We start from the raw sequence: 472,262 nt of genomic DNA, 5'->3' as shown, positions 1-472,262 counted from the left end.
CGGCATTTCTTTCTTCGAACCGAGTGAACAAAAAGGAGTTGGAAGAAGTAAAAGGAGTGGGGAATTGCGATAGGCTCAAGTATTAACACCGGTTGGCCAATTTGGAAATTTCATCCAACTCTCCCTAAATATTGAAGTTTACTATTCACTCCCCCATAGCTTCCTTTACCTTTGACCCAATCCTTTTTTACAAATAACAAAATATTATTTTACTATTTATATGAAAAATCTCTTATTTCATTCTTGTCGGCACCAAATAAAATTACATATGATAATATCCTAAATATTTGATATATTATAATATATGATTACTATATATATATATATATATATATATATATATTTGCTTGATAAATTTGGAAGTAACTTATTTTTCATATCATTCACTATTAACCTATATAATTTTGTCATTCTTAAGCAAGAGGTTTTGAAGAATATCAATATTAATTTAAAACCTAAAAAATTAATAAATTTTAATAATTTCTTATCTCGGATAGATCCCAATAGTTGTATCCTTTCCGATATCAACGGATATATCATTATTTATATTTATCGTTACGATCGATCAAGCTGGTCTCGTAAAAAAATTATCCGCATTCGAATGGATGGTTGAACACGTTTATCAAATTTAATACAAGATTTACACATCAATTCAAATATTAAGATGTATAACACATCTAATATATTTTTTATTTTGTTAAGCAAGGGAGTTTTTGGAGCATATAAATCAACTACGAGGGTACATGTGTAAATTCATAAGATTTTGGGGGCAGGGGGGTAAATGTGTCAAACAAAAACTTGAGGTTAAATTACAAGAATCGGAAACTTGGGAGGGTTTATCTACAAATTTGCCATATATATATATATATATATATATTATGGTGATAGTTGAAACGGTTGGGCAATTAAGTCTTTTTGAGTGGTGAGCCGAAAGAGAGCTTTTGAAGGAAAAGAAGAAGGCTTAGGAGAGGAGTTGGTGAGAAAACAACAGCAATAATAATTATTAGGTCCGACGGGTTCCCTTTTTTTGGCATTGCCGTCGAGAAGTTGGGGTGGTGATAAAGAAAGGGTGGGGGTGGAGTGAGTCGAATGGGAGAGGAGGAGAAGGTGGGGATGATGATGATGATGATGATGATGATGATGGGGTGAGGAGGTGCGTATGATTCCACGGTGAGACTGTAGCATCACGCCATGCTGGTCCTGCATGCAGCTCAATCATTCCTTGTGGTCATCCCACTTTTTGTGTCGAGTTACTAAAAGGCACGGTGGTTGCTGTGGTAGATATGCCGACTGGGTCCCATTACATCGTAGCTCAATTTAGTTAATGTTGTTCCTCAAAGGAGGATAGCTATTATCGAGGACTGTCATTCTGATATATGCTAAGAAATAATAGTTGATGTTGTTCCTTGAAGGATTACGCTCCATCGATCGAGATGAATGCGAACGATCGATTTAGAGACTAAAGAGTGTAGTTTTTATGCGACAGTGATTAAGGAACATTAATTAGTGTATTAATTGATATGATATATTCTTGTATCGACCTTGTGGACGTAATCAGCAAACATGTCAGCGCGAACGTGGAGCCTCGGGACTGAGATGGAACATCGTGTCCGATGTACCACCTTCGACTCGGGACAATGATCGCCCCTTCCCGCGTCATCCGAAGCCGCATGAGACAATGTTGTACGGTTGAAGATCACTCCGAAAAGTTCAGAACAACGCCATATGACACCGTTCTGTGCAAGTCAATCGACGGTCGCCTAAAGATACAAGTCGGTCGCTCAAGAAGTCGATCGCCATCATCAGATCACATACGATCGACTCTCGAGCATAAGCATAAAAGCCCCATGACCGACATCAAGAAAAGGGGGGATTATCCTTATACAAAAACTCTATTTGATACTGATTTAACCTTCGGAGGAGCCAAGTCATGAAATCCCTCCCCTCGCGACCTAGGCTTGTGTGCAAGGGCCTAACGACGATGAAGCAAATCATGTGTCGACCGAAGAATCGTGTGCGGAGACATCAACCCAACTCGATAAAAACCACGTCACAGGAACGATCCCGAACATTGATAATTAAACCAAATCATGTTGATACCTCGACCACCACTAAATAAGTTTGTTAACATTAATTATCGTATATATTAATGGTGAGACATATGAGATATTATAGGTTTAATTAAAATTACTGATGCAATATCTACTCGCAAAGGGTTAAACCTTGAATAGATCTTAAATTTTTTATAGAAAAAAATTAATTAGTTTCAAATATGAGTGACGAACATCACGTTAAAAAATACAACACTCGAGTAATTTAACAAACAATTGAAATATAGAAAGAAAACAAACGATCACTGGATTTAGATAAGTCTATACATACTTTGCACACAAGATTTTGAATTCAAATACTATCCTGAAAGCTCTATCAATATTGATATTGACATGAATGGTAATATATCATCGGTTGGAACCCCAACAACAAAATTGTCATATTAAGTTATACATATTGATAGATGTATTCGGATAGAGCAACGACTATAATTAGAATGAAAAATGGGTATAAATTATTATTTCGATGGAATTTAAGGAGTTGCCTCGTTGTTTTCAGCTCTAATGAATAGACGAAGGAAGGAAAAGTCTTCCACAAGGCATCAAAAGGAACGGGTATTTATTAACCTTGAAGTCAATGGCATGACATTAGAACGTATATATTAACTTTGAAGTCAACGGCATGACATTAGAAGACTTCGAACCAACTACCAAGTCGTGGCATACAAACCCAATTTGACACACTCAAATTAATGCTCCCTACTAAAAATAAGATAGTTTCTTATCCAAGCTAATGCACTGCTTTGTCATATGGATGGGCACTTGTAAACCAATGAAGAATCACGTAGAAATGTGTTGAGTCATCTGAGGAGTTTCTCTTCGGACAAGCAAGAAGGAACCGAGGGTCCACTTGGAGTGGCCTATCAGAGGCGGAATGGGACCTAAGGGGATGAGCATGAGGATGAGGATGAAGATGGCTACTTGAGGAGATAAACTTCTTGGAGACTCTTCACCTAACCATGCCTTTGATCCTTTCCGAGGAACGGAAGCAAACTTCATAAATCCTTTTTTTTTTTTTTACTGTTTTATCGATTTGATGTTGATTAAGTGTTAAAAATTTCTCATATACTTTCTAAGGATTAATCAAGATAATATAGATGTTCGAGGGGTAAGATAGTTATTGCTAGTGGTACGAAAAGAGATGGATGAAAAGTTTTACTAAAATTATAATTTTTTATAATCGAATTAGGAAAGGAATAATAAAAAAATTGTGTAGTCATCTTGAATATTTAGAATATTATAGTTTGCTTTTATTATTATTATCGCAAGAAAAAGTTACAAAAATATGAATAAATTGTTTGTAAGCTTAAGAAAATATTATTCATAGAAACTTTATAGAAGTAAATTTAAGGCTAGTTTGAATAATGAGATTTTTATTTTTTTTTTCTCTTAGACAATCTCATACAAATATTATTTTTTTAATTCAAATACCAAATTATACAATCAATCTACAATGCAATTTTCAGGAGTTACAGCTCACTTGGTATTAATAATATTCATCTAAAGTAAGAAGAGGGAATGGGAGTTAACAACATGATTCATGTTTCATGATTCATCCAAGTTTCAAATCATGATGTCTTGAAAAGCATATTCACCATAAGTAAGTCATTTCATTGAGATCAAATGTCAAAAGTGCATAGTTAGAGATATAATCTTGTGACTATTTTTCCTCTCTCTTGGATTTTCTTGAGTCCACATCATTTCAAGTTGATCTTAAGGCCTTCTTGTTTTCTTTTATGAAATCAGTAGTTCTTCTTCTTGAGCATTGGACATTGTTTCTTATATTTGTAGCATACTGTTTGTTCCTTCTGTGGGTCTCCCATTTAGTTTGCTTTTCTCCATGTTTTACCTTCTTGGGTGTATCCTTTTCCCCTTATCCTCTTCACTTCCACATCAATCATGTTGTTAACTTGATCACAAACCAGTAAGGACTTGGGGGCTGTCACATTTGTCTTCTTATGGTTATCTTCTTCATGCTACTCAAGTGGTCATCACTTCATAGATCAAGATGACCCAATGAAGACCTCTAATGGCATCTTGAAGACATTTTTGTCTTCTTAGATTGTCATTATTTTGAACATTCAAACTTTGCAAGGACCAAGAATTTTCATCAGCAGTTGAAGTCTAGTGTAGCTTTTATTAAGTCCTTTTCAAAAGATTAACAATATTAGTGAATTAAATATCTAGTAGTCAAAGTCATATTTGATTAAAATTTCTAACAAAAAATATATTGGGAATTTTTTTTTTTTTGAAGAGTTCTTTCTGAAGATTGTGAATCATTGTTCTAATTATCTTATCTATCTAATTCTCACCATCAAAAGTTCACTCACAGGCTATTACATAATTCATAACATTAGACAGTTCCATTAACTATCAATATATAAATGAAGGGTTGATCATCTTCTATGACATATATATGCATATTGGGATAGGTAAAATACACAAGGAAGTTACCAAACAATCCCTAATGAGTAGCATGTTGGCATTATTGGCAACCCCAATCTTCCTCTTCAGCCTTTGTCATGGCTTTATCTTGGTCACAGTGTTTAATTGATATGATAAACTCATTCCTCCTTGCATCATTATGCCCACTCTGTCATTTACTTTTTCCACTAGAGTGGATAGGGCAATCCAAATGGTGCAATCTCATTGAACAAAAACAAAAAACTACAATCAAAATGGGATCCCCAGACATGTCTGACAATTAAAAGCTAGTGGTCAGATGTTCTGAGATTATGATAAAGCAGACATATTTTAATGTTCACAGATGTTTGTTGGTTTGCTTTCTCAGAGGCAGTAGGTACAGCACAGTGCACATGCTGCCCAAACTCTCATGGGAGTGAAAGAAAATTGTGCAACATAATGAACACACCTTCTTCTGCATTGATGGTTTGGAAGAGCCAATCCATTTTCTGACTTGTTGATTGATTGAATGCAGAAGCAACCAAAGCAGCCTACCAAAGCTTATCTGAAGCTGGTAAAGGTTTTACCAAAGCAGCTTGACTGTCCATTTCCTACCTACATCATTATGAGATCATCCTTAAGATTCTATAAAATCCATTTATGAGTTAGACAATGATCTTGGTAGATGCTTGTAGAGATACAAGTCAAATGGGTTTCAGAGGTCTCAGCTTTGGAAGCCATGCCTCTTCAATGAAGCCATGTTAGGGAACCACCCTCATTCCAAATTTGCTGTAGCCACTCACTGAAAGCTAGTTGCTTTCATGATTCAAACTCTCTCCACATGCCAAACTTGGCCACAACTTCAGCTATATTTGGAGGTCCATAGGGTACAGTAAGAATCTGCCAAAGAGAGTCAAATGGACAATGAGCAATGTGAGAAATGTAAGAACATGGAAGGACAACTGGCTCTCTGATCAACATTGGCTACAAGCTTTGGGGGCAGTAGTAGAATAAGGAACCAATTTATTGTTTACCTTATGAAATTAGTCAGATGTTAACATGGCATTGCAAAGTGCTAATATATTTTTTTTGGGGTCCTAGTGCATAGCATCTAGCAATGGAGTTGCAGCAATCTAATTCAGATGGAGGAGTTTCCTGTCACAAAGGAGAGCAAAACTTTGAGATATATTTGGCTTCCCTGCATGCCTCATAAAGTTCCAACTTTTTGCCTGAGGGCTATTCAGGCTGCCCTTCTTGTACATTCTAGCTTTGTCTAGAGAGGAATTGTCATAGATGGACAATAAGACAACTCAATTCTATGTTGTGTGGCAGTGAAACATCAAGTGTTCTTTAGATCTTTAGACCAATCTCTACCAGATTCAGTGTGGTATACACCATACATGTTCAGATGTGACGAGAATTACAAAGCAAATGGTTTTTTGCAAAAGGAAAAAGGCTAAAAGTAGAGACAGGAGTTAAATAGATTTAGTGAGTTTGGTCATCAAATTTGGTAAACAAGAATATTTTTATCCAGTATAGTGGAAGATTTTATGCTCCATCTATATGCTTTGGTGGTGAACATGGCTGTTTAGATAGTAGTTGGCTGTTTAAGGAGAGAAAAACAAATCATTATTTCTTTATCTTCTCAACTTGCATTCTGCATCTCTCCAGAATTCCAGCCTTATGATACTTTTGCAGAGAAACAACCTATTATTTCCAACATACAACCACTTGAAGTAAAATAGAAGGCATATAATCCAAGTGTACTGACTTCACTTTCAGACAACAATACAAACTGAAGGGAATAAAGACTCTACAACTTCATCCACATGAAACATCATCAAGCATGGCATGCCCCACTGACACACATCCAAACAAATCTTGAAGAAGGAAACCAGGTATTTTATATTGGACAAGGAGGGCTCAATTGGACATTTCTGAGAACCTGTCATCATTGAACAGCATAGGAGAGACAACATGAATCAATATCTTAGATTTTAACTTGACATCTTAAGGAATGTAGCCCAATATTTCATCTATATGTATCCATCCACAGTGGAAAGATCCTTGGATTGCCCTTCATCCAAACACCATAGCCCATGGCTACAACCACAGCTTTTCTGATCTGATTGCAAAGAACACAAATGCACAATACTAATGTAACTTGTTGGATCTACCTAACAAACCCAAAGAAATTACTTCTCACCCAAAGCATTTTGTTTTAAAGAATAAATGATGAAGATGACATATGATCCTATCAACAATAAAAATATGTGAGATTTTAATTTTTTAATCTTTAGTAAGTGGACCTGATAGATCTTTGAATGAAGAGAGGATCAACACTAATTTTTTTACAAATCAACATGATAAATGATATATCATACTTTGACTAATCTAACTATAATCGTGTTTACGCATACATAGATACATTTGTCATTGATGTTTTTACAAAATATTATTTATTTAATTATTCTATATTTATGTGAATTCAAGCTATGATAGATTTAGGACAGCATTTACTCTTTTTGATTCTTTTTTCCCAAAATATTTTTTTATTTTCAAAATAATTTTATGTTTTCTTTTCAAAATCTGGCTTAGTAAAAAAAAAAAAGTATTACCTCACACAGTACAAAGGAGATTTTGGTTTTATTGCTAATAATCAATTAAGCAGTATTTGGATTAATTATCCATAAATATCATCAAATCCGTCTTGCTTAGGCCATATAATAAATACATTACGATGATATTATTATTATTATTATTATTATTATTTTATTTTCACGATGATATTATTGAGCTCTTATACATTTCAATCATATGATAAATTTTATTTTTATTAAATAGTATGATTTGATCATTAATGAGATTTTCTAATAGTAAAAAAACAATTAGAAATAATTAAACATAGTTAGAAAAAAATCAAGATAAAAAAGAAATGTACTTTAATTAGGCTTTAGCAGCCTTACAAAAGCCATCCTTCGACGACCTCCCGAGAGAAGGGGAAGAAAGGGGGAGAAGAGGAATGGGTGGTTTCTTCTCCAGCCAAGCCGCCTACGCCGCTGAGGACGGCGTGTCCGCCGTCATCGCCATCCACTCCACCGGCGAATGGACCCAGAACTGGGAGTCCCACACCCAAACCAACAAGCTGGTATCTCCGTGATCCGCAAACCCTAATCGGATTGGATTGGTTCGTTTTACCTCTCGATCTCCCCTTTGATTGTTTTCCCTTTTGGATTTGTTGGAAGATGGTGATCGACTTCTCGGCGTCGTGGTGCGGGCCGTGCCGCTTCGTGGAGCCGGCGTTCAAGGCGATGGCCGCCCAGTACTCCGACGCGGTGTTCGTCAAGATCGACGTCGATGAGATCCCGGTGATGCTTCTTCCTCCTGTTTCTTTCATCTCGATTATTGGGGTGATGCTGTTCTTGGTTTGGGGATTTTGTTTGTCGTGACGCGAAATCTAACAACAACATTTAAAGTATAGGAGGTGTCGAAGCAGTGGAAGGTGCAGGCTATGCCGACGTTCGTGCTGGTGAAGGGCGGGCAGGAGGTGGGCAGAATCGTCGGCGCAAAGAAGGACGAACTCGAGAGGCGGATCCAAGAGCAGATCAACACCTAAGGAAGCTTCTCTGGTAATCATGTGTATCTGTCTGTATTACCGCCACCATCATTTGCTTTCCTGTTTTCCAAGTCCTTGTGGTTGCTTGTTTGATATTGCGATCTCATGTTGAGATGAAATGGACACAAGTGCCAAAGACCTTTCCAATTTGCTATTGTTATTGTTGACTAAAATATATCATCATTGTTGTGTGGAATGTGGTATGATACATTCTCTTATGTTTTGCATAGTGGCATTAGGAGTTGGCTTCATTTCTTTGATGATTAGATGGATGCAGAACTTGGTTTTTGTTTAGATGTGGAAAATGGTGTAGTAGTAAATGCCAGTTTATCGTTCTACCGGTCGAAATCATTTGCGTGAAATGTTTTCTTCATTGGTGGATGTAAATTTATGTTTTGCTATGGTGTTATAAATTGAGTTTATTCAATTTATAATAGACTTGAGGCTTCTGTTGTTGGGCAGTAGACCCATTTTATGAATATTGAATTCTGAATCAAATTATTGGATACTAAGCTTTTTCTGATGGATGTAGACTTAGGTTGCAGTTTAAATAGCCAAGTTTGTTTGAATTCCAATTGATTTGATTTGGGTAGAAACAATAGCAGGTTGGGTATTGTGAATCTTACCACGATACGAATTCTCAAAATCGGATACTTGTTCTCTTACCCAAATCCTCTCAAACCCGATTAAAAGGTGTCCGAACCTAGTTTAATTGGATCTCATAGATCAGGACTAAAATTAATTCGATCTGCCACCATCTTACCTTGCATTAGAAATGAGAACAAGCAGGATACCAAATTCGAATCCAAACCTGACCAACAATTTAAGTACACAAACCCAATTCCAGTGTTTGCTTGCTGATCATAACTGATCGAATCCAATTACAGAATAGTTGCGTCGGTAAACCTGATCAATCTGTCATCCCCAGATAGGGTTTTAGTTGCTGGGCAATAGACCCATGTTATGAATTTGGAATCCTGTATCTAAGTTATTTGATGTTGAATTGTTTCCTTCTTTAGTGGATATAAACTTCTTCTAAGGTGGCATTAGTTTATCTGTCAATGGACTTGGGGATTCTGACAGTTGGGCATTAGACTCAAGTTATGAATTAGATATCTGTGTCATATCATTTCATGTTAATTCCTTATTAGGTGGATGTAAACTTGCATTCTGTTCAGGCAGTATAAACTGCAAATCTGTTTATACTCCAATGGATTTAGGGTTTCCTGGTGTTGGGCAATAGTTCCCATGCTATGAAGTTAGAATTCTGGATGTTGGTTTGTTGTTTAATCCCGTATCAAATCATTGGATATTGAACTTGTTCGTTGATGAATGTATACTTGTGTTAAGGCAATACCTCCCAAGTCACGGAAAGCATCAGGAAGCCTTGGCGAGCAACATACAACTGATTCAGCAAATGAGAATATGCCTACAGCTCCCAGCAGCCATGGTCGCATATGATACAAAATGGAGTTCCACGTCCAAGTTATGATGATACACATTATTTGTAGATCTCCACAAGGTCATGGATAGGAATTATCAGGCCTGGCATGCATGACAATTGAGCACTAAATACATCCTCATTAAACAAAAGATACGCTTTCATAGAGTGGAACAAAAAAGACATTCGATATGATCTGTCATTATTTGTCAGTAACCTCACCTCAATTCCCATATGATCTGCAAACACAAAAGGATCATTTAAAATAGGTTCCAAGTGATGTTGGTGATAGTGCTGGTCATGATGATATTGATGATGACCAAATTAAATAGGCCAATAATCTCAAACATACGGCCAGTCATTTGATACATCACAACATAACATTCAGATGGCACCTCACACGGTTAATCCAAGTGGATGTCAAAATAGATCATCGTAAGCGATGATTTCCCGACCATCATGGGAAACCTCTGGTCCGCTTTTGCTCCTCTCTGCAGTCGCACCTGCATCGAGCTTCTCTTTACTTGGACCATGTCGGCTCAGGGGTATTTCTGCACGAAGAAGCCTCGAGGTGGAAGAAATCCCTGCTCCCATCTTTGCTGGTATCGGATCACTCGCCCGAACTACCAGTACCTGCATTGTTTCCCAACAAGAAGGTACAGAGGAAGCATCAAAATGTCTGTGAGACATGCAAGAAATCCAAAAGCAGCCAACGTATAAAGGCAGCAAAGGTAAATTAAACTCCATTCCAGATTCTGGCGCTAGCAAATACTTGAGGGTTTGGCAAAGTCATTTTCATGAGAGAGGGAACATGGCATAAAAATCAAAGGAAAAGAAAATATATTATGGTGAATCAGGACTAGAAAGATTTAACAGTGTGTTGATTGTGTTAATGCTGCTAGTTTTGTCTCATGAATGCTTTAGACGAATTGTAACATCTTTTATAGGGGTAATTACAGGTTACCCCTATAGTTACATATGATTAGCATCATGATTCCTATACTTTAAAAAGTAATATTGGAATCCCTACACTTACGAAAGTGAAACATTTAACCCAAATTCTCCTCACATCGTCAATTTCGTCATGAATGGAAGGGGTAAAAAAATAATTTCATATAAACTTTCTTGTTTTCCTCTCTGCGGATGGCAGCAACGTCAGTGAGGCACGAGGCCAACAATGCTGATGGCATGAAAGGCCGACGCTTGGATCTCTTCTAGAACGCCACCCTCACGAGCCTCCAGTTGCGCTGTGGACGACAGACCAATGGCGACGTCGGTGGCATGCGAGACTAGCGCCTGGATCTCCTCTGGAACACCACCCTCGCGCGCCTTCGGTTGCGTTGCAAATGGCAGACCAACGACGGCGTCGAGTAAAAAACATCACGCCACCAACCCTCCCGTTCCTTGCGAAAGAAGAGTAAGACGGATGGACGAGGGCGACCTAATGTCCATGTTCTCCAAGCAGTTCGTGGGGGCGGCACCGAGGTCGTGGACGCGGGAGGAGGACAAGCTCTTCGAGCAAGCCCTAGTGGTGTACCCGTAAGGCACCTCGGACCGGTGGTTCGCCATCGCGACGCAACTGGCAGGGTGGAGTTCCGCCGAGGCATGGGAGCGCTACCAAGCCCTGGTGGAGGATTGCAATATGATCGAGCGGGGGATGATTGAGGTGCTAGACTGCTGGGGCGAGGTGGACGGCAGTGGAAGTGATGACGAGTCCGACAGCGACGCACGACACCGCTAGCAACCGACCGCCCGAGGTCGGGGAGAGGAGCAGAAGCGTGGCGTCCCCTAGGCCAAGTATGGGAAGAGGGATTAGAGGAACATCTCACGATGGGTGGTGAAGACAAGAACATCGATGCAGGTCGCTAGCCACGCCCAGAAGTTCTTTATCCGCTAGAACTAGAATAATGCCGGCAAGAGCAGAGACACAAAGAGAAAGAGCATCCATGATATCATATAAAAATTAACAATGACTTGTTTTGTGGAAATAAATATATGGTGGATTGGCGTCACCTAAGTGTTAATCGGTGATTAGAAACCCAAAAAAACACAAGAAAGGTGACCGTACGAGTTTGTATCCAAATGCATGCTAATGCCAAAAAATTTATATGAAATTACTGTTTTACCCCTTCCATTCATAATGAAATTAATAACATAAAGAGAATTGAGATTAAATGTTTCACTTTCGTAAGTGTAGAGATCTCAATACTACTTTTTAAAGTATAAGGATCGGGATGCTAATCCTATGTAACTACGGGGGTAATATGTAATTACCCCTCTTTTATATCAAAGATAGATCTATATCTCCGTATGCATTAACAAAAAAGTTAGAAACAAGTAAATGCCAAGTGGCCAACTCTAGAATGCATATCATTTAACCTAGACATACAGTTTCTACCAATAGGACATGATCATCCAGTCAAGATTTCTCCAATTTGATGAGGAGAAATGCCTCCCTGAACTAACAAATTCATTGCATGAAGAATAGGGATTCATCTAAACATGAACCCACTCAGTCTACTAACGAAAAGCACATAGGAAATATGCTGAAGATAGCAATTAAAAGGAATAATATACTTTGCCATCACAACCCTGCATTGCTCCCTCTCTCTCTCTATCTAAATACTTTATTATATCAAATGGTATGAGACTTATCATATTCTTGAAAACCTTCCAGTTCTATCATGTAATAATAATTAAAAGAATAATTCAAATGGACCAAAAAGAAATTACAGCCACCAATATCTCAGCTACCAAAAACATTTATGAACCCATCTTAATCGAACAAAATGCAGGAAATATCACAGTTACTAACTTGCTATGAGAGTCATAACAATCCATCTGGTTTTAGCAAACTAATCATAGAGTACCAGAGAAATCAAATTGCTCGCCAAATAAATGGTGTTTAAATAGACTCAAGCGGTAAATGATTTTGTTTTCTACAAAACTTTTGCAGATTATATAGCATCCTAATTAGGTGCCATCAATTAATCCCTCAATTTCAGCCTCTTTTTTTTACGATAGAGATTGCTTTAGCATAGGGTAATAAGTCAATACCACCTTGAGATTCTGTAAAGCTTGTAGCAGTTGGATGTTAATATATCTCGCACTCTACATGGCATTTTAGCACGAGTGGCACTGCTAGAATAACTAGACAAGGTATCATTTCCTTCGAGGACAAGAAAGAAAGAGGGTTCTAATCTTCCTGGAAGTCCAGGTAGGTTTGAAAATGTCTTGGTCATCTCCATAAAAGATTAAATAATGGGCAATATGACTAGAAGAATGGAAATTTAGATTGCTATTCCTATTCTTCTCTTTTCTCTAATTAATCACTGTTTGTCTGTGTTCTCAACTTTTCCCTCTATGCTCTCTCTTTTATCCTCTAGAACAAAGCTTTGCTCTATCACAAATATCAACAGATGGTTATATCATGAACTGGCAGTGGCATGCTGCCACTAAAATCTGCTGTTAGGATTTATTGCTTAAGCTTGCTATTCACTACCCCTTCTTACTATTGACAACTCCCTTATTATTGGCAACCCCTTAAAAAATAATAAAATATTATTTTACTATTTACGATCCCACTATTACTGATCCTATTTTGTTTTCTTCCCCACAACCCATTATTTCATCTGCTTGTTACGGATGTCGTCACCGCCGACATCGCTCGCTGTTGACGCCACCTCTAACGCCTCTCTGCTCGGTGTCGATGTCATCGACGCCACCTCGACACTCGTCGTAGGTATAGTTAGAGGTGATATCACTCGCTGCCCCCTCCGACAACCCGACGCCTCCCCGCTCACTATTGACGTTATTGACACTCCCTCCAATGTCAGCAACCGTAGCTCCTTTACTTTCTCCTCTGTGAACGCCGCGAACCTCCATTGCACCAACCGCCTGCTCTTCTCCTCCGTCTCCTTCACAGCCTCTTTCAAAGAAGCCTCCAACGTCATGGGGGCGTCAAGGGAGTCAAGATCCAATGACCACCTAAACAGCTAGGCCCACCAACAATTGCCACTTTCGCCAGCAGCCCTCCAACTACACGTGCGGCAAGTGTCAAGGGGTCATCATTGCGGGCGTTGATGGCATCGGCAACAAACGAAGAGGCGTCGAAGGGGGCGGCGAGTGATGTCCGCAGCAATGGCATTGGCGATGACGGCAATAGGGAGTGGCGTTTGCAACAAGGATGAAAAAAGGGATTATGAAGGAAAAAATAAAAGATAAAATCAGTAATACTGAAACTGTAAATAATAAAATAATATATATTTTTTAAGAGATTGTCAATAGTAAAAAGGGATAAAATGCTTCATAGTATAAAGGGGCTGTGAATAGAATTCTCCGTAATTGCTTGATCATTTTCTACTGTTGGATATCACAGCACTGTAGGTCAAGAATTTTCTGCATATTATATTCATCAATACAGTTGGTAATATGAAATTAAATTCCGGATCATTGTCCCTTCAGTACTACTGCTCTGTTTCTGCCAGTAAACCAGAAAGCACTCACTTAGGCTAAGAGACTTGGTGTCACTTTGCAGCCCAATAAACATACATTGCAGATCGATCAATCCTGCCTTTCATCTCTCTGGTATCATAGCTACTAAACGATGTCCTCTAGTTGTATCCTAGAGTCTGCAATCTACCTGTACGCCTAAGCCACACCCTAATATCCAATTAGCCAGATATCCACATCCAGCACAAAATTAGATCTATCCTTCCCTTGGCACTGACAATTCTTTTCATCTTTGACCATGGGAACCAGCGATAAGCTTAAGTTTCCGTTAATGAATTCTTTGAAGGATATGATAGTACAAACAGAGTATCAGCAATTTGCAAGGCATCAACCATTAGAAGGAAGAAGGACTATCAGAAATGAGCACCAGCCTTGACTTGAGAATGAGACCTCAACATCGTTACCGTGGAAGTTGGAAGAGCTAAAGCCACCAAATTTAACAAGCAATCTCTGCAGGGGAAAGTAAAAACGAGTAAAAGGAAGCACCTTTTTGGATCGGACGGTGACACCGAAGGCCGGGTCGAGGGAGGCAGAGATGGCGGCCTCAGCGGCGTGGTCGGAGCGGAAGGTGACGAAGCCGCGGCCGTCGACGTCGATGCGGGTGCGGGAGATGGGGCCGTACATCTCCAGGCGGGACTTCAGTTCCAGCACGGTGCAGTCAGCGGGGAGGCCGGTGACCAGGACGACGGAGGGCGAGGCGGCGGCAGTTGCCTCGGCGGGCTCTCCCTCAGCCGCTTCGGTCGGAGGCGGCCGTCGAAGACGCTTGGAGAGGGAAGCGGGGAACGCATCAGATTTGGGCCTCTCGCCCTTCCCCCTTCGCTTCATGGCTGCTGCCGTAAGCCTCTCTCTTATCCCTCGCCCTCTCCGTTGCCCCGCCGCCGCCAGAGGAGTAAGAATTTGCGACCGCAAACGAACACCAAGTCGGACAGTGCGTCGCATGCGGTGTTCATTTAAAGATTCCTCCTTCCATATAATTTACACACAAATATTAAATTTCATTTGAATTATTTTAAATATTAAGAAAAAAGGGTGGTAAGGATTTTTATATTTTTATTAGTAAATTTAGGCCCCTTGGTTTGTATATTTTGTTTGGTAAATGAGCTTATAAGTACATGCCAATTAATGTTGGAATGAGTTACTAATAATTTTTTGAATGATATTTTGTGTTGATCCCTTAGTATGAATTTTTTTTAAGTAAAATAAAAAATTGGGTTTTGGTATATTATATTTAGATATTGGAATAATCCTTTAGAGAGACAGTAACTTGCATTTAACTCCTAGGCTGGAATAAAAAAGAAGTTGCAATTAGAAAGGCATTTGAATTTGAAGCTGGCATATCTGTTCTTGTTCCAGTCTTTCACAAATCTCAAGCATTTCATAAAAAAAAAAATCAACACATCTTCTCTTTGAAGTCTTCAACTGAGATGGTCAACTTTATCTGCAATGATGGAGCAATTGTTTCTCTCTAAAAGAAGGTGATTTGTAGCAAACACAACCAAATATTTCATCCATGGAAAATAAGAGAATGACATGGAGATGGGGAGTTCATCACAGGCATAGACATGTTTCCACCTCCAAGCAGCCAAGTAATGATGGTTCATGCATAGGTAACAATGAACACCAAATAACATTGAAAAGGTGAAAAAATAAATGATGAGTTATGGAGATGAAGAAATAGTAAGGAATGAAATCTGTACATTACAGGAAGAAGGCCCTGAGAAACAACATCAATGTTGATTGTGACTCTATAACCCTTGATTACAACAATAAAGAATGGTCATAACATGTATGCTTCAGTTTGCTATAAACTAGCAATAATAAAGATATAAATTAGGATCAATAAATTGTTGCTTGATAGCAGCTTGGAGAATACAGAGTCTGAAGATCCACTAACATCCAGCTGCCCCGCGGTTAGGTATTCGTTCTTACCAGAAGCTGTACTAACATTGACAGATTGAGAGCCTGCATGAAAAACAATATAGAAACAACATTAGTGTTCCTTCGAGTATGAAGATAAAAGAAAACAGGGAATTGTTGATGATGAGACTTACAGTCATAATTCATCCAACCAATGCGTTGATTAGCTAAATCATAAACAAATATCTTATCCTTGAGAACAAGGTCTGGAAAGGAGAGAATATTTTTTGTTAGCTGTAAATTGTGAGTGTACTCTATAGCAGTCCAAAAAGGTAGGAATCATATTTAAGCTTGTATGAGAAATCATTTCTATCAAAAACGACATTGTTCAGCAAACAGGTTAAAAGATTATGTAAATCATTTCTATCCTTGGATTCATGGCACTTTCAGCAAACGTTGCCATGGATCAGGAAGTTAATATCACAAATTTGTATTTCTTGGGAGCCTGGTGAACCAACAAAAGATACACAACACAAATATAGCATTCCATAAAGATTCACAGCAGACTACATAAAATGTATGAAACTCTAAGCCAATATTTTGATAATCTGATTTTTCAATTTTCAAAGTTTGATACTATCATGGTTTGTTTTGCTAATTTGAAGGACCTTGACCATGTTTTGTTTTACATTAATTATTAGGTGAATAATTGATTCATAAAAGATATTTTCAGTAATTGACAGCCTGATGGTCTAAAGAAGCTCATACTAAATATTTTTTTATGTGAGGATATAAAGAAACTTCTCCAAGGTTTACATAGGTCTGCTAATAGCAGAGACATCCCCAGATCAAGGAGACTTGTATAGCCCCGTGAAGAGCAAACAACTCAGTCGTTTCACTGCTTCAGCTTTAATTGTTTCTTTCATCACCTTTCTGGATTCTTTGATCAGTGTTTCAAAGTGCATTCCGCAAGATCAACCTCTACCTACATGGCATATCAACCAAATGTGGATGGTTCTGTGCTCAAACCAAAAAATCTTTGCCTTTTAGCCAACCTTGTTCTGTCCTGCCTGCTCATAACCACATAAACTCTGCAAAGTTCTACACCAACTTAATTCAATGAAGCTGGTACTATGTCATTTTTGTAATGCGCAACATGATGCTTAACTATAAATTTTACATATCTATAAAGAGTGAGATGCTAATGTTTGTAATTGTTCTATTGGTCCAAAATGATCTTAACTGATATATCATGTGCCATTATTTCTAATTTTACGTTATAAAAGTGAAAAACACCTGCATTGGACTGAGGACCGAGAAAAACACAGAAAAAAAACATCTTGTCAGCAGGTGTTTTTCAATATTTCAATGGCATCGAAAAACACATCTACAATTTTTCAATTTTGTCAGCAACGTATTCTTGATATTGCCACTAGTCAGTAACTATTGGTTAAAAAATGGACCGAGGAATAACCTATCACTTTACCTAGAAACAGTCAAACTAAATAGTGGAGTCCAAAGAATAAAATGTCAGTTCATGAAACCAATAATCCACTAAAATAAAATCTGATGAAAAAGTGAAGTCAAAGTACCCCCTAGTATCGTTATTCCTGAGCCCTTGTTGTTTTGCCAGCCAATACACCATATGATAGAATTATCCTGCACGAGGTCAAACAATATGTTCCCTTTAGATAGAATGCTCTGTAATGCCATTCATGCGGTTGTATCTGTAGCCATATACAATGGGGCCACATCTACTCCTTGGCAAGGCCTATACAATAATAACATTGTACGGTATGGCTGCAGATGTGACATACAACCATGCCCAGATGGTTGTATACAGGATACAAAAGGACAGCATGGTAGTCTCGGTAGGCTGATTACACAGACATATGCTGCTCCTCCTTGCCTTTTTTTCCTTCTGTTGTTATTGTTATTGTATAACAATATAATATGTGAACAAAATAGTATTACATTAATCAACTAGCATCCTTTTCTCAAAGTCATCAGTTAAGATATCTTCTTAATAACGTCACATACAAGAAAAAACTTTAATAGGCATAACATACTGTTAAAATTGTTATTTAAGTATTATTGTTGACTTTTAATATGGTCCATGACTGTACATAGCAAAATCTTTCCACTAGTAATTAGGCCCTTATTCCAGCAAGCCTTTTATGACGATGGTCAAATACATCAATGAGGTAGCTACTGTATGTCAGCATATGTACAAATGCCTATTGCTGCTCTCATGGAAGTACTTAGCAACATGGAGTAACTTACAATAGACCCCTGCTGTAAAAGATAGTCCTCAGGCTTTATCAACATGGACGCACCACCCATAAACTTCAATGTGACAGAAGGAAATGATTCATCAACACTGTATAGGATAAGAGATGTATTAGATGGTGATCACCTCAAAGGTACCATATTTCAGGAAGTAATTATTCTCAAATGATAGTATAGTAATTGGAAGAACCTGTCAGATGTAACAAAACACACGTTGTCTCTAAGAGCAAAGGAATGTACCGAAGATGGAAGAGATGCAAGTATCTACAAGGGCATAAAAAAAAGTATATAAAACATATTGTTCATAATAAGTCATACTTAAGCTCAAAGAGTGACAATTTAACATACTGCATTAACAAAAGGAATATATGCTTTTTCCGCAAGGTAAGCAAGTGTGGTCCCTGAATCAACAATGGTGCCCTGTGTATTTGATGTTGCAAATAGTGAGGAGTCAATAGCTAGTTCCCGCCCATTGACAGCAAGGCTCTCTAGATTTAAGTTGTAGTGAGGCCTAAAATATAAAGAAAGACAATTACAATCTGCAGAAACTTATAATTAGAACAAGAGTCTCCAAAAGCAAAAGAAAAAAGAGGGGGAAGCATTCAAGAAACAACCAACTTAAAGAATTAATAGACCAATGTGTGAATTCTGAGATCAGATTAATGTGTTTCTCTACGTAAAAAATGCATAAAATCTATCAGGAGTTCTGCAAAATCCCTGAAAGTTTATTTCAAGCTCATTCCAGATTTTCCTCATGCAGATTTAGCTGCAAAGTGAAAGTGCCTCCTCGATAAACTTAAATTTTCTAGAAAAATTAAGAAGGTAAGAATCTAATTCTTAATATCTATCCTTTAACATCTGTAGTCCATATGTTCTAAGAATGGTTGCACAAATGAAAAGAACAAAGAAAACATGATTGCCATATTAAACTTGTCATTGACAAATTGTCTCGAAAAAATACAATATTGACAAATCAATCCCAAATCTGACCTTAAGAAGATGACCAGACTACAAAAATGTGTATTTTGATAATTAAAATACACAGGCTCAGAATGGATTTTGAAGAGCTAAGCTATCTGGTTCATGATCCACCTCTTTGCATGTAGATGACCTACTGAAGGTTCTACTACATTCTGAAGCAAGAACCTCATTGCAGTTATTTTCAAATGTTTCACAAACTATACAAAGGTGCATTTGATAGTCAAGTCTTGAATCCAGCTCCAAACGAAACTCTAAGCATCTAGCCCAGACTGCTCTTTGCACATAAATGACCATCAGTAGGTCACTACTATGATAACTTCAACATATACACGTCTCAAATCTTTGGTGAAGTTCTTCATCATAAATATTCATCATTGCAACCCAATCGCTGAAATTTACTGATACGAAGTTCTTTAAGACTTCCAATAATTAAATCAGGGGACAGTGCATTTCATATGTCAAAGAAACCAGACATTTGAAATGGATATATGCAGCAGGCTTATGTTAACCAAGTATCACCCAACTGGATGCACTCCAAGAAACCAACAGATTAAACATTCCATAAATGGAATTATCACACTAGAACCTGCATCAGGTTGCTTATGTCACTCAGATGTTAGACTTTTAATAAAATGTCCAAAATTTAATTAAATTTCCAAGAAAACAATTAAAGTTATGGCCACTATAATGAGAAGTAAATAAGGACCGATAGTCAAATAGCATTAAAACTAATATTATCTAGAAGAAATTCAAATATAATGAAAGAATTATAGCTATATGCATGTAAACCAATTAACATTAGCAAAATGAGAAATCCTACAATTCTTAGTCTAGATTTTAGCACATGAATGAGCAGAATTTTGCAATCCCCAAAATGTTCTATTGAAGAACACTTACTGTGATTGAACAAGTGGGGTATAGACAATACCCGGTTCTACAATCTCTCCGAGAACCAATATGCCTCCACCATTGTCTGATCCTTTCAAGCAATGAGAAAAAACCTTAGGAAAATTCCCAGCAGAGGAGAGCTGCGAAATGACAGACAAGTCGTTCTGTCCAAAACCAAAAATTCCATCAACTGCCCTATCTGACTTGGTCAAATCTCCAGACTGCGAGTTGCTACATCTGTTGTAATCAAACTTATGAGAAACTCAGGCAATCACATTTCACAATATCAGCTAGGGGTTGAATTAATTATAAATGAAAAAATAAAGAAAGAAAGATGTACGCACTTGTTGGTTTGTTACCTATGGGTGATGCTTAAATAACTTTTAGAATGAAATTACAGTAGGCAAGTAACTTAATGCACAGAAATCTTTTGCATCATTATGAGCAAGATAGCAAGGCTTACAGTGTCCAGAAGTGAGTTTTGCCATTGCTTGGTACTATATTGGTTTCCTAGAATCACATGTTTATGATATCAAAACTTAAGTAACAAGAAGATGTATACTCCATGAATTTGTCATTTGAATGTCATCTTCTTGTTTGGCATATTAGTTCCTGATTCAAAATTTATTGGACAAAGAAAGCTAAATTAATTTTTCCTTCGTACTTCACTGATTATTTGAGGCACCAAAAAATGCATACAAGTGATAATTCGAACGATTTTTTAAATCTCACTTAAGACTTTAGGCAATAAATTTTTTTTTGAGCATATGTCGGCTAGGAATTACTGTAAGCAGTTTACCCAAAAACAATTGTGGCTGAAGAATTTAAAAATTGCTCATTCTCCAAAACTGTGTCGAAGTGCATCATATCAGATACATAATACCCAGAAGTGCCGCTCCCATCACCGTACTGGAAAGAGTAACCACATAGCGAGCTCGAAAAATCAGAGCTGGAGCATAATGCCTGTCCACTTTGGAGGGCATAGGAGCACCGATCATCAGAACAGGTTATGGTCGTAGATGTGGATGACTTATCAGGATCAAAGAACTCCAGTTGGATCTGCAAAGAAGGAAATGACCAAATCGGCAATAATTTTCCGTTGTGAAGCTCCGAAATGATATGGTACCATCAAACTTAAATCTTCTAAGTTCATTATCAAATAAAACCAACAAAATTGTCGAAAATCATCTAAAAAAAATATCATCTTGAGGAGACTGAGGAACAGCAGGCCTTACATTAAGCCCACTTGAAGTTGGGCATCCGGCGCAGGAACTGCAGGTTACCCATAAGATGTCGCTCCCAGTGTCAATCTGAACGTAGAATTCCTTCGCAGGGTTGCCCAATTTAACTCGACTAAAGTAGAGCCTGCGGTTCAACATCATAGTTAACAGAATAAACACCAATTGGTTATTTAGGCCACAAAAATCGTTCCTCTGCATATTTACAATATCAGAAAAAGAACACTCACAATAAATATGCATTGGAACAACCAATTCCTGTCAAAAGAAAGGGAGGAAAAGAGAAACGAAAAACTAAGAAATAGGAAGAAAACACACACCAATAAATGCTAAAGCAACCGCAACACACGAGTTCCGATCGAGTGGATTCGCTTGGAAGCAATTTCAAACCCAAGAATCAAAGATCCCTTAAAGAAGACGAGACGGAGAAGATATGTCTGATACAGAAGAAAAAGGAAATGGATAACGATCTCCGTAAACAAAGAAGAAATACAAAAAGGGTACCCGGCGATCGCCGGATTCGCAGAACCGTCAACGGGGAAATCCACCACTCCAGCGGCCGGCAAAGAAGAGGAGCCCAGGAGGAGCCGGCCATGGCGAGCGCCGTCACGGACTCGGAGATGCTCCAATGGGGCCCCTCTCACTGGCACTGCCCTCTCCAGAATCAGCTTCGCCGGGAAACCCGCTCCGGCCCCGGCGAGGTGGAGCGCGGTCACCGCCCCGGCCAGGAGCAGGAGGGGAATCACCGACATCCCCCCTCTACTTCCTTATGCCTCTCTCTCTCTCTCTTAACTATCGTTATTGGATCACTCCACGACAAAGGAGACCACCGCACAAAGAATTTGACGGAGGGAGGATTGAGGCGTTGGTTCGGCGGACACCCGACTCGTACTTTTGTTCTTTGCTTCGACTTCGTCTCTGCTCTCCTCTCTCACAGGTAGCGTTACGAAGTTACATATACCTCATTTACTGTTCTTAGGACGAGCTTCTATCGCACCTTATTTATTGCTTGGAACTTTATGTTTAGGCTATCTTTATGCCTTATTTATCGCTTCGAGATTTATGGGCACGCAAAAAAGAAATTACTTGACGTTTCTCTTTTCTTTACTACAATATATATATATATATATATATATATATATATATATATATATTACATTTTTGATAATTAAATCTAACTCTCTTCTACATGAAAAACTTCCATCCCGGACAATACACAATATTATACACAGTATTTGGATCATATTGAATAATTCTGATGTATATAATTTTTTTAGTTTTTATACAATATTTTAATATTATATTATTAAGCACCATAACTCTAATGTAGTATAAAAATATTATAAATATAATATTCTTACAAGATTTATAGTATTTTTTGATGTTTTTAAGATACTATAACATAATGTAAAAAATACTGATTTATCTTATTAACCGTTTCATAATAAGATGGGAAAAAATATTTCATAAAATTTAAAATATTATTTTTTTAATTTTTAAAATATTTAAAATATAGAAGAAAAATAAATAAATGTGGGACGTTTTAAAAAAAATAAAAAAAAATCTCTCAAAAAATACTAACTAAATCATATCGTACTGAAATCAAAATCAAATCGATTTAATAGTTCTTTGGCTTCGATCTGAATTTGAATCGACCATTTAATTTCAATTCCTAAGTTTGAAAAATCAGAATCATCGGTTTCGAAATCAACGGCTTCGATTACGATTTGAATAGTTAATTTCATAAATTTTATTTTTATATATTTTTTAAAAGATATATTTATAACGGTTTATATTTTATTTTTTTTAATAATAAAATAATAATAATAATAATAAAATTGACCGTTCGAGTCATAATCGAGACTTTATTACGATTGACGTGTGTCCAACGACTTCTTTGCTTGAGACTCAGGTTAGGTTCATGTCCATGTTTTGGCATTAGAAGCTTTGATGGAGACGGTGAGGTCATGTCATTATCTTGCTTGTGAGTCTGAGTCGGAATCTGAGCTCACTGTAACCCGAATGTGCTGCCACATGGAGAGAGGCTCATCAGATTTGAGTTTGGGTTGCATGATTATTAATAATGAATCCCCTCCGTTATGCTGTAAAGATACTTTTAACTCTTTCATCAGTTTGTGATATTATTATAATCCTAAACTTAAATTAAAGAAAAAAATTATTATATATATAGAACGAGATCAAACCAAGTTCACTATAATTTTAATCATCAAATCAAGCTACACTAAAAGGAAAGATGACTAAGAGATTCGAACTATCATTGAGGTGATTAAATGAATAGATTTGAGATATCAAAACTCCAATAAGGATAATTTGGTAATAATGAAGCTCCAACCAACCAACTCCTCTAAACGATTTTTGGAGAAAAAAATCATTTTGATATCATGTGAATTACCAATTATCTTAAAATGATCTTAGGGCATTACCAATTATTGGATGTTTATCTAATTTATTATATTTATATACTTTAATTTATTATACTTATATTATATAGTTTTTCTAATTCCAATTTATATACCTAAATCTCGGTGTCTGAAGTCACTTAAATCATCTGGTCCCACCCGTCTCCGATCACGAGGCAGGTACGCGGTGGGTGTCCTTCGGTTGGTACCACAGTATTTTGTGCCGCATACCTTGCGTCGATTGCCACGTCGATACCGAAAAGGTAAGCAACGGCGGAGACGCGTCCAACGCATCGATCCGTGGACTCGAAATGTCGTCCAATCGGAACTAGCCTCGTTCTCCATAAATAGCATAACCGAACCGATGTTTCTCGCCTTCGACGATCGAATCCCTCGAGGAATTCTCTTCATCTCTCATGGCGCCCAAGGCCGGGAAGAAGCCCGCGGAGAAGAAGCCTGCCGCCGCAGAGAAGGCCCCGGCGTCTGATGACAAGGAGGAGAAGAGTGCTGAGAAGTCTCCTGTCTCCGCTGAGAAGAAGCCCAAGGCAGGGAAGCGGTTGCCGTCGAAGGAGGGCGTCGGCGCGGGCGGCACAGACAAGAAGAAGAAGAAGGCAAAGAAGGGGAGCGAGACGTATAAGATCTACATCTTCAAGGTGCTGAAGCAGGTGCACCCGGACATCGGGATCTCCAGCAAGGCCATGTCCATCATGAACTCCTTCATCAACGACATCTTCGAGAAGCTGGCCCAGGAGGCCTCTCGTCTCGCCCGCTACAACAAGAAACCCACCATCACCTCCCGCGAGATCCAGACCTCCGTGCGCCTCGTCCTCCCTGGCGAACTTGCCAAGCATGCCGTCTCCGAGGGCACCAAGGCCGTCACCAAATTCACCAGCTCCTAGAGACTCTGCGACTTGTGGATCGTTAAAAAAAAATAGGGTTAGGGTTTTAAGATGCTTTTTGTGAATCTGTTTTTATTCGGCCGATGTAATAAGTCTTTGATGATAGAAGATAGAATATCGTGACCTGCCTTTCTTAGACATGTTGAATTACGATTCCAATTGTTTCTGCTGGCTCTATTGGAAGATATGTATAACATTGCACGTTTCTCTGTGATATGAAGCCTTGTCCGGTACTCAGGGCGTTGTTTGGATGCTGACCGATGGAGAAAAGAGAAGCGCAATGGGAAGGAAACGGTAAACTAGCATTTTCACTTGAGTTCTGCAGTTTTGCATATTCTTTGATGATGTTGGTATTCATGTTGGCATCCACTTTTACATGCTGTTATGTAAATTTATACCCCCTTTTGTTGCTAAGAGATCAAAGTGAGTTACTTTAGATAATATGCTGTATTAATTATGTTCATTGATCACCGGGTATTGTGATTTAGGTTTTGATATTTTCAAAATTTTGCTTCTTTAGGTCCTTGCATGATTAGCTTGTAAATAAATGGTTGCCTCTTTTGTCATGTATATACTAATTTAGTCCAATAGAAGTAAGGTTTTAAATATTGGTCTGGTCATAAGTGTCAAATCATTATTTACTGTTCTAACTTAGGTTCATTGTGTCCTGACATATTGCCCTATACGAGCAGTACCAACTTATTGCCATATATGAGCAGTACCAATAGAAATTGGTATGATATTTCATGAGTTGTATATACTAGTTTAATATGTATTGTATTGCGACATGTGTTCATTCGAAGAAAAGGGTTAGTCATTTCATATAATGATCTCTTAAGGACATATAAAAGAGAAGATAGGTTCGAAGAAGTGTTTAACTTATTTCATAAATAGTCATTTCAACAAATACTTAATAGATAATATAAATTATAAACATAAATTTTATAAATTTTGAATGACCGTACGATAAAGGGTCCAAGATGATTGTTATGATTAAAAGCTTTATAAGTGTCCACTTGACATTATTGTGAAACAAGATAGTGAACTAGTTTTAGATGCTATCCTAAAGATTCATTTAGTCATGTGCTATCTTGGTAGGTGTTGCAAGTTGTGTTGATTAACATTTTATACAACTCTATAGAGTTAGAAAATTTTTAAAATGACATGCTTAAATGGTTTGTTTTTGGATAGTTTTACCTTTATGTGATAAATGCACGTATTGTGTATTCACAAGATTAAAATGGTTACAAAAAGTAAATAAAATGATGTCATCAAGTTTATTGTAAGCTCTTTGCATGTTATACAAAGAATGAACAAAATCGAAAAATATTGATATACATAAACATTACATCAAATATCTTATTTATAAATTTATTTGTGATATTTTATCGATCTTTATTGGTTATTATAAATCCCTAAGATGAAAAAAAAAGATTTTTCTTGTCAATTAAGAGATTAGCACAATCTACTATCAATAGAATTGATTATTACTGGTGAGGATTTGATAATTATTTTCTTTTATTAAGTTTTTTAAAGGGTCTTTTAATATTTATAAAACTCCTTTATTGGTTAAATAATAGAATTAGGGTATTTGATTTTACTTATTGTCTTAAGAGTTGAGAAGATATAAGTTATTTAATTTTGCTTTCTCCTCGAGGATTGTACTTAATACATTAAGTTGGTTATCAGTATTCATTGGATCTTTGATTATATTTTCAAAATACTCGTAGTGTTTGTACTCATTACGTTGAGTTAGTTATTATGATTCATGTTCTTATTTTTATTTAACTTTTGGAATATAAGAAGTATTTTCAATAAGAGAAATTTTGCCCAGACTTGGAGCAAGTTTGATAGTTTTAGTCGCATTTGAGATTGTATTGTCCTCTTTATTATTTTTGTAGCGTATTTATTTGAGTATAAAGAGTATAATATCACGTATTGCCTATTTTATTCTTTGGTCGAGTACTATCATGTTGCGTCGACTTGAAATTTTATATTTTCAACTATTTTGATGAGAAGCTCATCAAACCAACCTTACAAAGTTCGTTGGCCTTTATCCTTCAATTTTGTCTTGGTATTTAGAGTTTGTTTTTGTTGTATTTATATCCTTGACTCTTTTCATGGTTACGCACTCTTCCTCTATGAGAGTGAGGTATCAATGACTTTATAGAAGTCTGGTCTTTATGGTTCTATGGTACTGTCATGCTTATGGCCTTATTATTTATCACTTTATGTTTGTGTCCTTTTATTTGTGATTTCTAGATGTCTCTGTGGCACTATGACACTCCTTTAAGTTCGACTTTATTTTAATCAACTTTTTGTTTTGGGTAGTTAAGTCTCTCTAGACTTATCATTGTTTCTTTGGCCCTTTTAACCATTTGCTTCAACACCTCTATGTTTCCTGAACAGTTTCTCTCGGTTAATAGAAAGACAAATTATAACTCTCATGCATAACATTTATCATCATATTGTAGGGCTTGCATCGATTTTGTTTTCCTTTGCGCCTTTGGTAGTAATGATCCTTTACTTGGCCTTGTCATCCAACTTATTGGGATCTCTCAAGTGAATATGAGTTTTGGAGTTGTCAACTCTCCAGTTGCTCAAATCATATATCTATATGATAAAGTTTCTCTTATGTGACTCGTTAGTACTTGTACTTGAAATTCCTCCTTGGTGATACATAGCCCCTATATGTCGATGACTAAGGTTTTTATTTGATGTAAAATTTGATTTGGAATTCCTTCTTGGTGGTACATAACACTTATATGTTAATGACTAAGGCTTTTGTTTGATGTAAAATTTGATGCGCGTAAAAAAATCCGCCTCTATAGTATTATAACATTCATTCCTTAAATTCCTCCTTGGTGGTACATAGCTCCCAATAGCTCCCGATCATATCATCATATGATCAAGTCTCTTTGGAGAGTTCTCTCGTGTGTGTTGCATTGTCTTGAACTGTTCTATCATTATTCGTTGCACTATGTCGCCTTCTGGTGATATCTCTATTGCATTTTGATATTTGTGGGATGAATTTGAATTATGATCTCTCCATATGTAGCCTTTACAAATATGTTGTAGGGCCTTCGCTATCTCTTATTATGTTCGTTTCTTTTTAATCAACATTTGTCCACTCCTCTTGGGTCATACGCAAACGAAATACAACTATAGGATAATTCATTGCCTAACATTTTTCAAAGTTCATCGATTTTGTTGAAATTAGTATGTTATTGTTTGAATCCTGGGTCTTTGCCTTTAGCATAATCTTCGTAGTATATTGTTTCCTTCATAGTGACTTGAATGACAAACATTGTAACATACTCTTCAAGAGTATCCGTCATTGTGTTATCTTACCTCATGTCAAGGTCTTCTGACTACAACTTTACTTTCATAAGTTGAGTTGCCATAGTCTCTCTATTAAATGCTTCGCTTAAATAAGATACATGTGCCTTGAAGCTCGTAGAGATTTTGGTGTAATGCTAGATGAGTTCGCTCCATCATAACGAGGGACCCATGGAACGATATGATCTCACTCTTATCTTTACAAGAGTTTATGTTTTTTACTTATGTCTAAGAGAAGTTTCGTACATCCACTCCATGTATCGTCTTCTACGTCGACTTCCTTAATTCGACTTGGGCACTTCATCAAGATCTACTTAAGTTTTTATTCCTCCGTTGAGTTTGATCTCTACATTGATTATAACTGTGTATTCTTTTGATGTTACTTTGGGTTGTTCCCCCACTTAATCTCACGATACGTTCGCTGACGTAACACTTGTTGTAAGATCATGTGATGATTCCTTGTTATTTGTTCGATCCGTTGGACCTTATGGAGTTAATCTCACGATGCGTTGCATATGATTTTTCTTTTGAAAAATCAAAACTTATCCTTTCGGGATCTTTGTCTCATTAGAATTTTTTTTGCATTTTTTTGCATCATTTAAAAAAAATAAAAATTATCATTCATTTAGATTGTTTTATCTTGCTGCTGAACAAACTATAGGATGTCCACACAAAAGATGTCTTACTTCATGTCACTACTTGGTCGAGACTTTAATAACGATAAGTTAACGCGAGTGAGTGAAGTCATTTAACCTTGCTGCATCGATATAGCTTCTAGAGTCTTGACGTTACAAAAACAGAATGGTCACTGGAACCTGTTTTAAGTGTAGTAGCATGTCAAGAATTAAAGACGGTAGGTGACTATGGATCGAGATGCTAATCGACTACGGATCTACATCCGACATACTCCTGAATTTGGTTATGTAGACAAAAGGTCGAAACAGTATTAGTACATGTTGCTTTGAAGTACTTTCATATATTTTTATGCCATAATACATGTATACAAAATCTTTAGTGTCATGATTTACAAAAGTCAACTGATGTAGACAAAAGGTCGGAACAGTATTAGTACATGTTGCTTTGAAGTACTTTCATATATTTTTATGCCATAATACATGTATACAAAATCTTTAGTGTCATGATTTACAAAAGTCAACTGATGTAGACAAAAGGTCGGAACAGTATTAGTACATGTTGCTTTGAAGTACTTTCATATATTTTTATGCCATAATACATGTATACAAAATCTTTAGTGTCATGATTTACAAAAGTCAACTGATGCAGTTAGATGAAACTAGATAGTGTAATCCAATCAAAGAAAAGACGGTGAAATCGAATATGTGATTGTAATTTTTCTCTTTTCCTGATGGCATCAACTGTGAAAAGTTTGATTCTCCAAAGAGAACATCATACCTGGCAGCAACCACGCCTTCCAAACGACAACCGCTGAGGTATTGCTGCATATTTCAGAGGACGCAGGCAAACTAAATCAAAATCAAATGAAGTGTAAGAACCATGGCCAAAATAAGACAGTAGAATTCCCAACGGGTGTTTCCAACTTAAAACAACACCAGGGAATACATGCCTCAGCAGTAAACGCTGTACATGCACAAAAATTTCCTTCAAACCAAAACATATGTGCCCCAGGGAATACATTGCAAGACTATCAAAAGACTTTGGTGACAACTCTCTCACAGTTAGCTTACACTATTTCTTATTACATATATGGCAAGAGTCAGATTATCAAAAACAAACTTTTCCTTCTTCAGGATATCTAAGTGAACTTTAAAACAAAAAGAAAAAAAGAAAAAAAAACTTTGTCGTCCTAGTTCCCCTCTTTCATGGAAGCGATTTGATTGACTTCCTTCATATTAATAATTTGAACTTCCTCTACGAGATGAGTATGGTCTGGGTAATCTATGGAGCTTGTTGCTTATACAATAAAACGGGAAAAAAAAAAAAGAATCCAATTAAGTCTGAACCAAAAAGCGGTCAAGTGAGCCCACGCCAATGAATTTAAGTGCAAATACCAAAAACTGCCAGGTTAGTGCAACAAAACTCAGATGGTAAAACTAATCTGGAGTAGTGTTGAGTTCAAGACCTCTTTCTCTTGCAGCTTCTGTAACAACATCTTCATTTTCAGTCATTTTGGAGAGATCCAGGTAGGATTTCCAGAGCTTAACAGAGAAAGGATAGACTGACAAAGCCTGCTGATAGAACCTTTCAGCAATTCCCTGTACTTCTGAATTTCTCAAAAGAGCAGCTGCTTCCAGCCATACACTTTCTGGTGCCACAGGGGCCGACTGAAAGATTGAATTAACTAAAAGGCAGCTTCCCCAGAACACAATGCCATCAGAGGCAACTCCAGAGTCACTGTAGTTTCTAGCAATGAATTTGTATACCGACAAGGCTAACCGGTAGTTTGCTGGTGTAAATTCCATTAATGATTCAACAAAATCAACAAGATCCTTGGGATCAATCTTTTCCGGAAGAAATGTTGGGCCATAACATGCTTCAAGCACAGAATTTAGTAGAGAAAAATCTGCAGGAACTGATCCAATGATCTCATCAATCAGTTGCCTTATCCTGGACTTCTTAATGCTTTGATAATACCGTCTGGACAACAGTTCCAATCTAGGTAAAATACGTGTATCACCAAAATAAATGTTTAAAAGATCTAATATAACTTGACCATGAATGTTATGGGGAGATTTCAACCCTTTCAACAGAAATAGCGCTGCATGTTCCCTTAAACAGTGTCGATAATATTTGGGAGAAGCCAACTTTAGGGCTTCATCAACTGCATTACAAGCTCCTCTAACATCATTCTTAAACATCCTGTGAAGAGAGAGATTTATCAGCCCAAACATTTTATCATCTGAGTTAGTATGATCGCTACCTGCAGACTCTACAAGTAATGGCTGTTCGGATGACCTACAAAAATCAGCATCCTTACCCTCTAAATTTCTACACTGAGGATCACTGAGTTCGCCAAATTGCTGAAACCACTGGTCAATTAACTTTTCTGCACAATCAGTTCCTTTTACTAATTCATGTTCTATATACTGATTCCAAAGACACTGAAAACCTGGAACTTCTTTAGGCCAATTACATAGTATGTCCTCAAACCCTCTCCAAAATACATCAGTCTTACCATTTTCTTGTAACCGTACTGATAAAAGAACAAGTTCAACGCAGGTTGGGTACAACTCCATGTATTTGACTAATAATTCAGCTGATCGATGAAAACCATTAAGTGCTGTTACAAACCTAACATGACTAACTGCTAAGAAGTGCAAAGATCTGAGAGCAGTTGTGTCTCTTTTCTGATGGTTTTCATCAACATCAAGAGCAACTCTTTGTAGAGCAAATTTCATAAGTTCTCCTACCCGGTCTGTTTCATCAGTTGTTAGCTGCACGAAAGGCCAGTCAATACTGAAGGGAAGATCTTTCTCCACCTCAAAATGCTGTATAATTTCTTGTGGAAGTTTCTTATACATTACTAAATATATACAACAAATCCAAAATATGCATTGATCAGGATATGTCAAACACGAAAGAATTTCTGCAAGCACTGTGTCACCAGACTGCTCAGAATCAGATGCAGATGAAAGTTGATAAATTCTCCTAACAGCCTTCTCTACACTACCACACATACAAAAACAATCAACCATCTGCAAGAAAATGTCCAAGACACAGGCGCTTCTGTATTTCTGTTCCTTGTCACATATCAATTTCTTTTGGCAAAGCATGCTCAAAGCATCGTTATATGCATCCAACCGATCATTAACTTTCACCCTACTGCTAATGTACATCAGCCAAAGCTCATGAGAACAACCATTGTGTTGCACCTGAAAGAAAAATATGAATATCTTTTGTATCCACAAGTTTGCAATTCAATATCGATGAGCAAGAAATTCGAACTATGTATCGAGCATTATCAGTAAAACTGTGGGAAAGGGAATGCTTCTAGTCATGTGCATATTTCATGTGTGCTTGTAACCAGCAAGAAGTGAATAAGGCCAACGTCACGATACGGCAAGAAACTTTCCAGGAAAAAACATGCAGTTTTCCGACAGAAGACACAAGAAAGAGGTATCCGTATAACCCTAACCCATGCAGGGTTAGGGAGGGTCAATGTACACATAAATTTTCCTTTAAAAAATATATAAATAAGATGAAAGAAACACATTTCATATATTATATGCTTTGAAACAAGCTAATAACCTTATACACAAAACTAATGTAACTAACTTTTTCAGTACAAAATGTTGAAAGAAAATATTAAAATTTTCTACACACACAGGGTTCTTAATTTTGCCCAGTTCAGTGTGGTTTGGCTGGTATCTACCGGTCCAACCAGTGAACAGGATGCGGACCACTTAAAACCATTCATTGCTTAAGGCCTTAAGCCCTGGTTTTTCATTCTCTTAATGTGATGCACTAAGACTTGTGAGAAGTCATGACATATTTTTCAATCTACATCAAACTAACTAGCATGTTTGAGAATTGTCAAAACAATTAATGAGTTAGAACACTTTTTTTTTTCCCCATAAATTGCAAATATCATGTGATTAAATATTACCAAGTCCGTTGTTGTCTACCTAGATTATGTGATGGCCCTACAATAGGCTCCTATAGTATTGTGAACATTATTTTGAAATATGATGAGCCTATGTGAGTGACCAATCAACATCAACATTAATACCATGGTTTGTTGTATCATGTCGACCAACCATTTCATTCCTGCTTGGACCAGTACGTATAAGTCCGAACCAGTGTGCCATGTGTTGGTGCATTGGTAGGTACCAGTAAATAAAAAAAGGCTGAAAAATCAGCCAAATTAAAAAAACATATTTCATTTTTTTTATCCTGAAGTATTAGTATATAAACTAAATTTGGTGCTAAACATGCATCAATAAACATCTAATTATCTATTAAATATGGTAAAATAAGCTTGTAAATCGTGCAAGAAGTCAATACATCAATCTACACTAATTATTCTTAAATATCACTAATTAGATCTTAATCAATCATAAGTCACTAATCAATCAAGAATTACCAATATTCTTTATGCTAATTTCATGACATGATAAAGAATACACAGAGAAAAGCTAAAAATTACTAATCAAACTCAAAATCAGTACAAGTAATTGATTGGTCAATTTAATTATACTCTAGAAATCAGTACAACTTCTTTGGACATGATATAACCTAAACGATACTAATTCTGGAATGTATCCAATCTCTGTGTCAAAGATGAGTCATAAGACCGGATGCTTACACATATATGTATGGTTAATGTATGTGTAAGTACATGGACATACATATAGCACATGGCTATACATAGATGCAGATCATATTCACACCAGAGTGGTACATGGTTAGTAATTTATGTAATTATTTATAACTTTTTTTTCCCGAGTTAATTAGCAGGTCTTTACTTGATATTTTTAATTTAAGTCTGAATAAAGCTTTAATACATTGATCTAACCAATCTTGTGATGCCATATCATGTAGCCAGATCAAGTAATCAGCTGAAACATGAATATTGATCAGCAAATCAGTTCTATATATTATCTTATTCTGCCTGGACAAAATTAGCACGGATCATGTAATCAGCTGAAAACAATCCAAGCTTGATGGTGCAAAGTGTAAACGATCATAGATCCAGCTTAGGTCAAATTGACTCTTATTTGAATCGCCAAGTCAAGTTGGTCCAGGATTTTATAATAACAGATTTAAATCTATATTTTCTGCTCTTCTATAGGGTGGCACATGATTGTTAAAGATAACAGAATGGGATCTAAATTTAACGCAGACATTTCAAAATTCGGTATTGTCTATGTAATACTAACTTGTTTGAGATAAAAGGATGTGTTTCTCAGTGATTGCAAAAGGCGCTCGGGCGCTCGCCTAGGCGCTCGGGCGAGGCGAGGCGAGGCCCGAGCGCCTCGCTAATGTCCCAGGCGGCGCGCTTCAAACAGGCGCCGCCTGGGCGCTCGCCCGAGCCCAGGCGCTGGGCGCTTCGGGCGAGCGCCTGGGTAAACCAAGGCGACCGAACCAAAATTTTAGGTCTGGTTCGGTCCTAGTTCGGTTGTTAGTTGGTTCAATCGAACCAACTAAACCGATATAACCCCAACCCTAACCCTAACCCTAACCCAACACTAACCTGCTGCCGTTGCCGCTCTCGATCCTGATCCCGATCCCAATCGCGATCTCGTCGCTCGCTGCCGTTGTCGCTGCTCGCGCCTCCCGCGAGCCCTCTCGACTCCTGCGAGCCTTCCCGCTGCTCGCGCCTCCCTCGAGGCCTCCCGCTGCTCGCGCCTTCCGCTCCCTTTCTCTTTCCCGCTGCCGCCGCTCGCCGCCGCTGCTGCTGCTGCCGCCGCCGCCGCCGCTCGCCGCTGCTGCCGCCGCCGCTGCCGCCGCTCGCCGCCGCTGCCGCTCGAGCTGCTTCCTCGTTTCTCCAACTCAGTATACTCTTAATATTGAATTTTGAAATGATTAATTTTCTGTTAATAGATTAATAATATATTATTTTGATTTTAATGTTATTAATTTTTATTTATTTGAAATTATTGTTAGGTTCCAACAAAAATGGCAAGTGTAGAGAGCAACTCAATAGAGTCTCCAATGGTATCAAAAAAAGATCCTGCATGGAAGTATAATTATTTGAAGGATCTGAAAGATCCTAATGCAGTGACTTGCATATTCTGCGATAAGACTACCAGAGGTGGTATTTTTCGTGCAAAACAACATATAGTAGGAAATTTCAAGAATGCAGCAGCTTACAAAAAATGTCCACCCGAGGTAAAAGAAGAGTTGCTGAATTATATGAATGAAAAGAAGACACAAAAGAATGAATCTTATGGGAATTTACCAGAAGACAATGTTGAACATCTCAGGGAAGAAGAAGAAGATTATTCTACGAGTATTAACCCAAGTGAAAAAAGAGTATACGACAAAAAGGGAAAAGAAGTTATGAGTACTAAGAAAGGTAGAAAAGGACCGATGGATCTATATATGCTTCAAGGATCCCAGAAACAACAAGGGCAAGCAGGAGGCTCAAAATTGAGACAAACAAATATAAGTGATGCTTGCGATAAAGAAATAAGAGGAAGAACAATTCAGCACATTGCTCGCTTCTTCTATCAAGCTGGTCTTCCCCTTAGTACAACTCGTTTAGACAGTTTTAAGGATATGATTGAAGCTATTGAAAGATATGGTGCAGGATTAAAACCTCCAAGTTATTATGAGATGCGAGTTCCATTGCTGCAAAAAGAGTTGAATTATACAAATGACTTACTAAAGGGTCATAAAGAATCATGGGCAACTCATGGTTGCTCTATTATGTCAGATGTTTGGACTGACAGGAGGCGCAGGAGTATAATTAATTTTATGGTTAATTGTTCTTTAGGGACTATGTTTGTAAAGTCAATAGATGCTTCATCTTTTGTAAAATCTGGAGACAAGATATATGATTTACTTGACAAATTCGTGGAAGAAATTGGAGAACAAAATATCGTTCAAATCATAACCGACAATGGAAGCAACTATGTTTTAGCTGGTAATATTCATCTTTTGATTTTGTTAATTATTTTATCTTCAATTAAGTGTGTTAAACTCTTAAGTCTTATCATTTTTGTTATTCTTTGTCTCAGGTAAATTGCTTGAATCAAAAAGACAACACTTGTATTGGACTCCATGTGCAGCACATTGTATTGATTTAATGTTGGAAGATATTGGAAAGATCTTAGAAATCAAGAAAACCTTAGAAAGGGCAATTTTTGTAGTTGGATTTCTTTATAATCACATTGGGGCTTTGAATATGATGAGAGAATTTACAGGGAATAAAGAATTAGTGAGACATGGTGTTACCCGATTTGCTACTTCATTCTTGACATTACAGAGCGTGCATCGTCAAAAACATACTCTGAGAAATATGTTTACCTCTGAGAAATGGGTGACAAGTAAATGGGCAAAAGAAGCAAAAGGCAAGAGGGCTGCTGATATCATCTTAATGCCATCCTTTTGGAACCATGTAGTTTATATATTAAAGGTAATGGGCCCTCTTGTTCGAGTCCTTCGGTTGGTGGATAATGAAAATAAGCCTGCAATGAGATATATTTATGAGGCTATGGATAGAGCAAAGGAGACGATTAAAAGATCTTTTAATGAAAATGAAGAAAAATATGAGAAAATTTTTACAATCATTGACGAAAGATGGAATTGTCAACTTCATCGTCCCTTACATGCAGCAGGATATTATTTGAACCCTGAATTCTTTTATAAGATTAAATCTGTTGGATTTGATGCAGAAGTTTTGGGTGGGTTATATCAGTGTGTTGCAAGATTAGTTCCCAGCATTGAGGTTCAAGATAAGATTATTCATGAATTATCTTTATATAAAAATGCTGAAGGTCTTTTTGGAATTCCAATTGCCGTTCGATTCAGGACAACTACCTCTCCAGGTATTAATAATTTGATATGATTAATTTCATATATATTATGTTACTATGTTATTACTAATAATAACATAAATTTTGCAGCTGAATGGTGGAGTCTATTTGGAAATTCCACCCCGAACTTACAGAAATTTGCTATCAAAGTACTTAGTTTGACATGTAGTGCTTCGGGTTGTGAGCGAAATTGGAGTGTCTTTGAGCATGTAAGTATTACTAAATATTTTTATTTTAATTTATTTATTTATTTAGATATATGTATTAATATATTTTTAAATTATATGACATGACAGATTCACTCGAAGAGAAGAAATCGGTTAGAACATCAACGATTGCACGATCTTGTTTACATAAAGTATAATCAAGCTTTGAAGACTCGTCATGATTTGAAAAATAGATTTGATTCAATCTCATTGCAAGATATTGATGATTCAAATGAGTGGTTAGTAGGAGAAATGGGTGCTAACTTGCAAGATGCTGAAGACGAGCTTGTATTTGAAGATGATAGATTGACGTGGGGAGATGTGGCAAGAGCTTCAGGTGTTGGAGAATTACAAACATATACAAGACAGATGTCAAAGAGAAAAATGAGTGCAAAAGCATCAAGCTCGGCTCCTGCTATTGTTGAAGACACAAAGAATGAAACATATCTTGACGAAGAGGACGGAATCGAAGAACAAGAGGAAGAAGACGAAATCAATGAAGATGATTTATGTGAAAATGACGATAATATTGATTATGATGAATGACTTTGATGTAAAATTTTAATGTTTTGAATTTTGAAACTTTTTGTTAATGTGACATTGTGATTTTGTATCTTAGATTTTCTTAATTTAATAGCATATTTTTATTTAAAAATTTAAATAATTATATTTATTAATTATATTATATATTTTTATATTTTAGCGCCTCGTTTCGCTCGGGCGAGCGCCTAGCGCCTCGGGCGTTTTTGGATCTTGGCGCCTAGCGCTTTTTAAATCACTGGTGTTTCTTTTGTACTGCCTAAAATTCAACAGAGTACCTCATGGAAAATAGCAAGGATCACATGAAACAAATTGGTCCAGGATTTTATAATAACAGATTTAAACCTGTATTTTTCTGTTCTTCTATATGTTGACACATGATTGTTAAAGACAGAGCAGGAACTAAATTTAATGTAGACATATCAAAATAAGATATTGTCTATGTAATACCAACATGTTTGCGGTAATTTCATAACAACAACAAAGCCGTAAATCATAATTGTTTGGGGTTGGCTACATGAATCTTATACTGTCATTGAGATCCGTAAAAAATCATATGCTTAGTTAAATTCAGAGTACTTAAATCTTTATTTATAGTTTCTATTAAAGTTTTTTTAAGTCTTCCTCTACCTCTTCTCGTACTACTAACATTAATTATTTCATCTCAATACATGCTCATACCATCTTAAATAATTTTCTTTCATTTTATCCTTTATCGAAGCGATACCTAGCTGTTCACGAATAAAAATATTTCTTTTCTTATCTTTCTAAGTAACTTCACACGTCCATCTCAGCATTCTTATCCCAACAACACAAACTTTTTGTATATGTTTTTTCTTAACTATCCAATACTCAAATCCATAAAGCATTATTGGTCTCACAACTGTTTTATAAATTTTTTCTTTTAATCTTAAAGGTATTCAATGATCACACAAGACTTCTAATGCCCTGCACTACTTTAACCATCTTGTTTTTACTTTAAATAATATTTTCATCGACATCTTCATCTTATTAAATAATTGGTCCAAGATTCCTAAAGCTTTTATTTAATGGGATTTCTTGTCCATCAAATTTAGCTATATTCTCTTGTCTATTTCTAGAATTACTAAAATTATATTTTATATATTCAGTCTTAGTCCTACTTAATTTAAAACTTTTAGTTTCTAATGTTTGCCTCCATAGCTTAAGTTTATAATTAATTTCACTTAGGCTCTCATCAACTAAGACAATATCATTAGCAAATAACAAACATTAGGGAGGTCTATCATGTAAGTAACAAGTAAGTTCATCTATTATTATACATATATTCAATAACATCAATATAATTAGTGGATACACCTTTCTTTTTTAAAACCCACTATAAAAAATCTCTAAGAACTCTATCATAAATTTTCTCCAAGTCAATAAAAACCATATGCAAATCTTTCTTTCTCTATCATAGGTTGCATTTCACTTGTATCACCTAAAATTGAAAAGAGTACCTTAGAAAATAGCAAAGATCACATGAAACAAAACAGAAACAAAAAGAGAAAATAAAACCCAGCTGTATCAAGAACTGAACAGTAGATCTTAACAGAAAAACATTCTACTGGTAATACCGCATGGAAAAACATGTCATCCTTCCCAATGCTCTTCTCCTTTCTGTAGAAAATATGCAAATAAACAACCCAAAGACATATAGAATTGGGATCAGCCTCAATTGCTCGTGATAATACTGAAAGAGCCTGCAAGAAGCAATTTACACAGGCATGAAATGTTCACAACCAAATCTTTCTGGAAATACCTAAACAGAAAACATCTTATGTTCTAATCATCAATTCGAAAGAGAATAGTAAACGATATCACCTTCTTCCTCTCTGGTTTGTAGAACTTCCCACAGAACAGATCAAGTGCCAACTCCAGGGATTGCTCAGAATCTGGTAACCCTTGTATGAATTTCTTCTACAGAAGTAAGACCACGAATCAGAGAAAAGCAACACTTGAGGACAGTTATATCAATTCTTAAGGAAGTGACAAATACTTGGTCAAGAAAGCCAAATGATCACTTCACAAATGCTTTGCATAGCTACCGTACTATTATTAAGACTCCATAATCTCACCAAGTATGACAAACGACTGGCTATAGATATTAAAATTCAAAAAATTACAATCTCCCAAAGCCACATTAAATAACAAGACCCCATCAGAAATTGTAGACATTAATTTAGAGAAATTATAGTGATTGACCAAATCTACTACGTTTTTCAGAAACTCAAACATTAATGAAGAATTTCAGACTATGAAGTTCATTGGACCTACCATCTTACCATCCTGGCATTGAAGATACCAAGAATGCCTACTCCAACTATCATAATCTGCAACGGTATCATCACTAGTTTGTAAGAATGGTGCATCTTGAGGAAGAATTCTTTGTATAGAAAAAGGTAAAGGAAAGGATGCAGAAAACCCCCTTTGCCAATACTGCCAGATGCTACGAGCCAGCACCGAGTGATATAAGTGTGAGTCCACTTTTATAAGAGTTGAACCAATATAATAAGCAGGTATAGGCACAAAATGTTTGTAGAGATCATGAACAGATTCTAAGGCACTATGAGAAATTTCAGCAGTCAAAGCATGACAATGAACATCTGCATCAGAAGATTGTGGTGAGGTAATAATACTATTCACCAGGGTAAATGTTAGACTACAAGATACGCACCTGTGTTATAGGTAACTAAAAATCCATCTTGCTTTAGTTTTCTCTTCGTGCATTGTTTGACATGTTGCCATGGGCACTCATCATTATTGCATTTCCCCCGGAGCTCAAACAAACAAAAGGGCCAAAAAGGATCAATTGAAGGATCACACAAGCTGTAACTCATTTCACATATTACTGGATTTCTGGCACTCCTTTGTGTGTAATCATCAATAGCATCTGGCAAACAAGCTGTAACTTCATGGGACTGGTCCATTAGGGAACCTTTTTCTTTGGTGATTGAGACCTCACTATGACAAGCAGGGATTTTTAACTTCAAAAGTGGCAACACATTATGCAGAATTGAAGAAGGTACTGACAAAATAGGTTTGGAAACTGACAAGCATGTTTCATTTAAAAAGCTACTGCTTTCTGCAGGATCGTCATTCCTATGAGCTTCACTCTTCAAGGAAAACATACATTGTTGAGACTGGCCACAATGCTCAACAGATCCCAAGTTCATGCTTCCTCCAACCTCAGAAATGCCTGCACAAATTCCAGGATAACAGTATTATACTTAAGTAAGCAATAACTAAAAAAGAAGTGGTCCTACAGAAATCATTTAAAGTTCAAAAAGGGAACAACCCAAATCTTCTGACTGTTAGGTTAATACCAACACATAAGACCAGAAGGGAATGACTCTTTTCTGGTTAGGTGTACTCCTAAGTAGCATACATGTTTGTGTCATACACCCATCACTAATCAAATGTTTGACAATTACATGGTTCCCATCCAATTATATTCCTTTCAAGCATTACTTTAGCTTTAAGAGCTCTTTTCTCTTAGTATTCACCAGGACATAATATCCATAATCATACAACATCCACTAAGTTAGAGTCTTAGAGACAAAATATGACGTTGACATCAACCATATAGAGACAAGAAGTGGCAATAGCAATTGAAAATGTCATCACATGCCTAAATAAGGCAGGAACAGAGGAAGAACAATTTAATTTAATGCAAATTATATAGCAAGAACAAGTCACCATGTCCTCAACAATTCATCAGCGAATAGGAAAAAAAAAAGGACTTATTGAACAATAAGTTTAACAATTACAGCACAAGACCAGAATCAAATCTGTAATTCATAGAGTACACCACAAACCATATATAGATAAAATTGGTTTTTGTAATTAATTGTCAAGAGGCTTCTTTTTCAAAAGAAACACATTAAGGATGTCAACATCAAGGTTCTATATTTCAGGTATTGTACCTATGCCAGTCCATAACCGGACCGGTGCAAATCTGGTTCGTGGCAACATACCAGCACATGTACACTGGCATCCACTATAGTGCCACGAGAGGTGGGGGCCAAGTAGGAGGGAGAGGGAGGAGGAAAAGAAGAAGAGGAAGAGAGGAAGAAAAGGATAATAAGAGAAGGAGGTATTTAGAGAAGCTAACCACTATGACTTTGGTTAGCCAATGCTGTGAAATGTAACCAGACTTGAGCTTTTTGGAGGTCAAATTGGCTTCCCTTTTTGTCTTTGTTTTTTTAGCTCTGATAAGCAGAGCTTAGGTTTCACTTGGTTTCTAAATTAATTAAAGTATCTTTTTGGGGAAAAAAAGAGGAGGTGAAGGTGAAGAAGAGGGGAGGGAGCAGCAAAGAAGAAGTAGATGAAGGAGAGGAGTACCGGACAGGGTGGGGCCTAGATGGTGCAAGAAGAAAAGAGAGAGAGGGGGGGAGTGGTGGATGAGGGGGTGAGGACTGGGTTATTATGGTTTAAAAAGCAGTAAAGAACTAGGTGTTAAACCCGGTAGGCCTAGTATCGCATGTGGACCACTCGAAGTTGGGCCCCACTTTACTTGGTTTGTCACTCCTTGGTCAACACTAACTCCAGTGAGATGAAAAAGAACAGATTAAATGAACCTGGATATCAGTTGATGAAGGACCTAGCACAAAATTCAAGCAAAAACCACAGTAAATAAAAGAGCATACTCGTCTCCTAACAATGCAGGGGTAGGAAGGGTCAATCTATATAGTCTTACTAATCTTACTGTTTAAAATATAGTGAGACTGCTTCCATGACTCAGAACAACCTTATCGTGTACCAAGATCCACCCTCAGAAACCACACTAGATACAAGGAGAAAAGGACAAAATGCCTCAAAACTGAATTAGGATCAACGTATAAAAAAATCACAAGTCAATAATAAAAGCCATGAATTTGAAGGTTCAAGAATCATAAATATGTTGGTGCATTGTATGAAGCATATGTTGGCTGGCAGATCGACTATTGCATGCTGTAAGCACAGTCCTCTTATTCTCTGGTGACCTTTGGAGAGGAAAAGTGTCCAAGGAATGCTTCTAGTGAAAGAACAGAAGAGAGAGAGAGAGAGAGAGAGAGAGAGAGAGAGAGAGAGGAAAACCATTATTATAGGCTTATAGCCTCAATTGGCATCTTCCACTCCAATTTATGCTGGCTAGTTTAGGATTAAGCTGCTCAAAAATGGTAGAAAATGAGGAAAAATTACTTCCAAACTAAAGGTTCTGTAAAATTCTTGATTAGCCTTCAATTTGGTAAAGACAACCAAATGGTAAAATTTTAAAAGAATACAGATACCATGCCAAAAAATATAATGCATTATTTTTTTAATATAAGATAGATGTATCGAAAACATACTCTCCTACAAGAAGGAAGAGAAAGAATGGAAGTCAAGTAATAACCGGCACAAAACATATTAAGATGAAAAACTAGCAAATGCTCTAGGTTCAAAACTAGTAAATAATCGTCACAAAACTAGTAAACTAGTAAAAGATGAAAAACTAGTAAACATATTAAGATGAAAGAATGGACTGGTATGACCATATTAAGATATTGAGATCAAGGAAAAGTGAAATTAATTTCAGAGGTCATTTATGGAATGTTCTAGGTTAAGCCTAAGGCTCCACATTGAGGTTTTAAATCTCGGTCCAATACCAGTTTTAGTAATGTAAATAATCAGTACAGTACAAGCATAATGGATGGACACCTGACCCATCCCGCTCCAATGTCAACCAAAAAAATTAATAAAAAAAAGTAATACCAACCTACCCTTACAAGACCATATGGCCATACCGGTCCTCTGTCAAACTAGTAAATGCTGGTTGATGGTCCATATCGACCAGTATACTTGCTCCACAGTCGATGAAACTTTTATTTAATTTCACAAATGATTATCAACATTCCTTGTTTGAGTGTCCCAAATCGATCAAGCCAGATGAAGTCCAATCGATTTTTGGACGATTTTGGTTGAGTCTAACTGATATCCAAGGCCAGCACCCTTGTCACATTGTGTCAACATCGGTGTAGCGGATAAGTAGCATAGCAAATCAAGGTTTCAAGGACTGGTATTTGCCAGTCTGACCAAGAACTAATATTGGACCATATAGGTTAGTACTAGTAGATTCATTTTTTCTCAGGAAATACTGAGCGAAAGAGGTCAGCATGACCAGTATTTAAAAATTTATCGCATATGACATGAACCTATAACACATGGCTCCTTAATCGAGTTTTGCTAATTAGAAACAATGGAAATTAACTATTCAAATAGATTAAAAAAAAATGAAGAGCCCATTTTAGACTATTCCCCTCACCCTCACAATGATCCCTTCTCTAGACAAACAGTATGTTAATCAAGGACCTTCTGCCAAAGCATTTCTAGCTAAAATATCATTCCTTTGTGATCCCAAGGATGAAACAACCCCATAACTCTAACTCTTTGGACAACCTTAGTTGAACAACAAGAGGTTGGCCTTCATGATAACCTACTCTGAGTTCCTTGCCTCTATACCTAGGGTAAACGAAGCTCTCAAGCTTTGCAGGGTGAATGAGTTCCGTAGAGCTAAATGGCAGCTCAAGGAAATGTCATCCCTTCACAAACACATAACCACAAAAGTAAATTGTTGGAAAGTGAATACTGACAAATAGAAAAAAAAATATAAAACATTAAAAAAAAATTGATCCCTCAAAAGTCATTTGATCAAGCTAACAATTTAAAGAAAGTCATTGATAAATATAAATGAAATACCTTCAGGATTAGACACACAAGTTTTCTTCTGCTCCTGTAGTTGTTGGTCAAAAGAAGTACAAGATTTCTCAACTTTGCTGTTAATTGCTCGATCAACTTGGCATTCAATATTGCTAATGTCAGCACTCTTACATGATGTTCTCATACCAAACCGTGCGACCAATTTGGACCTCAAGGCAGCTTCAAGGTCATAGTCCTGAGAATCTCCATCTTTATTGACATCAACAACAGAAGTTTCTTCTACATGATTTCCAACATCTATAAGGCATGCCAAATTTGACTCAACATATCTGTTATCCAAAGCTAGATTTTCTTCATCATCATCTGTAGACAGATTTTGAAATGGACTACCAAGACCATTAGCAGCACTTTTGTCTCTCTGTTCTGAAGTACTATCATCAGGTTCGGAAAACTGGTTAGCACAAGAGCCATGTCTGTCTATCTGTTTATAAGATGCATCAAGAGGAGCTCCATCTGAGAAATTATGATTTAATTTGTCACCTAAATGCTCTGATGTCTGACCTTTAGTTGGTATACTATATCCCAATCTGGAAAACAGCATACTTTCCCCATGAGCTTGCTTATTGGAAGGCCATATAGAGTTGGATGACTCCAGCATTAATGTTTGAAGCTTAGCAGTTATAATTTCTCTGTTCCTATGTAGAATGACACATCTCTCATTAGCTTTAATCAAAGCTCTTTGTGCCTTCCGATAAGCTTTAAGCGCATGCCTTTCTTCAAGCTCACACTGCTGTCTGAGCTCTTGTGCCTCTTCCAACTCCTTGTCTTGCAGCTCCTCCATCTCTAATAAAGATTCCAAATTCATGGTCCCCCACTCTGAGATGCCACCCTGACCCAAAGAAATAACAAAATTAATATTCAGCATCACGCAAATTGTTCTGTAGGGCATCAACTGAGAACTTCTCGAGAGGAAAGTTTGATGATACAAGTAGCTTCTGAAGGAGGAATCAATGTTAACTAGTCATTTAACAAATCATGTTTGATGAATAAGATAATCCCTATCACCACATTATTTCGATCCTACTAATCAACAAACAGAAAGGACATCATCCAACCATCTACCCAAACTATTGGTAATAGTAGCTATTTGCATAACATGCCCAAACAAAATCATGCAGAAAATCCACAGAATTTTATGGTTCAGAATCACAGAACAGAAAGAAATTACCTCTTGTTTTGTACTAGTATTCCAACTAAAAAAATCAAATCAAATGTTATCTTCAAAATATTATTAAGGTTGATCCCTCCAAGAATCTGGCAGATCTGGAGTTACCACAATACAAAAATCTTGTCATTATTCATTACCAACCCTGAACTAGGAAGAGATTCTTTTCTGGTTTCCCCAAACAAAAGAGTACAATAAACAAAAAGATTAAGAGAAATACACATACACTATATTAAATTTGTTGATCCACCTCAAGACAAAGTAACATGGAGATCTAAGAATGCAAAAGTCAACAGCTCAGGTCCCATGCAGAAAACTACCTCTTGTTTTGTGCTAGTACTTCCAACTAAAATTGTTAATCAAATGTTATCTCCAAATATTATTAAGGTTGATCCCTCTAAGAATCCAACAGATCTAAAATTGCCACAATACAAAATATTCTTGTTATGCACCAACAGACCCTGAACTAGAGTAGGCAATTCTTTTCTGGTTTCCCCAAACAAAAGAGTACATATAAACAAAAAGATCAAGAAAAATACACATATACCATATTAAATCTGTCGAAATATAAGAAAAAGATCCAACCTCAAGAGCAGGTCCCGTTTGAGCCAAATATAAGCTTTGATCTAACAATGCAGAGGCCAACAGTTCAGGCCCTTTGTCAGACTTAAGATAGCTGCAGGATGCATCACCAGTGATCTTGCTGTTAACTTCTTGCTTAGAGTTCATCTCGGGGTCAGCATACAAAGTAGAGTCAGTAACAAAAGAAGGCAACAGCATCTCATTATCTTCCAGTCCAGCGTGCTTAACTTTAGATGATCCCAGGACATTTTCATTGACATCACGATGACTCTTGTTGATTTCTTGATTTATTATGGACAACCTTTTCCCTTTTTCACTTCCATCATACCCAAGTACACTGTTCACTTCAAGATAACTACTTTCTCCCATGAGTTGCTGATGGGATTCTGCCATAGATTTGGTAGAATGTTCTTGCATTAGTAGTAGACCATCAGAGCCTTGAATTCTTTCCAAGTGTTCATCAAGCTTCAAGCGTTTGGTTGGTCGAATGTTAAGGGCTAGTCCTTTTGCATTAGCAGCTGCAGTTCCATCAATATCAGCAACCTGGTTGTCTAACTTCTGGTTCAGCTGTTCAAGGTGATCATTATAAGAACCAGTAACTCTGTCTTTGGTTTGAGCAAGTGACTTCATTTGAACATTAAGTTCATTTTCTCTTAAAGCAATTTGATGGCGCAAACTTTCTACAGCACTATCAGCTAAGACGGTATCTCGAATTTGACCATGTACCTGGCTTATTGAAGACTTCAAAGCAGTAATTTGCTTCTGAATGTGCTCAACCTTCTCAGATGAAGAGGTCCTTGGAGGCCCAAAGTTGGATCCATTGTTTTTTCCAGTCGATGAAAAGGGGACACGGCCTGCAACTCCTTTGTTTGACTTCAGTCTTGTTCCAAATTGTGTTGACTGATGCAGTATTTCATGCTGTCTCCGTGATAATGTAAGTGGCATCTTACACTTAACTGATCTAACTGCATTATCTTTCTTTTCTGTTGTTGCTTCAGGTTTTGAATTTTCAGAGTCAGTTCCACTGTCATCATCCGAAAAGCTTATCACAAGGTTATCATCAGATATTTTCTTGTGCCAAGAGAGTGCACGGTTCTTGTTCAATTTGAATGGCACCTGCTTTGTCCTAAATGTCTTATCATAATATCTTTTGGTTGAAGTATGGAACTTTGTATTGGCTATACTTGAACTATTACCTGGAAAGTAGCCAAAGAACAGTAACAACAAAGATGTAAGATCCTCAAAAATCAAATTCCGAATTCCTACACATGCAAAGGCAGTCTATTATACAAGTAATGCTATGTAAGTTTTTCCATATGTGAAAACGAAATCGAATTTCACTGCATGAAATGACCCCTAAGAAAACTCAAAGATATGCTGTTTTTAAAGAATATGCAAGTTGGTCGTAACTTTATATGAGTACATATGCTATAATCAATACAATGCAGAAAATAACAAGATCTTAAGTTTTGTTAGAATAAAGGCATGCAGGTCATGTGTGGCCAATATACGTGCCAGCTGGCATGAATCGAGAAGTTGACAAAAAGTTCCAAAATTCAGAGTCATAAACCAACCTATTGAATTAGTTAGGATAAAGCTTGTGTACCATCCACTAGGAAAAATAACTACATGATTATGAAAAACACATATAATTTCATTTCATTGGATATCCATTACCCAGAGTTGCCATATTATGTATTTTTATGAAATCATCTAGCCAGAGCAACCAAGATTGCAATCATGGATAAATGTCCTAAAGCATAAATACGAGACACTGAATAAAAGTGTGCCATTCGAAAATGGAAACTGGAACTTCCAATAGTGATTTTCATTATCATATAAGAGTTTATGCTTATAACATGTCACAAAAGACAGTGAGAATAAAACATAGTTAGGTACTTACCTGTCTGAAGATTTCTAACAAGCCTGTTTCTCGTAGAGACAAGAATTGGCTCAGATAGTGCTTTATTTGCAAACACAGCAGTTGAAGTAGTCAATTCCTAGTATAAAGCAATAGAAGGAGAAGTATCAACAATACAACAAAATTGCAAATCCCATCCCATAGTTTAGAGAAGATAGTCAAATGAACAAAAAAAAGCATAGAAAGGCAAATTTTATGCTTATCTATGGATAATTATCATCAACTAATATTATTTTTAATGATATGAGGTATTGTAAAGGACAAATCAAAAAGATTCCAAGAAATAATTAAGCAATGTTTAGTTAAAGATCACGAAGTGAATAAAAGAAAGCACCAAAAGGCTTTTACACTTCTTGACCATTTATGGGGATCTTCCCATCATTTAACAATTTGTGCACCATTACGTCAGTTCCCGCTGTTTATGACCAATCACCTACAATGTGATCACACTTAAATACGTCGACACAGCCACCTTGACTGTTCTCTCTCATGATGTTGCAACACTATAAATTTATATGTGATGGTTCTTTTCTGAGTTTTTTCTCAATATGTGATTTTACAAACTGGTACATTTAACCAACATATAACATCCAAAAAGCAAATCTCTCTATCCATGAAGTTAATAAGTTACTTATTTTACAGGGTTTTAAAACACATTACATTAGCATATAGTGGTACGTTATGGATTGGCCTGCAGTTGGACCACCAACCATCAGTGTCTCACCTCAGAAACGCTATTCAAGAGTCATCTAGTTGGATTTTCGTTTAATGTTATTTTCAAATGTACCTTTCATCGTTATTTTTTATCAAGTTTAGAATCATATTTTGAAAAGTTGTCTTGCATATTTTTTAATCTGCATCAATTTTGATACCAATGACAATTATTGTATCTAAAGTTCAGAATTTCATGTATGGTATTATACCGACGAGGACTCGGACTAGTATCATACCAGTTCATATTGGTGTACCTAATACTCAATACAACCGAATGTACTTCAAAAAAACTTAAGAAGGCTGCCAATAAAAAAAAACCTGTCTGGTAAAAAGCCTATACCATCGTATTGCCCAGTCCATGTCTAGTATGGGCTCGCCGCCTAGTTTACATAGGCTCATGTACCTAGCCAGTCGAACCATAATTACTGCCTGTAACGTGCCTAGCACAGGTCTGGTACAGACCTACCGATTTTTTTCCATTTTCCACCAAACACTCTCATTTTCGTTTTCCAAACTTATTCTTTCTGAAATCTGGGATAATCCCAAGCAATTGAATGCACATTCTTCAGAAATCATCTTGTTTTTCTCTCCAAAAAGAAGGTAGATCCATAAGTTATGGCAGAGCTCATTAAAGTTAGTCATTGACCATTGCCACAAGGGAAAAGGTGTCTTATCATAGTCGATTGACCTGCTGAACATAATCGATGAACAAGTACAGTCAGATGACGAGAGATATCGTCCCTCATATATGTAAGATCCATAGAAATAATGGTGATGTGAATAACAATGTGTCTACCAATAATAATGACCTGGGTAGAGGGTCTTACACTCCCACCATGCAGACATAAAGAGGTGGAAAGAATGAAAGTCATAGTGTGCATAGATCCACAAGACTTGTTCATGATCGCAGGGATAAGGACAAATGGAAGATAATTGATGTCTACAAAGAGATAAGACAAAGCTTAAATGGTATCAAGTAAGATAGGAGTTCTTTGTCTTCACAACCTTCTCACCAGGATAATTTCATGGCCAATAGTTTTATGGTGATAGTCATTCTTCTCAAACTCGGATATATCATACAATTTACTCCACCAAGACCTACATGGACCTACTTCTTATGGTCATATTTGCCTAAAACCCAATTACACTGGTTGTACCAACTGGTATGTTAGGTTCTAGTATAGGATCAAGAGATATCGCATCATTGAACTCAAAACAGGCTTTCTGCTCGATATCCTTATCACCAGTGTGCAGCTTGGTTTCAAGGGTTAAAACCAGGGGTCTTGGGTGGTAAGCTTACCGCTTGGTATCACCATCTCTTTTTTTTTTGACAATTTTGTTCAGTGTCTTTTCTTAATTTGCTATTTTTTTCTCCTTTTTTCTTTTACTTCTCCGACATTCCTCTCTCTCCCTTTTCTTTTTTAGACACTCCACCTCTTTCATTGTCGTCACTCACTACCTCACCATTGTCTCTCATTTCCTTGTCACTGTCTGCTGCTCACCACCACCACTCGACTGTGTCATGCTGCTTCTTTCTTTGCCTCATCATTCCCATTAACCATCTCCTCTGCTTTCACTTTTCCTCTTTCGTCTCCTCTTCCGTCTCTTCTCCTCCTTGGCTCCTCTTCTGCATTTTCCTCCCCTATGTCAGTCCTCTTCTCCTTCACACCTATGCTTCTGTATTTTTCTCCCCCTTCAACCGTCATCTTCCTCCTTCCTTTCGTTTTCTGCTTCTCCTCTTTGTCCCCTGTTCTCTCCATCTTTCTATTTAGTCAGTGTAGACTGGCACGATAGTGTATTGTGTGTTGGTACATCTATACATACAAGACCAGTACTAGTCTGACCATGACAAACACAAGTCTAAGATTGAATCACTTTCTATCACATCCTGCACAAATTTCAATCAAACAGCATAACCACACTCAGCAAGCCCCATCCCACCTCACAGGTTGCCCAATATAGCAATCATTACATACAGATGTAAGCTCCACTTTTCTTTTCTTCAATTTATTCAAGGTCAACACAAAAATCTTCTGGGACTCTTCAAGATGTATGAAACAATATTTAAGGTTTTACCCAATACAACAGAAAACATCCAAGTCCTTATGGGCCCTCATAGTGGAACAGAGCCCTGAAATTTCTCCATAATCAAAATTTTAAGCCAACTGTACAACAATAATGTGTACTCCTATCTTTAAAAGAAATAGGTGATTCTCAAATACACAATGACAGTAGCAAAGGCAAGTAGCAAACCAAATTATAAGACATGAATTCAAATCAGTTAAACACAAAAAACAAAAACAGGATCAGAAACCCGGCCATCAGCTGTTAGTTCTTTAACCAAACACTAGCATCCATAACAGTTGAAGAAGAAATCATGGATACTTAACTTGAACGAAGAAATGATTGTTATTGCAGCGTCACTGCTTGTTTTTCCCTAATCAGATCAATAATAATTGCAACTAAGCCCATATCTCTGTTCACTACAAGCTAGTCTTAAAACATATAGAACTTTTAAGCACTATTCCAGATCAAATTTCCCCATAAAAGACACCAATCTTGCCCGCACCAGAGAAACAAACCCATTTATACTAACAAGGTCAAGCACACCGCCACAGGCACAAATAATAACAGAAAACAGCAATAGGACTACAAAAACACACTCCGTAAAGACAACAAATCTGCCAAATATCCAGCGCCAACTATAGAAATCAGCACAAGCAACCTCAGGGAGGAATCCGAAAGCTAGTGAAGCAGAGAGTCATATAAATCACACCGACTATCTGCTAACTCAACCCACTACAAACGTAGAGGCACACGGAGAAATCAAGGAAGAATCGACAAGAAAAGATGAAACCCTACCGCGTCTTCGCCGGAGGAGAGTTCGCCATCCTCTCGGCTGGGTGATTTGGAACTAGGGTTCGCGGGTGAGGGCGCGGGCGCGGGGGCGGCGGGTTTAGGGGGCGGGAAGTTGCCGGTCTCCACCATGGCGGTCTCTTGCTCGCTCCTCCTTCCTAATTATTCTGGGAGGCGATCGAAGGAGAGAGAGGGTGCGGTGGTTACGCGATCACCAGCGACCAAGCGAAAGGAAGGAGACGAAGAGCTCTCCGCCGCATTATCAAGACACGCACTCCTTACGTACCTACGAATTTACCTGAGAGCCCTCTCAGTTGCCAGCGATTTGCGAGGTCCCCTACTCGTCCCGCACTAATACCCAATTGATGTGACAACGTGGACAACTCGTCCGCCGCCCCCCTTGCGTGGCCAGTGGTACTTAGATAAATATGAAAGAAAACAAAACCAATTTTATGGGCTTCAACGTGAGAGCGCCTAAGCTGTTTGAAATTACACGGGAGCGCTCTAAATATAATAAAATAGCGAAAGAGCCCCTTCGTCTCATCCCGTGCAACAATTTAGTTGACCCTCGTTTTCGGCTTTAAGAGAATAAATTTAAAATTATATCAAATATAAATATATTTATATTTATATTCACATAAAAGATTTCACTATTTTTTATGCTATTTTTTACTTTGTAGTGAAAGTCTGAGATTAAATAGTTAACATCTATAATGTTACACTTGATATAATCGTTTTTATATATACCTAAAATCAAATAAAAATAAAATTGCATATTAACTACTATGATATTGTTTAACCCTTTATTGTGAAAGTCTAAGACAAAATGGGTAATATTTATATTATTAGACTCATAAGTGAATGTTGTTAAGCTTATTTTCAGAATCTCATTGAAAATATATCAAATTTAAAATAATTATCTTTATACTCACATAAAATAGAAAAAAAAATTTATAGACCCACTATTTAAATATTATTGTACCTTTATTTCAAAGTATAAGGAAAAATGAATAATATTCATGTTGTTACGTTCATTTTCAACAAATACTAAAAATGTACCAAATTTAAATGTAAATACCTCTAAATTCACACAAAATTGACCGGTAGATGGAGTGGGCAAAAACCATCGTGCTTGGGAAGGTGCCTATCGAACCGCCCATTGTTGAGCTACACCACCAACTCTGGCGTACGTTGGAGAGGAAAAAGCCTCTCTTATCATGTCAACAAGAAAGTCACCAAACACTGCTCAATGTTGAGCACAGCTCTTCGACGGCAGGTGCTTTTCTTAGGAATCCATTCAAGAAATTTCTCCTCCTCAAAACAAGACAAGCCTCAGTCCAGCAGAACCTCGAAGGTTTAGCCAAACACTTCAACACCGGACCAGAGGAAGAAGGATCATCCACAGCCGGGGTTGGAGCCGTCTTCTAGCAAGCAACAATTGATGAATGCAGATGCTCACTGTTGATGCAGATTGCTACTGGAAGTTAAGTTAGCTGGTGTTAGAAAACGAAATATTCACCTTAACATGAAAATAACAAAGAAATAAATGTTTGTCAGTTCAGCACTTACCAGAAGATAATTCACATAATAAGTCAGCTTTAAACCACCAAAATACCTAATCTATCATCTCAAATTGCATAGCCTTTTCCACGTAAAACCAGACATTACTAGTACACAGTACAGTTGTGCTGAATTAGTTGATTGTCTAAGTCTTAAACAATGTCAATGTTGCACAGACACAATAAGACAAGCATTAATTTACCCGGCTCCATCATGTACTCTGTTTAGGAATAAGACGAGCCAAGTAACAGAAATTTTCTGATCAACACATAGTGACATCTCTTCTAGAAATCTTATTACCTTTGTGCGTATTACAATTCCCCTACTGTTCTTCAACCAATCATGGCACAGTGCGATAAATTTAAGGAGACTTGTAAACCACAAATGCATCACTCTTTAACACTTGAGAATGAGCTCCAAGACTGAAAACATCTGGAGCTGATGATTTGGCATCACTACAGCATTTGCAAGCCAGAGAGAGGTATACTTTATATTGATGACAACTAGGAATATAAGCTACCGAGCCACAGTGACAGCAGAATGTGAACATGACACGTAGATGAAAGGAAATGAAGAAAGATCAGACTCGTTGATCCACTTGAAGGCTCTGAAGAACATGGCCTGTAGTAAGTCAAATGTACCTGTTAAAGTCATGTAAATGAAAAACCTAAATTAAGGTGCACATACTGTTATAAGTTGCTACTGTCTATACACCAGGCTAGTAGGGGCTTCACATACACCCACACATGCACATGTTCACATGCACATGCACATGCACACACAAGCAAAAGCAGGCAGGCAGGCAGGCATGCACGTGCACACACACATAGGAGCCAACAATCAATTTAGATTGCCAAATGGTGGTGAATTGGTGCAAGGAACCAACCATGTGTCTGTAAATGCCAATAGTTACAAGGATCACGTAAAATATAGAGGATAATATGATAATAGTTCCTAGCACCTGTGATCTCCACCTATGTTAGATAAAAGGAGCCAACCATCTCATCTCTGATCCATTTCCATTCGACAAGTAGTAAATCTTTTTCCATTTCTCGTCTGAAAAACTATCACGTCGTATGAGGCTTTGCCTGCAGGCAAATGCAACAAATATTCACATTAGGAAATGGTAAGCAATAAACAAGATTTAAGCACTGCACTACAACCGTGAAGTTTGTTAAATTTGGTTGTAGACCATGTTCAAGTTATTAGTCCAACAAAACAGATCAGATCATCACGAAATTCTGACAAGTAAACCAATAATCCTATAAACTTCATCAAGCTTTTGCAAGGATCAGCATGTTATAAAGCCATAAGTAAATATCAACATGATATGGCAATCAGAAAACTGAAACCAATCTCTGTCAGATTCAAATCTTCTAGTACAAATTTAGATCAGGGAATATCTTAGCCAGTCCAGAATGGGACAAGGAGGACTAATTAATGCTATAAAAATTCCATAAATACAAAAATGAGACTTAAGAAAATACTGAAGACTAGGAGATAATTCAGCATTTGTTTCCATTAGTGTTAATCGAGCACATGAAAGATCAGGGAGAAAAATGAGACATGTTGAGTCAATCATAATATATACTTATTGGAATCACACGTGTTTGAGACTAGAAATGTATGCGGCAGTGGTAGAAGTTGCATATGACAACCTACACAAAATAAAAAAGGCTCAATATAAGAAAAAGGAAGATAACAATGTCAAAGTGCACTTTTGTTAAGATCAAGGAGGTCAGGAACAATCATGGGTTTGATACTATGAGTAGGAACCACACAAAATGAGGAAACAAGTCAATAGATCAAATAAAGACATGACATGATCAAATAAATGGAAAACGAAAGGAAGAAATTACGGAAGCCAAATACAGTACAGTACCATAACATGTTGATGGCTATAAATGGGACAGAAAGAAAGGTAATGAACTCTGCAAAAGCAGAATGGAAGACATGATAAGGTCATCAAGGTGGTCTCAAATATTCAGGATCAGGCTTGCTGATCGTTTTTCTATAATTAGCATGAGTTACACTAACTACTTTTCTGCCATATATATTTCAAAGCTCTCACTTGTTAAACAGCATGCCTTTTTTAATTTAAAGCTAGGTTCTAGGATTTTTAGTTTTAGTAGCAGAATCAAGGAAACCAAAACAAAGATTATCTTCTCATGGCCATAATCCCAAAGCTATTAAATTCACATGATAATTGGGCAAAAAAGTAAAAGAAAAGCAAGATTGCAATAAATCATCACAATAAGCCACCAATATGTGTAAAGCACTACAGTACCCACACCTAAATTGCTGGAAATGTAAAGAGATATTTTTCAGTATGATAGCTTCCCGTATCTACTACTATACCTTAGATAATAGTGGCATACGGTAGCAGCCTCATTCAATGTGTAACGTGGCAGCATGAGACGAGCACCTCGAGGTACATCTGGAAGTTCTTCACGTAACTTGCCCACAGCAGTTGAATGAGAGAAGGCTCCTACCATCATGTCGTCATGCATCATTGATCTGTAAGCATTCACCTGTAAAAATGACAAACATAAAAATACAACATTTTAGGCAGTGTTTCACTAACAACTATGGTAAGTATTAATCCAAATTGGATGGTTTAACATCCCATGTAAAGGTTACAGAAACAATACTTACTGTTGTAACTTCCCTTGCATGAATCTGCCGAGTAGATTGCCATGTCAGAAGTTCATGATACTCGCTGAACGTAAACCAGTTATTATACTGGAAAGCAAAGAAGACGACACATGATTAAGCATCTTTAGAACAGAGATAAATCAAGAATTACTGGTATGGTTCCGATCTTATGGTACCTGGTCAATAGCAAAGAGGACAGGCACATCTTTCACCAGCGATAACTCTTTTCTTAAACGAACAACGACACTCACTGCAGCATGTGTGTAAGTAATCCCAGTTTGAATAAGATCATATAATGTAGAACCTTCAGGCATTGCCATGGAATCAACATTTTTCATCAATCCAACACCAGCACCTTCCCCCAAAAGAATGGGATCAAAAATTTGACAAGGTAATTGCTGTAAGCGATCCTCATTGAACTTCAAAAAATTCTGAAGGAACAACATCCATCGAAGATACAAAGGGATTAGACATTCACATGTATCTAAGAAAAGTACTAAAGATCATATTTTATTTTTTTGTGAGCAATATCAAACAAGGCAAATGCCTGAAATATACCTTTACTTTTACTAGCAGTAAAGAAAAACAAAACAAAAACGCTACTAAAGAACTTATACAAATACAAATAACCACTGGGAAACAAGAATTGCTGTAAAGAAGAGTTCCAATGAAATACTCTAACTCACATCATGTTCTCTGTTAGTGACATCGATACTGATATGAACAATGAATTGAGTACCCTTCCTTCACATTCTTTTGTGGAGACCAGATTCTGACGAGATTGATTTCCTAACAAGTGTTCAAGAAACTTATGGAATGTTCACATTTTTCTTCTACTGTGTCAGTGATACCAGGTAAGGTTAAACATTCAGTGATAAAACCTTCAAAGATAAAGGTAAAATGAAAAAAGAACTAAAAGTTGAAAAATGAACCAGAATAAGAATAATCCTAAATGTATTTATGGCATAATTGGCCATTACTTTGAAAATTTAAGAATAATGGTTGCACTCAGTTACTATTATAATACATTAATTATAATTTGCAAAAGAAATTGAGCCACTAAATATTGGATCAATCATTCTTCACAAATTGTCATTCAAAATATTTTCAAATTATGGAACTACAAATCCACATTCAAAATGGGGATACAAGATCACTTAATAACTAATGACATCAACAAACATCATGAAGTTGAAATTCCAAAATTCTGTGGAGATCTAGTTGCTGAAGACACTTTGTACCAGCATAGTTAGAACCTACAGTTCAACATTAGACTTCAATGGAGCATTATTAATCCATCATCGAAGTCCAAACAGTACATGTAGCATTGCTAACATTAAATCCACCAGGCAGTCATTTTAGACAAGGTTCACTTGTTTAAACTCCCCGAAGAAAGAAGAGACTGTTACTTACAAGGAAATATGAGGATTGGTCTAAACCAGTTGATGATCCTGTAATTGATTTTGATTGAACTAAAATTTCAAAGTTGAGGCCAGTTGATGAAAATGAACTATACTTGATTTAAAAAATGGTCTAAACCTTCTCGCATAGCATACAATAGTCTCATGTGCTGACAGGCACAAGCCAAAAATTGGCTTCACCATGTATGGATACAGCTAGCATAATTTGCCATGGCATTGCACAATCCAGCATGTGTCAACTGGCACAGAAATCTTTCATTGACTGGACTAAAATTATGTAGGCCAAAGGGTTGATAGAAATGTATCAACTTTCAACAACTCTTCAAAGATCAATGTCAAGCTAGCATCTAATGTAAAGAATATGCTCGATCCCCTAAACATCTACCATAACAGAAATTATTTTATATATTGTTTCTTTATCACGAAATGTTTCTTTTACAATTTCTACAATGTTGAAAAACTAAGAAATAGAAAAACTCACATCCAAGGTTGACTTCTGCATGATTATATATGTATGTTCTTTAATACATGGTATGCAATTTCGAATGATACCACCCGGTATGGGCGGTATGTACCGGTCCGATGGTGTACCGGTACGTGAACGGCTAATGTGCTATAGTGCTACAGTAGAAAGAAAGAAATATTTAAAATTAGGTGTATCGCTCGGTACGCCCTGGTGTATCGCTCGGTACGCCCTGGTGTACCGCTCGATACACGGTACCATACCATATCGAGCCAACCTCGAAACACTGGTATGGTATGGTATTACATACCTTGCTTTAATATCTGATGTGACATTGACAAATGCTGGTAAGAATCTATCTGAAAATTTCATGAGCCTTCTCAATATGGACACGGTGGAGATGGTTGAAAATTGTTGACACAAAGTATACACAGTATAGCATCTAGTTAGAATAACACAAATTTTCTTTTCCATGGAATATCACGACAAAGGTCAAAACCAGATAATGGAATAATAATATTTTATTCAAGGATAAAAGAAATTATACAAAGAAGATAGATAATAACTTGGGCAACCTCAAGTGCTACATCATATCATGGGAGCAGCAGAATAATTCTCAGGAAGGGCACCAACATATAAATACAGATGAGATAATGACTAATGACAAACATCTTAATAACTATTAGAACAGCTAGAGGTAACCTCATGCACTAAAAAAATCCTGCAAACATCATTTCTTTATTTGAGCTCCCAAAATTAACTCTATCAGCTATCTTTCAAATTAGAAGAGGATATGCACCTGAAGGATCGTTTCAGCCTGGACAGGCGTATCCCAGAATTCATTGTGAAGGTTTTTGTAAAAGAAGCCTCCATGAGTCCATTCTTTACCTTTTGGAACATAAAATACCAGCCATCCTTCACTACGAGCCCAGTGAACAAGCATGGCAAGTATTATGCTTTTTCCACAGCTAACAGGACCATCCAGGACAATTTGTTTCTTGGAATCTAATGAACAAAAATTTGATGCTATTAAAAGACATGCAATGTTTCATAATTAGATCATTCTTTTTCAATGGGTACAAACTTCCATTTGGAAAGAGCTTTAGCATACAAAGCCAAGAGAATGTATATTTTACTTTATACCAATACATGGATTATAATCTCAACCTGTGCCGATACCAATCGGCTTTGAACCAGAATGTTACTAGCATGAATTAGTCTACCAACACTCAATACGGAAGTCGCACTGGTCAGTATCACCCAGACCAAAGAGAGAAGAGGGGAGGAGATGGTGGCAATGCATACTGGTAGGAGGATGCTATGCAGAAAAGGAGGAGAAGAAGAGGAAGCCACAAAGGAAAAGGAGCAAGAGAAGAAAAAAAGGCAGCTGCAAAGGAAAACGAGGCAACGGTCGTGAAGGAAAAGGAGAGAGGAAGACAACCAATAATATTGATAATTCTTAATGGGTACAACAGATGACATTGAACAGCTTATTAAAAACAGAAAAGAAAACTAGTATTGTTAGTGGACAGTAGGCTTACCGCTTGGTACAATGCTATACGGTCAACTTACTGCACGATAAATCTGGTACAGTGAGCTTACAAGGCGTTAAGCTCAGCTGTGGATTGGACCAATCAATATTGTCTAGTCTGCTATTGGTTGGCTAACAAATAGGTAAATATCCTTTTGTACTAACACATATGACTAAAATTAAATCCTCTTACCAACACAACATGGCAATTAGGTCATCAATATAATCACTGCTCCATTGTCATTTCTAGTTCTACACTAGTTCATCTCACCATATTCTCATTTCTTTTCACAACTCTTGTATGGATTCTCTTTACTGCCTAATATTCCAAACCATGCAATTGATTTCAAAATTATACAGCAAGTACAATACATCAAATGAGAAAGTGAGAAACTACAAATGGAATATTGATGAGAAACTTCTGATATACAATCATAGCTGCAAATATACATATGGTTATATCCTGCAACAATTTTTCTTTGTCTCATTTATAGCTCGTAAGATTAGTATCAAGATCAGGGTCTAGGGGTGATAAGATTGATAACTGTAGGGTGAGACAAATTGGATTGGCCACATCAGGATTGACCACGAAAAATAATTAGAAATTATCATAAAATATTCTCTAGATTTATAAAAACAGCAAAATCATTGAAGATTATAAAACAATTAGAAAAATAAACATATATGCTAAAATGTTCTTGATTTATATTGTATGCTCCTTCGTGAAATGATTAACAAGTGTTAAGTTGCAAAAACAACCTCTCTGTGCACAGGGGTTAAAATTATGTATATTAACCTTACCTACCACATATTAGTGGAAGACTCAGGCATCAGGCTGCTTATTATTCCCTTGATTTCATAATTTATCCAATCTTTCAAAAAATAAAATAAACCAAATATACATGATAAAAAATTATAAGGAAAATTATTTGCTTAGGTCACAACAATAACATATATTAGAAAATTAAAAGTTATCATATCATACAAAGATATGAATATAAATACAACAACAAAACCATAATATCCCACCTATTTAAGGTTGGCTGCATGAATCTTTTGCCGAATTACATCCTTAATCAAAATAAAAATATTTAAATCTTTGTTTATACTTCCTAGTAAAAGTACTGCCGCTATGACTTCCTTGTCCTCTTCTTTATTCTCCTCCTCCCTCTAGTAACGACGAGATGAAATAAGCAGACAGAAAGGAACCAGCCTGAATCACCTAATTTCAACAAGTTAATATAATGATTTAGCCAAGAAATCAACCAATACATGGGTTGGCCCAAGTTGGTCCCAATCCTAAAATAGGAGATCAGATCTGTATGAATCATTCTGGTAAACCTCGCATACAAAAGAATTGAGTATGCTCAGCTACTTTGAATATATATGAGAGTTCACTATAAATGTTAGGTCAAGGTATTTTGCAAATATTCTATTGTCCTAGGTACACTCTAGAATCTTTTGTGAATCCCATCTTTGTAAAAAAGAAACAAAAAATCCCCAAATAGTTGTATCTCATATGCTAAAAAATATTGTGCCAACTATAGAGAAGAAACAAAAAAAGTTTATTGCAAAACTATCCAGTCTCCTTCATATCATTTTCTTAAATCGTACTTTTAAGGAGGACCAAGTTTTTTTTTTTGTCAAAATGAGATGTAAATCTATAGAACTATGATTTCACACTGCACACTTTGTTGCCGCTAGCTTATAAGCAGAGGTCTGCAAACAATGGCATATTGCGGGCGTGGCGAAAGCTTACTTTTAGTGCCCGTGTGGATAGGAGGGTCAACAATGCGCCTAAAGTTATCACGCAGATCCAGGAAACTCTGCCTCACCATCACAGCGCACCGCCTTGTCTCCTCAAACTCCTTTTTCATCCCTGCTGGCAAGCCCTCAGGCAACATTGCATTCCATTCCTCCAATCTATCAAATCATCCACAACAATCGCAACATCACAAAAGGGACGCAATAAATAAAGTCGTCATTCTCAGCTCAAAAAGAAGCCGCATTCAATCAAACAATCAGCACCTGAAATCAACATAGGAACATGCTTCCTTTCGGGAGAGCGGGGCTAAGGACTTGGTAAAAGCGAAGAGCGGGCGGCCGCCGGGGCCGACGTCGAGGGCCGGATCATAGGTGGGAGGGAGAGGGTCCGTTGGGCGCTCGAACTCGATGTCGATGCCATCGAAGGCGTGGGAGGCGTCGTCGACACTGGCAGCGGACTCATCGGCAGCCACAGAGCGGGAGTTCTTGCCCTTCGTGGTGGTCTTGGTCTTGGTCTTGGTCTTTGTCTTGGTCTTGGCCTTGGTCTTGGCCTTAGCGTAGGCGCGGGAGGATGCGGGGGGAAAGAGTAGATCAGAGAAGAGGGAGGAGCCTCTTCCCCCGGCGGCGGCGGCTGCGGAGGAAGAGCGGAGGACGGATCGCAACATTTTGGGCCACTCGGGAAGATGAAGGGTTTTTGTGTCGAGGCCTCACTTGAACCGATTATATATAACGTAACGGTATCTTCCGCAAACCGTTATATATACCGTTATAATTGCTGCAGTTATTTCTGGTGTGCTGTGCTTATAGCATGGCTATCACAACGAAACCAGCGAGTAATGCAGTCAAGAGATTACCTTCATAAGAGGTGAGATAGATCTAATAGCTTTACCACATGATGTTTGCTGTAGATGATTGCAAAATAATGTTATGTGCATCAAATTCCAGCAAAGTATATTTTAATTATGTTATGTGCATCAACCATTTTTCTCATACATATTTAGAGTTATGTATTGCTACCCATGTCAACTATTGTCGCCACCACAGTCTAGATCAATTAATAAAGTTTGATAAAATGACAGAGAAAAAAATTACAGGAAGCCTAACAAAACTATCGTGTAGTTTAGGAACACTTCTGTTTAATTAGGGCTAATTATAAATCATCCCCCTACAGTTAGACCTCTTTAGCATTCGGTTTCTATACTTAAAAAATTTATATTGAAATACCTGTAATTATGAAAGTGAAACATCTAACTTCATTTACCTTAATATCATCGGTTTTACCGATGAAAGCACGAAGATGATAGGTAAAAAGATAATTTTAACATCTCAGTTATATTTTCGATGGTGACGAGTGACGATGCCGCTGGGGGCCACGAGTGTGATTGTTGTGAAAGAGGAGTGCCTATGATGTATGCGTATGCACTTCTTCTGAGTCAGAGGAGTGCCAACTTTTATAGTTAATATTAGGGTTATCAATAGTTCTTTTGCTAACAATAATGCTGAATTTTTTGTTTCAATTTGGTATTGCATCGACTTAAATCATACTCATGCATGTACCCTGGCATTTCACTGTAGGCCCCTGAGAAATTAATTCAAGATAATTGTTGGAAGTTTCTAGTGTCATTTTGATGATAGTGTATTGGATGGACTTGTATCATCCTCGTGCATGTACTCTTGTCAGTTCACTTTAGGTCGCTGAGAAATTAACTCAAGATAGTTGTTCCAAGTGTCTAGTGTCATGTTGATGATGATGTAATGCATGGACTTATATCATACTCACGCATGTATCCCGTGAGAAATTAATTCAAGATATTCGTTGGAACTTTGGGTGTCATTCTAATGATGATGATGTATTGCCTGAAACATACAAATTGTGACCATATAAACTGGGTGATTGATATATGAGATTTTGCAGTAAAGTGAATTTAAATATAAGATAAAATACTATGCCATATGATCAAATTTTTTCGACGCTCAGAGAAGTCCGTGAGTTATGGCAATGCAAGGGTGCACGCTGAAGGAAAGACCTGAAAAGAAAAATAGTTGAACATTACATAACACAATTATCACATAACAACGAAAACATAAGTTAAGTTAATTACTTGCGAACACGTTTGTAATGCACAATACATTCCGCAAATAATTACAAGAAGAATTTTGTATTACAGAAAAATTTGCTACTTCCTTTATGATATATATTTGTTTTGTTGCGCAAGTTTTCTGCTTATTGACTTTTTTTTTGTTATTTATAATTGTAGAAAATTTATTGATTGTCGATGTCATGCTTGTCAATTTAATAGAAATTATATTTAAATATTGAGATTCTTCCCATATACTTTTCATTAATATATATATAAAGTACTCAAATTAGGCACAACACAAAAAAGTTACTCGACCGGAGAGGGATATATATGCAATTTTGTAAAACAAAGAAGCTTGATTTGAAAACGGAAGCGAAAGAAGGTGCCGACAACCGCCGTGCAATGGTCCCCGTCGAGCTCGTCGTGTAAGTCTCACATCTTGCGAAGTAAAACCCTCCAAATTCTTCCCCGATGAGATCCGAAGAGGAATCCCCGCACCCCATCAGCGAGATCTCGATCGAAGGGAGAGGGATTCAGGGGGATAAGGTAGATAAATCGGAGACCGAGAAGGTTGAGGCCCTGGCATCTGCCTTCGATCCCGAGTTCTTGAGCTGCCTTCTCCAGCCTTTGGTCCACCATCACGACCCTAACTACGTTGGGATCCGTCGCCTCCTCCTCCACCGCAAAGCCGTTTCCTCGCCCGTCCTCGATCGCCGCCAGGTACCGCTTTCCTTCATCCGAAGGTCTTTAGCTGATTCTTAGGAGTGGATTGTGATGGAATGTGTAATTCGAAATTTAAGGAGTGGAGATGCAATGGGAGAGGGTATGTGGCGTATCGCAACTTCATTCGGAGACCGAGGAATTGGGAGAGCATGGCCGTTGCCAGCCAATCGAGTAGCCCTGGCAACAGGTTATCATACATTCACGTACCATTTTACGAACAAAATTGAAATTTTGTGTTTGGGTTCTATATGTGTAGAAAGAGGTAGGCCAATTTAAAGCATCAAGCTCTTTTTGCCGATAGCATAACTGCTGATGTTTTATATGCGCATATGAGGTCAGGTATTTATTTACTAACCGTAGGTGAAAGAAGAAAATACTCAATTATGTGGAAGAAATTTAAAGTAGGAGTTATTTGTAGCTATTGTTTGATTTTGGAGTAGCATAAGCTTGGAGTCAAATGTATGAAGAATGTAATTTCTTGACGACACAAGTTTAAGAGGAGTTAATTCTTTTTTATCATCAGAAAAAAGAAAAAACAGGTGGAAGTAACATTTCATGACCTGCAGTTTGTCTTTTGTTTTCTTTTTTCTATCTGATTAAGTTCACAATGACTCTATAATAATAAATCTAGTAAATGCCATTACCTGTTTGATAAGCAAATGCCATATTTTTTTAGATCAGGAAAATGGATTTCATATACTTTCTTAGTATCCATTGTATTGAGTTGATTAATGAACAGACAGATCTGAAGGGTTGCTTTCCATGCGAGAGGAAACCAGTCCTTTTATAGCTTCGTTTTTCTATGTTTGCAACCACGAATCTTTTGTTTTTCTGTATCAGTTTCTCTTAGTGAATATGACTGTACCTAGCTGCTGCTGCTAACAACTTAACAAAATATGACATGATATCAGAAAAAATAAAGAATTTAGATTAGCAGGACCATTTCACAAGAATTTGCTTTCCAAATATACTGAAAAACCTCTGCAAACAATTAATGGTGTCACAAACTTATCAGTACAATCACATCATATGCTTATTTGCTATTGGAAAGTGTTGAGATTTAAAGAGCAAATCATTATGTGATGAATATAATTTATGGTTTAACTTTATAGATTTTCTTCTGCTAAGGTCCCTTTTATAGAAGAATAGTCACATGCTAAGTCAACAGTTGCCTACATGCTAAGGAAACTGATTTTCTTGATTAAGTTAGGCATGTGAACCCCAGATTCTTCTTTTCTGTTTTTCCATTAATGGTCTTCCTGTTTCCCTTCAATTTAATTTCTTGCCTCGTGACAATTAGCCTTTGTAACTTAGTTTTCTTTTTCTTCTTCCATACTGATCTGATGTTGAAACTGATATTGATCTGCCAGTGGGCGCTGGGCTCCATCTCCAGGTCCGCAGTCTATACTGTATGAGGCTGACAGCTGGAGTTCTAGCAGGGTATGCACGGAGCATTCTGTTTTATTTATAAATTTAGTTTCATCTTTGATTACGTTGGTTTCCTTCATGGGGTTACTTAAGATTATATGTACTCATCCATTTTGTAATATTTTCTGTGGCTTATATGTTCTTTTTTTAATCATTTACGTAAACCTGTGGATGTGGAACTTATATGCTGAAGGACCTTAGATGTTCCAACCAATCTTTTGGTCACCGTGCTAGTTTTAGCTCAAATACAAGTGATCTTGATCGACAAATCCGATATGTTGAGCCTGCTTATTCATTTGTTGGAATGCATTGCATCTTTGACAACTGTAAAGCTTCAGGTAATTTTAAGCCTAAAAGAGGGTATCTTTTCGTCTTTGCTGCCACATCTGAAGCCAACCATCTGATACTGATTAAAATTTTCAATGACTAGTTACAATTGTAAAATTTGGGCACATGAGTTCCGATCTACTTGCATATGGTGCATCAGATGGAAGCTTAACAATTTGTCATGTTTCTGAGCCACCTTCTGTGTTTCAGCAGTTAAGGGGTCATTCAAAAGCAATTACAGGTTAGTTGACTGAACATCATCTAATTTCAAATACTTTATTCTGTATTACTTTAGTTTGCTTTGTTTACCCAACATGTTTAGGTGCTTAAAATTGTTGTTGCTACTTTTGTTCTTTTATGTCATATAAAAGGTTCCAATGGTCCATAACAATGCATCAGAACGCCATCTCAGTATATCTACTTGGAATGTGAACTGAGGATAAATAGAGAAATATGAAGTCATGCCTAAGTTGTTAAGTAAATGTATCATCCAAACCAAAAAATTTATATAAGTTAGGTTTATACTAATTTAAGAACTTATTGAGGTTATGAGTTATAATAAACGAGCAAAAACATCTAAGTGCTGAATATTATGTTATCATGGACCACCAGTTATAGTACAAGACTATCATAATTGTTGAAAACATGATGGAAAATATGCCACATGTGATAAAAAAATTAATGTTTATGTGGACCACACATACCCAATAGATTTTGCATAAAATAATATAACTGCTGTGTTTACTGAGGCTGCATACCTTATATGGGAGGGTCATATGATGGTAGATCTTGAAGATCTGAATTTTTCCTATTTCTAGAAAGCACGTTCTTTTCCTTGACTCATTTTGTCTTTGATATGCTATTTTATGTATTAGATCTTGAAGAGACCTTATCATATTTACTTCTTTCATGCGCCTTTTTGGATCAAACTTGAATTTCCTTTTCATAATACATATGTTGGTAGCTCAAGCACCTTATGTGCTATGTTTATTTAGGTCATGCCAATGTATGTGCCTCGCATTTAATGTATGGAACAATTATTATCATGTAGAGTAGAAGAGACAACTATAATAAAAATAGGAAGCAAATACTTTTTTAATAGATTGTCATTGTTATGATTTTCTGCTGGCCAAAGCCCTAACTCAAATGTTTATGTATGATATAATCTGTAACATTGTTTTAAATTATCAAGGTTGCCTGCCTAGTCCTTGTGTTTTCTGAATGTGAATATAATTTTTGTTAAAATTTTTAAACTTGATTAATGTTTTAAAGTAGTATTACAAACTTTTCAAAAATATTTTCTGTTTAAATTGAAGTTCTTGTCATGAGATGAAGCCCTAGAGTTTCCTGATGGTATTCTGTAGCATGATCTAAATTAACCATCTTGAAGATAAAAGTGGAATGGATGGATGGGGAATTGTTACAATTCTGTTCCCTTCCAACTCGAGCCAAATCTGTTTTAGAGTTCTGTGTTTATTTTAGGGTAGAACTATCTTGGTTGGCCCTTCTTGGGGATAAAACAACCTTTGTAAGGACCTGTATGATTCCTGAGAAACCCAAGACAACTGGATATGACTGCAACTTGGATTTGGACAATGTTGTGATGATCTTTGAAAAGCTAATTTGGTGTTTTTCCATGACCAAAGGGATCTTATAGCTGATAGGAAGAGAGGAAACTATTAGGTTATATATAATCATATATCATTCTTTTAGTTTTGGTGATCTTCAGATTATCTTTTGTAATTACTTCTGTTTTCTGTTAGAAAGTTTGCAAGCTCTGTTGTAAGTTATTTAGTCTAGGAGTCATAATATTACTATGACAAATTGTTTAGCAAATAGGACACATATTTGAAAACTTCTTGAAATCTCTCCATGAAACGTTAAAGGACAAGATTTACATAAGACTCTTTAGCTGTATATATGAGAAGATGTAATCCTATGCTTGGATTATTATTTGGATTTTATTAAGTAATGATAGTTTAGTTAGAGTAATAATCTTCTCTTCTTCCCTCTTGTTGGCTCTTGGTACACTTCTACTTCTCAAATTGACATAGCACTTGTTACATCTGTAACTTCTAATATCATCTTTGGCTTTCTTTGTGCTACTCTCTGTTCAACAAGTATAGTGCTGTCTTGCCTCGAAACGTTCACTTAAGTTGCAACTTTGTGTAAATGAAGTTAGATGCTCATCCCATATTCTTTCACATCCATTTTAGCTTTACTTTTTTTAAAATTCTAACTACATTACAGATTTTGATTTTTCATCTAACAATCAGTACATTGCTTCGTCCTCAATGGATAAAACTGTCCGAGTCTGGGAAATATCTAAAGGGCATTGCATTCGAGTAATATATGGAGTTTCTTCTCAATTATGCATTCGATTCCATCCGGTGCGTTCACTTTTGTCTTTTCATCTTTTATTTCGTTACTTCAGAAAGCATGTGATTTTTGCTAAGTCTTTGTCTTGCTTTTGTTATTAAAAGGATCTAAAAATCAATAAATAAATCAAGAGTCTGTACTATTTTCAATTCTCATAGCTGGCTGTGATCATTTTAAATCAAGGAACATAACATTGTACACCTAATGATTCAGGAGATTTGTTGTGCTTGGATTGATTTGTTTATTTGTTACAAAGGGTAAGGCATATGAAAAATTAGTCTCAGATTGCAAAGACATCCAGCAATGCTAGTTAGACAATTCAAGAAACTTTACTTTAAATTTTTGCATGAACTATTTAGAGCAAGCAGATGAGAATTCCTCGACATGCCAGCAAAGTTTGCTGTTGTAGAATCTCAGTTTGAAGCCTTTTGTAGCAATGCCAAGTCAGTTACAGTCAGCTTTCAATATGGTACATGTTAGTAAACTCTCTGTGTTGGTCTCATGCTGAGATGGTTGTGCCTATGACATTAAATCGGAACCAAGAACAAAGAGAGATACATGAATTGGCTTGTGATATTGCCTATATAGTTATTCATCCCATTTGTTGTATGGCTGTGCCTTGTGCAGACTAAGGTCTGCCATACCAAAGTGTACCGCCCGTACCGGGCAGTACGTACCGGTCCGACAGGTTACCGGTACACGGATCGCTCGGTACCGCTACAGTGCTACAGTACTATACTATAGCACTGCTACAGTATGAAAAAAGCATAACTCGGTACACCAGGGTGTACCGCTCAGTACGCCCTGATGTACCGCCTGGTACACCGGTACCATACCGTACCGAGCCCAGGTCGAAACGCCGGTACGGTACGATACTGCGAACCTTGGTGCTGACTACTTTTCAAATATTGAAAATGATCATTTTAATATTTTTTTGTCAATTTTTAAACATCTAAGTAGCTGAATTTTTAAATTCACTAGATAGATGGAGATCGGATGAGTTTTTCTATCAGGAAGAGAGAGAGCGAGAGAGAGAGAGAGAGAGAGAGAGAGAGAGAGAGAGTGCATGTTGATGGGGCATGTACATTGGTTGGGATACTTACGAGGGATAAAGAACGAGAAAGGGTGAGAACAAAGGAGAGTGATATTTGGTGGTTATAGAGATAGAAAAGAAATTTTTAAAATCTCAAATCTTCCAACTATCTAGATTCTATTGGTATTTTCTTAAGATTTTCATAACCCTACGTGGCTACTACTTCTTCAAACCTTCTCTCAGCTCTGGTTTTACTTGTATCAAAATTGTCTAAATGCATTTTGTTCCAAGACATTAGTTTAGTACCATCTTCTTTGTAATAAATATTAATTTGTCTTCGATGTATAAGAATAATTGCAATGTCATTTGTTCCCTAATTGTCAGGAAGAACATGTCTTGTAAACCAAAAATTTAATGTTTTGGTCATAAGTATCAATGCTGTCCTCATCTATCATAATCCTTGTAATTGTTCTTTGCTTGGTAATTGCAGGTAAATAACAACTTGCTTTCAGTTGGAAATGCAAACAAAGAAATCAGTGTAAAGATTCCATCCCTACATATATTTCTTGCTTCATAAATTTTGATATGTTGTGGAATTTGGTTTCTGAGGATCAGTTTGTCTAGAAATTTAGGGATTTTCTAAAAGCAAGAAATGTTCTAGGGGCTTTCTCTTTTGAGATTCTGTAGAAAAGGCTGTTTTGACTCATTGTTTTACCAATTCTTGAATGAATCAGGAAATCAATTTTAGCACTGGGCGTGTTATTAATAAACTTCTATTCGAAAATGAGATAACAGCTATGGACAATGATCATACTGGTCAGCATATTTTTGCTGGCGATGCACAGGTTTTTTTTTATGCATATGATGTACATCCTTAATTTGCTTGAAATATAATCTGATATCCAAAATATCTTATTTGAATGAAATCCAGGGATGCATATACACTGTTAAGGTGAATTCTCATACAGGGTCAATATCCAGATCACATAGGAATCGAAGTATCAGGACTAAATCCCCAATCACAACAATACAGTATCGTACATTCTCTTTGGTCGCACGGGGTCCTGTTCTTCTTGCATGTGCTCTAGATGGAAATATTTGTTTCTTCAGGTTACTTACTCTTACTTTCACTGCCTTCTCATGTGTTAATCACTTGAACTAATCTTTAGTTCAATTAATCTGATATGCTGTAGCATGCAGTGTTGCTCTGGAGGTCCAGGGTTACTTGACTCTCGTCTGCTCCCTCAAGTTAGCTCCAAGGGTGCATAATATTCAAGCTTCTTTCTGCCCTCTTCTTTCCCTTGAAAAAGGGGAGTTTGTAGGTATATTCATTCCTGATCGGCAATGTCTTCCGAAATCCGAAATTTCAATATCATTAGTGGACTTGACATACATTTAAGGTCCTAAGGTTTCACTTAATAAAAATGCTTCTATTTACTGTTCCATTGGTTGTCTGCATGGTTTTTGTTTATTACCAACTGGAATCTGGTCTAAAACTTTTGAAGAAAGAGACTCCATTATTCTTTTCCTCTATGATTTAAATAACTGATTACTTGTAGCCCATAAGTTGGTTCTTAAGATAATTAATTAAGTAGTTGGTTATTAAGATAATTTGTGTATAAATCATCTATAAAGGAAGAGAGGATGGAAACATTTGACGCATGACTGAGTTAGTCCATGAGTCTGTAGGTTGTTATTGAGCTTTTAGTTCTAATTTATTCCAAGAAAAGATAAGAGAAATTCTCTTTTTCATGTCCCAATTCTCTCTCACCCTCTTCTCTGTTCTTGTTCCTCATCACTAAGCCAACTGGGCTGGCAGCTCATTTGAATGTATATGTCAATTATAGATTTAGCATCTGGGTGGCAATATGTTAACTAGATCTGAAATAATTTAGGATTAGGATTCCCATCAATAAATTGATTAGAATATTCTTCCTATTCTATAAGACACTTGATTGGAAATTGATTTCCTTTTCTAGTTACACATCATCTATTATATCCATTAGGATTATGATCAGACATCATCATGAAAAGAAAATCTAGACATCATCAGGCTTTTGAGAGTAATTAGTAAACTGTTTTATCAGATAGCAGCTAGACTATCGGTCAGGTTGGGTTCAAGAACAATTTACTTATATTGAAACCAGAAAATTTTAAATTCTCAAGAGGGTTATATGTTTCATACCATCTTCTTGTACTGCAAATTTTTTTATTTTTAATGACCTGGAAAATCTTGATAAGCCACTACATTTGCTCAAGATGATGCTTTGTGCTCAGAATTGGTGATTAAGTAGGCTAATGAGTCTCGTTTTATAATTGATACGATACTCCCTAAGCTATTCTCTTGACAGTATCTTAGATTATCATCTTTCTGCAAGTTGGAGACAGGGGAATGCAATTGCACAGGTCCATGCGTTCCCCAGCTCTACATAGCTGAAGTGTGTACTCTATTTAGCATGCTAGCTAGACCTGATAGTGACTTACCCTTCTTTTGCAATAAAATTAAACTAATGGAGCATGCACTAGTTTGTGGACGTGTTCCTATTTCCCTTCTCATCATTTGTTTGATCACAACGGGCTAATGATTAAATGATTTGCTCATATGAAGTTTCTGGAAGTGAGGACTCGAATGTTTACTTCTATGATCTGACTCGGCCGAAACACACATGCGTAAACAAGCTTCAGGTGTGGTTTTATGGACCTCTGTTATCCATTATGTACCTTTCACATGCCTCAAGATTTATGCTTTCCCGTTTCTTCAGGGCCATGGCTGTGCTGTTATAGGAGTCACTTGGAATCATGGAGAAAACTTGTTGGCCTCATCTGATTCAGATGGAACAGTGATTGTTTGGAAGCGGGCACAAACCAGTTAGCATCTGATTGTCACAGAATCCTATTGATCTATACACCGAAAGATGACATTCCAATCATAACAAGAGTATAGTTATTATATGCAATCATTCATTTTAATCTGCATAAATATGATAAAGAATTTGGGTCTATTTCTTCCAGAAGGCTGCCTAAGCTCAAATGCACAAAGTAATACATCCGAGCATAGAGGATACATTGTTGTGTAATTTTACATTCTTCATTCTTGCAACTAATATCACAGCCAGGTTCTTTTTACACATTTGGTACCTTGACAGTCTCTCTTAAGACATCAGATAGGATCATTTGGGCTGTTCTCTTTTTCTTGCCTTTGTTTTTATACTCAAGTTTTGGAAGATACAAGTTTGCAGCATTCTGTAAGGCAAGAGATCTTTTACATAAGTCCGGCCACATTTTACAAAGCATCACTGGGACAGTCTTTTAAATATCTCAATGGTCTAACTGTCTCTGGGACCTAGTATGTTTCAGTCATGACTTATGCCGATATCTAGTGAACTCAAACAACTGAAGGGTGTCTTCAATTTTTTTTGTCTTTCATGCTTATGTTTTCCTCTAAGATGTTGATCCTCTGTGTGGCCTGCTCTCCTTCCGGATTTGAAGGTGCCCGTTTTTCCTATTTGTTGTACTATAAATTGTTTCTCATTATTTTTTTGCTTTCCCTTTAAACACAAGATTATTCATGATGTATTCACAATAAGAACATGACTTCACCAGCAGTGTCATTCCTTGAAATCATTTATTGAACAAGATTTCCAGGTTGTTACTGGTTTTTGATGGACTATTCCTAATTCAATCCAAATATAATAGATTTACTGCTTTCACATCTGCTGTTTGATTAACATGGTTGAGTTGGTTTGATCATTTCTACCGTGAATCTAAGAAAAGTAGTAGAGATGATTTGTTTGATTTCTGAAGACCATGAAGTATTTTCTATCAAGATATAAAATGTGTTCTACTTGGTCTAACAAGACAAACTTGGGAGATGAGATTTATGAGTCATGCATCCTTGTCCTCAACTTGGTTTGCGAACAATTTTCGCTTCCGACGAAATTTTCTTTTGTTGATTTTAAATAACCCATCTTTTTTTCCCTAATTTTTTCCAAAGAAAAGCAACAACTCGGCTCATGTGCTTCCCTTTTGACATGTATGGATATAAACCATTTGTAGTGAAACTTAGGTAACCAGTTGAAGATAAACTTGTTTTGTGCATCGGTTCACACAGTGTGGTTAATGAACGATTTCCAACTGGAGGTGAAGGATGTAAACCATGGGATGAAGGAGGAGCTTATACATGAATCAATAAAAATAATATCGCAAGAGGTGATCTCATAAAGCCTATAGAAATAAGAGTATCAAATTGTCCTTGATGTCATACTCGATGTCTGAGAATGTCCACAATACCAAAGGCTAAAAAGCACTTTGGCACGTAGAAAGATGCCATTCTAAAAGAAGAGAAAAGGTGCATTGTATGGGCAAAAAAGGTTGAAGATGAAGTTTCTCTTTTCTTTAGGGCAATGTATCCGACAACATTCATTCAAGCAGATAAGAATCAATCGTGCAGCTGGAAAGAAGTCTAAAAGTTGCCGTCTCACACTGTAATGGGACACATTCCTTTTTTTTTTTATATACTCAAACTGCAAAGAATTTTTTTTTCCTGTCGCACTCAGAACAATATTTTCTCGATCACAATCGATGACTTGATACCGACTCATGAGAATGAGATTCTTGAAAAGTTTCAAATTCTTTTCCCTGATAACCAGAGGTAGGACTAACCTACAAGGCATGTAAAAACTGAGAACCAAGGGTAACATGGACAGGCACATATTATCTTCAATTTATGACCAACATTCACCACAAAGCATTTTGAACATTATACCTGGATACATTATCATGTGGATGGAGATAATTGGATTACAGCAGTCTGACGATGTACATTATGCGATTACAACTGGATAAGCTTCTTGAAGCAATATGTACCAATGAGGAACCAACCAATTAGAGCAACTGCGAAAGCTACAACACCCAAAAGAAATTTTGAGCCACCCAGGAAAAGCCCAATGCAGTAAACAATTAAGAACGGTAAATAAGTTTTCACAACCGATCTTCTGTTCACCCAAGTACCCTTCAGGAAAATCATAGCTGCTATGTTCACCACATTCCATCTTTCATGAGCATGGTAAAACAATCTGTTCAGATTATTTGCGACGAAAGAGTGACAGTTGCAGGTAAATAGACTGTAAGATCTGTGCTGAAACTCTTGCGTGCCTTTCCGGAGTGCATCATCCCAAGTCATCCCCTCGGTCAGCTTACGACACTGCTAGGTGGGGATATGAAGTTCAGAATACTTAATTGTTGACTAGTGATTTTTAGTAATTAGAAAACTCATGCGTGGGAAAGAGAGAGAGAGAGCATACCTCTTCTCTGTTTAGTTTTACATAACGTGCCACCGCCCCAAAAGCAAAGTGGTCAACACAGACAAAGTTTGGCCCAGCAAAGTCCAGGATCACTCCATCCTCTCTGCAGATGCCTATGTGGCCAATGAAAGGTATCAGCCAAGAGATGACAGGAAGAGGTGTCCAAACTATGCAACATGGAAATCGAGCTCTTTCTGGATCTATTGGCCCAAGGTCAGAGTTCCTGTTCAGCATCTGTTTGTCTTCGGAGGCTAAGTCTGATTCCATCATCTTACCTCCTTAACTATCTGAAAGATTTGGGTACTGCAACAGAATATGGCATGATTACTACTATTGGAGAACTTATTGTTTTACTAAATAAGGACAGAACATAACAAGATAAACTTTGACATGTCACAGAAGAAAAACAGTATGCAAAAATTCTAGCAGATGTACTAAAAGCAGTTAGAATCATGATTCACCATCCTTGAGAAATCAATAGTAAACATGGTTAGGACATACCAAAATAAGAACATGTATACAGCAACGTATCATGAAATTTTTTACAGCCAGAAGTGCAAACTTATCAGAATATGCAAAAAATGTAGAGAAACTCCATTTGCTAGGATCCAAAACCAATATAGTGAATCTAATGAATTTATTGGAAAAAATATTGACTTCGAAAAATTTAATGGCAGACTAGAAAAATTCATTTATTAGTTTGCATGCTTGAAAGTAGGTGGATCATTAGAATTGCGAATGCAGTACTTATTTGCATTGAACAGTTTTCCTTCTATGTTTGCATCAGTTAATATATTTTCTCTGTTTTTCCTTTGACAAAATCCTTTAAAAATCTATCATTTCTATTTTATGGGAACTTTTCCTGCTGCCTACCTTGACTTGAACTTGGTTTACAATCGCTGGCCAACTTTCACTTAGCTTTCAGCCCCCAGCAATTTTACAGCCAAAACACCCATTTCATACACCCATATCAATAATTGTGTTTCCATCTACCGATATCTTCATGGCATACAGACATATTAGGTACATAAGATTTATTTATCTTAAGTAGCCCAATAAAACCAAGGATGAAAATCAAATGATTTAAAGCTTACAGTCGGAATGAAAATTCTGGGTGTCTTTTTGTTACAAACCAGACAAGCGCTGTGCTATTCATAAACTACCATCCATTTTATTAGGTAACTTAGAGAACTGAAAAAGGAGATTTAGTGAGAAATGCTCATCTTTAATAATTCCTCATCGGTCACTGTTGTAGAACTATCAATTTTTGTCAGACCAAAGGAGGTGACAGAGCAAGACTCATTTCATTTTTTGTCAGTCATCTTTAGTTTCCACCTTCCCAAGTTTGTTACCTCTTTTTAAAGTAAGATATAATTGTCAATTACTAGAAAAAAAAAAAGGCATATAGGACCCGGTATGACTACTTAGACACTCCACATATGATCTACAATGGAAATTATATATAACAAAGTTAAAGAATCATATTCAATTACATTGACACAACACAGAGATGATGTGGGGGTGCATGCAATTGATTTGGTTAACTAACATATAATCCAGCCAATTGCAATAAAATCCATCCACATCTAACCACTAACCAAGTTTTGGACCTTTCTTAGAGAATATGCCATGAACAGGAGCTGCAATTGACGGATGTGGACCTTCATATTGTAATTTACATTCATGGAAGATTCATAACACAGCCTTCATAGCCTATTCGTTGCGGATGCGGATGTGGACCTTTCTTAGAGAAAGGACCTTCATGGCATATTCATAACAGCCAACCACTAAGTCTGTTATGAATCGATTTAAATTAGAAATTAAACCCCATAGGTCAAATAAAAAAAATTCCTTCATATTCAAGTTCACAAAGCTTTCATGGAAGTCTTTCAGAGATGCATTGCGGATGTGGAGTCTTGTTGAGACATTCAATTGCAATGGAAATCTAATTCCTCCAACACACCCATGTGTTTTAAGCCAAAGCAATGTCCTTCTCTTAATGACTAGAAGTCATGGATTAAAATTTCATAGGTCAAATCAAGATTCCCTTCAGATTAACTTTCAATAGTTATACAGTTTTCCTCGAAGTCTTTGCGAGATGCAATACAGATGATAAGTCTTATTGAGACAACCCTAATTCCTTTGACAAAGGCAGAATCTTTTAAGTTGAAGAGGACATTTTAAGTGACATCTGATGAAATATGACAAAAAGATGCATGAACTTCTATTCAACATCACCAAGAATGGATTGATATCAAATGTGACATGACAGCATGCATGTTGCCTTAGTTGACACTCACAATATTCTTGAAACTTCATCACGGATCTTGGTATATTGGTTCTTAACTATTTTTGCGTAGATCACACTCAGGCAGCAACAGTGCCACAAAGAATTACAGGGTGCCCTATCTATGACCCTACTCTTAGGCTCTTATGCTGCTTGGCTTTGTCATAAAGTTGCTTTATTTCCTCTGACTGATATCCACTGCTTCAGAAGCAGAAGCTTGGATCGGTATCTCCCGACAGCTTCCTGTGTAGTAGACCAAGAACTTGTATTTCAAAGTAAAATGGATGCCTAATTGCCTATAGTCAACAACATAACTGGTCAAGAAAGTTGCAGGATATCAGGTGTTAAACCAGTGGAACGACAACAATTGAATGTTCATGTAAGGTCAGTGATTTTTGTTTTAATTCCACTATAAAAAATCTAATTTGCAGGAAAACTCTGACATAGTGAAACCTCACGTACAAGATCTACCTTCTGTAACCTCAACTTTTTAACAGATCTATCAATTGTGAAGGTAAAAAACAAAAAATATATAGTCATCAAAAAAGGAACTTACTTTTCAGGAACTTGAAACCGATCATATCACCATAACAAAATATCCTAGTTCTTTATCCACAGGAAGCAAGCGATCTAAGAAAAGAATCGAAATCTCGGAGGGACAGATGGGTTCCGATACGTACCCAAAGACCCGGAGAGCGGCGAGAGATTTAGGTTTTGACTGGAGAGGCAGCTACTCTGGATCCGCTTCCCCTCCCTCGGCCGACGAATCGTCGGCAGTTGGGGAAACGGCGAAACGAGATGTCCGACTTGTGGCAGCAATTGCAATTAGTAATCGGTTCGGTCCGGTTCGGCGCGGTTCGATCCGACCCGTGCGGTTCGCATTGGACCGCATCTGACAATAATATAATTTGAATAATAATGAAATATCGTAAGGAAATCAATCATCAATTTGATAAAGAAAATAATACATTATAAATGCAAACTTATATAAGAAATTAGGAATGAAAAACTACAGCTGATCATTTACCATAAACCAATAATTTCTCCTTTTTTATCATTTAAAAATATTTAAAATATTGAATCTGAATCTTTTAATATATATTATACATTCTTCACGACTCATGCGATAACTAACTTATCGATTTTATTTAGTCTTAATTATTAATTAAATATTTAAATTAAAATTAATAATAATATGTTCATCAAAAGTTAATTTTAATTTTGTTTATTTTGGATGTAGGATTAATCGGGATGTTTCTATCCATAAATAATTATTTCAAATACTAGGTTAGTTTCGATACCAAATGTCATGACCCGAAATATATAAATACCGATCTATCAACTTCTTCTAAATTAATAGCGATCAAAATATACTCATCAAATTATAATTTCTAAGATCATATACGGAAATATGAGAATCGATACTCGGAATCCAACGGTTGTCTCTGTCTCTCTCTGGCCGTCGACAAAAGCATCATCTTCCGTGACTCACGAGAGAGAACTTTCATTATGTAGGTGACGATGACAAACAGGCCCCCATCAATCAAATCGAACACGAATCTCAACCCCACCAATTTTCGTGCGTCATCGTCAACCGATCAATTCGAACACGAATCTCAACCCCACACGCCTTTGTGTCCCGCTGGCATACACCGCGCATCAACAAAAGCGTGTGCGAGGAGAACAATTCTTAGCCGCCAATCAAAAGGGTGCGCTAACCCAAGTGGGATTTGGCCTCCCAAAAGCATTGTATTCCCCTCCCACAACTTGAGAGAGAGAGAGAGAGAGGAACGGTGAACCACGAAACGAAACGAAACGAAATGAAATGAATGATATAGGCTTCGACTGCAAAGGACGTGCCTCGCGCGCACACGTCGACCGAGTTATATATAGCATGTAATCTTTCGGATGCACGCACTTTGCATCTACTTTGGAATGACATGTGAAGTCACTTAATTTTAAGGTGATAAGAGTAGATTACCATCATCCATCTCTTTTTTATCTCTGTTCAGTTCATTTCACTTTTTCATTGTTTAAAATAACAATGCTCTTTGCTGTGATATCTAGATTGATTAGTGTAATGTTATCTTAATGATAGGTCTTAGGTCCGAATCTAGTGTCGTATATGTTAATTGATATAATTATTTTTTTTTTTTTCAAAAAGAATCTCCTTTTACTTTATTCTAGCATAGTGCTTGTTATTTTTTAGAAGATAGATTATCTTTAATCTTTGCCCTAGTGATCATCGTCTTTTCCTGTCATAGTCGCTTTTGCCCTTACCCTAGTCCATCATTGTCGAGGAGCTATTAAGGCTTGATCGCAAGACCCTCGCTCTCTATCTTCGCAACAACTCACGTCATTGTTATTGGTTCCCTTTTTGCCTTCGTCTCAAATGTCTCATATTGTATAATCTTCAAGAAGGGTATTCACGACCTCCTACGATGAAGGAGTGCACCCTTGTCTGCTTTCGTTTCTTATCATTGCTTCATTAGGGAAGGAGACACAAACAATGTTTATAGTGGTGAGCCATGTAAGGAAGGAGAGAAGAAAGTTGTGTTGTGATTGCCTCCTTCCCCTTAACCTTTGTTGGATGAAAAAGATCATTAGGGCTCGGAATTTCAAAAGATGGAGAAGGGGACCCAAGATACCCTCCTCGTAGCAAGATAAGGGATATCCGAGATGAATGTGAGGAAGGAAACGATAACAAACAGTGTAAGTTATCATGAAAATAAAAGAGAAAAAGTGAGAACCTCGTGACGAGGCTTTAGTGTCATCTCGATAAATAAAGATGAGGATAACAACGTGACAACAATAGCGAACAAGGGACATAAACGACAAAGGCGTTGATTGACGAGATCATGAACATAATATTATTTTTTTAAGATAAAAAAAAGTAGAAGGATATATTTTAGAAGAAAAGAAATAAAAGATTATAAATTTTTTGAGAATTTGTCCGAATACGAATATATATTATTTTGATATTAATTAAATAAAGATACCAACGCGTCGCTTTGGTTCATCGTCTTTCTTTAACGCGGCGGACGGGAACGTGAGGCGGACAAAGGTTTCATGATTCCTAGTGGCGTCTTTATGATTTCCACTCTGATGCTGATGGAAACGTGAGCGGCGAAAGAAGCGCCACAATTGATCGAAGCGCTCCTCTATAAATGGCGAGTACCGGGAGGGAGCCTCAAGCAGTGCCTTGTCCCGGTTGATTCGAGTCCCGTCCTCCGATTTCGTGCAAGAAGAGAAGGGAATCGAGCGAGATGGCAGAGAAAGGATCGGTGATCGGGTGCCACACCATCGCCCAGTGGAACCGGCACCTCCAACTCGCCAGCGAGTCCGGGAAGCTGGTAAGGTTCCGACTTGCTCGACCCCTTTGTGTTTTGCTTCTAGGGTTTTGTGTGTTAATGTCACATTGCGACCTCGTCATGGAAACAAACTATTTTCTTGCACTAAAAACCCCGCATTGGCAGGAGGAGCTTTATATGCCGAGCTTAGAATTTTAGACTCAGGGTTTTGAGTCATTCTTTATAGGATTTTATGAGTTGATATTGTTTTCTATGTTCTATCTGTTGATTTATAGTGGTCTAAGATCATTGTTATTGTGCAAGAATTTTACAGAGAGAAAAGCTAATGACAGAAAAAGAAAGGAGAGTGCCATCAAATGCTATTTGGGTGCCAAGGGACAAATTTGTTCTGATGCCATGTTCCATTCTTTGACCGTAATGTCTAATATCAATGATATCTGAATTAAACGATGTCATTGTGACGGTGGATGTCTAATGTCTAAGTTACAGAAAACATAGGAGGGTGTCATCAAATGCTATTCTCTGGTAATTGGATGCCAAGGGGCAAATTTATTGTGACGGAAGGTTCCATTTTTTTGATCATGGTGTCTAATCAATGATATCTAATTTAAAGGCTAATGCCTAAAGCACAACCCTTTCTTCCTTTGAACTTTTATATTCTGTGTGTACTCCACTTAATTGAGCATATCGAGTTCTGTCAAACTAAGTCTATCAAACTTATGGTGGTGAAGCTGATGATTCCAAGAGATCAGGAAGATCTTTCTATTCAACATCCATGTTTTTTCTTATACCATTGTTTACAACTTAGTTACATCTTTTCTTCCGTTCCTGTTTCATAAATGCATATTTATTTTCTGAAAAATGTAAAGCTAAACAGAGTCGAAATCTATCAAACTGCTGCATCTCTTGTTGGCTCTAAAGATTTGTCTGGTTTACAGGTGGTCGTAGATTTCACTTCTTCATGGTGTGGTCCTTGCCGTATGATTGCCCCGTTCTTCGCTGAGCTAGCTAATAAGTTCACCGATGCCATCTTCCTAAGGGTGGACGTCAATGAGCTGAAGGTAAAAACTATCAACATGCAGATTAAACTCGTGCCGCTGTTGTTTGAGAATTATGTTTCTAATTCTCTAACCTGTGTCACCGAATGGCAGAGGGTTGCCCTGGACTGTGCGATCGAGACACTGCCAACCTTCATCTTCCTGAGGCAGGGAAACATTGTGGATCGCGTTGTTGGTGCTCGTAAAGATCTGTTGCCGAAGAAGATTGAGCTCCACATGAGGAACTGAATGCTCGCTTGCAGTATTAGTGTCGGTGTTGGGTCGTGAACTCGGAGATTTTGTGGGGTTAGAATAAACATATGTACTGAATTCCATCGGTTCATGATTATATTAACTATTGAATAAACTAGTCTTTCATCTACATTTAAGGCCTGCAAAGGTCTATGGTGGTGACATTGATGCTTCTCTTGGGTGTTTCCTTAGCAATGATGTTTAGAAAATAAAAGAAAAATAATCATGAGAGCTATATACTTGGATCACTGAATAACAGTATAATAGTCGATATGAGTCGTTTTATTGCACAATTATTACTTGGGGGTTAGAAGTTCTATTACATTTGAAAATTATACCCATAAGTATCAGAAATGAAACGTGAAACTATGTCTTATCAAATTTTGTTTAAGAATCAGAGAAGTCATAAAATTGAGACAAATTAGCTAATCAGCCAATATTTATTTGATATTTCATGTTATCCTTTTTTAGCAATAGTCCTATTTTTTTTCACCCTTATAACCATGTTTTATTAAAAAAAAAAATCATTATATCAAAGGCGAATATGCTACTCGCATACTGATTCGAAGCTCGCTAATGCAACAATATATTAACCAACTCAAATGTCTCACAGGCAAAAAAGCAGAATAAAATGAAAGAGAAATGTAGAAAGACAAAGAGGATGAGGAAAGGAATAAGGAGGAAAGAGAAAAAGTAAAGAGATACGTCCAAAAATGAAATAAAATGAGAGAGAAATATAGAAAGAAAAAGAGGAAGAGGAAAAGAACAAGGGAAAAGAGGGAAAGAAAGGAAAATTTATGAGAGTGAAAGGAAGGGGAAGAAGACAGAAGACAAAAACAAAAAGAAATAAAGGAAATAAAAAGAGAAAATAAAAATATTGAGCTATCACTCTGCCAGTCGATTGGGTAAACGATTGGTAAGAAAACTTTTATACATCTATCTTTACAGAGTTTCAAATTAACATGTTTGTCTTCAGACGATCACCGCATCAACAAGATTTGCTCGGTGGCCGATCAGGCAAAGAACACCATTGCCGCTGGAGCCATTACTGCAACCTGAACCTTCAGACGGCGAGTCGGATGCCTTGGTTAATTGCTGGTCCATGATTCCATCATCGTTCACTGCAAGCCTCCTTCTTCCTCCTCCCGCATCCGGTGCCTTCGACGCAGGCGCTGTTCCAAGAACAACCTCTAAGTAAACCATGGCAATCACCTGGAAGCAACTCATTTCATTTCAACTGCAAATGTTCTGAGACGATGTATAGAAGGATGAATGCAGATATGTAGAGTAGTAGGATCAGTGTGTTCTCCAAGAATTTGACAAGGAAGGTGGGAGGAAAATAGATACAAGTGCAAGCTCTCCAAGTTTGAACTTCCAGAAGCTCGTCCATAGGAAGAGTTTCTCCATCTTTCTCTCATCGTCCTGTTGGACCCAACGATTACTGTGACTTCGTTGCTACCTACTTCTGCTTGTGGCAAATGAAAAGCGAATTCATGGTTGTCACGCGTTCACCATCTTATCATCCTATCCTATCCTATCCTATCCAATCCTATCCAATCCCATAATGAAAGCTATTGACATAGTAATTCTTAAAAATTAAATATATCATATATACCATTATTTTTAGTAATTATGGTTAAGTATTTTTTTTCTTTTTTTTATCTGCCAGGGGAAATATTGGAGTGAAAATAATAATAATAATAATAATAATAATAATAATAATAATAATAATAATAATAATAATAATAATAATAAAAGCGGGAAGAAGAAGATGCCCCCAGCGAAGGAGAACGAGTGGCCCTTCTCCGTCCGCGTGGCAGAACCCGGTCCTCCAGAAGTAGGCGGTACTATAAACCAATAATATTGTATTAGCCACACCGATATCTGCCACCATGAACGGAGACTCACAGTGGAGAATCCACCACACCCACAAAAATCTGACTTCTCTCCTCTCCTCTCATCGTCTCTTTCCATTCTTTTTGTTAGATTGCGTTTTCTATGTTTCCCACTTTAATATCAATCCTTCCTGTCCTTTCTGTTATTAGAAACCCCAACCAAGATCTGCTCTTTCGTCACGGCCAAATCAGGATATGAAGCAGCAGCACCAGTAGTATGGAAATTTCTCTTTTCCTTCGTCTTTCTTCATTACTGCACTTTATATGTAACTTTATATGTATGATGCTGCTACGATATTAATCATCGCAAGGTTCGAAGAAGATTGCGTTGATTTGTGTTGGGTTTCATATTTGATGGGTGTGATTTAGGTTGGCCCAACTTTAGGGTGTGATTTCTTTATTTATTTTTAGTAATACTAGGCAGTATATTGTTCAAGGTCAGTATATGATCCGTCCTGTATAATTTGACTGTAGTGGTCCAGTTATTTGCCAAGATCAATATCGGACCAAGATTTAAAGCCTTGATTGGAGCCTCTGTTGAGACATCCGAGTTGGTTAGTGCATTGTTTATGTGAGCGTCATGTATGTCATTTGATGTAATGGAAAATATAAAAGAAACTTGATGGGGACAGTAGATTCATGCCCTGTATCTCTATTTTTGTTTTCAGAGAAATCTGATTTTAAGTGTCTGTGCTTCAGCTGATCCAGAATGGACTGAGGAAACCATGGCGGACATAAAAGGCGGTTTGGATTCGGCTGAACCATGTATCGAAAGCATTATAAACAAAGACTCAGGTGCAGGTGCAAATGCAGCTTCAATGGCAGAGATAGTACTTATCACCAATTCTCCACTCTCTGAGTTAATTTGGACTCCGCAAGAAGGTTTAAGTCTTAAGTACACTGACTCCAGTAAAGCTGAAAAGAAAGCCTCCTTTTTGTGGAAAGCAGAATCATTCAACATGAGAATTTCTACTTCACTGTGTACAAATCGTGGGGAGAGTAGCTCTAGCAGAGATCAGATTGCAGGAGAATTGAGCACAGTACAGTCAAATCATAATGCTGATGGAATTGCTTTCTTGGGCTCGCATAAGGGATCAGTTGATCCGCAACCTATCTCTCTGTCAAGTTTACATGAGCAAGATTCTCGTAAGGATCATATGTACTTTTGTTTTCATGAGGTTTTAAACTTTGACTTCCTTAACATTTTTTCTCTATAGGAATTTGAAAACTTTGCTAGTTATGAAATATTTTTTTATTGGCAGGATCTTGTGGAGACAAGAAGCCAGAGAAAGGTATGAATGATGCAGATATAAATATTAGTCAGTCGGTTAAAAATGGTGAGGATCCATGCTCCCCTCGGAGCAATGAGTGTTTGCATGTCATTTGTCCTGCCACAGATGCAGATAATCTGCAGAATGAAAATTTCTCTCCAGGTAGTTCTAACACAATGTTTATCAAATTTTCTCTCTGAAATATAAACGTCATCATTGTGAATGTCCAGATACTAGTGTGAGTCTGATTCTATACCATCTTGTCCAAAAGGTCCCAGGCCTGATCTAGCAGAAACTGAAGCTGGCTTTGGAATTACTGCTGGAACCTCGAATGTGCTTCTTGATATACCAAAATTTCAAAAATCTGGCTTGGTAGGAGTATCAGATTCTCATGACTCAGTGTCAACAAGAAGTGGAAAGTCAATATCAAGTAACAGATCATCAGAATCGTCAGAATGCAAACATCCTGATTTAGTTTTCCGTGACACCCAAGAAGATGATATCAGGAAAACTGACAATCTAGTTTGCTTCCAGCTTCATGGTAGTCAACATTCCTATGGTAGACAATCTAAAAGTGTAGGGTGTCAGAGCAAGGATGGTTTGGTTGTAGCATCACTTTTTCAAGAGGCAAGTAAAGATGAAAAACAAAATATTAAAATGAAAAATGAGACTAATAAATTTAGGTCTAAGTCAGATGTTAATCCTGGAAAATTGGAGAAAGGTAAGGAAAAAATCCTCTTTGATGATGAAGATTATGATAGCAGTATGAAAGAGAAAGAGGATAGCAATGAGAGTGTTGAAAGCAGTAACGGTCAGAGATTAATTTCAAAAGGGAAACGAGCATTCAGTTTTGATTCTAAGACCACCGAAGGATGTAAAAGAATTAAGAGAGACGGCAATGAACACTCTTGCCCAGGATCTCTCATCAGAAATGATAGCTCCTTTATTAATTGGATATCAACCATAACGAGCAGTTTCTCAAGATACGATCAGACCAGGACTTCCTTGGCACTTCTTCCACAATCCTATCATAGCATGAAAGAAAGCTTTGGTTCGCTTAGAATATCACATGAGAAGATTGGGGGAGTTATGTGCAAAACTCCGGGTTTTAATACTTTCTTCCAGGCGCTGTACTGTCCAAATATGATAGCCCCAGATACCACAAGTGATGATCATCAAAGAGAAGGCGGTACTTCCAAAGATGTAAAAGCCATGGGGGAACATTATAAACATTATGCCAATCATGCTTTTGGTAACTTTTTGCAGTTCAACTTAATGGATCCTGCAAGAGGCAAGCAAACATATAATGACTTAAAAGAACATTTAACTAACAAACCATTGTCTGCCAGTGGTCTTTGTGTTGTCTGTGGTGGAGGTAGTGGCAAATCACACAGTCAAGTTTCTTCTTTGAATGAGAGGCACAATCAGGCCAGTTATCATGTTGAAAATGCACCCCCAATAATGATCAATGTATCTTCCTCCAACTCTCAAATCCATGAAGAGTTTGAGAAAAACAGGGGGCAGACATGTGCTTTCAATAGCATGAACACTTCAAGTTCCTCAGCTAGGAAAGGTTTAATATGTGCTCAGGAGAAAGGAAATGGAAAGCTTAGTTCTCATCCAAAGAGCCCAGTAAGTATGATGTGCAGGGAGAAAAGCAATTACCTTGAGAACTTATGGATTACTCGGTTTCTGCGGAAAGAGTCTTCACCACTTTTAAGATCAGAAAAATGCAATTTGAGCATAAATGATCATGGTGCTTTCGACAAGGAGGAAAAGTTTCCTGATAAGTGCGTCTCCTCTTACTTAAAAAATCAAAGGGAGTCTGCTAGAGAAGTAAGCAAGCATGCTGTCAATCCTACTTTTTCCTGTGGTTTAAAGAGGCTAGACAATCAAATGCTAAACCCTAGAGTAAGCTCGATTATACCATCTAAAAATTTTAAGAACACAGATATGGCGGCTTCTTGCTCTGCAAAAAGATTTGACATGAATCCATCAAAAGTTTCACATAACCGTAACTTGTCTTGTACTCCCATAACCTGTTTATTTTGTGGAAAAAATGGTCACAGCTTAAGAGAATGTTCAGAGCTAGCAGATTTTGACCTCCAGGATGTAAAGGACATTTTGGATTCGTATGATGGCAAACATATGTCTTCCCGGTTGTGCATTCGGTGCTTTCAGGTTAATCACTGGGCAATTTCATGCCCCCATGCTTCCTTGGAAACAAAAAATACCAGCAATAGTTCTTTCAGTGTTGCACATGAAAGTTGTATTGTGAGAGAAGGAAAGCATGATAGCCGAGTAAATTTGTGGTCTGGAGACAAAAATAAGCAACATGCTAACAAAAGTAAATTACCAGAAAGAGAAGATTCAAGAATGGATGCTCAAACTGTTAATTATAGAAGCATTTGTGCAGACAGAGTTTTGTTCCCTACTGCAAAAGTTTTTAAGGGCTATCGGGCAGAGGATATGGTGAACATGGATCAACAGGCTTCATGTTCCTCAGAGAACAAGTCAAGGAAAAATCAAATTACACCATTCTATAAGAGCATTGCTACAGATGTCTCTAATGAACAAAATGGAATTTTCAAAGCAATAAGGAGGCTTCGATTATCTCGCACTGATGTAATAAGGTGACACTATTGATTTATGAACACTTTCTCTGGTGTTTTTTAAATTCCGTTGAGAAATAATCTTCTTGCATGAATATTCTTAAAGCAGGGGAAAATTCATTAAAAACTTCTACTTGTTTTGCATTCAACTGTTGAATCTGTAATATCAATTCATATTAATTCATGCAACCCAACAGTAGATTGCAAAATCCAAACGAACTTTGGTTGGGTAACAATTGTGTGGACATACTGTCCATGTCAGTTGTATTAGCTTTTTGATGCATCAAATATCCATGTAGAAAATGAAACCATAAAGAGATTGATTAGAGTCTTAACAGGTCAGACATTTTCATTGAAAAGAACCAAACAAAACCACATATGTTAACAAGTTCAAAAGGACAATTTTTTATGCTAAAGCTTATTAAATGGAACAAGTGGTTTTTATTGCATTTAATTATGAAGCACCAAGCCATGAGTTGTCACATCTGAGATCAAACTGTCACACCATTTAAGTTTTTAAGCACATATTTAATGACATTATGCTTAATCATGGCAATTATGGCTTAAACGGTCCCCTCTTTGAGTAACAGAATCACAACTATTGATCTGATTAGCTGTCTAATTCAAATTAGATCATGAAAACAGTTCTTAAACAGACTCTAATAATAATTGATCTGATCAGCTGTCTGATTCAAGCTAGATCATGAAAACAGTTCTTAAACATACTCTAATAATAATTGATCTGGTTAGCTGTCTGATTCAAGTTAGATCATGAAAACAGTTCTTAAACATACTCTAATAATAAAAAACTAAAAGAATTCCTTGCTCCTAGTCTTCACACTTGATCGAAAAATTATTTGAAGCTGCACAATCAACAAAAATCTGCATCATGCTGTCATACTTGTTTGTCTAGTTCTCTTATGCATGTTCCGTGGGTGTAACTTGATGAGTTGAATCTGTTGACTAGGTTGGGTAACTTGATACTCGCGTAGAGAACAATAACGATTTCTCTTTTCCATCTTCACTCGCTTATCTCTGCTATACCCCAGAAATTATTCACTGTGGTGATATGAAATAGGTCACTTGAGATTTGAAGGTCATAAGATGTAGTTGAGATGAATGTATGGTTTGCTAGAAAACATATTAGAACGGACTACATATGCTAGCTTGGATATTATGCCTATTGTTACTAAACTGTGAAACTAGTTTAATGTACATAGGACATATCAAAAGAGAGAATATGGTATTATAATTATTTGGAGCCAAATGAACCCATGTTTGAGGTGCACAAATGGAACAAGGAACATCAAGTGAGACTTCTGTTGAGGTCGATTGACATTTTATAGCGAAATGGTCTTTATGATCAATATATCATAACCTTAAGTTTTTTTTGACTTGGGTCATACCTTTAAGTTGTTGTGGAAATGAATCAGAGAGCAATTATATTATTTTTTAGAGGTTGAGATGATAGAATCATAGTGAAGTATGAGCAGGTTTCAGTAAATTGTTTAGCCACATGAAACGTAACTATCAAGCACAACTTGGTACATTGAATGATTGAGCTAACGAGCAAAAATCTAGGTAAGATAATATGTATTATCAAACAAATACAATTATAAAATAAAGACATTAAATAAAATTTAAAGAGAAAAAATACATGAAAATGTTTTTGTAGTGAATCATCCATGATCTAGCCATTATTCATCCTCTTGTCATGGACTTAACTGGTTTTGCCTAAATGGTACGACACCTTTGCGTGTCCGTCTGCAATGGTCAGCCTCCCTGAAATATCTTAAAGTCCATTTAGGACTTGCAAAAGAGAAGATGAGTTAGAGAAAACATTTAACTCGGGATTCCACAAGTAATCATTTCAACAAACATTTAATAGACAATGCAAATTATAAACATAAACTTGTAAGCTCTGAACGGTTGCACGACAAAATGTATAAGGTGCTCTGCTGTGGCCAAAAGTCCCCACAAGTGCCCACATGATATTGCTGTAGAACAAGACAACGAACCAACCCTAGACACTACCCCAAATGCCCATCTAGCCACGTGCCACCTGGATAGCACATGACATGAACAAAACTGAAAAACACGGACATACACAAGCATTACATCGAACACTCTGTTTATAGTTTTGTCTATGATACTCTGGATCCTTCGAAGACCCCCTATTTGATGATTTTCAATTAGTGAATGTCAAGCTTCTAATAATATGATCTTAGGCTCTCTTTTAAGTATGTCAAGCTTTTTTCTCATGGAATTTATGATAACATATTGACATTAAAGCAAGATCATCCAATCAACCATCCATCACTTTAGTGAGCTCCACTGAGAAAAACACTAACTATAACCCATTGGTGCCTCTAGTAACCAACTTTGCCCTTCGATTGCTAGGTAGTGGCCAACTTTAACTATAATCCATGGCTTAATAGAAATCCATAGTTTCCTACACTTATTCCATGTCTTCAAGCTTAGTACAAATATGTAGTAAAAATTGCATATCTAGACCATTTTTTCTTTTCATGATGGAGACTTCATTTTAATCCTCGATTGTTTCACGAGTTCATAATGTTTTCAAGTCGATTCAACATTTGTGAAAAGACGGGCATGTTAATAAAATCAATTAATGTCGATTCAACTCATGCACATCTCAACACTTAACAACGATTATGTTAATAAAATCAATTAATGTCCTGTTATCATGAAAAGACGGACATGAAACCATGTGGCTAACATGAAGCATGTAATATATAATATTAGCCGCTGATGGTTTTACTTCAATTTTGGAAGTACCATAATTTTGTATCATCTGAGCAATAACCTGTTTGAGGGTTGGACAATGAGAGAGACCTCTGATGCTGACATAATTTTTTATTTTTCTCCTTTTATTCCCTAGCTCTTTTTGAGATGAAGGACATAAGATGAACCTTTCTTCGGGATCCAGGTCCCATCAGGATTGAGTTGGTCATCATATCTGAATTCTTGATCTCCAATCTGTTGTCTGATCCAGTCCAGTTGACTAGTGCCAAGGAGGTTGGCAACAGGGAGGAGTGAGGAAGCAACATCAGCAGAGAGAGAGAGAGAGAGAGAGAGAGACTTAAGGTTGAGGTAGATGGAGAGGGAAAAAGGGAGACAGTGGGAGAGAGAGAGGCATTACTGAAGAGAGGCAGTGCTTCCTTTGTTTATGTGGTCCCACTCCCCTAATATGTGAGTTGAAATCGGATTGGATCAGGTCAGCCTTTATGCGGATCAACAGGATATATTATAATTCCTAATTAGATCTTATATCAAATGGTGTTGTGTCTGAGCTTTTCTCAGGGCCATATGTGTTCTTAATCTGGAATAGTGTATGTGATATGGTCTTATGATACCATTACCAAGAATCTGTTCTGGTGCCTATTCCTGCAAGAATGAAGGTTTTGCATTAAAGAGCATTTGTTCAGGAACTTCACACTACTTAATGGTAGTGAACTTGTGATATACAAAAAAGGAAGATTAATAATTGTCTGTGGAAATTAGAATGCAAATGTGATGCTGCCTTGCTGGAGTAGGTTTCTGCTTGATGCCTATATGACATGCAGTTTGGAGGATCTTAGTTGCAAATAAGCCAATGAATCTGGGTATGGTTTTCTGACAACTGTAATGAACAACAGAACCTGTGCATCTAGGAATTACTAGAATATGCCGTCGTGTAGCAAGTTATTGTATCCTTTTAGAACCCTGTTGTCCTTGGAGGATTTTGATGCAAATGGATTGACTTACATATTAGTTCACTATCTAATTGTTTTTTGCATCTTATTAGATGGATGAAATCAGCAAATCTCAGTTATAGCCTGGAGGGTTTCTTCATACGCCTAAGACTTGGGAAGTGGGAGAAAGGACTAGGGGGAACTGGGTACCAGGTGGCTCGCATAATTAGTAAGATTCTTCCTGCCTATTCCATATCTCCAGGAAAAGAACTGTTCAAAGTGACTGGAATAAGATAAATTGCAAATAACATAATTAGATGAGAGAGTTTGATCAAGATTCTTGATAGCTGAAAATTTCAACTTGTATTTGTATTTATTTCACATTTTATTTTAATTTTACAGGTGCTGGTCGTAAAAACTGCCTTTCTGTGAGCATAGGACATCTAGAATGTTCGGTGGAATGTTGTTTTGTGTCGAACCATGATTATGTTGAGGTAACAAATGCAATCTCATGTTTTGGTAGTTGAATTATTGCTTATTTAATCCTCCTTGTCGTCCAACTAGATTCATGTACAGATGGCTCTTGTTTCTTGCATTATTCCTTCTACCATGAATTTATTGTTGATTTGGCACAATTTTGCATCGTGTTCTTTTTTGGCATGTTCAGGACCCTACCTTTAGAAACTTTAACATCCTTTTGCTGTTTGGATCAACTGAGGTCAACAATGCATACTGTTACTCAACTTAATTGAAGTAGCTCATATATCTTGCTTCCCTAATCAATTCATAGCAGAAATTTCTAGTTGATTTTTTATTGTAAATGAACAGTTACGCTGGCCCTCTAACCCTGCCTTATGCAACCTATCATTGTTTGTATGTTGGTGATGAGAATTACTTATTAAAACCTTTTTTTGTGTGTGTTTATTAACGGTTCCTCTAAGCACAATGTTGATACCTTAAGATAGTCCCACACCAAATGTGGGCTTAAGCTTGTGATGTGTGCAAATTGCTACCAACTCACACATAGCACCTTCTGAATACTTTTTGAACTTGGCCTATGCAGACATTGTGAAAAATATGATATTAGAGTAACTACTTATCGACTGTGTTAGGACTTCATTTGTATCGATATCTGGTGCTAAATGATAAGGATCATGAACGATACGAGTGGCATAGTGCTGAAAAGCAACTCGGTTATGAGCCCTTGGCTCCCCTATCAGAGGGAGCACTGATAAGACAATTTAGTCCCACATTGGTTGAGGAGTATGAGAACCAATGGTCGGCCGACCAAATTGTCCCTTATCAGTCACAAAGTTTCAGGTCTCAGTCCAATATCAATATTGGTCTATGGGAACATATCTGTCCAGGGAAGGAGGAGAAATTTTGATAGGAGGCTGCAGAGAACGAAGAACAGGATGAGGAGGTGATGGTGGAAGAGGATCATCACAATTTGGATGTTTCACACTGCACATGAAAGACAAACCTTAGCAAACCTATTAGTCTCATCATATGTCAAGATATTCAAAGTTTATAAGTATGTTAGGTACTAATTCTTTTACGTGATGATCCCTTAACCAAGAAATCAGCCCATAATTCAATTCACAAGCCAGCCACTTCATGAGCAATTTTTCTAGTGGGTCTTAGCATTTGACAAACACCGTGGAACAAGGTATGCAATACCGTACCATACCGATGTTTCGAGGTTGGCTCGGTACGCTACAGTACTGGCATACCGAGCAGTACATCCTGGTGTACCGAATAATTTTATATATTTTCTTCATTACTGTAGCAATATAGCATTGCTACAGTGTAATACTGTAGCACTATAGCGGTACCGGGCGGTCTGCGTACCGATATGCCGTCGGACTGGTACGTACCGCCCGTATCGAGCGGTACCATTCGGTACTGCATACCATGCCATGGAAGATGTGGAGTCCAGTATGTTGTGCACTTTATTAATCTAGTCGTCAACATGAAGGTCGCATGTCACTAAATGGAACATGGTCTATATCAATGTATGCAATATCGTATCGTACTGGTGTTTCGAGGTTAGCTCGGTATGGTATGGTACCGGCGTACCGAGCAGTACACTAGGGCATACCGAGCGGTACACCCTGGTGTACCGAACAATTTTATATATTTTCTTCATTACTGTAGCACTATAGCATTGCAACGGTGTAATACTGTAGCACTGTAGCGGTACCGGACGGTCCACATACCGGTATGTTATCGGACCGGTACGTACCGCCCGTACCGAGCGGTACCATTCGGTACTGCATACCATGGTCTATATCAACAGGTTTTTTTGCATATGCTACCATTTATTCAACAGCATCAGTTGACTGTGGTCAATAAACAAACACAAAACAAGGTTATATCCATATGCTATTTTTCTCTATGATTCATTGTATCGAATCTTGTGATATGGACAATGACTTAAGATCATCCTGAGAATAACTTTGTCACTACTCTCTCAGATTTCATCGATTTCATATTGAGCAATGACATGGCTTAATCTGGGCACAAATCACCAAATATTGGTGTTGTTAGGTTGTGGATTTTTTAACATCAATTGTCAGTCTTGTTTTCTGATAAACCTTGGTATCTGCAGGAAGAATTGAAGGCCTGGTTATCTGCTACTTTAGAAGCTGATGGCAAAATGCCATCAATAGAGCAACTCAGTGAGAAACTTAAAGAAAGAGAGGAGCTTGGATTCTAAGAAGATGCTTCAAGGTTTCAATCACGGTGCCAATAGCAGCCTGATGGTGTTAATCAGACTCACAAATTGTTATTAATTTCAACAAACAGTGCAATTACTATATGATTCACTTTCTCCATTTTTTTTCTTTTCAGGTGCGAAGCTTAGCTACATCATAAAAACATTTCCTATGAGATGCTTCAAGGAAATCTGAAAGGAAGACATCCAAGTAAAGCAATATAAATGGAGACATCGTAAGATCAACTTAGAACTCTCTCTTTTTTAAGTTTCCAGAGTTCTTAAAGTACTATGAAATGTATGTTCTATTTAGCTAAGTGATCTGAAAGTGTGGTAGTCAACATATCCATGTTTAGTCATTACCAATTGATATTTTATGAGATGTATAGTAATTTTTTTTGGTAACACATATTCTGAACTAAAAAAAAATCAAAGTCTTGAGAGTACATGGCTAGACCTGATCACGGTCCGATTTGAACCAAGACTGAACCGGAGACAAATCGAACAAGAATTGGAACCAAACTGGATCAATTGTTTGACGGTTTCAAACCAAACTGAAACCAGATTTTGACGGTTCAGTTCTGGTTCCTGAAATTTGGAATCCGAATCGATGGTTCCAATTCAGTTTTGAACTAGTCAAAAAAAAAATCTAAATAAATTTCTCTCCAAATGATGAATCTGGTCCTTAATAAATGACTAACTGAAGGGGTATTTTGAAAAAAAATAAAAATTAAAATAGGCAGTTTGAATTCGAAGTGGGAAGCAAAAATCAAATCGGCCGTTCTTGAATCGAAATTGGAACCATCTGGAACTGGTTCTGTTTTGATTTTAAATCTGGTAGAATTGAAATCATCAGTTTTGGGACTGCAGACAGCTCACCAAGGTGAAGTTTGGGTCCCATGATTAACATTTGGTGCTTTGTAAGGAACTATGAGTTTAAAGCAAATAAGCAATATCACATCTTTTATTCCATGAAGTTGAGGATCCTATCTCAGAGGTTGTGTTGCTAGTAAGAGGCCTCAGTTTCAACCCATTCAGAAGTTATCATGCAATACTGCAATGGCTCATTATGAATCCAGAGAACACCAGTGGATTGTAATGGCACAGCCATGAACAAGCAACACTCGAGAGTCAATAATCCTGGATCAGCTAAAAACATGTTCTTGTTCAATGCACCCACACCCACCCCCACATAATAAATAATATCATCAATTATTTCGTAGAAGTTTAGCTTGTTGCATCAACAAAGTGTCTGTTTCTTTTCTGTAGCATATTAGTAGCTGCACTGGACCCAGCACATTGCGTCCTTGAAGCGACTCCTTGCAGGCTCCATGGAAGTTCCATGACTGCCAAGGCATCTCATTCTTACAAACACTTGTGAGCATTAACAACCACAGTACTCTGCTTATATGACACCAAACATTGGTAGAACATGTTGTCTTCACAAGTTAATCTGTCTTTACGGTGAGAAAAAGTGCTCCAGTCATCAAAAGGCTTGCAGATGTGTAGCATGCCCACCTTCTCTTTCATCCCAAAAGGTGAATCGAAGATAATGATTGATCACCCATCAAAAACTGCTGACTGTTGATATGTACAAGAAGCAGCAGTAGGCTGCACTGGCTGTGAGGAGGAGATTAGTATCTATGTTTGGGCAGATTGGGTGTGAAGCTTGGTGTGGTTGTGCTCGCCTTCGTAGGTGACAATAAGCATGGAGGGGTCTTCCAAGCACCTCTCCACATGCTTCTTTGCAGGGCAGCCTCTAATGCTGCTGCACTTGTAATACCCCCTGCATTTGGGATTTATCACCTCTTTCTTAGTTGGTTTAATGATTGATGCAAAAAATAAAGGAATTGAGTATTAATCATGAATTTAGAAGGTACAATATTCATGAGATGTTGAATTCTGAACTCAGTTATTAGTTGTATTAGATCTTTAATGACAAGTTTGGATGAATGGTAGGAGTTGAATCACAATTAGATAGAAATGAGATATACCAGCTAACATAAATCAGTAGTACTCTCTACCATCTAAACTAGAGTGCTTTAACTGAAACCAAGACTTGCATCTAAACAAGCATATAAATGGCAAATATGAAACTCAAGTTAAAAGGCATTTATACAACAAAAATTAAAATGACTCTAACAACATTATTGATGTCAAGATAAAAATGCTATTCAATTCATGAGATAAAATTTTTTTTCTACGGTAGCGAGGAGCACAGAAACTTGAGTTACTAACATCCTAAGCACAAGAGAAATGGTAATATGCACCTAGGATGAGGAGAACCCTTGATGGGCTTTTGACCATACTTCCTCCATGAGTAATCATCAGGAGGGATATCTGCAAGCTTTTCACTGACAGCAGGCACCTTTATGGATCTCTTGATCCTCAGCTTCCTGTAAAAGAAGCAATGTATAGGAATTGACAGCAAAGTTTGCAGCAATACACAAACAAAACTTGCATAGCCTAACCTTTTTCTTGAGCAGTGGCACCTGCCATTGTTTGGACATTTCCCATTGTTGTCCTCCCCTTTAACTATACTGGTCTTCTTGGGAGGAGGATGTGGGTTAACCGGGTTGGATGATGCATGCCCCTCGATCAGATGGAACACTTTTCCTTCCAAGCTGGTGATTTTTCCATTCATACTTGTAGATGCAGATGGAGTGCAATCAGAGTTGTCAAACTTGATACTTATGCCATTACTGCTCCTCCTCAACATGTCAGCCTGAATGTTCATTTGCTGCTGAAGCCGATACGTTTGATTGTTCTGCTGCTGCTGCGGTAGGAATCGGCGGTGAGCTGATGATGGATCCTGTCCGGCTTTTTGGTTCTCAAGGAAGCTCCTTTGAGAGAGTTGGAGTAGGTTGTTGGGATTGCGATCGTTATCATGTAAGGCATCTCTTGGGAGTAGCTGAGAATTTGTGAGAGAAGGGACAATCTTATGATCGGAAGGAGACTTGACTTTGTTCATAGTCCTAAATCTTGCCTCCCTCGCACTATCACTGAGCAATGACACAACTCTCTTGAATGCAGCAACAGCTTCCCCTGTCTGCGCCGCCAGCTTTCTTGATTGATCTTGATCTTGGGACTGAGAGAGCAAGCTGAGGACCCTGTAGCAGCTCCCTACAGCAGCCTTGTTAGCTTCTTGCACTCGCTCCATTTCGAGAAACCACACCTTGAATCACCCTAAAAATCCCAAATTTCCATCATGAGAGATTATACCCACCGGAGATACCTAAGTATATCCTAGGAAATTTAACCAAAGATTGGATTTTGATCGAGTTTTCTCTGGCTTTCCCACAAGATGGATCACAAAAAATGGTCACACACAACATAAAATAAAGAAGCAGATGGCCAGAAACTTAACCGAGAAAAAATGGTTACCAGATTTTGACGATCGAATTGAGCTCGAAGGCACCGGAAATAGGTGCTCGCTTAAGCAGATTGCACGAGATCTTGATCAAAAGAGCAGATAAGATTTCCGAGGAAGTCGATTCCACCAGGGTAAGAAGGGAGGAGAAGGGGGGATGGATGGGGGGCGCGTGGATGGATGAACCGACCATGGCTGGATTCGTGGGAAACTGATGGCGGTGGCGGTGGTGGTGGGGGCCGGGGTGGTGGTGGTCTTCCCACGACGTCCGCGGCATGGGATGGTGTGACGGGGAAGACACAGCAGGTTGGAATGGATGAACCTATTAATTTTGTTATTTAAAAAAAAATAAAAAAAAATCTAAACTCAAGTCATAGTAATATACTCATCCAATCCTTATAAATCAATTTATATTTTTATTAGTTTTTAATATAAGATTAAGTTGAGATATCATAATTTTTATATAAAAAGGAACTTAATGTGAAAATAGTTTGATAAAAAATAAGAACCTTAATTTATCTGCATAGACCTTTTTTTTTTTTTTTGAATTGTCGATTTCGCTTTCATCGATTCTGATTTTTCGAAGTCAAAAATCAGAATCAAATAAATTGAAAAGTTTAAAAAGTTTGAAGGAAAAGAAAATAAAAATAGGGTGTTATTTTGGGAAATAAAGTCAAAGCCGCTGTCTTTGTTGCGATATTATACTATATTATATGATATATATATATTATTATTTAATGTTGCATGGAGGTCAAGAATCTCTAAGTTTATTATTAATGCGTTATAATAGTAAATATTTAAATGTCTTGGCAACTATAAAAAGGCATCCGCAAGATCACAACTTTCCCATTCCATCAGTCATTACAGCAAACGGTTTCGCTGTTCAAACAGGTCCTCCATTTCAGATCTAGCGTTAGGGTTTCCTCCTCCCACTCCGCCATCGAGATCATCCACCACGCCCCCGCGATCGATGTCCTCCGCTTCTCGTTCTGTGGCGGGGTACGGTGCCATTCCCACCGCAGCGCCCGCGCGGGCCCCCGGAGCACCCGCCTCCCGCACCGTCGAGATGTTCTCCCGCGCCAAGGAGCGCGGTAGGGCCCTGGTGGCCACCCGGCGGCCGTGGCGCGAGCTGGCTGACCCCTCCGCCTTCTCCCGTCCCTACGGTTACCGCGACGCCATGGCCCGCGTCCGCCGCAACCTCGCCTACTTCCGCGTCAACTACGCCCTCGCCGCCCTCGTCGTCCTCTTCTGCAGCCTCCTCTGGCACCCCATATCGATGATCGTCTTCCTCGCCGTCTTCCTCGCCTGGTTCTTCCTCTACTTCTTCCGCGACGAGCCGGTCGTGCTCGTCGGCCGCACCCTCGACGACCGCCTCGTGCTGGCTGCTCTCTCCCTGATCACCGTGGTTGCTCTGGTGTTCACCCATGTCGGATTGAATGTACTGGTCTCGCTTATCATTGCTGCTGTGCTCATCGGGCTTCACGCGGCATTCCGCATCACGGATGACCAATTTCTCGATGAACAGGAGGCGGCTGATGAAGGCTTGCTTTCGTTTGCCGGATCCTCAATGGGGGAGGCTTATGGCCGGGCGTGATCCTACTCACTCCCCATCGGAGACGGATTTGTCCTCTATTATGCTGAGATGAAATTCCCAGGAAGCATTTATTGATGCAAGGTTGTGACGGATTCATCGGAGAATGCATGATCTTATTGCTAAATTGGATCATATTGACTATGCCCTGCATCTTCACCTTTCTGGTATCGAGATCTCTTAGCACTTTTTTTTTCTTCAAGTCAAGTTCTTGATTCATATTGTCTGATCTGATAGTGTAGTAGAAATCCTTGTAAATGCTTAACTAGAGAAAATAAACTATTGAACTTGTGTACCGTGGGAAAGAATCTTCATTGAAGAAAGGTCGAGTTTGAAGGTGAGCCAATCTTTGTATTATGTCTCTTGTTCATTTCCTTTTCAGTGGTTATGTATGGACCTTGTTTGTGATTTTCTATGAATGCTGTGTTTGACATGGATAGTCTGAACGAGCCATTGTTCTTCTACATCTCATTTAGTTCTCATCATTTTTCAGTAATCGGTTGATCTTTGTTTCTGGCTGCTAATTTGTTAGGATCCATCGAAGAGGTTCAGATATTTGGAGATTGCAATGCGCTTTTTGGAATTTATGCATATGTCAGAGCCGTGACTGCTTAACGATTACGTGGTGTCTAATCTTACAATAATCTATATGTATTAGTCCTATATCATAAGCATGTAAGACTAAGATTGATTTATAAGGGCCTGATGAGTATACTACCATCAATTTTAACTTAAATATTTTGATTAGTGACTTAGGTCAAACGAAGTTAGTGATCTAATCGGCTCATTAGGCCCGGGTCTTAATATTTGGTACATGAGACTTAGCATTGGGGTATAGTAAAAGAGCTCGAATAGGAAAAGACTATCTTTGAACGAGTCAGAAGATATGTCACGGCATGTTAGTCTTCTACAGTGAAGACCTTGTGCGCACCATATAATCTTGCATATTAGTCCTTCTACGGTCATGACCTTGTGGACACCGCATAATCTTCAACAATGATGCACTCTGTTACCACTACAGTGCTTGCTTCTCATCATCTGATTATTAAATCTGTTTCTTCTGGGTGGAAAATTATGTCTGCAAGAAACTCACTGTGGATTATAAATGATTGTTTTGAGTTTCATTTGGGAGGAAAATAGATAAGGTTTTATTCTGCAAGTGAGAGCATAAAATTATGATGAGCAGAAGACTGGGTGGAAAACATTTTTCAGATGAAAATGGTCTTTGTGAATCGACTTCGTGACGGTAAGATAAAATGCATGAATTGGCCTTTGGCTTAATCACTCTAGCAACCCAAGGCATCCACCACGCGTCGTGTTCGACAACCACCGATGGCCTGCTCTTCGGCCAACCGCACATTTGGGCACGGGGGGCAATCCTCCGCATTCGCCTCCACCCCCCGAGGGGGCATCGGCGAAGCGTCGAAAGCGTGACGCCCTGAGTGGTGACAACCTTCTGTCCTGTTTCCAAATTACATTTCATGCTTTCCATGCTTTTGTTGATCTCTATTTCCTTTTTTAAAGAATGATATAGCAAGAGCTCTACAGAATATTGCTTTGAGATAATTATAACCGTATGGATGATACAAAATGTACAAAATGAAACAAAGCACAAAGCAGACAGATACAGATGATATGATTTAAGCCTAGCTCAAGATCACAAAGAGATTCCTTGGTTGTTATGTTTGACAATGTTTATTCAAATACTTTCTTATCCAGAGCAGCTCTACTTTTAACTCTTTTACATTACTCAAATAGTAATAGCTACAAAAGTATTAACCTAAATTTCTAGACTTTCATCAAGGTCTGGTTTCTGATGCCTGTTTGATATTATTTTCGTTTGTGCATATGGCATGAAATTACTTGCATCGCATGGATTAGTTTCTTATGGATGTACGTAGCACATCCATATTTTGAAAAGAATTTCTGTAATTTTATCATGATGATGTTTATCATCAATACCCTCGATACTCCGAAAGCAAATTGCCAATCTTCATAGAGGTACCTGTGCTTGTTCTGCATGTTAACAGAAAAGCCTTGGGCATCAACAATACTAGATTTGATTGATATGTAAAACAGAACTAGTTCAATTATTGCCTTTAAATCTTATCACACAATAAATTTTATAGAGTTTTGATGATCCATGTTGCTCACTGCCACTAGCAGCTTGATCTAAAAGGAGGCTATCTGCATGGAGCAGTAAAACAATATGTGCAAGTCTTTGAGAAGACATGGTTTTCACATTTTTGTGTTGAAGTTGCTCGCCCTTATTTTATATTTTCCTTTTTGAAATCTATATATCTCTACTTAAGTTTTACAACACTGTTTCTTTGTCCTACCTGTAGTGAATTTTATTTCAGCCCTTTTTGCAGATTCAAGAACAGTGGTGGCATCCTAAGAAGTTTATTTCTTTGAGATTTCAAAGCCTAGAATTGAAGCCATAAAACCTCTTGCATACCTTTTTGACATAAATTTCAATGATAAACTCTGGGAAGATTGTATTTCCTTCAATTCTTTTGTCATACGTTTCTTGAAGTAATTTATTTTCCTTGATAATTCAAAAATAATTACAGGTCCTAATACGCATCTGCAAAATAAGAATACCCCTTCTCCGACTCCACCCCAAGAATGGAGAGGAGAAGAGTAGGCAGCATCGGATACCACTCAGGGGATCCCCGGACGTCTCTCGATCGCAAGCAGAAGCCGGCAGGCACCACAAAATTCAGCGGCCTGCATCGGTTCAACGCTTCGCTTGCCGGTGAGCGTTGCCTGAAATCGACGCATTCTTCTGTCCATGACTCGTCACTGCCTTTGTTGAGGACCACAGGTTCATGCGAGCAGTCCACCCAAGCATGTGTCTGATACGTTTGTGTTGACTGTGAAGTCCTGAGAGCTTTACATGGAAGAGGAGTTTGTGGCTGGTCCAGTGCGTGCATGGTCACTTTCGCCTACATGCTCAATAATGGCTGCGGTACATCCACCTTGAGCAGTTTCCAGTCCCCATCGTCTCCGAAAGATTTGAATCCCTTTCCTGGAAATAGACCAAGAAGATGTTACATGAGTTGAGAGCTTCGTGGTAGATTTTAGATCTCCACAAGGTAGAACAAATTGCCATCCTTAGTCATCGGGAAGCCAATTCCAACAAGTCTCCCGTACACTCGCTCTGCAGTCTTCCCTTGAACCGGGACGGACATATCTGGAATGGGGCAAGTGCTCAGAATCTAACAAGAACAGAGTTACAGCAGCATCTGTACAATCTCACAACATCAAGCACAAGAAATGTAGTGAGGGTGCCCAACCACTTCCCTTCGGTCTGCCTATTTGCGTTAAGGCTTTTCTGAATGCTAAGCTTGGACGAGTGCTTAACCTGATCTGCATCCTCCATCCCCTCAACATCAGACCAGAATCTGATGACGGAAGAGATACCCAAACCACACACACAGCGAGCAACACACCAGCAGATGACACCGTGAAGAAAGGAAACAGAGAACAGAGACCACTGTTTCAAGGGTCTCCTCCTCCATGGATCCTGGAACTTACGAAGAAGAAGATTATTATTACAGACAAGCTGAGGAGGCTCATGAATCCCCCCCACCGTCATACCATGCAAACACTATGTCTCCCAGCTCTGCCTTCAACTCCTCCCAGCAAAAGTCTTCACCTTCGCTGCTGCCACTATCGCCGCTGTCTTCGAGTTTTAGCTCCACTAGCAGAAGCGGCGAGGCCACCTCCAATACCTCGACCGACAAGATCGACCCCCACCTCGCCACTGCTGATCCCTTTCTTGTCTCCACCATGTAGCCCAGTTTCTCTCCGGTCGCGTCGATCCTCTCCATGATCTTCTCGACGGACTGCGTCGAAGTGAACCTCTTCTCCTTCTTCTTCTTCTTCTTATCGCCGTCGTCGAACAGCCCCGAGAGGTTCAAACCCGACGACAGGGATATGAGCTCGAACGCGTTCAGGATGGGAGTGAGATCGTTTCTTGTGGTCGGAGGAAGGTGCGCCATGCTACTGAGCTGCGAGTCCAGGCTCAAGGACCGCTTCAGCCACGGGTGCTCCATCAATGCGCCGATGGTGATCCTGGTCTCGGGGTTGGGGTCCAGCAGCCGGAGCAGCAGCCGACGCGCCGACGGGGAGACCCACGGCGGCAGCTCATACTCGCGCTTGTGGATCTTCCGGTACATGAGGACGAGGTTGGCGTCGTCGAAGGGCAGGGAGCCAGCGAGGAGGACGAAGAGGATGACGCCGCAGGACCAGGCGTCGGCCTTGGCGCCGTCGTAGCCCTTCCGGCGGATAACCTCAGGGGCGGTGTACGCCGGGGTGCCACAGGCGGTGTGGAGGCGACCGTCGCGGAGCTGCTCGGGCAGCGCGGCCAGGCCGAAGTCGGACACCTTGAGGTTGCCGTCGCGGTCGAGGAGGAGGTTCTGGGGCTTGACGTCGCGGTGGGCGACGCCGCGGGCGTGGCAGTAGTGCAGGGCGGAGACGAGCTGCTGGAAGTAGCGGCGGGCGACGGACTCGGGGAGGCGGCCTCGGCGGGCGACGCGGGCGAGCAGGTCACCGCCGGGGGCGTGCTCCACGATGAGGTAGATCTTGGACCGGGTGGCCATGACCTCGTAGAGCTTGAGGATGTTGGGGTGGGAGAGGCGGCGCATGGCGGCCACCTCGGTGAGGAAGCTGCGGGACAACCCGGAGTCGACCAGCTCGGGCTTGTCGAGGACCTTGACGGCCACGGCGCCACCGTCTGAGAGGGAGCGCGCCAGGTAGACCTTAGCGAAGGTGCCGCGGCCGAGGAGGCGGCCCAGCTCGTACCTTCCGAGGAGGACCTCGGAGTGGCGCTTGGCGGAGTTGGGATTGGGATTGGGTGCTGGGCGGTGGTGGTCCATGGAAGGAGAAAGAGAACAAGAGACACCACAGCTCAGAGAGCGGCAGTCTCGCGCTCTGTTTCCTCTCCTGTCTGCCCCCGTTGGGGGGTGGGAAGAATTAAGTACAGGTTGTATATATGTACCAACCAAGGCACCGTCGCACCCTTTTCCTCCATTGCCGTTTAGCTTTGTAGTATATTTTAGATTCATCTCAGCCGCCCCGACGATCTGATATGGCCTCGAATCACACGCGCGGAAAAAGAAAGATGGTTTACGCGATATCATATACATAATTCCAACATCTCTCTCTCTCTCTCTGCGCTAATTAATCATATTAGACGTTTCTTGACCAGCTTTGATGGAAAATATAAAAGGATTGACATAAAAAGTATGGAATTTTAGGTTGATATTACGTAATAATATGGAAGTCTTCACCCGATATGGAAGAGGGAGTAGAGGAAGTATGAGAAGAAAAGGAACGGAGACGAGGAGAAGAAGGAAAGCTACGGTAGAGTAGGAAGGAGGAAGACGAGAACAAAGATGGCATGAGAAAACTGTCTCATGCGAAGCTTCCGGGCAAGTGATTATTGAATCCGTGACGCTCTCCCTGTAGGTATTTGACACAAACCTGCAACAAAACCTGGGCATGAAACGAGAGGGAAGATTCTTGGAGATGATGCAATCTTGCAGGTTATGGAGTCTTCCACCTTCCCATGGGTTTTTTAGAGCTTATTAATGGTAAGCACAGCTTGACGGCACATCACTGACGAGGAAACCTAATTCGTTAGCTAACTTAACTCGTAAAATCTTGAATTCGATCACCTTCGTCACTTACCTTATACAAAAAAAAAAAAAAAAGAGAGAGAGAGAGAGATATTAAAATTAGATTTGGAAGATCAAAGTTTAAGTCTAAAAAATAAGTTCTTATATAAAGATAAGACTATTTATATTTATTTCTTTTAGATTTTGCATTGACAACAACCACATAAATAATTTTTTGAGCTTTTGAGTCCTGACAGATATCAGTAGCAAAAGACATCAATTATTTCATGTACTTATGCTTTCTTGTAAAGATTATTATGGAGTCAGGTTTGATCAATTTTGATCTGAATGAGTTATAATCTTTGAAAGATTCATCTGTATTTGCATTATAGATTCAAACAATCATATATAATGTTTCTGCAGGAGATGCACTTTGCTTGATGGATGCTCTCCAGCTGACTCCCAAGATTATGACACTTATGAGGAAGCTACATGGTTTTGATTTGTTAGCATGTCCTTTCCATTGGGGTGTGGTTGATTCTTGTTAAGTGGGTAATGATCACAAGAAGGAGAATTGGACCAATTCCATCATCTTACATCATAAAAGGATGGAATTGACTGTCCAACTCCTTGTAAGGTGTGGTGGGAGTGGCATATCAGTGTATCAGCCATCCACACACATGCCTTGAAGAATCTCTCACTCTGTCTGATTGATATTAATAATGGCCAACTTAAATTGAATTGACTGATAGTGAGGAAAGGACAAGGTCCCAACTTAGTCTAGGGAACATGATGGCATGTTGGTCCTCTGGGACATGTACTGGTGATAGTGAGTTGCTGTGTGGTTTCTTTGTGTCTCTTAGTAGATGCTTGTGTAGCTACTGGTCACATGTTCTACATACTCATGCAAAGTTGCAATTCCATGGTTCATGAACTAATTGTGTGAGAGAAAAACCTATTTAATCACTAAATGAATACATGATAGAGAAAACATGATTTGACTAGCATTAAAAGCATAAAGATCTCATTAGTCTGAACATTGACCATGTTCTTGCCTTTTTGTGGTATGGAAATATCTCTTAGGCTCACATTGTCAAATATGTTTAAATGTAGACAAATCATGTTTTCAACATTATCCCATCTGTAATCTCCACAAATATATGACATTATTCATCTATTTTTTTGTTAAATATGGAAGCAGCTGACTGCCTATATGACAACAAAGTGGGTGTGGAAAGAAGCTGCTCTTTGTGGCTTTGGTTGCTATGGTCATACTTCCACTTAGCTACAAGATATCAGAATTTGCATGAGAATACTAAGCATATGATTGTTACCTAAAACACTTCAACTCTCACACTGAGTTAATTGTATTCTGTCTATGACACAATCAACTTGATTTTTTCCTCCAGCAACTCTCTCTCTCTCTCCCCCCATATGTAGGAGTTGTATTTTTTGGAGTCAACATTGAGTAGTTGAAGATGGTATCTAATACATTAAGACAGTTTATTCAGTTGAGTTAGTAGGATGTCTCATTTGTGTCTTCTCTGTTCTTTGTCCTTTTGAATGGCCAATGCTCAACAAAATGCCAAGAGATTCTTTGTATCATATGGTGCTGCATAGAAATGTTTTATGATGCAAAGATGTTTATAGCAGCACAAAACTACACTCACTCTCCAACAAATAGGACTTGTAATGATGGTGGTTCCACCAATCACCAACCATGCACTGGTGCCTTTTTCCAATTTTGACAAGCTATGGAGAATCATATGATGCATCTTATGTTATGAAACATGGTAGACCAGTTTCAGCAAATGAACCAGTGAACTCCAGCTGTTTTCTCATCAGAGATTGTTGTATATGTGCACTTCCAATTAAGATATTTGCATGTTGCATAGATTGATAGGTAGGAAGAACACCAGGTGGAGTTCCACCCAGTGAAAAGATACTCTTCCCACAACTGACAAATGCTTATAAGCTGAAGATAAATGGAAATTGTTTCTGAATTCATATGTCATAGAAGCAAGTGCATGAATCAGCTTCAAAGAGCCCCTGTGAACTCTGGCCAAAGCTGAAGAGAAGGTTCCATCTTATTTCTGCAAGAAGACAAAGTGGTGGATTCATAACATCTAAATGTATGTACAATAATGCTTACGGACCCATTCATATATGTAGTTTATGCAAACGGTGGAGGTTGAGGTCACACAGGTAGACCCCTCCTACAATTGCTGTGGTTGTCCACTTGCTAAGGAAGAGTTACTAGTGATGCATATTGGTGGACCACATGAAAGATATGAAACAGTGAATTTAGATCTTAATAGAGCCACTAGCAGGAGAGGATTAGATTTCCTTCCAAATCTATAATCTGGTCAACTTTCATAGATCTAAACAAATCATAATTAGTAGTATTATTTTCAATGATTCATTACTATATTCTCCACATCTGAGATTGAGGTTGCTTGTAATCATAGTTTACTGTACTGGACAGTGAAGCATTATGATTGAATACTGTGCAAATCTGGAAGACTCAACTAAGTATGAAAGTCATCTTGCCAACCACCACTAGATTCTTGGCCTTTTGTGGTAGTCCAAATCTTGGTGGAGGTGATGGTGATGATGATGATCAACTACCAAGAATTTGACATAGCTGCTTTTTAGCTACTATAACTCTTTTAAACAGAAACTCAAATAAATTCTTCTTGTGAGGTGTGACAATCTAAATAATTGATGCTTAAGCTCAGGTTAATAATAGTAGACTCAACTAAATCGAAGAATTACATGAAGGATTTCACTTCCATTATAATCTTATCAAATTTAAATATGATTCCCCTATAGAACTCTTAGGACAAGAGGATGGATGCTCTTTGGGGGCAAAAACTATCTTCAAGCTTAGCTTTGTAAGGCTTCATCAGAAATATCAGAATTTTGTGAACAGAAGTACTGAATGCTACCAAAAATAAGTGCAGGATATATTTTCAAAGTGTATATTTGTCCCTTTCAGATTGATAAACGATCATGATAAAGACAAAAACGTAATGACAATATAAGATTGTCATTCTATATTTATCTTTATCATGATCCTCGATCACATATCCAGGAAAACAAAAAGACAGAGCATTATATTTGGCCTGCAATAGGAAATAAGAAGTCTACCTGAAACTGAAACTGAAACTGAAACTGGTGGAAGTAAAATATCTATCCAAGACTGGCCCATCTTCTACAAATGATCAGATCACTTGGGTGGAAGACAATGAAAAGGACATGGTGATTTCATTCCTCTAAGAAAGACAATGACATGATAAGTTGTGATTACCATATAACGCATGCTTGTAATTGTAATGCATGACTCCATATGTAGTTGCATTGTCCAAGCTGTTCTAAGCTGTGTACTACTACTTCAAGGACAGGATTCTCTATTAATTCTTATTTATATGATAGCATATATGCGTTTCATGATTTGGATATATAAAAGACAATCGAGTATTGGATTCTCCTTTCATATTCATATATCTGCAAGCTGCTAAAACGGAGATGATGTGTCTATACTTATTTGGAGGCATCAATAAGCTCATCAAACTGAAATGACAAGTTCTGAAGCATAGCTTAACAATCATCATAATCATGAGTAAATCTCTCTCCCACTCCCAATCCTATAATCCATTATTTCCTCTTCCTCTCAGACCCCAACCTTCCTTCCATCTCCTCGCCCTCTCCCTTTTAATCCTCTCTCTTCTCCTCCTCCAAATCTCTGATCCAAGGCAACCCGAGCATATCTTTTCTTCTTCCCCTCCTCTGACTGTTCTCTCTCCTCCTCCCTCTCACCTAGCCACTGCCAACAGTGGAAGGACAGCTTTCAAATGAGACATATCCAAGAATGTCTCTTGAAATAATCCAAGTCCAATCAAACTAAAATCCATCATATTGCAAGAGCAATCCTCGACAGTGACTGAGCCATTTTCCTGTGTTTGTCCCTTCAGCTTGAATCTATCTCATTTCTCGCAGCACAATAATTGTTTTGTCTGCATGCAATACAATTTCTTGCAGCACAATAATAATTGTTTTTAACTATACTATCTTGTTTTATCTGCATGCAATCTCACACTACCAAAAAATTGGGGCCAACGCTGGCCGGTGCAGCTTCCTTTCATTCGGTATGTGGCCCTCGTCATGATCGAGACAGACATGATTGGACCGGTAGATATTTCTACTGTTGCGTATGACTCCAGATTGAGAACTTTGGCCCTTCCTCCACCCAAGGATCAAAACATCTATCACATCATACAAAAGATTTCAGCCAAGATTCTTCTAATAGCAACATGGACATGTCTATATAACAAGTGAGGAATATGTTTCCTATAGTAACTCTCTGAAAATTGAAAACTAGAGAAATATGTTCACTATCAAAAATAAAATGTGAATTTTTGGAAAGTTGGAATTTCCAACCCTAACTTTTCATCATTGCTGCTATTACTGTTGTGAGAATTCATCAGTTCCATGGATTTTGTATAGCTTCCTCTTGGATCTCATGCTTCTTACGTCTCACATCCTGCGTAAGTATGATGAATTAAAGAGAAAAAGCTAGAAAACCATCTGTTTATAGGAGATTGAACTCGTAAACCTCTTAATTATTTGAAGTGAAGAATAACTCTGTCTCTCGCAGTAGTCCAATGCTTTCTTCCTTCTTCTTTTTTTAACTTAAGCTAATGTATTACGAGATAATAATAAGCCCATTGTCATAGTTGGAGCATCAAATTCTCGATGAGAGGAGGAGGTTTCTCTATCATCTAAGATTAGAGACAGTGCTGGTAAGCAAACAAGTGTTCCATGGGTTGATGGAGAATTTGGAATAAAGCGGCAGACAATTATTGTGTGACCAATAAAGATCTCTTTGAACGTATATATGAAAGCAATCCCAATTCTGCAATCAAGTCTCGATAAAGAGGGGCGATGTTCTTCTTGCTTCGTTGCGGAGACTCAGTGATCACACAGGGAAACCCCACCTGCATGCATCGTTTGACTTGCTGTCTCCCATGCAACGCGATCCACAGGCACCAGTCCTGCACACATTTTCTTGCAGTGTCATGATAGGGACAATTAAATTGATTTATAGGACTTTAAATTGATTAATGACTGAAGAATCTTCTTGGGAAGTTGATCTATGATCGACGATGAAGACAACAGTTCTGCATTTATTAGGCTGCACGTAACAGGCTGAAAATAAACCTCTGATAATGCATGAAGCACAAACATCTCAACCAACGAAGACTCTTACCACTACTGCTCACCAAAAGCTAACAATTGTACTTCTCAACCCCACCGGCATGCAGTCATCAGCTATCAATTGCATGATATCCAACCTAAGAGTGTACTCAACAAAAAGCTAATGAACTCGAGTAATTATTAATAGCTCTTGCAACGGTTAGATTTTGTGACCATTTATAATCAAATAAGATATATAATTAAATTAATTATATTTTAATAATAGATATTGATCAATAAAAAAAATTCATTTAAAGTATGATTTCTTAGGGGATGCGCTTGATACGGGGAACTCTCATGATAATTTATATTAGACCCTCTACTCTCGTCTATAAATAGATAGGTTCCTTAGGGACTAAAAGATCAATGTTACGTATCTCTCTCGACCTAAGTGGTCTTGTGAAAAGATAGGAAGAGAAGAGAAAGATCTAGTTCTCTTTACAGATTGACAGCAATCTTGGATGTAAAAACGGTATTTTTGTAGATCATACTAAAATTCCTTTTTTAGATCACATCAAAAGGTATGTATCGTAAAATCAGATCTAATGTTATTTGATTTCAATCATGATATAAAAGATTATTTTCATATTTATTATAGATTTTATGCTTACAGCACCTTTATACTTTAGTGTCTTAAGCTTTGTTCATATTCCTCATATTTCTGCCAGTGGGGTGGAAGGGTTTCTTTTACTTTTTCTTGTTGCTTTTTTTTATTTCAATAAATGTTGATGATCTGAGAAATTATGAGAAGCATTGAGATTCTATTTGTGTCCGACGGTTCGGGTAGACGGGTTCATGACAAGGCCCTGCGCGGTCGAGCCCGACCGATTGCGGGCTCAGTGAACCACGGCGGGTTCATTTCGGCCCAGCTCGGATGCCAGCCGCACATTGGCACGAGCCGGAATGAGCCGGGTTCAAGCCCAGCCTATATATATATATATATATATATTATACTCATTTGGTGAGACATACATCTCACCAAATGAGTATAATACTATTAATTTTTACATATGATGTAACATATCTATTATAATTATCTATAACTTATATTTACATATGTTTCTATTAAATTGATTTATTGTCACAATAGTTTATCAACAACAATAATGATTGGGCAATTGGGAGACATGCTATTTGATCTACTTATAAGCCTAGCAATAATCAAATTAAGCTATATAAGATTAGACAACTCAACCTCGTAAGTCAATTCACAGTGACCAAAACTTGACGGTGATGATGCACACTAATCTTACAGTGCATGCCTCCTCCATGTGCAACTTTGACTGAGCTCAATATTAAATAAGGAGATCGATACATTTAACTATAAGTTTGAGTGATTGCTCAAAGTAAATTTGAATTTTAGGAGTAGCAATGCATAAACAAAAGGAAAAGGTCAACACTGCTGTTTGGGTACACTCGTGGAATCATTTTTTCTAGTACATTGTGCCAAAGTCCACAGCAAAATCTACTCACATGTCTCAATAATAATAATAATAATAATAATAAATAATAATAAATTATTTATCGTCTTTTACTATCACATGATTAATTAAAAAGAAAGTGACTCGTGAACAACTTTGAGAATAAGTGCATATGATTGACGGCTTGAGAGATGGAGTTATAAAAGTTAAAATTATTTAAGTCGAGAAATAATTTAGTTTGCAAAGGATCAATCTAATTATGATCTCATATAGCTCAATAAATATCTATATAAAAAAAATAAATTAGTTGTGAACGATGAACAAAATACTTTTATCGCCTTGCAAAATATGCAAAAATTAAATAATAACAACCTTTAAGTCAATATTTAGATTAGTTTTGATAATATAATATTTAATTGAATGATCACATTTAAACAATAGCTAGATGTGATTAAACTAATTATTTTGAATTAATATTATTTGAAGAGCAATATTAGTGTTTGGAGGGATGCATATATTATACCAAAGTTTTAATGACAAATGAATTATTTCCTTTTTATAATATATCTATCTTTAACAACTAACAAAGTTTAATGATCTCTTTGTACAATTATTTGTAGCATCACTCAGATCAATCATGAGGCCTGCCTGCCTCATATGATTCTGACACCCAGGTAAATTTCCAGAATATAAATCATGTGATACAACATGATGCTGTGTAATTTAAAAGGACAATGTTTGGTGTCTATGGACTCCACATGAAATATTTATATCATTCGATTGTGATGTTATGTAAGTTGTGTCTATTTAGATCGACATAATCAATGTTGTCATACTTGTGGTGAAAGATCGACATAATACTTTTCTTAGACAAATGACTGACTTGAAATCTTAGGATTCAAGTGCAAGTTCTACAGTCTTTCCACATCGTTTGACTTATTCTCATTGGATCTCGGGAATGCAAGTCAAATCTTCGGAAAGTGAGAGTTGAAAGTGCATGTCTCTCACTCTATAACTTTTGCTTCGATTGGATCTCGAGAAGTAGAATACTAAATCATCATAATTTTCTTCCTATTAAAGATGCTTCTCACAAGATCCAATATGACCATCTAATTTCTTCTACATCTTAGCTTTGTCAAAACACTAATCAAGATCACACAAGTGTAAATTAGTAAGAACATTTCTGTGTCTACTAAACCATGATGCGACGGAGAATCCAAGGAGTCGATGAGTTTGTGACTCTCAACAGTGTGGCTATCAGAATCACAATAAGTTTCCATGAATTTTGTTTTTTCGTATTATTAAACCCTAATAATTCTTACCAACTCTTCTGTACAGCTCACCAAAGCGACAGTTCTTTCACGTGGTAAGTGTGTCTCTAATTGCAAGAAATTGTTAAATAATAAAATGCTTCTCTTACCATGTTGTCGGATACCCGATTATCTACCTGTTCTATCTGCGCTGCAAAGGGTGGGTTGCGAGAAGGGTAGATCAAGCGGGTCCCGGGGTTCATTTAAGGGAAACCCCCAGCCGTCGCACCTCGATCGTTCACGCGCAAATATTACTCGTCCAGATGGCACTCGCTTGTCCGTTCAAGTGGGCGGCGGGAGAAACAATACGCCGCCCTCGCGCGTAAGAACGTAGCGTGTCGGTCGTACGCAGCATTAAATCGTGCCCAATCAACTAAAAAATTTCCTCGAGTCCGCCAACTTTTTTTTTTATGGTGGGTCCCACGTGGTCCCCGTTCTTCTTTCCCAGTCGAACTTTAGGTATGTCGCAACGGGAAGATGCGTCGTGCGGTGTTGACTGAAGGAAATTTCTACCAGGTCGACGCCGATTGCACACGCGCTATTATTACTCGCTCGGATGGCAGAGGCTGAGCCGTATATAAGTAGCTTTAGGAGTAGAATACTCCTATTTAGCGTAGGAAAAGAGAGTATCATTGTTATAAGCATTAAATCCGTCCAATTATTAAACGAATTCGTAATAATATAATAAGGATATGACAGAAGGAAAATATTCAACCTCGTCGGCTGTGCCAGCCAGAATGTATGACGTCATCCACATATTTTACTTAATTTTCGATCTTCCTTTTTTTTTTTTTGACGTTATAAAGGATGATCCCAAAGGCTTCGTAGATCTCCTCCCAACCTTTCCACTGCTGCTGCTCCGTCAAGAACTTCCTCTTCCTCTTCCTCTTCGAGGTCCATCTTTTATCTTCGTGTTCATCTGATCTCTCTGTGTTACGTGCAAATTACAGGATCATCTGAATTTTTTCCCTTGTTAATCTGCTTTACATAATTTTCCTTTACTCCTGCAATCGTTCTTTTGCTGTAGAAATGAATCATGCGTTGATTTAGGAAGCTTCTCATGCAGCTGCGTTTTGGTTCTTGGTTTTCTTTCTCTCCTTACGGGGAAATCTTTTTGAAGCAATACACTCTGCTTTGATTGAGTTCGGGTTATAAATGTTCCAGTAAATGTTACATGAAGATTCCTGGGAAGAAACATCTCGGATTACTGCTAACGCTTCCAATTGTTGCAGAATGGGTAGCACCGGGCATGACGGAACCGGTTATGGAGCACATACGTACGAGGACTTGGAGAGGGAGCCCTACTGGCCTTCCGGGACGCTCCGGATCTGCATCACCGGCGCCGGAGGCTTCATCGCCTCCCACATCGCCCGGCGTCTCAAGAGCGAGGGCCACTACATCGTCGCCTCCGACTGGAAGAAGAACGAGCACATGAGCGAGGACATGTTCTGCCACGAGTTCCATCTCGTCGACCTCAGGGTCATGGACAACTGCCTCAAGGTCACCAGTGGTGCAGATCACGTCTTCAATCTTGCTGCCGATATGGGAGGCATGGGTTTCATCCAGTCCAACCACTCCGTGATCATGTACAACAACACCATGATCAGCTTCAACATGCTTGAAGCTGCAAGAATCAATGGCGTCAAAAGGTTTTGTGGTTAATCTTCTGCATCTCATCTTTCATCCCACGCGAGTTTGTCTTGTGTCATCCGCCTTCTCTAACATGGATCTGCGAATGATGCCTTGCAGGTTCTTTTATGCTTCCAGTGCCTGCATCTACCCCGAATTCAAACAACTGGAGACAAATGTTAGCTTGAAGGAGTCCGATGCATGGCCTGCTGAGGTTAGTTGTCAAAACATCAAACACCTTGGATCTTACGACCTTGGAATCTGAACTCTTTCATTGCCTGCAGCCTCAAGATGCTTATGGCTTGGAGAAGCTGGCAACCGAAGAGTTGTGCAAGCACTACAACAAAGATTTCGGCATCGAGTGCCGCATCGGAAGGTTCCATAACATCTATGGCCCCTTTGGGACATGGAAAGGTAGTAGTAATACACTGGCTGTGGTCTCTACTCATCGAAGACGAGTGTTTGTGGTGACACCTTGTACTTCTCTGAGTTGTAGGTGGAAGGGAGAAGGCACCTGCAGCATTCTGCAGGAAGACTCTCACCTCTGCAGATAGATTTGAGATGTGGGGTGATGGACTGCAAACCCGATCCTTCACCTTCATCGATGAATGCGTGGAAGGTGTTCTGAGGTAGATCTACACAGCTATACTGTCAGTCACTCGTAACAAACATGCTTGGCTGTTCTTCCTGAGTGATGTCTGTTACTCGGTGCTTTAGACTGACCAAGTCGGACTTCCGAGAGCCAGTGAACATCGGAAGTGATGAAATGGTGAGCATGAATGAGATGGCTGAGATAGTGCTGAGCTTCGAGGAGAAGAAGCTTCCCATCCACCACATTCCTGGCCCGGAAGGTGTGCGCGGGCGGAACTCCGACAACACTTTGATCAAGGAGAAGCTCGGATGGGCTCCGACAATGAAACTTAAGGTATCCACAAGAGTGATTTGATCTGTTCTTCCACACAATTATGACAAAAGGATTCATGCTCTTTTCCTTCTTCCACTCGCACAGGACGGGCTGAGGATCACATACTTTTGGATCAAGGAACAGATCGAGAAGGAGAAGTCTCAGGGCCAAGATATATCTGTTTATGGATCATCCAAAGTGGTGGGAACTCAAGCACCGGTTCAGCTGGGATCTCTTCGTGCAGCAGATGGAAAGGAGTGAAGCGGGCAGAGCTGGGCATTGATCTGTTGTTTTATTAGTCATTGCATGTTCCATGTCATACAAAATAGATTTCTTTCTGAGCATTCAATTTCTGTTGAGGAAAGAGAGATACATTTGAATGTTATGCATGAGAATAAAGTCAACCTGTTTCATGTTAACGTTTGATAATTTGACATGATTTATATCGAATATTTTTCTTAGCTAAGACATAATAATTATAATCATCGGATGTATGAGATCTATCATATGCTAAGACCATTGTTTTCCATTAAGCTGTTAAGCGTTGATAGCTATGCTTGTTTATGTCAACGGGATGTAGCGTTCATGCATCCGGCAAAAAACCCTTTTTTTGTGAATAAATAAATAAAATAAAATTTTCTTCACATAAGCGGGCGATATATCCCAAGTGAGAGCCTCGCGAGCTTTGTAATCTCCGTCCCCCCCACAGCGCCTGTGCCTTTTCAAGGACGATTCTTCTTTAGCGCTCCGCCCCCTCTCCCCCACCCTCAGGGCTTCTCCAATCGGCGTAGAAATGGTTCAAACCGTCTACCTCCTCTCTCCCCCGACGCCTCTCCGTCCGGTCTCCAAGCTCCCTGCATCCTCCCCTTCGCTTTCTATCGCTCGCATCCCGCCCCGCAGCCTCCTCCCCCATTCCTCACCCCGCCTTCGCCACCGTCTCCGCTTCCACGCTTGCGGCGCCTCCGCCGCCCCTCCTCCGTCGCCGGATCTCGGCCTCCTTGTCTCCGATAACGGCTCCGGCAACGTCGCTGCGGCGGCGGCGGCGGCCATCGATGTCGACGCTGTGACTGAGGCGGAGTTGAAGGAGAATGGTTTCCGGAGCACCAGGCGGACGAAGCTGGTCTGCACGATTGGGCCGGCCACGTGCGGGGCCGAGCAGCTGGAGGCGCTCGCCGTTGCTGGGATGAACGTCGCGAGGATGAACATGTGCCATGGTACGCACGAGTGGCATCGACAGGTTATCCGCCAGGTCAGGCGGCTTAACGAGGAGAAGGGGTTTGCGGTCGCGGTGATGATGGATACCGAGGGTAGTGAGATCCACATGGGTGACCTTGGTGGCGCTGCCTCAGCCAAGGCCGAGGTGAGGTTATCTGATCCCTCAACAATAAAGCTGCTTCGTTCATTGTAATGCGACAGACCTAGTTTCTTTTTCTTTGATAAGGGGTGCAAATAAATTGATACCCTGATAGTACGATTTATGATATTTTTCTTGCTCTATATTTTGGTAAAGTCCCTTGCAATTATTTGGAGATTCGACTGAAAGATATGAGGTAGCAAAGGATGTATATTATATTCTAAAAGGAAATTATAGGTGCCCACAGGTGTGAGCAGTGTTACATGGCATGCTTAAAAAAAATTAAATTTGTTATATTGACAAACTCATTGTTGATCTTTGATAAAAGAGCACAATAATCATTCAAAGATGCAGCTTTTTTTCCCCTTTTTTTATGCTTTTCTCATCTTTCCTGCACTTTTTTCTTTTTTCTGATAATAGTTATAAGCAATTAATTTGTCCAATTCGTGTGTTCAACAGCCTTTAATCAATTTTGGTATCATCTCCTTGTAAAATGATTTATAGAATAGCAATTGGTTTAGTAAGTTAGGGCAGGGTTTATTGGGTAGATCAGACTGGGACATTACCTTCTTCTTCTTTTTTTTTTAACAATCTTGGATCAGTTGGACAAAGCTTAAAATCATATGAGACTGCTTTTTTATCAGAAGAAAACTGATGTAGCCTATTAGGATTTGTTTGAGAATGATTGAAGTCAGCCAGAAACCTGCCATATCCCAGTTGGAAATTTGGTCAAACTTTTTTCTGGACTTGAGTCCAGTCGAGCTTGATTAAATCACAACTGAATTTGGGTTGTTTTAAATGCGTCTTTATTTCCAGATCCAGTCAATTCCAGTTTGAATTACCTGGCTGATCGATTCTTGATCTTCGTCTGTCTGGATAATAAAAAATTAAGAGGGTGAAATGAGAGAGAAGAGGAAGGTGAGGAGGCGGAGAAGGGAAAGAGAGAAAAAAGATAGGAAGAGAAACTGTTCTCTCTCATTGGTGACAGTGGTTGCCCACTGATGCTGGAGAAGAAGATGAGAGGAGTTGTGGAAGACAGCAGCTGCTTGTGAATTTGCCAAACCAAATAGTTATGCCATCACAGCTTGTTTTTATAGTTATAAAATTATTTGATTGACCATGTTGTCTTCTTCTATTATGATAAATGTCAATGAAAATTTAGTGATGATCTCAAGTGAAGTAAAAGATGGATTTATGCTTGTCTAAAATTAAATATCAATTTTTGAAGCAAACCCTTGCGCTTTGATCATTCAGTTTTTTTTTTTTTTGACTTTTCAGAAAATATTGGCTGGAAATTTGTTTTCCACAAATTTTTAACTTCTAATTTTGGAAGCTATATGCTATTATGAGATTACTTTTTTCTTGAAACTTTCTTAATGGATATTGGCATATTGCACCATCTTACATTTACTGCTGATAATTGTAAATGTGTTCTTAAATCCACTGATTTCTACATTATAGGCTTAAAAAGGTCGCTACTACTGTTAAATTAAGGCATGCTCAGCTCTATCAGATTCATTTATTAAACACCTAAAACTTTTGACTGTCTACTATGTACTATCTAATAAACTACTTTTTTGTAGGATGGTGAAATTTGGACATTTAGTGTAAGATCTTTTAACTCACCTCTTCCAGAACGTACCATCCATGTGAATTATGATGGCTTTGCTGAAGGTTAAAGGCTGGAAATCCCATTTTTATGTTGAAGAATGAATTAATAATTCTCTTCCCTAGTGAAGAAACTAGTCTAACTTTCAATATGATTTCATATTCGTTGGACATATTACAGATGTCAAAGTAGGTGATGAACTTCTTGTGGATGGAGGAATGGTCAGGTTTGAGGTAATTGAGAAGATTGGCCCAGATGTAAAGTGTCGCTGCACTGATCCTGGGCTGCTGTTGCCACGTGCTAATCTCACTTTTTGGCGTGATGGTAGCCTAGTGCGTGAGCGTAATGCTATGCTTCCTACAATTTCTTCAAAGGTTGGTGATCTTTATTATTATCATATAGTTCCTTCAAAAACTTTAACAAACCAATAAAAGTACTTGTAGTCATGTAGTTAAGTGTCTTCTGTCAGTTACTGAATTTGGAGATCTTTGTTACATTATAAGTTTCTTTTCACTATCATGTTTGAGTACTGATTGATTTGGTTTGTTGTTTATATTTGATGCAGATATCGTTTTCTGTTATTTTTATTCATTTGAGATCAGAAAACTTTTTAGACTATCTTTAAGATGGGTGGTTGATGGCCTAGCCTAGACTTAGTATGCAATATCTTATCAGCAGCATGATTGCCTGTTTGCCACCTGCAATTCACTTAATTATTGACTCTAGGAGAATGCTGTGATACTTTGCATGCCTAAAATTGGTGTAGGTTTTGTGGCCACTAGACTTTAAAATTCTTTCTGACTAAGATCGTGCACTCATTGACACATAAATTAGACCTTAACCCGAATAATAATGACTAAACTGTAGTTTTAGTTGAACCTTAGTTGCACTGTTATGTCACAATATACAAGGCTTTAATTAGGCTAAAATATATCATAGTAGGGCTCTGATGATAAAAAGGACTCAATTTTTTCTAATAAAAAACTCAACCTAGGCTAATTGGTCTTCTTTAACACGCCTCAGGATACATAAATACACATTTGCTTGCTAGCAGTCACATAATCTTGGTTCTATATTCAGTATTGGATGATCAAGCCTGGTTCTAAAGCTTCTCACAATGATTGAAATTCATGTTGGCACCATAATGAACTTCGATTTTGTTGTACATTGTTATGAAAACCATGTAAATAAATACACATTGCTTTCTAAATTTGATTTCAAATCCGTATTGGCACATGATATAATTATACTTATGAAAACAGGGTATTTTCAAAAGTGAAAGGGCTCTCATGGTAGGTTACTCCTTTGTGATCTAGGTGACCAGGATTTGAGTCTCAGAATTAGCTTCTTTTGCTTGCAAGGGTAAAACTATGTACAATAACCCTCCCTAGACCCTATATTAGTGGGAGACTTGCAAGTTCTACCACCTGTTTTATGACATTTTTTGAAAAGGGGTGTGTTTCATGAGGGGCAAAGATGTATTTAGAAAAACAAAACTACAAATTGAATTTCTAATTAAGAAATGTTGGAATTGTAATTTGGACAAAAAGAAGAGGGTATGAAATGAAAATTGCTCATGTCATGGATCTTTATCTCTAATAGTCTGATTACATGCATCAATCTTTATTTCTTTTCAATTTCTTGACTCTCAATTATCAAGGAGACCGGAGTCTATTTATCATGTGTTTTGTTCTCTGTATTATTTGTTTTTGCTTGTTGATATTGAATTAAATGCTATTCTTTTATGCCTCAGTTTTTGCTATGTGCTTGGTCAACATGGACAGAATATAGGATATGATCTTGTAAGGTAGCTATAAACAGTTCAATCTCTAATTCAATAATGTTAGCTTAGGCACAAAGGATATTTAGCTGAGATTTGCCTGTCAGGCTTGCACTGGAATGTTTAATGATGGAAGAGATTCATCTTCTGGTATAGGTTTATGCAAGCAGATATATGAGCTTCTCTCTGAACAATCTGGTTGCTTAAGCAAAAGATTAATTGAATGTTTGTATTCATCATCTTATGACCTTATGATTTTCGTTTTTACAGGATTGGCTTGACATAGACTTTGGTATTGCTGAGGGTGTAGATTTTATTGCTGTGTCATTTGTTAAATCTGCTGAAGTCATTAATCATCTCAAAAGCTACATAGCTGCACGATGTAGTGACAGGTAAATAGAAAAGACCTCCTGTTTTTCTTTCCTGTTCATTTTGTTTAATGGAATTACCGAGAGAATGACATAAACATAGTCACTGAATTGGAGAATAATAGAGCTTCTAATTTCATGATTAGCACTGCTAATTTAGCCAGCCCTTCATATCTAATTTTAGACTTGCACTTCCATTTATAAGTTACTTAGTAGTGTTCTCTGTTTTGCAACTGTACAATCATTAATTCTAATCTGATGTTGTCTGTCTGCTATCTCCAATTTGCTCATAATTCCAAATTTGCTTTGGAATAACTTGAAATATTTCTATCCCAGTTGTCAAAGCTTCCCAACTGTACATATGTGTGTCTCTTTGTTATGAAATTTTGTTATATTTTAAATTCTGCATTCCATAATTTCAGCTTACAAGCTATTAATGTTGTTAATTGACTTTGTCATGCTTTGCAAAAATTTCCATGTACTACATCATTCAGGAAGTACTTCGGATAAACTACTTCCATTTGGTTAGCTATTGTGTTCCCTGCATTGAGTTCGTGGATTGTTATCCAGCACAAAGTATAGAGAAACAGAAAAGAAAAAGAACTTTACATGGTATCATTGGTTTCCCAAGATGTTTTTGCACTAGAATTCTTGGAAAATAATTGGAACATTATCACCAGTAACGTTTACTACCTGCTCGAATGTGTTAATTCAGTTTCAGATTCATGGTTTCTCCATACAGTTCCCTTCATTTTTCTCTTTTTTTTTCTTGTCTCTTTGGTTCCTTGCCTATCTTGATATACTCTTCTTTCTATTCTTCTCTCTCTCTCTCTCTCACTTCCATCTTCTTTCTCTTGCTGCCCATGGCAGCATGCACACGCTCTTTCTCTGCGTTACTCTTATGCTCTTCCCCTTCTATAGTTGCTTTAGCTTTCTGATTCTTTATTTTCCTTTAATTGCTGCTACCATTCCTTGTTACCGTTTCCTGTGCTACCATCGTTGCTTTTTCATTCCTGCTCCCTTCATTTTTTTTGATATGGAGTGGCATCTGAGTGTTTACTAGTCTCTCCACTTGCACCCAGTCTGCCCTCCAACAATGCCCGATTAGCAAATGTATGTACTATGCGATAAGTTATGACTATCCAGTAAGAAGACAATCCAACTTATGCAGTTATGACTAGTCCCTCCTTATGCAGTAAGAAGACAATCCAAGTTATATCTAACTGTGGGACTTCAAACATTTTGGAAAGCTCCATCACATCTTATCTGATCATTTAAGTGCATCGTTCAGATCATGGATTGAGTGTGATGTACCATACTGAGTGCAATGTTCTAGGTCGATAATGTTGGTTGGCAAAGTGTGTTGAACAATGAAAAACATATAAACATGCATATAAATTTTTAGTTTTGGATTGTTCTGAATAATGGTTTATCACCTGAGATATCTTGTGACCATCCATATAATCTGGGAGTATAAGATATATTATGAGCATTAGATATCTCAATGAAAAAATAATAAGTGATAACTTAATGAGTCAAACAGACAATTGCAATATATCATAACCAATTAAAGCAAGACATGGCCGCCGAATGATTCAAGTACAATACATCATCTCAAAAGCCTACCTTTTAAGATCTTTGAGCATCAACAAGAAGTCACAAATTAATGTGTTCCTAAGAGGGGTCCTATGCCGTGATGTTGGTAGAATCTCATCGTATTACTGGTTATGACTAACACATTAGATATGTTGGTAGAATCTCATCATGTTAGTGGTTAGGATTAACACACTAGATCAAGTCCTAGGTATCTATCTCTATTAGATCGTTTGTTTAGATGAAGTCTGAAGTCCCTTGTGAGCTATGGGCTAGGTTTGGAATTGGTTGGCTGGAGTACAGTTTGGACTTTTGTTGAGATATAATGGACCAGTACCGACCTATATTGTTCAATTTACCCATGGTCTGCTTTGGTTTGGATTAAGACTGTTTGCTATGGTTTGAATTTGGCTGGAGCAGTAGGGGTTGGTACCTCAATCCATGGTTTAGAAAAATATAAAATCTTCCCCTGCATTTCCTGATTCTTGGTGATTAAAACATAAATTGCTCTTTATTTGTCTTCATCATTTTCTAGCTTTTGTAGCTTTTGATATTAAACCATGACCAAAAGAAGTAACTATGGAATACACCTATTTATTTAAATTTTCTTTCTGGATATTCATTGTCACCAAAGTTTCTATGGTTTCTGGAAGGATCTTTTTCCTGCAGATTTCGTGCACTCTATGTTTGTCTGTTCTCATATGATAAAGCAAACCTGCAGAAAGTTGCATGACCCTGTTTGTTGTTTTTATTTTCGAATGAAAAACAAAATTGAACCTTGTATGAATGATCTACATTATGTTCTACAGAGAAATTGCAGTCGTTGCAAAGATTGAGAGTATAGATTCATTGAAAAATCTGGAAGAGATTATTCGTGCATCAGATGGAGCAATGGTTGCCAGGGGAGACTTGGGTGCACAAATTCCACTTGAGCAAGTGCCGTCAGCTCAACAAAAGATTGTTAAACTTTGCAGACAGCTAAACAAGCCAGTAATTGTGGCTTCTCAGCTTCTTGACTCTATGATTGAGTACCCTACACCGACTAGAGCTGAAGTTGCTGATGTTTCTGAAGCAGTTAGGCAACGGGCAGATGCTTTAATGCTCTCCGGTGAGTCAGCTATGGGCCAATACCCAGAAAAGGCTCTGATTGTGCTTAGAAGTGTAAGTCTACGGATTGAAAGGTGGTGGAGAGAGGAGAAACGCCATGAAGGAATGGAACTTCCAGATATCACATCGTCTTTTTCTGAAAAAATCTCAGAGGAAATTTGTAATTCTGCTGCCAAAATGGGTAAGCCTCATCATGTTGAATTTTAGCTATTTGAATTTTATTAGAATTTTGTTGGTCATTCTGAAGGTGCTTCGTTCTGAGAATCGCCTAGAACGAATCACCTAAGACACTTATTGAAATGATAGGCATTGTCTCTGTGTAACTCAGGGATATGTTCATGGAATAAAAGCATAGTAAAAAGTGGGTGGGTTCTTAAAACTTTTTGGTTTTTAATTGTCTATGCATGCTTGTATGAATCTCTACTTGATCTTTTGCTGAAGCAGAAGAGATTGAACTATTGTTACTGATGAAAAGCTTGTCCTTGTGGAGTCATTCGTTCAAATTTAAACATAATTACTACTAATGAAATCTTTGTCCTTGCAGTTATTCCTTGGCAAAATTCTTGAAACATTACTTCTAATACAAATTATTTTGTCCTTGCGGAGTTATCCCTTAGCTCAAACTCTTCTAACCATGAAATGGTGTTGTTAACCATTCATCAGTTCTTGAACTTAAAAAAAAAATATTGAATTATCTATTTATATATCAGAATTTTTAGGAGTTTTAGTATTTTGATATTATGTTAATTAAATGTTTCAAGAACATTTTGCTGAAGTTTAAGCTTCTGGTTTGGGAAATTTAAGTCTTCAAATCCTTATTGATGCTGTGCCAATAAATTTAAGACTTGTTTGTTGTTCCTGATCCTGCTAACTGTGCTTTGAGCTTCCTTCTTGTTTCTCATGATACTATTCATGCTTTGCAGCTAACATCTTGGGAGTAGATGCAGTCTTTGTCTACACAAAGACAGGTCACATGGCTTCTCTCCTTTCACGGTGCCGCCCTGATTGTCCGATCTTTGCATTTACATCCTCGACATCTGTGAGGAGACGCTTGAACCTTCAATGGGGTCTTATACCCTTCCGTCTGAGTTTCTCTGATGACATGGAGAGCAACCTCAACCGGACTTTTTCTCTGCTCAAGGCAAGAGGAATGATCCAGTCTGGTGACCTGGTCATTGCCCTGTCTGACATGTTGCAGTCAATTCAGGTGATGCATGTCCCATGAGGTAGATTTTTTTACTGCAGGATTGATCTTATGAAATCTAATAAGCCATTGTATGATTGGAAGAGTTAGCAGTATGCTTTAGTGAACATTATTTGTTTGTTTTATCATTTATGCTGTCACAATTGAATTATCCACAACAAAGCATCTCCTCGCTAGGTGTTACTATTTGTTGCTTCTTTCTTATTAATATACCTGAAACCTATTTCAAGTGTTGTTTATCCCGAGATTTCTTCGGTTCAACAGCTTTATTTATTTATTTGTCAATCATTATGTTTCCTTTTTCTTTTTCAAATTGGTCTGCTTTCCATGCAATTGCTCTTTACCAAGCGTCAAGTGTTAAGAGTTTGCAGGAGTTTCTGGAGCCATTTGTCTTGTTTTATGCCTGTCATTCACTATAATCTTCGGTAAACTACGATAAGAATCCATGACGAATGTTGCGGTGGAAAGTGACAATTGTGTTGATCCGTTTTTCATTATTTTTATCATCGTCATCATCATGATAAATGACAACAGATAATATTAGTGTTGGGAAAGCAGGCTGAACTTTTGTACATGCACTTGTCCTTAGACTAACTCTTATGCAGACTCTTCACTTGATTATCACCGTGCTGTGAATCGAAGATGTGCATCTCTATTTGGAAGAAGAAAATTGATGGGTGAAAAGTATGTCTTTCTTGGTGTCTCTATTGTCATTTTACATGAAGGGGTAGTTTCTATTGTCATTTTACATGAAGGGGATGTGGGGTCATTTCTAGTTTTTAATCTTAAAAGCTTTTGTTCTATTAGGCTCTCTTTAGAATCTCATTATTATCGATCTCTAGTTTAGCAAATATAAGATGTAACTTGGAATTTTTCGGGATTCCTACATAAGATCATTTTAATTGCTATTGTTCAACCTGCTATCAGTTTTAGGTTCATATAGTTTTGTTTAAATGATCTACACCGTCAGGTAATCTAATTAAAATGCAAGTATTTTAATAATCATAGGCATAATAAACACTTAATTAAGCATCACAATTAATTATTATTAAACAACTAGCCAAATATTTTAACTTAATCTCACCCTTAAATGATTAATGATTATAATTTTATAATACTAACACTAATCAACATGTCCTTAGTGTATTCCCATCGATTTTAGAATACTAATAGGGTTAATTACATATTATAACTTCATTTATCTTAATATCATCGATTTTACTAATTAAAGTATGAAAACGATGAAAAAAAAGGGTAATTTCGATATCTCAATTATATTTTCGATGGTGACGAATGACGACATCGTTGGGGGGTTGCAGGTGACTATTGTGGATAAAGAGGGAGAAAGACAACAAGATGTGAGATAAAAGGAGAGAACGACGTAAATGTCAACGCTTTGCGTCTGCGTTGCTTAACAACTACATCGATACTAACACAGATACAGAATGACGAAAGAGTCGCTCGACATCTACATCGACACTGACACATATGTAAAGCGTCGCTTGATATCTGCATCGACGTTGATGCAAATATAGATGCAGAGCGGCATCCCTCTGCATCGGCATCGGTATCGCCAATAATATGGGGAAGGGTGGCACCACTCGACATCTACATCGATGTCGACGTAATTGTCGCAAAGTGTCGGTATCTACGTCGTCCTCTTTTTCCCTTCTCTTTGTCTCACTTATTGTCATCGCTCTCCCTCCTCACCCACAATAGTCATCTATGATCCCAACAACGGTGTCGTTCACCACTATTGAAAACATAATTGAGCTATCAAAATTATCTTTTTATTCATCATTTTTGTGTTTCGATCGATAAAAATGACAACATCAGGTTAAATAGAACTAGATATTTCACTTTTAAGTTTAAATATCGAAATACGAAAGAGATCTAACTACCATAATTAATCTATAATTAGTAGCATATGGTAAAACAGTGCCTAATGGACTCACAAAACACTCAATTGTGAATTGTAGGATCCGATTCTTCTATCATACTAAATTTACATTGGTTTATTCATGCTTTTTAATCGTTACAATTTAAGACCAAACTAAATTCCAGCGGAATAACACAATAATAATCTCGATCGAAAGAACTTTGAGCCAAGAATTCCGATCTCCTAAGATTACAACGAAACTAAGCTAATTCAACTCAGTAGTTATCAATAATCAAGCTGGAAACCCTGCAACTACTAATGTCGAACGAGCACAAGGAGCAGTCATCGGTTGCACTGGTTCGGCGTGCCGCCACCAAGTCGGAGGAGGAGGTGGAGGGTAGACTCCTTGAAAAACGCTATAGTCCGCGAGCGTCTTGCCATCCTCGAGCTGTTTCACCCCGTAGACGAGTCTGAAATGGTCGGGGTGGCTAACATGATCCTTGTGGTGGATGATCTTGGCCTTCGCATCGGCAACCGTGTCGGAGCTCTCCACCTCAATCGTCACGGTTCTCCCCGTCAGCATCTTCACAAAGATCTGCATGCCGCCGCGGAGTCGGGAGGGCCAGAAAGAGCGTGGACTCACTCCTTCTGGATGCTGTAGTCGGCGAGAGTGCGGCCGTCCTCCAGCGGAGCAGAAGCCGATTCCTTTATTTGGATATCGATAAGCAAAATCTCTAATAATTAATGAGTAAATATTTTGTCATCAAGATTTGTTACCATGTAATGATCAAAATTAATGAGATTTCAAAAATTATCTCGTTTTCAATTCCATAAATTTTTAACAAAATATAGAAAAAAAAATACTTTTTATTTTCTGTCTCATTTATGAGGCATGAACAAGTTTTAAAAAAAAGATTAAAATTTATATAAAAACTATCTTAAAATTCAGCTCTCTAGAACTGTGAAATGAGTCTTAATCTAGCAAAATTAGTTAAAGAATATATCACATAATTAATGTCATAAACATGGACATCAATTAAAAGGGCAATAAAACGGAGTGAATTTTCATAATAAAATTATACATGATATTATTTTATTATAAAACTATAGCTAACCTCTTTTTACTTTTCTTATTTGTAAAAGTAAATTAGTACCTAAATTAGTTTAACTATTTATAGTTATGAAAAGCGAAGAATATATAATAAAAAAATATATATATTAAAAACATGAAGAATTAGTACCTAAATTAGTTTAATTATTTATAGTTATCGAAATCAAATCAGACCGTTCGATCCATTTAAATTGACTTTGTAAATAGAAATGCTAAAAACCTGAATGGAATTGATGCTTTTGCTATCCAGTAATTACCTTCGTTTCTAATCATTCTTCTAACTATTGTATAATATATCTTAATCTTTTCTTGTTGAAAGGATAAAACGATGAAGTATGCATCTCACTACTAAATGCCTCCTTGCAAATCCTCCTCAATGTTCAGAACCATTCAGCACCAACTTTTGCACACCCCAACCAGAACTTCTCTGTTTGGAGTGCAGACAATATAATTCCTCTGTGAAGATAGGAAATTGGCAGAAGGGTTAGCATAAAGAAAAGGACAAAGAAGAGAGTGCAGATATGATTAAATGGCCATCTGTGTCATCTTCCTCATCAAGCAATTGCATATTAATGGCATTGGTTGAGACAAAAAGTAGCACTGTAAATTGCCAAAAGATAATATATTGGTCTCACTCCTTTAGCTTCACACACTACCTAAATCATCCTGTGAGTAATTACCAGCTTTGTTGTCCTCAATGGATCAGAGCCATTCATCAAATGCAACTTAAGACACTCTTTATTTTTTGTTTGTCTGTACCCTCTTCCAACATTGATGTCATCCCTATGAAACAACCATGATCATAGGTAGCAGTGTTCTTCTACTCAATTTCTGAGTATACTGAGCATTTGTTGTTTTTCCAAAGATTTATAATTATAACTCCCCTGATCTGCTTTATCTAGCAGACAACATACCCTAATGATGATGATGTGAAAGAAAACATTACTAGGTATGTTGACATCTGCATCTTGTTTGAGTTTATCTTGTCCTGTTGCCAGAATCCTAGTGCCATTTTCTGGGTTGGTGCCACTCGGATATCCTCAAAATTAGGTACCATGTCACATTCTTGAGTGTTGCCATACCAAATAGGACTGTAGGAGTGAGCACATGCCATGCAATGTAGGAAATGAACTGCTCTCTCTATCTCTCTTGTAGGAATGAATACAAACCATGGCATGCAAGAAGGCATTGAACTCTCAGCATCATGTTTCTTTTGTCCTCGTCTCTTTTGAGGGAAAGAGAAGTGTAGGTTGTCTACAATAAGATACCAGAATGACATGCACCATTGCTGGTTGCAGCAACCCTTCTCCTTTATTCCTAAATAGTTCATGGTGTAAGGCTAGCTTTTAACAGCATTGAAGAGATGCATATGCTCTCCACTTCATACTAGAAGGAAGAATGGGAGGCTGCAACTTAAAGGCAGAGATTTCTTTTGTTGGGCAAGATTGAGGGCGCATTGATGTACTTATTTACTGTTCTACTGCACTGCAATGCTCTGTACTGGAAATTGATGCATTCCAAAGTGCCCGTATTGCTGAACAAATGCATTGCTTGGATTAAATTGTTTTAGCCTCAAAATGGTGTCGATTTGAGGTGGATAATTCATCCAGCAAACTCTTCTTCCCGTAGAGCTCCTCAAACTATATATTTAGTCGAACAGATCTACACACTGAATTCAATCATATAAAGGAAAATTGAAGCCGTGATAAATGGCTCTTTTTTATCTTAGTCACTGTGGGAAGGAAGATCTACGGCAGCAGGATTATCTTTTCTTCCAACCCTGTCAATCTGAAGTTGAAAGATGCATTTAAATGACAAGTCTGATGTCTCATTCATGCGTGAACAGAAAAGAATTGAGTGATAGGCTGACACAATTGGAGGAGTTCCCGCTCCCCTCCAGAATACATTCCCATCGAACATGGTGATGATGCAATTGGAGTAGTTGCAGTAAGTATCATATGGATTTCTGGCTGTCAATAATCTCTCACAGCAATAGCAAAATTCCAAGTTTATTCTTTTGGTAACAACTACTGATAGCAGTCCGAGCTAAGTTTATTCTTTTAGTTTCTTGTTTATGATTATTCGATCGTACTAGAATCAGAATCGAACTAGCCCGATGATCGATGGTTCCAACTTTTGATTTTAAAAAATCGAAATCGATAGATTTGACTTCAAATCTAAAAAATCGATTGATTTTAAAAAATCGAAATAAAAAAAGAACAATTTTGCCTCTATTATTATCTTTTCTGAGTTCATTGCAAATTATTATGTTCAGTCTTATCCCTGCAAACAAAAAGGACAATTTTTTGTTTTTTGAGTTGTAACACTTTATGGTAATACAAACAAAAGAGAGGAGGAATCTGATCCTATGCGTTATGGCATACACCGAGCCGCTGTCCAGCTCTTGTCCGCCACTCAGAACCGTCCAAATTTGACCATGAATTGACGAAGATCCAATGAGTCGGTGGGCGATGAGAAGCTTAATGCAACTCATCAATCAGCAGTTGTAATTTTGGGCACTTTTTTTGTAGCACCGGAAAAAGAAGAGATAAAGAGACGGCAGCCGATGACATATTCTTCATTATTGGAATATAAGAGGCTTCATATTCTCCGTTCCAAGTGGTGCCCAGCTTTCGATTCCGCAATCTTCCCTTCTTTTTTTCCACTGGGAAGAAAGAAGCGACTTGGAGAGAGAGAGAGAGAGAGGGAAGAGGAGAGAGCATAAATAAGTGGAGGAAATCGAGGAAAGATTGCATCTTTTCGGGTAGAGAAGATCGATGTCGACGCCGGCGAGGAAGCGGTTGATGCGGGATTTCAAGAGGCTGCAGCAGGATCCGCCGGCGGGGATCAGCGGGGCGCCGCACGAGAACAACATCATGCTGTGGAACGCCGTGATCTTTGGGTGAGGCACCGTTCTTAACCGTTCGATTTCGTGTTGCTTTTGGTTAAAGATCGGATCTTTATGTTAAAAATTAGATCTTTCGATAATGGGTTTTCTTTTTTCTTGGTCTGGATTTTGTTGCAGCCCCGATGACACACCGTGGGATGGAGGTCAGTTTTTTTTCATCGCAGCATAATTTCCTCTGAACCTAGATCATATTTGGTTTCTCATAAAGATCGTTGATCTTGTTATCGGTAGCGCTTGATTCAGTATGTGGGTTTTGCTTTGCATGAGGTGTGGTTTTTGGATGTTTTAGAGAGTGGGTTTGTATGGACATCTCGTATTACTAATTTCTGTATGTGTTACAATGCTATAAGAAATTGATGTGGTTCTTTCCTGTTTAACTTGGATATGATACCGAGTTTCATAGACTAGAAATTGTTGATATTGCTGTCCACAACTCAGTCTCTTTCTCCTATCTTGCCCTTTTCACTTTTAGCTTTACATTCCAGTTGCTTCATTTTTCTCTCATTGTTCAATAGTTGTGAAGGATCTTTTAAATCCTGCGGTCCTTGATCTCGAACCACAAAAAAGAAGGAGAATGGAAAGGAAAGTCAAGGAGGAGTTAGTTCTATGTGCACCATAAAGAATCTGCAGAAGAGAAAATTAGTTCTCCTTTTCCACTGTATAATTAGCAAAGAAGCTGATGGCAAAAAGAAAGAAATCTCACCTTTTCTTCTGCCCAGTGTAAAGAAGAGAACATTTGATTGCTTCATATTTTTTTCCCTCATATATCCAAACAACGAGGGGGAAAAATCGGTTTCTCTTCTCATCTTTTCGTTGTTGCTCATTTCTTGTGTCTTATCTCCTTCAACTATCTGAAGGAGAGCCTCAGAGAAACAACTTTTATTCTGATGGATGGTGCCTGAATTTGGTTTTAGTATCTAACCTTCAGTTCCGTGAAAATCCATTGACTGTAACTGACTTCTGGATCTGGAATGAGATTTCCCATTTAAAATGTGGTTTTTAGTAGCTGTTATTTTTTGTGGTAGATACACATTCTATATGTTTATTCTTTGGGCATTTAATTTAGTCTTGTAATTTGGGAATGCTTGAAATTGTTTGTTTTATATCTTGACAAATTGGATGTTTTGTTTTTTATTTATCCTGTGTAACTGGCAGTAGGTAGTAGTACGTCTTGCAGTAGATGGAAGGTTTTGCATGATTATTCTAGTGGAAAATGCAAACGGATATTTTGGGCATTGATCATCGATATGATCATTTGAATAAAATGAGCTGACAAGGGATTGGTGGAATTTTTTTATCATCATTCAGCATGGTCTCTACAACAGTCTTAAACATGTCATTATATGTTTTTCTGATTGTGATTTAGAGTGCTGATTTGTGGGGAAGATCTTTATATCTTTCAAAATCTTGTTCTTCAAAATAATTTGTTCTATGAAAGATTATTTTTTTGTGAATGTTTATGGCAAGGTTTCAATGGATGACAAGATGCCTATGATAAACCCAGCAAACTTTATCCTTATAATCATTTTACTAAGGAACCGAGTCAAAAAAAAAATGCACACACGAAAAACTCAAAAGTTGGAATTCCTGTTGACTACAGTGTGCTTAATATTTTAAAGGTATTAAGAACAGGAAGAGGAAATATGAAATAGAGAAAAAGGTAAAAGAGAATAAGAGCTATCTCTTGACCCCTAAAAAAATACTACAACAACAACAAAACCGCAAGTACCAGCTATTTGGGGTCAACTATATGAGTCTTTTGTTGTCATTGAGATCTATAAAAAGTCATATGTTTAGTTAAACTTTGAGTACTTCAATTTTTATTTATAGTTTCTATTAAAGTCTTTTTAGGTTTTTCTCTATCTCTCCTCGTACCAGTAACATTAATCATTTTGTCTCTTCTGATTATCATATCCAAAGGTCTCATAAGCACATGCTCATATCATTTTAAATGATTTTCTCTTATATTATCCTCTTCTGACTCCTGAAAAATGATTTATATGTATTCATTTATGGAAGGTATTATAATGTTACTTGCTAGTTTAATCATTTTGTGGGCTTTTTCTCTCGTCTTCTTGTTTCCTTTCATTCTCCCTTTAAAGACATTCAACATCTCTGTGTCTTTTTTGTGCATGTGCTTTTCAGTTGCTTTTCCATCACAATCCTTAATGATTATAATCCCCTGTTCATCTAGCTTATCGACTATCATATCATATAATCTAGTCTAATAGACCAGGATGTGGAATTTGCTTTGTAATTAAATATTTCATGCAATACATGGTTTAAAGAACTTTTTAACTTTGAACAAAACGGAAGGTAGGCATGTGACACCTATATATCCTTCCATAATCCATTTATGGTATGCTTAAGGATCAAGGTTATCTAGAGAAGGAAAAGGCTTTCATTTTCTGAATGAATTAAATGAGCAGATTTGTTAATGGTGGTTTACAAGTTTCTTTGACCTTATGCATGACCTCAAATGACAATTTTGTTTCTGTGAAAATAATTATATTTCAAGGTTTGACCTTGTTATTAGCATACTAAGAGTAAATACATTTGGTGTTTGCTTACTATGATTTGGTAGGATGGCATGCCACCCACTGGCCTTTATTTCCAGTGTAGAGTCATTCATGAATGTTGATAGGTTCCAAACGGCTGAAGATTGTCTGAGACATTTAAGGAAAAGTTAAGGAATTTAGGACCATGAATTATTGCCTACCTACTTTAGTTTCGACATCAATGAAAATCCAATTTCTTGTCAATAGGGCCAGACATACATTCTGTGGCAAGAACAAGATTTATCACATTTCTTAGTTCACTTATTAAAAAAATATTTGTTAGTCAGCTACTGAACATAGAAAAATGTAGTCTTTCATATAGTTGATGGAGACTAAATAGCATTTTCTTAAGTAAAGGCTACAAGATTGTGATGTTTTATATGAATGTAGAAATGTGTATAAGTTATTTTACTGTTTTGTTACCTACTCATTTGAACTGTGAACAGTAATCATTAAACGGAACTTTTACCTCTGTTTATCCTAGATATATTGAAAATCCTTTTTCCACGTTATTTTCCTGTGAAACTGCCTCCATTGGGCTTCACGTTGCAGATAACTTTAATCCAAGGATTACAATACTGAATGATACCGCCCGTACCGGTTCGCCAGCAGACTGGTACGCGAATCACTCGCTACCGGGAAATAGCATTGATCTAGCCCCGTATCGGACGATACGAGATTGTATTGGGCGGTAATGGTTGATTTCAACCGTCGCCGCCCGGTACCGGGTGGTATCAACCTGGTTGCGACGAGGGAAGAAGCAGCATCGAGGGAGAAAAGGGAGAAGGCACTCGAAGAAGAGGGAGAATCGAGAGAACCTCGGCGCTTCCCGATCCAACGCCGCCCCCCTCAACGATCCCGATCTAGGAGGTAACGAAGAGGCGGCGGCTCGGCTTCTTCTTCGCCGAAGGCCGGAGACGTCTGCGGCCTTCGATGTATTCGTCGAACACCGCAAATGAGAAGACCGTGTTCTTCTCCTCGTCTGACACCAACGAGGAGAAGAAAAGGAAACGATGTCGCCGAGGCAGCGGAAGCCTCCTTTTTTATTTTTTATATTTTTATATATTAATTTTTATATTATATATATATATATATATACGTATTGAGTGGTACACCCTAGTATACCGCTCAGTATGCTCGTACCATACCGTACCGAGCAAAGCTCGATACGTCGGTACGGTATGAAATTACGAACCTTGCTTTAATCAATTTCTTTTTTACCATGATCTGTTCCGCTACTTGCAATTTAAATAGTGGTGCCATTATGATAAAAGTCTATCCTGTGAAGTATAATTTCTTATGGTAATGAATCTGGAATAATAACACTTTATTCCAAACCATCAATAAGAACCTCTGGTCTTTTTTATTTGTGAAATCCAGTTCATAGGTCTGCATTTGTCTAAATTCTATTATAATAACTCTTTTTTTCCAGAAACTAGTTGAAAGATGATGTGCTGACTGTGTGATTATGACTATACTCTTTTGTTCTACTTCCTTGTAATATTATTTACTTACTGTTACACTATAGGGACGTTCAAGCTAACTTTGCAATTTACTGAGGACTACCCTAACAAGCCACCTACTGTTCGATTTGTCTCACGTATGTTCCATCCAAACAGTAAGTATCATTTCCATCATGAACTACTGATCATTTGTTATTACTATGTACATCTCTGGCTTGCTCCAACTACAGATCATATCAATTCTTAAATCCTTTTGTAAGTGGATTTTCCTTCACCTGTTAGCACTTTGACATAAAATATATGAGAAAATGTCTCACGAAACCTTGTCTCTGTGGCTTCCGTCAGTCTATGCAGATGGAAGCATTTGCTTGGATATTTTACAGAATCAGTGGAGTCCTATATATGATGTTGCTGCAATACTCACTTCTATACAGGCAAGTGTTTTATTCTCTTTGCCTGTTCAGAAAGAGTGGTATATTTGGTACATATCTTGATCACAAAGTAACTCTGTTTTTTAACAAGAAACCTTACCATAGAAATCTGTAGACATCATGCCAAAGTCTTTTATTCATTAAAGAATGTTTTGCCTTTTGTGGAGCCTTCTCGACATATAATATATATATATATATACATATAATATATATATATATATATATATATATATATATCTTTTAGTACCATATGGGATTTAACTTCATTTAATATGCCATCTATTACTGCTCTAGGTTACCTGTCACCTCACAACTGTATTTTCTGAAATTCTTCTGGAGAGTTACAACCACGTTAATTGTTTTATTAGAAAGCTAAGCCTATAACTTTAGGCCATGATTTGATTCAGATTTTGGTTGACAGTGATGACACCCTACAAAATGAACCGTACAGATTGACTATTAGTTCCCTCTGTTTTTCTTGTAGCCTTCTTTAGTTCTTTGAGAAGCTTGTGCTTCATTATATGATCTGCCGTAATACTCTTTGATGTTTGACATTTTATGATCGATCACAAGCGTGCAAATATGATCTTGATCTTTCCTTGTTAGTATCTGATAAAGCAGTGACTTTCATTACTCGAGTCTTTGTCTGACCTATTAGGCATGTTTAAGAATTTGTTTTTGTTACCTGCAAATGGTACCAACAAACTCTGTTTAGTTTATACTAAAAGATTTACAATAGTAAGAGAAACTTCTTTGCAGTTTTTGTCTCATAGTTAGCCTGTCTCATATCTCCGTAGAACCATATTCTCTTAGAAAAAAATTATGTCCTTGAAGGGTTAGAATGGAATATAAACTTATGATTCAAGCAACTATAGAATATAAGGTAAATACATAGCCTCTTCATCTTTTGACCAATAAAATCCAAATCGGATACGATTGGAAAGTAGTACATCTCAATCAAATTGATCAGCATAAGAGCTTTATCAACGATCAAACTGTTGCTGGGAGCCCTTGGAAAGTTTTGTAGCATGTTTTTCTAGTTGATTGTGAACTTGGATAAGTGTGTACAATCATTTAGTATAATTAATTGGGTTATTATAAAATGTGCCTCGGAGTAGATTACGTTGTGTTATAAACTAAAAGATCCTGCAGAAAGTCTTAGCATTTCGATTCTGGTCATAAATGGAAGACGGACCAAGAAGAGGGGAGAAATTTTATGCGGTTTATGATCACATTTGCTTTTTTTCATTTAGAATTAGATCTACCACCTTTTTCCCAGCGTTTTCACAATCTTCCTGTGCAGTCACTGCTCTGTGATCCAAATCCAAACTCGCCTGCAAACTCTGAGGCAGCTCGGCTGTTCAGCGAAAACAAGCGTGAATATAACCGGAGAGTTCGTGAGATCGTGGAGCAGAGCTGGACGGCTGACTAACCGCGAGAACTCTTTGTTCTTGTGCGAGAATAAGGTCGTACCAGGGAATCTATTATGTAGCTAGCTAGCATGTGAAAAAGCGTTCGACTCTTCAGGACAGTGGTGCTTGTATTGCTGTGCTGAAATCCCTTTGAGCTGCTTGTTTATTGTTGTTCTTATGTAAACCATGGTATGGATTGGCAATCCAGGATTCTTATGTTTTATGCTTTTATTTATGCTATAGTTGGTAATTTTTGGGGTAATAGATTGCCAAAAACTGGATGAAAGGTGCAATCTACTTCTCTTTCTATGAAAGATGTGTTTCTCTTCTGCAACTGCTGTCTAGTAAAACTTGAAGAGTTTAGGTAGACTAATAATAAGTTTGCCACTTTGCGATATGGTCGGAGTCTTGTGTATCGGATTTGTTCTTCTCTTTTTTGTGATGGAAACATGTTATACTGATCCACCTGCCATTTGCAGTAAGAGTAGGTTGCAGTAAGTAGTGGCTTCTCAGTAGAAGAAGAGTAACTTCATGGAGGCCAGAAGAGCAGTCGTTTGCATAAGCTGGACTCAGTGCATCCGACGAAGAAGAAGTCCATTATGCTTGTTGTGTTGTGTTGTTATATTGACAAGGAAAAAGCCTCCGATTAATCTTCAAAAACTAATCTTCTAACTTGAAATAGTATTGTATTAATCTTGATAGTTTATCGAAGGTTGTGTTCATCACTTACTAAATGAACTCAGATCTAATAAATGATATTAGAATACTTTGCCAGATGATATGGACATAAAGGAATCACAATAAACACAACATATGACAATGAACACAACAGTAACCACATCGAACAGCTTCACTCCACACGAGCATCCTTATTGGCGAATCAGTCGCACTTCTCACCGTCAGTCGCCTACTGATTTCTGTGTTCAACGAGGTTGTGGTGAATGGTTCCGGAAGAACCTGCAGTGGCTTCGTCGTTTGAATGAGGTCGTTCCAGTGCAGGTTCCCTGATTGAGGTCTCGCCGATCAATTCACCCTTCTTGATCACCTCGTGGACTTTGATGTCTTCGTCGATCGACAGGGCCACCAGTTGTTCGCCATGGGGTCCTGGAACGACAGTCTCATGGATGTGCACGTGGTCCTCGACGTCCACGACCTCCGCCTTGGCGGCCATCTTCTTTTTCTTCTTCTTGAGGCAGCAACAGAGGGCCGCCGCGAGGAATGCGAGGAAGAAGAGGCCGCCAAGGGAAACGAACACGACGATGATTACGGTGTGGTGCGGGCTTGGTGGTGGAGGCGACGGTGGGGGGATGTGGGGTGGTGCTGGTGGCAGTGGTGCCACTGGGGCTGGTGGAGGGTGGACAGGGGTTCGAGGTGGTGGTGGCGGCGACAGTTTTGGTGGAGGCGGGGCCATCTTCTTTGGTGGCGGTGGGGGAGCTTTCTTTGAAGGGGAGGGTGGCGGTGGGGGTGCTTGCTTTGAGGGTGAAGGTGGCGGGGGGCTGCGGCGTGGTGGCGGCGGCGGTGCTTGCTTTGAAGGTGACGGAGGTGGAGGGCTACGACGAGGTGGTGGCGGTGGTGCTTGCTTCGAAGGTGATGGTGGCGGAGGCGTAAAAGGAGACACCTTTGGAGATGGTGGCGGTGCCCTGAATGGAGACACCTTGGGAGGTGGTGGAGAAAAGAAGAAAGGGAAGCCGTAGTTTCGGGGAGAAGGGAGGAAAGCCATTAGGTTTACAGAGTGTTGAAGACGAATACACGAAGGATGGAGAAAGAGGAGGCCATACGTGGGTATTTATACGGAGGGAAGTGGCAATGAAGTTGGTATTGGGCTGCAAATGACTTGGCTCTCATGCCAAGGCTTCGTCAAGCTTGCTTCCAAACAATGCATTGAGTAGGTTGAGGTTTAAGTTGGGAGTCTGAGCTTTGTGTATAATATATTAAAGAAACACAAAGGAAAATGATGGAGATTATGCAATTTGTAGTACTGTTGTGGTAAGATTGGATTTCTGCTCACTATCATTTGTGTGCGTGAAATAAAAATAAAACTTGTCATTAGTCACTCCGACGTCAGATTCTTCTCGTGATCTTAGCAGGTTTATAATGCAAACTGGTAATCTTTTATTCGGATAATCTAAGAATGGTACAACGAATCACCACATCACAGCTACAAAGCAGAGCACACATGAGGAAGGATGCAGACAGGTGCAAGAAATTAATGGCAGTAGACTCAGAGGCTGGTAGAGAAGACGGAGGCGGCGAGGAAGAGGATCGAGAGCATCAGAGAGCGAGTTGGTGTGTAAGAAGTGCCATATGAAGCCGTCGCTGGGGTTGCCTTCGATCCACCTTCTGCACCATTAGGACAACGTCACCATATTTCTCTGTCTTGTTCTGCAAGCGGTGATGTCTTCATATAACGTAGAATAAACGTACCTGCCCTCGGAGATGATGGCGTCGCTGGTGCGGGATTGGCCGGAGTATCCGGTGCTGCTGGTGAAGATGTCGGGGACTTTGCCGGTCCACCGGCTACGGCTGCCACAACCATTAATTGCTCATCAGTCCAGTCAACAAGATAGTATAGAGAACGGGAAAGGGAATGGGATCAGAGTGGCGCCTACAGTTGCACTCGCTGACCGGCGGCGTCTGGACCTTGCAGGCGGCGGGCATGGCCAAGGCTCGGGTCTGGTTTACGGTGATCCCGAACGAGGAGGCGCCGCCGTTGAGCACCGAGCAGAGGCACGCCGGCTGGGACTTGACGACGCTGGCCAGCTGGGAGCAGCACGAGGAGGAGGGCGTGGAGGAGTTGCCGGTGATGTAGCTCAGGCACGGCACGAGGCTGATGATAGCGGTGGTGCAGCCGGACTGCGCCCAAGCGAGGCCGGGGAGCATGATGGTCATGACGGCCAAAGCCAGGCAGACCTCGGACGCTTTCTTGGCCATCTCGCTCGTCTTCGCCGATCGCCGGAGATGCCTCGGAATGTGAGGAGGTTGCTGAGTGCAGGTTGAGCTTGTGGAATGAGAGGAAGGTGTGAAGGGCTTCAAATAGGTGATTTGGGTTCGTGTCGTTGGCCAAACCTTCCTACTAAGAAAAAGACCGGTGTCGATTGGAACCTAATTGGCTTAATCTATGCAATAAAAGACGCCATGTTGAAGTATCATTATAGATGGGTCGTTACGTGTTTGATCAAGTTAGTTAGGGCATTAGATGAAGGTAGGTAATCTAAGTAGCATAAATCCAACTTGCTCTTCTTAGATTCTGCATCGAGATGTTGTTAGGTTGCAGTCTCGGGTGTTAGGAGTTGATTATGATGGACATATCTATATTATTTGCTTGTGGACTCTATGTAGCTTATGAGCTCGCCATATCATTGAAAGAAAAGGGAGACAGCGATAACGAAATTGGTGTAGCAAACAATGATTACATCTACCCAACAACTATTAAGTTATTAGGCTATTATACGTGATTTTAATCGGGTCATATATCGGAACCTGATTTCGTTGGATCTAAGATCGTGTGAGGTCATGTTAATTTAATTTTATTATATTAAATATTTATCTAATTGAATGTATAATTTTTAATATTAAAAATATTATAAAATAAAATATATTATATTATTTTTTTATTCGTGAGATCTGATATATTTTACCATTTCAGTGTTCGAAATTACAAGATAATATGTAATTATAGCTCTACAATTTATGAAAGATAATATGTTTTGAATATTATTCATGCTTATATCCTTCAAGTTGGATTGGATGATCAAATAAAAAAAATCTTAGAAAAACTTGGATGATATCATTCAAAGAATACTTATGGTCGAAAGAAAGAGTCCTGCCATTCATTAATTGGAATTGACTTCTAATGATTCAAGGAAGCTATGAGCAAATCAATCAATCTTTTAATCGTCTCAGAGGATAATTAAGTACATCAAATTCCAAATCATTCAATGCAGAGCAGCAACGAGGAAGCTGAAAAGAAAGAATCCGAGTTGACACAAACAGATGCATGCGAACAAATGATCGACGGCAGCAGGAAGTCATCATCGAGTTCTCCCAGTCGAGTCAGAGGTTGGCGAAGGAGACGCAGGCGGCGAGACAGAGAATTGAGAGCATCAGAGAGGGAGGTGATTTGTAGGAAGTGCCATCTGAGGTCGTGGCCCGGGTTGCCATCGATCCACCTTCTGCATGCACCATTAAGAGACAAGATGAAGTCAATGATGCATATTTTGGTTGTTTTTGCTGCGACTAATCTTCTCAGGAGTTGTGTGTGATTGGACCTGCCCTAAGCGATGATGGTGTGGATGGGGTCCCTCTTGCGAGATTGGCCGGTGTTGCTAGAGCCGTCGGTGAAGCCGTCGGGGATTTTGCTGGCCCACCGGCCACAGCTGCAGCAATCATCAATAACTCATCAGTCCGTGAAACGTGAATCGAGACTTGCTACTTGAAGGAGAAGGGATCAGAGTGCTTACAGTTGCACTCGCTAATCGGTGGGGTCCGGACGTTGCAAGCCGCCGGCATGGCCAAGGGTCGGGTCTGGTTTATGGTGACCCCCAACGAGGAGGCCCAGACGTTGTGCACCGAGCAGAGGCACGCCGGTTCGGACTGGACGACCCTGTCCAGCTGTGAGCAGCACGAGGATGAGAGCGTGGAGGTGTTGCCGGTGATGTAGCTCAGGCACGGCGCGAGGCTGATGATGGCGGTGGTGCAGCCGGACTGCGCCGAAGCGAGGGCCGAGAGCATGATGGCCATGACGGCCAACGCGACGCCCGCCTCGAACGCTTTCTGGGCCATCTCGCGCCTCGTAGCTGTTAGCCGGAGATGCCTTGGAACGGGAGGTGGTTCTGAAGTGCAACTTGGGATTGGGCTTTGGGAGGGACGCGTGAGGGACTTCAATAGTCGGTGGTGGTGGTGGTGACGGTGGTGATAGGGAGACCCAGAGTGGAGCCTATGGTTGGTAATCAAACCTTCCTACTAAGAAAAGACTGGTGATTGGCTTATTCTATGAAATGGAGGATGCTATGTATTAAGTATTATTTATATACTTGGGTCGTTATGATGTTTGATATAATTAGTAAAGGCATTAGATGGAAGTAGGTAACTTTGGTGCCATAATCCAGCTCAGATTTAACTCAAAGATAAAATATTAATGTAACCGATCTTAATTATTCTTTTATTATTGTAGAATACTAAATTTTGATTATGAATATATAGATACTAATAGAAAAAATATTCATTTCAATCATGACTCGACACGTAGTAGCGTAATTTCGATCGATAACTAAGTCGTATCGATATCAATTCAAAAAAAAAAAAAAAAAATCAAAATAATATATATTTTTTTGTATTCCATTTATATCGTAGAATATTCTACCTCGATTAAATTTATTTAAAAAAATCATTAGGTTACAGTACTCGAGATCAATTATTATTATAAGCAAACCAATAATCTTTTAATCAGCTCAGCTAAGTTTAAGTACAACAAACTCCAAATCACTTCAATACAGTGCAAACATGAGAAGATAACGAATTCGAGTTGACACAGACAGATGCTCATAAATAAATGAACGGCAGTGAAGTGAAGTGATGATCCAGTTCTTGTTGCGGTGGACTCAGAGGCCGGTGAAGGAGACGCAACCGGCGAGGAAGAGGATTGAAAGCATCAGAGAACGAGATGATTGGTAAGAATTGCCATCTGAGGTAGTCGCCGGGGTTGCCTTCGATCCACCTTCTGCACCGTTAAGAACAAGCAACCATAAATATTCTAATTGTCTTCTGCAACTAATCTTCTCTATTTCAATTGCTCTGGATCGATTTGACACTTAAGGAAGTCAGTATTGTTGTACCTGATTTCGGAGATGATGGTGTGGACGGGACCGGTGTTGCTGGAGACGCCGGTGAAGCTGTCGGGGATTTTTCCGGTCCACCGGCCACAGCTGCCACAACCATCAATAAATCATCAGCTCATGTGACAAGGCTCGAGACTCACTACGTGAATGGAATGGGATGGGATCAGAGTGGCGCGCATACAGTTGCACTTGCTAACTGGCGGCGTCTGGACATTGCAGGCGGCGGGCATGGCCAAGGCTCGGGTCTGGTTTATGGTGATCCCGAACGAGGAGGCGCCGCCGTTGAGCACCGAGCAGAGGCACGCCGGCTGGGACTGGACGACGCTGGCCAGCTGGGAGCAGCACGAGGAGGAGGGAGTGGACGAGTTGCCGGTAATGTAGTTCAGGCACGGCGCGAGGCTGATGATCGTGGTGGTGCAGCCGGACTGCGCCGAAGCGAGGCCCGAGAGCACGATGGTCACGACGGCCAACGCCAGGCCGACCTGGAACGCTTTCTTGGCCATCTCTCTCGTCTTCGCCGATCGCCGGAGATGCCTCGGAATGTGAGGAGGTTGCTGAGTGCAGGTTGAGCTTGTGGATTGGGAGGAAGGTGTGTGAAGAAGGGCTTTAAATAGGTGACTTGGGCTCGTGTTGGTGGCCAAACCTTCCTACTGACGGATGCTGCAGACAGAAGACTGGACAATTGGCTTGTCCTGTGACAGGGAAGATGGCATGCTGAAATGTAGCTTAAGGTGTTTGGTAGTAGGTATAATTAGTTGTGGGATTAGATGGAAGTGGGTAATGTAAGTAGCATAAGCCATCATTTGTTGGGTGACCTAATTCCTGTAAGATTCTGCCACCACCTCTCAGATAATTTGAATTATTATTTTAACAGAAAATAAGGAAAAAAAAAGTCATTATTTGTAGCCATTCTAATTAAAAATGGGTGTTTGATGGATACATGTTTATATAATAATATATGCATCCATAATAATATATGGATGCACATTGCAACGTAGAGGCTTTAGCGATAGGCTGGCCAAGCAGAAGAGATGACAACTTGTAGCATGGCCGACACAGTCGTCGACATAAGTTGGGTAGCAGATGCCCTAAACAATACTCGAGTCTCTATTGACCAGCCCATTCTTCCTCGGTTCGTTAGGAAGTAGGAGAAGCAGGTCACCCACAAGCCCATGCGTTCTCTCTTCTCCCTCCCCTACAAGATCGCCATGCCCTCTGCTCTTCTCCCTTCACCTCGACCAACAACAACAGCAAGAGCAACAAGAGAATCATGGCTCGGAGAGCTTCCCGCATTGGTCTTGTGCTGGTCCTCGTGGTCGTGCTGTGCGCCGGGGCTTCAGCTCAGTCCAGCAGTTGCACGTCCGCGCTGGTGAGCCTGTCCCCTTGCCTCGACTACATCACTGGCAACGAGACGACCCCCTCCAGCTCCTGCTGCTCGCAGCTGGCCAGCGTCGTCGGCTCGGAGCCGCAGTGCCTCTGCATGGTCCTCAACGGCGGAGATTCCTCGCTCGGCATCACCATCAACCAGACTCAGGCCCTGGCTCTCCCCACCGCCTGCAACGTCAAGACGCCACCAGTTAGCGAGTGCAACTGTAAGCATATCATACAGAACTCAGTAACTACTGCTACTGTTTGTCGAAATGTCTCGCGAGTTTTAGCTGCAACTTTTGTCTCTTGGCAGCGGCCGGAGCGCCCAGCGGATCTCCGACCACGCCATCAGTGCCCAGCGCAGGTACAACTCTGTTCTTCTCTCATTCATGTGAATTCAGCGACTTTTCTGAGCATGTTCGTCGACTGCAACATGAACGCAGATGGTGGATCGAAGACTCTTCCCACGCAGGACACATCGGGTGGGTCGCGTACCGAAGTGCCATCATCGATCGTCTACTCTCTGCTCTTCGCGGTGGCGTCTCTTTGGGTGTCGTCTATGACATTCTGAGCTCGTCGACAGGAAGACTTCTCTTCATGTTCGTTAAAACCACAGATATGTATGATTTGTGTGATCCAGATATGCCTCCCTAAGGCGATCTGAATTATTATTGGATACAATAATAAGACATTTGGATTGTTCTACTGCCTCCTGTCCACCTCAGGAAGATCATGCACAGGATTTATGGCTCATATCCTTATAAACTAAATGTTTTAAAAAGATTTATGATGGGAAATACTTAGTTTTCTTCAATCTGATCAAATCTGTCTCGCTTCTTCATTTTAATGTTCCTCCCTTATACAAAAAGAATTAGTAGACAATGAATGGCGTCAAGTGTTTGATTCATAAAACGTATACCATGCTCTCCGAACAATTTATGACTGATACATATTTCTATCACCAGCGCAATTGCAATGAGTATGAACCAGGAACTCATCCTTCTTCTCAATACAAAAAAGAAAAGAATTATGCACATTATTATTGACTGTACTTCACCCTTCTTGCTCTACAAAATTTTCTGCACTCATTTTGAGAAGAATGATGTCACAAATAAAAATTAAATTCAAGAAGAAAAAAAGTTATATGCTCACTTGGCTACTTCAGACTGGTTGGATGGTGCAATAGGAGTGTCTCATCTTCTTATTGGTTCAATGTATCTTTATTTTGAGAGTATTCTTGTTCAACTGGGAACTATCATCTGGCTGCTAGTAGGATTGCTTAGGTTTTAGTGAGTGAAGCAAGCTTTCTGTAGATGTTGTAACTGACCTATTCTGGTTTAGTTCTCTCAAACATCTTTCTTGACTAGATTTTGGACAGCAGCAAAACGACCATCTGCTTTTCCTGCTAGAACCAAATATACAAGCACAAAATGCAAAGGGTAAATCATTTGATGGTGCACATAATGCAGAGAAAGACACAGGTACGAGGAGTTACCTTCATCTCTAGTTTCCAATAAATGAATGCTCTCTTTTTGGCCTCTGAAAGTCACGAATGAAATTAGTCCAAGTTCATCATGGAAATTTCAACTTGATTGCATAGGAGAAAAAGAACTGATGAGAAGATAAAGAAAATGTTGTACAATGTACAGATCGAGTTTGATTAAGTCAATACCTATTTGCTTGATTTGAAGAACTACATGCTGATTTCCAAAGAGGTTGAGAATAGTCTTTGTAGTTTGAAGTGAAGCAGAATGTCTACATTAACCAGAGGAAAGAGTGAGATAGTAAGACATCACAAAAATTCTAGTTAACCAATTGTGAAAGAGGAAAAAAATTAAAAAGAAGAATAAATAATATAGAATCTTAAGCCTCTTAATAGGTACGTAAATTTGTCTCTCGCACAAGTATATTCAACTATTTGGTTATATATGCTTTTCCCTATTGGATACCACTTAAGAAATTAATTATTCTGCTTATTGTATAATAAAAAAATGATAATGTACCTTGATTTGGCAGGACACCTAGCAGTAGTTTAACTCTGTAAAACCATGAGAGTGTGGTAACAGTTCTTCCGCCTCCACACGAGAGCCAAAATAACCCATGTTCTTCCTGAGGTAGCTATGATTCATCATTTCAACCTCTGCTGTGAAAATGCTATATACAGGTCGATGGTCAGAGAATCTCGACTCTCCTCGAACATAAGACAATTGATTAAGGCCTCTTCCATGCCATAATATACGGTCACACCTTCAATCAGCATATAGTCCTGTGAGGTTCAAATTCAGACTAATGCATGCCTAAACATAAAATTATTTTACCATGCAGGTGTTCGTCGCTTCTCCTTAGGGTTTCTGTCATCCCCCGCATATCGATCCGAATTATTCGAATATTTATAGGTGGGAGGAAAATATATCCTTCCTTCTTTCCATCCTTCAAATACACGGCCACATCGTTGTTCTATTTGGAGCTGTTTAACAAGTAAATGAATTTGTGGCCCAAACTTTTATAACAGATAGGAATGGACTTAAAAGAATCAAACTTTATGTAAGCCACAAGAATCCACATGCATCTTCCATAAAATAATCAACACAACATGACACATTCTCAAAAAATCAATGAATTGGAAAGAACAATAAGGAGTTCATACATTATAACTAACATAGGACTTAAAGAGTTGTCGGTAAGCCACCTGATCTTTTTCCAACAAAGCTCTCCAGTTGCGCATTTCAACTAGAGTCTTCACTGACCGATATGAAAGAGCAATGCGGTAATTCAAATCCCCAAGCCATATTATGCGACTGAAATAAGAGAGAAAAATGAGCATAAGTTCGATGAAAGTGTTGCCATGTATTTCCTTAATAGGAAATGGACTTACTCATGATCAAGAATTGTTTCAGGAGACTTGTCATGATCACTTCTCTGCACATGTGGGAATCTAGTCTTTTTTAGAATCTCCATGACATCTGAATTTCTACGCAGTTCATCCCCATCTTTCTGCCCTGAGGTCAAATGACTACAGATGAAGCAGAAACTTGTTTTGTGAAAGGACATGCTGATCGATATGGAACCCTGTAGACAAGAACAAAACCTTCTCTTTTGTCATGGTGTTCTAACAAAAACAAGAAGAATCAAAACCCGGGATATTTAGCATGATTCTCATGTTTTCAATAGAGAAAAACAAAGAGCCGTAGTAGAAACATCCTTGTTCATGTTTGAATCAATACAGAAAGAGGATATAGTACGCGTATTGGAGAATCATATGTGGGATTACCTTGTTTCCAAGATAACCCATTAATCCCCTGCCTACACAAGAAATCTTCAAGTTCTTAATATCTTCTCTAATGTCACTGCGCACCCAAATTGTAAGAAATATTCCAACCATTTGTTTGCTCGCAACCATACAATACCTAAGAATATCACAGGGTTAACTTATATGCTAATCAAGCAATGGCAGACATCAATTTAGAGATATCTAAGGAAGAGAATGGAAAGGTGTATAAGAATTTAACAAAGGAAAGATTACCTAGAGTTTACAGATAGCCTATCCCTTTCTTCAACATGTGGAGGAGCACCATAGCCATACGAATTTGGTGAACTAAACATGTCAGTAGGTGACTCCTCACCAATGTTCTCATCATCAGATGAACCTTCACACCTAAAATTGGAATCAAAATCACTTGGTCTGCTCTCAAAGCTAACCCTATCACAGACACTGAATCGGTGCTCGATCATTTGTTGGGGTAATATAGTATCCCCTTCAAATTTTAAACTATGACTTGGATATTGAAAGGAACGTCGATGGAGAAATGACGAATTTTTCTGCCTCACTGAGAACCTCTCAAAATCAGCATTCAACTCCAAGATAGGATATGGAACGGGTGATGGCGTGTGATAGCTATCAGACCCGCAGGTGTCAGGACTGTTCAAAGTCTTCCTAATAAGCCACAGCCATTTCTTTGCTGGACCATTATCTTCTGTGACGAGAACATTCCCAGCATTTAGTGGAACAATCTCTTGGAAGCTGAAAATAACACGGACAGTTAGAAATTTATAGTCATCCAAAGATGGATAAAAGATCGAAACTAATTAGTAGTAAAACAGAGTTCCAAAACTAACCCCAAAACATATATATCTGAAGGAGAAGAAGAATGAAGCCAGTCCAAGAGAATCAAATTTCTTGGTGGGGACTTCCCACCTACATTCCAAGTTGCAACAAATATCCTAGAGACCAAGAGAACAACATAATAAAGATCAACTACCATGTTGCAGAGACTCAGAGAGGGGTGAGTAGATCTGAATTACTTGTAGTCCTGAACATCTGCAACTTGAGCTGAATGAGGATCAAACGTTCTTTGCTGAATTTGATCTATGTGCTTCCTGGACAATCTATCTGAGGAGCCACCCGAAACTAAATGAGAAAGGAGGAACTTTGGAAAAGATAAAAATGAACGACAACTGTCATTAGATGTGGTCCAAATCTGAGAAGCAGATGGGGTTCCGGACTGTAACCTGTGCTGCTTCTCTTGACAGTACATGTCTCCCTCTCAGAAAAGTTTGCCGTCCACTGCCTATTATCTCCTGTGAAGATAACCCAGGTTCGGTAACCAAGAACAAGAAGAAAGAAAGCTGGGATTCGATTATTGTTATATGTATTATATTCTTAGACTAGGAAGCAATTAGAAGACGATCAAGTAGCAACACATTCGGGAAGCAATCAAGGGGAAGTTGAGATCTTTATCACAGAAAAGCAGTGATCCAAGATCCACAGACTAGAATTTTCTTAGCCCACAATGACCTCTTTAAACAAATTGTGATGAGAGCAGAAGAAATCAGGCAAACCTCTATCAGCAACATCATCTGCATGACGCTCCCGACCTTTGCTCTTGATGTTGAACCATCTTTTAACAAGCGTCTTGGGCCATGACAGCTTCTCCCACAAAAACAAGAAAAGAAAGCATGAGTAAGTCAGCGATCTTAAAGACTGAAGGCATGGAAACCAAAAATTATCTTTTTCCGCCGGAAAACCTTGCTTTTCTTTGGATTCTCATCTCTCATTGTTTCAGCACTTCTTCATACAGCCACAAAGAGGAAGGTCCCAAAAGTCTACCAAGGGTCTGCAGGAATCTGGGTCTTGCGAGAGAAAAATGAGGAAAACAAACGCCCAAAAGAAATTAGTTTCTTATTCTCTCTTCTGATACTAGTGGAGAAGGCTAAGAAAAAGAGGCCCAGAAAAAAAGTATTCTGATCTATTTCAGAAAGAAAAATCAGAAACCAAAGGTCAAGCTTAGAACAGAAAGAAGTGGCGTGATCTTCCGACCATTTAAAACGGATCAAGAACACAACCGGCTACTGGAATCTGAAAGGAGAGGAGGGGGGGAAAAGAGATTCATTTTTTTGCCCTTCCTCAGAAGAGTTCTGAATCTAAAACCTTGGGAAAGCAAAGAAGCCCAGGAATCCAGATAGCATGACTGTGATACGAACACCCAAGGCAGAGGAGTGAAAAGTCTGATTTTGAAGAGAAAACAAAGCAATGTGGGCGTTTAACAATCAAAGAAAGAGACCAGCAGAGAATAAAAGAAGGATGCAGACACTGTCTCCGGTTTTCTAAACCACCAGCTCAGAGTGCAGCACACTAAGCATCCATTGGAGAGTAAAGTGCAAGCATTGAGCCTTCCTCCTCTCCTCTTTTCTTTGAGGCCTATGAACCCACAATCCAATGCCAATCCAGAAAACCAAAATATGCATAAAAATAAGATATTCAGAGCTGCCCAAACCCAGGCAGCCTACAGTATCTCCACCCCACGGCCCTGCCCGCGGTCAATTTGACGTATACTTCTCTATGCAGCATCACCATGGGTGCAGTGGAAGGCAAAAAAGAAAAAAAAAAGTTAATAAAGGAACAAAAAGATAAAGATGTCGATGTGTGTGCGGGTACGTGCGAGAGAGACATCTCTTTCGTTGCTTTGGTTTCTGAAGTCTCGATGTGTATAGGTAACTGTATTTGCATCAGTGTGGGTTAGGGGCTACATGGGAACCATGTCTGTCTCCTTTCCTTGTGTTGCTGGTTTGTGCTTTATTTCCTCCACTAGGGTGAGATTACTGTCCTAAGAAGGTGTGCCTGGGTTTGTTTGAGTGAATCAGGTGAGGGAATCCTCACACAGGGCTTTAGGATTCATTCGGCTTTTGGCTGGCCCTTCAAGAACACCAGGTGGATCACTGATTCCTATAACTCTTGGGCTGTGTTGCGGTTGCTGTAGATCTTTACCAGTCTGATGTGTAATGTAGAACGGTGAGAAATTTTATGGGTGCTTTTAAGTCTGCATAATTCTAAATGCATGATTTCCAATGGTTTGGGATCCTTAATGGGCTCATCTTGAAAGGCATAAAGAAAACATCTTTCAGTAACTATTATCATTAATCTCTGTAGAGTTGTTCATAAGCGTAAGCAATGAAAAAGATGGGAATCAATGTAAACATCTCACCATCAACGATCGACAGCGTGACCAGCTAAGCTCTCACGTGGAAGCCTTTCTTTGACCATTCATCGAGCAGCTGGTGCGCGCACCACGTTCGCCCGTCGGCGCGCACGGCTTCGCCGACATGGCGCCGACGGCGAAGCATTCGCATTGGAGCAAGAAGAGCACATGTCCTTCCATCACTGACTGCTCGAGAGCAGTCCCCACCGGCATCCTCATCCTCACCAACCTAATAATCGTGTACCTGTTCACGAATGGCGACCGTTTCGTCAGTGAGCACTGGTCCCGTCGCACCATAAAAACCAGCAGTCGTGGTGGGGTCGTCTCCCCATCGCCATTAGAAGGACGAGGTGTCATTAGCCCTAATAATGCAGCTGCGTGGGTCATCAGAATCCTCTGAGGAAATTGGCGACGAAGGTGACGGGGCAGCATAGGTTGAGGAGGTGGTAGGGAAGATGAGTAGGAGAGAGAGCGAGGGGCGTGGGGTTCATTTCGTACCTGCACTTGTGAGACGGGTGTGAGAGTGAGGCAGCCATGTATGGGGTCGCTTTCCTCGCCTCCCTGAGCTCCGGTGGATGATTCACCACCACCCATGGGGGGCTTCAACGGAGGCATTATGTGTTCTCAAGACTTCATCACCAAAGAACCTAACTCGGGACTTTTGTCCCGCATGATCTGCAGTGGGTCACCGTATTTTCTTGCATTCTCGATCGTCCCATCGATCCAAAACTATCACCTAATTGATGTCTTCAAAAGTTTCATGATTCATCGTACAGTTTTGGTTGATTAAAAGTAAAAATAAAAATCATAATCACTTCGTCATATAACTTGTATTTTAGTTCTTTATTTTTTTTCTCCATCGATTCAATTCAAGAACTGAAATCGAATCGTCAAAGTCCACATTCCAATTTAATTTGAAATTTATCGAATCATTGAGTTAGTTCCATCTTGATTCGATTTCAATTAGATTCTAATTCGAGCTAAATCGAGCGTACTCTATGTATCTTAGTAAGTGTGTACAATGATAAGATCATTTAGTCGAACATTGGTCGATGAGTATGAGATCTAAGGGCTCATAAGTTTTAGGACTTAGTCTCGCCTTTTAGATCTCACAGGCTTTGAAATGATAAAACCGTGCGAGTACATCCACCGGCCAAAGTGGATAATTCCTTACGAGCCTATGGCCCGCACCAATGGTCGACTCACCAAATAGTCCCATATTATATTGGCTTAAGGCCTACACCTCGGTCGAGCAAACTTGCTCCCGAGTCGTGCATCTCGGTTATGAATAAAATCATTTAGTCATATATTGATTGAGGAGTATGAGAACCAAGAGCTCATAAGTCCGTATCTCCCTTACCTCTGAAGGCGTCTTTTAGATCTCACAAGTTTTGAAATGGCAAAATCGTGTGGATACACCCATCGGCCAAAATGGACAATTCCTTATGAGCCTATGGGCTGCACCAATGACCGGTTGATCAAATGGTCATTTATTAGATTGTCGCTAAAAGGAGAGTCTAAGGCCTACACCTCGGCCGAACAAACTCGCTCCCAAGACATGCACCTCGGTTATGAGTCCTTGGCTCCCCTACGGGAGGGAGCACTGATAAAGCCATTTAGTTGTATATTGGTTGAAGAGTATGGAAACCAAGAGCTCATAAGTCCACGTCTCTTTTATCCTCATAGGTGCCTTTTAGAGTTCACGAGCTTTGAAATGAGAAAACCATGCGAATATGCTCACCGCCCAAAGTGGATAATTTCTCGTGAACCTACAGGCCACACTAATGGTCGGCCGACCAAATGATCCCTTTTTATCTGTTACTCCGTAATCATAGTAAAAATTATCAAATAAAGCTTCTCGATCCTTAATAAACAAGTATAGTGCACAATAATCATATTAATATTTTAAATTTTAAAAAAAATTATGGAATGAGATTGTTTTGAATTCTTACATGGATCTGATCACGAAATCGGAATCATTGGTTTTTGGTTCCTAAACAAAAGAAATATAAATCCTAATCACTTCGTTATATAACTTATTTAGTTTTCTCCATTGATTTTGAACTTACTCAGAATTGTCAGTATTTCGTGTTTCGAAATTAAATCACTTTTTAATTTGATGAATCATTGAATTAGTTCAATGATTCCAATTAGGTTACACTTCAAACCAAATCATTTTCAGTGCACAATCTTAGAAATAAAAAATTATCAAATAATATTCCAAAATTTATATCTTTAATTATCATATCAATATTAATAAATTTATCGAATGATATCTTACTAGATATTGATGGACAAGAGATAGAATAACTTTGAAGTCTATATTGGAAGTATTGATTGGTGGATCACAGTGGCCGAGAATTTCAAAATGGTTTCTTGTTGTTTAGTTGACTATTATATGACACTGACACCATATAATATATGCTGTAAAAGGCCCAAAGCCACATCACAATCACACAAGTGTGGATATTTCAGTGTGATTGTTGGAGAGACACACATCCAACATGCATCGAGATGATGAGTGCGTGAGAGGAAGAGGTAGCAGTGGTAACAGTCAAACAACAATTTTAGTCTGTCCTTTGAGTCAAAGAATCCCATTTAGCCTTTGTTCTTTTAACGGTTTTAACTAAACTGTGGCCTTGTTCATGTTTCTCCGGCCGGCTTGGCTTCTTCCCATTGGCATCCTCTCCTCTTGGAGCTCTCTTCACACAGAATAGAGTTCCTGTCTTTGGTGTCTACCAAATGAGTATATTTTTATGCCAATTGATATGTGTTTGATTTTATCCTCTTAGGATGAATCTAAAAAATATTTTTAAAGATGAGAGATTAATTCATTTATTCCTCGATCGATAGGATAATATTATATGTCTTCGATAACGGATTCAAAGTCTCTTAGGCGCCGCATGATAAGCGTCATTTATTACATCATCATTTATCTTCATTCTTATTTTACTATTAGTATAATGAGGTGACTTCGAATTCAATTAGATTGTGTTTAAATCACTCTAATCTCATTTTAGATGTTATATTCATAAGAAGAATTAATCGTCATAAAAGGTATTTTAGTCATGAAGAGTAAAATGACATACTAATGCTTGCAGTTCATCAGGTTTGATCAAATATGACTGTATTAATCATGGAGGGGTATATTAGTCACTTCAAGAGCAAAGAATAATTTGGTCCCATGAGACCTTTATTTCAGGAGATAATGATCCAAATATCCTTAATCTAACCTTAATTATTATGTAATCCAAGTTAGGAGTCTATGGAGTTCACATCATTGGATGTCATGATAGAAATTAATAGGGACTACTCTATCCTCAAATCTCTTTCCATTAGATAAACATGAACATTTGGATGAGATTGGTGACAACAAGATAAGCTTTAATTAATTGGATTAAGCAACCAATGAGAATTAAATATGATCGCTGTCAATATATAGTGATTTAACTTTAGACTTAATGCATCAAAAGACGAACATTTTTCTCCTTCTAGGTATCCAAATATGTTTATCTTCTTCCTAAATATTAATTATGTGTTACGACCTTTAAATTATATTGGATTATATTATTATCTTATTTTAGTAGGCTAGTCTTTGGAATGGGTTTGAAGCATAAGCCATATTCTTGATTAATATCATTAAATCTGAAAGCTTAAGACATAAACAAGGTATAATTATATTTGCATTTCTAAATATATTCTTATAATTTATTTAATGATGATTATAATTAAACCCCACCGGAAAGGAAAGAAATTATAGATCCTTCTTAAACGTCTCAAAAAGTTTTATACAAATAAAAATTAAGAGAGGAGGAGAAAATGAAGACTACAACGATTAATCTACTCAACATAAGATAGAGAAAGAAAAAGATGTGAGGTAATTATAGATTATTCTTTACAAATTAGTTATCTTTAGTATCTTAATATTGAGATTCCTATACTGATTAAAGTGAAATATTTAGTTTCGTTTTTCCTTAAACCGTCGATTTTATTGATAAAAATATCACAAAGTTTATCACTGAGCATGTGTTGACTATATCGTACTTTGATTTATCACTAAACACGTATAGTATTTTCGTAAGTAGAATCAATAATGTGAAAAGAAATAAGATTAAATATTTTACTTTTATAAGTATAAATATGTCAATATAATTTTTAAAAATTAGAATCGAAATACTAAAAATAACTAATTACAGGAGAAAATTTATAATTAATTCTTTATTTATCCTTTAAATATTTTATTTTTGCACTCTAATTTCTTCTAAGTTTTGATTTCTATAAATTTTTTTTACTTTTAATCATATGACATTCACATCAAACATAAAGATAAAAAGGATATCTAAATGCTAGAGAAGGACGAAAAATCATGAAGGCCATTTTCCTTGTTGGAGACATAAAGGTTGTCCTCCATCATTACAAGGTTGGAGTTGGGAGCAGCAGATGCAGGATGGATGAGGTCTCACATTGAAAGTCAACGGGATGTTCTCCTTTCCAAGGAACCAACGTTAATGCGACCAACTTACGTCCCAGAAAAGTCAAAAGAAATTTGATAACGTTGCACCGTTGACCCCTTGCATCTCATGCCGATCGCTCCACCACCACCCATCAATCGAGTCCACCAAGATTTCATGTATACACTTCGATTACACATCGACAATCCAAATAGAAATTAATGGGATATAAGGTTAGGCCGAAGAGCATAATTCAAGCGAGAGCAGTTTATTCAACGCACTGCGTGCTGATAAGTCAACCGGATCGACTCGTAACCTCGGGAGTGCCAACCCACCAACCATACGAGTTAGCCACGTCAATTCAACCATCTCGACCGTTCACTTATTGACTTCTTCAACTGAACGGCCGAGATCGCCTCTCCTTCACCGTTAGCACCGGATCCGGTTCCACTCTGGAACAGCGAAACAGCTATCCCGGTAAAAGGACGAATTCGCCCTTAACGTAAATACCAGTTACACAAATAAATGTACGCGTTACTTCCAAACCGTTATCACAATTGCTATGTATTATTATGATTTGCAATGGACGATAATAAAAGATAAAAAGGTTTTGAAATCCTAAAATCAAGGATTGCACATAAAATATAGACCAACAAAATAAGCTTACACATTTGTCCAAAGATATACAAACATTGTAACGGTTTAGAAGATTTCTAAATTTCCCGTTATACGTATCACAATAAAACGCTGTTACAGTTAGATTGCCGTTATTTCGAAAGCATCGTTCGTGTAGGAAAGGGTATTTTAGTCATTATATTAGTCTTCACCGACCACCCACAAATAATTAGCTCAAGAAAAGGGGAAAAATAATGGCATAAAATCGAAACGAGTAGAAAGGAAGAAAAAGGAAGGGAGAGATTAATAACTCGCCTCTTCTTCCCCTTTGCTTCAATCCCAAGTTCTTGCCTCATTTGGTCGGCTTCGACGCGATCTCGTCTCCCGGGGACGTCGAGGTGGGATTCCATCGTTGGATCTGCGCTTCTCCCTTTTGATCTGAGGGCGAGGTGGAGTTTTAGGGTTCTAGCGTTTCGGGTTCCCTTCGAAATGGGCGCCGCGCCGTCGACGCCGAGGGGCGGCGCGAGGCCGCAGGACGCGGCGGAGAACCTGATGGCCGCGTTCGTCGGGGAGAAGCCCTACCCGCTATCTTCCGACTTCTGGAACCAGCTGCTGGAGCTCCCCCTCACGCTACAGTGGCCGCAAGATCGCGTCTTGCAGGCTTGCCAGTTGTTTGGTCAGTGGCTCGCCTTCCATTTTCATTCTCTGTTTATAGAAATAATTCCTTTTCTTGGTTTATGGAGAGGTTTGATGCTGAATGATCCACTGGAACTAATCTCTTATTATGTATAAGGTCGAAGATCTGGAAGGGTGGGAATTAAGACGTCTACCTACATTACTATTATTCGATAGAAGTCCTTCTGTGGTACAATTGTGTTTTCTAGATGAACTCATGTTTCATAATCTTGTTGATAGGCTATCATAATAATCTTTGATGAATAATTTTCGATCACTGATACTATTATTTGATAGAAGTCCCAACGACGGTTAATGATGAATAATTTTGTTCACTAAATGTGGTTAGCATAATAATCTTGTCGATAGATGCTGACACCTGCCATGTAATGGTGCCCTCTGTTTCTGGTTGGTGCTCAAGGTTCAAGCATATGGGCAAAGTTAGTTATGCGTAATTTCATTTTCTTTTGTTGGGGCCTAGATGTATTCTCTAATTATGTATATGGTTGAAAAATTGGAAAGCCAGGAATGTGGATGTCCACCTTAAGTCCTAGTGTGGCAAAATTGTTTCTGAATGAACTCATGCATAATTATGATGATTAGTTTCTTTCACTAGATGTGGTTAGCGTGATAATCTTGTTGGTAGATCACATTACCTGCCACGTAATGGTGCCCTCTGTTGCTGTTGGTGCTCGAGGTTAAAGAACAAGGGCATTGTTAGTTATGCATGACTTATTATGTCTCTTGTTGGGACTAAGAAATGCAAGACACCATGCAATTTTATTTTTGAAACTAAGGCTGTGCAAATTATAGTTACTTTGTTTTGAGACATGTCAAGAATGTGAATATGCCAATGCATTCAAAATCCTCTATAGTCTCTCTTTTTTTTGTTGTTTCTGAGATATCCAGTTGCTTTAAATTAATTAGTTTTGGAGTTCTATATCATAAATGTTACTTCTGAATGCATTATAATTATGATGCAAGTCTCAGGAGAATAAATATATCGTCTGCTATGGACCTTTTGGTTAGTAGTTTGAGAATTGTTTGCTCAGGAGGCCAAAAGTTCTGAGGTATCTAAAACTAAGATATAGTCTTTCAACTTTCATTCTAGTGTATTTAACTAGGATCTGTATGTGTTGGCATGAGTATTGCCAAATTTGATGTTTGACACTAACTCATATTATGAAGAATTAAAGAGGACTCATATACAAGACAGTATGTCAAGTGAGATTTAGATGCTCATGGCCAAGAGAGCAACTGATAAGTTTAGAAGCGACACTTGAACCTTTATGTCACCTTTCTTTTGTAAAAACCATGGCGCTACAGTTCATCGCATGAATTTCTTGTTGATTTCGGAGTTTACCAATGCAATAGAAGTTGATTAGCTTTTGAATAGACATGGTTTGAACATGCATTTTCAAAAGATAAGATCATAAGTCTCATGCTTGTCATGTGGGATTTGATTAGTTAAATTGGAAACTATGGTATATATTATGAAATTTTGAGAAAGAGTTATCGAAAGTAGGATAAGACTTGAAACAAATATATTTAAAAATCAATTTGGTTTTATGCCTGAAAGATCAACCATAGAAGCTATTTATTTATTAAGAAAATTAATAGAAAAGTATAGGTAGAAAAACAAAGATTTGTATATGGTTTTTATTAACTTAGAGAAGGCTTATGATAGAGTTCCTAGAGATTTATTATGGTAGGTTTTAGAAAGAAAGATATATCCACTAATTATATTAATGTTATTAGAGATATGTATGATAATGTAGCTACTAGTGCTAGAACCATAGGGAGCCTGTCTAGTGAGTTTTTTTATTAGTATAGGATTATATCTAGGTTCCGCATTAAGTTCATACTATTTCACATTGATAATGGATGAATTTACTAGTCACTTACATGATAGACCTCTCTGATGTATGTTATTTGTAGATAATATTGTTTTAATTAATGAGACCCTGAGTAAAATTAATTATAAATTTAAGTTATGAAGGCAAGCCTTAGAAACTAAAGGTTTAGATTAAGTAGGATTAAAACTGAATATATAAAATATAGTTTTAGTGATTTTAGGAATAAATATGAGAATATAGTTAAGTTGGATGGACAGGAAGTCTTTTTAAGTAAAAGCCTTAGGTATCTTAGATCAATTATTCAGCAAGATGGAGAGATCGATGAATATACTATTCATAGAATAAAAACAGGATGGTTAAAATGATGAGAGGTGTTAGGAGTTTTGTGTGGTCATCGGATACTTTTGAGATTAAAAAAAAAAAATAAAATAGTTTTGAGACCAATAATGTTTTATGAATCTGAGTGTTGAATAATTAAGAAGCAACATATACAAAAAGTTTGTTTTACCGAGATAAGAATGATGAGATGGATGTATGAAATTATTCGGAAAGATAGAAAAATAAATACTTTTATTCGTGAACAACTAGGTATTATTTCAATAGAGGATAAAATGAGAGAAAATCGTTTAAGATGATATGGGCATGTACCTAGGAAACATTCGGATGCGGTAGTTGAAAGAGGTAAAATGATTAATGTTAGTGGTACGATGAAAGGTCGAGGAAGACCTAAAAAAACTTTAATAGAAACTATAAATAAAGATTTAATTGCTTTGAACTTAAATAAGTATATGAGTTTTTACGGATCTCAATGGTGGTACAAGATCCATACATGATACAACCAATCCAAAATAGTTGGGACTTAAGGCTTTGTTGTTATTGTTGGTATACAGTGGATCAACGGCGCCGAAGAAGGAGAGATGTGTGATGTCAGATCATGGGTTGAGTAGGTGTTGTTAGAAAATAAAAAGGCATGCTTTTTGTTAGTTGATGATAATTGCAACCAATAGAACTGAAAGCAATAAGTTGCTGTACGATATTTCTCTATTTCCTAAGATAAGGCTAGAATGTTGATTAGGGGTTCCAATCCAAAGAACTGAAGGAATGGTCATCAACTGTGTTTCTTATTAAAAAAGTGTCTCAAAAAACTGAAAAGGGTCTCTTAAAACAATAAAGAATACATTGGGTTATTTGGGTAGTTCAGATCAGGGTTTTTAATTTCGATATGATACCGGTCCGCCAGCAGATCGACACATGGATCGCCTGCTACCGGGTAATACCATCGACCGGGGTTGTTTCCGCCCCGTTACCATCCAAAATCGGTCGGTGACGGTCGATTTTGACCGTCGTCGCCCGCTACCGGACGGTATTAGTCGAGGGAGAAGGAAGAAGAGGGAGAAGAAGAGGAGGAAGAAAAGGGAGAATCTGGAGATCCGACGTCGCTCTCCCTCGACGGTCCCGATTCGTTGCCGCCCTCCCTCATCGAATGTCGCATATGAGATGTCGCCTCCTCGTTTGAGGCAACGAGGCCTCAGCGTCATCGACAACTTATCCTAATCCGCGCGGGGACAAGAAGCCTCGACATGGCGAGAAGAAACCTCGGTGACATCACCGAGGCTTCGTCGGGAGACCTTGGTGTCGTTGGTGACTTCTCTTAACTTGCGCGGGGAGAAGAAACGACATTACGTCGCCTCTTTTTTTATTTTTTTAACTATATATATATATATATATATCGAGCAGTATGCCATAGCGTACCGCTCGTATCGAGCTGAACTCGATACTCCAGTACGGTACAAAATTACGAACGTCGGTTCATATAAATGCTTGAAAGAATTCAAAATCTTCAAGTTGATGATGCTTTTGCTTTTCCTGCCTGTGTTTCTTGCATGACACCTTCCATTTGTTTTGCACCATCATTCGTGGTGTTTGACTGAGTAATACATCAACAAGCAAACAAGAGGAGGAACAGTTAGGGGGAAATTATGCTCAATGTAGCATTTAAAGTAAAAAAATGATATAGATGATCATCTATAAGATGATTCATGGATTCAAGTTCCACGTAGCAATACAGCCTGTTTTCTTTGCTGGCAACAAATCTTGTCTTGGTTCCATGGAGCATGGCCGAAAGAGTTTTTTCATGAAAAAGGATGATTTTGCAAGTACTGTCACTGGAAAAGAAATTTAATTGCAGGGGTTCAATTTTGCATATAATCTTATCACTGCAAATTGATTTGCAAATAGTTGGCTTGCAGGTAAATAATAAGAGACACTTCTGTTTTCTTATTCATATACGCTCTTCTCCATGGACAAGAAAATTGTGGGTGGTTCTTATTTGAGCATTTCTGTTGTTATTTATTTTTGTTACTTATGAATGTCAGTTTCCTATTTATTAATTGGTTTTTTAAGTTCAGTAATGCCTATCTCTCAACTACAGCTGTCTTGGCTTGTCAAACAGGCACCATTGGGAAGGATAGAGTTTTAAGCTGGTTAGAAAAGCATTTCAAATTATACTGATGATACATTTGGTTATATTTTCTTTCATACATATATATATATATATATATATATATATATATATATATATATATATATATATATATATATATATATATATATACATATACATATTCACCTATTGGTTCCGGGGACTCTCAGGTTGCATTCATCAAAGATTAATTAGGCTATAAAAGATGAAACACTTGGTTGTGGAATATGGGTTGCATTGAATATTTGCATGTTGTGATTGGTCACAATTGATTAGAGTATGCCTTCTCATATGAATTTCTTTTCAGATGCTTATTTTATTTGCTCTCGATGAATGTGCAGCACAACACAACTACCACACAAACCATCTTGCAAAAATTTTGATTCACTTGGCGTGGTGTTTGCAAGACTTGATCTCAACTTCTTCAGGATCGGCTACAGCTTATCGAAAGTCTGTCAATGCAGCATACATATCATCTGTATTTCTTAAGTTCATAATTGAGAATGTAAAAGGTGCAAATTTTGAAGAGCTACATCTCAACCTTGATAAAGATGAGAAGAGGCAGTGTAATTTGCCTACTGGTATTGGTTTACTTTTCAGGAACTATTTACAATTATACTGTCAGTATTTATACGAATTAACTGCTATCATTTAGTTATTTGTGGCCAAGTAATTATTAGTAACTATTAACAAATTTGGAGACTCCACTTTTATGCAAAAAGATTTCAATGACAATTAAATTGCTGTTTGTGTTATATATCTTAGATCATCATATTTTCCTATTGGTAATTCCATTTCTCTTGAAGCTAATATGAGGTTTTACTACTGTTATATTTTATATTAGCATGAGTGGGTCATTTGCTAGAAATGGCTGACCAATTTTTGTGGGCAATTGTGCCTTTGAATGTGAATTTTGTCTTGCCTCTTGTAGATCAAAGCATTGAAGTTTTCATCATACGAGGCATGCTCAGTTTTGTTGGTTCCTCAGATGTAAGGTATATTTGTTACACTGCTCGAAATGAAAGTCCTGGTCAGAAATAATTTGCTCCGCTTGTTCTAAATAAATTTATATCTCCATTGCAAGTCCTCGATCATGCCTCCTCCATCATGAACTGCTGAATTTGATGTTGGTGGCAATGTCGACTCAACTCTGCTCTGGACCATCACCAGGGCCGAAAGATGTTCATCCATTTATTGATGCAGCAATGCTTCAGGTACGAACAGGAAATAGACACCTTTTGTTTTTCCAAATCAAAGAAAAAACCTATCTATGAATATCTCCAATGATTTCTTTTCTGATCAGGAAAGTGCCGTGGTAGCTTCCACAGTTCGGAAGCTATTGTTGAATTTTATAACTCGTCCGCGCTTTCCTTTTGATGGCTCAACATATCCTTTCTCTCCTGAAGGGAACCAGTCAGGCGTTCTGCAAAGAGTTGGTTCTGTGGCTGGTAATATTGTTCTTTCCATTTCTTTGCATCATTCTAAAGGGCTTCTCTAATATTCATCAAATACATGAGCACCACCACATATTTGCTCTCAATTTGTCTATTTATACTGTTTGCTAGATGTTGTGGCCAGTTTTGTTGCAGAACAGACACTACTAACAGTACCAATTAATACTTTTATCCTTTATTTTAAAAGGTGAATATAGACTTGGTTCATGGTTCTGTTCTATATACAAAATTAAGGTTTCGGGTTTATATGGAGATTCGACAATTGAGAATAATACTTCAAGTTATTGATGGATATCTTATAGTCATTCTTTTCCATAGTTATGTTTGTATCTTTAAGGAAGAAATTTTCTATTTTTCTTTCCCATTGGAAGTTCAGATTATATTTAAGTTCAGTTTCAGAGCATTCAATTCAAGACTAAGGAATGATTATGGCTAGTTTTCGATATGAATTTGCTTGAATTACCCAAAGGAATGATTATAGCTAGTTTTAGATATGAAATGAACACTGTGCTGTTAGTTAATCACATTGCTTCTAGTTAATCAAATCTTGTAGACGTCAAGTGGCTTTGTTCGTGTAACAGAGTATACTAGTGTGCTTTGCTTCCATCTTTCCTGCTTAATACATGGTGGTGACACCTGTTTGACATGTCCAACATTGAAATCCTTATTATCTTGGACTTCTTCAAAGATTTGAGGTGGTGAAATATTAGCTTGAAGATGAACTGCCTCGTAGATTTGGTTATGATGGCTTCGATGTCAAGTTTTTCGTTGTTGATACGGTACCATGAAGTTGGACTAATCATTCAGTGGGTTAGTAGGCATTTCATACAGCATATGATAATCACAGACTATGTTGGGTTGCTTTTAGGTGGAAAGAATCACTTTGATCTTTCAAATGATCCTCCAAAGAGTGAAAGGATTGAGACATGCAAATTGATCAATTGTAATCCATAAGAGCTGGATTTTTAAAGCCAATACTCCCTCCACCACAAGAGTATTGTTTTGATATGCTCTCTTGGGGTACAATTAGCAACCTTGAAAGCTCAAAATGGGCCAAAGTAAGTGAGAATGATCTCAAAGCAGGAGGAAAAAATGTGTCTAGTCTTGTAATTTTAAATTGGTTTCAGTTGGCATGTTACAGAATGAAAGTGAAAGCCTAAAGATGTCCAATGGAAGGCTATAAATGTATTATTCTTCTTTATTTGTCATGGATTTATTTAGGGAAAGCAAAAAGTTTCATCACATTTAGAAGTTCTGCTACTTAAGTATGATGTTTATAACTTTATCGTTTGTTGGTCATATTGAAATTCTACTTTCTTTCTTGTTTTATTGGTTTCTATATTACTGGCTGCAATCTTTATGGAATTTGCATTTTGCCTTCAGAGGACACATTACACCTGATATACGTACTTGTATCCATAATTTCAGAACTCCGTTCAATTGACTGAGAGTTCTATTCTGAATTTTATTTGTTTGAGATTGTGGCTCCCGTTATAAAAAGTGTTTGACGCTTGATTTGCATCACATGTCCTCCTTATTAGAGCTTTAGCTGCTTTTTCAACAATCTTCTCACAGAGCAGTCTAATCATATGCATCTAAATGTCTGCAGCTAATTTCGTGCTACTGCCATATTACACATTCAACTACCTGCTCAGTTCAAGCAGTGCAGGTGCAAGAAGTCCGTTGGCAGAAAAAAGCCTACTTGTTTTACTTGTACTTGTTCATTATCGAAAGTGTCTTGTGGTGAAGTCTTTGACCGACAACAATATGGGGGATGTTGATTCTACTACCTATTTGAGAGAGAGTTCATCTTTCTATGAGAATCCTTACTGCAAGGCACTAGAAAATGCTAGAGACATCCAATGTGAGACATATTTTCACTTGCATACTTCCTGACTGTCAACCGTTAAATAAATTCTAAAAAATTGTTTGTGCTTTCAGTTGATCGTGTTGATATTGAGGGAAACGCACATAATGGACCACTTGTTAGATTACCTTTTGCATCCTTGTTTGATTCCCTTGGACTGTATGTATCACTTCAAATTTTCAATTTATTTATATTTGAATGTTATTGGTCTTTGAATACTGCTTTCAGTTTGAGAATATCATCTCATTTACTCTATGGTTTGTGGGCTTGTGAATGTTTAGAGGACAACTGTTGTGTTTTCTTAGTCAATAACTTACCTGCATATGTTTTTTTGGTAATTCACCTGATTTTTGAATTATGTAAGATTGTTTAACTGCTCGTAGGCTTTGAATATTGGGAGTCAGAAAAAGACTCATTGATCAACTGTAATTATTCAAGTTTAATGTTTGTTGTTGTTATTTTAGCTGGAATGTAACTAAAATTGATGTATATTTGTTTAACTTACCTGTGATTTTTTTGACTTTGCAATCTTAAATTTTCGAAGATTGTTGTCGACTTTGTGGTAACTTGGCAGACTGTAAGGATCACAAGTTTTGTGAATTGCTTCTGAAACTTTGAACTTCTGATAACCCCTCTGTTCTTTTTGGACTTTTTTGTGCGGATATATGCATGTAGATCTGTAAAATTGTTTCACATCTTTACTATTATAAGTTCTTTCCTTGCAAAATTTCCTACTTAGTAAGATTCATTGCATTATTTGTATTCTTTTGAAGTCTTTAAATCTTTGAGTGGTTATATATTGTGATTGTAGAAAGCAATTCTCTCGTGCTTTGCAAGAATGCACACATTAAATTCCTGCAGATACCTTGCATTGGTGTGAGCCTTGTGCATCAGGCCACCTTTTTCTTTTCTTCACTGAGCTTTAAACCATTCTGCTTTTGTAACTTCCTTTTTTTCCCTACATAATGTTGCTTTAATATTCTCTTTCTTTTTCAATCAATCTCCTTCATTTCATGTCACAGGTGCTTGTCTGATGAGACATCTGTACTGTTACTTTATTCCTTGGTCCTTGGAAACTCTGATTTTCTTGAGTATGTTTTGGTGCGAACTGATCTGGATACTTTGGTATGATCTCAACTTACTGATAAAATCACTACTCTTTTAAGTTTGTTGTGCAAGTTGTGCTATGATCTCTTAGTAACAATATTAATCTAAAAAAAGAAGTTACTTTGCATCCTTTTTCAGTTGCTTCTGAAGGAAAATTTTACCTAGTTTTCTTGATGCTTATTAGTTTGGTTTGTGGACAAACATAAATGCACTAGAGTGAGGCAATGCATGGTAATTCATCTTACAGTCACATGAATGCTAAGCACGTTACTGAATATGCATGAGCACATGAACTTTATGTAAGTATGTGCTGATGGCAAGACGTTTAATCACGCTTTTTGCTGGACAGTTGATGCCAATTCTTGAGACACTTTATAATGCTTCAAGGAGGACATCAAATCAAATATATATGCTTCTTATCATCCTTCTCATTCTCAGTCAGGATTCATCTTTCAATGCCAGCATACATAAGTTGGTAAGAACTGTTTACTCTTTTCCCCATCACTTTTCCCTGCATAAATAGCTACTTACACAATTTTCATCTGCAGATGCTTCCAAGTGTTCCATGGTATGAAGAACGTCTTCTCCATCACACTTCTCTTGGTTCTTTGATGGTAATTGTGCTAATTAGGACTGTGAAGTACAACCTCTCCAAGCTTTGGGTAAGGAAAATGTTCTCGAATGGTATTCATGTGTAGAATTGTTTCTTGGTTATTCTTGCCAAACAAATCAAAGATCATTACTTGAAGTGCCCTTCCAAGGTTCTTGGTTTTCTAGTTGTATCTTCATGAAAAGTAATAGCACAACTTCATTCTTATTTACAGTATTCTTGGTGGTTAGATTTACCATGATAGATCAACAACTTGTGCTTTTTTTTTTGTTAGCTTTAGCAGCTAGTTTGTTTTCATACTTCATATACTGCTGTCTCTATTTAAAGGTTCAACATGAACCATGATTGGTGAGGCTCCCATCTTTTCAAGTAAAAATGAAACAAACCAAAACAAACAACCACACACATGCCTTATTAATGTCATCTCTTGTTATTCCAAACATGAATCTTCTAAGTTCATCTGAGTGATGTGCTTGCTGTGATGGATTTTTATGAATCTTAATAAGGTTCTGTAACTGCTTGACATTCTCTCAGCTGCAACCACTATTATTTGAAATCTCTATGGAGTTCGGTCAGGAATCATGCTAAATCCTTCTACTTATAATGAGAGATAAATCTAAGTTATGCAGAACTATAACAATCATCAACTAACATTCTTGGTTAGGTTATGAACAATAATTCCCGCTGTTTCAGCAGCATATTTCTCTTAGGCTTATGCATGTGTTTTGAGGTAGTCTGGTACGAATTCTAGTAAATTATATGTATCTAATCTATGTTTTTTTTAAAAAAAATTCAGTAAGCTCTTTTGTACACATGTCCAATCACAATTGGCTTGGCAGTACAAGTTCACATAGATTATCATGGTAGTCTCTTTGGTTGTTTGTACTTAGGCATATCATAAAATACATGTTGAGAATGCTAGTAGACACCTGCCTTTATGATCTTATCTCTAAGCAATAAAAATTCATTCCAAATGTCTGTATTGATTTTATTTTAATTTTAACAGTTGCAAACTTGCAATTATAGCCACCATAAACTAACTAGTGTCTGTGTTGGAAATACCTGAAGTGAAGATTCTGACACAAGCAACCTTGAAATTTTGACAGGATATCTATCTTCATACTAATTGTCTGGCAATTCTAGCAAATATGGCTCCACATGTTCACAGGCTAAGTGCCTATGCTTCACAGCGGCTGGTTAGCCTTTTTGATATGCTCTCTCGCAAGTATGCCACTTCATTATATCTTTTTTAAAATGTTAAAGTACCCGAAGTTAATAATTATCTCGTATGGCTCTTTTTTTTAAGAACAATAGTTCCTATTACAAAGGAAAGCATTTAGCATGAAATCTGACATGAGACATGGACACAACACAATGCAGACATATTGACAAGATAAATATTACAAATGTAGGATACGATAGATAGGCACGATAACTAATGCATGTATATTTCCTATATGTTATTTAATCTATTTATGATCATCATGTGAAATCGATTAAATACATTACAACTATATATGTATTATGTACTAAGCAAGATTCAAAAGAACAACTTCAAAATGTATACAATTCATTAAGTCAATAATCAAATCAACATACATTTGGTATAATATTTGACATAGTTTGAAGCCTTAGAAAGATGTAAGTATTCAATGCATATGAAGTTACAAGGATACTGAAGCACCCAGTATATAGGGAGTGTTGGTCCAACACGTACATGACCAAGTCGCAAGCATTTGAAAAGTCTGTTCCTTCATATATTATGTGCTTCTTCAATGTCATATGAGTACCCAACACATGTTGAGGAGAATACAACAAGTGTCAGCGTTTAACATGTGCTGGCATGGACGCATCAAGCATTTTAAAGCGCCATTTCTTCATAGCTTATGTACTTCATCATTCTGTTTCCAGGTACACTAAATTAGCCGAGTTGAAAACTGACAAAGTTATAAAAGTATCTGCTGACCAAATGGAAGGAGTCAGCTTAACAGAGGATATGGTAGTTTTCGATCTTTTACACCTATCGGCACAACCTTCTTCACCTATCAGCTTAACATTGATGTTTCTTGCAGTCACCAGAGATTCACATATATACTGATTTCCTCAGAATAGTACTGGAAATCCTTAATGCTATTCTTACATATGCCTTGCCTAGGAATCCTGAGGTACCAAGTGAACTAACTCTTTTTCTCTCTTTTCCTCTCTTTTTTAAACTTCTGGATAAATTAATTAGAATTCTATGTGATAAATTACTAACTCTTCTGCTTTTAAAATAGGTTGTATATGCAATTTTGCATCGGCAAGAGCTTTTTCAACCATTCAAGAATCATCCACGGTTTAATGAGCTCCTTGAAAATATATATACAGTATGAAATGTATTTTTGTCAGTCTTGTTTATGAATTTCTTTTCTTGCAGTTGTTATTGATAATGTGGAATGTGAAGAAAATTAGCAGTCATCCTTTTCATGCAGGTATTGGATTTTTTCAACAGCCGTATGGATATGCAGCATATGGATGGTGAATGGTCTGTGGACAAAGTTCTTCAAGTAATTATCATAAATTCTCGTTCATGGCATGGTGATGGGATGAAGGTGAAGTTCAAATATGATTTTGCAAAGAATATATATATTTTCAGATTTTTAAATGAAAAATCTTTGAATAAGTACTCTTAAATTAATTTGATTATTATGCTTACTGAGTAACATGGTTTGGCAGATGTTTACACAGTTGAAGTTCACTTATGAACAGGAGAGTCATCCTGAAGAATTCTTTATTCCATATGTGTGGCGGCTAGTTCTAGCTCAAGGGTATCTGCATTTTGTGTCTTTTGCTTTTTCTTTTTTTATTGCTTTTTGGTCTCAATGCTAGGTTGGACATTAGCCTTCATTATTGTTTGTCTCGTTAATTTATGAAACTCAGAGGAACACTAAAGGTACCATCAGTCCGTCACAGTTCCTTTCTTAACTGAATATTTAGTGAATTAGTTTCCACAGCAGTGCTTCAATAGGCTTGACATTTTTCTGATGAGTATGGGTTTTAGACCTGTGAGTTATAATGTTATACATGATATCTGCAAATACTGGAATAAGTTTATGAAAGATGAAGCTGCCTAATTTTAGCAACACGGAATGGCAGTAAAAAAAGTGTTAGTAATGGCTCTAAAGCAAAATAGTGAAGTATTGTGATGCTACAACCTGGTTGTCATGTTTATTTTGCCTTTAGTATGTAATGCATCATGTCTTAAATTGTACCTTGCAGAATAAATAGACATCATTCCTATCCTTTATTTTCTGTTGGGAGTAAGAGATGGCAAGATAAAAGAAAATTAAATTTGCTTATAGTATCCTACAACATGTCTGTAATTATCTCTTCTGACAAGTTTGTCGGGGCTCATTAATCTTCCTTGTATGACTAGTCTTATAACTGAATATGGTCTTGTAGATGGTGAAAACATAACAATACCAATCAATCATGTATTCCAAAAAGGTGTCTTCATTCTTTCATATCAAGATCTCGCCATCCTTGTTCTGGAGTGGTTACTTTTTTATTTTTCACCATTTCAAAGAGGCTATTTTTCTTGTTAGATTTAACGCGGTTCACCAGGACCATTTAATAAACAACTAACCTTTTCAATATGTACAGTCAAAGATGGATTAGTAATGATACTTGGCATCAGGTAGACTATGAAGTAAATCAAGCTTTTGACTTTGCCGCTTTTCTGTCCTTGTTTGCCTTTTTGTTATTTGATGTTTTCTCGATACATAAAACAGTGTGATGTCATGCTGTTCTCTCACTTATGGACTTCAACGGATATGACATTTATTTTTTTTATTTGAATGGTTCTTTAAAACAAGTTTTAGTGACTTGGTGAAACTTTCCTACAACTGTCTTCTAATATGCCCATAATCTGACATTCTTTGCTGTTTACTTGGACATTTGCTAATTAACTGTATCATTATAAATCATTAATGTAACAATTATCAATTTGTTATATTTTTTTATAATTTAGTGGTCAAATTTGCAATGAGTTTGTAAGTTACGATGGGATGCCCTTCTGTCCAAACCTTTATTTTCTTTTCTTTCTTCATATAATTACTTTATGTTAAAAAGATTCATTTCAACATCATTTATCTATTTGGAAGTACGCATATGTTTGCCTTTTCTTGCTTCTTAGGGCTGGTTTTATGTTGATTTTCTATATGATCTCAAATGATTTGATGACTTATCAGTTCTCTTTTGTTCTCTGTGAAACAGTTTCAATTTCAGTCCTCATGCCATTAATTTGCTTCCTGTGGAATTATCTGGAGATGTAAGTATTCCTTTAAGTACTAAATTTTGAGGACTTATAGAACTTGTAATTAGACTCAAATTCAATGGGCATTCTTCAAGGCTGCATGTTGTAAATTGGGGCTACAATGTGGTCCATCGTTTCCAAACATATTTTTTCCACCCACATGGTTATTAAATAATTTTTGCATTTCAAGAATTCTGCCCAAGGCCAAGCTAGCACTAAACAGGGCCTAAATCAGGATGGGCTTTTTGACACCCTTTTCCTTTGGCAATTGGTATTTATTAGTAAATCTCAAGGTTGAGAACAAAAAAAAAAAGTTAATTAAATGTACATGAGGTTCAAAAGAACATGTCAGCAACAATGTCAGATTGTGTTCTGGTTCAGGTTGTCTGGTTCAGGTTGAATGCTGAAACTGATCGCTACAGGTTGCTGATAGAAAAATTCCTTCCATATTTTAGTGGCAAAAGGGGGGGGTCTGGTGAGTCTTGGTGGAAGGAACCAGGGAAGGGCAGAAGTTTCTGGTGTTTTACCCATAGTCATTTCTAGGATGCCCTCCGTTTGGGAAATTAAAAACCAACACATACTTTGATAAACCAAGTAATTCGATGCATTTTTCGTGTGAAAATTCCGTTTATTTTCCCAATATTCTTTGAATCAATATCAATCAGCATCCCATAATTTATAGAACATATTCTGTAAATGATATGCTTATTGGTGCTCGTTCAACGGATGACTGAATGTTCTTTTACAGGATGCTTTATCCGGCGAACAAGGCGAACAAAGCGTGTAAAATGAATTTTCATCGTACTTGAGCAGAATTTTCATCGTACTTGAGCAGACGGAGAAACATGTTTGTCCCTACCTTGATGCTGACTCTTCATTCCCATGTCGCGACAGAATGCTCTCAAGTGTATTGTACATAAGAGACTGGATAGTATTCTTGTCATTCTTTGTGTCAATATTACATAAGATCATCAGCAGTATCAAATAACGAGAATTGATGTTCTTATCAGCGCAAATATAGGAAGCCAAAACCTCATGTCCTTGGTTGAGTTGTTTTCAGGTTGCTTCCTGTATTATTTTGTAAAAGATCATACAAAATTTTTTTCCATTCTTCTTGTAGAAGCGATGTGTGGCTGATTCCTTCAATTCTCGATATGGTTTGAGAAAGAAGATGAGCAATTCATTTCTGTCTCATTCGCCTTTCATCAAATTCTCTAAAAGAAAGTTCAAATATAATGTTTGTCATTTTGCTGTTAATTTAGCCTATCTCTTTCTCTCTCTCTCTCTCTCTCTCTCTCTCTCTCTCTCTCTCTCTCTATATATATATATATATATATATATAGGTTAAAAGGATCTTATGATAGTTATCTTTTATATTTTGATATTTATATTTTAAAAAATTTATATTGTCATATATTTTAAAAAGTTATATTGGATCTTTATAGTTATAAAAATAATATATTTAATTTTTATTTTTTTTCATGTTATTGATTCTGTTGATGGAAGGTGCATGTTGTCATATGTAGAAATGACATTAAAAATAGATAATTTTATTGTATCATTTCTCTTTTTGTCTTTGTTTGGTCTACCCATGACAACATCAGTCGTAATTCTCATCTCATGCATTGTCTCATTTCTCTTATTACGTTATCCTCTTGGATGATCTACCTAACGACAACAACGGTGGTAATTCTTATCTTCTACATTGTCTCGAGATCCAGGTGTTGAATTCAACCTTTGTGAAGCTCCTGGATAAGGGTGATAAGTAAGATGGTAAAACAAGAGAAATATGACGGTGTAAGAGATAAGGATTACCATTGATGTCGTTGTTGGGTAGGTCGTTAGAGAAGATAATGAAATTGAAGGGGGGGACAAAGTCAGAGGGAGAAGTGAGGTAGTGAAGTAGTGAAGTTACATATTTTAAACATCATTTCTACACATGACAACATGTGCGATATCTTCTGTCAATAGAGTCGACGACGTAAGGAGAAACAAGGTTAAATATTTTACTTTTGTAACTATAGGGATAATAATGTAATTTTTTAAAATATAGGGATCGAGATGTTAAAGGTAACTAACTATATGAGGTAATTTATAATTAGCCCTTAACATGTAAATGATATATCAACACTTATCAAATGACTTGTCAACTTGGTATGTTAGATGAATGATTCTACCATGTCAATGTCAATACCATTTTCGACCTTCATCTCTCGGGACATCAAATAAAAATCACCTATGTCAACATACGTCATCATGTGATAACTATAACATTTGAACATTTGAAAATTTTATAGTGATGATGCACTAAGACTTATTACCAAATATTGATAGTTTAAAATTTTATTTGATATATTTTATATTAAAATATCAAGATAAAGGTGTTTATAGTAATAGACTAAGGGTTTGTAATCTAATCAAATATATTATAGAATGTGTTAACTAGTTTGGCTAGTAAAAACTCATTTATTCATCATAAGATCGTGTGATCAAGATCAACTTTCACCCATCATCTTTTATAAAAAAATATATAGTAAAATCATTTTATTTATTAATATGATATGGAAATATGCTTCACACCCTAAAATAGATAGTGCCTTGAAAGACTCGATGCAACCCAAGTTTTCTTGGTACGAAGTTCAAGTGGAAGAACCAACACCCACCGACCAGTCTTGTGCACCGACTTGTCTATTCATGGTCGGACTCCGACTTGTCTTGTGCACCGACGAGGCATCCATCCTATGTCGAGTCTCTCACTACAATCATCATCTCTTTGTTCTTTCCTCCTCATCTCTTTGTTTCATTCCTAGGTTTACATCTTTGTTTTTATTTTAGATCTATTGTTTTCTGTCGATAGGCGTCTGAATAGGTATTGAATTGATAACATCTTATCATGTCTCCTTATATATGTATACATACATACATATATACATACATACATACATAGATCTTTGCAAAGACTCTCTCACCGGCAACACCGTCACGCTTGACGTCGAAAGCTCTGACACCATCGATAACCTCAAGGCCGAGATCCAAAACGTGGAAGGCATCCCTACCGACCAACAGCGACTCATCTTCTCCGGCAAGCAGCTCGAGGACGGCCGCACTCTCGCCGACTACAGGATCCAGAAGGAGTCCACGCTCTTTCTGGTCCTTCGACTCCGCGGCGGCATGTAGATCTTTGTGAAGATGCTGACGGGGAGAACCATGACGATTGAGGTGGAGAATTCCGACAGAGTTGCCGATTCGAAGGCCAAGATCCACCACAAGGATCATGTTAGCCACCCCGACCATTTCAGACTCGTCTACGGGGTGAAACAGCTCGAGGATGGCAAGACGCTCGCCCTACCCTCCACCTCCTCCTCCTCCTCCGTGGCGGCACGCCGAACCAGTGCAACCGATGACTACGGACTGCGCCTGCTCTAATATTGCATCACTTCTCCCAAATCATGTGTGGGCGCTTTACTTGTTCTACTTCTATACCTGTAGTTTTAGGGTTTCCAGAAGTCTTGGACTATTATGATGATTGACTGCTACCGAATTATATTTAGCTTAATCTTCTTGATTCGAAGTGCTCCTTATCGAGATTAGCGTTGTCTTATTCCACCAGAACTACTTAATTCTGGCATCTTAGTTTGATGCGACTGATGAGAAGAAAAGATAAGAAATCAAGAACAAGATACTTCAACAAAGCATTTGCAGCCATGCATACTTACATTAGAATTCAACTATATTTCTTTTGGAGATTTGTTTGCTTACATTAGAAAGAGCTTGAAGGTTAGCAGAGTGGCGCACAGATTGCCATGCATGGCTTGAATGCTTCGGATGAATGCACAGATATCATCGTTAGCAGAGTGGAGAGGGAAAATGATTGGTCAAAAAGATTAGAGAACACCAATCATATCACTGTCAGTGCCGTAAATTGAATCGCGAGGAAGCATTGCACGGATAAAATAATAGAAAGTAATGGAAAATTCAAATGGCGAAGGGCCCTCGTTCCAACGTGGGGAGGTGGACAAAGCAAAGTAGGCAAAAGTCGGAGAGATCTCTCTCGGAGGACGATGGGACAACCCCATGTAGAGAGAGAACGATGTTTGGGAACAATCATTCGCGGTTGATGCCTCAATAATCTAAAGCTACACACAATCGCAAGTTTTTGAGTTTGCGTTTAGATTTGATGCGCGTAAAGGGTCTTCAATCCTCTAAGGTATGTCGTGGGAAGTAAGTACATAGGTCAGTAGTACATAACCCAAGAGATGCCACCAAGATCTAAGCAGCAACTTTAGCCAAAGGGAAAAGGCCTCTACCACAGTTTTTACTGAGCTTAAGACCACCGTGACGGATGCGCAGGATGTTGAGTTGTAGTAGGTTCGATTATTACGATCTGTATTAGGGGAAGCATGAGTGGACATCTTGAGGACACATTGCTGGAACGAGCAGCTACATGATTAGACGTCGGAATCATGAAGGCCAAAAGACTAAGCTAAAAGGCATTCCATAGAAGAAGATGAGTACTGGAAATTCTCATAGGATGTGGCATATATGACATGCGGCATCAACTGCGAAGCTTAATCTATCATGCATCGTTACAGTGGTGGAAGAAGCCATGCAGCCTTTTTCACCAACATCATCATGGTCCTCATCATCTCCACCAGCAGCAGCTGCTGCTACGCTTGTTCCCGGCTCTTATGTGAGTGGCAGTGGTTTTCTCAACAACGGTTTACATGCCCGGCTGGGCTGCAAAGCAGATTCTGATGTAAAAGATGTTCATCTTCGTACGTTGACGACCCAAAGTAAGACATCAGGAGACACACAAATAAATGAAGGGGGAGTCGTGGAACTGTGAGTCATGTAGTGCTTTGGGAACACACATGTAGTGTTTGATCATGCTAATTCTGGTCGGTGAATCTTTTCCTTTCCCACTTGCTTTTTTCCTTCCAAGACAGATGATGGACCGACCACCACCTGACTCCTCGTCGGTGGCTTCTTCACCTAAAGACTTTTCCGTATTAAAATCCATAAAAGGTAGGCCTTCTCTTATCCCCCCCACCTTGCCATGCTCCCTCTTCCTCAATTCCCAGGAGAGTTTAGGTGTTCTTTCCTCAGAGATAGCCTGGAAAAGCTTAGCTCCCTCACTCCCATAAAGAGCAAACCAAACAGAAGAAGACAAGATTTTGCCATGATCTCTTCTCTTTTCCTATTATTTTAAGCCTCAAATGACTTGTCCATCATGTGCCTTTGCTTCTTCCACTCCTACTTAAACTAGCTCATCTTCACATGTTTTTGGTCTTGGGAAGAGAGTGGGAGCACATGTAGTAACCCTAGTGGCCCTTGGTGGTTTTGATCGAGAAATCATGAGAGATGTTACGAGAGGAAGAAGAAGGAAGTGGGTGTTTGGAATGAAGTTTGATCCAAGATCCTTCCACAAGCTTTCCCTCTTCATATGTTATGGGGTTTCTTGTTTGGTTTGGATGTGATCTCGGACCAGGCTTCATTCCACACACCTTAATTTCCAGCACCAAGGAAATCATATGAAGAAACCTACAGGTGAGTGGTAATGGTGATGCTCTCTCTCTCTCTCTCTCTCTCTCTCTCTCTCTCTCTCTATGTATGTATGCATATATATATATATATATATACACACGCACACACATGCTCATGAAGAAATGCTTCCCTTTTCTGGTTTGTTTTGCTCTCTTGAATCACACATTCCAGGATATATATACACCGACTGCGACGAATAAATTTAGATCTTTGCAGTGGCTTTCTCTACTTCATTGAGTTCTTTATACGACGACGCTGATAAAGGTGGAGCCGATCAGCTTATATATTAATGGCAGCATGTCTTTTACATATGAAGAAGAAGGAGAAGTGTGTAATGTAAACATGTATATATTTCAAAAGTCAACAATGATTAGGTGCATTACTATATTATTTTGAGTTCTCGATATGCCTTTTAGCATACTCTTCTCTGAACCTAACAGATGATCCCAATATTTACATGAAGAAATATGTTTCACCCAGCAATATTGATGAAGTTAGACAGTGTACTACTTCTGTTCATGATCAAACTGCCAGTTAAAGATGCAGAATTAGTGTCATTGTCATGCTAATTACTGTTCTTGAGTGTCTCCTTCGAACTTTTATAGCACAATTGGTAGTGTATCTCTCAGTGGTAGAGGTAGAGGCTGAAGAAAAATGTCATGTTAAGATCTTATGCTTGCCATGCTCAAGTTATATAAGCATGTTCAAATCATCACCGGCATCATCTTTGATCTGACTTGAGGAAACTTGTTTATTATATGTCTTGAGTATATCTGTCTTTGGTTAATGGATTTATATTCAAGATTATGGCATGATCATCGAACCAGTAAAGTACTCCTAGTCAACCACTAATGCTCCTCGGATTTCATACTGGTGAGACGAACATGAATGAAGTTGTATTTGTTCTGGGAAGCGTTTGAGGAGGAACTGTGAAGTGTTTTGATGCTCTAATACAAGCTATAAGCTTAGAGATTCGGTAGAAGACTCGCTGGAACTAATCTGAAATTGCATAAAACCTTCAAAGGTAGAACAAGGATTATTTGGAAGTATTAAATTTGATTGATTGTATTTATAGAACAGATGAAGTACAGAGAGTCCTGAGATCAGAAATGTTCTTTGAAGTTGAATTAGATTTCTTGGGATGAGAGTGTCCGGAGAATTCCATCAGTGAAAACACCAGGAAGAACACTCCATCTCGATCCAAGAGATGATGCCGTCTCTGCTCCATTTTAGATAGCATACGGGAACTTGTCACTACCGTCAAATTTTCTTGGAGTAGCGGCCAAGAAATAATAATATCGTTGATCTTTTCAATAAAGTTTTTGTCTTTTCTTTCTTGATCTCGCTAATCTTTAATCAGCTTACCTCATTTAATCGAGGCATTTCTATCTTGTGAATATGTTGGTATTCTTTTAGATGGTTTTCTTTCGACATTAAAGGGTTTAAACATATTCTTAAGGGACCAATCCGTCTTTCGATATTCAATTTAGAACATATTCAAAAGAAATAAAAAAAAAACTTAGGGAAGATGATATATTCATTATTTTTTATTAATCAAGATTAGACGCAAGCAATTTGATAAAGAATATATTCGACATGGTATTTGATATGACCAACATATCCCATTTATACATGACGTAAATGCCCAAATAAAAAAAGACTTTTACGATGAAGTATAAAGAGGTAAATAATATGATCATTATTTTCAACCAATCGAGATTCGACATATAAGTGCTATTCGAACATAGTCATGTCGATTATCAAAGATGATAAATAGCTTATTAAATATGTCACATTAACATATTATATAAAAAAATATTCCTTATTATATTAACAATTACAAGAATGATGTTGTGTAAAATGATCTTCTCAATTAATTTTTATTTGAAACTTATTGATTAAATACTTGCAAGTATAAGATGTCTACGTGCATATACTAACTTGATCATCGAAAGTATTTTATCTTGTAAACATTCAATATAATATTTTACGAGAAGCAAGATACTTCATACATGGATCTGGGTCCAAGTGAAACAAAGAACATAAGATACGAATGCTTATCATTCTAATTATTTTTTTCCTCATCCAAGTTTCGAACACTTAATGACCTTCCTCTTCTAACATGATAGTACTAAAAAAAATAAGCTTATTTTTTTAATTTAAGAAAAATAATATTTATTTTGATTTTTAAATTTAATTTAGTATTTAGAGTCCACATGTTGATTTTTTGTTGGAGGTTTCACATTATATATATATATGTATGTATATATATATATATGCCTAGCATTCGGTGTGTTTATCAGATATTTTTATTATATGGGATGAACCAACAATAATATATAAGCGGTAGGATAATAATAACAATAATAATAATATGCAAGCTGGAGTTGGTGATGGCATTATCCCACAGAGCATCGTGAGCTGGGCTCCAGCTTGGAGGCCATGTTCACCGGGCCCCACCGGACCCAATTGGGCCACGCATGTTTGAACTCCGTTAATCCTGACGCTCCCAAGCCATTTGAACCGGCGTTGAGCGAGCCGTTGGCTCCGGCTCAATCCCGTTGGGCTCGGTGGTCTTACTACGGGGGAGGGGTCCCATCCAGCGCCGCGCCCCAAGTCGACTCCGAAAGGGAAAGGCTTTCACCTCGCTCGCCAAACCCGCGTCCGCCTCTTCGGCTCCTCTAGCAGATCCCACCGAACAATCTCCTCTCCTCCTCCAGATCTTGGCCCCTCGCCGCCGATCGAGCTTGTCTCCGCACACCGGTTCCTCGGTTCTGCCAGCATGAATAACCTCCTCTCAGTAATTTTATTCTCTTTTTGTCCGTCTTTTCAGCCTTTTCAGATCTTACAATGTGGTATTGATTGATCTCCGAGGAAAGTTGGGTTTTGTCCTGGTGCTGTTTTGATCATGGAGCAGGGTTTAACGTAGGTATGGGGTTAGGATCGAACTATGACGGCGACAAGGGAGTTGAAGGGCCGAGTCGTTGTAGGATGAGATCGAGATCTATAGATGTATGTAGGATCGAGGTGCTTCTTTAGAGAGAAAATAAGATTTTCTGCTAGGCGTAGCAAGAGCATGTCAACAAGTTTAGTCTAAATTTGTGCCTATATTCTAGGTGTATGGAAGTTTATACCCATGTAAAAAGTTCTGTCCAAATTTAAAAGGAAAAGGGAAAAAGGAAGGTAAAAGGTCTCATGTTGAGCAAAATACATTATTAATGTAAATATATGTGCAGCTCTTGCATCTGATCTATCTTTTATTTTGCTTGATTCGTTTACCCGTAAGTCCTTTTCTACTTTGCTAAAACCGTAAATGTCATTAACATGTCTGAAGGACCTATTTCTCATTAAAATATTTTACGATAATGAAATGGACAGAATATGTCAGTAGTTCTGTGTTTTAGAGAATAGCTGATTCAAATCCTATGATATGATCTCCTGAGGATTTGGACTGGTTTTTCATGGGTAGCAATCAAATGTAGGGAATCTTCTGTCTTAGATACTTTGTTTGTCATGGATTAGGTCAGTGGATTGCAAAAGATTGCAACTCAAATAAAACTACTAGTACTTAAATGGCAGGAAAGTTCCTTTGTCGCCTTCCATTTAGGAGGACTTGATTCGGCCATTGTTACTCAGATACTAATTAATCATACCAGCTGCAGATTGATCAATGGCTTTTGTTTGTTTTCTTGATTATAATTACCTCACATGAAGCATTATAAAAATTCATATTACTCTTCTCTTTCACATATTTGCATAAGACTATAGCTAATAGTTAGCTGTCATCCTAGGAATCACAGATAGTGTTTCTCTTCGAAACAACTGGTGTCATAAAATACTTTTTACCAAATATTTAGATTTGGTCTATAATGTGGAACATGAACAAATGTTTTTAAGTTTATTTCTGTTAATGGTCTAAATATTTGTTAATAAAAATGTCATGCATCTAGTCCTCTTCAAACATAGATATTCTGACTTCATAAATGTTTATGTGCAACAAGTTTGATGACAGCAGCCCACAATTTTGAATGCAACAAGTTTTGCTCAGAGATTACCATGTTAATAAACATCTACAGTTGTGCTTTGTCATATCATCTTTAATTATTGCATTGGAAAGTTAGCTTTTCCTGCAGATATGAAGTTATTTGTCTCCTGCAATCTTTCCCCCCTCTTTCTTTTCCTAAGTGATGCATATAGATATGAACCTATGTTCTCTGTTAAAATGATTTTGATAGGAATCCTTTGAGCTCTCCCGAGGTGAGCCTTCGAGAGACAGAGACATCGAATTAGGACTACAGCAAACAATGAATGTCGCTGAACAAGGATTGGAAAAATTTTTTAAGCAGGTACAAATTGTTATATCCATTAAGTCTTATGATGTTCATAATATCATGGTTGGTCTATTCCTCAAATTGACAGTTGTGTTTTGTGCTAGGTCGAAGAAATCGAGAAACTAATTGAGAAGCTCTCAAAGCTATCAGCAAATCTTCAGGTATGCATCTCAACACAGTTGATTTTTCTCGACTATATATCTCCATCTTGCTCAAGAATCCTCAGCCTGTAGTAACCTTAAAGCTCTATCTGGCTGATCCATAGTGATATTAGCCACTTAAATAGTTTATTCCTTTTTAAGGAACATGTAGAAAGAGGACTTACCTACCTATATGTTGTAATATAATCTTTTGTTTATTGTAACATAAGCTCTCGTTTGTTTTAACTGTTATGGTGATAACCCATACACCACAGGACAATCAAACTAACCCATACACACCATAACATAATGTTATAGTGATAACCCACACAAACCCAATATCTAAAAGTTAATAATAATACTTTGAAGATCCATACAAAATATAAAATCTGATCTAGAGATTCTACATGATCAAATTAGAAAAAAAAATACTTGACTCTGTTGAGTGCATGAATTTACACCTGAAAGCTCCTAGCTTCTTGTTGGTTGTGGCAGGCATGGTATGATAAATAGTCATGCTAACATAGGCTTTTCACAGAAAGGGAATAGAAGGCAAAATAAATGCAAATTAAGAAATAAGGGAATAGGAAGAGAAAAGAAAGTTTTTGGCAACCCTCCCCTTTGAAGTAGTGGCAGGCCTCTAGCAACCTTCTAAATCGATGAAGACCACCATCAAACTCTTCACAACATCGCAAATATCCTGTGGCACATTTATTATCGAAGAAACCGGAGCATTATATTTGGTTCTTTATTATTAAGTCCTAAGTAAAACTTTTGGTTTCTGGCATGCAAATATTGGAATATCTGTTGCCTGTGGTAAGTCCCTCTATGTTTGTGAATCTACTGCTGTCACCACTTGCTATCCTAGTTTCATAAGATAGGTATGTAGGAAACATTCTGTTTTCATCTAGTGTTGACTACATATAGAGCCTACGAATTGATACCAAGATTCACTTTAGTGCATATAGCCATCAAATTCATCATTGTAGCATTATATGGCTAGTACTGCAGTTGCTGGCTTAGTATGGTGTGTATATATTTATATATGTGGTCATCACTTCCATCTACTTCTAGATTTCTAGCATAATATAAAACCACAACAGCAATCACTCGGTTTTCCATGTCATGTTGATATATATGTTGGGAGGGCTAACATATAAACAAACAGAAAAGGAAAGAACTAAACTTATATACAACAAAAAATATTTGAGGGACTATGTAGGTATATGTATGCATGTTTAGCATTTCAAAAAGAAAACTAGGTGTTTAGATTGTTTCATAATACACTTTTCTTAGAGAAATCACTCAGAATTGCCGCATTCTGGAGCCACCTCAGCGACAAATATAAATTCATATACATATATATCCATATTCAGTCAACAAGTATGCTTAAATATTAATAAGAAACTGGCACAGAGCATTGGCTTCTTTTCTTCTTTTTTGACCATAAGCTGTATTTGATGGTTCCTGGTTGTTTTTTGGTGGTGATATTCCTACCGCCCATCCTTAGTTCTATTAGTATCATTTTATACTTGATTATCACTATCAACTTAATTATGTTTCATCAAGCTTCTGATTGTTGGTGTCATTTTAAATTTCAACCTATCAAAGATGTAATAACCAATTCAAGATTACTATTTTTGACTTAGTTTAAATTTATCCATAAAAACAAAACTTTCTGTGGTTTTCTTGTGGCTTGTCTCCTTTGATGAAGTTCATTGCTATATTTTTCTGAACTCGCTAATGGATGAAGGATGGAGTGTGCACTAGGAAACATAGTGATACTATTATAGCTAAGGGGAAGAATAAGTGTGTAATTGAGGATCAGCAGAGTGAGTGGAAGAGGGAAAGATGTTGATACTTTTTATTGACTTTAAGTATTGCGATCATAATAATCTTCATTTAAACCCCTTGAAGACTCAATATTCCTGGGAATTGAAGGACTCTCATGTATATAGAGTGAGTGGAAGAGGGAAAGATGTTGATACTTTTTATTGACTTTAAGTATTGCGATTATAATAATCTTCATTTAAACCCCTTGAAGACTCAATATTCCTGGGAATTGAAGGACTATCATGTATATGATGTTAAAAGGAACCACATTAGATTTTGTTCATCCAATTTCATCAATCCTTTTTTTAAAATTTTAGTAGGTTGCATAACTATCTAAATGATCAAGTACTTAATTGTCTTTAACAAAACTTGTTGCAAATGTTTTGTAAAATATGAATGTTCCATATTTCAGAGGCTCCAGTCTGCACTCTAGTAATTTTCATTATCAATTCTGTAAAATGTTTCCAGGAGGGAAAGGTGCAGTCTTATTTACTTAATTGTTGCACCTTGATAACTTAATTGGTGGTTGTCTTCATAAAACCTGAGCTGCTATGGATTCCTTTTCCATTTTAAATTTTGCAGTACAAGTTATGGATTTAAGGCCTAGTGACATATCTGCTTAAATCAATCACTACTTGTATCTCCTTTCATTAGCTTGTCATCTGCCCTTGCAGGCTGCAAATGAGAAATCCAAATCTGTTACGAAGGCATCTGATATGAAAGGTAATTAATTTTTCATTCATTGACTGTTGGAGACCTATATCTGGAATATGAATGCCTCTGTTATTAAATCTTTTGATATATTTAACAATCATTGCATCTAAGCATATCATTGGTTGCAGCAATCAAGCAGCACATGCAAAAAGAGATTGATGAAGTGGGAAAAATTGCACGTTTAGCAAAGTCAAATCTTGAAGAACTGGACCGAGATGTACTGCTACTTTGTATTCCTGATGCTCAAATTGATTAATTAATAAATCAGTTACAGACAACTTTCTTATAGCATTGAAGGATACTGATGATGTTGAGCATCTATTTTCCAGCTCAGTAATAGATGCTTCTATCGTTCAAAAATCCTGGAAAGCCTACCAAGCACATCTTTCTATTTTAAAGTTATTTTCTTTCTTTTATTCTTTTTTATTGGCTTTATATCACTTTTTTCCTTCATTTACTTTCATATATTCTGATCACAATTGTTAGGCAACAATTATGGTTCTTTTGCTAGTCCAATGTGTTATTCTTTGCAATTTCTTTTATGATTCAATTGTACTGGTGAAGATTTGGATATTTGGAAATGTATTTTTTCTAAGACAAAAATTCTTCTCTTCTGATAAGTCATTAAACTGTCTTTGGTTTATGCTCTTATGTACAATTTTCTGTTAGAAAAGTAAGTATTTTAAGTTAAATTATATATTTTGCAGCGAAGCAGTAGAATAAAAAATTTTGAATCCCCCCTTCTTTTCTGAAAGTATCAATTTTTTTGCATAAAATTTTGGGATTTTTTTAAATCTTCCCTTCCGTAACAAAAGGACTGACTGTATCTTGTTACATATTGCATAGAACCTTGCGAGTAGACAGAAGCCAGGATGTGGGAAGGGTTCAAGTGTAGATCGTTCCAGGACTGCAACCACAGTGTAACTCACATCCTGAATTTTTAATCTTTTATGAGGGATACTTTTAAGAGAGAGTGTCTCATGTGCTTCAAACAATGTGACTGCAGAGCACTGAAAAAGAAGTTGAAAGAACGCATGTCTGAATTTCAGGTTAGTTTTTAATTCCATCTTCGTCATATAATATTCTGCTTGTTTAATGCAAGTTTTGTACACTCTTATGATCAATATATAACTGAAGCAAAAAGATTGATGATTTATATAGGAAGAATGTTTATATATCAATATTCTTCCTACATCATTCTTATATGTTAAGACTTTTTCTGAGTGTTTTTATATTTCTTGTTTATTAAGACTTTTTCTGAGTTTTTTAAGTTCTAAATTGCAAAATAGTATAATGAGATCTACCTATTTTCCTCTCTCGGAACTTGAGATTTTCGTGGTACTATATAAAAATGGAAGTAGAAATCCAAAAATAAAGAGCACAAGCAATCAAATTTCATTATATAGTTGATTTGTCCAGTTTTTGTTGGAACTGGTTATGTAATCATTTCTGGAGTTTGGATTGCATATAAGCTGATATAGTGGAAGGATTTTATGATTGTCGAAAAGTAGGATTTTTTTGTGATCCCGTTAAGCATGATTTTTTGTCAGGGACGTTGGTAGTTCAGTACCATTACAAGCCAAATATTATGATATTACATTTGATCCTGAACCTGTATGGGTAGACACTGAATCAATTACTGTTTAGCCGTGTACTGAATACATGTAAATCTTGAGTATTATCTTTCCATGTGTCACAAACTAAGCCATGTTGGTGAGACATATTTTAGGCTTAGTGCCATTGATGTCGGTCCATATCTGAACTCACTGTGCCATATTCAAAATCCATGTCATCAAATTAAAAGAAGCATAGGAAATTTCATCCCACTAAAACCTCAGTGTGTGATCTTCTCATCATCAGGTCTGTCCCTTTTGGTTGCTTAGCTGAAGTGATTTATCTTTTAATTCGTCATGTTTATATATTATATAAAACTGAAGAAATATTTTTTAATTTGTCATTTTTATCATCATATACTCTTTTATCAAATTCTTGCATCTCACTTGCTTTTCCCATGCAGACTTTAAGGGAAACAATCCATCAAGAGTACCGGGAGGTTGTGGAAAGAAGGATTTTTACAGGTCAATTATAGTCATCTTAAAAAAAAACATGTCATGAAGTGTTTGGAATTGTCTTCTTTTTCCCTTCATGATGCAGTAATAATTTTGCTTACCTTGTTATTATTGGTTCTTCAGTTACTGGTAATCGAGCTGATGAAGAGGTAAGGATCATATTTAGTAATTACCCATTTGTTTTTGCACCGCATAATTTTTGAATAAAGACTCTTTTCACTGTTTTGTTTGGCAGACAATTGATCGTTTAATAGAGACAGGAAATAGTGAGCAAATATTCCAGAAAGCAATTCAAGAGCAAGGACGAGGCCAGGTTTCTCCTTATTCCATTTTTTGGAGTTGATGTCTATGGTCCTTAACCAGCAGCGAGTTTTTTTTTTTTTGTAATTACGTATGTGCTTAATGAACCAATGACTTCACTGTTTCCATTGGTTATTATTCTATGTATCTAATTCTATGCTGAACAAATTCCTTCACTGCCTATTGCAGGTGATGGACACACTTGCTGAAATCCAGGAGCGGCATAATACTGTAAAGGATCTGGAGAGGAAGCTGCTTGAACTGCAACAGGTAGGTTTACCTTTTGAATTTTATCAAAGCAAGTATGTTTATTCATAACTATTTGTGGCTTGAACATATAGTTTTTATTTATTCTGAAATATTGAGCAAGCATAATATTTATGAGATGTTGAATCTTTGTGATGTCATTCTAATTCATTTTAACTAGGCTACTCTCTTGTTCAGATGACTTTTGTATAGCTGCTTTGATGATTTTGAAGTCTTTAATCGATTTTTGTCTGATCAGCAGATTATAAGACCACCTTGCAAATCCTAGACTGTCTGGAAGGTCTATTTTGTTATCTTGTTTATGTCTGATTTTATAGAGTGAATTATATGATGCACAGATGCAGATAGAGAGAGCATGCCAAAGGCATAACATAAATGAAGCACCAATTTGGGTCATATATTCTTTGCAGTTTGTTGTATGAAAGTTTAAAACTATATTTAATCCTTCCTGAACTTTCTTTATGTTTGTTAAAGTACCTGTTCAACTGTCCTTGACATTCTAACACAGTTAAGTCTTTCTATTTTGTACCTTTATGGCTATCTTTTTAACTCTAAGCATATTAAATGTGCTTATTCTAACCCATCTTCTCTAAACTTAATTGTTGAGAAATATGGCTTGTTCTTGTTCAGCTCTTATTGGTCCAGTGTGAATATCAGGTCTGCAATTTCTGTAAAGTAAATGTTAGGCGAGTATTGTCATTTGACTTTGCTTTGTACATTCAGGTGCATTATTGAGCCTCATAAGATTATACTAAGACTTGCCTCAAATAAAATAGATTATACCAAGATATATTTGATTTGCATACAGAAGCAGTATGATTGCATCATTGATCTGTGATTAGAGCAGAAGAAGATTATGAATAGAGAATTTGGCTTTGATATCTTTAGCTTTTTCCTGAAAAGCAAACTACATGAAGTTTTTAACACTGACATGGATATATTTTGCATTTGTATTGTTGTGCAGATTTTTCTTGATATGGCAGTGTTGGTTGATGCTCAAGGGGAAATGCTCGATAATATTGAATCCCAGGTATGCATTAACTGTGAAATTTTGCTTTATTTTTTACTAGGTTTTCTATTACTTTCATCCTTGAAAATTAAATTGTCATGACATGTTAGTCATGCATAAATTAACATGTTAGTCATGTTGGGACTCTGCGGTGCTCATGGATTATGTAATTTAATCATTGAAAAAAAATGTAATCTCGCACTATTCACACATAATGAGCAAACACATTTTCATTCAATCAACCATGTTTTTGGATTAACTTTTCTCTCTTTAAATGGACCCCCTGATACAAAAAAGGGAAAAACATATTTAAAGTAATTGTATTCCATCATTTAAGGCCAATTAATCATCCCTCTGTTGTTTTGAGAGAATATTTGCTTCATTTTTGTTTTGAGAACATCCATACGAACAAGATGTTAAGATTGGATTACTTTTCTACCAAGTATCTTTAATCAAGATATCTCTCCAATTTTCTTTTGTTTTGAGTTAGTTTTCATTTCCTCTTCTTGGATTTGGTTGGTGGAATATAGTTATGTGAGATGACATCTTATTTGCATTTATTAAAATATCCTAAAATACTAAAATTTTATAAAGACAAATTAAACAAAATAACTTCTGCCTCACTTGACAATCTGATTTATGAACAATTTAAGTTTGAATGTATACAATAATTTAGTAATTCATTCCTACACGATGATACCGAACAAAATATTGGTACTGTATATGTGTGTGTGTGTGTGTGTTGTGGAAAAAGCCTTTGAATACAATAAGAAATCAGATGGACCAGCCCTATATCTATACTTTAAGGTGATGACCCCTGCTTCCTTGGTTGACACCTTTTCACTAAAAAAAAGAAAGAAAATGGAAGAATTTAGAGAAAGGCATGCGAGATTTATTTTAGGACTAATGTTTGTAACATTCTCCCATCCATGATTTCTTAATCTATCCAACAACTCTTCCTTCTACCACATCATAATCTCCCTAGATGGAGGACTTATCAAAAAGTTCATACCAACATTTATTAAATCAACAGAAATTTTAAGACATTCTATGTTACTATACTACCCCTTAAATGTAAATAAATTAAATAAAAAATTGGCTGCAACATTCTTAAGGTTTTGTTTGAGGTTGTAAGTGGGTCCTTAAAAGTTTCCTACTCCCTTAAGCTATCATATGGTATTTGGCATATGACATTTGACAAACTGTTGGACAATGTATTATTATTGGTACTTTAAAATGTTTGTCCAATAAGGTTTGGAGATAAACAACAGCTTAAAAGAGCAATAGGGAAATCTTAGGAAGTAAATTGTATCCACTTGAGACCTTGGGTATGTGAATGTATCTATGCTAAAACTGGTCACAAAAGGTTTTTATTTTTGAGATGGCATTATCAAGCTCGACGTAATTATGATATGTTTTGGTTTATATAGGAATTTAAATATACGATGACTCAGTATCAAACAATCACCATTGTCTTTAGTTGTTAATTGCAACATGAAATAATAATCATTTTAGATATGTTTCTTTATATAGGTTTCAAGTGCTGTGGACCATGTTCAATCTGGGACGGTTGCTCTCCAGAAAGCAAAGAAGCTGCAGAAGAACTCGCGCAAGTGGATGTGCATAGCCATAATCATTCTCCTCCTAATTGTTGTTATCATCGTCGTCGCGGTAATTAAACCATGGAGCAAGGGCACATAAGACAAGCCAGATGTTAATTACAGTGATGTGCAAATTCCATCTCTCATGTTCAGTATATAGGTGTATTCTTTCTGAAAACACTAGATCTGTAACCGGTTCTTTACGTCTTTCTGATTTCTGTAAGGTTTCTGGTTATCTGATATTAGCAAGTGTGATGTTGTCATGGTGATTGAACGAGGCCTGCAGTTTCAATATTTGTGTTACAATTGAACCTGGAAATTTATATTCATCTTTTGTATCCTCTCTCTCTCTCTCGCTCTCTTTCTCAATTGAGAATCGATTGTCTTGTCTAGTTGAGCTAATGAGTTACAGGCAGTATTGGCATCTTGGTTCAAATTCTTGGCTTTCTGTCTTTTTACCTAAAGTGAAATAAGGAGGCAAAAATATTAAATTTTGAACCACAAACCAGATTGTATCGAAAGAGTATTGAATTTCTTATAGGCTTTTGATATATTGACATGATCATCAAATTAATTTTGTTGGATAAGATCGAATAATCGAATTCGATCTTAGGAAGAAATTATCTAAATTATTTCTCTTTTTTAGATGTGATAACTGAAAAAACGGTGCACATTTAACAACTAAATTCGATGACATATTCACCACTATATTTGAGGATATAAATCTTAATATATAAGGTTCTATTTATCACAAATTCAACCGTAAGCCACAACTGTAGTGTTCTATTTTACGATATAAAGCTTACTATATAAGGTAAGATATATTCACCACTACATTTGTTTTATCAATAAAAAAATAAGGTTTTGATCCTCAAATATTTATTTATGAAAAAAAAATTCTGATTACTCTTTTGTTGATCTTCGTATGAATTAAAATTGTGAAAAATATTGTTATTATTAATTATTTTCACCAAAAATAGAAATTTATTACTTTTAACCAATTTTTTTGAAAAATCAAACGAACTAAAATTGTGACATATGAAAGTATATAAGAAATCAAATAGCTAAGTTAAATTTTTTTATTTCTAAAACTTTGATGTTTCTTAGTGTTTCTAAAATCAAAATAATTAAGTTAATATTGTCATCCAAGATATTTAGGAATTGGCATTAGAGTCGACCGGTCCAACCGACATTAGACCGGAACAGACTTGCCGGTTCGGTTGGCTTGATTCGAAAAGGACCGGTCCGTTTCTCTCTCCTCTGGCTTACGATGATCTGAAAGTGCTCTCCGTACATATATCGAGCCCTGCCCTAACCCTCTGCCTGCGCTTTCGCCCTCGCCCTCTCTGTCGCCGTTGCCCCTTCTCTCTCATCGTCTCTCTCTATCTATCTCGCCCCATCAATCCCTCCCCGCAATTCTTCCAACCCTTTGGATCAGAGTATATCATCTCTTTCTCACCCTCTCCAAAGCAGAAGCAATCACCAGCTCCTCTTCTTAAAAAAAAGGATAACTTTTCCATCCTTGGTTGGTTTTGATTCTCGGTCCTGGTACCAGTCTAGTCTCTCCAGGGGCCCCTTGCTGGGTTTTCTCTGCTTGGATGCCTTTTTAGCTGCATCTGTTCTTTGGTTTCGGTTAGATTGTGTTGGGTTGTTAATTTTGGGGTTGAAGCTTCACGTTCCTTGAGGGATACCATATGCTTCAAGAAATACTCTGTAAGGAGAGCAAATAGTAAGTAAGAGTTTTTAGGGTTTTCTCGACAATTCGCACGGAAAAGCTCAACGGGCAGTCCCCGCCTACATCGTAAACCGTCGACCTGGTACTCTCCTAGCATCTGACAACTTCTCTTATTTTGTGGAATTCTGACGTTTAAAGATCAAATCTTGGTTTTTTTTTAATCGATGTTTTAGATAATTCGCTACAAATGGCTTTTTTGCATCTCTATTTTACATTCATATTTAGCAGAAAACATGATTTTTTTTTAATAATGCTAGTTCTCATGGTTTCTAGGGATCCAATTTTGGTCGCAAATAGTAATTCGCAGAGGAAGCTGTTGTTGTTCATAAACCTTATTGTGTCGGAATAGTGTTAGTTTCTTGATTTGGGGATGAGCGATTCAACCTGCATTAAGATCCGAAACATTTGTATTCTTGCCCATGTTGATCATGGCAAGACGACCCTCGCTGATCATCTGATTGCAGCATGCGGTGGTGGGGTCCTCCACCCGAAGCTTGCTGGCCGGTTGAGGTATATGGACTACCTTGACGAGGAGCAGAGGCGGGCTATCACGATGAAAAGTTCTTCAATTGCTCTCCAGTACAAGGACTACAATATAAATCTTATCGACTCCCCAGGTCACATGGATTTCTGCAGTGAGGTCTCCACAGCTGCACGTTTGAGTGATGGGGCCTTAGTTTTAGTTGATGCTGTCGAAGGGGTTCACATCCAGACCCACGCGGTCCTGCGACAGGCCTGGGTGGAGAAGTTGACTCCTTGCTTGGTCTTGAACAAGATTGATAGGCTGATAACTGAGCTAAAATTAAGTCCAATGGAAGCTTATAACAGATTGCAGAGAATAGTTCATGAAGTCAATGCAATTGTTAGCGCCTACAAGTCTGAAAAGTATCTTTCCGATGTTGACTCACTTCTTGCAGGGACATCTGGAGATGCGGATCAAGAATTGATAGAGGTGGAGGATGATGAGGAGGAAATGTTCCAACCACAAAAGGGGAACGTAGCATTTGTTTGTGCATTGGATGGTTGGGGTTTCTGTCTAAGCCATTTTGCAGAGATTTATGCTTCTAAGCTTGGAGCCAGTATGACAGCTTTGGTAAAGGGGTTATGGGGGCCTCGTTACTATCACACAAAGAAAATGATGATTGTAGGAAAAAAGGGTATAGAAGGTGTTACTAAGGATCCTCAGCCTATGTTTGTGCAGTTTGTGCTTAAGCCTCTGTGGCAGGTCTATCAGGCAGCTCTAGAGGCTGATGGAGACAGAAGGATGCTTGACAAGGTCATCAGTACTTTCAATTTGTCTGTCCCACAGAGGGAGCTCCAAAATAAGGACCCGAAGATTGTGCTCCAAGCTGTCATGAGCCGGTGGCTTCCATTATCAGACACAATCCTCTCGATGGTGGTCAAGTGCATGCCTGATCCTATCTCTGCACAATCTGCTCGCATTTCTCGGTTGCTTCCGAAGAGAGAGTTAGTGGTTGATAGTCCCAGCTTTGGCTCTGATGTGGTTGCTGAAGCAGAGTATGTGAGGAAGTGTGTCGCGTCTTGTGACTCTAGTGTTGATGCTCCATGTGTAGCATTTGTTTCCAAAATGTTTGCTGTTCCATTTAAGATGCTACCACAAAGGGGCTTAAATGGTGAAATCCTGAACAATCAGCCCACTGGTGAAGCTGGGGAATCAGATGAGTGCTTTCTTGCATTTGCAAGAATCTTTAGTGGGGTCCTCCATTCTGGGCAAAAGGTCTTTGTGCTCTCGGCTGTGTATGATCCATTAAAAGGTGAATCCATGCAAAGACATGTGCAAGAAGCAGAGCTTCAATCTTTATATTTAATGATGGGTCAAGGTCTTGTACCAGTATCCTCAGCAAGTGCAGGTAATGTGGTGGCAATTCAAGGACTAGGTCAGTTTATTTTGAAGAGTGCAACTCTCTCATCTACCAGAAACTGTTGGCCCTTCTCTAGTATGATGTTTCAAGTGGCACCTACTCTTAGGGTAGCTATTGAGCCTTCAAATCCAGCTGATATTGGTGCACTTGTGAAGGGTCTAAGGCTTCTCAATCGCGCAGACCCTTTCGTGGAAATTACTGTTTCATCCAGAGGTGAACAAGTGCTTGCAGCTGCAGGAGAGGTTCATCTTGAAAGGTGCATAAAGGACTTAAAAGAAAGATTTGCCAAGGTTAGCTTGGAAGTTTCACCTCCCCTTGTCTCATTCAAAGAGACCATTGAAGGGGAAGGTATCAACTTATTAGAGATTTCAAAGGCATTCTCATGTTCTACTGAATATGTTGAAAAAACTACACCAAATGGTAGGTGCACCATAAGAGTGCAAGTCATGAAACTTCCTCGTACTTTAACAAAGGTTCTTGAGGAATGTTCTGATGTTTTGGAAGATATTTTTGAGGGGCAGTCTAGAAAGAAAGATGGAAGTTTGGGGTCTCACATTACTCAGGATGATTGTGAACTCGTTGAAGGAGTCAGAAAGCGCATAGTTGATGCTATTGAAAGTGAATTAGAATTTGTTGCCAAGAAGATCGATAAAGATAGAGTTGAAAGATGCCGAAGAATGTGGTTTGAATTTCTTCAAATGATCTGGTCGCTCGGTCCTTCGCAGGTTGGGCCAAATGTTCTTCTAGTTCCAGATTCTGGAACAGGCAATGTTGACAGTTGCAGTCAAGGGCAAAGGGGTATGCTCATACGGGGTTCATGTGATGTTTCTAAAAGGTTAGGTTTTCTGAATACTGATATACAGACCGGCAGTAGTCTTACCAGTCTTGATGAATCGGCAGATGAAACTGAATTATTGTGTATGGAAGCTGAAGCTCTTAAAAGCAGCATTGTGTCTGGATTTCAGTTAGCCACCGCTGCTGGGCCTTTATGCGATGAACCCATGTGGGGTTTGGCATTTCTTGTGGAACCTTACATTTTCCGAGACACTTCTGATGCTTCCAATCAGTCTGACCAGTACGGTATCCTCGGCGGGCAAGTTATGACCACCGTTAAGGAAGCTTGTAGGGCAGCTGTGCTTCAAAACAAGCCAAGGCTTGTGGAAGCTATGTACTTCTGTGAGTTGAATACACCAACAGAATATTTGGGAGCCATGTATGGAGTTCTTGGAAAGATGCGTGCAAGGGTATTGAAAGAAGAGATGCAGGAAGGCTCCTCCTTGTTTACTGTACATGCCTATGTACCTGTTGCGGAAAGCTTTGGGTTTGCAGATGAGCTTAGGAAACGAACTTCAGGGGCTGCAAGTGCACTGCTTGTTCTTAGTCATTGGGAGGAACTACCGGAAGACCCTTTTTTTGTTCCAAAGACAGAGGAGGAGATCGAAGAATTCGGAGATGGTTCCAGTGTCCTTCCAAATATGGCAAGGAAACTTATGAATTCTGTGAGACGAAGGAAAGGCCTTCATGTGGAGGAAAAAGTTGTTCAGCATGCAACAAAACAGAGGACACTGGCCAGGAAGGTGTGATCTGTCATCTAGTGTATCCAGTGAGTATTATACAGTGACTTGAGTTATCAATTGATGCATATGTTACAGTGATGTACCATGTTATTAAAGTTATGCAAAATATTTAATGTTTAGGAAATTAATTTTGGTTAAAAAATATATGATTTGATATGTTTACACTACTGTGTATCTCTTTTTTCGTTTAATTTATTAATGTGTCATTCAACTTTGCTAGGCTGATTGTAATTGCTAAGCTTATAAAGATTTCTACATTCTCTTGTTCAAGTTGTAAGATTCCAAATCTTGAGATTATGAAAATGTTGACTGTCCATAGGCTTTTACTGTTGTAGGTTACTGTTTTAATCATAAAGTTCCATATATACTGATATAAGCTTGCTACTATGGTAAATTTTATCAATTGGAACTGACCGCTATATCTTTAACAACAATGAAGGCATAGGTTCCAAATATTTTGGATTAGCTGCACGGATCTTTTCTAATTATTGAGCTCTGTTGAAGGCAACACCAATGGTCTAACTCAGAATCATCAACTATATTTTATTAAGTCTAATAAATTTTCACTATCAATTTGATATCTATAGTTCTTCTGGGATTTCAGCCTATGACAAGTTTGTTTCTTTTTTGACAGTTCTAGGTCTTAAAAAAGATTATATAACTTTGTGTCTTATAAAGTTGATCATGGCATAACATACTAAGAATTTGTTATATAAGTCTCATGCACTGGCACATCCAGCTTAAACTGGAACTGCTTATTTATACTTGATTTTTGTAGCATTGGTGATCCTCCTTAGCATGGTGATGGATGTTGATGTGCAAAATGAGATAAGTGAAGAGACCTTATCAACAAAATTATTTGTGGCCTAGTTAGTTGCTTCTTGATATGATTGTTGGTGCTTAATGCTCAAAATGATTACTTAAAACTGCTGAGTCGTTAAAACTATGCATTGCAGCTGCATAATTTTGCAATCAGATATTGCTTTTTGCTTGGATTTTTTTTTTCATTGCTTCTGCTATATTAAGATGTTGGAAGCACATGGGCTGGTTGTTTCTAAAGATGTAAGGTTAGTTCTCTGTTTTTCATATGCTCTTGTTGGCAGCAAATTTGTCCTGATTTTGGATACCCTCCATCCTCTTTATTCAAAATGTGCTAGTGAGCATTTGTGTAGTTGGAGTCAGAGTTGCAAAAACAAAGTCTAAAAATACTACAGTTTGCAAAGAGGAATGATTCCATTAGAACTTAGAATATCAGAGTTCATGAATGAGTTTCAGCGACAGTTGATGTTAATATCTCAGAGAACTACAGAGCTTGGTCATCTTTTATTCAAGAGAAAAAGGTTGACATCTAGTAACTGGAGCTGGAAAGAACATTAGAGATTTGAACAAAAATTGCAAGAGAGGAAGTCACTTGTAGTGAAAGGAAATCGATAAGTGGTCTTATTGGTGACACGTTCAGTAGAAGTGAAGAAATTACCATCAGAAGCACTGCTGAATTTGCTGTAAGGAGCTCCGCTTTTTTTATTGTAGAACAAACAACACTGTAAGTTCTCGTGTATCCTGAGTTTATTGCTTATCATATTTTTTTAGTGTTTCTATAATTATGAGAATCCTAAAACTGATCTTAAATCTTCACTGGGCAGCAGGGATACTCTTCCTTTCAGTTCCAAACAAGAAGGTGAACGTGGACAGGGATACTCTTCCTTTCACTAGACATGCTGATAATTGCAGAGGAAAATCCACCCAGAGTAAGATTAAGAAGTATCCATCTCCATAACTTTTTGAAGCATTGTTACTCCATACTCTGATTTGGAACGTGGAGGAGGTAGCAGATCAAATTTGCAAGAACGTTTGACAATCATCATTGTTCCTCGATTCTTAACGGTTGTCACATTGATCAGCTGATGGATGATTTGACTGATTACTGGACTTAAGATTTATCTTGGCTATTGCTAGATTTATCCTGTATGATTGTTTCTGGTGCCTGTATTATACATGTTATTTTATATACTTGTACTCTTTTAACTTTGATAAGAGAAATAAAATAATTTCCAACTTTTATAGATAAACTTTTATATACTTGTACTCTTAACTTTGATAAGAGAAATAGAAGTTGCATATCATACTCATGCAGGCTAATTATATATATATATATATATATATATATATATATATATATATATATATATATATATATATATATATATATATTATAGTTATTTTTATTTAGTATTCTAATTTTTAGATTTAAAAAAATTTATATTGGAATTCCTATAGTTATGAATATTTATTTATTCTAGAGTCATCGATTTTATCGACGAAAGCACGAAAACGATGAGTAAAAAGATAATTTTAATATTTTAGTTATGTTTTCGATGGTGAAAGATGACGACATTGTTGGGGGTCACAGATGATTATTATGGATGAAGAGAGAGAGCGACGATAAGAGATGAGATAAAAGAAGAGAAGGAAGAGGACAATGTAGATGCCACTAACATTATCGTTCGGTAATTATGTTGATGTTGATGTAGATGTAGAGCAGTGAAATGGTCGTTCGACGTTAGCATAAATGCAGCAGTGTCTATTTGCATTTACGTTGGTATTGTTTTGCATCCGTGTCGATGTCGCTCGGCAATTGCATCGATGACAACATAGATGCAAAGCGGTGAAAGGATTGCACAACATTTGCATTGACGTTGAACATTTGCGTCGTTCTCTTCTTCCTCTCATTTTGCCTCATTATTGCTCTCTCTCTCTCCTTAGCCACAATAACCATCTACGGCTCTTAGTAACACTACCCTTCGCTATCATGAAAAACTTAAATGAGATGTTGAAATTATTTTTTTGTCTATTGTTTTTATGCTTCGGTCGATAAAATCGATGATGTTAGAGTAAATGGAGTTAAATATTTTAATTTCATAATTATAAAGATTTCAATATAAGTTTTTTAAGCATGCATATCAAAAATCTTAAAAAGGGTCTAATTATAAAAGGGGTAAAATGTAATCACGATGCATCTCATCCTCTAAATCAGTGCATGTCAAGGAGTTGAGCCTCTTACTCCATCTCATCATTCAAAAACCTTATCTATACTCAACCTCATCTGTAGTATACATGTGATATTATTGCCCAAGAGAATGAGTAAAGTCTCCAGGTCGTTCAAATAGGTTTAATGCAGGAGAAAGAGAACATCTCCACTTCAGCTTTCCATGGAAGGAAACTTAAGAGAAGATGATCTGATCTCCAAAGATCGTTAATGGACTGTATAGACACCATTATTTACAGAGAAGAAGTGAAGCAGAAACCTCTTCTTTTTTCTCCACATCCTATCGTGACTGCCTTCCCAATGGAATGACCTCAGCAAGCGGCGTCGGCGAGGGACTCGGCAACGGCGTCGTGCGGCAGAGCGGGCACGTCGGCCGCAACCGCAGCCATGGATCGACGCATTTCAAATGGAACAGGTGCCCGCACTCCGGCAACACCCGAAGCACGTCGGCGTCCTCGTACTCCGAGAGGCATATCGAGCAGCGCGAGGCTGCACCTCCCTCGTCAACGAGCTTGGCCTGCGCGAAGACGACCTTCGGGTACCTCATCAACGTGGCCTCGTCAAGTCCGGTTTCCACGTCCGCCATCGCACCGGCGAGCCTTCTCGCAGGCCGCCTGGAAGAGGTGGCGTTGGTTCGAGCACAGCTGTTGAATGCAAGAGCGATGGTGATAACGAGAAGCAGCACACCGACGGAAACGCCGACGCCAAAGCCGATTCCGCCGATCCCATCTGTGCTGAACATGCTGACAGAATCTCCACGGCCGAACCCCGAGGGGTTCATGATCTGGTCTGGTAGATGATAGAAACGGTGGTTCGAGTTCGGCAGGCTCTGCATTCCTCTTGCCATCTTATACTCGGGAAGGAAACAATATCTGAAGATTCATGGAAGCTTGGTTCTGAGATGTCAACACTGATAGGGTGGAAATGAGAGAAAGAGGGGAGGAGGAAGGAAAAGAAAGGATTCTAAATCAAGTAAAACAGGCCTGAGAAGCAAATGCAAAGCAAGTTGAGCTTTGGAAGCATTTGAAGGTCAATGCTTCTCTCATTTTTCTCCCAATGCATGTTTAAACTAAGCTGTCTCCATCTTGCTTTCGTGCATTTGATGCCCAACATAAGCGGCTTCATCTTGTAGACCAAAACCTTCTCTAACATCGATCTGCTGCTTGCATAATTAGTTCCTTAAATATAAGAACAGAAGAGCTTCTCATCCAGAAATGTTGAGATTCTTTTCTGATTTAACCTGAAGGCTGAGAAATAATTGAACTAAACAGATTCGATAAACATTATTCAAAGCTAAGAAAATGGGTCTTAACAGTTCCTTTTTCTTTAAATCAGCCTTGTCCTCAAAGCTGAGCAGCATCAATCTCGGGAAGTTTCTCTTTTAGCACTTCAGTCATAAGCTATCTGTAACGTATCATAACCCATTGATCAAGTAAATATGGTCTCAACTTTTTGACACCATAAACAATAGATCGATCTTTCGGTGTAGTAATCATTACAAGAAACTCCTGATCTTTGCTATCACAAGTGATTTGAATGCTACTACCCAACGACTTCAAAGAACAAAGATAAAAAGTGTTATTGAATAATAATAATAATAATAATAATAATAAAAGAAAGATGCACTTCATGTGGTTTAATGATTGTTGATGAGATGGACCCTTAAGTACTCCAAAACTGGGTTGATGAGATGGTTCTTTCTTGCATTTGACCACAACCAGCGAGCTGAGATTTGTTGCTTGGCATCAAGAATTAGTGATTTGAGGGATTAACTATATATTATTTGTTGTCCTTTGGACGTATTGCATGTGATATTATTACATGCTGATTTCTAATCTTGTGAAGGCCAAAACGATCATTTGAGGCGTTAATATCTCGTGTTGGACTTCGCCCAAGCCGTCCTGAACGTCCCCCTGGCGCCATGTTCTTCTCCGGACTCGGCGAGTCCGGCATCGGCGCCCACAAGCTCGCCCAGACCCTCGGCTTTGCCCGCTCTGCCTTCCTCCCTCCCGCCGTCTTTCCGGGGGACCTCCTATCCAAATCCGGCGCCTCTCAGGATCTCCTCGCCCTCGTCCCCTGCGCCCGCTCCGAGGGTGCTCGGCTCCTCTCCCTCACCAACCCTCCTGGTGGTGGTTGAATGGCAGCAGCACCAGCGGAGTTCTTGAAAACGGAGAGCGGCCTCGTGGTGTACATCTCGTCCCGGGGATGAGGTTGGCGGAGGTGAAGACGGCTCTGATGCTGCTCTTAGTACACCAAGATCTCTTACTCTTTCTCCCATCTTTTGCAGGTAGACCTTTCAAATCTTTCCTCTGTTTTCGACATGTTTGGCTGTTGCGCGCTGGTCAAGTCGTCCATCGATGACATCTTATAAGAAGCTTTCTTACCAGCCAACCTTTGGTAGATGATGACAGTGCCGTGGAGCTGTCAAGAATACGTGACTGATCAACTCCATCCAACAAATCAACGACGGGAAGATTCAGATATCTGTAAGCATATATTTAATGCTTCTTTTTCTGAAAATATCAACATCTAACCTTACATCGTAGCAAAAGATGATCGGTTCTTCTCCTCATCTTCATACGAGGGAGGTTCTGCCTGCATCCTCGTGGAGATGGTTCCCGAACACTCAATCAGGAAATCATACTTTCTCTTCCTCTTTTTAGTTGCTCTTAAAAGAATGGAATCTTTAATTAAAAAGAACCCTAAAGAAAGATCGGAAAAAAATTAGAATTTTTTATACCTAAATTAATTAATTATTCTTTTAATTAATTTGGGTATCAAGATCAGAGAGGCCTCGTCTTTTAATTGATTTTTTTCTCAAATGAAAAAAAATAAAATGATTATTTTACTTATCGAATTGATACTAATCCAACATGTCATGTATGTGCAGTATTTTCCGTCAATACAATCAACAGGAAAAATATGATCATTTATTTTACTTTCATAATTATAAGAATCTTAATATAAATTTTTTAAATATAAAAAATATATATATAATTAGTCCGTCGTAGTTTGAGATATAACTTATGGATCACTTATATGCCTTTGTTTTGTAACATCAAAAGTGATATGCAATGGTTAGATCTATTTTAATTAAAAATAGAGATATTTAAAATTAATTTTATCATGAATAAAGAAAAGAAAAAAAGAATCAATGGCTCTTTGCTTTATGGTTCCACCACCATCAACCATTATGTTTATCATCTGATGCAGTTGAGTGTTCAAAGCAATTTGTTTGCAATCACAGGTAATTAAATACATCTTTGTGAAACGACCCCTTGGAATTGTTGCTGTTGCTGCACGCAACACTAACAACTCATGCCCACCTTTTGTTTTCTATCTATCCTTGTGAAACTTCGCTACCGCATCTTATTTTTATAAACATTTTTCCAATGTGTTTACATTATCTACAACACATAGATAGTGTCACAGTATGGCCAACCGTTTCTTCCCGTATGCGTCAATCGTAGACTTGTTGGCATCTCAAGTCTTAGGATTGCGACACCACCACAACGCAGGAGTGGAGGATAGCTTTGTTTATACTACAGAAAGCAAAAACACATTTTGTTTTCTACTTCCGAATGTTTCTTGGAACAGTTTTTGAGATACGAGGATTGCAGCGAAAGCAGGCGATAAGCGTGGACCGTCCGTTGCGACGCCATGTCGACGATCAAAAAATAAGAGAATAAATAAATGATATATACTTTTTATATCGGCTTCGTACCGTAAGCGCCTACGCTGTCCCCGCATCCAATCCCAAGCGTCACCTACGTATCACGCCCGCCAAGCCATTCTTGTCGTTGGATCTTTCATCGACGGTGTGGATTTAATGTTTAATCGAAATGGTCAAACTAAATTTGTACGGTTCTTGGAAAAAACCATTTAACATAGTAATGTTAATAAAAGGGAAGAAAGGGGACAAAACCCTCTGTTGGTCGACTCGCCCTCGCTGCACTCACCTCTCCTCTGCCTCTCGAGTCTCGTCCTTTGATCCGTTCCCGCGCGGCAAGATTCGATTTTGATGCCGGAAACCGGAGCTCGCTGCGGAATCGAATCGATCGGTGCCCCCAGTTCGCGCTTCTGTTGCCGGTTTGGTGGATAGGTTTGAGGGATAAAACCCCGTAGGACCGATCCTTGTCTGCTGGTCCCGACGAAGGTTTTGTGCAGAAATCTGGAGCAGGATCGCGAGCGGGCGATGATTTCTTCGTGGCCGTTTGTCATTTGTTTGGTTCTGTTGGTGTCGATGCCGGTGGTGTTCGTTCTGGCCCACCGGATTCTGATGCCGACGACGCTGCCGGGCATCCCCGATATGGACGAGGCCGACGACGTCGCACTGTTCCGCCGCGCCACCCTTGCCTCCGCCGGGGGTGGTGGGAGCGCCGGGTTACGCCGCAGACCGCCGTCGGCGCCCAAGATCGCGTTTCTGTTCCTCACCAACTCCGACCTCACGTTCGCGCCGCTGTGGGAGCGGTTCTTCCGTGGCCACGAGCGGCTGTTCAACGTCTACGTGCACGCCGACCCTGCCGCCCGCCTCCTCCTCTCGCCGACGCCGTCGTTCCTCGGCCGCTTCATCCCGGCAAAGGCCACGAAGCGCGCCTCGCCGACCCTCATCTCGGCCGCGCGGCGCCTGCTCGCGGCCGCTCTCGTCGACGACCCAGCGAACGCTTTCTTCGCTCTCCTATCCCAGCACTGCGTTCCCCTCCACTCCTTCCGGTTTACCTATCGCGCCCTCCTCGCTGATCCCGGCGCGCCTCCCACTCCCACCGGCGGTCGGCGCCATCGCCGAAGCTACATCGAGATCCTCTCCGGCGAGCCGGGGCTGCGGGACCGGTACGTGGCCCGCGGCGATGACGTGATGATTCACGAGGTACCGTTCGAGCAGTTCCGCGTCGGGTCGCAATTCTTCGTCCTCGCCAGGCGGCACGCCGTGCTGGTGGTGCGCGACCGCCGCCTCTGGAAGAAGTTCAAGATGCCTTGCTTGAAGTCGATGGCGGATTCCTGCTACCCCGAGGAGCACTACTTCCCAACGCTCCTCGAGATGCAGGACCCCCAAGGATGCACTCGTTACACTCTGACAAGAGTGAATTGGACGGACAGCGTCGGCGGGCATCCGCACACGTATCGGCCGCCTGAGATCTCTGCAAGTCTTATCAACCGACTACGGAGGTCCAATTCGACGTACTCATACCTCTTCGCTCGCAAGTTCTCGCCGGATTGCCTCGATCCATTGTTCAAGCTCGCCGACAGCGTGATCTTCCAAGACTAGCATTAAGCTCGTCTTGCTTGAACATTTGAGCTTTAGAATTTGGCTTCAGGGCGAAGGAATTGAGGTATTGAACCGAACTTTTTAACCATAAAGATCATTTTTTTATCATGCATGTTGGTAAAAATAGGTTTTTTTTCTTTTTGTGCTGGATCATGAATTCTGCTTGTGGCTTTACTAACACCAACAATAATCCTGGAGTAATTTTCTTGTGCTAATTTTGGATCATATTTGATCATGAACTGGATATCTATTTGGCATGCTCTTGGTTAAAAATGATGTTTGACATTATATTGCAGGATTTGACTCATTTTTTCTTGTTCAACATTGACCTCTTAGTACCTCCATTGCCTTGACCTGAAGAGATTGTCAGAACCTCATCCTAACTATCTCATCTGTTCCTGGATTAGATTTAAGTGATCATGAGCAATGAAGGATTTTTCATCCTTTTTTATTTTATTGCTTTTGCTGCCACAGAACAGTGAGATGTATTTTGCAGATGATGATTGTTTGTTTGCTTTATTACTGGTGCAGGCATTGATGAGAGTGACCGGCAAAAGATGGGAGCTGATCCATCTCTTCCTCTGCATTCCTAAGCACAATCGACTGTATGTATCAAGTCACTCTTTTCTTCAAAGAAGAAATAAAAGAGACTGTGAAGTGATATAGGATCATTAGACCTCAGCATCACTCATCTGTATGTATGTATGTATGTACACAATGGTCAATAAAAACTGTAAATTTATGAGTATCACCCTCTTCTGTAAACGTTTGTTTTCCCTGTCCACACTGTAGTGTCATTATTTCAATGTGGTTTGAAAAATTCCTCCATCACAATTAACTGGAAAAAGACTCGGTGTCTTCCATAAGGACTTCGCACTGAAGTCATGTCGGATGTAGAATTTTGTGTTATCTGATCAACCAAATCTCGTCTTTTATCTCATTTTCTAAGACTGCTTCCGGTGCGCGATCGCGACTCCAAACGCAAGTCGATAAATGCTTCGAAGAATTGGGTGACGGGAAATTGTAAAAGATTAAGTTATTAAAAATGAGATTTTAATATATTTAAAGTTTTAATAATTGTCTTAAGCTAAATTAGAATTTCAAAGGATTAAGCTATTGGAAAAAGGACCCAAAAGATTTGTATGTTTTAATATCCTCTTCCATATGCAAATTAGATTAGATTTAGCAATGTGAAATTGAACCCCTCTGTATAGTGGAAGTCAATCGCAAACCACAAGCAAACAATGACCAGACGTATTCCAATCTATAGAGTTGACTCACTCGTGTTTTAGCATTATAGATTGCTTGCCATGGAAGCGGCATTCTATAATGCTTGCCACCAGCTAAAAAAATTGCCATCATTCTTTGTTGTGGATATAATATATTATACTTGTTTGACAACCTCAATCATGAGACCTGTGATGTTTCACATTAACAAGCCAGAAAATTTATGACAATGTATTCCATGATTTAGAACACCAGCATGCCAACATCACATTAGGGGAGGAATCAGAGAACAAATGGAGAATGGTAAGTCGAGCAGCACCACTTTGACACATTGAGTTCAATGTGAACCTGAGGTCTGAACAATTCTTTACAGGAGTATTTGATGCGGTCTGCACCTGTTTAAGCCGTGGCGTCGGGGTCGTCGCGGCTTGGTTCGGGTCCGGAAGGCGGTGATCTCCGTGGGGGCGTTCCTCGGGGTCTCCCGGCGGTCGAGCACGGTGGTTCGGGTCGGGAGGTCGGGTCGGTAGTTCGGGTCGGTGGGTCGGGTCGGGAGGAAGCTCCGTCGCAGCTCCTGGAAGAGTCGACCGTCTGGTACCTGCACAAAGGTCGGGCCGAGGCGCTCGACCCGACCCCTCCGACGGCTAAGTTAGCGATGTGGAGAGGGTTTTGGAGGAAGAGATGCCTCCATACAAGTGTGGAGCGTGAGTGTGTCCTCCCCCCCCCATTCCTCTTAGCATGCGAGGGTATTTATAGGGGAGGTTTGATGTTACCTGACGTAGCTATCTGCAGGGCAGGACTGTACCCTTGGTGGCGTCTGACATTGCCACTGGGGCTGCGTGGGAGGCTGAGCTGCTGCAGGGTATGGCGAGCCTCGGGCAGTGTGTCACTCAGGGGGATGCTGTCATGGCGTGTCACATCACCATTTTTGCCTCTATCATATGCCCCCCCCCCCCCCGAAAGGAGCTATGCGTCGGTTTTTGCATGCAGGGAGTCCGATGCATGGCTTCTTACTTCAGGTGGGTTGTTCATGCGGATCCGAGGGGCATGACGCAGACGGGCCGGTCGCGCGAACGCGTCTCGAGCAGCACGAAGCCGAGGAGCATAAGGCAGGTTGAGCCGGCGAGTCGCAAGTCGGAGATCGAAATGGAGCGACCCGGACTATGAGCCGAGGAGCCGGCGAGTCGCAAGTCGGAGATCGAACTGGAGCGACCCGTGCTATGAGCCGAGGAGCCGGCGAGTCGCAAGTCGGAGATCGAACTGGAGCGACCCGGACTATGAGCCGAGGAGCCGGCGAGTCGCAAGTCGGAGATCGAACTGGAGCGACCCGTGCTATGAGCCGAGGAGCCGGCGAGTCGCAAGTCGGAGATCGAACTGGAGCGACCCGGACTATGAGCCGAGGAGCCGGCGAGTCGCAAGTCGGAGATCGAACTGGAGCGACCCGTGCTATGAGCCGAGGAGCCGGCGAGTCGCAAGTCGGAGATCGAACTGGAGCGACCCGGACTATGAGCCGAGGAGTCAGCGAGTCGCAAGTCGGAGATCGAACTGGAGCGACCCAGACTATGAGCCGAGGAGTCAGCGAGTCGCAAGTTGGAGATCGAACTGGAGCGACCCGTGCTATGAGCCGAGGAGCCGGCGAGTCGCAAGTCGGAGATCGAACTGGAGCGACCCGTGTTATGAGCCGGCGAGTCGCAAGTTGGAGATCGAACTGGAGCGACCCGTGCTATGAGCCGAGGAGCCGGCGAGTCGCAAGTCGGAGATCGAACTGGAGCGACCCGTGTTATGAGCCGGCGAGTCGCAAGTTGGAGATCGAACTGGAGCGACCCGTGTTATGAGCCGGCGAGTCGCAAGTTGGAGATCGAACTGGAGCGACCCGTGCTATGAGCCGAGGAGCCGGCGAGTCGCAAGTCGGAGATCGAACTGGAGCGACCCGTGCTATGAGCCGAGGAGCCGGCGAGTCGCAAGTCGGAGATCGAACTGGAACGACTCGGAATGACTGGATCGACGAGTCGCAGGTCGGAGCCTGAACTGGAACGACTCGGAATGACTGGATCGACGAGTCGCAGGTCGGAGCCTGAACTGGAACGACTCGGAATGACTGGATCGACGAGTCGCAGGTCGGAGCCTGAACTGGAACGACTCGGAATGACTGGATCGACGAGTCGCAGGTCGGGGCCGGAACTGGAACGACTCGGAATGACTGGATCGACGAGTCGCAGGTCGGAGCCTGAACTGGAACGACTCGGAATGACTGGATCGACGAGTCGCAGGTCGGAACCTGAACTGGAACGACTCGGAATAACTGGATCGACGAGTCGCAGGTTGGAACCTGAACTGGAACGACTCGGAATGACTGGATCGACGAGTCGCAGGTCGGAGCCTGAACTGGAACGACTCGGAATAACTGGATCGACGAGTCGCAGGTCGGAGCCTGAACTGGAACGACTCGGAATGACTGGATCGTCGAGCCGCAAGTCGGGAAATGAACTGGAGCGGCTCGGGATATGTTTGAACCGACGAGTCGCAAGTCGGGAACCGAATTGGAGCGACTCGTAATATGACTGAATCGCCGAGCCGCAAGTCGGGAAATGAACTGGAGCGGCTCGGGATATGAGCCGAGGTAGCAGGTTGTGCCGTCAGCCGAAGAGCTGACGCGGGGTGGCCGCGCATGGGGCCGAGGCAGCAAGCTGCGCTGTCAGCCGAGCAAATGAGGCGGGCTGGCCGAGCATGGGGCCGAAGGGTCGAGGCGCTTGGGGCTGAGCCGCGCGCGTGGCCGAGGAGCCGAGACGCGCGGGCTGGTCGCGCGCGTGGGGCCGTCGCGGGCGTTTTGGCCGCGAGGTTGAGGCAGCGTGCTGGCTGCGCATGGGGCCGAGGCGCGCGGGTTGCGCCGTCAGCCGAGGGGCTGACGCGGGTTGGCCGCGCGTGGGGCCGAGGCGCGCGGGCTGACCGCGCGCGTGAGGCCGAGGGGCCGAGGCGCGTGGGCTGAGCCGCGCGCGTGGGGCCGAGGTGCCGAGGCGCCGAGGCGCGTAGGCTGGCAGCGCGCGTGAGGCCGAGGCGCGCGGGCTGGCCGCAGCGCGTTGGCAGCGCACGGGGCCGAGGGGCCGAGACGCGCGGGCTGGTCGCGCACGTGGGGCCGAGTGGTCGAGGCAGCGTGTTGGCTGCGCATGAGGCCGAGTGGCCGAGGCAGCATGTTGGCTGCGCATGAGGCCGAGTGGCCAAGGCAGCGAAGCTGCTTGCTGGCTGTGCGTGAGGCCGAGGTAGCAGCGTGTTGGCTGCGCATGAGGCCGAGTGGCCAAGGCAGCGAGGCTGCTTGCTGGCTGCGCACGAGGCCGAGTGGCCGAGGCAGCGAGGCTGCTTGCTGGCTGCGCACGAGGCCGAGTAGCCGAGGCAGCGAGGCAGCAAGGCAGTAAGGCAGCGTGCTGGCTGCGCATGAGGCCGAGTGGCCGAGGCAGCGTGTTGGCTGCGCATGAGGCCGAGGCAGCAGCGTGTTGGCTGCGCATGAGGCCGAGTGGCCGAGTGGCCGAGGCAGCGAGGCTGCTTGCTGGCTGCGCACGAGGCCGAGGAGCCGAGGCAGCAAGGCTGCTTGCTGGCTGCGCACGAGGCCGAGGAGCCGAGGCAGCGAGGCAGCAAGGCAGTAAGGCAGTAAGGCAGCGTGCTGGCTGCGCATGAGGCCGAGTGGCCGAGGCAGCGAGGCTGCTTGCTGGCTGCGCACGAGGCCGAGGAGCCGAGGCAGCGAGGCAGCAAGGCTGCTTGCTGGCTGCGCGTGAGGCCGAAGAGCCGAGGAGCACGACGCAGGCGGGCAGACCGCGCAGGCGTGGTCGCGAGGGCCATGCGGCCGAGTAGCACGACGTGCGTCGGGCTGACCGCGCAGGTGTGGTCGCAAGGGCCATGCGGCCGAGTAGCACGACGTGCGTCGGGCTGACCGCGCAGGCATGGTCGCGAGGGCCATGCGGCCGAGTGACGCGACACAGGCGGATAGGCCGCCCTGAGAGGAGCTCGGTAGTGCATGGTCGAGAAGCTCGGCACAGGCAGGCCGCGGCCGAGTGACGCCGCTCAGGCGGGCAGGCTGCTCTAAGGGGGGGCTCGGCAGGATGTGGCGGAGGTGCTGAGGCAGCGGGTTGCTTGCTGTTGGCTGCGCATGAGGTAGCAGCATGTTGGCTGCGCATGAGGCCGAGTGGCCGAGGCAGCGAGGCTGCTTGCTGGCTGCGCACGAGGCCGAGTGGCCGAGGCAGCGAGGCTGCTTGCTGGCTGCGCACGAGGCCGAGGAGCCGAGGCAGCGAGGTAGCAAGGCTGCTTGCTGGCTGCGCACGAGGCCGAGGAGCCGAGGCAGCGAGGCAGCAAGGCAGTAAGGCAGCGTGCTGGCTGCGCATGAGGCCGAGTGGCCGAGTGGCCGAGGCAGCGAGGCTGCTTGCTGGCTGCGCACGAGGCCGAGGAGCCGAGGCAGCGAGGCAGCAAGGCTGCTTGCTGGCTGCGCGTGAGGCCGAGGAGCCGAGGCAGCGAGGCTGCTTGCTGGCTGCGCGTGAGGCCGGGGAGCCGAGGCAGCGTGTTGCTTGCCGGCTGCGCACGAGGCCGAGGAGCCGAGGCAGCGAGGCTGTTTGCTGGCTGCGCACGAGACCGAGTGGCCGAGGCAGCGAGGCTGCTTGCTGGCTGCGCGTGAGGCCGAGTGGCCAAGGCAGCGAGGCAGCAAGGCAGCGTGCTACTTGCTGCGCATGAGGCTGAGGAGCCGAGGCAGCCTGCAGCGTGTTGCTGCGCACGGGGCCGAGGTAGCCTGCAGTGTGTTGGTTGCAGCGTGTTGCTGCGCACGGTGCCGAGGCAGCGAGGCTGCTTGCTGGCTGCGCGTGAGGCCGAGGAGCCGAGGCAGCCTGCAGCGTGTTGGCTGCAGCGTGTTGTTGCGCACGGGGCCGAGGTAGCAGCGTGTTGTTGCGCACGGGGCCGAGGTAGCAGCGTGTTGGCTGCGCATGAGGCCGAGTGGCCGAGGCAGCGAGGCTGCTTGCTGGCTGCGCACGAGACCGAGTGGCCGAGGCAGCGAGGCAGCAAGGCAGTAAGGCAGCGAGGCTGCACCGTACCAGCCCCAGAAGTCGCTGCTGCTGGTGCAGGTCGGCCGCAGTGGAGCAACCAGGGAGAAGGCTTATGTACCGTTATTCCGGGCCCTCCTTCTAGCGCCATTCTGATGCGGTCTGCACCTGTTTAAGCCGTGGCGTCGGGGTCGTCGCGGCTTGGTTCGGGTCCGGAAGGCGGTGATCTCAGTGGGGGCGTTCCTCGGGGTCTCCCGGCGGTCGAGCACGGTGGTTCGGGTCGGGAGGAAGCTCCGTCGCAGCTCCTGGAAGAGTCGACCGTCTGGTACCTGCACAAAGGTCGGGCCGAGGCGCTCGACCCGACCCCTCCGACGGCTAAGTTAGCGATGTGGAGGGGGTTTTGGAGGAAGAGATGCCTCCATACAAGTGTGGAGTGTGAGTGTGTCCTCCCCCCCATTCCTCTTAGCATGCGAGGGTATTTATAGGGGAGGTTTGATGTTACCTGACGTAGCTATCTGCAGGGCAGGACTGTACCCTTGGTGGCGTCTGACATTGCCACTGGGGCTGCGTGGGAGGCCGAGCTGCTGCAGGGTATGGCGAGCCTCGGGCAGTGTGTCACTCAGGGGGATGCTGTCATGGCGTGTCACATCACCATTTTTGCCTCTATCAGTATTAACACTAAACATTGGTAACGAGCTACCTAATAGTCGTACAATGTTGCACAACAAGGCTACATAATAATGTATCCACATGATACTGCAGGAAGAATATGAACTGTGGCTTCCCTTGGTGTTGTCTTGATTTGCTTCTGCATACAGTTTAATGAATCTGCACTGTCGACACCCTCGTCACTTCCGTTTATGTTCTCATGGTTATTGCCAAAATTATCATCACTCATATTGCAGAGGCTATCGGCTGTAGGAACTGAAGTATCAAGTTGTGCGACATCTAACAAATTGATTCCTTCTCCCTCGGTTAATCCGGGATCTTCGATCCACTCTTCTGCGTTATGATTGTCCACACTTACAGGATCATATCTGCTTCTTTTATTTGCCTTGATTCCTGCTGCCACTGATTGCCTAATTGCCTTTGTTGATAATGCCAAAGAAAATTGGAGTACCAAAATTGCCTTTGTTGATAATGCAAATTATAGCGGACAAATTTCAGATCGTTCAGCCTCTCTTGCTCCAATCTGTTCTTACTTGAATGGAGATATGCATTGGCATTGCAGGCCCTATCGGAGGTAGTCATAATACATGTTTGGCTCAATATCCTAACAGCAAATCGCTGGAGATTTGGGTGATCTGATCCAAACATCGACCACCATGTAGCTGGACAATAAATATTCCATAAACGTAATAGTTACACGGTAAATTCAAAACCAAGGAAAATGAATCTTTGGGTAGTAAAAAGAGTCAACTACTCAAGATTAGAGTTAAAGAAAACTCACCTGGACATAACGTTTCTCTTCCCCTTACTGCCATTGGTCTTCCAAAATCTCCTACAGCATCTTCATAAAAAGCTTTATGCCTTGTTATATTATCTTGGTCTGCTACATCAGGCTCTAAAGTCTCGATGCAATCAAGTAAACCTTTTTGAACAACATTACTCATAGAAAATTCTGGGTTATAATATATAGCAGGGTTAAGATAATAAGCTGCAGCATGCAGAGGGCTGTGGAGCTCATCTTGTACATGATTCACAATGTCTAAATATGGAGAGTAATCACATTCATGGTTATCAAATGCCAAAATTATTTCTTTCTTTGCCTTCTCTATAGCATCATATAGAAATCCCATAGAAGCTCTTTCTCCACCATCTGCAACATTTAGAACTGTAATGAGGTGGTTCATGACACAATGTTCTTTACGTCTATCCCCAGTGTTTGCTTAGATAGCTCTGACTGCTCCCATAAGTTACATGTAAATATCTCTTGAAGAGATTCTTTGAGCATGAACATATTCTGAAAAGTCAAATAGTCTGTTATAAATGTAGTCATGGAGGGTAATACTATATCTCTTCCTTCAGTTATATCATTCAATAAATCAAGGACCCAGGTGATAGAGGCAAAAATGGTGATGTGACACGCCATGACAGCATCCCCCTGAGTGACACACTGCCCGAGGCTCGCCATACCCTGCAGCAGCTCGGCCTCCCACGCAGCCCCAGTGGCAATGTCAGACGCCACCAAGGGTACAGTCCTGCCCTGCAGATAGCTACGTCAGGTAACATCAAACCTCCCCTATAAATACCCTCGCATGCTAAGAGGAATGGGGGGGAGGACACACTCACACTCCACACTTGTATGGAGGCATCTCTTCCTCCAAAACCCCCTCCACATCGCTAACTTAGCCGTCGGAGGGGTCGGGTCGAGCGCCTCGGCCCGACCTTTGTGCAGGTACCAGACGGTCGACTCTTCCAGGAGCTGCGACGGAGCTTCCTCCCGACCCGAACCACCGTGCTCGACCGCCGGGAGACCCCGAGGAACGCCCCCACTGAGATCACCGCCTTCCGGACCCGAACCAAGCCGCGACGACCCCGACGCCACGGCTTAAACAGGTGCAGACCGCATCAGAATGGCGCTAGAAGGAGGGCCCGGAATAACGGTACATAAGCCTTCTCCCTGGTTGCTCCACTGCGGCCGACCTGCACCAGCAGCAGCGACTTCTGGGGCTGGTACGGTGCAGCCTCGCTGCCTTACTGCCTCGCTGCCTCGCTGCCTCGGCCACTCGGTCTCGTGCGCAGCCAGCAAGCAGCCTCGCTGCCTCGGCCACTCGGCCTCATGCGCAGCCAACACGCTGCTACCTCGGCCCCGTGCGCAACAACACGCTGCAGCCAACACGCTGCAGGCTGCCTCGGCTCCTCGGCCTCACGCGCAGCCAGCAAGCAGCCTCGCTGCCTCGGCACCGTGCGCAGCAACACGCTGCAGCCAACACACTGCAGGCTACCTCGGCCCCGTGCGCAGCAACACGCTGCAGGCTGCCTCGGCTCCTCAGCCTCATGCGCAGCAAGTAGCACGCTGCCTTGCTGCCTCGCTGCCTTGGCCACTCGGCCTCACGCGCAGCCAGCAAGCAGCCTCGCTGCCTCGGCCACTCGGTCTCGTGCGCAGCCAGCAAACAGCCTCGCTGCCTCGGCTCCTCGGCCTCGTGCGCAGCCAGCAAGCAACACGCTGCCTCGGCTCCCCGGCCTCACGCGCAGCCAGCAAGCAGCCTCGCTGCCTCGGCTCCTCGGCCTCGTGCGCAGCCGGCAAGCAACACGCTGCCTCGGCTCCCCGGCCTCACGCGCAGCCAGCAAGCAGCCTCGCTGCCTCGGCTCCTCGGCCTCACGCGCAGCCAGCAAGCAGCCTTGCTGCCTCGCTGCCTCGGCTCCTCGGCCTCGTGCGCAGCCAGCAAGCAGCCTCGCTGCCTCGGCCACTCGGCCACTCGGCCTCATGCGCAGCCAGCACGCTGCCTTACTGCCTTGCTGCCTCGCTGCCTCGGCTCCTCGGCCTCGTGCGCAGCCAGCAAGCAGCCTTGCTACCTCGCTGCCTCGGCTCCTCGGCCTCGTGCGCAGCCAGCAAGCAGCCTCGCTGCCTCGGCCACTCGGCCTCGTGCGCAGCCAGCAAGCAGCCTCGCTGCCTCGGCCACTCGGCCTCATGCGCAGCCAACATGCTGCTACCTCATGCGCAGCCAACAGCAAGCAACCCGCTGCCTCAGCACCTCCGCCACATCCTGCCGAGCCCCCCCTTAGAGCAGCCTGCCCGCCTGAGCGGCGTCACTCGGCCGCGGCCTGCCTGTGCCGAGCTTCTCGACCATGCACTACCGAGCTCCTCTCAGGGCGGCCTATCCGCCTGCGTCGCGTCACTCGGCCGCATGGCCCTCGCGACCATGCCTGCGCGGTCAGCCCGACGCACGTCGTGCTACTCGGCCGCATGGCCCTTGCGACCACACCTGTGCGGTCAGCCCGACGCACGTCGTGCTACTCGGCCGCATGGCCCTTGCGACCACACCTGCGCGGTCAGCCCGACGCACGTCGTGCTACTCGGCCGCATGGCCCTCGCGACCACGCCTGCGCGGTCTGCCCGCCTGCGTCGTGCTCCTCGGCTCTTCGGCCTCACGCGCAGCCAGCAAGCAGCCTTGCTGCCTCGCTGCCTCGGCTCCTCGGCCTCGTGCGCAGCCAGCAAGCAGCCTCGCTGCCTCGGCCACTCGGCCTCATGCGCAGCCAGCACGCTGCCTTACTGCCTTACTGCCTTGCTGCCTCACTGCCTCGGCTCCTCGGCCTCGTGCGCAGCCAGCAAGCAGCCTTGCTGCCTCGGCTCCTCGGCCTCGTGCGCAGCCAGCAAGCAGCCTCGCTGCCTCGGCCACTCGGCCACTCGGCCTCATGCGCAGCCAACACGCTGCTGCCTCGGCCTCATGCGCAGCCAACACGCTGCCTCGGCCACTCGGCCTCATGCGCAGCCAGCACGCTGCCTTACTGCCTTGCTGCCTCGCTGCCTCGGCTACTCGGCCTCGTGCGCAGCCAGCAAGCAGCCTCGCTGCCTCGGCCACTCGGCCTCGTGCGCAGCCAGCAAGCAGCCTCGCTGCCTTGGCCACTCGGCCTCATGCGCAGCCAACACGCTGCTACCTCGGCCTCACGCACAGCCAGCAAGCAGCTTCGCTGCCTTGGCCACTCGGCCTCATGCGCAGCCAACATGCTGCCTCGGCCACTCGGCCTCATGCGCAGCCAACACGCTGCCTCGACCACTCGGCCCCACGTGCGCGACCAGCCCGCGCGTCTCGGCCCCTCGGCCCCGTGCGCTGCCAACGCGCTGCGGCCAGCCCGCGCGCCTCGGCCTCACGCGCGCTGCCAGCCTACGCGCCTCGGCGCCTCGGCACCTCGGCCCCACGCGCGCGGCTCAGCCCACGCGCCTCGGCCCCTCGGCCTCACGCGCGCGGTCAGCCCGCGCGCCTCGGCCCCACGCGCGGCCAACCCGCGTCAGCCCCTCGGCTGACGGCGCAACCCGCGCGCCTCGGCCCCATGCGCAGCCAGCACGCTGCCTCAACCTCGCGGCCAAAACGCCCGCGACGGCCCCACGCGCGCGACCAGCCCGCGCGTCTCGGCTCCTCGGCCACGCGCGCGGCTCAGCCCCAAGCGCCTCGACCCTTCGGCCCCATGCTCGGCCAGCCCGCCTCATTTGCTCGGCTGACAGCGCAGCTTGCTGCCTCGGCCCCATGCGCGGCCACCCCGCGTCAGCTCTTCGGCTGACGGCACAACCTGCTACCTCGGCTCATATCCCGAGCCGCTCCAGTTCATTTCCCGACTTGCGGCTCGGCGATTCAGTCATATTACGAGTCGCTCCAGTTCGGTTCCCGACTTGCGACTCGTCGGTTCAAACATATCCCGAGCCGCTCCAGTTCATTTCCCGACTTGCGGCTCGACGATCCAGTCATTCCGAGTCGTTCCAGTTCAGGCTCCGACCTGCGACTCGTCGATCCAGTTATTCCGAGTCGTTCCAGTTCAGGCTCCGACCTGCGACTCGTCGATCCAGTCATTCCGAGTCGTTCCAGTTCAGGTTCCAACCTGCGACTCGTCGATCCAGTTATTCCGAGTCGTTCCAGTTCAAGTTCCGACCTGCGACTCGTCGATCCAGTCATTCCGAGTCGTTCCAGTTCAGGCTCCGACCTGCGACTCGTCGATCCAGTCATTCCGAGTCGTTCCAGTTCAGGCCCCGACCTGCGACTCGTCGATCCAGTCATTCCGAGTCGTTCCAGTTCAGGCTCCGACCTGCGACTCGTCGATCCAGTCATTCCGAGTCGTTCCAGTTCAGGCTCCGACCTGCGACTCGTCGATCCAGTCATTCCGAGTCGTTCCTGTTCAGGCTCTGACCTGCGACTCGCCGGCTCCTCGGCTCATAGCCCAGGTCGCTCCAGTTCGATCTCCGACTTGCGACTCGCCGGCTCCTCGGCTCATAACACGGGTCGCTCCAGTTCGATCTCCGACTTGCGACTCGCCGGCTCCTCGGCTCATAGCACGGGTCGCTCCAGTTCGATCTCCAACTTGCGACTCGCCGGCTCATAACACGGGTCGCTCCAGTTCGATCTCCGACTTGCGACTCGCCGGCTCCTCGGCTCATAGCACGGGTCGCTCCAGTTCGATCTCCAACTTGCGACTCGCTGACTCCTCGGCTCATAGTCTGGGTCGCTCCAGTTCGATCTCCGACTTGCGACTCGCTGACTCCTCGGCTCATAGTCCGGGTCGCTCCAGTTCGATCTTCGACTTGCGACTCGCCGGCTCCTCGGCTCATAGCACGGGTCGCTCCAGTTCGATCTCCGACTTGCGACTCGCCGGCTCCTCGGCTCATAGTCCGGGTCGCTCCAGTTCGATCTCCGACTTGCGACTCGCCAGCTCCTCGGCTCATAGCACGGGTCGCTCCAGTTCGATCTCCGATTTGCGACTCGCCGGCTCCTCGGCTCATAGTCCGGGTCGCTCCATTTCGATCTCCGACTTGCGACTCGCCGGCTCAACCTGCCTTATGCTCCTCGGCTTCGTGCTGCTCGAGACGCGTTCGCGCGACCGGCCCGTCTGCGTCATGCCCCTCGGATCCGCATGAACAACCCACCTGAAGTAAGAAGCCATGCATCGGACTCCCTGCATGCAAAAACCGACGCATAGCTCCTTTCGGGGGGGGGGGGCATATGATAGAGGCAAAAATGGTGATGTGACACGCCATGACAGCATCCCCCTGAGTGACACACTGCCCGAGGCTCGCCATACCCTGCAGCAGCTCGGCCTCCCACGCAGCCCCAGTGGCAATGTCAAACGCCACCAAGGGTACAGTCCTGCCTTGCAGATAGCTACGTCAGGTAACATCAAACCTCCCCTATAAATACCCTCGCATGCTAAGAGGAATGGGGGGGAGGACACACTCACACTCCACACTTGTATGGAGGCATCTCTTCCTCCAAAACCCCCTCCACATCGCTAACTTAGCCGTCGGAGGGGTCGGGTCGAGCGCCTCGGCCCGACCTTTGTGCAGGTACCAGACGGTCGATTCTTCCAGGAGCTGCGACGGAGCTTCCTCCCGACCCGACCCACCGACCCGAACTACCGACCCGACCTCCCGACCCGAACCACCGTGCTCGACCGCCGGGAGACCCCGAGGAACGCCCCCACGGAGATCACCGCCTTCCGGACCCGAACCAAGCCCCGACGCCACGGCTTAAACAGGTGCAGACCGCATCACCAGGCATGGTTATATACTAGCTGACTTATTTTCTTTGCCCTTGCCATTACCTTATTCACTTCATCCATTTCACTCAATCCTTTAAACATTAGTTCAATGCAATGGTTTGCGCAAACACTCCAAAAGAAAGTCTTATGCTTGTTCACCAGTACCTTACCTGCAGCTTTATAGCAGGCTGAACCATCAGTTATGAATTGCACAATGTTGCTGGAGCCAACATCCTGAACAACACTATCAAATAAACCAACAAGACATTCCAAGGTGGTTTCAATCTCAGATGCATCTGCTGACGTCAGAAACATGGTTCCTTTTGGACAATATATGAAAAAGTTAATCATAGCCTGACCAGATTTATCCATCCACCTATCAACCATGACCGTACAACCAGTCACTTCCCATGACTTGCGAAGCTCTTTATTAATTTCTTGCACTTCATTGGCACATATATTTAATAATTTACCTCTAAGAGAATGATACGAGGGAATTTTGTATCCTAGACCTACTGCAGCAATTGCATCAGCCATCCTCTGAAAATAGAATGAATTTGCCACACTTAATGGTATACCTGCTTCATACATAAAATTTGCAACTGTGATATCAGCATGATCTACATTTTCTTGTGAAGTAAACTGTAAAGCAGACTGAGGTATTGCTGAGGCCTGAGGAATATATGATGTCACAATTTTCTTTCTTCTGATAGAAATTTGTTTCACAAGCATCCTCTCCTCTTCTGTTACGAGAGCCATCTCTTGGAGATATTATGTTAGGAACATCACCAACATATTCTTCTATTCCTTGCTGAGCAGAATACTCTACAACCTCAAAACCTTTCTGCTTTTTAAGTCTTTCCAAAACTTTAAAGCCCAGATGCTGTTGCATTTGTGCTTTTACATCATCAGGTACTTGTTCACATGGAGCTATATTGCCTCTTTCCCCAGCTAAATGTTGTTTAAGGCGAGAAATTCCACCTCCTAAGATTATTTTATGGCAGTATCTGCACTGTATTTTTTGTCGGTCCCCATTTACCATGACACCATGTGCCCATCCAAGGTCAGTTGCTCTAGAAGGATCAAAATCCTGCATGAATCACAAAAGAGTGAGAAAAATTAGCAAAAGCATGCATATGAAGACAAACACATTAATTCTGTTGCACTCCGACACTTGCAAACGCATTCTCAGCAACATACCTGCTCATCCTTGTACTGGACACATGCAAACACATCAACAAATTCCCTTGTTCCAACCTCAAATTGTTGGTCTGCTGACCTAGAAGCTACATCACATAAACAAGTAAAATCAGTCACGAAAGAGTAGCAAAATGTCTGCATATGTGCAACAAAATTTGAAGCATTAGCCACCAAAACCATCTGAAGATATATGATCAATTCATTTGCCTAAGTGAGTGCTTCATCACTATCAACAAAATCAATTAAAACAGAAACAGCTAACATGATCTTAACGTCAGGAAAGATCAACAGCAAGAATAATCAATGACAATCAACAAAAGACTTTTGATTAGTTTGAGAGATGGAACTTACAATGTCAGCCTTATTAAAGTTAATTCTTCACTCAATGAAAATCATGAAATGTGCATATAGCTATGAGAAACCGATATCATGCAAAGCTACATTGTAATATCTTTCTAGAATATTGGATATACACATCAAGGATTAAGAACAAATGAGCAGGGTCTTTAAGCATGAATGTATTTGGATAAATATTGAGTGTATTTCTATGCCTATGTATGGGCATGTACATCTATTATTGATGTATATCAAGAAGCAAAAGTATGTTCAAGATTTGTGTATGTTTGTCTATATCAGCATATGTTCATGTATGTGCTCTAAAATTAAATGGCACAGGCTAGTCTGAGAGTATTCATTAATAATGGCATGTGTGCCTTGTGTATCAACCTTAGATATATTCAAAAACAACACATTTGAAATTGACGTTTGATCATTATGAGAAGTACAGGACAAGTTCAACAAGTTGAGTGGGACTAATGTTCTAAAAAAGAAGTAATTATTTCTTAACTAAACACTAAATCTAAAACAAACTCAATTTGGGTTTACGTCAAGCAAACTTAAGACTCAAAACAGACCCTGACTGCAGCAAGAGTCAAATAGCATAGTGGCTGAGGTTAGCTTTAGGGCTTCTTCTATGTTGTACGTCTATCCATGTACGTTCCTCCAACACAAAGGATCCTCAATTATGATATCTGGATGATTATATATTTAAATATGACATCAGAGAGCTATACATGCCTTTTCTCTAACCCGACCAAACCCTCCCCTTTCTTTTTTCTCATTTGCTCTCACCCTCTCTTTCACTTTCTCATTTTCCTAACTAGGTTGATGCGTATTTTTCTAGATTCATGCATCATTTAGTTCAAAGCCTTGCATTTATTGCACAAATGAGTTCAGATGTACACATTTCTAGCATAGATTGACTTGAAAGCTGGCTGGATCCATGTGAATCTCAACAAGATCCATAGATCCAGTAAACTCTGCATGGATCCGTGAAGATCTTGGCTGGAACTACCAAGATCCGCATTGATCTGGGTCAGATCTGCCAATATTCACATTGATCCAAGCCAGATTTGCAAAGATCCACATGGTTCTTGGCCAATCTGTCAAGATTTGTAAGGATCTAAGATGGAACCAACAAAATTCATACAAACTTGGCCAAGATCCATGTAGATTTATGCTAGATCATACAAATCAATCCAAATTTCCAACTATAGAAGCCTCACTTTTCCTTCTATATTGACATGGAATCTATTTCCAGAACCAGACTTAGTGACCAAGATGTTAAGACTATTACTAGTTTCATTTAGCAGTGATACACAATCTATCAATAAATACTGGATTGTACCATGCTGTCACGAACAAATATATACACAGGGTGTTCGATGTAATGTTTGTGTATGTTTGTGTCTTTCAGTTTTATTCATTCTTAGCACAGCATATAGAGGATTTGCAGTAGGCTTGACAGCCCCATTTTGATTAACTTTTGTTACTATTTTAGTCCTGTAAATGCAAGTTGTGTGTAGTTGTCACGTAGAGGCAAAACTGTTCAAAAACACACCATGCAGGTAGCCATCTTGGAGGTTTTCTATCTCCACAGAGTAGTACAGAGTGTCAACCAGTACAGCACCCTGGAGCTGCTCAGGTAGCAGCACATGGCTAGATAGGACTTTGGGTATTGTCTAGGGTTGATTCAATATCTTATTCTATAGCAATGTCATGTGAGCACTTATGAGGACTTTTGGCCATAGCAAACCACCTTGGACCTTTTGTCGTACGATCGTTTAGAGGTTACGAAGTCCATGTTTGTAATTTGTATTGTCTATCAAGTGTTTGCTGAAATGTCTACCTGTAGGATCCCGAGTTGAACGCTTCCTCTAACTCGTCTTCTCTTTTGCAAGTCCTTAAGGGATCATAAAAGGTTTCGGAGAGGCTGACCCCTTTCAAACGGACACGTTAGGGTGCTACACGACTTAGGCAAAACCAACTAAGTTTGTGATTATGCAGTATTATCGATATTAATTTTTTTTAGTTTTAGCAATGGCATGAAGGTGCTTGAAATTGGTACCCTATACAAGAACACAAGTTGTACTGATTCTAACAACCTGTAGGCTTGTCCCATCTCTTTTGTGGCAAACATCTTACCTTACCTAAAAACATCAACAACCATATAGTAATACAATCACCCCTTACTCATTTACCTTCTCTTCTCCTCCTCCATTTCCTCCTCCTCTCCTCTTCTTTCCCACTTTTTATCTCGTACAAATGATATCAATTTGTGCTAAGTGTCGATTATACCAAGTATCATACATCAGTCCATACTAATAGTCTGGTACTATACTAGTCTGTTATCCAATCAATGTTGGCACTAGACCGAAATTTTAAACCTTAGATTCTACAACTTCTTGTAGGCAACCCCAGAAAAGGGAGAAAAAGACCAACAAGAACAAGAATCTAGTAACCATCCAAACATAGCATAGGTTTAATCTTAATTAAAAACAACAAACAAAAAAAAATCAAAGCAACAAAAATGACAAAACCAACTAGAAGAGACTTAGATATCACTGCCATAAAAGACACATTTATCAACAAAAGTAGGAGATAGGTACAGAGTCACTTTATAATTGCAAATAAAAGCCAAAGAACTCGTTACGAGGATGAGAAATGTCTAAATTATGTGCTACATCCATGACGATGGTAACAAATTTTATATACAAAGTAAAAAATTTAAAGAAGATTAATTTTACCTTTTATAATCAAATTTTCATTGATTTCCGAGAAAATTCCTTAAGCCTATACCATAAAGATAACATACCATTCAAATTTGAACTTCATGATGACCCTTTCTGCCTCTATTGTTTCCTTTTTGGGCTTTCACTCTGAAGGCCTGAAGTTAAAGATATGTGTCCATTTTCTTCGACACACATCTTATAGTAAGAAAATAATGATGTCAATCAGACTGCAGATTGGGCTGCCTAAGGGTAAAGACCAAGAACACTGATCTTATTATTTGATGCTGGAAAATTAGTTATCTGAGTATATCATTTGTCCTATCTAGCCTGATATTGCAGCTAAATTTTTTACTTAAGCATATAACATGGAACCATAATAGCAGATAATTTTTAGCATACATGGATCAAACATAATCATAGAAAGGAAATAGCTATATTCTAAATTGAACATGCTCATTAACTTCAATGAAATTGCTACATCTAAAATGACCAAATTTAAACAAAAGTAAAGGTCTATTCTGGTAATAAATTAAGTACAAAGACAAAGTTGTCAAGAGAGAAGTAATTTTTCTTTGTGATACACAAATTTCGTGTAGACACAATATCCAAAAGAAGAAAGGAAATAGTAATGTTCTGGAGATCATACAGTGTGTTTCTGCTTCATTAAATGTCAACATTTTCTGTCTTGCATCTGGATCTGATGCATCCAGTTCCATGTTATAATTAACAGAAAGAGGATCTACAAAATTTCCATCTGCTGGCTTTCGTCTTTTCTTGTTTGGCCTCCTTGGCTTTAGTGAAGCCAGATGTTTCCTAATTACTTCCCGTACTTCTTTAGGAGCAACCTCACAGCCCTTAATTTCTCCCTTTTTGTTTGCCAAGTGTTTCTTGAAACGTGTAATGCCTCCAATCATGATCCTGTGGCAATAGTTGCATTGCACATGATGCCTGTGATTCCCAATCATTGTACCATATTGCCACCCTATGTCTAAGGGACGAGGCATTCTGCTACTGTAAAATTCAGAATACCAGATTCTTCGCTCCTGGAAGATAGTATTAATCTGTGCCCTGTATTGAAATATTATATAAGCATTGAGAAAAAAGGACAAAAGAAAACAATTAAAATAACACTTAAAAGCCAGTTAGCCACATTAGATATGCATGGCATTTGTCTTAGTGGGTGTGAGTCCTGCGCTAGTACACAAACACATAACTCATGTTTTTTCTCTTTTCAGGCAATATATGCACAACATCTTGAATAACCAACTATCTGATTGTACCTTCTTGATTGCCCATTTGACGTACTTAGCATCATAAAGTTTCATAAATGCAAAATAAGTCAAATCCCTAGTATTCTCAGTTACATGATCTTACACTCAACATGTCAGAGCAAAAAAAACACTGAATTAGACGTCAATCAAGTGATATTTTTAGTTCTTCACTTTGCACTCACTTCACCTTATATTGCCAATGCGACCTACCAACCAAGTTTATCGATATATTTTCTACCTCATTCTTTTTCTTGCTACTGCAATTCTGGATAGTCATACAAATGGATTCAAATACTGGTCCATGATGAACCGACCATTCTAATTGGTATATACATTTGCGCCGCACACCAATTTCACTCACATTGAGTTCATGACACGCAATCTAGGGTTTAACATTATCTGCACGTTCATGTTTCAATTGAGAAACGGCTACAATAATATGATGACTATATTAAAAAACGACGATTGTACCTAAAGAGTTATTCTCATTCCGATCAAATCTGTAGGGTCAAAAGAAGAATCTTTTACTTCTCGATGATCTTTAGACATTAGTAAATTAGAACACTAGAACCAACGAACGGAATTGAGAACATTAGTTAGTATCAGCAAGTAACCAACAGAAAAAGAAGGTGAAAATTATTCAAGTATTTGGTATCAGAAAACAATCCACAGAAAAATAGATGTGAAAGGTGAAAGATCCAATCTTTTTTACATCAGCATCCAAAAAAGAGTACAAAAGAAACAGAGAGGTCCATGGGCATCATCTTTGTTCGATCAATCATCCTCCAAACCAAGGGAAACTTACCAAGACGCGAGATGGATCGGAACGAAGTCAGCAGACCGATCTCTCGCCGTCGCCGTCGCCGTCCACCATCCGGTCTCCCTTCGATCGGGGCGATACCGGCCCGGCGAATCGGACGATACTCCGCTACGGAAAACTTTATCTCGCCGCTTCGGTTCGGCGTTCCGGGAACGGTGCCGGGTTGCGTGCGAGGGAGTCGATATCGCCGCTCGTAACGGGGGGGAAATGTTGGGGAAGAGCGAGGCGCCGACCGTCTTATTCCTTCTGCCGTTTCTTATCGGTCGCTGGTTTGGTCTGCATCGTTACGATTAGGGCCCGATATATAATAATGCATATGATGTTTCGTAACCGTTATATATGTTGTGTCGTCACGATATATGTCACCGCGCTTGTAGTTGACCCTCTCAATCATAGTCAAAATCCGAATCCGACTCGCTCGTATTGGAGTAGTGTGATTCAGATATGAATCCCGTGATCTTATTGCACATTGATCCTGAGGATATTAGTTAGATCTCATTTTTGCTAATTATGCTTGCACTAGATCTAGCCATGCAATCTCATATCTCGATAGAGCTAGATAGGGACATGTCCAAACAGTCCAAGAGTAAGATACCAAGAACTCCAAAGTCATTTGTTTGCTTCAAATTAATATCTTGCTTTATAAATATCATATGTATGTTACATTTTTCGTCCCTTAGTAGGTCTTAAGAAAGAAAGAAAGAAATCTTTACAAATGACTTTGAGCTTGAGCTTGGATTAACCTAAGAGACTGTTATCTTTCTTCTACTATTATTTTATTTTCTCATGGTAATCTTAGTTATCTCTTCATGGATGTTGGCCAACTATTCATAGGATTGTATTTTTATTACTATTGATTCTGTTGATTGTTCTGTTGGACTAAAGTTCTACAAATAGTGTGGCTTCTCCCTTCATCACTTTGCTCTGCGTCTCAAGTGCCCATACAATAGTCTATCACTGATATGATCATCTCTTTCCTCCTTTTTAGATTTTTTATTCTTTATCGAATTATTACAAGACAAGAAGAAGAATGGAGTATGTTTAGTAACCTAATGAGCCTTCCATTACAATCTTTGGATCTGCTCTTCTAGGTTCATTTTTGAGGGTTGGTTCGCCATATTATTGACATCTCATACAGATGTTGATGCCTGTCAGTCATGTGAGATTGATTGCGAACATTAGCGTTAAAGCTCATGCAGCCACAACTTCGCCCTTCGAAGTTACATTAGATCTGGGAAAGGTCTATCGACTGACAAGACTAAGTTTTCCATGGGGAGTATCACAAGTCCATAAATGATAAAGAGCATGTTCTACACAGTTTGAACAACCTTTCCAACCCAATCTAGCATGACTACCATACTCTTTCTGTGTGTTTTGTTTATAACTGTGTATTAAAAGTTTAATTCACTTCACTATGTTGTGAGAAGGTTCTTCTTCATGGTTGTTGGTACTGACTCTTATATATTTCCTTTTTCTGTCGATGATGCAGACTTTAGGTGCTTATGTCAACAATGAAGGTGGGAGATAGATGAAGTTGTATCATCAAGAGTTACTGACTCCAAAAGCTTTTAGAAGCTGTTGTCAAGCTAGGTTACTCAAAAGCGGGTGCCTTTGAGTAACTTGTACTTAACACATTGTTCGCATCTGGTGTTGCAAGTCAATGACATAGTGAAGGGCAGAACTGCAGATGCCATAGCTGAATCATGCCAAGTGCTACAGTTTGATGGATTGACAACATTTTTGGCTGAGCATGAACAGGTAGGTAGGAATGACTTCTAATTCATTTGATTCCCTCCGTGGCAATCTAACACACTATGGTAATAGTCCAAAAGTAAGATCTGGAGTTGTCCAGACATGTAATAGTGAGAACACAAAAGTTACAGCACAACCAGCCAGAATGCCATTTCCTACCTTGAGCTGTGTGCATGTCTTGTACGCAGCAGCACGTCTGACCAAATAGACCCTCACAAGAACCACAAATCCATAGCTGCAAATGTTTGTTTGATGACCAGAATGATACAGGAGCCTAGGTTTTCTGCAATACAATCATACGACTGAGGTTGAAGGGTAGTCTACTGCAGCCAGGGTTAGGGACACTTTTTTATTTTCTTTGTTCCAATGCAAGGAAGACAGCTCTTCTTTGTGCTTGGTGAGATCTTATTCCAATCTATGCTTGGGGGTCTGCATGGGCTTGCGTTTTCTTGTCGGTTTCCTCAGATCTATCAACAACTTTCGTATGAAAAGCAATAGTTTGATCCACTTAGAGGCTAATCATGACATGAGGTGCCGACCATCGCTCAGCCATGTGTGACATATGGGGAAACAGAAGCGGTGCCTTTCTGTCATTTCTCGAACGCGTGCTTTTTTGTACCATTATTGTCTTCTCTCGCAGGCAGATATTACAACACCGGTTGATGGCTGCTGGCGAAGCAAGTGCAAGAGCAAGAGCAAGAGCAGTGAGGATGAGATGGATTCTTCTCGTCAAGGTTCACCTCAGCTACCGCCTCCGACACTCGACCTTTCCCTCGGCTTAGCTTCCTCCGATCCATTCTCCAGCACTCACGGCACGAGGGACGTGAGGCTCTTCCCTTGCCTCTTCTGCAACAAGAAGTTCCTCAAGTCGCAGGCACTCGGAGGACATCAGAACGCGCACAAGAAAGAGAGAAGCGTCGGCTGCACCTCCCAAACCTATCTTCCGCCTAAGAACGACGCTGCTGATGATAACAACTCGGATCCATCTCGGTTCTCCGCCGCACCGCGTGGTGATCACTTGGAGAGCTTCAGGTCCTACGCTGTCCCATGGACTGTAAGCAGCAGGAGGGCAGTATACGCTACCGGATGCCCCTCCTCCTCCAGCAGTAGGCACAGAGGCCCCCACCAAGCTCATCAGGCACTGCTACTGGACTTTCTAGGTCATTCCGACGGCAGTACTGTAGGTTTTGCTTCAGCCGCTGGTGGCGGTGAAGACATGGCCAACGTTGATCTCTCCTTGAGGCTCTAGATCACTGCTATAGTCTATATAAGTCTGGAACTGGAATTTCCCAGCACTAGAAAAGCTTTCGTTGTAGCTTATTTTCCTTTTCGGTGCCTTTTGCTCGTGTAAGGTTCTGTTGTTCGTACTGAATAGTTGTGCTTTGTCTTTCCATGAGTCCGGGCATTATAAGTGCTGCTTGCGGCAGGAGAAGGGTTTGCATGAGAAGACACTGCACGTGATGTGGTGGGACGTTGATATATGAGCTTGTACATTTTGCCGGCTGGAACATCATTCAACACCCTACTCTGAAAAGTCTTGCCTCTCATCATACACACTGCATATGTATGCTGAGGAGTATGTGATGGTGTAGAATGTATATCTTCATCAATGATGGAACAATCATGCCAGAATTTTAGGATAATGAGAAACGACTACAATAAGACTGCCAAGTTAGCATTTGCCGAGACAGAATGCAGGAAAACAGTGTTGTTGATTACTACTGCATGTTTCAGTCACCCACTGTGATGAAAGAAGACACAAGGCGAACATGGAGGAGGTAGAAAACCAGAGAGAAGTAGCAATGACTGAACGTGACTCTTTCACCGAGCTGCAGTCATCAAAGTGCAGACCAAGTATCAGTGGCTCTGTGGATGAAGAGGACAATGAACAAGACACAGAAACTTACCTACTTGTGGAGCCTGCATGGTGTACTGGAGGAACTATGTTGTTGCTAAATACAAACTGGTTTCTGCGGCTCCTCAACAGTGTCTTTCCTGCAGTCGTTTGTCAAGTCTCTGTGGCCCCCGAGAGAGATGGCAATCACTATTGGTGTACTTGCGGATATGGGACTTGGGAGACCACGAATCTTTTGTAGATTTGCTCGAGTGGCTTGGGGTCACCTTTTTGCACCGGAAGAGATACAAGCAGCCATGGATTTGGAGGTATCGGAGTCGCAAGAGTCTGTCATGGAATATTGCATGTCCAAAAGAGCTATCCCGGTAACTTTCTCCTCCTCCTCAATTACCTCACCCCCCTCCTCCATTGTGCGTGCCCAAATAAGACCAATAAGCCAAGAAAAGATAATTATTTGAAATCTCATCCGATAAATTTTTATACTTAATATATTAATTTAATGATGATTTATTGTATTTGTTTATCAAAGATGAGAGTATGAAACCTCATCCGAGGCTTCAAATCTCATCCGATAATTTTTTTATTTTTTATTTAGATTTCGAGCGGCTCATTCATTCGTTAAGAAGGTTGGCAAGTCACTATAAGATTCTGATAGTACTATTTTTGTTCATATATGACACAGATGGGAAATACTATTTGGTGCAAAAAGATGAGAAAAAGAAGGGAGATGAGCATTTACAAGAATGATCATTGGGCCTCTTAACTAAACGATGGAGGAAAAACTTGGGAGATTAATTGAGGTGGATTAAGATGCGGACAACTGTTAGGACTCATTAAGATTGTCTCTAATGGGAGTCCCTTTAATACCCAAATCACCTCAAGGGAGTAACAGATTTTTCTTATAATTTTTTTATAAAAGATAAATGATGAAAAAGATATTGGATGTAATAAATTGTCACCAACTATCCTTAAAAGGATGTCGTCAAAGGTTAATAAAGGCAGTATGATTCTAATAGAAAGTTTCTCTAGGACTTCTTCTCCCTTGAGTAAATGAGTTTCAGCAGAGGCACAACATACAACAATTATTAAGACAATCCAATATTATCATGAAACTTTATATTTTCGTACGTTAAAAGTCATGAGAAATTAGATCATTGGCTGGGTTATAACGTGTATCCCTGTTGACAAAAAGAAAATGATGAATTGTCAAAAAAAAATTCTTAAGTTTTTAAATAAGTTTCATTTTAACATTCCAAAATTCTTACCGGACATCATTTCTTTTATGAAAATATCATTTTTACCTGACTTTGTCGAACCTATTATCGCCTCGTCTCTGCACTATCACCTTACTTTTCATCCCCTCTACCAAGGACGACGACGAGAGCCCTTGGTTGCCTCCGCACATGGGCCTACCTACTCATCTTCCTCGCTCATGATTGACGATGAGGGAAGGCCCATGGGCAATAACGTGGAGGCTTACGAGTGACAACGAAGGCTGCGAGCGACGATGAGAACGCATAGGTCATGCCCCCTCATTCCTCATCCACGATTGATGATGAAGGGAGCTTACGGGTGATAAATGAAGTCAATATGAGTAGGGTTGGCATCGCTAACTTGTCAGCCAATGCACAAAACTGACGTGGTCTATGAAGGCAACCAACGACAAAGGCGACCAATGACAAAATCATCAATTATGAAAAAAAACTCTTTTCAAAAATATTTAAAAATTCAAATACTTTACAAAAATTTATAAAAACTTCTCCGAGAATTCACCCAAGAAAATGATCACTGTGATAACACTATCCACTGTTTCATTTCACTTGTCACAAGGACAATGTCCGTCTTCGACGACCCACGTAAGAGTCGAGAAAAGAGCACAAATAACTATCCAAGCATCCTCTTACTGACCTAGATCGAAGCTAGACTCTTGCATATACCTTACATTTGGTTCTGTTTGACGTATGTCTCTTCGCCATTTTCTTGATATCGTCAAAAGGATTGACAAAGGAAGCATCTTCTGTCAACTTCATGTGTCTCTTTAATGGGCTCCCTTGACATCATCACTCCAGACACAGTCCCATGACCCAGAAGGATCTTTTGGACCTTCAATGAATCTTTGTCCATGCCCATCATTGCCAAGGCCTTCACCAGATCGCAGTTGCTGCTGTTTTCTGCGTCTCATTCTTATCCCCAGTATCCTCAACACAAATCTTGCAAGTTCACCATATAATACTCCAGAACGATCAAATAGCTGAAAGGAAAATGATAGCATATAAGTCAATGCAAATCTCAGGGAAGCCATGAAAAAATGTTCAAGGATAAAAGATAATCATGAGAACACCTGCAGGAGAGCCGTCATGAGCATGTGAAATGCATGTGTGTTCTGGTCCATGAGCATTGAAATACGACCAAAGAAGTTCACAACACCGTGCATCTACAATCAACATTAGGAAATAAGTAATGGCAAATCAAGGTTTAAAATATCGATTTAATATTGATTTCAACATCTTATCAGACCAAAATAGTACTAGCATAGTACCCAAGACATACCAACTTATAAAAACTAGTATCACTAAAAACATAATAGAAGGATAAATGCGGACCGATACTGAGCTAATATGGTTCAATAAAAGTCCTTTGTTGTACTATAAAAATAAGATTGATAATGAGTTATATGGTTTGGCATCAGTCGTTAGTCAAACTGGTCGATACAAGTTGCAACATGCCAATATGATCTGTATGTGAATATTTTGTGCCAAACATGGCATAAAGCCAAAACAATGAAGAAAGGAATGGAGTTCTTGTAAAGATTATACAGTATACATAATTCATGCAATAAACAAAAAAGGGACATCGATGAAAATGGTCAAGATGGCAAGAAGTTACAGAAATCTCAACAACATGATACTGTAATGGTACAATCTTAACTGAAACATGCAACTAGGGCATCATGTGTTAAAGAAAGAGGGATGATTGTCCATAGAAAGCCATCATCATAGAAAGAAACAGGATATATCACGTGGCTGCCAATGAAAATGATGAAAACAAAATGACATCATCAAAACCACAGTTAAATTTTCGACTTTGCAAGTATAGAAAGTTAGAAACAGATACATGTGCAACAACAATTAACAGCACAAAAACATGCACAAAGAATTAGAAGGGCAAATGTGAGAAAGGAAATAATTTGCAAGTGATTAGACAACTTAAGCAACAAGTATGTCTTACCACCCGAATTAAGGATATCCAGAAGCCTGGTGGTGATGGAGGGCCATATGGATCATCTGGATCTTGGTTGCCAAAAGGCCCACCCATGCCCATCCCATAACCGCCTAAGGAACCACCATATCCTCCATTGTCCATGCTACCTCCATACATCCCAGAACCTCCATAAATCCCACCATTCCCTGTATACATGCTATTACCATAAAACCCACCACTGTACAAACCACCAAGTCCACCATATGAACCATAGACACCAGACCCATACCCTGAATTGTAGTTCAAATTTGGGCCATAACCTGTATGACAGCATGAGGCTTCAAAACCTAGATCACATCAAAACAGTTGTGAGCTAGAACACAAATAAACAAACAATTACCTCCATGGCTGGTTCCATAGTTCTGCTGCCAAGGCCTTGGAGGTAAAGGCCTGCCAAGAGTATTTCTATTAACAGTGGCATTTCTTTCAGAACCTGTAACAACCTCCCCAGGTTTTGCAGTTCCAGATGCTTCCACAACCTCACTTGTCCTGCCAGAAGATTGGGGTCTGAATGGTACAGGACCAGATGATGTCCCAGCTCGCTCCCATGGTTTCGATGGTGGAGCATTACCTGAAGCAATACAACCATGTGCTATTGAAACCATGGATAATCCAAATAAGAGAGAAGAAAGTAGGTCATTTTGAAGAATTTCTATGGCAATAAGCACATTCTAGGAATACAATGTCGCCACAAATGACAACCAAGAGCTACAGTCCCATTGCAGGTGAAAATCTTCATCCCACGTAGTAAGTTCAGACTTGTAAAATGGTCAGTTCATATAGATATACAATATGTCAATAACAAACATGTCAATTTTGTTGTTCATGAACTACAGAAACTCCTGAGTGTACATGCGTAAAGCATAGAGGATTTTCATCAGCTTAAGACAGAATAAAGTTTAGTGGATTAAAGGAACATGAAGATCACATTGCTGACTTAAGTTTGACTACAAATGACTAATTTTATAACCATGACTAAATCCTTGTCATTTCTCAATAAGAGGAACCTGATTCTTAATTTTATTGTGTAATGTAGATCCAGTCTCTCAGTTTTTTTATTCTTCCCTACATTCCACAATTTTTGAGTCCCTATCTGCATAAAATATAAAACTAAACAGGGCCACTTCATAAACAAAACTTATGCCGGTTAGAGATAAGGCAAGGATCAAATTCAAAAGACTCTATTCATACAAAATCAATCAGAAATGCCATGAAAGAGGTGCAGATCATAAACAATGCAAAATTTGAGAATTTTGAAAACAATTCGGGAATTATTTAAAGAATGTCAGCAGTCACAAATGTCTCAGCATCCTAGAACCCCATGGATGACACTAATCCGGATAATACTTTGGTTATGTGTTTTTTGTTCGAAAAAAATGCTAGGTAAATATTGAACCTACACCTGACTTCCGAACCCCTTTGTGTGTAGTGGCCCGTTTGCAAGTCTTTTTTTGTCTAATAAAAGTTAGTCGATTTCTGTTGCTTGTGATATCGGTTTCCTTGTCCTTTCGTGCAGACGAAGGCATATTAAACGTGTTTGTATTTCTAATATTTTCTTTTATGTGCACTGGTCTTTTGTGGACAGGTAGAGGCTGACCCTTGCAGTGGGTGCTTACTCAAAAATTAGCTCATGCTGCACACAAGGAAGGATGAGAATGGAACTTTCCATCCAGAGATAGAAACAAGAGCACAACTGCTATCAATTAATCATCGGCAAAGTCATATGATTTTTCCAGAAAAACGACGATCATCTTTACGAAACAGTTCTTCCTTGCGATGTATGATTATCATGAGAGAATCAGGGAGCGAAAAATCCATCATGAAATCAGTTTTCAATAAATTCAAAGGGCCCAAATTCACCAAATTTAGCTCTTCTTGAATCATCAACCGACATACCCCCGATCAAAATCTATCAGATATATGAGGAAAAACAAAAACAAAAGCTATCTTCTCGCGATTCACGGCTTGGAATGGCCAGTCTGAAAGAAAACGATGAGAAGGAGACGAATCGCGACGAATCAACCGAGGGTACAAAACCCTAATCAAGACTCTGCCGTCATAAGCAACACTAAATACATAAAGAAGAGACGAATGCCGAATTATTATCTAGTTTTCAGATAGGAAGGAACCCAGAAAGAAAGCTCGAACCGAAGAAGAGAGGTGGAGGATGACAAGAACCTGGTGGTGGAGGATTGGATCCCATGGCGACCGCGATAAGGAAGAGCTACTCCAAGGACTTGATGGCGCCGGAAGACCCTTCTCCCCGGTCTCTCTCTCTCTCTCTCCCTCCTCCCCCTCCGTTGGCACGCCTCGCTCTTTTCAATACCTCTCTCGCGTCTCTCGCGCCCTCTACCTGGAAGGCGACGAGAGAATGCCGCCCGCCGTCGCCTTTAATTAGGCAATATTTAATAATAGCTTGACGTCGCTTAAAGTAGCCAGTCGGAAGATTCGGCAGGGAAAGGGACCGTCTCCACAACCGGCTTAAGTCACGATCGACGTCGGGCCCCACGAATCTAGTACTACGTGGGGCCCACGGGTAATTGATGTTGACCTCACGCGGGTCGGCTTTGCTGGAGATAGAGGACTTGTCATCGTAGCCGTCGATCCTGTATTGATGGACAAGGCTGAAGGGTTCTCGCCCGTCTGATCTTTCCGTCAAACACCAAACATGGACTCACGCACTCCAAATCCGAAAAAAATTTATATTAGAAAACGAAATTAAATATTTTCCTTTTATAAATATAAACATTTTAGTATAATCTTTAAAAATATAAAGTTCGTTAAAAATAATTAATTACACGATATAATTTATAATTAATTTTAAAAACTGAGCTTATTTTTTATTCCTGATCATAAAATTTGGACCCGTGAAAAAAAAAGTAATAAAATATAATATAGATTATCGAATGTCCCCCTAAGTAATATGTTTTATTAATTTCTTTTCGTATTATTCGTTTGACAAATTTGTTTGCAATAATATGACAATAAATATCATGGTACACTTAGTTGGATTCAAATCAAAATCACATAATGGAGCAAGTGAGGAGCCATTGTCAACGTCCCAGTCCATCCGTATCAGTTGACTCTTATTCATTTGGAGGGTTGACAAATAGATATGGTGCACATTAGGTAGAGGGTCATTGTTAGCCTCTGAATTAAAATTAATATTAGAAATTAGAGATTCATTAGGAAAAATATAAGTGACACTTGGGACTCGTGCAATGTAATAGCCTTGGGGGTGAGAATGGCAAAATTGTTGGTGTTGTAATTTCCTAATAAACTATGAACTAGAATATTTTTTAAGAAATTTTCTAATAAATAAACCAAGTGATTTGGTTGATTTTTGTTTTTTTTGTTTTTCATAAATCTGTATGACTTGTGTTAACGAACTTACCTAGCCATGATCGAGGTGTCAGCATGGCTTGGTCAGATTGTCGATATTTATGGTCGTCTCGATGAATAGACCTCCGTAGGGTCGGGCTGAGCTCGGGGTTGGCTTCGGACGCAGCTCTCTAGCGGGCTCGTTGTCTATTTCATCGTAGCCAGGCTCTTACACACATGCCTAGGTTGAGAGGAGAGGGGTTTCTCAACTCGGCCTCTCCAAAGATTAAGTTGGTATCGAATGGATTTCTGTCAAACGATCATCCCCCCTCAGATGTTGGTCAATGGGGCTTTTATGCTTGCGCCCGAGGGTCGACCATACATGATCTGCCTACGGTGACCAACTTCTCGAGTGGTTGCGTTCATACCTTTGGATGGCTGCCAACTGGTCTATGGGGGATAGCATCGCACGACGTCGTTTCGAGCTTTCCGGAGTGGCCTCCGATGGTACAGCGCCTTCTCGTGCTGCTCTGATAGCACGAGAGAGTGTGGATGTCGTTTCGAGTATGAGATGGCACGTCTAACACGGCACACCGTCTAAATCCCGAGGTTCCACGTCCGCGTTGATATGTCTGCTAACTGTGTCTTAGCAGACAATATCAAAATATGTCATATTAACTTGTACCTATTAGTTCCTCAAATTAAATCTGATTGGAATATTTGAGTATATTAATTTTTTAGGATATTTTTATTTCAACAATCATTTTATATATAACTAAAAGTAATATACACATAATGTTATTATCTTCACGTCATTCCTCAAGGTATATGTCAACTTGACTCGGATCTAAAGGTCTAAAGAATTGATGCTAAGTTGATTATAGTACAAGAAAAATAATTGGAAGTAGTGTTTCATAACTTTAACACGAATCATAGAAATTAAAATAAATATATTAAAATAAAAAAAAATTGAATGATTGATATTTTACTTAGAAAAACCCCCTACCACTAATTTTTACCCAATGATATCTCTCTAATTGGTTTTTACTTGGGGTGCTCCTTTTACGTCAATCTAATATGAATATTTTTCACTAATCACCTCAATCGTTGTTGTCGCCTCTACCACCTCTATCCCTTACTCTAGTTGTCATCTCCTGCCACCCACCCATCCCCATTGTCTATCTGCTCATCTCCTTTTTATTGAGCTTTCTTGTATTACGTCACTTGGATCATGAGTTTACAACCACATCATTAATGACAATAATGTTAACGTAGCCCGATAAAAATATAGAATGGGGATGAGTTCAACTTGTGGGTCATTGAGTTAGCTATGCCACCCTCATCATGTGGGGTGTTAATAGACAATCCGCGGAGGATCTCGTCGGAGATCACCTTCTAAAAGTTATAGTAGAGCTCAATAATAAAAAGGGAGAAGGGAGGAGGTGATGGACAATAGAGGACATACAATTACAGAAAAGGAGGGAGGAGAAAGAAAATTTGGAAGGGAAGAGGTGGTGGAGATAATGGGTGGCGTTACTCTTAGTCAGCAAAGGCATTGGCAATCGAAGCGATTGCTAGAGGGTATTTTTATTTAAGTAACAAAAAATGAGTGTACCTAGATAAAAACTAATTAGGAAGTATCATTAGATTCAAGGTCCAATAGTATAAGCATTTTTAGCTAAAATATCGTTGAAAGATTATTATAAAATAAGAAGTTTATTATTCATAATCTATTTTTTTAATATTAATAACCTTTGTTATTAACTATCGTTATAAATAATAAAAATATTATTTTACTATTATAACCCAAGTATTATTGATTTATTTTTTTCAAAACCTTGTACTCCCTACCGTCATCGATAATTACACTCTCAATCGACGTCAATATCTCTATTCATCGTCGCTCGCCCCTCGACCCCCCTTCTTTCTACTCATCGTTCCCTCGATATCATCCTTCGAAAAAAATATTAATAAAATAAAATAAAATTATAAATAATTAAGAGAAAAATTTATAAATAATTATAAAAAATAAAAGTTAAAAAATTTTTAAAAAAATATTCTAAAAAATTAAATAAATAAATACGTAATCGAACGAATTGGGAAAGCAAAGAGAACTTCTCATCTCCTCTCTCCTCTCTCGTCCCTTTGCCTTAAAACACTATTATACATTAATATAACATATTAAAATACAAAATAAATCTTATACAAAATGAAGTTTGGTGTTAGGGTTTGTGACTCTGCCTCGCATCCCTCTTCCCTCTCTCTCTCTCGTCTCGACCGGCATTGGGCGAAGGCCTCTCTTCTCTTCACCACTCGGCCTCTGTTTCTCCACCGCACCTTAAATTTCGTGTCGCTAATCCTCCCATTTCCTTCGGTTAGGGTTAGATTTAGGATCAGGGGGCTTCGGAGGACGGGTTTCTCTCCTCTCCTCTCCATTTCCATCCGATTCCTAAAAATGGCGCCTTTTTAGGTGCTGGGGTTGGGGATCCCATTTCCAGCAATCGCATTTACGGCCTCGATCTCTCTCGATCATAAGGGTTCCGATCCGATGTCGCCGCCATCCGGCGGCGCAGCTGCCGATCCCGCCGGATCGCGGTCGTGGCTCCGTGATCCGGCGGTGGAGGAGGAGGAGGAGGAGGAGGTTGCAGCGGAGGGGATCGACTTCTTCGACCAACTGCCGGACTCCCTGGTGCTCGCCGTGTTCAACTTGATCGGCGACGTCAAGGATCTGGGGCGGTGTTGCGTCGTCTCCCGCCGCTTCCACGACCTCGTCCCCCTCGTCGACTCCGTCCTCGTCCGCGTGGACTGCGTCATTTCCGACGGCCCCTCGCCGTCCTCTCCCGGCGGGGACAAGGCCCGCGGCGTCTTCTCTCACCTCGCTCGCGTGGTTCTCGGTGGTCTCGTGAAGCCCTTGCAGGCCCTCGGTCAGATACTGGGCCCATCTTCGGCCGTCACCTCCAGCCGGAGGTATTCGCCCTCTTCCTCCTCGTCTGAGGTCTCCCACCACTCACCGGCCGAGGTCCTGAAGAACTTTAAGGAGATCCGCCGCCTCCGAATCGAGCTCCCCGCCGGTGAGCTCGGGGTCGACGATGGCATCCTCTTGAAGTGGAAGGCTGAGTTCGGGTCGTCACTCGACAGCTGCGTCATTCTCGGTGCAGCCTCCGTCATCCCGTCGTCTTCGGTCTCACCGACCAAACCTTCGAGCCTCGACCCCAACCCTTGCTTCCAGGACGCTTGTGGAGATGATGACAGCGGGGTCATCCCGGAATCGTTCTACACCAACGGCAACTTGAAGCTCAGGGTGTTCTGGACGATCAGCTCCCTGATTGCTGCATCAGCGAGGCATTACCTCCTCCAGCCGATCATCGCCGATCACGAGACTCTGGAGAGCTTAGAGCTCACCGACGTGGATGGGCAGGGAGTGCTGACAATGAATCACGAGCAGCTGCAGGAGTTCCGGGTGAAGCCAGTGTCCGCTTCAGGGAGCTCACAGAGAACCCTAGTGCCAGCTCTCAGCATCCGGCTATGGTATGCACCCCATCTGGAGCTTCCTGGTGGGGTGGTACTGAAGGGAGCGACACTGGTGGCTGTCCGGCCAAGCGAGGAAAAGGATAGGGACGCTGCCAATGTTGGGGGTTGTGGTGGTCCTGTTGGGTCCTCGGACAGGTGCTGGATCTCAAATGCCTTTGAAGAGCCATACAGGTCGGCAGCCAGGATGCTTGTGAAGAGGAGGACTTACAGCCTCGAGATGAATTCATTCTGAAATCTAAGAAGAGGTGCTGCGAAGTATACCTTGTGAAACTTCAGATATTGTTTGGTTATCATGCTCATTCTGAGGATTTAACATTTTCGACTAGTTGCATTTTTGTTTATGTAAGTGTAAGAGTTGGGTGCAAGCTAGGGTTCCAAATTAAAATTATGTTGTTGTTACCAAAAGTTCTCAACAAAACTTAAATACGGTATTGTTTTTGTGTTTGTTAGCAGCAAAGGCTTGCTGCCACATCTTTAGGTTTTCTTAATGCTTATAGTACAACGGTTAATCGACTATCTACCCTGTATAAGTAATTGTGTCTGGTTCTAAGTAATTATTTACCGTATATGTCATGTTCAGAAGAGCTATGTTATTTTGTAGTATTAGGGCTTATGTTAGCAATCTTAATTCTGTGTATATGTTATCTCTTAGATTTCACATTATAGATTGATTTGCATAAGTGACTGATGTACTCGTAAAACTTTCAGGCTCTATGTCGAGTTTTGGTGAACTGGAAGAGTAAGACATTGTCTTGAGAACCTGATGAGAACTTGTCGACTCTTCCACTCCATCGTTATGGTAACTCATCTCCTGCAATGCACTCATGATACTGCTGCTAATGGTGAACTGCGCTGTCATCTGCAAATGTGTATGTAACATGCTTGTTGTTATTGAGCTCTATCCATAAAAATATGTACTATCACTGCAATTAACCTCGCTGTCTCCTAGCATGTTGATATTGTAGTCTTTCGATAGGCGAACACGGTCTTTGATGAATGAATATGTTTTAACTTGTAGCGCTCATCATGATCCACATTCCGTTTCTTCTACAAGTTACAAGTCATTCTTCCAAATCTGCACTTTATCTTGAGGATCCCATCTCCATTTTTTTGCATGGACATTTTTTAGGTGTCAATCCCTCAGGTCATAGCAACCAGTATTTACTAAGCAAGTTTGATAGATCTCAATGCTGCACATGTTGATGATGTCTCCATGGCGACCATCCAAGTATACTCTGCTTGCATGTTTGTAACAAAGAATCTGTTTTAAGACATTTCTTGACATAAAACATAAGGATTCTTTTACTTCTCCTTTTTGTGTGGGACTGTTTCCAGATGGCAGATTGGTGGTGTGACGGTACTGTATATTGTTATATTCGTTAATAATTAGATTTGTATATAGTGTGAGATGTTTTCTGTCCTAATGATTGGTTTGAAATTGTAGCTTCTGCCAGTGTTAACCTTCATGGATCAGCATGGGAATCTTGGTTTGAAATTGCAGCTTCGGCCAGAGAGATAAAAATCATTGATCGGTGTGGAATCTTGACTTGGATGTCTCTTGCTTCGCTTATGACAGATCATTATGCATGTATAGTGGTTGCAACCATGAGCTTTGTCGAATGAATCATTAGGTCTTTTTGTATGTTCTATGTAAGTGTAAAATGAATTGCATAGTATCTAGGACGGATTTGGATTCAAATTTCTAGATTTAGATATTGATTAAGTTTTAGATTTAAAAGAGAAATTATATATGTTTATCCATTCATGGATTCAGAATCTTAGACCATCGGAATCTATATTTAGAGGATGGATTTTAGTACTGCAGCAGGGATGTTTGTTTTAGCAATTGGGATTGCGTAGATGAATATTCATTGTTGGGAACCTTTTATATTGGCAGATCCAATGATGCAATGAATTAATTCTAATCCTTATAAATATTAATTATAAACTTTATTATCTGTATTAAGGTTTCATAAAATAGTTTATTTAAGAGTTCTTATGTGTTTTTTGAATGAAAATTAAAAATATTTTGATATATTTTAAGATAAAAGGATGATAAGTCTTACTTTTTTACTAGGAATGTCTTAGGTTATAAAAAGATCAAAAGGATGTTTTGATCTTTTTTATATATGGAAGATCTCTTTGAAAAATATATAAATGACCGGAATGTTCAAATATTTAAATGGAAGATCTCTTTGAAAAATATATTTCGTTAGGAATGTTCAAAAACTTAACTATAATTTGGAACATACGTGCCAGGTTGATACATAACAATGTGAACTTTGTGCTTGAGATTCAATCAATTTCGTGAATTACAATTACAAGTCTATTGTTAGGATCCGGATCCGGATCAGCATCCGCAATCGAGCCCGCTCAACCGGCATCCCGTTATATCGCTGATAACGGAGAGAAGACCGCGTTACACAGCCGTTTCTCACGGACCCGTTTCACCAGCCGCCGCAACGTCCTGAAACCCTAATCTCCCTCTTTAAAACCCCGCAGCTTCCCAACCTTGACCGAACGCCTCAACCCTCCGCAGATTTCGTCCCCTCCTCCTCCTCCTCTTCTTCTCTGATTGTTCGTCTTATCTTCGATTTCTTTTCTCTTTTTTCTTGAGCGGCAGAATTGAATTCTGTAGGAGCGTGATGATAGGTTTATGTCGCCCCAGTCTTACGATCCGTTTTGTTTTCCGAAACGGATGATGGTGATCGACATTTTTATCTGATTCCTTCCTCAGATCTCTCTATCCGTCCTTAAAAACTTTAATCTTTTTCGCTTTTGGTTTTTTGTGATTTTATATTAAACGGGAGAATTGATGATGCCAAATCCATAGTTTCTTTCTGCACTCCAGATGATGAATCATCACAATACATGCACTACCATCTGATCTCCCTACTTAATGTTGAAGTTTCATTCATTTTACTCTTGGTATTTGAATTTTTTTAGAAAGATTACGTTTTTCCGTGCGAAATTAGAGGAAGTGATGAATTTGATTTGCAGTCGGTGATGAAGTTACAATTAAGTGCTGAGTTTTCTGTGATTAACTCACCAAATATCACCATCTTTCGGCTGAGACTGCGAGTTTTTTTCAATTTGGAATGATCGTTCGATGTTTTATATGCCATTGGTATCTGATGCTCAGTCTTGATGTCGGTGGCTGGGCATCTCGTTAGAATGGCAGAGAGAGAAGAACAGGTCTTGCGACACTGGTTGCTCTACTTCTAGTGAGCTTCCTGTTACTTATACCCTGCTTACATACTACGTTCGTCTTTTATGCTTTGCTGTAACTATATGAGCGTTCTTATTTTGTTTTATGTATTGCTGGCTATTTCTGCATTTTAAGTTGTAGCATGTGTTATGCTCAATGTTTTTTCTTAATTTTTTTTATGGTGATTATATATTTTCCAAGATACTGTCTTGTTGCTTCCTCGAATCAAGTGCCGTTGGCATTTATGAATTGTATATTTGGATGGTGGGCGTCCATATTACATTTACTTTATCAAAGAATTTCCAAAGGGAAAACCAGATGTTTTGTTATATCACATATGGCTCGGTAATTGTTAAGGGGCACAATGTTCGGTGTTGATCTTTAATGCCACCACCAGATGGTTGTATCAATTGTTGTTGACTTGCCATTATATTTTTAGTAGCATGTGTCCTTTGCTTTGTAATCATTTTATGGCTGTGATTCGTGGTCTGTATTCCATTGTGAATCATGATTCTTCTATGGCATCATACATTTTTGGAGCTATGTTTAGTAAAATACTAAAAAACAACGAAATCTGAATACAGCATAATAATATAGTGTTTGACATTATTTTGTCTGCAATTTATAGAATATCAGTGGGACGTTCTGAAGTTTGAAAACCGAGTTGTATGTTTAATTTGTAATTAATTTTAATCGAACAACTTATGAAATGAATTAGATCGTTTTATGATATGAATCATGTGTGGATGAGTGTACTGAGTCCAATTTGGGCTATAGATTTATTGAAAAGGGGCAATCTTGTGCGACAGAAAAGTCCATTCTGAAGATGGCTTTACAAATAAAAATCTGGAATTTATACACAAGATATGGAGGGATTTAACATTAAGTGTATGTGTGGGAAGTTTATATATCATTTGGAGAATTGTTTATACAATTGATCATAGGTAATAAGGCAAGCATGGAGTTTAATATTCCATGGGCACATCTCTTGCTTGTACTGACTGCTGTGTTGATTAGATTACAAAGTAAATTACTGGTGACAACCTCAAGAGAGTATAGGCATAAATGTTTCCTCAAGATGTACAACAGTGGTAAGATTGCAACTCTGTTTTCTCATATGGTGTACGCTATGGTAATGGGGCAAATGGCAAGAGTCAACTCCTTTGTTGCTTCATGTCAATTGTTCAGAATCTATTGTAAATGAGCCTCGGCAAGTAGGGTTGTATTACATGATGTTATTGAATCACATTGCTAACAGGAACTTCCATCATGCAATATAGACTTAAAAGTTTCTTCGAAGGATTTTTGAACATCTTACCGTTTTTTTAGTGTAGCAAATCTGTGGTGATAGACCTGAATAATATTGATGATGTTTTGTGGTAATGTGGATGATATGAACACTCACCTTTTAATTTCTTTTCACAACCGTTATTTAGAACTTTAGGCACATTCAATGGATTGTTAACAGCTTCTTGCTCGTATGATCGGGCATGTAATTCTTGTTCTTGATGATCAAGTTATGGAAGATCTGACTGCAGGAGTCTTGAATGCTTAATGAGGCGATTCAGCAAAAGCTGCAGGGCATGGCATCCCAATCAGAGACAACAGCAATAATGCAGGCATCTCCATGTACTCTGGTTTGCTTTGACAAGGTGGTGGTGTTATTAGATGCCTGATGCTAAAAATCATTTTATCGACGTGATTTAGTAAAAATGAGATTTGAAAAATCGATATTGGTATGGATAATCATGTATAGCGACATGTAATTAATGAGATAATTCTAACGAGGGTAATTATAGGTTAATTTTATAGTTAGCTATCTTTGTAAAGTTGTGAGATATTTATGGTTAGGAAAGTAAAATATATATGTTTATTTATCTTAATAATGTTAGTTTTATGGATGAAAATATGAAATTAGAAGTTAAAAAATATGATTTTAATGTTTGATGATGGTTGATGTCGGTGGTAGCGGATGTTGGTGTCAATGATGATGTAGTTGTTTAGTTGTCTCAAATGATGATAAGATTTTCTCTTATCGTGATGCCACTAGTTTTCATGAGAAGCGATTTGTCGATCATCTCGAGTTACTTTGAATGTGTCTTGTAAATGGTGCTAGTCCTTATGACAAGGAATCAAAGAGATAATTCTAATGAGGGGGTAATTATAGATTAATTTTATAGTTAGTTATTTAATATTTTATATTTTTTAGAGTTATGTATATTTATAGTTATAAAAGTAATATTAAGATTTATTAATCTTAAATATTCGATGATGGATGATGTCGATGGTGGTTGATGCTGATGCAAATGTTGATGTAGTTGTCTTCAACGATGATAATATTTGCTTTCATCGCAATGCTACTTGTGTCCTTAAGAAGCGTTTCGTCGATCACCCTAGGTTGCTTTGCATATATGTCGATAAAGGTACAGTTGTTGAGTGATAATTTTATCAATGTAGATGGTGGTTATCTTGTCGTTGACTTGTTGGATGGATCTTAATCTTGATCCGAAGTTAGGGTCGTTGGAGCTTTTGTTGTGTCAGTTCTTGCATCACCTCTTATCGAGCGATCCTTTTCTTCAACATTTTGTTGCTCAACATTTGTGTTGATATAGATGCAAGACGGTAAAAGGGTTACTCAACGAGACGTGGTGTTGGAACTAAGACGGTAGGAGTTTGGTGACTTTAGTTTTGGGTCGAGGTTGAGATCCACTTAACATGATAGTGACAAGGTAGTTTCTATCTTTGTTGTATATGTTGTTGCAACCATCACCATTAGTATCGGCGTTGGCAACTGTGTCAACGTTGACACAGATACAAAGCGACGTGGGGCGGGTAGTAAGCTCCTCGTAGAGGCGGGTGGCATCGTAGTGAGAGTCGATCTTATCTTCATCGGAATCAGTCAAGCAATTACGTTGGTGTTGACGTTAAAGTTGTTATCACTCGCTCCCAATGATGTTTTTCACGTTAAAATTATTTTTTATTTTTTTGTTTTGATTTTTTCATCGATAAAATTGATGTTGTTAAAATAAATGGTTCTAGATGACATGTAAATATTTAAAGTGTAGGGATTGAAACACTAAAGGTATTTGACTAATGGTTAATATGTAATTAGCCCTTGATAAGACTTAGCAACATCAAGCAATTATCTTCATCGGGTAGTAAGCTCCTCGTAGAGGCGGGTGGCATCGTAGTGAGAGTCGATCTTATCTTCATCGGAATCAGTCAAGCAATTACGTTCGTGTTGACGTTAAAGTTGTTATCACTCGCTCCCAAAGATGTTTTTCACGTTAAAATTATTTTTTATTTTTTTGTTTTGATTTTTTCATCGATAAAATTGATGTTGTTAAAATAAATGGTTCTAGATGACATGTAAATATTTAAAGTGTAGGGATTGAAACACTAAAGTTATTTGACTAATGGTTAATATGTAATTAACCCTTGATAAGACTTAGCAAAGATGATAAAAGTGTTCATTATTTGGATGGAGATATACTTACATTAAATTATTTATGAAAATACTACTTTATAATTGTCTATGAAACTATTGAATCAACATCAGAACCATTATTCTGTATTTAGCCAATCATTTCTGCCCACGGAGTTTGTAGTTTATGGAGAATTTGCAAGTTCTATAAGCTGTTTACCATTGGATTCAAACAGGAGGGCAAGATATCCTCATTGCGATGATTTCTATCCCACTCTAATTCAATACACAACTCATGAATCATCCATCACCATAGTGCACTGGCACTTGAACATACCTAGTGTGCATCAATAAAAATAAAACTATTTGAGATATCTAACTTCATATCGATGTGATTTCTTTAATAAAAAAATTGAAGTTACGAAAAACAAAAAAAAGTATAACAGTAATAATAGTTACATATATTAATCAATAACATCATACAAAGCATGAGTGCACAACAGCTAAGGTGTAGGAAAGTGATAAAGGAACATTGTAAGAAGCACAAGGGAACAAACATGGGATATAGAAACATATGGAGCTATGGTCACATGTTCACCCATACCCTGCAGAGGTGTGTTCCTCATCCATCAACAGTGTAGAATGCAAAGGTGTTCATTTTCCTATTCACTTTATCCAGAACACATGATTTAAGTTCAATAAAGAATTGAACGGGACACACCTCAATTCTGTACACATACTGTAGAGTCAGTATCTCAATAGACACTTGACTTGCTTGAAAGTACTTATTGCAGGAACAAACTTCTTTCATTCACTAATAAGATGCTGAATCCCTGATAGAATACGGGCTATGTAGGACGGGAATAAATTAATGCACTTACATGCAATGCAAGGGATTGTATGAAGAATAGAAGCACTCGAGAATAAGGTGTGCGTATATGATTCAATTTAGCTTCCTTTAAAGCAATCTTATGGCTTTAGTTTCGTCGTTCAGCATGTATAGTTTAGCACTTGACTTCATGTTCATAGGTCAGGCTCTTATGATTTAGCTTTATGTTGTAGCTTCCTGTAAGCTGACATTGTTTTGACTTTTAGCTTTGATCATTTGACTTGGTTTTCATCCATCTCTCTCATCTTCTCATGGTGATCCTCTAAATGTATCTGAATTTTCTGTGTGAAGAATTCGTCAGTCCATAACGCATTTTCCGGGTTCTCGAAGAGATGAAATTAAGAACTCAAAAATGGTTCTGATTTCCAGAAAGATCAGTTTAAGAACTCAAGAGAGAAGTGTTCTTGGATTTCCGAATCGAAGAAAATATTTTCATGCCCATGCGCTGACATTATGAGTTTTCTTTTCTTCTCACATTCAACCTGAATAAGACCATGAATAGATTACAAAACCTAAAAGCAATATACATTGACCATGAAACGATAAGGTGTCGAACATCTATGACAGAGAAAGAACAGTATCTCTATCCTTGAGTAATCCACAAACATCATTCGCAAGTAACTATAGTTATGTTTACCTAAGAAAGTTAGATCATGGAAGCAAAAGAGCCAGTGGATATTGAATTACATAGAACTTAGTTATTTCAAACAGGCTATTAGCATGATACAAGAAATGTACAGACTACAACTCAACAAAAGAAATGTAATCATACTTTTATGTATCAGATACGATTACGGTGGACTTCTCAACAAAGATTCAACTTCTCCCTGGGAATGTTGAGAATCCGGAGAAAGAGTCTTCTCAATCTTCATTAAAAATGAAGTATATATGTGCTTCTAATTTGGTGGTGTTGATGAGACGCGGACTTGAAGCTCATACTCTCTCAAAAAAAAAATCATGCAATATATGTCCGAACACAAGGAATGGAGAAAGGTTTCTTGAGATGGCATGTAGAAAAATGTGATATGAGCCACCTTTAGAAGATGGCTAAGATCAAAAGCATCACTATATAAACGATATAAAAGAGCAGCAGAAGTTTAAACTTTCAGCTTTTGTGCATCAGCAAATAAGAACCCAAAGTGTAGCTGTTGCACATTTGTCTATGGAGTGTTCTTAAAGATGTGTATGTGTATGATGTAACAACACACAGGCAGCTGAGTGAGGGCTGTGTAAGAGATAAGCATGTAACGCTAGATTGCAGTGTAAGCGCAAACCTCCAAGTGAATTCTGCATCATATTTGAGGCGAGAATTAGTCGAGCGAATCATAGAAATGAAAAAGCCATAAAAGATTCAGTCTTCGATGGAGTTTAGCTTTGCGAAACAGCATAGAGAACAAAGATCTCAGAGAGAGAGAGAGAGAGAGAGAGAGAGAGAGAGAGAGAGGGAGAGAGAGGTATGCTTGGCTCCTCACACGCCAGCCGCAGTTGCCAATCCGTGGGTATGATTGGCGTCGATACGAGTGGCATGCAGGGAGCCAGGCACAGTCCATTTCACCTCTTCTTCACGACCTCCTTCGTCTCCGACTTCATCCGACCCTCGTAGCTGTTCTCGAGGAGGGGGAGCAAGATGGCGAAACGAAGCTTACCGTCTGGAAGTACTGTTGCTGCTCCTCGCAGCAGCAAAACCTACCAACTTCCCATCGCATACAGGAGAGGAAACCTACAGCAGGAGCTCACATCCAAGTAAAAGAACCCGAGAACGCTCGTAACTTTAAGCTTACCTGTCCACCACCACCACCCACCGCGGTTCAAAAGATAAAGATAAAAAAGAAACCCTAAAATTATCCCTCCTCCTCCTCCTCCTCCTCCTCTGTACCTGCCTAGAGAAACCCTATGTCACTCAGCTGGCCATAGGCGTGCTTCATGTGAGGAAGGTCAGAGATGGATTGTTGGGGTGTCATAGTAGTAGGGTGAGATAGGTATGAGGAAGAATCACTTTTGGGGCTCCTCACCCACATGTACATTCTGCAGAGACAAAGAGGAGTGTGACTGAGGGCAGTCCTTCACTCTCATCTTGCTATGGAGGAAAAAGAAAAATGGAGTTTTGGCTTACTGTGCTGCCATCAGTACTCCTTCGGCCTGGGATTTGTCTGAGAGTGCTTGGATCTAACTGGGATTCTCTGTGCCATCCCTACTCGAGGTTCAGACATCCATCAGACTTGTTTTGGTCTCTCACTTTTTTGCTTTGGCCTTTCTAAACTACTCCATTTCTTTTTGGTTCTGTCATGTGGGTTGACTGTAGACATTGTGGCTTTGAATTTAATGCTCTACCCACTTTAGCCTTAGGTAAATTCTCCTAAAATTTACCATTAATAATTTTTTTAGAATGAATTTTCAAAAAAAAATATTTTGGAAGTGCCTTTCATGTCCAAAATTTTTATACATCATTTTTTTTACCTAATACCTGAAATATTATTATTTTTCTATCGACCGATTCATAGGACGAATTGGTTCGGTTATAATATTTTTATACTATATTATAATATTTTTATTAATACTAAAAGCATACTATAACACAGTCTAAAAATATATTATATAGATTTTATAAAAAATATTATATTTATAATATTTTTATACTATATTAAAATACTTAATAATATTGTAAAAAAAAATTATAATATAATATAAAAAAAGTATGATATAATTTTTTTTACTGCATTAAAACAACTTTTGTTCTAATAATATCTTCCACAGAAAACTCTCAAGAAAAAAAGAGAGGAAAAAATCATCATAAATAAAAAAAAGAATATGATTGTGGAATGATATAAAATAAATAGGAATCTGGACAGAGGATGAAGATGCATTCCTCAAGATTAAGAAACAGTGCAGCCCAGCCTTTAGTTGCAGACCTTTTTTATGTATTCAATGTTGATGACAATGATCATCTTTGTTTTTACTGCCATGCGAACGCTTAGTGTAGCATAAATTGACTTCAGATATCAGCTCCTTGTGAACCGGTAAAGCTGTACAACAGAGCATTGAGAAGACTTGAAATTTTCTGATGTGATCTGTGCAGCATGTGAATATGATGTCTGATAGTAACAAAAGGCTCACCAAACAGTACAAATTACCTTCCGATTGGAAGAACCAGTCATCGTTGACAAGCAACCTAAAGATTCTACCGATATATTCGTCTGCATGCTTCCTCCACCACCCTGCTCCCTCCGCCACCACCTCCCGGACTCGTCGGTGCTGCGGCAATCGGCTCCAAGGTCTCGCCTGCCGATGCCGCCTACAGCGAAGCAGGTAGATCTCTACGTTCAGATTGCGTCAGCATGTAAACCGGTGCCATGTTGGTGCAGCTAATGTCCTCGGGAAGCCGAAGACCAACCCGGACTTCCTGCCCTACAACGGCGACGGATTCAAGCTATTGATCCCCCTCCAAATGGAACGCCAGCGAGAAGGTGCTGAGGTTCGAAGACAACCTCGACTCCAACAGTAACGTCAACGTCATGATCACACACACCCACTTCCAAGAAGTCCATCACCGACTCCGGCAGCCCTGAGGAGTTATCGTCACAGGTAAACCGGATCCCCGCGCATTGAGGATATCTGCTAAAGATTGACTACACAGGGTTGGCTACTTGCTCCGAAAACACGCTTACTTAGTTTGACGCTGATGCGGTGGCGACTGCTAACATCTCGGAGACCTCCACGCCGGCGATCGATGGGAAACAGCACTACTTCGTCCCAGTTTTGACCAGGACGGCATCGGCTCATAGCAGCGTCCGTGTCTGATGGGAAGCTCTACATCTGCATGGCACAAGCTGTCACAGCAAATGTAACACCCTGATTAGTCTCACGAACGAACAGGATTAAGATTGACTTATAAGGATCTCATGAGTGTACTATTATTAATTTCAGCTTAAATATTTTGATCAATAGTTTAAGATAACATCGATTTGAATCTGCTAAGAGAATTGTATGTGACATATTTTGCTTTAGATTGTTAGAACAAAATATAATAATATTCAAATTCGATTAACATAAATCAATAATTAAAATATATAAATACAAAATTTTAATTCTTTTAAACAAGAAAGCATCAGATACAATGTGATATAATTTGACAAAAATATATTAATATTTTTCTCATCCCAAAACCAAAACCAAAACCATAGGCTTTTGTATATGTCTTTTAATTTGTAATTGTTTTGAAAACATAAGATAAAACTATCATAAATATATTAATGACGTAAACCTCCGACAAACATCCAGCCCGGCCCATTCCAAATAGGAGGCGCGATCACAGGAGCGGCAATACCCGACCCTCCACTCCATCCACCGTTGAGCCGCCATCAGACGGTCAAAAAGAGACCGTATCTTATCATGTGCGCTTTCCGTGTGCCATCTGGTGGAGTCGCAATCTTTTATCCGAAAATAAGAAAGCGGAAAAATTCCCACAGCGATCATCGTTGGAAAAAGGCGATTCCTTTTTTCTCTCACTTTCGGTGTACGTTAGCTTCCTCTCCACTTCTTTTCCTCTTTGCTTCTCCTCCTCTCCTTCTCTTTTATAGTCGCAACCAAGGGGTTGAAGGATTCGTATGTGAGCCGGTTCTTCGCTCTGTCGAAATGGCTTTCCTCCGATCGTCCGTAAGTTCTTCTTCTCTCCACTTTCTTTTTCTTGATCAAGATCCTTTTTTCTCTCTCTCTCTTTGTTTCTATTTCTTTTGTCGATTAATAAGATCGGATTTGTTGATCTCCTTATCTTGTGATTAATGTGATGGTCTTGAGGTTCGTTGTTCAATTTAGGGCTATTTCAGGGCATGTGGTTTTTGATCGGAGCCGTTTATGAATCTTGATTGCTTTCTTTACGTGTTAATTTGTTTTTTTTTTTTAAGATTTTTTAAGCGATCTCTGTTTGCGTTGTCGATCAAGTGAGTTCTTGGGGTCGATCGGGTTTTCCAAGCAGCAGGGTTCGTAGAAAACGAAACCATGTTGCCGTCTACGGTGTTATAGGCCTTCCATGATGTTATTTGCCTTGTTGATGGAATTTTCTTTATGGATTCAAGTAAATATACGCAGTCCTTTCTATGTTTTTCTCTTCCTGGATTCTTTGGTTTTTCTGTCTACTGGTTGATGCCTATTTAGTTGTACTGTTGCCCCAGTTTCTGGAGTCCTTGTAAAGTGGTGTGAGGAACATCACTGGACGGTATAGCTGCATCATCATGCATTCCTTTGTCATTCTGCTACAGTTAAGATTTCAGAATGCTTGCGTGGCTGCGTTAATGTGTTTCTCATTGCACGTTAACCTGATATCACTGCCCGAATTAGCTATTTTCTTTATGGTGCCTGCTTAGTTTGCCATCCTTAAAAGGGGATTCATTTAAGTGATTTGCCTCTTGCCATCCGTTGTCTTGGACAACTCTGATTGTTCTTTTAGGTCTAATCTTCTTGTTCAAGTACCTTGATGTGTAACGAGATGCCTCGCTTACCTGTACAGCACTCACTGAATAGTTCATTTGTAGGTAAGTTGTTGTCAAGGCCCATGCACTGAAGGGTTTTAGAGCCTGGGCTTGAAACCAAAGGCAAACACCTCAACAAAGCTTAGCACGCTTTACAATAGATGTAAGAAAAAATATCTTTTAGGATGAAATGAAATAAACTAAAATTCAAAATTAATATGTTTCTAGAAATATCAAATTTGGGGTCCACGACCTGGGACATTTTTTTTCCCTCAAGAAATGTTTTGGTTAAAGGGCGTACCCAAGTCTCCCGTCAATACGGGGTTTCGGGAGGGTCAATATATAGAGTCTTACTTTACCGTTGTACCAAGGTCGTCATCCAGAAATGTTTTGGTTATGTTATTTTTATTGTAGTATTTGTTCTTGTAATTTGACAAATTTGCTAGTCTAACAAAAGGGGTGAATGATAATACACTAGATGCTTCTCTCCAATTTAATAAATATTTTCTTAACTTATAAACATGCCTACTTCAGACCTCTTTTGCTGAATAATACAGCCGATCATCTAAAGAATTTTACTGGGCAAATTTAGATTCCTAGCATTAGTTATACCCTTTATTTTCTAGCTTTTTTCTTTAAAAGTTAATATTTATATGTTTATCGTACAATTCATCCTTATGTTAGGCTTAGCAACTAAAAAATATGAACAAGAGGGGAGTTGGGCTTTAATTTAATTTTCTTATAGAACTTGAGCCAAATTTGATTTTTGAGGCATTGAAGTGGAATTAAATCAATCAGATAGACAAATTTAAATTAGCCATTATTTTGAATGTTCTTCCAAATAATGCTTTTTCTGCTGCCTCTAATTACTTTTTCCTCCTTTTTTGTGATGCCTTTGATAGTTTCTTATTTATTTTTTTCACTTTATTTTCCAATTATCTTCTTAAGCCGCATGAAATTTTACCTTTTTTGTTTATTGATTTTTTAATTGCATTCTTTCTTCTTATTTACATATTCTTCTGAAAAAAATAAAAAAAATAAAAATATTTTTCTGTACTATTTTAAACTATTTAATGCATTTAATTGTTTCTAAGTTCAATGGAATCTTAGTCTGTTCAATTAATTTTAACTGCAACAGACTCTTCCAGTCTTTCACCAAGGATATATCTTTCTTCAAAATTAATCCTTGTTGTTTAAGCCTAACAGATCCTCATGAGTTTTCTTTTCTCATTAAGTGACATATAGTCCTCCAGAATAGTTTTTCTCATTGTTCACTTTATCGGTTCGTACCGGTGTACCAATCGGTCATCAGTACGGTACGTGTCGACCCATATCGATGTACTGACACATGATACAGTGGGGTGTACTGACAAATCGGTATGTATCGCCCGTACCAATCCTTTGTTGGATCGGTATGTACCACCCATACTGGGCAGTACATCATGATATGGTGAATCTTGATTTTTCTTCTATGTGATGCATCATGTAATTCTTAAATTAAGGCTTTACAATCATCTTGTTTTCAATCAGAGTGTTTATATACAAGATTGGGTCCTTTGTATTTTTCATCTCCAAAACAAGTGTGGTATGGAATGACAATTGTCTTATGAATTAATCTTGTAGCATGTTCATTAGACCAAGTCGCTTTGGCCATCATGTATCTGTTAAAGTAGTCTTGAGATTTTTGCCTTAGATCATTGCATTTTGGATGCCCTTGATTGCCTCGAGAATATGATATAGAAGTTTACACTTTTATGACTTGCATGTGTCTTAATTTTATTGAGATTGTTTACAGAGCAATGAAGTGCTCTTGATAAGACACCTTGATGTGGCAAGTAAAGTGCTGTCAATATGACACCGCTATACAGGGCATAGGATTGCATAAGACATTAAGATCACAAGTTCCCCAACAAAATCCTCCATTCCCTCCTTATTGGTTTGTTATGCCTTCTATAATAAGATTTTTCTCATATATAATGAGTAATGGCTCTATGCTTTCCTTTAGCTGACCTATTTGAAGTATTGAAGTCATCTTTGTTATTCTTCAGCATAATATCCTTTTTTGTACACCTTAATCTAAGTAAGACAGTTATGTCAATGATTCAAAGGGTACTCGAGTGCATGGTTCTGCCAAACAGATTCACTGGTTTTCAGCATCCTATAAGCTAAGGATTGTGTAAATATCCTCTGTTGATGTAACATAAATAATCTGAAGGGAGATTATCATACATCTGTTAAGAGTTTATATTTACAGATTCTGCTTCTGGAAATAGATTCTGTTGCATTGGGCATCCTCCCAATAAACACCTCAATTTGTTACTCAATGATCTGTTGACGACTAAGTCACACCAATCTGTTTTAGCATTATGTAAATTCCATTTCATTGAAGCCATGATTCCCTTGAATGGGACTCATTGATCTGGCTTACCTATATCATTGTAACAATCCACAAACTCAACCTACTGAGCAGTAGGTTACTGTGGCATCATAAATCTTGGGCAATTCAATTTTATGTATGGAAACCTCGATATATTTTGCATTTGCCTTTGCTTATTTAGATGAATTTGATATTGAAACCATTTTTTATTATTTTATTTTTATTTATTTGATGCTACTGAATTGGATAGTTTGGAAATTGGAACACTGATGTATATTAAAAGTATAGGGCTCCTATCTAACTTACCCTCCTGCCCTGGCTGCCATGATTCAGGGCCCAGTAACACTCCTACAGAAAACACTGTCAGAGTTATTTTCTCATGGGTCAATGTAAAACAGACCATTATCTCTTGTTTGAGTGGACTATTATTTTGGTCGAACATGACTTTAGTTACTTAACATCTTTTATATTGTTTATATTTTGTTGAAGTTTAGACATTATGCTTATTAGAACAATTTGAAGAACCGCAATGTCATGTTTGACTTTTATCATCAATTGTTTTCAGTCAAATGCTTCTTCTGGGATGGGTGTTGCTGAGGATTGCAGGGACATCTTCCTGGAGCTTCAAAGAAAGAAGACACATCGATATGTGATTTTCAAAATTGATGAGAAACAAAAGCAGGTTATTGTGGAGAAGACTGGAGGTGCAACTGAAAGCTATGATGATTTCTTGGCATCTCTGCCTGAGAATGATTGTCGTTATGCCGTCTATGATTTCGACTTTGTAACTGAAGAGAATTGTCAAAAGAGCAAGATCTTTTTCATAGCCTGGTGAGATTCTTGATGCTAGAAATTTTTTTCTCCTCTATTCTGCTGCTAATATGGTGAGACATTCTTTGAGATATATATACATTTTTAATCTGACTAAACCAAGTATTGCCAAAATAGACATGCACTACCTGGTGTTTCTTTTTTTTCCAAAAGAAAAAGATGATCTATTTAAGGTACTACTAGGTGTTTTTTGCTGGCAGCTGCAGAAGGCATAAGCTGCTTTTATTTCTTAAAATTTTTCATTGTTTTAATTTTGTGAAATTATTTACAAAATAAGTGGGCTTTAGTGGTGATAATTTTTCTCCCCTCGACTTTGTGAAGTTATGATGCCCATCAATTGAATACGGGGATCTTTAGCAGGTGCTGAGATCGTAGTAGACTTGAAAATTGTGAAACCAAGCTACCATAACAATGAGTACAGAGTTTTATTGTTACTGTAGTTGTTACCTGCAGCCACTGAAAATTCATTTAAACCTTACGAACTGGATGGTTCCCTAATTTGTCTTTGATGTTGTGTGCACGTACAAGCAGATGTGTGTTCAGATATCCAGTTATCTTTCGTAATGTCCTTGAAGGGGGATCAGAATGCAAGTTCTTTTTTGGCAAACGGTTATGCCTGAACTTATTTAATTTAGTTGCTTCAGATTGTCAGTCTTGATAATTTGATTGTTTTTTGTCGACGAAACTGAAAACTGCATGACACCTTCAAGACAGCTTTTTCAAGGTAAATAAAGATACACAAATTTTTAATAGCTCTAACCCTATATTACCGTACATAGTTTTTACAGAACTGATCAGTAAAAGCAGAAGTCTCAGTTATATATCTGATAAAGTAGTCTACTGGAAATAATTAATAACTTTTCATAAAAAAATTAAATTATTTTTTGTTAGGTTACATTTAGTCTTGAGATTTTCTATTCATCAATCACCAAAACTTTAAGAGGATTCATATGATAGATTCTCTTCGCTTGCTTTAACTCGAAGCTAGGCTTTCCTTTCATGTAATTTGATATTTGTTCGCTCATCCCAGCTGCAGGCTTTCCTTGCAAATGTAATTAGCACAACAAACTATTATAGGTCTTGAACAAATGGAAATTACAATAATTTTTTATGCCTTTTGCCACCACTGGGAAAAAATGTTCTGACAAATTGAAGTATTCTCCATTTTGTTTTAAGCATCTGTGCATGTGAAGTATCATTTCTGGTGCTTGGTAGGTTGCATTACTCTTTCATCTATTTTACTGGTGATTTGTTGATTTCTCAATCTGTTGCTTCTTTTGTATGAAACTTGAGTACTTTTATGTTGGGTTGGATACTTTTATCTTTAGATGTTGTCTTCCGCTTCTATACATATTACACATCAATTCAAGGGTATAATCATTGTTTTTTCTCTTGTTGCTTCTGCCATCAGGTCTCCTTCTATATCCCGAATCCGAGCTAAGATGCTGTATGCCACCTCCAAGGATAGATTCAGGAGAGAGATGGATGGAGTTCACTATGAGATTCAGGCAACTGATCCCTCAGAGGTGGACCTTGAGATCCTGAGAGACCGGGCACATTAATTTAGAGATATTTTGGGATCATGAATTTGCCACCAGACGTTGAATTAGCTATTTATGTCCTCTGGATAATTGTGTTTGAGAGCTTGAGACTCTAATACTAAAAGTGATTGGGTTATGCTGCTGAACATTTCTGAATATATAAATCAAGTGTTGTCGGAAAGTGGTATCTTTAAGTGGTTCATGCAAACTTGTATCGAAAGTAATATTTCCAATATCACAGAAATTGTCTGGTCACTGTTAATTGGTGTTGTTTATATTCTTGATTCTGTGCCAGAGGCTTGCCAATTTAAATACTTTTAATTATGAGAAAAATACTATAGAAGAGTGCCTCAGGAAGTTCATGTCTTTTAGTTTTCGAGGAAAAAATATATATCTAAAAAAAAATCAAACAAATGCTTTGTATGGTGGGCTTTTTTTTTTAAAGCATAATTCGAGTCAAAACTTTTAATCTCGTTGATTAAGTCTTGTAGTTAGTATTTCAACTTTACAAATAACAATAGAGGTCGTTTCTTTTTTTATATTTGATGTGACAGTTGTTTTCTCCATCAAAATTTTTATCTGTAAGATGATGTTGAGTTGATGGATCATCGAACACAAACCTAAAACGAATCATTTTAGATAATTCTGATTGGTCCATTAAGCCAGCAAGTTAGTGATTTTTTATATTTTTGTATTTTAAGAAGGAAGAATTTCCTATTGGCAATTGGCATGGTGATCCTTTTTATTCATTTTCCACAGGCTTGCGATCTGCACAAGAACAAGTGCGAATCAGAGATGTTGGACCCAGCGTTGTCATGGCTTGATGAAGGCCGGCCAGCCCGCCCGTCCGATCGATGTAGCCACAGCACTGCTCCGACCATCGATGTCGCGGGTGGTGGCCACGCTGACACGGGTTGTTGAGGTGAGCAGAGTAATGACGATGATCTGAGCAGCATCTTACCTGAGAACGCCAAGTTTAACACGGCATCGAGCACTTGAACGGTGAGCATCGCTTGTATCTGCGAGACCAATTCCGGCGGCCGCGGAGGATGCGCACCGTTGCTCGGCAAGCATTTCAGAACAACGCCTACTACCGACTAACAATTCAGACACACACAGTAATTGTACACAGAAGGTAGGATTGTGATACAACAATCTTGCTAAATATTAGTTCGACGGTATCTGCGTCTTGAAATTTGTCAATGATCATCAACATCTTCTGCTACTGCAAAGCTCGTTCCTCTTTGTTCAAGAGAAACGTTCTAGTAGTTCATTGAATAGTATTCTTATTTATTTTGAAGGAACGATAACGATAGTCAATACCTTCTGCAATCGATAATGTAACAAAGTATATGATGGCATCACGAATACTGTCGGCTAGTGAATCCGTTCGATTGGTTTATTGTCGTAGGTGTAGGTTCATCCTGGCGTCTTCTCTTCCCTGATGGTTTATTGTCGTAGGTGTAGGTTCATCCTGGCGTCTTCTCTTCCCTGATGTGGTGCGCCGACGTAACGATTCGACGTAGGAGGTCCAATAGAGAGATGGTTCGCTAGGGATGATCTAACCTTGAAACGACAAAATCGAGTAAAGGAATGAGGGTCTTCCTTATTATAAGATCGTCCCCTGGCTATCGAATATTTTTTCTAGCTACGGGGTAGCCTCTTGGCTATCGATCATCTTGCATAACAAGTCGATGTTAGGGATATCTTAGCTCAACACTTTCAATGCTTAAGTCAACAAAAAAACGGAGGGGAAGAAAGAACAAGAGTTATATAATAGAGAGCGCGGAGAGGTTCAAAGTAAGAGGAATCTTGACGTGCGTTGTTTAGTCAAGATTCCTCTTACTTTAAACGATAAAAATATCGTGAGGGACTAATCATATTAATGTTAGACAGCTTGTTGCACCATATTCTCTCAAACGTGCTCCGTGTTCACACTTGCGGAGACCAACAACGTTCTCATCGTAGTTTGTGGCTTGCAGAGGATCCGTGCTTTTGGTGCCAAAGTTGGGATGCGATGGCCTAACCCTAAGGTTTCATACAGCCACCGATGTGCTTGACAACATGTCAAACTGTATACGGGTACGGTTCAAGAACAATTAATTGTATTGTACGATGGGAGGAGTCAACAACGTAGTTGACCCAAGAAAGTTCGCGAGTCAACGCACAACATTTTCCACAGCATGGGCGATAGATAGTGCGACGTGTCCATTCAAAGTTTGCGAGAGGATATTTTCCTTCTGGCTGTTTGTCATCATGCAATTGTTTCCTTTCGACATTTCAGACTCAGACGATGTGCAAATTAAATGGGCTTTTAGATGGAATATAAACAAAATATAATATCATAATATTATAATATTTATAATGTCAGGGTTGACATTGCCTTAAATATCGCGACAGCGATTTGTCCCCAGTCGCACCAATCTATTAAGTTCCCTAATTCTGGTCCATGGTTTCAACCCTCGTCACTCGTTCGTGGTTTCGACCTCCTGTGTGTTGATCAACAGACAGCTGAAGTAGGCATTCTGTACGCAGAGATAGGAGAAGTAAAGATGCTGCGGCACAAAAGACATGCTGATTCTTACTGGGAAACTCTCGTTTTGTGCTTCCTCTGCCTTCTCTTCTTTCTCGACAGATTTGAAGGAGCTACGACTGTTCCAGCAGAAGGTATGCGTGCTTACAACCTCCCTGCAGTCCCTGAGGTTATTTTGTATAAGAATTAATCATTAAAATGTGTATCGTTGTTCTTCAATCGCAATCGCCTGCAAGGAAGACAATTGAAGAGGCTTATTTGGTCATGCTTAATCTCCTCCTATGTTTTTAATTAATAAAAACAACATTATTTTCAATATTTATGATGCAAGTCAGATCAAATGTCTCAAAGGAGGAGAGCGGGTTTTGGTAGCTGTGCCTGCGGTTTGTGCGTCTATTTTTGCCTCGATCTGTAACCTTTCTCTTTGGCCGTTCAGTTGCCGCGTTAAATGCGATCCTGGGGAGATGGGGATGGACGGCTTCGGCGACGTCGTCGCCGGCGTGGAACATCAGCGGAGAGCCCTGCAGCGGCGCCGCCATCGACTCCACCGCCCTCGACGACCCTAACTTCAGCCCCAGCATCAAATGCGAGTGCTCCTACGACAACGCCGCCACTTGCCACATCGTTCAACTGTAAATTTCCGCTCGCTTATCTTCGTCTTGCTTTCTCAACTTCTCCGTTTATCGATCACTACTTGTCTCGAAAACTGCTTAGTTTATGATCTGTATGTATAACAATTGTATTATTCATGTTATTCCTAATTTTTCTTCAAAGTTCGTTCACTGTCTCCGAAATTTTGAAGGAGGAGAAGAACTGCGCCTGTGATTAATGAGAATGTGTACTACATCGCTCGCATATTTGCAATTTTTTGCATTTTGGTTATATCTATGACCAATTATTATTGGGCTTGGAGATCATATTATATATGTTGTTTTATTTCCTCTTTAACATGTGTTTCCTATTGCAGTAGGGTGCACGCCTTGGATGTGAAGGGGGCAATCCCAGATGAGCTGCAAAATTTGACGTACCTCTTCAACTTGTATGCACTGTTCTCACATCCAATGTCTTCATTCATTAGCTAAACTGAGTCGGTATCTGTTTTCACATTCACATCCACACACAAGCACATCATATTTCTATACAAGTCTGTGGACATTTCGTATACAAATTATTTCCTTTTTGCTTTTATTTTGTAAAGACGAACATGGCTTTTGTTCATCGCAGTTTTTTATTATTTATAATCATGTTTAACAACTTTATCTTCAGCACATAATTAGATTTTGAAGAAAAGTGTCTTTAGTTAATGAATGAAAAAACATTGAAAAGAAAGAAAAAAGAGGAATATTAAAAAACACACTCTTAGAAATTTGTGATACCGTTTAATGGTTGCTGATGCAATGAAAACTTTCAGGGATCTAAATCAAAATTATTTGACTGGTCCTTTGCCAGCATTTATTGGAAACTTGACAAAGTTGAAATATTTGTAAGTAAAATTGCTTTTTTGCTTATCAAAACAAGTGATGTTCTTTATTTTCGTTTCTCCCCCTCATTATACTTTGTTGACATAGTAATAAACTTCATATTCCCATTTTTAGGACTTTCGGTGCAAATGCATTATCAGGGTCCATACCAAAGGAACTTGGCAAGCTCACAAGTCTTATCTCGCTGTAAGAAATCAATGACTTCAATTATCATACTTCTTCAACTTTTATTGTGTATCAAGGTGTCACTGATTTTTTGTTTTCATGAATTTATGTAGAAGAATATAAGTTTTTAGGTGCCATAGGATTGAACTCAATAGTTGCAGTAGAAGAGGAACAGAAAATAAAGAAAAAAGATGAGAGGGTGCATTGTGGGAAGCTCTACAAAGACCAATAATGCCCCAAAACTATCAAAAGGGGTGGGGTGACTTTTTTATCCTTTCTTTTGTTTGACAGGGAAAAAGCCCAAAAAAAGTTATAAAATAAATTATGGGACATGATTTAGAGGTGATCAATTCAACAAAAAATGAGAAACTCTTAACATGCCTCCAATGTCTAGTCTAAGAGTTGCATAAGTAATGCTTCTCACACCCACTAGAGAAATGTCCATTTGCAATGTTATAGCTTTTCTTAGCAGTTATTGTGGGAGAGTGAGAAGGTTATTTACCTCATCAAAAGAGTAGATTAGTGTTGGAAAGAATATATGACCAAGTAGTGGATGGGCATTTATCTATGTTTTTGATGAAGTGGATGAATAAATAATTTAAAGAGCAAGTAATTTTCCTTGTCACAGGAATCTAGCCCATATTCCTTCGTTAATGTCCAACTATGACATTTATCTCTATATCAGTCTTCATTTGACCATAAACAAAGGCCAAGTGAAGGTTAATAATTAATGTAGCTCTCTATGGTATAACACTGAAGTAATAAAGTCACCTCCATAAGTTCCTGTCCATCTCTATTCTATCTCTTTCTTCCCACTCTGTTTATTATTTTGAAGATAGAAATCCACTTAGTGCATATAATCTGAAGCATCTCAAAATCAAGGAGCTTCATGACCAAAATCTAAAACAAACACTTTATGGATTATGCAATGATGACAAAATAATTAAACTTAAAGAATTAAACAGTTTTGATCATTAGTTGACTAATGTTTTCTATCAATATTTAAACTTTCACTAAAGAAAGTGATAAAATGATGAGTTGGTTGCCACTTTTCCTAAAAGCTTATGTTAATAGGAAACTATTCAATTTATATTTAAACTCTAAATTCTTCTCACATTCAAACCAATAAAATTTTAATAAGCTTGACACATGAATCCAAATATAAGATAACAGTGCAAGCCAATGAAGGGTTACATGGACTTGGCATGCAGACCCAAGTGCAAGCAATGGTGGCGCAAGCCATCTATTAATAGATTTTGCACAAAGACCCAGATGTGGGAGGATCAACACCATGAGTGTGGGTGAATCACATTGAAACTCCATTACCTCCGATACCATGATAGAATGATTAGCTGGGTAATGGATCTTCCTAGAAGTTTAGGATGATAGGGAAGAGCCCAAGTTATATATAGACACTACCGGAAAGCAACTTTATCCCATTTATTTTAGATCTACTTCAATCCCATTATGTGTTTGGTTCATGTTCTCTTTCATGTGGGCATCTGTTTGCAAAATTTTCTTTGTACCATGACCCCATTTGTCATAAAAGACAATAGCTGATAACCAAATACTTTTGTGAATTAACTGAAGAAAAGAAGTTCTAAGAGTGAATAGGGATTTCGATTATATCTAGGAACATTCACTCTGGTTCCAGATTATTTGTATATTAAAATTGTGAAATAATAAATTAGAAAAACAGGCCAAGTGCCATTTAAGGTACTTGATGATGAATGCTATCTAGAGTTAATAGGTTCTACTTCCAGAATATGAGAAGACTTACTAATGACAAGGTAGTCCAGCCAGGAAAAGGAAGATTGCTGGGTATTTTCTATTATGAGGTCCTCCATAAGGAGAAGGGATAAGGGAATGCATTTAGTACTCTGTTGGTGTTGGCTTATATGATATGAGAGGAACAATATTGTCTTTAGGAGCCCTCCTTGACAGCAGTTGATCTGATTAGTTCAGCATGTAAAGAGTTTAGTTTCTGTAGCTTTTTCTTCCTCTGTTCTTTCTTTTAATTATCTTTTATTTTTTAATGTTTTTCTTGTATCATATTTTCATAGAAACAATAGTCTGAGATAACCTCTCTACCTTTCTTCAAAACAGAAACTTTCTTAGGTGGTAGATATATTCAGTTTTGTTATTTTCTCTAGTTTCTTTAATTTTAGAAATTATGCATGCTTATCAAGTCATGGAGTAATGAGTTTTATTTTCCTATCAATTTACACCTTTCATCATAAATATACTTTTACTGGAAAAAGAAAAAAGTGAAGAACATGATTTTTTTGTTGGCAGGAGTATAGGAGCGAATAACTTCACCGGTCCAATCCCTCTTGAGCTTGGGAATCTGACCAATCTTCAAAAATTGTTAGCTGTTCTTATGTGCCTTGTGTTTTTTTCAATACTCCTAACTGCTAAGTCTTAACACTGTAAGTTGATAATTAGGCTCATTGTTTGTTATTTCTTTGGTAGATATATTAATAGCTGTGGAGCAAGTGGTGAGTTCCCATCAACAATATCAGGACTTAGCAGCTTGCAGGAATTGTAAGCCCGTTCCTAATATGCATCTTGAAGATTCCCTGCTTAAATGTTGCTCATGATATTTTAATCTTGTCAGGTGGGCATCGGACAATAATTTCACTGGCAAATTTCCAGACTTTAGTCGGACTAGTCTAGTTATATTGTAAGGGTGAAAGAAAGTTTTTATATAACATTTATAGCTGGACCTTCATTCCATTTATCTATCAGATTTTTGTGCCATGTGCCATGCCTTGTTATTTACAGAAAAGTTGCTATAATATGTAAATTTTTTGAGAGATATTGGAAATATGAAGCCAAAGGAAGTTACAAAATGAGATTCTATTTAACTTTCATCATAGTTTAAGAGATTTTTCATTATGTAAAATAATCAGTGTAGTTATGGAATTTTGGGGGAGTTATTAATTTATAAGAAGATTCTCTAATTCTACTAGGATCTCAAGTTACGTAAATTCTTACTTCAGTCCATATCATCAATTAGAGTTTAAACCAATTTGTAGACAGCTTCTACATCATGATTTCCTTCCTTGTCGTGGTCATCTTTATGAAGCCTGTGGTGGAGGAGGCGTCTTTTTTACTTTGTACCTTAATTGAATTTCTTCTGTTATCAACACATTTTAGTTCTGACAAATAGACCACCTTCTAGCACTCAATAACTAGCTCCTCTTCTATCTTATAGTCCCATATCTATTGCAATTAACTGGTCATCTCAAGGAAACCAAGCTGTTGAAGAAGCAAAATCAATTAGGTCGATATCAACATAGTCATTAAGGTCAATAGGGTAGAAGATCTGTGCTATCTTCTATCATTTCTCAATCTTCATATTCTTCTATTGACATTGTCAATCCTGACATTGTTTATATTGGTTTTTTGACTACTACATCTGACCTCTGTATTGATCATTGAGTAGCACAATAGATGGAGTCTCAGCACATGCCATATCTGCAGACTTCAGCAGTTTATTGCTACTTTTGGTCATCCTCTGCCAACTATGTCTACTACTACTAGTACATCTTCGGCTTTATAAATTTAAAACTTTGATGCTACTTATCATATCATCTTTACTCGTCTATACTTTGTGATTATTTATCATTATCCTCTTGCTCAAGTAGCTGCTAGATTATGACTAAAATCAGAATCACCTTGTATGATTGTTATGACTTTTGGCTTAGGTTTTCTAAAGGACTTCACGACTTTTGAAGAAAACATTTGTTTGTAAAATTTTGCATATCCATTGACATTTTCCTAAAGGGGCCTTTGGGAGAACTAATCTTCCTTTTTCAAGTAGGTGATGATGACCTTCCGAGTTCTTCTAAAAGGACTTCTGATGGAAACTCCTGATGCTGACATCTGCTGCTTTGTTGCTGTCCATGCTACCACTACCATTGGCTGATATTATCAAAACACCTCCAACACCACCACCATCTCCACCAGTAAATGAATTTTTAATTGAACTGTAATATAATAAATAAAATTCATATCCTGTATTCACACTTGGCATACCCATGCAAAATATATTTATATATGTCCTTTGTATAAGTTTGACCAATGTATATAAACTTCATGACAGTGTTAAATTATGCTGCTCCAAAGTTGTTTGCCTGATTTACATTTGAATTTCACACAATGGCATCATTCTGCTTTTTTTAGCAAATAAGTATGCCTTCACATGATACATACTAGTACTATTTTCTTAAATGTTCTAATTGTTTAAATTTTCTGGATAGGAGGATTCAAGGGAACTCTTTTGAAGGTCCAATCCCTTCAAGTCTTTCCAATATGACCAAAGTGACTGATCTGTATGGTTCATTCCTATTTGTTTTTATAATTTTTATCAGGCGGTCTGGTATATCAGTCAGTAACTCTGGTTTATTGTTCTTCTGAGTTTAAAAGCTGCACTTATCAAACAGGCATCATATATTTATTGTCTTCATGTCCACAATAGCACTTCTATTCAGTGTTTATCACTTCTTTTACAATTCATGCTCATATGCAGGAGGATTGGTGACATACAAAATGGGAGCTCATCTTTGGCATTCATTCATAATCTATCATCACTAAGCATATTGTACGAATATTCCCTGTCTGCAAAATATTTTCTATTTTGTTTTTCCTTTGACTGTGAAACCAGTTGACATGTTTAAGCATCATGTACTTCATACAGAATATTAAGGAATTGCAGGATATCTGACATTATGCCATCAGACTTTTCACGATTCACTAGTTTGCAGAGATTGTAAGTCCAACATAATTTGACTCTTATGGATGATGTTGAATTGTGTTGAATGATGATTTTTTTAGATCCACTAGTTCATAAGAAATAAAAATCTATAGTCTGATTTTACAGTGAGATACTGTTATCTTTGCTTGCACAGGGATTTGAGCTTCAACAATCTGACAGGCCAAATTCCTCAGTCTCTCTTCAATTTGAGCTTGCTAAGTTACTTGTAAGAAATTTTTATAGTTTTAAGGTTATCTGTCAGAATCTGAGAATTGAATCTGGCTTGGACAATTTGTGCTTCTCTAACATCTTGTGCAGATTTCTTGGAAATAACAGTTTATCCGGTAGTTTGCCCACTAGCAAGAGCGAATCACTTCTTAATATGTATGTTCAACTGATCAGTTTGTTAGATACTTATTTAGGATGAATTTATTGTGATCCTGCAATCTCTTTCCTACTTGCTTAAGATTTGGGTAAAATGACAAGCTATCATCCGTCTATCCATCATTATCAAAATCTTATTTGCAGATCATAAATTTATTAATCTTTGTTTTCTTAAACTAATTTTAATGTAGAATTGATTCTTTCTGCTGTTATATGTATTTGACTGTGTTTTGTGTTTCCTACAGTGACTTATCATATAATCAACTGGGAGGAAGTTTCCCTTCATGGGTTAGTGAACAAAATCTGAAAATGTACGTTGGAATATAATAAGAACTCTTATGTTTGTGACCTTTGTTTTGCTACATATTGCTTACTACTTTTTGTAGAACTAGAGTATTTCTGTTGCGTTCTATGATATTAGAGCTTTTTGACTGTCATTGGAGCAGATAGCTAAAGAAGATGGGAATGATTGGACAAACAAGTTCACAATGAGTCTCTGTTTTTTTAAATGTTAAAGCTTGATGATTGGACGATTGCATTGTGGAAGTACCATGCATGCTTTTCTGATAAGGGAGGTCTCCTCCCACTAGAGAGCTACTTTTCCTCGGAGGGAAGTAGGTCCTCCAAGGAGAAAAGATAGAGAAGAGAAGAATAAAGATGCCAAAAATAGATTTAAACTAAGCTAGATCTGTAAAAGAGACTTCTAGAACTTTCAAAATATGGTTTCTAATAGAGAATGGTTAGCTTAAATAAACAAAATCATCTTCATATAATAACAAGGCTAATGTATACTTCATTTATACTTTGCAGAGATAAGTGAAGGATGATACAACTGAGTCAGCAAGATTATCTGATCATATTGGCAATATTGCAATTTACCAAACAAAAGTTAAAAATAAAAAAATTGCAAAATGAAAATATTGAAAATAAAAAAAATGAGAAAAATGAAAATGTTATTTTCTAAAAGAATTTACATTCATAGTTTTGTAGAATATCCAACTTTAAAAAAACATGAAATTGAAATGTAAAAGATAAACTATATTAAGGATGATGATGTAAAAATTCATTAAAAAAATGTTATGTATTCATAAGTTATGTGTTATATAATAACCTTCAATCAAGCATACAAAAATATTAATGAACTAAATAAATGCTTTATATGTCTACAAAAGAATCAAACCTTATCCACCTGTAGCTTTGAAAATAATGATGATCTCATTGTAGCTCAAATGCTTCTCTAATTGTTACACAAGTGAAGTATCAGATAATACAAAACAAGAAAAGATATACTTTATTCAAAGACAGTGCCTATTTATTTTTTTAAGAGCTTATGTGCTACCTTTTGTCTACTTCTTTCCTCTCCTAGTATGGTTTTCTCTCTATTTTACTGGTGGATGACAAATGTAACAACAGTTGTATACAGCAAACACAATGATTATAATGAATAGCAAAGACAATCAAACCAACATTTCTTATTCACATTTTTTATTAAACCTTTCCTTCCATCTTGACTTTGCTCTTTTTCATCCCGTTCTTTCTACTGTTTTCCTTGAGGTAATTAAATTGTCTAGAATTGGTCAAAGTTGTTCAATCCAATTGAGTTCAATTAGTTCTAGCCAATTCTAACTAAAATCTGCCTTTATGGTTGAGAAATCTGTCAAAATTAGTTCTGTCATAGACATACCATTATGGATCAAGCATTTCAAAATTAGTAAATTCCACAAACTGCCTTCTGGGCTTCTCCTATTTATTTTGGTTAGCATCGTATGATTAAACCCAATTAAACTGAATCCAATTCGAACTACGAATAGTGCCATCCTCAATGTGCTATTATCCTAGCCCTTTGCTTAGGAAACAACCCCAGATTGCTGCAGAAGGTGCTCATAGCATTTGTGTAACAGATCCCATACTGAATCATTAGTAGACATGGCACTTGAGGTCCATTTCTTGTCCTAAACTATATATGAATAAGGCCGGTTCAACCTTGTGCTGAAGTTGGAAGCCTAATAGATTCTAGCAAGGGGCAGCCATGCCCAAATTTGACTTTGTCCTATATCATTGCTGATGATGTTGTGGTCAACATTGAGTCTTTGATCAAATTTTCCATTGAATTAAATCCAAGGTCAAAGATAAAGAAGATCAAGTAGACACCATAAATGAAATGGTGTATGTACAGGGCCCATTAAGCCATCTGATCACTATGGTCTGAGGCCAGTTTATACCTATAAAGCCCCAAGCAAATCCAACCTAGACCGGGTAAGAAGTGTATTGTATTAGTATTTTTATTATTATAGCTAAATAAAATTTTATCAACGAATCATTTATTTTGAGGGAAATGTATTATTTCATTGGAATGTATAAAACATGTAGAAGGAAATGTATTATCAAAAATATATATGGGAAGTCTATCGACTTGAGGTGCACAGCCGAAATTCAACAACATCCCTGCAATAAATTTCTTCACCTATAACTTCTAACACCAACTCCAATCAAAGTGACAAAGAATTGTAAACACTACCATTACAAAGAAAAAAGGTAAAATACAATGCCTTTAAAAAAAAAGATGATGGAATGACCATTCATAAACTAGTGATTCAGTTAAGAGAAAGCATGATCTTCTTTTGCTTCAGAAGCAAGAATTGATCTGTCAAGCATGATAATTAAATAGGATTGTTTGAGCTGATACATAAATGTTAGACAACATGTATTTAAATATACAACATGATCAAATCTCTCTTTCTGGACTTGTTTATCCAGCACCTAGTTATATGAGTTGTATGCGCTTTTTCTTTCTGATTTCCGATGCACAATTCTCTTCGTAGACCTTAGGAACTGCAGTTACTGACTTCTACATTTTCTTATTACAGAAATTTGGTAGCCAACAACTTCGTGATTAGTGGTTCCAATAACAGGTACTTACTACCATCAATGGTATTCATTGAATGTCCACATAATTCTTTCTTTTAGAGTCATCACTAATTTGTTGTGTACAGTGTTCTGGCGTCAGGATTAAATTGTTTGCAACGAGATATTCCTTGCAATCATAGGGTACCCATTTGTAAGTTCCCTCTTTCCTTACCATGAGTTTGTTTCATGTAAGATATTGTTAGCAATAACTACAATCTGAAGTTCTGAACTGTATTAATTGCTGGTTAACAGATTCCTCATTTGCAATAAATTGTGGTGGTAATAAAACCATCACATCTTCTGATGGGACTCTGTACGAAATTGATGGAAGAACTCTGAGTAGTGCTTCTTATTATGTGACCGAAACAAACAAGTGGGCAGTTAGCACTGTTGGAAGCTTTCAAGATGCCTCAAATGCTGAATATACTCTATACAGTTCATCCCAGTTCCAGAAAACTCAAGAACCAGAGTTATATCAGACTGCAAGAATTAGTCCCTCATCTCTTAGATATTACGGGCTCGGCCTTGAGAATGGAAATTACACAGTCATGTTGCATTTTGCGGAGACACAGATATTTGATCCACCTACTTGGAGAAGTACTGGAAGAAGAATTTTTGACATATATATCCAAGTAAGCAACTGACATGTGTGTTTTTGGATATGTGCCGAGAGTGACTGCATAAACAAAAACTCATGGGCATGCTTTTAGGATATAAAGAAAGAAAATGAAGCATTTGATCCTGCTTATTGTTTGAACTGAAGCATGCAAAAATTCTTTGTGAATGATTTTTGCTGCATCTGAGTTTCTTGTGCTTCATTTTTCTTTTAATTTTCAGGGGAATCGTGTGTTGAAGGATTTTGACATAAGAGCTGAAGAAAATTCCTTTACAGCTGTTACTAGAAAGTTCATTGTTCCAGTGACAGATAACTTTCTCGAGATTCATTTCTTTTGGGCTGGAAAAGGTACTTGTTGTGTGCCTATTCAAGGTTATTATGGGCCATCTGTCTCGGCAATCAGTGTCAATCCTTATGGTATGCAAAGATTCAACATCTCACTTATTCGGTTGATCACCATACCAGCTTCTTATTTTATCTGTTACTTATTCAGATTTCACTCCTACCGTTAGCAACGAGACACCATCTAGTGCATCAAAAAGTAGTAACAAAAGTACTATTGTTGGCATTTTTTCTGGCATTGGAGCTTTAGTTCTACTTATTGTCTTTGGGATTTTGATCTATTGGCAGAGGCAAAGACTCAGCAAGGATGATGAAGATGGTACAACTTTTTCTTCTATATCGATATTTGTATATATGCATAGAAGCTTCAGAAGTTGAAGGGTAGTTTATGAACTTTTACCCCTTGAAACTATATAATGCAGAATTGCTGGAAATGAGTTCCAGGCCAGATACTTTTAGTTATGCTGAACTGAGAAGTGCTACTGAAGACTTCGACCCTTCCAATAAACTAGGAGAGGGAGGGTTTGGTCCAGTATTTAAGGTGAGCATCTTTTTCAATTTCTGCAGATGAGCCAATGCATGTTGGAAATATGTTACTATTTTTATGGTAACAACTATAAAGTCAGAACTTAAATTTTGAAAATCATCCATTCATTTGCTGAATATTTGAGATATAAGGATCAAAGATCATGTTTAAATTTGTTCATCTAGGTTTACACCAGTGATGGTGACACTCTAAAATTGGTATCAGGACTTGAATTTATAGTAACAGAGCTTAAATTTAGAAAAGCCAGAACTTAAAGTCTGAACTTAAATTTAGAAAAGCGAGAACTCAAAAGTCAGGGGCAAAGGACTAGTTTAGTATAAGCTTGCCTGTAGCAGATACCTCGCATCAAAGCCGGATTCCTCAGTTGATGTTTAAGTCCAATCAGTACAAATTTGATTAATTGTTCAGAGCTACAGCCTTGTCATCAATCAGTAGTTTGGTTCTATATTCTTGTCAAAATTCTAATATATATTGATGAACTTATTTCTATAGTAACAACTTATAAATTAAGAACTTAAATTTCGAAAAGCAGCCATCCATTTGCTGAATATTTGAGATAGAAGGATCAAAGATCATGGTTAAATGTGTTCATCTGGGTTTACACCAGCAATGGTGATACTTATCTGAAAATTGGCATCAAAAGGATGGATATTTTATTTCTTACATTTGTTATAAATGCACCTGAAATTTAAAATTGTAGCTAACAACTAGTGAACATACAGAGTTTAGCATGAAAAATACTGTACATCCGGAATGTTTTTATGACCTGCTTCAGTGATGTTTAGGCAATTGTTTACTGCTAGCATCAGTTATATTCTTTATTCGATACTTTTATCAATTTTATGTAATAAATTAAAATCCTTTATGGGACCAATTAATCAAAATCCTGTACTTCAAGTTTCACCAGTAGGTTCTCAGCATCGATTTGTTGCTTCTTTACTAGAAGGATGGAGAATCTTGTTTCTCCAATTATCACATCATCAGAAGAAAGAACTGATCCAAGATCAAAATACTAAATTTGTGTATGAGCATACAAGACTATTGTACACATCAAGAAAATGGTGTTCAATTATTGGCGGTGTCAATGCAGAGTCTACTTTTTATTGCAGGGAAACCTTGTTGATGGAAGAGTTGTGGCTGTGAAGCAACTCTCCATAACTTCTAACCAAGGAAAACACCAGTTCATGACAGAAATTGCAACAATATCTGCAGTGCAGCACCGTAATCTTGTGAAGTTATATGGTTGCTGTGTCAAGGGAGGCAAAAGGCTTTTGGTCTATGAATATCTAGAGAACAAGAGCCTTGATCAGGCAATCTTTGGTACATTGTTGAAATCAAAATTTTAAATGAAAGAAAAAGAAAAAAATCAGAAACTTATTTGATATCTGCCCTTTCTACTTTAATATTATTATTTGCAAACCTTGTGAGCATGTCACCACAAAGTCAGCTATTCATGTCATTGCTGTTACATTTCAGGTAGGAGTAATCTGCACCTAGATTGGTCTACCCGCTCCGAAATATGTTTGGGCACGGCGAGAGGTCTAGCTTATCTTCATGAGGAGTCGAGGGTGCGAATTGTACACAGAGATGTTAAGGCCAGTAACATTCTCCTTGATGCTGATTTATATCCCAAAATATCTGATTTTGGCCTTGCCAAGCTTTACGATGACAAGAAGACTCACATCAGCACAAGAGTTGCCGGTACAATGTAAGAAAGATCCATGCAACATTTGCATAATCTTCTTATTTTATCTATTTATGATGCATCGATTTGTTTTTTGTTTTAACTTCAATTATGTCATCTAAATATTTTGATTTGCAATTTGTATCATGATACAATGGGATAATTGTATTTAATTTTTTTAAGAGGTTATCTTGCACCGGAATATGCTATGAGAGGGCATCTCACAGAAAAGACTGATGTCTTTGCATTCGGAGTAGTATGTCTGGAAGTACTTTCTGGGAGATCCAATGCAGATCAGAGCCTTGAACCTGCAAAAGTTTATCTTCTTGAATGGGTGCGTTGCTAAGTTTTATCAACTTTGCAAACTATCGGTTACAGAGAATTTATACTTGACTCTTTCAGTTGGATAATCTACTATGGAAAACGAATAAACCGTGCTATTAAGCATTGTACTTACACCTTGATATATGATCTGAACCTTTTTTGTCCATGTTTTATAGGCTTGGAATCTACGTGAGAAGAAGTGTGAATTGGAACTATTGGACCCAACATTGTCGTCATACGATGAAGGACAGGCGATCCGTCTTATTAACATAGCTTTGTTGTGCACTCAAGCCTCTCCTTTGCTACGCCCTTCCATGTCGCGGGTGGTGGCCATGCTGACAGGGGATCTTGATGTAGCTGAAGTCAAGTCAAGACCTGGATACCTTACAGACTGGCAGTCCAATGACAGCAGTAGCATTCCAAGTGGATTCTTCAAGCCTTCAACATCCGGAAATCCAGAGACCAGCACATCAAACACAAGCATGCTGAACTACACCGAAAGAACACCTTCACCTTCCCGACCAATTTTAGATGAATCCATCGATGAAGGAAGGTAGCCTATGCACTGCAACTACTACTATTACTTTGAGCATGCAATTTAGACATTGATAATTACATCGAAGCGTGGCTTGCTTTCCTCAGTGTTTGAACCGAAAGAGGTTCTCTTTGAGGTTGACTGAGGCAATAAGCAAGGTTGTTAATGTCTTTGAAGTGTGAAGAACTATTGAAACTGCATTCCTTATTAGTGAATCTTGGATGTGAATTTCTTCCTAATATTTTATTTTGTCTAAATGTCATATAAATAGAGCAAAAATCTCATCTTTTGTATTCATAAAAAGAAAAAATGGATGATTGGTGGATTCAAGGCGTGTAAGGGATACAATGGATGTGAATGGTGTGCCGTGAAAGAGACTGGTTGTAGTTCCATCGAATGCACTGAAATGGCCCACTGAGTCCATTGAAGGAGACAAATCGTCCCTTGAGAAGAGATCTAATGCTCTCTCGACGAAGATCTAACGATAAATTATTAAAATCTTTATCAGTTGATTTAATCGATATCATATTATTAAAAATATGATTTTTTTTTATATAGCTTTTAGAAGGAATATATTGAAGTCTTTATTTATCGTGGGAGAAGACATGGCTTGATACCATCTACGCTCGGATAGAGGGAAAGATGCTTCTGCTGCTTCAAACAATACCTGCTAAATGTTATATAGAAACACTTGCTTTCTGCTTTAAATCTTCCATCAAACTCAAACGAGAAGGTATGCGTGCATGCGTGTGAGCTCCCTTCAATCTTTTGGCACGAGACGAAGAAGAATACCTCTACGTGAGTATATTGATTGATGGAAACTGATCCGACTTTTAATCTGCCTTCAGCACGGATGCTCGCTTTGGAGGCCGTCGACGTTGACTTGTCTCACTTTGACAGCTTAAAAACACACTATCTAATCAATCAATTTAACCGTTGACAATAGCGATATAGACATGTCCATTAACAAACTGTAAATCTATTAGATTATTCCCTCTGCACGAGATCGAACCGGTCTAATGTCTGAACCGAACCTAAAATTGGAATCAGCGTCGCGAGAGGTCGTCGTTAGGCTGTTGAGTTGACTTATTTATGATCGAATCAATTGTCTCGAAGGAGCGGGTTTTGGTGGCTGTGCTTGCGGTTTGTGCGTCTTGCTTTTGCCCCGATCTGTTACCTTCTCTCTGGCGTTTCAGTTGCCCCTTCGAATGCGATTCTGTGGAGATGGGGAAGGACGGCTTCGGCGTGGCACAAACTTCCAACGTGATGCAAAACCCACAAACAATCCGAAGAAGAATTCTTCGATTCTCCACGGCCAATCCCCTTTCCATTCCCTCGAAATCTCAATGCGTCTCGTCGTTCACAACCCATTTAAATCCTAACCCCAGATTCATACCCGATCACCCCATCCTACCCCTCTTGGCCGCCGCCTGGCCCCGGGCCGACCGCCGGGTCCTCCACCCCAACGTTATCGCCTCGGGCCTCATCCGCGACCCCTTCGCCCCCAGCCGCGTCGTCCAGTTCTTCCTCGCCCCCCGGCCGCCGACAATATGGTGGGTGAGCGTGTTGGGAATCAGTTGATATCATTGGAACCATATGATGGAGGTCGGTTTGTCCTAATGGCTAATATTATGCAGAAAATGATTGATTGGATGATGCAAGGTGTATAAGGAATGAATAGACCGGCTATAGTCCATTGAATGCACAGGAATTGCCCATGAGTTCATTGTTGGAGACACAAGTCATCCTCTGTGCAGCGAGATCTAATGCTCTGTTGACAGAGATTGAAAAGAAATTTGAGATGGTTTGATAAGTATTTTAGATCTCAGATGGTAGTCAGAATCGATCATAAGGAGGTTACTGATGTGTCCTATCACTGAGAGAACCTGGGAATGTAACTCGATATAATAGATGTAGACCAAAGATGCCAATTTGGTTGGCAGAAAATCCTGCTCACCTAATGCAAATCTGCTATCTATGGTTGTCCAGAAAGCTGAGGCAGTTTGACAAGTTCATCAAAGGGTCATGTTCTTACAACATCTGGTGGTAAAGGTGGTTGTGCATATCTCCTATTTAGTTCTGATGAATTAATGGCTTATAATTTACCTGACATAAATTTCTTAAGAGTTTATCTGACATTTTGGCTTTGTATATGTCATGATCATTAATTGCCAGTCTTTTTGTGACATCTGAGAACCTTGATGGATACAGTGAACAGCTACAAGAGGACAATGCTGAAGAATCATAAATTCTTGAATAAGTTGTGACCATGCACAGAGGGCCAAGTTCCAAAAAGGTTACTAGCACTTTGCAAGTAATTGCTCCTTTTCATTTTTTTTTGGCCCTTTGCCCTTTGCTATTACCTTAATATTTAAGATGAAGCATGTGAACTTGGGGAAGCCATAGTGATTGCTTATCATGAAAGGCTTGGGACATAGGTGGTATATATTAAGATGTTTCTTTCAGGTGACTGGTCTGAACTGGGAGATAACTGGTCTCAGATTTGACAGTATATCAAGTTCAGTAGGTTAAGGTATTCTGTGGCCCAATAGTAGATATATAACTTGGTTGTTGATGGTAGCTGATTCTTCACATATTCTGCCTTTTAAGAGTATATACAAAGATTAAGCTAGATGCTTCTCAGAATGTGTGAAAGACAGTATGCTAAATGCAAAGATCAAGCAAGAATGATGATAGAAAGTAGTTTGGATCAAACTCTCAATGCTTGCATCATTCCATGGATTGTGACAACCCACATATACTTTGCAAGTGCACCAAATAAGATGAGTCAAACTAAGTTTTGGAATAATCCTGCCATGACACTTAACTCAGATATTACATGGTCTAAATTTCCAAAAAGTACTCAGGAAGTTGTTGCATAGGGTTGGAGGGTGACTCATATTAATTAATGTCATCGAACACGCTAAATATGAGATGAATTAGATCAAATTGTAATGCTATTGTTATGATATGACTGCTTGATGGCTCTGGACTAACCTGTATAAGAACAGTCTTTTTTGTGAAGAATTAATCAAGACTACAAAAGGATACACTTGTTACAACTTTAGGCTTCACATCATGTCGAGGCTATTGCTCGTCATACTTATTAGGATCAAATCAAATCAGAAAGAATATTTGTCGATGTTCCCTTATCAAAGATAAGCAAGGGCATCAATATACCCCGAGGGAATTCTATCAACAGGTAATCTCCACTTATCTGAAGATGCAGCTTTCTCAAAGAGAGACTTAGTATGTGTACCATGAACAATTACTTTGATCCTATCAAAAGAATTTTTTTCTCTCTCGATATTCACAACTCATTGGAATATTTTATTTTTATGAATATTAGAATCATTTATACTGTTAGTTAGTCTTTAATTTCTCCTTGTCATTTGGAAATAAATTACCTAAGAGAATGTCATGATACTTTCCTGCTTGTGCTTAGTCTCTTTTTTCAACATATATTCTGTCAATGTAGTTTCACAAGGTATGGGGACAACTCATGAAGACTGGTTATCAAAGCTCATGCTTGGCTCATCAGGTATCTTTCCTTTTACCGTCAATCACAATACTTTTCCTTCTTTCTTGCTTGTTCCGTGATTTTTTTTTTTTTCGGATGTCTTTTCTGCAGGTTTAGAGGTTTGCTTATTTATACACAAGACAAGTAACAAACTTGAGCTTGCACTCTCTTGACAAATACTACAGTCCAAATGAAGATTACATGCCCCATGAATTTGATATTCTTGGACCAGTATAGGAAAATCTCTCACAACTGCAGTCTTCCGTGTGGCAAGTGTAGATGGAACTGCGACCCAACATGAAATTGATGCATTCACAGGAAGTCTCCTGGAGGTTTACATAATAGTTAGTCACCTTTCAAATGCTTTCTAACATGATATAACAAAGTTGTAGCTAAAGTAAAATACTGAAGATGATTCCAATGAAAATTAGTTGACCTTGAAGTGTATGATTCTCAGATTTGTGCCAGAAAGTGTTTGATTCTCAGGTTTGGTAGTGAAACTGTTCTATATGATACCCTCGACGACTGTTGTGTTGCTTGGCAAAGTGAGAACATCTTTTTAAATTGGGAGCAGCGAACATAATGAATCACTACCTTTGCTCATATGCAGATGGAGATTGAAGTCTCAGATGCAGCTTGCTGATATCTTTTAAGACCACAGCATCACTGCCTTTGCTAATATAATCATAACAGTTGCATTCTCCAAAGAGACATTTTTATCCACTAATTACATCGAAGTGCATATTTGACACACAATGCGCAGAATGGTTGATCTTTGCTTCATTTGAGGCAATCAGTTGCCGTACTTTTGATCCAAGGCATGAAAAGCCTGTTTAAGATCGATCTTGAGCTGGTCCTGCTGGCTCTGGGTGGATCTCCCTTGACATCTTGCTCTGTGGAAATGAATGATCGTCTCCACCCCGATGAGACCTCGTCGTGGTTGCTTGCTTTGACGACATCCGATCTTCCTCCACTGGCCTCACAAGACTGATGCTTGAAAGGCTATGCCGCCAGCCTCCAAGCAAAGCACTGTGCCATGAACCTGAAGACGATGTAAAACTGTTGGAACAATTCACCTCCCTCACCACCTTCAAAGGGTTCTCCAAGGCTTTCAGGACGTGCCTCGCGAGCGGTCGCTTGGAGGGCTTCGGGTCGAGACAGGACTTTGCGACGACCGCCATTGCCCAAACCTCCTCCATGTGGTCCTCGTCCACGATAAGGGACGGATCCATGATCTTCGAAACAAGCTCTTTGTCAAAGGGAGTAATGTATGCCTGAGTTTGTTCCATCCACTTGTTTGTGGCAGCATTGTTAGATCCACTGAGCCCAGGTTTTCCAGTGATCAGCTCCAGTAACACCTTCCCCAAGCAATATATATCATAAGCACTAGTTGCTGTAGACAAGCCTGCACATTCAACCAGAACATTTTAATGGAAACAACAAACACAAAATTGAGTTTTTTTTTTCCTTCATTTTAAGCAAGAATACATACCGGAAACAACTTGACGAGATGTCCTGCACATTGACGGAAGAAAACAAAATAATTAGAGATGAGCAACATTTTGGAAACCATGAAGTAGAACAAATGAAGACAACTGGAATGGAGATATAGTAGTATTAAAGCAAACATTTGCAAACATTTGCATCCATGATACATTTGAATTACATCTGGGATGAATGAATGAATGAATGAAAGACGACAAATTTCTCCAAAATAAATTACTGAAGTCCTATTAAGAAAGGGAAATTTTCTTTTTTGAACAAGTCCATGTCGTAGAAGTTCTATCAACCATATAGAAGAAACCATGCGTAAGCAATAATCGAGACTGGTATTCAGAACTTACTGTGCCGATCTGAAGATCCTGGTCAAGACATTCTGGCGGACGTCAATCTGTTGAACACAAACTTCATTGAGGCTTCCGAGCCGCACTTCGTATTTATCATCAAGAAGAATGCTGCTGGCTTCAATATCTCTGCAGCCAAAACATGGAGTGATTGAGCTTATGATATTGTCGAAAGATGTATTTGAGATATGAATTCTCAAGACAATAATGCCAGCAGAAGTCAACACAAGAAGAGTTGTGATGTTTCTTCATGCAGATCATCAGTCAGTGAATTAGGAATGAAACTGAAAGCAGGATGAATCATCCATACCGGTGAACCAGAGGAGGGTTATTGTCATGATGCAGAAAGCACAGAGCTTCCACAGCACCTACTGCGATCTTTAGCCTCTTTATCCAATCCAGTGACTGCAAACCATCCTCTAGCTCGGATTTCTTGTGCAGAGCAGTAGAAAGATCGCAATTTGGCATGTACTTGTACACGAGAAGCTTCTCGGTATCATTCTCCAAGCAGTGCCCAAGTAATGGAACCAATCTGCCACCCGAACAATCCTCGAAAAGTTTCAGTTCGGTCGAGAATGCTTCTCTTCTCACAGCTAGCAGACCGATCCTCTTCACCACCACCTCAACCCCATCTTCCAGAACACCATGATAGAGATCTCCAGAGTGACCATTCTTGATAAGGTTCATGCTGCTGAAACCCGACGTCGCCCTCAGCAGCTGCTCGTAGGTGAAGGCATCACCCGGAGCTGGCAAATTCACCATCACTGCAGCAGAGGGTGAAGGCGTCGTGTTGGTGACACCGTCATCCGAAGAAAGTGGGTTCACCGGAGCTGCAACAGAGAGCGGCAGCGTCGTGCCGGTGAGAGCACCATTCGAAGCTGACAAATTCACTGTGTCTGCAGCAGAAGGCGGTGGCGACGGCGATACTGCCGCCTCCTCTTCAGGAGCAGGCTTGCTGCCGGTATCCTTTTGGCCGGCGGAACGCGCTGCACATCTCGTCAGGTAACGCACAAGCACTGCAATCACGACGGCGAGCAACGCCACCCCACAAACTACGGCTACCACGGCGTACCACCAACGCCATTTTCTCCGCCTGCCGGATGAAAGAGCTAAACGGAGACCTCTTTCCGTGTAGAACGTCTCACAGTCAGCAGGCTTTCTCTGGTCCCGCGCACTGCTAAAGCAATTAAAAGCAACAGAAGCATCGCTAAAGCCGACGGGTTCGCTTCCATCGAAGTAATTGGTCGAGAGATCCACCACTTCAAATCTTTGTAGAATTCTGCTGGATTCAGAAGAAATCGACCCGTAGAAGAGGTTATTCGAGAGGTTAAAGACGCCTCCTTTAGCGATGCTATTGCGCGCGACGGCGTCGACCATGAGCATACCGGTGAGGTCGTTGAATGAGACATCAAGATGTACTAACTGCGCCAGAGTCCAGAGCGAAGTGGGAAGACTGGACGAGAAGTTATTGTGGCCCAGCTTGACCGAACGCAAATAAGGAAGCCTCAAGAGGACGTCCTCCGGCAGCGAACCGGAGAGCCAGTTGAAGCTGAGGTCGAGGGTGACGAGTGAGGATAGGCCGCCGAGCTCCGCTGGCAACGATCCCGAGAGCATATTGTTGGACAAATTCAGGGCATTGAGCTGCCGGAGCTCCCCTAGGGACGGCGGCACTGCGCCGGAGAGCGTGTTGGAGGAGAGGTCGAGGTGGGTGAGGTTATGAAGCCCGGAGAATTCCACCGGGATCGACCCGGTGAGTAAGTTGCCGGAGAGGTCGAGGGCGGTGAGGTGGCCGAGCCAGCCCAGCTTCGACGGGATGCGACCAGAGGCGCCGGTTCCTGCGAGGGAGAGAACGGAGAGCGAGGAGACGTTGCCGAGGTCATCGGGGATGGGACCGGGGAGCGGGAAGCCGGAGGCGTCGAGGGAGGTGAGGTGGGTGAGGTTGAGGACGGCATCGGGAGCGAGGCGGGGGAGGACGAGACCTTTGCGGGCGAACCGGTTCGGTCGGAGGCCAGTCAAGTTAAGCTCTTCGACCCGATTGGTCCGGCAGACGACGCCGGTCCAGGAGGAGCAGGGATCGGCTTGAAGGCTCCAGTCTTTGGCGCGCACGGCGAGCGAGGCGCGAAGTTTGAGGAGCGCGTTGCGCTCGGTTTGCGGCAGAGCCGAGCAGGGTACATCGAGGAAGCAACGGAGGAAGAAGAAGAAGCAAACCAAGGGGAGGCGCGCCGGAGACTTCATGTGGGAACTCGTGAGTCCTAACGAACGGTGCTCGGAGCCATCAACCTACTGAAGGATTCGTGCAAGACAGAAAGTACGTCAGCCTCTCCGTCACCGGGGAAAGGAGTGATGGTGGCTGCGGAGGGAAGAAGCCGAAGTTTCAATAGTATCGATCTGTTTCTCCGTCACCGGGGAAAGGAGTGATGGTGGCTGCAGAGGGAAGAAGCGGAAGTTTCAATAGTTTCAATAGAATTGATCTGTCTATGCTTCTGCTTGATATCTTGACTTAGCTTAGACTTGGGAGGGGAGAGGGAGGGAGGAACGATGAGCATGCAACGACTCCATGAACGTGTGTTATATGATGGTAGCCGCGTGGGGACGTGGTAAGGGTAGGACATCGTTAGCTGGATCCCGAAGGAGACGTTTAACTTGGACGGCAGTGTCGACTGAGTCAAATTTGTTTTGCATTTGGGGTGTGTTTATTTTTTTTTCGATTATATATATATATATACTTTAAAGCGCAGCTTCATATCGTGACCCAAGTCGTGGCTTTCAGGACCTAATATTAGGTCGTAGACTTTCATGACCTAATATTCACTAAGTCCTACTTTAAGTCAATACCCGAGTCAATTTTAATAAATTACTCTTAATCATCATAGTTTTTCTTTGAGTAATTGTTTACTCATTGGAGGAATCGTAGGTGACATGACTGCCAAGAAGTACTTATTTTTAAATCAAAGAGTTTCTACTACTTTTAATTTATATATAATCTTCATCAGATTTATTAATATATTATTGTACTACATAGATATTGTATTCAAACTCACATGTGGACGTTATCTACATTAGTTGATATAATATTTTTTCTATTAAAAATATTATTTTTATTTTTTAAAATTCAGTCAAACTAGTAAATAAATCAAAAAAATATTTTTTTCAAATAAAAAACAATGTAAACTTAATCTAAAATTAAATGAACAAGCAAATTATTATAGTTTCTTCTTACTGGACGGTGGACACCAAAGTTTGATTGTAAAACTAAACGTAGCATTAAAAGAAAAAAAGAAACCGTCAACAAAACGTGAAAATGATAATAAAAAACAGTCGGCATGACTTATTTTGTGGATATATATATATATAGGAAATTTCCTTGACCGCGTTACGGTAAGACGAAGACGGGCGCGTCGGCTGTTACTGAACCGTCGCTTAGTGGTGGTGGTGACCGGAACCGAAATTTCCGAGTAATTTCTCTTATGGAACAGCAAGAAGTAGACACCACATCCAATGGGAACAAACATCACACCGTCACCGACCACTGAATGCCCCATCGACTGTACCCGTTCAAACTTTGTTCCTCCCTCTCGTAGACTTCGTGCCGATATGTATGTCCCGACTCGGGTACCCAACGTGGATAGTCCGACGGTTGGCAAACATAACATCCGAAACGTTCACCGAACCCCACCGCGACGCGCCAAATCATTACTAGAAGTCACATGTTTATTGGGACAGAAGCCCAATTAATTCTTCCCACGCAGTGATGATAGCGAGGAGAGAGTTCGTTAGACAAACTCGAATCATAGAGCTGCAGCGCGTCAAAACACGTTCGCTGACGGCTCCATCATTGAGTCAAAGTAACGTAGACGATTAGCGTTAAGTCGTTTTCCGTGTGATTGAATCGTATCTCCTCCACCCAACTAGTGGGCTATTCGGAACAAAACAGGATGGCCAGGTTTCCTTCCGCTGGCCCGCACGTGAGCGTGACATGCTTGGATTATGTGTCAGCATGACTCTGATGGAATTGGGACGACTGACCGAGTCAAACGATTCACTACGAGACAAATGAATTGATGTCGAAGTAAATCCAACTGGCATTTAAGATCGGAAACGGCCACAGCATTATTAATGTTCTCGAAGACTCGAATATTTCATTAGCTAATTGAGACTTCGATTCGGTACGTGTTGAGATTGAATGTTTACGTTCTTAAAATGAATAAATGAATGAAATCTCAAGATTACATAGAATCCCAAGTTAACAGAACCATGGGGGTTTATTGGGGCTGAGCCCTATTTGTTTAGGTATCCGACAGGAACGTGTAGCACGAGTTGGCATTTGTCTGAATTCCAATTTAAGACCTGCTAATGACTAGTTCATGATGTACCAACATATAGTTGACTCTATCTTTGAGTCTACTCTTCTCCTAATCTATATCCAAGACTAACTCGGTTATAACGTGAGTGAGTGAGTTACCTTAGACTTTTTGTGACTGCTATCTATGGAGGTAGAAATATACTGAGGGAAAACTAGCAAGCCGCCGTATTGCGTCTTGAGAACAACCATTGACATCTCTCGTTTGGTTTTGTGTTAGCTCGAAAGGTCATGATGAAAGTTTGAGTTCATCCTCTCTTTCGGTGTCTTCGTTCGTAAGGGTCGTCGATATGATTTGTGCTTGGAGAACTATTTGATGAGAGTCACCTTCTTTTTCATGTTTGGTAGCATGGCTAGTTTCTCCCCACGGAGACATGACATCCATGCTATAACATTATTGATTTAAAAAAGAAAAAAAGTTTTATCATTTAACATTTCATTTAAAAAAACTTTATATAGATAAGATATACATGCGACTTTTTCTCTTTCTTTCAAAGTAATTTTTTTTTAAAAAATATCTCAACATAATATCGTCGATGCAGATGAATGAATCGTCTGACATATGATACTTAAAAATTGAAAAAACTTAGGTTAAACTTAGATATAGATGATGGAATCATCCCAATAATGTTAGGAAAGGGGTTCAACGCTAAGAAGGGGGGTGAATTAATGCAGCGTAAAATGATAAAATCATGTCTTATTTAAATATTTTCGTTTCGATTAAATCCGTTTCCAACGAAAAACCGTTTCGTAAAGGTAATAACTTGGAAGCGTAGTGACTAAGTAAGTAAAGCAGTTTACAGTATGTAAATAACAATAATAGAAATGCAAACCAGATTTTAGAGTGGTTCGGTCGTCGTGACCTACATCCACTTCACTGATTCATCTTCCATCAAGGCCACTGGCATCCACTATTGATCTTCCTTTAATAGACGAAGATCAACCTCCTTCTTACACCCCTCTTCTCTTTTTTATAGATTTAGGAGTCAATCTTTATAAGCACTCACTCGTCTCTTAAGCTATTCTAACACTTAGACTATAGGAGAATTCTCACAAGATATTTCTACAGCATTTTTCCACTTTAAATTCTCTGTGCTTGTGTATATTAACCAGGGATGAGAGGTGAATTTATAGGCCGCAAGTTGATTCAAACTTGGAGCCTAAAAACATCTCATCCCAGGTTTCCTAGGTACGGACGGTACCACCGCCTGTGTTGGGCGATACCACCGCCTGTGCTAGGCGGTACCACCGCTTGTGCTAGGCGGTACCACCACCTATGTTGGGCGGTACCACCGCCAGTGTCATCTGACACTTACACTGTGCTGGACGATACCATCGCCTGACACCTTGCCAAGGGTGGTACGATCTCTCAAACTGGCGGTACCACCGCCTAATACAGTCTCGGGGACTGTGCCACGATAATGCCACTTCTTGGGACACTATTTGGGCTTCTCATTGGGCCAAACACAGTCCTTACATGAGCCCAATTAGCCCATAATTGGTTTGGCCCAATTCCAATCACAATTACATGCTAACTACGATTTCTAAGACATATTTTAAGCTAAACAAGTCTGTAAGTCTAGTTTCTTCCAACGAGCTTCCAGCGAACTTCCGACGATCTCTCGGAAATGTTTCAGTGGACTCTTGGTAAGCTCCTGGACTTCACGATGATCCTATTGGCGAGTTCCGATGAGCTTCTTTGGCAAGCTCTTAGACTTCTTGACTGGTTCCTGCAGAACTTTCGACAAACGTCTGGACTTCCGACGAACTCTCGAACTCCCAATGAAATCATGTCTTTGCCTTCGGGACTTCATTTTGCTTTATACCTTGCTATTGCAGTTAATCATGCACATGTAAAAACACACTTCGATCTAGACAATTAATACTAAGCATTAATCATGTTATCTGGCATGTCATTGGTCCCTTGACGCTTCATTCGATTCTTCGGCGCATCGTCATCTCTTGCGACCTATTGCCTAATCAGCTAGTTGACTCTGCAACTCCGATATCCTTGGCGCAATATCCACTCTTCTTGGCCCGATGCCCGAAATCTTTTGTCGATACATCGACCGATCCTCCGGCCCAACATGATTCTTCATACTTTAATTGTCTCATCATGATCGAAGCATCATGCGTCACTCAAAATGTAGATTAAATCATAAACACTTATCAATTGGTTTCATCATCAAAATTTGAGATTCAATAAATAATACTATCAATATTTAGTTGATAATGTTCGCTTTAAGCTTGTTGGTTACTAAGAGGGCTAATAATATTTAGGTTGAGCTCTTGTTTTTTTTGGGATAGTTTTGACGACAAACATGAAAATACATTGATTTGTGTTTCATGTACTTAAGCTAATTGCGAAAAAAAATTGATAGGATTTTAATGATCATAACTATCATTGTGTGGGGTGTCTTCCATGGATTCGGATTCTTACATTCCTCGTTTACTCATGTCTAAAATGAGAAACTCAAGAAATTGATGGTAAAAGGTCTTATGCATAATATTATGAGCATCAGAGATTGATATCTATGAATCGATAGTTTTATATCTATTAATTAGTCCATAAGCTGTGGGATGAGGATTTTTTACTGTTCTACTTGACTTCTGAGTTCTCCAAATGGTTTTTTGAATCGATGAAACATTGTTGTTTCTCATGTTATCGGGTTTGACATTGAACATGATCGAGCATGATTTGCAGTCATCATTTGTCCTTTTACTGCTTTATTATTTCATATAATATGTGAGCTTTGTATGTTAATGCTAATCTTTTTTTTTAGAGTTGCACCCCTTATCTATAATTGGCATTTGGCTAATGTTCCTAAGATATTTTTTTAAAACGAATATAAAATTTATTAAGTAGTTAAACAAGCACCTTTAAAAATCAAGACATCCGAAACTAGAATCTTCGATAGATGAGAGAAAAAGTTCTCATCCCATACATACGACATGCACTTTATGTGCTCTAACTTGTCTAAATATATGATCGGAGAAATTTGGAAAAACACTTCGTTAGCTCATATTAGGAAGACCAGCATGCAATACCGTCACACAAAAACTATTAAGACTATTAGTCCTGTTTGTTAGAAATCGAATAGTGTTGATTTATCAAATTCAGACTAATCAAAGTTAATGTATCAATTCAAAATATAACTGAAATCAAATTCAATATATAATATGACTCTTTCTGTCATCACTATTCTCTTATTTCATCTTCTTTAGGAGAGTTAAGGTCTATTTTAGTCCCAATAATTTTGGTGACAGATCACTTAGGCCCTTATTACTCGTATAAAGTAACTCATATATTTTAAAAAACATAACATATAAGTTTCTTCTATTAAATTTGAGTTAATAGACATTAGACTATGCTTACGTGACATGTTAACTTACAATAAACCATTAATATAATGATACATGTAATTTTAATTTTAAAAAATATTAATATTTATTTTAGCTCTTATGATTTTAGTCATGGACCACTTAAGCCCTTGTGATTTACTTATGTCTAAAATAACTCTTATATTTTAAAAAACATAGCATAGAGCTATTCTCGTCAAGTTTGAGTTAATAGACATTAGAGTCTGCTTACCGCATATTGACTCATAATAAATCATTAATATAATGATATATATAATTTAAGTTTAAAAAAATATTTAAGGTCCACCTTATTGAAGAAGATGAAGTGACAGATGTCGTAACGACGAACGAATGCGAAGAGATAAAGGTAAGAGAGGTCGGAGGTAGAAGTGAGAGAGAGTTGGACCACCACATTATAAGCATGACGGGTGAGGGCACAAGAGAGAACGAGTTGAAAGGCGGTAGGGATGAAGATGCTCAAGAGGAGGAAAAGGGACTAAGAGACTATCATGTGCCTAGCATCGAACTCGTCAACACACATATACTTGAGGTAGGATGGGAAGCTCTTGAGCTCATCATAAGTGTGAGAGAGGTTACGTGCGTATGATGCATTGTTAAGTAGCAACAACTCGATGCTACTAGTGGTGTTCGATTCCACGATAATGCCTCATACTACCATTAATGGTAGTTTAGGTTTTTTTTAACTTAAATTATATATATTATTATATTAATGATTTATTATGAATCAGCATATCACGTAAATAAACTTTAACGTCTTTTAACTCAAACTTAACAGGAGAGTCATATATACTATATATATATATTTTAAATATAAAGATTATTTTAGACACGAACAAACCATAAGAGCTTAATTGGTTCATAACCATAATCACAATGGTTAAAATTGATATTAATCCTTTTTTAAATTTAAATTATATGTATTATTATATTAATAATTTATTGTGAGTTAGCATATCACGTAATCAGACTATAACGTCTATTAACTCATATTTAATCAGATTATATGTTATATTTTAAAATATATATAAATTATTTTAGACGTAAGTAAATATATATAATATATATATAATATATATAAATAGTAGGATCAAAATTACGTCACATAAAATAGACTTTAACTCGTTGATGTCTCTTTTTTTTTAACACTAACATAAATAAATCAAAACGAAAACGCTTTATAAAAATTAAAAAAACATTTTCTAATCTTGTTAGTTGGAATTAGTCACTTAAATTAAATTATTTCTGATTAAAGTAGATGGTAGCGGGTCTTGCGTTGAGGTGTCCCATCGGTTGTCATGACGTGCCCGTCTAACCAACGTAGACCAAGACCGAAGCGCAGCCCCAGGAGGTCCGCCATAACCGTCATAAGTAGAAGGTCAGTTACGATGTATCACACCGCATCTTCTCGCCAACAATCTCCACGCGGCATTGTCCGTCAGATCCACATCCATCTAGTGGCAAGAGAATCGTAATTTTTGTACGGCGGCGAGTCCATTTGGAATTCGAAATCGAATTCAGGCGCCAAAAATAGACGTTAAACCTTCGACGTGGGCGGTTAACCAATGGCCAGATCAGCTTAACAAACCACGGTAAGCTAACCCCGGTTTAGGAGGGGAAGCCCTAGCATCGCGCTCCGCCACCCCCTCTGTCCTATAAAAGGCGCTCGAGGGACGCGAGGGCTTGCAGACAACCTTAGGCGTCTTAGCACACGCCTGCTCTCTACATTTACATTTGCTCTCTCTTCTCTTGATCTACCTCTTCTTGTCTTTTTTGCTTGGATCGGCGAAAATGAGAGAGTGCATCTCGATCCACATCGGGCAGGCCGGGATTCAGGTCGGCAACGCCTGCTGGGAGCTTTACTGCCTCGAGCATGGCATCCAGGTTCGATATCCTCCTTCTATCGGTGGTTGATCTATTTGTTCTCTTTCATCATTCGTTTTAGGCATTATAAGTGTCAGATTAGTAGATCTGTCACACATTGTTTAGATCTATGAAATTTCCGTGGTTAGTGGTTGGATCCTGAGTTCTTGCAGTTTAATTTGTGTTTCCTGACGTATTTTGGCCTTTTTCTCGCTTGATCTCACTTATTGAGCGGTAGATCTGTACTTGCGTACTTAATGTATGGCTCTGGAGTATTAATAGCTATTTCTCAGATCTTCACAGGCTTCTTGGTTTTGGCGCTTTGTTCATTGTTTATCATTGATGTTCTTGAGTTCTGATATATTTTGAGGCTAATGGGCGAACGTAAGTAATGATCAATGTATGTACGTTTTCAACAAATATTTACTCATTAAAAAGTCTGATAAGGCGCATTTGATCGTTGAAGGACAATAATCTCTGGTCTTGGACATGCAATTGGTGTAGATCTGTGGGTAAATATGGGCTTCAGTAGGCATGCTAATTATTCGAACACTGTAGAATGTATTCTTTTCGCGGTTTTGTCAACAGATAGTACTCTTTTCAGAATGCACTTGCAACATTTGTTTCTTCGTATACCAGATCGTGTCTACATGGTCAGATCTGGATTGCTAATATGAAATAATCGTAGATCTGTGAAATTTATGGCTTTATTCATCAACTCTCTCTTTCCTGCCAATTTCGAGCAATATGATTATTATTTAGAGGTGTTTGTATAGTATTTTCCTTGCACAATCAATGCATAGATTTTGCTAGCTTTTTTGTTCCCAAAACATTGTAGATCTGGTCCCAAGCAATGCATGTTGTTTGCCTGTGTTGATACCGCCCACTTGTGCAGCCTGATGGCCAAATGCCTGGTGACAAAACCGTTGGTGGCGGTGATGATGCCTTCAATACCTTTTTCAGTGAGACCGGCGCTGGAAAGCATGTTCCTCGTGCAGTCTTTGTCGATCTGGAACCCACTGTCATCGATGAAGTAAGAACTGGAGCTTACCGCCAGCTCTTCCACCCTGAGCAGCTCATCAGTGGCAAGGAAGATGCTGCGAACAACTTTGCTAGAGGCCACTATACCAGTAATTATCTGATCCATCTTCCCATCCTCTTTGTGGTGCGTTACGCAATTCCAGTGATGTTTACTGACATTTGTGCGCGTATTCCTGCAGTCGGCAAGGAAATTGTGGATCTCTGCCTCGATCGCATCAGGAAGCTCGCAGACAACTGCACTGGCCTTCAAGGATTCCTTGTTTTCAATGCTGTTGGAGGAGGAACTGGCTCTGGCCTTGGCTCTCTCCTCCTTGAGCGCCTCTCTGTCGACTACGGGAAGAAGTCGAAGCTGGGGTTCACGGTCTACCCTTCACCTCAGGTCTCCACCTCGGTGGTTGAGCCGTACAACAGTGTCCTGTCCACTCACTCCCTTCTGGAGCACACTGATGTGGCTGTTCTTCTTGACAATGAAGCAATCTATGACATCTGCAGGCGATCTCTCGACATCGAACGCCCCACCTACACCAATCTCAACCGGCTTGTTTCTCAGGTCTACAATCCCTACCTAATGAATCCTTAAATATTTTTCGGCAGTAAACGTGATGAAGTTTGCTGTTACACAGGTCATTTCTTCTTTGACTGCATCGCTGAGGTTTGATGGCGCGCTGAATGTTGATGTCACTGAGTTCCAAACCAATCTGGTCCCATATCCAAGGATCCATTTCATGCTTTCATCCTATGCTCCCGTCATCTCCGCTGAAAAGGCCTACCACGAGCAACTCTCTGTTGCCGAAATCACCAACAGTGCTTTCGAGCCCTCTTCCATGATGGCCAAGTGTGATCCCCGCCACGGGAAATACATGGCTTGCTGCCTTATGTACCGTGGAGATGTGGTGCCCAAGGATGTCAATGCCGCTGTTGCTACCATCAAGACCAAGCGGACCATCCAGTTTGTTGACTGGTGTCCGACTGGATTCAAGTGCGGCATCAACTATCAGCCACCCAGTGTTGTTCCCGGGGGCGATCTGGCCAAGGTACAGAGGGCTGTGTGCATGATATCCAACTCCACCAGCGTCGCTGAAGTCTTCTCACGTATCGATCACAAGTTCGACCTCATGTATGCCAAGAGGGCCTTCGTGCACTGGTATGTTGGCGAGGGCATGGAGGAAGGGGAATTCTCCGAGGCTCGTGAGGATCTTGCTGCACTGGAAAAGGACTATGAGGAGGTTGGCGCAGAGTCTGCAGAGGGTGATGAAGGCGATGAAGGGGATGAATACTAAGCGAGCAATGTTCGCAAGCCTTGTGTTTGTCGACTACAGCTGCCACCGCTACTTTTAAGTTTCCGAGTCGTTTTCTTGGCTGTGTTCCGTGTTGTCCTGGGGTCAGGAGTGTGTCACCGGTTCCGTTTTAATTCACTTTGGACTTTGTGCTATTGTCAGTTACGCTGCTTCGTTTGGTACGCTAAGTCCTATGTGTGCTTAAATTTCGATATTTTCTATATGCTGATCTTATTATCGGTTCGTTTGATTAGTGAGAAACTTATGGTACTTGAGGATGCAAATCATAATTTACACCACTCCTGTGAGAAATTGATTCTACCCATTAGTTCCACGGTATATATGAGGCACACAAGTGACAAGCTCTCAACGAGCTTAGTGTTTTGACTATAATCTTAACAACTTTTTTCTTATTATTTTTTATACTAGAGGAAGGGTTTAATGTCACAAACATAATCACTCACGCATTGAATCATTTGCTTATTCCCGTCAAAGTGTTCTTAAATCTCACTTAGCAAATGCAGATGCTAATATGTATGCTAATATGTATGGTAGCAAGCGGTGCTACCAGCTTAGCCATCATCATCGGCTCCACCTTGATCGACACTAGACATGAAATCGACATCCTAAGAGCACCTAAGACTTACCGAATCATCGATTGAGAGGGCACTTCGATTCCCAACCATAGAATTCGATGGATCACACCATCGTTCTATCTTGCCTGAATTGAGGGCCAATCGACAAAGTTGATAGAAGATTCCTTATAAATCTAACTACAGTAGATAGATCGATATTTGGAGGAGATAAGACGAGAGTTCCAATAATCAAAATGAGAAACATTTGTCGACCCCACAATGTGTCGATTGTTATTTACTTAGAAAATCTAGGTGGAATCGATTCCAGCGAACTTCTGCCTCTCGTCCTTAGAGGCATTCGATAGTAATGTTGAATCGATAGAGCAGATTATAGCTTTTCGCGTCCAAATGTTATTGTACGACACTTTAAGCACTTTGATGTGCTGCCCCTTTCTGTTCATGTTAAGAGGCCTAGCACAAGAATGAAATGCCCACTAAAAGTCGCTTCCCATCAATTCTTTTGCCTAGCTCACGAAGAAGTTCGAACTACACTTTCTTGGAAATATATACTCATGACTATCAATGGCAACGCTTTCCATACTCAAGCAGGGGAAGGAAGTGTTGAATCTCGAATTTTGATGATGAAATTAATTGATAAATTATTTGATCTAATCCATGTATTGAGATAAGTGTGCAAGATTAATTACGATAGTAGTAAAGCGTAAAGCAGATGATGGGCCGGAGTCGAAGACTCAGACGATATACCGGGAGCTCACCGAGAGTTCATCATAAGATCACCGAAAGCTCATCGGGAGATCGTCGGAAACATGCCGGAAGACTGGCCGAGAGTTGGTCGGGAGTTCACCGGAAGCTCGCCAGAAGCCCCGCCGAGAAGTTCGCTGGAGGATCGCCGAGTAAAAATCGACATACCAGACCATGCTTGCCTTAATCATAGTTAGAATGATAATTAGAGTTGATTTGGGAGGTAATCCCATCAACTCTGTTAGGGGCCAACTGGACTTGGAGCTAGGATAGTTTGGGCCGAATACAAGGCCCAACTAGGTTGTTGGACTCTGACCAATGGTGGCACCGCTTGTAAGACCCATGTTGAATCTCGTATTTTGATGATGAAACCACTTAATATATGTTTATGATTTAATCTACGTTTTGAGTGATGTAGGATGCTTCGATCAGGATGATACAATTAAAGCAGAAAAAATCATGTTGTGCCGAAGGAACATGTCAGAAGATTGGACGTCGGGCCGGTGGATCAGTCAACGTATCGACAGAAGATTTCGGGCCGTGGACTCGGGCATCGGGCCAAGAAGAGCGGGTATTGTGCCAAGAATATCGGAATTACAGAGTCAACTAGCCGATTGGGCAATAGGCCGCAGGAGAGGACGAAGCGTCGAGGGACCAATGACATGCCGGACAACTTGGTTAATTGCTTAGGATTAATTGTCTCGATCGAAGTTTTGTTTTATATGTGTAGGATTAACTACTATAGAAGTAAGACATGCAGCAGGAGTTGCGCCGGAGTCAAGACTATGATCACGTTGGGAGTTCGAGAGTTCGACGGAAGTCCGGACGGTCGTCGGAGGTTCTGCGGGAACAAATCCGAGAAGTCCAGGAGCTTGCCAAAGAAACTCGTCGAAACTCGGCAAGTGGATCATCGCAAGTCCAGGAGTTTGCCGGAAGTCCGTCGGAGCATCGCCGAAGGTTCGTCGGAAGAAGCGATTGACGCACCGGAACAAGTTGTAGTAAATGTCTTAAGAAATATCGTAGTTAGCATGTAGATTAAGTTAGGAATGAGAGGTGATCCCATTAACTTAATCATGGGGCAATTGGGCCCTTGACAGACCCAAATTGGGTCGAATGGATCAACCCATTCAGACTAGAATTCCTGCCAGGCGGTGGCACCGCCAGGGTCGACGGTGGCACCGCCCAAGAGATGGTCTCCCAGGAAAGCTGGGCGGTGCAACCGCCCAGGTCAAGCGGTGGCACCGCTTGGGCTTAGTCTCCGAGCGAGATTGGGCGATGCAACCGCCCCTGTCAGGCGGTGGCACCGCTTAGAGGCTCAGTCTCTGAGCTCTGCCAGGCGGTGCAACCGCCAGACCCTAGAATTCCGAGAGATGACAGTTTTGAGCTCGGAATTCAAACTGGTTGGGGGCCTATAAATACCCCACCCTTGTAGCAATGAAAGGGCAACCAAAAGACACCGAAAATCCAATCTTACTCTGTGATTTTTAGAGCTCAAAAGTGTTGTAAAGGCTAGAAGTTTTCCTCTCTCTTTTCTTCCAAGTTTTTATCTTTCAAGAGATGAGAGAAATTACTGTAAGGGTTGTCTCCTAAGCCCATCAAAATGAGTGAAACTTTAAAAGGGTGGTTGGCCTTCGCCTATTGAAGGAAGGCCTCTAGTGGACATCGGTAACTTCGTCGGAGGGGGAAGCCAAAAGTGGATGTAGATCAAGATTGACCGAACCACTCTAAAATTGTGGTGCTCTCTGGTTTGCATTTATTTTTACTGCTTACCTTATTGCAAACCTCCATATGTGCTTTACTTCCTCTTTACTTTTGCTACACGCCTTTCATCGTACGAACGCAGTCTTAAACATCCGAAAACGGTTTTACGTCGGAAACGATTTCATCGTACGAACGCAGTTTTAAACATCGAAAGTTTTCCGCTGCACTAATTCACCCCTCCCCTCCCTCTTAGTGCTCTTGATCTTAACAACCCAGTCTCTCAGATGATCTAAGCGGTGGTATCGCCAGCATTGCTGATAGCGATGGTACCACCCCTGTCAAGCGGTGGCACCGTCAGAGCTCGGTCTCCGAGCTAAGACCGAGCTCTGTCAGGTGGTAGTATTGCTCAGTGTCATACTACAAGCGATAGTACCATCAGAAAATCGGGATAAGATACTTTTTAGCTCTATTTTTAAACATAACATGTGATCATATTTGTATTTTTACGGTTAAACCTACGCTTCGATCGTTGATACGCCGGTTCGACTCCTTGAGGTAGAAGAAATGGTGAATGGGTATTAAAACCTTGGTAACGACATTGGCGGTGCATTAAAACACATTCCACTGTACATGGAGTACGGCCCATTGATAGAAGGTCGAAATCACTGTTACAGGACAAAGGCTCTTCCAAGTGAAGGACATGAAGCTTTGTTGCCCAAAATGTGAATCCGCCCCGTGAAAGAGAATCTGCTGTTTCTCGTCTTAATTCCTTGTCGGCGGCTTAGGCGACGGACAAATCGTGGCGTTGAATCCACCGCTTGTTGTTCACAAGGTACATGGATATTAAGGATCACCGAACCACTGACGCTAGCATTCCGTCTTTTATGGTTGAAATGCTATAAATTGGTCGTCCATCGGGGATGGAGAGCATATCTTAGCTTTGAGGGAAGTGTTCTTGTGCAGAGATCGGAGACAGGGCAAGGATGTGCTACGAGGTGAAGTGTGGCAAGTGCGGGAAGACCACCTGGGGAGGCTGCGGCCGCCACGTCGCGTCCGTCCACCAGCGGATCGCCGAGGGGCAGCACTGCATGTGCCGGGACTGGCCGGGCGTGAAGCTCGCCCAGTCTTCCGGCGGTGGCGCCGTCGTCGATGACAAAGCGGCAGACAAGAATCCCTCCTCTTCGTCCACCTGCACCATCCATTGATCCGCCCCTCGCTGTTGCCCCAAACGATCGTTTGGATTTGGTATGCGGTTGGATTCCAGATGCATAAAGCCTGCGTTGCTACTGTCGTCCTCATCATCCATGGATGATGAGACTTGTGTGCTAATTTACGTTATGTAACTTTGGTTATCTTTATGTTGCCTTTGGTGTTGTTTATTTGGCTTGCAAAATTAGATGTTCGAACTCTCTCGTTTGATCAGGAGACTTCTTTGTGCGCGTTCGTCTCAGAGGCTTTGGAATGCCCACCATCTGTTTGGTTTGAGAACTCAGAGAATTGCATTTTGAATGTTCGAACTCTCTCGTTTGATCAGGAGACTTCTCTGTGTGCGTTCGTCACAGAGGCTTCGGAATGCCCACCATCTGTTTGGTTAGAGAACTCAGAGAATTGCATTTTGAGGGAATTACGGGTCAGCGTTGATTTCGATGCGGCCAACAATTCCGCCTGTTCCTCTGCAAGGGAATATATATATATATATATATATATATAAACTAAAAATTCTTGAGCAAATAAAATGTGATAATTATACTGGAAAATGGTGTTTCAGTCATATATCCATAAAAGTTTTCTATTTTTTTATCAAAAAATTACTCCTTTAATTCAAGTATCATAAAGTGTGCATACTAAACATTTGCCAAAGGATCCAATCTTTGTGACCTCAAGACTGCAAATGTCTTAATCACTAATACTCTATTATTGTGTAGTTAGCAAATAGGTTAAGCGATACATAAGAACAATCACAATAGATTAGAAGGCTAAAATAATGGATCAAATAAACTCTTTCTTAAAATAATGCTTATTTTATAGAAAACTGTAGAATAAAATTTATTAGGAAAATGAACTTAGAAGTGCTATAAAACTTCATTTATTGCTTAGTTTCCTACCCAACAAAAGCTTATTGTAATGTGTTTTATCATTCGAGATGTGCGTGTCACACTCACACGATCATAGTTATCAAAATCAAACTGGTCATCATCAACTTAACATTGCAAACTGATGACTCAATCAATGGAACCACAGATCTAATAAAACATTTCTAAAAATAATTATAGTTTTATTTTTTTGAATTGATTTATATTTTTTAGCTCTCCTCTCCTCTCCACTCCTCTTCTCTTCTCTTCTTCTTCTAGTTTCCCTCTTCTCCTTCCTCTCGTTTTCTCTCCATTTTTCCTATCCATATGGTAATCTAACTTCTACCTATCCCATGAAGTCATTATCCTCCTTTTCTATTTCACAGCAATGCTTTTTTGCATGCACAAAAAATGTAAAGGAATCAGAGAGTAAACATAGTTGGCAACAGTCATAGTGTCCACTCGATCACAAAGCAGATGGAAGAGTCCCAAAACTTTTAGGATAAGCCCTAAGAAAATGCACGAATCACGTGAAATCTCCGTCACAGGACCATCCTACACATCAGCTAGGTCAATCCATTCTAAAGCCACTTTTCTTGCGTGAGTCAGTGAGACCACTCGAACACATTCTTAGGAGATTACGTGCGTTTGAATCCTTTGGAAAATAAGCAGTCGTCGTAAAGTTGGGATATATATGCATGCGAAGAATGCTGAGACCGCAACAATAGTTGACCTCTAATTTGTTCATATATATATTTGTATACACAGTTTAATGTGCATGCAAAGGCTTTTGGGGCGAAAGATATGGTAAAATTTTCGTTTCCAATACTCCCATAATATCTCATAATAAGATTATTGGAGGGTGTTGTGAAGAGCAAATCGTAGACTGTATGTCAATCCGATTCAATTTGGACTCGAAGGCACAAGGGTGTTTGAGAAACCCATATGGTAGTCCTATGAGATGGTTGATCAGACCCCGAAGCATGTGAGACGACTCTAAGGTGATCTTTCAGGTGGAGTCTAAGTGTTTGATGTGAGCTCGAGATTGGGCCCACGTAAAATCTGACTCGTTGATAGATTCTCGTACAAAGGTTAATATTGGGGGGTGTTTCTCGACCCGATCTCTCTAATACTTAAGTTAGATTTGGGGAGATATGTAGTATAAAAGAGTTATTCTCTGGGAGATCCGACCTTTAGGTTGGCGTCGAGTCGACTTTTATACTCGTCTAGTCGAGGAAATCACCTATAATGATTGTAAAGCCTTGCCTCATAATCGAAAATCACATGTGACAATCGTAATACCTTCCCTCTAGCATTCTGTCCATGAAGGCAATAAATATGTAATAATCATAACATGTCCCTTATAACGTTTTATTTACAAGAGTCGACCGAGGAGAGTGGGAGAGGGAGGACCCCAACAGTCGCTTATAGACAACTGTCCACGGAGGCTGACAAGACTAGCATAATGGCCTCTTATGGACTATTGTTCACGGGGCCAATAAACTAAGTTATCTTTATGTCATTGTCCTGTCGGATGTGACTAGGCCTTTATTTTCTACATCAGCACCCTTATGGCAACTAATTGGCAGGAAGGGATTGATTACTAGAATATTTCATATCATTTGTCCCACCCTCCGAAGATATACTTCAAAGCTTTTACAAAGAGGTTTGAAGCATGTCGTTCAACCCATTTGACATAGGAGCATTTAGGGTCTCATATCTTTTGGGTCGAGTTTTCTAGGTCCAGAGAAAAAATTTGTTAACTTAGTGTATTTTCACTAACTTCAATATATATTTATTATTCTGAACTCATTAGCTCAATTCTAAAGGAAAAATATTTTTCTTCCTCTTTTTGATTTACGAGGAAGAAATTTTGACAAAAAGCCTTATACCATCTATATAATCTATTATGAGATTTATTTTCTATTGTAATTAATAAATTAACTTTGATTAGTCTTAGGATCGGGGAGGTTTAAATTATCTTGATATGCAAAAAAAAATTTAAAAATAAAAAATAAATATATTAAATAATATATGACACTTTTACTTGAACTTAGAACTTGAAATATATCACTTGTGCAATAATATAATAGCCGATTGAATTTCTTAGCACAAAAGAGGAATCTAAGTTGAAATAATAGTCTACATTATATCATGATTATTTTTTCTTTTAGGAATCTTTAAGGAAGATTAGAAGAGAAACCAAGAAAACTGAAAACACATGAAAAAAAAGAAAAATATTTAAGAATACAGAGAGCCGATCAACATGACAAGAAAAAAATATGTATGATAGAGATTGAGATATGGGATAAGAGATAGAAGAAGAGAGTTGAATACACGAAGAATAAGATGAGTAAAGGAAGGAGTGGATTGAGAAAGCAATTGAGAACTTCTTTTCCCCAAAGTTGTAAGGTCGAGAAATCAGTAACCAAACGCCTTCAACAAATACTGTTCCAACAATTCGAAGAAGCTGCTTTCGGTGTCGGCCGTGCTTTAGAATGTTTTTGGATGATAAGGAATATTTGAGCTTGCTTTTATCAGCATAATATCTCATCCTCTCCATCAAGAATATTGCGAACAGCACGTTCAACTCCTCTCGTTTTATCCTGGAATCTTAATCCATGGTTGACGTGCCCATCTTCTTTGTCTTGCTTGCTCATGCATGACTTGCATAACGCTGATGTATCACAGGCAGCTCCACCTCCTCCCGTCTTTCGACCTTTCGCCCCTCACCCTTCTTTACTGAACACTGTCTCTCCTCCATTACCTCCACGCTAAAGCTGTGGACGTTGACCCTAACTTGCTGATATAAAGAAGAAGATATCCGAGAGAAAGAGAGAGAGAGAGAGCAGATGTCACTAAGAGTAGAATAAAGATTCATTACCAAGATTAAAGAAAAAGTTTGCAGAAGCTTTAACTCACACTGCCGTCAAAAGCAGCTTTAGAAAGAAATGGATCAACGCACGTCACTCCGTCTCTCTCTCTCGGTCTCATTTCTACGCTTCGCAGCTTTAGGCGGTCACCGTCACCGCCAGCGTCATCCCTTCTTTGGACGCTCGACGCACCGAGCTCGATACGTGAGCGATCCATTAAATATGTACCGACGTCAGATCGCCGTCGGCTTTGCTCATCTCACGACAAACCAATCAATTCCATTAGATCTAGCTGTCGAAGAAAGATCGATTCCACTACATCATGCGCACCATCCTTCCTTTTTTTTTATGTGTTGCTTTGAAGTCCCATGGGAGAAAAGCGTTGCTTCGAGATTCGTGCGTTCCAGACCCGACCGTCGGGGAAATTTTTATGACGATTCGTGTGTTCTCTTGATTATGCAACGATCGTCGTCCATCAATACATTACGAATCTTGAGGCAGTTAGAGAACGCCGCGATGCGCGACGCCGATGCGTAAATATTAATTAAAGTGGATTCCACTTTGTTTATTTATTTATTTATTAAACGTTAGACCCGAAAAGGTAAATTATGAATTAGTAATTTACACACGGGAACTTCCACCCAAAACAACACCCGCCAATGTCCACCGCATATAAAAAGGGGACCCGGTCCAGAAACTTCCCAGTTCCGCCAGTTCACGCGATCAGCGACGCTAACTCCTGCTCGTATCCCAAACAACCAAAGCCGCCGTGAGTCAACAGTTGCCGGAGGAGGACCAGCCGGCGGAGTTCGGTGAGCCTCAAGCGGAGGGCGGAGGACTCGGCGAGAAGCCGGCCGTTCGCCCGGCGGAGGAGCAGGGTTTGTTGAGCCAGGGTGCGAACCCGGCTCGCCAGCTCCCGGTTCTCGTCGCGGAGCCGGGAGGACTCAGCACGGAGCTCCCCGAGGTGGCGCTGTTTTCGCATCCGGCACCGGCGGGCGGACTCGCGGTTGGAGATCTTCCGGCGTAGCCTCCGCTGCTCGACCGGGGACAGGGAGGGGCAGGCGGTCGGCTCGGGGTCGAGCCAGGAGAGGTCGAGGGGGGGGAAGTGGTCGTCGACGGGCAGCAGCATGGCGACGTCGAGCGTAGCGGGTGATGGAGAGAGAAGGGAGGGAGAAAAGGGAAGAAAGGCGGAGGCGGGGAGCGGTATTTAAAGGCGGCGGAGAAGGCGAGGGGGGGAACCGGCGGGCCCCACTGATTCGGTTTGAGGGGTGACGTGGAGGAAGGTGGTTGGCGGTTTGTGGTGTGCGCGGCGGGTGAGCGTGGACTCGTGAGTCAGGGCGCACTCGGCTCCGGTGGTGGATGAAAGCTTATGCTCGCATACTTGTCCGGATGCGACCAGTAGATATCTGCCGTTGATTTCTGAAAGTTGGATGAATCGATGGTGGATGAAGTGTGGCGCATAGAAAAAGTAGGTGCGACGAGTTCTTATTCCGTGGAGAACCGCGTGACGGCGTGGGGATGCGATGATGGGACCCGATGAGAAGTTAGCTTAATGACCAAGAAAACAAGGGGGTTGGATTTAGGGTTTGACGTTTAGAGTTTAGGAACGTAGGTGCTATTTAATCGTGGAATGAGATCGGACTCCTGCAGCTAAATTAACTAAGATATATATATATAAATATATATATATATATATATATATATATATATAATAATAATAATAATAATAATAATAATAATAATAATAAATACGGCAAATAAAATGAAGGATGTGGTAAGTTTTGTATATTAATAATCGGATGTCTCTTGGATAAAAATATATACATATATATATATACGATGATTACCGGCTCAATCATGCTTTATGTCGAGGACAAAGGAAAATAACAAAATTATGTGGTGAGATGAAACTAGTCAATTAATTTTATTAGTGTGAGGAGGGATATTGGTTGGATAAGGCAGATTCACAATAGATGATAAATAGATATTTAAATGTTTTTTATTTAACCAAAGATATTAGCTCGTACAAATCTTAAATGTTGGAAAGGATCCATATAATGCACTCCATATTGTTGAGACATTAGGGATTGGCATCATAGTTGATGTTATGGAATAGATAGTGCTGCAGTAAAGATGATCAAATCTAGATGGGGGAGTTCTAGTTTACTTCAATATTGAAAGAACCACAAGCATCATTCTAGATACCTATCTCAAACTTAGATCATCAATCACTTACTGATAGATGTCCTAGACTAGATTGGAGATACTCTCTAACCTAATCTATGCATGGCTAGGTAAGTATAAGCAATATTTAGCCCTTGGTCACCAAAGCTTCCATTTGACTTTGTGTTATCAATCAAGCTATCATCATATTTTGGTGATTTTTGTTAAATTATATGGTAATATCTAATTAAGTAAGATATATTATATATATGATTGAATTTGATTGATAGTTATTAGTAAGTAGAAAAGAAGTCAAATTATAATAGGAAAAACTATCATATTACTTATCATAGATATTTTGCTTTTGCTGATAAATAGACAGGATCTCGAGAACAGGAGACGTGATTATGTAATAGTTATTTTCTCATCCTCCATTGTTTCTGATCTATCGATCATTGTAATCCTACGAAGGAAAGTAAGAGAGGAGAAGATGAGTCTAGTTCTCTTTATTTATCGATATAGCTATAGTTTTAGAATTCGATGACGATGTTCTTACAAATCAAATAAAGTTTTTTTTTCTAATTAACATCCAAAGCTATACATCGAAAATCTGATATATTGTTATTTGATCTTAATTCTAGCATTAAAGTTTTTCTATGTAATAGCAACATATTATGATTTTTTTATGCTCACAATTTCTACACTAATAACAAGCTTATATGTATTTATTTAGTATGTAAAAGAATGTTACGATTCAAAGTTTTCCAATTCATACACCCAAGAGCATCTAAGAGGATGGCTAACTATAAAACCCTGTAATGGCCAAATCACCAAACCCACATGAAGCTAAAGATGTACTTTGGTTTAGGTATTTTGATAGCTAGAATGGTCCATCCAGAAGATTTGCACTGCCCTAACCCTAGAAAAAAGGTTGCTGGTGTATCTCAGAATGTGAGAGACAAAAGCTTGCGTCTTCTAATTCTAGGGAGACCTACACAATACAAAAATGGATTCATGGGCAGTGGGCATCACAAGATCAAGAGGAAAGATTCGGAGAGACCTGTCCATGATTTCCTCTTTCATGTTTTCCCTTTGTCTTCTTTTTAGTTCTTTGAACATGGCAAGCTTCTGGTGATGGTGGTGGTGGTGGTGGTGGTGGTGGTCACAAGGAAACCTTTGCTTTCGCCCACAACGCATTGCAGATCATGGTATGTCCTCTCTTTTCTCTGCAAATGTTGCCCGACCATGTCTCGTCCACACTGAGTCCATGTTACAGGAACAGTTGCAGGAAGAATGCATGAAGCCAACAACCATGCCTGTTTCAGGGAAAGAGACCATGAACATAAAGAAGGAGAAGCCTGCAAAGCTGAAGCAGATCAGCCAGGTTCATCCCACCTGCCAATGGAAAACAATTGTCACTACATGCTCACACAGCTTTACTGGATTGGAGATGTTTCGTCTTAGCTTTCCAAGTCCTTTCGAGTGACGTGTCCATGGGTTGAGTCCACGTTGTAAAGGCAACAGCACACAAGTGGGTTGCCGAAGACTTTTGGAAAGAAGCTATCTGTTGAAGCCTCGAAATGTCGAGGGAAGGGTATGGCATTGTTGCACGTAATCGTCTTTGACGACAACCATGCAAATGTGACAAGATAGTAGAAGAGAGCTTTCTTTCTGTCTTAGCTTCCATTGATGTAAATACCTTTTCTGGTCAATGGGGGATTCCAAGTAAAAGATGCATGGGAAGAAAGAAGGTCAGTGGCTCACAATGGAGCAGTGAAATGAGCTGGAAAAGGTTAAAGATCTGATGACTTCTACTCATGAAAGCATGCAGGGAAGTTGACCTTCAGGTTAGAGAATCTCTCTTGGATTTCTTGTAGTTTTCATGGAATCACCTGCAATCAATGATAAGCTTTACAAGTGGGCAAAGTATAAGATAATTCCATAAGGTGTGTGGCATTTAAGTGCTTATCATATATAAATAAATCATATATATATATATATATATATATATATATATATGAAGATGTCGGTCATATTAGTTTAATAAAGAATTTGATATTTTATCGTAAGATTATGGACTTAAATCTCATCTTTGTATAAAGAAAAAATCATCATATATGTAATCTTTAAAACTATACTTTTGCTTCTTATTATAATGAATTAAATAAACTACATGACAAGTGGCCTAAAAAACAAGTGGGTGTAAATGAATGCATTAGGTATCTCAATGACACATGCAATTAAGATGAGTTAGGTGGAAAAAAGAAAAGTAAATGGAATTAGGTAGAGCTTGAGAAAAGTGTAAGATCACTTATATATACCATTTTTATGAGCTTATGAACTGATCTGCAATGATACAATGCAGTTGGCTTCTAATGTGCATATCCATAATCTTGTACTTATATTAGCTAACATCAAAGAAATAAGAAGTTCTCTGAAATATCATTGCTGAACTTTCAATTAGAAGTTCTCTATTTGTAGAGATTCTATGGGGAAGATATCCGCCCATGAAAAGATCAATTATATTTCAATCTCTAATCCTTTTTATATACATTTAGATGTAAGCACATAGCATAAATATAATCAATTAAATTATCAAAATAATATAGATAGAAATCTAGATAAACTGACTTACAATTTCAGGTTCCCAACAATCATAATGGATTTGCTATTATGATTGCCCAAAATGTGATACCATAGTAGACATGTCAAATCATTTTGAGGTACATGTAGTTGCACAAGCATGTGATGCCACAATGGACTAGCATAACTTGGGCAAGATTAGCCATCTGCGTGCATGAACCTAATGTAGGGGCCCGTAGCTCACAACGCATGCACTTCATCACTCCAATGGCCTCTTGGATTTAGATCATGTCCAAACCAATATGCCCGACAAGCTTTTCCATTGTCAAAAGGACACGAAGCAAGGAGTTCAGTAGACCTCCTCTTTTTCTTCTTTTCCCCGTCCTTTTTTCTTGATTGATGCCTACATTCGATCTGCATAATCCACTTTCATTAACTTATTGTCTTGTTGGAGTTGATAAAGTGCAGCGATGGTGGCGCAAGTGGAAAGGAGTACGAGTAGGTCAAGACTCTTGGACAAGTGACATGAAGAAAGCGATGATCTCATGAGAGTTTATATTCTCAAGTGTTATATAGGAACTTCTCTTTGTTTTGAGAATATGGATGGCCAAAAATATGCATCGAAATAATAATAATAATAATAACAACAATAATAAGATGGTGAGAGACTCTTCAATATTAAGATTTGAAAGGAATTTGAATCTTAATCATAGTCTCAAGTGTAATAGGAACTTCTCTTTGTTTTTAGAATATAGATGGCTAAAATATGCATCAAAATAATAATAACAACAATAAGATTAGACTATGTTATCAACATTTCATTCCATGTAGAGAGAATTTTGAGGTATTTGATGAGTAGAAAGGATAAGATATGTGGCATGGATACCATTATTAATTTTAATGAAATCTTCATCAAAACAGAAAGAAAAATATTTTGAAACTTCTAGTCAACTCTGATGTGATTGAGGTGGAATGTTGCCACTGAGGTTGATGGAATTGATGGTTGTAATCATATAGGTGCATGAGTGGCAAAGAACTCAAGACCATGACCCAGAATTATGGCAGAATTGATGGAGAAATAGCATTTGAGATGAGTTTTGCAAGATGAGTTAGTATATGAGGGAACTCATACCCAAACCACAAGTTCTTATTTGAAGGAGAGTTTGCATCGATAAGCAATTAAGAAGCCTCTAAACGTGGAAGTCAACGGCATTGCCTAGTAATTGCGTACATTAAGTTTACTTATAAGAGGTCAAAGACATTGTGATAGTTATTATATTTTCATTTGAGAGTAATGAAAACTATCTTATGATATGATATGGCATTAGTTACATATTAAGAATAGTTTTAATTTTTATATTTTAATTTTTTTCGATATATTAAACTACACACATGATTTTCTTATAAGACTAATCAATTGTACAATAAGAAATATGGTTTTATGTGAGATAACCATTAATTTATCTCAACATAAATAGAAATGTGGTCTCAGCTTTAGTTATTAACTCTTCAAAGTTTGGAAGGCCAAATCATCATTTTTGGACTTTTGTTGCTGAATGTGTTTCTAAAACCAATTTATCAAATTTTTTCAATGATGATAAGTAGATCTTAATGGACAATCATCAACTAAAGCTATTGCCTCTCTCTCTCTCACTCACTCACTATATATATATATATATATATATATATATATATATATATATATATATATGTAAAATAAGCTTTTAGAACTTTATTAATAAAAATATATAAATGATATTTTTTATATTTTAAATTTAAATTAATTAATGTTAATAATACTTAGAAGTGGTTAATATGATTTTTTGGTATATGTGGAAGATCTTAATGATCCGATGGAAGTATATATGAAACATTAGAAATTTTGGTGTGAAAGAATGATTGAAGAATAGCAAGTGAAAGACATGACAAAGATTGAAGTGCCTATCCTTTTTGGACCCTTATAACTCACATGAACAGAGGATAGAAACACGACGTGAACAAAACCAAAGGAAGAAGACGCATACAACACAAAGCATCTGATATAGCCTCGACCAGCTCAGCTTCTTCTACTTGTCATCCATGTACCCCGTCGAAGCTCCCACGGCCACTGCTGCTCTTTCCCTTTCCTCCCCTCCTCCGCCCACCCACCCCGCTCCCTCCACCTTCTCGCACCACGTTGTTGCCGTCGTCGTGCATCAGCGGCACGTCGTTGTCCTCGTCGCGGTCGTCGTCGGTGGCGATGTTGATGCAGGAGCAGCGCTCCAGGGATGCGAAGAACGCGGTGGCGATGCTGCCACCGACCCAGGCGGCCACCCGGTCGAGCTTGCCGCACCCCGGCTGCCCGGGCGGCCTCCTCCCCCGGCGCCTCGGGGAGCAGCCGAAGAAGGCGACGCACCCTGGGCTGGGAAACGTGGACGAAGGCATGAGAGAGAGAGAGAGAGAGAGAGAGAGAGAGAGAGAGAGAGAGAGAGAAGCACAATCGGCAAGAGCAAGGCAGCAGAGTTGCCAAAGAAAGGGGAGTCCGTGAGTGGCGGTCTTAAAAGAAGGCATGGCATCCATTATGCCTTGTTACTTTTGTTGCACTCATTAAAGTGGCGTTGGTGCAGAATGCTGCGTGCTGCCTTTGTTGGGGAACCTGTGGGCCCCATCACATAGCCGATGGTGGGCCCGTGAACTCCAGATATATATATATATATATATATATATATATATATATATATATATATATATATATATATATATATATATATATATATATATAGACCCGAATTCCTGTCCCATTACTAAAAGGATAGGTTATGATGATAGATGAGTAGTAGTGTTGATGGCCTTCACTAAACAAACAGCATATAGTAGAGATTATTCCTAAAAACCATAATTATATCAGTACTATTATATTAGATTACATCATAAGAAATTGGACAAGCTTCATTCACATTTAAAAGATTTGCAGAGACCAATAGGCCAATTCAAACTCAGCCCAGTCTCAGCCCATGCAACTCATAAAAGAATCTGACAATATTAAAGTGAACCTTAGGGGACATATAAAATATACAAAAAAGTTGGTTTAAATAACTCTAAAAAGCCACCCTTATAGAAAGACAGCATATGGTGGTCCACTGTTCATGTTAAAGAAAGCCATTCTTCTCCTCCCTGTGTTCAACCCTCTTCCAGGTGTGCTCAGTAGCTAATGCTGGGAGCATAATGATGGGTGGGAATGAAAGAGGAGCTAAATGACATGATGGGAGCCCAAGGTGAAGGCTGCTCCTTGTCGTGGTTATGATGGATGAGTGAAGCAATTATGTCCTCCTATTGGTTGCATGTGTTGGGCCCCCATGACATTTCATGGCCAGTAGGCATGGCATCAAAGGCTCATATGAGATGACTATGCTACTCTGGCTATAGTTGTGCTCATGTGCAATTCCATATCCTGGGAATCAAATGCTTGATTAATGGGGATCAAAGCATCATGTGAACTTTTCCCTAGACAGAAATATTTTTTATTAAATTATAATTATAATTATAATTATAATATTGGTTGTTAGTTGTTATAATAATTTCAATTATAATCTTTCTCGTAGATCATGTCCACCCTAATTTCAGTTTTGGTGAGGCCATGATTTTTATAAATTACAAGCAATCACAATCATGTATGGCATTTAAAGTGTTTTTGTATCAGGTTTGTACACCTCTGATATCATCTTAAATTTTCATCTACAAGGTTCAAGTTGTAGATGGGACAGACAATCTATGAATTTATATTCTTAACAGTAATAAGATTATAAAGATTATTCTCCCACTAGTATTTCTCTTTTCTTTCCACAATTCTTGCATGACCAAAGCAATCCACAAGTTATCAGAGCTCGAAATAGAGAGTGATCTTATGTAAATCCTAGTTCAAAGACACTGGGCAATGCTGAGACTATGTACAGAACACTACTAGATCATGAACACTTGGAGATAAAGTCAGGATCTCGGTATAAAAGATAGAGAGCTGATTCTTCATAGCACCAACTCCACAAGGATCAGTTCCTTGTGTCATTCCACATCAAAATCTTCAATGTCCATCCAATTGTTATATTCCTCCGACTTTGGGCTGGTGGAGTTGTTACCTTTTACTGAACCCCCAGAAACTTTGTTTGGCCGAACCAAGCCTGTAGAATCTGTTGTTTGAGAATCCACTGAAACTGTTTTTGAGCTTCGAGTTGGACCTTGATCATCATCGACATCCTCCAGATCACTGAAGGATACATCCTCTTCTTGCCCTAAAGGAATAGCCACACCCCTTGCGCTACTAGTTTCACCACTGTCATCCTCCAACCACCCGTCACCGTCCTCGTACTTCATCGGAGTGGCGTCTTTAGATGTCAAGCTGGATATATTCTTACTTGCTGGCCCTTCTTCTACAACCGCTTTGTCAACAACTTTTACCTCGGTAGTTTGGACAGGATGCTTTTCAGTCTCGACTTCTTCCATGGTATCAGAGGGTATCTCAATGTCTTTCATAGAATCAGAAGCTGGTTCTTCACATGGAAGTGTTGCGGGTGCGGAAGTGACATTAACAGCATCCAGAGGTCCCATGACATTCTCTTCAATAGGAATCGTTGTTCCATCATCTTTACTACGAGATGCTTCTATCCATAGCCTCTCAGATATCGGTTTTGTCTGGCTGTGCATATCTTGTAGAAGCCTGGCTCTAGCTTCAACAATCTGCAAGAAAATAAAAGGTATGTTGGAGCATATAAATAACATAATATGTAAAGCAATTGTAATTTACAGTTCAACAAAAGTTCCATATAGATTTAAAGACGTGAAAACTAGAACACAACATATCTCTATGCTAATATGATGAATTCTACTGAGTGTGAACTTGCAATAATGCAGAGTGGAGCACATTAGGAAAGCCACATATGTAGCATTGCGATAATGCGGTTTAAATTTGCAGCAGCTACTATACACTATGGTTTCATAGTGATGTGGGACCATTTTGATTTATTTTCCCTTGAATAATTTTAACTAGTTTAGGACTTTCTCTTCGGAAATTTTACAAGTTGTCAATTGACAACATCTACTATAATCCTATATCGGGTATCAAAATTGTTCCATAAAACTAAAAAAAAAAAAACAGAAGGAAGGTGGCAATCATTGATTTGATTGAAGATTTTAAAGAAAAAAGGAGATAAGCCTTGAACTTGACTGAAGATTTTATCCCACAAGAAAGTTTTCTCTTGATTGAAGATTACATTAAAGATGGAAGTAATCAATAAAATATACATAAAAAAAGAAGATTATCCTCTAAATCAATGCTGAAATGTTGTCTTCTTAGAAAAAGGAAAGAATCAGTATTTCATTTGAATTGACGTGATTGTAAATTTTTCTTATATATTTCTTTTCTTCTTGTACTTGAGGAATATATAAAAAGAGGGAAAGGGGTTATAACTAAGATATGTAACGCATCAATGAGTGAAGAATAAGTTATTTTCTCATATTATGTGTAAATAGTGCCATGTCACTTTTTTTTTCTCTCACTAGTGAGACGTGTGAAGGCATGAGACTTTCATCCCCGAGAGTTTCTACATAGGTGAGTCTAATGATTATTTCTTTTTCCATCCTGGTTTCTGGCATATTATTGCAGAGTTCACAAGTTCAAAGTATGAGTATGTGAAAGAATAACTTGCAGGAAGTTTAAATGTAATGAAAGAAATTCAATGTTTTTCGAAGAACATGATGTCATCAAATAACAAAAACCTGCAGTATATGAATATAATAGGTTAATATTAAAATAATCCCGTATCCATATGTTATCCATCAAAAAAACGTTAAATTTTAAAAACAAAAGGAATCAAGACAAACAAAATAATGACAGTAGCCTAACATTACCTGAGGCGTAGACAGGAGTTCAGCATCACGCCTATTGAGTCTAGAATGCAGAAGCACAAAATAGATCTTCCAGAAATACCCTTCACTCATTTGACTAGGGCAAAGTTCAGTCTTCAGAACTGCAAATTCGGGTGCATGAAGTTCAACCATCGAGGCATGTTTTAGCTGGGCATCTGACATTTCAAAATCTAGCAGGAAAAAGGAAACAAGAGTTACTAAAAATAAAGCTGAACGAAAATCAGGGAAATAATTTACTCTCCCTGAGATGAAGTCTAGTTTGCTAAAGTGGTTAAATAAGACAATCTGCAACCAGCAAAAGAATTGTCAATATAGATCACGTGAAAAATGTACATGCTTAGGAACATATATGAATGCCTAAAATAGACTAATGTCTGAAAGTGATTACACTCATAATAAGGCTCCACTGTTAGAACTCAAATGCTTTTTAATGCACCAACTGAAGCATATTGATGTTATGTAAGCAAGAAAACTATGCCGGTATCTTGATAACACTTGCACTATTTCTTTTGAGGGTAAACATTCAAAGAGATGGAAGAGGAACACATCATAATGATCAATGACCCATGCTTAATTCTCAATTTGACAGAAAAAGATACATTTTCGTATCTGTGTAACCAACAATACCTTGTATCATTCCTTCCTTACAAGGACAGAAGTAGGTTCAAGCTTCATCCTCGCATGAACCCTTTATATAAACAAATTTTGTTTTATTTATGCAAAACCCACCCTTGAGCTTTCCTAACTCAACAAAGAATGAGGCAAACCCTTATAAATCAAAAACATTACCCCCATTTGTGACTGTCACTGAGAAACTCAAGAGGGCAATACACATACCTATTCCAGTTTTACTCTCATAGAAATTAATAGAACCTGGTGCACTGGCAAAGTATATTTAAAGAATCAAACCAAATGAGACAGAATCAATGGACTATTAAAGCACTACCAATACATGATAAAATGGCAACAACATATTGAAGAAAATATTGATGTGAGAAATACATTACATTACATAAATTTCAGCATCATGCATGAAAGCTAAAACCATGATCATGAAGATTCTTTAGCAAACTGTGTCATATCTAATCAGCTCGTGGTTATAAGTAACAAAAACAGCCTACGTAAAGATGGGTTCAACTTAGAGAGGCTGAAAATCAAAATGATTAAACATTATTAATCGGATGAGATTGAGACAACCAACAATCATTTTACCAGCAATGTGAGCAATCAACATCATGGCATAACAATCAGAGACAATCAATGCTATCCTTTAACCGAAATTTTTTATACTCTATGGAAGTGCTGCATCCACACCATCCTAATCTTCTCTTGGCTCTAAAGAAACATTTCTGAAGCAATAGAAAAGCAGAAACTTCTCATAGATTACACTGTACTAGCACCTCTGTTTCCAAGATTTTTCATCTATATTCATCAAGACTCATCGTAACAGCCAAAGAGATCAATGGTGGCTCCTACTCACAACTCCTTAAGCAACTTCATGTACAATCATCATTACTTCATGTAGAATAATTACAAATTCATGTGATGGTCTAAAGAACTCAAATTCCCTTGCAAACCACTTCAAATATAATCATCACAACTTTTAAGACCCCAACATCAGATAATCTTGTTAACTGATCACCATCGAAGCATGGGTTAAACTGATCCAACGGTAGCGAAAAGGAAAGGAACTAGAATCATGACAATTTTGACATTTAACAACATGTGCACCTTAACATATGCAAAAGAAGATTACGTTAGAAAGAAGTTTAAGAGGATCTCAGATACCTACTTATGATCAAAATTGTGCATCTAAGTGACTTCATATAGAAATATTCGACAAATAAGTGTATGTAACCCATAAATTTATCCTTGTATTTAACCAACAATCCAGAAGACACAAGACAAAGACAGTTTTGTTGATTTTTCTAGGACACCGCTACATGATTAATACTAAACCTGTAAATTCCTCATTCTTTCAGATAAATATATAAAAGAGAAAAAAAATGTTTTTATTGAATCCACTGCATGATTAAGATGTAACCGTTGAATTAGGTAATAAAAGTCTGTGATGATACACAATTTCATGCTAACTCATGAATTAATCAATAAACTACCCAGATCTAATGCCTTGCAGTCTGAAAAAAATTAAGAGTAGGGAATAAGCATACCATCACAGTCATCTTCATAATGGGGCAAAGGGAAATCCAGCCAAGTCTCCGGATGATTGGCAATATTCCTTGCAAAAGCCAAAACTTGCTCATTAACACCAACAGCATCAACTCCAACCCCATCATTCTCCTCATCCTCATCCAACTCCTCTTCGTCCGATCCAAACGGCAAAAGGGAAGACGCGAACTTAGAAATCTCCGTCACGGCCTTGGATTGTGACAGCACCTGCGAGATCCCACTCTTAAACTTCCCGCCGATCTCCGCAAAATCGCTGCGGATTCCTGCGATCCTCGGCGAATCCGCAGCCGCCGGCGGGAGGTCAACCGCACCGGGCTGCCCGGCGAGCGCCCGATCGCCGTGGTCGGGCCCGGGAGGGGCGGGGGCGAGGAAGGAGGCGACGCCCCAGAACTGGCGGGTGAGGGTCTCAGTGAGCTCGGAGAGGTCATCTTTAACGCCCCGCGTCGGCGTTTCCCCCTCCTCTTCGTCTTCTTCTTCTTCTATTTGCCCTTGTTCTTGCGCTATTGATGGGGATCCGACGCGGGATTTCTCATTCCTCGCTGCTGCTTTTTCCTCCTCGAATTCCTCCGATTCGTCGTCTTCGTCGTCGCCGCCCCGCAGGGAGTTCACCAGGGACCGCGCCCACCATGACATCCTTTTTCGTCTCTCCGGTCAAGGAACGACGCGCTTCATTATTAGACGGAGAAGACGATCAGCGAAACATCGACGAGAAAGGAAAAGCTTGTATTATTGGTCGTAAAAGTTTCTATATACGGGATCAGATCTGTCGTTACTATATCAATCATGTTAAGATTGATTAAATCGGACGGTCATTATGGATTTCCTATAGATGTTTTCTATGAGCTCATTTGAAAGATTTGTTTTCTGTTTGGAATGGTCTTCGGGCATTGGTGGGATTAGATGGATTTGCATTCGAGAAAAATAACAATAATATGGGACGATTTTATAATCCCGAAAACACCTGCCATCGCTTCCCCGCCGGCCTCGCCTGTGCGTCCCTGTCTGTCACCTCCGCTTCCGCTCGCTTCCCTGCCGTCATGAGGCCCGCCCTTCCCCATCGCCCGCCTCACCTCTTCCCAGGCGAGAGGCAACCGTTGCCCCTTGTGCCACCGCCGACAACGCAAACAGCCTGCTGCCTCGCCGCCACCGTTGTGGGTCCCAGCCACCTCGTAGGAGGGTCCCCGTTCTTCCTTCGCTACATACGCCTCCGACCACCGCCCCTCATGCTCCTCTGTCGACAGCAAGGGAGGGGGCGACGGAGGCGTCGGCAGTGGGCTATCTTGCTGTCGGCTGCGGCACAAGGGACAATGGTACCCTCTCGCTTGGGGCGGAGGTGAGAAGCTCAACTGGGAAGGATGGGGGCCCACTTGCGGGGAAGAGCACACGCGGAGGTGAGGAACATGACGAGGAAGGGCGGACCACAAGCTTGGGAGAAGGGGCGGAGGTGACGCCGGTGGGACGAAGGCGACGTTCAGGGAAAGCACAGGCGGCGTCGGCGCCGAGGAAGGGTATTTTCGGGACATGAGAAAATCGAAAACAAGAGTGTTATATGGGAAAACACGAAAAAGAGGAGACTTTTCAAAGAAATCTTCCAATAATATCTATCACTTTGAAAAAATTTAAAATTTAAAGTATTTTTAAAAAATCATGATGCATCTTAATCTTTATCAATAAATTTGACGGTAATCTTTTCGTCCTGCCGTTGCAACTAATAAAATATCGTTTATTTGGGAAATCAAACAGAGTAATTATATATTATTTTAAGAGAAAAATAAATAATAGAGACAGTTTGGCCGAGTGGTCTAAGGCGCCAGATTTAGGCTCTGGTCCGAAAGGGCGTGGGTTCAAATCCCACAGCTGTCAAATTAATTAATTGTTATCTTTTTTATTTTTTCAGTGTGTCTTGTCAGGCACTTATGTTCTTTGTAGTCTCCGGAATACTTTATCGAGAGAAAAGCACTTTTATCAATATCTCATCAGTTCACAAATCGGTTCATCAAAACGATTCATTGCTGCACCACAGCATCAATTTGGCACCAAATGTATATTTCAAGTATTCCAGAATCCGTTTGACAATTCCTTATAGCATAAGGATTGATTTCGAGTAATATCGCCGTCTTAGCTCAGCCGGTAGAGCGCGTGGCTTTTAACCACGTGGTCGTGGGTTCGATTCCCACAGACGGCGAAAATATGTGTTTTTCCTTAATAATAAGATAAAAAGTTTTACCTATTTTGAGCTGAAATTTGATTTTTCGTTCATGTTTTCTTTGATGGGTTTTCTGTATGTTTCTCTTGCAATGCTTGGGTTTCATGCAAACCTCAGTGAAGATTTCGATATAGGTGCTTCTTAAAGCTTTGTTACAAAACAAACAAGAACTCGATTGAGGTTGATTAATATCGATCAAGAACAGAAGAAAATTTCAATTGCCTTCTTACTGGAGTTGGATCAGCGTTTGAAGTGTACGCAGTTTGTTCTTCGACTCCCCCTCTTTTTTTACATTTGTTAATACTCGTTAGTCAGCAGCTTAAGAGAGATGTGTGATGGGATGCTTTCACCAGCTGAAGGTGAGGAAGAAATCTCCAGCTCATGATCTCTATTAAACAAGAACAGGAAGATTAAAACTTTTGTTATTTATGTCCTGCTAAAGTTAGCATTTTGCTCCACTACATGCAGAAATAACATGGCAGTCAAATACACTGATCAAAGGATCAACACAAACAATAATACAAAGAGTGTAGACTGCTATATATGCCCCATACTCTCGATTGGACCTGCAGGACTCAGAAGTGGGAACGAACACAAACTCGAGTAGAAGGAAGGAGACAGCAGCCCCAGAAATCCTGTAGGAGATTGGACGCTGGAAACCGCGTCCGTGCCAACGTTTTCACCGTCAGCAAATAGCGATTGCACCGTCAACGCTGGGGCGGCCAATTTAAGCGGAGGCGGCGGAGGGGCGGTTTCCCTCAGTGGTTGCGGCGTCGATCGGGCTACGCCCGTCAGCCGCTGCACCAGCTGCCGGAAGCCCCGGGGATCCACCCGGTACACCCTGGGCTGCGGTGGTGGTGCTTGGTCGGGCTTCTTCCAGGGCTTCCCCGGCGGCTTCTGCACCGAGTGGAGCGCCGCGTGGTACAGCGGCGCCCTCCCTCGCCTCTCTGAGGCCGGCGGTTCTGCGCGCAGGGAGAGAGAAGGGTTGCGATCCATTGCAGAAGACTGACGAGGAGGTGAAGGTTGAACACCGATCTTATAGACATCAATGGCAGCGTGCAACGGCGAATGTTGAACGGGTCAGGTGAGCGTGGCGGCTGGGTTGACTACCACGTGGAAATTGGTGGTCAAACAAGGCGGCGACGGTGAGCTCCGCACTGCTGTCATTGGATTCTTCTTAAATAAACTCATTAAATAAAGGAATTATAAGATAAATTTTAAAAAAGAAAAGAAAAACAATTAGTCCTTTCTATTTATTTAGTTTAAATAGGCACTTTATGAAGTCTATTTAAGTGTCTTCGAGTCAACTATACAGAAAGGAAATAATATTTATCATTAAAATGATAACAAAAAAAGAGTACTAAGTCAGTACGTCTTTCCATATTTAGCAACCTGGAAAGGATATGGCACAGAAGTTAGTTGCCAAACTTTCTATTGTTTCACATAATATCTATACTGAGTGTGAACGTGTCCACGTTGATGAATGATGGAGGACAAAATGCCATGGTAAGTTAAGCCACGTGGAGTGGTACGATTATTACCGGTAGGCATTTACAATCACAGGCAATAAGAAGCCGCTATCACATGGAGGACCAATTTGGGCATTTTACCTTCACCTCTAACTAGTTTTCACCTCGGCCATCAATTCGACAAAAATGCGCAGCCTCTGACCGTAATAGCCTCCACTGCCCCCCGCTCCGACGGTGAGTGGCGCCACCCTCTCCTCCTCCCCTGTTACCAGCACTGCCTCCTCCGCTGGCGCCATCGTCGCATGTCGCTGCGCCCTCCCCACTCGGTGCTGGCGCCCTCGTCACCCGCCTCCCTCAGCAAGGCCGAAGCCACTGTGGTCACCTCTCCCCCTCCTTCCTCACGATCGAAGACAACATGAGCAACGAGGGAAGGGAAGGGGAAGGAGGACACGGCACCGCCGCCCGTGGTCATAGTAGGGGGCGGGGGCCCAACGACGGTCGGAGGCTGCTGGTACAGGGAAGCGGTGCCCCTAAGTAAAAATCAATTAGGGGCGTCACTTGGAAAAGCCTAATATTAAGATTTTTTTAAAGGTAAAATGCCCTCAATCTTGATTCGACTTCATTTGAGGCACACTTCGAGTCCAATCTTTCCTAAGACGCGTCCACAGCCATCAAATCCCACCTTATCCAATGGCCTTGTGATCTCGTCTCCACAAATAAAAATCCGACCTTTAGCCCAATCTAACGCATCTCCACTCTGCTGGTGCAGTAATCGCCGATGTCTTCTCTTCTTCTAAACCCCAACAGAGCCTTCTCTCCACTCTCCCGACAAGTCCTCACAGCATCTTTCTCTTCTCTCTGCTCCATCTCCAATGCTCGAATTCTGCTTGGCAGCCGTCCTACCGCCCAGAGAGTAGTTGGGTTTAAGCCGCGAGCCTCGCGAGATAGCTTTGACGCAGAAGCACTGCCGGAGAGCAACACCAAGAAGAAGAGCAGGAACAATAACAAAAAGATCATTCTCTTCGGTTCTACACCGCCGCCGTTGTCGGAGGAGAGAGGAGGCAGCGCCGGAAACTCGAGCGGGAAGCCGGCCGCCGAAGGTTCCTCGTGGGTTTTCTTGCAGAGGGCGTTCAAGAGAGTGTTGGCCGTTCTGTCGAACCTCCCGTTGGCGATCGGGGAGATGTTCACCATCGCGGCATTGATGGCTTTGGGTATGTGAGCGACGGCAACCACTTTGATTCGGCCATTCTTTTTTGCTTTATATTGGTGAATTATCCCATCTTAAATTGTTTACAGTATAGATGATTTTTACAGTTCTTATTTTCCGTTGAGTAATTTCCTTTGAGGAATCATTTACCTGCATTTGCCATTAGCATTATCAAAAAGAAAACAAGGGCCATTAGCTGAATGGAATTACTTTGAAAATCTATAACAATTCATGATGAATAATAACAATGAGAAATCATCACCGAGGAGGTATCCTGGTGGTTAGCACACCTTTGTGCATTCATATATAATGAGCAGATTTTAGTTTTTTTTCAATAAAGAAAAAATAAATTAGGATAAATTGACCAGAAATGTTTTTTAATATCTATCTGAAATGCCAAAAATTCATGAAAGAGAACTAATAGTAAAACATAAAGCGATTAGTTGTGGTGGTGGCTCATATGGTGTATTTAGATAATGGATGATTGAGGTTATGGGTTGAGAAGTAATTTAAGATGGAATCATCCTAGGATTAGGTTAAGGTTTAATTAAGTCTAGGTTAGGGTTGAATTGAGTCTTATTAAATCTAGGTCTTAGAAGCGGTTTAATAGGATATTTTTTTGTCGGTGGTAAATTTCTTTTTAATTATGATTGAAGTAAGAAAATTTTGAATTTAATAAATCAACGTTTCTGGACTTCAACTGATTCTGTTTTGTTTATTCAAATCATCTATTCCATATGAGTTAGTGTATGTTTTTGAGATTAATTGACTTGCAATATGTTATAGGCCTTTGATTTTGTTAATCTCCCTTCTTTGTCTCTTTTATTTTCTCTTCCCTCCCTTTCTTTCTCCAATCTCTGAACTTATACCTCTCTGTTATCTACTACTGTTTAGTTTTATGCTGTAAATAATACTCAGTAGCAATTTTCTTCCAAGTTGCTGGCTGGCTTAGTTGATTGCAACTATCTTTGCCACTTCCCATTTGCCAAAAAAGATGAATTTTTTCAAGCTAAAGGCCAGCTACCACCAGTTTGTTTAGTAACTATGCTATGATGCCTCAGTCAATGATTTGTGAAGATCCTTCCATGTTGTTTGGTATCAGAGCATCCTTTACCACTGAGAGCTGCACTATTTTGGTGTAGAAGCCAAAAACTGATAGAAGTATCAAAACCTGGGGAGTAAAACCAAGAAGAACAAAGATCTAAGACTACAAAATGAAAATAATTTAATGCAAACATAAGATTGAGGGTCTAGTTGAAATAGATGATCTATAAGTTTCAAAAGAATAAATTCTTCCAATACTCTTGCTTTTTTATTAATTAAGAAAGAGAGATTAATGAAGTTATCATTTAGATTCTGAAGGTTTATGTGACTCTTGAGTCCTAATTAAGCTAAAAGAGATTTTGTAAGAAGCTGAAAGCCTTTCATAATTTACGTTTCTTTAGTGTTGGGCGATCAGGAAGAAGTACATCCGAAACAGTTAATATCATAATAGATAAAAGTATGGGGATGGAAATTCTGGGGCCAGAAAATTTTGAAAGAACAACTAATGTCTGCATTTCTGAAAATTAGGAATAGTATGGATTGATGATAATTTTAAGGGAAATTCATTATTAGTGATTTGAAAAATGTTTGCAAGAGATGTAGTAACACATTGGTGATGTGGATGAAATAATGCAAATTACTGGGGTCAGGTAAGGTGGAGGAAGGCATAAGAAGTTTTATTGGAAACAATAACGTAGATTTTAATATCTTTTGTTGGAAACAACAAAAAAAGGTTTTGGTATCTCTTGTTTTAGCCTGTGACATTACTTTTAGCATGTACCAACAGGTTGAAATGAAATATGTTTTGAATGATACCATAGTAGGTAGGGGGTAGAAGATTAAAACGCGAGAACTTTGATGCATCCTTCAACTGTAACATCAAAATTTCATTGTCTGGCAATTTTCTTTGGAAATGAATATGAGATATAGTAAACAAATGGAAAGCCCTCAGTTCTTAAACCTTCCCCTTGATATGTTGCTTCAAGTATGTGCTTTTCTTCAGTTTAGAAGTTGTCTTTGCATATTAGAGCTGCTGCTTGCTCACTATTATAGTAATTGCTAAACATGTAATTAATATTTAGCAATGCGTTACATTTTTGTACTTCTTGAATTTCATAGGCACGGTTATAGATCAGGGAGAGGCTCCAGATTACTACTTCCAGAAATATCCAGAAGAAAATCCTGTGTTTGGGTTTGTAACTTGGCGATGGGTACTTGCTCTTGGTTTTGATCACATGTTCACCTCTCCAGTTTTTTTGGGCATGTTGATCCTGCTTGCAGCTTCACTAATGGCCTGTACATACACAACTCAGATCCCTTTGGTTAAAGTTGCTAGAAGGTTTGCTTCCTCTTGATTTGGTGTCAGAAACTGCAGCTAAGCAATATAACTAGAATTGTTTCTTATTTCCTTACATGCAGATGGTCTTTTATACACTCTGCAGAGACTATTCGCAAGCAGGATTTTGCAGACTCCCTTCCACAAGCATCCATTCAGGATTTGGGCATTATTTTGATGGGTGCAGGTTATGAGGTAATGGACAAAACACGTCACCTGTTTAACCAGAGTCTATCAGGGCTTTTTTTTTTTTTCTGTTGTCATTGAAATCTTTGGATTATGCATTCAATTGATAAAAACATCAGAAAAAAGACAACCCGCCATCATAGAGTTAGGAACAAAGGAACAAGATGAGATATTTACATAGGCAGCATCATAGATGGTGCTCATCGTTAATAGTTACAATGTGGTGTATGCTTAAAGATATGGCCAAGTTTTGTCTAACTTTTACATTCTTATATGTGGAAAATTATAAAATCAGAATAATTTTATATGGTTTTTTTATTACTAATCAAATTGAAATTTTAAGCCATAACAAGTAAATAGAAAAAATAAGAGGGGGCAAGTATTATAAAAAGGGGATTAAGAAATATCATAGGTAGTATGGACTTCTGTTGAATGTTGGTTGAGTTCAGTTCTGTAAAAATGTAAGCCACAAAAGTTGATGCATGTAAAGTTTAGCATAAACAAATATTAAAGAGAAATATGCAAGGATTTTTGTAACAAAGTTAGATATAGGTGGATCAGATCATAATGTATTTAATGATTGTCAGAAATACTATTATCTCAAATAGGTGCTCCTTAGTCCTGAGGTACACATGGAGACAAAAGAAGTAACAAAATGATAGGATGAGAGCAGTTGTGATTATTCGCATTTTATGCAGCAGTGCCATGTCTTAGTCTATACCTTTGAACATGTATCTCAATTACCATTACGTTTAGTTTCATGTGGCTGGATGAGTAGATCTGATGCAGTTACCCTGAGTTGCATTGTCTTTACAACATTTATTATCTTTGATAGTATATATGTTGCATGATACATGTTGTTATATTTGCTTAGAAGTTCTGGGATACAAGTTTGTGCTATGTAATATTGAGATTTCTTATCATTTCTGGTTTGAATGTGCAGATCTTCCTAAAAGGGCCATCTTTGTATGCTTTCAAGGGAATGGCTGGCCGATTTGCTCCCATTGGTGTGCATTTAGCTATGCTTCTGATCATGGCAGGAGGTACGCTTAGTGCTGCTGGAAGCTTTCGAGGATCCGTAACAGTACCCCAAGGCCTGAATTTTGTTGTGGGTGATGTGATGAATCCTAATGGTGTTCTTTCTTTTCCTAGTCAAGAATTTGATACTGAAGTTCATGTTAACAGATTCTACATGGATTACTATGACAGTGGAGAGGTAAATTACCACAATCAGAATGCTTTTCTTTAGCCTCCATCATTCTTGACATTAACATGACTCTTGAGATGGAAATAAATAGTTCACCTGATGCTTCTTTTGAAACTGCCCAGGTATCACAATTTTATACTGATATTTCACTGTACAGTCTCGATGGGAAAGAACTAATGAGAAAAACAATCAGGGTGAATGATCCATTAAGATATGGAGGAATTACAATTTACCAGACTGACTGGGGTTTCTCAGCGCTTCAAATTACTAAGAATGGTGAAGGTCCTTTTAATCTAGCAATGGCTCCTTTACAGTTGAATGGTGACAAGAAGCTTTTTGGAACATTCTTACCAACTGGAGATGCTGATTCACCAAATGTTAAGGGAATGTATGTAAGCTTTTATTTCTCATATTGTGAAAATGAATTAAAAGGAGCTAAGCTGTTCTTTTGGGGAAAATCTCAGATCAATGCTGGCTCGTGACCTACAGTCCATTGTCTTGTATGATCAAGAGGGAAAATTTGCTGGAGTTCGCCGACCTAGCTCAAAACTTCCAATTGACATCGACGGTACAAGGATCGTTATCGAAGATGCTATTGGTAGCAGTGGCCTTGATTTGAAGGTAATGCTTGATAATTCAATAGAAAGATCCATGAAAAATACCATTCGTGACTGAGTTCTTGGTACTTTAATTCACAGACTGATCCAGGGGTGCCCCTTGTGTATGCTGGATTTGGTGCTCTGATGCTGACAACCTGCATCAGCTACTTCTCTCATTCACAGGTCAGTAAGTGTCTTTTGCCTTTGTAGATGCTGAGTAAGTGTACTTGATTACCCAACACAGCAATGGTTGTGAATCCAACTAAACTGGGATCTAGCTATAATCCATGCTCTTTAAGTGTTGTAAGGATTTATTCTGCAGATATGGGCACTGCAAGATGGAACAACAGTCATCGTCGGAGGGAAGACCAACCGGGCAATGCTCGAGTTTCGTGATGAGGTGAACCGATTACTAGATGAAGTACCAGAACTTGTTACCATTGACAAGAACTTCAATGGATAATTGTGATTGGTTTGCTTCTGGCTTCGATTTGAATGGATTGGTGATGAGTTCATCGGAGTTCTCAAGGCCTTGGTGATACTTCTATCGATCGCTTTCAGACATATACTGTGCTCAAGCTGACATTTTTACAAACACTTCGTTCGCCTCAGTCACATTTCAAGAGGAGGATCTACAGATACATAAACTTCGGAGAAGATTGTCAATTCAATTATATAGTCCTTAACATTTGTATAGCATTTTTGGTTAATTGTGAAGGCACCATTTCCAAATGTAAAGAAGAAAGAATTCTTTTTTACCTAAATTACACAAGTTCAAAAGCCCTGAAACTGCAATATTTAGTTGGTGTGTCATCTCATTAGATCAAAATGTCTGTTCTAAAGCTGAAGAAGCAGCAACTGTTGCCATTGTAATACAAGCTACTGCATTCAGAGTTAAACTTGTCCATCTATTCATCAAAACAAAACACACAGACACTGCCCATAGGCTTAAAACTCATCACTAACAACTTTGCTGAATCCAAGAGAATTCCTATTATCATGTGCTGCATTGTGGATGGCTTGAGCAAACCAACATCTAGCAAAGTGATCTAATAAAAAACAGAGGACTTCGATAGTAAATCTATAGCACACCCCTTGACCAAGCTAATGAGATTGATGGACTACTCACACATACACAAATTAAGCACAAATTGCTAGGTCTGATTACACATCTTTCCGGTAAAAATCAATTATTAACATGAACCGATATCAAATAATCCTTTCATTTAACCATATCATAATCCTAAAAATCGATTATTGACAGGCAGGTTTCAACTTTTCTTTGTTCTAAATGCAGGACTAGTCAAATCAGTTATTGCTTAATGGAATAATCTAAGAACTCATTGTTAATAGATAATACTAAGCATGGAATAGATTTTTAGTACATTAACTGAGGTGATCACCAGCTAGAGTTGAAGATATTTTATTTCCAATTATGCGAATTCTGCTCTTTCATCTGTATGATTTCCCTTCCATTCAAATAATTTCCTTGACACAAGGTGGAAAGACTCCTGGAGTTTGTACAATCTTCATTATTGCTACACCATGTTGCAACTTGAGCCTTGCGGGGCCTTGACATAAATTGGTCACATGATACGAAAATTACGGGACACTATCTTACACACTGACATGAAATTTTCATTTATGACCTAGTATTGCACATCCAGTGTAAGGAGAAACATTAGAAACATCATGATCGACATGAAACTTGATAAAAGAAATATTTATCTAATGCAAATATGTAGAATGCATCTGATTGATCTGTCAAAACCCAATAACATTAAACATGCACTGTCAGTTAATATTTGGAGCATTTTGATAAACCTGATGAGCAAACTTCAACTTCAACATACCTTTGCATTTCTCACAAGCGAAAAGTGCCATTTTATCAGCTGAGCAGATGTTACAGTCACACTTTCTACATGTGTTTCAAGCAAAAACATACCTGATGTTGCCTCTCCAATCTTCCCATCCAGTACAAATTTTGTGCAGAGTTTTCATTCAAACTAAGATTATACAATCCTAAGGCAGCCATTTTCTTCAAGCCTAACTATCAGCCTAAAAGTTAACTTTTATCCGACTGCGGATTTATGCCCTGGTATTCAACATACGGCCTTATGAAAGTTCTCCTCCACCAAACTTCAAAGGCTCTCTGAAGATTTGGGCAGTTGTCGCCAACCTTCAGGAAACTTCCCAACCAAGAAAGCAGAATACTCTGCTGATCTTCTAAAGGAAGTGTCAAAATGGTTTGGCCAATTCCTTCCTCCACAACCTTCCGATCAAATGATCTGCAACCATGTTGTAACCAGCTGTAGTCACCAATGAGTGGCTGTAGCCAAACTTGTAATAGCAGCTGCCTGGTGTCCCTCGGCGGAAGTATCTCTCCTTTTCCAATACCAACAAAGAGCCTCGCAGTGATGCAGCTAACGAGGTGGCGTGACATGATTGGTAGCTTTGAGTGTAATTCAGCAAGCTCGTGCTGGCCAGCCCACAACACAGCAAATTCATCTGCTGCATGCCTGTCAGCCAGAATCTCAACTAACCAAAGAAGATTATCTGCCTCGAGAGCAATATGCCGCATTACAGGGTCTTTGCTGTCCAAAGATTTATCTGAGAAACCAGGCTCAGATGCTTGTCTAAACAGATCCAACAGTGATTCCATGCAGCTCCTACATGAACTGTAAAACAACTCAATGCATATGTTTACAGATCCATTTGTCCAAATATTGTTTTCTTTCAGAAGTTTCAGCACTAAGGATTTCATTTCTCGCCGACCTCTATCTTCATTGCTTTTGAGGACTAACTCCATTATATGTGCAAGAGTGTCATTTGGTGGATCTGATAAATCGGAAGCTACTCGCTTCAACAGAGGGCTTGCACCATAATTCTGCAGATGTCGGATAGAAGACACCACATTTTCTTCTTCCTCTGCAACCCAAGGGACTGCTTCCAAATAATCTAAGCAGGATTTGATGCATGCACGGAAGCCAAGTGATTCTGCAACCTGTTAAAGACCAATTCCAATTACGTGAAGTCCTTATCAAGTTAATAAGACTTGGTAGACTAAAGTAAAGAAACTTGGAACATCTTGCAACATAAAAGAATGTAGAAGTTGGACCTGATAGAGCCATCTAATTTCTATACCATGCTCACCACAAGGGCTAAAGTGGGTCGCGTAATACCTCATCCAAATCCATTTTGCATTGTATTAGAACAGATAGTATTATATAATTGTGTACTTTATAATATCATATTCATGTATCTAAATTGGCTACCTGTAAACTATTGGATATGGATGCTTATATGAATTTTCTATCTATAACTTAAAATTGAAAAGGAACAATGACTTACTGTAAAATTATTGGTTTACCTAATAAACAGAAGCATAATGTTCAAGTAAACCTACTTTATATATACTTCTAATATCACTTCAACTGCCAAAATTAAATAAATATCCAGTAAGTAGATGCATACATCCAGAATATGGAAAAAGCAACAATTTGCATATGGTAATTATATGACCCTGTTTTACTATTCATTCTAGAATCTCAATATTACATCATGAAGCAACCATTCCCAAATTCTCTTTCACAACTTCCATGGATATATTAAGCGAAATCTTCTATTCTCCTCAAAGCTAAGTCAATATTAGAGTTCATTATAGACTATTGGTCATACTCCATCATAGTCACTATGGCATCTTAGTATGGGATTCCATTATCACATAATATGACAAAGATTTTCTCAATTTGACTTAACAAAAAAACTACTTCAACCTTCTAATATCTACTGTTGACTTTGGCTGCATCTTCCTTTTCTAATTTCTATTCCTAGATAACATCATGTCAGTAGCTAATTATGTCCTTAGAAAGTTCCCATTCTTGGTTTTTAAGCAATGGAACACCATGGAGAAAATGCATTACTTTTGAATCGAAGTACATAAGATGTTTTCATAGTAAATCTCAACAAAATATAAGCTTCTTGAAAATGTGGCCATTATTTGAGGCTTAAAATCTTATTTGTTTCTTAGTCCTTGAAGACTTTTCTATTTGTAGTTATAACGACCTCAAAAAGGGCAGCCTGCATTTGAGCTGCTTTGGACTCTTGAAAGTACATGAGCTATAACCCACAAGTTAACAGCAAAAAAAGAACCTTTTGTAACGTAATAAAAACATCATATCAAAGCTGAGTTCATTTGGCTAGGTCATTGTATTGTGTCAGTTTATTGGTTTGCAGATAATTCTATATGTAAAACCAGAAACTAAAGCTTGGATCAGGAAAACAAAAAATAAAGATAATTCTGACAACACAAAGCATGAATGAACCTTGATTATGCGTAGCACACGCGGAACACTTTGCTTGATCAGTTTGTGCTTAAGTTCTTTGCAGTACATCAATCCCACTGTCTCAACATAGATCTCCACATCTTCACAGTCTGCTACTTCAAGGCATGGTACTGGAGACTGCACGGCAAGCTTATCTGCAAAGAAACGACTATTTTCTGCAAGAATGTTCCAATGCACACTCATCCTCACACAGATTCCTTCCTTACCAAACAAAATCACTTTCAAATCGCTGGTCTCAGGCTGGCCAAACCCCATTGATATCTTGCGTTGCGGATTATCAACATTTGGTTTTGGTGGCCTCTCTGATGGCCTCTCAGGCACACTTGCTGGACTGACAGCAGCAGGAACAGCAGTATCGGAAGTCGGACATCTCTGATCATCCGAAACAACCTTAGACCCTAATGAGCCGGAATGTGTTTTCTTATCGACTGTCGAAGTCGCTGTCCTCTGAAGTGATGAAGCCCTCGATCGCAATGGAGATGATGCTTTGCTTTTGCTTTGGTGATTATGATTTTTGAGGGACTTCTGAAGAACTGCAGGAGAGGGACAACACCAAAACCCTTCCGGGGTTACTGCAATGGGTACATTCCGGATCTTTGTCTGGCCCTGCTCAAGCTTGCCAACTCTAAAATCTGCCATTTATGTGACTTCTACTTCCTAATAATCTTCCAAACAAGAAAGCATTCGCTCGAGGTGGGCGTCAGCTGTGAATCTATCAACTTCAAAACCTTATTTTCTCGTAACAAGAAAAAACTGTCATCTTTAGAAAATGGCACAACATTTATACCTGCAAAGAAAACCCAAAAAGTAATTACAATACACCAAACCGCATAAGGATTCAAGAAAAGCACTTTCAAATAGCATTTCAGGATCCAATAACTGAAACATAAATGAGATTGCAAGAGACATCATCAAAGAATAGAGAGATTTAAGCATGAGGTTAAATACCGTGAACTTCACAATATCCGGACTACAGTATGGAATCAAATGGTGCTTAACTTTGTTCGACATCGAGTTAGATTCAGCAATTATAGGACAGAAAAGGATCCAAAACCTAAGAACCACAGGATGTAATGCAAAGTTTCAAACTTTATTCTGATTTCTTCGCAGAACGTTGAAAGATACAAGCTTTCTCCTACTATTTTCTATGCGAAGAAGAAAGATCCAATTTTTCAGCGACTGAAGACCGGGTCTCGGTGAAAACCTAAGAAAACATCAACGGGGAGAAAGATTCGCATATAAGCAAGTAAGAAAAGAAGGCTACGATGCAACTATAGCACCAAAAAAGGGCTTTAAGAGAGCTGAAAGTAACATTTACGCCATCTAGGCATGGGCTTCTCGTTCCATCCACCATCTCCTCCTTTTGCTCCACATATTATCCTTTCCCTGTTTTCGGATCCTAATGATGGAAGCGAGCTCCTGTGTCGAGCATGGATAGCGAGAAATGATGGGTTGCTCGAATCATTTCCCTCCGATTCAAGTGGCAGAAAAGATGTAAACTTTTGCTTTGCCAGATACGACTGTCGCCACTTTATCCCTCCAATTTATTCCAAGCCATGAACCGTTCGCTGTCTACCTCTTTCTCTCTCTCTCTCTCTCTCAAACTTTTGTCCAATATTAACAGAGCACCGCTCTATTTTCGAGTTTTTTAGACGAGAGGAAGATGATATGACCAAAATGCCTCTTTACCTGTGATGAGCTCGATAGAACAAGGAGATTTCGCACGAGGTGCGATCACTGTTCACCGAAATCCCACTCTCAAGTCCCAGCAGCAGCAAAGAAGCCATTAGAGGGCAAGAGAAAGATAGGCCTTTTGCAACAAGAGATCTGGCATTCGAGTCTCCGGCTAAAGCTTGTCATGGGGACCGAGAAGTAGCGGGAGACCGGTTTCCATTCCAATTGGGTGCTTCTGTGTGCTGGTACTCGAATACTTTACGGTGCTCCACACAAAACAACAAAGCATGTTCATTTCTGGGGCCACACACTGCAATTCCTGCAGCAGGAAGGAGCAAAGAACGTTGGATTCATTCACTCAATAATGTTGGTGGGTGTGTTTAGTTAATTAGTGGAAGCTATTGGGATGTGCATGGTGCACATGGAGAGAAACAGAGAGATAGAGAGAGAGAGATGAAGGTGTCTTGGGGAAAGATTTAGGACATATATATTTGGATTGCATGGTTGGATTCTAGAGAAAAGGATGGATTTTGTGTTAAGGAATAACGATGGTAAACTTGTTCTCTTGTGTGTGTTTGGACTCACTGCACTGTGCCCATATAATTTGCTCTTTCCACTGGTTTGCATCATTAGCTTGTATTGGACTAAGACTGATGGAATGTTTGAACTTAAAAATATGAACATCAATCAAAATGCCCACTTTTGGTTTTTAATTCATGAGATTTGATCATTGGAAAGGGAATCAGAATAATCAATTGTTGGTGGTGGTGTGTGGTGGGGGAGTGAGATTCCAATGCTTGTTTCCCGGAATTCAAATCCCTTATTTGAGGGAAGTAGAAACCAATCTCCCCCTAAAAAATAAATAAAATGAGCTTTTAAGATGATCAAAAATCAATTTTATAATTAAAGTACATATAAAAAAATATACTAGTATTAGGTTCTATGTAAAGCAAATAAAATAATACTGAAATGGAGTAATATTTGATGCGTGGGACGACGTCAGACAGCACTGCCCTGAGCTTCCGGGAAGGGACATGCCAAACAGTATCTCGGTACGGATTATGACTTAGCGTGCTGTCACGGACAAACTTCTAAACAAGGTGTTTGATGTAATGCTTATGTATGTCCGTGTCTTTTGGCATGTTCATGCCTTGTACAGAATGTAAAGGGGCGGCCGAAGGCTTAATAGTCCCATTTTAGTTGGGTTGGTGGCCTCTTTAGGCTTGTAAATAAAGATTGTGTCATGTGGACACGCTCGAGAGCTTTTCGGTCTGTAATGGACCATTTTACCCTTTGTTGTGCCACTGTTCAGAGCTTGTAAAGTCTGTTTGTAATTTGCTTTGTCTATGAAGTGTTTTTCGGACATGTTTGCTTGTGGATCCCGTTTGAGGCGTTCTCTTTAACCCGTTCTCTCTTTTGTTGGTCCTAAGGGACAATGGGAGGCTTCGGGGAGGCTGACCTTTGCGGACGGACGCGCAAGGGTGCCGCACGACTTAGGCAAAACCAGCTAAGTCCGTGTCATATGGTATCAGAGCGGGACAAGCACTCATAGAAACACTTGACATGCAAACGTGGGGGACCTAGCGGGGCTGCGTTGAGGGCAGTCAGCACATGCGCGACCGTTTGAGGGAAAACGGGCATGGAGATGTAGGGAAAAGAGTCGCTCAGAGGAGCGGGCATCTGAGATTGGCATTCAGAGGAATGGCCAACCCTTCGCGCAAGAGGCACCACGAGAACAGGCAAGCTTGGAAGAATCTGGAGCGCACAAAGGTTGGGATGGCTGAGTTTGAGCTACGGCTCAACGTTGACAACTTTACTTGATGGTGCTCAAGGCAAGCGAGGCGCTTGGCAAAAGGACGAGACCATGCAAAGTGGAATGAGTTGCTCAGCGACCGAAAGAGTTGTGCAAAGCTCACAGAGGTGAGGGGAATTGCTAACTCGAAGAATTCGGTACTCGTGCATGGGCTTGTATGCGGACGATGGATTGTTCGTGGCCATCCCAAGGCGACCGAGACTCGGCGCCATGGAGCATTGAAACTTTCTCTTCGGCATGCGAAGGATACGTCCGGAGGAGGCTGAAGTGTGCAATGAGTTCAGCATGTTGCTAGGCCTGGAGGGGTGCAGCGGTGGCTGTATTGACGTGGAGGCGCAATCTAGCAAGTGCGTTTGCAAGAGGCAGAACAATGCACAGTTTGTTCAGCAGATCGGAGTAGTCCAAGGGGATGGTGGTCTCCGAAACGAAGAGAGATGTTGCTCCAACGGGACAGTTATCCAGGAGGGATAAGTCTCGGCTCTCCAGAGGGAGAATCATGTGAGACGGACTTCACATGTTGAGGAGGAGTACCTCACAAACAACAACTCCACGAAGCTCAATGGACCGAGCAAGCAGCGAGGAGTTGTCACATGATCTCGCTCGAGAGAATGCATGGGTGGATGCATTGCGAGATCAAGTGGGGGAGCGACCTGAAGCAACTTAAATGAAGGCACACTTAGAGTCGATATGGAGATCGGACTCAAGGGAGTGCTGACCCGTGGAATGGTGGGCATGAGGGCCACCATCGACTCAATGCGAAAACGAGGAGCGGAGAAACTTGGGCGTAACTTGGTGAAGTACCCAAGCCGCATGAAGGGAGCCAGCAGAGAAGTTGGAACATGGAGCAGAAGCACAGTGCTTTCCTTAGACAGAGGTCAAAGACATGAACTCTTGCAGAGGCAAGAGTAGGATCATGTTGTTCCATGGGTCCTTCATTCTGACGGAGCGGACTCATCTTGCATGGTGCCAAAGACGAAGGGAGCTTCTGGGCACATGCACCTTATCTCGGAGGAGCATTTGATGGAGGAACTAAGGCGACTCAATTTGCGGAGGCGAAGTTGGGTTCAGAAGGCCTTAGCACGGGGCAAGAGGACGCAGAGGCAGGTACTCTTGAAGAATATGCCACAGTGTTGCCATTCGAGTTGCTATGAAGGAAGCGGTGTGCAGCGGAGATTGTGCTGGTAGGGGCAGAGGCCCAGGATCCAGGCAATGGTGCACAATTTACAGCGAAGTCGGTGGACTTCGGGAGCTTCTAGGCGACGGACTGTCCTAGAGCGGTGCTTCATCTAGGTGTGACCCAAGAGTGGGTGGATGAAGGTCGATTGCCAAAGGAGCGAACAAAATCGAAGGTGGAGGAGACCCTGCGATGTATTGGCAGAGGCCACACATGGAGGGTTCACAATTCGAGTTTATTCCACAAGGATCAGAATGCAATGGAGATGTCACCAGGAGGCGACATGGTGCAGCGGATCGTGGTGGGACAGTTCGTGGCAATGCGATACACACGACAGAGTCCCGGGAGGGACTAGATCATATGGAGGTATGATCGGGAGCTACTGGGAGCTTCGCTTTGGTGAACAACACGACGGCAAGAAGGGCTATGGATTCAAGGAGTGAAGGCCATGGTACCGCAGAGGCGGGTCTTCCGGGCGTGCACCGAATTTTGCATCGGATGAAAACCTTGGTCATCAGCATATGGGGGCTGGGTTCCACCAAGGGAAAAGTTCGAATGCAAGTACCAGTGAGTCCCATGAGAGGGACTTGATCATGCAGAGGTATGATCGAAGCAGCTGGAGAGTTGGACTGCTCCAGAGCTCATATTCGCTTAAGGGAGCCCGACAAGTCAGAGGACAAGGTCGAGTAAGCGAACGTTGCTACCAAGGAAGCTAAGGAGAACAGAATCGGTGCAAACCCTACAATGTGATGGCAGAGGCCATGCATGGGAGTTGCAGTCTGTATTTCCATCGACCAAACAGACTGCTTGGAGAACACAGAGGTGTTGAAGCAGGAGGTCGAAAGGGGCGAGGAAGCGACGACAAGTCCAGAGGGACTTAGCTACCCAAAATCAAGCAATCAGTGAGAATGGAGGTGGACTCAGAGGAGTGTCACGAAGGCATATCTACTGATTGTGAAGAAAAGGGATGTAGATGCGAGGCGACGGATAGTAGGGCCATGGGCATGGCAGCGCCATGGTACCGCAGAGGCGGGACTTCCGTCAAAGTCATTGATCCCTTGCTCTCACGGAGGGAGAGCGCTTGGTCGTGAAAGGGGCCGAGGAGGTGGAGCATGCAGAGGCAATCTCCAAGTACCGAGACAAGGCTGAAGGGCAGAGGCCAAGAAACTTCGTAAGACCGGTGTCAACAAGTTTCTCATCAAGATAGCCGTAAGTGAAGGACTTCGGGTCATGCAAGAGTGCACGACCAAGGAACGAAGCAGGCAGTACGTGGTGCTGTACCTTTGCTACTCAGTGGAGTAGGCGGCAGGGTTGATGGAGAAGACGGTACAATCTCAGAGGCGACCTCATCTATCAGAGAAATACTCCAAGTTGGGGTGAAAACTTCCTGCATTCCAGAAGTTCAATGGCATTGAGAAGGTGAATCACAGTAGCTAACTCAACGCAAGGAGTGCAAACACTTCAAGTGCTTCAGAAGTGTGAGCAAAGAGCAGGCGAAGGCCAGTAACCAGCTCGATGCATGAAGTACAACCTCGAGGAGGCGGGCGAAGTCAAGTAACCTTTGCCTTCTCAACTCTTAAGAGAATGGGCGAAACCGAGTACCCCAGTTCTCTTATCTATCCAGCAGAGGAGCTCTGCACAAGTTCAAAGACCCTTCGAAGATAATGGAAGACAATAGTTGTCAAATCCTCACCAACGGTGATCAGTGCTACTGAGAGTAGATTGTCCGCTTCATTTCCCAACGAAATGCCAATCGAAAGCGGAAGTGATGCGAACCTACTTGGATGTGACAACTAACTGAAAGAAGAGTCAATGAGCAGATTTTGTGGAGGAAGGACCCAAAACTTCAGAAGTTTGCGAGGCGATGCTCGTTAAAGCTCCAACAAGCATCCACCCAGTTCAAGCAGCATGTGGAAATTTTGAGAAACTGGCGCAGTAAGAATGGTCTTTTCCTTCATTTGGTGGATCCGCAGGAATCAACGAGGATCAACACAACTCAGCCAACCCCACACTAGAGTCAGAGTCATTGGCGAGTTGAAGCAGCATGGCGGATCAAAGGTTCGACTACTCAAAAATAGCAGCGGAGAGCAGCTGGGAGCCAGGAGGCGCATTGCAGCTGGAGCAGAAGATTGAAGACTCAGCAAAGGCGAAGAGTTGCAGTGTTCACAAAGGCTTCGACGAGGACGTCGAAGGGATAAGTGGGGGAGAATGTCACGGACAAACTTCTAAACAAGGTGTTTGATGTAATGCTTATGTATGTCCGTGTCTTTTGGCATGTTCATGCCTTGTACAGAATGTAAAGGGGCGGCCGAAGGCTTAATAGTCCCATTTTAGTTGGGTTGGTGGCCTCTTTAGGCTTGTAAATAAAGATTGTGTCATGTGGACACGCTCGAGAGCTTTTCGGTCTGTAATGGACCATTTTACCCTTTGTTGTGCCACTGTTCAGAGCTTGTAAAGTCTGTTTGTAATTTGCTTTGTCTATGAAGTGTTTTTCGGACATGTTTGCTTGTGGATCCCGTTTGAGGCGTTCTCTTTAACCCGTTCTCTCTTTTGTTGGTCCTAAGGGACAATGGGAGGCTTCGGGGAGGCTGACCTTTGCGGACGGACGCGCAAGGGTGCCGCACGACTTAGGCAAAACCAGCTAAGTCCGTGTCAGTGCGGGGGTACTCCCCTTGCTAACCCGGCATCAGTACGGATTCTGACTTAGCGTGTGGGGGTGCTCCCCTTGCTGACCCGTAGCACAGCGTGATATCGATTGTGATGTGTCTTGCACCCAAAATATACATAATCACTTGTCATTTGTTGCATGGAGGACCGACTACAGCTTACATCCGGAAGTCCTCCAGAGTCCTGCAACCCACCACCTGTTCGATGAATTGCGACCTTCCTCTTCCTTCAGAATGTTTATATGTAAGGTAAAGATTTCGCTGCTATTATTAATATTTTAGCCAACCACACAGATAGAGAAGCTAACAAACAAGACTCACAAGTTAGCGTACCTTAGTGGCACTACTGGCCTGGAAAGACGAACAGTGTGGGAGGAATTGAAGGCGAAGTTCTTGTTTCAGACTTGGTCTGGCTCAATCCCCTTCCCATTCAACAAGTTGAAGATATGTCACTGTTCACTTGTTTTGTCAACTTCACCCGTGGGTAGTATGGCGACAAGGCAACTTTACAGGGCACCGAGTTTCTAGTTTTGGGGCGTTTCCTCTTTCTTTCTTATTGGAGATACAGAGGTGGAAGATAAGGTTGAGTTGGAAGCTTGTGAAGGGCTCAATTATGCTTGCTATGTACGATGGATTTGCCAGAAGTCACCAACCAGGCATAAAGCGTGATATTGGTATGTATTACTGATCGAATGACTTCTTGCTCTTGCAAAATTGAGCAGCGGATTGACAAGGAGGAAGAAAGGTGGAAGAGAGACGAAAGAAGAAGAGGGAAAAGAGAAAAAGGTTTAAGAACCTTAGTGCAGCGAAGTGGTAGAGAAAGGAAAGGAAGGCTAAAAATAAGCAGTAAATTACAAAGATAAATGTGTATATTTTAGTTCATACTTATTTAATAATGAAACTTATTAGTGTCAAAATTGATTGTCCATCTATGTCACAAAATTGATCCACTTTCTCAAGATCATGACATTTAGAGAACTGAATCTTTAAGAGGTAGATGTTTGTTTTTTAGATGATACCTTAAAACAAAGTCTCTTGTGTCATAAGAAGTCACATGCAAAATTAGTGTTGGGATGTATTCAATATGATTACTCTGATGTTTAAATTAATTCGAAGTTTTACGTGAGGGTGAAAAAGAAAATATTATATCTTAAATCATATCAAATATACTTATATTTGAATTGATTGTATGGAGGATGATTTAAAAAAAAAACTTATATTTTAGGTATTTTTCAAACAATACCTCTAAGAAGATTACTATTTGCACCTTATTTTTATTATTTATAATTTTATCTTAATTTTTTTTTTAATATTTCTAAATTATCCCTTAACAAATGATGTAAATATTATTTTCTTTTTCATCCTCCTCCCCCTCTTCTTCGTCTTCTAATCTTTCTCTTCCCCCTCATCTTCTTCCTCCTTAGAATATGACATCAAGGGGGTAATAGGGTTGGATAGTTCGATAGTAACGATTAATAATGTCGAGGACAAATAATAGGATGACAGCGAGCGATGGTAGCAATAAGCAAATCATTATCGACAACGAGGGTGAAGTAAGATATTGTGAGGAAGAAGAAAAAAAGTAAAATAGATAATATTAAGACTATAAATAACAAAATAATATTTTTTAGAGATCGTCAATAATAAAAGAGAGGTTGTAAATAGCAAGGTCCGTTGTACCGTACCGTACCGGCGTTTCGACCCGGGCTCGGTACGGTACGGTATTGGTGTATCGGGTGGTACATCAGGGCGTACCGAGCGGTACGCGCTGGTGTACCGAATATTTTTTTTTTATTTTTTTATACTGTAGCACTATAGCGGTACCGGACGATCCGCGTATTGATAACCTATCGAACCGGTACGTACTGCCCAATCCGGACGGTACGCTTCGGTACGACAGACCTTGGTAAATAGTAAGTTTCTTTCTTAAATTATACTCTAATTTAAAAAATATTACAACTATCGTTTCTCTTCTATCGCCCCTATTTCATTGCTTATCACAACCCATCATTCATCGCCCACAAAGGAAGAAGAGGGGAGGAGAGAAGGGAAGGAAAGGAAATGAGAAAAGATGAATAGCGAAAAAGGATGAGCAATAAGAAATAAGGAGTAGAGAATGAATGATAGACGATGAAAAAAGAGGAAAAAAAGGAAAGAAAGAACGATGGAAGGAGAGATAGTTTGAATAGCTTTTGAATTTGATGATATTTTGTATAAAAAATAAAATAAATATATTATTTAAGAAATAATCAAATTATAAATATTTTTTAGAAAATTTATCCTTTATCAAATTTATTTGAAAGATGCATGTGCACATAAATACATCCTAGAAATCAGAACTGAAAATCTAGATATCAAAAGTATATATATATATATATATATATATATATATATATATATATATATATATATATATATGTGTATGTGTGTGTATACATATACATATATATATATATGTGTATACATATACATATATATATATATGTGTATACATATACATATATATATATGTGTATACATATACATATATATATATGTATATATATATATATATATATATATATATGTATATATATATATATATATATATATATATATATATATATATATATATATATATATATATATATATATATATATATGTAAATAGAGTTCTAAGCAACTAAATATAACGATTAAAGATGTCCGTTGCATCTTATATAACGGTATATAGAATGTTTCACCATAACCCCGAAATCGACGGTGAAGATATCAGCTGTTATCCACCAGCTTCTTCTCCCGGCTTAAAGCCTATCCACACTCTTATCCCTAGAAATGGTGAAGAGGAATAGTGAGTGCTAATGGCGACTACCTCGCTCTCCTCCCTCACCGTCGCCTTCTCCTCTCTATCCTTCTCTTCCCACGTCTCCTCTAGTAATAAGACCTTATACTCTCCTTGGATACGGCATCGTCGGACCGCCTCGCCCCTTCGGTGGAACTCTCCCACCGCGATCGCCTCCTCCACCACCTCCTTCCCCATCGCTGCCGTATCCGGCGGTGCGGCTGTCTCCGCCGAGGACTTCGAGGGGGTGAGCCTCGAGAAGTACGTGAAGTCCCGGCTTCCTGGCGGGTTCGCCGCGCAGAGGCTCATCGGGACCGGCCGGAGGAAGTGTGCCATCGCTCGCGTCGTTCTCCAAGAGGGAACTGGGAAGTTTGTCATCAATTACCGTGATGCTAAGGTTTGGAAGTTTTGCTCTCTTTCGCCTAAGGTCTGTGATATACTCGTAGAATTAGGCGCTTTCATCCTTATTCGAAATACAAAATTGCTATTAAAAAAAAAGATAAATAAAAAATTGCTTCTTTATGCTAATACTGCAAACAAGTAACGATTTTGGCAGTATGTTAGCTTTGATTTTGGGGATATTAGTTGTATCGGATCGGGATTTGAGTCTTGAGTCATTGTTCCCCATTGTGAAATTTCATTAAGCTAGAAGTGAAAACGGAGATAGGGTTGATATTAAATTTTATTTCTGCCTCCTAACTAGACTGAATGGAACCAAGATACTCCTTTTTCCTGTCTCAGGCAAATTTGTTGATGCTGGCAAACTGATTTACACGTGTTATTTCAGTTGTTATTGTCGTTTATCTTGAAACACAATTAGTGTCTCTTTGTGTTCATCAAATATAGAGGAGTTACTAGAATCTCAAGCATAACTCATGCCAACTCTGCACAGAAATGAGAAAAGAGTAGTGCTTTAAATGCACACGAGAAACTCAGACAAACGAGTCATGCAAAATGTGTCAGTGATCTAGGAGGAGTGATGCAATTCATTTACAGTCATTAGATTAACGGAATCGACAGTTAGGATTATCTGGGTATCCTTTTTGGGTTTCTCTTGTGGTTCCAGAAAACATTTCTCAGTGAGAAAAGCTGGCATAACAACCACCTAATAATCGTGCTAGTTATGTTTCTGCTAGCCCAAGATAATCATGTTCTACATAACAACCACCTTATGATGTGACAATCGAATGGTGTTTTCTATCGCAACCATGATAGCATCTTAGGGTCGTGCATGGCAAATGACATTGTACAACCCATGCCTCCTTTTTATCAGCAGAATTTTTTTTAAAATGAATGAATTCATCTAGTTAGTCTTTCATTTGGTTGCTAAGTTAATATGCTGATGTTGGTGATGTGAGGAAGGAGGAAAATATTTAAGGGTTTGTCCCAATCAATGTTTCAAAACATCAGTGCCAGTTTGATACTAGTTCTGCCTTGGAAGGATTGCTGATGTTTTTAAAGTTTATGCCTAGGGATTGCAACAAATGTGTAGAAGAAAATTCCACAGACATAGTATGAGTTTGGTATTGTTAGTTAACAATTGTATCCAAACATGTAGTAAGCTCTCAACATGCATATGATGATATGCATATATCCTACTATTAGAGATGTAATCTCAGCGGTACTTGTGGTGCCTATTCACTGCTTATGATAACAAATTGTCAAACACTATAGATATATAGGTTGGTCCAGTTGGAACATGGATTGTCTTCTTAGGCACTTGTTTTAAATGCAATGGATTTCGCTTTCTTCAGCTAGAATCTTTTTCGGAAAATTACTATATGATTTGATCATTGGACAGGATCCTGTTGATGGATACTCTGCCGTCCCTTCTAACCTTCCTTTTGCAAGTGGCCACATCATTCATGAAACTTGCATCAATACCTGAGACTTGTAGAATAAGGCCCAATTGGCTTTTTACTTGCAGCATGAATAATGGTCAAATTTGACCACAATATTTTGCACTAGGAGGGGCCTATTCTTGACCACTTGCTCCATGCCAGTGATCACCATGATGATTGTGAGTCAAACAACCTGAAGTTGAGTAGTCGAGCAAGATCCATCTCAGGCTATTTGGAGTGCCCCTCTCGCAGTTGATCGACCATCAACAGTGGTTAATGTGATCAACCCTATGTCATCTTGTGTCATGCTACGACCATCTTCCTTTGCACATGATTGTTAGGGCATAGTATGATCTACTGCTGCGAGCATATTCCATGTTTCACGTGCCTGTGATACGTTTGTGTCTTGAAAGGTTGGGTTATGCTATTTGAATCATTGAAATTAGAGATCCAACATCATAAATGTTATTTGGCTTTGCAAAAATAACCCGAATAAGCACATTAAAGAAATCCATATTAAATAATCTTACTATAGGATCCATACCAAAGAAGTTGAAAACAACTAAAGAACCAAACTATTAAAAATATCACTGATCTTTTGGTCTTCTGTCCTTGTTGTTTTTGACCCAATCAAATTGGTAGCTAATAATTTAGCAATGACAGTGTTACCAAGTCTAGTAAAGTATAGTAAACAACCTAGACAATTCAACCATGTCATGTCAAAAATAACTAGTTAACCATATCCCTCTTGTATTTTTGGATCAGTCAGTGTGCCCTATGTCTGCAGATATATCTTGCATGTACCAGATTACCACGACTTGGAAAGTTCCACATCATGTGTAACCGTGGTTCAAGAATTGAGACAAAAACAGTCTCTTTGTGTGAAGGTACAAGGTTGCACGTGTCTGATCCTCACAGATTGCACACTAGGTTAAGCCTCTTGCATTAATTTGTCCTTTTTGATGCACTTTAACATTAAGATGCAATGAATCAAGTGATGCCATTGGAACTTAATGTTAAGGTTTTTACTGTCTATGACTTAATGTGCTCTCTAAACTAGCACTATTGTTATTTAAGTTTCACATTCAGTATATTATAGTTCTTATTTTCTGTGAGTACTCGTCAGTGTTGAGCATTCTTATAGCTACAGAAGCTTTTTAACAACTTTACTAATAACTGGAATGAAATGTACAGGAATATTTACAGGGGAATCCTTTGTGGCTGCAATACATCAAAACTCCATTATTAACCTTAGGTTTTGAGAGCAGCTATGATGTCTTTGTCAAAGCTCAGGGGGGAGGACTCTCGGGTCAGGCCCAGGCAATTTCTCTGGGTATCGCACGTGCTTTGCTTAAAGTCAGTCAGAACCACAGGTCTCCTTTGAAGAAAGAAGGTCTCTTGACTAGAGACTCGAGAGTTGTTGAAAGGAAGAAAGTTGGTCTGAAGAAGGCTCGAAAAGCTCCTCAATATTCGAAGCGTTGAAGTATTAGCATTTTGATCAACTATCTGCTACTTGAACTTATTTCTTGTAAGTATTTTACTTATTCTTGCTTTCAGCTTCATGTGGTCTACTGTGTCAATTTTTTTTAGAAAAAATAGTTGACTAGCTTTAATATTATTTTTTTTATATTTTGGATTGAAGGCTAATTCCTTGTAACAAAAAGGATTTGTTTTTATAAAGCAGATAAATTTGATCAAAATAGATCTTTGAGGTTTAGCATTATTTGGACTTAAGAATAGATATCACACTTCTTACCTGGCTGCTGTCGGGAGATATTTATGCTTAACCTTTACAAGTCTAACATGTCATCTTTCATCTGGTTTTGACACTTATTTTTAAATTTTTTCATATCTAAACTTTGTTTCGTTCATCCTTCTGCTAACTGCAAAAGTATATCTTGGTTGATATATACGGAAACTATTCTTTTTTTTCCTGGATGCTTGAGTATATTCTGCTTTGTTCTTTTCACTGATGATAATTTTGACACTCAAAACTTCCCCAAAGGGAAGTTCCATTGGAAATTTCTTTTGAAATTCACACATCTAAATCAAGTTGGTGTTTTGTTGTAAATGGACTTGGTGGGGGAAAAAAAAGCGAAAAGATGACTGTGTCAGTCGCAACTGCACTCTAAAGGTTGTTCGAACTGATTATACTGGTTTGTTCCATATATTTGACTGTTATCTTTTCTAGTGCAGGTTTTTTAATATAATCCCAGCACACTCAGATGTTTCTTTTCGGTTTGCCTATTCTCTAACTTTGGTTGGAACACAAACTCTCTTGAGATAGGCTTCTCCTTACTTGAGCTGGGAAATGCATCTGGCTTTTATTTTCGATGGACCATGTGATGTAGTGAATTTCCATTATGCCCTAATTATTTGGGAATACATTATCATTCACAGCTTGTTGGTCTTTTTCTCTTTTGACTGTGTATGACAAGTTGGATTCTCTTGCTGCCATCCGTCCATGTTAACTATGTAAAATTTAAGCTTCCATGGAGGTTTATCCTTTCCAAAAAGGGTAAACAAAGAATTTTTTTTTTAAAATTGCTTTTACAATTGGATGTAGACCAGTTTATTTTATCTCAAAATGTGGTTGATAGACCCATCATGAAATTGGAATTATGTAAATCTTTGGTCCTTCACTTGGATGATCCTTTTTGTTTCCAAAGATCATTGGACAAAATAGGTTATCACAATGTTTCAGTTGATTACTTCACTAAGGTACTATTTGGTTGCTCATAAGTGAGCTACCATCAAGTTTACTTTGCATCAAGCTGTTCACTATCATTTTATTACTTGCAAGTAAATTATTTGCAGTATATATATTTGGCTAAAAGTTTATATTTCTCAAAGAATCTCACAAATGCATTATATTCAGATACCAAGGGCCCATGATTATTGGGCTTTCTCTTCTTAATTAGAGTTATCCATCAAGTTTTCTTTATGTATTCTCACAATTTGTATCTCACTATCGTCTACTTACAAGTGTCATGCCCACCTAAATATCAATTGGAGCCCTGCCCTGCAAACAAACTTTCCCCACCTACCTTCCCAAGTTGTGTGGATGAACACTGTCTCTCATTCTTCAACTCTGCTTTCCAACTGCTCATGCCTAATATCTGTTGTGCTTGATGTGGCATTTCTTGTGCAGGTAAACTTGTTCTCAATCATCCGCTCTCACAGGCTGGTTTAGTCCTTCCAAACTTGTCAAAGATCAAACTCAGTTCTCAAACCACAATAATTCTATACAAAAAGAAACCCACCATACAAAGTCTCATGGAAAACTATGTTTATCTGCCATCCCATCTTTCTAAACCCTCTTATGTCTCTTTTCCTTCCATGCTTAGACTTACCCGCCTCCGTTACGGATTCCAACTGTCGGGCAGGTTGCTGACACTGTTCCATAACCTTTCTGATGGGACCCAGTTATGGAGGTCTGTGATAGGGCCAGGCTGGAGGAGAGTGAGTTTTGGGTGGAACAACCGGGAAACGTCTTCTTTCTCCTGTAATTAGTATGTCGATGTTGTGCCGAGTAGCAGTACACGTGGCCACCGGTATCAGGGTGTTGTCCCGCAGCGGCCAGCACACCCGTGCAAGGGCGACCGCCGTGATGGATAGCCGGCGCTCTCCCGCACGTGCCGTGGAGCTCCACGCGGCGCCTCGGGGGATCACCTCCGGTCCGCCACGTGCCATATCTTGATAGACTTGTCCAGGCTCCCGCTGTATACCACGTACCGCCGGCCGGCCGCCCTGTCTTCCTGCCCCTGCTCCTCGGCTTCCGCTTCCACGGCCAGGCACTTGATTGGCCCTGCGTGACCGGAGAGGACGGCGACGGCACCGTGCGCCCCGCTGCTTTCGTCTCTCCGCCACACGCGCACCGTTTTGTCCGCCGATCCGCTCGCCACAATGCTCCCGGCGGCCGCGAGGCAGAGAACCGCCATCCTGTGCCCCCGCAGCGCCCCGCCGCTGGCCAGCGATCCTCCTCTTCCTTCCCGCTGCCAGTGGTTCACCACCCCGTCGGACGATCCGCAGTACACGAACCACGCGGCCGTCACCACCGCGGTCACGGCGCTGTCTTGCCGTAGCAGTGTCTGCACCGCCACGTGCCTGGTGGCGAAGGCGCCTCCGACCTTGCCCCCCGCTGCCACCTCCCGTCGCCACGCCTTCACCGTCCCGTCCGCTGACCCCGTGAACACCAGGCCGTCGAACCCGGCGGCCACTGCGTTGACGGCGTCGTCGTGCGCGTTGAACGACTCGAGGCACTTGGAGTCTGACATCCGCCACACCTTGACGGTCTTGTCCCAAGAGCCGGAGTAGAGTATCCCGGAATCTTCCTCCAGGCTGAGGCACGAGACGGCGTCGAAATGGCGGAGCCACACGGCGGTCCTGTGCCGCCTCGCCTCGACGTAGTTGGAGGGTTTGATGGAGCTCATGAGGAAGTCCGCGAGAGTGGGGAGAGTGCCGACCCGCTTATTGACGGAGGAATCCTTGGAAGAGGTACGCCACACCCGGATCTTACCGTCCTGGTGGCCGGTGAATACTCTGTTCCCGGCGATGACGATGGCCTTGACGAGGCCGCTGCTGGACCTGAAGCTGGAGAACTCTTGCCAGCCCTTCCAGACACGGATGTTCCGGTTGTCGGATCCGGCGTACAAAAGATCGCCAGCGGCGGCGAGGGAGTATACGTGGCCTTCTTGGCAGACGAGGGAGCCCACGAGGCCGGTGGTGATGGCGGCGGCGGTGGGGAGATCAGGAGGGAGCTGTTGCACCCAGGGGGAATTTGGGAATGGGGAGGAGCCAGTCGCCGGGTGACATGGGGAGACATTGCGAGGGAAGGTCCCGGTGCTCGTCAAGAAGCGGGCGGCGCCTTCGCCGGTGGCGGGACGGGGCTCGTCAACGGAAGGGTTAGTACGTAGGAGGTCGAGGAGCTTGGAGGAGCGCAGAGGACTTGCACGAGCTCCCTTTTTAGCTCCCATGATCAATGTAGATCGAGAACAAATACTGACGCAAAAGTACAAAACGTTGGAAGCGAAGAAGAAGGTGGTGGAAAGAGGTCGCTCATAAAGCAAAGAAGCACAAAGGCCATATCGTGCCTTTATATCCCCCATCTATCCATAGTAGTACAGAAACTTACTTACATATTCCTCAAAGTTATTGATTGAAGTATATAGCATGCCATCATTAATTTTGTTGTAGAAGCAATGTTTTCTTGATAAACGATTTTTGATGAAATATTTTGATTACTTTCAAAGAGTAATAAGTAGATTTAATAATCTCCCACAAAGGAAATGATCAGCACACACCTATGTCTTCAAAGTTAATACGAAGAGTTTGATGCTTATATGTCAGTGATATCCATAGCATATGCTTTCACCATTAATTGCGTAGTCAAGTAGGTTGGTTTCTTTCTTGCCCGATTGCTGAAGCTGATGGCAAGAAGGTTGCTAAGAGGACAATATCAATCAAAGACATGCATTCTGTCTTCCACAAACAAAGGTGAGCTTAGCAGCTGGCGATGCAACACAGCCGAAAGCCAGTGGCCACTGAGTTGCACAGTGTCTCAAGAACTGTGAGGTCACTGCTCCATCTTCTTTTTATGATCACTGCGTTCTTTTCTCTTTCTTGGCCTAACTTCTTAATCCTATCCTGACTCATAATTTTAGATGCCTGAGATAACAATGACATTATCTATACTCCTTATTTTGCTTGCTTCCTACAAGAAATCCTCTAAAGTGGCTGAAAGCAGATCGTAGCTAGACGGACCTCCTTGTGATCGTGATCCGTAATTTTGGATGCATGATTGCATATACATGTTTGATGATGTCTATTTGGCGATTTTGTGACAGCATATTTGTTGTGTACTCGTGTTCTTGGGGTTCCACGATGGAGAGAGGCTGTGGAATTGTCCTATATGAATTGACCAATAGGTAAGGCGTAGAGGTTTCGTGCATGAAGTTGATCGATAGTTTCGTGCAAAGAACTGACCAACCACGTTGAGTTTCCTTTTGTGCTCTGATGAGCGGAGGATTGGTTTTCACCATTTCTTAAAGGAATCTAATTTCTCTTTTAAGGACAATAACACTATCTGAAGCAAGCAGTCCTGCATGTTCGTGATTCTTCAGATAATGAACTCTTTATCTTGACAGGAAATTTATAGAATCGATGCACTGTTGCTAATCTCTCTTAGAGGACTTGGAATCAAGAAATTGCCGGCAATATAGATTAGCCAAATTACCATCTTGAATCGAGTTCATATCAGCCAATACCAGAAATGGCAGAGTTCCGCCACCTGACGAAGAAGGAACTTACAAGCAACCACTACTTGCCTACGACTCTGATTCCTCCACCCACGCCTCCACCCGCAGAAGCACGAACCCGACCGCGACGCCGACCAGCACCAGGCCGTTCATGATCGCGGCGATCCGGAAGATCTCCTCCGCTGCGTTGCAGGTGGAGGACAACGCTCCACCCCTGCTCTTCGTCTTCCCCTTGGGTGGCGCCCTCAGAGAGCTCAGAACCTTGGCGAAGGAAGCGGCGGTGCATGCCGGGAGGCCCAGGGACGACACGTTGTTGTTGGCTTTGAGCCCTCCGAAGCTGTTCATGCCTTGCATGTATTTCACACTGTGCTTCCTCCTCATCGAGGAGTTGAGGTTGGAGCATGACACGGCCGCCGCTGCAGGGACTGCTGCTGCAGAGATTGCTGCCATTGGTTGGTGTGAGAACCCACACTCTGTATACAAAACAAAGTCACGCACAGGTTAGTGCTGATAGGATACTACCGCAGGCACAATGGCAAAGGAAGTGGTCATCACCTGTGTTGTGCTGTGGGTTCAGTGATGGAAGAGTTGCAGTGGTGGAGGGGAGAGGGGAGAGTTTTGTATGAGAAGGGAAAGGAGACGAGAAGAGGATAAGGTGGAGGAGAAGATGACTGGCTGCCAATCAAACTATATCCTTAGCTGCTATTGCTGGCCAAGAGAAAGTGAGGTCCAAAAAATGATCCAAATTGCTTGGTGAAGGGCCACTTCTTTTATGAGCCCAAATTGATCCTCATCCCCATCAAATTTCCAGCCATGGTTAATCATACAATATCATCCTATTTCATATCAAACTCATGATTTGTTTTTGTTGGGTCTAAACATAGGTGGGCTTAGATTGATTGATCCTAAATTTAATTTATTAAAAAATAAAGAAAATAAGGAGGAGAGAGAAAGTTTGGTTTTGAGGCTTTTGCTAGTGATCAAACGGTTAAACTTCTTGATCTAAATTTTATGTGAAGAATCTTTATAATAAGCTCTATAATCCTAATGGTGCCGATCTACAGTTTATCTTTTATGATATGTTTTTCTACTATACTCGCTTGATAAGACCTTTTTTTTTTCATGAAATCTATAGCTATCGTTGAGTTATTTGTTTTTGATGTTATTATGATTCTCTAGTTATTCTAAAGAAGATTTATTATAAATCTATTATCATTATTGGAAGTTTGAAGTAGATTACGGTCTTATGGTTTTTTTCATATTGAGTTTTTTATGTAAAAAATTTGATGTCTCACTTTGTGATTAAATCATTGTTCTACTATTTATGTTGCTCTAGTTAATATTTATTTTTGGTAATAAGTTGATATTTTGATGAGGAATCCATTTTGATACATAAAAAAAAATAAATTATTCTACTATGATAGTTTTTCCAAGTGTATCAATTGTATGAAATGATTAAGCTCCACTCACCTATAGTGTATATACATGTTAAGTATTAGAATGCATGTGTTTTGTGTTGCAACCATACACCTCAATGACCTATCAATCAACTCATAAAATAAATGAAAACCTTTATACATATGTCTATAAAAAAATTAAATAAATTGTACATGTATATATTAATATTGAGTTATATGTTATGGTACATGCACTTGGAACCATATTATAAATTAGTTGAAGCATAAGGATTATTATGTTAAAGGAGGGATTAGAATTATGAGCATGATCACATGGATTAGAAGGATTGCTCAACAAGTAGAAAATACGCGTTTATGGAATACTTTCTTTGGGTTCTAATTGTAAGTTCACATCCTTCTATATACTATAACATTAATAAAGGATAAACGAGAGAGACGAATATTAATATATATTCACACAATATATTTATGTGGAACTATAGCTTCATCTTCCCTTATCACTAATAATTATATTTCGCACGTTATACTTTATCATATAATAGCATTTCTTACCTTATCATTAAAATTTGTGATGAAGACTTTAATGCAAAAGTTAGAATAACTTGATTTCTATTATATACGAAATGAAAATGCTTTGAATATAAAAAATATATAATTAGTTATTTATTTTGAAAAAAAATCATCTATTATATACGAGACTAAAAACCATTAACCAATGAAGAGAGAGAAAGAAAAGAAAAAAAAATAAAATAAATAACGAGTCAAGAAGATGAGGAAACACAAATAATATTATCTCGTAATAGGATGGAGACCACGATCAATGATGACTAATGAAAGGCATAAGAATATCTTCATTGAAGTAATAAAAAAGGTAACAGGAAAAAGGTAGGATTACTTTTATAAAAGAAGTAAAAAAAAAAGCTACAAATTAGCCTAAGAAATCACAAACCTATATGAACAAATTCTCAGAAAAAATCTATAATTTTGGGTTTTTTTTGACAGAGCATCCCAAGTTTCGAAAATTCTGAAATAATACTCTTTCTTCTGCAACCTTATCCTTTTACCTCCAAACAACTAAGTCACTATTTTTTTTTCACTCAAAATAAGGTTTCAATGTTAGACCGACTCACAATTGATTTAGTAAGGATGAGAAAACATACACAGTTGTTGAGCCTCAGAGCTCGATGTATATTGTACGGTTTAACTCTGTCTTTTGTTAGTTTGAGCATTGAATCTTGAAGAACACAAACGTCATATAAGTAAATTATTATTTTTATTATGTTTTGATCGATTAATAGTTATTTATATATGATAAAATGAGTTTGTTGAAAGCATAAAATCTATAATATACTATATTAAACGTGGAGAATAGAATACGTAAGATAAGTAATTAGGAGAGTTCCTCCCACCAATGACATCTCCTAAAGAATTCTACTTTAAATAGATTTATCTAATTATAAAGGATCATATAATCCAATTAGTTATATTATATATATCTTATCTAATTATAAATAATCATCAAATCTAACGCTTTTTCAAAAGCTGATTGATGTTCTTATTGAGATGAGCAATGAATCTAGAAACTACCATAATCAATTTTACCATGGAAAAAACATTACAAGAAAACTCTTACATTTTAGTAGAAACGAGAAAAATTAAAGAGAATAAGAAAAGCAAACTATTAAGAAGGTGAATAATCCTTAAAAATACTTTGAAAAATATTCTATTAAAAATATCAAGATATTGGAAGGATGGTTTGGTTGAAATGAAAAAAAATGAAGAAAATTAAAGAAAAACCACAGACTAGCCATACACTGAATATATCTGAAATAGATAGAAAATATTCTATAAATTCAAGTTTTGTTATAGAAGTCCATTTGATTGGAATTAAAAGCTTTCCTCCTAATTTTAAAGGATTTGAATGAGATTAATAATCTAATTTTAAAGTCAGACCAAAATCAAGTTATTGGATACCACTTTTTTGACCAAATTTTTACCATAACTTTAGAACATATTTAAAAGTTCAAATGCTAAAAATTATTAGATAAATGCATCATATTTTCATAAAAAATAAGAAAATTATAAAAAAAATAAAAAAATGGGAACTATATATATTCTGAATAAATCACAAAAATATCAAGACAATTCTCTAAATTAGAATAGTTGTTATAGAGATTCATCTGGTCGTAATTTAAAGTTATCTTTAATAAGGTTAATATACTGATTTTGAGATCAAACCAGAATTAAGATATCGAATACCAATAATTAACTTATTTGGACCAAATATTTACCATAACCTTAGGACATATTACAAGCTCAAATGTCAAAAATAAATAAATAAATAATATTATTATTTTAATTGGAAAAGTGTTATAGAGGTTCATTTGGTTACAATTGACAGTTATTTAAATTTTAAAATATTTGGATTATTCCTTGAGATCGATACTTTAATTTCAGATCAAACTAAAATTATGGTATCAGATACTTTAGAACATATTTAGAAGCTTAAATATCAAAAATATTATATAAATACATCAAATTTTGATAGAAATGTAAAATTATAATAAAAATTTTAAAACCCATAGATTGTGTAGATTTTAAAAAATAGAAAAAAATATCAAACAATTTTTTTTAATTAGTAAATGTTGAAAAAATATGGAGAAAATAAAAAAGGGTAAACTATTAATATGTTGAATAAATTAGATAAATAAAAAATAAAATCACTAAATTAGAAAATATCTTATACATGTCCATATGGGTATAATGTAAATCTTTTATGAAGATTTCAAATGATTTGGACTCCCTCTCATATGTGATATCTTATTTTTTATTTTACCTCAAAAACAGAGTCTCATATATCAAGAGTTGACTTTTCTAGGTTAAATTTTTGCTATGGGTTGTTCATCTATTTAGATGCTCAAATGTTAAAGAACAATTAGATGGATTTATACTATTTTGCTTGAAATAAAAAAAATATTAAGAAAATAAAAAATAATATAATATTTTTATTTGAATAAATAAAAAAATAAAAAATCTAAATTAGAGAAAAAGGTTTGATGTCTATATAGGTGCAATACAAGCCTTTCATTAAGATTTCAAATGATTTAGACTCCTCTTGTAAGTGATACTTTGTTTTTTATTTCACCCTAACAATAAGATATCCGAGGATATAGTATACATTATTAAAAATTGATTCATGTTTAACCCGTTTATTTTCGCGTTGAAGTTAATATCAACACAATTGATTCAACAAGAATATTTATCATTTAAAAAAGGCAGAGTTTTATTTTTGAAACTTAGGAGGCTATGACAAAAAAAAAACATATATATATATATATATATATATATATATATATATATATATATATATATATATATATATATATATATATATATATATATATATATATATATATATATATAAAGCGAAGAACACACGTCCATGGCAACCAGCAAACAGATAGGACTGCCGTACACGTACGCACAGGGTGCAACATTCATTGCATTCACATCGCCTCTTGTACAGTCTTCTTTTCTTTCCGGCAGTGAACACGAATCATTTTGGCATCCACGATTTACCACTCCATTAATCTTACCATCATATATCTTTCTCATAAATAACACCAATCTTGCATAAACTAATACCACGATGATGCCGACGTACCGACGATGGAAAACAAACAAAGAATTACAAGAAATAAACAAACGTAGGAAGTATTTTTCTTGTTAATTATTACTGTCATTTCTTCCTTATCTTGAAGCTCCATCATCTTCTTGTAGGCTTCTTTTGGGATCTGAACCTTCTCCCTCCTCCTCACATCCTTCCTATCGAAGCGGGCAAATGAAGGCGACGAGCTTTTAGTTTCTTCTTCGTCTTCTTCACTCTCTTTCTCCCTTTTTTTGCCTTCTGAGGCTTAGCTCTTGTGCGTCTCTTGTTTGGCTGTTCAATGGAAGAGACATATATGGTATATCAGATCTACTGATATCCCCGATCACCGTCTTCTTTCCTACTCTGTAGAAGACAAGTCGAGGGAGACCGGAGGGGATCTAAAAGCTTTGTTCGGGAAGATCTCGTCCTTTTTCTCTTTCCTATTTCTCCCCTTATCGTCGAGCCTTTCGGACTGCGACGTGCTTCCACTCGAAGAGGTGGTGGAGGAGGAGGCGGAGGAGACATGTTATGCTTTGTTCCGATTTAGAGCAGGTCATGAAAGCCGGAAAGGTAGTCTGTCAGATCTCTGTCTTCTGAAACGCCCTGAAGTTGTCTTTCCTGAAACCCTAATTCTATTATTAGAGTGCCTTGTTCTTGTTTTGGTGCAATTATTAGTAGCAATTAATGACCGGAAGAGGCTGACAGGCATTTCGACCTTCAAGATTTGTGAACCAGTTTCTTTTCTCCGATCAGGCTTTCCTCTTTTAACAAGGACAAGGAGAGGAGTGGATGTCATCGAACGCGCCGTGCGGGGCCTGCAAGTTCCTGCGGCGAAAGTGCACGCCGAATTGCTTGTTTGCACCATACTTTCCGACGGATCAGGTGACGAACTTCGTGTATGTGCACCGCATGTTTGGGGCAAGCAAATTGGCGCGCATGCTCGGTGACCTGAACCCCGCGCAGCGACAGGATGCCGTCAATACGCTGGTCTATGAAGCGGAGGCGCGGCTCCGCGAGCCCGTTTATGGCTGTGCGGGCTACATCTGCCTTCTCCAACAGAGGCTCGAGCGAATCCAGAATGAACTCTACAACGTCGAGAAAGAGCTTGCCACCTACATCGACCCTGCTGCCTTCGATCCCTTCCTCCCCCCTCCCCACCACCAGCATCAGGACCAACACGGCCACCACCACCGCCAAGGGTTCTATCCTTCGTCCACAGCGACCTACGGCGTCCTGGGAATGGGGACCATTGCGGGGCTTGGTGTTGCCGCACCCGGCACATCGCACTACCCGCAGATCTTGATACCTGAACAGGCGCAGCAGCAGCAGCCGCAGCCGCCGCGGATAGTGGAGGCGCAACAAATGGCCATGGCTGCTTTGGCTGCAGCGAGAGAGCAAGACATGCTGAGGAGCTTCGAGCAGCAGCAAGAACTGGCCAGATTCAATTCCGAGTTTCTGGACAGTGGTCAGGGCTATAATAAGATCGATTATGGCACCATGGTGTCTGCAATGCCGGCGGGGTCGTCCTGTGAGCTCCCGCTGGTTCCGGCGCAGCCATTCGAGTTGTCATTTGCTGTGCATCCTCAGCACTACCCCGAACAGCAACCCCAGCAGCAGCAGTGGCAGACACAGACGCAGCACCATAGAGACCAGAGCCATTACGGGAGGAGTGACATCGGTCCGTCATATTGAAAGAACGAAAGAAGCATTCAAATATATCCCTTTTAACTCCTGGCAAAAATCAGAGATCTCTCTTCCTTCTCAGATGTATAGAATTCTCCTCTCTCTCTCTCTCTCTCTCTCTCTCTCTCTCTCTCTCTCTCTCTCTATATATATATATATATATATATAGTAACTTAAATTGTATTTTCCTTTCCACTCATCCCAACATGTAAATCTGGACGTTCCTAAAGCTTGGACTTCTTGAAGCATTTTCGAGTTCACAAGCAATGTAGTAAAGACTGCAGCGCTATGCAGAAGCCTCGGATATACCCTAACATGCACCTAGTCTACGTTTCTTTCAATGTTTCCCTTGGCATTACATGAGATGACACTTCAATTCTCTCACAGGTCGATCTGGTTTGCTGACCTCTACGGGGTGCTCAAGAATAGGAGAGAGACATAGCCTCAGATATAGCATGCAAAGTCTACCAAGAAAAGAGAAGAAGCAAAAGGAATGATGCAGAGATTGTTGTGCAGATGTAGCAGTCATAAGCAGCGGTAGGTGTAGCAGATATAAATTCAGAACCAACCCTCTATCATCTATTATCTATTTTTCTGACCATCAAATCACCTCATCTTTCGCTGCAACCTTCTGACCACCTTCCTGCCCTCATCTTCCTTCACCCCCACCTTGGCTTTTTACCCTTTTTGATTTCCTTTTCTTGGCTTGTGTTCTGAGTGCCTGTGGGAGTAATCAGTACTGTACGTAGAGAAAGGTTAATAAGTGTCTATAATTCATCGGTCTTCTGACCAAAAATTTACCCTTATAATGATGCTTAATGCATGAAAGTGAAGGGCTTTGGAAGTTGGAATCATGTAATAATTTGGGATCACGTTTGGCTTGTGGTTTGCGTTCCTCATAAAAGCCAAACCTAATCCTTCCTTTTCCTCCGCATGGATTTAGGTAAAAACTGCAGCCGTCCTCTCACTTGCAGCAAACAAAGATACTACAAAATAGTGACAGGCGGCAGTACCTCCCCCGAAAGCTCTCTCCTCCTATTGCATTGACTTTTTCGCCATGGAAATCTATGCTAAGCCATCAACTGAACTGAGTTAGCTACGTAGCCTCGATACTGAAAGTTACTGATCGTGGACATGCTCCCAACGTATGCACTGCACTTGCATGTGAACTTGGAAGAGAGCTTTTAATGCCGATCTGCTGGCGACTCAACATGGTGAGCTTTTCTTTGTTTGTTTAAGCTGATAAAAGGGTTCAGCTCATGTGGATCGCCCACTTTTTAATCCATGCAAGGTAACCGAGGCTACGGTGCATGTGAAGTGGGGGGAGGGTTGCAGAACGCTTTGGGAGGAGGTTGGAAAGAGTGCACAAGTAATAAAGAGAGGTCAATCTAGCAAATGGGTTTTGCCCAAAGACTTTGGGTAGATCAACTCAAAACAGTTGAGGGTTTGTAGCTGGTGAATATTAATGTAAATTTGGATCAAATCTAACCATACTCTCTATGAGTTATGATGATTTGCCATGTAGATATGTAAGAAAGAAGAGACCCTTTTTTATGGAGAATTGAAGGCGAATGAATTATCATGCAGTTGTTAATGTTCCACAAATTTTTTTGAAAGAAACATGAAAGAATTTTTTCTTTTTAGGATAAAGATAACCATCAATGTGAATAAACCAAGAACTCAGGAAGAACAGAATACTAAGAAATCCAAATATAACATAAAAAAATGTCATCAAGAGCTAAAATTATGTTGGTTTAACAGGTCTTTTTTTATCTTTCTAGAATTAAAAAGAGAGTGAGATTGGCCGTCTACGTGATACATACAGAATTGTGGGGTGGTTGACTTGTATGAGAATGCGCCAAATCTCACAATATAAATAGAACCACGTCGACTGGCCATGAAGAATTGCGACTATAATGCATGATTTATATAACCTCTGCTTCTACCAAAGTCAAAATTAAAAGGCAAAAATATGATAGCTTTTGCGTTGCATAGTTGTGGATTAGTGCATGAGAGTCAAACCTGACCTGCTGCTGCTATTTTAAGACTGCACCAGCAATTATAGGTGATGTCCTTTCTTGGACTCATCTATAAATTCTCATGGATGGGAAAACAACTCATTATTTAAGAAATAGTAAAAGACATTGATATATTATATCAAGACTAAACACATTGACATTGATTCATCTTACTGTTCTTAAGGAATATATATACATATATATATATATATATGTATATATATATAAATATAAAAGAGAGAGAGTTGATATTTCTTTAAAGTCAAAATTAGATATTGTCAACCATCACCTGCATGACATTAGTACAGAAATTAAAAGAGGAGGGGGAAAAAGAAAAAGGGGGAAAAAAGAAGAGGGGAGAGGGGGAAACGGTTGACCTTTTGGTAAATGCGTCCGGTTTTCCGTACGTCCCAAAGCCGCGTGGGGGCGACGCCAAAAGAATTATCGGGTGAGAGAGCGAGGGATGTCGCCCCCTTTCCACCCAATTCTAGGGTTCTCCATGGGCGACGATGGCCTCGTGGATCGAGGCGTAGGATTTGGGGTTGGGCTCCGATCCCTGCGCTGAGGGCGTCTCCCCCACCATACCATGTTCGACCCTTGCCCTCGCGATGCCTTGGTGGAACCGGAAGAGCGCCGTCTCGCCCTCCTCTTCCTCTTCGTCCCCCTCGTCCGCCGCCTCCTCCCCCGGCGGCGGCGCAATTGGCCGTAGCCGTGCGAGGGACCTCTACCTCCCGTGGAGCCGCCGCGTTGCCGTTTCTGCCGCCGGCCCCGTCTCCGCGGGCTCGACGCCGGTGTCGCGCTCGCCCAGCAATCTTGACTGCAATCCGATCCGATCGTCGTCGTCGCCGGTGCTTCTGCCGCAACCTCTTCCCTTGCCGGAGTTGGTGGCCGCAGCGGCGGCAGCCACATCCCCTCGTCCGGAGTCCACGTCGGCACCGTCGTTGGGTACGGCGCTCTCGCCCACCAACTCTGTGTGCTGCCCGCTGCCTTCTCCCAGAGATGCTTCAAGTAGATGGGAGGGTGACGAAGCTAATCATTCAGCTACGGAGTCTTCCTCCGTCGTGGAGCCGATCAATGACAGGGTTGCTTCAGCTGGTGTAGCAGGAAGGTCAGAGACTTTTTAATTCCCTTTCGAAGGGCGTATTTTTCCTGGCATACTTCGGTCCTTATATATTTTAGTAATTGAGTGAAAAGTTGGATACTCGAGTGTTTGTTTACATGATAACAAGTGACTTTGCCTAATGTGAATGTTTGCAACACTGCAAAAGGTGTATATTGTTTTGTTTTTTAGTGTTCGAACGGGTAGGATATAACCAAGTGGTAACTGGAGCCACATTTTGTTTTAGTTTTGTGGCTTTTGCTATAAGTTATTGTTCGTTTTCCTTCATGTTCCACAACCTCAGAAGCATATTCACTGTTTAACAAGTTGAGTAAAATTAAAGCTTCCAAGGGTTTTGGATTGTCATGTTGTTGCTAATATTTCAGTATTGCATCACTTATACCCAATTACCCATGTTTCAACAATATGCTCCAGTTCTTTGCTTGTTTGGTATTTACATTATTGATATTCTTTATTTGATATTCTTTCTGTTTGCTTGTTTGGTATTTACATTATTGAGTTTGTCATCTTTCATCTTTATGGGCTAAGTTTGTGTTCTCTACAGTTCCTAATGGCACTAGTACTTGAATCCATGTGTGTTTTTTTATTGTTTAGAATCTAAACAAAGAAAGTACAATGAAAAATAGGGATGACAAATTACATTGCCTAGGAAGAAGTGTATGATGGTTTATCAACAATTGTTTAAGAAACTAATAGAGCATTCTATTTTAGATTAAATGAGTGAAAATATTTGGGCAAAGGCCTGCCAGAGAACCTGTCAGAATGACAAGCAAAGTCAAGATGTTAGCTTTGGCAAATAGTTCCATGGCTGTCCATAATAGCTTTTGAAACTATATTTCTATCATTATCCCTGAGCAGCTGATGTTTCAAATAATTGTTGATAGAAAAAATCATTTGGATATTATACAAGTTCCTCAACTGTTCTAGTACTTGTGCGTTGACGACTTTGCCTTTTAGGTTACACATCATGTGCATTTTGACGTGTGGATTTCATTAGTTAAAGTTTAATCTAATTTCATAAGCTTGCTGATAATGTTTGTCATCCATGATCTCCTTGTGAAACAGTCTATTTCTTGATTATGGTTGTCAGGAAGGATCTTGCCAGTTCCTGGAGAACTAGTTGAGCAGAAATGACCACTAACGTTTCTGTATTGTGAAATTGAAGTTTAATAAGCACCATATTCAGCACTTACATGTTTTAGCAATTTTATTCAAGCTCCCCAGATGCACTTTCAAAACCAACTTACATAACGATAAATATGACTTTAAAGGTGTTTGACTTTTCACCTACGTTTGTTTTCTGGATATTAGCCACATACATTTTAACAACCTAGAGATAGCTTGTAAGTGAAACAATTTAGTAACTCCTCAAAGTTTCTAAGAGTGCATCTGCATTTGTGCCTATCTTTCCAGAAAATGGAAGATAGACTAGACTGTATCGTATGAATTATAATTCACCCCAGAAGATTTAAATTGATTTTAAAAATAAGTAAATAATGGTGAAGTTGACTCATGACACGGCCAAGTCATAAGTTTCAAGTGCCAGCCAAGTCTTAGAACAGAAGGCTTCGGGTCTAATACCTGTCCTGGAAAACATTTTTTGTGGCTCATTGACCTGGCAATGTCCATCTGAATTCATTGGAAGTCGCTGATGCAATAGTACTGGTATATTTGTGATTTTCTTTAAGTTGCCTGGTCAAAACCAGAAAATCGAGCAACATGTTAGCCACACTAGCATATAGTTGCTAGGGACAAGAACTACAGAAGATGAGAGGAGGAAAACACAAAGAAACAACACTAGGAGAAGCTCAATTTTGGCATTCCTTCTTTCCATCTCTGTTCTGCCATTACTCTCAGCTATTGGACAGGGTCAAAAAGAGAGAAAAGGAAATAAAAGAGCACAAGGTGAACAAGTAATAGGGACCACAGTCAAGCAAGAGGGCATTAGTACTTTATTATTTTTCACTTTTTCATTCCCTTTCTTGTTTCTTCTCCTTCTCTTCTTTAATTTATATGTACTTTCTTTTTCTTTTCTTTTTTTTCAATTTGATGTTTCATCTTTTCTTCTTTGCTGTTTTATTTTTTTTAATATTTCATTTTCATATGAATTCTTTTGTTTGGCTACTGAACGATTATTGTGTGTGACAGAAAGGTTCATGTAAAGAAGTTTACAGGTAAAGTGTGTTTTCAGCCTTGTCTGTGGCTTTGGAGTTTTGGTGTAACAAATATAATATTGTGTTTAAATCTTGAGATTTAAGTATAATTTTCATTTGCTTCAAAATTCAGAATATAGATAACAATTGGGATGATAAACTTTTATTTTGGAAGTTAAAATGATTTTGAACTAATGAAGTCTGAGTCTGCGTTATCATTTTCTAATTTATTCAGTAATGGTGGAGAGGGAGAACTGCATACTCAATGACCAAATAACCATATCTGATTATGGTAACTACTTAGGGGTTATAGGCGTATCCCCTAGCATGCCCTTGTAGCTGTGGGTTGTAGGGTATAGTTGTCTGGTAGTGCATTATCAGACAGCACTGCTGGTTTAGTAACCAGGCACTAGGCACTAGGTGCGAACTGTGGCTGTGGTGTTGTCCTAGAGTAGCTGTCATTGGCAATTCCACCTATCGGTGAGAATACCACTGGTGGATTTCATGTGTATACATCTGATCATTTCTTGCTCAGGTAACATCGTCACACCTTGAGGTGATCATACAATAAGAGAAACTGCAACGAGAGGCACATCCACAGTTTGTGACTTTAGCTGCTCCAATTTTGTTGATGATGATGCTTTTTAGCTCTTCAATCTGTGCATCCTGTGTAATTCATGTGGATCCTTGCAAGCTTTCATTTTATAGAATTGAATTATGGAGATTTGTCAAGATCAGATCTCTTGGTCTTCTAGCATATCTAATCATTGGATGATGATGTTTATTATCACAGTCAAGCTCCTAATCATCTCTTTAGCTTGTAAATCCCACAAGCTCTACCTTAATAGCAGCCATGCCTACCATTGTAGAATTCTGCAAGAATATAAATTACGCCTAACTTTGATACTGAACTGTTAGAATCAATCTTTCTAAGTAGGGCTCTCATCAATTTGACAATGAGAAAGACCTCTTCAGAACTCTAGGATATTTGAAAATAAAAGTCTTATTGTTGGGCAGGTAACTAAAATGACAAAGTAATACTAGAGATATTTGAAGATGCTCACAAGGTTTTTATAGACTAAAAAGACCATAATCCTTATCATATTAAAACTTCAGTTCCTGTATAGCTTTCCTATCCTCCCAATTTTTTCATTTTCACTATTCTTCCATGATATTTCATGTCACTGTTACTGTGCCCCTCAGCATCTGTAAATAATGTTGTCCCTACTTGGTATAGTTGCTCCACTGTGGACAGGATAATAGTTACTCCTCAGTTTGGCCTGACAGGATGTCCGACATTGCCTGGATTGTTCAAGTGAGGCTGATAGGCTGAGGATGAGGCTGAAGGCTGCAAAATTGTAGAAGATATGTGATGGGAGAAGTTGTGGAACTGACAAGTTAGAGGCTTATAGTAGAGGCAAAATTTCTTGCGAACCTCACATGCATAACACTTTTCTTCAGTACATTAACATGGGTTATATTGTGAATTTGCAATGATTGGATTACTTCATATTTTCATGGCCTGATGCATTTGGAACATTAACTTTGTGGATAGAGTTGTTTGCTTGGATTGAAAATTTTAAAAACTGTGCATGGTATTGACTGGTTCATTATTCTCAGCATTCTTCCAAATATTATTGGCTATTGATGTTTTCATTATATCTTTTTTGTTTATTTACTGCAAAGGTAGATGATTGGTTCATTATCCTCAGCATTCTTCCAAAGCTTGATAGCTACTTTGATAATCTAACAGGTTGGCTTTTGTTTCATGGTACATTATGGTATTTATTTGTGCTTATTTCTTGCAGTAGGTCGCCTTATCAGAATTCACGCAGAAGTCCAGAGCTTAGTGATATATCATTGAATGGATCTACATTTAGACGTAACAGAAGGATGTTTCAAGGTCCAAATTCTGTTGGAGCTGTTAACTTCAGGCTGAATATACCTGCCAAAAGTGCTCCAACTAGCGGGTTCTCAAGTCCTGTACGTAGTCCTTTATGTAGCCCTCGGAGATTGAGTAATGTAGACTTTTCCACTTTTACTATTGCAACTCCAGGGCTTCAAGTCTGGTCAGCTCCAGAGATCCCATCCACAGAAATGGTGTCAGTTTTTTCTCCACAGACCTCACCTGAAAAAATGGTTGGCAGTCCTGATCTATCACCACTCTACAGTCCATCCCCATTGCACACAAAGCTGTTTCCAGAGAACTCTGGTACATGGCATGAGAACAGTGGAAACATTAGTGTTCATCCACTTCCTTTGCCTCCAGGAGCTTCATCTCCTTCGCAATCAGGTTTTTCTCATCAGAATGCAGCAAAAGCTGATGCAATGCCAATGACAAATCAGTGGCAGAAGGGAAAGCTTATTGGAAGTGGCACATTTGGGAATGTTTATGAAGCCACCAATAGGTCAATATGTTATCCTGTTTTGTCGATGGGTGTTAAACTTCTTTCTATTGCTCTAATATGGTTTAATTTTTGATAGACAAACTGGAGCTTTATGTGCAATGAAAGAAGTTAATATAATTCCTGATGATGCCAAGTCAGCTGAATGCATAAAGCAGTTGGAACAGGTTAATTGTTCATTTCAACATATATCATTCTTATCAATTAATATAAGCATGCATAAGCCTTTCCTTGCTGATCTAGAATTGATTACTTTGTCAGATATATCTGATATGACTAACGCACAAAACTTTTACTACTAAACTATTGAGCAGATTCTAAGTGACAGGGTGCTATTTTGTGATGCTTATAGAGTATTGCTGCTATCATCCGTGGATTTTTTATTTGTTTAAGTAATTTCATATGTCTAAAGTTGGTTATATGCCGAATTATTATCCATTGTCCCCTAATTTTGCAGGAAATAAAGTTTCTTAGCCAATTTAAGCATCCAAATATCGTGCAATATTATGGGAGTGAAACAGTGAGCTTTTCTTATGTCTATACTGGGAATTTTTGTGTCACATTTTTTTACAACTTTCTGGATTTTTTCTTATTTATTATTTTAACATGCAGATTGATGATCGGCTCTACATATATCTCGAATATGTTCATCCTGGTTCAATTAATAAATATGTACGCCAGCATTGTGGAGCTATGACAGAATCAGTTGTCCGCAATTTCACTCGTCATATTCTTAAAGGGCTGGCCTACTTGCATGGAAAAAAAATAATGCACAGGTTTGTGTTTCTTTTGCTGCAAATATGTAGTCAAATCGTTGAACTTTTGTGGGTTTGCATGTAATTAGATCTCTACTTATCCGTTTACTCCTAAAAGTTTCATTTTTTTTCTTTCTCAGACTACAAGGTTACTGTGTAAGATGACTTGAACTTTTTTTGTTCAAGAATGTGTTCTGTTGCTACATCCAAAAGACAAGTGTTACTAGGATAACGGTGAACTATTTTTGTGATAATTATCACTTAGATCTGAATTGGTAAAATATTTCAGCTGAACAAAGGCGGGTCTTGTTTGATGAAGTTGTTGCTTGTGAATTAAGCCTCAGATACAAGTGATTACTTTTTTTTTCCCTCCTTTTCTCCTTTTTGATTCAGCTAAAATTCTAACTAGTTTCTTGTTAATTTGTTCATAGAAACTAGTTGGAGTTGATTATTCTTTGTTCAACTTATAAATTTGTATTAGATGTTGTGCATCCTTTTGCAGTATTTAGGTACCTATTTTTTTATGTGTTTTTTTATCTGTTTTTTGAAGAATTTTCTCCCTCATTTTGGTGAGTCTTGTTATGTTTAAATGAACATTTGAAACTTAGGCACTTTTTAGATTTAGTTATTGTTATTGTGTGGCCTTAGTTGTACTTTCTGTTGAAGTGCCTCTATAAGGTTGCTTTTCTTGCTTAGAATGATTTTTTTGATTTGTATATTTCTCTTCTTTTAATTGTAAGATTTTATATCTAGTTGGTGAATACATGGATGCAAGATTGGAGAAGCTTGTTTATGAATGGCATTGTCTTCAAGATGCCTAAAGTAGTACATGATTTGGTTTTAAATTGGTCTAGAAACTTTGAGTAGTACAGCATACTAGAACTAGATAGAACTTGCAGCTGCATGATTTGTAAATCAGTACATGTACCTTTCAAGTGTGATAGTAGTTAGAAACTTTTGGGTTTTGACTGAATTTTAAGGTCATACAAACTGTTAAGATTCTTATTCTTAGTTTGACTTCTCCTTGGTGATTGCATTTTATTCTTAATGCAAATGCTGAAATTTTTATGTTCTCATGACATACAAATGCACTAATGCATGTGACACCAAGTAGTGCCATGTTTCATTGTGACAACTGGGATGCTTAAGCATGCCCCTGCCTGGGTTTTTTGTTTGGATGCTGAGTCCTAGATTTGCAAGTTTATTCTTGGAGGTTCTACTTTCCATTTATAATATCCTGGCATCAGTAGGAATTCAAAATTGACGAATTAATCTTATTGAAATAATTATTGTTGATTTTTTCCTTAATTATTTATAAATGAATTATTAAATATTTAATGTCTATATTTATTGGTTATCATCTTGTGTCTGTATAGTCCTATAACTGCTATAAACTCAAGCTGTAGTTACCTTTCTTAGCATACATTGGTGTTTTCCAGCAAGTGATGACTCATAATTTAATATAAGAATTTATGTTGGCATCTTAAATAATGGTTCATCCAGGGATATAAAGGGAGCAAATTTGCTTGTTGACGTGCATGGCGTTGTCAAGCTTGCTGACTTTGGTATGGCAAAACATGTAAGTGTGGCCTTTTGGTTGAAACTGGCTCCAAATTTACCTACATGTCATGATATAATATTTTCCTTATCTTTGTTGCTTCTCTACTGTGGGCATCTTCTTGGATGTGTCTTGCTCCATAGATTATGAATTAAAATCCAATTACTGATCATATTCTTGATTTTTCATTGTATACTATTTAACTATGGTTTACTATATACTATTTAACTATGGTTTGTCATTGAGTTGTTTATCACAATTGCGATGATAGAACAGGTGGCTGTTCTCATAATTCTTGATGATGCATGATTGCAAAGATTGCAATTTTGGAAATTGGATCCGTGCTAGTCACTGATTGCTGACCGGACTCGTATGGGTTCGGCACACACTGGCATGGTATGCACCATGGTACCAGAAGAGAGGAGGATTAGGGAGGCCAGTGTGAGGAGGAGTTGGGAGGCCAGTGTGACATGGGGAAAGAGAAGGGTGTAGTGCGGTGGGAGATGGTGAGGGGTAGCCCTAGAAGAAAATGCTAATACAAATCTTAAACTGAACTTACTGGGTGGTAAGCTTGGTTTGTAGGGCTTATTGGGCTGTAAGCCTTGTTTTGAACAAATCCCTTGATGCTACATTTGTACTTTGATCATTTGCTGATGTTTTAGCATGGATGCACATGTACATACATACATGTTATTTGTATATAAATTCATGCAGACATTCATATATGCCATCCCTGAGTTCACAAATATATCTGTATCTGCAAGTGTTTTGAACCTTCTCTATAAATGTGACTATTAGCTTATTTCACTTTTTAAAAAATGGATCAGTTAAATGGGGCAGCTGGGGCTCTTTCATTAAAGGGATCACCATATTGGATGGCTCCAGAGGTAATTCGTTTATGCATTGCTTATTTCTTGCTGTAGTGATTATTGTATTTGGTTAAATATCTTGTTTCTTGTCTTTTATCTTTTTCTGATAAGAACACACTGATATGGAAGTGCAGTTTATATGAGTTCGGTTTCACCATTATCTAAAGTTCTAAACAATGGTTTATAAAAGATCCTTGAATTTCACAAATTTGCTTTAGCTATGCAACACAGGTTTTCAACTTTGCCTCACTATGCAATGTTTTTTTTTTGTTAAATCGATGCAAACATGTAGTAATAGTAATCATGATTTAGCTGAGCTGGACATTTGAGTTTGTGAGTTATGTGACTTGACCAAAGCCAGGCAAAATAAAGGGAGAAGGGATTTTGCACAATTACCATCTGGTATACTTCAAGGAAGCACATCCTATAGTAATCTAGTGGTCTTAACTCTAACCATTGTAGTGCAGTTTTCATAGTCAAGACAAGGAAGACATGGAATTTTGTTAGAAAGCCTATGTGCTGACTAATAAAAATAAGTGATGTACAAGTCCATTTCACTTGAAATTAGCCAAATTTAATTTTTGCTAGGTTTGTCTTGAATTACTATAGTGAATAATGCTCTGGGATCATAGTTCCATTTGTTATGTCTAATCACAATGGGGTCCAATAGAAACTTATGAAGTTATAAAAAAAAATCTTTCTAGAGGTTTGCTGTTGCTATAGCCTCAGTACCTTTTATTCACATCAAGCTTTCTTTTCATGGAGTTAACCAAGACATATAACTATTGGCTCATTACAGCCAATTTGATTAAAATTTTCCTACTTTGTTTTCTTCTAGCATAAGTTTGCGGCTACTTCCAATTGAAAAGTTTGTAGCTAAAATGTCAAAAAATTTTAATTGAACTATTGGTGATGTCCCAATGCAGAGATCAGATATATTTAGAAAGAACAAAAGGAGGAAAATTGGATGATAATAGTTATAATCATGAATTAAACAAATGTGGGTATATTGGTCATGAAGTCTCCATCAAGCACCAGTCTTGATCACAATCCTCAGAGATCTGAATCACACTCCCCTACTGGATGTTCCAATGCAGAGATCAAAATTGTTCAGAAAGAAACAAAAGGAAGAAAATTGGATGATAATAGTTATAATCATGAACTAAACAAATATGAGTATATATGTGATGCTGGTATGTAAAATGTGGATCAATGAAGAATATAGATGTGTATAAAAAAAATCAGTAGGAAATATGAGTATGGTTGGGTTCTTATGGTTAAATCCTTTTCTGAATTAAACTGATGACAGTTATAGCTATGAATAAAACAAGTGGGAGTATTTATGTTGTATTGGCATTAGATATGTGGATCAATGAGGAGTATTGATGTGTCTAAGAAAATTCAGTTGGAAATATGGATGGTTGAGTTCATGTTTGCACTTCCTGTAGAGGATATAGGAAGTCAAGCCCATGAAGAAATTTCTGTGACTATGTATATGGGATCTCATCTGATTATCTTCTAGTTGGAATGTTTCTATGAAATTGAGTTTTTAAAGAAACTATATGTTAGATGAGAAGGTTTTCTATGGAAACATGCAATACAGAACTAACATGAAAGCCTGCAAAGCCTTGCCTTGCCTATGTTTACTATATGGATACGGCCATATTATGGGTTTACTGGTTTTAAAGAGTATATTATTTGATTAAGTTAACCATGGTTATCACCTCTCACTTGCAGTTTTATGTGACCTTGATATTTCTTCTATGGTCAAGCTTACCACTTCATAGGTTTCTGGTTAGTGGTTGCCCTGTTTTTCTTATGCACCCTTTTGTAACTAATTACATGGCTTGATGTCTGTAGTGCCTATGTTGTCATGTGTTTTTATAGTTACTTAGTATTCCATCACTGAAGAAATCCTGGTGGAAGTGACCATTTTATATGTATTTTTGACTGGTATTCACAATATTCTCTCAATTTCTTAATAGTTCATGAAATTTTCCTGGAAGAATGGTTTCCTGATGTACTCGCATGTGTGCTAATTATTGCAGCCGTTTGTTGTTTTCTCCGATGCCTTATTTTCCCATGAGACCACCTCCCGCAAGAAAGTGCATCAATTCCCTTTTCTATTTCCTTCTAGTCCCATTTCAGGAACCTGCTTTACCATGTTGCATTGGCATGTGAGATTGCAGTCTCTTGTACTTGAAACATCTTTTTTTATAAATACTTCTTCCTCTTCTGAGTAGGTAAAAGTATTTAATGAAGAGGATATACTAACTCTTTCTTCCAAAGAGTGTAGTTCAGAAGCATCATGAATCTCTTCTTCAAAAAAATTGATGCATGCATAAAGCTTCATTAGAGACAAAATCAAGTCTTTAGACACACCTTTCAACTGGAGCATAATCGATGCATTTAATTTTGGAGTTCTGACCCTACTGTTGCATGCTTAATCAATTTTAACTTTGCAATTTTTGAACATCCTCTTACAGGTAGTGCAGGCTACAATGAACAAGGATATTGGTTATGATTTTGCTGTTGACATTTGGAGCTTGGGTTGTACCATCATTGAGATGCTCACAGGAAAACATCCTTGGAGTGGTTTAGAAGGCGTTAGTGTTTTTTTTAGTGAAGTTGTTTATCAATTGCTATATGTAGTTAGGATGTCTTGTGCTGTCATTTGCAAGTAACAGATGCTCCAATTTAAGCTTGTTATTGACTTATTTCTATAGATTTAATAGCTTCACTAACTTATTCAGACTAATTAGAATATACAGCCTATATGTACAGAAACATGTTTTTTAATGGTTTACAACAGATAATACTGGTTAAAGAATGAATTGCTGTCATTTTCTTGTTTAGCTAAGTTCGGACGATGGATGAGTAGAAACCTATTGTATAAAAAGACCCATGAAGTTTTACTGATCATACATTAAAACACAAAAAAAGGATAGTCAACATGGGGTCTAAGAGGGACAATGTATACAACAGTTTAATCTTACCATAGGAAATCATATTGGTGATGCTGACTTGTTTTCTTAACTGGGGTTGATTGGCTTTTAGCAAATCTGGGCTTTGAGTGTTATTTGTGTTTGCAAATGGATTATTGCTGGCTTGAGCGTGTCTTATTCCAGACTTTCTTTGGTGCACAGAGATTAGTAATTATCATATATAAAGATAGAAAATAAGAAATCATAAGTATCATAATATTTTGCCAAATATTTTAATCAGTACAATTTGATAAACAGTTAATGGGAAAAATATCCAGGTTACTTGACAAAAGAAAGTTGTTGTATCCTTTTTTAGAGATCCCTGACATAAGAATGTGCACACTTTTATTCAAAAATGAGGTCAATATTCAATTTTAGGTTGTCTGCTAAATTAGTAATTCCTGATGGGGATGTTTGTCAAGCGGTCCAAAATACTTGAGCTAAGCCTGTTGACTTATTAATATCAAGCTTCTCCAAAATTAAAGCGACGTTTTAGATGCTCATGGAGTTTTGCTAAATGACAATATCCCTGATGCCCCTATCTGATGTTCTGTAAATAACTTCTCATATGGTAGGGCTTATTTCACTAGACTTGGAAATCAGAACTCACACTTTTTTTCTGTTTCTGACCATGAATTTAGTGTCCCTAAGCCTTCCATCCATAAATTTTACTCAATAGTATTACATGAAAAATGCATTGATGTTCCTCCAGCACTCAAAATAAGATATTATCACCTGGTCATATAGACTCAGTTTGCTTCCAACATAGGTGCTCTGAAATTCTTTTCAAATTATTATTTTATAGAGGGCCTTGGTGTTATGGTAACTGTTGTTTGTTTACAACTTGGGCAGCTAGGATTTGAGTCATGGAAACAGTCTGTGTGTGTGCAGGGTAAAGCTCTAAGATTGATTCTCCCTAGACTCTCACTGGCAAGAGCCTTGGCAAGACCCTCTTACTTTTGATTTAGTATGTATTATTATAGCAATGACCCAGGATTATTCTACACAGACTGTTATTTGCTGTAGTCTTTTGAGACTGTCTTACAAGTTGATATCAGATTGCAAATAAATGCCACAAACAAATTTCTTGAGATTGTGTTGTTCAGCAATTGAAATCATAGATATTTTGAGTTTCTTTATGGTTGCCATGGATAGCGATGAGTCAATTTGGGTTGCAGTCATTGGCATTTGATGATAAAATATGGCAGGATGAATAGAAAATGTTATAAGGGACACCTGTCTATTCAATTAATTGCCTAGAAATTCCACCTTCAAACAATCATTTGTCTCTTGGTTGAAGTGGTGCTAACAAAAAATGAGTACAGTGGATCAGGTATAAAATCCGACCAACTAAAAAGGTACTTGAATTTAAAATGTATCTAGGGTCCTGCTTATTACCCAAATCAGTTGAAGTGAGTTGGTAGATCTGGGTATCCTTCTCTAGTTAGTATCAGGAATGACAGTGGATAGGATATTTGAGAATCTCATCCTACCATATCCCGAACCCTACCATCTAGGTATCAGGACTTGAACCTGACTCAAATGCCTACTCCCATATGTGATTCATGGGTATTCGAGATTCAAGACTGGTTTAAGCGGACCAGGTAGACTCAGGTAGCCAAAAAAACCTTATTTCTGCCGTCGACATCAACAAGAAGCATTGATTGTTTTTAAGTGGACTAGAATAATTTTGCATATATTATTAACTATAAAGAAGCCTAATTTCTTGTTATAAAGGGTTTTTAATATAATAATACATATTAAACCATGCAATTTTAGATGACTGATTTATGATGCACTTTTTCTTTTTCTTCACTTCATCGGGGTCTGCATTTTATTGCTATCTGTTTATGTTGATCACAGGCTGCAGCTATGTTCAAAGTCTTGCATAGAGACCCACCAATACCTGATTCATTGTCCAATGAGGGAAAGGACTTTCTGCGGTGTTGCTTTCGGAGGAATCCTGCAGACAGGCCAACAGCCAACATGTTGCTTGAACATCAATTCGTAAAGCACTCCCACCACTACAATGTTCATGGTTCTCTACAGGCATTTGCAGGGATTAAAATTATAGTAAGTCTAAGTCCTTCCATTACTTCTGCAAGTAAATCTTAACCTTATTATGTATTAAATGGACTGGAATAACTGTTTTGGTCATAATAGGATAATAGTATCAGTCCACGAGACAAAAGTAAATCAAGAAGCGAATCTTCTGTGAAAGGAAAACACCCAACTAATGGGTAAGCTTGTTGCCTGTGAAGTTACAGTAACTTGTTTAACTTATGTTTCATTAGAGCTACAAAATGTTGATTTCTCTTTAGGGAATATGGTCGCTCTCATCCTGAAACTTCTGAGGCAGCAACCTGTCGCACTTCACTTCGTTCTGCACCTGAAATTGCTTCTAGTTCATCTGCTTACACAAATTATACTATACTGAGTTCAGCTGGCTCTTCTGTGAATGTTCTGAATGCCGTGCATTCGGCTGCTGGAATTCTCCAGCCCTACGTGTTACCCAGGCCTCACGCGAAAGAAGCTGTGGATCTCTCTTGATATGACTGCTGTGCAGGGTCAGGCCCAACTTGTTCTGAAATCACAGGTAATGAATATGACAACCTGCATAGAAAGATGAGATCATTCGAGATAAATTGGTTGTTTACAACTTACCATCAATACTCCTTCATGTAGCTCCTGTTTTTTCAATCTGAGACTGAGAAGGTATTTGCTTTTAACCACGATGGTGCGGGGGCTTTGTAAATGTTGGCCTGTGGATCCTCCAAATTAGCTTGGTCGATGTATGCATCTTTTGCAGTCCGGATGGAGAGCTGCCTGTTGTATGCTACTTGTGTTGTGTTCAATAGTGAAGCCAAATTCAGGTGGACAAAGTTCCCAATGTGATTGTTTGATAGCTAGTCTGTACCTCTCTATACAGCAATTGAAAGTAAGAGATTGAAGGGTTATAGTTACACCTGATCTCCAATGTTACAGCAAATGACAGTCCTCTCCTTTCTTCTTTGTTTTGCCTGGTAACACCTATTCTCCTCGGGATAAGCATTTGCAACGCCCTCAGTCTATAAGCTCGAAATAAGACATTTCAACTCGTCTTTTCAACGCTAATTATATATTGTTGTAGTTAAGTTGTAGTTTGTTAATTTCAGCATCGCAATGGTTTTTATGTATTTATTGTTTACCCGTTCTGCTTGCGGCCATTTTTACAGTTCAGCATTGCCTTCAATTTTCTTGAAAACAATTTCATAGCAAAGGTTTGAAGCAGGTTTTTGAGGTTTGGCTTTTAGGAAAGGTATGATCATCTTTGAGAGATTTGAAACGACGACGACGGACACCAATTATATATCCTTTGACAGTTGTCTTCTGAACTAGATTTGATCCAACCGAGTCAATGATTTGCAGGGTTTTTGCTGATTCAATTACGATTTGGTTCCAAATCGATAAAAGAAAAAAAATTGTGGGGGATGATGCCGCAAAAGAAAAAAAATCGATAAAATATAGCTATATATAGCTATATTTTAAACATAGCTAACAATCAGACTAAAATATATAGCTATATTTTAAACATAGCTAACAATTTAAATAACTAAATAGTGGGGGATGATGTCGTAAAAGCGATTGGAGTTGATGTAGAGGAAGGGAGCGTTGGTCAAGAGGCTGAGCTCCATAGGAAGGTACTTAGTGATATCAATGCTGTTAAGGTTAACGACATTGATCGAGGGGTCATCAAGCATCATAGTGCAAAAGATGTGATAGTCGCACACGTCTAGATTGACCTAGTTATGTGACGAAGGCAGGGACAAAAGATGTCGTGATAGTCGCACACGTTTGGATTGACCTAGTTATGTGATTGGTAATAGTAATGTCGATCTCAACATCGAACTCATAATCATTAGAGAGGTCTCCCTTCTCCAAGAGGGCCAGGAGCTGATGGTGTGCAATGAAGATAGTCTCGACATTAGAGAAGGCCGAGAAAAGGGACGAGAGAAAAGAAAAACAAAGCAAGATAACGAAATCGAAAAGGAGGTAGTCTCGACATTAGAGAAGACCGAGAGAAAAGAGAAACAAAGCAAGATAACGAAACCGAAAAGGAGATAGTCTCGACATTAGAGAAGGTCGAGAAAAGGGATGAAAGAAAAGAGAAACAAAGCAAGATAATGAAACCGAAAAGGAGGACGATGAAAATAACGATTATAAAATTATTTTTTATCTTTTTTTTACCATTATTTTCTATACGTGACAACATGAGCAATATCTTCCGTCAGAGTGAGTCGATGACGTGCGAAACAAGATTAAATATTTCATTTTCATAAGTATATGGATCCTAATATAATTTTTTTGAAAAATAAAAATGCTAAAGATAGCTAACTAAATATCCCTCAATAATCACATCATTAAAGATGTATTTTGGTAAAATTAAAAATTTAAAAATAATTTCAATTCTCAATAATTAAGAAACAACACCGATTTGGGATACAAAACTGCTACTTCAAGAAACGAAACCAAAGCCTCAAGTTCCAAAACCAAAACAAAAACTGCCTATATCTATTCAGTTCCGATTCCAAATATCTCAAAACCAGAATTGTCAGACTCCCAAACAGAACATGGAGTACTCCAAACAAAACCCAATTAGTGGATGCCCTAATCTGACCTGGTCATATGTATAAATAAGAGCATGTTTATGCAACGACATCCATCATGAATGCCAAATTGAAGTAAATTCAACTCACATGACTACAAAGGAACTGACAGTAAGATAAGAAAGCACGTCAACAATCATATTTGGGAAGAGAGGTTGGATACAGAGGATTTTCAATTAAATAATAAAATTAGAAACAACAGAAACCTGCAGTTGAGGTTACATTGATGCGATCATGCTCCAGAGCTCACTATTAGGAGCTAATTATGCATATAGGCAGAAAAGTAGTATGGGTTGGATTCAGCCATCACCAAAGCTTGGTTCAGCTACAAAACAGAAAAAAACAGGAGTAATCACCACTGCTACACTCATAACCCTGATCGAGTGCAAGCATTGAAGAAACTTAGTCATTTATCATTTACTCTGCTTACCATGCAAATGAAGTTCAGGTTCCATCATCATCATCATCATCATCATCAACAAGCAGGCAATCATCAATCAGTTCCCTAAAACGAAAAATGAATAGCTTGAGAAAATATTTTCGTTCCATGGTGTATTTTTAAGGGTTCAAACAAACAGATAATAGTAGAACAGACCAATAATCCTATGCATAGGAGTCCAAGATATACTTAGAAAGTTTATCATAATCCTACGTCAACAATTAAGGTTATAACATAAAAATGCTGACAATACTGTCCTCCATTCATCATTTCTAAATAACTCTAACAAGCACCGTACTGGCGTGTCTCTGGAGGTGATTCACTGGTTAGCAGAATTTAAATGGAAAATCTGGATATATTACTCTTAATATATCTGATGAGAACAATATTGGAGCTCCTTAGAAATTCATTTTCAGCCTATTAAGACAGGTAGAATATGGACAGGCATGGTAAAGGAAAAACAAAATAAAAAACAACAGAAAGAATATTGACATAAACATGCAGCCCTTACCCTATTTGACTATGATCTGATGTGCCACCAGTCACTCTTACTGTCACTGATTGGGGAAGGACAGTATAGAACTGTTGAAGAGATTCTGCTCCCTTTGGTAAGATCTGAAATGAACAGCTCTGGCAACAATGTGCAGTAAATTTTTCAACCAGTGTTTGGGTTTTTTCCTGAATGTTTCTCAGACTCTGGACTTCTGGCTCGCTGAGTGGACTCCCACATAATGGGCAAAGAACCTCGGAGAGAGCAGTTTCACTATTATTTATATTCTGGAACTTGCAACGCAATCGGGAGGGCACGAATTCGTGGTAAGTATTTTCAACAAACTTATTGAAACAAAATGGCCTAAGCTTTTCTGCTGTTCTTACAACAGTGCGCTCTCGAGAAGGGTTTTCATCCTGCAAATGCAACAACCTTTTGTTGATGTTTATAAGATGGAAGAGTGAAACTAGTTCAAGCTACCATCTATGCTTTCATTTACAAGTCAAATCAAGAAACCTGGGTATTAACATATGAAATGAATTCTAGCAGAAACATTTTACCCTCAAGCGTGCAACAAATGATGGGTATTACCATCTATGCTTTCATTTACAAGTCAAATCAAGAAACCTGGGTATTAACATATGAAATGAATTCTAGCAGAAACATTTTACCCTCAAGCGTGTAACAAATGATGGGTATTACCATCTATGCTTTCATTTACAAGTCAAATCAAGAAACCTGGGTATTAACATATGAAATGAATTCTAGCAGAAACATTTTACCCTCAAGCGTGCAACAAATGATGAGACCAAACTGTTGATGCTATTAGAAGGCCTCTTGATCAGCTGCAACAACTCCAAACTATCCACAGAGTTAGAACGATCCAACCAAAAGGAAATATTAACAAACTGTCAATAAACATGTTTTACCCATCAAGATGACAGAGCTTGTTTAGCTCCTCTGCTGTACAGTCACGAAGAGGAAGGACTACTGGCACTTCCCACCTTGCATCAACATATTGCACATCTCCAGGTAAGGAATAACCTTGACCCTGCAAATAAAATCTGGTCAGAACTTCATGGACCATATCTTGTTTCATATAACATGTAGCGACAAAGCATGCATCGATACAGAATAGACATGACAAGAGTTAAATATCCTGACACCGCAAATCTTGTGGAGTGACCATGTCCCAGAATGGACATGGCAATTCATACGTGTATATTATTTTTTTATTTATCACAATTTTATACTTTTACTATGTAGAAACCTTCGATCATGAACAACATATTTAAGGATACCAACCATTCGAGAAAGTAGTGCACTTAAAAAAAAATCAACAAATGCTAATATGAAACATTTACATTAAGGAGTAAATCAAAATATCACATATACATTCTCAGGATGTCACATGTAAAAGTTCTATGTGGATGATATAAGTGTAAATTGTATGTCAATCCTAATATATGTTGAAGTACCCAGTATATGTCAAGAATTACCCAATAAGTGTCAAGACCAACATTAACACATGAACACCAGAAGCATTCATAGTTCATTATCTTATGTGTACATGAAAGCATGGAGCTGCAAGAATTTACAGACCTTCACAGTTGCGGATATTACATGGCATGCTATCGTTGATGTGCATGATCCCAACAAAAGCTTGCTATATCCATTATCCAGAGCAATCTGCAAAAGAATATTTATCATGTCATTGGTTTTCTTTTGTATCCACAAAATTGATGCAGACAATCATCGATGGAAATGAACCTTTTGTAAAGTAAGCATGCGCAAATACTTCATAAAATCTTCTTTTCCAGTGGCATCAGTAACTGAATCCAGTAACTCATTCAGTCTAATTCTTCCATCATTAGAACTCATAGAACAGATGTTCTCAATGGGTGCAATATGCAACTCCTTATGAGCAGGAGATAATGTTGATACAATTGATCTGATCTGTGCAATGACCTTATTCATCTCATGTAATGGGCCAATAGAGATGGCGCTTTCATCAATAAAAGCAACCCCAACACCAAAAACTGGTAAAGCTTGAGATTTACTCGCATCCCAGTTCTTCAGTGATATGCATTGCATCTCATGAACAAATTGTAGAGCTATTCTGCCACAAACAAGTATAGTGAGCTAAATAAATTAAACACAACACGATAACTAGTAAAATAAACAGTACATGAACAAAGGAGAAGCAGAAGAAATGTCTCCAAAAAACTCCAGATTACCAACTTGAAGTCAGAAATCCAATAACATCTATAGTCACAATCTAGCAAATTACTATCTTCAAATAAAATATTGAAACATGCAGACCCTTGCTTCAAAATCAGAGGCATACACAATCTTAATAAGCCAATCTGATAGAGGATCAATTAAGCCAACATGAAACAATAAATAGACTGCACACACACATAGAAATGCCCTTGCCTTGTCAAAGCATGAAAAAAGACATTTTAATTTCATGGTGGTGTTGTTGTCAACTCAAATATCTCATGTTCCTTATCTTCTTATTCAACAAAGATCATGACATTGATTATCTTGCACCTATGCCAATTGTCCACTTTTCATTACAATGGAAAAAGAGGTATTTCCTTCAAGGCTCAACTAACTCGACATCCATCAGAATTTTTCATTAGCTTTGCTTGCGATGCAGTAGAAATAAATGAACTAATTGGCCATTTTGAAAAAATTAGCTTGTATTATGGTAAAATATAGGTACCCAATGAGCTAGATGTTCATCTGGCTACTCAGGCTTCATCAAAAGTCTCAAACAATACAATGGATTCTGAGGCTAAAACTTCTGTTGGGATGCTCTCTTTTAGGTCACAAATAAATTTTTTTGTTTATTTTCTTTCAGAGAGCACCAGTAATATGTTATTTATTTTCTGCAGTTCTGCAAAATTGTTCCTGCCTGAAATAATTGATGAATCTCATTGTTGTAATCAATCATTTAAGATGTTCCAAGTTGTGTCATCAATGCCAATTTGAACTTCTTTTGAGAAGGCTTGCCTGCATGCATACAGTACCGTTTGTAGCACTTGATGCAGCATCTTCAAGACCTTAGCATCATTTGGTGTGACAATGAAGTCAAAATATTGTTCGGCTAAAAAAAGCTAGCTAGTGGGTCATCGGTATAGGGTTTTGGTATATTAATTTATGCAATTACGACTGGGCATCACATTCCATATGCTGCTTACTCAAGTAATATGTTTCAAGATATGTGATGAGTCCTGGACATTATCGTTATATTTGGGAAAACTGTTTACAGAACATAAAGCAAATGGACTGATTTATTAAGAAAACAGAAAATTCCCCAACTATCATCTGATGAAGTACATAATCTGTGCTTATATATAGTACATACTAGGTGTCTTGTCCAACTGATTCAGTAGATACATTTGCTTTAATATAAATAGTTGGCATGCCATAAGTATACATCAACAAATGATTGTAGGCATTATTGAGGGAAGTCTGTAATTCTAGTCCATATCCTTTTGGACTCTAATTTGCATGTTTTGTTTGGGACTACAACAAAAAAGGTTCTAAACAGAAACAAACTAAGAATAAAACCCTCTAATCTACATATATATACATGTATACACACACACACACACACACACACACACACACACATATATATATATATATATATGTATATATATGTACATGTACATGTATGTACATGTACATGTATGTACATGTATATACATGTATATATATACATATATATATATATATATATATATATATATATATACACACATATATATATATATTGGGAAATCGTTGATGACATCTAAGTCAACCCGAGGTGGTGGCTGAGGTAGCTCCGAGGTGTAGGTGTGGAGCTCTCGAAGCTCACTTGCACTAAGATCAATGTCGGGGTAAATTTCTCGACCCGATCCCTTCGATGATTAAGTTAGTGACCGAGATCTCTTAGTGGGTGTGGATTTTTCTTTGGAAAAAAAGCCCCCTACCATAGCGTCGGAGATTAACTTTTATACCTAGCCTTGAAGGAGACAACCTATAGCCTGAGGCTAAGAGGGAGACGGGGCGATTACAGGTTGTCTCCTCCAAGGCCAAGTATAAAAGCTAATCCCCGAAGCTACACCAGGGGGCTCTTTTTCCAAGGAAAAACTCACACCCACTAAGAGACCTCAATCACTAACTTGAGCGTCGAAGGGATCGGGACAGAAAATTCCCCCCGACATCGGTCTTAATGCAGATGACGCCTCAAGAGCTTGACACCTACACCTCGAAGCTACCTCAGCCACCACCTCGGACACTCCTACCATCTCGGGTTTGAACTACGTCGGGTTGACTCAAACGTCGAAGACGATTTCTCCAAACAATATGTATGTATGCATGTATGTATGTATAATTTCATACATAGTGAGCATGGCTAAATTGTAATCTGCTGGTTGATGATTCTTAAGTGCAACGAAAAGGTATAAATGGAACAATAATATAATGTGCTCATCAAATAGTTTAGATTGTGTTCCATGATGGACTGGAACACACTTGTTTTGCCTATAGAGACCAATTGTGGAAGATGTCTGAGCTATCGGGCATATAAGAATGAACTGGTTACTATCAAAATAGATATAATTAAAGACAAATCTCTCTAATCTAAAAACCTGTTCACTTTCAGTTTTGAAAGAAAATACTTTGGTAAGTTGCTTTTGGAGATAAGGATGATTCACATTTCGACCATACACTTCTCTTTCCCTTGTTCCTCTTTTCATGTGAACTCTTTCTGTCTTCATGTCCCCTCTCCCTTTCCGTCAATGTGAAAGAAAAACTCAGGAAATGGATTTTCAAGCTCTAGCAGGTTTATGTTCAAAAAGTGTATCAAAGGTTTTACATAACTGTAACTGTTTTCCTTAGAAAGGATATCAAGTATAGTTCCTTTCTTCACGTGAAAGCCATTTTCTATTTGTCTATTTGTTCTATGAATAATCCCAAGAAGATCCTCTCATATGTTTTAGTAGTAGTTCCAATAATAAATAGTATAAGCGAATATTTCTAGGATTTCTCATTATATTCTTTCATGCCTAATTTCTACAAATCATCAAAAACCTTTGAATTCAATTTCATCCTCCGCCATTTCTTCTATCGCACAAAAACCCTCGGCTGGAAAAATATATTAATTTACGGAAGGGGAAGAGGCGAAGAGGACCTGGAGGCGGGGCCACCGGAGAAGGCAACTAGGACATTATCGGTGGGCGAGATCATGGCGTTGGTGGTGACGGCGAGTTTGAACTTGCCGAAAAGGTAGGCACGGAAGCAGGCCGCGCACAGTCCGTTGACCGCCCTTGGCGCAGCCGCCGCCACTGTCTCTCCGCACTTGGTGCACCGCTCCAGAGCCCCGTCTCCGGTCGCCGAAGACGTGGGCGAGTCGCCAGCGACGGAGAGGCTTGCGACTCTCTCCCGCGTCTCCTCCTCCGCGCCGCCGTCTTCTTCCGAACGCTGGCAGTGGGACTGGTGGCACTCGCCGCCTCCGCCGCCGCACGACGCCATCGCCTGATTCGTCTCTCTCCAATTGCTTTTTCCCCGCCGCCTCGGTTGGCTTGCGGTGGTAGAAAACCGTTCGATGTTTTAAGGGCCGACATGAGTGGATTGGGTCGGGCCGTGTCGTTTCGTTTTGAGAATTCTGCGGTTCGATGTTCTAAGGGTCGAGATGTGTGCCCTTGTTCGGTTCGAGTCGGGTCGACTCGAGTTGTTTTGGTATGAGAATTCTACGGATCGATCTTTTAAGGTTCGAGATGAGCAGATCGGGTCGGGTCGTTTTGGTGCTAATTAAGATTTCTTCGGTTCGATGTTTTTTAAGGTTCGAGATGAGCAGATCGGGTCGGGTCGTTTTGGTGCTAATTAAGATTTCTTCGGTTCGATGTTTAAGGATCGGATCGGATCGGATCGTGTCGTTCCAACATAAATAAGCTTATAAATTAATAATAAAAATTACATTCCCACATATATAATAATAATTATCAAGTTGTACTTACTTTTGGATGAAAAAAACCCTTAATTACTATTTGTGAATCTTTTATTTTTCTAAAAGATGACACTATCCCTGGCCTTCCGTCCGTTAGTCATCACCTTAACGACTCGTTCGATATCTTTACCCTTGCATTTTACCTCGTTCACTATTATTAAGGCATTGCTAAAGCCTTACTACAAGGTCCTTACCCTTGGTTTCTATTACGACCCATATCGGTATTATCGTTTTTCTCCTTTCCTCCATCTTGGATTGTGTCATCTTCAAAGAGAGTGTCTCTTCAATTATACACCTTTTGCTATCGTTTGATCAAAGAAACAAAGCAACTACCGGAGAAGGAGACACAATGGGTCATGCAAGAGAGGACAAAGGGAAAGCTCCATTATGACTATCTCCTTCCCCTCGGTCTTCTTGCTCTCAACCTCGTCTATCGTTTAGATAATATCGAGTGATCGACGAGATAAAGATCAAGAATAATCACATCTTTTAGAAAATAAGATATGTTACGTGCCAATAAAATAAAAAGGATATACTATGATAAAAAATTAAAAACTTGAGGCTTTTTGAAAAATGTTTCCCTTACTTTTCTCAAAATTTATTGATTAGCTCAGTTAGCAAATATCTTGAACTGTAGTAAATGGCCCTATCGGTCGATCTAAAATGCAGTGATATCTTTCTTTTGTGGCCACAAATTTTATTTGTCACCTAATTGCTTAATCAGAACCAATCATAACACTTTGAGAAGAACAGTATATTTGATCTATTCTGACGGGAATTCCAAAGCAACTTTCTGAGAGGACCTTAATGAGTTCATCCCATGTCGTATACAGTGATCTGGAATTTGGCCAATTCCTTCATCGTCCAGAAAAGAAGGACAAGAGTTTGGAAGAACATGATTACTTCTCGATAGCTCTTAAGAATATTAGGATAATAAGGTCATCACATGATTGTAATGATGATTCCTGTATTACAAGAAAACATAATCTGATCTTTGTCACACTCACTGATTACTGTGGTGGAGAGATCTTTAGATCGAGTCCAATGTTCATCCCATTGTAAGCAATAGGAGCATACATCCACAACTCATCTGAGCTCAACAGCTGCATAGATTTAATAGTTAAGCGTCAGTATTTGACATTGATCTTTCTTATCATCATTGTCTTCTTTCTTACCTTAATTTGGAGCTGCAAGAACTTCACATATTGAACAGCTTCCTCCAGCATTGTGCTGATGTCAACCTGCAAGATATCATGAACAACATTACTGAGCTCTAGATGTACCATAGAAGGCAGAAACATCATCTTTGATTAGGCTTACTTTGGTTCCATTAGGCACCAGATTCTGTAATATCTTCAGCCTCTCATTGATCCTCTCTCTCCTTTTCTGTGCTAAAGAGACATCAGCATTAGCTTCTGCTCCAACTATGAAGCTTGTTCCAAGTTTCAGACCGAAGTATATTACCCTTGCGTATAGGCTTTGTGGATCGGTGGCTGAACCCCGACCTGCTCTTGCTTTTCCAGCCAGAATGAGAGCAGGAGAGCCGGAGGTCGTAGTGCCTCCTCCGTTGAGATCAGCGAGTGAGTCATCCTCCGACAAGCAGCTGCATGAACTCCGGCCATTTGCGGCAGTGTTGTTCATCTTGTCTTCATCATCGCTGCTCTTGGTTGTCTTCTGTGGTCTCTTGGACTGTGCCTTCTTTGCATTCTTGGGGGCCTGAATGATTCGTGGTGATCAGAAACAGGTGAACAAGAGGTTGAATCGATTTGAAGAGGGCAACACTTACATTTGCTCCAGCCTTGGCCTTCTTCTTGGAGACATCGTCAGGACTGTCATCCTCGGAGGTATTGAGCTTCCTTTTGGGCAGTGTCATCCGAGGAACAGGTTCCGAGAGGATGAAGCTCGAGTCACCGGCGTCGTCGCTGCTCGCCTCCTCGTTCGCGTTGGTCGGATCACCGAACGAAGGGTTGGGGATGAGCCGGAGGGAAGGGGTGATGAGTTGGTCTCCCACCGTGCAATAGGCGGTGAAGGCGGAGGCAGAGCTCGTGTTGATTGCAGGAGCAGCATTTGGTTCACTCAGGTAGTAGCTCTCGTAGCCCGAACAGTGACCGAAAAAGCTGGTAACGTTCTCGGACGAGGAATCATAGGAATCAGCAGCGTGGTCTGAAGACCAAGACATTGAAGACAGGCCAAAGCTGAGATCCTTCTCTGCTTGCTCGTTGGTGCAAGAGAAGGGGCCAAGCAACTGCGCCATGATCTCAGAGTCCTCGGCGCCAAACGAGCTCCATCGCGCCTCCTGAGCTGCTACTCCAGGCTCCATTCCTTGTAGCAGGCTCGGAGTACTGCTTGGCGATGAATGCCAGAGCTCAGAAACTACTTATACAAACAGGCCTGAAGAATGTTGTGGCGTCGGGAATGGCTTCGTTTCTCTCAACGAAACCGGCAGATTCTTAATGAAGGATTGCTGACAACTTGTGCGTCAATGGTGGAGCAGATCATAGCTGATACAGCTCAGAAGGGGACATAGAAAAATTGGAAGATCCCAGTTCATCAGGAAATCAATGTGTTCAAATGATTGGAAGATAAAAGACTCGTCGTGATCAGCTTGACCCAACAAAAACTATGGGAGGAGGAATATGGAGAGAGGAAGTGCATGATCTGGCAACCAGAGAACGTGGTGTTCAATGAAGAGCATTTATGGGTGAGGAGAAAAGAAAGAACAGAGTGAGGACGCCATGATCGTGCAGAAGAGTTCTGCCATTGGATAGTAGTCTAAAGCTATTTGCACACGCATCATATACTTCTCCAGTGGTGCTGATGGCCCATACACTCTTCCATTTGCTTCCACACCGTTCTTCCCAGGGTTCAGAACTGGAGACTTTGGGACCTTAAAGCTTATGATGATGGATTCAGTGACTGCTCTGGCTCTTCCAATTCTTAGATTGTATTCATTGTGAAACACTGAAACTAAGATTGGAAGAATTATTTTGAGCAAAGAACTAAGACTGCATGCATGCAGCACCACTAATGTGATGATTACTGCTGAAGGACACAAGGAAACTTAGCATGAAATAGGAATTCTCCTGAATGAGCAAAATGACAGATCCACATTTTATAAAGCTAAAACTTGTGGCTGTAATTACAACCAATTCTTCCTCAACACTGAACATCTGGTGACAGTATGCTCCTTGAGATCACAACTGGCTAAAGCTGTAAGCCATTTAATCCATCAATGTTAACTTCATCTAAAGATCAGTAAGTTGAACACAACCACAGATCAGATTCTCTTGACATAAAATTAATGGCACAAGGTTATATATTATCATCCTTCCCCTAAAAATAAGTTTAAAATCCTTGTCATCTCCTACTGGCCCTTGTGGCACAGGATTAAATTACAGGAAACAAAAAGTGATAGAAGTTTGTAGAATGGATCTGATAAGATCAGAAGTAATTTTTCCTCAGTTTTTTTTTTCTTTCTTTTTCTGGTGCAGTGTTGGCATAAGAAAAATAATCATTTTATTACCTAAGCTTTCTTGAAATATTAGAATAACAACAGCACTGGAAACACAGGGAACATGTCAATAATCTACTTTGATTAGAGCCAATAATTCCTTTGTTCTATTCTCTTGTTTGGCCTGCACAACTGTAGAGACTTCTCTAATCAATGGCTCAGACAACATTTAGATGTCTCACAGAGACAGAGATTTGCTTATTGTAACATAACACAAAGGCATCAAATTAACAACATGAGTTTCAATTATTCTATATTTTGGCTTGACATATTAATTATTAGTTCATCCACAATCATCTAGGATGCATCAAGAACCTGAAATGATAACAAGAACGAGGGAATTAAGCCTGTTGGTTGTGAATTAGCTCCGATATGGACCATGAACTGAGACATTGTGTGATTCTTACTTGCATTACTCCCTTTCATTTCATGCGGATGAAATGAGTACAAACTATTAACACAAATCTACCATAGTAGATTACATCTTTATAAGTAATACCAATGTCCTCATACGGTCTATATTTTTCTCAAGGACAAAATATATTACAACTTAGGGAAATAACGCTGGCAATGATGTATAAATAGATCGAAAGCTTAACTTGAAAATAAAGGCATACCCACGTTGGGCTCACAATCTAAATATTTTACATGGAGCGTGTTGATTCATGCTTGAATGACACTAAAATAAATGTCAAGAATATATTAATGGGTGGGTGAAGTGGAATGCATATGAATTCTTTCTTAATTATTGGATATATATATATATATATATATATATATATATATAATGGTTGAAAATATTTTCAATCAAAATAAGCAAATTACATGATAAATACTAATATTTTGCAAGTATATAAATAGAAATATAATATATTAATGTAGAATTCCTTTCACAAGAATTCTTGTGCTTATCCAGCAAAAACATATGCTTTATTGATATCTATGCACAACCTTTTCATTAAACCATATTACATGACAGTATAATAAGATTCATCATTTTATTTTATTGCTTTTCCCTCTCCTTTTTCATCATTATGACTTCTTTGGCTCTCCTCCTTAAGCGCGAAGCAAGACGTGTTCAGATCCTGCACAGAAATGGCCCGGAGATTAATGAATGGGAGAGACGAGGAAGATAAGGAAAGATGAGTCCGCGACGACGTACTGCGCGAACTCGACGTTGATCTTTGCGTCATTCAAGCGTGAAACGGCGGTGAACGCTGCGGTGGACAAGAGGAAGTTGGCAGGGCAAGGATCGGTGCACTGGTCGACGACCTCCACCCTGATGATGCTGTCTTTACATGGCCTGTTGGGTCCGCTTAGGCACCTCAGCATGTACCTGTTGGAAATTATATCTTAGATAATACTAAATTTACTTATGAGATCAAACATAATTTTAGGTTGATTATCAATGATTTAATATACATCTTTTATCTTTTTTATCCCGACTTGAGATCAACATCGTGGTATGTCGAATCAAATTGTTAGATAAGACTCGTTTTAATTGAATCGAATTGAATTGTTAGTTTAGGAGAGTAACTATTTTTTGGTCGAGTTTGTGTGGTAATGAATAGTTTCAGTACCTCCTGCCACAGGCGGCGCCGTTGTCCCAGAGGGCGTCGGAGACCGCCGCGAACATGTTGCTCGGCGGGAACTGGTCCTGGTCGTAGCCATTGCACTTGGTAGCTGGAAGAGAGAGAGAGAGAGAGCAGCACACTGAGACACAGCAATATAAAATCCTTTTTGAATGATACATCATCTCTCAGAGTATTTGGAGCACTCACGGAGGTAAGGGGGTCCGTAGGACGCGGCGGTGCCGACGTCGCCGCGGACCGGAGTCAGTTCTCCGAGCATGAGCATGACCATGCTCAGCAACAAGAACAACGTAACAGAAGGCCTCATGTTTAAGAAGAGCAAGAGAAGCATCCGAAGTGATCCCCTCGGGTTAGAGTGGCCTGCAATGGTGCAGCGCTTGTTATTATGTGTCAGATGGGAAGAAGAGAGAGAAGTAAACTGGATTTGGTGTGGCTTCAGCCATCAAGCAACGGCAGCAGATTAAGATCATTCTTACACGGAACGGATGATTCGAACGGATGCTTCAGCGAACGCGTGAAAGCCTTGCCACCGAGAAGCCGGCTTTTGCCTCACCGCTACGCAAACGATGAGTATAACACGAGCGAGTGCGTGGAAAACGGCACAAGCGAAGTCCATCAATTTTATTATTATTATTATTATTAATGCATCCCTGATCGGCACATTCATGTATTTAATAAAAGAGGAAACTTGACCTTATCAAATTAATCCCTAATTAACCGCAACCAATCAACAGTCATTAACAATCGACTGATATATATATATATATATATATATATATATATATATATATTATTTTTTTTTCTGATTAAATATTATTTTTTTATCGAAATAAATGTGTAGTGCTCATAAGTGCATACTGAATGACAATTGTGTGGCACAAAGTCATAAAAAATCAAAGATTCAGAGACGTTAGATTACCTAAAAACATATCAGTACACGTCCTCAACAAACTAGATCTATCAACTTAATTGTGCAAATCAGATAAATAAGAATTATAAGAAAAGTATAAGATAGTTTATTGAAATAACCAAATCTATTACGAACCTCACACAAGAAAGACAAAGATGAAGCTGTCGAGTCGACCAACGAGCCCTCCTCCACACAGCGGAGAAGCTTCGGGATTGTAAAACGAAAGAAAGGAGGATATGACGCATCTAACGCAAAAAGTTCCCGCGTATTTATATATATATTTCCCTATGATTTCTGACCATTGATATGTCTATAACTACGTTGTTAAAAACAGCTGTTAAAAGTCTAAAATAAATATTGCCGCTTCGATGGCCATTTATGGCCGTTGTTGCCCGCCGTCTAAAGCGCCTTCTGTTGCCCGTTGGTGTAAGAGAGGGCTAGTTAGTCATTTTAAATATTCTGATTTTTTTTATAAAATTATATTTTTATATTTTTATAATTATAAAAAAATATATCTGAATCTATTTATCCTAATGTCATTATTTTATCAAAAAATAAAAAATAATTTTAATATTAAAATTATAATAACGGATGACGTCGATGGTGTCACGAATGATTGTTGTAGATGAAGAAAGAGTTGACGAGAGAGAGGTATAAACTGCTCTATATCTACGTCGACGTAGTTGTCAAACGACGAAAGAACCACCGACACAATTGTTGAGTGCCGAAAGAACTAACGACACAAATACTAAATAATGCTTTTACGCCACAACAACTATATCAACACTAATGTATATACAAAATGACAAAAAAATCACTCGACAACCACATCAATATCGACGTCGATACAGAACAACCCTCTCTTCATCCATAATAACCCTCAACGACACTATCATCTACCACCGACTCAAACGTTCAATTATTTTTTTATTTTTATATTTTTATTGATAAAATCAATAATATTATGATAAATAAATATAGATATTTTACTTTTATACCTATAATGATATCAATATAATTTTATATAATTTTTTAAAATATAAAGATCCAAATACTAAAAAAGCTCCATTGCTGGTAGAAGGCTCGGAGTACCGCTTGGTGACGAATACCTGAGCACATAACCCACTTATACAAACAGGCCTGAAGAATGACGTCCGGAATGCTTCGTTTTCTCTCCACGAAAATTGAGCTGTCATATTATTATTATTTTTACCGTCACATATGGAGGCACGAGAGCTCTGCAAGAGATGAAACCTTTAACCCCGTTAGCTTCATCACATGCAATATTAAAATAAATGAATTCTAACATGAAGCACAAATATGTGTGCAATGAAGCCTCCTAGGTTAATCCAGCAACTTAAAGATTTATGATGTCTACCTCAAGAAACAAAAGAACTCGACTTAAATTTCAATCACCAAAATCACAAACCGAAGAGAAAGCATGGCTTCTGATGATTCAAATTCTAATAATATAAAAAGGACTGATAACCGACAACACCGCTATGCTTTTCAGTTTTGCTCCTCGCCATTTCCAACGTCCCTTTCCTCAGCTGCAGCAGCCATCAATTCCTCAAACTTTTCTGTCTTCCCCAACAATATCTCAATCTGGAAATCAGGCTCAAAACAATAAACAGGAAGCCGTAGACCCATACTTGAATGAATATCAAAAATGCAATCATGTCTTACGACTCTTACCTTTGCTTTTTGGATGGGTCGACCCCTAGACTCATCCTTCACGTCAACAGTCGATGTGGTAATCTCTGCATAAAATTTTTCAACAAAAAGATTAATGTCAAATTCTGAACTTGAAACAGGAAAAGAACATATGAAAAACAGCATCAACCCAGGAAGAACTGAAAACATACAAGAATCTAGAATCTTACTTTTCTCGATGACAAGACCATTGTTTTTCAGAATTTCCGCAATGGTGACGACAGTTGCAATTGCTGAAAAATATAATGAACAAAAGAAACATAAGGAGATATAATTAATACTATGGCAATAAATCACGTGTCTTAATGAACATGTAATGTAGCAAGGTGAAAATTAGGCTTGAGAAATTACTATTTATTATATGGAAGATATTATTTAATTATGGTAACACTGAAGCCACACCTGAGAAACTGAAAGCAGCAAAAAAATATAGAAGGTCCGTGTCACCATAGGTCCTAGTGAAGGAAAGGCCCGCTAAGTGTCAATTGTCAAAGTTCATAGAATTGCCAGTTATTGTAATCTTTCATTTATTGGCTTGCCATTGATTCCCTCTATAGTTGCAAGGCTGAAAAATCGAGTTCATGAATCATTTTCATCAGAATAGAATATAGATGCATCTTTCTAGGTACATTATGCAGGCACTTCATTTTAACTGAAGAAAAAATGGTATGTTTTGTTGAAGACTATCTAATTCTACTGCTTCCAAATCTAATATGAAGAAGGAACCTTTGGACTACATTTTGTTCTGGTTTATGGATAATGAAGATGGTATTTATTGGTTTAACATACCACATGCTCTATGCTAATCCAAAATTGCCCTGTATGCAGAAACATGAATAACAAAAACAGGATCAGCTACTCTAGCTTCTGATAACATAACAACATTATGTTTCAAAGTCGTTCATAACGTAAATAATGGTATAAAACAATGTTGTAGTATGAACAACCTCAAAAGTTTTCATCCATAAAGCTTAGAAATGTCTTGATGAAATCATTGAAAATACAAAGAATACCTTACGAACTACTCTCTCCTCTATCTACTTTACTTCCCATCCTTTTTACCCTTTTTCCTTCCATCTTGGTTATTGTTAATTATGTTAGTCGAGGATTAATATAGCAGTGAGAATTCAGAAACTAAACCAAAGTGTTGGTGATACAATGACACAGCAAAGAAGTAATACGAAAAATTGATGAAAAAAACCTAAAATTTAGAGGGAAGAATCACACTAGATGGCATTTATTGATCTAACAAACTTGGTGCACCAAAAATGCAAATAGTAACCATGCACGTGTGTTGTGAGTCAAATTGTAACCATGAGCGCATGCTAAAGCTCACGACTATTTCACATAAAATTTCTTGTGCCACCTTTGAAGCATTGACAACCGTGTTTGGTGGGCGTATCTGTGTCCGACATGTACCATATTTCGTCAACACTATCGGACATGTGTCCAGTCATATCTTTTTTATTTATATTCATTTCTATTTGTGGGACACAGCACAACTCCCATGTGCTTCATCATGTTGCCCTCGCATGCGACGGCTGTGCTTACACGGTTCTCACGTGAGGGTCATCTGCTTTGGATTCTATGTGAAGATGAATCGTCGACATCACAAGGAATGAAGCCTGGCGACCGTCGCAAGGAAACATATATCACTTATAATCGAAGTATCTTCAGTACTGTATAAATCTGGATCTTCAACCCTAGAGCAGTGTTCCTTCGCGTGAGCAGAGGGCAAAGTGGCATTTCCTTCAATGTGGGCAGAATGGCATTGCATTACCAGCAGTCCAGTTTCTAGAGACTATATTGCTTACTACAATTCCACTCTACCACTTAGGTTGCTTTTAACTTGTATATGAAGACATATCAAGTTCTGGGTATACTCAAGAAAAGAAACTGGTATACAGTTTCTTAATTATATAAAGAGTTACTCGGCAGAAGTCTATGATGGGAACGCGTCAGTTCAAAGTTCCAAGAGCAGGTTGGCTTCATATGCATACAAGTGTGAGAATAGCAAGCGAATTTAGGGGCTGAGATAAAACTGCCAAGACAGTAAGACCCTTAAAGGCAAGGATGACGATTAACATTTTTTACTGCTTCCCCAAACAACAATAGTTATCAAAATTGGACTGGTAAAAACCCAGACAAGCCTCAAGGTCACTGGTCAGATCATTGGACCAATCAATCAGACCACATGTTTAATAAAAATATAATATATAAAATCCCAAAATATCATAGAAGAGATTCATGCATGAAAAGTTCTAGCTTCAACAAGGATAAGGTAGAAACATTGGCCTGATTCCAAGGTCTCAAGGCCCTTTTACATTTTCATCTTTTTATATGTTGTTAGCACAAGGATATTACAGATATTCAAGGGCACGCTTGATAATTATGATTACACTAGCTCATAACATGTCAAAGGATAAACAAAACTCTTTCACATTCTGCACAAAGTTTTGACTCCAATTATATAAACCAACACATAAAAAAGCCATGAGGATCCATGTGCATCCCTCAGATAATCATGAAATAAAAAATTGCAGCAAGCCACTTATAACTAGGATGTGAATAACTAACATGAAAAAAACTAAGTAACATATAAATTTTGATTGCAATGAAATAAACATAGTTCCCAAAATAAAACAAAATTATGAGAAACTAAAGCATTAGATTCATATAAATCTAGTTATGCGAAGGTTTTCACATATATGATAATCACCTCAAATTAAACCAATAAGCCAAGCTACCAAATCAAAGTCTCAAGAACGATTAACAGTATGATTGCCAGTTGCAAACAAAAATTTAAATTCCAATGGATTTCAATTTTCTGAGATGTGTGCAACTGCCGGGTTGGTGTAAACAATGAACTAGCCAATGCTAGCGCTTACAAAAAAGAGACAGACAATAATACAAAATTACAAGCATAAGCATTGATTATGCTTCAAATAGAAGGTATTTATATGCCAGATAACTAAATACACAGGATAAGGGAGATCAACAAGTACCCATTCCAAGAGCTGATAGTTCAACTTCATCGTGTTGCTGCATATACCTCTGCACATAAAAGTGTTATTGTTGAAGCACCGTCGATATATTGAAATCAAAGCAACAAAGAGATACGGATAAGAAAACAGGGGCAAAAAAAAGACCATCCCGATCTCAAGAGTGGCCTATTCCTGTAGGTTAACCTCTCCATCGCAAAACCAAAAAGCGAAAAGGAATCAACTTTAAAGGGCACCGTCACATCAAAAAAAACCTCCGGAAACACTACATACTAACTAGAGCGGCTAAGGTGAAAAACATGAAACCAAGGATGAAAGAGAAAAACATGGAACCTACAGATAAAGTACAAACAAAGAAATAGAGGTTGTTCCACGGAATATTAGAGGACCACGAGATCATGGGGTTTTCGTACCTTGGCGAGGTTGACGTAGAAGAAGAGGGGCTTCTTAGTGTTCGACACCTGTATGCGGTTGCTCTTGTGGGCATCAGCGGCGGTGATGTGGACGTTGTTCACGCCCTCCGTGATCTCCTCCATCTGAGTCTCGTCTTTGTTCTGCGCGAGAACCGAAAAGAGAGACGAAACCCTAACCCTAGTCCTGGATAAGCCTCCGCTTTCGCCCCGCCCAAAGGAGAGATGGTAACACCGGTCCGCCTCCAGAAGAGTGAGACTTATATGGGGAGAGGAAAACGAGTCGCGTCCGAACTCATCTTCCGAACTCAGTTTCAGGCGCAAGCCACGAGTACAAAAATACACTACCCGTCTTTAATTTATTTGCGCCTCATACTGCCTTGTGATTGGACAACTATCGGGGCCCAGAGAGGCCCCACATAAGTAAGATGATCAACTTTCCACAATTGCAAAAAGGTAGATCGTTGGGTACGTTGAACCGGGGTAGGAAACACCTTTCACCTACCAGTTTAGTTTTGGTGAGTTGTAATGAACTGTATCAAATCTGAGATGAGATTAAGTTGTTCTAAGTCTTTTTAAAGTAAGAAAAAAAAGAGAAAAGTATAAGAACATTTGATTTCATTATAAATCAAACTTTTCCTTGCATAACATGTAGTATTTTTTTCAAATGACCAAAGATCACAGATAATTAAATTAGATATTTAACTCGATTATAGAAGACTCTATTTCATGCTAAAATCAATTTAAATCACTAGGAAAAGAATAGATTTTTCGTGACAAAGCATGACAGTGCCTGGAAGAACCTGTTCGTATGATGCATAACATTTTTCGCTGTGCCAGAAACCTTGTCGTCCGTCGGCTATTACGGAGACAAAAAGAAGAAGAAAACAGAGAGGTAGACGACTCCTTGCCTCGTGTGTGTCTCGCAAGTCTCTGTAATCTTTGTGTTCTAAGCCTGCAGAACTTGACAGTGGACGATGTAGCTTCTGTTGCTTCTACGGCCTGCTATGTTCGACAGAAGGTTCGTCACAAAAGTCTTCAGCTGCCCCTTCCCGGCGATGGTCTCCCATCTCTGATCCCCGCTCCCTGCGCCATCTCTGGCCTCGACGTCCACCAGAGTGATGCTCATGTTGTTCCTGACGATGCAGAGCTTCCCGTTGAGAGGAACGAGAGCGGCTGCTTCCAGAGCTCGGGAACTCCCGAGGTGCAGCTTGCTGTCGATGTGCCTGCTCCATGAACCCGCGCCTGCATCGTACACCCTCAGCATGCAACCGTCCCTGCAATCCAAAGCAAAGAGCCGGCCGTTCAAGCAAACAGATGGGTTCCTCCATCCGGCCACCATGCCACCGGACGACGCAGGGCACCAGGTGTCGGTTTCCGGGAAGTAGACGTCGGTGAGGAGTTGCTGCTGCGGCCCGAGGCCTTTCAAGAACCACTTCCCCTCGTAGACGACGCCGATGAAGGGGACCATGGCGGCGCTCATCTCCGATACGAACGACCACCTGTTCTTGCTGGGGTCGTAGAACTCCGCCGACCGCAGGAAGCGGTGGACGCCTTCGCTCTCCCCTCCGGCCACGTACAAGCAGTTGTTGATGACGCAAGCGCCAAAGAAGTGCCGCCGCCGCAGCATGTCGGGAGCTCGGTGCCACTTGTTCGTCCGGGCGTTGTAGTAGATGACCCGCCGCATGGACCCCTTGCACGGGTCCTTGCCGCCGAAGAGGTAGAGATGGCAGCCGTGGAGGACGGCGCTGCCGAACCCAATGGCTTTGGAGTACTCCTTGGGGACGGGAGGGAGAGGGTGCCACAGCTGGAATCTGGGATCGAAGGCGTCCCACGAAATCCGACCCTCGCGGTCCCTTCTGATGATGTAGATCCACTCTTCGGCGACGCCGAGGCTCTTGCGGAGGGAGTAGAAGTAGTTCCCAGCCAAGAGGCGTTGCCACCGCTTGCAGACGAGCCTTAGCTTCCGGTGCTCAGGTCGGGGGACACGGATCAGGCAGGCAATGGCGAGGTCGTCGGGGAGGCCAGGTAGCAGAGGAGACTGGATGCGGTTCCTATCGAACGCTGGGTTGGGTCGAACGGGATGGATCGACGTTCGAATTCTGGGTTGAACACACAGCTTTGTGCTCGGGACGTACTTCTTAGCTCCAGTTACCGTCTTCAAGCCAGCATCGACTCTACAGAGGCATGCTCTGCTATCAACCTGTGTACAAGAAAACGAAGAAACAGAGCAGGAATTCTGCCTCAGATTTCCAAATTGCATCAAATAGAATCATAGATTGGAAAGGAGTTTAACATGGAAGAGGAACAGGTGATCAGATCAACATTTCAGGAGCCACCAACAAAAAATTGCAGCCAAAAGAACGTGATAAGCAAAAACTTTCTGAGAACCCAAAGAGAAAGCAATAGAAGAACAGAAACGAAGATTAAGAGGGAGAAGTTGACCAAAGGAGGGTGGTTCCTTCTCGCTACATCCCTTCGCCAAACTTCGCCCTCAGAATCCATCTTCTCGCAGAGGTGAGTAAGCCGAAGGATCTCCAAAGCGTTTCACACCTCAAATCTCATATCTTACGCTCGCTCGCTCTCTCTCTCTCTCTCTCTCTCTCTGTATGGTTGTGTGTTCTCTTTCTTCCTCTCTCTGAGTCTGCGTTGATGCGTTGACAGTGTCATGGAAGGTGGCATATAACAAAAGGGAGGCGAGAGGAGAGAAGAGGAGGGTCTGCTGCTGCTGCTGCTTCAAACCGGGCATTGAAGTCGTCATGGCCCATCTCCATCTGCGGTGGCCCCGCAAGCGACCACGCGTTCTCCGAGTCTTCTCCTGCTTCAATTCCTGCCGCCGTGGGTAAAACGCAAATACGAACTACCGCTTCCTCATCATCGTCCGTACGTGAATTCCTATGTCACCGTTCATCTCCAACGCATTCCAATCTCTCCTCACGTACGCTATCTCAGATATGATTGCTCCATCATCCTTCCTCATCAACAAATCCATAATAATATTCGAACTACTGTTCTATGATCAGAAAAATTCGATCTAGAATCCAAAATCTCTACATGATACAGTTTGTAGCAACGTCCGATCACCATTAAATGCTGCTGCCTATTTGCCTTCCGAGATATACTTCAGGCAGACTCGACCTATCTCATCGGTCACCATAAATTGATCTCATAAAAGGATGCTATCCATGCAAATATATTGTTCCTATTCATTGTCGCTGCTGTTGCTGGATGCAAAAGGGAGGCGACTTGAGAAGGAGACATGAGTTCTTCCGAGGACTCCACTGATGAGTCGTGATGGGGTGGGCACTCCTGCTTCCCCTCGGTCGCCTGACTTCTTCCTTTGGATCGAGAGTTGCAGACAGGAGGAAAAGTGGCGGTCTTTTGCTCTCTCCAAACTGTGTCGGTGTCCCACCTCAGGGGACGTTGCCATGAAGCATTCATTTGGTAGATCAGCTTTCTTTCTTAGGTTATAATCTGAAGGGTTCCCCTTAACCTGACACCACCACCAACATCAAGTCGAAACTAGCAAGCCATTATTGTGGGTAGCTGAATTGCTGGAATTAGTTGGCCAATGACAGGTTTACGTGGTTGTCTCATAGTGAGAATGGAGAACAATTGGATAACAAGATATTAGAGAGAAGCAGGTGGAGGATTGGGACAGTGTGAGTGGGGAACCAGTCAGATACATGAAGGAGATTTCTTTTTCTTCTTTTTCTTCTTCTTCTTCTTCCTCTTCTTCCTCTGCTTTGAACTGTTCCAACATGTCACTCATTGTGGCATTGGTCACCAGGAAGAATGAAGGCAATCAAACAAGAGAATGTACCTTTCACTTTGCTGTCATGCAGAGGGATCCTGTGGCCATATTCGTGCAAGGTGGACCTTCAAGAGAGTGTTGCTGTCCCAGTGTTGGTCTGAACAAGGCTTCCTGCAGACTCAGAAGCCTATATATCCATTCATCAAGATACAGGAATCTCTCACAGATGTAAACACAGTTGCAAGTTTCAATTAGTCTCCCATAGAGTGCAAGTTTCAAAAGATGATGCCATGAACGAAGTAGGGGAAAGACATGATGATGTTAATTAGCTTGGAAGCATTCAGGAAAATGCTTTCCTCAACCAGGAGATAACACTGGATGGATGATCTAAGAATTGCAGGTGTGGGGTTCCCACAAATTACAAGAAAATAACTCTGGGTTTCATTCAACTGTGTTGCTGCTGCTAACTCAAAGTAAATCTTTGAGCAGAGAAGACAACAAAACCAGATAATTCTTTATACCTATTAGATTAGCCAAGTCCCTAATCATTCTTTATATTTTTTTTCATTGTAAATAATTTTAATGGCTCAAGTCAGACATAGATTTGAAAGAATCAGCATGTAGATTGCTAAGCAATTGTTTAGAATTCACATGCAGAAGAGTATTGTTTTATGGAAAGATCACTGTCAATGACATTGCAAGTCATCATCCATGACCTTAAATCCCAAGTTTCATCAATAATAATTCAAAAAAAGACTATTTCATCTCCACAAGTAGAAACAGTCTTTATTTAAAAAAAATTATTTCTAATGCACAGATTTAGAAAAGAAGTTCTATTCCATTATATATATAAAAAAAAAAACATGCATCTTATACTCCCTAAAATCATTGTAATTTGAAAACATTACAACTATCTTGTTCTAAATAAAACAGAGAATTAGGTAGAGTCTACAATTAGAACAAGCAGCATTTTTTTCCATTTTGTACTCTACATTGGCATCATCAAACAGTTCTTTTTCTATTTGAATCGACAGAATGCTTTGTTTTGCAGAAATTTCTTAGTCAGTGGTTAGTGTCCTACATACATGCAATCGAAGCAATGACTTCATTTGTAAGAAAAAGAATGAATAAACAACTCCATCTCCATCTCTCAGCCAGTTGACAATAGCTTTCGAAACCTGTTCCAACTAAGTTGATGTTGAAGCATCTGTGGAAGCCGATCTTTTCTTCTTTTATAAGCTTGTCTTCTTTCTCTATGTGCCTTACCAGAAGCTTCTCTCTCTGATCCACAACTTTTCCAAGATGTAGAAGTGAAAGGAGTGGTTTAGGAGTCTGTGTCAGTGTCTTCACTTATTGCAACTTCCTAAGGTTGAGGGGTTGCATTTGAGTGCTTCTGCTCATGACATGAAAGTTCACTGTAGATGTCACATAATCATTCTTGTTGGCAAGACATGTTTCTACAGTTGTCAGTTCATATCCTCGCATGATAAGCTATGAGAAGGTGAAGTAGGCTACCTCTTTTATTGATATCGATTGGATTTATAGATTTCATGACAAGGCTATCTCTTCTCTTTTGCTTGATGTGGCATTGCACTACTATTCTCACTCAAGACTTTTCCTCTTAAAAGAACAAATGTGAACTAAGCTTTAGACTTCCACAATGGCCATGATGCATCATGACCTAAAAGAATACACATTTAAATGGTCAACCTCCCCTCAAGTAGAATTCAACTGCTCAAAGATTCATTAGCTATTATAGGTCAAGTTATGGAGGTTTCCAGACCATCTACACTTGTTGACAATGTCTCAAGCCAATCCACTTGCACCATTTTGTGATAAACCTAATGAAACTGCAATGATAGATTCTTTCACATGTCATAGTGATCCAAGTTGACAACTCGAAAACTACAGATCATTGAGGTATCAAGTGCAGAAGATCCAAGCTTCTGATGACACTCCAAATTAAACCTTCTGCTGTCCTCTGGTTGATGCTATCCAGCTCATTCAACTCCTTGTTTTTGGTACTGGGAGTGCATACTGAGGACTAAGCAGTTCAAGCGCACACAGGATGACAGAGATGAGGAGGACTCTGCTTTCACTTTTATAGCTGCTGATCAATGGTTTACACATGGGAGATGCCATCTGCAGGGAGGGCCTCCTTGGCATCCAAATCTCAAGTTGTTTGATGCTGCAAGTCCTTCCAACAATTTGATCATCCAGCTTGGTTCTGAAACTTTGCAGTTCCAGCACACAAGAGGCCAAAGAGACTGTCAGGTCTTTTCTGTCACTCTTCTTGTAGCTGCATTATTAGAAATGAGGTATGCCAACCAGGAAGGACTTCTTGGCTACAAATCACAAGTGATGTGTGTACAACTACTATAAGCTAATCTCACATCTTCTTCTTGCTTAATGCCTCCACTATTGAGTTCACAGAAGACTAGTTAACAACATAGCACAATGTGTGTATTGGAATCCAATCTCAGGTTCAGATTAGCTTCCAGGAAGTATATGATAATAAAGTATTACTTTGTATTTGGTCACTAACAATCTGAAGTAGCATAATAGTTACAACAAAAATTCACACCAATCTTGAAATTTTTCGCCTTTTAAGAATGTTTGCATATGTGTGGGCAACATTTAGGACACAAACTTTGCATGAATAACTAAGAAATAATCTTCAATATATGTAATAGTTGTTTACACTTAAAGCGACTTTTATGCATTATAATTATATATTTCTTTCTGATCAAATAAGTTGTTCCAAGAAATATAAGGAAAATATGGTTATTAGGGGAGAGAGGACATCAACACTGAAAGAAAAATTCTAGACACCAGAAATTAAAAAAAATAAAAAACCAATAAAATATTTATATAGTTTGACACTCGCCTGTATTATATCCATGATGAGATTAGTTTTGATGAGAACCTAAAGATTTAGAATATATATATATATATATATATATATATATATATATATATATATATATATATATATATATATATATCACCAGGTCAGATGGTAGGCGAATGCACCGGGTCGGATCCACGTGTCGGAATCTTGTAAATCTTCCACGTCAGGTGGGCCACCTGTTTTGTCTTGTATTGGAGGGTGGTGTGGACCCCACCCGAATCCGTGCATATATGTACACCGCCGCGCTCACCCAGGAAGCCCACCCTCTCGTCGCGTCCATATCACATCCCTGCAGCTTCTGCCCACTCCTCACTCTTCCCCCCTCTCGGAAGCAAGCAAGCAAGGAGGAGGAGGAGGAGGAGGAGACTGCAGAAGATGTTGGGGCGAAGCGGTGGAGCGCTGCCGCTGGCTTCCTTGAACCACATCTCCATCGTCTGTAGATCGGTGGAGCGGTCGCTGGATTTCTACCACAACGTGCTCGGCTTCCTCCCCGTCCGGAGGCCCGTATCCTTCGACTTTGACGGTGCTTGGTAAGTTACTCTTCTTGATCTGATGAGCACTGAAAGAACACAGCCACAAGAATGTGCAGCAACCATATCTTCTTCTTGTGACGTCTAGGTTGTTTAACTACGGAATTGGCATCCACCTGCTGCAATCTGAAGACCCTGAGATGATGCCTACGAAGAGGGAAATTAACCCCAAGGACAACCATATCTCCTTCCAGGTAATCCATTAAACTTCTCTGTGTTTCTTTTACTTGCATGTTTTAGGAGATCAGGCATGCTCTGTTTCCTAACCACAAGAGAAAGAATCCTCAGCTCATATTCTACACCCAGCTAATAATCTTTTGAACATTGTATCAAAGTTTCTCAAGTCAACAACGAGTGCCAATTTCAGGAAGTTTGAGCTCAGATTGCATCACAAGCAGCATACTTTTCATGTTTGTGAAAATGACTCCAGCGTGCAGGCTGCCGTGACACACACAGCTCATGACGATGACGCTTCTTTTGTCTTACATTACCTAACGCATGATTCATCCTCCATGGCTCGTACCTGATTACCAAGAACTCAGAGAGAACTGTAAAATCGTGAAATGACCGAAGCTACACTTGTTGATGCAGTGCGAGAGCTTGGCCTTGGTGGAGAAGAAGCTGAGGGAGATGGGCATACCTTACATCCAGAGTCGAGTGGAGGAAGGCGGGATCTACGTGGACCAGATGTTTTTCCATGATCCCGACGGCTTCATGATCGAGATCTGCAACTGCGAGAACCTCCCGGTGATCTCCCTCTCCGGCGAGCTCATCATGGCCTGCAAAAGAGTGAGCCCCATTCACCAGCAACAGCAGCAGCAGCAGCAGCAGCAGATGGCGCAGTATCTCCCACAAGCCATTCACGTCAAGGAGGAGTCGTGTGCATGAAGATGGATGACAGATCTCCTCCATCTCCTTCGGTTCGATCGATTTAGTTTAGTGTTGTGTAACGATCGCTAGGCTTCCGATGTCCTTGCTGTTGTCTATGTAGTAGTAATATGCAGCATATGCAAGTCTGATACAAACGCTTCCCTCTGTCATTGAGAATCGCGTATGTAGTATGATGTTGTAGTATCTGTACTCTCCCCGCTTCTCGTCCTTTCCCCAGCGATCGTGTTATCAAACTATGAAACCAGTCTCTATGTTAGTTCTCGATCTTGTCCTACAACAACAGTGGTATATGAAATATCTCTCCACTTTGATCACTTGTTGGCATCTGAATCTTCCAAACCTAGAAATCTCTTAAGTTTATTGCGTATAATTTAAGGAACTATGAGTCAGATCTCATAGTGCATGCAAGAGAAGAGAGATTGTTCTGAACGTCAAGTTGCTCACTTCACTTTATTCTTCTGCCAAGAACTCCTTGTCGAGAACGAAACCCTACAGTCACACTTCCCAGTCTCAATCGATGTTGTGCCGAGAAGAGACACGTCTGTCGATTGCAAGTGTTTGTTTCCACCTCTGCACGAGCATTACTGCTCCAACTTTCCCAGTGGATGTTCGTATACTTGTGCCATCCTGATACTGATGGCACTCACCCGGTTCTTCCTTAAGCCATCAATTTATGGCACTCACCAAGATCCGTGAGCCAGTTTCTACCAGTTCATAATGCTGCCATTGTTGCTTGCTGTCATCTCAGGACAATTATCGCCAGAAACACATGTTTCCGATCAACTTACATCAAAGTCCTTGTCAGCGAGCTTGTCATTGGTAAAGAAGAACAGGGGGGGAGATGGATCCAAAGTTTCTGCCCAAAGCTTCAGCAACACAACAATGATGCCAAGAATAAATGCGGAAACATCCAATCACATGTCGTGTTCGACAAAAAATACTGCAACTTTCCGTGGAGAAGAGTTGCACCGATCAATATGGAATGGTTGCCTGTTTGACACTAATTACAGAGCCCCAATACACAATGATTACTGCAGAATGTTGAAGTGATAAATCAATCTGTGGTTATGCAATCTAACAACGAGAGTTTAGTTAAATGGAAAGACGATATGTGAATCGCTAAACTATAAGCGACGGAACCAAATGTAAGAAGCATAACAATATCAAGCACAGTCCTCTGGAATTCCCTGTAAAGATGCACAAGAAGCATCCATGAAACACGAATTATTCTTAATACATATCATGTCCACAATATTCTTTGCCAACCACATTAAAGGATGGAATGCCAGTATTTAGTTTCAGGAATAATTCTTCTCTCAGAGCATAACTACTTAGATGAATCTCAATGATAGATAACCAATAGAGATGTTAAAAAACAGAGCATGAAGAGACTTCACATAATTTAAAGTTCACTATTTTATTTTTTACTGGTAAATTCCCACACTCTTCTTAAAAGAAGAAATAATTTAGAGACTTGTATATTTAGGTTCTTTCTGATAATTCTTGAATTTTGGGTCTTTATCATTTATAATAATGCAATTTTTTTGTGACTTTTCTGTCACGTTTTCCTTTTTTCAATTTTCATAAATGACAACAAGGTGGGATTTGCAACTTTTTCTGTCTAAAATAAACCAAAAAAAAAGACGGAAGCTCAAGAAAACTTTTCATTCATTGAACAAGAAAATTATATGCAATCAAAACTACTCGTTAGTTTTTTCCAATAACTCATGTGTTTATATTCATTGTCAAATGGAAGATGATTTTTTTTTTTTTTGAAGATTTAGAACTTTCAAAATTTTATTATGTTTATCCGTTCTGATAAGAGAGGGATCATTTGGTCGATCAGCTATTAGTGCAACCTGTAGACTTGTAAGAAATTATCTGTTTTGGATTATAGGCGTACCCACACGATTTTACCAGAGCTTGTGAGCTCTAAAAAAGATCCAACGGACTTATAAACCCTTAATTCTCATACTCCTCAATCGATGTGAAACTAAATAACCTTATAACATCCAAACTATTCAATGACTACGATGGCGTCGATGCAATCAATAAATATACCTGCATATAATATGTGGTTGACAGTGCATGCAGCAGCTTCCTTGTATCTTCTAATGTAGTCCAAATTAATGGTCAAACAAAGTTAATAGCCACTGAAAATACCACATACTAAGACAATGGGAAACTTCCTTGCAACACTGTTTACTGCTACTGATCTGTTGAATTCATTACCAGTTAGAAAGATTAGTCTTCTTGTCAAGCTTTTGTTCCTGATAAAAGTAATATTATTCTGCAGATCTCTTGGAGTAGGCAAGATTGATGGAACAAAGTTATTCCCTGCAGTGATGGGGATAGAAAAGGTTAAAGGTTTTGTTGGTAGCCTTTCTATTTCTTTTTGGAGATGAAGTTAGCCTCCACATTTTGTTTGTGCACAAAGAGAATTCTGAACATGTTTTGTTCATTCCTAAATCTTAGACATGCATAGGAGATATTTATATAACAGAAGAAAATTTATAATGTATATACATGTACAGAAAGAAGTCCAAAACAAGCACCAGACAATTGTTTTCTATGGCTTCAGATGATCTCCAACACTCGGTTTCAGGAATCATCGGCCTCGGCACTCCATTAATCGAAACTGTGTACCAACAAGCTGCATCGACCAAAACAAAACGAGAGACATCGATCTTAACTAAGTTGCAGATTCGACACGCTGCATGAAAGCATGCAGGAGGGGAGGAAGATCCATCGTGCGGCCTCCGGGCTCAGCGCCTTCTCGGCTTCGGCCGCTGGGCCGACCTGCTCGTCCCGAGGAACCCGCAGCAAATGAAGCGAGGCGATGGCGGGTCGATGCCCGGCGAGACGAAGCTTGCGCGGAAGGCGTGCCGGCCACCGGTGCTGCCGCTGCGCGCCGTCGTCCTTCTGATCGATGATGCCATGCTTTTCGAGTGCCTCAGCTCGCTGAACTCCGCGGCGGCTTCCTCCTTCCTCATCCGACTCAGGTCCCCCGAGAAGAACCTCTCGTCCCACACCACCCCCGACGATCCTGATCTCCGGAACGTCGTCACCGACCTTTGCAGCCCAGCCATAGCTCTAGGCCGAGGTGTTCTACACCCTTCTGCCAATAAATAATAGGAGGGAGTAAATGACGAAGGGGAAGTAATCTTCTTCCATCTCTTGACGTGTCGGTGCGAGGTTCCTTGTGCTGACCGCCATGGGAGACGCCAAGCCGCAAGCAACATCAGCATGCCAAGATAGAACGGTCAAACGTTTAGACCACGTAGAGACGTAAAAGAAGGACCACCCTTTCCAACTGGTCGAGTAGGATTCGAGTGACGAATCAAGTGTTCGCATAAACCTTCCTCGCTGCTACTGTTCTTCGCCATTGGACATTGAAACAAACACCTTGTTGCAGGAGGTCGACTGACTCATCGACAGCATTCTTGTAGGAAGAAAAAGGCCAATCGATTCAGAATATTCGTACATGAAATTGAAGTTTCAGTAGTCGACTAGTTTATCGATTCCTTCACACCAACGAATGCTTGGAAATGTCAAGTTAAGATGGGAATCATAGTAAATGCAGTATACAAGTTGGAAATGCAACAAATCATCAAACAATCTATGTGGTTTGACCTTTTGTACCGGTCAAAGAATAACAAATTAATAATAATATAAATTTAAGTTGAATGTTCAAAAATTACTTTCTTCAATCTCTTATCACAAAAGTCAATTATTATTTATTCAAAACATCCGTTTTAATTGATATGAGACTAAACATGATGACGGTAATAATAGCGATACGACTCACATGACATCAGCTGCATCAGGTGACGCATTTCGCCCCTGTCAACCTGGTGAGCCACCCGGTCAACGCGGACAGGAACGCTTGCCGAGACACATTAACACCCTGCTCAGGCTCGATCCCCCACACCACGTAACGGTAATGTCAGACGCTACCAGAAGTACGATCCCGCTCCCTACGGGCAGGCACATCACGCAACGGTAATTCTTACTATAAAAACCCTTACGCTCCGAGGAGCAAATGGGGGGGAAAAAATTCACTCCTTCCGAGACTAACTGGATCGTCGGAGGGGTCGGGTTGAGCTCCCCGCCCCGACCTTTGCGCAGGTACGAAAGGCCGAGGTCTCTCACAAGAACGCCTAGGCGAGGAGCCCCATGTCCTGAGAAGACGACGACCCCGCCTCGACCAGGCCACCGTAATCGACCGTCTCAGCAGTCCCAAGAAACGTCTCAAAAAGATCACCCATCATCCGGACCCGGACCAAGCCGCGTCGGCCCCGAGGCCACGGCTTAAGGTTGTTTACACTAACAAAACATGATCATTAAATAGTTTTTATTGAATACTTGAACTAAGGACATGGAAGTTAGGACTTCATAGGTGGATCAAGATTTAAAATTTAAGATTTTTTTGGCCATATATGCAATATGGCCAAAAAATTTACACACAAAAACAAAAAACAAAAAACAAAAAACAAAAAACAAAAACACATGTAGGCTGTCTCGTGCGAGAGGGTGACGAAACCCTCATCCCATGGACGACCACGTGTTGATCCGTCAATTCGACAGCCACCGTGTCCTTTTCGGTAATTTCAACGTTCCCGCCCTCGCTCATTTAATCCCCCCTCCTCCCACCATTTCCCCACTCACACGACCGCAGCGCAGCGAACCAAAAATCGAATTTAATAACCTAAACAAAAGAGAAGGAAAAAAGGAAAAAGAAAAGAAAAGAAACTCGCGCGCTCATACCCTCACGAGGTTCGATCATTTTAGCCCGAGGTTGGGATCAATTAGGGTTTGGGGCCGCCATGGATTCCCCCGATGCCAGCAAGAATTCCGCCTCCACCGCCTCCGCCACCGCCTCCTCTCCACCGATCAAGGTTCTCCCTCTTTCCTTCCTATCCATCTCCATCTCCATCTTCCTCGTGCCCCGTTGCATCGATTCCTTCTTCCTTTTTGTTTGTACTTGGCTCGATCTGGTTCTTAGTGTTCATGGAATCATCTGACTGTAACCGCTGATGTATTTCTCCTTTTGAGTATTTCTTTCCAGATTTATCTACCCATCCTTCGTTTGTTGGACGGGAGTGTTGGCCGTTGACTGTCTGTGCTCAGTAACCCCAGTAATACACTGGATTAGGCCCCTTTGTGAACTCGCTTCAAGAAGGGTTGGGCATTTCGTTTGTTTTTGAGGTGGGCGGTAGGGTTTTGTAGGGACCTTTTTTCGCCAGACCTGCTCAAACCTCCCACGTAGATTTGTTGAGCGCTAAAATGTTTTACTTGGATTCTCAACATGTAAAAGGAACTTGGGCATGACCACTTCAGGTTGTCGGTAATCTATCTGCTTACAATTTTTGAAGCAAAACATTTTCTTTCAGGCATGTAGTAAGAATTTGCTGTTGACGCTTTGCTGTTGTAACAGATACATATTTCTTATATCAAATGATTCTTGGAGTTGGACGATTTAGAATATTTGGAATTGCCATGATGATTTTGTTGGAGAGAATTTTGTTCGTTTGATCATTTCACATCATTGACCGTTTCCCCTACTTTGTAAAAACCAATATGTGTCGCTTTAAGAAAGCTCTCATTTGCTTTCTTTTTGACTCTGTGCTTTCTTAGGGCTTAGCATCGTAGATCTTGGCTTGTTTTTCGGTCTTGGTATTCTGTCAAACGGCATGCACTGGACAGTGATAGTGGATTTCCATAAGATTCCACCTTTCTATCTGCCACTTATCTTCTTATCTTGCTTCTCTCTTGATCATTTCAGTGTCTGTATTCACTGTTTTTTTTTGTCAAAGTAGCTCTTCTGAGTTCAGTGCATTACAACAAGAATTTGTTAGGATGCTTCTACTTGCATAAATTTTGACTTCCTGTTCATGGAAATAATGCAGTTGAAATTGTCTCAATCATAGTTTTAGTCATCGATGGCAATGTGGATTCATCTCATCTTCATGGCCTACCTGAAAATATGTTCTCAATTGTTGTTGGTGTATTCTGTAGTTTATGCAGTCTCTTTTCTCTCCCGTTCTGCAGCATTTGACATTGGGATTGTGGTCTGTCTTCCTTTGTAGGATTCTCCTTTTTCTAGCTATGTTAGCAATTTGTCGCCTATTCATCAAGCTAATGCCAGTCATGGTTTACCAACATATGGAGATCTTAATTTCCCGTCCCCTGAACCTGTCTTTAAATCGCCACATTTTGTTCAGCCCAGGAAATCAGACATTTTAAAAAGGTACTGCTGCTTTGGCATACTTAGATACCATAAAAAGATAATTTCTGATGGGTTGATTTTATTTATGATTCATGTTGTTTTTCTCCAGTTCCCAATCTCTAGCCTTGGATGCTGTAGCTAAGTTTTCTCTTCGGCAGTCTGCTGATGCCACAACACTCTCAGGGGACATGCTTAGGTGTAAATCTCATGGTTCAGTATCAACAGTAAAGTTGACTCCTAGCGGTCATGAATCTGAAGGTGAAGGCAATCCTTCTCCTGAACATGAAACTTGTGGTGGCTCTTCAACTTGTGTTGATGCTTTTCTGGCTGATACGTTGGAAATTTGTGATGATGATTCCGTTTCACCAGAATGCTCGAAGCAATCTGCAGAGTTGCCTCAAAATGTACATGGAAGCTGTACTAGCACCAACGAGAATATTATAGAAACTAATAAGAATCGTTCTGATCACTTGCAGTCTGTTTCTCCTTTGGCTTCAGCTTTTGTAGATCGATTTATAGCTGATCCAAGTGAGCATTCTGATTCACCTGATCTGCAATCACAACAAGCTGTGGTTCTTCCTCAACGTTTATGTAGTGTCTGTATCAGTACTGAAGAAATGAATTCTGAGATTCATGTATCCCCTATGAAGAACAGTTTTGCTTCTGAAGCTACTGAATGGTTAAACTCATCATCAAATGCTGGGAAGGATCTAAAGAGAGATGAAGCATCATTTCTTGTGAATCTTTCTCTGCAAGATGACAAGCCAAAAATGGCTGATGAAGGCAAAGAATCTCATAAGATAGCACTTGATGAGCCACTAGTACCAATCACCACTGATAACTGTATGGATACTGACTTGTTGATGGCACCACAAGTAAATCAAAATAAAACAGATGATGTTTCTTTGAAGTTGGATGATAAGGGTAAAGATGTATCTGATGAGAAGCCAAACAACACATCAGATTTTTGTTGCAACTCACAAGGCATATTGCAAATTTGTGCTGCTGGAGAACAGGGTGTATTGCACTCTTCCCCTCAATCTCTACCAGAATTACTTCAGGACGTTCAGGTAGTTAGCCATGATCCTGATGTATCAGGAGAGTTCATTCTGTCAGCTGATAACCAGACTCCATATGATGAGGTACTAATTAACTTTGGCATTCCTTACCTAACTTCAGGTCAGGATCAGGGTAATAAAGTTGTAAAATGACTTTGCTTACTGAGATTCATTCACATCAATGCCTTTTTGCTTGGGCAAATGTAGGGATGGGAATCTTGACCAAAGCTGTTAGGAAACAGGTTCACGAGTCAGGTTCAGGTCAAGATATCTTGATTCGTCAGTAACTGTTTCAGGTTTCGGTTCAGATTGAGAATACACTTCCTTGATGATACTGCTCAACCTGATCCAAGTAAACCTTCATTAGAAAATGTTACAGAGCATATATAGTCCTTCTAAACTGATTTGACTTCAGCCATTTTGACTTTTAACCCAAGTTGATATGATCTTGATTCATCAGTTACTGTTCAGGTCAAGTCTGGGTCAAGAAATATTGATCCAGTGGCAAGTCACATTTGTAGTAGACTTATGTTGCCTTACCCACCATCTCAGCCTGATCTAACCCAACCCATAGCTAAGCATCAGTGAACTTGCAATTGATGTGCCTAGGAAACTTGCATTAGCAATTGATGCCTGACCTGAATATGTTAAAATGCAACTCATATGTGTGCATCATATACAGAATATAAGTACTCATATGTACTTATATTAGATATTATTTGTGACTCCTTTGCTTGGCATACCACCTACTTTTTAAATTTTTTTCCAAGTTATCCTGAGCGGGTATTTGTTTGTATGCCAATGAGTATGTAAGTGCCATATCAGTTTGATAGGTTGTTGAAATTGATATTGGACTGGTATTTAGAATCTTGGTTTAGATTAGCATGAACTACGAACAAGTAAACTTTTGTAGCAAATCTAGTGTAACATAATCCCTTTCGTATTCCTTGTTAGATTTTCCTTTCCTTTTATATACATAGAAAACTTGATATATGTAGGAACACTTGCAGTTCACTATAATTCAGTCAACTAAGGCCTGTTTTTTCTTCTATATTTTTTACTTTTTAATTCTATTCAAGGTTTTTGAAGGTGGTTGTTTTTATGTTCCTTTAATAAAATTTTCCTGAAAATGTTGTCAACTAGTAAATAAAACTTACGAATGTGGATTGTAAGATATTCTCTATTTCATCCAAATTATGTGTGTCTACATGTGTAATCTATATACTTAAATGTTTACATGTATAATCTATATACTTACATGAAATAATGAAAGGATGTATACATTTACATGTGTTATCTATATACATATATAATAGTTCTATTTTTTTATGCCTACTTATACTAACTTAGGGTTAAGCATTTTGGTTATTTTACAAGGTCTATTCTTTCTTAGTTATAGTAAGTACATTGAGTTGTGATTAATGGTCTCAGAGTGATTTTGAGTGCCGTCTATGAGGCATGAGCCAATGTATGCTGAAAGTTGGCGTGCCTCATTAGTCCACAAGGGAACATTCATGTTGTGCACTGATGAGGATAATGGGTTTCTGACTAGGTAGATTTTGACTTGGTGTCTTGGTTCATAATCATCTACTCTGGCTATATTTTTGAAGAATTTAACTTCTGATTGCTTATAGTCAGCAAGATTGTGGCAATAAACATTATAAGGAATTGGTTGTCCTATTGTCCTTTACTTGCTTCATTCTTACTGTTTGTTTCTCTTTTCTTATTCTTTTATTTTCTTTGTCTTTGTGTGTGCACCTGGTTTAATCAACAGGCTGTTTTATTAATTCCTTGCATGTCACTCATGTTGTTTTTTTATCTGTTTAAAGTTTATAGTGACTGGCTTCTTCATTTAGAGAATCAATTCCTGGGAAGTTTTCTTTCATGATTTCCATTGAAATATTTAGTCTCCAAACTTCTATAATAATATCTGTAAAGTTCAGTTGGCTCTTTTCCTGTCGCCACGTTTTATAGGTATTATTCAGTATGATGATTATAGTAGTTAATGTAGGATACTGCTCAGCTTCAGCGTGGGATGCGAAAACGTCTTCAATTTGAGGCTATTGAGAATCATAAGACAGATAGTGAATGCAAAAAACTCATTAAGAATTTCATCTGTGATATCACCAGTGAAGAACCACTAGAAATTTCCTTGCACATGAATGCTTCAGATCCTTCTCATGTGAAACCAATTGAGGCCTCTGGGATGAAGCAAGGGTCTCAACTAATCTCTCAAGGTCATTTGTGCAAATCTGTTGACAGGGTCGATGTGTCTGGCCAAAAGAAAGGAGATTCCTCTGTTACAGATCCCAGGCCATCAGGCATTGGCTTGCACTTGAACACCGTTGGAAGTGTTGGACATAATAACTGTAGTATGATGGTGCAAGCACTAGGAAAAGATTCATGCATGGAGGAGGAGTCATTTCTTGGGAACAGTGAGCAGATATCACAAGGTTCAAACAGTGAGTTGGTTTCACCAGGATTAACAGGAAAAATTTCATTTACATTAACTGCAAATTCTGAGAAACCCATGCCTGATAATACCTGTGATGATACTGGAGACAAACATCTCCAAAATGATATGATGGAACTTACAATATCTTCTATTAGTCATCAAACCCCACTGAGTACAAAACCTATTGAGTGCTCCATGCAGCCCAGGCTTACCGATCAGTATGTGACACCATGTAGTTTGAAAAGGCCACTTTCAGTAGATGACAGTAAATTAAATCTGTCAAGTCAATCTAGTCCTAGAAAGAAGAGGTAAGTTTGCATCTTGGTGCACATCAGTTCAGATTTCTATTTTCTGTCTTTTATTCTTTTTTCCCTGACTTTTTTGTCATTTGGAATCTGAATTTGTCAGGAAGAAGGCATCTGACAATGAGGGTCAGAAACGATGCAGTTGCAAGAGGTCGAAATGTTTGAAACTGTAAGTGATGATTTAATGTTAAGGCTATTCTTCATGGTAACACATTCATGTTTCTCCTTTCTATCCTTACAGCTACTGTGACTGCTTTGCTGCTGGAACATTTTGTTCTGAAGTTTGTGGATGCCAACAGTGCGTTAACAGACCAGAAAATGAGGATACTATCCATGAAGCCAGGCAGCAGATAGAGTCTCGAAATCCACTTGCATTTGCTCCTAAGGTTGTTCTTTATGTCAGTAATCCTCCAAAAGACAGTGAAGTAAGAATTTTATAACATATTAGTTCGTCTCATTAATAAATTCTTTCCTGGGTACTGATTGAGTTTTACATTCTGCAGGAGAGTACAGGGACAACCCCATCCTCTGCCAGACACAAAAGAGGGTGCAATTGCAAAAAGTCACTTTGCCTCAAGAAATACTGTGAATGTTATCAGGTTGCTTAACAGTAATATGATTTTGCTACACTTTTTGCTTCTTAACTCTATCTTGATTTAATGGTTTTTTTTTGCCATCTTTTTTTTGCCAAGGCTGGTGTTGGATGTTCTTTTGGATGCCGATGTGAAGGTTGTAAAAATACTTTTGGCAGGAAAGATGGTAAGAGTATGAAATGAAATTTGCTGTGCTGTAATTACTTTGGACTACAAAAAATTGTGGTCATTGAACAAACCTACATTTCCATAACTAAATGAAAAAATAGACCAGTTTATTCATCTTACTTCAACATGTCTATGGAGCTAAACTTGTCATTATAAGCTGTGTTCCTCAAATTTGAATGTCTATGTTTCATCCTTGTAACTGTTCTTTAGCATTTCATTCTCAATTGGCATGGTGCTTAAATTTTATGTTTCCTTTGACTGAATGATTTCCCATGTAATTATGGTTTTGAGTAGCACCAATTTTAGTTTCTTATCTTTGTTGGGCACATGTTATCTATTTTGTCCTTTTAACATGACATACTTATCCATGCAGCATTAGGAGTTTCACTGCTGTTCATTAAAAGTTCCTTTTGTGAAGGCTGGATTGGACCTTTTCATCATATCCAATTGTATATTTGCTCCTGAGCATTTTTATCTGATCTCTAGGTTCTTGTCCATTAATAGTCAAAATAGTCAGAAGCTATCTCACGCATTTGTTTTTTAATTATTTAACATGGACAGGATTTTGACATTTACAGTGTCCTTACAAACCTTTGTTCCATATATATACACCTCATATAACCGTTTATGCCATAGCAATTATGTACAGCAAATTGTATGCATCTAATGCAAGTCTTGGAAAGTTTTAAACACACTGCATGAAACTTTTCAAGCTGGTGTATTTTTGAGATCCACTAGGAGTGGTCATGGGCCAGCTTTCTTTACCTGGTTTTAAGTTCTCCCTTTTTTCTTTTTGGAGGTTTTGCTGGGGGTGCTTAGGCTGGGGAGAGAGGAGGTTGAGGATGCTTGAATTGACAACCAGACGAGAATTGACCTAGTTCTGATCCAGCTCTTTCTTATAAATGGTTTTTGAGAATCTGAGATAGTTTATGACTGTACATTTTGTTCATTGCATTGTGGAAAGCCTCATTACTTGCTGTGCCTCATTGTATATTTATTGTTGGTCTTGGAGAGGAATGGAGACAAGGAAGACAAGGCTAGAAACAATGACCAAGCTAACAATTTGTTTTGATTGGATATTGTCTCTTTTTCTTGCACAGTGATTTATGATGCCATGTTGTTAGCAAGTATTGTGCTAGTTTGCAGTCAAAATAAAAATGACTGGTTGAACTACAATCCTTGATTGTATGTGATAATGCCTCTCCCTTAGAAAGAGAGTAATAAACTTTCTGTTGTATAGATCCATGTAGCCAATCTTAAATAGTTGGTACATTTTACATTTTTGTATCACTTTCCATTGTATCTGGCCATAGAAAATTTGTGTTTCTTTAACTATAAATGTGTTATATAAATTAAGGTTAATGGAATAAAAAGTTCCTATGCTTATATTGAACTGTTAACCATTTTCTAATTGGATCATGGATTTGTTGCCTTGAATAAAGTTTTTTGTTCTGCTTAGGATATGAATTCTATAAAGTTGGTGTTCCATGTTAGAAAAATTTCAAAGATCAGAAAACATATACTTGTGGATGGTGTACTCTGATTAAATGTGTTTATTGGTGGGAACTTAGTTTACTGTTGCTTTCTACGGTAATACCATATACCAGAGAGAATTTTATCGATAATGAGACTACAATATTTGTATACTTTGTCTAAAATTAGGTGCTTTCATTGCAGCTACATTGTTCATAAAAATAATTGCAGCAAACTATAAATTCATTTGCAGGTTTGGTTTATTTTCTGTTTGTGTACGTCTGAAGAACCATTGTCTGATTAGATAAGCAGATAAACTGCAAGTTTGAAAAAAGTAACCAATCTCTAAACCAAAAAAATGATTTGGATATTTATTATCCAATTGCTTGGGTTTTATTCTTTCTTTGATTCTGTACTTATTTTGTATAGTGTGATGCTCATCCAAGGAAAACTTTTGCTAATATAATGAAAACATATATATACCATTTCTTACGGTCGGCTACATGGATTTTTCATTCACCATTGAACTTTATAAAGGTTAAAATGTAAAGGATGGCCTTGCATAAGGCTCCAACTAATTTGGAGTCTGGGAAGTGTCACTGATCAAAACATTAGCCTTGCAAGTGAATCAAACCCTAGTCATTTAAATCATAATGAAACAACCTTACAGTCATATGAAGAACCACCTATTATTAAGTGTACCTAGTCACTTTAACCGTAAATGGTTAACATTACTGGGACATCGAGGCCTGCCCTCTTTTATGATCACAAAATCACTAGTCAAAATAAGAGCCATCAGATAATTATTTGTCCTTCATGTTTTATGTTTCGTTGCCAACATAAAACCACCTTAAATGCTGTTCTTATTTATTTTTGACAAAAACAAGAGAAGAAACTTCTTATCTTTGTTTTCAAATAAACTTTTAACTGATATGTTGTATTAAATTATTAATTTTTATTACATTATATTCATCATTTTTTTGGAAATAGGCTTTATCCTAGTCTAATATCATGCTAGATTGGCAGTGACACTGTTAGCTGGATGAAAATTCTTCTTTGTTGCCCTTCAAAATTGATTGAAAAAATCACATCCATTTGTGCATGCTATTAAATGAGCTAGTTTGTGTTTGTGGGAAGTTTAGGCAATATCTTTAATCCTGATAATTTGGCAAGTTTTGGGCATTGGTTTGTTGAGAATATGTATAAGTTGGAGAATGTTAAAACATATAAATTTGCTAGAAAGCTATCTGCTGTAACAGTCATAAGCTGTTATGAATAGTACATGGCATGATAACATATAAATTTCTCCAGATATTATGTTGATATTTTCATTTAATATCTTATTTTCCTGACTACCAACAAGTATGCCTCCTTGTGCAGGATGTGCTGACATCATCGAAATCGAACATATGAAATCTAAGGAACAAAAGTTAGTGAGAGATCCATCTGCTGAAAACTCAAAGGAGAAATTGGTTACAAGGGAAGTGAACTCACACCTATCCCCGCTGACACCATCAATACAAAGCTCAAAGTAATTTTCATCATTTTGCCTTTGTGATTAATAATGATATCTTTTGATTGTTGATTTGCTTCTTGCGTGTTCCTGACCAGCTGCTTTATTTTCTCGTTTGCCCTCTTTGTCATCATCTGTGGCAGTGGAGTCGATGTGCCTAAGTCATTGCTTCCTATTACCTATTATGCTTCACCAGAAACAAGTGCTTCTGCTATACAATGTTATGAAGGATCACCAGGTTCTCCCATGAATATGATCAGCAAAAGTACATTTGAAATGGCAAGAGAAGATAATATGTTGCTGGTCCCAGATGATCAGGAAATAGATTTTGATATCAAAGTGGACACATTTTCTCCTGGTTGGGATGGTTTTCCAGACATATGCAATTTTAGTCCCTTACCAAATCCCCCACCAAGTAATGATGGTGCCTCTGTTTCATTTAAGACCAAAGAACCAAAGATTTTACAGACAAGATTATTTCAGGGAAGTTCCTTAGTAGGCACTCCTCTTCGCTGGCGTAGTTCACCAGTCACTCCTCTTCCTCAGTTTGGTAAAAGCAAGATACTATTGGAGCCAGACTCTGACAATGGACCAAATAAAAGTGTAGGGGATGATGCTCCCGAGGTTTTGGAGGATCCCTGCTCACCAATTAAGGCTGTTACGGCAAGTTCACCCAAACAGAAACGAGTTTCTCCACCTAAAAGGCTCTTTCAGGAGACTAGGTCGAGCTCTTCATCCGGTCTCAGGAGTGGTCGCAAATTCATATTGCAGTCTGTGCCTTCATTTCCTCCTCTTACTCCATACAGTAAGAACAGTCGAGGAAGTGGTACATGAAATTCAACTCAGTGAGATAAATAACACTTAGGTGCTTTAATGGTAATTATCATTGATCTACACCTCTCAGTTGTGGATATGATAGTAACGCACCTTAGAGTCTTTAAGTCAAAGGTGTCTTTGCCAATGTGTATTTTCAATTTGGCTATTCATGGTACTTGTTCTGCTGCCTGCTCTCTCATATTGTTATATCTGAAGTTTTTCACATGCGGCTTCATTAGACAATAGATGTTCAGGAAGTACACAATAATTGGCATGTACACCATGCAATCAACTATACTGTCGTTTCTTTGACCACACAACCCCCCTGGGGTAATTTTTGATGTTAGGATGTTTACTTATCCTTTCTCTTAGTCACCAGTGATGAAAAAATTGCCATACATATATAGGTTGAGTTCTTTGTATTTAAAATGATCTGGACTCGAGAAAAAAATTGCCATACATATTTTAAATAGTCACCAGTCTCTTTTTAGTAAATTTTCTGATCTGGACTTGAGAATAATTTTGATATAAAATACATGGATGAGTTTATTAAATTTTCATTTACTGGTATGCGTTTCTGTTTTGATTAGTTGAGGGATTATTACTCTCTTTATTATCTTACATGCTGCTAGTATGTTATGTGAAATAGGTACAAAACCAGCTGATCTTTGAAAACACTCTATTTTGAGTTTGATGTTGCAGCAGAGCGGGATTCTGAAAATCCAGTTTCTTGAGGTATTTGATGACAGCCATATAATCTATTCCACAAGGTAAATGCTTGTTTTAGTTGATATTTTTCTTGATGTTACATCTGGCATCCCCGGACAAATTGATTTAATAAATCCGTAGCGAATTTTTTTTGTGGAATTTCTTTATTGAACAGTTCTGAGGGGCTTAGCTAAATCAAGTTTATGGTTATTATCATACTGGAAGACAACCCCAGGGTTCTTATGATAAAATGACAATGAATGATAGACTAAGGCTAAACTACAAATGGATTAATTCATCGGGAACTAAAATTTTAAGTTGGTTAACAAAAGAAGGAAAAAGTTGTGTGCTGAATTTGCATGCCCCCAGCGTTGTTGATCTGTCTATTTGTTTATAAATTCAGTTCAGTTCTTATCAACTGAGAAAATGTCATTGTAAGTGCGACAAATGCAGCTCAACAGAGGGTGGTAGATCTTTATCAATGACAGCCTTTGAGTTACTACAACAACCCAAAAGATTGTGATAGTTTGCTGTATAATCTTTAGCCATAACAATGGCGCCCACAATATTTCCTTGACTAGAATAAGAGCCTTCCGAATAATTTTTGTACCAGGTGGTTCTCAAGCAACCATTTGCAATAACTTATCGTCTGTCTCCTCTTTTATCTTTATTGCCAGAATCCTCCGCAAACAAGTATAATTCTTGACTCCTAGAGAATCATACGAGAAATCTGTTCATGACGCAGGGCACAAACATGGAACCCTTTCCTTGTGAGGTTTCATCACCTGCTTAAGATATGTCATTCATTCTCACCAACTCTAGAACAACCGAGTCAAAATTGCAACTCTAGAACTAATCCTTTTTCTTTCTTTTCTTTTCGATGGCAGGATATGTTGTTACATCAGAACTGTGGGCCAAAGGAAGAAGAAAAGTCATCACAATTTAATCTCCAGACAATATGATTCAACGGAAACATTCAGCATCCAAAAGAAACAAGAAAGAAGAGCGCCAATTCGTATCAGTGTCATCGTCCCGACAGCTGCGACATAGCAGAGTAACTCGAGTACGTCGCGTGCGGTCCTTCTGACTGGCCTCCAACCGACGCCTCATTCCTAGGCCCAAATGTGCCGCAGCTGCTGCTGGTGGCGGCGGCGCTTGTTTGATCCTCGTCCATTATGGATAGCAGGTCCACCACTATCATCTCCGTCTCCGGCGGCGCCCCGACGGCCAACCTCCCCTCGAGCATGTCGAACACCCGCGCCATGCTCGGCCGGAGCTCCGGCTGTTCCTGGATGCACCACAGCGCTACGTTCACCATCGTCGTTACCTGCCTCTCGTCCACCCTCTCTAGCCTCTCGTCCACCACCTCCATCACCCTCCCCTCCCTCGCCTTCTCCATCACGATTTTCGGGAAGTAGGACCACTTCCGCTGTTCCGCGTCGGCGGTGGGGTCGACCACGCGGACGTTCCGGCGGCCGCCCACCAGCTCCAGCAGCACCATCCCGTAGCTGTAGATGTCGGACCTCTCGGAGATGCCGGAGCCCAGGAGCCACTCCGGGGCCAGGTAGCCCCTGGTCCCTCTCACGCTCGCCACTATCCGGCTCTGGTCCCGGCTCATCAGCTTCGACAAGCCGAAGTCGGCGACGACCCCCCGGAAGCCCGTGTCGAGCAGTATGTTCTCCGGCTTGATGTCGAGGTGCAGGACGCGCGCCCGGCAGTCGTGGTGCAGGTAGGCGAGCGCCCGGGCGACGTCGATCGCCACCTGGTACCGCAACGGCCACGGCAGGCACTGCCCCCTCCGCGCGCGGTGTTCCCTTGCCGACGAGAATATCCAGCCGTCCAGGGATCCGTTCTCGATGAACTCGTAGACGAGGAAGCACGGACCGCCGCCGGGGACGAGGCAGTAGCCGAGGAGGCGCACCAGGTTGACGTGCTGGACGCTGGCGATGGCCGAGATCTCCGCCCGGAACTCCTTCTCGCCGTACTCCGCCCCCTCGATCCGCTTCACGGCGACGGGCGTGCCGTTGTCGAGGATCCCCTTGAAGACCGCCCCGGATCCTCCGCGTCCGATCAACGCCTGGAAGTTGTCGGTGGCGGCATCGAGTTCCTTGAGCGAGAACTTGGTCGGTAGCCCGGCGACCTTGCGGAAGAAGCTGTATTGGAACCGGAGCTCTTGGCCTTCGTTGGACAGTCGATGCAGAGCCGACGTCCGCCTCCGGTTCAGGATGATGTAGTGCACCAACAGCCACAGGGTGATGACCAGGACGACTGCTAAGCCTATGGCTGCTACGGTGAGGAAGTCCTTGGACGGCTCCACGCGCGAGAAGACAATCACGAGCAGGACGAGGAGGCAACCGATCCCTACGCAGGCTACAAGTTTCGCCTTCTTGGGCTCCATCGGAGGCTCATCACAAGGTATTAACCCTCTTCATCTTCTTCCCAATGTTCAAGCATTGACTTGTAAATACCAAAAGCCAAAGTGAGGGAGGGACGAAGAGGTCTTAGAGAGAAACTATTGGAGTTCTTGTTGTTCTTTTCAGCAGCTTCCCTTGCTTTTTCTTTCAACAAGGTAATATTCAATGATCCCAAACCACATTGGAAAGAAGCATGACAATGAAAAAAATAGCTATTCCCTGGCACGGGCTTCACATATTTGGTGTACTAATCAACTGTTTTCAGGTTTTGAGCATAGCATATTATTCTGCAGGTCAACGGAATGGGATCTAAAGAGCTAAATGGATGATAACAAAAAGCTGTTGCTTTGCGTGGACTTTCAAGCGTTTGGTGCACAAGTCAACAACTGGGTTTGGGTTTGACCACACCATTTCATTTTCTCAATATAACTTTTCAAAATGTAAAGATCGATATATGAAAAATAATTAATTATAAGAAAAATATATAATTAGCTCACAATGTGCATTCATGTGCATTCATCGACTTCCCTGCTAAATGATTCTTATTTTGCGCAAGTAAAGCTTTCTTCTTTCTAGATGTTGCTGTTGGAAGGACTTCCCCTAACGTTCGTTGCGATCAGAAGACCAAGACTAAGAATGTCCACATCTCGCTTGTCTTGTTAAACAAGATAGATAGATAAATAGAACGACGGTAGGTGAAGACCGAAGGGAAACTGCGTCGTGACTCATTGCTTCTGGGATTTGGTCAACAAAGATGAGCTTTCGTACGTTTAGCTAAGAAAAATTCATGGTTCAAAATCGATCAACGTTCCATCAAAAATGAAGAGAGGGAGAAGACAGGAGGTCAGTCGCCTCACGAGAATGTGGATGCATATGCATGCAGTGCAGTGTCTTTTACTGGTTCCATTAAGTGTTTCAAGTCATGCATTCTAGAGACAGATACTCCTAACCTTAATTCTGGAGACCTCCATAACTCCGATCGATTCATAATTATTATTTTTGATAGCAAGTTCATTTCGATTTAGAATTATAAAGTTATTGATTGATTTTGATTTCGATTCAATTTTAATTAGGAACAAAGAGAAAATGTAATTCATATATATATATATATATATATATATATATTCATTGTAATACACCAAAAATGTAATTCATATAATTTACATAACTGAAGATAAAATATCACAAATAACAAAATATACTATTTGAATTGCCAATAATGACAGTTGATAGATACCGAACACCGCACTTCAAAGGTAATTATTTGTCCTTACTTGCAATTAAGCTTGGAAAATGATCATTCGCCGTCCGTTGTACCCCTTCTGATGATCCGGACCGTAGATCCGAGTGTTCACAACTCGCAAAGGCCTCACGCTCACGGACTTGTGAGGCACGCAGAAAACCGGATTGGATACGTCCTATCGGTTCCATTTTATATTTCTCCCACCGTATGGGGTATAAATTCCATTAATTTTCTCCTTTGGGCTGTTTCGGAGGCAGGAAAAGGCCGCCAATAATTAAAGATAATTAAACCAAAAAAGAGTAATTTTGAAGAACAAGCGGTGTCGATCGATCGGCTCTCTCATCTGTCCTCGTCGTCGTTGTTTCCGTCGAAGGTTGGTAATGTATCGGTCATCCGTAACTCGTCGATTTGTCGTTTGTAATCGGTGAATCAATTGCTTTTATCCTTCTTTTTCCTTTCCAAATCCTGCATTCGCCAGACCCTATCGAACATTATCACTTCTCTTGGTGATTTCTTTTTCGGTTTTACATATTTTGTTCCCTTTTCGCTCGAATTTTATGTTGTTGAGAAGAAACTTTTTTGCTTTGATTTTTCAGAGTTGAATCCCTATCGATCCACTTTGATAGCATTACATGCTTCTGGTCCAATCAGTTGGGAACAGGAAGCATTGATGACAAACCTCCATCTAGCGTTGAACATATCAAATGATGAACACTTAGTGGAGCTAAGGAACTTAATACATTCTGAAATAATCACAGAAACCTCAGTTTCTAGAAGACATGCTTAGGTCTTGCAAAGTTGCCAACAGGCCTCAGGATTGTTGTAATAATCTGTTGTGGTCTTGCAAAATTACCATAACCTCAGGATGCTTAGGTTCATATGTAAGATGGCAGTTGAAGCTGTAGCTGTGTATTTAATATTCGAAATTACATTTCTAAATGTCAGGGTAGTCACTTTCTGTGACAAAATCTTTTTGTATTATAAACATTTAGCTATATGATGTATTCTCTGTGGGAAGTTCTTTACATTTCTGAACTTGATGTTAATTATTTGACTTTCTTTTTGCCCTGAAATAACAACTTTATTCAACATATCTGTGTATATATACATGTTGGAACAGATATATGAATATGTTTTGGTGGAGATTGCCCTGTTAATAGAGAACTGTTTTGTACATCAGATATCAATTGTTACGGGTGTCATCCAGCATCAAGTTGGTGTTTGCATGCCTTCCACCCATAGGTGTTGTTAAGGTGGGCAATCACTTGTTGCTCTCATAACCAAATTTATACCGAACTTAACTTCTTACTTGTATCTTGTGATTTTTGTTGAAACCAAAATGCCATTACAGTATGTTTGACAAGTTTAATTTGTGAAAGGATGATTCTGATACTCTAATAATTAGTTTTATGCTTGGGGACTTCTATCTGTAGATCCTTGGTGAACATATACGTATACTTGCTTCAATTTTGGTTCTCCTGAATTCATATGATGGAAGTGTTTTTGCATGAACAATATTAATTTATTTGTTGTTGTCATGTATGATATAGTGGATAATCAATTTTGACCTTCACCACAGTGATGTGAATATCCTCGTAATTGATGACGATCATCTATACATAGTTTTGTATTGATTCCTGATCTCATGAGCATGAACACTATTGATGCAACAGATCCATTAGATTGACTTCAATGAATTGTTCCATTTGGGACATATTTGATGCTTAATATGTCTCTTCCAGGGCCAAAGTTGGAGGCTTCTAAACACTGCTTCCACAGGTCTGTGATGATGGAGTTGTCATGCCTTTTTCACTTCAAACAGTGTGACAATACTTCCATCTTATTCTTATGGCTACAACAGTATATTTGATCATTTGGTACTTCTATTTCTTTTACCTTCTATTTCAGGCTTACTTTCTGCATGTGATACATGCATGATGGAAGAAACTTCACCAAAAGTATTCTAAGAAAGCTTTTTCTTTCAGTTGTTTTTTTGCTATTTAATATTTGATCTCTAATGTATTTGTCGATATACATGCAGTACAATTGTTGTTAGGACTCAGTACTTATGCATCATAACCATGTGTTTATAATTGTGATATATTTACTGATGCTGCATCACAAACAAATCTAGCTTTGAAACATCTCTTTCTGTGTACAGCATGCTGGAGGTTTTGTGCATTTAACCTAACAACCTTTTCTCATGCTGAACTTATTTGCATGGAAATTTCAAATTTTGATATGAGTTAACAATTCTGTTTAACATACCCATGCGTCACTTTCAGCTGTTTGTTTCCAGAGTGGTGAGATCTTAGGCAGAATGATCAATATAATAATTAAAAATCACCTAGCTGTCATTTCTCCATATTTAGATTATCAATTAAGAGATGAACATCCCTTGGCATGAGTTCTATTGAAATGCACATTGGCTAACTTTTAGTTCCAGTTGTTGTCCTTGTGCGTCACCTAGCAATGTTTGTTTTAACTTAAAATTTAAATAGTTTCACACTGAAAGTTGATGATGAATTGGATTGGCTTATATAATACTAGATGTGCCTAGTGTTAATAATTTGGTTTTTAGTGTTTTGTGACCCTATCTAAATTACAGGGTTAGTAGGTTGATTGAGTCAAATTGTGATTATTGTTAATATAGCAAAGTTAGGACCACTGCTGCGAGGTCTTAATGATGTACTGGTTAAAAATGTATAGCTCGATACCTGTACATATCAATTATTTTTAATTTTTAATTATTTTATTGGGTGGTATCAGTCAGTATCGGTCTGGTAGGTTGCGGAAACAGGGTTTGGAGGGATCTTAAATCCTTGCACTAGACAGATTCCCTATTCCAATATAAATCTCCTATAAACTGGTGGTGCAAGGTGCATCTTGTGGCGTGAAACTGCTATTAGGGTTCTATGCATTCCACATATCACCTATTAGGAAATGATTTTAGGCTTTGTGTTCTCTATTTGGCCTGTCGAGGACATCAAGGATTTGATTGGAGGAGACTGTGACAATAGTGATGCAACATTGAAAGATGATAATGAATTGGATTAACTTGTCAAACTAGATGGGTCTGCTACTAAGTACTTTGGATAAGACAATTTGGAGTTATGGGCCAAACTTGTTTTATCTAATTTATCAAACCAGTATATGTATCAGGTTGTTTTCCGACAATATTCTTTAATGGATAATTGACCTTGAACTAGACTAGTTATGTGCAAAGGTTTAGTTGCATTATTGCTTTTCAAAGTTCAAATGATTAACAATAATGAGCAAGGATAGTGTAAGAAGTTGTTTGGATCCTACGATGTAAGTAGGTTATTTTCTTCTATATTTTATACTTATCTTTCAGTATAATACTAGTGCCGGAATTATCTATCCTATGTATTCTTCTTTACTCATATATATAGTACATGTATGAATTTTTTCTAATGTTAGGCCTAGCATTTATCTTTGCGATGTAAGCAGGTTATGGATAATTGTCCTGTTTTTCTCGATGAACCTTCTAAATATGTATGTTTTTTAGTTTGTTGCCTCAGTGTATCCTGTTCTCTTCACCCTTCATTGGTCTTCTAGAGTTAATTACTTAAATATTTCTCGAGCAACTCTTTTTTCTGTTTACTCATGCTCCTTCCCTCTGTTGTCCTCTTTCTATAATTACAAACCTTTGTCCATGTCACATTTTCAGAATCCTCTCCTTTTACATTGACTGGAGAGGAACCTAATAAATTTTATGACTCGAGCATTGCGGAATGAGGTTGTCAGTCTATCTAGCATGAGGTAGGTTATTAGGTAGGTACATGGGGTAAATTAAAAGATAAAAAATTCAACTAATATAATCATAATACATATACATTACTTATCAAGAATTCTTATGTTAATCACATGTCTATCAAAAGCAACACAATGTTAAAAAATAAACTTATCACAAGTTCTAGAGATGTACATATCAATTGACTTGAGCAGCTACATCGCATATGCATTTGGAAAATCTAAATGGCTTTGCATAATCCACTATGCATATCTGGTTTTATGTTTGGCTGTCAAGTGCGAAGATAGGTTTTTTTGGTAGTAAATTGAACCCAAAATAACGGGCCAGGTAAGCTTGTATAAAGTGCCAGAGCTTGTAATTTTCAGACAATCTATGATGACAACCATGGATATAACTTGAAAGCCTACGCAAAGTTGGGGTTCTAGGTGATAATCCAGACAGCAAAGTTAAAATAAATGCTCATATGATCTTTAAATCAGCTATTGTTGGCATGTTCTCATATTCAACATTATCTTTACAAGATTAGCATTTTATCATGCTTAAATTCATAGAATTTAATTTGTAGTCAATAACAAACACAAAGATAATATATATTAATCCATTCTAATCCCAAGTGTATATTGATATTATACTTCATTAGAAGGTATACTAGTGATATTGAATGACATTATTGAATATACATAAGAATTCCATGAAAAAAGGCACAACACTGTAGAAGATAACTAACTAAATTGTTATTAAGGGTAATACTAAGTTATCGAAAATCAAAATTCTTTAACTAAATATATGCATTTTAGTAGTATCTATGGAATAGAAAGGTCATATATACATACATACATACATACATACATACTCACACACACACACATATATATATGTATATATGTATGTATATATATATATATATACACACATATATATACACACATACACACACACACATATGTGTGTGTGTGTGTATATATATATATATATATATATATATATATATATATATATACATACACACGTATATACATACACACATATATATATACATATACATACATACATACACACACACACACATTTATATATATATATATATATATAAACAGGATGATCAGTCATATTGTTCATATGGCTATAGTTGTAATTTGATGTGTAATATAATTAAATATAAGTTGTTTCTGGTCATATTTTGGGTAATTAACTTGGCTTGTCCATGCTTATTGTTAAATCTTTCTCACTGCTTTGAGACCCAAAAAAACAGTTACATTAGGTAGCTCACAACCATTATAAAACTTTGTCATATCTTATGAGCATGTATTAATATCAATTTAATACAGGTTTAGGTCTAACTAGTAATATTTCCTAAATAAAGCTTAATTGTAGGAGAGATCCAGGTGATCAATCCTAAATAATCAGGGAATTTTGTTGTTGCTAGATGGATTTTAGGAAATTTAAAATATATATGTGTTTTAAACAAAATTTATATATCTATGCTACAAAACTATTGCCACATTTACATAGTGGCTATGATGCAAAACATGTGAAGGCTAACTGTAATACAAGCATAGTTTGAGTTATATTTTGCAAGTCAATATTTGAATTAGTATCTGTTAGTGACAATACCATTGGAAATGGAAAATCGGGATCAGCGAGACTTGACTTAGTCGAGAAAATATTTCAAGAATGAAAAATGTAAAACTATATTAAAAAAACAAAACACTATTCACAATGATATAAAAAAGCAAAACTCTAAAAACATAAAAATAATATTTGAGAAAACAAAAAATATTTTATCCTAAAAACTTCTCTACTAAATTTAACACAGTATAGGTTGAGACCCACTCAGCTTGCTGGATTAATGAGACAACTGATCAGAACAAGGAAGTTGGAGGATGTGATAGATAGCAGATGATGTGCCATTCCCTTTAATTTGGCTGATTCTTCCTAGTATCACATCTTTTGGTGTTTTCAGAATCTAACTCTTCCATGGAATTACATGGGCTTTGCAAGCTCTGATGCTTTGTGAAAGAACTGCTTATGCCATATCTGTTTGGGGCCCTTGGCTATTGCTTGCTATAAACGGGGATAGATAATAAGGTGCACCACATCAAGGCAGTTTATTGAATATATAGTCTATATGCATTGTACATATTTAGAAACTGATCTATATAATTTCACGAAGTTTGATGCTGCACAGTTCATCTAGCTAGCAATCCGATATTGGAAACCACATATGTAATCTTAGTTGCTTTCTTGCATTTGGTGACATCAGTAGAAGATGCCAAATTCAAATGCATTTGGCGCTTAATTATCTAATACGTGATTGTACAAATTAGCTGCTTCTGTAATGATGAGTGGACTAAGTAGTGTTTACAGTAAATGAAATGGTCATGTTTCTTAAACTACTTTGCAAAACACTATAACTCCATTATGGAAAAATAAAATTTATTCATTTATGTCTGTGTATCCAGGATCCAAGCACAATTAGTGTTTTTTTCATTTTTATATATAATGAATCATTATAAATTTGCATAAATCTGCTGTTACAAATTTGATTGTACTTTTTATGGGCAACTGATATTTTCTGGTTTGGGAAACATGATGTAGTTGCAGTGGCTATAGCTCTAAGTTATCAAAATTTGTTAACATGACATAATTCCCTTGAATTTTGTGATAGATGACATTTACGGAATCTGGCAATTATTATTTTCAGCGGTTGATATGCGGTCAAAGTGCTATATTATTTTTAGTTCTGGAAAATAATTGTGTTAGCCTATCTCTAATAACTGATATTCGCAATTATTTTCTTGACTAGGTATCATAGTCTTTGATGTTTCAGTTGGGAAAAAAGCCATCAAGCAGGTTATCTACAAACTCGAGCTTGGTTGTAACTGTTGGAATCATGGGGTACCTGAACTCTATCCAACTGTTGGAATCATCATATTCTATATGTGTCTGAAAAGGACCAGCAATCTTTTGGGACCAAGTTCATCAAAGATACCTTTGCTGCTGCGTTGATCAACTTTTGAAGACATGGATTGTAAACGTGTAGGTTAGGAACCAGGTTTATGAATATCTTTGTAAATCTTGTATCATAGGATGTGCTGAAATGCAGATGATTCATCTGTATAAGGGAAGGTGGTCATCTTATTTTAACGTGAGTGGTATAACCAGTTCCAATGTTACAGACACTGATGTAAACATAATTTGCAAACGGGATATGGTTATACAATTAAACCTTGATAACAGTGAAGAGTTCATCTGCAGGTGCTTATGATTACAGTTGAGTGTTGCAGATAATGATATTTTTACCTAATTTCCTCTGCTTTGGGGTGTGAAAATCCTTTTTTGTATTGAGGCCTGCAATTGTCATTATAAATGATATATAGTACTCAGTAATGCTGTTTATCCTGATATAATTGTGCTGGTGTTGAATTCTGTTAATATCTGGTCTGCAGATCCAATATGGTTATTCTGTTAACATCTTGTCACTTTTAATAGTCAAGATCTTCTGCAGGTTCTCAGAGAACGCTGAGACTTTGTTTTGATGCATGAATCATGAAGCAATTTCACATAAATTTTGGTATAGTACCTTCTTGTTTTTTATGTTGGATTGACTTTGTGCATGATTATAAAGCTGCAGTTTCTTTTAGCATAATGAACTAAGCTAAAATTTGATTGGCTAATTTTGCAGATATGAGGGGAGAGCACAAGGTCAACTGGTGTTGTCATCCTGAAAGAGTTGTAATAGGGAGATTGAGAAAATTTCACTGTTTGCTGGAGCAAGTAGGTTTAGGTGATGATGCAGCAATTAATAGTCTCTTCTACTTGCTAATTTGAGACAACCATGATTTTTGTTCAAGTTGACTTGATCTAATTGTAAAAGGCTAGGTGTGAACAAGATAGTATTGATGTCCTATAGATAAATCTGTAGAGTTTAGATAGATGTGCACCTTTCCATCTCTTTTTACTACTTGAATTCTGTGGTTAGCTTGAGTCCATGGTGTACTTTTCATGCCTTCATGGATATAAGATTTATCTTACTGATGTATGAGGCATTGCTTGGAAAGTAACTCAAAATCTGGGTAAGTTTTCATATTAGACTAGTTGCTAGGGGTAGACAAAATCATCATAAGCAATTACTGTAAAATTTTTAACCATGTCAAGTTCCTGAAGTTTTTCTCCTGCAGCTTTCAGTGTCCTGATGTGAGGCATCTCAGGATGATGCAGGACATATTTGTCAGAGACCCCAAAAGAAGCCTCAGAGATGGCATCACTGAGTTCGAATACCAGTACTGTCACCAAGTGAGGTTGCTGTTTTCTGATGTCCAGTTTGAGTTATTATGTAGGCTGTAATGGTGGACCAAAAAGCAGTGGTCCGAACTAATAGCCTTTTGGCATTTGTTTCAGTGGCCATATAGTTTCTTTCTCTGCCTGGCTGTTGCCGTTCTGAAGTCATTGTGCAGGAAGGAAAACCCCACATGATTCCAGGCTAATGTGGATATGCTCATGGTGTATGTTCCCAACCTCCCTCTCTCTTTTCTTGTGTGCATTATTGCCTGTTGATGATGTTAGCTGTTTGGCTCATCTATTCATTGAAGGAAAGCAACAGCATTGCATTAATTATTTGAAGTAGGACATGCAACTGTTCATGTTGGATTGGTGGAGATTCACTGAGAGATGAAGAAGAGTGTGGATGTGTCTCATGTGACCTGATGTATCACAAGTTAAGAAGGTAAGTTTCATTTCTCAGTTAATTATGCTCTAATTACCCGACCAAACAGTGCTTGTGATGTTGATATCTCCATATGTTCATGTTGGGTTGTCTCTTTATGTTGGCTGATAAGAGAGTCTAGAAGTTGACTCTTTGTAGTTTGCAATATTGCTTTAAGGTTATATAGTTGTCTGAGTTGACTTGATACTGCTCATGAATCTTTGCATTAAATGAAACAATATTTGTTAGAATTTTTCAAGATAATTGAATCCTGTCACATTTACTTCAGATTTTTTTTGGTGAAAGTTGATTTGTGTTAACATGTTGTTGGAGCAGGAAATTATATCTAGTTATCATCTCCATTTAATTTAAATTCCCTGTTGTTAAACTTGGTCAATCTATCACATTTACTAATTTGACTTTACAGATGATTTGGAAGTGGTGATAATTATTATGACAAAGTTAGAAGCTTTTTGTTGTTCATAGAACATCTGAGCAATCCCTTGATCTTACAATAGGAAATGAGAAGGGCAAATGCATTTCTTATTTTATAGGAGGTAACAAAAAGCATATTTTTTTACCCTAAAGGATTTTGAAATTTCTCTAGGATGAAAATAATTAAGCCACTAAAGACTTTGTATTAGTTAAGCAATTAGTCAACCATAAACTGTCAAACCATAAATTAGGTGCTACAAAAAAAGTCAACCCACAAATTTAAGCAATCAAGAAGGACAAACTATAGATTAAGCCTTGAACCAAAAACTTGGGACCCAAACACCATGATAAGATTTCATGCTCCTTAGTGAGTAATTACTAACTTACGAATGTAAACCTGAATTTTTTTTTTGTAGATTAAGAAAAACTGAAACCACAAAAGATTATTAATATGATCGGTATGCATAAGCAAAATTGAATGTCTGAAGATTATCTTCTTAGGCAGAAGATAATTATGATTTGTGTGGAGATGCAAAGACGGTTGACTTTGTAAGCTCCAATAGTTATATGCCTCGGTGACTGCCTGAGGAAAAAGGTGTTGACCTCTATGAAGAGATGTATAAACCATGCAATTAAGCACTAAATGCCAAATCAAAGTCAAACTATTGGAGATGAGCTTTTAGATCTCCTATTGGAGACTTCTTCCCCAAACCCACCTTCTATCTTCTCCGATGAACGCCCAAACGATTGAGATTATTGTTTGGGCGATCAAAGTCTATAGAAATATAAGAGGAAATATAAATTAACAGAGTGGATCACTGTTACAGCTAAGCGTGATTTGAGCTGCAACAATTAGCTCACACGCAGCTGTAACCCAACCACTCTGTGGAGGAGAGAAGACAGGGAGAAGCAGCAGTGCAGGACACATAAAATAGAGTATTCCATGGAGGAGTGGGAGACTTGCCAATCATGGAGAAGGAGATGGCGATGCTCCCCTTGTCTTCCATACCCCCGACAGATTGGCGCAGATGAAGGACCGGCCTTTGGCATTTAGCTGGGGGCAGCAGTGGCCGAGGGGCACCAAACAAAGTGAGCTGTGATGAGACGAGATCTCAAACAATTTACTAGGGGGAGTGCAGGCCATTAGAATACGAGAGGCGTCTGTTCATGCCTCCCCCGGGTCTGGTTTTGTGAGCCCCCTGCGGCCTCATGTGAGATGGAATCCATGGCAGCGCAGCACCCGAGCCAGCGTCTCTCAGGCTGCGCGCCATGTGTTCGACGGAATGCCACTGCGAGAACCCCCGCCCTGTGGTTAAAGAAAAGAGCGCAGCACCTGGGCTGCAGCTGTTGCGAGGCTTCGGTCGGACGGCTGTCGGCACGCCTAACGACCAACAGCTTCCATGTTGGACATGTGTTTTGGTTTGATTCTTGTCGCGGGGGAGGGTCTTGTAGCCTTCTTGTTCTCAGAGCCCCTTGGGGGGCGCCGCTGCAGCCGGAGATGGAAGGGGAGATCGCAGTTTGATCTAACGGCGTGTTGTGGAGGCTGCTACTGGATTCGATCATTCATGTGCCAGCAGAAACTGACAACATTTGTGCAAACAGTTTGCGGGCATGAATGATTGATCGCAGGAATGTGTTAAATGTGTGGAATTCTTGATCGATCTTAGCTCATGTTTCATGAGTTCATAATCGCCTGATGCATTGAACACTGCAGGCAGAATAGGAGGGGTTTTCTTTCTGGACATGAAAGTATTACTTTCTGAGAGGTTGTCATTCCTCATCAGTCGAAATTAATTGGTGTACCCCAAAATAGCCTTCAACTAAATCGATTTCTGAAAATTGGATACTTAATTGAGATGAATGTATGCGATTTGTAAGAAAGATAGAAAAATAAATTATTTATAGCAATTAGGATAACTTTAATAAAATTAAATAAGAAAAAAATTATCTAAAAGATAGAGTGTGATCTAAAAATTTTAAATAAATATTTAAATATTCCTATATATATATATATATATATATATATATATATATATATATATATATATATATTCCCTTCCTATGAGATTTCCCTTTGTCAAATCTCGCATGTTTGCTCGACTGGCTTCCTGAAGGCTGAAAGAAGAGCAGCAATTGTGGTTTCAGAGCCTCTAAAAGTCACATAAACTCATATCGATGATGTCCAACACCACTTGTTATTATAAGGCTGATGATGCACTGTAGTCCAGGATGTAGATTCTAATTAATGCCATTCCACATCAATCTTTCTATAGTTATCTGATGCTGCAAGTCTGCTGTAGTAACCTGGTTTTGCCTCTTCTTTGACATCACATTACCACCTTGTATTAAATAGTTTGCCGTATCATTAGCTGCATTATTAAGGTGAAGAAGGATTAAGTTATCATGGTTTTCGCATGATTGCATGAGGTGCCAAAAAAATGTAAGTTGACCACCTTCTTGCATGTAAAAAGATTCCAAAATGCTACTGGATTCTCTGGGCTCTCCTTCTTTCCTTACTATTCCTGCACAAGGGAGGGGGAGGGAGGGGGGATTAGTTTTAGAGGAAGATACAAACAGATTGTGCTGATGCTAAGAAGAAGTAGTTTTGGTCCAGCTAAACATGGACTACTGAGGCAATTTTATATGGATTACTTGGGTTATATCATTTCTTTCACATGCACAGAGATCCTGTGTGCTTAACATTGGAATATGTCTTTCGTGTGTTCTTTCGAGATAAGCTCAAATGGGTACAGTTGCATTTAAGTAATAGTGTGATAGGGATTTGCCGCAAGCAGGAGAATCAAGTTGGGTCATAAACTAAAGGCCTCTTTGAAGAAAGAGAAAGGACATGGTACCCTCTTGAAGGACTCCAAACTCATCTCCTGCTTCCTACTTGCCCTTCATGGCCATCAGGTTACTTTGAATCCTCAGTGCCCTGCATTGGGAATGAAAGCTTCCGGTTATTCGCATCAACACAGACACATGCATGGATGCATGCATACACAAAAGTAGTGCTGCTGCTATGATGAGGAAGCCTTGGGGGGTGCTGCTATTAGTTTACTGCATGACAGGCATTATCCACCCCTTGTTCCATAAAGCATGGAGAGGAATGGCTTCTTCTTCTTCCCAAGGGTTTACAAGCACATCAGGATGAGATTTCCCATGATTTCTCACTCCTTTTTAGATCAGCATCCAAGGATAAAGGTGAGGCAATGGTGGAAGTAAAGCTCATGCTGCATGTTGGTGTGGATGGATGAATGAATCCCCTGGCAGAGGGCTACAGAGATGGTTTAGGAGGAGACTGAGAAGATAAAACTAGTGTGTCTGTGCCTGGGGTTAGATTGTGTGGTATTTAAATCTGAAAGGTAATTATGGCATGTAGAAGGATCACATGCACATTGGGATGCTTCCCATATTTTATAGGAAGGGAGGAGGAGAAGCGAAGAGGAGGATTGAGGTATGACTCCTCTTCCACATGCTGTCATGGGGACCAGAGACACATGAGAAACACATATCTTGGGGTTCAATACTTGCGAAAGGCTGCTTACCATCATATGAATCTACCTTTCACTGCTCAATAAGGTTTGAGTGCCCAAACATCCATAAAGAAGAGAGAGAGAGAGAGAGAGGTGTGCAGCAACACATGCAGTGGTATGTTGTGCCACTGGCATTGTCAAGTGTGGTGGCAGGAAAGCAGAGAGAGAGAGAGAGAGAGAGAGAGAATGGTGAGCCACTCCACCAGTCATGAATGAAGTACTACTGTATTGCTTTTTATCACAATGAAGGTGTCCCCCTCTCTGCTGCATGTCAATGTGGCATCACCTCTCATGCTTGTCTGCAAACCTAATCAAGATTAGCAAGGGGGTGATCGCTGGAGCACGACAGACGGTGGCATTTGATGCAAGGTTTCGAAAACCGAGTGCATGGCGTCTGGCATTTTGACGAACATGTGGTAGGCGGACGATGAGTTTTGAGTAAATGGGGGGGTGGCAAGAGGGCATCTGAGCAGGGAAGCCGGTGCTTTGGAGTCGGGACGTGGACAATTCATGCAACTGGTTAAGCAATCAATGCTGCAATCCAACAGTGATTCAACGACTCTGTCCGCAACGACCGGGAAAGTGCCGAAAGCACCTCACCACCCTGTCCGCGAGCCCCGACCTGCTCCTGCTACTGCTACTGCTCCTGCTCCTGCTCCGTCGGGTCCACCGCGCCAGAGATTATGTGCGCTGCAACAGTGCCGGCACTCTGTCTGCGTTTTTGTCTGTACCACGGAGTGACAGCTAGCCAACAGGACACCCTGTTCTGCTCCAACACTCCCACACTCTGTTCTCTGATCACACACACACACACAGACACAGCAAGCAGACAAGCTTCCGACTCCGCCCTCACTCCCTCCCTCCCCCCCCCCCCTCTCTCGGCATCTCAATCCCCCGTTGATTCATTGTCGCGGCCGGAACGCGCCAATCATCTTCTTTCTCTGCGCACCCTTTTGGTGGTGCTTCCACTGTTGTCGTAGCTGCACTCCACCACCACACTTCCCTTTATCTGGGTCATCCACAACAGTCGATTCTTCTGCAGTGACAAAGCTTGATGAAGAAACACTATTCCTTAGAGCAGAGTGCAAGAGAGCGAGAAGACAAGGATAAACAAATCGTGTATTGCAAAAGCTGGAAGGAGGGGTATAATACAGTAGTAGTACAAGCACCAAAGCAATGGTGGAGATGTAGACCAAAAAAAAAAGAAGAGGAGAAAAAGGAGAGAGGAAGACTGGTTTCGCTTCATTGACACCTAAAGAGGTGCAGTGTTAAGGGTATCCCGAGCTTTTACATTGCAGAGGACGGCCAAGTTAGTAGTGGTGGTGGTCACTGGTCACATAGTCGAGGCACAAGCTTACAGGGTGGTTTGGTCAACGTGTATGATGATACCAAGAGGGTCAAAGTCATGACAGTAATAGAAGAAGATGATGGAGGGAGGAAGCAGTCTGTCACGAGAGGCTTTGGGTGTGAGTCGTGGCCGTCGTTGAGGGATCGGACGGCAGAGGTAGGGGGCGGAAAAGGATGGGGGCGCCGTACTGGGGGTAGAGGAGCATGAGGACGGTTGGGGCGTGGACGTAGGAAGGGGAGAGGCGGAAGGCGAAGCGCTGGAGGAGGACGGCGACGGTGAGCTTGGCCTCGAGGAGGGCCAGGTTCTGGCCGATGCACATCCGAGGGCCCAGGCCGAAGGGGATGAATGCGGTGGGGTGGCGGGCGGCGCGGCTGGCGCCGTCGGCGAACCGGGCCGGATTGAACTGGGTCACGTCCGGGCCCCACAGCCGTGCGTCGTGATGGACGGCCATGATGGGGATCAGCAGCTCCGTCCCCCGGGGGATGTGGTACCCGCCCAGCTCCACCTCCGCCTTCGCCCGTCGGATCGTCGCCACCGCCGGCGGGTACAGCCGCAGCGTCTCGTTCAGTATCATCCCCAGCTGCCCAAAATAAGCCGAAGAAACGAAGACGACACGTAAATTTAGTAATTGACCGAATTACCCCTACTGACGGGGTAGAGAGAGAGGGAGAGACAGATGGGGGCGGTACCGTCTTGAGCTTGGCGAGGTGATCGCGGGTAGGGAGATCACGTGCACCGCACACGCGGAGGACCTCCGCCCGCGCGCGCTCCTGCCACTCCGGGTGCATGGCCAGGAGCACCGTCGTCCACGTCAACAGGTTGGAGGTGGTCTGCTTTCCCGCGAAGAAGAAGGTCTTGCACTCCTCCACGATGTCCCGGACGGTGATCGTCGACGGCGGTGACGAAACAGGCTTCGGCGACGCCGCCTGCACCGCGCCCTGCTTCGACGCGCTCGCGTCGATCATCAGGCCCAGCAGGTCCTTCACGCTGCCGTCGGGCTTCCCCTCCTCCCCCAGCCGCTCCTTCCGCCGGCCGATGAGCCTGATCAGGCTCCTCTTGATCTCCTTCTCCAACTTCCACGAGTTCGTGTTCTTCTTCGTCGGCAGGAACCTATGAGATCCAACGTTAGTCAAACGTCCACGGAGGGCAGTAGCAGAGCATGACACGAGCAGAGACTGATACCTGTAGCCGGGGATGAACACCTTGCGGAAGGCCTCGGCCGCGAAGACCATCTGCTGGGCCTGCAGCTGGAAGACGGCCTTGCCGTCGTCGTAGCTCCGGCCGAATGCTGTCCGGGTGATGGCGTCCTCGGTCACCGTCTGGAACCACTCCGACACGTCGATCTCCACCTCGTCGCCGGAGGTCGGCAGCTTCTCCACCATATCCAGAACCGTCTTCCCGATGAAAGGTATCAGGAGCTGATCCAGGGCCACGGTGAGATTAGTTGCCAGTCTACCGCTGCTGGAGAAAGGGTCGCACTAGCAATCGAACAGGTAAGGAATGAGGTGCTTACCTTGAGGTTCCCCATGTGGAAGGTGGGGGTGAGGACCTTCCTGTGATGAGCCCATTTCTCGCCTCGGAGGCTCACCAGCCCCTCGCCTTCGAGCTGCCGGACCAGCGGGTGGGACTCGTAGCGCTCGAAGACGTCGGACCGCGACAAGAAGATCTCCCTGATGAGGTCGGGGTCTGCGACAGTGAGGCGCGGGGTAGGGCCGAACCACAGCAGGAATGTGGAGCCTGCAAAAGGAGTCTGATTCAGCAACAAGAAAAGGATTGATTGAACCAAGAAGGACAGTCAATTGAGGTAGATAAATACATGAGAGGGGAGGAAAAGAGAAGGTGAAAGATTATGTTATGGGGGCAGCAGAGCAGAGCAGAGCAGCCAAGCAAGATTTCAGAAGTGGGACAGAGAAAAAGAGCGAGAACAACAACTACAGAACTTGAGAGCTGAAAGGGCATCATTGAGTCTCTCTAAGTGGATAAAGGCAAAAACCTCAAGCTGGTACAGCAGTAAAGCTCGTATGGTCAGTTAATAGCTAAATTATGCATCACAAAAAAGGAAGAGGAAGAAAACTAGATCCCATAATTCAATATTCAAGCTCAGAAAGCTCCAAAACCATATGATTCAATATGGGATGGAACAAAGAAACTAGCAAGCCTTGAATTGCCCCACCACCACAAGAGCAAAAGATCCTGACAGCAATCGAGAGGGAGGAGGAGAGGACACATTAAACATGGATGATGAGAACAGGAAATTGCTCACCGTCCTCGAGCACAGAAATAAGGAGGCTCGCCGGAGCCCAAAATTAACAAGCACAATCGTCCCGTAGGGCTCAATGCATGGAAGGGAAATATAGACTAGAGAAGAAGCGTGGAAAGCAAACCCAAGAAGCAAACGAACAATGATCACCACCAACCACAAGCGCCACCAAAGTAGAGTAAGAACAGAGACCCCCGAAGCAGGAGGAGGAGGAGGAGCGGGAAGGATGGAGCAAGTACCGTAGATCTTCTTCCAATGGTGATAGAAGGAGAGGACTCTTGGGAGGATGTTGTGAGAGGTCTGAGGCATCATTGGCTTGGAGGAAGCGTCCAGCATCAGGCCGACCATCTCCTTGACGCAGCCGACGAAGAAGCGGTAGGGGGGGCCTCTTATGCCCTGCCTTGCGAAGTGCTCCTCCAGCCTCTTCGGCCGCCACCACAGGAAGTCCAACACCTTGAGCGCCACGAACATGCAAGCCCCTATGATGCCCAGGGACAAGCACCACCTCCATGACCACCCCACCACCGTATAGCTCATGCTCTCTTATCTTCCCTGTTCCTCCTCCTCCTCCTCCCACCTCGGTTTCCTAGAAGCGCTCCAGTGGCTGGCAGCAGCAGCAGCAGCAGCAGCAGCAGTGCTAGCTGACACGACAACAACAACGACAACAACAGAAACAGAAGCCGCGCCTCTCAACTGCGGTCTGGTCCTCTTTTATAGCAACACAGATGGGTGGGTTGAGTACAAAAAGAGTTGAGGATGAGGAGAGGAATAGGTTTTGATTTGGAGAGAGAGAGAGAGAGAGAGAGGGGGGGAGGGGTAAGGAGGGATAGGTGTGTGGGGTTATATAGGCGTAGCAGGGCCGGCGCCGTTGGGGCCGCCGTCGGGGTTATAAGGGTCAACGAGGGAGCAAATTGAGTTGGTCTAATTACTAAAGTGACCTTTGAGAAATGGCTACAGACCTATGTGTTGTCTCGGTGTGCTCCCTTTGTTGGTTTCCCATATTAATCAGCAGCTACAAGAGCAGCAGCATGGGGTACGTGAAGATATAATATACATGCATATAATTGCATATATATATTCACATTATTTTGGAATGATGATTCGATGAAAGATTGAGATTCAAAGATCATTTTTTCGACAACTTTTTCTTTGAAGAATTTGCATCAGGGAGGAGGAGGAGACTAGCAGAAGGGACAAAGCATTTAAAAGGGGAAATAAGTAGTAGTGTAACAGATGAAGAAGAAGAAGAAGAAGAAGACTGCCGCTTGTGATGATTGCCTTCAGAACGCGCAGGTCCATTATGAGAAGCGTCGCTCTCTGGCAAGAATGGTGGCATTTATTTCTCCTTCTCCAGAGAAAGGCAAAAAAAGAGAAGCTTAGAGAGGCTCTGAAAATGGAGGGCAGCAGCGGCAGCGGCAGCAGCATTAAAGGGGCTTTATACAAGTTAGAAACCGGCAGAAAAGAAGGGCCAAAGTTTCAGCTCCAGCCAATGCTGGAAGCTGCATTTGCTGCTACTTTTCTCTCAAGTAGTTGTTCTCGGGAGCAGCCAGATGTGCCCAAGGGCCCCCCGCAGCTCTGCTGCCTTTCAACTCTGCGAAACTGTACTTTTCTTGATCCATGCAGAAAGAGAGAGAGAGTGAGAGAGAGAGAGAGCGCTAAGTTGGTGGTGTGTGCTCACAGGAAGAAGCTGCTTTGCCATGGGGGATTATTGCGGATCATACACATTGCGTTTGTCAAAGAGACAGAGTAAATCCCCGTGATGTGCCATAGAACTTGTTGCAACAACAGTGAAGATTTTGATCTTGGTTGGTGGAGCAGCTAAGATCTCGAGAAGAGACTGTGATTCTGCAAGTACAAATGCAGAAAGCACTATGCAATATTAATCTAAAATCCAGGCCTGGAACGCCGTGTTGGCTTTTGGAGAGTCGAGACTGCAAGTGGATAATGGACCTGCGCAAAGCTGCCATTCTATCCAGCTTTGTAGAGCTTCTCTGCAGTTGGGTGTGTGCAATAACAGGACCTGGATCCACATAAACGATGATAATTTACGCATCCAAATCTGACATGATTAGTAATGCCACTGCAGTCTCTCATGGGCGGGGGTGATAAATGGAAGCTTGCGTTGCACGGGAAGCTTCTCAGAACACTCCACGCATCACCATGACTGGTGCCCTCAGAGCTTCCCAGAAACAAGAAAGATTATTGGAATAACAGAGACGCCCGGGATCCTTGAGTTGTCATCGAGTACTAATGCAGTAGTACTGCCATCATTCTTTAATCGAGTGGAGATTAGATTTCGGAAGCAACCTTAAACTAATCTCGTGCAGCAGGTTAACTAAGCATATGGGTTTAACAGGCAAAGGAGACGGATGCGATCTGAGAGCATTACTTGGGTGTTTGGAAGAGTGTTGGCCAAGTGTGCCAAGGAGAGGGAGCAGAAGAGGGTGATGTTTTGGAAGGACGCACTTAAATTGGAGCACATGACGACGAGGCACCGATGTCCATCTCGGAGGGGCTTCCTCCGCTACGGCCGGGCCGATGTGCCGCCCACAAGGACATGCCCCCACCCCGACTTGCGTGGGGCGAGATGGGGACTGCCCACTCTGCACTCCCTGCCTTCTTTCTCCCTTCGACCTGGTGTCCTAATGGAACCAAGACAGCATGGGGCCTCTCCTGTTCCCCACTGCGTCGGGCGGGCACAACCCCAGTGCTCGGGCTCGGGGTTCGGACTCATGCGCCCACCTTGGGCTCGGCGGCCGGTGAGCAAGACAAGAAGCAGCTTCCCTTCCTTCAAGGAAGACCCAGGAGTTGTTCGTTCTCCATTTCTCTCTCTCTCTCTCTCTCTCTCAGGTCATTGATTTGCAGCAGCATCCAACCCAAAGCTGGAAGACAGAGAAAGCTAAACCCACACTCATTAGCCAATCAATCATGCACCCTTCAAGAACCTGAACCTTTTTGGAACCTTCTTGAATCACCTAACCATGGCCAATTTCTAGCAAAACTTGAATCATTCAACTCTGTCTTGATTACTTTTTCTTGTGAGCAACACCTTGTGGTGGTCGGCGGCCATCAAGCATGAAATCTTTTTGGTGTGGAAGAGCAAAGCGACTATATACAGAGTTCAAACTCATGAAAAGGTATTCAAGCTGAATCTTTGAGAGTGCAAAAGCCGCTCACGCAAGAAACTTTCGAGTCTAAAGTCCTCCAAAGCATGCTTCCTGCAGTAGAGTTTGATGAGCCGCAAGTCATTAATCAGATTGTAAATGGAGCTTCTTTCAGCAGATTTTTCTTTGTCCCCAGTTATTTTAAGTCCAACCAACACCTTTTCTCTGTGTAAGACAATGATCAGGTCTAATGTCCTAATCTGGGGACCTACTGCCATAAATGAGAGACAGATTCTTTTATCATATCAGGCTGAAGTATGAGCCATCTATATCTTTGTCAAGCAAGCAAGCAAGCTTACTCAACAACAAGAAACTGAGAATATAATACAGAAAAAGTACTCCAACCCCTGAGCACAAGCATGATGTTGATCAAACAGGGTTGGCATCATCTGTTTCCTATTCCAACAAGCTAAGACAGCCAACTCAAAAAAATATATAGCCATATGGATCACTCCCCAGTACTGGTTTTAGGGCCTCTGATAAGGAGGAGAATTCTCCTTTTTTTTTTTTTTGTGCTTGTTTTATTGAGCTAAAACAAGTAATCTGCTGTGGAGAGGTCACACAAGCTTGTAAGAGACACATCCAGAGTAGGTATTATCTGTAGACCAGCACTCATCTCACATCCATGATGATCCAGCAACCCTGTGATGGCAAATCATTGATGAACATGTCTCTGTCCATCACCACAGTGCATTAAGGAGAGAGAGAGAGAGAGAGAGAGAGAGAGAGAGTTGGGTATCATATACATCAATGTGCAAAATGTTTTGTCATAGATAATGCAGGACAGTATTTGGCACACCCACCTACTATTAGGTGGTCCATAAATATTTTTGGTCGATATACATCCAATACAGAGTAGGGCAGCCCCCCCCATCTAACATTCTTCAACTTGATGTACTATAATTTGAAGTCACCAGAGCACTATTAACTGCCCAATTATTCTATGTAGCAATGGCTGCCTCATTTGACCACTTAAGAACTCTTGGGGACAAACCCCTCCATTATCAAAAGAAATTGTCTCCCTGAAACCCCTCAAATGTTGACTTCTTTTTCTCCTCAAGGCTTGAGCTTTTCTTTTGTGATATGTATGTTTGTACCACTTTTTTTGGAGCTACAGCATTTGTAAATGGCAGTGAGTATTAGACCAAGTCCCCCCCACCACATCATTGTGATCATTCATACTTAATGGTCTGTGTCTCAGCTATGTAAATTTAATTCAAAAGGGGCCTCAGGAAGATGGACCATTTTGTGTCTCTGCTCTGTGCTAAAAGTGTCTGCTGCTAACAAGTAGAAGACACACAATCCTTTTTTCCTTTCCCTTACCTGGATTTCTTCTAATGAAGTCTGGGGAACCATTACCAGTTGCACTCCTCTTATCTTGGTTGGATGAGTCCCATTCACTCTCCTTTTGTTTGTACTTGACTTGACATCATGTTGGCCTCTGCTTCTTCTCTTTTGCCTCTTCCAAACATCATTTCTTCTTTCTTAAAAGAAACACAACATCTAAGAAGAATGAGCACTTCCCAACTTGATGTTCTTAGGTTAGAAAAAGTAAATGCTCTGCAAAATTCTTTTTGTATCATCAAGATGGCAAGCAAATCCCATGGGGGTCAAACCGTAATCAGAATTCTCATGAGTGTCCTGAACACAGCGTCCATTAGCAAGAATTAGGTCAGATGTTGCAGAGCCACCCACGATAGAGTGAGTGACCTCCCTGTCCTGCACTTGACCACCAAAGCCAAACATGCAAGTGATTGATTTAAGCCTACCTTGTTCTCTATTTTTAGGCAGGGCCCTGCTATTAAGGCCAGACTAATGGCAGCAGGTAGCCCCTTCTTGGGTGGCTTCCACCTACCTCTCTGCCCATAATTAATTGGGGAATCATCCTGCGCTGTAAGAGAAGACAAATTGGAGACGATGCAAGTGATTCAATTGCCTGTTTTATGCATGCTTGATGATGATACTTTTAGGTTTTGGGATTGATTTGGCAGGCCATGTATTTTTCTGAATTAGCAATCTAAATCACTTGATTTAGGTCAGTGATACATACATACATACATACATACATACATACAGAAAAATGATCATTTCAAATCGATCTTATTATTTATTTTCACAATTTTCTCATATTTTATCCATCTAAAAAATTAAGCCTTTTGCCATCTCACAAATGTAATTAGTCATATGAATATGATGTGCAAGCAGAGATAGACAGAAATTGGAGTCCATTTTGATTGACGGAGGAGTAGGAACAGTTTTGAGTATCTTGTCGTCGATGCGATGCCTCGACGTGATTGATGTTTTCAATGACAATTGCAGAAAAATGAAAAGAACAGAACATTACAAGTCACTCTTGCTGTATTGCTACTCCCACTTTTCTTCTGCCACATCTAACGGTGATTTCTTTTCCGTTTTCTACTCGGGTATCGGTTTTAGAGGCATCATCAGTAACGCCACCCCGAGAACAGAATATTCTCTGAATCGTCGCTATCTTCCGCCCTCCTCACACTCCAAAGATTCTCCAGTCGAAAGCGAACGCGGGCCACCGTAGCCGCGTGAGCCCCTACCTTCACTCTCCCATCCGACGGTCCCCGTTTGCCGACCACGCTCGCTAGGTAGAAAATTTTAAGTACATGACTTTTAGAAAAATAAACTTAGCTTTCTATCATCAAATAAGTACGAATCGAAACTCGATCTTAATTAATTATTTACATTAATAATTAAGATACGGTGCGCCTGCGGGCATGCCGTCCACGCAATCCGCGGCATGGTGATCCGGCACTGTCGCCAATCCCTGCCGACCACGTGGCTCCCAATCATTAGCCCTTTACGCTTTTATATCTTCCCCCCACCCGCTTAGCTTGTCCCGTCACGTCACTCCCTGAGCCTTTTCTAGCCTCCGCCCCTACGAATCGAGCGATTTCTTCCCAACTACCCAAACTACCCCTCTCCACCAACGCTGCCTGGTGTTCGTTATGTAACCACTTGTGCCGGTTGGCGTCTACGAGAGACCATCGCCTTCGCCTGCTTTGGCATTTATGTCCTCTGGAAGCGTGTAGAGCTGCCGCGAAGCGCCAGGGGACGGATATCTGCCGACAGGAGGAGAGAGCGTTGCTATCGCATCGAGGAGCGACGCCGGCCCTCGTAAGCTGCCATCCCGCTTTGGACTGCTCTCATCGTCACGGCGCGCCGAGGACAAAAAGATTGATTGAGAGACACGCCAAAGGAACCACCACCACCGCTTCGAACCACGCATTCCTTGTCCATCCCACCGGCGTATTCTATTCTACCCCCCCACTATCTTTTGTTGCATGACACCTGTTTGATATATTGCCACTACACCGCAGCTGCTTGAACGCGCACGCATTTCCACATGCATTTTGATCTTGCGCCCTCGACGATCAGAAACAGGGGATAAGTTTAAGTATTGAATTCATGCTCCCATTCATTTTCCTCGAGTACCAAAACTTGTAGGTTTTGATCTGGGAGCACTGCAGATCCAACAGGAGAAACAAAGCTAGTGAATGGATGGTAGGTAGGTAGGTAGGTAGGTAGGCAGGCAGGCAGGCAGGGGGCATTCTCTGGAATTCAAATGGGTACAAAGATGACAAGCAAACTGTTCCAAAAAGCTATAGTTGTACCATCACACAGTTGTCTCGGGTACTCCCCTTTTAACTTCATCTTTCTCTAAATGTGTTAAATTTAAGTTGAAACCACAAATTATTCTTTAAACTCATTTTGATTATAAGAGTATTCAAGATATATATTTTAGATAGTTTATGTATTTATGGATCTTTTAACTTAAACTAATTAATCACAGATAGTCGATATAAAGATTAGAAGTGTTTTAATAATTTAATGTTTTATAAATCTTTTTAATGTAACCTAGCTGACTCTGGGTAGCTGTGATTAGCCGAAATATTAAGGATATTTCAGGTTTTTTATTTTTTTATATCGATTTTTCAACTCAAATTAGCTAACCAGTGTTAATCATGATCTTTGTATTTTGGATGAATATTAACGAAAGGGACACATACGAAGAATTCTAATATTTAGAGGGATATCAATATCAAATTTCTAACAACTAATACGTTATTTCTAAATTTTAAATATGATAAATATGTGAATGTATTATATTTAACCTATAATTTTAACTTTATATATATATATATATATATATATATGAGATAATATGAGATTCGAATATAAGTTTTAATATATCCACCTTAACAACAAAATGTCATATCATCATTAGGGCTTTTACATATATATGCTTTCAAGCTTCAAAAATTACATATTTGTCCGTATAGAATTATATACATATCTTTTAAAATTTAAATCTTTTATATATGTCACTTCCGTTAATATTTACCCAATAACTACAAACTTAACTACTATTAATAGTATTTTTTAAAAAAAATTAAAAAATATTTTTATTGTATTAAAGGATGTACATACGTGACTCAAACGTAATACACATTACTTGTGTAACAAATGCACTAACCAACGTGAATGTCTCAATAAAGACTTTAATATTTTAAAATTTGGTAATTAAAATCACTTAAATTTTTTTTATGAAAATTAAAAAAGGGTAAATTTATGAAAAATAAAAATGTATAAAGCAAGTGATACTTTGAAGTGTCTTGATGTCAATTAGAGTTTCAACGCTATTATAATAACAACCAATAAAGATGAATTACAATGATATGTATGTAAGTTTACGAGTTTTATATGAAAGCATGTGCTAAATTCAAATTTAAAATAAAAAATAAAATATTAAAATAAAAAAGTAAATAATAAAATAATAACAACCAATGAAGATGAATTACAATGATATGTATGTAAGTTAACGAGTTTTATATGAAAGCATGTGCTAAATTCAAATTTGGAAAAAAAAAATTAAATTTAAAATAAAAAATAAAAAATATTTATATTGTTGAGATGAGAATAGTGTGGTAGATACACAAAGTTACTATAAAAGATGAAGAAATAAAATTATATATATATAAATAATTAGGTATAATAGTAAAAATGAAAGAGAATTATCAATAGTGATCTAATGGAGGTAGATGGATAACTAGGAAGATTTTACTTGAAGATTTAAATTCATTTAATTTAATTATAATATATTACTTTTATATAAAGTTGACAAAAGATTCTTGCAATGGATTCCAAGTAACTGAGATGTTATGATTTGTAATTGTTAAATAGACATACAAGGTTTCCTTGTTCTTTCCTTAGAAATTGGTATACAACAGAGGAGAGCAGGGGGAGATATCGCTGTTGATAACAATGCTGGGGGAAATCCAAATATTCTCATGTGTTTGTTCTTCAAGTCGAGCGTCGGAGAGACATGATCTTGGTGGACGGATTAGAAACAGCTACGAGCATGATGACTGCAACAAGAGAGAGAGAGAGGTGGGAGGAATAATAATGGCGGCAATAATTGGTGAGAAGATGGAGGTGACGGGTGGGGGGGAACACATCTCATGGCGATGCTGTCGTCGTCGGAGCAGGCTGCCCCAGCCGTGTCCGCCTGTCGTCTCTGTGCTACTGCCGCTGTCTTCCTCGCGCCTCGCATGTGCTCCGTCTTTTCGCAGCAGGGCCCCCTCGTGAGACGCGCGTGCTGTGGTTCCGTACGGTGCAAAGACCGTGATCGATCGAGCTTTAGGATTCGTGCTGTCATTGTCGGCTCGGCACACTATTCATCACCGACGGCGAGTTTTGGTTGGTTGCCGTCATGTCATTTGTCCTCGACAAGGTGAGCGAGATAGATATCCATGTCATCCAATTCCAACGTAGCATGCACTCTATCTGCCCATTGCCTACCCTAAACCTTCGAGGGAGTAGCCGGTTGGCAACTCCGGTGCATGCCGACCAACTCTAGTGATCCCTGGGCCTCGGTTGGTTGTGGTCATCACACAATCTTGGAAGAGATCATTGGACAATCACTGCATGCTTGCTGTCATTTTCTGTGCTTTGCTGTAAGAACGAACTTGGCTCACCAGGATCGCAATTCCCCTCACCTAATTACCTTTGTGGTGTAGGATGTACTAACTAAAGTGAAAGATAAAAAGTCTGTCTTCACATCCACTTTCCCAGCATCTCCAACGAGTTTCACCACTAAAATGCACGTCCCTCATCGGCCAAGATCTTGGAGATCTACATCGGTCTCTTTCGTATTTAAAGAATTGGGTGACTAGATTATGCTTTACCGTATCAAAGATTTGGTCACCACCACGAGAACTCGAGTCAAAGCAGGCATTGATTCTGATTTGTGTTTTTGGTAGATAATCTTGGAGCATGCAGGGTTGACCACTATGATTAATCCTTATTCATTCGTAGCATATCCGTGAAACCCTAAGGTCCATGATGCTGTTAGATTGCTTTCTCGGTAGTACTTGATGCCGGGGTAGACTATGGATTTTGGCGTGCTCACCCGCGAGGAAATCATAAGTGCTGAAATCATCGTCAAGGAAGATTCATCTCCATTCATTCTCGAGATATCCGTATAATTATTGATCAATGCGATGACAAGGGAGATAGAGAGAGTGTGTCCGTGTGTGTGTGTGTGTGTGCGTACCTATGCTTAATCTATCGTTAAATTTCAAGAATTTAGTAGATCATGATCTATGGACTCAGTTCTCGTTGTTTGGTCCTTTCCCCATAGATAGATAGAGAGAGAGAGATCTCGTTGTTTGGTCCTTCCCCCATAGATAGATAGATAGATAGAGAGAGAGAGAGAGAGAGAAAGAGAGAGAGAGAGAGAGAGAGAGAGAGAGAGAGAGAGAGAGAGAGTTGAAGTGCTCAATTGAATGCCATTGCAGCAAGTATTGTGCTGGATAAGTAAATCTGTCGCTCGTGTTAAGAACTACAAGTTCAAACATCTTGATCAGCTCTCATAAGCTCTATAATGGTTTTTGTTAGTACAAATTTTGATTGTTCGAGTTGGTATGATGATTCAGATATGATCCAGATCTATTCCAAGTCAATCTCAGTTCAAATTATGATTCGTAAAATGTTAAATATACAAAAACTGAGTCAGGCACATTCCAACAAATACCCTTCCGACGATCAAATTAGTCTTAACGTTCGATCTAAGCGAACCAGTAGATCGATACTAAAGTAAAATTGTCTATTTGAGAATGTATCACTTGGGAGACAATTACATCAGGGATCACTGACGATTAGAGGGAAATGTGCAATGTCTTGAGCCGAACCGTGGCATGGCTTCCGTCACACTGTTGCTCACATCGATCGGATTAGTCTAAGTCACACCAATCATGAGGTTCAAACGATCGATTAGTCATCCATGTATTGCCACATGGTGCTTAAGTGTTTTTCGATCTGAAAGCCATTTCTCGATTATGTATGATTGGCTTTCGACGATCACCTCGTGTTGCGACGTGATGATGCCATGTCATCTTGCACCTATCAGCTCTTCCAGCTTTGCCGATGCGGAAGATCTTGTTACAATCATATGCTTGCAATGACATCAACTAACATGCAAGCTGCTGGGCCATGAATGCCGAACGCTTCCTCCAGACACGCAAATGGCAGTCACTTCAAGTCCTCGAGCCAGGACAAAACATGAAGTTGAAGCCACTGCTGATTCTTGGACTGTCTCTGCGTTTGTGTTAGAGCCTCCAAAGGAGTTGATGCAAGCAACGAAGAGAGGACGATAATTATTCTGGTGGATGCCATGTCTATCTACCTTCTCACTGTCAGACCAGTAAACAAAAGAATGATCTCTCTCTCTCTCTCACATCTATGGGATCAAGCCTTTGCATGATTCGGACATGGTAAGAGATCGTCACAGCAGATCTGTTCCTAGATCACATGTGATGGGAGAGAAACAAGACTGCATGGCTCCATCGCGCAGATTCACCGAGTCATGTTAGCTTGTTTTTTACTGTGATGGAGATGTGCACAAGGAATGGCCATTTCCGGAGCTTTAGCAATGGAACACTCTGCAGTGGCGACCGGAGGAGGAGGAGCGGTCGCGGTCGGGATCGCCTCCGACCACTCGCCGACAGCCTCCAGCCAGGCCACGCCCACATCCAACACCTCCGATATCCCCCACCACTATCTTCAGTCCCCATCCTTGAAGTCTTCGCTGTCGCCTCCCTTAAATGCTGCCGCCTGCACCAACACCCAGTGGGGAAGCCCTTCCTCCGCATGTCCGCGTCATTGTTGGCGGCAAAAGCCAACATATATCCCACATTTGAATCCACTGTTCCCATCTGCGGCGACGTGGAATCAACATAAATTCGCACCTTGTAGAACCATAGCTGGTCAAGTACAGTTGATGCCGTGGAGTTACGACGACAATCTGCACACCTTCTCATGACGGACGAGCATCGCCAATTGTTCGATGAAAAGTCGCGACGAGGAGGGGCGGGGCATGTGCTGCTGTTGCCTCTTGTAGCGTGGCGGCAAGAAGGGGTACACCGAACGCGCGGCCGCCGAACGCGGAGTGGCGGAGGGAGTGTCGACGTCGACGGGCTGCTGTTGCTGACCCCCACCATGAGCTCCGTCGTGTCAGTTCACCCGACCTGACCACTCCTCGTCATCATGAGGGCATGAGGGCACGCCCAGCTGAGCTCAAGAGGGAGGATGGGATGGGGTCAGTCGACTGTGCTGTTTGTGTGGGTCTTTGTCCTGATATGTTCAGATAGGTTCAGTTGGTTTCAGAATGGTCCTGCCATGGTCCTGAAGCACCTCAAACCGGTCAAGACAAAGACACACACACACACACACACACACACAGATCTGCTGAGACTCGGAGACTTCATCTCTACCATATCCTACAGAGAATTTTGCTGCTTATAGTTCCTATTGTGTTCCAAGTATGGCTTGTAGGGCATGTGACCTGTTTCATTCTAGGAATTCCAACAATGATGCTGTCCCATCTGCTTTCAACAGGCAGAAATGCTCTACCCACACAACTTGATGGCTACCTTTGTGGCCCTAATTTGTGTTCTTGTTATAATGGCAAAAAGAAGGCCATGGTAGGTTTTAAGGAGGTAGGCCTTGGAAATGGTTAATGTATCTTCCATCAAGAAGCTTATGTATGTATTGGGCCTTGAAGCCTTCAATGTTTGAAACAGTGTCTCAGAACTGATGGGCTCAAGCATGCGCAGGTTTTGTTTAGCAGCCAACATTAAAGATACCCTGTGGATGTGCTGCAACAACAACAAAACATGATTTTTTTTTGTGGAAGATGGGCTTAGCTAGCCGAAGAGGAATTGCTAACACCTTCAAAATCACTGTAGCCATCAGAGGAGGAATAAGGTTTGGGAGACATGATGAGAAGAAGAACAAAGCAAGGGAGAGGCCATAGCCATATCCATATGAGCCCTTGCAAACATGTATCAATGTTGTTGCTTGAAGTCGTTGATTCCCTTCGAATGATGGGTTGACAGCCTGACAAAGTTGAGGACTTTGATTTCGCTTGAGGTGCCTCAAACACTAAATATGATAGAGAGTCTAAGTCATCGTCTCTCGACCGATATCAGTTTTGAGAGGAAACTTCGAACTCAATCTCTTCGAAGCTCAAGTTAGACTTTCAAAATACATTTATGAAATACAAAAAACATCAGACTACGAAATTTGTGCGTATGTTTATCTTTTGTAGTTGATCCTTCCACTCGTAATTAGAAAATTATTCAGGTTTTGGTATATCTATTGAGGTTTTGGTATATGTTTCCTATATCAATCATTAATCTTACAAATCTTTTTTGTCGAAACATAGTGTAAAAGCTCAGATGATGTAGACTCATCCGAAGCCCAATTCATGTCATGTTTCTACGGACAAATTAAGCCAGCCCATATGAAGCAAGTAGCAAGAATTGGAAAGAACAAAGCATCAAGATATTTATGGATGAAATGAATATTGAAAGAGAATTAATAAGCCTTTTTTTTTGGGTACTGAATATAATTCTATTGTCCTCAAAGGAGGCAAGACATGATAAGATAGATATTGGTTAGTCTCCTTAAATGGTGCTTTAATTTATGTGGCTCATCCCAAATAATATAACATCATAAAGCACTTGCAATCAATATATATGTTTATGCGATGAGCATAGCACACAAAATAATGAATTGATGGCAAATTGCACGCTCGTGGTGGCGGCGGCGGCTTCGGCATCCATGCGACGCCCTCACGCGAGCTTCCTGTAGCGGACGCTGACCAGCGACACGTCGTCGAGGACGGGCCCGCAGAGGGAGCTGAGGTCGTCGCTCCGGGTGTTGTAGTTGGAGCTCCAGAAGACGACGCGTGTGCGGGCCGCGGTGGCCGTGAACCGGAGCACCGCGCGCTTCCACCCGCCCTTGCCCTTGGACTCGTACGGCACCTTCATGGTGTGCTCCCCCGCGAAGGCCTCCACCTGCAGCGACCCCTCGCAGGCGTTGCCGGCGTCGCCCACGGCGAAGGCGAGGGCGTAGCGGCGGCCGGGGACGGTGCGGACGACCTGCGCGATGGCCGACTCCTTGCCCGCCAGGAGCTCCACTGCACGGCGGCCGCGCGGGACGGAGAAGTCGTCGGCGTCCAGGTACCTGACCGCCTTGAGCGACTCCACCATCCACCCCGGGAGCGGGGAGTGGTCGTCCTCGATGTGGGGAGGGATGACGACGCCCCATGTGGTGTTGGGAAGGATGTACGGCCCTTCCTCGAAGCCCCCATTCTTCAGAACGTTCGCTGTGGCAGTGAATCAAGCATGAGATCAGATCCAAGGCAGAGCACGTGCATGCATGATGAGCCATGAGAGCGCAGGGGAGCTTACTGTTCGTCCTGCGGGGCGGGATGAGCTGCTTGATGGCGACGGAGTCGATGAGGGGGCCGCAGGCGGGGTCCTCGGAGACGCTGGGGTTGTGGATCACCACCTCCACCTCGTCGGACTTGGCCAGCCACGCCCAGGCGTAGGAGTCCCAGCCGTTGCTGCTGTACATGGTCTGCATAGGGAGGACACCGGACTCGGGGGAGGCCGACACGTTGAGCCGCTCCTCCTGCGCGCACGTCCGGGCGGCGCTGAATGTGAGCGAGTAGCGCATCCCCTTGGAGAGCTTCACCTTCTGCTTGATGGAGGCGTCGTTGCCCAGGCGGACGGCGTAGGAGCCCTCGGGCACCACCAGCAGCATGTCCCCTTGCTTCTGCCCCCATTGGATGTACTCCACGAAGCCCGTGATCTGCCATTGGGGAATGGCGTTGCGGCCGATCACCTGCGTGCCCTTCATCTCTTTCGGCTTCGGCCCCAGCTCGAAGTTGCCATTGGGAAGCAAGCCTGCACCGGTTTCACATCACACACAAGGTTCAGTGAATGCCATGTCCATCGAGGCACTGTACTCCATGGAATGCAACAGGGTAAATGTTCATGTGTGTCATCAAGCTAGAAGAAGACGAAGGATTAGTCCCCGCATGATTCATCTAATCCCGATCACGTAGATTTTCTGAGCTACCAAATTGGCTCAGATCTAATTAACACAGCTTCTGACACCTCTGAGCTGCAAGAGGACAAGGAATTATTGTTCTGCCCCTGCTGTGTCTATCCTCACCAACCAAGTGACGGCGATACAGATGGAAGAAGCCTGCCCTGCATCCATTAGTGTCCCTCTGCAGTTCTTGGGATGTAAATGCCGGTAAGTGCAAGGACTGTGAGTTCATCCCAACCATCCACACCATTCTTCTACCCTAAACTGAACTCACTTGGATTCTCACCAAGCACCGGCAGTAGATCTGGCAATAGGTGAAATGGTGCTTTTCTGAACTGATCATGACATGGGAAGCAAAGAAGAAAAGCAGACGGAGATGACTATTATGCTACACAAGACAGAGTGTGAGAGTAGCTCACCATCTGTGAAAGCTGCGGCCAGTTGAGATGCAACGCACAGAAACAAGGAAGAAGCAAGCAAACGCAGCATTTTGGGAATCTCAGGAAGGAGAAGGAAGGAAAGAGAGCTGACGGGGTGAAGCAAATCGACAGGCCACCGGAGCACAGCTTAAATGGTCGTTCATCAAACACAAGAGACTTCAACTTGATCGCAATATCCCAAATGCCATTATCCCCCAAATAAACACAAAAGAAAAATGAAAAGATGGAGAACAATGATCTGTGATCAATAATTCGCCCACATGACTCGGGACACAGCCAACCATGATCGCATCACAAGATGTTCGTCCATTGCAATCATAGAATAGTAATGTTAATTGCTGTCAAGTGACACAGTTAAAAGAAGCAGCAACAGAGCTCATCATGTATGACTGCTCCAAGAAGTCATCTTTGAGCTTGTTTTTGGGTGCTCTTCTTTTCCAGATAATTTCTTCATGCTCTAAGGACTGAAGATTCCTGCACTTTAGCACGGGGTATCAAAAGCCAAGTCGTGTTATGTTAGACCTAAAACAAAGCTGTGTTCATCTTGACATTCCAAGATCTACCTACTGTCAAGATGAGTAGGAAATGTTGGTGGACGTGTGGAACACCGTACTAAACACATGGCATCAAGCAGACACCGGTAAAAGCTTAATTCTCCGGTTTACATATTGCAAGGTCGGCTGAGGTCCCAAAAGATATATGGGGTTTCATGTGCAGTTCACTGAGACATCATATGCTAATGTATCAGGGAATCCTGAGCTGGGCATGTGCTCACTGTACAACTCGTGGTGGGTGGACTGAAGAAGAAGAAGGGAAGAAAAGTGCAGTGCCTCACTTCATTGTCTTTTCTTGTTCTTCATCTTAAAGAGACTGTAAGATCAAATTGTTGGAGCAGTTAATTCTCTTTTCTTGGTGAAGGATTTCTACATCTAATTTTCTTCAAACCATACTAAAATGGCAGTGTGCTGCATCAGCCTGTTCATCCCTTTCATCTTCAGAAGATTGTTTCTTAAGTTATTGGATGCATGTTTATCTGCTAATCAAGATCTAAAGAGTTTGAAGTTTAATCTTTTAATATCTCTTATATTTTCCTCCCATTTTTGAGGAGTAAAACAAGGGGAATGCTCCTCTCAGGAGGCCTTAACTTCCTGCTTGTCGACTTCTCTTTCTCCATCCATGTCTCAGGTGACAACATCTGATCCCCCATTTCCGGTCCTTTCTTCCATCTTATCTTCCTCTAAAGAAGGTAAACATGGCTCCACATGAGCTCTCGTGAAAGGTTTTGGCTCCATAGTCCGATATTTTGGGGCCATTGCTACCATTGCATATGCCCTCATTGCTTTTCTTTCGCACCGTAGTTCCTTTCGGTAGGTCACTTCATGTGCAATAACCTCAATCTATTTACATGGATAATATTCATTACCCTATTGAGACTTAGACGCACAAACATCAATCTATCAAAATAATAATACAACAAGCTGACCAAATCTACCATGTCATTATAAGTCATACTTTGAATTAGAAATGATTCGAAAAATACTAATCTTTAATGATCCAATATTATAAATAAGGGTCATTTGCTCTTTTCTCTCCTCTCCGCTTCTCACATTTCATCCTAAGATTTTAGATTTTTATTACATCGAGTATCAACTAAGTCGGAAAAATCCTAATACTTATTACTCCCATTGGTTGGTTGTATGATAAAATTTAAAATTGAGATCAGGTGAGATTATATCAAAAATCGAATTAATGACGAACCTATAGACTAACACTATCCATCCTAGGAATCATCCTTGTTATAACATTACAAATGACAATCTGTTATAACATTACAAATGAGGGTGTTGAGGTAGATGTTAGTAATCTAATTCGTTTCAATATAAGAACATATACACTAAGTTGATGGTTTCAGTCTAAAAACCATAACCTCAAATAAGCTAATTGACATCCTTGTCAAAGATAAACATAGCTCAAATAAAATCCTAGCATGGTGTATATGAGACGTAGCTTAATGATTGACTCCAAATCATCTAACAACCCAAATATTAGATTGATTCTTATACCAAATATCACGTCTCTATCCTATAGACTAATTGACAAATCAATTTTGTTTGATTAAATCACTAATCAAAATATTTAAGCTTAAATTGATAATAATATACTCATCAATCCTTATAAACTAATCTTATTTTTACAAACTATGATGCGAAATCACATGTAGATTCCCTACGCATCATCTAATGCAAGATTTGTTGCATTCATCAAGAGGCAAGCTAACCACCTCCTCCAAAATAATAAATGGTTAGGTAAAGGGTGTGAGAGGTTATCTTTGGAAACCAGCAAGAGTTTGCAGCTTTTGATAGATACATCCAATTGAACTTGGTAGCTCAGAGGGCACAGCTCCACTGATACATGGAAAAGAGAAGGGAAGCAGTTCCTTCTCTTGGTCTTTGCAGGAAAACTTTAGATATGAGACAACCAATTGGTATAAACTAAGTATGAATTCATATTTTGTTAGGCAACCACAGACATATGTATCAAATAAAAAGATATGTTCACTAGGTGGTTTATTATTATTATTATTATTATTATTATTATTATTATTATTATTATTATTATTATTATTATTATTATTATTATTATTATTATTTTAACCATTTATGATTTGGTATGTAACAAACAGTATGTCCACCTGAATAGAAATTAGTCAAGCCTGCTCCAAGTAGGATGACAGTGGATTGGTTTTTCATTTTTTATATGGATTTGCATAATTAGCTTAAATTGTATTTTTCAATTGATAAATTTTGAATGTTGACAATATTAACATTCAAAATATTTGACGGATTATAGGCCAATGAACATGAGAACGATAATGGATAAATGCTATGGAAATATTTTCCATGGTTAACTCATTATAAAAAAGTTACCTAGGGCACGATGATCATGTTTAATGATTATTCATTAAATTTATTTTACATTTATCATATACTAATTTGAGGGTCAAAGAAATCATGTTAGAAACCGCATCTTATCTTGATTTTCATATACGTCGACCACCAAATCTATCTCAATCCCTGAATAAGCATTCAAGCTTCCTTTTGGCTGTATCAAACTTCTTACGCACGTCGATTCAAATCGAATTTGACTGATCCAGATATCACAAACATCTATACTATCATTTTGGCGCTACCCATATCATAAAAATATCATTCAACTAACTCGCTCAATGGGCACTCTAGCCAGGGTGCTTTGCCTTCGATCCACAATACGACTAACAACTGATATTTTAGAAATAAGTCCTTCACCCCTAATCTATAACGTAGTCAACGTAGCTTAAAGTATTATCAATCATGATTCGAAGTGCACCCTATGATAACAACATGGTCGAGGTGATTTCTACAATTATAATGCGACTAACATGACTCAAAGTGCTCTATGAGAAAATAATTCAATCGACAATTGCTATGGACCAAAGCACTCTCTACAATGACATTATAGTTGATATAACCTTAAATGCTCTCTAGAGTGTTAGTTCATCTGATACAATTCAAATCATTCCTTTCAATCACAATACAACTAAAATGATCCGAAATATTTCATTTGAGGATAACATGGTTGAAATAGCTCAAAGCATCTCATTATCCGACTTGTCCTTCGTGAATATAAGAGTCTCCAATGTGTGATGTGCTTTCATTGACAAAAGTATATGAAGTATTTGACACGTACCTATGGATAAAAATTATTCCAATGGTTGACGGATTCATGGACATAAGCATCATTAACAGTCAATTCATCATTCACAAACAAAAAATATCATGATAAGTGACACGCCTTTCGCAAACATAAATGTCTAATGCGTGAATTCTTTGTGGACGAGAGCATTTAAGGTGTCCAATACATCCTCAAATAAAAAATAATTTGACGCCAACATGTTCACATGCTCTCTAACATCGAGCCCACTTGCTTGATGTGGGCAAGTCATCCAAGCACTTGATATGGATAGCTCGACCAACACCATATGTGGGCAAGTTGGCCATCGGCCAAGGTGGCGAAGTCATAATGCTCAAAGTGGTTAGGTTGAACAATGCCGGCCAAGTTAACTGACGCTTGAGATGTCAAGGTCAACCAACATATGAGGTGGCCGAGTTAGCCAATGCCCAAGGTTGCGAGATTGACCTATGCTTGAGGTGGCTAGGTTGACCAACTCCCAATGCAACCAAGTTGATCATTTCTTGATGCGACCAAGTTGACCAACGCCTAAGATGGCTAGGTCGACCAATGCTGGAGGTGGTTAGGTAACGCAAACACCCAAAGTGAGTAGGGAGGCCAGCACCCAATGCAATTAGGTCAGCCAAATCCCCCAAAGTGATCAAGTCGGCCAAGTGCTTGACATGCCCTGGTCAACCCAATCCCCAACACAACTAGGTTGACCAAGCACCTAAAGCAACCAGGCTGACCACTAAGTGCCTGACGTGTAGGTTGATTCGACCTGATGTGGATAGGGCGTCTGGATGCTCGACATAGGTAGGTCGGTCAAAATAATTAGGGCGATTACTACCTTAACACACCTATCTCAAAGGTCGCCTAACCCAATGATGATTAGAGCTCCTAAAGCACCCTTTTGGATAAAGACAAATGATATAAAAAATATTCGTACCAATGAGGGTTTGACGTGTGGCAACCTAATTAACATGAGAAGGCCAATGACCAAATGCGAAAGAAATATTCTTCTCAACTAATTCGTTATAAAAATCTACCTGAGACAAAATAATCAAAATCAATAATTATTTATTTATTAAAATTATTTATGTTTATCCGTTATTTACTTAAGTATTAGAGTGATTACGTCAAAAACCTCTCCCAATAGGAGTGTTCAAAGAGGTTGGATCCTTCCCAATAGGAGTATTCAAAGAGGTTCAACCATTAAGGGTCGAATCGAAGTTAAGCTCGATTAAAGCAAGTACTCTAATCAGAAACATTTTAGACTTATTTGAATTATTTAAACTCACTTAAACCAGTTTAGTTAACTAGTTAATTAATTTTTAATTCTAAGTATATATATATATATATATATATATATATATATATATATATATAAATCAAATGAACCAATCCAGGTTAGTGAATCGATTTAGTTTAATTGAATCAAACTAGAATTTTGATCTAATTGGACTTACATTCTAAAAAAATTTATATTATAAATATTATTCTAAACATTCTAAACAATTGGATGTATGCATAAGTGATTTTTTTTTATTGAAAGATGCCTTACAGGAATAATAACTTCATATATGTCTTCTTTTTTTCTATGATGAGAATATACAGTAATGCATTCAAATCAACAAAAAGATTGGTAATAAATAAAGATGACAAAAAAAAAAGATTTATACCTGAAATGAGTGAATAAAGCCAAGAAGGAAACGAGGAGGAAAAGTCACGGAGACGAAAGAAGGGCGATGAACTCATCGAGTTTAGGAAGGATTTTAGGGTTTCTAAGACCTTTGGATTGAGTTAGTATTTTTTAAATTAAAATTAGTTCAATTCGGTCCCAATCAATTAACATAATCGAAAAAGAGTATCCTCTAACCATTTATAGTCTTCAAAACTGAATTATTGATGAAATGATTCAGACCAAATTAATTAGGAACTGATTCTGTTTAGGTTCATAGTGGGTTTGATTTGTTTTTCCTATTTGATTTAAAGATCCCTATCTTAATCTTCGTGCAGGTCAATCATAGAGTATGTACTCGAATCCACCTTAATCCCGAGCAAATATTTGAGCTTTTTTGTCGATCATATTATATATTTTTTTATCATACGAGACTAAATCAAATTGGGCTTACATAGATAACATTGACATATTCAAGTTTCTTCATGTTGAACCCGATTAAACCCACCCTATCGATTGGGACAACCAAAAGTGTTTCTCGACATAATCTTTCTATAATATCTTAATCGTTAAATTCTCCATCCATCTTTTCAACAAAATTTTTGTCACGAGGATCGACTCTCGATCGTGATCAACGATGCTCGTTATGTACTATGGCATCCTTAGCTTTATTATGAAACATATTATATTGCTAAAAGTATTTGAAGTTGGAGATAAATATTTTTTAATGCATTTCCTTACATCACTGTCTCTTAAACTTTCATTTAGGATTCCAATCAGATGTCAACTTATATAAGCACACGTGCTGATGAGAAATCACCATGGAATATAGTTTAGAGATTAAGATTGACGACGTACCAATGTTGACGGAGACTTGCCTTCAAATATTCCCTCCTCAAACTGAAACATAGAGAGAGAGAGAGAGAAAAGGCACTGCCCACGGCTTTCCTCACTCTTAATCTCCTCCATCGTGGTTTGACAATCTTTTTCTCTCTTGTAGATATGTTTTGAAATTCAAGAAAAAAGAAGTTGAGAAAAAGCAATAATAAAATTTGCCATCATAACATATTTTGAATATGAGATATTAACCAACTGATATATAATTAACAAACATTAACCTTATTAATTTTCTTATTCCATATGTCAAACTTCTACGATCATTTATATCATATATCCTTAGCTATATCCTTCCAAGACTTTAATGATCCAACACTCCAGTCATTTAAATCATACCTCTATATGATCAAGCTTATCTCATGAGACTTACTAGTATTTGCACTCAAAATTTTCTTATCGTGATAAGTAGTACTCATATGCTAATGATCAAGACTTTCATTTGATGTAAAATTCGATACATAGAAAACCTACCTTTGTGGTATCATAACATTCACTCTTTAAATCCATAATTATTTTTATTATCGTATTATTCACAGAAGTGGAGATTTCAATAACTTATGATCGTACATCCATATAATCAAGTCTTTCATGGGACCTCTTCTATATATGACGTATTATATTGAATTATTCTATCATGATCCTTACACCATGTCACCTCTATGGTGACCTATGTCAACACATCGTAGGGCCTTTGTCATCTCTGTTTATGTTTGCTTCTTTGGCAATCGACCTTCGTCCACCTGGTCTCGGGTCACACTCGGACGAAACACAGCTCTAGGATAGTCTAATGCTTAGTAGCTCCCGAAGTCCACTGGTTTCACTGAAATTAGTATGCCATTGTTTGGATCATGTGTCTCTAACTCTCAACATAATCTCTATTTGTGTATTGCTTCCTTCGCAACAACTCGAATGATAGCATTATAACATATTCTTCAAGAGTATTTGCTTTTGTATCTTTTTATTCTATGTTCAAACCTTTTGACACCAACTTCGCCTCCATAAGTTAAATCATCTTAGTTCCTCCATCAAATACTTTGTCGAGATAAGGTACATGTGCTTCTAAGCTCCCTTTTAGTTTGACACCGTAGAGTCAGATGATTTAAAATTTTATCTAACATATTTGATGCATCAAATTCAATTATATTTTATTTGACATATTTATATATTTGAAATGTTGATACGATGTATCATACCTACTAATAAAGAATTAGGGTTTGAAAATTTCTCTAAAATATTTTAGCACTAACATTGACCAATAAAAACTATCCAATCATTTCAACGTCAAGAATAAAAAATCGCCTTCTTCGCTTACGACATGCATAAGAAATGTGGCTCGTGCATGATTTGTTAACTCATCGTATCCCGGTATTAGTTCTGCATGGCATCCGAAGCTCTGATGAGATCAGCTTCCGTCAAGCCACCTCCGAACAAATTACCACCTCGGGTCGAGCCATCTTTATTAGGCTTCTTAACTATTTCGTGCCCAACTTTGATTTATCTCGCTTGAAAAAAAAGAGATATACGTTAAGTCGAATGAGATTCAACATTTTGGACAGCACCAAATTTGACTGCATGTATGTGTAGGATCCATCGAGAAAGACTCGGGAAAGGAAAGAAGAAACCGGATGAGAAAAATTCATGATCCTTTGTGATATCCATTGTGCTTCTTGCAAGATAAAATCAATAAAAGATAATAGATTTGAAGAAGAAGAAGAAGAAGAAGAAGAAGAAGGAACACAAGCTTCTATATCTTGGACATGAGCTTACTGCTTTTCCCATTAACAAGAAGGCAACCAAGACGAGCAATCAGTAAACCCCAATCTCGAGTTCTTCTTAATCTCTTCCATCAAAACGAGTCCACAGAACTCAACAGGGAAACCGCAACTTCGGAAGGTGTATGCTCAAGAGAAATAGAAACTAATACACGTTCTGAGGACGTAGAAGAGGAGGGACCTGCCGAGTGGGGACGCAAGAAATCCAAAGATGGGCGTCATCAGATGCCGGCGCGCTCCCTCCACCACCTGCCGCTGCTGCTGCTGCTGCTGCAGGAATTCCGCGACCAACCTTCTGTCCTGGATCAGGTCGTTCTCCAATACCGAGATCGCGCGGACGTAGTACCGGGTCACGGTGTCGATGGTGAGCTCTCTGCTCATGCGCGGCCACCGCCTCGCGTACGCCCGCCTCAGCTCCCTCACCTCCGCCCTGACCTCCTCCAGAAACTCCACGTCCGCCCTGATCGTCTGTTCCATGAAATTCAACCACGCCTCGTCCTCCGTCATGTTTGCCGCCATGATCTCTCTCTCTCTCTCTCTCTCTCTCTCTCTCTCTCTCTCTCTCAGAACCAAGAAGATGGCGGTACAAGGAGAGCTCCCTCCTTCAAGAATCAAGAAGAGTCTGCACTACCGGGAGATGTTATGTGCAATCCCTACGTATTTTTGGAAATGGCCTTTTTGAACTCTTGCTTGCATTTATATTCTCTAATAATATAAAACAAAATTACAATTATCTTTTATTTGTTTGTAAATGTGTGTGTTTTTTTTGTTGTTCTTATACAACGAATTTGGTGGTCATTGATTAATGATTATATCCTAGTGTTATCTGCTTTACCATAATTTCACTCTGAATCTTGTTTTCTACTCATTAGAAATGCTATATATTAATGATGTACAAATAATGTGAAGAAAATTTAATAAATTAAAAATAATAAATATATTTAAAAATTATAAATGTATAAAATAGAAGTTAAGTTGCATCTCCTGATTAAGTAAATCATCATTCAAATGAACTTAAATGTATTTTTGTATAGTTGCCGAGCAAAATTTTCTAAATACCTCCAAGTCTATTGCAATATATTCCTTTAATTTAAAAATAATAATCGTAACATAAATCCACAAGTGTGCGAATCTATGCAATCATAAAACCAACATTTACCATAAGTTCATATCATTACACAAATTAAACTTGACATTCATGAGAGGTCCTTTAGACTTTTACAAAACCCATAAGTTTAGATTTTCTGTCAATATTTTATTAGATACAAAGTGTACTTATATAATAAAAACATATCTACTAATAAAGATATGTCCAAAATTTTCTAGCTTTCCACTGCCTCAACTCAATTTTAATATTTAAGCGAGCGAGAAGTTATCCTGAAAAAATTATATAACAGCATATATAAAGCCTAATATACAACAAAAACAAAGCTTAATTTTATTCGATTATAAATAAAATCTAATATATAATTTGATTCTTTTTATTCTCAAAACTATTCTCTTTTAGTTTATCTCTTTTAGTGTCACACACATTAATCCACAATCTCATATTATTATTAAAAAATACTAACTAAATGTTGACCATTATTTTTTCTTTTTCTAGGAGTTGGTTTATCTCTCTTAGTCTTTCGCATATTAATATTTCTAACCCAGCCAATCTTATATTATTATAAAAATAATATACTAATTAAATGTTGATCATTCTTTTTTTCTTTTTCTAGGAGTTGGATTAGTATCAAAATTTATTACATGTTGATCTCCATACCAATTTCTTCTTCATCAAGTTTTTATTTGTATAGATAGATAGACAAATATCAATTAATGGTAAACAAAGACTGTTTTTTTTTAGGACAACAATGTTGTTGCCATGTCCAAAATGCTTCTGATAATACTCATTACAATGTAAGATTGGAAACTATGTGAGCTTTGTAAGACTAATTGGCATCCTTTTGTCATCTCTCCTCATTACTTCCCCTGAGGAGGGAATACAGATGAGGGATTTAAATAGATTGATGATTCACACCCTTCTCAGAACAAGCCTAAAAAGATACATCACCCACAGTGTTGATAGCCATTGATTTCTGTAGGTTCTGAAGCATTGCTTAGAATAAATAATATGGCAGACAAATGAGTGTCCATTGGACATCTATGGCTGCAGTTGCTCTGCAGGACCAGACCATGTTTAAACCATTTTGATGTGACATCATCACAGTCCTGGGGTACTGCCAAAGTTGTCAGTAGGAAGTTTCCTGGGAACAGCAGTTTACTTCTTCATCCTTTGTTCAATCCCTCAGAGGAAACCTGGAGTTTATTCCCAGAGCCTATGATCCTGGTTCCAAGCCTGAGAGGTAAAGCTCCTTGATCTTTTCATTTGGTGTTGTCTTCTATTTCTATGTTTATGTTGCTGCTTCTGCACATTTGTTTTTTCTTAACCTTGTGTCCATCTCCTGCTGGTATGAATGTAGTCAGAACTCTGCAACCCAAGTTAAGGAGAAACACATCCTTTAGAAGCAGTGGGCATGTCCTGGAGATCATTTTACTTGGTTCTTCACATGATATATACATTGGTCATGCAGAAAAAGGTCATCTTTGAATGCAGTATTACCTTAGAAATCTTCCAAACAGTTGATTTCCTATGTTATTGCTTGGTTCAGGACATCAATCACCCTATGATCTCTCCAGTGACTGAAGCCAAAATAAAAATCCTTGTACTAAATGAACTAAGATGCAGCAAAATCTAACATTTCAATCATATATCATCAGTTTCAGAAGCTCACAAGCACAAGCATCACTGAAACATTTCACGTCAGGTTTCAGTAGGATTCAGTAACATAGCTAGAAGGACGCTGTCCACCTATCATCTTTCTTTGTTTTGATAGACTGATGTGCACTTCAGAGCGACCATTTGTTGGTGCGTAAACTTCACATGGACCTGCTTGTAGCTTCAGATCTGCTACCAGTCAAACCCTGATCCCTTTCCCTCGCTGTCTCTTCTTGACTTCTCAACCAAACCATTAAGAAACCCTTTGCATTCGTTTCCAAGCATAAACCATCAAGATTAGCAGAGAATGATGACGATAGATGTGTAAAACTGGCGAATCAGATTGGATCTCTAGTCATGAGGACATTTTTTCTGATATCTGATAGCTCAGCTGATGATGACAGCAAGCTCTCCCTCTTCAGGCCATTGACTGCTCCTCCAGGCTCTTCTTTCCAAAGCCCTCGACCATGTCCACGCCCTGGAAAATCCTCCCACGTTGCGCTCTCTTCTTCTCCCTCTTCCTCCGCCTCTGCGTCGCGGATGTGGGCACTGCCGCCTACTACGGCCCGCCTTACACTCGTGAGTGTCCTCGTTCATGACCGCAGCGTGTTAATCTTCTCCATCTGACACCGCCGTCCGCTCCTCCCAGCCACGGTCTGCTTTGGCGGAGACACGAGCCGGTTTCCTCCAAACAACCTCTTCGCGGCGGCGGGCGAGGGGGTATGGGACAACGGCGCAGCTTGCGGGAGGGCGTACACTGTCCGATGCCTCAGCTCGCCCACTCCGAAGGCCTGCGTCAACGGCAGCACAGTCCAGGTCAAGGTCGTCGATCAGGGCAGCATGCTGAACTCGATGCCGTCCACCAACGGCACGACGTTGGTCCTGTCAAACGCAGCGTTTCAGATGATTGCGAGCTCGACGGCTTCCATCATCAACATCGAGTTCGCGCAGTAAGCGCTACGCATTCATTACTAAGCTTTCCTTGTTCCTTGGTTTTCATCAGATTCAGCTGCTGCTACTTGTTGTGCAGGGTTTGATCTGCGTGTCGAATGAAAGGGGTTGCGAACTTGTGTTCGTCTTACGAGCTTCCTGTTGGTGTCTTTCAATCTGATTGCTTTCTCATGCTATATCTCAAGAACGATCTTCACATCTATCAATCATTGCAAGTGACATTTGTTCTTAAGATTTGTGTTCAAGATGATTTCATTGTTCACCATTTTTCCAAACAGCAAAGAAGATAATTTCATGACAAAATCCAATAATTACATGGTTTATCACAGTGCCATTTTGATGTGGAACTAATCAGATTGAGATATTGCAAATATAATCGCATTACCATTTTCTACTTCTTATGGGTTTACTCAACCCAAAAGTAATTGATATAACCCATATGGTTCTTTTAAGACACTGCTATTTAGCATGTCTGAATCACTCCGGCAATTTCGAGGTGATGTGTCTTTCAGGGTCGACGTGTGAAGCCCGTACCACCACATAAGCCTGTAACAATCCACATCGCTCTGGAACAGTACTGGAGTGATTCAGCCAACGTACCGTAGCATTTACCAGTTCAGCATGTCTCGATCGGGTTGGCGTCGAGGGAGAAACTTATGAAGTCTTCATCACCGTTGAAACGACATCGGACGACCGATATTTCGTTCTGTTCCTCCTTTCTCGTATAAGAACACAGCCCCTTGGGTCGCCGTCCGCCTGCCTAGCCCTCGTTCTTTATAGAGTTTTCCGCTTCTCTTCTTTTTTCAGATTAATCTTCGACAACTATATTGTAGATAAAGTTTTGTTGTTCGCGATCTCCAGAGAGGATCGCTGTCCGTTTCCATCTTCGTTTCTGTTTTTTGGAATTTTGGAGGTGGATTTCTGATTAGGGTTTCTTGGGCTAGGATTAGGGTTTAGTATCGGGTTGTAATTCTTGAGTCTGGACCTCTCGTGGCGTTGTCGAATCGATGGACAAGAAGAAGGTAGCGGTTCCTCTTGTGTGCCATGGGCACTCGCGGCCGGTCGTGGACTTGTTCTACAGCCCCGTTACGCCGGATGGGTTCTTCCTCATCAGCGCGAGCAAGGGTGAGCGATTCTTCTGATTTGCTCCGTTCTCGAAATGAGGAATAAGAGGATAATTGATCTTTCCTACTGGATCTTTTGATCTGCACTTAACTGGCATTTCGCTTTCCATTGAGAAAAACTTTATTCACGAGGAGTGATTAATCGGTAGATGTTGATCATATGATTTATTGTAGATCGCGCTAAACGTTGATTATATGATTTCTTTGGAATATTGATCTGCCATTAGAAAGATTGTTATAGGATCGATAGGCATTTTGAATCAGAAAAATCGATAGGCATATTGTTTTTTCTAGAGAATAAATTGGACAAATACATCAATCCTTTCACTTGACATCTTTCATAAATTGTTTGCAGCTCCTTACATTTGAACATTATATCTTTCAGATCTAAAATGATGGTAGCAGAAACTTGATTTGTTTCTCTTTGCCAATATCTAGAGAAAAGAGACCATGATAATAAGTTGAATACTTAATATGTTCATTGCTGCAGTGCCAGTGGCTACCTTTTTGATGTTGCCTATGGGTGTTCTAAGGCCCTGGTTTGTCTTTGGCATTCAGTACGGTGACTCATCATATTAAAATGGGTTAAATGATCTGCAGTTTGAATAATCCAAACATTTTAACCTTGGTGTTAATAATAAGACAGGAATGTCAAGGACTATATGGAGAAAATGACAGGGGGTGGTGGTTTAATGATGAAACCAGAGACGAAATAAGGAACTAAGAGAAGATAAGAGAGCAAAGAGAGAAGATAAAAGTAAAAGGAGATGGCAGTTGAGATTATTGTTCTGTTAGTAAAAAAAAAGCATGTGATTGTCACCTTTTACTCTTTTACTTGATCGACTTTATTCGGGCTCACTTGAAGATCTCAAATATCAAAAAGAATAAATGAACATAATGAGTTTACTGCATTATCACTCTTCATACTATGTTAGCTCCCACTTCTCATGCTATACTGATGTGAACAATTGTTGGCCCTTTTTTCTATGTATAAGATCATTCCTAATTTTGAGCTAATGAATTCTTTTATGATGCAAGACTGTTACATGACATGCATTAATTGACTTTAACAAGTACAAATAAGCCTAATATGAGAGCAATACAAATTAGATTAGGCTCAAACTTGATTACAACAATTGGATTCTGAAACGTTGATTCTCTTTCATCTACTATCCACCTCTTGCTTTTTAAGTATGAAATGCCCTAGGTACAATGTCTCTTGGTACAATAACCTTAATGTTCTTAGACTTTGTGCTACTGAAGTATCGAAAATAAAGACTCATCTTTTGAAGGTTTCAGTAAGGACTTTCTATGGAACTACTCCACGTTATATTTTGAACACTCAACACTTGGAAGCTCAAACTGACAGTTCCTTGGTCATGTTTCGCTTACTTAACTCTTCTGCAATTTGTAATGAAGCCTAACAAATTTCTTGTTTGGAACAAAGCTGTGCTATCAGTTGATCCTAATTTTCAGTTTGAAGTCCGTTGTGGACCTTAGTGCCATCACATCTTTAGTATCATAAACACTAGTCCTCGATGGTAATTCATAGAAATTGCCTTTTATGCTCATTTGCATTCTTCATTCCCTCTATAGATTGTGTGTGATGGTTTATTTACATATAAGCCTGTATTTTGACTTATTCACAGTTTAAGTCCTCTCTATTGCTTTCTACAACATGCAGATTGCACATGTTAGATAGGTTTGACTTGAAATGCATTTGACATGTATTGATCTTGTCATAGGTATATGAACTGTTTTTATTAGTAGTGTATATGGAGTTGCTATTCATATATTTGGATGAAAAGATTGTATTATTTGTTGCCCGTTCAATTTACTTACAGTTCTATTCATGAGGTATTTTGAAATGAAGCCTTTTTTTTGGCTCTCCTTTGCAATATAAGCTGTTTTGTAGTTTCCGAAAGAAACTACATATTAATTGTTAATTCCAAAATATTTTAGCAAGATAGATTTCTAATTAACCTTTAAATATTTAGATGCAAATCCAATGCTCAGAAATGGTGAGACAGGAGACTGGATCGGAACTTTTGAAGGGCACAAGGGTGCAGTTTGGAGCTGTTGCCTTGATACCAATGCTTTACGTGCTGCTACTGGATCAGCTGATTTTTCAGCGTATGTCACCCTTGTGCTCTAGAAACTGTCAGTTCATGAGAAAACTAAAGAGAACTTCAATTTAGAATGAACATTTTTTAATTGTGCACATTGAAGCTATTGAATCCTATAATCTTGTGTTTGTATCTTTGCATGTGCTTTCTGCTTTGGAAAGTTTTTTCATATCATGCTTCTAGTAGAGCATGTAATAGTAGTTTTTGTTTTTGATGTATCATATGCCCGTGTTACGTTTTCTTCGTACAATTTCACCTCCATTTGTTACGAGTTATTTAGACATGATTTACTTTCTTGAATGGTAATCATGCTAGCTTTGATTATTTTGAAGTACCTCATATGTCAAAAGGCCTATGTATCTGAGAATTGATTATCTAATTAACAAACAGAACTTTTTTAAGGAATATGAAATGATATCATATCGTCTGATGCAGCTCTTCTTACTTACTGACCAAATTTTCCATCAACATTTTTCAAAGTAATATGTTAAAACTCATTGACATATACACATGATTTGATGCTTTTGTGCTTATCTTTAGTTTTGCCTCTTGTGGATATCCTTGTTTCTCCAACAATAGCTGCTCTTGTTACATCACCTCATGTCAAATTTTGATCAGAAAAAACTAAATCATCTTTTACAATGGACATGTTAGCACCCATCTCCGAATCAACCAACCATTCATTTGAATCATCAAACAGCATCTAGAGAAATATAATTAATGCTACTCTGTATCATGGCAAGTCTTGGGTATCTGATTGTCTTCTTGGTGAGCCCAGACTATGTCACGTTCTGTTTGCTTTAGTTATATGAACACATAGCAACAAAAATATTCTATTGTACTAGCATTAGGGAGTTTCTTCCTTGCTCTAAGAATATGGTTTCAGTATGGTTTTTAAATACTTTTGTCATTTCATGTGCAAGTAAGTCTATTTTCCTGTCATTCTTATTAGATCTGTTGATATGTGATTATACTTCATCTTTTTTCAGAAAAGTATGGGATGCAATAACTGGGAATGAATTGCACTCATTTGAGCATAAGCACATAGTCCGATCATGTGCTTTCTCTGAGGTAGATGAGGATCTTTCGTGTTGTCCTCAAGTCTTTTTAAGTCCTATGCCTTTTTTGCTTTTCACATTTAGTTTTGTTTGTTGTTGATCATACATTTTACTGCACTTAATCTGCCAACTGCCTTGTCATTTCTTCACTGTTATAGTATTCTGACAGCAAAGTCACCCTCTGTGTTTGTAACAGTATGTTTGTTTTCACCAGCTACGATCTTGTGTTGATACGATAACTCCATTGTTGCCACTTGCCATATCATAAGACATTTATACGTATAAATCTATGTTGCTACTTGCAAGATGCAGCACATTTGGTCGCTTGTAATTGTTATTTGCTGATTATGTGGATCAGGATATTGTTAAACCAAAACAAGACATCTGTTTGTCATAATGCAAACTTACAGTTAATAGACAAATCTTATTTTCGTGACCACCATTTATGGGTTCAATTTGCAAAGCTTTGGCCCTTTTTGGCATTTATATGCAAACTCATTGGCCATTGCAAGCTTGAGTTCATAAAATGGAATTGAACTGAATCAAGTGCTTCTTTAGGTTCTCTTGGTGGTCATTCTATTTTTGGCATGTGGATAGTGCTTCTTGGCAAATTTGGCAGTAGGTTCATTTAGATATTACCGACACATGTTCCTGTTACTTAGTCTTATGGGATTGTCTGTTGTTCCTTGCAGGATACGCATCTTTTGCTGACTGGAGGGGTTGAGAAAATATTACGTATATTTGATTTGAACTGTCCAGATGCACCTCCAAGAGAAATTGATAAATCACCTGGCTCAATTAGAACTGTTGCTTGGCTTCACAGTGACCAGACAATATTAAGTTCGTGCACTGATATGGGAGGTGTGAGGTTTGTTTTTGTTTATTCCTTGTATATTTTAGATATTCATTTTACCTGTCGATTTTGATTTCTATTGGTTCCTACATTTAGCCCATGTCACTGCAACATGCTTTCCCCATTTTTTTCTTGTTGCTTGTCCTCACGTGACCTATAATCCTGGACTCCAATGAAGATATTTCACACTGTTGTTGCCATTTATGACTTTCTGTAGATAATATTTCTTTTGAATTTGTTGACCATGTCTTTTGGTCAAAAATATCACACAGGTTATGGGATGTAAAAAGTGGAAAAATTGTGCAAACACTTGAAACCAAGTCACCTGTTACCAGTGCAGAAGTTAGTCAAGATGGTCGTTACATTACCACAGCTGATGGCTCAACCGTCAAATTCTGGGATGCAAATCAGTAAGCTTATCCCATGCTATCTTGTCTGCAATGCTCAAGAAATCATTTTATGATGGAAGCCATATCTTGTTATTTGTTCAGTTTTGGACTCATAAAAAGCTACAACATGTCCTGCACTGTGGAGTCAGCTTCACTCGAACCCAAGGATGGGAACAAATTCGTTGCTGGAGGAGAAGACATGTGGATTCACGTCTTTGATTTCCACACGGGTGAAGAAATCGGTCAGTTCATCTTTTTCACTGAATGATGCCAATCAAAATTCATTCTGTTTGAAAATCAATCTGTTCGGTTAGTGGCCCTAATCATACATATATGTTATTTAGAGGACTGTTTGTTTTCGGTATGCAGCTTGTAACAAAGGTCACCATGGGCCAGTTCACTGTGTTCGCTTCTCCCCTGGTGGTGAGTCGTATGCCTCCGGGTCCGAGGATGGGACTATCAGAATCTGGCAAATGAATCCGGCTGTGTCAGACGACCATGAATCTCATGGTTCAAGTGGGCCATCCGGGAAGGTAAAAGTTGGGGTCAATGAGGTTGTTCATAAGATCGACGGTTTCCACATCACCGACGATGGGCCGAGCGAATAGGATGTAGTTATCTGATGGATAAATCTACAAGAAAAGGTTTGTTATTTGGTTCTCATTCTTAGTGGCAGTGGTTGTAATCAGATGGTTGCTTCTGTGACACCTTAATCCAGCAAATATATCCAATTAAGCTGTCTCAGATGATCCTGTTGAAGAACTGCAATCTTTCCGTTTTAATCATTATCATCTAATTCCGATTTTGTTGTTTTCTGTGGTGGTGACTATATGGTTCTTCTCTTTATATAATCAACAGGCTTTTAGCACCACCTCCCGCCATTGTTACATCTAAGAATTTAAATTATTCCTTTCAGTATTTAGTTCTATAAAGCATAATGCTTAATGCATAGGCTAGTTGGTCGAAAATGAACAATTGTTTCAGGAATTTAGGCACACAAATTTCAATTACTGTAGCATCTTGCTGGAGTAATTCGTGCTGTGCAGGGATCTTCGTTCGGATCAGATGCGAACGTGAATCTTGACGAAGCGGTCCAATAGGAGGTTCCACCTCAGCTACGATAGAAGAGTGCGTGGACAGGGAGATGATGACGTAGGCGGTGATCTTTTGGAGATGCACCTCCTCCCGCTAATCTTGTCGTCTCGTGGGGGAAGGCGGAAGATGCCGACAAGATAGCATTCGTGTCCTAAAGTCGACCGTCGTTCCACGGTCCGTCCACGTGGCTTGAATTGGATCGTCCAAGCGGGTAGACTTGGCAACCGTTAATTTGGATCCGTTGGGCCCATGGTGTTTGGAAAATAAACGCTCGGGGAGTCCGGGACCACGTACCAAACATCCCTCCCCAGAACCTTCTCTTCTTTACCTGGATCTCTCTCACAACGTGAGAGGCACACAGGCAAGGGAACGTCATGCCACCCCCACCTGGTGGGCCCACCAACTACCGCGTGAAACTGTTGGGGACTGTTTTTTAAGGAGAATAAACATTAGGCCACGTGACTCTGTCCACCTCGTCACGGGACTGTGAGGTCCACAAGCCAGGTTTGTGAGAGAGAGCCACGTCATAGGAGAAGGTTTTCGGGACAAAATATATGAGACACACAACATTGTAAGAATAACGATACATATATCCCTATATAATATATTTTTTTATCAATTTAATCCATAATATACACATAAAATTTTTATTTATTACTTTTTACCACAGAGCATTTCTAAAAAGATCCAAATTTCACTTCTGGGAAATGATGGGTCGATTCCTGTCGCTTGTTCGTTCGATTCAGGAGAAGAGAAATAGATTTAATGGTTGAATTGGACTCGAACAGAGATCGAGACTTCGGTCAGAAAGAAAAGTGTCCACATAAAGGGTGAAAGCAACCTGGAAAAAAAACCAGCTGTTAATCCATTGGGAAACCTTTGCTGGTATGTGCGTCCTTCATGATGTAGCTCCCGTGGAGCTTGTGATTAGCTTTTGGAGATGTCAAACTAGATCATATTTCTTTTTATTGGCCTCTCAAAATCCACCATTAAACCCTCACACACTGCCTCCTTTGTTGACCTTATTTTGCAGAGGGCATTGGCCATGCAACTCCTCCTCATTCCCTACCCCCCCCCCCGAAAAGCTCTCTGCACCTTAGATGGTGACCGAAGATGATTCGTAGAAAGAAGCACCACCTCTATCTCAACGCCCTCCTATAAATAGTCGCCTTGCTCTTTTCCCACTCCCTCAGATTGACCGTCTCCGTATCTTCTTCCCTCTGCTCTCTGATAGAAAGCTATCTCCGGAGAAACAGCCTTGGAGATATGGAGAGAGTTATCTCAACAAAGGGCCTCCTTTCCCTCCCTCCCAAGCCTCAAACTCGCCCCTTTCACCCCCTCCACACCCTCCGCCGTCGTTTCCCCTCCGCCGCCGCTTGTTTTCCCTCGCCGGCCCTTCGCGCTCATGTTCCGACCTCTGCGCTCCATGACTTCAGTTCCAAGGAGAGATCTTCGATTCCCGGGCCTACTGCTGCTGCAAATCCCGAAAAGTCGCACCTTTGCCTCGGGCTTTGGGCAGAACGGAGGAAAGTTCCCACTTTCAGGGCTGGCGCAGTGATTCCTGCTGATGGAACCAGCTTTGTGGAGGAGGAGGAGAAGCCCAAGTTCCTGGGCATCGAGATATCCACGCTTAAGAAGATAATTCCGCTCGGGGTTATGTTCTTCTGCATTCTCTTCAATTATACGATCCTCAGGGACACGAAGGATGTGCTGGTGGTGACGGCCAAGGGGAGCAGCGCCGAGATTATACCCTTCTTGAAGACGTGGGTGAACCTGCCGATGGCCGTGGGATTCATGCTTTTGTACACCAAACTTTCCAATGTGCTGTCAAAGGAGGCTCTTTTCTACACCGTGATCCTGCCTTTCATAGCCTTCTTCGGGGCCTTTTCGTTCGTGTTGTATCCGCTGCGCGACGCCATCCATCCCACTGCCCTCGCAGACAAGCTCTTGGCAGCGCTCGGTCCAAGCTTCCTTGGCCCTGTCGCGATTTTGAGGATTTGGAGCTTCTGTCTCTTCTATGTTATGGCGGAGCTGTGGGGGAGTGTGGTGATCTCGGTCCTGTTCTGGGGGTTCGCCAATCAGGTGATACATGCTTTTTTTTCCTCCCCAGTTTTATTACTACCACCGAGCATGCTACTTTACAGGGATCTTACGATCTTCTCACACTTCTGTTGTCAGGAGTAGCTAATTAATCTGCTTCATCTGCTAATACTTATTAATGTCTTCTTTATATGCCATCTGAAAGTGGTTTGTCACACATTTGAGTGCATGAGTCTTCCGCCTATTAGAAACTGCTATAATCATGCTGTTGTTGATTTTGTTTCTTCCACCTATTTCACTCCAATGTTAAGCTCGATGCTAAAAGTTGCTGGTGCTGAACAACATGTTATAGGTGCAAATTCTTGTTTTTTGGTGTTTTGAGCAAAGCTGGCCACTGCATATTTTGAACACGCTGTTTTTGCTTTCAGGTGTAATTTTGATCATTTTGGCATCCACATTTGTTAACAATCTTGAAAATAAGAAAGCAACTTCTTACGCTTTATGCCTACGTTTGATATTTCAGTTATGTATGTTTCATGAGCATGTGTACTTCTTTTTCGATGATGACTACTTCGATCAAGCTTTCTCTGAGACACTGGGATAAAACATTTGAACTTGTTATTTTGTGCATTGGAATGGCTGAAACACATATTTTGGGTGGTAGGAAAGAAAAAAAAAAAAGCTAATACTACACAGATCTTGTGCTTCTGGCCAGTATGGACCAAGCAATATGTTTGGCATTAAGTCAGAATGGCAATCATTGCTTGCTTGTATAAGTATGACCTAATTAAAATTTTTAAGCGGCAAGACTGTCTGTTATGTTTCTTCTGCTGATTACATCTGGACTTAGTTATCTGGTCTTAAACTGGTTTTTTGTCTCAACTCTTTAGATTTTCCTTTAAGAATGTACTAGATTGTTGACATCATGGTCGTATGTTCAGTTCTTTCCTAACAATGGCATTCTGATACTGTCAATAGACATATGCCAAATCAATACATGTTTAATCTCTCTTCATGATGTAAATGATGATTTTTTAGCTTCGTAAGTTATGGTTAGACATAATTTAAATCCATGCCATTTTCAGATTACTACAGTTGAGGAAGCCAAAGAATTCTACCCATTGTTTGGACTTGGAGCTAATATTGCCCTCATCTTCTCGGGACGCACAGTAAAGTACTTCTCTAACCTGCGTAAGAATTTGGGACCAGGTGTTGATGGTTGGGCAATTTCACTGAAAGGAATGATGAGTATTGTTGTGCTTCTTGGCCTGATAATATGTGCAATCTATTGGGGGGTGAATAAATTTGTTGTGAACGACCCATCTCTTCCGAGATCAGATCGCAAAAAGAAGGTTTGCCTCATGACTAATTACCTATTTTGTTAATTTAGTCTATTTTGTTTTGGTCCAAACTAATAAAGAGTATTCATTTTGCAGGAGAAGCCAAAACTAGGTATGAATGAGAGCCTGAAGGTTCTGCTGTCCTCTAGATATGTGAGGGATCTTGCCACCTTGGTGGTTGCTTATGGTATAAGTATCAACCTGGTAGAAGTCACATGGAAATCAAAGCTCAAGGCACAGGTAACTTTTTTGCTCAGTGGTTGCATATCACCCTTGTTACAATAGGATCATGTAATTTCTTGAGATTCATTTTTGTGCGTACTTATTTGGCAGTTTCCCAGTCCAAACGAATATTCATCTTTTATGGGTGATTTCTCCACTGCTACTGGTGTTGCTACATTCACAATGATGTTGCTAGGCAGATTGATACTCCGAAAATTTGGTTGGGGGGTGGCTGCTATGATTACACCGACAGTTTTGCTTCTCACAGGAGTTGGATTCTTCTCACTAATTTTGTTTGGTGAGCCATTGACTCCTCTGCTGGGAAGTCTCGGTATGACTCCTTTGCTTGCAGCTGTCTACGTGGGGGCATTACAGAACATTTTCAGCAAGAGTGCAAAATACAGCCTGTTTGATCCCTGCAAAGAAATGGCTTATATTCCTTTGGATGAAGAGATGAAGGTCAGTCTCCTATCTCCATTATATCTCTGTATTAATAATTCAGCATATGCCATGACATCTATTTATGGACTTTAAAATGAGTGCAAGGTTTCTCATTCAATAATTGTAGGCGAAGGTTGGTTCAATCATCAATGTTCGTACTTCATTGTCATCACATGTTCGTTTGTGAACAAAGTTTGCATGAGTTGCACTTAATATATGTAGATTCACTACTGTTTTCTTACATGTCTTGTAGTCTAAATGACTTGCTCCATTCAACTTATTTTGAATAGCTAAGTCTCTGTTTCGTTGTCGTGGAAAGATTTTAATTTTTTTGGTGTTTGAATCTCTTTTGTGGAAAACAAAGGTGGTTAAAGGTGGAGCTACCAATGATATCTATGTCCTTCATGTGAGTTACAGTGTACATATTGCAAAAACAAGCTAGTTACATAATAATAATCAGGGTTTGCCAAATCGGGTACTAGACCCGACTTAGAGATTTGTCGAGTTGGTACATGCTGGTCTGTATTGGTGTGTCGATACATGGTACACCGGTAAGTACTGGTGTTTCAAAGAGGGAGAAGAGGAAGGGACCGTAGATAAGGAGAAAGGAAGAGGGAAGAAGAGGAAGTGACGGAGGAGGAGGAAGAGGAAAAGGAAAAAGACTTACCTGAGATGTGGTGGTGTGCAGTGAGGCTGCAATCATACCCTGGTCTAGTAGCTACCTGCGTGAGAAGCATGGATCGTAGTATCGGAAGCAACGCTCATGAGCCCTACGTAGGTGGAGGCGATGCTCCCGAGCCTTGCACTCACGTGAGAAGTGGGAATTTGCGTTTCCCACTTCTCTCATGCGACGGATCGGACTGGGATGGGTCCGCATACCAGTCTACGCTTGGACCGGTACGTGCCTCCCGTTTCGCACCAATCCGAGTGAAATGGTGATCCCTGATAATAATCATCTTAGGTTAAAAATTGAAGCTGATTAAGCTCTTAGTTTAATTCACTTATGTATTTAAGCACCCTAGAACATGCATCACATGTGCCCATGCCCATGATTTACATGCCTTATTCAGACTCCGTAATTTGTTTGTGAATTTGATTTTTATTCCCCAACTCTGTCGCATTCCTTATCATGAATACTCCCATATATGAATCCCTACATCCATTATGAAGTAAAACAGCAGTGTCTTAATAATACCTATTATTTATTGGTGAAGATTTCACCTAAATGCTTTTGTTACCTAAGCAACTTATTATACTAATGATGCTACTGCACAATTAAAATAAAAAAGCTCCTTGTCAAGTCCTTAGAGCATGTTGCTGCTGTACTACTATGTTGTAAAAAGACTAAAAAAGCCACTTTTCCTTTTCTGCACAGATAATTGATTAAATAAGACTACATTGTTAAGAAGAAGATAACAAAACTATTCAAGAATGCTGTAATGATTTATTTTAATGTTTGTTTACCATCCTAACCTTTAGTTGTGGTAAGTTACTTGGGTTGTTTATGTCTTCCATCAACTATAAATAACAGCTCTTGTTCCTATTTGGAAAGTTTCTGTATCGCGATTACTAATGCAATTATTTTAGCGCTTATTTTGTTCCTCTAATCAAATAGGTTAAAGGGAAGGCAGCCATCGATGTTGTCTGCAACCCCCTGGGAAAATCAGGAGGTGCCCTGATCCAGCAGTTCATGATTTTGACATTTGGGTCTCTAGCGAACTCGACTCCCTACCTCGGAGGAATACTCCTGGTGATCGTTCTTGCATGGTTAGGTGCTGCAAGATCTTTGGATTCACAATTCTCTCCTTTGGCTAAGCAGGAGCTTGAGAAGGAGAAAATGCTGCAAGAAAAGGTGAAAGAGCCTTCGATGGAAGCAACAAAGGAGGACAATGATGGATCTAAAGGGAATGGGTCAGTTCATGAATCGGTTTCAAGTGACTACTCATCGAACGGATCACCTTCGAAACAAGAATTAGCTCCTGAATCTGAGGGTTCATCAGAAACCAGCAGCAGCGAGCAAGGCTCCCCTGTCAGGTAGTACCCAGAAAGGAAATCCGGATGGCGAAAACAGTTGGTAATTTATCCTTGTGTCGGTTAGGAATAACATGAGAAGAACAGGTGAGAAGGCAACACTGTTTATCTGCTTTGGTAGAGAACACAATGATCAATTTTTAATATGTTCTCCTGTTATTTGAGTATTTGTTGGCACTTGTCATCTCAAGAGGAACTGTGTGTCATTTTGTAGTGTCTTCTGATAAAATGCATTGTTCTCTCTTTTGCTGTACCATGGTGTGGAACTGGTACTTGTTTGGTTCTTACTCTTGCATAACTTCTTTACATACATACATTTATATCAAGGAAGACCAAGTTTTGCATGTTCTATTTTCCTAATGCCTCAAACGCACCTCACACATGCACAATCGTATATATAATTACAAGGTTTTGCTCTGTGATTGAAAAGTAGCAAAACTGCAGGAACAGGGGATGATCCATCAATGGTGTGTGTGCTTTAATATTGGATATATAAATTGGCCAATATATATTTGTCTTTAAATGACACATACAATGCAATTAATACCTAATTAAGTTGTCGGAACACAGCATTGGAACTAATAAAACTAATTAAATAGCGGTATTGGTACGGATATCATCACCGATTAGGCCTTACGCGAAGCCGCCCGACTCCCTCATCAGAGCCGTTCATTTATGTGGCCCCGTCTTCCCTTGGTGGGGTCCAAAAAAACATAAGGGAAATGAATGAATTGGTTCGCCGATCGAGTCGAACACGAGCGTGAGCAGGGAGATGCAACCGAGCGCAAGCGGCGAGTCGTCGGAGGCGGCGGTTCTCGCCGCCCTGACCTCGAGGGGATGGCGAATCAAGGAGGACGACGAGGAGATCCGAGATCTGATTCGTAGCCGCGAGACCGCAGAAGCCGTGGCATCGGAGCTACTGAATATGGATTTGAGGTCATTCGGTGGGAAGTCGCTCCCCGATCCCACCTCCCTCAAGAAACTAGCCCATCTCCAAGGCCCCAAGATCTTGCAGGTATAGTTAAGTCTCAAAATGCCTTCTTTCACGCATTCACCTTGCCTTTAGCTTCGATTCTTTTCATGCGTTGGTTTTAGTGATCTGCTTACTGTGAATTTTAGGGTTTCTAGAATTTCTTTTGCTAGTTTACATGTAAAATCACCGATTTGAAGCATTTAAGTTTCTTAGATGTTGTAACTACAGACAGGAGGGGAAACGTCTGGATTGCTCTTCTCTTGCATTTGATTCTATCCTGTTTAGCTGAAGCTTCTGTAGCACGTATCTGTTTTATTAACTTTCACTATTCTTTTTTGGCGATTCTGTATGGAATTTTGTGATTGCTTTTTTCTTGGCTGTGGTAATCATCATAAACAAACGTATTGTTTCTTGTTGGCTATTGAAGTTCTTTCCTTTTGTGATTTCATCCTTTGTTGAGACTTATGCTGTTACATTAAATTGAATTCCCTACAGGTAGTTTCTGTTAGGGATATATATCAAAGCAGCATCGATGGTTCATTTAAGACATCACAGCGTAATCGACGTCTCCTAAGATTTGCTCTAACGGATGGGCACAATGAAGTAATTGCAATTGAGTATTCTCCAATTTCAACTATCTCCGACGAGATATCTCCTGGCACTAAGGTATATCTGACCACTGTAGTTTTGGCTTTTAATAACGCTCTAAGTTGAATTATGTGTATACAAATTATGATGCAGTCTTTATGTGTATGTACAAGCTAATTTATTAACAAAAAGGTGATCCAGTGCATGGGCCTCTTGTTAGTGAATGATCCGCATCTTTCCCTTGCTTGTGGAGGTGCTGTTTCAATCTTTGTGCTGTTACAGTTACTTGATCCCATGACACCCATATTGCAAAGGAGCAACATGTCTTTGAACATTATTCTCTTAGAGATAGTTTGCATACCTGAAGTTTAAACCAATTCTTTGTCCGCTTGTGGTTAAAACTGTGACAACCCACTTATTATTCAGTATGTCAAGTGCACAATCTTGTCATTTTCCACAGTACAAGATCATTGTTCTTTGTAATGATTTGATGGCACAATAAAAAGGCTCTTCAAACATTTTTTGTTATCATTAGAAGCCAACAACTAATTATCGAAGTAGGGCTTGTATGCTCTAATTTACTGGATCCTACGCTCCTTTCTCTCCTCCCTCTACAGGCTTTGAGTTTCCTTCTGGCATGGTTGCTGAATCCCCCTAATTGGTTTAAGTATGTTATTGGTTGATGTGGTGCCTCATTCAATGCTAGATTATGCAACTTGTAGATATATTTGCCAGTTGAAAATGTGTTCCTACCAGAATAAAATTATGAGTTTCGGAATAAGAAGAGGAACTCATAGAATCTGGGCTTTGTTTCAATTGTGGGTTTGATGCTGGAGTTAGGATTTAAACTCAAGGCATCTGTCCTCTTCATGATAGTTTAAACATCGTGGGGTCTGTGGGTAATGGTTGGCTATGTGTTTATTGGACCACATCACAGACAAGTTAAATTACACTTCTGGAATTATGGTGAGGGATAAGTAGAATTTAGCCAAATTGTAAGGTTATTCTTTGCATAAATAGCCATTGACATGTTTAGTAGACCAAGATATTTAAAACAATGTCTTAATATGGAGTAGCTCTCATAACCAATTGTGGACAACTAATAACCACAAATTATTAAATATGATGCTCATGTCAAGTGTGCTTTGTTATTTTTAGCTAATACTGAATTGTAAAATTATCTTCATGTATATGTCCATGTGCATACAATGCAACTTCTACCCAAAATAAAGTTTAGATATGGAATATACATGTTTAAATGTGTGCAAGTATTTGTTTTAGAGACGCATGTTAAATTTTGCAGTCTACAAACCATATGAACATGTAGACTACCCTTTTGTTTTTATGATATGATTTTAGCATTATGAAGTCAAATTGCATATATTTAAGTGGCCTACCAAATGACAGCAAACTAAGTTATGATACTAGTATTTATCCATCACCTAAAATGATGCTCTTGTTTGCTTCAGCCATCTCACCTTGTCGTGATTAAATCTGCCTCTAGGTTTGTCTGGAGAGCAGAATCCCAGCACACAGTGGTATATTATGTTTGAACCCCAAAGTTATAACTGTATTGGGAGGTTTAGTCCAATCTCTTCACGAAGAATGGCAAATTAGTCAGAAATTTTCAGGCTTTTCCAGAGCATCTCTCAAGTTATCCAAAAATGATGATGGCACTGGTCCTCCCCCTTTTGAGAAGTTACAGATTGAGGAATATCCAAACAAGGGCACACAACTGCACAGACATCATGGTGATCTTCTCCCTCAGAATTTACTTTTTTGTAAGCAAATAAAGTGTTCATTTGAGCAAAAACATTTTGTTTACCTCCTTGGTGATCAGCTTATTAGTCTTGCGTGGTTGTAGATTATTTGTTCATGCCTATATATGACCCTACTATCAGAATATTTTATAATCCAACGAGAATTTGCCTTCTAAAGATGATAGGGAGAGAGAAAGAGAAGAAATAACTACTAATGATAATTCTGTTGCAATAAAGAAGCGCAACAATTCAACATATCTTCTAGTGCTTCCAGTCCCTTGTATCTATAGGCTATTAGCGTCATAACCTATTAATATACCATTAAGTCAACAACATAGGCGTAATTTTCAAATATCTGTTCAGCTAAGGGACTCCTATTGTCCCATTATGCTACAGTAAATGGTGCTATAGCAATAACTTCCTCTTTTCCTTCCATCCAGCTAAGTACACGAGGCACTGACCCCTTCTTTGTATGCTCCTGGTGTTAGTGACTCCCTCTGTGGTACAACTACTTGTCTTGAGTTTCTGGTGCACAGTCCGTGGATATTGCATAGGTTGCATGGATAGGAGGCATGTGTGATATGGTTGGTTCAAGTGTGTAGGTAGCTGGCGTATGGGGCCCAAGAGACGTAACAAGCATACGGATGGAGATAGTTGCAATTGCTGCAGACTGTAGGTGGACGTGAATGTGAGAGACTTCGTAACACAAAACCTATCCCTCTTCCTTTGGTCCCTATTCGAGTTTGATTTAAATACAAACTTGTTGCATACTCAAATAACCTAGATTTAAATTACAAGAGCTCAGGCCGATTGCAATTTCTACACAGTGACAACTTGATCGTAATAAGGCTCTTCTTTCACCCAGTTAGTTGAATTTGCAATTACACCTTGACTAATCAGGTGAGATAGATTTGTTAGAAATAGATCCCAAACCCAATAATTATGCATAATTTTGAGGTTCTTTTTACTTGGAGAATTGTCTCCAAGAGTCGTCGTGCATTTTGTACCATTGCAGATGGTCCTTTAAACTTCTAGTGAATTTAAAAGTCCAAAGATACCCAAGATTGATCTAGCCCGATGTTTGAGACCTAATAAGATACACGAGATTGATAATGTAGTAGATAAAATAAAAGGGGAAGAGAGGAAGAGATAAACATAATCCACTTCAAGAAAGAATGTCATTGAATAAAATCACCAATAAATTTTCATGAATATATTACTTTAGTTAAGGTTTTTATGAATCACTATAATCCTTTATCAGTGGAATGAAGGCTTGGTAATACAGTTTCAGATTCTCTTAACTTTGAGAGATCATCATCCGTATGTGGAATTAGGAAGTATGGATAAGTGTATGGAAAAAATAATCTACAAGCTTCATACTCTGCAGACCCTGAACCAGTGGGAGCCTTGTACATTGGGCTACCTTTGTTTTTATCGTCCTCCTACATTGTTATTATTTATTTATTCCAGATGACTACTAATATTTGACTAATCTCTTTTTGCGCATTACTACACTACACAGTTTTTTGGGTAACTGTTCCATAATCACTCATATTATTCAGTGCATGCTTTTTCAAATTTTCTTTTTGTGATCTTTATCTGTGTTATGTAACTTTGTCTTCTCTCCTAGTTCTTTGGCAAACTTTATTGGCCTAATAGTTCAGGTGAATATAACGACATCTAGGGCACATTTCTCTTTCTGAAGAACCAAGGGCAGACAAGTCATAAATTGTGTCATTTTCATTTTGGTTTGTCCAAATTGTGCTCCTCTATTGAAGGTTGCAAAGCATGGGTTACTGTGATCAATCTCAATTATAGAAATCCTTGGTCAACCACCAATTTTCTAATGAAACTCTATATATTTGGTATATATCATGCCATCATTACCCTTTTGCTTTATGAAGGCTGATAGTATGCTCATGAATGAATTAATCTTCTGAAACTCTTACATGTTCCACCTATGTCTATCGCGTGGACGGTTGGATTAAGTGCCATGACTAAAATGTAGTCCAGCTTCTAAGCAGTTCTGCAGAAACCGAGTGTATGCATTTTAATGCTCTCTAAAGTCTCTTCTGATGCTATTGCAGGAACTAATGATAGAAAAACACAAGGAGATCAAAGTCGTTTGATTGATAAAAGGGATCCTAGAGATGCAAAAGTGAATAAAGTTGCAGATAATCCGGAAACAGATGGTGCTGAGGATAAACCTGCTAGCTCAGAAGCCAGACCAAAAGAAGGTAAATGATGGCTTCTCTGTCATGATTTGACAGTGAGATATGTCAACGTTAAATTCTAATTATATCGTCACTGCAGTGAGTGAAGCTGTTCCAGTTCAAAATCAAGCTGCTGCACAGAAACTTCTGCAGAAAATGAGTCAACCTGCTCACAAAGAAATGCATTCTAGAGTTCACAAACACAAATTTAAGGCCAAACAGGAGGAAGCCGCGGTCTTCACTTTAGATGAATGGGAAAGGACAAAAGGGATGAAGTTGAAGCCCATGGTGACAGGTGAAAAGCAAGATACTAGCTGTGATGAGGAGCTTGCTCGACAGCTACAAAATCAATTAGATTTAGAGGATTTTAATGTGAGTTCTTAATTTTCTTTTTTCTTTTCTACAAGGCTGGGCAGGTACTAATTTCCAAATTTTCAGGCAAGCACTGGACATTCAGAAGCTGAGCAGATTAGGAGGAGTATGTTTAGCTTTGGTGGTGCTGAAGAGAGGAACACTGATGGTAGAGGTGAGTTCAGAGGACGGGGAAGAGGAAGAGGCAGGGGAAAAAGAAGATTTGGTTAACCTCCCATTTTATAATTTTACTCTGCTGGGACAGATGGTTTTTGCACTTATAATTTTCTTCACATCCACTGTGATTACTACACATCAGCAGTTCTCAAGAGCCATGGAATATTTTTATCATTATCTTATGAGGAGGTCGGCATCTCCTTGGTGACTTAAATCTCAATTGACGACGTGACTGCCTCATCTGCTTCCTAATTGTGATAACGTGGAAGTTTTCGGTTGTCTTGAAATTTTCAGTTGGGAATAAGGTATTTCTTTGCACCACCACATGTTTTTGAGGTTAGTTAGCTCCAGCCAGTTTTTGAGCAAATAGACTTTAAAACAAATTGAATAGATTTTGATTGGAAAATGCTAGACATGCACATAAGCAAATAATAAAGTTTTGGCTTAGTAATGTTTGTGATTAGTCAAAGCTTATTATTTGTCTTCCATGAGAAAAAGGATATTAGCAATATGTATGTAAGTACGTAAGTTTGTCAACCTTCTGAGAAAATGAACTGGTCCGTTTATCAAAGTAGAGAAACATTTGTCAATTTATCAACATCATCTTTTTTTGTTTCAATTTTCTCGACTCTAATGCCAGGGAAATGTTATTGTTGTTTCCTGATTGTGATTATTCACAAAACTGCCATGTTGTATGAGGTCTGCAAGAAGCAGGCTCAATTGTTTTGACGGTATGGTTGTGAGGACAAGACCGTATTTATATTGATCATCATTAAACTCTATGATGGAAGACTCAGCCACCTCTTTCTCGATCAGTTGCTTGCTTGTTTGTATCATAATTTTATCATAATGGGTTGTGCATGTGTGTGTGCGCGTGCACGCGCATGTATGTACATGTATATGTATACGTGTGTGTATACATATACATAGTGCTGTTTCAGTTTACCAAGTCTCTAAATATTGTTTTTCAATTAGATGTTACAGCTGTCGTTGTTGATGTCAATTATGCCAATGAATACAGGTTCATATGGCACTTTCAAGTTAATGGGGCTGCAAACAACCAAATGGCCTATGTTATATGTGGAGAGTGGTTTGTTGAAATGTAACTGGTTGACTTTTATTGTAGGAAGGAAGCTGATCATTGGAGATACAGATCTGTTTGTTTCCCTATTAAGCTTAATCTCATGAAGTAAGCTTCCCTGTCTTGTGATTTGTATGATTGTTCTTGTGATTTGTCGTCTTACCTTTAGAATGATCATAGAAAATCTTTTGAGAACACTAATTTATATTCCTCGATTATATTTCATGACTGAGACCGTGACTGAATCCCGTGAAATCATTTCATAGAAATTCATTGATATTTTTTTTAAGCTAAAGCACTGCATGGATCACCACACTCGGTGGCTATTATCCATCGTATATGGCTATGACTACCGGGGTATTTAATCGTATTTGCTTTCCGAGTTTTAGTCTCTCCGTGCTTCTGTCATTGTTGTTATTTTAGACCTGTATTTATCATTGAAGCTCCACTGGAAATTTCCTGTCTCTACTGCCCCCTGTCCATGCTTGAGCCATGGTGTTGGATCTCAGACGGTCTTCAACACCTACTACCTTCATGGTGTTGGAGTTGCTGATTCTTTTCTCATGCACTGGAAATCTCATAATATGATCACTAGTACTCTCTTCATGTGATTCCATTAAACCCGCAAATTCTTTTGTACGTCTTCCACCGTAAAATACTCTTTGAGGCCTCTCCCCTGTCTGCCACTCTGCTGTCCAAAAATGCCAGAAGAAATGGATGATGTGGAACAGCCTCGCCTGTCATGTTTCCATTGGCATCTCATAGTGATGACTACTTGATGACTTGTGTTGCATACTTACCATATCAGCTTTATGTCACTTTGATCCAATCGTATGCACTCTATGCCGTTCCTGTCATCAAGCATGACTCCTCATATCGATTCGTAACCCCGAGCTTTAGTCTCCCTCCCGTGTACGATTCTAATATTATCGTTATCTTTATCGCATGATCAAGCATCGATCACTTTTGTGTGCCACACATGCTCCAAAATCTATCTTGTTTTCTCGAGGAATCATAGTAAACCATTCATTTAAGTGCTGCGATCGTGGACTTCGAGAGTTTAGATCAGCACATGACCGGCTGGCTAATAATGCATGTGATGGATAGAGCTACTTCTCTCTCATGTGGTAACTTCTTGGAGAGGCTGTATACAAATAACATTTGGACCCAACATGATTCCTGCTGTCTCTCGGATATCAACTCCAGATATAGCTTAGAATATGACCAGATCTGCTAGTTGACGTCCTACTTGAATCGGATTCATCACTGGGCGTAGAGCGAAGCATCCATCCGTCGACACCTGAAACATGACGTTGAGGCTTCTGCTCTCCGCCGCTGCTCTGCCCCTCGTCGCCGCCTTCCTCGTCGTCGTCTGCGGGAATGGCATAGCGGAGGCGGAGGCGGGGTGCCGAGTCGAGCTGCCTGACTACGTCTCGGACTCGTGCTCCGCCGTCGACGCCGTGTTCGAGGCCTTCAGCGTCTGCTGCGAGTTCCTCCGCCGGGCTCGGTCGCCTTGTCTGCGTTCGCATCTGCATGCTGCGGTGTCGGTGGGCGCCGACGAGGACCTGTTGAGAGAGTGCTACGGAGCGTAGCCATGAAGAGTGCGATCTCTAAGAAAGGTAAGAGATGCATCGACCAGTGTTTGATTCGAGTTGCCACCACAGCGTCGGCTTCTGATGGCAGTGTTAAAATGCTTAGAAAATTGTTTACGACTGTCGGTGAATTAAAAGTATTTTCGCATCAATTGTACGGTGATAGATCTTTCAGATTCTGTAGAGGGTTGGTCACATTAGCACCAAATCTTATGAATATTCTCTTGACAATGTAAATACGATGAACGGGTCTTTTCACGAACTCGGAGCTTCGTAAGATAAGATATGCCCCCGACAAATTACCTCAATCAAATCCGCGATCTTACTTGAGAAGAGTAACGGGAAGCGAGTGACGAGCTCACATGCGTTCGTGTCTTCAAGATGGATCATTCAATCTCGTGACATGGATCGTACGTTTCTCTCCGAATATTGAAATATCGAGTTAATTATTTGAATCTCATGTAGTTAGATCTAAATTTATATTAGAATTTGTATAGTTATGAAAATAAAATATCTAACTTCATTAATCCTAACATCATCAATTTTATCGAGAGAAGCTCGAAAATAATGAATAAAAAGATATTTTCAATATTTCAGCTAATGATAACGAATGACGTTGATAGTGACGAACGATGGTACCATTAAGGACCACGAGTGATTGTTGTGTATGAGGAGAACGACAATGAGATGTGAGGGTCGCTTTGTCTGTGTCGATATCGATGCAATTGCTAAGCAATCATTTCGTCGCTCTACATTTGTGTCAATGTTGACGCACATGCAAAGCGGTCCTCATCTCTCATCGTCGCTCTCCTCATCATCCGTCACTACCTACATCGTCTAAGAAATCATTCAAGAT

The 472,262-nt window shown here is 39.6% G+C and overlaps 60 protein-coding genes, 4 long non-coding RNA genes, 6 other non-coding genes and 1 pseudogene across 113 annotated transcripts in view; 38 read left to right on the top strand and 33 right to left on the bottom strand.

Annotated features, from left to right (window-relative positions):
* Nucleotides 1-47, bottom strand: part of LOC135608316 (calcium-dependent protein kinase 10-like) — a 7,720-nt gene extending 7,673 nt beyond the window's left edge. The window contains exon 1 of the mRNA XM_065101053.1: nt 1-47. This exon is cut by the window's left edge and continues 797 nt beyond it. The gene's annotated coding sequence lies outside the window, so the exon portion shown is untranslated.
* Nucleotides 48-7,484: 7,437 nt separating this feature from the next.
* On the top strand, nt 7,485-8,348 carry LOC135608311 (thioredoxin H2-2-like). Its single transcript, XM_065101047.1, has 3 exons — nt 7,485-7,662; nt 7,760-7,882; nt 7,996-8,348. Exons 1-3 carry the CDS (start codon nt 7,537-7,539, stop codon nt 8,128-8,130), a joined length of 384 nt encoding a protein of 127 aa, XP_064957119.1. The 5' UTR covers nt 7,485-7,536; the 3' UTR covers nt 8,131-8,348.
* A 1,458-nt stretch (nt 8,349-9,806) lies between these two features.
* Nucleotides 9,807-15,044, bottom strand: LOC135608309 (uncharacterized protein At1g27050-like). Its single transcript, XM_065101037.1, has 2 exons — nt 14,570-15,044; nt 9,807-10,204 (listed from the first exon to the last, which is right to left on the bottom strand). Exons 1-2 carry the CDS (start codon nt 15,020-15,022, stop codon nt 9,992-9,994), a joined length of 666 nt encoding a protein of 221 aa, XP_064957109.1. The 5' UTR covers nt 15,023-15,044; the 3' UTR covers nt 9,807-9,991.
* A 645-nt stretch (nt 15,045-15,689) lies between these two features.
* Nucleotides 15,690-22,296, bottom strand: LOC135608299 (aspartic proteinase 36-like). Of its 2 annotated transcripts, none has more exons than XM_065101025.1 (10): nt 21,841-22,296; nt 21,334-21,463; nt 20,982-21,157; nt 20,108-20,335; nt 18,578-18,740; nt 18,420-18,493; nt 18,224-18,320; nt 17,533-17,599; nt 16,135-16,206; nt 15,690-16,045 (listed from the first exon to the last, which is right to left on the bottom strand). In XM_065101025.1, exons 1-10 carry the CDS (start codon nt 22,086-22,088, stop codon nt 15,885-15,887), a joined length of 1,416 nt encoding a protein of 471 aa, XP_064957097.1. In that variant the 5' UTR covers nt 22,089-22,296; the 3' UTR covers nt 15,690-15,884. The 2 variants fall into 2 exon arrangements, with proteins under 2 accessions (XP_064957097.1, XP_064957087.1); XM_065101015.1 differs by having other exon boundaries at nt 20,898-21,157; nt 21,841-22,295.
* Nucleotides 22,297-24,134: 1,838 nt separating this feature from the next.
* LOC135608294 (histone H2B.3-like) lies at nt 24,135-24,869 on the top strand. The gene has a single exon (XM_065101008.1). It carries the CDS (start codon nt 24,173-24,175, stop codon nt 24,653-24,655), a length of 483 nt encoding a protein of 160 aa, XP_064957080.1. The 5' UTR covers nt 24,135-24,172; the 3' UTR covers nt 24,656-24,869.
* Nucleotides 24,870-29,600: 4,731 nt separating this feature from the next.
* LOC103975273 (uncharacterized) lies at nt 29,601-51,588 on the bottom strand. Of its 2 annotated transcripts, none has more exons than XM_009390189.3 (9): nt 51,206-51,588; nt 47,612-47,708; nt 45,712-46,904; nt 43,941-44,790; nt 39,898-40,419; nt 39,498-39,826; nt 39,045-39,140; nt 38,798-38,923; nt 29,601-31,845 (listed from the first exon to the last, which is right to left on the bottom strand). In XM_009390189.3, the coding sequence occupies exons 1-9, from the start codon at nt 51,329-51,331 to the stop codon at nt 30,067-30,069; spliced, it is 5,118 nt and encodes a 1,705-aa protein (XP_009388464.2). In that variant the 5' UTR covers nt 51,332-51,588; the 3' UTR covers nt 29,601-30,066. The 2 variants fall into 2 exon arrangements, with proteins under 2 accessions (XP_009388464.2, XP_018677845.2); XM_018822300.2 differs by having other exon boundaries at nt 39,045-39,137.
* A 1,232-nt stretch (nt 51,589-52,820) lies between these two features.
* Nucleotides 52,821-61,295, bottom strand: LOC135608280 (uncharacterized). Of its 2 annotated transcripts, none has more exons than XM_065100984.1 (8): nt 60,858-61,295; nt 60,589-60,752; nt 58,098-58,303; nt 55,591-55,845; nt 55,415-55,501; nt 55,118-55,290; nt 53,721-53,847; nt 52,821-53,400 (listed from the first exon to the last, which is right to left on the bottom strand). In XM_065100984.1, exons 1-7 carry the CDS (start codon nt 61,256-61,258, stop codon nt 53,739-53,741), a joined length of 1,395 nt encoding a protein of 464 aa, XP_064957056.1. In that variant the 5' UTR covers nt 61,259-61,295; the 3' UTR covers nt 52,821-53,400; nt 53,721-53,738. The 2 variants fall into 2 exon arrangements, with proteins under 2 accessions (XP_064957056.1, XP_064957051.1); XM_065100979.1 differs by having other exon boundaries at nt 52,821-53,380.
* Nucleotides 61,296-63,032: 1,737 nt separating this feature from the next.
* Nucleotides 63,033-71,759, top strand: LOC103975275 (uncharacterized). 2 transcript variants are annotated; one of them, XM_009390192.3, is made up of 12 exons: nt 63,035-63,394; nt 63,475-63,584; nt 64,768-64,837; nt 65,019-65,163; nt 65,256-65,393; nt 67,403-67,542; nt 69,055-69,102; nt 69,299-69,409; nt 69,496-69,674; nt 69,765-69,886; nt 71,173-71,249; nt 71,327-71,759. In XM_009390192.3, the coding sequence occupies exons 1-12, from the start codon at nt 63,146-63,148 to the stop codon at nt 71,435-71,437; spliced, it is 1,500 nt and encodes a 499-aa protein (XP_009388467.2). In that variant the 5' UTR covers nt 63,035-63,145; the 3' UTR covers nt 71,438-71,759. The 2 variants fall into 2 exon arrangements, 1 of the variants encoding a protein (XP_009388467.2); XR_010485478.1 differs by lacking the exon at nt 71,327-71,759 and having other exon boundaries at nt 63,033-63,394; nt 69,758-69,886; nt 71,173-71,255.
* Nucleotides 71,760-73,258: 1,499 nt separating this feature from the next.
* Nucleotides 73,259-76,961, bottom strand: LOC135608263 (protein RTE1-HOMOLOG-like). Of its 2 annotated transcripts, none has more exons than XM_065100947.1 (3): nt 76,835-76,961; nt 73,868-74,170; nt 73,259-73,767 (listed from the first exon to the last, which is right to left on the bottom strand). In XM_065100947.1, the coding sequence occupies exons 2-3, from the start codon at nt 74,135-74,137 to the stop codon at nt 73,396-73,398; spliced, it is 642 nt and encodes a 213-aa protein (XP_064957019.1). In that variant the 5' UTR covers nt 74,138-74,170; nt 76,835-76,961; the 3' UTR covers nt 73,259-73,395. The 2 variants fall into 2 exon arrangements, with proteins under 2 accessions (XP_064957019.1, XP_064957028.1); XM_065100956.1 differs by having other exon boundaries at nt 76,711-76,847.
* Nucleotides 76,962-79,215: 2,254 nt separating this feature from the next.
* On the top strand, nt 79,216-80,884 carry LOC135608257 (thioredoxin H1-like). The gene is made up of 3 exons (XM_065100935.1): nt 79,216-79,507; nt 80,404-80,526; nt 80,617-80,884. Exons 1-3 carry the CDS (start codon nt 79,421-79,423, stop codon nt 80,749-80,751), a joined length of 345 nt encoding a protein of 114 aa, XP_064957007.1. The 5' UTR covers nt 79,216-79,420; the 3' UTR covers nt 80,752-80,884.
* A 771-nt stretch (nt 80,885-81,655) lies between these two features.
* Nucleotides 81,656-82,296, bottom strand: LOC135608260 (uncharacterized). Its single transcript, XR_010485467.1, has 2 exons — nt 82,102-82,296; nt 81,656-81,926 (listed from the first exon to the last, which is right to left on the bottom strand). It is a non-coding gene; the product is annotated as an uncharacterized LOC135608260 (long non-coding RNA).
* A 333-nt stretch (nt 82,297-82,629) lies between these two features.
* Nucleotides 82,630-95,923, top strand: LOC135608229 (uncharacterized). Of its 7 annotated transcripts, none has more exons than XR_010485458.1 (9): nt 82,631-82,864; nt 83,349-83,795; nt 83,912-84,082; nt 84,192-86,553; nt 90,341-90,456; nt 90,630-90,721; nt 92,839-92,960; nt 93,081-93,179; nt 94,213-95,923. XR_010485458.1 is itself a non-coding variant. In XM_065100899.1 (9 exons), exons 3-8 carry the CDS (start codon nt 83,375-83,377, stop codon nt 92,944-92,946), a joined length of 3,270 nt encoding a protein of 1,089 aa, XP_064956971.1. In that variant the 5' UTR covers nt 82,631-82,864; nt 83,124-83,203; nt 83,349-83,374; the 3' UTR covers nt 92,947-92,992; nt 93,081-93,350. The 7 variants fall into 7 exon arrangements, 3 of the variants coding, with proteins under 3 accessions (XP_064956971.1, XP_064956977.1, XP_064956955.1); XR_010485457.1 differs by having other exon boundaries at nt 92,839-92,992; nt 95,596-95,923; XR_010485456.1 differs by having other exon boundaries at nt 92,839-92,992.
* Nucleotides 94,137-96,557, bottom strand: LOC135584027 (probable WRKY transcription factor 21). 2 transcript variants are annotated; one of them, XM_009390199.3, is made up of 4 exons: nt 96,328-96,550; nt 95,415-96,129; nt 95,214-95,339; nt 94,137-94,729 (listed from the first exon to the last, which is right to left on the bottom strand). In XM_009390199.3, exons 2-4 carry the CDS (start codon nt 96,101-96,103, stop codon nt 94,585-94,587), a joined length of 960 nt encoding a protein of 319 aa, XP_009388474.2. In that variant the 5' UTR covers nt 96,104-96,129; nt 96,328-96,550; the 3' UTR covers nt 94,137-94,584. The 2 variants fall into 2 exon arrangements, with proteins under 2 accessions (XP_009388474.2, XP_064956995.1); XM_065100923.1 differs by having other exon boundaries at nt 95,214-96,129; nt 96,328-96,557.
* Nucleotides 96,558-97,147: 590 nt separating this feature from the next.
* LOC135608227 (PRA1 family protein F2-like) lies at nt 97,148-102,941 on the top strand. The gene is made up of 2 exons (XM_065100871.1): nt 97,148-98,071; nt 100,478-102,941. Exon 1 carries the CDS (start codon nt 97,284-97,286, stop codon nt 97,905-97,907), a length of 624 nt encoding a protein of 207 aa, XP_064956943.1. The 5' UTR covers nt 97,148-97,283; the 3' UTR covers nt 97,908-98,071; nt 100,478-102,941.
* LOC135608223 (CBL-interacting protein kinase 4-like) lies at nt 101,379-102,787 on the bottom strand. The gene has a single exon (XM_065100863.1). It carries the CDS (start codon nt 102,785-102,787, stop codon nt 101,483-101,485), a length of 1,305 nt encoding a protein of 434 aa, XP_064956935.1. The 3' UTR covers nt 101,379-101,482.
* Nucleotides 102,942-112,249: 9,308 nt separating the features above from the next.
* On the top strand, nt 112,250-114,498 carry LOC135608218 (GDP-mannose 3,5-epimerase 1-like). The gene is made up of 7 exons (XM_065100857.1): nt 112,250-112,409; nt 112,748-113,164; nt 113,265-113,358; nt 113,429-113,558; nt 113,641-113,773; nt 113,862-114,069; nt 114,154-114,498. Exons 2-7 carry the CDS (start codon nt 112,749-112,751, stop codon nt 114,307-114,309), a joined length of 1,137 nt encoding a protein of 378 aa, XP_064956929.1. The 5' UTR covers nt 112,250-112,409; nt 112,748; the 3' UTR covers nt 114,310-114,498.
* A 221-nt stretch (nt 114,499-114,719) lies between these two features.
* Nucleotides 114,720-123,302, top strand: LOC135608214 (pyruvate kinase isozyme A, chloroplastic-like). Its single transcript, XM_065100849.1, has 6 exons — nt 114,720-115,408; nt 116,986-117,076; nt 117,192-117,385; nt 119,062-119,183; nt 121,562-122,040; nt 122,783-123,302. The coding sequence occupies exons 1-6, from the start codon at nt 114,842-114,844 to the stop codon at nt 123,082-123,084; spliced, it is 1,755 nt and encodes a 584-aa protein (XP_064956921.1). The 5' UTR covers nt 114,720-114,841; the 3' UTR covers nt 123,085-123,302.
* A 5,314-nt stretch (nt 123,303-128,616) lies between these two features.
* LOC135608209 (ubiquitin-conjugating enzyme E2 2-like) lies at nt 128,617-135,087 on the top strand. Its single transcript, XM_065100841.1, has 5 exons — nt 128,617-128,955; nt 129,079-129,104; nt 133,048-133,137; nt 133,328-133,416; nt 134,717-135,087. The coding sequence occupies exons 1-5, from the start codon at nt 128,831-128,833 to the stop codon at nt 134,843-134,845; spliced, it is 459 nt and encodes a 152-aa protein (XP_064956913.1). The 5' UTR covers nt 128,617-128,830; the 3' UTR covers nt 134,846-135,087.
* A 510-nt stretch (nt 135,088-135,597) lies between these two features.
* On the bottom strand, nt 135,598-136,605 carry LOC135608204 (protein TRACHEARY ELEMENT DIFFERENTIATION-RELATED 7-like). Its single transcript, XM_065100833.1, has one exon. The coding sequence runs from the start codon at nt 136,543-136,545 to the stop codon at nt 135,733-135,735; it is 813 nt and encodes a 270-aa protein (XP_064956905.1). The 5' UTR covers nt 136,546-136,605; the 3' UTR covers nt 135,598-135,732.
* Nucleotides 136,606-136,905: 300 nt separating this feature from the next.
* Nucleotides 136,906-137,841, bottom strand: LOC135613177 (non-specific lipid transfer protein GPI-anchored 5-like). The gene is made up of 3 exons (XM_065110250.1): nt 137,435-137,841; nt 137,250-137,348; nt 136,906-137,165 (listed from the first exon to the last, which is right to left on the bottom strand). Exons 1-3 carry the CDS (start codon nt 137,754-137,756, stop codon nt 137,047-137,049), a joined length of 540 nt encoding a protein of 179 aa, XP_064966322.1. The 5' UTR covers nt 137,757-137,841; the 3' UTR covers nt 136,906-137,046.
* Nucleotides 137,842-138,635: 794 nt separating this feature from the next.
* LOC135608195 (non-specific lipid transfer protein GPI-anchored 5-like) lies at nt 138,636-140,153 on the bottom strand. The gene is made up of 3 exons (XM_065100811.1): nt 139,286-140,153; nt 139,094-139,201; nt 138,636-138,997 (listed from the first exon to the last, which is right to left on the bottom strand). Exons 1-3 carry the CDS (start codon nt 139,605-139,607, stop codon nt 138,879-138,881), a joined length of 549 nt encoding a protein of 182 aa, XP_064956883.1. The 5' UTR covers nt 139,608-140,153; the 3' UTR covers nt 138,636-138,878.
* A 107-nt stretch (nt 140,154-140,260) lies between these two features.
* LOC135608198 (non-specific lipid transfer protein GPI-anchored 5-like) lies at nt 140,261-141,269 on the bottom strand. The gene is made up of 3 exons (XM_065100819.1): nt 140,844-141,269; nt 140,660-140,749; nt 140,261-140,544 (listed from the first exon to the last, which is right to left on the bottom strand). Exons 1-3 carry the CDS (start codon nt 141,163-141,165, stop codon nt 140,426-140,428), a joined length of 531 nt encoding a protein of 176 aa, XP_064956891.1. The 5' UTR covers nt 141,166-141,269; the 3' UTR covers nt 140,261-140,425.
* A 293-nt stretch (nt 141,270-141,562) lies between these two features.
* LOC135608190 (non-specific lipid transfer protein GPI-anchored 5-like) lies at nt 141,563-142,735 on the top strand. Its single transcript, XM_065100801.1, has 3 exons — nt 141,563-142,254; nt 142,344-142,394; nt 142,474-142,735. The coding sequence occupies exons 1-3, from the start codon at nt 141,933-141,935 to the stop codon at nt 142,599-142,601; spliced, it is 501 nt and encodes a 166-aa protein (XP_064956873.1). The 5' UTR covers nt 141,563-141,932; the 3' UTR covers nt 142,602-142,735.
* A 271-nt stretch (nt 142,736-143,006) lies between these two features.
* LOC135608183 (type IV inositol polyphosphate 5-phosphatase 7-like) lies at nt 143,007-148,027 on the bottom strand. 3 transcript variants are annotated; one of them, XM_065100784.1, is made up of 14 exons: nt 147,056-148,027; nt 146,870-146,957; nt 146,540-146,608; nt 146,333-146,420; nt 146,147-146,251; nt 145,554-146,051; nt 145,302-145,437; nt 144,906-145,099; nt 144,678-144,828; nt 144,349-144,497; nt 144,034-144,277; nt 143,703-143,785; nt 143,526-143,569; nt 143,007-143,435 (listed from the first exon to the last, which is right to left on the bottom strand). In XM_065100784.1, the coding sequence occupies exons 1-11, from the start codon at nt 147,083-147,085 to the stop codon at nt 144,052-144,054; spliced, it is 1,734 nt and encodes a 577-aa protein (XP_064956856.1). In that variant the 5' UTR covers nt 147,086-148,027; the 3' UTR covers nt 143,007-143,435; nt 143,526-143,569; nt 143,703-143,785; nt 144,034-144,051. The 3 variants fall into 3 exon arrangements, with proteins under 3 accessions (XP_064956856.1, XP_064956850.1, XP_064956859.1); XM_065100778.1 differs by having other exon boundaries at nt 143,007-143,432; XM_065100787.1 differs by having other exon boundaries at nt 143,007-143,432; nt 144,720-144,828; nt 147,056-148,020.
* Nucleotides 148,028-153,840: 5,813 nt separating this feature from the next.
* Nucleotides 153,841-169,063, top strand: LOC135608180 (uncharacterized). The gene is made up of 18 exons (XM_065100766.1): nt 153,841-154,248; nt 158,927-159,166; nt 159,517-159,580; nt 159,670-159,799; nt 159,889-160,033; nt 161,649-161,903; nt 161,981-162,065; nt 162,929-163,031; nt 163,363-163,488; nt 163,562-163,675; nt 164,730-164,848; nt 165,535-165,622; nt 165,696-165,788; nt 165,900-165,989; nt 166,095-166,214; nt 166,339-166,430; nt 167,878-167,932; nt 168,666-169,063. The coding sequence occupies exons 1-18, from the start codon at nt 154,062-154,064 to the stop codon at nt 168,702-168,704; spliced, it is 2,145 nt and encodes a 714-aa protein (XP_064956838.1). The 5' UTR covers nt 153,841-154,061; the 3' UTR covers nt 168,705-169,063.
* Nucleotides 169,064-176,028: 6,965 nt separating this feature from the next.
* LOC135608175 (syntaxin-132-like) lies at nt 176,029-186,063 on the top strand. The gene is made up of 13 exons (XM_065100757.1): nt 176,029-176,261; nt 177,697-177,807; nt 177,897-177,953; nt 180,440-180,488; nt 180,608-180,696; nt 181,326-181,399; nt 181,486-181,528; nt 182,497-182,557; nt 182,672-182,697; nt 182,784-182,861; nt 183,038-183,118; nt 184,080-184,145; nt 185,658-186,063. The coding sequence occupies exons 1-13, from the start codon at nt 176,244-176,246 to the stop codon at nt 185,823-185,825; spliced, it is 921 nt and encodes a 306-aa protein (XP_064956829.1). The 5' UTR covers nt 176,029-176,243; the 3' UTR covers nt 185,826-186,063.
* Nucleotides 186,064-187,024: 961 nt separating this feature from the next.
* Nucleotides 187,025-192,989, top strand: LOC135608159 (uncharacterized). 7 transcript variants are annotated; one of them, XR_010485442.1, is made up of 4 exons: nt 187,030-187,542; nt 187,734-190,946; nt 192,220-192,463; nt 192,564-192,989. XR_010485442.1 is itself a non-coding variant. In XM_065100748.1 (3 exons), the coding sequence occupies exon 2, from the start codon at nt 187,831-187,833 to the stop codon at nt 190,924-190,926; it is 3,096 nt and encodes a 1,031-aa protein (XP_064956820.1). In that variant the 5' UTR covers nt 187,030-187,542; nt 187,734-187,830; the 3' UTR covers nt 190,927-190,946; nt 191,877-192,016. The 7 variants fall into 7 exon arrangements, 3 of the variants coding, with proteins under 3 accessions (XP_064956794.1, XP_064956820.1, XP_064956813.1); XR_010485441.1 differs by having other exon boundaries at nt 192,078-192,463; XR_010485439.1 differs by having other exon boundaries at nt 192,024-192,463; nt 192,567-192,989.
* A 1,257-nt stretch (nt 192,990-194,246) lies between these two features.
* On the bottom strand, nt 194,247-194,813 carry LOC135612074 (RING-H2 finger protein ATL70-like). The gene has a single exon (XM_065107842.1). The coding sequence runs from the start codon at nt 194,811-194,813 to the stop codon at nt 194,247-194,249; it is 567 nt and encodes a 188-aa protein (XP_064963914.1).
* A 3,098-nt stretch (nt 194,814-197,911) lies between these two features.
* Nucleotides 197,912-199,980, top strand: LOC135608154 (glycosyltransferase BC10-like). The gene is made up of 2 exons (XM_065100713.1): nt 197,912-199,296; nt 199,764-199,980. The coding sequence occupies exon 1, from the start codon at nt 198,162-198,164 to the stop codon at nt 199,230-199,232; it is 1,071 nt and encodes a 356-aa protein (XP_064956785.1). The 5' UTR covers nt 197,912-198,161; the 3' UTR covers nt 199,233-199,296; nt 199,764-199,980.
* Nucleotides 199,981-213,021: 13,041 nt separating this feature from the next.
* On the bottom strand, nt 213,022-219,253 carry LOC135613171 (uncharacterized). Its single transcript, XM_065110238.1, has 4 exons — nt 219,007-219,253; nt 217,577-217,998; nt 213,860-213,945; nt 213,022-213,749 (listed from the first exon to the last, which is right to left on the bottom strand). Exons 2-4 carry the CDS (start codon nt 217,932-217,934, stop codon nt 213,270-213,272), a joined length of 924 nt encoding a protein of 307 aa, XP_064966310.1. The 5' UTR covers nt 217,935-217,998; nt 219,007-219,253; the 3' UTR covers nt 213,022-213,269.
* A 5,066-nt stretch (nt 219,254-224,319) lies between these two features.
* Nucleotides 224,320-228,269, bottom strand: LOC135608150 (peroxisomal membrane protein 13-like). The gene is made up of 5 exons (XM_065100702.1): nt 228,068-228,269; nt 226,230-226,460; nt 225,857-226,149; nt 224,970-225,062; nt 224,320-224,879 (listed from the first exon to the last, which is right to left on the bottom strand). Exons 1-5 carry the CDS (start codon nt 228,090-228,092, stop codon nt 224,667-224,669), a joined length of 855 nt encoding a protein of 284 aa, XP_064956774.1. The 5' UTR covers nt 228,093-228,269; the 3' UTR covers nt 224,320-224,666.
* A 3,156-nt stretch (nt 228,270-231,425) lies between these two features.
* Nucleotides 231,426-234,548, top strand: LOC135608146 (F-box protein At5g46170-like). Of its 3 annotated transcripts, none has more exons than XR_010485434.1 (3): nt 231,426-232,986; nt 233,450-233,540; nt 234,186-234,548. XR_010485434.1 is itself a non-coding variant. In XM_065100684.1 (2 exons), exon 1 carries the CDS (start codon nt 231,759-231,761, stop codon nt 232,971-232,973), a length of 1,215 nt encoding a protein of 404 aa, XP_064956756.1. In that variant the 5' UTR covers nt 231,426-231,758; the 3' UTR covers nt 232,974-232,986; nt 233,450-233,765. The 3 variants fall into 3 exon arrangements, 1 of the variants encoding a protein (XP_064956756.1); XR_010485433.1 differs by having other exon boundaries at nt 233,450-233,610; XM_065100684.1 differs by lacking the exon at nt 234,186-234,548 and having other exon boundaries at nt 233,450-233,765.
* Nucleotides 234,549-235,379: 831 nt separating this feature from the next.
* On the top strand, nt 235,380-235,469 carry LOC135613901 (small nucleolar RNA U31b). Its single transcript, XR_010487398.1, has one exon. It is a non-coding gene; the product is annotated as a small nucleolar RNA U31b (small nucleolar RNA).
* A 77-nt stretch (nt 235,470-235,546) lies between these two features.
* On the top strand, nt 235,547-235,634 carry LOC135613821 (small nucleolar RNA Z195/SNORD33/SNORD32 family). The gene has a single exon (XR_010487385.1). It is a non-coding gene; the product is annotated as a small nucleolar RNA Z195/SNORD33/SNORD32 family (small nucleolar RNA).
* Nucleotides 235,635-235,736: 102 nt separating this feature from the next.
* On the top strand, nt 235,737-235,821 carry LOC135613824 (small nucleolar RNA Z196/R39/R59 family). The gene has a single exon (XR_010487386.1). It is a non-coding gene; the product is annotated as a small nucleolar RNA Z196/R39/R59 family (small nucleolar RNA).
* A 36-nt stretch (nt 235,822-235,857) lies between these two features.
* On the top strand, nt 235,858-236,000 carry LOC135613875 (small nucleolar RNA F1/F2/snoR5a). The gene has a single exon (XR_010487393.1). It is a non-coding gene; the product is annotated as a small nucleolar RNA F1/F2/snoR5a (small nucleolar RNA).
* Nucleotides 236,001-241,889: 5,889 nt separating this feature from the next.
* LOC135612072 (oxygen-evolving enhancer protein 2, chloroplastic-like) lies at nt 241,890-244,127 on the top strand (annotated as a pseudogene).
* Nucleotides 244,128-244,743: 616 nt separating this feature from the next.
* Nucleotides 244,744-250,738, top strand: LOC135608144 (actin-depolymerizing factor 11-like). The gene is made up of 3 exons (XM_065100677.1): nt 244,744-244,915; nt 248,670-248,935; nt 250,347-250,738. The coding sequence occupies exons 1-3, from the start codon at nt 244,895-244,897 to the stop codon at nt 250,495-250,497; spliced, it is 438 nt and encodes a 145-aa protein (XP_064956749.1). The 5' UTR covers nt 244,744-244,894; the 3' UTR covers nt 250,498-250,738.
* A 2,170-nt stretch (nt 250,739-252,908) lies between these two features.
* On the top strand, nt 252,909-266,968 carry LOC135608134 (probable LRR receptor-like serine/threonine-protein kinase At1g56140). Of its 3 annotated transcripts, none has more exons than XM_065100659.1 (24): nt 252,909-253,143; nt 253,446-253,641; nt 253,977-254,048; nt 254,421-254,492; nt 254,605-254,676; nt 256,951-257,022; nt 257,128-257,199; nt 257,273-257,338; nt 258,921-258,992; nt 259,190-259,261; nt 259,358-259,429; nt 259,569-259,640; nt 259,751-259,798; nt 260,044-260,109; nt 262,666-262,710; nt 262,792-262,856; nt 262,958-263,337; nt 263,543-263,738; nt 263,815-263,982; nt 264,086-264,204; nt 265,320-265,530; nt 265,687-265,918; nt 266,078-266,228; nt 266,395-266,968. In XM_065100659.1, exons 1-24 carry the CDS (start codon nt 253,029-253,031, stop codon nt 266,773-266,775), a joined length of 3,087 nt encoding a protein of 1,028 aa, XP_064956731.1. In that variant the 5' UTR covers nt 252,909-253,028; the 3' UTR covers nt 266,776-266,968. The 3 variants fall into 3 exon arrangements, with proteins under 3 accessions (XP_064956731.1, XP_064956725.1, XP_064956739.1); XM_065100653.1 differs by having other exon boundaries at nt 259,733-259,798; XM_065100667.1 differs by lacking the exon at nt 257,273-257,338 and having other exon boundaries at nt 259,733-259,798.
* Nucleotides 266,969-267,679: 711 nt separating this feature from the next.
* On the top strand, nt 267,680-270,689 carry LOC135608131 (uncharacterized). The gene is made up of 3 exons (XR_010485429.1): nt 267,680-268,306; nt 268,391-270,294; nt 270,385-270,689. It is a non-coding gene; the product is annotated as an uncharacterized LOC135608131 (long non-coding RNA).
* A 164-nt stretch (nt 270,690-270,853) lies between these two features.
* On the bottom strand, nt 270,854-274,667 carry LOC135608125 (probable LRR receptor-like serine/threonine-protein kinase At2g16250). Its single transcript, XM_065100643.1, has 4 exons — nt 272,428-274,667; nt 272,118-272,246; nt 271,766-271,788; nt 270,854-271,678 (listed from the first exon to the last, which is right to left on the bottom strand). Exons 1-4 carry the CDS (start codon nt 274,350-274,352, stop codon nt 271,107-271,109), a joined length of 2,649 nt encoding a protein of 882 aa, XP_064956715.1. The 5' UTR covers nt 274,353-274,667; the 3' UTR covers nt 270,854-271,106.
* A 6,865-nt stretch (nt 274,668-281,532) lies between these two features.
* TUA (tubulin alpha-2 chain) lies at nt 281,533-284,289 on the top strand. Of its 2 annotated transcripts, XM_065100633.1 has the most exons (5): nt 281,533-281,739; nt 282,614-282,848; nt 282,939-283,309; nt 283,383-283,841; nt 283,930-284,289. In XM_065100633.1, the coding sequence occupies exons 1-5, from the start codon at nt 281,647-281,649 to the stop codon at nt 284,095-284,097; spliced, it is 1,326 nt and encodes a 441-aa protein (XP_064956705.1). In that variant the 5' UTR covers nt 281,533-281,646; the 3' UTR covers nt 284,098-284,289. The 2 variants fall into 2 exon arrangements, with proteins under 2 accessions (XP_064956705.1, XP_009388502.1); XM_009390227.3 differs by having other exon boundaries at nt 281,534-281,739; nt 283,383-284,289.
* A 3,477-nt stretch (nt 284,290-287,766) lies between these two features.
* LOC135613167 (uncharacterized) lies at nt 287,767-288,496 on the top strand. Its single transcript, XR_010487230.1, has 2 exons — nt 287,767-287,906; nt 288,038-288,496. It is a non-coding gene; the product is annotated as an uncharacterized LOC135613167 (long non-coding RNA).
* A 4,056-nt stretch (nt 288,497-292,552) lies between these two features.
* On the bottom strand, nt 292,553-293,194 carry LOC135613160 (basic leucine zipper 4-like). Its single transcript, XM_065110224.1, has one exon. The coding sequence runs from the start codon at nt 293,146-293,148 to the stop codon at nt 292,735-292,737; it is 414 nt and encodes a 137-aa protein (XP_064966296.1). The 5' UTR covers nt 293,149-293,194; the 3' UTR covers nt 292,553-292,734.
* Nucleotides 293,195-300,624: 7,430 nt separating this feature from the next.
* On the bottom strand, nt 300,625-306,342 carry LOC135608116 (uncharacterized). 2 transcript variants are annotated; one of them, XM_065100619.1, is made up of 4 exons: nt 305,815-306,342; nt 304,835-305,519; nt 302,646-302,833; nt 300,625-301,475 (listed from the first exon to the last, which is right to left on the bottom strand). In XM_065100619.1, exons 2-4 carry the CDS (start codon nt 305,484-305,486, stop codon nt 300,804-300,806), a joined length of 1,512 nt encoding a protein of 503 aa, XP_064956691.1. In that variant the 5' UTR covers nt 305,487-305,519; nt 305,815-306,342; the 3' UTR covers nt 300,625-300,803. The 2 variants fall into 2 exon arrangements, with proteins under 2 accessions (XP_064956691.1, XP_064956684.1); XM_065100612.1 differs by lacking the exon at nt 305,815-306,342 and having other exon boundaries at nt 304,835-305,742.
* Nucleotides 306,343-306,636: 294 nt separating this feature from the next.
* TRNAL-UAG (transfer RNA leucine (anticodon UAG)) lies at nt 306,637-306,716 on the top strand. The gene has a single exon. It is a non-coding gene; the product is annotated as a tRNA-Leu (tRNA).
* A 249-nt stretch (nt 306,717-306,965) lies between these two features.
* On the top strand, nt 306,966-307,038 carry TRNAK-UUU (transfer RNA lysine (anticodon UUU)). Its single transcript has one exon. It is a non-coding gene; the product is annotated as a tRNA-Lys (tRNA).
* A 558-nt stretch (nt 307,039-307,596) lies between these two features.
* LOC135612067 (uncharacterized) lies at nt 307,597-308,055 on the bottom strand. The gene has a single exon (XM_065107821.1). It carries the CDS (start codon nt 308,053-308,055, stop codon nt 307,597-307,599), a length of 459 nt encoding a protein of 152 aa, XP_064963893.1.
* Nucleotides 308,056-308,931: 876 nt separating this feature from the next.
* On the top strand, nt 308,932-314,908 carry LOC135608094 (cytochrome c biogenesis protein CCS1, chloroplastic-like). The gene is made up of 8 exons (XM_065100559.1): nt 308,932-309,739; nt 311,899-312,118; nt 312,199-312,310; nt 313,245-313,517; nt 313,631-313,896; nt 313,973-314,129; nt 314,207-314,290; nt 314,430-314,908. Exons 1-8 carry the CDS (start codon nt 309,307-309,309, stop codon nt 314,568-314,570), a joined length of 1,686 nt encoding a protein of 561 aa, XP_064956631.1. The 5' UTR covers nt 308,932-309,306; the 3' UTR covers nt 314,571-314,908.
* A 1,027-nt stretch (nt 314,909-315,935) lies between these two features.
* Nucleotides 315,936-320,369, bottom strand: LOC135608100 (BTB/POZ domain-containing protein At3g50780-like). 6 transcript variants are annotated; one of them, XM_065100573.1, is made up of 4 exons: nt 319,766-320,113; nt 319,402-319,657; nt 318,433-319,240; nt 315,936-317,111 (listed from the first exon to the last, which is right to left on the bottom strand). In XM_065100573.1, exons 3-4 carry the CDS (start codon nt 319,090-319,092, stop codon nt 316,173-316,175), a joined length of 1,599 nt encoding a protein of 532 aa, XP_064956645.1. In that variant the 5' UTR covers nt 319,093-319,240; nt 319,402-319,657; nt 319,766-320,113; the 3' UTR covers nt 315,936-316,172. The 6 variants fall into 6 exon arrangements, with proteins under 6 accessions (XP_064956645.1, XP_064956641.1, XP_064956660.1 ...); XM_065100569.1 differs by having other exon boundaries at nt 319,772-320,113; XM_065100588.1 differs by lacking the exons at nt 319,402-319,657; nt 319,766-320,113 and adding an exon at nt 320,143-320,369.
* Nucleotides 320,370-328,544: 8,175 nt separating this feature from the next.
* On the top strand, nt 328,545-332,844 carry LOC135608083 (small ribosomal subunit protein uS9c-like). Of its 4 annotated transcripts, none has more exons than XM_065100539.1 (3): nt 328,545-329,028; nt 331,637-331,970; nt 332,634-332,844. In XM_065100539.1, exons 1-2 carry the CDS (start codon nt 328,621-328,623, stop codon nt 331,922-331,924), a joined length of 696 nt encoding a protein of 231 aa, XP_064956611.1. In that variant the 5' UTR covers nt 328,545-328,620; the 3' UTR covers nt 331,925-331,970; nt 332,634-332,844. The 4 variants fall into 4 exon arrangements, with proteins under 4 accessions (XP_064956611.1, XP_064956602.1, XP_064956623.1 ...); XM_065100530.1 differs by having other exon boundaries at nt 328,547-329,028; nt 332,639-332,844; XM_065100551.1 differs by having other exon boundaries at nt 328,556-328,998.
* Nucleotides 332,845-333,646: 802 nt separating this feature from the next.
* Nucleotides 333,647-335,596, bottom strand: LOC135608079 (protein JINGUBANG-like). The gene has a single exon (XM_065100521.1). The coding sequence runs from the start codon at nt 335,548-335,550 to the stop codon at nt 334,111-334,113; it is 1,440 nt and encodes a 479-aa protein (XP_064956593.1). The 5' UTR covers nt 335,551-335,596; the 3' UTR covers nt 333,647-334,110.
* A 1,044-nt stretch (nt 335,597-336,640) lies between these two features.
* On the bottom strand, nt 336,641-337,395 carry LOC135608070 (cytochrome b6-f complex subunit 7, chloroplastic-like). Its single transcript, XM_065100510.1, has 2 exons — nt 337,255-337,395; nt 336,641-337,172 (listed from the first exon to the last, which is right to left on the bottom strand). Exon 2 carries the CDS (start codon nt 337,147-337,149, stop codon nt 336,769-336,771), a length of 381 nt encoding a protein of 126 aa, XP_064956582.1. The 5' UTR covers nt 337,150-337,172; nt 337,255-337,395; the 3' UTR covers nt 336,641-336,768.
* A 5,160-nt stretch (nt 337,396-342,555) lies between these two features.
* On the top strand, nt 342,556-343,466 carry LOC135612061 (LOB domain-containing protein 36-like). Its single transcript, XM_065107810.1, has one exon. The coding sequence runs from the start codon at nt 342,556-342,558 to the stop codon at nt 343,456-343,458; it is 903 nt and encodes a 300-aa protein (XP_064963882.1). The 3' UTR covers nt 343,459-343,466.
* A 2,370-nt stretch (nt 343,467-345,836) lies between these two features.
* LOC135608060 (mitogen-activated protein kinase kinase kinase 5-like) lies at nt 345,837-360,274 on the top strand. Of its 3 annotated transcripts, none has more exons than XM_065100487.1 (12): nt 345,837-346,575; nt 350,549-351,148; nt 351,225-351,312; nt 351,603-351,665; nt 351,758-351,921; nt 353,404-353,479; nt 354,286-354,345; nt 356,814-356,933; nt 359,175-359,384; nt 359,475-359,551; nt 359,633-359,907; nt 359,997-360,274. In XM_065100487.1, the coding sequence occupies exons 1-11, from the start codon at nt 346,076-346,078 to the stop codon at nt 359,859-359,861; spliced, it is 2,187 nt and encodes a 728-aa protein (XP_064956559.1). In that variant the 5' UTR covers nt 345,837-346,075; the 3' UTR covers nt 359,862-359,907; nt 359,997-360,274. The 3 variants fall into 3 exon arrangements, with proteins under 3 accessions (XP_064956559.1, XP_064956573.1, XP_064956566.1); XM_065100494.1 differs by having other exon boundaries at nt 345,881-346,575; nt 350,552-351,148; XM_065100501.1 differs by lacking the exon at nt 356,814-356,933.
* Nucleotides 360,275-362,074: 1,800 nt separating this feature from the next.
* LOC135608054 (cytoplasmic tRNA 2-thiolation protein 2-like) lies at nt 362,075-368,477 on the bottom strand. The gene is made up of 8 exons (XM_065100479.1): nt 368,075-368,477; nt 364,657-365,005; nt 364,489-364,575; nt 363,816-363,937; nt 363,669-363,747; nt 362,908-363,302; nt 362,388-362,462; nt 362,075-362,282 (listed from the first exon to the last, which is right to left on the bottom strand). The coding sequence occupies exons 1-7, from the start codon at nt 368,413-368,415 to the stop codon at nt 362,402-362,404; spliced, it is 1,434 nt and encodes a 477-aa protein (XP_064956551.1). The 5' UTR covers nt 368,416-368,477; the 3' UTR covers nt 362,075-362,282; nt 362,388-362,401.
* Nucleotides 368,478-369,775: 1,298 nt separating this feature from the next.
* Nucleotides 369,776-371,296, bottom strand: LOC135613155 (transcription factor bHLH139-like). Its single transcript, XM_065110215.1, has 5 exons — nt 370,677-371,296; nt 370,355-370,606; nt 370,211-370,276; nt 370,066-370,131; nt 369,776-369,993 (listed from the first exon to the last, which is right to left on the bottom strand). The coding sequence occupies exons 1-5, from the start codon at nt 371,208-371,210 to the stop codon at nt 369,901-369,903; spliced, it is 1,011 nt and encodes a 336-aa protein (XP_064966287.1). The 5' UTR covers nt 371,211-371,296; the 3' UTR covers nt 369,776-369,900.
* Nucleotides 371,297-373,309: 2,013 nt separating this feature from the next.
* LOC135613149 (EG45-like domain containing protein) lies at nt 373,310-374,386 on the bottom strand. Its single transcript, XM_065110207.1, has 4 exons — nt 374,183-374,386; nt 373,982-374,084; nt 373,564-373,737; nt 373,310-373,486 (listed from the first exon to the last, which is right to left on the bottom strand). Exons 1-4 carry the CDS (start codon nt 374,322-374,324, stop codon nt 373,480-373,482), a joined length of 426 nt encoding a protein of 141 aa, XP_064966279.1. The 5' UTR covers nt 374,325-374,386; the 3' UTR covers nt 373,310-373,479.
* A 1,765-nt stretch (nt 374,387-376,151) lies between these two features.
* Nucleotides 376,152-380,310, bottom strand: LOC135608051 (uncharacterized protein At2g34160-like). The gene is made up of 5 exons (XM_065100470.1): nt 380,032-380,310; nt 379,622-379,670; nt 376,787-376,849; nt 376,599-376,663; nt 376,152-376,508 (listed from the first exon to the last, which is right to left on the bottom strand). Exons 1-5 carry the CDS (start codon nt 380,152-380,154, stop codon nt 376,413-376,415), a joined length of 396 nt encoding a protein of 131 aa, XP_064956542.1. The 5' UTR covers nt 380,155-380,310; the 3' UTR covers nt 376,152-376,412.
* Nucleotides 380,311-380,629: 319 nt separating this feature from the next.
* LOC135608043 (F-box/kelch-repeat protein At1g55270-like) lies at nt 380,630-382,962 on the bottom strand. The gene is made up of 2 exons (XM_065100461.1): nt 382,474-382,962; nt 380,630-382,231 (listed from the first exon to the last, which is right to left on the bottom strand). Exons 1-2 carry the CDS (start codon nt 382,531-382,533, stop codon nt 380,978-380,980), a joined length of 1,314 nt encoding a protein of 437 aa, XP_064956533.1. The 5' UTR covers nt 382,534-382,962; the 3' UTR covers nt 380,630-380,977.
* A 3,984-nt stretch (nt 382,963-386,946) lies between these two features.
* LOC135608035 (glyoxylase I 4-like) lies at nt 386,947-388,428 on the top strand. The gene is made up of 3 exons (XM_065100451.1): nt 386,947-387,223; nt 387,312-387,417; nt 387,815-388,428. The coding sequence occupies exons 1-3, from the start codon at nt 387,069-387,071 to the stop codon at nt 388,109-388,111; spliced, it is 558 nt and encodes a 185-aa protein (XP_064956523.1). The 5' UTR covers nt 386,947-387,068; the 3' UTR covers nt 388,112-388,428.
* Nucleotides 388,429-390,879: 2,451 nt separating this feature from the next.
* On the bottom strand, nt 390,880-391,203 carry LOC135612059 (MAPK kinase substrate protein At1g80180-like). The gene has a single exon (XM_065107805.1). The coding sequence runs from the start codon at nt 391,201-391,203 to the stop codon at nt 390,880-390,882; it is 324 nt and encodes a 107-aa protein (XP_064963877.1).
* Nucleotides 391,204-392,800: 1,597 nt separating this feature from the next.
* Nucleotides 392,801-403,558, top strand: LOC135608014 (uncharacterized). Of its 4 annotated transcripts, none has more exons than XM_065100415.1 (11): nt 392,801-393,012; nt 394,204-394,364; nt 394,453-395,485; nt 397,413-398,164; nt 398,265-398,330; nt 398,403-398,586; nt 398,665-398,760; nt 398,854-398,920; nt 401,776-401,926; nt 402,052-402,784; nt 403,374-403,558. In XM_065100415.1, the coding sequence occupies exons 1-10, from the start codon at nt 392,941-392,943 to the stop codon at nt 402,740-402,742; spliced, it is 3,273 nt and encodes a 1,090-aa protein (XP_064956487.1). In that variant the 5' UTR covers nt 392,801-392,940; the 3' UTR covers nt 402,743-402,784; nt 403,374-403,558. The 4 variants fall into 4 exon arrangements, with proteins under 4 accessions (XP_064956487.1, XP_064956479.1, XP_064956494.1 ...); XM_065100422.1 differs by lacking the exon at nt 403,374-403,558 and adding an exon at nt 393,183-393,454 and having other exon boundaries at nt 392,871-393,012; nt 402,052-403,183; XM_065100429.1 differs by lacking the exon at nt 403,374-403,558 and adding an exon at nt 393,183-393,461 and having other exon boundaries at nt 392,871-393,012; nt 402,052-403,183.
* Nucleotides 403,559-404,279: 721 nt separating this feature from the next.
* On the bottom strand, nt 404,280-406,095 carry LOC135608030 (probable receptor-like protein kinase At5g20050). The gene has a single exon (XM_065100438.1). The coding sequence runs from the start codon at nt 405,828-405,830 to the stop codon at nt 404,457-404,459; it is 1,374 nt and encodes a 457-aa protein (XP_064956510.1). The 5' UTR covers nt 405,831-406,095; the 3' UTR covers nt 404,280-404,456.
* A 1,225-nt stretch (nt 406,096-407,320) lies between these two features.
* Nucleotides 407,321-414,121, top strand: LOC135608012 (uncharacterized). Its single transcript, XR_010485380.1, has 4 exons — nt 407,321-407,462; nt 408,270-408,342; nt 408,832-408,966; nt 413,671-414,121. It is a non-coding gene; the product is annotated as an uncharacterized LOC135608012 (long non-coding RNA).
* A 6,522-nt stretch (nt 414,122-420,643) lies between these two features.
* On the bottom strand, nt 420,644-423,977 carry LOC135608007 (cytochrome P450 734A6-like). Of its 2 annotated transcripts, XM_065100398.1 has the most exons (5): nt 423,388-423,974; nt 422,402-422,625; nt 422,071-422,306; nt 421,578-421,998; nt 420,644-421,468 (listed from the first exon to the last, which is right to left on the bottom strand). In XM_065100398.1, exons 1-5 carry the CDS (start codon nt 423,683-423,685, stop codon nt 420,989-420,991), a joined length of 1,659 nt encoding a protein of 552 aa, XP_064956470.1. In that variant the 5' UTR covers nt 423,686-423,974; the 3' UTR covers nt 420,644-420,988. The 2 variants fall into 2 exon arrangements, with proteins under 2 accessions (XP_064956470.1, XP_064956463.1); XM_065100391.1 differs by having other exon boundaries at nt 421,578-422,306; nt 423,388-423,977.
* A 12,317-nt stretch (nt 423,978-436,294) lies between these two features.
* LOC135608002 (BIIDXI-like protein At5g11420) lies at nt 436,295-438,319 on the bottom strand. Its single transcript, XM_065100385.1, has 3 exons — nt 438,162-438,319; nt 437,097-437,594; nt 436,295-437,011 (listed from the first exon to the last, which is right to left on the bottom strand). Exons 1-3 carry the CDS (start codon nt 438,229-438,231, stop codon nt 436,476-436,478), a joined length of 1,104 nt encoding a protein of 367 aa, XP_064956457.1. The 5' UTR covers nt 438,232-438,319; the 3' UTR covers nt 436,295-436,475.
* Nucleotides 438,320-448,464: 10,145 nt separating this feature from the next.
* On the top strand, nt 448,465-450,154 carry LOC135607997 (EG45-like domain containing protein). Of its 2 annotated transcripts, XM_065100375.1 has the most exons (4): nt 448,465-448,588; nt 449,424-449,580; nt 449,651-449,951; nt 450,032-450,154. In XM_065100375.1, the coding sequence occupies exons 2-4, from the start codon at nt 449,469-449,471 to the stop codon at nt 450,036-450,038; spliced, it is 420 nt and encodes a 139-aa protein (XP_064956447.1). In that variant the 5' UTR covers nt 448,465-448,588; nt 449,424-449,468; the 3' UTR covers nt 450,039-450,154. The 2 variants fall into 2 exon arrangements, with proteins under 2 accessions (XP_064956447.1, XP_064956454.1); XM_065100382.1 differs by lacking the exon at nt 448,465-448,588 and having other exon boundaries at nt 448,747-449,580.
* Nucleotides 450,155-450,542: 388 nt separating this feature from the next.
* On the top strand, nt 450,543-456,246 carry LOC135607991 (uncharacterized). Its single transcript, XM_065100368.1, has 7 exons — nt 450,543-451,077; nt 453,074-453,209; nt 454,192-454,273; nt 454,953-455,128; nt 455,386-455,523; nt 455,605-455,744; nt 455,872-456,246. The coding sequence occupies exons 1-7, from the start codon at nt 450,960-450,962 to the stop codon at nt 456,108-456,110; spliced, it is 1,029 nt and encodes a 342-aa protein (XP_064956440.1). The 5' UTR covers nt 450,543-450,959; the 3' UTR covers nt 456,111-456,246.
* Nucleotides 456,247-457,650: 1,404 nt separating this feature from the next.
* LOC135607976 (plastidic ATP/ADP-transporter-like) lies at nt 457,651-462,924 on the top strand. Its single transcript, XM_065100318.1, has 5 exons — nt 457,651-458,679; nt 459,723-459,989; nt 460,074-460,217; nt 460,311-460,658; nt 462,256-462,924. The coding sequence occupies exons 1-5, from the start codon at nt 457,864-457,866 to the stop codon at nt 462,676-462,678; spliced, it is 1,998 nt and encodes a 665-aa protein (XP_064956390.1). The 5' UTR covers nt 457,651-457,863; the 3' UTR covers nt 462,679-462,924.
* Nucleotides 462,925-463,408: 484 nt separating this feature from the next.
* Nucleotides 463,409-470,039, top strand: LOC135607985 (uncharacterized). Of its 3 annotated transcripts, none has more exons than XR_010485334.1 (7): nt 463,409-463,686; nt 464,140-464,310; nt 465,737-465,983; nt 468,080-468,229; nt 468,306-468,577; nt 468,644-469,038; nt 469,755-470,039. XR_010485334.1 is itself a non-coding variant. In XM_065100355.1 (6 exons), exons 1-6 carry the CDS (start codon nt 463,444-463,446, stop codon nt 468,785-468,787), a joined length of 1,227 nt encoding a protein of 408 aa, XP_064956427.1. In that variant the 5' UTR covers nt 463,409-463,443; the 3' UTR covers nt 468,788-469,323. The 3 variants fall into 3 exon arrangements, 1 of the variants encoding a protein (XP_064956427.1); XR_010485336.1 differs by having other exon boundaries at nt 468,644-469,069; XM_065100355.1 differs by lacking the exon at nt 469,755-470,039 and having other exon boundaries at nt 468,644-469,323.
* Nucleotides 470,040-472,262: the final 2,223 nt, after the last annotated feature.

The sequence above is a fragment of the Musa acuminata genome, chromosome BXJ1-2 (genome assembly GCF_036884655.1).
Source record: "Musa acuminata AAA Group cultivar baxijiao chromosome BXJ1-2, Cavendish_Baxijiao_AAA, whole genome shotgun sequence".
In the NCBI taxonomy this organism is placed as follows: Eukaryota; Viridiplantae; Streptophyta; class Magnoliopsida; order Zingiberales; family Musaceae; genus Musa; species Musa acuminata.
The sequence above is the reverse complement of the archived record's forward strand: the minus strand, read 5'-3'. Positions and strand labels throughout refer to the sequence as shown.

Bases quoted from the DNA above. Each gene is read 5' to 3' on its own strand.
- LOC135608311 (XM_065101047.1), top strand. From the start codon at position 7,537: ATGGGTGGTTTCTTCTCCAGCCAAGCCGCCTACGCCGCTGAGGACGGC. The intron at 7,663-7,759 runs GTATCTCCGTGA...ATTTGTTGGAAG, and splicing joins ACACCCAAACCAACAAGCTG to ATGGTGATCGACTTCTCGGC. The intron at 7,883-7,995 runs GTGATGCTTCTT...TTTAAAGTATAG, and splicing joins TCGACGTCGATGAGATCCCG to GAGGTGTCGAAGCAGTGGAA.
- LOC135608309 (XM_065101037.1), bottom strand. From the start codon at position 15,022: ATGCGACGCACTGTCCGACTTGGTGTTCGTTTGCGGTCGCAAATTCTT. The intron at 10,205-14,569 runs GTGCTTCCTTTT...GAAACAATGCAG, and splicing joins TCACCGTCCGATCCAAAAAG to GTACTGGTAGTTCGGGCGAG.
- LOC135608299 (XM_065101015.1), bottom strand. From the start codon at position 22,088: ATGTCGGTGATTCCCCTCCTGCTCCTGGCCGGGGCGGTGACCGCGCTC. The intron at 16,207-17,532 runs GTACTTTGACTT...TCTCCTTTCCAG, and splicing joins AGGAATAACGATACTAGGGG to ACCTTGTTCTCAAGGATAAG. The intron at 16,046-16,134 runs GTAAGTCTCATC...TTTTTCATGCAG, and splicing joins TGGTTGGATGAATTATGACT to GCTCTCAATCTGTCAATGTT.
- LOC135608294 (XM_065101008.1), top strand. From the start codon at position 24,173: ATGGCGCCCAAGGCCGGGAAGAAGCCCGCGGAGAAGAAGCCTGCCGCC.
- LOC103975273 (XM_009390189.3), bottom strand. From the start codon at position 51,331: ATGGTGGAGACCGGCAACTTCCCGCCCCCTAAACCCGCCGCCCCCGCG. The intron at 46,905-47,611 runs GTAAGTACCTAA...GCTACTTTCCAG, and splicing joins TGTTAGAAATCTTCAGACAG to GTAATAGTTCAAGTATAGCC. The intron at 39,141-39,497 runs GTAGGTCCAATG...TTACTTCTGTAG, and splicing joins AATGCCAGGATGGTAAGATG to AAGAAATTCATACAAGGGTT.
- LOC135608280 (XM_065100984.1), bottom strand. From the start codon at position 61,258: ATGTTGCGATCCGTCCTCCGCTCTTCCTCCGCAGCCGCCGCCGCCGGG. The intron at 55,846-58,097 runs GTGCATATCCTC...TTGTTCCTTCAG, and splicing joins AGGCTGAAACGATCCTTCAG to AATTTTTTGAAGTTCAATGA. The intron at 53,848-55,117 runs GTATAGTAGTAG...ATTTGCCTGCAG, and splicing joins GTATGCCACTATTATCTAAG to GCAAAGCCTCATACGACGTG.
- LOC103975275 (XM_009390192.3), top strand. From the start codon at position 63,146: ATGAGATCCGAAGAGGAATCCCCGCACCCCATCAGCGAGATCTCGATC. The intron at 64,838-65,018 runs GTATGCACGGAG...TATATGCTGAAG, and splicing joins ACAGCTGGAGTTCTAGCAGG to GACCTTAGATGTTCCAACCA. The intron at 65,394-67,402 runs GTTAGTTGACTG...ACTACATTACAG, and splicing joins TCATTCAAAAGCAATTACAG to ATTTTGATTTTTCATCTAAC.
- LOC135608263 (XM_065100947.1), bottom strand. From the start codon at position 74,137: ATGATGGAATCAGACTTAGCCTCCGAAGACAAACAGATGCTGAACAGG. The intron at 73,768-73,867 runs GTATGCTCTCTC...CCCACCTAGCAG, and splicing joins TAAAACTAAACAGAGAAGAG to TGTCGTAAGCTGACCGAGGG.
- LOC135608257 (XM_065100935.1), top strand. From the start codon at position 79,421: ATGGCAGAGAAAGGATCGGTGATCGGGTGCCACACCATCGCCCAGTGG. The intron at 79,508-80,403 runs GTAAGGTTCCGA...TCTGGTTTACAG, and splicing joins CCAGCGAGTCCGGGAAGCTG to GTGGTCGTAGATTTCACTTC. The intron at 80,527-80,616 runs GTAAAAACTATC...ACCGAATGGCAG, and splicing joins TGGACGTCAATGAGCTGAAG to AGGGTTGCCCTGGACTGTGC.
- LOC135608229 (XM_065100905.1), top strand. From the start codon at position 83,375: ATGGCGGACATAAAAGGCGGTTTGGATTCGGCTGAACCATGTATCGAA. The intron at 84,083-84,191 runs GTAGTTCTAACA...CTTGTCCAAAAG, and splicing joins GAATGAAAATTTCTCTCCAG to GTCCCAGGCCTGATCTAGCA. The intron at 90,722-92,838 runs GTAACAAATGCA...TGGTATCTGCAG, and splicing joins CGAACCATGATTATGTTGAG to GAAGAATTGAAGGCCTGGTT.
- LOC135584027 (XM_065100923.1), bottom strand. From the start codon at position 96,103: ATGGAGCGAGTGCAAGAAGCTAACAAGGCTGCTGTAGGGAGCTGCTAC. The intron at 94,730-95,213 runs GTGCATATTACC...TCCCAAATGCAG, and splicing joins AAGGGTTCTCCTCATCCTAG to GGGGTATTACAAGTGCAGCA.
- LOC135608227 (XM_065100871.1), top strand. From the start codon at position 97,284: ATGTCCTCCGCTTCTCGTTCTGTGGCGGGGTACGGTGCCATTCCCACC.
- LOC135608223 (XM_065100863.1), bottom strand. From the start codon at position 102,787: ATGGACCACCACCGCCCAGCACCCAATCCCAATCCCAACTCCGCCAAG.
- LOC135608218 (XM_065100857.1), top strand. From the start codon at position 112,749: ATGGGTAGCACCGGGCATGACGGAACCGGTTATGGAGCACATACGTAC. The intron at 113,165-113,264 runs GTTTTGTGGTTA...GATGCCTTGCAG, and splicing joins AGAATCAATGGCGTCAAAAG to GTTCTTTTATGCTTCCAGTG. The intron at 114,070-114,153 runs GTATCCACAAGA...CCACTCGCACAG, and splicing joins CTCCGACAATGAAACTTAAG to GACGGGCTGAGGATCACATA.
- LOC135608214 (XM_065100849.1), top strand. From the start codon at position 114,842: ATGGTTCAAACCGTCTACCTCCTCTCTCCCCCGACGCCTCTCCGTCCG. The intron at 117,386-119,061 runs GTTGGTGATCTT...TCGTTTTTACAG, and splicing joins TTCCTACAATTTCTTCAAAG to GATTGGCTTGACATAGACTT. The intron at 122,041-122,782 runs GTAAGCCTCATC...CATGCTTTGCAG, and splicing joins TAATTCTGCTGCCAAAATGG to CTAACATCTTGGGAGTAGAT.
- LOC135608209 (XM_065100841.1), top strand. From the start codon at position 128,831: ATGTCGACGCCGGCGAGGAAGCGGTTGATGCGGGATTTCAAGAGGCTG. The intron at 128,956-129,078 runs GTGAGGCACCGT...ATTTTGTTGCAG, and splicing joins TGGAACGCCGTGATCTTTGG to CCCCGATGACACACCGTGGG. The intron at 133,417-134,716 runs GCAAGTGTTTTA...CTTCCTGTGCAG, and splicing joins CAATACTCACTTCTATACAG to TCACTGCTCTGTGATCCAAA.
- LOC135608204 (XM_065100833.1), bottom strand. From the start codon at position 136,545: ATGGCTTTCCTCCCTTCTCCCCGAAACTACGGCTTCCCTTTCTTCTTT.
- LOC135613177 (XM_065110250.1), bottom strand. From the start codon at position 137,756: ATGGCCAAGAAAGCGTCCGAGGTCTGCCTGGCTTTGGCCGTCATGACC. The intron at 137,349-137,434 runs GTAGGCGCCACT...TGGTTGTGGCAG, and splicing joins GCCGGTCAGCGAGTGCAACT to CCGTAGCCGGTGGACCGGCA. The intron at 137,166-137,249 runs GTACGTTTATTC...CTAATGGTGCAG, and splicing joins GCCATCATCTCCGAGGGCAG to AAGGTGGATCGAAGGCAACC.
- LOC135608195 (XM_065100811.1), bottom strand. From the start codon at position 139,607: ATGGCCCAGAAAGCGTTCGAGGCGGGCGTCGCGTTGGCCGTCATGGCC. The intron at 139,202-139,285 runs GTAAGCACTCTG...TGATTGCTGCAG, and splicing joins ACCGATTAGCGAGTGCAACT to CTGTGGCCGGTGGGCCAGCA. The intron at 138,998-139,093 runs GTCCAATCACAC...TGGTGCATGCAG, and splicing joins ACCATCATCGCTTAGGGCAG to AAGGTGGATCGATGGCAACC.
- LOC135608198 (XM_065100819.1), bottom strand. From the start codon at position 141,165: ATGGCCAAGAAAGCGTTCCAGGTCGGCCTGGCGTTGGCCGTCGTGACC. The intron at 140,750-140,843 runs GTATGCGCGCCA...TGGTTGTGGCAG, and splicing joins GCCAGTTAGCAAGTGCAACT to CTGTGGCCGGTGGACCGGAA. The intron at 140,545-140,659 runs GTACAACAATAC...TTAACGGTGCAG, and splicing joins ACCATCATCTCCGAAATCAG to AAGGTGGATCGAAGGCAACC.
- LOC135608190 (XM_065100801.1), top strand. From the start codon at position 141,933: ATGGCTCGGAGAGCTTCCCGCATTGGTCTTGTGCTGGTCCTCGTGGTC. The intron at 142,255-142,343 runs GTAAGCATATCA...GTCTCTTGGCAG, and splicing joins ACCAGTTAGCGAGTGCAACT to CGGCCGGAGCGCCCAGCGGA. The intron at 142,395-142,473 runs GTACAACTCTGT...ACATGAACGCAG, and splicing joins GCCATCAGTGCCCAGCGCAG to ATGGTGGATCGAAGACTCTT.
- LOC135608183 (XM_065100784.1), bottom strand. From the start codon at position 147,085: ATGAGAGATGAGAATCCAAAGAAAAGCAAG. The intron at 146,252-146,332 runs GTAATTCAGATC...CTTGGTCTCTAG, and splicing joins GCAGATGTTCAGGACTACAA to GATATTTGTTGCAACTTGGA. The intron at 145,100-145,301 runs GTAATCCCACAT...TCTTGTCTACAG, and splicing joins TGGGTTATCTTGGAAACAAG to GGTTCCATATCGATCAGCAT.
- LOC135608180 (XM_065100766.1), top strand. From the start codon at position 154,062: ATGGGCGCCGCGCCGTCGACGCCGAGGGGCGGCGCGAGGCCGCAGGAC. The intron at 162,066-162,928 runs GTATGTATCACT...TTCATGTCACAG, and splicing joins TTGTTTGATTCCCTTGGACT to GTGCTTGTCTGATGAGACAT. The intron at 164,849-165,534 runs GTATGCCACTTC...TTCTGTTTCCAG, and splicing joins TTTGATATGCTCTCTCGCAA to GTACACTAAATTAGCCGAGT.
- LOC135608175 (XM_065100757.1), top strand. The intron at 177,954-180,439 runs GTATGCATCTCA...CTGCCCTTGCAG, and splicing joins AGCTATCAGCAAATCTTCAG to GCTGCAAATGAGAAATCCAA. The intron at 182,862-183,037 runs GTTTCTCCTTAT...TGCCTATTGCAG, and splicing joins AAGAGCAAGGACGAGGCCAG to GTGATGGACACACTTGCTGA.
- LOC135608159 (XM_065100748.1), top strand. From the start codon at position 187,831: ATGAGCGATTCAACCTGCATTAAGATCCGAAACATTTGTATTCTTGCC.
- LOC135612074 (XM_065107842.1), bottom strand. From the start codon at position 194,813: ATGGCAAGAGGAATGCAGAGCCTGCCGAACTCGAACCACCGTTTCTAT.
- LOC135608154 (XM_065100713.1), top strand. From the start codon at position 198,162: ATGATTTCTTCGTGGCCGTTTGTCATTTGTTTGGTTCTGTTGGTGTCG.
- LOC135613171 (XM_065110238.1), bottom strand. From the start codon at position 217,934: ATGCCTCGTCCCTTAGACATAGGGTGGCAATATGGTACAATGATTGGG. The intron at 213,946-217,576 runs GTATGATCTCCA...TATGTGATGTAG, and splicing joins TAATGAAGCAGAAACACACT to CTTCTAGGTCAGCAGACCAA. The intron at 213,750-213,859 runs GTATGTTGCTGA...TGATTCATGCAG, and splicing joins TCCAGTACAAGGATGAGCAG to GATTTTGATCCTTCTAGAGC.
- LOC135608150 (XM_065100702.1), bottom strand. From the start codon at position 228,092: ATGGGATCCAATCCTCCACCACCAG. The intron at 226,150-226,229 runs GTAATTGTTTGT...GCTGTCATACAG, and splicing joins CTATGGAACCAGCCATGGAG to GTTATGGCCCAAATTTGAAC. The intron at 225,063-225,856 runs GTAAGACATACT...TGTTGATTGTAG, and splicing joins GGATATCCTTAATTCGGGTG to ATGCACGGTGTTGTGAACTT.
- LOC135608146 (XM_065100684.1), top strand. From the start codon at position 231,759: ATGTCGCCGCCATCCGGCGGCGCAGCTGCCGATCCCGCCGGATCGCGG.
- LOC135608144 (XM_065100677.1), top strand. From the start codon at position 244,895: ATGGCTTTCCTCCGATCGTCC. The intron at 244,916-248,669 runs GTAAGTTCTTCT...AATTGTTTTCAG, and splicing joins TGGCTTTCCTCCGATCGTCC to TCAAATGCTTCTTCTGGGAT. The intron at 248,936-250,346 runs GTGAGATTCTTG...TTCTGCCATCAG, and splicing joins AAGATCTTTTTCATAGCCTG to GTCTCCTTCTATATCCCGAA.
- LOC135608134 (XM_065100653.1), top strand. From the start codon at position 253,029: ATGCTGCGGCACAAAAGACATGCTGATTCTTACTGGGAAACTCTCGTT. The intron at 253,642-253,976 runs GTAAATTTCCGC...TTCCTATTGCAG, and splicing joins ACTTGCCACATCGTTCAACT to TAGGGTGCACGCCTTGGATG. The intron at 259,262-259,357 runs GTACGAATATTC...TACTTCATACAG, and splicing joins CTATCATCACTAAGCATATT to AATATTAAGGAATTGCAGGA.
- LOC135608125 (XM_065100643.1), bottom strand. From the start codon at position 274,352: ATGAAGTCTCCGGCGCGCCTCCCCTTGGTTTGCTTCTTCTTCTTCCTC. The intron at 272,247-272,427 runs GTATGGATGATT...TTTTGGCTGCAG, and splicing joins AACCCTCCTCTGGTTCACCG to AGATATTGAAGCCAGCAGCA. The intron at 271,789-272,117 runs GTAAGTTCTGAA...GTCAATGTGCAG, and splicing joins AGGATCTTCAGATCGGCACA to GACATCTCGTCAAGTTGTTT.
- TUA (XM_009390227.3), top strand. From the start codon at position 281,647: ATGAGAGAGTGCATCTCGATCCACATCGGGCAGGCCGGGATTCAGGTC. The intron at 281,740-282,613 runs GTTCGATATCCT...CCACTTGTGCAG, and splicing joins GCCTCGAGCATGGCATCCAG to CCTGATGGCCAAATGCCTGG. The intron at 282,849-282,938 runs GTAATTATCTGA...GTATTCCTGCAG, and splicing joins TGCTAGAGGCCACTATACCA to TCGGCAAGGAAATTGTGGAT.
- LOC135613160 (XM_065110224.1), bottom strand. From the start codon at position 293,148: ATGCTGCTGCCCGTCGACGACCACTTCCCCCCCCTCGACCTCTCCTGG.
- LOC135608116 (XM_065100619.1), bottom strand. From the start codon at position 305,486: ATGTCATGGTGGGCGCGGTCCCTGGTGAACTCCCTGCGGGGCGGCGAC. The intron at 302,834-304,834 runs GTATGCTTATTC...TTTTCCTGCTAG, and splicing joins TTATGAAGATGACTGTGATG to ATTTTGAAATGTCAGATGCC. The intron at 301,476-302,645 runs GTAATGTTAGGC...ATTTTCTTGCAG, and splicing joins AACTCCTGTCTACGCCTCAG to ATTGTTGAAGCTAGAGCCAG.
- LOC135612067 (XM_065107821.1), bottom strand. From the start codon at position 308,055: ATGGATCGCAACCCTTCTCTCTCCCTGCGCGCAGAACCGCCGGCCTCA.
- LOC135608094 (XM_065100559.1), top strand. From the start codon at position 309,307: ATGTCTTCTCTTCTTCTAAACCCCAACAGAGCCTTCTCTCCACTCTCC. The intron at 312,119-312,198 runs GTTTGCTTCCTC...CCTTACATGCAG, and splicing joins TTGGTTAAAGTTGCTAGAAG to ATGGTCTTTTATACACTCTG. The intron at 313,518-313,630 runs GTAAATTACCAC...GAAACTGCCCAG, and splicing joins ATTACTATGACAGTGGAGAG to GTATCACAATTTTATACTGA.
- LOC135608100 (XM_065100588.1), bottom strand. From the start codon at position 319,092: ATGGCAGATTTTAGAGTTGGCAAGCTTGAGCAGGGCCAGACAAAGATC. The intron at 317,112-318,432 runs GTTCATTCATGC...GGTCTTTAACAG, and splicing joins GTGTGCTACGCATAATCAAG to GTTGCAGAATCACTTGGCTT.
- LOC135608083 (XM_065100539.1), top strand. From the start codon at position 328,621: ATGGCGACTACCTCGCTCTCCTCCCTCACCGTCGCCTTCTCCTCTCTA. The intron at 329,029-331,636 runs GTCTGTGATATA...TGAAATGTACAG, and splicing joins TTTGCTCTCTTTCGCCTAAG to GAATATTTACAGGGGAATCC.
- LOC135608079 (XM_065100521.1), bottom strand. From the start codon at position 335,550: ATGGGGGATATAAAGGCACGATATGGCCTTTGTGCTTCTTTGCTTTAT.
- LOC135608070 (XM_065100510.1), bottom strand. From the start codon at position 337,149: ATGGCAGCAATCTCTGCAGCAGCAGTCCCTGCAGCGGCGGCCGTGTCA.
- LOC135612061 (XM_065107810.1), top strand. From the start codon at position 342,556: ATGTCATCGAACGCGCCGTGCGGGGCCTGCAAGTTCCTGCGGCGAAAG.
- LOC135608060 (XM_065100487.1), top strand. From the start codon at position 346,076: ATGCCTTGGTGGAACCGGAAGAGCGCCGTCTCGCCCTCCTCTTCCTCT. The intron at 351,922-353,403 runs GTTTGTGTTTCT...TGGTTCATCCAG, and splicing joins GGAAAAAAAATAATGCACAG to GGATATAAAGGGAGCAAATT. The intron at 356,934-359,174 runs GTTAGTGTTTTT...TGTTGATCACAG, and splicing joins CTTGGAGTGGTTTAGAAGGC to GCTGCAGCTATGTTCAAAGT.
- LOC135608054 (XM_065100479.1), bottom strand. From the start codon at position 368,415: ATGGCGTCGTGCGGCGGCGGAGGCGGCGAGTGCCACCAGTCCCACTGC. The intron at 365,006-368,074 runs GTCCTCTTCGCC...TGTTTGTGGCAG, and splicing joins TCCGGTGGCCCCGCCTCCAG to AATAGCTCTACAATTTGTTC. The intron at 363,938-364,488 runs GTCTGTAAATTC...TTTTATTTGCAG, and splicing joins TAATATCCGCAACTGTGAAG to GGTCAAGGTTATTCCTTACC.
- LOC135613155 (XM_065110215.1), bottom strand. From the start codon at position 371,210: ATGGAGCCTGGAGTAGCAGCTCAGGAGGCGCGATGGAGCTCGTTTGGC. The intron at 370,132-370,210 runs GTAAGCCTAATC...GATATCTTGCAG, and splicing joins TGGTGCCTAATGGAACCAAA to GTTGACATCAGCACAATGCT. The intron at 369,994-370,065 runs GTAAGAAAGAAG...AAATCTATGCAG, and splicing joins TCTTGCAGCTCCAAATTAAG to CTGTTGAGCTCAGATGAGTT.
- LOC135613149 (XM_065110207.1), bottom strand. From the start codon at position 374,324: ATGCTTCTCTTGCTCTTCTTAAACATGAGGCCTTCTGTTACGTTGTTC. The intron at 374,085-374,182 runs GTGAGTGCTCCA...TCTCTCTTCCAG, and splicing joins CTACGGACCCCCTTACCTCC to CTACCAAGTGCAATGGCTAC. The intron at 373,738-373,981 runs GTACTGAAACTA...AATTTCCAACAG, and splicing joins GGCGCCGCCTGTGGCAGGAG to GTACATGCTGAGGTGCCTAA.
- LOC135608051 (XM_065100470.1), bottom strand. From the start codon at position 380,154: ATGGAGGAGATCACGGAGGGCGTGAACAACGTCCACATCACCGCCGCT. The intron at 379,671-380,031 runs GTACGAAAACCC...TTTTATGTGCAG, and splicing joins TCTACGTCAACCTCGCCAAG to AGGTATATGCAGCAACACGA. The intron at 376,664-376,786 runs GTAAGATTCTAG...AATTTTATGCAG, and splicing joins TGGTCTTGTCATCGAGAAAA to AGATTACCACATCGACTGTT.
- LOC135608043 (XM_065100461.1), bottom strand. From the start codon at position 382,533: ATGGATTCTGAGGGCGAAGTTTGGCGAAGGGATGTAGCGAGAAGGAAC. The intron at 382,232-382,473 runs GTCAACTTCTCC...TCTTGTACACAG, and splicing joins GAAGGAACCACCCTCCTTTG to GTTGATAGCAGAGCATGCCT.
- LOC135608035 (XM_065100451.1), top strand. From the start codon at position 387,069: ATGTTGGGGCGAAGCGGTGGAGCGCTGCCGCTGGCTTCCTTGAACCAC. The intron at 387,224-387,311 runs GTAAGTTACTCT...TGTGACGTCTAG, and splicing joins TTCGACTTTGACGGTGCTTG to GTTGTTTAACTACGGAATTG. The intron at 387,418-387,814 runs GTAATCCATTAA...TTGTTGATGCAG, and splicing joins ACAACCATATCTCCTTCCAG to TGCGAGAGCTTGGCCTTGGT.
- LOC135612059 (XM_065107805.1), bottom strand. From the start codon at position 391,203: ATGGCTGGGCTGCAAAGGTCGGTGACGACGTTCCGGAGATCAGGATCG.
- LOC135608014 (XM_065100415.1), top strand. From the start codon at position 392,941: ATGGATTCCCCCGATGCCAGCAAGAATTCCGCCTCCACCGCCTCCGCC. The intron at 393,013-394,203 runs GTTCTCCCTCTT...CTTCCTTTGTAG, and splicing joins CCTCCTCTCCACCGATCAAG to GATTCTCCTTTTTCTAGCTA. The intron at 398,921-401,775 runs GTAAGAGTATGA...CTCCTTGTGCAG, and splicing joins TACTTTTGGCAGGAAAGATG to GATGTGCTGACATCATCGAA.
- LOC135608030 (XM_065100438.1), bottom strand. From the start codon at position 405,830: ATGGAGCCCAAGAAGGCGAAACTTGTAGCCTGCGTAGGGATCGGTTGC.
- LOC135608007 (XM_065100391.1), bottom strand. From the start codon at position 423,685: ATGAGCTATACGGTGGTGGGGTGGTCATGGAGGTGGTGCTTGTCCCTG. The intron at 422,626-423,387 runs GTACTTGCTCCA...CTCCTTTTGCAG, and splicing joins CCATTGGAAGAAGATCTACG to GCTCCACATTCCTGCTGTGG. The intron at 421,469-421,577 runs GTACCGCCCCCA...TATTTTGGGCAG, and splicing joins ACCTCGCCAAGCTCAAGACG to CTGGGGATGATACTGAACGA.
- LOC135608002 (XM_065100385.1), bottom strand. From the start codon at position 438,231: ATGCTGCGTTTGCTTGCTTCTTCCTTGTTTCTGTGCGTTGCATCTCAA. The intron at 437,595-438,161 runs GTGAGCTACTCT...AAACCGGTGCAG, and splicing joins GGCCGCAGCTTTCACAGATG to GCTTGCTTCCCAATGGCAAC. The intron at 437,012-437,096 runs GTAAGCTCCCCT...TCACTGCCACAG, and splicing joins CCCGCCCCGCAGGACGAACA to CGAACGTTCTGAAGAATGGG.
- LOC135607997 (XM_065100375.1), top strand. From the start codon at position 449,469: ATGTCCACGCCCTGGAAAATCCTCCCACGTTGCGCTCTCTTCTTCTCC. The intron at 449,581-449,650 runs GTGAGTGTCCTC...CGCTCCTCCCAG, and splicing joins CTACGGCCCGCCTTACACTC to CCACGGTCTGCTTTGGCGGA.
- LOC135607991 (XM_065100368.1), top strand. From the start codon at position 450,960: ATGGACAAGAAGAAGGTAGCGGTTCCTCTTGTGTGCCATGGGCACTCG. The intron at 451,078-453,073 runs GTGAGCGATTCT...TTAAATATTTAG, and splicing joins CCTCATCAGCGCGAGCAAGG to ATGCAAATCCAATGCTCAGA. The intron at 455,745-455,871 runs GTCAGTTCATCT...TTCGGTATGCAG, and splicing joins CCACACGGGTGAAGAAATCG to CTTGTAACAAAGGTCACCAT.
- LOC135607976 (XM_065100318.1), top strand. From the start codon at position 457,864: ATGGAGAGAGTTATCTCAACAAAGGGCCTCCTTTCCCTCCCTCCCAAG. The intron at 459,990-460,073 runs GTTTGCCTCATG...TTCATTTTGCAG, and splicing joins GATCAGATCGCAAAAAGAAG to GAGAAGCCAAAACTAGGTAT. The intron at 460,218-460,310 runs GTAACTTTTTTG...CTTATTTGGCAG, and splicing joins AATCAAAGCTCAAGGCACAG to TTTCCCAGTCCAAACGAATA.
- LOC135607985 (XM_065100355.1), top strand. From the start codon at position 463,444: ATGCAACCGAGCGCAAGCGGCGAGTCGTCGGAGGCGGCGGTTCTCGCC. The intron at 463,687-464,139 runs GTATAGTTAAGT...AATTCCCTACAG, and splicing joins AAGGCCCCAAGATCTTGCAG to GTAGTTTCTGTTAGGGATAT. The intron at 468,578-468,643 runs GTGAGTTCTTAA...CCAAATTTTCAG, and splicing joins TAGATTTAGAGGATTTTAAT to GCAAGCACTGGACATTCAGA.